Raw genomic sequence first — 529,647 nt, 5'->3', positions numbered from 1 at the left:
AGTCAGAAGCATGGTCAACCTATCAAAGGCTGTATCTCTAAATAAAACTGATTCTACCTGCCCTAGAAGCCACCAACTGTTAACAGAATAGTTCCTCAGCTAGTGATGCGAGATTCTGTGCCCCCCCCCCCCCGTATATATTCTTGACTGTTGACTGGATTGGTCTTGTGCAGGCAGCCGCTGCTGCCATGAGTACAGTGTCCCTGTCATGTCCAGAAGACACTGTTTTGCCCCAGTCTTTTATAACCTATGACTTACCATTTTTCTACCCCCTCTTCTGAGATGTTCTCCAAGACTTGTGAGATGTCCCATCTCTGCCTCAGCATTCCACTGACACTTCCTCTCTGTACTTTGGTTTTTTGTTTTATATCTATTTTCCATAATACCCTCACAAAGATGTTTCTCTGGTAAGGTCTGAGAGCTGTGCTATTCTGTTGGCATAGAAATACCTAAGACATCATCATACTATCTCAATTTAGGAGAATAATGGGTTCTTTTCCCACGCCTGTGAGCTCCACTGCTGTGGTTCTTGCCCAGATTTACCAGCATTGGTTCCCTTCTGTGGAGTGAGATGGCTATTCTTGGTTGTCAACATGGCTGTATCTGGAATTAACTAAAACTCTGGTCTGGATACACTGTGAGGGACTTTTTTTTCTTATTTAAGTATTTGAAATGGGAAAACCCATCTTTAATCTGAATCTTTTGAGGTGGGAAAATCTACCTTCTTGGTGGTTGTCTATATAAAGGCCATGGAATAAGAAAACTTTTGCTCTTTGGTGCTTGCCCCCACTCTCACATGCAAGTTAATTCCTTCATTTGCTTTAGATCCTACTTCTTTGGGTTCCAGTGTATACTGAAGACCATCTGATAGATCCAGCACTGAAGACTGAACAACTACTGGATTCTTGGACTTTTTATTGGTAGATAACCACTGTTGGACTAGATGGACCACACTCTATAAGACATTTTAATGAATCCCTTATATTGCTATATAGATATAGATATATAGATGTAGATTCCTCTAGAGAACTCTGACTAATACATGGAGTCATCCGAACCTGTAACATTCATGCCACTATTGCATCCATGGCCATTAGTTGCTAAGCTGGTCATTATTGTATCTAATAGTGGGTAAAACTTCTGGTTACTTTCTTACTACAGAAGCCTACATAGCACCTTCTGGTACTGTAAAGGAGCGGCGGGCTGCTTCCCGCAGTCCGGCTCCCAGCTGCCTGGCTAGCTAGCTTATGCCCTGAAATAACAACACACAAACTGTATTCATTTAAACACTGCCTGGCCCATTATATCTAGCCTCTTCTTGGCTAACTCTCATATCTTAATTAATCCATTTCTAATAATCTGTATATCACCATGTGACTGTGGCTTACCGGGATGAGTCTAACGTATGTCCGTCTCAGAGAGGAGAGCCATGGCATCTGCCTGACTCTGCTTCTTTCTCCCAGCATTCTGTTCGGTCTACTCCGCCTGTCTAAGCTACTGTCCTATCAAAAGGCCAAGGCAGTCTTTTTATTTGACCAATGAAAGCACATAGAAAGAAGACCCTCCTACATCACAGTACCCTGGAAGCTAGCCAGCACAGAATGTGCTTGCAGACTTTGATTAGTTGCATGAACATTGTTTTAGGAACAAAAAGGAATTGTGTCTGGATTTCTTTCTTTTTTAATTTTTTCTTTTAGAATCTGATCATGTCCGTACCAATCCTGACTTTTATACATGAGGCTGAAGTGCACATGAGTAAGAGCATATAGTTTTGGAACTTTTAAAAATCATTTATAGTTTTCATCTTTCCAGTTCAGAAAGGTTGTGTAATAATGAATTGAAGCTTATGCTAGTAGCAGTATGGATCCTGGACTAGCTCTGTAGAACACTGTAACCTTTTTAATTAATTTATGCATTTATTTAGAGGGAATGTCTTTCTTGTAGCCTCGGCTGGCGTTAAACTCATAGTCCTCTTGCCTCAGGCTCCTGGGTGCTGTGATTTCCAATCATATCACCAAACCTGGCTGATTTTAATTATTCTTAATTAAGACAAAAGTCAGTGGGTTTTCAACATCTACCTTTAACTTTTTTCTTTACTTTGCATACATGAGCATGTGAGTCAAAGTGCTGATGTGGATGTCAAGGACATGTTTATGCAGTATAGTTGTACATATCATACGTAAGTACAGTGTATAAAGTTCAGGATAATTAGCCTATTCATCACCTTCATCATGTCTTCATGTTGAAACATTCAAAAATCTCTCTATCAGCTACTTGGAAATGAAAAATTTTTCAACCTTATATTCTCTTTGGCCTGCAGAACATTAGAAGTTATTCTTCCTGTCCAGCTACATTTCTGTGTATATTATCCATTCCTGTATATATAGCCACAAAATACAAGTTAAACCTGGAAACAGGAACAAGTTTTACTCTGTGAGAATTATTAGATATTTAAAAGGTGTGTGATCTTTAATATGTACCATCACAAATTCAAATATTTAGATAATAGGTTTTGTACTGTATTAGACATACTGAGTAGAACTCTGAAAAATTAAGGAAGCTGGGAAGTTTCTCTGTTTTTCTAAAATCACATTACATTAGTAACTTTTCCTTTGTTGTGACAAGTAACCAGACGAAAGTAGCTTAATGAAAGGTTTATGTTGATTCAAAGGAGCATGGTGGAGAAGACATGGTGGTAGGAGCCTGTGGCATCTGGCCACATTATAACTGCTGTCACTAACGGTTCAGACTGTTCTCTCCCTTCTCCATCTAGGACCTGTGGCCTATAGATGCCACCCAGTCTGGTGTCCCTTGTCACTAACACCCAGTGGTATTATTTCCATAAAGGGTCTGTGTTTGTTTGTTTATTTATTTATTTTTGAGACAAGGTTTCTCTGTGCAGCTCTGGTTGTCCTGGAACTCACTGTGTAGACCAGGCTAGTCTGGAGCTCAGAGGGCCACAACACCAAGCTCCCACAGTGATTCTAAATTCCATCAAAATGACAAATAAGACTAAACATCACACAAACAACCCTAAAAACAGAAATCTTGGAAAGTTTTCCTCTCTTTTACCCTGATTTATTAAATTTCATACCACTTTATTTTCTTGAAGTTTTTCCTGATGAGATTCTGTTACATCTTCCATTTTAAGGAGATTTTTGTATGCCCCAGGCACCATGATCAAGGCAACTTATAAAAGAAAGCATTTGACCGGGGACTTGCTTACAATTTCAGAGGTTGACTATGGCAGCAGCAGGCATACAGGCATTGACTGGAGCAGTAGCTGGGAGATTACATCTCTCCCAGAGAGAGGGAGAAACTGAACCTGGAGTGAACGTTTGAGACCGTAACGCCTACACCTACAGATGTGTTCAACAAGGCCGTACCTCCCAATCCTTACAAAATAATTCCACCAACTTGGGACCAAGCATTCAAATATACGGTCCCCTGGGGTCCATTCTCATTCAAACTACCACATAGGTAAGTAAATACAGATTCAAAAGTGATGATTTGTTCACTTTTGATAAATGGGTAAGAATGGAGTCCCAGATAACTGCTAGTACCCCTAAATTTTGGTTTTGTTTCTTAATCCCCAAGCTATATTGCAACTGTATTTCCATCTACCACTCCTGTAATTGAAAAAGGATTTGTGTTTGAATCTTGTGAATAACCTTTACTTTTTTGAAAAATAAAGTTACTCTCTTCAAGAAAATGATCATTTTCTTTATGATTCATTGACTTTTTCTTCACATATCTTAGTATGCTGTGCCTTGTTCCTTTGAAACCAGGGATAATTGTGGCTTTCTCCCTTCAGAGTTCTATTAGACTGAGAGACAGTTACTGAAAGCTCATGTCCACAGTCCTGGGGTGGATGTTGAACAGTCAGCAAATATTGAGAACCTGTCTTGCATGACGCTGAATATACCCGGGTATTTGGTACATTTCATTCTCCAACATCATGTGGTGAAACACTTCTTTTTTCAGTCTTGTAAAAGTAGGAAATTTAAAAATATGTATTACCTTACTAGTCCAAAGAAAATCTTTAGTGTAAAGAATGTAACTAATTGCAATTCAATGAGTAAGGGAAATGAATGACATCGTTGTGTTGTGTCTGTAAATTAAGGAAACGGGGCGATCTGAGACTTTATTCTTCGTAGGTTCATATTTAAGAACTTTCTTATACAACCTAAGCAGCAGATCTCATGGGGCTGCATGAAAATCTGCAGGGTGTGAAGTTCACACTGTAGAAGACTGCCAACACCCCAGGAATCCTGAGCCCTGGCAGCAGAGCACACAAGGAGCGCAGTAACACTTATCTTTGCATCTCATTTGCTCCTTCTGCATTGAAATCTGTTTCAGAAAATAAAATCCTGTGTAATTTTTCACAGAATGGGCATATATAATAAATTTGTTTTTAATATTCCATAAATAGGTGTTCTATTAAAGACTTTTTTCAGTAGCATTCTTACCTGTTTTCTTTCTTCCAGTGGCTATGCCTTTGGTCTTTTAGTGTTTCGTGGATTGGTCTGGTCAATGATTTAAGCATCCTAGGGCAAACTTTGGCAGTTCCCTGTAAACTCTGAAAACATTGTTTCTCTCAGTTCTTTAAGTACAACAATCTTCCTTTGGCTTACCATGGAATAAATAGAAATTTATTGTTGTTTTCTAATCATCTTTATAAAGATTGTTGTAGAAGCCCATGTCTTTATCATCTCCCTAACAAATGCAGAATGCAAGTCATAAGTTACAACAGCTTGCTTAATTTCTCTTAGATCATTCATTCCTATAGGTATCCATCTACCTTCTTGGGATCCTTCTGGGCCTTTAGAATTTGATGCTTTGTCAGATTACAGGATAGGAAGCTAAAACCCTGGGAATCATCTCTGACAGCTACTAGCAATGTTGAATCCTGTCCTTGTACCTTCTTCCCCTGCTCATCAGCTCCAATAATTTTCTCAATCGTTTCCAATCTTTTTACTGCTGTCTTTTGTAAGGCCTAAATCTCTTGGCCTGTATATATTTCAAGTGACTTCATTGAGGCACCTAGCCTCTGATCCTTATTCTGCACATGTGATTCCAAAGTCTGAAGTTTTTCCTTTAAAGATAACACCTCATCCTTGGACATTATTTGGGTAGCATGCAGATTGCCATCCTGGAGATATATTCTATCATAACTTTTTAAACATTTTTTTGTCAAATTCAACAGTATGAATTCTTTCAGATAATTTCTCTGTATCCTTTGACATGGATTCAATTTTGTCTGTCAAATTAATGTTACCCTTTTCAATAGTATTAATTTTTTAGGTAACTTTTGATTATCTTTGGTATTAATCTTGTCAGCTAACTGTTCATTATTATTTTGTAAAGACTGTATCATTTTTAAAAGTGCCTCATTCTTGGCTCTGTTATCAAACCATTTTCTTAAGGATATAATGTGAAAAAAATGAGTCTCAATAGCTAATAAATGTGTGTATCACCATAACCATAAACCTTGCAGAATACAGTTCATAGTATTAGCAAAAAAGTTACTAAAAGTTTCAGTGGTAATATTTTCTGCCATTATATATCCTTCAAGTTTATTGATTTATTAATTACCTGTTATGAAGTCTGGTAAATTATTTTAGTTGTAATAATCTTTATTGTCCAGCAGGTGTCGTGGTTGGAGAGTCACAACTAGAGGCACAACCTGGTGCCTGGAACAGTCCTGAGCACTTTGGTTTCCCCGACTTGGTGCTGGTTAAATATTGAGAAATATGCTTTGCTTGACAAACTAGAAGCAATTAAATCAATTCCATACACGGAACAAGAAAGCCCAGAACTTAGGAGCTGGGAGTACAAACTGGAAGCTGTGCAAGTCGCCATGCAGCAGTAGGGGCAGGGGGCATGTGCATACTTGGGAAATTTCCAAATTATTGCAAATAGTTAGCTCCACTGTAATGGGGGCTTTACAAAACGACAACAGCAACAAACAACAACAACAACGACAAAAAAAAAACTGCTTAGTAGGTGAAAGCAAGTCAAGTGGGTAGGGGTGAGAGACTTTTGGACCAGACGGGCCTTTAAGCCTGTCCATGCAGTAGGTGTGGAGTCTGGATCCATGTGGGCGCTAGATGAAGAAAGATGCTAAAAAAGAAATCCCACGCTAACTCAGAGTTGAGTATAATAAAAGGTTATTTATTTAAGGGTAGACTCACAGATCACAGTCCTCTGCTGGAACAGGGAACAGCAACTGAATCCTGCAGCTGGAAAAGAGGTTGACCATGCTCTTTACATTCGCATATGTAGTATAAGAGGCCACGCCCAAGTGGGCGGGTAATTTAAAGGCTACTGGCGGTAGGAATTCCTACAGCAGAGCTGAAGAGATGGTTTGGTGGTTCAGAGCACTTGCAGCTCTTCCAGAGAATCCAAGTTCAGTACCCAACACTCAGCACTAGGCAGCTAACAACCCCTGTAACTCTATCTCCAGGTTATCTCTTTCTGACCTCTGTAGGCACCTTTACTCATATGTACAACACACATATTTAAAAATGGAATACATAATATAAGGTCTAGAATCTGTGGATATAATGCCTGTTTTAAGTCACTTTCAATATACCTGTTTGGAAAAATCAGGGTTTCATAGAGCTAAAAGTCCCGGACAACATGGCTTTAAAGTTTAGTGAGAGAAGAAGTTTTTACTTTCTACTCTTTCTTTCTTCCTTCTTCCCTCCCCACCTCCTTTCTTCACATACATTGCAAGGGGAGCATATCTCCCACTTCTTAGATCAGACTGGCGATGAGACCACATCCACTGCACTCATGCAATCAGGTGCCCATCTTCCTGCCTCCTCATTCATTCATGTTACCTTCACTAATTTGACTCATGAGCATCAAGAAAGATAAAGGCCTGAAAAGGGCATTTCCAGCTGCCTGTTACCTTTTCAGAGGAGCTTTCCTGAGTTCAACAACTTGCACATTTGTGTTCACTTCTTAAATTGAACACCACATGTAATCTCTCGCTTACAAGGGAGGCTAAGAAATGCTATCTTTCATCTTGACTCAGGGCCATATCTAGGAATATTGATCTATGTCTTTCCAAAAATGGACAGGCTGCTTAGGTGACCATCAGTCTCTTCTCCATATAGCAGTGCTTTAACATGATTTAACAGAAAAATGAGACATTATTATTGGTAGAAGTATTGTTCTCCCAAATAAGCATTAAGAAAGGTTAGCTACTTTACCAAATTATTTCATGTTCACTGGGACTTTGTGATTAATTCTAATTGCATTCACAGCTGAAGATATTAGTATGAAATCACAAAGCCAGATTTGAATTTCAGTGTGTGTTAAGAGTGGTTTTAACCCAGAACTTTATGACTCAAGATGAGCATGCTCAGAGGGGATCCTGTGTGCCAGATTTGTGACACAAACTAACATGTCCAGAGGCATTTGGTCAGCCATCTTCTTGTCACAACATAAGCAGCCCACAGCACACCTTTCTGTCTCTTTATGATGTAATCTAGACATGCCTAAAATTCTTCTTACCTTGAGTTAAGTAAGAATAACAAATATTTGTCAGCCACATTTCCTTTTGGAACTGTTTGTTAATATTGTTTGTAATTCTGTGAATTAGATCTTGAGCATATTGACAAGTCCTATATCACTGAACTGTATCCCCAGTGCTTAAATTATATTTTTAAACTAAATGTGCTCATTAATGTATTTCTTGATTGGGCATGCTCCTAAATGTGCCTCTTATTTGTGTCCTTTTCTTTATGGATAGATGCAGATTTCCAAGATAAAATTTCTACTTCTTGGTTCAAGGAGGGCATTTCTTTGGAAATAATTCCTGCACCTTCCTTGTCTGCTTCAGGTAATAAGTCTTATTCCACTGAATCATTTCTTCATTTTACTTGTTTTGGCTTTACACTTACCCAAAGAGGTGATGCATTGAATTTGATTGACTTTGAAAGGCAAAACTCAATAGTAGACGTGAGGATTATGTATATTTGCAAGACTGATAGCCTCCGCACTTTTCTGTGGATACCCAGGCCCGATCCAGGCACGCGCTTTCCCGAACCGAGTCCATGAGAATGGACGATTGTCCTAAGGGTTTAAACACATGACACAAGAGACCTGCTCATTCACCAAAGAGTAAATGGCCACTTTATTAAACTCAAGTCGGGTATTTATACCAGTGGGCAAGAGGGTTTAAAAGGGCACGGCCCCCTCCCATCAGGAGCAGTGGAATAGGATGACAGATGCCTGGCACCTCAGGCAGAATCAGTTGGGGGAGCCAGGCGAGGCAGGCGTATAGGGCCCCCGCAGCTGGAACCTTGTTTACAGGTAGAATTACCATAACAAAAGAGAGCCAAGTTCTTTCTAAACTATACCCTCAAGCCAGTGCTAGTGCAGAATCTCCAGGGAGCCAGAGGTCAAAGGGCCCTGCGAATCGCCAGGAAGAAAAGGGAAAAAGACCTGTGTACCTACACAAGACCTTACTTTTTTTTTTCTGCATCGAGAGAACCATATACTTTCTATCCTTTAAACTATGTGCTATATTACACTTAGTGATTTTGATATGTTGCACAAAACTTGCATCCCTGGCATGAAGCCCTACTTAGTTATGGCATATGATCTTCGTATGTTAAATTTGGGATGCAAGAGTTTGAGAATTTTTGTATATATACTCATTAAGTGAATTGGTCCTTGGGTTTTGCTGTATTTTTATATTGTTTTGGCATTAGATTAATGCTAGCTTTATATCCTGAGTTTTATAGTGTTTCTTTTCTAACTATTTTTGGAACAACATCTTTCTTTCCTTTTATCGTGTACTTTTCTAGTGTCATTTTACATTTACAGATTCTTTGGATTTCCATAGTGTATGTATGTGTGTGTGTGTGTTCATGAAAACTGAAAGGATTTTTGAGAATGCAAGAAGAGATCAAAGTGGAGAAAGAGGGTAATGGACTGGATGTAATATGAAAGTAGAAGTGGATACTGTGTGAAGGTGAGGTGTGAACAAGCCAGGGGAAGGAAGGAACAAAGGAGGCCAGTGGGGATGTTGATGAATTAGAGTCTGATGGTGAATATTATGTTTAAAGTTTTATGGTTATTGTGCTTAAGAGAACTATAAAATAAAAATGACTCTAACCTTTAAACTCTACTTGTTCAGGTACAGCTAACTTCCTGGAATGTCGCAGCTGTTCTTGTTATTGCCTGAACTTTTACAATTTTAACAAAACTGTTGTTCATGTAAGATAACAAACTGTGTGTTTTCACTTCTGTAAACAATCTTGCTTGCCCTTGACTCACACAGGTGAGATATGCACCTGATTACATGTAGGCAGAAAGTACACTAGGATGTGTGCTTTCCCTTGACTTACAAAGGCAGTAAGTATGCATAGCCTAGTGAGTTTTGCATTTATAAATCCCTAACTACTGTAATTTGGAGCTATATCTTTTTTTTAAGTAATTTTATTAAATTATAAAAGTTTCCATTTCCACCCCTCTTCCCAACACCCTCCCACTCCCCCCACTCCCTCTCCTCCTCCCTCTTCGTCCCTTAGGACAGTCAGGGTTTCCTGCCCTGTGGGAAGTTCAAGTTCCTCCCCCCTCCCTCCAGGTCCAGGAAGGTGAGTATCCAAACAGACTGGATCCCAAAAATCCAGTATATGCAGAGGAAACAAGTCCCAGTGTCATAGTCAATGGCTTTTCAGAAAGACTTCGGGCCAGCCACAGTCAGAGAATCCGGCCAAATTCCGAGAATCTGGTTAGATCACGTCCTCGTTCAGTCCCAGTCCAACTGGCTTTGGTAAACTCTCATTAGATTCGTCCCCTTGTATCAGTGGGTGATAGCATCCCTTGCGTCATCTGGGGTGCAGTTCTGATACCATGAGTATCCAGCACTGTCCTGCCTGGTAAGCTCAGTGGGTAGAGCATAAGAATCTTAATCTCAGGGTTGTGGGTTCAAACCCCACATTGGGTGCCATTTGTTGACAGAGGTTTTTCTGTCCCACCCGGTCCTGCAGTCGTTCCATCCTCAAGAAACACCCAGAGGTCTACATTAATCATAAACTTGTTTGTCTAGTAGCTAAGGCTTCTTATTAATTAATTCTTATGTCTTAAATTAGCCCATTATTCTTGTCTATGTTAGCCATGTGACTTGGTACCTTTATCAGTGAGGCATTCTCATTTTGCTTCCTCGGCATTTGGCTTCCTATGTCTTGAATGCAGACTGTGTCTTTCTTCTTCCCAGAATTCTCCTGTTCTTGTTGCCCTGCCTATACTTCCTGCCTGGTCACTCCACCTATACTTTCTGCCTGGGCACTGGCCAATCAGCATTTTATTAAAATAATGCAATATAAGTGACAGGGTACAAGACCATTTCACAGCACCTCTTTTTTGTTAAAACTAATTCATTGTTAGATCAATGAGTCTCTAAATGATCCCAGACCTATAACAAGAGCAAACTGTAACGATACATATATGAAAACTATCATAATGAAATCTGTTATTTCTGTGCTGACTTTTAAAATTAATTTTATAAAATAGAAGTTAAGTTAGTGCAATTGAGTAGTACACTGTCTCACAATAGAAGAAAAGGGCAATTTAATTTATTGATCACAGGACATAGAAAATTCAAGTTGGTAGTAACCAAGAATCTTCCTTCTTCCTTGATTTCACAGTATAGAAAGATGGTATTCAGGTTACAGGGTAAAAGCCATCAAGAGTCTTACCCAGCTGTAAACTTTGTGAAATATAATAATGACAAGTGTGGAAAGATATACCTATATGTGCAATAGTGGCATGAATATTATGAGAGTAATCAGTTGAGTTCTGGTTGAACTTAAGACCCCATCCACAGGAATCAACATACTTCTTTTATTATAAATCTGCTCAAGAACCCTGGTTGGGGAGATTATAGATCCTTAACTAACTGCTATTATCCTACTAAATAGTGAGTATATAACTACCCTCTGAATTTATATCTCTAACCCATAGATTAGTATAGCTATCAGATGTCATCAAAGTTTCTTTGTGTACTGGGTAGTAGTTAATACAGAAACTCAAAACTGGTCAAAAGTACAGAGAACAAGTATCAGGGTAGTTAGTGCTTAGCCTCACATGGAACATCTGTATCATAGCTTTTCCCCAGGGCTCAGTGACCATCAAACAAGCATGTGTAGAAAGAGTACAAGAGCCAAAGAAGACTGGTCTGAAAAAAATATCCAGAAGAACAGGATTAATAATATATCCATGAAACCATAGCAGCTATGTTTGCCTGTACAAGATCAAGTCAACATTCTAGTATGGAGGGGAAGAAATTCAGGAGTCCTCACCCCTAACTGAGAAGCTATTGTGATGTGGGATTCCCCTCTGTATGCAGTGAATATTATTGGTTAGTAAAGAAACTGCCTTGGCCTGATGATAGGGCAGAACAGAGGTAGGTGGGGAAAACTAAATTGAGTGCTAGGAGAAAGAAGAGCAGGATCAGAGAGAAGACATGGAGCCACTGCAGGATACAGATATGCTGCCATCTTGCTGGCAGGTCACAAACCTCATGATAAAATATAAAATAATAGAAATGGGTTAAATTAAGATGTACGAGTTAGTCAGAAATATGCTAGAGCTAATGGGCTAAGTGATGATTTAATTAAGACAGTTTCTGTGTGTATTTTAGGGCTAAGTAACCGGGAACCAACAAGCATCCTCCCCCCCAACAAACTATTGTCAGTTGATAGTTTTTAGGGATTGGAGTATTAGTTTTATTTCAGATTATGGCCTCTGGTAAGTTTACCATTATCCAGTCTATGACTCCATACACATTTGGGATTGGTGGTTTTTTAAAGGGGATTTTAATGAAGTGGTAGTCAAATAAATATAGGAGTTAGGCATTAGAGTAGCGATGAATATGATCAAAAATAATTGTTTGACATTCTAAAGTAATTAATAAAAAGTAGAGGAAGTCTGACGCAAGAAGTTTATACCAATTATTCTACTTTTAGAAGAATGAGAATTGCCATTATTGGTGTCTGGTGAGAGAGGTAACAATTATTGTAGACTATAAATGGTTTTTTACTGAAAAGGACACAAAATAAAATGGACTCTTTTACTTGATCTATTGTATATCTCAACACAGGTTATGGTAACAGATACATGCATAGATATTATTCATATTATTATATATGTATTATAGTTCAATAAGGCACTGAAAAAACTATAGATAATAGTGGCATAGTTGATACTAATGAGGAAAATAAAAAAGCTATGAGAAAATGTTACATTGTTTTTAAGGTTGTGAATGTAACTTTTGTTTTTAGAAAGAACAGGTACAAATTAACAATGAAAAATTAGTAAAACAATGATAGAAACAAATCACAACATATCATTAAAAGTAAATGGCCTAAACTAATAAACAGAAGTTCAAAGATTAAACTAAATTTATATAATTTGCATTGTCTGCAGGGTTGGAATAAAGGGATTAAAAAGTACCAGTGACAAGCATGGAAAACTTCCTTTGATGTTGTTGGCCAAGAGAATACATAAGAACACTCAGAACTGTATGGGCCGTTGTCATTACTCTCGGTGCCTTTCAGTAAACAAGGCAAGACTCTTTTGCTGGCCACACCACATACTTCAGACACAGGATTTAGAAGCATATATATGGCTATAACATGAAGACCTTTCTCATCAAGGGTTAGCCCTCATAGTTTTTGATAGAGACATGCAAGCTTTCATTAGAGAAAAACAGTCAAGAGCCCTATCCAGCTGTAATGCCAGCAAGCCACAACTGTGAAAAGTGTTACAAGATATTCTGATAAATGCAATAGTGGCACTTATCTTAGGGGAACCAACAGATGCTGAATTGGTCTTAAGGCCCTCTTAAGGGGGAGAATTCATGCCCATTGCTGTAAACAGAGCCAGCTACCTGTGGTGGGTGAGGCCATGGAAACTAGAGGAGAATCTGGTCCTACTGGTCTCCTAAGCCAGTATGACCTTCATTACTTTCTGAAACTCATCTTTATACTCGCAGACAAATGTAGCTCTTATCCCTCATCGAAGAAATGTCTTTTTGTGGTAAACAGAGAAATGATAATTAGAGAAAATCACAACGGATTCAGCTGCAGTGATGAAAGGATAGTTGAGAGTGGGTTTCTCCAGTTAATACATTTGCAACACAACTCCTGCACTAAGGCTCATAAATCAGAATGGAAGAAGTGACTGGAAGATCTTAAGGACAGAGGAGGAATACAACTACTGCAAGATCATAAAAGGACATGAAGTGGGAGAAAAAGATATAGATCTGGGAGGAGTAAACGGTGACCATTATCAAGATGCATTCACAAACTCCTTAAAATTGATAAAAAAATGTGCCAAATGAATAAAGAAATGAAAATAAAATATGTAATATAAACAATAATAAAAAAGGACTAAAACCAAAATAAAAATTGTTGTCATGTAGGAAAAATTGACTTTAGTATTAAAAATTACATAGAGATGAATGTCTACTGCAGTGATAAAAGATTTAATTTACCAAGAAGATGTGGTAATTTCAAAAATTTATGCAATTTTATAACTTTGAAGTAGATGAAGCTAAATTTGTTCTAGAGTTTCTACAATAAAGTGCTAAACCTGCTATCATTGTACTAGATTTATTTTTATGATCTATTTGTTTGTTTGTTTGTTTGTTATTCCCCTTTACCTAAAATAGATTCTTTTCTCATTCCGGTTATGGTTTTACCTCCTGCTACTCCTCTCAGTTTTTGAGGTAAGTTTCCCAGTGTAATCCAATATGGCCTTCAACTTGGGACACTCCTCTCTTTGACTCCCAGAGTTTGTTACTTATAGATCAAGGTGGAAAAGATGTAAAAAGAATGTGGAAAACATGAACATCACACTGATAACTTTGAACTACAAGATTTAGCAAAGATCTGCTACCAAAATTTGAGGAAAATAAGCTTTTCTGTGATCCATATCTACTTGATCCTGAACAAGTTTGGGCATTACAAGAATTCTTTCCATTTTGTAATTCAGTTAAAACTAATAAAAAAGATAAAGTAGTTAATATATTTCAAAACTCACAGATTTCTAAATAACCCCAAAGTTAAAGCAGAAACCACAATGGAAATTACTAAATGGTGAAACAGCGAACCCACAGTACCTGTGGGATGGAGCAGAGGTGAAAGTTCCCACATTTATCTTCCAGAAAATTTTTGTTTTTAAATCTGCATAATACAAAGGCCTACAAATTAGTGACTAAAATGTCTGTTATAAGAACTTTGAAAAATGTCTGGGTCTTGAATTCCAAACTGTACATATTCATAATACTTTTGTTCAAAAATTAGGTTGCTATAGAGGTATGGGTTTATTTCTGGGCATCTGTTGTATTCTAGTGTTCGATATATCTGGGGTTTGTTTGTGTTTTGTATGCCAAAATCATGCTGTTTTGTTACTTTAGCTTTGTAGAGTTTGAGATGTGGTATTACCATTTCTTCTCTACTTCGGATTGCCTTGATTATTCCTGGTCTTCCTACCTCCATTTGAATTTTAGAATTACTTAACTAATGTCATTAAACAAATCCTTGGAAATTTAATGGGGACTGTGTGATTCAGTAAACCACTTTGTTTTTTCTTTAATATTTTCATACAACACATTTTAATCATATTCTTTCCCTTAAATTTTCCAAGATACTTCTCCCCTTTCTACCCTCTAAACTTCATGTTCTTTCTCTCTTTCTCAAATAAAAAGTAAAAACAAAAATTATAAAAAGAAAACAAAAAGTCAAAACAAAACAAAAAAGCATGCAAAAGCATGGAATCTATTTTTGTTTTAGTCAACTATTCCTAGGTTTAGGACCTACCTGGAAATTTGGTTGGTATATTCAGTGACATTCTATTGGAGAATTCTGGTTTTCCCTTTCCCGGAAAGTATCAATTACAAATAACTTCTTGGGAAAGAGTATAACTTTGTGTCAAGTTCCACTTCTATGTGGTGGGATTTTATTTGGTTTAAGCTTGTATAGGTCCTTTGAATGCTTACTCAGTCTCTACTGGCTAATATAATCATCAGTCCTGTTGTATCTGGAAGACTCTGTTTCCCTGGAGTCATCTGCTACCTCTGGCTCTTGCAATCTTTCCTGTAGTCATATTTTATTTGTATTTTAGTAAATAAAGCTTGCCTGTAACACTCCTGCATTTCTGGTGGGAATGCAAGCTGGTACACACAATGGATGTCATTGTGGTGATTTCCCAGAAAATTAGGAAACAACCTTCCTCAAGACCCAGTTATACCACTTTTGGGTATATATCCAAAGGATGCTCAATCGTGCCAAATGATGTGTGCTCAACTATGTTCATAGCAGCATTGATTATCATAGTCAGAACCTGGAAACAACTTAAATGCCCCTCAACTGAAGAATGGATAAGGAAAATGTGGTATATTTACACAATGGAGTATTACACAACAGAAAAAAATGACATCTTGAATTTTGCAGGCTAATGGATGACGCTAGAAAACATCATTTTGAGTGAGGTAATACCAGACCCCAAAAGACAATTATCACATTACTCACTCATAAGTGGTTTTTAAACATAAATCAAAGAAAACCAGCCTACACAAAACAATCCCAGAGAACCTAGACAACAATGAGGACCCCAAGAAAGACATACATAGATCTAATCTACATGGGAAGTAGAGAAAGACAAGACCTTCTGAGTAAATTGGGAGCATAGGGACCTTGGGAGAGGGTTGGAGGTAGGGAGGGTAGGAAGGGGAGCAGAGAAAAATGTAGAGCTCAATAAAAATAATAAAAAAATCACCCCCCCCAAAATTAAACCTTGTCTGAAGATCAGAATGCAAAACAGTCACACTAATCAATCATACAGGCCAGGCAGTGATGGCACACACCTTTAATCCTAGTAGTCACAGTTAGCTTTAGAGGCTGGGTAGTGGTGGTGCATGCCTTTAATCACAGAACTGGAGAGGAATATAATAAGGTGGGATAAGACAGGAACTTGCTCTTTTTCTGTCTGAAGATTTCATAGATGTAAGAACTCTCTACTAGCTTGGCTGCTTTGTTTTTCTGATCATCAGGTTGAACCTCAATATCTGTTTTTGGATTTTTATTATTCGTCCCACATTTTCCACTTTCTCTTCTGCATAAAGAAAGAAACGTCATTTAGAGTTCAGTGTTCCAAAGTCTCTCATTTGCTGTAAAATGTCCAATTGTGGGTTTTGTATAATTACCATTTACTATGAGAATCTTCTTTAATGAGAACTGAACAATGCATTTAGGGTGTGAAATTGATATGGGCATAGCAAAGTATCATTTGGAATCATTCTATGCTGTTCTTTAGCAGAATAGTAGTAGTAGGTTTTCCTCTTGGGTCTACGATCTGTATAGTCACAGGTTCTTAAAAACTTTAGCAGTGTTAGGTATGGTTTCTGTCTCACTGAATGGACTTTAAATCCACTTTTTAAAGTAGTGATTGATTAATCCCATAACCTTTATGCCACTACTGTGCCATTATATCTTGTAGTCTCTATAGGTCATAGGATTTATAGCTGGGTCTATTTATGATTACTTCTCTCTTCTGGTGTATGCAAAGTACCTTCTAGCACCATGAGCTCTAGTAAGTATGGGTAAAGCGTCAACTTGGCACCAGTTCAACCCCTTTATGTTTGATCATACGAGTAAGTTAATGTCTTCAGCAATAAGGCCTTACTATCACATAAAGCAACTGATAGTCTTGGCAATATTATGTGAAATTTAGGAAAGTTTAGGAAAACCCCTTGGTCAATGACTAAATAAAATGTAACCTATTCCTGGTATTGTTGTGATTGCTTAGGACATTGTATTCCCTATTGTATGATGACTCCATTTAAATTCCTTTTATATATGTATATATTTTAGGAACTTCTACAGTAATAGGTTTCCATATGACTTTTCAAAAGGCCTTTAGTGTTAGTTGTCCCTGATCATATTCCCTCCTTTACCATGCCCTCACATCCTCCTTCACCATTTAATTCTTCTAAAAACGCTGTATTTTATTTTCTCTTCCAGTTATATAACCACAGAGGGACTGAGGTGCAGGACAAGAAAACAGTTTCCAAGGATGGAAAAATAGAATACTTTATTAATGAAATCATTTTCATAATATTGATTCTGTTAATCCATGAGAGACTGGTCCATTTTAGAGGTGGATGTAGAGACTAGGATTGTAATCACTAGTGTGCAATTCTAGCATGAATGAGGTATTTATATGAGACTATAAACCTGAGGGATGCTATATGCACCACAAAAACCATTAAGTTGAGAACATATTCCTATCTCGGTGAGTCTAAAAAATAGGTATCATAATCAAAGTTTTCCCTCAAGATCTAATATTGGGGTTTAGTTTTACTCTTGGAATAGTTAGAACACTTTATTTCCTTTTATCTCTTCCTTTTTGTAATGAGACTGTGCTATAACTGTCCAACCATTGTGTTTTAGAACATACAACTTGTTTGATTTCATAGCTTCATAACTTGGGACAAATATGTGTGGGAGTGGACCATCTCCTGAGTCTCACCCACATGTGATGAGACTGTTGACTCTAGTCTTTTAAGCTGGTGCTGTAACCAGAGTTCTGTAGCTATTGGAATGAAATGGATACATTTTATATTGTAAAATGGCATGAATTTGGGGAGATCTTCGGTGGAATATTTGTATGATTTTAAAATCTATATGTTGTAATCTAGTATCCAAAGACATACATAAAAATGATTAAGTCATAAGGGGAAAGACATGCATAAACACACTTGGTTTCCAGACGGCATGCTAAGGTCATAGCAATGTGAATAGTTCAATGCATAATATAACTATTTCTACTTCATTGGAATTTCAAGAGCTAAGAAGGTATCTTAAAAACAGTGCTGTCATCCTGGGCCATGCTAAAATTAGCTTGGTCCATGGTTGCAGTGGAGTTCCATCTGAAATTAGTAAAATAGAATAATTGAGTGTAGGAAGTTAAGATGCATGGCACAGGGTTAAAGGCCTGGAATCTCAGAGATCCTCAAATTTCAAAGAGGAGAAGAATAGACAAAAAAGAGGTCTTATATGAATGGATTTATTAGTTTCTGAGTTGTGTGCTCAGTGTTTCTTTATGTTAAGAGAAAGTGTTTCCTTCCTTTGCATAAAACATACACAGAAATACACATATGCACACCCCCATCACTGTGAAATACACATCACAGATATGTATATATCAGAGTTTATAGAAGCTATAAACTGACAGATATTAACCAAAGTGACACAAGCAACTTCAAATTAATTGTTTAACACCACATTCAACTTCCATCATTATTTGCACTCCAGCCCCTGGACCCTATACTCCTCTACAGGAGCCGTCCCTGCCGGCCTCACAGTAAGGCTTGTCTTAACTCAGGAGTCCTTTGTATAGCCTCATTCCCTGGCAAGAACCCTATATCATACAACCTTAGTGTGGATGTCCTATAAATTATGGTATTTCTGACTAAAATTCATCCTCAAACAGTCAGTACCAAACATTTAACCATCTGCCTCTTTGCTGAAAATTTAGTGGGTCATTGTTCTACAATGGTTGAAGATCTGTTTCCTTGTGCTCTGAGAGGATGGGAAAATAGAACAAGATAACTTCCACTTCATACTAGGGGAGCTATATTTTCAAGTGTGTTGGAACAGTCACCAATTTTCTTCCCTTAGCTTGCTTTATTGTACAAAGCATTTTATATACTTGAATTCAGTGTGTGTGTGTGTGTGTGTGTGTGTGTGTGTGGTGTGTGATTGAGAATCACTCATATTTAGCATTTTAAAATAATCAAACTTATTCACTCTGTAGATTGTTCTCCACGGAAAGGCAATATTAATACTACTTTTACTCATGGGATTTTTACTGGGACAAAGCCAACTGACAAAGCCGCCTAGTGTTTCACTTTTACTTCCAAGCTACTATGAGCTAATTCTCAATTCTGAGAACTTGATCTGACTTCTGAACCACCACAAAGGCTTTAGAATTCTGACTTAAGGTTTGATTCATGTTATTTTGGGTTTCTGCTGTCACTGATCTTCATCCCTTGTTCCTCTGTGGACTTTCCCCAGAGGTAACATCACCTGTTTTGACTTCACTCATTACCTCTGTGAGAAGGTCATGGGTCTGCTTGCAAACTGTTTCTAACCACTTCATCCTCCCCACGATCTATTCACCTCCGCCATGCTCAACTTCTCAGATCCCTTAGGTCTGAGCAGCTCCATCCCTGATTTCCTCCAGAAATCAGGAGGTAATCCAGATTTCCTCCGTGTTCTGGAAATCACCCTGAGAATAGCATTGGCACTAGAATTTTCTTCTTTCTCTGAAGCTGCTGTTTGATGCAGCTGACAAGCAGTAGTTCCCCAGCCTCAGATACGGGTGTCCAGCCACTCCACAATACATAGAGATCACAGAGTCTTAGAGAGCATACAGTCTTTCCATGAAGTTTGGAGAATGTTTTCAATTTACTTGCCCATGGGATTTTATAAGGAGGTATGGGAGCTAAGTAATAACAAAGAGACATGATTGGGTTGAAAATGAGATAAACTACCATAAGTTCATTTGTGTTTCCTCTCCTATTTGTTTCAGTGCTGGGGATAGAATTCAATGCCTTGTGCATTTTAGGCAAACACCCTACCACTGAGATGTACTCCCAACCCCAGTTCAAATCTTAATAGACTATAATCTTACCTTCGCATAGTCACTGATTTTGTGAAAATTGTAGCACAACTGAACACGTAACATTAAGATCCTGGACACTCTCAGTAATGGTTCCTCTCTTTCCACCCTCACTTCCTCTTCATAAGCATGAGATAATTAGGTCAACTTTGTCCTATATGTCACTAAAGTAAAAAGAGCCTCAATGCCTAATTACATAATGAGATTATGATGTTTACTATATAATTAGAACACTCCAAGGGGAAAAGTCAAAGGTGTTCATGTCACTGTATAGTATGTGATGAACTTTTTTCTTTCAAGAGAGAAGGATGATTGTGGAAGCCACTGCAGTTCAGAGTCCAGGATTTGCTCTTATATGATCTACCTAATGATGGCAATTGGGTAGAACAAACATGACATCTATACTAAGCCTGGTTGCCTTAGAGAACTTTGCAGAGATAACCATAACATCCTGAACAAATTTCAGGGAACTCCACAGTCATAGTTCCCAGCTGGAGTCAAACTCATTCAGAATATAGTATTCAACTAAAATATCTTAAAGGAGACTTAAGACCAGAGTGTTTTGTAGCAAAGAATTGGGTTTTCTGTCTTTATTTGGAGGTAGGTTGGCACATGGCTAATAATATAGTTCAAGAAAAAAATTGTCAGCATTTGTAGAGTCAAAATGATGTCAACTCTAATAATGTTTGTTTTGTTGTTTTACTGTGTTAACCGAGAACCCCAGGTGTTTCTATTTCATTCTCCAAATTACACTCCTATGCTATCATGCCTTGCTAGTGATAGAAAATCAATAGGTAGATCAAAGAACATCAGAATGAGGATATTTATTCAAGAATACGGAATAAGAAGAATGGTTAAGAGAATGATAGTTTCTGGGAAGGAGCAACACAGAGTTGGGAGCTGTGGAGTTTCTGATATAATAATCATGGGTTCCAAGAGGTCCTATCATGTGTTTAAACGACCTGTATATTATATGCTTTATTTCCAATTCAGGGAAGATACAGACATTGTTTCTCTGCCAACACTGCTGGCAGTTTTGATGACTGCTGTAGAAAGTAAGATCATGCACAAGGAATAGGGTGACACAGAGAGAGGTGTTTTCATAGCCTGATGGTGAGGATTTCATTGACTTAGGAAATGGCAGTGTGCAGGTCAAGGAGATGGGGTGTGCTATGAATTCAATGCAGAGTGAAAAGTCAGGAGGATGGGGAGAAACTAGAGGTCCATCAGGACCAGAACAGGTGTGACACAGAGGAGTTGAGAGAGTGGGTATTTGAGAGTTGTCTGTAGGGCTTCATCTCTGTTCCTGGCTTTGCTCTCTCCATGCAACACTGCAAGAAGCAATTTCTGCAAGGAGCCTTCGTTTAGAAGTGTATTCAGAAACAAGTTGAGGGTAGTTTGAAAAATGGGGGCTGAGCTGGCACAGCAGGTCCTTCTTTCCAGTGGTCAGAATTGAGAAACAGCTTTGAAATTTACAAATGTGCCAGTAATTTCTAGTTTTCATTCAGTAGCAGTTCTTCATCTCTGTTCCTCACTCCACGTTTGTATCTCTCTTCTCTATGATGAGATGTCTACTTCCCCAACACACTCAAGTAAGTACATCTCATTTCCTCTCCCTGACAACAAAATGATTTCTAAACCAAGACACGAGGGGTGCCAACAGCAAGCTAGGACTCTTTAGACTTAGTGAAACTCAGGGATTTTTTTTGTTTGTTTGTAATGATTTTGATCTATGACCCCAGAAATGAGAGTTTACAGACAAAGAACAGTGATCAATGGACCTTGAATTTTTTCCTGTATGGTTACATATTTGATGTATTCTTGGTTTATTATTTTTGTTTGTAGTCAATTTAGTTTGATTTTTTATCTTCACTTTTATTTTTTCCATATAAATATGTACATTTAGTGATACATTATTTCTATTTACATCACTTTCTTTCCAATGACCAGAAAACATTCTTGCTGTTGTTAGCTTATCCTTTTGTATTTTTCTTCTCCAAAATAAACAAATATGATATATATATATATATTTATATACATGTGTATATTTTTAATTATTTGAAAATTTACTCATTATTTTGTGTACATATATGCATGTACCACAGTACACCTATAGAGGTCAGAACACAACACGTGGAGTTGGTTTTCTCCTTCCACCCTGTAGGTACCAGGGGTTGAAATAAAGCTGATTACAAGTTGTTAGGAGTGATGGCATGCATCTTTTCCTGCTGATCCAACTCACAGGCCACATCTCCCTTTTCACAGAAAAGGAAACATGTTTTTAACATATCTTTGTACTGTTTTCTTTAAGTTCTGTGACTGTGTGGCAATGCATAACCTATTTTTAGTGCTCTCAGGAATGGATGGTCATTTATTCTCATGGATGGAAATTATTTCTTATATTTTGTTGTTATAAACAATGTCACAATTATGAACAAAGCATACCTATGTTGGTTTCTATTGGCTGTGACCTTTGTTTAGAGAGACTATTTCTAGAGGACTTGTTGGATCAGAAACCAAGACATATAGGTAAGCAGTTCTTTCCAGCTTGTTTTCATAAAGACCCACTGTGGACAAAAAGCAAACGATAGTGAATACCATACACAAGACACAAATGCAAAATACCGTGCTCAGTATCACATCACATCAAATCAATGTCTTTGAATTATATGCATTCTTTTTCTGAAGCTAACCCCAACAATGGCCTTCTCTTTCTAAAAATCAAGTCTCCATGTAACCTGTTGCACTTTCCTCCTGCACTTGGGCTCCTTCAATCAGTCATCAATTACTAAAGAGTTTACATTTTCATGGTGGGTGCTACATTGATAAATAATACAACTTTTGGCAGTATCACCTATTAAATATTATTCACTTTTCTCATTTAAAATCTCTTTTTCTGTCTACTTCCTACTTTCTCTTCTATCAGGTTCAGCCAACACATGGGCACAGAAGGCCACTTCCTACGTATAACCCCAGTAGCACAGGCAATAAGAGCAACAATGAATAAATGGCACCTCCTGAAACTGAGCAACTTCTGTAAAGCAAAGGACACTGTCATTAAGACAAAAATGCAACCTACTGAATGGGAGAAGATCTTCACCAACCCCTCATCAGACAAAGGTCTGATCTCCAAAATATATAAAGAACTCATGAAATTAGACATTAAAATTCTGAACTGAACAGAGAATTCTCAACAGAAGAACTTCGAATGGCCAAAAGATACTTAAGGTCATGTTCAACTTCCTTAGCAATCAGGGAAATGCAAATCAAAACAACTTTGAGATACCATCTTACACCTGTCAGAATGGCTAAAATCAAAAACACCAATGATAGCCTTTGCTGGAGAGGATGTGGAGTAACGGCAACACTCATCCATTGCTGGTGGGAATGCAAACTTGTGCAATCACTTTGGAAATCAGTGTGGCGGTTTCTCAGGAAATTCGAGATCAACCTACCCCAGGATCCATCAGTACCACTCTTGAGAATATACCCAAGAGATGCCCAATCATACTACAAAAGCATTTGTTCAGCTATGTTCACAGCAGCATTATTTGTAATAGCCAGAACCTGGAAACAACCTAGATGCCCCTCAATGGAAGAATAGATAAAGAAAGTGTGGAACATAAACACATAGAAATACTATCCCGAGTGTCCACGGGAATGTCCCCAGCTAGGTCCTTGGGCAGCAGAGGAGAGGGTGCCTGAACTGGCCTTGTCCCATAGTCACACTGATGAATATCTCGAATATCACCATAGAACCTTCATCCACAATGGATGGAGATAGAGACCCACATGGGAGCACTGGACTGAGCTCTCAAGGTCCAGTTGAAGAGCAGAAGGAGGGAGAAGATGAGCAAGGAAGGCAGGACCGTGAGGGGTGGGTTGGTCCACCCACTTTGACAGTGTGCCTGATCTAATGAGAACTCACCAAATCCAGCTGGACTGTGAGCATGTGATCAAACCAGACTCTCTGAATGAGGCTGACAATGGGGGCTGACTGAGAAGCCATTGATAATGGCACTGGGACTTGTTTCTACTGCATGTACTGGTTTTTTTGGGATCCTAGTGTGTTTGGATGTACACCCTCCTAGGCCTAGATGGAGGGGGGAGGGCCTTGGACTTCCCACAGGGCAGGGTACCCTGCCTTTTCTTAAGACTGGATGGGAAGGGAGGAGGATGAATAGAGGACAGGGAAGGGAATGGGAGGAAGGGAGGAAGTAGAAATTTTGAATGGACAAATAAAATTTAAAAAAAGAAAAAACAAAACAAAATATATTTTCTATTGTAAAAATTTTGTGTTTTTACATAACTTTCAAATAAGCAGAAGTGCATAAATAAAAGATTGACTTTAATGTACCAATCCAGATATGACTATCACCTATATCATAGTGTTATTTATTTTAACCTCTCAGTAGCCCTTGGAGCTAGTGTTGTGTTTCATGTAGTAAAGCCTTTGACTAGCATTTATGAGGTTCTGGATTGGATCACCAATGTTTCATGAACCTTGCATAACGATACACGACTGAAACCATATCAATCAGGTAGTAGGGTCAGGGGATTGGAGGTTTAAGGTCATCCTTGACTATATAGTGAGTTCGAGGCTAACCTAGGCTATTTCACATATCATTCTAGTAACAATACCTCTAGGACGAATGCCATATTCAAGTAAAAGGGGTTTATTATTTTTATTTGTATATGTGTGTCTCACTGTCTGTGCATGGCTATGTGTCTGTGAGTTCAGGTTCCTTTGGTGTTCAGAAGAGGATGTCAGAACCCCTGAATCTGGAGTATACAGAACATGGATATTGAGAACTGAACTTGCATTGTCTACAAGAGCAGCAAGTATTCTTAACCATTAAGCCATCTCTCCAGCCCCATATTCTTTAATAATACCTCTTTATCCAATAAGATATGCTCATTATAGATAAAAATATTTTATTTGCTGTCATATAATGATCTCATTCAATGGATGCTTTGTTCATCTTCTCACTTCATATATAAATTAATATTTTGTATTATGAAACCATAGTTTCATATTATCTTAGCAACTATTTTTTTTATCAAGCAAATGGAATAAAAAAATTTAAAGACTGCCTTGAAATGTAAAACTTTAAACTTAGGTAAAGTGTAGAAACAAATGCTAGAGTCCTTTTTTTATGTTTGGTTCTGCACAGCAGATTTTGTTATGAAGACATCTCTAACACTTGGAATAATATAACATTAAAAGATGAGCAGTTGAGAATAGGAAAGCCACATAAATGGATGCCAGTAAAGTAGGGCGAGGAATTAGTAAATAGAAATGGATCAGAAAGATAGCAAGGATATTATTTCTGGAACCCTTTGTGATGGAGTCAACAGTGATCGGAGTAATTTTACATTTGCTTTTTCTTTAAAATTATTTCACACACACACACACGCACACACACACGGGTCAGGGAGAGTATAAATGCCTTTAACTGTGTTCAGTGCTCGAAAGAGTAGAATATGGTCACATTATTAAGCTTTAGTCTTTCATTTAGATAGGAAAACAGTTATGTGTCACATAACGTGTACAACTTTGCCAACATATCATGTGTCTCTAGGATAAGACTGAACCAGGCCAAAGTTAAATAACAAGTCTGTGGTAAGAAGAGGTAAAAGTAAGCTTTTATGTGTTACAAGCTTGTATGGTGTTTTCTTTCTGTAGCCAAGTATTACCTAATCTGAAAGTAGTTTGAACAATTTTGCTTTCCTAAAAGTTGGGGTGGACACTGCGACGTTTAGTAATGCCCATGCAGTTTTATATAAATTTGCATCATAGTCAATTTTAGGCAAGAGAGCAAAAAGCAAAGTGATTGCAAGTCTCCTGAGCTCAAGTTAATGTCCTTCTGGTCTTGCTGAAAAGGTGACTGAATTTCCATTCCAGTTCTTGGCAGGAACCATCTGGCAGAGGCCCTGGGGCAGCACCAAAGGACCATTAAAGTCATTTTATCCCCTTCTTCTTTTGTAGTTGAAATACTTCTTATTCACTTGCACATGTGATAAATAAGCCAGTGACATTCCACAAGCCATTTACCCAGGTTCCCCTAGATGGTGACAGCTTACAAAACATAACAATGCCATGCTAGGACACTGACATTAATATAGTAGGTTTAACTTACTCAGAGTCCTCAACTTTTGCTTGTACTCATTTGTGTGTGTATTTGAAACAGGAGGACATCACAGAATGGATGTTACCATAGGAAATAATTTTTATTTTTCAATTTGCATTGCTGACCCGAGGAGAATTATAGAAGAAAGGAAACAAGTACTAAAATCACTTACCAGCAGTATGTAGAAGATTTTCTAACTGCTGTGATGCACATTTGTCTATTGAATGTATGTATGTGTATGTGTGTGTGGGGTCGTCTACGTTGGCATTGGTGTACAATTGATGTTAAGGTTAAAATTGTGGACTCACATCAGAGCACTGGACTGAACTCCCAAGGTCCAGTTGAAGAGTGGAAGGAGGGAGAGTATGAACAACGAAATCAACACCATGAGGGGTTCACCCACTGAGACAATGTGCCTGAGCTAATGGGAGCTCACCAACTCCAACTAGACTGGGAATGAACAAGCATAGGATCAAATTAGTCCCTCTGAATGTAGTTGGCAAGTTGGGGCAAACTGAAGGGCCAATGACAATGGCACTGGGATTTGTCTCTGCTGCATGTACTGGCTTTTTGGGATCCTATTCTCTTTGGATGTATACCTTGCTCAACCTGAATGTAGTGGGGAGGGCCTTGGACTTCCCAAAGGGCAGAGTGCCTTGTCTTCTCTTAAGATTGGAGGGGGTAGGGGACAGGTTGTGTGGGGGAGCAGGAAGGAAGTGAGAGGAGGGGAGGAAGTAGGAATTTGGATTGGCATTTTTTAAAGTAATAAAATAATAATGATGAAATAAAGTAAATTGTGGACTTTCTAGGCAAGTTTCTGGGTTCAAACCTTGGCTTGGCTAAGACCTCAGGAGGAAAACACTAGGTAAGTTACATGAAAATAGAATTAATTTCTTAGTAATATACTTCTAAGGTTTACAAAAGGATTAAATGGGTTTGCCTGGGGACCCCATTGAACCTTTTTGCAAAAGTAGTTTTGTTCTTCCTGTGGACTCTCAGACCTCCTTTATAGCCTGTTTCTAGTCTGTTATGTCAGCTGCTAATACAAGGACTAATTTACTATCTAGGACCTCAGTGGTGACACTGGGCTTGAACTTGGGTGATTCACACTATTCTTCCTGCTTTTCATGATAAACTGTCTATTTTCATTCTTAGCCCTGTTATAACCTGTTTTCAGTTATCTCTTCTCTCACCTCAACTCCACTGACTGGATTATCCAACTCCTGATATAAAATCAGGTCTCCCCCAACTCTTTGATCCCTGCCTCTCAAGACATATTCTTTGTCTTACTGAAATCTACTTGCAGAAAACCCATATCCCACCAACTTCCAAATCGTTGGGGACCTTGCCTCTTATTGTGGACAGGATTCCATTAGCTCTTTATCACAGCCCTTCTCACAGTTTTCTTAGTCCATCTCTATTTCTCTTTATCCCTACAAACGTATAGAAGTACTCTCTATCAGAGAGACACAGTTATCACCCTTTCTAAGATTCAGAGAAGAGACAAAACCAAGGAATGGAATATCCACCCCCCCCCAAAAAAAACAAGATAAGACATCAACATTTAGAATCACCTCAATCATCTTAACTCCAGGTGCATAGAAACCAGCACAAAAACACAAATATTAACAGTCAAGATAATAAAACCCCACCATAGCCCAGCTACCCTACTACATTAGGCCCCGGAAATGAGACTGAAGCATAAGACAAGGACTTAAAATAGCAATTTAGAATTATGATGGAATTTAGGTATTCATGGATCTTAGAGGGGTTATACATACATCTCTAATGAATTTGGTGAAAACACAGACAGTAGAATGAAATAATGAAACAGTTTAAGACACGGCATTAAAATAGAATAAGTAAAAAAAAGTTCAAATTGAAAGTCAGGTCAAAGGCACAAAAGATATTTTCAGCAAAATTATAGAAGAAAATTTTCCAAACCTAAAGAAGGAGGTTCCTCTCTAGGTACAAGAAGCATTCAGAATACCAAGTAGATAGGACCAAAATGTAATTCCCTACAAGATAATAATCAAAATACTAAACCTACAGAACAAAGAAAGAATATTAAATGTTGCAAGAGTAAAAAAAAAAACAAGTAAAATATAAAGGCAGTTACATTAAAATAACACGACTTCTCAATAGAGACTCTTAAAGCTAAAAGGGACCAGTCAGATGGTCTACAGTTTCCAAGAGACTACAGACCAGTACACCAAAAAAAAGCTAATAATCACAATAGACAGAGAAAGAAAAATATTCCACTATAAAACAAATTTAAGCAGTATCTACCAATCCAACTCTACACATGGCACTAGAAGAGAAAAATAAGTCTGAAAAGGTTAACCACAGCCATGAAGGCACAAGAAATGAATAACTCCAGACCATAAATCAAAAAAGGGGAAGAGAGTTCACACCATAAAAACCAAAATAGTAGAAATAATAAACACTTCTCAATTCTAACTCTTAATTTTAATGGCCTCAATTACCATTTAAAAAGATATAGACTAAGAGATAGGATTCATCTTTCCACTGCATCCAAGAAACACACCTTAATATTAAGAATAGACATCACACCAAGTAAAAGGTATATAGCCATTTTAATGTATGACAAAATTGACTTCAAACCAGACCTAATCGGAAGATATAATGAAGAACACTGAATACTCATCAAAGGAAAATCTGCTAAGAGAATATCGCAATCCTAAACTTTTTTGTGCCAAGTTCATAAAGGAAACACTGCTACAGCCAAAATCACATATCACATTGTGACAAGGGCTGTGGGTTGACTATGTTGACTCCATTTTGGTACCTAAGATAAACTTTTTCTTTCTGATTGCTAATAATGGGAAAGAAAAACTTAAGAAAAACAATTCTGGGAAGAAAAATTAACTCAATGATATAGGCCCAAGGATCTCCCTTGATCTTGGATTGGGAGAATCAACATAGTAAAAATGGCAATTCTACCAAAAGCAATTTATAGATTCAATACAATCTCCATCAAAATCCCATCAAAAATCTTCACAGATCTTGAGAGAACAATAATCAACTTTATGTGGAAAAACAAAAAACCCAGGATAGCCAAAACAATCTTATACAATAAAGGAACTTCTGGAGGCATTACCATCCCTGACTTCAAACTCTATTACAGAGCTACAGTATTGAAAACAGTTTGGGATTGGTATAAAAACAGAGAAGTCGACCTATGGAATTGAATAGAAGACCTGGATATCAACCCACAAACCTATGAACACCTGATTTTCGACAAGGGGGCTAAAAGTATACAATGGAAGAAAGAAACCATCTTCAACAAATGGTGTTGGCAGAACTGGATGTCAACCTGTAGAAGAATGAAAATAGATCCATATCTATCACCATGCACAAAACTCTAGTCCAAATGGATTAAAGACCTCAATATCAATCTAAACACACTGAACCTGATAGAAGAGAAAGTGGGAAGTACTCTACAACACATGGGCACAGGAGACCACTTGAACAATGGTCTGCTGATCATAGCAGCTGCTTTGAGAGCAAGGATGGTGTCAGTGGAATAGAATGGAAGAGGCTGATCTTAAGGTAGCAGAATCTCCCGTGCTCATTACTATAGTAAAAACGGCCATCCAATAAAAGCAAACTACAGATTCAACACCCCATCAATATTCTTACATAGTCATTCACAGAAATTGTAAAAACATTTTTCAGCTTCATCTAGAAATATATACATACACAAACATATGCAGACATACACACAGACACGTGCACACAGATATACACATGTTCATAAATACACAATGCATGCAAACATGCACACATATACATACACCCTCACTCACACATAAATATATAATAAAAATAGAAAAACAGAAAAAAAGAGAAATGTTGGACATATGACAATGATCCAGTGACCACCAGCTGGAGTGTCTACAGTTAGACAGATGGGAGAACTAACAAGGCTTCTTGTGACCCTGGGAAAGTAGAACCAAGGACCATGCCCAATGCTCTGCTGGTCAGAGCAGCTGCTTTGAGACTAAGAATGGTGTCAGTGGAATATAAAGGAAGAGGCTGATCTTAAAAATATTTTTATGGACATTCTTCAGTATCTGGTGACATAAAACAACATGCTAACAAGAACGTCTGAAAGACGGCACTGGGGTTGAGTCTTGGCACCAGAAAGGGGGGCTTGTAGCTGTCATGAATGTAGTGTGTCCTGGACAATAGTATATAATCCTGAGGAATTCAGTGCTCAAGGACGAAGGGAAAATCTTTCAATTTTGTCTTTATTGAGAGGAAAGAATGTGAAGTCTATTTATACAGAACTGATACTTGACCATTGTTGGTAATGGAACAGTCTGTGTACATGGTTGTACAACAAGGAGAATTATGCTTGTGATGAGACTTTGAACTTTGAGGACATCTCTGCTTTTTATTGAGGGCATTGAAGTGGTGGAATAGGTCCTTTGGGAAAGAATTAAAAGAGAAAGGCATTCTGGTGTTCATAATCAAGAAAAGAAACAAAACAAGTGGGAAGAATTGAGAAGGTCTCTAGTGAAATGAATATGCATAAATTAAAGCCAGAAAAGGAAATGGTGTTTGCAATAGCAGAGGTTTAAGTAAATAGGCAACTTGGTAAAATGAGTTGGTATGACAGATGTATAAAATTAAACACTCTCTACATCAAGATCAGTGGATTTTGCCTGTGTTGGAATTTAGCTGGATTTTGTTTTCATCTTATTTCTCACTTCCCTGCATTCTACTTTTGGATCCTAGCTGTTAGGAATGGTCAGAGAGATGCCATGGTTGCTGACCTGGAAGACTGAGAAAGAACTGAGGTCCAGGAAGCATCCGCATCTAGAACAGGCAAAGTTCAGAATACACACCCTTGCCTTTAGCCCAGCTCTGTGGGTACTTTGGTTCAGTTCAGACTCATGTTTTATTGTACACCACTAAACTTTCAGTAGTTTGTTACAGTAGCATGTAGGGAACAAATACCCAGGATGGGAGGACCTCAGTTATGTCCTGATGTGGAGAGATGATGACGATGGTGGTGGTGATGGTGGTGGTGGTGGTAAGAAAGGGGGAAGGGTGGGAGAGAGAGAGATTCCCTGAACAGTCAGTTAAAGTGAATAGAGATGACACAGCTGTGGCAGTAAAAACTCCAATATAGTTAATCCGCAGAATTGTGAAAACTTTTCCCAGAACACTAAGATTTGGGAGTAGTTTGTGATTTCACATTAGATAAGATGATAGATGAGCCCTGATTCTGGTCAGTATAGAAAGAGGCGTCTGCTGTACAATATTTCTTCTCTGAGGAGTGAGGAAATCAGATGCCGTGTTTCAAGGCTGTTTCCTCTAGACAATTGGCTAAGGGTATTGTGCCAGTAATATGGCCTCTGTTCCAGAGAATTATGAAGAAAAAAAATCTGAGGGTGAGGACCCTCCAGCATTATCCACAGTTAACCAGTTTTCCCTTTACCAGGCAGCTGACTTTTCCTCTGCTTGACATGGTGTCTACAAATGACTTACTACATCTAAATTATCAGTGAGTGGTCAATAAGGGAAAAAACAAAAAACGTGTTTGTTTAAGCAGAAAGAGATTGAAGATGGAGAATTAGAGAACTCTATAACTGTAGTCTTGAGGACACCAACTTGATGGCGTCATCTAAGTTCTGGTTGCAGTGAAGTGTTCAAGAATTAGAAGTTCTGGCTGTTCAAGAACACATTGGCCCATTATCACCGGTTGCCAGCAGCACAGGTGCAAGGAATTTCCAGGAAAGTTCCGGTAGGAAGCTACTTGAAGCCTTTTCTGTGCAGAACTCCCAGACCTGCCCATCAAAGCTAAGGATGACAGCAGTTCACATTTCCCATTTGAAACCGTGCAATATTTTGGACCTTCTTGTCACATGCGAATGCCACTTGCCTCAAGATAAGAGGACACACTCTCTCCAAGATTTCAACCTCTTAAATGCAAAGAAGAATTCAGAAGGAGAGAATTGAGTTGCTTGTCAGGGACTGGTACACTGGGGTACCACCCCCTTTGATCTTCTGAGATGGGGATTTCTGAAAGTCTCACAGCTCACATTTGTATTTAAAGCTCCCAGTAGGCATTCTGACTCAGTCCCTCCTTTGATAATTTTAAGAATAGACCTGCGAAGTAGGAATTAAGGTCATAGTTAGGAAACAATTGTTAACAAATACCTGCAAGATTCTGGAAGATGCTGCTGGCCTTGGGGTATAGACTTGGTGATCAACACCTAAATTTTCCTGAACTAAAACCCATATATTGTGATCCTATGTGATTCCAGGTAAACCTAGATAATGGACCATGTTTAATACAGTAGTAAAGAATGCAGACTTCACACACTTGAGATGTTCATCCTTATGTTGATGGCCCAAACACAGATACATCTCAACTGAGGGCTGGGTAGAGGACTGTAGCCTCCCATGTGATCCATCCCCAAGTCGTCTTGGTCACTGTTATTAGCCAGGGTGACCACCTGTCCTGGAATGTGCAAGATCGTGGGTTTCCTGCCACATGGGGCTTCAGTCTTAAAGTCTCCTAGGTAGCTTTTTTGGTGATTTTAAAGTTTATTATCCAAATCAGCACACTGAGAATGAAAGGCAAGACAGACAGGTAGATAAAATGAAAGAAAATGAAAAGAAGGTAGGAAAGAAAGGAATGTAAGGAAGAATATTATGTTAAGGACATTGATTTCTGCATTGTGGACAATAAAGATTTCTTCCAATACCCTAGGTACAGAGATATTGAAAGTATAAGAGGCAAAATAACTTTTGTGACATTTGGGGTGTTAAAAGGTCCTCACTGTACTCTGCCAAGAGTGGAAAATACCTGATCTATAGCATCAGAAATGGGGGTCTGTTTTTCTGGGAACTTCAATCTTCCTGGAAGAGAGGGCTGATATAGCTGGGCAAGGATATAGGACTCCTTAGTACTGGAAGTACCATGGCTAGTCACACAGGGATAAAAGTCTGAACCCAAGTCACTGTACAGCACATACCCTTGGTTCTCAGATGACAACAGACTTTTTATTTTAACCACAACGGAGAGCTTAGTGTTATCAAATGGTGGCAGCACAGAGCAATGTGGAATACAGAGGGTGACAGAGGAGTTTTATCAGGAGACTGGCACTGAGGGAAAGAAATACTGAGTATTGGAAAACCCCTGTCCATCAGTACAGCTGGGTTGGTGCTGCTTCCTGTTTCTCAGGAAACTATCCCAAAGAACCCAGCATTTGCCTATGTCTGTGCTTATGGTCTTCATTCCCTTTAATATACTTGCAGGAATATATTTCCTGGGAACCTTGAGGCCACCAAAAGAGCAAAGGTGAAAAACAGAAGAGGAAGGAAAAGCCAGCGGCACAGGTGACGTGGATGCAGAGACTCAGGTTCTTGGTGATGTGGAAGGCAGGTGAGGAGGAGGGCATGGGCTCTCAGCCGTGTTTTACGGTGCTCTGTTTCTTGTCTGTGGGACTATATGATCCGCACAAAGCTCCTCTCTCAGAACACTGCAGAAGTGCTATATGTCTAAATATAGATTTGTGTAATCATTGCAGATAAAACACTCTCATAAGTGCATTTATCACAATGCATGCAGCCTGTCTACTAGAGATGGGCACACAGTTATTTCTAATTCTTAATAACATATCATATTACAATAAATATTTACATGTTAGGCACATATCCTTGATAACTTTGCTAAGTTTACCAGTTTTCAGGATACACCTTTTGAAGTGGTTTTGGTCCTGAGGTCATCTGTTAAAATTTCTCATATAGACTGTTTAGCTCCATAAACACACAGAAAATTTAGGAAATCCATCCGTTGGCTTTTCTACCACAGAAATGTTTGTAGTCAGTCTTGTTAATAGAGGTCATCACCATCATTTCTGGTATCTCTTTGCACACCTAATAAAAAAGTTGGCTTATAATCACTTTAATTTTTGTTGTTTACAACTGGTGAGAGTAAGATCTTGTTTCACATTCTCATCTGTTTTTATTTAATTGGGGGTATTTGTGTAACTTGTATCCTATAATTAAAATATACTTCCTTCTTATAGATTTTATTTATTCTTCTCCAGATTCTCATGTGTTTTTGCTTTATTGTTGTATACCTGACATGCCAGAGTTCTGACTTATTAGTTAGGAAAAGGTGTTGTCATATTTCTTCTAACTTTGGAGGTTTGGTGGTGTAGGTTTAAAGTGGCTGAGAAAGGATGAAAGTTACAGTCTGGAGAGATGTTTCAGTGAATAAAGTACTCATAAGTGCATGGACACATACATGTATGTATGTAAGTATGTATACATTTATGAATGTATATATGTGGAGAAAAAGCGACAGACATAGAGGGATAGAAGGGGGGACGGAGAAAAAGAGAGAGGATCTGTCTCAAACCAAAGCCTATCTTCATATTTAGATTTTAAGCAGAACCTCCATTTTAAAGGTCATAATTCCTCACTCATAATTTTAAATGAATTTGAAATTTTGGTCAATTTATTGGTCAGAGTTCTTAGTTGCAATATTTAGAAGTAAGTCTGTCTAACCCAAAAATGAAACAATGTATTAAAATGATGTAGTATACCATCTGACTAAAGGATACTCATTATCATAGAAGCTAAATATGTTTTGGAGATCTGTGCAGTACAGTGCCCATAGTTACCAGTACTTTAACGTACTTTAATAGGTGGTAAAATTTCCTAAGAAAGTGTATATTTTTTATATTCACCACCAATATTTAAATGCATTTAATCATTTTTGAAGGTTGAGATGAGAAATCCTTGGAGGTACTAGGTGCATTTATGATCTTGACTGTGGTGGGACTTTGGCCAGAATACTATATTCTTGTTTCTAAACCTGTGAGATTATATACATTAAAGAATTACATTATTTGTATCTATTCATACTTCAAAAATGATGTTTTTAAAAGGAGGCATGCAACAATTTGGGAGGTGCCTCAGTGGATAAAATACTGGCATTTATGAGAGCTGTTCATATCCTGAGATCCCTTGTAAAAGTCAGGCAGGCACGACAGCCACTTATACCACTAGCACTTACACAATGACAGGGATCCCTGGGCAAGCTGGATAGTTAGATTAGTCAAGATTGGGTTCAGTGACGATTCTGTTCAATAAATAAGGTGGAGAATTGTCAATGAAGAATTCAACTCCAAGCCTCTATGGACAAGCACACACACACACACACACACACACACACACACACACACACACAATGGTAAGAAAGGTTATGGAACATGGGATATGTCCCAGAATAAATGGGTAATGGAGGCAGCAGAGGCTTACTCAATGCAACACATCATTTTTTTGCAGGTTACTGTGTTCTCCTCTGCCTGTGTTCTGTTTACCGTATTTGCTAGTTCATTGCACTCAGTGAACTCAGGCTAAGGCCAACTAGAACCATTAATTTCTAAATGGCACCATTTTCTTCCTCCTGTGCTGCAATAGTAAACCCCTAATATCTGCTTGAATCATTTTTATTTTTAAGGAAGTTGTCAGAGGGTGTAGGCACTGCCAAATCAGCAGTTCCTCTCATTGTAGAGGTTTCTATTCATCATTCGCTCAGTAGTTTTAGCTTTCTGTCAGTCTTAATAATTATCCTGGTTGATTGTTTTATCACGCACTATAAAATGGCAACATATATCTATGGTGGCAGTTTTTCTATATAGTAGTTGAATTTTTCTAGAAGGATCAATTTAGATTACTCTGTGATATAATTTGTATGTGAACAATGAGATAAAGACTCATTTCTTTCCTCTCTTATACTTTGTTAGAACAATGTATTGGTGCCCTGGAAACATAGGAAAATAAGAAAGAGGAGTTAATGTGATGTCTTTGTAATGAAGTGAGTCTTAATGTGTCTCCTAACTCTGTCAACAGATGGTAACACCAAAGAGCATTGATTAATTTTAAATGATAGAAATGCCCTTTTAAGGGTCTATAGAAATGCTGGAAGGAGGAATCTGTCTATCTCAATGAGTGGCAGCCAATCTTCATTCAGTTTGACTGATTTTTCTGTCTTGTCTTCATTTGTTCTTCTGGGGAGAACTTTGAGAGTGGAGCGGTTCCATTTGTGTTAGGATGCTTCTGCTGTTTGCTTCCTGGTTGATTACTGGTTATGTGACAGTCTTATATTTCTCCTATTTGCTGATTGAAAATATGTAGCATTATATTGGGGAGAATAAGTTCACATTTGTAGGACCCTCATTATGGGGTGCCTTGCATTCTTTTGTCAATTACATAAAGCTAATTGTTGAACTCTTTATATTACAATATTTTAAAATTCTTCTAGAATCAGCTGACAAAACTGCTATTGATAGTTATATCATTTATTGCTATGTTTTTATTGTTGTGAAAAAAACATCTTAATCAACAGCTATTTAAGAAGGATGGGGTTTATTTTAACTTTCAGTTCCAGAAGGACAGAATCAAACAACAGTATGGAAGGCAGTAGCTGGAATCTGGTTGATCACATCTCTATGTACAAGAAGCAGAGATAGGCAGAGGTGAGGGAGAGAGAGAGAGAGAGAGAGAGAGAGAGAGAGAGAGAGAGAGAGAGTGGGGCAAGGCTATACACTGTCAAAGCCCACCCCTAATGATATATTTCTTCCAGTAAGGTTCCACTATGTAATGGTTCCAGAATATCACCAAACAGTACTATCCATCAAAGACCAAGTATTTAAATACATAAACCTTTGTGGACAATTCTTATTTAAACTACTACATATCCATCAAGAAAAAAGTAGCTGTCTTGATTCTCTCTACAGTAATAATATCAATAACCTTGTTATAGGATATGATCATCATGAGGGTTGTAACTGGCTAGTTTTGTGTGTCAACTTGACATGAGCTAGAGTCATCAGAGAGGAAGGAATCTCAGCTGAGGAAATGCCTCAATAAGACCCAGCTATAAGGCATTTTATCAATTAGTGATCAATGGGGGAGATCCCAGACCATTGTGAGTCGTGCTATCCCTGGGCAGTTGGTACTGGATTCTATAAGAAAGCAGGCTGAACAAGTCAGGGAAAGAAAGAAGCAGCCCTCCACCATCATCAGCTTCTGTCTCTAGGATCTTGCCCTGTTTGAGTTCCTGCCCTAACTTCCTTCAGTGGTGAACAGCAATGTTGAAGTGTAAACTGAATAAACCCTTTCCTCCCCAACTTGCCTTATGGTCATGGTGTTTTGTTACAGCAATAGAAACCCCAATTAAGACAATTTAGTTCTGGGAGTGGGGTAATGATGTGGCAGACCTGACCATATTTTTGGGAAGATTGTGAAGGATTTTGTAACTTTGGGCTGGAAGAGCCATTGAGTGGTAAGAGCTCTGTGGGATACTCTATGGGAACGTGGAAGATAAGAAGGTTGAGAGCAGTGCAGAAAATGGAGTCTTGACTTGTGAAATTTCAGAAGAAATATTAAACGCTATACCAGGACTGTTTGTTATTTTGAATTAAAATTCTCTGGTTCTACTTAGCTGGGGTTGAAGGATCTGCTGTGATTAACAAGATATCAGAACAACTAACCTTTATGTTACTGGGATATTTGACACTGCTTAACTGGAGCTAATGAATTAGTGGTGTTTAAAAAGAGAACAGCATCATTGAGGTCAAATCTTCTGAGAAGTGTTTTCTGAGAGCACCGAGAAACTGTGTTCCAGAGGTAGTTATTGTTGTACCTCATGGTGGCAGCAGAACTTGGTAATGTGTACTTGTCATGCACGTGGTGCTGGTTTTGAAGAAGTACAGCTGAGGCTTGACACTGTGGGAGGCCAGAAAAGACCATTTGTGAAGGTGCAGTTTTAGTAGCAGTTGTAGGTTCATAATTGAAGGGGTCATGCAAAAAAGTTGAAGCTCGGCAAGATGAAGAGAGCCTATGAGAGGCTATGGGTGAAAGTACAGCCCAGTTGCAGCCGAAGATCCCAGCATTTTTGGAGCTGCTAGTGCCATGGGATGACCACCAAGGACAGCAACAGTAGTGGCGTGGAACCAGTCAGACCCTATAAGACAAGCTATGTGTGCTGCAGAGCTGGAGAGGTGACCTAAAGTCATTGGAGTCGTCCAAAAGATCATGAGTGAATCCCAGATAATTGAACATTGAGTTACTTATACGGTTAGAGTTTGATTTTGTTGGTTCAGATTGCGACAGTGCCCTGGTTGTATCCCCTTGAAGAGGGTATTTAGTTTTGATTTTTAAAGGATCCTACAGATGAAAGACTTGAACTTTTAAAAGAGATTGGCTATTTTAAAGAGACCAAAATTTTATTGTGTTGGAATTTATAAAGACTGTGAGAATTTGAAAATTATTTATTATTTTAAAGTGAGATCCTGGGGATGAATAAGAATGGAAGGGTTGTGGATTAATAGTGATGTATCTGTCTGTCAAGTTGACAAGAGGTCAGTTGTGCTGGCTGGATTTGTGTGTCAACTTGACACAAACTAGGATCATCAGAATGGCAGGAACCTCAGTTGAAGAAATGCCTCTATAAGATCCAACTGTAAATCATTTTCTCAATTAGTGATCAATGTGGGAGGTCCCAATCCATTGTGGGTGGTGACATCCCTGAGCTAGTGGTACTGGGTTCTATAGCAAAGCAGGCTGAGAAAGCCAATAAGCGACACCTCTCCATTTCATTTTCTGTGCATCAGTTCCTGACACTAGGATTCTGCCCTATTTTGAGTACCTGCCCACAACTTGCTTTATGGTCATGGTGTTTGGTTGCAGCATTAGAAACCTTAACTGAGACAAGAATGGTGGTGGTGGTGGTTAGTATGTGTTTGCATGTGAACACAGAGCTAGGAAATGAGTACAAATGATATAGTTATTTGTTAAAACTTACTTGTATAAATATGGTTTGATGAGATAGGGAGTAGAAAAAACAAACTTTCCATCCTTGATCCTATAGATAGTAAGTTATAATTTTTTTATTATAGTTGACTATGATTTTAAATACACGTTGACTCATGTGTAGACAATGACTGTTTCAGTCAATGTCTGGGATTTAATTCAGAGCCCATTGAATCATTTTGAGGATTATTTGGCCTAACACAAGAACATTTATAACATAAAATTAGTGTGTTTATGTTACAATTTTTAGTTGAGTTTCTTTTCTTACTCGCTGGGGAAACGGTGAGTTGTGGAAGAAAAAGATCTATGCTTTGGGAAGAAGATGGGATGCAAATTAGAAGTAGTTATGGAATATATTCTATAAAACCTGACAACTAGAAGTTATTACTCCATCCTCATTTAGCAAGCGTTGGTTACACCCTACCCATTTGCCAGGTGATAAAAAAAGAACAATGGATAAGACTTCACGTGCCTCATTCATTCATTCATTCATTTTGGTACTTTGTGACTGCTCTTGAGCTTATTATATGACTTTGAATTTCTGCTCCTCCCACTTACATTTCCCCAGTGCTGAGTTCATAGGCATGTACAATCAAACCCACTTTGAAAGCATTTATCAGGCTATAATAAGAAAAGCACTCAAGAAAAATATGATATGTGCTTTAGTAAATACATCCTGAGGTTGCTAGATCACAGGAGGGATACCTAAGTCTGACTTTGGAGACCCTCTCCAATCAAGACAGAATTTTATGAAAGATATCTGAGCTGAGACATGTTTGATGGAAGAGCAGTAAGAGAAATCTAGGAAAGGGACCTTTGTATGCATATACTGTACTCTACTTGACCCTAGTCTTCAAAATGTAAAACATTAGTTATGTCTGAATGGAAGCTTGAAGTTATCAGAATACTTGTGAGATACAAAGCTGGAAAAATGGCTCACTTGGGAAAAGTGGCTCACTTATAACAGGTCTTGACAGTAAAGCTTGTCTTTCCTAGGACACTGAGGCATTGCAAGAGATGATGGAAATAGGTAGGTGTTTTAGAAAACTACATTGGACCAGAGAAAGTACTCTGAACATTTGTGTAATTTCCTCTTACATGCTTTCAGACATAAAGATAGTCTAGTCTAACAGATAAAGGCTATCCTGTATCAAGATGCAAAAATAATGTACAAGGCCTTATAAGTTTGGCCTTATAACTATTTTTCATTTGCCAAATGCAGTCTTATTTTCCTAGCATTTCCATGCCTTCAAGTCCTCAGGCATCAGTCACATCCTTCAAGTTGACTTGACCAACAAGGAGACTTCATAATCTAGTAATCACAACAACAAATAAAATTGTTATCCTATGGTGTTCCTAAACCTGGAAGGAGCCATGTGATTTCTTTGGGGGAACAATATCTAAGAATAGCATGAATGGCTCTCCTTGTGACAAGACCCTGGAGACTCTGACCCACTTTGCAAAGACCTGTGGGCAGTTCACTGCATGATTCTTCTGCACATGACCCTAGGAGCATGTGCTAAGTGCTCTCTTTGCTTTCACTATACTAGCCATTGCTGGCCTGAATGAGTAGCAGTAGGTCATGAAGTTTAATATTGCATATTTGCATAATTATTTTGGAACGAATGAGTTTAGGTGCAAGAGTCTTTGAGAAATAGTATTAAATAGATGATATCAGGATTTAATGGAAACAGTCTAGGAACAAGAAATGAAGTAGAAATATAGAAACCCATAGTTTCCTCATTTTTAATAACTGTGCTAATACTTTAAGAAGTTGAGAGATAAACTGAAGGACAAAGGACAAACAATGTCAATTATTAACAGCAAATTTCCAAGCTATGTTGCCTATAGGACAAATGAAAAAGCCTCAGAAATCTTGAAAAGATAGATTTAACACAACTTCTTGTTGTTTGCTGGCAGTGTGCTGCAACTCCTTTAAGAGAGGTTTTCCTGATTCAGTGATAGCAGGAAAAAAAATTGCGCAACTTTGAAATGTCAGCTTTCTGGGCCATGCTGCCACCATGACCTCTGGTTCTTTCAGGAGGCTGAGCGTTTAAATGGGGTTTGTAAGCAGCCTGTTACAGATTGCTTAATGGCTTAAATAGATCAGCTGCATACTTGGAACTAGGGTGGTGTGTGCAACTCAGAGTCAGTGAACAGACCTCTTCAGCAGTGTTGGACTGGGAGGGGCAAGCAGGCTGTGCTATATATACCTTAGCAATGCTACAACTTAGACTCTTAACAAGTGCTTAGCATTTTAAGAAGTGATTCTGATCAGAAAATAGTTACAGATCTGTAATAAATCCAGATGGAAAAGACCTCTAAATGGGTCACAGTGTTGAATAAATTTTTGTAGCCTTGGGAGAGAAAAATAAAAAAGTATACACAGTTATAAAAGAAAGTAATTGGTTTATAAAAAATAAAACACAGTGTTTAAATAGACAGAGTATAGAAAATAATAGATTAAAGAAGTAAAGATAATAAATATTAAAAAGTAATAGAGTAAAAATAATAAGCCATGTAAATATGGAATATATACAGAGACTCTGGATTATGTATATTATTGTGTTTTCTTTGAATTTTTTGAGTATGAAGGAGCTAAGTACAGAGAGACATTTCATTGTATGGACTTCTAAGTTAAACTGACATAAAGATATTTTGATTCCAAAATTAGAGTCAAAGGATATGTTGCTTTGGAAAAGAGCTTTTTTTTCTTTTCCAGAGAGGGTGAAAACCTGTGGAATCATTCAAGGCTAACATGCTTTAAAGGATAAAGACCTCCTGAAAGGTTGTTGTGATACCCTTCAAAAAATTACTTTGCCCAACAAAAAGCAGGAAGCAGTTTGGAGAGAACTATGCCCATATTCCCAAATATTGTTTATAAATATTTCTTTACATTTAAAGGGAAAATACTATAGAGATTTTCATTGGTATGGATCTTGGTTTATTGATACAAATTTAAGATCAATATTGTTATATGTATATTTCTGCTCTTGATTAAGGTATTGTGTTTGTGCAGCCCATTTAATAGATTATAGATTGTTAATAGTTAATAGATAATAATCTATAGTAGTCAAGCTTGTAGTCATATTAGTTAGATTTTCTATATATGTAGAATATGTAATATGTAGTCATATTAGTTAGATGGTCAGAGATATATTTCAGATGGATAGGTATTCTTCAAATCTTTCAGAGACCTTCAGAATATGACACTTAAAATGTCTAAATTATTAACTCAAAACTTTTCATGAGACACCTCTGCTCCTGGCAGCATTAATTACTTCAAGAGGAAGACGGCATTGAAGAGGGTCTTTATGGTGTTGGTTAGCAATTTGGACAAGAAACTGCTCTTGCCTGAACTGCTTGATGAACTGGACATACAGGACCCACAGAGAAATGACTGCTGAACTTGCCTAAAGGTGAGGCCATTCTTCAGGGTTCTTGCTTCATAAACAAGTCTGCTAAACATTCTGCAGGACACAGAAAAATGTGACTGACACACTGCTAATATAGGCAGAAATGTCTTTGAAATTTCCTGCTGCATGGAAAAGTCTGCCAAATGCTATGGGCCTGTAGGCTGAAGATGGATGCCCCAATGGTACAGAAGAACTTTGGGTGACTCTTCAGGCAATGAGATGTCTCTTTCAATTCCAGAGTTTTGTAAGTTGCTTACATTGTAACTCCTGTTTACTTAGGGAGCATTGTATCCCTCTTGAGTCTTGAATGGAATTGAAGAATAAATAGTAATAATATAGGTTTCCTTAGTTATGATAAAAGATAAAATAGATATAAATATTTTAACTGTAATTCTTGCTTGATACCTGCTTTGTTATATGTGATTTTTTTATGTTAAAGTTAAAACCTTCCTCTTATATTTAAACAGAGAAGGGGAGGTGATGTGGGATTCCCCTCTATATGCTGTAAATACCATTGGTTAACAAAAAAACCTGCTTTGGCAGGATAGGGTAGATAGGTGAGGAAAACTAAACAATGCTGGGAGAAAGGAGTCAGAGACAGGAGAAGCCATGTAGTCCTGCAGGAGACAGATGCCAGAACTTTAGCTGGTACAAAGATTAATGGAGATGGGTTACATTAAGATATAAGTGTTAACGAATAAAAAGCTACAGCTAATGGGCCAAGCAGTGTTTTAAATAATATAGTTTCTATGTGATTATTTCTGGAGTCTGGACAGCCAGGAAATAAACAAGTAGCCTCATTACAACAGAATAGGACATTTGAGAAGGGATTGTAGGCAAGGAATGCCTAGAAATGATGTTTCCTCTGGGAATGGCAAAAACTAAAAGGTGTCAATCTTCTGGATTATGTAGAAGATGTGGCATAGGCTGACATTGGACCAATCAATGTAGGTCAACAAAAGATAAACAAGGCAACCTGATACCATTAGAAAACTCCTTGGGAAGCCTCTTGCAGGCCCCCAAGTTAAATGTGGTCCAGTCACTCCCAGTCACTGTGGAGAGCATGTCTCACCAGGAAAATTTAAAAATCTAGTACCTTCTGTAAAAAAACCATACTGTTCTAGATGATAGAATAAACATGGAGAATGAATCAAAAATTCCATTAGGAAATAGGACACGTATATTTTGGCAGACTTCTATAAATGATCAAAGCTAAATGTGTATATAAATGGCATTGTAATTGTGGGATTGATAGACATGGGTGCAGACATGCATATCTTGTCATCCAAATTGGTCTCTTCAAGAGGCAGATGTTGCATTCCTAGGAATTGGGTCCCTATCTCAAGTGAAACAAAGAATGAGATGCGTTGAATGTATAGGGCCAGAAGGACAAAGAGGAAAGCTGAGGCCATATATGGCTAATATCACAGTGAATTTATGGAGTCATGACCAGCTGTGGCAAAGGAATGCCCAGATTAACATTCCTGCAGTCCTAAGGATATTATAAGTACTATAAACAAAGGTTACCAGTCATTCAGGCTGTACAAGAACACAAAACAAATAGCAAACCTTCAGAGGTACCAACAGCCCTATCTTTAAAATGTTAGCAGAGAAACCAATATGGGTTAAACAATGACCTTCGACAGAAGAGAAACTGCAGGCTTCAGAATAGCTTGTGTAGGAGCAACTAGATGCTAATCATATTGAAGCATCAACCAGTTCTTGGAATTCTCCCATATTTGTTGTTAAAAACAAAGCTTGAAAATAGAGAATGGTGATAGATCTAAGAGCAGTGAACAAGGTAGTTCAACCTATCGGCCCTTTACATTCTGGAAGTTCTTTGCCTTCCTTATTACCTAAAGCATGACCTTTTGTAGTTATTGATTGAAAAGATTGTTTCTTTACTATACCTTTACAGGAAAAGCATAGAAAAAAAATTGCCTTCACAGTGCCTTACTTATAATAATTCCTAGCCTACTAGGAGATATGAATGGACCATTTGTCCTCTGACAATAGCCCAACTGTGTGACAATACTTTGTAAGTGAGCCATTGGAAATAATACGTAAACAGTTTCCTAAATCTATAATTTACCATTACATGATTGACATTTTGGTATCTGATTCAAATGTAGATACTTTTGAAGAAATATTTGAGGAAGTAAAGAAAATTTTGCCTGAATGGGGATTACAAATTGCTCTTGAAAAAAATACAAATAGAAGATTCTGTCAATTACCTAGGTTATAAAATAGGTTTACAGAAAGTTAAAACACAAAAGGAGTAAATTAGGAGAGAGCAATTGTAGATTCTCAATGACTTTCAAAGATTGTTAGGAGACATTTTCAGTCTATGATCAGCTGTTGGGATAATGTCTGATTGAATAATTCATTTAAACAAAACCTTAGATGGTGACAAAGACTTAAATAGTTTCAGGGAATTAACAACTGAAGCTGATAAAGAATTAACTGTGGATAAAGAGAAATTACAGGAGGTACACATTGATTGGGTGGATCCAAATCTTAATTGCATCCTTGTCATTTTGCCTTCTAAAATTTCCCCCAAAGGATTTTTAATGCAGAGGGAAGAGATTATCTTAGAATAAATCTTTTTTTTAACCACATAAACCAAATAAAAAATTAAAAACTTATATGGAAAGTCTCTGAATTAATTATAAAAGAAAGTTGAAACTTTGTCAACTAGCAGGAATAGACCAAACAGAGATTATAGTGCCTTTTACTACTCATATAATTAAAAAATTATGGGAATACAATGAACCCTGGCAAATATGTTGTACTAATTTTTTAGGAGAGATTAATAGCAATTAATCTCTAATGGTCCAGCATATGTCTCTAACCTTATAAAGAGAACTACTTGGATTCTTCCCTGCATTTTATGTGACACACCAATAACTGAAGCCTGTATATTTTATACTGGTGCAAATTAATAAAAAAATGCTGGTTATAAATCAGACGGTTTAGGTAAGGTGGAACAAAGACCTTATAATTCTTTCCAAAAGGCAGAATTATTTGCTATTCTCATGATACTAAGGAATTTTAAAGAATCTTTCAATATTATTACTGATTTGCAATATGCAGAAAGAGTAGTCATACATATTGAAAGCCACTTAATTTATACCAGATGATACAGAATTGACTTCATTATTCATACAGATTCAAGACATAAACAGAAATAGACTTTGTCCCATATCATAACATATATTTGATCCCATATGGGTCTGCCAGGTCCTCTAGCACAAGGTCTTGCTAAAATTGATTGATTATTGATTGGAAACATACTGAAGGCCTCAGAATTTCTGTAACATGATGGGGCTGGCTTGTTCGGATTTCTGTCCTGCCCTGTTCCCCCAGCCTGTTTAGCCCCAAAGAAAATAACACAGAGACTTCTTTAAGTTATAAAGCTGATTGGCCCATTAGGTCAGGCTACTTATTAGCTAATGCTCATGTCTTGATTAACCCATTTTTCTGATCTATGTTAGCCATGTGGCTCAGTACCTTTTTCAGTGGGGCAGCTCACATCCTGCGGCTTCGGTGATCTGGGCAGGAGTGGGAGGAATCAACTTCCTCCTTCCCAGAATTCTCTTGCTCTCCTTGCATCATTTCCACTTCCTGTCTGGTTTTCCCACCTACACCTCCTGCCTGGCCAATCAGTGTTTATTTAAAACATCATTGACAGAATACAGACAATTCTCCTGCACCAAATTTCATTTAAAAATCATCATGTCAGTAGCAGAGGTTTAAAGGAAGAGTTTTCTATTGCATGGTAACAAGCTAAGGAAATTATAAAGAGATGTTCTACTTGCTCTTTCTATAACCAAATACCACTACCTTCAGGGAATAACCCAAAGGATAATCAAAGGAATGAAATCTGGCAAAGGGATGTGTTCCACTTTACAGAATTTGGAAAATTAAAATATGTACACCACACCATTGACACTTACTCAGATTTTCAATGGGTACCTGCCTTGAGCTCAGAAAAGGCCGATTCAGTAACCATGCATTTATTAGAAGTTATAGCCATCATGGGTATACCTCACAAATGCAGAGAGGTAATGGTCCAGCATATGTCTCCAAGAAAATGGAACAGTTTTTTGTTTATTATAATGCAAAACATATTACAGATATACTAAACAATCCTACAGGTCAGGCACTTATAGAAAGATCAGACTGAAATATAAATGATATGTTAAACAAACAGAAATGCATGGAAAATACCCCCAGAAATAGATTGCATAATGCTTTATTAACCTTAAATTTTCTTAACGCTAATGAATAATGAATGATGGCCGCAGAGAGATATTGGATTATAGAAAAACTTCTGAATTAAATCAGCCAGTGTAAGTCAAGGATGGGATGACCTCAGAATGGAAACCAGAAGATGTGCTACTTTGGGGAAGGGGTTTTACACTTGTTTCCACAGGAGAAGAAAAGCTATGGATACCATCATACCCCAGCTGATATATCTACAGCACAACGTCTTCACATAAGACTTAGGGAACATAATGGGAGAGAGAGTGGAAAGGTTTTAAGAACCAGAAGATCAGGAAGTCTGCCCTGAGATTGTGTTTCCCTGACTTGATAGGGAAGTTATACCCATGATATCCCAACAACATGCTGTCTAAACAAGACCTGAATAATGATAATACCATTAGACTTGCTAACATGAAAGGGGGAAATCTCATGGGGTCCCACCTCTAACGAAAAACAGCAGGCCACTTACTAGTTTTTAGAGAGGGAAAATTATATTCTCCAGGGATTGATCTCCTCTAATTTATTATACAATACAAAGTTATCAACCATGAAGTTATATACCTACAAGTAACAACTGTAAATTGATTCATTTATATATTTATATGTAAAAATAATAAAAGAGGCCATCAATTTGAGAGGGAGTGAGGGTGCATGGGAGAGGTTGGAAGTAGGAAGACAGGGAAGGAAGGAATGATGTAATTATATTTTAATTAAGAAATTTAGCAATAACAAAAAGATGTTGCCAAATAAATAGGTGGCATTAATTTGCACTCCTTTATGTGTGTGTTCAGGCTAAAGATTGATATCAGATGTCTTCTTCTATCACTTTCCACTTTACTTTTTGACTGGCCAGAAAGGCCCAGAGAAATTCTTGTCTCTGCTTCCCTGGTACTACAATTACAGGTGTCTATTTTTTGCACCCTACTGTTCACTTTAGTGCAGGTCCTCATGCTTGTGGAGCAAGTCCTTTACCAATTGAGCCATCTCCACAGAACTCTGAGTTCATTGGGGTGTGTGTATATCACTGAATATATGGCAAAGAAGAGGTGTGTGTGTGTGTGTGTGTGTGTGTGTGTGTGTGACAGATAAGATCTGAGATAGCAAAGCTTCCTGAATCATAGATACTACTGAAGGTACAGTTCTCTGATTGGCAGGAAGAAATGGGGAAATGAAAAGAATGAAATGAGCTTCAAGTTTAAAAATTACATTTAGTTTCAGTTTGGGGTTAGAATGGAGTTTGGAAAGTGCATAGAGGCTCTGAAGTCTCTCTGAGTTTTTTTTATGAGTATGAAACAGTAAAGTTGCTGCTAGCTGCAGAAGATTTCTTGACTTCAATGAAACCTGTTCTATGGACTTGTGCTTTGTATCAGTGGCTACTTGGAGAGGCTGTGGTGGAAAGAAAAACCCAACAGCAGGGAAGAGCCCGCTTCCAGAAAGAAGCAAGTTCCCTGTGCTGGCCAGTGGCTAGGAAGCCCTAAACAATACCACATAGTAGTTGGAACAAGAGTTACAGCCAGAGAGCATTAATTTGCATCAAGGTGAGTAGCCTTCTTAGAAAGATTGAACTCAAGTTTTATGTAGTGCTATAAACTCATATCTGTGAGTGATGTAAAATTACAAGCAATACTGTCTATGGAGCTAAGGGGTTTACTGGAAAGGGGAGGGGAAAGAAAGGAGGCCTGGGAGGGAGGTGATGGAATGTGGTGAAAATGCAAAAACACACTTGTATGAAAAATGTTCTATGTAACCTAGTAATACGATTAATATATGCCAATAAAACACCGGGTGTGACTGAGCTGCTATTTAAAACAAAAGCTTGTGGTACAAGTAGATAATATAGGGCAGGAGTTCTACAGAAAACAGCTGTTGTTGCTTGAATGTCAGTGCTCTGTAAACCTGTGATTTCAGCGATGGGCATCGTTTTTCATGCTATGAAAAGGTTATCAAACTTTTCCTGTGGAAGACTGTAGTTCAAAGATAGCCAGACAACAACTAAACAGATGAGAAGGACTGTGATCCAGCTAACTTTTATAGAAACCAAGCAGTGGACTGGACTCTCCTCACGGGCCACAGTGTGTAACTCTGTCTCAGAAGATCACTGCTGAATGCAAACAAAGGTTTCTGACTTGAATGGGGTGGGGTGATAGTCACTTAGTGACAGTTTAATTATAGGAGCAGGATTACAGCTACTAAGATTTTAAGAGAGCCATGGTGCAGATGAGACTACAATGTCCAAATTGATGAAGACTCTCTAGAGGATGTTCACTGGGGCTTAATTAGAAATCAAGACCGTAGTGTTTCTTTGGAATCTGCCTGGAGATGTAAGGCCCGGAGCAGCTAGGCTATGGTATCCTAGCAAGTAGGCATCCTCTGCTTTTAAGAACAAGAACTGAAACAAGATTTCATACCTGTAATCTCTCCAATAGACGTCATGAGTTTTCGGAGTTGCATTACTCTCCTCGGCTTTCCCGTGATTTGAGTATGAGAGCTATCACAGGGGTGTTCCAGGGTGAGTTTGGGAGGGAAAGGTGCCATTGGTCATTGGAGAATCCTCCCAATCTTAAGAAGTAGTAGAGACACTTAAAATCACAATGTATCACAGATTTCAGATGCAATAAAGTCAAAGAAATGGAGAGGGGCTAGAAAGAACGCATCTGAAAATGCTCCCCAGAACCATACAAGAAAGCTCTGGGGACAGACCCCTGTTCATGTGCATTGCTGTGATGTTTTAAACAGTGGAAAAACCTAGGAATATGTTGATTAATGGCTTTATCCAGGACAAAGCTCCTTTGCACAGACAGCTCTATTAGAAAAAAACTTCTCAAGCCAAAACCTCTTCATAAATCATGCAAAAAAAAAAATGACTGCCAACCTCACATAAATAGCTCAGCTGCAATCTCTATTTGTCTTTAGTAAGATGTTGATAAATAGGGCTTGTCCTCAGCAAAGTGGTAACAGCCAAACTTTTATCTTCAACTGCAAGTCTACTGGTACCTTTGTAAATGAATCTGACCTCTAGGTGCTCAGATTTCTAAATGTGAGCGCATCTGAGCTCTCATGTCTGATGAGCTGAAATTAGATAACTTGGAAATGAACCACACATTGCTATCTATTAGTTGATATCAAGGCCGCTCCCATAAACCTAGTCTATTACTCCTAGAGAGGAGATTTCTTTCTGTTCTATTTGTGATTCACTGAACATGAAGTCAAATCACACCTAATTCCATTTAAATCTGTAGGAATACACTGTTACTCTGATTTGTTTTTCTACATCATACCACGTTACAAAATCCTGACCCCTTTCTTTTCCTGAACACACACACATGCACACATACACCACACTCATTTAGAAAAATTTATGTTTTAATCTCTCAAACTCTTATTTGAAAACCTGGATTATGATCTTTTAACAATTTATTTATTTTTATTTCATGTGCATTGGTGCTTTGCCTGCATGTATAGATGTATAAGGATGTCAGATAGCCTGGAACTGAAGCTACAGACGGTTTGAGCAACCATGTAGGTGTTGGGGCTTGAACTCAGGTCCTCTGGGAGGACTACTGGTGCTCTTAACTGCTGAACCATCTCTCCTGCCTCTGATCATTTTTTTTACTATATATTTATAACTGTTGCCACAAGTGTTGTGTTATAGCATGTCACTGTACTATGTTCTTACAATGTCCTAGCTTAATGTGGACCCAATTAGAATAGGGTAGGTAGTTGGGGGGTCAAGTAATAATATATGATGAACAGCAAACTGTACTGAGTTCTGCAATTGGGAGTACAGAGTATAGTGTCAATCTTGATTGTAGCAGTATTTGTTTTATGATAGTAAAATAAATAAAAAAGTAATTGTTATATGTGTCTGTTTAAGTTGTCTTTAGTAGATTTGTAGGGACCTTTGATAACCATTTCTCTTTTGGGTGATTTTATTTATTTGTTTGTCTGAGTATTTCCATCTATTTTTATGTACTACATGTGTCCAGTGCCTACAGAGGCCAGAAGATGATGTCAGATCCCCTGGAACTGGAGTTACAAATGGCTGTGGGTTTCCCTCTTGGTTCTGGGAATTAAAACTGGGTCCTCTGGAAGAGCAGCCATAGATCTTCATCTTGAGCCCTTTCTCCAGCCTCAGTAACCACCTATTATCCACGCTGAAACACTTTTTATCACCCCTTAAGAAAACTTTTTAAGTTAAGTAATCACTACCCTTCCTATTATTCTGTCAGCCTTTGCACCATCAGTCTGCTTTGTATGTCATACAGATTTATCCATTCTGGCAACCATTTGTGCCTGCACTGTTTTATTTATCTTCCATAACCATTCATATCAAGGCATGAATCAATGCTTATTTCTTATTGTGACAGAATAATAACCCCTTATATGGTTATATTGAATTTGTTTATTCCACACATAATTCAGTTTGTTTTCATCTTCTATTTCTTGTGAACTGTGCTGCTATGAACAGTGATGTGTGAATGAGTATTCAGCATTTGTTTTTAATACTATGGGGGTCCATTTCAAGGAATGAAAATGTTACGACCTGGAATCCTATGTGAGGAATAGAAAACTACTCTCTACAGAAGCTTCATATCCCTCTTAGTTATACACAAAAGTTTCAACTTAGTCACAGCATGATTGCATCTTTTCTTTTTTTTATGATGGTCTTTTAAATGACTATATAGTGATTTCTCTGTGTAGTTTTTATCTTATTTATCTCATAATTAATGATATTGAAAACCTTTTAATATGTTTCTTGGCCATCTTCTTTGAAGAAATGTCTCTTGAAGTACTTTGCCCACTTTTAAGCTGGGTTATATATTTGCATATACCAGTCAGATATTTAATTCACAAGTGTTTTCTTTCATTATCCTGGCTGGGTTTTCAACTTCTTGACATCTCTTTTGATATGTAACATTGTTAACATTTTAGTAAGTCTCCATTTACTTTTTCTTTTATTGTTCATACTTTTGGTGTCATAGATAATAATACATAGTAAATTCCAAGGCTATGTAACTCTTACATTTAAGTCAGTTCATTTGATATAGTTCTTGTGTACGGTGATAAGTACAAGTCTAGTTTCATGAGGCTATCAGTTATTCTAGCACCATTCTTTGAATACTGTCCTTTTCCCCATTGATTTGTCTTGATTCATTATTGAATATCAATCGACTATAGATGTATTGTTTGAGTTATTCTGAAGTTTTCAATGATTTTATATAAAAAATAAAATATAAGACAAAACAAAAAAAAAACAGTGCACAAAGTTGGACAATACAAGTCAGCAGAAGGAAAAGAGCCCCAAGAGAAGGCACAAAAATCAGAGACTCATTTGTTCATTCACTCAGGAGTCCCATAAAAATACCAGACTGAAAGCTCTAATAAAGATACAGAGGACCTGATACAGATCACAGGTCCTGTGCTTATTGCTTCAGTCTCTGTGAGTTTGTTAGAGCATTGCTCAGTTGATTTAGAGGGTCTTGTCCTCTAAAGACAAGATTGGTGTTCTCCATCTTCTCTGATTCTTACACTTTCTGCCTCCTCTTTTACAGGATTTCCTGGGCTCTGAGAGGAGGAATTTGATGGAAGCATCCCATTTCTCCCCTCTTACTCTCTATTTTTGCATAATGTCTGTCTGTGAGTCTCTGTATTTGTTCCCATCTGCTGCAGAAGGAAGCTTCTCTAATGATGGCTGAATAAGGCACTGAACTATGAGTATAGCATATCATTAGGAGTCATTTTTGTTATTAAAACACCCCAAATATAGATTTTTCTTCTATCCTAAGTCTCTGGACTATCTGGTCTCTGGTTCTTGATTATCCAAACAGGGCCAGGTATGGGTTCCTTTTCATGGAGTAGGCCTTAAGTTGAACCAGACACTAATTTTTACTCTCCTAAATCTTGTGCCATCAGTGCCCTCGTATGTTTTCCAGGCAGGAATAATTGTTGATCAAAGGTTTTGTGGTTGGATTGGTGTTGATGTTTCTCTTTTTCCAACTTGCAGAGTACTTCCCCAGTCCTGAGCCCTAGAAGTTGGGAGTAAAGGTTCTTTGTAGGCACCTCCTTGGCAATTCCATGTTCAAGGTGTTGTGTGGATGTTGTCTTTAGCAATGGGATTTTGCTATCTATTTTCTGAGAGCAGTCTATTATCGTGGCAATCTCCTGGATTGTTTGGGGATTTCCAGGAGACCCATTTGGTCAACAAAGAAATTGGATATAATTCAAATTCGTGCTACTAGAATTTTGGTTTGGTTACAAGCAATGTCCAGATGGGTCTGTCTTTCTATTTATTTCGAGACATCATTAGGATTGCCTTCATATATTTTAGAAAATGTTCACTGCACTAGGTTTTTATATCAACTTTCAAACGCCCAGCTTTTAATTCTCACTTTAATGCCATTTGTTGGTATGTCTGTCCTTATGCCAATATCAAGGTCTTGATAATTAGCTTTGTACTAAGTTTTAAAATGCAATGGAGGAATCACCCAACGTTTTCTTTTCAGGCAAATGCTGCTGTTCAGGAGCCCTCACAATGCTGCATGAATTTCAGGATGAGATTTTCCATGTTTAACAAAAGGCCACTTAAAATTTTATTAAGGACTGCATAAGCTGTGGATTTGATTGAGAAATATTGTCTTTGTAACACTGTTAAAATTCACATTTTGTGAGCATGGATATATTCTAGATGCGTTTCTTAAATATGCCTTTTCATTTTCAGACCTTCTTTTAAAAATAAAAAAAATTGTCATTTTCAATGTAAAGTATTGATTCACACACTTGGTTAAATCTATTCAGATGTGATGTACATTTTGGATTATAAATGGAATTGTTTTTTAAACTTTCTTTTTATATGGTTTATTGTTAGTAAATAACAGGCATAAAAATTTTTCATACACTCATTTTCTATCATGCAATTTTACTGTTATCTAAACAGAATTGGGTAGATGTTTTAGTTTAATATACAAAGTCACACAGTTACTGTGCATTGGACAGAATTACTTCTTCCTTGGCTGTGTAACTACCTTTTATTTCTTCTTGTTTATTTGCTCTGGGTAAAACCTGGAGAGTGATATCAATAGCAGGAGTGAAAGCAAGCATCTTTGTCTTGGTCTTACTCTCAGAGGGACTTCCCCCATTGAATGTGATGCTAGCTGTGGGTGTTTCCTAAGCATCTTTCACTAGTGACAGTTTAAATTTTCAGATTGTCAGTTTCCTTATTTGTTCTTCACCCCTTTTCTTCCCTGATAGATTCACGCCTTGATTTTTTCCAATGTCTAGATGAGCTTCAGCTCCTTCAGTGTTGCAGCTTTAGTCAACAATCTTCACAGTGCGCAACCTTCTTCCTGGATGCTTTAACGCTTATTGCAGAAACAGATATTTTTCAAAGCTTTTCTTTGAGTTACTTTCTCATCTCATATGTCTTATTATTATTTATTTTATCTATAAACTTCTCTAGTCATTAATTTTTGTGAAAGTACCTTCTACCGAATCTTGATATGTTTTCCTGACTGAATTCAGCCTTGATCACATGGAGTTAAGGATGCCTATTACTGTTATGTCTCTGAGATAACAAGTCATCCATTGGCAGCCAGCTAATTCATCTCACCTTCAGGGAAATCATCCAAGTACTGGTCACCATTTCATCTTTGTTTACATGTTGATAAAGGTGTTCTAAAAGTTGGATGTCTGAGTTTGCTCATTCTCAGTCTTCTCAACACAGACAGAAAAAAATTGTACTAGTTTCGATATATATGGACAGAAGTAACATGGACATCTTATTGTATTTGTCATAAATCTCACTGTAAACTCTGATGCCACAGTTGGTGCATTCATTGGTTCAATGATTCTAAATGCAAGTTTGTTTCATCCTCTGACATTTGCCTTCAAACTGGTTTTCTAGATAGCTACCTAGGGTAGTGTAGTGACCACACAACATTCTTTCTTGTTCACGTTCAGGGAGGGGAGGAAAGAGAAAACCTTTCTCTGGCACAGAATGTAAATAATCTCCTTCATTCTTATTTTGTCAGCTCAGGCTTTGACTCTGATCAACCAAGTAGAACATGTTAGATCCATCATCTTGTGGTATAGAGAAAGGAGTTGACAATCAAACAAAGTCAAATTTCCCAAGAACCATGAAAAGGAAAGTGGATTATTAAAAATTAATAATCCTTTTACTAATTCAGAGCAATCATCCAGAATCTTTAAGAGCAAACAAAACTTTACCCCATCTATCTATAAACTGTCACCTCCCGCCATTTCTTGTATCCATTTCCCCTCTACTATCCACAGCTACAACAATGTTGAAAATTCCAGCTCCTGCCTTGGTGCTCTTATAGCTGTATGAGTTGCTCATTCTTGCACCTGAACTCGGTGCTCACATGACCAGTGCTCCTACTTCTACAGGTTTCATTACACAGGTGAGCAGGTCTTTCCCAATCACCCTCCCTAAAGGAGGCTTCCTTCCCCTGGGCTGTGAGTTCAGCGGATACTCAGCCTTCTGAAAACCCCATGAGCTTTTTTCAGCATAACATGAAAGGCATTTTGCAAATAAGTATTTATTTTTATGTTTTTTCAATATCTTTCTACCCTAGGAATACCTTAGACCATTACATGCTTCTCTGTTATATTCTCTATTACAGGTATATATTACATATTCCTCTCAGGCATTTTATCACCCCATCCATGCTCTGTATTTGTGCCATTTCCTGAACGTAACCTATGTGACGTATCTGTAGACATATCTTTATTTCCTTAAATTTTATATGAAATATTTAAAAAATTTATTAAAATGAACCATTTCCTCTCTTGACTGTCAAAATACAAATAAAATTATATTTATTGTTAAAATATAAAGTGAAAGACAATTTTGACTTTGTACTTCAAATGTGATTCAATATAAATCATTATCAGTGAGTATCAACTACTCCACACGAGTATGTAGTGGGGGAATGTTTTCAGAAAACATGAGAATGAGAATGGACCTCATTTTTAATGTATGCAATACATCCTGGCCTTGCTATTGGGGCCAAGTGCATCACAATCATTTTTAATTAAAAATTTTTCATTTTACATACCAACTCCAGTTCCCCTTCCCTTCCTTTCTCTCACCCTCCATTTCCCTTCATCCCACCCCCCATCCACTTATGAGAAGGGGTGAGCTTGGGGAGTCAACAGAGTCTAGCATACCAAACTGAGGTAGGACAAGGGTCCTCCCTGCTGCATCAAGGCTGAGCAAGGTATTCTACCATAGGGAATGGGCTCCAAAAACCATTTATTCCATGCACCTGGAATAAATTCTGGTTCCACTGCCAGGAGCCCCACAAACAGATGAAGCCAAATAACTGTCACCCACATTCAGAGGGCCTAGTTTGGTTCTATGCAGGTTCTCAAGCAGTCAGTTCAGAGTCTGTTAGCTAGCAACAGAATGGGTCAGCTGTCAGTCCGGAGTCCATGGCTCTCATAGTGTATAACTTTATGGAGTCAGTTCTATCCTCCTACGTTTATGTGGATTCTGAGGACCTAATTCAAGTCCTCAGGCCTGTGTAGCAAGGCTCTAAACTGGCTAAATCATCTTGCCACAACCCTGAATGGTTTTTTTTAGAGAAGGAAGAGAGAAATGATGACTCTTAGAGATCAATTTCATATTGATGGTAGATCATAGTTACATAAGGTATAGCCTCCTAGGTGACTTGGTTGGAACATCTAATTTCTTAGCAGTACATAATCATTTTAAAATAAAAAAGTGAAAAAAAATCATCAGATACAAAGGCATATTTGTATGTCCTGGGCCACCATTCTTTTGTTGCTGGAAGTCCATTCTTTTGTTTGCATATGCTCAAGTCTAGCCGGGAGATACAGTCGAGGAAGGCAGCACCCGAGTGTCTGTCTGCTGTGCAGGATCTTCCCATCCACATCTAGGACTCACTGCCATTCACTTTCTCAGTGAGGAGTTCCTAGACCAGCCTACATCAAAAGAGCTCAGCTTTCTTGCTTTGCCTCCCTTTTCTTCAGGCACCACCTACAACTTACTCTATCTAGTGTGCCTTTCGTGTCGCGTCCGTCTCTTCCTAAGGAAGTAGCAATGGTTTTGTGTACTCTTGTCGCACAGAGCTGAGTCTGACATAGAGGACACACTCAGTAAACAGCTGTCAACTCAAAGAATCTTTCTTGAAAAATAATTCTTGAAAGTAAACTGATTATCTGCCAGAGAAGTTACTGCACCTTACCCATCTCCGTATGATAGCAAAGCTTCTTTTGAAGTTAAAACTTTTCCTGTGCTCAGACTTCAGAGAAAAAGGTGCAGTTGATAACATCTGAGAGGAAGGAAATGGCACTTTATGTTGAGTTGTGAATATAACATCATACGCTTTATTTATTTATTTATTTATTTTACACAGGCTAGACTTCTGAACTGTTTCCAGAGATGGCTTGCATAACTTTGCTTTTGGCTATTCTTCATGTGCACAAAGGTAAAGACAATCTTATGTCTTCATTGAAAATTTTTCTGTGCTTTTGGTGTTTGGGTGTGACATGTGCAGTTTCCCTTAGGTAATTTCTGATTTGTTCAGAAATACTAAAATTTACAAAAGCCAAATTTGTAGGTAAAATTGTCAGGCCTCACTATGAACTTATCAGACTATTTGTAAGTCTTATAAAATTTATCTGTTTGGTTTTGTCATTGTTGGATCTAACTCAGTTTTTGTGATGTATTATTTTAGCACTGTGTGAAGTGACCTTTTGGGACACAGCTGTTCAGCTCTCTGAGACCATGACTCTGGAATGTGTGTACCCATTGACGGACAACTTAACCCAGGTGGAATGGACCAAGATCAGTGGCTCAGAGACTGTGACCATAGCTGTTTACAACCCAAACCTTCATATGCATATAGATCACAACTACTTCCATAGAGTGCACTTTCTGAACACAACACTGGAGTTCCGCAATATGAGTCTGTCCTTTTACAATGCCTCTGAAGCAGATGTTGGCATCTACTCTTGCTTGTTTCATTCTTTCCCAGGTGGACCTTGGGAAAAGAAGATAAAGGTGGTCCAGTCAGGTAAGGAAAAACTTACTTTCCTTTTCTCTACTTAGAATGTTTAATTCTAAAAAATCCAACTAAAACCTTAAAACACTATTCTGTTCTTCCTGTTTCATTTCTGCGTTCTTCGATGATATTTTTCCTCAGAGAGTAATGTTGTAAACCAATCCCATTTTTCTCAATTGCTGTCATTTCCGAGTGAGGTGTCTCACTGGTTTCAGAGATGTAGGAAGGTGAGCAGATTTACATAGTTTTTATGATGACATAAGGTTAGATTCAAGTGATGGTGCCAACTTGTAGATTCACAGTCTATCCCTTCTTTCAAAATCTTGTCTCAGAAATGTGTGATTCCATTTCCTTTTTGCTGAGCATTTGGCACTATTCTGAGCCCCTGGATATCTAGAATCTTCCTTGCATGTCTCAATCTGAATTTATTAGCAAATTCTGAGCAAAGTTTAAGACAGAGTCCATCTTCAACCTATCTACTTTCTTTAGAAACTGATTGATGTTTATTATGATTTATATTAAGAAAATAATGATTTATATTAAGTATGCTGGTGACTATGCTTTGATTCTTCTCATATGTCCACAGGGACTAGGTATTATATATCAAAATCATCTGGGTTTTATAGCCACCATTTTCTGTAAAATCTTGTGTTAGTGATTCATTCTTGCTCAATTTGAAGTAACCAACTAACTTGTCAAGATAATAATAATTTCCTTGTTGAATGTTTGGGGATAATATATTTAAATAACTTGGTCCATGGTCATCGGAGAAAAGGGTATTGTTACTATCACTATTACTTATATTTTCTATTTATTTTTGTTGTTTTTTGAGACAGGGTTTCTCTGTAGTTTTGGGGCCTGTCCTGGAATTAGCTCATGGAGACCAGGTTGGCCTCAACCTCACAGAGATTTGCCTGCTTCTACCTCCTGAGAGTTGGGATTAAAGGTGTGCACTACAACTGTCTGGTGATATTTTCTATGTTTTGGCACAAAATTATTCACTGACTTTTCAGAGATCAGTAAAAAGGGAAAAGTTTGAAATCATAGTTTCTTGTACTTCAGGCCATGTCCCATGTACACAAAAAGGGAAATGTTTTGTGTCATCTGATGCTGAGCCTTTTTTTCTCCAGTAATGAATATTCTGAAAGAACAAGTCATGGTGCAAGAGGAATAACAAATGACCAGGAAGAAAGGACACTTGGGTATAGCTAATCTTGACTAATTTTGCTATGAAGTGTTAATTAACAAAATATCTTTGAACACTTATTTATTAAAAGATTTATTTTACCACTAAGGAACCTGTTTGCCACCACGCACAGACACCTGTTTAAATGCTTTCTGCTACTTTTAAGTATAAAATCTACTTTGACCCATATGTCCAAAAAAGGATAGAAGTGATGGGCCTTGAAAGAGGGTGGTATATTTCACATGTGGCTTCAGCTGTCAGGCTGGAAGGAAAGGAGTGCCCCTTCTTGGCTTGTGGTATCAGAGTTTGTAGTTTCTCTCACACATCAGATATTTTGATATGTGTCATAGGAGAGAAGATATACGCTGTATTTAGAGACGGCATCTCTGAATGTTTAGCACAGAGTATGGAGCTAAACTGTCAAGCCATTGTTGGTTTTTAGCTTCAGTTTTGGAAGAGTTTGGGGAGTTTTTCCCCATTGTATCACTCAAATTTGCTGTCTCCTTTACTTTTCTATGTCAGCAAAAGGAGAGCCTCGGGGGCATTTGAAAACAGAATGGTAAAAGATTCATTGGTTGTCAGAGTAAGAGCTGCTGTGTTCTTTATTTCCTTATGTGTCCCTCATGGTAGAATCCTGAAACATGTTTTGCTGTTTTAAAAAATAATGACATTTACTTTGAAAAACATACTGTAATGGGATAGGGCATATGGTCTACCTTATTTTGAGATTTGGAAGGGTAGACTTTTTAAAATCATAATGGCAAAATTAAACCTATTTGTTATATTTTAAAATTTGCCTTTAAAAATGTGCTTAAAAATCTTTTAAAGAGCCTCATTAGCACAGTAGGTAGTATGTCAGTCTCATAAAAAGTTCCTTTTATACTTTATTCACAATTTACCAAGATCTATCAGTACTGTATTTTATATAATATAAAAATAGATTTGATCTGTTTAATACTAAAAAAGAACAAACTTAAAAATGCAGAAATCCAAATGTGCACAATATCATCGGAATCCTAATATAAAGAAGGATTTGATCTATTTAACATTAAAGGAAAAACAGACTTAAAGATCAGAGATCCTAATGGGCACGACATTGCCAGAATTTCACGGGAAGCAGTGACACCACACGCTCATCATTAATACTGACTTCTATTCTTCACTAATAAATCTTTACGACTGAGGGATCTTCTTTCAGTGCCTTAGACAGATTTCCTAATTCTTCCCTATGGTACACGTGGACATAGACATTGCCTTCAGGATATCCCCATTTTAGGTTGCCATGCATTATAAAGTCCTCTGGCCTTTCCAAGACCTCCAATGTGTCTCGTGCTGCAGCTCCATAGTTGAATGTTAAGTAATATCTGGAGAGACATGAGCCTCTAGGCCTTACAAGGATGAGATGTGACCATTGTATATGTATCTAAGAAAGCTTCTTTGTGCTTTATCTCTTCTTTCTTTCCATAGTTTTTTTTAGTCTAGCATTGAACTAGTGAGAGGCCTTATTCTGGATAAGTGATGCTGTGGGAAAGGAATTTGAAAATGTTGGTTAGCTTTAAAATAGGCATTTCTTAATTACTGACAAAATTAAATAGATAAAATTGGCTGTGCTATTTTAACAATTCATGCTAAAATATATTGAGGTGACTTAGGTGGTGATGTTAGCACTCTTGGTAGCAGAGTCTATGGAGGAGTCTTGAGGATCAGATTGCTCACTTTGTTTCTCTGGCCTTAGTAATCACTGAAAAAAATATATTTTTATTTAAATATCCTCTGCCTGCTAGATGGTAACCCACTACAATATTCTGCCCAACTTTTACTAGATACCCACTTTGTATGAAGCAATAAAATGTCTCCTGTAATACATTTGAATACTTGACCACACAGAAAAATCACTTTCTGGTGCCCAACTAAAGGTGAGAAAGGAACCATAATACATGTTTTGGAACATAATACGTTAGCTAGTTAAAAAACCACATATCTTATGATATACTAATTCTGCCCTCTTTGATATTTTATTTATTGTGTACATGTGTCAGAAAACCCATACTTATAGCAACAATGATGATAGGAATGATATCTGGGAACCATCCAGAAGTTCAAAAATAGAATAGACAAATACACAGGGTTCATCCATGCAAGAGGAAATGGCATTCCTGAGAAGGGAGAAACCATCACAATGCTCACCAACAGATTGGATCTCACCAAGATCACAGTGAGGGGAGTAAGCAAACCATAGATGACTTTGGGTGTGGTTCCTGCTCTTGACATTGCATAGGCATGAAAAATAGATCAAAACATGGTTGACTGACATATAAACAAGAGCAAAGAAGTAAGCCACAATGAACAAGGAGTCTGAAAACATACAGAATACAGAATCAGCAGTGCCCACTAGAGTCTTTAATGTTCATTGTCATAGTGATGCTACATAGATTTTTTGTTTACTATTTCTCAAAACTGTACTATAAAATTTCTTTCAAACATGCTGAATTTCTAGGAAAATGGTGAAAAATGTTTCATTGCAATATTTGAGCAGTTCAAATATACCTACCTAAGGGAAGTATGAAAGTTCTACTCTTATTTGACCTGAAGGTTAGAGAGAAGGAAGCTTCAAGAATATACTGAGTTATCTTATGATCTAAGAACTAGAAAATAATGATTATAGTTAAAAAGACAGAATTAGGAGACCAGATTGGGTTTGTAAGAAAGAAAGAAGTTCTCGTGCCCTGACTTTTAACATAGTATCTCAACACCTACCTCTCAACATTATGGAACAGCAAAGCAGGAAGGCTTTTCTGAATTGAATATTCCAGCTTTGATATTATTTCATCGTCCAGCATATTTGAAAAAGACAGTTAACAGAGTATCAATTAGTAGAAGCAGAAGACTTAAGGACATAGCTTGGAGAAGAGTCAAACTGAAGAATATGACGATATGAATGTACACACATGGAAGTCATAGGGAAAGGAGGGCGAGAGACCGGTGTGGAGAGAAGGAAGAAGCACAAAAGATGTATCACTGGCATTGGAGCAGCAGGCAGTGGGTTACCTTTCTTGCTCCACCTGCCTAGACGCTTTGGTTGTTTGCATCACATGGCTGTGATGTTCATATTTCAGTGCATTTATCTCAGACTGAACAGTGAGTTGCTTCTCACTGTGTCCTTCTAAAGAGTTCCATTCATTTTAGGTGGGACAAGGATCAACATGTCTTCCTCACCCCCTTTCATAGTCTCTTACTCTGACTCCTTGCTTGTACTCTTTCCCAGAAGTCAGCAGCTAAATTGTTCACGTGTGTGTGTATTGATAGTTAACAGTGCCATAGAGTGTGGGGCCTCCAGAGTTGGTAAAATACCTTTTAAAGATAATGTTGACCTCTTTATCAAGTGGGGACAGCATGGGGATGTTTTCCCCTTAGTGTTGGTGTGATGTGAAGATTCAAAGGTGGAAAGGGGAGAATGTCCTAGATCTAGTTTCCATAAATAGGTTTGCTGATATGGGAAAGTGAACTTATCCATTAACTTATACTCCAAGTCTTTACTCAGAACCTAAAATATTCTAGGTAATGTTTAGTGATTTGGAAGGTAGAAAACCTTACCTCTGCATATAGTTTATCCTGGTGTGCAATTCAAAGTTTGTTTTATTTCATTAGGTGGATTTTCAGCTATCTTTTGCAATCCTTCTTAATACATTATCAAACTTTTATCCCAGCTTTTGTTTTGTTTATCCAGAATTAACAAAGAAGGAAAAAATCCCTAAAAATTACTCTCCCTTGTGTAGTACTAACAGGTACAAAGTGATGAAGTTGGAGACTTGGTCTGAAAGGCCAAGGGCATTCTGAATGCCAAAGGACATCCTAAAGTTGGTAAGAGGCCACTAAGAAAGGCTCCCCCATAGCCTCTTGCTACAAAGGTTACTGGAAATTGTTCAGATCTTTGTCTTTATTCTTTTAATTCTCAAAGGTTGAATAAATCTACAATTCTTCCACTAGTATTTACTTCTGCTACTCTTTACCCAGTCTGAAAGAAACTGAGAACCACAAAATCTGGAACACGTTTCCTCTGTAAAACAGGTATTGGAGTGTTGGGTTATGTGGGTGCTGGTATGAGGTAGGGACAAAGCCTCATGCGTGAGTAAGTGTTCGTACTCTTTAATCTTTGGTACCTATCAGCATCACCATGGAACATAGTCAGCTGCCAGGTCAGGGCTACCCAAGGCTGCCTAGATTTCATTGTATTTTTTTCTTCATCAAATGTCAGAAGCTACAGAGAGTAGGTCATTTTTCTCTGTAGAATTAGTGAACTCATAGATTACCATTACAGGAATTTACCCAAAGACTAGTTAGAATGCTAACTGGAAGCAAAATTATGGTTTGCATTTTATAAAAATAAAAACATTGAATTTTGAATGTACAAACAAGGAATCAAACAAACAAGAAAACATGTAATTGAAGAAAGTAGTGGAAATAAAACTTATTGTGAAAAAATTTCTCATTAGTGCAACTATTTAGCCAACTTACATCTTTAAAAGCATGGTCTTTTTCATAATTTGCCCAAAGAGAAATGCTCATGTTCCATAGGTTTTGGGCATAGGAAGATGTCTAGAGAAAGATCCATCAGCCATAGGATATATGTGTAGAAGAGATCATGTCGAAGGAAAGATCATGCCTTGTAGGATATAAGTATAGGAGGGTGTCAAGGGTATCCATGTTAAATAGGAGAGGTATATAGGAAGATGTCTAGGGAAAGGGTGATAACGTGATATTTTATATTTACTAAAACTTGAAATAGATATAGGTGACATGCTTGTGAATACAGTGGAGTGGAAGATGGTATTCAGTAAAGATAAAGTATGTTCCTGAGTTCTGTGTTTTAATGTTCAACTTAACTATTAGAACACTTATGAAGCTTCATGTTTTTATTCTAGCTGACTGGTTCCCAATACTAACTAGTGCCATTTACTAGGTGCAGAATGAAATTTATTCTGCTACCAAAATTGGCATTTCAGAATGTCTTAGTGAAGGTATGTGTCTCTGTGTATGTGTGTTCCATGAATATGGTATAATTTTATTTTTTAATTGAAGATAGGTTCTTCTCTCATGCAATATATCCTGACCACAGTTTCCCCTCCCTCCACTCCTCCTTCACCTCCCCTCTCCCTAAGATCCATTCCCTGACCTCAGTTTATCTTCAGAAAGATAGAAGACTCCAAGAGACAGCAACCAAACACAGTAAAACATGATACAATAAGAGAAGGCAAAAACCCTCCTATTAAGGCTGGACAGTAGAATAAAAAGAATCTCCAGAGCAGGCAAAGGGGTCAGATACACAGCCACTTCCACTGTTAGAAGTCACACAAAAACACCAAACTGACAACCATTACATATGTGCAGAGTACCTGGTAGAGACTCAGCCCATGTGAGTCCTACTTAGCTGATTCAATGGCTCATTTTCTCCTGGTGACCTCCATACCCTACAATCTTTCTTCCTCCTCTTCCACAGGATTCCCTGATCTCTAAGAGGAGGGACCCAATGGAGACCTCCAATTTAGACTCTCTGTGCATAATGTCTGGCTGTGGGTCTCTGTATCCACTCTCATCTGTGCTGGAGGAAGCCTCTCTGATGATGACAACTGGACAGACACCAGTCTATGAATACATGAGACTATCATTAGGAATCATTTACATTGATTTTTTTTATGAGGGAAGGAGGCAGTTGTGTTTGATTCTACCATATGTCTCTGGTCTATCCAGTCTCAGTTCCTGACTAACCAGGCAGTGTAGGGCTTGGGATCTCCTCCTGGTGTGGGCCTCAAGTTAAACAAGACATTGGCTGGCTACTCCACAAGTTCTTTACCACCATTACCCCATCACATCTCGCAGACAGGATGTTGAAAGTTTTGTGGCCAGGTTGGAGTCTGGGTTTCTTCTTTGGTAGACAGCCAAGCACATTCTCACACCAAAGAGACTAGAACATAGGGATGAACATTTCATACAGGTACCAGCTCAACCGTTCTATGTTCAGTGAGATATGTAGATGTTCTCTTCATCAATGGGGACCCCACTGTTAGATTTTTAGAGTGATTCTTTATTCTGGCATCAGTCTTGATTATTTGGAAATCTCCATGGGACCCTCTCAGCCTATAACTTGGCTGAATGCAACCCAGTCTCACCACTGAAAGGCTTGCCTGTTTACAAAAGATGACCAGTTCAGACTCCATATTCCCCATTACTAGGAGTCCTCAACAGAGTCATCTTCATAGATTTCAGGAAGGTTCCACTGCACTAGGTTCCATACTGCCTCAAAACCCTAGATTCCAGGAAATTTTTAATCATATTTTCAATTAATTCCATGAATGGATAGAGTAAATTTATTTTTCTTTACAAACTGCGTGCTATAATTGATAACATATCATTATCACATGAGAAAAGGCCAAGGATTTCCATTATTATTTTTGATACAGAACTTTGTCATGTTCGTGTATTTACCAAGAGACTGTTCATCAGCTTATGACGGTAGATTTCTCAGCGTATCCCTTCACTACCTATTTCTATGTGTGTGGGGCTAGAGATCAAACTTTGGACTTCACACATGCTAGGCAGGCACTCTGCCACTCTTCTATATACCCAGTTTCTTTGTATTATCTTTCAAAACACATAGTTATGGATAGTTAAATAAGTGATATTTTAAATAGAGCTTCTATTTCTTATATATATTGGAACTCTTTCGTAAAATAAGAATTTAATCAGATAGAAATATGTTCAACTACTAGGAATGCATTTTCTTGAACAAATTCAATATTTGAATTCTCATTTTTAAAAAATATATTTGCTTATTTGTTTATTTAACATTTTGGCTATACTTTCCCTTCTTTCCTCTCCTACCAGCCCCTCCAACCTCCTCTGTTACCACCCTCAACTCCACCCATTCTCCATTTCTGTTTAAGAAAGGACAGGTCTCCCATGAGTAGAAACAAAACATGACATGTCAAGTTGCAGTATATCTAAGAATATCCCCATGTATTAAGGCTGGGCAAGATAACCAGGTGTGAGGTGTAGGTTCCCAAAAGCCAGCAAAAGAGTTAGAGACAGTCCCTGCTATCACTGTTAGGAGTCCCACAAGAGGATCAAGCTACACAACTGTAACATACATGCAGAGGGCCTTGGTCGGACTCATGCAGGCTTCTTGGTTGTTGGTTCAGTCTCTCTGAGCCCCGATGAACACAGGTTAGTTGTCTACTGGAAAAGGGTGCATTTCAGGGTCAAGTAAAAACCTAGTGAAAGGGAATGTCCCAAATCCATGAAGAAGACTTTAGCTTAGAGTCCTAGCAGTAGCAAATATATAGCCTGAACTGGCCATCTCCTGTGACCAGACTGGTGCCTCACCAAGTTGTCATTAGAGAGGTGTCATCCCGTATCTGATGGATGCAGACCCACAGTCAAACATTAGGCAGAGTTAGGTGGCTACTGCAGAAGAGGAGAAGAAAGGATTGTAAAAGCCAGAGGGGTCAAGGGTACCACATGAATTCTTATCGCTAATGCAGCCCGACTTTTACAGAGTACAAATGACAGAATTTAAAAAATTAAACCAAAAGGAAAATTATAACCTTGTTTCCAAATTACATTATTGAATAGAATTACAATTTATTGAATAAATGATAAAATTCATTTATTACTTATGTACATACCTTCTAAATACCTTGAAAATTATGTGTGTGTTTGTGTATCTGTGAAGAAATGAGCAAGTGTCTTTATTGTAAGCTATAACCTCAAGAAAGACCTACATCTATACAACTCAAAATATTAACATCTAGGTAAACATTTCCCATGGGGGATTGTGTTAAGTAGCATTCAGCATGGCTTAGGGAAGTAAGAAGATGACTAAGATTATTTCTGGTTTGGTAGGAACTGTGGGCTGGGAATCTGGTATCTTTTGGATGAGTGAAGATAGGCACAATAGGAAAGAGAAGCTCTATATAGAAGACACATTTTATGAAACATCACTGATTAGGGAAATAGGCTTTGGATATAAAGGACACACTGTGTTAGAGACTGTGGGATAGATTGAGAAGCACAAATTTTAGCTATCGGATTTCACCTAGCAGCTAGAAAACTTTCATATATGGAAGTCACATGTTAGCCACAGTTTTCAGCAGTATGTAGAATGGTTGGGTTGAGAAAGCAAAAAGATGGGATAGGTAAAGTCTGTCAACTCAAACATGACAAGCATAGCCTGCAAGGCATATCCAGAGAGCAGTCTCTGCCATAGCTTACTCAATTTACTCCTGTTACCAACAAAGCAAACTTCTACATTCAATTCCACCTCGCTTTCTTCCCTGCTTCCTTTCCATAAATGTTTATCAAGTGATTTTAGCTGTGCTAGACAGCACACATGCAGTAGTAAAGGCATTTGGGTCTGTAATCTCAGCTCTGAATTACAGTCCAGTCGAATGCTTGCTTGACATGGGTGCCCTAAACAGATAGGAGATGCTATGAGCAGAGAGCTGGCACTGTACACGTGTGTTGATAGACTGGAGCAAGGGACAGGGAAAGGGGAGGCTTGGGGGGAGAGGCAGTGATGAACAGACAGCTGCATTGTCTCAAGAAGAAAGTTTAGAGCTTCTGGATTTGAAGAATAATCAAGCTATTACAAAATGTTTTCTTGCTAGATCAAAATCATGCATCAATGACAGAAAAGCAAAGCCACTCTATTTTGTTTAGAGATAACTGAATTCTTAATAGAGCCCTTGTAAAAGTTAGTTCAAGATGAACCAGAAGAGTAAAGAAATTGCATATTGTGTTATCAGTACTAGATTTAGATTATGACTAGAAGGGATTGTGGAAAATCACTAATGTGGGTTTAATCCATTGTAGTTGATCTCCTTGTAAATAGCCTACTGGAATGTAGAGAGGAAAGCCTTAAGAAGGCATGGGAATGGAGAAGGTGGAGCGGTGGGCCACTTCCCGCCGCCCGGCTAGCTTTACCCAAAATAATTACATGGAAACTGTATTCTTTTAAACACTGTCTCCAGCCCATTGTCTCCAGCTAACTCTCACATATTAATTAACCCATTTCTAATAATCTGTATATCACCACGAGGTCGTGGCTTACCAGGAAGATTCTAACCCATGTCCATCTCGGAAAGGAGAGCCATGGCGGCTGCCTGACTCTGCTTCTTTCTCCCAGCATTCTGTTCTGTCTACTCCATCTATCTAAATTCTGACCTGTCAAGCCAATGAAAGTAACACAGTAGACAGATGATCCTCCTACATCATGGGAAGAAGACATTTTATGAATTGCAAGTTAAAAGGAGGGGAATCAAAAGGAATCTACCTGGCTCACATTTTATATTTGGAGTTCCAGCTTTCAAAATTTTGAAAATGAAATATCTGCTGTTTAAAAGTTCTGTGGTACTTTGTTATGGCAGCTCCTCAGAAGTTTCCTTTGTCCATGGTGACTGATCTTCATTGTCATCTCTATTGTATTTGAAATCACCTAGGAAACACTTATGCATGTGTCTGTAAGAGCATCTCCTGAGAGGTTCAATGAAAGACTATCTAGAATGTGGCTAGCATCATCCCTAGCTGGGTGCTTGGATTAAATAAAACAGTACACCAAGTATTAGTCTCTCTTTTCATTCTACTTTGTAACTATGAATGCAATGTGAACAGCTACATCGCACACTTGACACTATACCTTCTTTGCCATGATGGACTTTATCTTAAATCATGAGCCAAAATAAGTCTTCTTTTGGTCATAGCAATAAGAACATAATACATTGCTCATGCTGTTTTCAAATGCTATCATTTTTCTTCTATTTTCTTTAGGTATGTCCTTGCTGGGAACATGTTATATACTTAGAAGACATGCTCAATAAGGCAACAAAATAATAGAAAGATAAGACACTTCCTTGGGATTCGGGTATTTCTAAGGGCTTCTGCAGAGTTACTCTCTCTTTATCCACTAAAAAAATTTACCATCTGTGTCACCATTTTACTCTCTCTCTCTCTCTCTCTCTCTCTCTCTCTCTCTCTCTCTCTCTCTCTCTCTGTTTGACGTTTTGAAATATTTTCTGCATTTACTTTAGAGTTTGGGGAAGATATTTTCAAACATTCTTTTGGCCATGTTACTATTTGTACCTTTGGGCGTTGTAACTCTTCCTAGTTGGATGGTCTTTTTGCTTTTCTTTAAGTTGTACCTTCATCTGACTACGACACTTTGGCTTCACATTTTAGCCATAAGGGGTTTTATTTTAAGCGTAGAACCTTTTAGAGCTATTCTTAGGGTTTCTTTTGGGATTTTTACCTTTTAAACTAGAACTTATGCATATATTTTAAAAACCAGAATATTTGCATTTTAGTAGAGTTTCCATTTATTAGTTATGCAAAATTTCCAGAGAACATTTTAACTTTGACTTTCTGTTCAGAATGGCTTTTAGTTATCTGAACAGGCAATTACTTCAAAGCATACAATTTATGTGTCTTTTCCATTCCCCAGCACAATGTAAAATTCAATACATTTTAAAATTTTTATTCTTATAGATTAAGTACCCATTTAGAAAAGCAATCTGAGTGTACTAAGATTTTTTTCAGAGAAGAGATTCAAGACAGAATGTGGATAATTTAACTACCTGCTGGTCTCTAAGTGTTTAATTCTTCTGCCTGACTGGTTTTGTGCAGTATTTCCCTTTCTTCTTTTGTTTGGGTCAGGTTATTGATAGAATCACATGGGGGATTGGTCTCTACCATATAAAATTTGACTTCTTGAGCAGCTGCTATTTAGAGCTGAGGTAAAATGTCAGAAGATTACAGAGTATCTACTTTTTAAAACGTTTTTATTTTAATAGATTATCCTTTTTCCCATTCTGAATCAGAGGTATCACTTCTGTTGGAATTGTCTCTTGCTTCTTGTTAGTCCTTTTAGTATTTTAAGACAGGCGTTAGTATTGAAAAGTTGTGATTTTCTATTAGCACTCAGATACAGAGAGGTGGTTGAGCCTTCATTAAGGAACAGTAAGCTTTTAAAACAATTCAGAATGTTTGGGGTTATGCGGAGAAAATGGAAATTTTTTTGGAAACAAAAGATTTGAAAAATCATATGTTAAGGAAGAGGACTGGGTTCTAGTTGGTCCAGATTTCATCTCTCTGTATCGAGTTCCCTCACACTCTATATTTCAGACTCTAGACATGTCTTTTCATTTATTATACTAGGTCTGTATTCAAATATAAAATAATATATTCCTTTATTTAGAGAAAATTACAAATCTTGCAGTACATTTGCAGTATCTCCAGTTCTAGTGTAGATACTTAATACACCATGTAGCAACTGCTGGCTGGTCATTCATCACGGGGAATTTCCTGTGTGCCAGTGAACTGGTAACGATGGATAAAAAATGATTAAGGATTCCTAGTGGTTCCTTAAGCATGGTTACCCAGAATTTTCCAGAAAAATAAAAACAAACCTGCAGATGGAGAACAAATCTCAAACTAAAACCAAAATACAGCAAAAATTAAGGAGGAAATACATATTTATGAAAATGGGAATAGGTAAAGATTATCATTGTGGTAACATATCAATTATCAAATGCATCTTGGATATCAAAATGATGTCATTTTATATATAGTTCCTCCTTTGGCTAATGAGAGGACAACTCATTTAAGCTTTATTTTCAGAGATAATAAAAATGACATAATCATGATAAATGAGGAGCTCCTTCAGTGTTTGCTCTAGGTACATGATGTCTGGCCCTATGTGTAGAACAATTCACTGCTGAAGTGTGGGTCTGTTGGCCTATTAGAGACACTACCAGGAAGAGTTGACACTTTAGTGCCCTTCTTTGAAAAGGAAGTGGCTACTTATCTGGAACACTGACCGTATTATGACTCAACAGGATATACTAACTTCTGACAGAAAAGCTGCAGTGGAAGAATGGGAAGGTAAAAGCCACAGCTTCAAGGCCAGAGCAGGGGCCTCAGAAGCTCACGTGTGATGTTCTCAGGAGGAGCATAGGATTGGAAGATTTCAGCAGACTGAACTGTCTGCACAAAGACATGATTGAGTAATGATTGTGAGCACATGATTGCTCTTAAAAACTTCATAATTGTAATTTCAAACTATGGACAGTGTGAAAAGAGATTGAGCAGAGATGTCTGGAGGCCAACTGTGCTTGTAGAATTCTGTGATGTGTGAGATACCAATATCTCACCATATTGCCAACAGAGATGACTGAGATCAAATTTATAGTTAGGAAGAAATTTCCTTTCATGGGAAAATTTGGTTATAAGTTTTCCACCTCAACACAAAACCTAGAGTAACTGTGTTCTAAAGTAGGAACAAGATGAATTGATTACTTTTACACTGCTACGTCCAAAATATCTGCTAGAACTCACTTAAGGGAGAAAGAGACTATTTTATTTATTATTTTAATTTGTGACTTAAAAAGCTTGGTCCACTGTGCCAATGCATTTGAGTGTACCTCCCACTTTCTCTTCTAAAGGTGCAGTGTGGCTGGCTTTATGTTGAGGTCTTTGATCCATTTGGACTTAAGTTTTGTGCATGGTAATAGATATGGGTCTATTTTCATTCTTCTACATGTCAATATCCAGTTATGCCAGCACCATCTGTTAAATATGCTTTTTTTCTATTTGATAGTTTTATGCTTATTTGTCAAAAATCAGGTGTTCAAAGGAGTGTGGATTAATATCTGGGTCTTCTATTAGGTTCCATAGGTCCTCCTGTCTGTTCTTATGCCAATACCAGGCTGTTTTCAGTGCTGTAGCTCTGTAGTAGACGGATTGTGACACCTCCAGATGTTCTTTTATTGTCCAGGATTGTTTTGGCTATCCTGGTTTTGTTTGTTTGTTTGTTTTTGTTTTTCCATATGAAGTTGAGTACTGTTCTTTCAAGGTCTGTGAAGAATTTTGCTGGGATTTTGGTAGAAATTGCATTGAATCTGTAGATTGGTTTTGGTAAGATTGCCATTTTCACTATGTTAATTCTGCCTACCCAAGAGCATGGGAAATCTTTCGACTTTCTGGTCTCTTCTTCAATTTCTTTCTTCAAAGACTTAAAGTTCTTGTCATACAAGTCTTCCACTTGCTTGGCTAGAGTTACTCTGAGATATTTTATGCTATTTGTGGCTATTATGAAGGGTGTTGTTTCTCTGATTTCTTTCCCAACTTTTTTATCATCTGTGTACATGAGGGCGACTGATTTTTTTGAGTTAATCTTGTATCTTGCTACATCACTGAAAGTGTTTATGAGTCGTAGAAGTTCCTTAGTAGATTTTTTGTGATCGCTTATGTAAACTATCATATCAGCAGCAAACAGAAGACCACTTCCTAAAAATAACCGCAGCAGCATAGACACTGAGAGAAACAATTAATAAATGGGACTGCCTGAAACTGAAAAGCTTCTGTAAAGCAAAGGACACAGTCAACAAGACAAAACCTACAGAATGGGAAAAGATCTTCACTAACCCACATCAGACAAAGTCTGATATCCAAAATATACAAAGAACCCAAGAAGTTTGTCATCAAAAGAACAAACAATCCAATAAAAAATGGAGTACAGACCTAAACAGAGAACTCTCAACAGAGAAATCTAAAATGACTGAAAGACACTTAAGGAAATGTTCAACATCCTTAGTCACCAGAGAAATGCAAATCAAAGCAACTCTGAGATTCCATCTTTCACCTGTAAGAATGGCCAAGATCAAAAACACTGATGACAACCTATACCGGAGAGGTTGTAGGGAAAAGGGAATACTTCTGCACTGCTGGTGAAAATGTAAGCTGGTACAACCCTTTGGATGTCAGTGTGGTGATTTCTCAGAAAATTAGGAAACAACCTTCCTCAAAACCCACTTTTGGATATATATCCAAAGGATACTCAATCGTGCCACAAGGACATGTGCTCAACTATGTTCATAGCATCATTGTTTGTCATAGCCAGAACCTGGAAACAACCTAAATGTCCCTCGAGTGAAGAATGGATAAGGAAAATGTGCTAAATTTCACAATGCAGTACTACACAGCAGAAAAAAATGACATCTTGAATTTTGCAGGCAAATGGATGGAGCTAGAAAACATTATTTTGAGTGAGGTAACCCAGACACAAAAAGACAATTATCACATTTACTCACTCACAGGTGGTTTTTAAATATAAAACAAAGAAAACCAGCCTACAAACCACAATCCCAGAGAACTTAGACAACAATGAGGACACTAAAAGAGACTTACATAGATATAATCTACATGGGAAGTCGAAAGTAGAAAAAGACAAGATCTCCTGAGTAAATTGGGAGCATGGGAACCTTGGAGAGGGCTGAAGAGGGGAGGGGAGAGGCAGAGAGGGGAGCAGAGAAAAATGTAGAGCTCAATAAAAATCAATAAAAAAGAGAAATTACTACATTTACAATTTTATTAATTGGGATAAAAAAAAAGCTTGGTCCATCGTAGTGAGGAGAGAATGGTGACTGCCATGTTATCATGATAGCAGAAGGAGCATGCCAGGGAGGCCACTAACATCACTGTAGATAAGGAAGCAGAAAACATGCTAAGACCAGGGGCTGGGCTCTAACCTGCAAAAGCCTAGCCTTAGTGCACTAATAATGGTGACACCAGCAGGGTACCAATCCCTTAAAACACAGCTCTGAGGGTGGTGTTTCTTTTTTTTTATAACTTAATACAGCCCACAAAGGTTTGTGGTCATCTCTCTTTTCTTAATATACATTTTAATAGTTTTTTTTTAAAGTAAATTTTATTAAATTATAAAAGTTTCCATTTCCGCCCCCCCTCCCAACAGCCTCCCACTCCCCCCACTCCCCCTCCTCCTCCCTCTACGTCCCCCAGGGCAGTCAGGGTTTCCTGCCCTGTGGGAAGTTCCAGTTCCTTCCCCCTCCCTCCAGGTCCAGGAAGGTGAGTGTCCAAACAGACTGGATCCCCAAAATCCAGTATATGTAGAGGAAACAGGTCCCAGTGTCATAGTCAATGGCTTTTCAGAAAGACTTCGGGCCAGCCACAGTCATAGAATCCGGCCAAATTCCGAGAATCTGGTTAGATCACGTCCTCGTTCAGTCCCAGTCCAACTGGCCTTGGTAAACTCTCATCAGATCTGTTCCCTTGTATCAGTGGGTGATAGCATCCCTCGCAGTACTGATTTCGTTTTTCATGCTCTTCCTCCTTCTGCTCCTCATTTGGACCTCGGGGGGCTCAGTCCCGTGCTCCAATGTGGGTCTCCGACTGTATCGCCGTCCTTCGCCAGATGAAGGATCTATGGTGATAAGCAAAATATACATCAGTATGGTCATGGGCCACAGCCGATTCAGGCACCCTCTCCTCTGTCCAGAGAGCAATCTGGGGGATCTCTCCTTGGACCTGGGAAACCATATATAATCAAGTCTCCTGTAAACCCTAAAATGGCTCCCTTAGTTGAAATATATTCTTCCCTGATCCCATATTCATCCTTCCTCCCCCCCCCCATCCCAGGCCACCAAGCTTTCCCCGTTCCTCCCCTACTCCCTTCTCTCTAACCCTCTCCCCTTCCATCGACCCTCCCACCCCCCCATGCACCCGAGGTTACCTGGGACTCTTGTCTATTTCCTACCTCCTGGTGGATAGCTAAATAATCTTCATCAGGTTCATCTTCTTATTTAGCTTCTCTAGGATCACGAATAATAGGCTCAAAGACCTTTAATTATGGTTAGAATCCACTTATGAGTGAATACATACCGTGCTCCTCTTTTTGGGTCTGGCTTACCTCACTCAGTAAAGCGTTTTCTATTTCCACCCATTTGCATGCAAAATTCAAGATGTCATTGTTTTTTACCGCTGAGTAAAACTCTAATGTGTATATGTTCCACACCTTTTTTAACCATTCTTCTATTGAGGGGCACCTAGGTTGTTTCCAGGTTTTGGCTATTACAAATAGTGCTGCTATGACCATATCTATCACCATGCACAAAAATCAAGTCCATATGGATTAAAGACATCAACATTAATCCGTCCACTTTGAACCTGATAGAAGAGAAAGTGGGAAGTAGTCTACAAGATTTAGGCACAGGAGGCCTCTTCCTAAGTAGGACCCCAGCAGCACAGACAATAAGAGAAACAATGAATAAATGGGATCTACTGAAACTGGGAAGCTTCTGTAAAGCAAAGGACACTGTCAGTAGGACAAAAAGGCTGCCTTCTGACTGGGAGAAGATCTTCACCAACCCCTCATCAGACAAAGGTCTGATCTCCAAAATATACAAAGAACTCAAGAAACTAGGCACTAAAACTCTAATTAACCCAATTAAAAAAATGGGGTACTGAACTTAACAGAGAATTCACAACAGATGAACTTCGAATGGCCAGAAGACACTTAAGGTCATGCTCAACCTCCTTAGCGATCAGGGAAATGAAAATCAAAACCACTTTGAGATACCATCTTACACCTGTCAGAATAGCTAAAGTCAAAAACACCAATGATAGCCTATGCTGGAGAGGATGTGGGGTGAGGGGAACACTCATCCATTGTTGGTGGGAATGCAAACTCGTGCAGCCACTGTGGAAATCAGTGTGGCGGTTTCTCAGGAAACTGGGAGTCAACCTCCCTCAGGACCCAGCAATTCCACTCTTGGGAATATACCCTAAAGATTCCCTAACATACTACAAAAGCACATTTTAATAGTTTTATTTAAAAGTAATTTAAAAGAAGTAACAGAGCACCCTTTCAACATGGCGGTATCAGTACGCGAGTGCTTGGGTTGCTGGACTCAAGACCTATTTCCATGTCAGCCTTTTCTAGCAGGGCACATTCAAGGCTCTTTCTTTACATGCACCACTACTTTCAAAGAAAAGATTTTCATATGAGTTTGTATTTTATTTCCCTGGAGTCTTCAGTGGGTAGGCACTCATCCTCAAAATGCCCCATTCACATATTCTAGTGCAAAGCTTGTGGGTCCTCTTTTGTAGTGTTAACATTTAGCAATAAAAACAGTTTCTTAAAATTTCTTTGCAAGAAACATTCTCCTTTTCTGGTAAAATAAGACATTTCCCACATCCCAGTGTTCTGCTTTTTGCTAATAGTTCTCATCATCCCGGCTAAAAGTAACTAACCATCGTTAACCATGCCCCAGCCTAAGAGGGCTGTCTTGAAATTTTCTCCACTGGAGTCTTCAATATATTACTCTTAAGTGCAGGGTCATTAAAAGTTTTAGGAGACAGACAAAATATAGACACATTCTTTGCCTGATTGTGAAATGAGTGACTTCCTGTCCAGTTCTCAGTAAAGTCTTTGTTCCCATCAAGAACCTGTGAACACTGGGTTTCTGTCTGTGTTTCTTATAGTATTCTGAGCTTCTGAACTTACACTAGAATTGCCCATTGAACTCTGCTCACAGCATTATTCAGAGTCTCTGGTTCCCATTGCAAACTTTTCCAAATTCCTCCTTGAAAATGGTGAGAACACCTTGATGAGTTAAGTAATTTTACTTTATAAACAAGACAAACAACACTTTTGGTGTCAAATCTGTAGAGGAAATTTTGTGGGAAGTAGAAGGTTACAAATGTGAAAAATAAACATACTACCAATACATCTTGTAGCAGAATGAATGGAAAAAATGTGATAGCTGTTATGAGGTATATAAAACGTAATCTTCAGGTTTTTTTGTTTTGGTTGTATTTTCTAGTCTCAGGTTTGGGTTTATGGAAAGCATGAGAAACAAAGTAGATGGAGGTTGGGAAATTCATGTGCCTCATAGTAAGTAATAGTCTCTATTTTGAAACGATTTCTTTTTAAAAATCTTCAGTCAACATTTGGAACTGTTCTATAAACTACTCATTACTATAAATAATATGAACAAGTTTTTTTGTTAGCCTAAATCCTCTGAATTCTGCAGCAAAGAACAATAAAAATGAAAATACACTTTGCTTGGTGTTATTTTTTTCACAGAGGTAATGCTCATTCTCTTGCAGCTTCTATTTATCCTTAAAACAGATAATCTTCTTGCTTTGAGCTCCTTCAGAAAGTACTTATCCATTCCTTTTTCTTTGATAGTAGCCATTGATAGTAGTCTTTGTCTACCTCTCCCACGATCCTTTAAGTATTGTGGTGCAAATGAAATACTTTGTCTTATGTAATAGTTCCCAGTTCAAGACATCTTTGAAATATTTTAATACACACTTTTCAGTAGTGTATCAGAATTTTTTGTCCTATATTTGTGCATAGACCTTAAATAGCTTTATGGAATGTCTGAATTGTCTGTGTTTCTTCAATATTCTTCCTCACCCTGAGCATTATTGGAAGAGGGAAACCGTAGTCAGATTTTGTTTATCCTAAAAAAATGAACCCACAACTCAACTGAGACAATGTTCAGCTGGTGAAAACACAGCTGTCCAAGTATTTTCTAGATAAAATTTTAAAATTTCCCTGTATTTGACATTTCTCTCAGTTTTTTCACCTTAGTTCTGTCTTCTAGAGCAATTATATTATTTTCAAGTCCTCCTTCACATTGCTGTTTGTTTGACCCAGGCAGGGGTTTGATTATCTCTAGTTCCTCTACTTGCTTCCTACATGGATCAGTATGCAGGAATATTGAAAAGAATCACCGTCCTGCCAATACATTGAGTGTGAGAAGTTCAAACTCTATCTTTTACTCCAGACTTTCCAGTCCACTGCCTGTTCATACTGGGAGATTCTAAAGTCCACATGCTGTATCTCTAGCTTTGCTCCAAGCCAACACTCATTCTTCTGCTTAGGGCAATTGTTCTTATATTGATTTCTTTATATACTCACAAAACACTTTGTGTTAATTCTCTGTTTAATTTCATAGTGATTTCAAAACACTGTGACAAGGGGACCACATCTGTTTTATTACCCAGTCCATCCTTTTATCTTCTTTAATCCCTATCATACATTACTCCCTTATTAAATAATTTATGTATTTATTTGCATTTGTTGCACAGGGATTAAACCATGGACCTCTTGAATGGAGGTAAGTGCTCTAATAAGCTGCAAATCTAACCCTATTTTTAAACACTGAATTAGTGATTTCATTCACCCTTTGTAGGCTCATTCATGGCAGGGATAGTTATTATTCATCTTTATAGCCCATAAATCTGCCTGACTCTGCCTCCTGAGTACTGGGATTAAAGGCATGTATCACCACTGCCTGGCTATATAATAGACTTTTAAAGGTCCCATTCCTTGAGATTAACTCATTGAAGTACTGAAAACTAAATGCTATGACATTTGTGAACCAGCCTTGGATAAGTAGTTATGCACTTTGGTACTTGGTTTGCCTCGAGACAGTGCAGATGCCTTCCAACATTGCCTTGGCCCAGCAGTCTTAGCACTTAACTGTTTCAAGGTTTGAATCAGCAAACCATTGATTCTCAATTCTTTCTTTCATTTCAAGACAGGGTTTATCTGTAGCTTTGGAGCTTGTCCTGGAACTAGCTCTTTGAGACCAGCCTGGCCGCAAACTCACAGAGATCTGCCTGCCTCTGCCTCCCGAGCGCTGGGATTAAAGGCGTGTGTCACCATCGACCAACAGGTTCTCATTTTTTTTTTAGCTCTAGCTTTTTATTGGCTAACTCTTACATCTTTTTTCTTTTTTATTATTATTAATTTATAAAAATTTCCACTTCCTGCCCTCCTCCCAATACCCTCCTACTCCCCCCACTCCCTCTCCTCCTCCAGTCCTAAGAGCAGTCAGGGTTTCCGCTGGACTGGGACTGAACGAGCATGTGATTAAACCAGATTCTCTGAATGTGGCTGACATGGGGGCTGTCTGAGAAGCCATTGATAATGGCACTGGGACTGCTTTTGTCTTCATGTACTGGCGTTTTGGGATCCTAGTCTGTTTGGATGCTCACCTTCCTAGACCTGGAGGGAGAGGGGAGGAACTTGAACTTCCCACAGGTTCTCAATTCTTATATTATTTGCTTTATCACTACTGTGACAAAAATTTGTGATAGTATCAACTTAAGGAAAGAAAGGTTAATTTGGACTCTTAGTTTTACATCATCATAATGGGAAAGTATGGCTGTCTGGTTCTACTCATAGAAATGGGAAATTGTGGTAGAGTTCTTAACACAGCTATATACTGGAAAGCAAAAGAGACAGGATTGGAATCACCCCCAGAACTCACCCCCATGGTTACCTACTCCTTCAGCCAGATTCTATCTTCCAAAGATTCCATAGTCTTCCTAGTTGTACCAGTCCCTGGGAACCAAACAATCTAATTATTAGTTTGTTGGGGTCATTTCCGATTTAAACCCTTTTCTGAGTGAATTGAAGTTGCTTATATCTTTCACTATTGTTTCCATGTTACTTAAAACAATTTAATGTTGTTCAATGACTTTGGTTTTCATAAAGTGGTATAAGGATAAAGTTATATTTATACTTATGTAATTTATAGTGATGAAAATAACATTCTGCCTTACCAAAAATACCAGCAACTATATGAGAGGAATATCTTAGTAACATCACCAGGAATTAAATAAATATATGTTAAACAATCTGGGAGTGGGGAGTTGTTTGTTGAACAATAGGGTTTGGAGAAGTTCAGTGGAAGAGACAGAACATGACTCCACAGACAGAAGAGGGAAGGCAGTGTTGTGTGGAGCAGAACCTGAGTACTCAGAGGTAAAACAAGTGTATGAGTGATTCTTTGGACAATTTGAGTTTGAGCCTGGGGTAGAGGTGGGCGACTCAGCAAATCCAGGCCTGAAAACTTGTGATTCTTTCTTTAGGACTGACGGTGGTGCTAAGTAGTTTGAATCTAATTCTAAACATTCTAGGACCACTTAGATTTTCAAACTGGGGTAGGAAACAAATGGATTTATTTTCCAAAATTGCTTTGGCTGTATTTCAGGGATTGATGGAAATGAGGCATGAGTAGAGAATGACATGGTAACTGAAGGATCATATAGCTGAGAATTGATAATTATACCAATTGTCTTAGTTAGGGTTTTTATTACTGTGAAGAGACACCATGATCACAGCAACTCTTATAAAGGAAAACATTTAAATGTGGTGACTTACAGTTCAGAGGTTCAGTCCATTATCATCAAGGTAGGGCATGACAGCATGCAGCCAGACATGGTGCTGGAGAGGTAGCTGAGAATTCTACATCTCGTGGGCAACAGGAAGTGAACTGAGACACTGGTTGTGACTCTAGCATATATGAGACCTCAAAGCCCACCTCCACAGTGACACATTTCATCCAACAAAGCCACCTGTACTCTAACAAAACTACACTTTCTAATAGTGAAACTCCCTGTGGGAGCCATTTTCTTTCAAACCATCACACCAATTGAATTTAGAAAGCAAAGCACTAGGTAGGTGGAAGGCTACTAGAAGCAAAGAAGGGTTGATGGAATTTGGGGACAAGTTAAATGAGAAATTGGACATGTAGGTGAAGGTTGACCTCTGATCAGGGCTGTTGACATGTGAGGATACCATTTAGCAAAATGGATGACATTAGAAGAATATTATGTTCCAAAGTACACAAGCTATAAGGTTCTATCAATATTCCTTAAAGCAAAATTGATGAGAGGGTAATGAATGCTCATTAGACAAGGTATTAAATATAAACAGCTCTTGCCTTCTGTTATATGTGGACTTTTGTTATATGTGGACTGTATCTGAGCATAGATTCCAGCTGATAGATCATGTTTTCACACTAAATGATGAAGTTAAAGTCTCTAGTTCAGTGACTCATCAGAAAGTATTGTTTTGTGGTTAATTCTTGTCTAAACATGAAGAGAACATTATTCCTACATTACTCTATAAATCAAATCCATCACTGATACTGGATGAGTTGATAAATGTTTTGAGTCACTTCTTCCTGGAAAACATTTATTTAATAAAGATTAGTCTGCAGCCGGCCTTATAGTCTTTCATCTGATCCTAAATTGATTTTGAAGACGTGTTTCATTTTTTGGGTTTGAATCATATTTCAAGAAAAAGAAACAGGGAGATGAGCAGATCATCAAAACCATATAAGTTATTTACCAGCACTGGAGAAGCCTTAAGTTTGATTAGCTGGCTTTTGCTATACTTTATCTTGTGTAATTTTAGCTACCTCGGCATCCAACTAATACTTTGCTATAATATTCAACATAGTTCTTCTTTCGTCTGTGATTTTTTTTACTAAGAATTCACCATATTGGTGGGTTGCTCTGTTTCCTGAAGCCGTTAGTGATTTATTTGTAAGCACCTTTCAGATGCCCAATTTAAGTCTGTGAATAAATTATTTTGGCCATTGCCTAGAATTGAAAAGATGCTTTGTTCTCCTATTACTCTACAGCAATATGCCTCTGAAATGAAGTAGCACACTGTGATAAACCTTACCTTGATCGAAGCACATTAGGGTAGATTTGTAATTGCTGCTACAGGCGGGGGCACATCCTGTGATTAGGCTCAGATACCCAAATTTTATGGCTTTTTGTTTTGTTTTGCTTTTAAAAGGCAAACCCATAAATGTGATAAATGTAATTCCAAGATAATGGAGTTAGGGAGCCATTACTGAAGGCAATTTTGGCTGAAAATGGAGAGTGTAAAAATGATGACTTTAAAATATTTAAAATTATGGAGGTGGAAATTCAATTGCAGACTTTGGAGGGAAGTGTGCAGAGTGCAGGGAAAAGGAAAGTCACCCCCAATTTAGTGATAGAGTTTACAGTGAGATAAAGAGTCAGAGAGAGTGAAAAATATTGATGCACCTTTTAACAAGGAGCTATTACAATTAGTTCCTATACTAAAAGCATGGCATTCAGCAACAGGACACGCGGATTCATAGGTGTCACATTCATCAGAGCTTTTTCGGACTGATCTAACAGTTCAGTTTGCTTTTCTAAAGTTCATTTTTTGCTTTCAGTGTTTATAACTTCAACATGGTTCCTAGGTGAATTCCAGCAAATGGTAAATCCATAAGACAATTAAGAAGAACATTCAGAATTCAGATTGCTTCAAAGTGTTGAATATAGGTACTTTGATAATTTACTAAAATGTCTACATATTTCTGTGTATTTCCCATTTGTGCTTTTATTAGATTAAATCAAGTGGTGGCAATTCCCAAATCTATCAAAAGTGATATTGTCTCTCATCTTGAACATTTATAAGTCATTTGAGCTGTTTTAAACTCATAGATAATGAAAAGTAGCTACAGACATCATTTCAAAATAATGCACAAATAATCGGGAAGGACATGAAGTAGTCAGTGTGTTTACCCTTATTTAGACATAAGGGCAATGTCATGCAAACGATCTCATACAACGGAGATCATTTTTGCATGACATTGCCATCAAATGCTATTTATGAAACGAATAATTGCTTGTAAAATTTTAAAATTAGTTTATATTTATTTCAAGTGCATTGATGTTTTGCCTGCATTTATGTCTATGTGAGGGTGTGGGATCACCTGGCACTGGAGTTACAGACAGTTGTAAGCTACCATGTGGGTGCTGGGAATTGAACTGGGATTCTCCGGAAGAACAGACAGTGCTACTAACCACGGAGTCATCTCTTGAACCCTGCTTGTAAATTTTTTATATTTCAAACTAAAATCTTCCCTTCATCTAAAATTGAATAGAATTTCTATTAAAGTAACAATATGCTAATGTAGTTTAAAAGTAATATTTGGACTTTTTCTCATACGATTTTTGTTTCAGATGAGGCAGTACCATTTGCATTATTAATTGTAATTCCATTAAGGGTTATTAGGTTTGGTCTAGAACTCAACACATACTAAAAATAATAGTTCCTTATCTGATAGTATGGTAATTACTTTAAAAATATAGACATTTTTGTTTTATTGTGAGCAACAGAGCCACAGCAAAGTGTGCCTGTAATGGTTTTAATTGTCATTTTCAACCAGACAAAGGACTAAAAGGCTGATCTATCATGACTTTTCTTGGTTTCTTTCAGAAGAAATACTTTTCTAAAAGAGCAATGCAATAGATTCAGTGCAAAGAACAAACTCTGGCACTTTACTGAGAAAATAGGAAACTAGCTAAACCACTGAAAGGAAATTACCAAACACAGGTTTAACTCCTAATTTGAAGATAAATGCTCCTTCTCTTGTCTATGAACACAATGGATTTATTGGCATAGGCTGTGAATTGCAAGTGTGTTTTCTGTTGGTGCTAATTGGTTTGAACTAAGTCTGTTTCCTCACATCCCCAAAGGTATTAATGCTTGTTGGGTGTCAGAAAATAAACTAAGAAGGTCTCATCAAGTTTATGGGATGCATTATGATCCTAGAACTGTTTTTATGTGTCAAATGGAATATTTTACACGGAGGTGGGATATGGAAGTAAGGGATTCTCTCTTACTGAAGTATTACATGCAAACAAATTTCTTGGAGAGACCTGAATCTCATTTTAGTTCATTATGTGAAAATAAAGATAATAAGATATGAACACAATGAATCACCCAGATTCTAGAAGGGTCTCTAACATGAATATTGAATCTCTCTCAACTCATGCTGTTTTCAGAAATCTTTTAAAGTACAGCAGAGGTGATAGAGAAAGCAGACATGTTCCTCAGCATTATGAATAATTTTCCTTTTCTCCTTTTTCTGTACTCTGAAGGTCTCTAACTTTTCCATTGTTGTAGATTGTAATGGCTCCTGTTTGTCTTGAACTGGTCCTTTGCATGATGTTATAAAAGCAGAGTATTTGACTACAATATCTGAGGCCTGCAATAATTTTTCTTTCTAAAGTAGCTGCCCTCTGTCCACACAGTATTACTTGCAGTGGAATCCCTATAAGCTGTTCTTCATTTGTTGTTGGTACTTACCATATGATCGAGCTTTGACAGATGACAAAGATTGCTACTTAAAAGGAATAATGTTTATGTACTGAATTAGCTCTTAAGTGATCTACTTTAATGGGTAAACATAGATTGAAGACTTTCAGAAATTGTTTTAATTGGTTTTCATAAAAACAAACCCCTGCATGCTGGTACTTACTCAGAACTTCTCCCCTGAGGGGTGGCTCTCATAGTATTGGAAGGTGCTGTACAAGCTGCCAAGGGAAAGAAATGCTCAGCAGTCCTACCCAGCCATGGAGCCTCTAAACCACAACAATGACTGGTCTTATAAGAAATCTAAATAGTGAAACAGTGACATTCACTTGGGTGTAGCCAACAGCTGTTTTATTGGACTTTAGACTGAACAGGAGAGACACGTAAACCTTTCTGGCACTGTAAACTTAGCAACCTATGCAGACCGAGGACGTAGTAGGCCCAAGAGGAGAACCTACTACTGTCAGGCTCCTAAAATGACATAATTTCTGTCTTCTCTATACTTATCCTTGTACCCACAAACAAGTATATCTCGGCCCTTATTAAAGAAGTTTGTTTTGGGGGGGGGTGATAGATAGAGACTATTGCAGAGATCGGTGACTGTCAAAACACAGAGAATAAGTTACTGTGGATGTCCAACTCCCATGGCTTCCTCTAAAGCTAAGGTTCAGGGAAAATCATGGAAAAGGGCTTGAAAAAAATGAGTCAAAGGTCTAGGATGCCTATTGATAGATCATGTTCCTTAGATATAACACACAGGAAAAACATACCCATGAACTTTCAACAATATACCTTCTTTGACAAGATGACCAAAATGTCAATGCCATTTAATATGTCAATTCAGACAGGAAATTTCATGTGTCCTCACTTCTAGCTGAAGAGTTACAGGGTGTCAGAGATTGCTGAGATGAGCATAATCAGCTGTGTTCCAGGATGAATACCCATACAGATGGTCCAATACGCAATGTTTAGTCCTGAATATAGGAATGTAAGAGCAAAGATACACATATGCATATGTGTGACATGACAATATCAACTAAAGAAGAAATCATGAATTTGGAATGAGGATGGAGGAGTTGGAAATAAGAGTGGTATAGATGTAATGCTCACACATGGAAATTCTCAAAATGATCCCCTCTTCTTTTTAAATACTACATGTTTAAAAAGCAAAACAATTTTAGAGAATCTCGACTCTGATCCACATATTAACTGCATTAATTTACACACTCACCTACACGGTTTATTCACAACCAGTAATTATAGAATCAGTCTAGGTGTCTATAAACTGGTGAATGGATAAAGAAAATTGATATCACACACACATACACAGACACATACCCGTATACACACATATGCACACACATATACACATACACGCAAACTCACACACAGAGTAGTTTTTTATCCAGTCATAGGGAAGAATTAAATTATGTTCTTTTCAGGAAAATGGATTGTACTGGGGATCATCATGCTAAGTGACTATGTCATGCTTTTCATCATAGGTGGAATTTAGAGAGGAAAAAGGAGGTTGAGAATAAAAGATTTTTCAGGACATGGAAAGGGATAATGGAAAGGAAGAACGAGAGAGAAAAGTGGATGGGTAAGATGAGCATAGTATATGTCTATGAAAGTGTTAAAATGATATCTGATATGTTCTACGATTAATTCCTGATAAAAATAGTAGCCTCCCTTTTTCTCGTGGTGATGAAGCCAGTGCTTTCATCATCACAAGAAATAAGGAACTTAAATTTCAAAATCTTCAGATCTTGTGATCTGTAACAATCAGTAACAAATCTTTTTAGGAAAAATGTTACTCTCCAATTATAGTCTCTAGCTTTGTTTTCAGATTCTGTCAATGCAATGGATTTCCTATAATGTTCTTGTGTTTCTTTCTCAGACATTATCAATATTCTCTATGGCTCTCTCTTTCATTTGCTTTCTTTTAAACCCTCAGGGATAGAGGGATAGCAACGATGCCACAAAAGATACAAGAACAATTTTGTTGCCAGTGTGGGGGGATGCTGCATTTCTTCTGGCACCCCAGGGATCCTCCCATCTGCTCAGCCCTTCTCAGTCCCAACTATAACTGACAGGTCCATATTTAGGCCCAGGATTGTCTTATTTTAATTACAAGGAAATAATGAATCAGAAATCCATCACCTACTGGTTCCTTGAGCCCTCTGAGACATCTGTACTTGAGAAGGGTCAGAACATGTTCTGTTGCATGTGATCAGTCTCTGACTCTGCTCTTACTCCCCTTGTCTGAGTTTTATAATCTATATATGATATCATTATATGTACCTCACTGGATTGCTGTAAGTGTTAAAATGAAACAAAATCTTTAAATCACTATATGGTAACATGCAGATAATAAATACTTAACAAAGCATGACCACAATTAGGTCAGACCCAGAGGTTAGATTATTATCACACTTAGTGAGAATCAGGTTCCTTATTCAAGTGTGAGAATTGAAACCCTTGGTAAAAGGGGTGAAATATTGTCACCTGCAGTGGGGAGAAATTTTATATACAAAAGCTTAAAAAGATTTGTAGTTTAGACATCTTGGTCGCGGAATTTAAAGGATTCTAGTTACCATTTCTTGAACTAAGGAAAAAAGACAGGCACATGGGTATAAACAAACAAGCATAAAGGACAGAATGGACACCATCTAAAAGTAACTAGCCACTTCACGCCTATTTTGCTGGTGCTGGTGCACCTCGTGGTTATAGGACAGACTTCCCATTTCATGTTGAATGGTGAAATGAGAACAATTTAAATAGACACAAGGAAGCAAAGTCTGTTGCGTTCAGTTGAACAGAAACTTAAGTTCATAGCTCAAATGTGATTAAGAGATATGCTTTGGCAGGAAAAGTTTCTTTGATAGCATTGTGTGTGTGTGTGTGTGCGTGCGTGTGTGTGCGTGCGTGTGTGTGTGTGCGTGCGTGTGTGTGTGTGCGTGTGTGCGTGTGTGTGTGCGTGTGTGTGCGTGTGTGCGTGTGTGTGTGTGTGTGTGTGCGCATTGGTGCACACATGAGTATATGTAAAAATACAGAGAAAATTTAAGATTCCTTCTAATCTATACTTCATTTCCTGTTTAAATCCCATCCACAGACACATGTGTACTTGGACTGTTAGTAAAGTGTAGATATCATGAAAATATTTCCTGTGTTTTATAGGATAAACATCCTTATCCTTTCATTACTTATTTGATCTCATTATAATACTGTACATTTAGATTTTTCCATTATTTCCTGTTTCAACTAATGATTGATAAAAATATTCACACATATTTTTGTGAAAATTGTATTTTCCTGGGGATTATGTGTAGGCAGTTCCTTTTGGATGGACAAAGAGTACAAATTGAATGCTTATTAAGATTTGTTTTTTTTTGTGTTCTATTACCATACCGGTTTTCCCATTACAAATATATTTTGGTAATTTGACAATTACATTTTGAAATTCCTTTTACAATAAATATGCAACATGGATATTGTTTGTTTCTTCCTAGTTCTGATTTTTTTTTTCCTGAACTGCTTGCCTTTATGGGCAGATCTGATGATTATAATTATCTTCCTTTAGTATTTTGTGCTCATTCTGATTTTTCAATATTATGATTTTTAACCACCACATTGATATAAGCTTCCTCCTGAGATTAAATAAGAACAATACATGATGCATTCACTTTGAAAATATTTGAAACACAGTAGAGAAATCACCAACAAATGCATATTTCAGAAATTATTTTCTGCCTTTATAGAGTCCAGCATAATTGAGAAAAGCAAGACACACACATGGAGGTGATATCAGTTTATCTTTTTCAAGAGCAGAAATTTATTTTATGCACTTATAAAAAATATGAAAATAAAATAAGGCGTCTCGGGCTCAGTGGCTGTGTGACTCCTGTTTGTGTAGGAGAAGGGTGGTTAGGCAGACTTTGGAGGCTGGCAGAGGTTGACTGAGTCAAAAAGGAAGTTTTTAATTGACTCTAGCTGTGCCACCATGAAGATTCTGGGAAGTCTTGTGTTGCATTCTGTAGACAGAATGGTGTAAGTCTAATGCTGAGTAAGTTTCATAAAGTGCCAGCACTGCATATACCTTTAGCTATATTCTCCAGAAGCAGTGCTAAAGAGGAGGACAAATGGACCAGACAGGTCGGAGTTTCCATGAAAATCCTCCAGGGAAGCCAGAACAGGGATGCAGAACAATGACCCACAAGCAAGGTCCAGGAAGGTGAACTTCAGCATTGTCTGAGGCAGAGTCCTGAGGATGTGCAAGGCAGGGGGAGTCTATCCCTTTTGTCATGGATGAACAGATAGGAATTTGGTTGTCAGTTACCCCACGGGTTCTTCCCTTGGATGAGAATGCTAAGAAGCTTGGTTGCCTGACAAAGGTGAAGGGACCCCATGGGGATGCCCATGGAACATTTTTAGGATATTCATAGTGTCCATTTCAAGCCCAGCATCTTTCTAGCATTAATGAGACTCCCTGTGATATGACACCCTGGCCCTAGCTAGACTTCTGGTCTTTCAGATATCATTGGCCATCATGCATGTGCATGGTTCAGTGTTGATTCACCATTGCAGTTCTATCTTCTGTAGAAAAGAATATATAAAGCACACTCCTATTCCAGAAATTCTGACTTTCTAGGTATGATCAGCTATGATTCAGAGAAGTGGACTCATTTTCAAGCATTCAGGGGAATGCTGAATGGGTCGTTCTGTAGCTGGATTTTCTTAATGTACTGTTGGTGTAACAGATGTGTAATACTGAGTGTGAGCAGAAAGACTCATCTTATTATCTTAGAGGAAATGACGTTTATTTCATTGAACAGGTTTTCTTTTTTTTCCTACAGAATTTCAGGCTGAAGTTTTAAGTAATTTTTTTTGGAGTAAAATTAATTAGAGGAATCACATTAATAAAAAAAAATGGTCACTTTTTAAAACTATTGTAGCCAGGTAGTGGTGACACCTAACCCAGCACTTGGGAGTCAGATGCAGATGAATCTCTGTGAGTCCAGTTTGGTCTATAGAGAGAGTTCTAGGACAGCTAGAGCTGAGAAAAACCTATCTAAAAAAAAATCAAAAACTAACCAACCAAATAAAAAAATACCACACACACAAAAACAAAACCTCCCAAAGCATAAAAAAACAAAGACCACTCCTCCAAAACAACAGGACAGAAAACTGTATGTAAATCTTGATTTTGTAATTGAACTTGATTTTCAAGTTTGATTAAATTATTTGTGTCCACAGAAAGTTGGAGTATGTAAATTCACATCTATGTAAATATGGGTTTATTAGATTTTGGGGATGGAGCGTGCCATTTCTTGTTTTCATATTTTTAATATATCAATTGCTTCTTGGTCATTACTAAAATGTCATGTGTCAGAAATGCCAATTAGCATTTCTGGAAAGCCCTTTGGGAATATAAAGAAGAAAATTATAGTTATATAGTTAGGAGATATGGGAAATAGTTATACAGTTAGAAGATATGGGAAAGTAAAGAAAACTGAACTTGGAAAAGAAAAATATATACTTGGTGTAAATGCAGTAAACATGGGCAAACTGAATATCTAGAGTTTGGGGCCTTGAGCAGAGTTTCCTCTGGCAAAAATGTCTATTAACCTTTGACAGATCTTAGTGAGTCCAGAGTCAGTGGGTAGACATGTAGCAGAACTCACAGGTCCATGTAGATATACAGGCCTCTATGGTGAATCTCTAAAGGGCAACTGATCCTGGTACTTCAATTTTTGCTTAATGAATGTTGGAGGGAACAGAGGGAGGAATGGGGGGGAGAAAGGAAGAAAGAAAAGAACAGAGTGAGGAAGGCTGGGAGGAAAAGTGGGGAAGAAAGAAGGAAAAAGCAACGGAAGAAACCAGGATCAAAGTCTCTTGCATCCTGCTTGTACTGCATGAGTCCTGCATGAGTCCCACAAGCCCACAATGTCCTTAACAGACACTCACTTCTCTGAACACACCCATGACATCATCAACAGGACAAGGCTGGCTTCTGGCCTTGCCGTTTTCCTTTGCTGCAGCAAGGCTGCTTTGGGCCCTTTGTCTGTGGGAACCCAATTTTTTTTACTTATGCTTGAAAAACAATCTAATGGGCAATTTCACACTGTGTTGGTGCCTGCCAGGAATCGAAACTGTTATATGCATTTTAATAAGGATAAAGGCAGAAGCTGATTTCTAATTATAGGATTTAAGGCATCAGAGAGTAAGGTATTTAGAATCTAAGGCTACCTTGGGCCCTGTTTGTCTCTGTGAAATTCAGTCTCCATGCAGGAAAAAAAAACTTCAGTTATCTCTGCCAATCTTCATTGTGATATAAGAATCGAGTGCTGATTCGGCAATTTGGTGTGGCTCCATACCCTCCCATTGGGGTGAAAAAAATTCTGGCATTTACTGGCCAGGCTGTTTCTCTGCATAAACTCAGGATGTTAGCATATGCTATGCATTTAATGCCAGCATCTAAGTAAGGAATTTTTCAAGGTTGTTTGCCTTACTTTAAAACACACTACCAATGGGAGATGGGCTTGCCAGTAAAGTATTTGTGTGGAACTCATGTCAAAAAGTCAGATGAGATGTGTCTGTAGTCCTAGCTATGGAGAGGTTGGACATGAGGTTCCCTTGTTGGCTGTCTAGTCTAGCTGAATCATCCAGCTCCAGGTTTAGGTAGAGAATGTTCTAAAGACATCTGATGTTGACCTCTGTTTCCTACACACACGAACAGATACATATGTGTACACCTGTACACACATGTGGATATGTTTGCACAACATACACACATGTTTTCCTTCTTTTAGTCACTATATTCTTTCTCGTACAATATAATTTGAAAACAATTTCTCTTTCCTCTACGTCTTCCACTTTCCCCACCTCCTTTCACATCTTGATCCACCCCCTTTTCTGTTTCTCCTCAGAGAAGAACAGGTATCGAGTAAATAACAGCAAAATATAGCAAAATAAGATATAAGGTAAAATGAAAACCATCACATTGAAGTTGGATACGCCGAGCTAACCAAAAGCAAGATGCACAAGAGAGGGCTCAAGAATCAGAGACCCAGTCGTTTACACATTCAGGAGTCCTATAAAAGTCCAAACTGAAAGCTAAGATACATGTGCAAAGGTCTCGGTGCTGAACCTGGAGACCCTGTGCTGGCTGCTTCAGCCTCTGTGAGTTCACATGAGCTTTGCTCAGCTGTTTTAGAGGACCTTGTTTTCTTCGAGTCTTCCATCCCCTCTGTCTCCTCTACTCCTTCTGCCTCCTCTTTCATGTGGTTCCCTGAGCTCTGCGGGGAGGGGTTGGATGGAGACATCTGGTTTAAAGCGGCACGTGCATGTTTTTAGTATATAACATAAAATGTACTGTATTTCATCTTCTGTTCTTTGCTGGGAGATATTAAAGAGAGGATTAATCTTCTCACATGTTTTTTTTCCTTTTCTTTTAAAAATTTTCTACACAGAAAGTCAACATTTATTCTTAAATGTGGGAGACCCTTGATAACATTTTAGAAGAAAAACTGAAAGTGCGTGGACTGTAATATTTTCCTGTTTTGAAAGATCTCAGAAATGTACTCCTTAAAATTCTTGTGTCCCCTTATTTGCTTTTCTATCTGGGATAAAATAATGTAGAATTGTCAAAAAGTTGTATTTTTTCATGGGTTTTTTTTTTTCAAACTTTACGTTACCGTCTTAAACAAATAGCATTACTTCCAGGCAGCATGGTGAGAGTGGCAATTAAAATATTCAGATCCTGGGTGTCCTCAGACAAAGCTCTCTAGGCTCAGGAGCTCTTGGAAGCTGCCTGGGGAGCATCTTGGGGATCTAAGGCTGGGGCTGCAGTCTGGGTCACTGCTTGCAATCCTGGATAGAGTGAATCAAATTTGCCAAGCCATGCGGCAAGGGTTTTCTGTCTGGGGTTTGGACAGGTGCAGCCAGTTCTGACCCTATTGTAAATTTTGCCTTTATTTGTGATTTCTGGACTGAGTCCCTGCTTCATCATCTAGGACTGATCTCTTTTGTTCCATTTAGACAAATGTCTCTGTCCTGTTTTTGGGATGGCTTTGTCTGGCTGTGTTTTATCTCCTGATGGTAGCTCTCATCCTTCTCTCTTTATCTTGCTTTTCATTCAAGAAATCTCTTAGCTCATTTTTATCTTGCTTTGTTCCTTTACCTTTTATCTGCACTTTAAATGAAGGATGTCAAACGGTATTTCATGGTGGGGCCTGTGGAAACTGTCACTTTTCTAAACAAGGCATCCTGGCTGCTTCAGAATGGGCTGATAAAGCTTCTGTTACCCAAATGTAGTCTGAGTTACTGATATAGCTACCGTAACAAGTGCTGCAGTCTGTATGGCTTGCCCCAAAGGAGAGTATCATGAGTGGATGAGGAGTTAGAAGTGTGTGGTACCAACATCAGTTCCTCTCATAGCTGTGTCAGGTCTCTTCTCAAGCCCCAGCTGTTCCTTGGCTTGTGGCACTCCACCAGTCTCTGCCTTCAATCTCCTGTGGCATTATCCCTCTTGTTCTGTGTCCAAATTTCCCCTCTTTGTAATGTAAAGATGCTGGTCATATTGGATAAGCATTGACCTACTACAGGATGACTTCATCTTTAATTGCATCCTCAGTGGACCTCATTCTAAACCGCTTTATTTGCTGATGAAGGCTGCCAATCTTGACTTGTAAATTTAGTGGAATGCATTCTTAACTTAGTCCTTGTGGAATATTGGAACATTTTAAAGAAAGGGTATCTAACCTATTTGTTACTTTCGGTGTTTGAAATGAACACGTTTGCGGTGATTTCACAGCAGTAAATGGGAGTTGGCCTGCTGCTGCTCTGTGAACGCTGACATGTTTTAGGTTACAGGTTCCTGTTCCTTTTCTGCTTGAAGCTGCTTGAAACTTCAGTTAGGGGTCTGCCACAACTGACGTTTTTTGGCTTTTGTCTGTCACAGGAAGAGCGAGGGAGGTGAAGCTACTTTGGGCAAACTTCGTCTTTGGGGTCTGGCCTCCTTCCTCTGCCCTCGCTACAGCGTCCTCCCACACTGCCTGTTCTGTGAATTTCAGAAACCTCTCTCTCTTTTTTTAAATTTTATTTTTTTAAAAAGAAAACAAGCTATCTTTTTTTCATTATACATATCAGTCCAAGTTCCCACTCCGTCCCCTCCTTCCATTCCCTCCACATCCCACTCCTCAGAGAACATAAGCACATTGCTTTGGGGAAGGTCCAAGGCCCTCCCTACTATACCTAGGCTGAGCAAGGTATCCATCCAAAGAGAATAGGTTCCCAAAAAGCCAATCCATGCAGTAGGGATAAATCCTGGTGCCACTGTCAGAGGCCCCTCAGTCTGCCCCGCCATGCAACTGTCAGACACATTCAGAGGGACTAGTTTGGTCCTATTCTTGTTCCTTCCCAGTCCAGCTGGTGTTGGTGAGCTCCCATTTGCTTAGGTAGACTGTTGCAGTAGGTGAATCCATCATGGTCTTGACCTCTTTGCTCATATTCTCATTCCTTCCATTCTCCAACTGGACTTGATAAGAGCAGGGAAAGAGGTATCTTGATTCATGGAACCATTATGGGGTTAGCAAGAAACTTGGCTCTAGAGAAATTCCCAGGAATCCACAAGGATGAACCCAACTAACACCCTAAGCAATAGAGGAGACGGGGTTGGATCTTGCCTTGCCCTGTAGTCAGACTGATGAATATCTTAAATATTACCATAGACCCTTCATCCAGCAACTGACGGAAACAGAGGCAGAGACCTGTATTGGAGCACTGAGCTGAGCTCCCAAAGTCCGGTTGAAAAGTGGGAGGAATGAGAAACCTCTCTTTTTTACTTCCTGGATCCTCATTTTTACTTCCTGGACTCTGTTTATAATTGGAAATTAGTGTGTTTATTTAATTATGTCTATTTATTTATTTTGTCTGCTTGTCTCCCAAAGTCCGGTTGAAAAGTGGGAGGAATGAGAAACCTCTCTTTTTTACTTCCTGGATCCTCATTTTTACTTCCTGGACTCTGTTTATAATTGGAAATTAGTGTGTTTATTTAATTTTGTCTATTTATTTATTTTGTCTGCTTGTCTGGAGAACTATCTTGGGTCACTGTAGAACACTATCTTTGTCATACTACAGTCAACGTGTGGGGTTTCGAAGAGTTCCATTGAGCATTTTCATGGACTAGGCAGGGATGGGAATACACCGAAGCCACTAGTGTTAACAATTCTAATTAACTGATGTAATAATAGCTACCACAGATGGCTAGGGGCAATTCTGCACTGTTTAACAGTTAGTCTATTTTAAACATCTTAAGAACAAGTTATTGTCTTGTACTTTGGAAACCCATGGAGACAACTAAGCAAGAAGGAGCTGTTGATTTCTACCTCACGCCCACAAGAAGTGGCGGAGAAGTGAGTGGTGGAGAACATAAACACCTGAGGGTGGTAACTGCAGAGCAACATTCAGGGAAGAACACTTGAGAAAGAGGAACAAATTTTGAAGCAGATGGAAGGCATGAGAAAGAGAGGAAAGGAAAGAGGAGATGCAAAAAACGCATAGATGCCAACAATGTAGAGTGAGGCTTTACAGAAGCCTGGACATCTAACATTTAGGGTCAAGGTCACAGGTGACATTTGGAGTATTTTGTGGAATATTAGAAATGGAGGCTAAGTGCATGAAATACTCATGGAAAATAAGAATTCAGGGGAAACCCACACCTTCCACAAATTTGAATGACTAGGGAAAAGTAAAGAATGATTGGACATTGGTAATATATCACAAGGTCTGAGGTGGCTCTCAGACGGGAGAAATTTTCACTCAGGGATGAGTGGAAGGAATCTGATTAGAAGCAGAAGTGAAAAAGAAGGAAACCTAGAAGTGGGAATATTCTTGTATGAAAAATGCAAGGGCTCAAGAATAAAATTAATTTTGTTAAATTTGCATTCTGTCACCTACAAGCATAGTGTTTTGGGAAGTTAAGATGCCTGTATTTGTGAAACAACCTGGCTATTTTATTACCCGATTAACAATTACAGCAAAAACAAGAGCCCAAGAGTGTGAAGGGTCTTTATAAACCAAATGCTTTCAGTTAGTTCAGTTGTCTGGCTTCCCAAACTTTATTCAACAAATAGTTTTAGTTCTTTAATTAAGAAAATTTCATTAGAAATTAAATGATCCATGTGAGATAGTTATTGACAACCACACTGATTATACCAAGTAGAAGTTTTAGTCTCTTTTATTAGTGGCCAGACCAAGAACAGGCTTGTGCCTCTGAAAAATCCTTTGGCATCCAAGTTCAGGGGTATAGAATTTTTAAGGACAAAAATTCAAAGATCATAAATACTTTATATCAAAGTTAGATGAGGGTCAGAGTAACCTTGGAATGTTCATTCCTGGAAGAGCATAGTAATTGTTTAGTAATTATTTTAGACACAACATGCCAATTATTTTTTTTTACTTATACTTTTTTAGTTATTTTAGTTTACTTTAATTATTTCGGTTAATATGTCTGGACCATGGTCAAGACCATGCAAATTTCAACTGTCTCCCAAGGTAGAAGCGACTGCTGAGGGAAACGGGGTAGAGGGCCGAGACCTTTCTAAGAAACACAAAATGTAATCAGAAGAGAATAATGTTACCTTAGTCATTTCAGCAATAGCTGTAAGATAAATTCCTATGTAAGGTTACAGCTTGCCCAACTATTAAACTTGGCCCTGATAATACTGTTCTATATTTCTTGTACTCCTTTTTTTTTCATCAGATTCTATCTATTTTATATTTCTCAAGTTGTATCATTATTCTGCTTTTCAACTTTATACATTATTTAGTCTTTTAGAACTTGTGAGTTTCTTTTTCCTTTTCTTTGTTATTTTTGCCACAAGTTTGAGTTTTGTGCAGTCCAATGTTCGGTCTTCTTAAGGTGTCATATAATACACTTCTCAACTCTTTAGCTTTGCAAATTGGTAGTAAATTTAAAAGCATGGTTAGAGTGGAGCTTGGTTATTTTGGCAAGACTACTATTTCTTTTAGAAAACATGAATATCTTTTCCTAAATTTTCAGTTTTTTCTTACCTTTATACAGAACTCCCAATTTATTTTGGCACTAAAATGTTATTTTAAATATATTTCTTAATATAAGGATTATTGCAGATGTCAGTGCCACTCAAGACAATCAAAAGGCATGCTGTATTGACTACAATGTGGAGTGCAAATTGACTTTTTATTTAAAAAATAATTTTGATTGCCCTCTTAATTTCTTGCAAGGGTGACTCTTGTGGCTCAAAATAGAGTGATGTAACTTGTTAGTTGGCTTGCACAAACGCTTGACTTGTGAAGTTGTTATAAAGAGACACAGGTCTCTGTGGTGTTCATGGGGTTATTTAATAGTCCTTTCCTGAGAGACATGATATATATACATATCTACTCACTCCAGATTAATCTCATGATGATGGGCCAAATTTGGTGAATCAATAGATTTTATTGAGGAAACTAACAGAATTATATACCCATAAGTGTTCATTTACAGGAACAAGTGATGTAGGAGAGTCTTCTATCTAACTGTTGTTTCATTGGTTAATTAATAAAGAAAACTGCTTGGCCTGATAGGTCAGAACATAGTAAGGCGAGGAAGACAGAACAGAATGCTGGGAAGAAGGGAAGTGAGTTAGATGCGATAGCTCTTCTCTCCAAGATGGACACAGGTTAAGATCCTTCCTGGTAAGCCACCATCTCGTGGTGCTACACAGATTATTAGAAATGGGTTAATTAAGATATGAGAGTTAGCCAATAAGAGGCTGAAACTAATGGGCCAAGCAATGTTTAAAATGAATACAGTTTCCGTGTAATTATTTCGGGTAAAGCTAGCCGGGCGGGCAATGGGAAGCGGCCCACCATTCCTTTTACAAACAAGGATGACTCAAAGGAAGCTACATCACCCCAAAGAACAACCCAGCACCCGCAAACCAGTGACAACTCATGGAAGCACTAACCCTGGAGTTTTCTACTGCTCCAGGTTGTTTGTTGCCTTGACAACCCCAGGCAGGCTTATCCAGAATTTTTCAAGTTTGAGCTTTCCCAGACATGCAACACTTGCTTTACCTCCTGTGCCTCCCCTTCCCTCCTGGAGGGAGTGTTACAATTCTGGAAAAAAACTGTTATACATCCCTGGATGATGCAAAAAGCTTCCCAAACTGCAGACTGGGTGATAGGCCTGTGGGATACTGATTATGACAGTCAGTAACCAGGGTTTTGAAAAGAGAAAGAAGTATAAGTAGACCCAGCAGTGATTGGTTCTACAGAGGTGGAACAATACTTCAAAAAGTAGATAAAGCATAGAAGTATTTTTTTTATTAATGATCTATAATCATGACAGAAAAGTCACTTGTAAAGTTGAATATACCAATAAAAATTAGACAACAGTATTTTATTTTCATTTTAGAAACTAGTACGTATCTGGGTTATAAGTATGGAATCAATGAGTTTCTATTTTATTTTTCATTTTGGGCATCAATTAAAATTTATTATGGGATTCAATTAAAATCAGACCTTTTCTCCCTATGGAAGTTTTGTCTCTGGTTTAAATGGATTCACCTTTAAATCTGCAGTCTATCAGGATGGTGTGCCTTCTTCTTTATGTCAGATCTTCTTGATTGTTATTTTTAGTCTCACGTTGGTAAGCTTTCCACTTGGATGAGCATAGAAGTCACAAGCAATCTTTGTATAGAACTTGATTTTTATTTCAGACCAAAATGTCAACTCTCTTGATATTTGACTGGGGTGGGGTGGGGGCTCAGGGGAAGGTCCTCGATGCTTCTACCCAGCTATCCTGATATTTTGCTGTTGTTTGAGTCTACAGGCAGTTGGGTCTGGGTCCTTATATGGAGCCTGAACTGGAATCTGTCTACCCCTAAAGCTCCCTCCGTCCCTTAGGTCTGGCTGTTTATGGGTAGAGATTTTCTCCAATGCTTCATGAATTTGTCCTTCATATAAATTCAGGTAATTTACCTAAGCAGCACCTAGCAATTTGTGCCTTAATTGACAAGTATATGGAGATGCTCCCGAGAACAGGGTAGGGTGGGAACAGCCTAAAGAAAGCTTCTGGGATGGGCGAAGGGAAGATTCCAGAAGGACTGAAGCAAAGGAGCTATGAATGTGATTTCTGAAGACAAGCACCGAAACCTGTAGCCAGGGATTTTACCTGCCTTCTCCTGAAGCTGAACTGCTTGCAGCTGTTTTATTAATCACTGCAGGTGCCTAAATTAGCATTTTCCTTCTGTTTCCCATCGTTATTCTAGAAACTTCCCCATCTTAATTTTAACTTTCCTCTTCTCTCCTCTAAGCTTTGATTTTATTATTACTTTCTTCTTACACTTTTTCTCTTTTTAATTTTGTCCCCTTCTTTTGTGTTGGATTATAGCTCAGAGATGAAACAATTTCTGTACACCTGTTATGTGGGCAAAGTGTTACTTCTGCTGAACATTTGCAAGGCCACACACTGAAGTACTAGACAATTGTGGCTTTTCTATATGCAAGGGTTTTCACACCAGGAGCCACTTGTTACAGCTAGTTTTTGGTGTCAGTAGACATAAGGTCCTAATCTAATATGAACAGCAAATCATACAGTACTTTAGACTTGTACTCTCTTTCAAATATACTATTTTCTTATTTTCCATTGCCTTCCCTCCCTCCCTTCCTTTTACTATGGATCGATTATCACTTTATAAGCCCAAATACTGTTCCTCGCCACTTCTGTGCATAGCTGACATAGATAAATAGATACTCTTTTATTTTTTCCATTCCACCCACCCATAAATTCTGTGACCCTATTGCTGTTTAGACTTCTTCTCTTCTTAGCTAACAAATAAGGGTTCTTGGTTTGTGGCAGTAAAGACTTTGGATTAATCGAGCTGGAGTTTCCTTCACTTTTTACAGCTCTAAGCTATTCTAATCTCAGAAATAAAAATTTTGAGTTTTAGTATCTGCATTAAGTTCAAAAACTTTCTGCTCTCAAAAATGATGGAGTACACCTGAAGAACATTTGTTCATGTGAGTTAATAACTGTAATGATCATGGTGCTAGGTCTTAACACTGAATACAATTTTAAACACAAGAATCTTTGGGCACTCACTGCACAAGATAGCAGAGTCTCTGACAGTATATGCTTTGCACTCATGAGAAAACAGGGGTGGGGAAGGTTAATTATATTTTTCTATTTCTCTGAAGAAAAATGGAACCTTATAGAACTCCAAAAGACATACAATTGTCCCCAGAAAATATTAAAGCAGACAATTATTGAAGTATTTGATGGTGCTTTTTTAATGCTGTAAACTCCAGAAATGATGAGGTGAAGGGTAGGAATTCGAGAGAGTATTTTTGACACCAGAAATTTATACTACTGTAAGTCTCCATACACGGACTAGATATTCCTGTATAACCAAATGTAGTTAATGAAAAATGATGTAGTATCTTTTCTTGGCCATTAAAACCTTAGTCTATTGTCTCATACTATAATCTGGAAATTGGTGTTACTGTTTTAGTTTTGTGAATTCAGACCCTGATATGATCACTGCTAAGAGAGTACCAAGGTTTTCAGTTATATTTCTCATTATCTGCTCAACCAAGTAACATTAGAAAGACATATATCAAGCACTGTATACCTTTTCTGTCTATAAAACCTTGTTGAAAAATCCATTCTCTTACAAAAAACGCAAAGCAAGGATACTTTTTAATCTTGAAGCAACTGCATTAGGTAGTTACAAATTTATTCAGCTCAGTGTGAGTTCCTGGGTAGCTCTCCCCTCTCTGTGTGAACATCTAACCACCTGCTTAAAGCTCTGCTTCTTTTTTCCAGATAGTTTTGAGATAACCGCACCCTCAAATGGCTACCTGTCTGCAGAACCTGGACAAAATGTCACACTCAGTTGCCAGCTTCCAAATAACTGGCCAATGCAACAAGTAATGTGGGAAAAAGTCCAGCCCCATCAGGTAGATGTGTTAGCTTCCTGTAACCTATCTCAAAGGACAAGTTACACATCAAAGTACCTAAGAAAAACATGGAGTAACTGCAGCCAGGGGAGCACGCAGAGTGTCCTCATCATCCCCAATGCCACGTCTGCTGACTCTGGACTTTACAGATGCCGTTCTGAGGCCAGCACGGGAGAACAGAAAACCTATGTCATAAGGCTGATCATAACTGATGGTGAGTGACAAGAGATGTTCCAAGTGTCAAAAGAAAAAAAAAACTGGCAACAAACAAAACAAAAAGCCCACTGTGAATTGGTCTTCTCTCCTTTTATTTGTAGTACACATGTTCCTTTAATGGGAGTCTGTTGTATGTCAACTTTTTAATGTTTAAATATGAAGCTTCTAGAGAAGTAGATTTCTATATGTCTCTTTGGAAAGAACTTCAATATGATTTATTTTTATTCATAGTTCAAAAATATTTTACCTAAGAGTCATATGCATATGTTTTTATAAATATTTTTATTGGTTTAATTAAGTATGTTGAACATTACTAAGTTGTAGGGTTTGGTATTTATCTGGTTAACTCTTCTATCATAGATTTACGAATGGAAATGTTTCAATTTACTTTGTTTTTACAGAATTTGTATGTGTGTGTATGTCTGTGTGTGTGTAACTGTGTATAAAAATACAAAGGTGAATAAGGGAAATCTGAAGAGTTCCTCTATGGCTTTCTACTATTTCCCTCCCTCCCTCCCTTCCTTCCTTCCTTCCTTCCTTCCTTCCTTCCTTCCTTCCTTCCTTCCTTCCTTCCTTCTTTCCTTCCTTCCTCCCTTCCCCCCTCACTTTTTTTGAGACAGGGTCTCTCATTCTCACTGAACCCAAAACTCAGTTTTGTCTAAACTGAGTGGCCTGCCCCAGAATACATGTCTCTATTTCAACTCATGCTGGGGTAACAGGCACACTCTATCATACCCAGTGCTTTTGTGGGTTCTGGGAATCTTCTTGCTTCTATGGCAGGCACTTTATTTGCTGAGTCATTTCCCAAACATTTCATTATTTTGTTTTTACACTTAATACATTTATGAACACATGTGTGTGCACACAAACACACACGCACACATACACATACACTCACAGGCACACATGCAGAAGATATCAGCCTGTATCTTCATTGTCTAACTCCTCACTGTGGATTTGAGGGAGATGCCTGAATATCACGATCCCTAGAAGTAAAGGAATGCTGCAGCAATGGTTTCTAAGTTTTGAGAGGACTGTGCTCTCAAAGGTCACAGACAACTGACCTTGAGGTTTACAAAACTGACCTTTAGACGCTGCGGACAGTTCTCTGAGGTTGCATTACTTCCTATTTCAGAATTTGTCTTCTCTGTCATAATGAAGTTTAAATTGTGTAAAATCAGGATAATCAAAAGTTGCATCTCGTGAGAGCAAGAAAAAAGTTTTCTCAGTCTATAGAAGTGAAAATGCATAGGCCAATGCTAAGGTGTCTGTAGAGGTCTGTACTACTGGAGTAGGGAGTCAGTCTTAGGCTTTTCTGTTTCTGCCTCTGGGCAACTCTCTCACTGCCCAAGAACAAAGTATTATTTTATCAGTAAAAAATTCATTGTCCTTCTCTTCTTTTTATCCTTCACTTCAACCTTCTTCTTTCTTTTCTTCCTCTCTGAACTTCTTTTTTTCTTCCCTCCTTTCTTCTCTCTCCTGCTTCCTTCTTTTTCTTCCTTCTGCCCCCTTTCCCTCCTCTCTCCATCCATCCTTTCCTTCTCCATTTCCTCCCCTCCCCTTCTGTTGTTTCCTTCCCTTCTCTCCTTTGTTCCTCCTTTTTCCTCCTCCTTTCTCCTATCAATCCCTCCCTCCCACCATCCCTCCTTCTTATTACCTTCTTTTTTAAATTTTTTAATTTTTTAAAATTTTTCCATTCAAAAATTTACACTTCCTCCCCTCCTCCCATTTCCCTCCCGCTTCTCCACTCACCCTCCTCCCTCCCCCTCCTTCTTTAAGAGAAGGCAAGGAGCCCTGCCCTGTGGGAAGTCCAAGGCCCTCCCACCTACATCCAGGCCTAGGAAGCTGTGCATCCAAATAGACTAGGGTCCCAAAAGGCCAGTACGTGCAGTAGAAACAAGTCCCAGTGCCTTTATCAAAGGCTTCTCAGTCAGTCCCCATTTTCAGCCTCATTCAGAGAGTCCGGTTTGATCACGTGCTCGTTCAGTCCAGGTCCAACTGGATTTGGTGAGCTCCCATTAGAACAGGCACTCTGCTGCAGCGGGTGGACCAACCCCTCGCGGTCCTGCCTTCCTTGCTCATCTTCTCCCTCTTTCTGCTCTTCAACTGGACCTTGGGAGCTCAGTCCGTTACTCTGATGAGGGTCTCTGTCTCTATTTCCATCTGTTGCCGTACGAAGGTTCTATGGTGATATTCGAGATAATCATCAATGTGATGGTGGGGCAAGGACAGTTCAGACACCCTCTCCTCTGCTGCCTAAGGACCTATCAGGGGACATCCACTGGACACCTGGGATCCTCTTTAGAGCCAAGCCTCTTGCCAACCCTAAAATGACTCCCTTAATGTAGATATCTTCTTTCCTGCTCCTCTATCTGCCCTTCATTCATCTCCACCCTCCCACTCCCCCAAGCTCTCCCCAGTCTTTTCCTTCTCCATTCTTTCTCCTTCTCTCCCCTTCTTCTAACTCCACTCTCACCCCTACCCCCACCCCCATGAACAAGATTACCTTCTTCTTTAGTTTCAGTGAGTTTGCTTGCCTTGGCAGTGCTTAAATATTTATAGGCAATTCTTCAAACCTGCGGCTGCCCTCACAGTTTCTACTCATATTGGAAACTGGTCTGTCTTTCTGCATTGGACTAAATTTGGGAAGATTCTGTGTAACAGCAGCCTCTGTGCCTGCTGACACTGCAGCTGTGTGTAGAGAGGGCGGCAGCTACGGAGTAGAGCAGATTTTCATGAGCTGAGGGACAGAGAAACATTGGACTGACAACAATATCAAAGAATGGCTGGTTGAAAAAATATTTGGTGTGTGGGGATGGGGCAGAAATATGAACAGAATACTTTGTCTTACCTGTTGAGTATTTCTGTAGGCACAGACAGAAAATGCTTCTTGCCTAAAAATCTCTTGCATCACGGAAGTTATTTTGGATTGGAACCAAAAAAAAAAAGTAAGAATGGATGTTAATATTTTGTTTAAAACAATGAAATGGGGCAAGTAAATGCAGAAATGTATTTACAGAAATTTCACAGAGCCACTTTCAAAAATGTATGAAATAAAGTCTTATGTAGTAAAAACCGAGAATATGCTTGTTCTTAGGTCATAGAACAAGCAAGGACAACAGGTTTTAGGAGATGTTTAACTTCTACAAATTAGTGAAAATATCTTTTTTTTATATGTCGAATATTTTTCAAAAAACTATTTCTCTGGAGATAAAGTATAAACAATGTAAACAATCTGCCCTCAGATGGAAGTGACAGAGTAAGAGCAGGTATTGTTAGTGTCCACAAGCCTTGAACAGATGCAAAATAGTTTTTGACATCTAATTGACAGAGTAAAAGAATAACAACTGGATTTTATATCCATTAGCAAAAATTATAATTGATGGAAGATGACAAGCATTGATTGTATGCTTTGATTTAATTCTTTTTTTCCAATTAAATAAAAAGATAAATCTAAAGCAGCTACCAGACAGCAAGCAAGGAGGATGATTTGTGTTTCCTATGGTGTGATTTTTATTATCTCAAGTCTTGAGGCTATTTGATCAAAAATCAACGTAGAGATTAAAGCAGAGAGACAGGTATGAGGTGTGGGGTGGATTTAAATCATCTCAACTGTCAGGGTAAAGGTGATTTTGACACATGTTTTATAAACTGCCACATATTCTTCTCTTAGCTTCTATCTATTTCTTTTACAGGACATGTTATTGCATAGTATCCAAATGAGTTTTTTAAGGGGTCTCAAGTTTACATGTATGTGTGTCTTGATTTATTATAAATAAAAAATGAAGGTGTAGAAACATGAATTATTTGCCATTGAATTTATTTACAAAATATTGAAGCTTTTTGTTATTCATGTATACTCTTCGCTTTGGAAGCAGTAAGAAACAGTTTTAAATTGAAATTACTGATTTTGAACCTTAACTACAGAGGCTGTAGTTAAGGACTACATTTCTTTTTATTCTTTAATATTCTTCTTATTTTATTTAGTAACAAGAAAATGTTTCAAGGGGGAAAATGTGAAATCCTTTTAATGTTAACCAAATGAGGCATAGACTATTATTATTTAAACTGATCTTGCTAACATATAAAGAATGAGAATAAAATAAATGACAATTTTCTGAGGTCACTCAGAAAATTCAGAAACAAGACTGGAAGGAACTGTTTGCTGCTGGTTGATGGGATTGCTGTAGTCCTTGTCCAGTTGTCTTTAATGGGGCCCCTTGATTAAGCCAAGTTCTATAGGAGGTAACGTTGATAATTAGAGCTAAGTAACGCGGACAAAATGGATTATGGGGGGCAAAGCAGACTTTATACCTGATAGTGGGAGAATATAATATATGTAGAATATTGTAATCAGATGGCTAAATTGGTCAAGTCTGAACCATGAGAAAGCCACAACTGACTTCCAAACAAGTTTGGTAGAATATTATTTCAGGAAAAGTAGGATGTTCATAATTTTCTGTGTTTAAGTCTTTCAATTCTGCTTACACTTATTCCTACCTTTATTTCTTCCTTTTCTCTTATGAATAAGATTATTTTCTTAATTTCTTTAGTTTCATGTTATGTAGAGAAATATGGCTGATCTTTTTCTATTTGATTTTATACCTTGCAACTTAAAAATACATTTATTAACTATAGAGGTGAGGTATATTTGTGTGTGTGGTTAAGCACAGTCCTTAGGGTTTTATATATGTGCAATGTCATATGCAAACAGTTGTTTTTTCTTTTACTGTCTGTATCTCTCACATCTATCGATCTGCTATGGTGAGGGACTCTATGATTATCTTGGTTGCAGTGGTGAAGAGTGGGCATATTTGTTTTATTCTCAATCTTAAAGGAAAAGATTTCAACTCTTCACTGTTGAGTCTGATGTTAGCCATGTCTTTTTATATATTGCCTTTATTATTGAGAGGTTCACATATGGCCTTTATTACTGAGAGGTGTGGTGATATTTTGTTTGTGCTTTAACAAATAAAGCTTGCCTGAAGATCAGAGTGTGGAACTAGCCATACTGGTTAACCATAGAAGTCAGACAGTGCTGGTACACACCTTTAATCCCAGCATTTGGGAGTCACATGCCTTTAATCCCAGCACTAGGAAGATGGAGACAGGAAGGGATATGACTAGGAAGAGAGAGAGATATAAGGCAGGAGGAGAAAGGAACTCAAGGCATTCAATCTGAGGATTCCTGGAGACAGAATCTTGTCTATTTTGTCCTGAGGATTAAGTAGAGGTCTCTCTGGTGGTTGGCTCCTTTACTTCTCAGATCTTTCAGCATTTATTCCAATATCTAACTCCTTGGTTTTATTATTAAGACCAATTAAAACTTGCACTACACAGTGGTTTTTGTAAAGTATGAGAAGATGCTAACTTACATCAAATGCCTCTTCTATTTCTATGGATATATTCATGTGGTTTTTTTTATATATTTTAAGATAATGTGGTATATTGACTGTTTTTCATGCATTGAAAAATTCTTGAATATCACTTTTATTAGATTATTTGTTCTTTTGATGACCAATTTCTTGAGTTCTTTGTATATTTTTGAGATCAGACCTCTGTCTGATATTGGGTTTGTGAAGATATTTTCCTATTCTATAGGCTGTCATTTTGTCTTGTTGACCATGTCCTTTGTTTTAGAGAAGCTTTTCAGTTTCAGGAGATCCCATTTATTAATTGTTTTTTTTCAATGTATGTGCTACTGGGGTTATATTTAGGAAGTGGTCTCCTGTGCTGATATATTCAAGTGTACTTCCCATTTTCTCTTCTATAAGATTCAGTGTGGCTGGCTTTATGTTGAGGTCTATGTTGAGTTTTGTGTATGGTGGTAGATACGGAACTGTTTTCATTCTTCTGCCATTTGATTGTGGTATACAATCCTTTTATGTTCTCTCTCTATATATATTACATAATTAAATTTGCTAGTATTTTATTGAAATTTTTCATCGTTATCCATCTTCAGAAAAGACACTGACCTATAGCTGTCTTTCTTTGTGGTTTGCTTGTTTGGTATCAGAGAAATGCTTTACTTATGAGTTTGGAAGTATTCCTTACATAGTGAGAGAGTTTAAGAAGGATTGGTGTTAATCCTACTTCGATTTTTTCATTTAATTTTTCCGTGAAATCACCCTCTGGAATTAGTGATGGGTCAGATGTTCCAAATGGACACAAATGTGGCCTACACAAGAGAGGGATGCAGTACAGAAAGAATATCAACTTCATCCTAGAACCCCTTTGACATAGACACCCTGATTCTGTTCTACTTGATTCTTTCCCTGGCCACCATCTTTGACCATATACCTCCATTCCCATAGAGTCTACTCAACTCTCCCTGCCTTTATGATCTCAGTCTACATTGGTCCAACATCCTTTCATGTCTTTGAACCTTGTACTGTCCCAAACTTTCATAACTTAAAACTACTACAATTAAGTGACGTAGTAACTGCATTTGTTTGTGTGGTCTAGATTCTTAAACACATAATCTTGTCATCTTTTGTTGGAGGAAGGGCTGCTTGTTGGTTCCTGGCTGCCTGGCTAGCTTAGACCTGAAATAATCACACAGAAACTGTATTAATTTAATCACTGCTTGACCTATTAGCTCTAGTTTTTTTATTGGCTAATTCTTACATCTTAATTTAACCCATTTCTATTAATCTGTTTATCGCCACGTGCTGTGGCTTACCAGGTAAAGTTCCGGCATCTATCTCTGGTAGGGCTATAGGGCTTCTCTCTGACTCTGCCCTTCTTTCTCCCAGCATTCAGTCCAGTGTTCCCTGCCTAGCTCTGCTCTGCCCTACCCTGCCCTACCCTGTTCTGCTATAGGCTCAAAGCAGTTCTTTATTCATTAATGATAATCACAGCAAACAGAGGGAAATCCCACATCAATCTTTGGCTGTAATTTTCAATAAAATGGAAAGAAATCAAACTCCATTGAAAGTTTGTGAGCATATTAAATATATATTTACTTATCTACTCCTTTCTTTCTAAAATAATGCTTGATGCAAATAAATTATATTTTTATTAATAATTATTGAATATTCATATTTACCAAAAAGAAAATTGAAAATATTTTAAATTAATTAACTTTATAAAATATGTATATAATAAACATATTTTGGGATACTAAAATATGAAAAATTATTTTTTGAATGATGGTGTACATATATCACATTTACAATAATTGCTTTATAGTTAAAACATTATTATGTTCATTTAGATATTATTACATCTATGTTGAAACTTAGCAAAGTGTCCTTTTAGGATATGCTCAGGAACATTTATTGAGCATGACATTTACTATATTAGTATTTCCTCTTAGAGGGGATAAAGTCCATCTAAGTTTTACTTTTCTTCATAGCTTATTTCAAGACTCTCTTCATATGCCATAGTCCACATCTGAGGTTTAGAAATTGTTAATCAAAGAAACGGACCTTTTGAAAACCAAGTGCAATGTTTACAGAAGAAATTTTCGTGAACTTTTGCTTTTGTGTACAACTGTCAGAAAGATTAACTTTTCCTTTTATAATTTCTATTACTTTGCCTTTTAAAACACAAATAGAGCCTAATGCCTTATCTGTAGGATTAGAGATGAAGGCTGTTAAGTTATATTACAGGAGTATTTACCAGGAAACCATAACACACAGTATCCACTCCCTCCACAGAAATGGTATTTGTGTGTTTCATCAGCAAGACTCAATGGTTGGTAGATAGCAAGAATAGAACACTAACAATCAAAAGATCTCTCATTCATGCCTGGCAAAGTTTCTTAACTTGATTCCCTGTGCTCTTGAAAGTATGGAAGGAGATTGTGTGTGTATGTATGTACTTGTGTTCATGTATGCACATACATGCGAATGTGTGCCTGTCTAATTCAGGTTCTCATACTTGCAAGACAAACACTTGGCCACACATTCCAGTTCCAAAGAAAGGTAAATTAATTTTACTTACTTATTTTCTTTTTAGTTTCTTGATTATCAACTTTTAGGAGTTGATTTGTGTTCTAAGGGCTCTAGGTCATTTTTATTCATGTAGATTTTTATTCTTTCTCACTCCCATAGGTTTGGACTAGGTGTTATAAGCTGGTCTGCATAGATCAGTCTGTTTCCATGACACACTTTGATGAGCTTCAGCAGTGGAATATTTGACATGCATGGAAAATAAAATGTTCGTGACATTTCTTTTAAATGCTAGAACCACTCCGCTAAAATTCCCGAGTGTTGCTGATTTTACTCATAAGTTAAAGTAGTTTCCCCTGAAACAGATCAGATATAATTTCCACCTCAATGTGATATCAATTTAAAGATTCTGGATAATAGCTGGTTACCCAGATGTAACACACAATTACCAACACCACAAGTGTATTGAGTACTCAGTCTCTGCCTACTGTGTCATGGTTTCTTCACCTTGTAGTTGCCCCTTCCCACATCAAAGACTTCTTTCCTTTTAGTGTGATAATGCATGTGAAAAGCACAAGTAGTCAGATGGTTTCTCTTGAAAGTACCATGTGGAGTGGTATACATTTTCCCCAAAGCAAAAAGTAATGGACCGTTTGCTTGAAGTCATTTTAAGATTTCCACGTCTTAAAATTAGATTGAATAATAATGTCATGTTAATACCACACATGAAAGAAATCTGGAAAGCAGAAAGAAAGCAGTTGAACTTAGGAATTGCTATTTGGTGAATCTTTGTTCCCAGAGTGAGTTTTGACTTTTTTTTTAATTAATTTATTTTTTTAATTTTATTATTTTTAATTAATTTTTTAAATTAATTTATTTATTTATTAAAAAATTCCACCTCTTCCCCGCCTCCCTTTTCCCTCCCCCTCCTCACCTCCTCCTCCCTACTTCCCCCTCCCTCTCTAGTCTTAAGAGCAGTCAGGGTACCCTGCCCTGTGGGAAGTCCAAGGTCCTCCCCCATCCATACAGGTCTATAAAAGTGAGCATCCAAACAAACCAGGCTCCCACAAAGTCAGTCCATGCAGTAGAATAAAAACCCAGTGCCATTGTCCTTGGTTTCTCAGTTAGCCTTCATTGCCAGCCACGAGTGTCCATTTTGATCACATGCTCCATCACTCCCAATCCAGCTGGCCTTGGTGAGCTCCCATTAGATCTGTCCCACCGTCTCAGTGGGTAGACGCACCCCTCGTGATCCTGACTTCCTTGCTCATGTTCTCCCTCCTTCTGCTCCTCATTTGGACCTTGGGAGCTAAGTCCAGTGCTCCAATGTGGGTCTCTGTCTCTATCTCCATCCATCGCTAGATGAAGGTTCTATGGTGATATGCAAAATATTCATTAGTATGGCTATGAGACAAGGCCAGTTCAGGCACCCTCTACTCTGCTGCCCAGGAAACAATCTGGGGACCTCTCCTTGGACCTGGGAACCCCTCTAGAATCAAGTCTCTTGCAAGCCTTAAAATGACTCCCTTAGTTGATATATTTACTTCCCTGCTCCCATATGCATCCTTCCTCCATCTCACCCCTCCCATTCCCCCAAGCCATCCCCAATCCTCCCCCTCTCCCCTCTCCCAGACCATCTTCCCTTACTTCCACCCCCCACCCCCCATCACCCGAGTTTGCCTGGCAATCTTGCCTAGTTCCACTATCCAGGAGGATAACTATATGATTTTCTTCAGGTTCACCTTCTTATTTAGCTTCTCTAGGATCACAAATTCTAGACTCAAAGACCCTTAACTATGGCTAGAATCCACTTATGAGTGAGTACATACCGTGTTCCTCTTTTTGGGTCTGGCTTACCTCACTCAGTAAAGCGTTTTCTATTTCCATCCATTTGCATGCAAAATTCAAGATGTCATTGTTTTTTACCGCTGAGTAAAACTCTAAGGTATATATGTTCCACACCTTCTTTAACAATTCTTCTATTGAGGAGCACCTAGGTTGTTTCCATGTTCTGGCTATTACAAATAGTGCTGCTATGAACATAGTTGAACAAATACTTTTGTAGTATGATAGGGCATCTCTTGGGTATATTCCCAAGAGTGGAATTGCTGGGTCCTGAGGGAGGTTGACTCCCAGTTTCCTGAGAAACCGCCACACTGATTTCCACAGTGGCTGCACAAGTTTGCATTCCCAACAATGGATGAGTGTTCCCCTCACTCCACATCCTCTCCCGCATAGGCTATCATTGGTGTTTTTGATTTTGGCTATTCTGACAGGTGTAAAATGGTATCTCAAAGTTGTTTTGATTTGCATTTCCCTGATCGCTAAGGATGTTGAGCATGACCTTAAGTGCCTTTTGGCCATTCGAAGTTCTTCTGTTGAGAGTTCTCTGTTCAGTTCAGTACCCAATTTTTTAACTGGGTTAATCAGAGTTTTAGTGTGTAGTTTCTTGAGTTCTTTGTATATTTTGGAGATCAAACCTTTGTCTGATGAGGGGTTGGTGAAAATCTTCTCCCAGTCGGAAGGTAGCCTTTTTGTCTTACTGACAGTGTCCTTTACTTTACAGAAGCTTCTCAGTTTCAGGAGGTCCCATTTTTTTCATTGCTGCTCTTATTGTCTGTGCTACTGGGGTTCTTCGTAGGAAGAGGTCTCCTGTGCCCATGTGTTGTAGACTACTTCCCACTTTCTCTTCTATCAGGTTCAATGTGGTCAGATTAATATTGAGGTCTTTAACCCTTTGGATTTGAGTTTTGTGCTTGGTGATAGATATGGATCTACTTTCATTCTTCTACAGGTTGACATCCAGTTATGCCAGCACCATTGTTAAAGATGCTTTTCTTCTTCCATTGTATACCTTTAGCTCCCTTGTTGAAAATCAGGTGTTCATAGGTTTGTGGGTTAATATCTGGGTCTTCTATTCGATTCCATAAGTCGACTTCTCTGTTCTTATGCCAATACCAAGCTGTTTTCAATACTGTAGCTCTGTAATAGAGTTTGAAGTCAGTGATGGTAATGTCTCCAGAAGTTCCTTTCTTGTATAAGATTGTTTTGGCTATCCTGGGTTCTTTTGTTTTTCCATATAAAGTTGATTATTGTTCTCTCAAGGTCTGTGAAGAATTTTGATGGGGATTGCATTGAATCTATAGATTGCTTTTGGTAGAATTGCCATTTTTACTATGTTGATCCTTCCAATCCAAGAGCAAGGAAGATCCTTCCATTTTCTGGTATCTTCTTCAATTTCTTTCTTCAAAGACTTAAAGTTCTTGTCAAATAGGTCTTTCACTTCCTTGGTTAGAGTTACCCCAAGATATTTTTATTATGTTTATCTATTTGAATACTCTCTCTGTGTGTATGTGTGAGTGTGTCTGTAAGTGTTGGTGTATGTGTGTAAATGTGTGAGTGAGTAGGTAAGTGTGTGTGTAGGTGTGAGTAAGTGTGTGTAGGTGTGAGTATGAAAGTGTGTGTGTAAGCATGAGTGTGTGTGTGTACATGTGTGTATATATGAGTGTTTTATGAAGGTCAGAGACCAACTGAATGAAAACAACCCTTTTTTCACCATGTAATTGGATTAAAACACAGGTCATCAAACTTGGTGACAAGCATCTTTGCTCATTGAACTATATTGTCACCTTCAGGTTTTATTAAAAAAATTTAAACCTTTCTGGTTCCTTAGAATTCAGACAGGAAAAATTCAAATTCAGATCTGTATACTTAGTTATCCCCCTTAAAATACATGCATGGGCTCATGGACTATAAATCAAACCCTCCTAATACCTTTGACTTCAGAGCAACCATTTTTACTGTTTTTGGTCCTACATTAAAATTTCATCCTAAAAGCCCTCAGGAATTATTAACAGCATGTGGTTATTCCTTAGAGCCAAGCTTGAAACTGTGTATAGATTAATAATTAATGTCTTTTCCAAACATATAAACATAATTGCGATTTTAAAAAATTAACTCTTTGTATAAGATTGGCAGTATTTGATTCCTAGTGGAAATTAGTTTTGAGTATTTCAATTTAATTATCTAAATGAATATTGTATGTGAATTTCAAGCATACTAATTTGATTCTTGACAAATATTCAATGGCAGTATAATGGCTTTTTGAAGGACTGTCTAAAAGATTAGGACATGAAGAGCAATAATGAATCTGTCATTTTCAGAGATCGATCCTCAAAGACCAGTTTGCACCTTAAAGTTATTATTTACAGTGAAGTGATTTAAAAAACCTTAAGAAGTATTGACCAAATTGAGAAATATATTTTTTTTTATTTTTCAACATCTGTAAAATGTAAAATAAATATTTAGCAGTATACCTTTGTAGTAGGAAGCTTCTTGTTCATTCCCAGCTGTCCAAATTCAAAATAACAACCTAAAAACTGTATTAATTAAATCACTGTTGGGCCTATTAGCTCTAGCTTCTTATTGGCTAGTTCTTACATCAATCTTAATTTAACCCATTTCTATTAATCTGTGTATCTCCACGTGACTGTGGCTTACCGTCAAGGTTCCCTTTGGCATCTGTCTCTGGCAGGGCTACATGGCTTCTCCTGACTCTACCTTCTTTCTCCCAGCATTCAGTTTAGTTCCCCTCGCCCATACCTAGCTCTGTTCTGGCCCAAAGCAGTTTCTTTATTAATCAGTGGTAATCACTGAATACAGAGGGGAATCCCATATCATACATTGACCTCACTATGATTTATTTTCAGAATGCATTTAGCACACTTCATTTTTGTTGGAACTCAAAGTAGTCATGGTTCTATAATGTTTCAAAATGGCACTGACATTTTGCTTTATTAACTCATAGGGACTAATTTTTTTCCATGAACAAGTATAAATGTGAAATATCGATGCTTCTAGTTGGGTTCATAGAGATTAAGAATGGTTTTAGTCATTGTGATAGTGAGAAAAATGATGGAAAAGCTAAATGATAACATTGTGCATGAATGCAAGAAAGAACAGATACTAAGAGAAAAAGACATTAGCAAAGGTATTAGCAAAGGAGTATTTCCAGTGGCTACACATTAGAGATGCTCAAAGGTCATGATATACAGAAGTTCCTCATTCTTAGATTGAATAAAAGACAGGTTTACAGATGCAGGAAAAATGCAGGCTCACAAAATATAATTGATTGATATTAATGTCTTCACTTTTCATGCTTTAATTTGAAAAATTAACACTTAAGTCTTCACGCTTATTTGTATGTGTGTTTAAGGATAAACATATGTTTGAACATTTGTGAAGGGAAGCAAAACAATTATTATTGATCTACTACATGCAAAACAGTTAATAAATATATCATTGTGTAGGTAGTTTTACATATGTACTTAACATTGGCATACATGCCAAATCTCAGCTAGTTTTTTTAAAAACAATTCATTTTGCTTTTATGTTGAGTAGTTTTCTCTTTCTGACTCCAAAAATGTGAGGCATAACTTTTGAAATATAATCATGCAACCAACAATCAGTGACTTTTTTAAAAGATTAAAAATTTGATGGGTAATTAAATTCTAACTGGCATGTCCAACTGTCATCTACAACCAGGATATCTATGAGTGCAGCCCAACACAAATCATAAACCACTTAAAACATTATAGGGTTTGTTTGCAATTTCCTTTGTAACTCAGCTGCATAATTCTTGAGTGTGAACTTTATAGATGATAACATCATGTCACATCAAGCTGTCATACCTGTGTCTAGAATATAAAACTACAGGGTTTGTACAATAATATTGCTTTTTATGTGTCTGTTCTACAGTTTAAAAGCATCAAGAAATGTTTATTCTTAGAGTTGATAGATAAAATTAGATAGAATTCATGTGCTAGACATTTAGCCCAGAATGTGTATGTCATGTTCTATCCCGACAGACAACTTACACATTGCATTTATATTTAGGTCTTATTTAATAGCATTGCTTTAATGTGGATCGTGAATGTCCAAAAGGTTTGTTCCCTTGATGGTGCTACTGTGAGGTGGTGGAATGTGTAAGAGATGGCACACAGTGAGAGAGAGGTCTTTTGGTTACAGAGGTGTACCCTTGAATTGGAGGATGAGAGTCTGGCTATCTTGTTCTATATAGGAGGTGGATTGTTTTCTTCTCCCATGAGCTGTTTTCCCATAGGACTCTTCCCTACAGACCTCAAAGTAATGAGACAACTTGATCATTGACTGGAAACTAAAATAAAACCTACTTTACTTTCTAAAATTTTTCTTCTTGGTATTTGTCACAGCAGTACAAAGCTGACTAAAACACCACATTGTTTGAATCTTGGGTACACATGGTTTGTGTGGATCTGTCTTCGGTGCAACCGGCCATACTTCTCTGTGCGCTGCTTGCTGGCCTAAGGATTTATGCAAATTTACTCCTTTGCTCCTCACAGCAGCTTTATTTTATCCACACTTTACAGATGAAAAAAGTGAAGCATGATGAGTTTAATCAATTTATTCAAAGCGTCTTAGCTAATAAATATATGTACTGGGCTGCAGAGGCCAGCACCCAGACTTCTGAAGTCCTGTTCTTAGCCTCAGCTCCTCATTCTGCCCAAAGTAAAAGAAAAAAGTTTTGTTGCTCACTCCAGAAGCAGGTGTCAGTAAAGTCATGGAGCTCTGATTTACTCCTTTTAGATATTTATTTACACTGGACTGATATGTGAAGCAAGTGAAGGTTCACAAATGGGACCTGATCTCTGACTGTTTCATTCCAGCACTGGGTGCTGCAAGCTCATCTGGTTACTACCTTCATGCTCAGGTCCTCTGTGGGTGAGTCCTTCTTCACCTACGATTGTCCCCATTTTTAAGGGGCTTTTTGCATTGGTTAGTGGAATCATTTGAGACTGCTTCCACACACACAGTCCTAGGGGAACTAGCACAGTCACAGCTGGTGTGAGAATCTAGAAGTGGGATGCTGGCCACTGATAACATCAAGTCTACACTAAAAAGAGATGAGCAGATTGTGTGGTTTAATTGTATGCAATTCCCAGTGAAGCGGTGTTAATGTTGGAGCTTTAATTGGGCTCTTCCATTATTAACAGATAAATGCCATTATCATGGTAGTGCTTTACTTGCTCTGCGAGCAGGTTCCTTATAGAGGGATGAGTATAGTTCCTTTACTTTTCTCTCATTCTCAGCTTCCCCTGTCTTTCCACTGTCCACCACTGGATGATATGAGAAGCTTTTCTGCTGCCTGTTGTTTTAGTGGTAGTGAGCAGACCTGTTCTTACTTTGTAATACAACTTTGTATGTAGTCCAAGCCGGTCTCAAATTTGTGCCAATCTTCTTGCCTTAACCATCTGAGTAAAAGCATTAAAGGTGTGAAAAACAACACTCAAATAAAGGTCTGATTATTGTCACCTACCCTCTGGTACTGTGCTATAGCCATTTGAAAGGGATCCAGACACCCAAAACTTTGGGAATAGGATCTGGGCTAAGGACAATCCCAGTTCACGACAGAGACACCTGGGGATAGCTGCATATGACATTGAGTCATTGCAAAACACCAGTGCACTAATTTTATAGTTGGGGGTCACTACAACGTGAGGAGCTGAATTAAAGGGTTACAGTGTTAGGAAGGTTGAGAACCACTGCACTAGATGCTTAGCACATGGTTCTCATGTAGCTAACCTACTCGACCAACTACTTAGGAATCTGGAGAAAATTCCTAAGCATATTGTTATTTTCCACTTAAAATTCCCTTTTATTTTCTTCTTCTTGTATTGAGCTGTCTTCTTTGTCTTGTACACCAGACCTCAAGGACCTAAGACAGTTGGATCAGAGCAGTAGTTAGCAATTAGAGCTCTTCTTCCCTCACTGTTGGTCAGTGAAGGCTTAACTTCCAAAATCCCCCAAGGAAGCAATAGTGTAGCATGAGCAATCAAATCCCAGAGAGAGATATCCAGTTTCAACCTGAAAACCAGAAAAGCAAAGCAGTTAAACCACTAGAGAAGTCTTACCTTTACCAAGGCTAGGCATCCTCAGACTAAGAAGACTAAGCAGCCTAAGCAGCCTGAGCAGACTAAATCTCTCTCACCTCCCTTTCTATAATCCCTCTAGTGTTTGGATTAAAGGTGCACGACTCCCTATTAAGGGATTAAAGGTGTGAGTCATCATTTCCTCGACTTGCTTTTCCATTGATCTTGTGGAGTTCAGGGTAGCCTTGAAGTCACAAAGATCCTTCTGCCTTTCTGGCAAATTCTGGGAAAAGGTGTATACTACCACTGCCTGCTCTCTAGTGGCTTATCTTTGCCCTTCTGATCTTCAGACAAGCTTTATTTACTAAAACATAAATAAAATATAACTATACAACAGAAGCATACTCTCTACACTAGCACGTGCTGGCTATTTACATTATCTCATGTTTCTGTGACCTTTTATACTACACTGAAAAACACACACATAGTATGGTAACCTGTTATGTGTCTTATTGAAACCAGAAGATAGAATATTGTTTATCTTCAATTAAGAAAGTGGGACATTGGGTATTACCTCTTGTGTCCTTGAGGATAATCACAGTAGGAACACCATTGTACAAAGTCACACCTGGTCAAACAGCAATAACAGAAGCAATGTTCTGGGGAAATGTAATTAGAAACAAAATGTCCCTGCCCAGAAACTTCTCCAAAGGTGAAAGAAAAACAAAACAGTTTTATTTATGAATGAACATGAATTTAGAGTGTGCTATGAAACTCAAGTGATCTACTAAAAACAAGGTAAGAAATACCATTTTAATGTAGACAAGTGGGATTCACTGCATAAATGTTTTAAAGATAAATTATAATGAGTCTTCAAGTAAACAGACTTGACAGAATCTTTCATGACATATATCATGCAGAACATGCCAGATTCACCTGGGACTTGGGGTGGTATCTATTTTTAGCTGATGGCCTTTATCAAAGGAAAAATAAGCTTCCCCAATCTTTAATCAGAAGGTTGTTGTCCCTTTGCAGGGAAAAATTTGGGTAATAGGACCTGCCCAAGGGATATTTTTCCTTAGTGATGACATTTCAAAACTCTTTGGTTCTTGAGAAGAGTACTTCTCCAACAGGAAGTATACTAGGAAGTTCATTTATCTTTAAACAGATTTCCATAGTGTCCTAGTCAAACAGACAGAGCTTATATTATCTGAAACTTGTATGGAATTCAGTCTTAGATTGTTTATTTAAAATTATTTTTTTAAATTTCCTTCATGCACACAGCATATATCAACATATTCACTTGTCTTCCCATCTTTCAACTCCTTATGGTTTCTCCTCCTACGTTTGACTCCCAACTTCAAGTTTTCTATATTTTTATATAACTCGCTGAGTACAATTAGGACATTTACGTATATCTGTGAAAGCCCACAAATGCCTAAATTTTGCTCCCAGATGTCTGGGTCAGAGTAGAATTAGCTAGATCAAATCATTGTTCTTAATTCTTAACGTTTACTACTGACCTGAGCATGAGACTAATAAATTCTACCCTCTGTTTACTTTTATTTATAGTGTTATGGTATTCATTATCAATAAATTTGATAAATTAAAGAATCTCATTAGACTTTAAAAAAAAACAGTAGGTTTAGCCTTTTAACAGTTCATTCAGGTCCGAATTCTTTAATCCCTTCACAAATTGATGAAATGGGTGCCCACATAATCCAATTTTACTAGTTACATTTTAAATGTATTTACTAATCTAAAAGCCTATTTGTTAAAACTTCAAATTCCTTATTGCCTAGATAAATATGCCCTGTTACAAACAGATAAGTTCTTTTACAAATAGCACATGCACACACACATGAATGTATGTGTTCTTAAAAATAATGTAGTACAAACATAGTTGCAAAATAAGCTATCAGCATCAATAAAAATATCCTCAAATTTCACTTGTATTCGGAGACTTCAGAACCCTCATTAGTGGGCCTAAACTTACAAGAATTAAAATTAATGGCCTATAGACATGTTCTTAGCTTTTGCTAAAAAGATTCAAAGCAAAGCTTGTGAAGGAAAATGTTTCCTAGCCAACATCAGAAGGGCTTACTGACATCACAGAAAAAGAAAATGTTCAGAAGTACCCACATTAACTTACATATCATTTAAACAAAATAAAGTGTTATAAAGTCCCCAAAGTCAAATTTTCCATTCTTGGGGGAAAAGATCTTGCAGTTTGAATATGAAGTATCAAACCAAAAGGCTCACATTGAATATTTAGCTAGCTACACTGCTGGTGGCACTATTGAGGGGGATGGGATTAAGTTGGCACCTATTTCATCAATGTAAGTTATAGCTGAATGAGCTATTAGGAAGTTAGCCCTAGTTATAAGATACATGTACTAGTATCATGAATTATTTTCTATAAGGTATGTCACTAAGAAGTGAGTGAGGCTCGTGCAGTTCTGGACATTCTGTCTTATAATACACTTAATGTTTATAAAATGTAAAGCAAATATATAAGAGTAAGACATGTTTGGAAGGAAGATACATTCAGACTTAAAATTTTTCTCAGTGACTAACAATCAAAAACATTTGCCATTTATTTTGCCTCAATTATCATCTTAGTTATTTTTCTATTGCCATGGCAAAATACCATGACCAAGGTAGCTTATAAAAGAAAGCATTTAATGTGGTGCTCCTGGTTCCAAAGGGTTATCAATAACCATCACTTTGGGGGCCAGGGCAGCAGGCAGACGGGCATAGCACTGGAGCAATAGCTGAGAGCTTATATGTGGATATTACAATCATCAGGCAGAAAGAGAAGGGGAGGGAGGGAAAGAGAGAGAAGGAAGAGGAGGAGGAAAAGGAGAGAGAGAGAGAGAGAGAGAGAGAGAGAGAGAGAGAGAGAAAGAGAGAGAGAGAACGAGCTAACTGACGTGGGATTTCCTTCTGTATGCTGTGAGTACCATTGGTGAATAAAGAAACTGTCTTGGCCTGATGATAGGGCAGAACTTAGGTAGGTGGGGAAAACTGAAAGGAATGCTGGGAAAAGGAAGGTGGAGTCAGAGAGGCACCATGGAGCCCCTTTGGAGACAGATGCCAGAACTTTAGCTGGTAGGCCACAGCCAAGTGGTGATATACAGATTACTAGAAATGGGTTAAATTCATATGTGAGAGTTAGCCAATAAGAAGCTAGAGCTAATGGGCCAAGCAGTAATTTAATTAATACAGTTTCTGTGTGATTATTTCGTGGCTGGGCAGCCGGGACTAACTAACAGCTCTCCCCGTCCAACAGCTAACTGGTAATGGCATAGGTTTTTGAAACCTCAAAGTCTACTCTTAGTGACATACCTTCTCCAACAAGTCCCACCTTTTAATCCTTCTCAAACTGTCCCACCAATCGGGTACCAAGTATTCAAACATATGATCCTATATAGGCTATTCTCATTTAAACCACAAAAGGTACTGATTTAAATACCCTTCCCACACACCAGTCACTATAGATTAGAGGTTGGAGTCATGGCTCCTTAATTCTCTGAAAGCTGGGATTTCCTTCATGTGAAACAGGAAACCATTTATGAAATAAAAATTATAAAGCTAATTTATGCTGACAATTGGTCTCTGGAAACCTGGAGTGATGTTAGAATACCAGCATCTACTTGATGTATATTTCATTTTCTAATTTTGGCTTACTGTGTTCTGGTGGTCTATAATTTTACACATATCGATTACTTTTAACCTTCCCTAGAAAGGTGACTAGTTACAGGAGCAAGCAGTATCTGTGATACAGAAGTACTTTAAGGTGACATTTCAACATGACTAGAAATGGCTTATTTAGTTAATCCTTATTTGGATTGTGTGTATAAAATCTAACTGTGAGTGCATAGTTTGTGCAGTTAACATTGTATAGTGTTGAAAATACTTAAAATTTCGCTATATGTTTTATTTAAACATTAAAGGCATGCTTGGCATTGATTCTATGATCATTTTGTTACTTAATAAAAGAGATTAAGTATCCTATACAAACTCTTCAAGTGAAAGAAAGCAGAAGACAGGTCTAGGCTCCACATTTATCTCCAGTGACTGTGCTTTTAGTTTGATCCTATTTAATTTAAGATTAGAGATATTTTTATGTCTAATGTTGAGTTGAAATGTGGAATGACTGGATATTGCAGATTCTGTGAGCTCATACATACCTGCTTCATGTAAACTAACTGCATTAGTTACATTTCATCTGCCCTAAGATTAAGGTCTAACATTTGTGCTTCTCTTTTTCATGACCAATAGAAAAATACATTTGCTCGATTCTGGATGTGTGTCCTTCCTCACGTGTTCTGGTCCAGTTAGTTAGATTCTTTGGTTGTTGGTTTCTTTTTTTTTTAAACTTTTTATTGATTCTATGTGGATTTCATATCATGCATCCTGATCCCATTCATCTTCCTGTCCTTTTCTTTCTGCCCTTTGCTCTTGCAAGCTGCCCCACAAGATAAAATTTAAAAGGAAAACTAAAAACAAACACAACCAAACAAAACGCCCACAATGGTCCGTATGCAGCTCAATCCGGCCTCAAGCTTGCTTTGTAGCCCAGGCTGCACTGAAACTTTTGATAATCCTGCTGTCAGCTCCAAAATACTAGGATCAAAGGATTGGCCCAATGCACTTGGCTTATTATTTAGTTCTACATTATTTGGTGCCTTCACCCCCAACCCACCTGAATCTCTAACGAAGACAAACAGTGGGCACTGTCAACAGCTCTGCTCATCTAGCCCTGCTGGACAGAACAAGTGACATTTCTATCATGAGTCTTCTCTAAAGGTTAATAACTCAGTCATAAATACTTGGTCTTGCAGAAACTTACCCTGGAAGGCCACAGGGCTAGAGAAAAGTATTCATTTATAAATTTTACTGACTTGCTTGAAATTGTTTTAACTGTATTTATCCTTTGTGGAAGGAGGAAAAATAATGGCTTCATCATTCAAGAGAGTTTTGTCCTCCTATGAATCAATACAGCATTGGAATACAGGAAAAAAAAGTTATTAGAAAGGGACCACTGGGAACAGATAATAATTCTTTCTTTAGGAGAAGGACTTGAGGGCTGACATTATTCAACCACAGATCTATTAGCAGAACTTAAGGGGGAAAAGTGAATGTTATGAAGTATTGATTAACTCCCCAAAGCATCCTGAATGCTTTCTGTTTTTTAATCCACACAGGTCTTATGGAGGTCCATCCCTGCTCTACTCTGGCCATTCCCATAGCAGGTACATAAAGAAGGCAGGGAAGGGAGGTAGGACAGCGATGGCTTCAGGCCATGCTGGTCCAAGTGTGGCTGAAGCTGTGCTTCTCTATACACTCATTTCTGGAGGGGAAATGCTTGTTTGGTGCCTGATTTTAAAACATGGAGAGAGTTTCAAAGTAATAAAATTCAACTAAATCAGGTATAAAGTATTTATCTGTCACCCTCTGTGGTGCCCATTACCCAACACATTGAGAGACTCTAAGCGTTTAGACACTGAACAGAAGGACCTGGCATTATGGTCAGATTTACTAATAGAGGCTGGTCATGGGAAACATGCTTCAAGCTGAAGTATTTGAAACTAGGATTTATGGTTGAGAACTCTGATGAAAATAGTCTAAAGTCATACAATTGAACACAGCAAAACCATGATCTTAACTCTTACTGATTCTGAATCTACTTTAAAAAGGAGTTCCTCAAATTTTATCCTTTAAAAGTAAAGACTAAAATTTAATGATCATTCTGTTTTAAGCATATAGACTGATACATGCTTTCATAGATTTTCTGATTCAAAAACAACATATTATTTAGAAAATTTGGAAAAAAACAACAAAAATCAAGAAGAAAATATACTCTAAATCTGTATGTGTGTATACTCATGTGTGTGCGTACATGTTTGTGTCTGTGCAAGTGTACCTGTGTACATGTGCATGTGAAGACCAGAGGGCAGCATTAAGTGCTGTCCCTCGGAAATTCTTCATCTTGCTTTTGGAAACTGGACCTCATACTGACCTGCCCACTCAGTCCCAGGATCTGTTTATTTCTCTACTGAATATAGAGTGTGACACCACCAGAGACTTTCTATGGGGTCAGTAGTCAAGTCTTTGTGATAGTAAGGCAAACTGAGTCATCTTCTAGCTATTTAAAATTTAAATATGTATTTCCAAAGCTTAAATATATTTAAGGTGTTCAGTATTTGAAATATAGAGCCTGGATTACCATCACCAAATTACTTAGCACACACCTAATTTACCTGTATTATAATCTATAGCCCTTAACCTTTTCTTCACATAACAAAATCTTGTACCCTTGAGTGTGATTCCATTTTCACTACTTCCTGCTCTGTGCCAGAAATCAAAGATTTCAGCATTTTTAGATTTCACACATGCTTGGACTCAAAGTATTTGTCTCTATGTGTCTGCCTTATTTCACAGCACTCAACATATAGAAACAACCAACACGTCTATGACTGGTAGAATTAATACAGAGCGATGTAGCTTTCAGCAGTACAGAGAAAAGATGATGTCATCTGTGACACTGAGAAGAACCTTCTGATAATCTGTTAAATGACATAAACCAGACTCAGAAGGAGAACCACTGTATAGTTGCTCTCACTTAGTCTTATAACACAGATTAAACAAATTGAAAAGTTGAAAACATCTATTATTTGTCTTAGTTTCTTTTGAATAAAGCTGGTCTAGACTTTAGGTTTCTATCATGAGAAAAGGATTCAGTGAAACTATGACTTAGGAAGTATGGGATGTTCTGAAGAAATATGAGGTAGAATGAGTTGAAGCGATATTCTTCTCAGGTTGGCATTGATTTCCATACGGCAGTGGCAAATGTGCTGTCTCTGTAGACAGCAATAAAGACAATAGGTAAACCTCATTTCAGGTTCACCGCTGCCAACAACTAACAGTGATGGGGCTCATCTCACAAGATACTCTGTGAGTGGAAATGGGTGAGGGTGGCCGTGAGCGGGAGGTCACAGAGAAAAGTGGAGTAGTCTCTCACCTCAATCTAGTACTTCCAGAGGTGGGATTTCTCAAGTAGTAACTCATCATTCTTTCAAATATTTATTTATCACCTCGTTTGAGAGATGCAAAGATTCTGAGCAGAGAAAGATGATGCTAGAGGCCAATCAGCTAAAACAGTGATCAGTCAAGGGGAAAATTTAGAGTTCCAGACAACACCAAGTCAGAGTAACATGTTTAACTTCAATATCACTTATAAAATTCATTCAAATGTAGTATAAAGTATATTCTTAAAATTCTGGTAAACATTTAAGTTATATTTGCCTACATAGAGTATACATCAACATAAGATGCAGTTCTGTTAATATATTACTCCAGCATTGCATTTTTTTTCCTCTGCAAGGACTTTTTTGCATATGATAATGAAAGAGCATATGTGTTCGATGGGTGCTATTACCACTACTGCTCTTTCTTAAGACCTATTTTTGTTACTTTATGTATATATGCATATCTGTGTAATGTATGTATTGTGAGCATAAGTGCTTTTGGAAGCCAAAAGTTTCAGATTCTCAGGTGCTGCAATTGTGAGCCCCTGTGCAGGCACTGGGGACCAAGCATAGGTCCTCTGCAAAAGAAATAACCAGTGAGCCATTTTTCAGCTCCATATTTTTCTTGTTGTTGTTGAACTCAACTTAGTCAAGAAAGTAATAAAAACCTGTGATAGTCATAAGAATTAAGGAGACTCTCAAGGAAAAATGCCTTTCTCCCCTTACCCCATCCTATTGTTATTAAATTCTTTGAGTTTGATTTTTATCCTGTCATGATTACTGGATCCTTTCTTCATTTCCCCTCTTTTCTTTGGTGGCTTTAACTAAATTACTAATTCATGCCTTATTTTTTTTCTAGGTGGAGCCAATAAACATTTTATACTTCCCATTGTTGGAGGATCAGTTTCACTGTTGCTTGTTATCCTAATTATAATCACAATTATTTTTTATAGCAGGTGAGTAAAACACATTAGCCTGAGTCCTATTTGTCTAGAATAATTCTGATACTTTTGATTCACTATGAATGATCCAACAACTTATCAAGATGATTCAGGATTTGTGTGTGTGTGTGTGTGTGTGTGTGTGTGTGTATTTCTGTTCTTAAAAATGTAATGAGATGTAGGGGCAGTAATATTATAGACAAAAATTGTAATCATTCATGTAATTATTAGTAGAGTTGGTAGTGTGCCCTCTTATTCTAGCAAAATCCTTTGTTCCACCATCTTCCCTTTCTCCTCCTCCACCGGAATAGCTGCCAGCTGAGAAGGTTTTGTGTGAGGGACTCAAAGGGGCAACAGAGAGAGAAGAAGAAATGGGGAGAAGAGCTGTAATGTTTTATTCATTCATCAACTTTTTTTTTTTACTGAAATGTGGTAAATAAGAGGTAAGGAAGCTTACATATTAGCAAGATAAAAAATGGTTTGGTGGTTTCTGAGACAAGCCGTGTAGGGGTGCTAAATGAAGCGACTTAGCTAGGAGCTGGAAGGCCTTAGAGAGATGTTTAGGTTCCAATGAAGCTTCTTACTTTTTACTGTATTTCAGCATATAGGAAAGTTCTAAAATTATCTTAGTTGGCCCTTCCTTTCCCTTCTAGTTCTCCCATGAGCACTACTGATCTTCCTTGTATTTCTCATACTTAACTGTCTTGGATAACCTATACTATGTTTTAGCTGGAGTGTTCTCTGCCAAAGGGAGAAGGGCCCCAAAGTGAACATTCATATTTTGCATGTCTGTAAAAGCACAGGCACTTAATATGGTTGTTTTGATAAATGAATAAATAAAATTTTGTTCTTTTCTTGCTGATAACGTTAAAGCACACACACACACACACACACACACACACACGCACACACACACACACACACACACACACACACACACTGATTTGGTTCTCCAGTAGGTTTATATGTCCTGTCTCCAAATATTATCTCTGACCTCTACCTCTTTCACTGTCACCTAATTTTAATAACTCTTTCACCCTCCCACTTTGCTCTCTGACAAACTTTCTCCTTCTAACCTATTGATTTGTGCCTATTCCTTTGGAAAATAGGATTGGTGATGTCATTCTCCTGATTGACACTTGTATTATCTTCTCCCAGACACCGAATAATCTTAGAACCCATCAACCAAGTCACTGAAGGTGCCTTGCTTCTTGACATCACCCTCTTTATTTATATTTTCCACATTACTACTCCTCCTAGTGTGCTGATTAATTTTGTTAAATTTGGAACAATTATATATATTTTTAACATGTTCAACTCATTGTTCAGAAGATAATTTTGTTACAAAAATACAGTTTCTCTATTTTGTCCTCAGTCTTGTGCTTCTTTCAGCATGCAAGACACTTGTTCTCTTTCCCCATGCCAGAGATCTGTCCTCTTTTGATGTTCCTTCAAATAGATACGATGTCACTATCTGGAATCATCTTGTCCTCCTTATCTGCTGTTCCTCGAATCTTACTTTGTATTTTAATTCTTCTTGTGATTGTCATTGTTTCCTCCACATCTATGTATGATAACCATAATTTGAGAATTTTGTGATTTTTCATTTCTAGCTTTCAAATGTGTTTAGCACTAATATGTCTAGGTACTACAAGTACTTTGAGACACATGAAAATTTTCCTTTACCCCCATCATGGGTGATCTTAAGTGTTTTATAACCAAGTTGAAGTAAAGACACCCCCCCCACAAGCATACTGCTCCACTTTAGTTTATACAAACTTGCAAAGGGCAGAGACCACAGGAGGAGTAAGTAGGGACATGCAGCACAGCTGAGACAATGAGTGGCAGAAGGGACCTCTGGAGGGTCACAGGTGTTGGACATGATAGGTTTTGCTTCTTGAAAATGCATTACTTTTACCGGAACAACTAAATTGAACGAAAGAATGTATAACCTTCCCTGGTTAAATGTTATAAAAAGATTAGTAGGCTTGACTGCATAACAGTAGGTGAAAAACAGAAAAGAAAGGACGCTGTTTGTCCTACCTCGGCACAAGTCTGTTTTGGTTCTTACTTCAAATGGAAATGCTTTAAAAACTGACCCAAGGGTTGTAGCAATGACCCAGAGTCCCACATCTTGCTGTTTAGAATAATACTGCAGCTTCAGATGTGCTGAGTTGGGCAGGAGCCAAAGCAAATCCTGACTTTACTCTTGACATTTAGTCACCTGTGATTTTGATGTCTTTGGAAGCAAGTCTTCTGCTTCACGATGACAATAGTAAATGAGCATGACAGGGGAAATACAGAGTGCCACTTAGAATGAAATGAACCAAAGTTTATTCTTGAGTTGGACATCTGTCTTTGTAAGGCAATATATAACATTTAGTGAGAATAATGTTGCTTATTTGTACATTTGATAAAAATGTACAGATTATGTAATGTGTTGCTATACTGGAAACTCCTTTTTTCAGCATTGAAAAAAATTCACATACTGGGAAGTACCTTACGATTAGACAAACCAGGGCAATTGTTCAACACAAAACAGTCTTGGTATATGTACTAACTATATTATGAGGTAAGAGGACTTATTATGAGAGATATTGATCTCATGTGTAGCAAACAGCACAACACAAGTTACATAAAGAAAATTATTTAAATATTGGTAAACATAACCACACAGACACATGCACTCAGAGATACACATGTGTGTATAGACACACACAAACACAGAGACACTCAGACAACACACACAATCATTTCTTATGAATGACAGTTTAAATGGTCAGAGGCACAGATCCATCCAATAACAGTCATAGGACATATTTTCTTAAAATATAAATAAGAGTTGACTTACATAAGCTTAAGAAAATGTTAATTATACTTCATACATTTATACATAGAAGGAGTAAATAAATTGAAGACTAATTTCTAAAATAACAAAAGCCAAATAAACACACATAAAGAAGTAAGATTGTGCTGAGGTTGTAGGGCTACTTCCAAGGAATTCCAAGTATCCACTGTAGGCAACCAATAGCTATTACTGAGAAGCTTTTAGAAAGAATATCTTGCTTTCAAATTTTCTACAGAGGAGTTGAAATTGTGTCTTTAAACAAAACACCGAGAAAAAGAAAAAACAAAAATTTTCGTTTCTTGTGTTGAATCTGTTTCTGCTTCAGTTCAGTTAGAATTTTATTTGGAGAGAGATGACAAAGAGAGAGCCATGGTACCCATCACAGCTCTTTCCATAGTCTTGGCTGTGGATATTTCTACACATTCATTTGACATACCTTTTTTTGTTTCTCTTATATTTATTATTTTGAAATTTTGCACAGATCTTTGGTTTTCCTAGGTGAGTGCATTGCACACCGTGTCTCTGGATGGTCTGCTTGTCCAGGTGACTCAGAATGGGGAGCCTTTGAGTCAGGTGGGAGGACTGTGGCTTTAACTTCAGCACCACAGCGAACCAACCATGAGAAGATAGGCAAGACGCTATTTCCCCTCTAAGCACTCCCCTATTCTATTAGAGCTTTGATAAACTCTAGATAAAATAATGCACCCGATCGTTTATAAGACCCATGAGATTTTAAGAAGCTTAAGTCAATGATTATTGTCATCCAATAATGATGGTGTTGGCATTTTAAAGAAGATTTAATTGTAGAAAACCTCTAAGTCCAAAAGCTGTACTGTTTAAGTGCTGTATAGTGTTTTGTAAAACCACTGTGGTCAGTTATTGTTTTTCCCATCTATGAGCACGTTGGAAAAGGTAAGTGTGTTACTCTTTTCATTGCTGTGACAAATGCCTGAAAAAGCAGCCCTAAGGAAGAATAAATTTATTTTGACTCACAGTTTCAAAATCATGGAAGGAAGAGTTTTTAGTCATCCAGTCATGTTGTATCCAGTCAGGAAGCAAAGGGAAGTGATTCTCGGTGTATTTTCTTCTTGTTATTGAGCCTTTGGCACTACCAAAGGATGGTGATACAACATGAGTCTTCATTTTTCAGATAAAAATATCTGGAAACCAAAATCACACCAAAAATATATTTCCATGATGACTTTTAATCTTGCCAAGCTGACACTCAAACCATCAGAGTAGAGAGCGTAGATATAAAGCAATTATTTATAGCCACAACTATGTTTTCATGAGGTACACAGTGGCTGGGGACAGAGGAAGGAACTGAGCGGTAGGGATGACTAGTGTACAGTACCTTAATATTCTTTGCTAAATTTGTATTCTAGAAGGAGAAGGAGACAGGTGAGAACACCACTTAAAGAGCCCAGTGATAAACAGAGTAAGGTAAGTTGATTGTCATTACTCCTATTTGTTGAAAGATCTCCCATAAGAGCTTTTTTTTTTTTCAAATTTTCACTTGTCAATCTTATTGCTTATTTCCCTTTCAATGATCTTGAAATGACATTGCTTGCAATTCAAGTATCAACTAGCTGAGGAAATAGTTATCCTCTTATTGTTAACAACTCTGAAGCCAGGATTTTAAAATTTTTTTAGTGTTAAAATTACTACACACCCATATTTTTAGCTCTTGGAAAGGTGAGGCAGGAGGATTGTGAGGAAAAGGATAGAAATTACACTGATATAATTAGACTACACATTACCAAGATCTGCATTACGTGTGTTTCCATAACACATTGAACAAAATTGGTAGTTTAAAACAATAGACATCTATTCTTTCATGATTTTGAGGATTGAAACAAACAAACAAACAAAAAACAAAAAGTACAAGAAAGATGGCTATTTCTGAGGTAAAATTGGTCTTTTCTTCCAGCTTCTGGTAGCTTCCTGCAATTCTCCACAGTCATTGACTTGCAGATACACCTTTAAATCTCTCCTTTTGCTCACATGATGTCTTATTTGTGTTTGTCTGGATGTCCTTGGCTCTAATAAAGGTTCTGGTCATATTGGACTAAAGGCTGATGTTCCTTACTTCAGTTTAACACATTAACCTTATCTGCATAAATTTTGAGTGCGTGCATGTGCATATGAAGGCAAGCTTTTTTGCCAATATGTGTGGGGTGGCAGGTGGTTTATGATATCTTATATTTTCCTTTATATATCTCCATATTATTTTTTGAGAGAGTGTCTCATTGACTGAGAGCTTGCTACTTTTGCTAGATTGGCTGGCCATTGACTGAGATCTTGTCTTAAACTCCTAGTACTTGAGTTACTGGGATCTGTACCCAGCTGGGTGCTGGAAATCTGAATTCATATGCTAATGTTCGCCCACTAAGCACATTAGCCTCTAAGTCATCCTCCCATCTTTTTAGTGTTAACTTATCTGCAAAGATCTTTCTTTTAAAACATGTTAAATAATGAAGCTTCTGAAATGACATTTTAGAGTATAAATTTATTTAGTTTACATCCTTACTGCAGTTAGTGTCCCCTTCTTCCTCTCTTCTCAGTCCTTTCCCCCAACCCCTCCCTCTGTTCCCAATCCTCAATCCACTCCTCCTCCTTTTTAGTTTAGTGAAGGGCAGGTCTTCCATGAACATCAACATCAAGTTACATTAAGATTAGACATCTCCATTCTATTGAGGTTGGGCAAGGTGATCCAGTATAGAATCAACTAACCTGGGCTTATAGGGGCTCATGGAGACTGAACTGACAATCAGAGAGTTGACCAAGGTATTCTCCATTTATGTTATATTTGTGTAGTTTGGTCCTCTTTTGGGACTCCTAACAATGGGAACAGGGGCTATCTTTTATAGAGACATTTTTAAAGATGCATCTATTCAACTCAATATGGAACATAACATTTTATGTCATAAGGTTATTACGTGGGCTAAATTAAATTAAACTACATAAATGACTCAGAAGCATAGCACACACACACACACACACACACACACACAGGTATAATGCATGACTTTCATTAATAATATTATCTTTGAATTAATTTTTAATTATAAATGCTCAAATAGGTTATAAAGTTACTGAATTGTCAAGTGTGTTGCAGGATTGTAGCAAATTATAATTTTTTTCTTTCTTACTTTATTATGCTTCTGCCCCCTACTGTTTAATTCAAAGGATGGAAATTTCCTTAAGTGCATGCAGTTAAGGAAAAGAGGGGCTTTGTTTCATGTTCATTGTCTTCAATTTTAATTCAAATATCTCTATTTTAGTAGCAAACTATTATATTTTTAACTTTAACTATAAAACATTACTGGGGATTGAATGCTCATATGACTACTAAATCCACATATTGAAATCATCAAACCTCCAGTATGTGATAGTATTTGGAGGTAGGGCCTTGCAGAGGTGATTGGGTTATAAGGGTGGAACCTTCGTTAATGGTGTTAGTGTTTCTATAAGAAGAAATGGAAAGAGTTTAAAAAGCCAGACACCTTGGTTTCTTGTTTTTATCCAAGAAAAGATTTTGCACAGGAAGAAGGATGAAGACGATCTGTAATTCAAGCATCAAACCCTCAGTTGATATTTGACATTGGATTTTAAACACTTTAAAATTGTGAGAAGTAAATGTTTGCTGTTTAATTAAGCCACTTAGTCTATGCTATTTTGTTATAGCTGCCTGAACTAAGACATTTTCTCAAGTGCTATCCAAAATGACATCAATTTTTCTTCACTTTAATTATTTGCAGTCAAATTCTACATGCCTAAAAGGATAAGTACTAAAAAGTCCCTGGCAATCTGATATGTGTGCTGCAGACTTCTTAAAAATCTATCAACTTAATTTTCCTGTGTTATGAAGCATTGGTCTTTAAAATTTTTTCCCTGATTTACTCATGGTTTACTTCTTGGAATCAAGTTCAAAACAAAGATGTATTGTCTTAGTTCATACGCTAGCACAGCACAAAAGATGATGCTCCAATTCCAATGCTTAGATTCAGAATCCCTTCTCTGTGCTGAGTTATTTGTCCCATTAAGCCAATCCAAATGCCAATGTGTTGCTATGAATTTTGAGGGTAGAAAGAAAAAGGCTATAAATTATTTCTACTAGATATCTAATTGTTCTAGACTTCTGTTGGTAAAGGATTTGTGGACAGTTTCAGTAATCTTAAACTATTGAAATCTTAAAACTGTGAAAAATAAAGGTGTTAGATATATTTGATTCTTTTGAGTGCTTTACACAGTCCATAGCAATATCAAAGCTCCTTTCTTTTCCTTTTTCTTTCTTCATACATATGACAAAATCATTTCATTTTGAATTAATCATCAAACTGTTTCTCTGTGTGCATGTGTATTTAGTTGTTTACTTTTTTAATGCTAGGAAACTGTGTACTTTAACGTTTTTGTTTATTAAAGGGAATAAAGCTAGGTATGGGCTTCTGCCTCTCAAGTTGTTTGTTAGGAGTGTCCTTGAGGAACTTCAAACAGTACAATCTAGTGCTACTCTTCCTGATTACCCACCAGAACTTAATGATAAGATCCTATTATGAAGACACCACACACTTTACCCATGCTATATGAGAAAAATCAAGTTGACATTGACAAGAAGCTGTCTCCTCTTTGGATAGCTTTCATAGATAACACCAAAGGGGGCTACTTAGGCTGCTAGAGGGAAAAGTCATCAAAAATCTTGCATAGCACTGTGCATTAGTGGTACAAATGTTATTGATTAATCAACTACTCTCTGGTTGGATTTAAGACCTGCTCCATGGGAGGAAATGTATGCCTGGTACTGTAAATGTAAGACCCATGGTGGAGAGCCTATAGGCCCCATTCATGAACCTGATACTATGCATTTTCTAAATGGATGTAGTATGAATCTGCCCTCTAAATTCATATTTAAGTATCTGTAAACTAATGTTGCTCTCAGATATTACCACAAAAGTTTCTTTGTACAGTAGATAGTGGTTAACATAGAAACACAGCTTAATTTAAAGAGAAGCGAAGAGAATAAGTATCAGTGGAGTGCTTAACTATTCATGGTACACACACACACACACACACACACACACGCACACACACACACACTGAAGCCTGTTCTTCCCAATGCTTAGAGATCATCAGATTATCTAGAAAAGGAGTTAGAAAAATTATAAGAGTCAGATCCTGGGAAGGGAAGGACTGAATTAAAACACTCTCATCTGGACATATAATTACTGACCACACTAATGAATCCTCAGCAGCTGTGATTGTCTACCCAATATCCATGCAAGACGAAAAGAGTCAGCATTCCAACCTGGAGGGAAGGTGAATTCATAAGACCCAACCCGTAGATGAGAAGCTATTCACAGATGATGACTTCTATAGGATGGAGAGTCAGTTTTCTTTAAAGATGTGTTCTTTGATGGGTCAACCATGTTCCAGTGGATGACTCCACACCTTCTTGTATATGGGCAGAACAAATTGGAGTCAGTGGGTTATTAAAAAAATGGACATGAAGTTGGCAGGAGTGTACTGATGAGTCTGGTAGAAGTTAGGGGAAGGAACAGTGATAAACAAGACCTAAATATTGTATATGTATATTTAAAATAATCAAAATGAATAAAAATTTTTATTTAAGGAAAATTTTATTTATTCAGGTATACTTTAATCAGATATTACTCTGTACACACTATGGGAAAGTATACTAGACCCTGCAAAGGTAGAGGACAGCTTATCTTTGAAGAACTAATGAGAATGATATTAAAACTGATAATATGCCTTAAACTTATCTAGCATTTATTCCAGTCTTGTAAATTGAGAATATAATTTTTAGTTAAGTTTTGTATAATATGGGGAAAATTTATCAAATTATTTGTAATGGAAATTTAGCTAAGTATATTTGGAGGGTCTTATAGAATGCTTTCATTGGATGCTGAAATTTAATGAACCACTCAATGTTTTGCTATTTATTTTTTAGGTAGCTACCAACTGCAGAAGTCCCACATCTCCCATCCACTCTGTAGATGATGAGAAAGAGGACATTTATGTTAACTATCCAACCTTCTCTCGAAGACCAAAACCAAGATTCTAAACTGTTCTTCTGACCTGAACACATTAATGATGATGTCTATGGCATAGGTTTTTGGTCATTCTTTTTTCACCACCAATATCTACTTTGATAAAAATTGATTGGATCTATGTCATTTACTAGAACGAAGCTTTATCACCTATGAATATTTTTGATAGAGATGCATTAGAAAGTCCAGATATAATTAGCTTATATGTACAATACATGTTGCATATGTCCCATATGCAACATAACAGTCTAGAGAAGATGAATGCTACAAGGTGTTCTTGTTGTGTTTGAAATTAACGATGAGCAGAAGCTTCTCTCTGAATCCTTCCCACAGTGTTAGTTTCATTTACGTCCTACTGGTCCAATTCTCATGTTGCTTCCCTTGGATGCTCCCATGATGGTTGTCAGTGACACTTGGCAGAAGCTTTTCAGGTCAAATATAAGAAACAAAGTTGATTATTCACTTATTAGTAAGAAGAAAGTGATATCATAAAGGATGAAATAACTTAAATCAGTTATGGGTTCTCTTAAAAAACAAGGGCAGTGCTAAATCCTCACTTGGAAATTCCAAGTATTGTTAAAAAGAAGGATGAAAGGGACCTAGAAGTCATTTCTAACAAATATTGACTACACAGATGTTGCTCGTTAACCAGCTAACAGGTGAATATACTGCAACATCAACATCATTCAAAGGAGTACACATAAAGATGGTCAGGAATGCAATGGGTGCAAAATATCTCCCTTCTCTTTCTAGTTTCAAATAAATTCATCTCAAATTCTATAGAGAATTCTTGCCCTCTGCCAGGGCTAGTCTTCCATAAAATGAGATGTTCTAATAAGAAACAATGCTTTTGATAATGGTTTTCTACTTTTGAGAATAATTATAATATGTAAATTTGTGAATCAAAAAGCTTTTAAAAAATGAACACATGAAAAGAGATTGGTGACTGTAAGCAGCAGAATTCAGAAATGTAGGAACCCGAGACCAGTGAATTTGGAGAATGTGAGGGAAGAGGAAAAGGTGTCACAGAATAGTAATATGTGAAAGAAGACTTGTGCTTCAGAGTTTGAACTAGTTCACCTCTACCAACATTGCTGTCTTTGAGAGAATGCGCCTGGTTTTGTTACATATTTATGAAGGTAAATAAAACTATAGTTATCTCCAAACTGTGGTGGTCATTACCAAATAAAATGGCGTTTAGTATTTGAAAGACCCATTTCTCATCTCTAAAGAAATTTAAAGGATCATTATCTTTAAATCTTCATTGTAGAAAGCTTCCTTTAAGTTTCTGGTTTATATATTTTGTTATAAACTTAGTGAAACAAATCTAGATGCTAATGCTGTTACAATGACTCTAAACTGTAATTCATAGTTTAAAGCTAATTAGTGGATATTTCATATTTTTATCCTTAAGTACTATACATGATTAATTGGCCAATTATTTTTCAAACTACAGAAATTCAGAGGGAAATAAAAGAAAATGACCATTTCTTATTTGTGCCTATGTATTTACTCAGGAATGGTTAGCTCAGATGCTAATTGTTCATTTGAAGATTTTCATGTCTCCTTTTGTGAACTGTTTCCATAAATATGTCAGTGTACCAAAGTTGGAAAACAATTAACAGAAAACAATCAGCATTTGAAACCACCAGAGGTTATATGGCTGTACAGATTAGATTGATGGTGAAACAACTTAGTACTGTTCATAAAATAACTAGTTATTTTCTGTAAATGTTATACACAATCAAAATACTGATTTCTAGACTATTTGGGAGCCCAGTTTTGCAATGTCTAAGTAAGGGAGAGGAAATGCTTTTATAATTGCACTATAGGGAGATATAAATAGGTACCTAGTGGTCAGTGATTTGTATGAAGAGTCACTTAAGTAGCAAGAGAGCCTCAAGAATGTTGGGCATTTTCTCTGTTGCTATGGGAATTCACATGCTTTTTTGAAAAAAATTACTCTCTCTCAAAATATATTTAATATGCCTAGCCTTCCTTTCTATATGTAGTTCCCTTGCAAAATTTTGTAGGCGGAACTTTCTGTCCTGCCCAGTCCCACAACTGTTTAGTCCCAAAGAAACACACAGAGGCTTATATTAATTATAAACTGTTTGACCTATTAGCTCACACCTTGATTAATTAACACTTACAACTTTAACAACTTAAATTAACACCCCCCTTTTTTGTTTTTCGAGACAGTATTTCTCTGCAGTTTTGGAGCAGAGAACCTGGAACTCTCTCTTGTAAACCAGGCTGGCCTCAAATTCACAGAGAACCAGCTACCTCTGCCTCCTGAGTAGTGGGATTAAAGGTGTGTGCCACCACTGCCTGGCTAACCCATATTCTTGTCTATGTTTAGTTACGTGGCTTTTCTCAGAGAGGCATTCTCATCTTACTTCTTCTGCATCTGGGTGGCAACTGTCTCTCTCTTTTCTTGTCCCAGAATTTTCCTAGTCTGGTTGCCCCACCTATACTTCCTGCCTGACTACTGGTCAACCAGCGTTTTAATAAACCAATGTGAGTGGCAAATCTTTACAGTGTATAAGAGCATTATCCTACAGCATAATTTAGTATTTATCAGGAATACTTTCTACCGCCTCCAAACTCCCCATAGCTCTGTTATGTTAAAGAGATGATGTTCATTGTCTCTCTGGACATTTTTTACCCAAGAGAGCACTTTAACTGTAATCTTTGTATCCTACACAATTCACCAGATTTCTAGAATGTGAGCCCTCCAATACTTTTTGTGCATATTGTTCTGACTGGTAGAAGGGTGATTAAAAAAAAGAAAGATAAAGGTCACCGATGAAATACAATTTTGTTTTTGTTTATTTTTTTTTAATTTGGTGCTACTTTGGAGGTCAGATGCTTTCTGGAGTTGTTTTATGTATATAATGTATACCAATATATAATACAACATCAAGTGAAATATACATGTTTATATTAAATGCTGTTATTCTAATATCTACATTAAAGTAAACAGTGAAAGGAACTTAGTTTTGATTAGGGATAGAACACTTCCTTAGGCACTTACAATAACTATGTATTCAATATGTTGATATTAGACTGATGTTGAACTTTATTTAAATGCCTTCATGTTAATGTTAAGAAAATAGAATATAAATCTCTTTCTTTCCTCTTTTATTCTTTTCCATTTTTCTATTATTGAGGACTGAACTTGGGGCTTTTAAATGTCAGAGAAGTGCTTTATCACTGAGCTATAACTCCAAAATATAAATTTAAAATTATTGTTAAGATATTATATATTAAATATCAATTTAAAAAAATAAAGCAAAAAGCTAGGAGGTTTATTTTTTATTTTAAACATGCAATTTTTATTAGTTTCCTTACAGAACTCTATTAAATAAAAATAATACCCTTATTACAATAATTTTATGAATTAGAAAAGTCCACATTATAGTTAGAGATCAATTTGCATAGTTTATATTTTCTATGTTTAAAGAACTAACAGTGTTGTATGGTGCTGTTAGAAAATAACTTATTTGGGGCTATTAATAACTGTCTGATCCTGATTTGTTGCTTATTGTCCTTGCTATAATTTTATGTTCTGTTACTATCCTATTTAGAACATTTTCAGTTTTACTTTCCATTATCTAAGACTATGAATTTTTAGCCATAAAACAATTCTTTCCCTTGATGAACTGTAATCAATTGTTCTGAATGAATAAAATGTAGTTCTCAATGATCACTAGTTTTCATTTGCTACCAATGAACTTGAAGAGCAATGAACTGAAAGAAATAAACATGTACAGAAAATGCAGAACAAATTTTAATCATGGAAACTTTGTAACTTTTATCTCAAAGCAATATTTTGTATATTTTACAAATATGTGTAATTCAAAGAGCTATGTAAGAATTTTCTTTCTTTTCTTTTCCTTTTTTTTTGTTTTCTCTTAAGGGGCCAGAAATGTATTTTATACCATGGTGGCACTTGTCCCAGCACTCAGGAGGCAGAGGCAGGTAGTTCTCTGTGAGTTCAAGACCAGCCTGGTCTACAGAAAGAATTCCAGGATAGCTAAGGCTACACTGAGAAACTCTATCTTGAAACACTAAAAATAACAAGAAATGCATTTTATTCACTTAATACCAATCATTTGATTTGAAAAAAGAAGTATTTGTGTGGGTACGGTCATCTTATAGGAATGGAAGGTATGGTTGTTAAAGGAATTTTACATCTGTTGACTACCATTCTAGGGCTGATTTCCAAAATATATACAGAACTCAAAACTCTAGAAATCAACAAACCAAATAGTCCAATTAAAAACGGGATACATATCTCAACAGAGAATTCTCAGCAGAAAATCTCAATTGGCTAAGAAAAACTTAAGGGTATGCATAATATCCTTAGTCATTGGGAAATGAAAATCTAAACAACTCTGAGATTCCATCTTACACTTGTCAGAATGATTAAGATCAAAAATAAGTATCAGTTCGTGCTGGAGAGGATGTGGAACAAGGGGAGCGCTCTTCCATGCTGATGAGAATGTAAACTTTTACAACCATTTTGGAAGTCAGTGTAGTGATTTCTGAGTAAACTGGGAATCAATCTACCACAAGACCAAGGTATATCACTCTTGGGCATATGTCCAAAGAATGCTCAATCATTTTTCAAGGACACTTGCTCATCTATTTTCATAACAGCTTTATTTGTAGTAGCTAGAACCTGGAAACAACCTAAATGTCCCTTAACTAAGAAATGGATAAGGAAAATGAGGTATACATTTATGCAATGGGGCATTGCTCAGCTGTGAAAAACAAGGACACCAAGAAATTTGAAGGAAAAAAGATGGAACTCGAATAAAATCATCCTAAGTGAGGTAACCCAGACCCAGAAAGACAAACATAGTATGTACTTATAAGTGGATACTAGCTGTAAAATAAAAGATACCTATGCAACAATTCACAGACCCAGAGAGACTAGGTAACAAGAAAGGTTCATGGATAAGATGCCCAGATCTCCTTGGGAAGGGAAAATAGAAGAGGTTTCACGAGCAGAAAGAGGTTGGGAAAAGATGGGAACATGATTGATCAGTTTGGGGGAGTGGAGAGAGACAGTACTGAAAGAGACTACTGGAAAGGGCAGGGCTTTTATTGGTTAGATTAAAAACCTGGCATAAGAGAATCTCCTAGAAATCTACAAGGATGTCCCCAGCTAAGACTTTTATCAATAGTAGATACACAGCCTGAACTGGCCATCTCCTGTGACCAGCTCAATTATCATCAGAGAGGCTCCATTTAGCAACTGATAGAAACAGGTACAGACCCACAGCCAAATATTAGACAGAGTTCACGTAATCCTGCAGAAGATGGGGAAAAAGGATTATAGGAACCAGAGGGTTCAAGGACATCGCAAGAAAACTCACAGAATCAACTAGCCTGAGCTGACAGTTCACACTTGCATGGTCTCTGCCTTCTACAGCACACACAGCTTGTCTTCTAAATTTGGGTAGGCTCCCCACTACCACTTCTGCTGTTCTTGGTGTTTGTCCCATGGAACTGTCATCTGCAAATCTCTGGAGTCTTCTGCAACTGGGTTGCACTTTCACCAATAGCCTCTCCTGTGCTATCTTTGTGGTGAAAGTTTCAACTTTTTACCTCGACCCCTGAAACCCTGGGGCTTCTACTGCTGCTCTGGGTGCAACTTTACCAATGACCCCTCACAGTTCAAAGCCTCATCTGATCTCCATGAACCCTTCATGTGTTCAAAACCAGTACTATCCGGATGACTCTTACACTACCAAGGTTGGCTGCCAGGAGGTCCAACAGTAGGAACCTCTGAAACACACCTTTGGTGTGCTAACTCCCAGGAAACAGGAAACACTTTCCAGAAGATTTCACCTCAGTGCTGCTGGTCTTAATCACTGCTAATTTTTTAGTTCCAGCTAATCAGCATCAAGTGTTCCAGTAACTCAAAGATTTCACTTAAAAAAATTTCAGTCTCTTCTTAATCATGGATGAGTCTTCAGCCCTAGTTGACCAAATATTACAGATTGTTCATACACATGACCCTGTAGAATGGTTGCTTCACTGTGAAACTTCTCAAGTAAGCTCTTCATCATTTGAACTCCTTTCCAAAATTCTTATCTTCCAGGATTATGCAAAACATCACATTGAGTTTTCAACACTCAATGGTTTTTCTACCCCAAAGTTCCAAAGTCCTTCCACAATCCTCCCAATAATACAGTCAGGTCTCTCACAGCAATATCCTACTTCTAGTATCAATTTCTGTCTTAGTTTGGGTTACTTTTGCTTTGATGAAACACCCTGACCAAAAGAAGTTGAGGAAGAAAGGGACTATGGACACATCCATAGTTCACCAGTAAAAGAACAGGCTAGGAACTCAAACAGGATAAGAACCCAAAGACAGAACCTGATGTAGAGGTTCTAAAGGAGTGATTGCTCACTCAGCTTCTGTATAGAACCCAGAACTACAATGGACTGGGCACTCCCATATCCATCACAAAATTAAGAAAATTCCCTTCAACAATAGCTATCAACCTGTGCATTGCAACCCCTTTGGTAAACCTTTCTCTCCAAAAATATTTACATTATGATTCACAACAGTAGCAAAATTACAGGTATAAAGTAGCAATGAAAATAATTTTATGATTGGGGCCATGATAACAACAGGAACTGTATTAAAGGGCTGAACCATTAATAAGTTTGAGAACCACTACTCTACAGATTGCCAACATCCCCATCTCATGGAGAAATTCTCTCAATTGAGGCTCTATGCTTTCAGATGACTCTAGTTCCTGTCACATTGATATAAAACCATCCAGTACAGTGCCTCTTTGTTTGTATGGTTCTTGAACAATATCTCCCATGCCTTACTTGTTTCAGAAGTTATGTCTCTTACAGGTATTTGTGGGAAGGAGATTAAATTAGGCATATCTTAATTCTCCCTAAATACAAAAGATGACATACCCTCTAAGGTTACAGAGGAATAGCTAAGCTGTCAAATATCTTTACTGATGTGGGATTTCCTTCTGTATATGTTGCTTTTATTGGTTGTATTTACAGATGAAAAGGACACAGAGGATCTGAATACTGTATATCTTGTTTTTTTAATTATTTGACTACTAAGGAAGGAGCAACAGCCGCTAAAAGACATTTGATTATAAATGCTGCTGGATTAATTCAACCTATGTATTTTGAAAATGCTTTGACTTCAAAATTTAAGTCAAAAGATATGTTACTTTGGAGAAGAGGTTTTGTTTTTGTTTCCACAGAAAGTAAGAGGCTGTAGATTTATTCTGGGTTAAGAAAAATAAGGTTTGATCAAGGAAAACCCTGTGAAAAATCTTTCATAGAAACCCATGGCCCAGATGATCCAATGTTTTAGAGCACCCCTATTAAAATTTTCTCTGAGTTCTACATCCAAAACAGCTTTATTCATCAACCAATAAAAGCAACACATATACAGAAGGACATCCGATATCACTTCATTTGATGAAGTTGCCTTGAATTGCCTTTTTTAAAGCTTTTACTTTATACATATTTGGGGATCTGGAATAATATCACTCTACCCAATGGTAGTTATTATGACTTTTAACAAACTGAGTGAATAAATGAATAACAAGTTCTTATACTATCTAGACAGATAGCTAATTTTTTCAAAGTGCTATTGATATTTTGCTTGGACATTAGATTTTATTGACATTCCATATAATAGATACATTAAAATTTCCCTAAACTTTATTCTAGCTTATAGATTTTGACTTTTAACTTTTATCTGAACTTGGATGCAATTTCATAGAAAATATCAATCTATGTTTTAAAAATTATGTGTATACATGTATGATGTGGAATTCCCCTCTATATGCTGTGAATACCATTGGTTAATAAAGAATCTGCTTTGAGCCTATTGCAGTGCAGAATAGGAAAAGGTGGGAATTCCAAACAGACAGAGGAGGAGAGAGTAGGCAGAGTCAAAGAGAGGTCATGTAGCTGCTGCAGGAGACATACACCTGGGAACTTTACCGGTAAACCACGAGCCTTGTGGTAAAATATAAAATATTGGAAATGGGTTAATTTAAGATATAAGAGATAGCTAGCAATACACTTAAGCCATTAGCTTAATCACTGTTTTAAATAACATAGTGTCTGTGTAATTATTTTGGGTCTGGGCTGTTGAGAATGAATGAACAACCTCTGCCAACACATGCATGCCTGTGTGTGGTTATGTGCATATGAATGCTGATACCTGTAGAGTCCAGAAGAGAACATCAGATGCACGAGAGTTGAATTTATAGGTGATTGTGCTGGGAACTGAACTCTGATCCTCTACAGGAGCAGTATGTGTTCTTCAATCATTGAACTATCTTTCCTGTTTTGAAATTACAAGTTTCTTTTAATGTGGTATCTACATATCTCCCAGTAAAAAGTTGAATTTTGAAGTAGAAAGCTAACAAACACCACAAATTACACTGAATATTATTTTATCAGAAGAAATTAATATTATAAGGAGGTACGATAAAGTTGATCAGGACTTCACAGCCATGAATTTAAAATATCAAACAAAATCCCTCATGTACTGTCAAGTCATGTTGTGAGACAAGAACCTTGAGAAGAAGCTGATGATCCTCTTTCTTTTCTTTTCAAAATCTACATGATCTCAATTGATTTTTTAGTTTACTCAGAATCCACTCTTAAGATGAGGTAATATTTGACTTACTGCAGTATTTATTCAAGATATCCCAAAGTTCCCATGGTAACAAGATCATGACTCTAATCATCTTTTTGAGCAAGTGTACCAATACACCCCCAGTGCTATCATGCTTTCTTATAAATGCTTTGAAAATGGCTTTAGATGAACTTATTTGTTCCACTTTTTGTTTTAGCATTAAAGAGTTATTAGAATCAAGTTTTAATCTTTTTTATCCTCCTTACATTAAAAATGTAATGTAAATTACAAAATGGTTAAGTAGCTTCTAGAAGCATGTGTTTATGTTTTAGGCTTTTTGAAAAGAATACATTGTTTTGTGTATGTAATTGTCAAATAGCAAAACTAATCAGTAAACGTAATTTTATTATGGCTAGTTCTTATAAAGTTGGGTAATTGACAGAATTATATATTTCTTTTATGTGGTGTAATTTTAAAGCTATTTTTAAAATTTTTTATTAATTTTACAGACCTTCAAGATGGTGCCAACAGAAATAGTATTATTATAATTGAGAATTTAGTTGACACAGATGAAGATAAATTGTGTTCCAGACTGTGTCAACAAGATTAAGATGAGAACATTGATTCCTACAGGAAACAGATTTTTAAAAGTTTTCTGTAAGAATAATGTGAAATGTTGAGCACTATTTTCTTTAGGTTCTTGAAGTCTTTGTGGTGATGGACTGATTTAAAAGCCCTAGAAAGTTTCTCCTTCTCTATTGTGTGCCCAGAGTCCCCTGGCTGACTACCCTGTCAGCCAATTTTAGCCTTACTTGCCAGTTCTTGTTGACTGCAAAACCACCATGCACATAGCTACCCATTTGGCAATGGCTTCATGGGGCTCTCTTCCAAGCTTCCCTCCACATGTCTAATAAGATACAAAACTAATACATTTACCAAAATGAAAAAAATCAGTTGATTTCCTATGAATTCCAGTAATAACTGGCTAGATTCTGAAATTTAAAAATCAATGCTATTTACCATTGCACTCAGACAAATTAAGAATTTACATCCAGCCAAATACATACAGAACCTATATGATTGCATTCTTTTATCTTGGTCTTATTTATGAGTAAAGATAATTTTTCATAAATTCTTTGACACTTTTCATATAGACAATCATGTCTCTGTGTGAATGTTTTAGTTTTTTCCCTTTTAAACCTTTATGTGTTTTGTTTTATTTTGTCTTAGTAAAGCAATTTTGAATTCTAGAAATTAAAAACTCTAAGATATTTCATTTCTGCCTTGTTCCTGACCTTAGAAAGTATGCAGTTACACCTCAAAGCAAATACTAATTGCATGGGTTTGCAGATACTCTTTATTAGCTTGAAGACACTTTCTATTCTCATTCAAATGCAATAATACATCTTTTACAATGAGTGAATGTTGGGTTTTGCCAAGTGTATTTCTGTTTCAAGTGGTTCAACCATTGTGACATTTTTATTTTGTTGGTGTGGATTATTATATTTCTGACTATTTTAAATGTTGAACCAGGTTACATACCTGTAATTAGTCACATTTGGGCCTGATCTAATTTCTATATATATATATATATATATATATATATATATTATTGTATTTAATTTGTAATATTTTTTCATGTGGTTTTTGTTTAAACCTACTAATCTCACTTAGTGTTACCTGAATGTTCATGGGTAGAGGACCACAAATGTTGCCAGCCTCTCAGTGCCTTCATCCCTGAGAAAACCGGATCCTTTATCATCTTCTATCAACTACTAGCAGCTCCTTAACTCAGGATGGGACTTCATAAGCCCATTTCCCACCCATGCTAGGATTTTGGTCAGTTTGATCCTATATAGGTCTTGCTCATATTATCACTGTTTCTATGAATTCATGTGTACGATGGTTCTGTCATGCCTGGAAAACATTTCCCTTGTAAATGTCTACTTATATTGGCTTTCACAATTGTTTCACCCCCTCTTCCTTCATGGTTCCTGAGTCTGGGGAGAAGAGGGTATTATATAAACATACCATTTAGAATTGAGCACGCCACAGTTTATTGTTCTCCAAAACTAACTAGCTGTGAGTCTCTGTATTAATGTCCATCTCCTGCAAAACGAAACTTCTTTGGTGAGAGTTGATAGATATATTACTTTATTGATAGAATGATAAAAAACTTTGTGTGCAGTTTATTATTATGTCCATGTAGCACAATAATAGTACAGTTTCCTTATGGGGCTTTTGACCAGTTGTGATTTTGTTTACTCAGTTCACCAATCAGAAATTTGTTGGTTACTACCATAACTTACATGTTATTATTGCCAGCAATGAACATATCTTACTGGGTGATTGTTGCTTGCAGGATTCATAGCTGGGTAATACTCTTGATTACTTTTCTCTGCCAGTTGCATGCATAGCATCTTCTATCACAAAGATAAACATCAGGGATGATGCTTCTGAGTTGGTATCAGTTTGGCTTCATCAAGTATAGTGTTTCAATTATGTGGTGTTTCAGCAAGTTCTGGGAAGTAACTAAGGGCAGGGACAAGAACCTATAATGTGTAGGTGAGGGGTTGTCTATAGAAACCCAGTTCTTAACATCTGGAAAAGAGGTAACACATACCTGGCATTGGGCTTCTTATTTGCTATCCTATGATGTCTGGGGAAGCATTGTTAGCCTCTAATAGGATAACCCCATTTAATTTTTTTATGTATATGTATATATCTTAAGAAGCTTCTGTAGTAGGTAGGTTTCCACATGGCATTTTCAAGGGACATTCGTGTTACTGGCTCCTCCCTATACTTTTTCCTCTAGGCTCTCTTCCTGTCACTCTCCTCATTTAACCCTTCCAGGTCCACTATTCCCTTTACCCTCTTCATTCTACCCAAGTCTATCATCCTTCTCTAGTGCTGGTGACACTTAATAGTTTCCTCTTTCTATAATTACTCCAATTTAAACATATATATCTAAAGATTCACAGTTACCATCCACATATAAGACAGAACATGCGAGGCTTGTCTTTCCGGTCTGAGTTTCTTAGTTCAGCATAATTATTTCCAGCTCTCTCTGTCTTTGAATTGCATAATTTAATTTTTCTTTGGAGTTGAATAGCATTTCATTGTATATATGTGAAATTTCATTGAGGCTGTTTCCATTTCCTGGCAGTTGTGAATTAAGCATATGCAACAAGGATGACTCAGAATCTCAGCAGAAAGAAATAGAGTCCTTAGGAATAAACCTTGGAGTGCTACAGATGAATCCTGTGGAAGATATATATTTAGAGTTTTGAGGAATACACATGATTTACACCATGGCTATACTAGTATATATGTCCACCAACAATGGATAAGTTTTCTCCTTTCAGCTCATTCACGGCAACATTTGCTACAAGTTATGCTATTTTTGTTTCTATATCTTAGCTATTCTAACTTGGGAAAGATTAAATCTCTACTTAGTTTTAATTTACATTTCCCTGAAGGCTAAGGATTTTGAGCACTTAAAAAACTATTTTTAACCTATTTGTATTTCTTCTTTTGCAAACTCTCATTTTAGTTTCATGCTTCAAGTTTTAGTTATGTTGATTATTTTTCTTTTTATTTTTTTTATTGCTTCTTTGTAGAATTCACATCAATTGTACTCATCCCCTTGCCCCTTTGTATGAGTCCTTTATCCTTGCAACCTCACACACCCCTGCAAAATAAAATATAATTTAAAAAATACAAAACAATGAATCAAAACAGCAGCGACAGCAGCAAAAATCTTGTCGAAACTGTAGTGTGTCACAATGAGTGACACAGGACACCCTTTAGTACATTTTTACTTGCAAATGCTCAGTTCAGTGAGTACATTGGTCCAGACAGAGGTCTCTAGCTTCTGTGGTACTATCAATACTAGATCCTTAGTGACATCCCTCTTTTATATCCTGTTGTTGCCCTGCGTTGTGGAGAAACTGAAGCTTTGGATCTGTTACTCCAGCCCCTTCATTTACCCCAACAGTTCATAGATGGGGTGGATGTTGTGGTGGGGCAGCTCATAGCTGTGGAACTGGAACTGGGTGGTAACTGAGTTGGTCAGTTTGCCAATTCTCCTGCTTCCTCACCACCAGGGTGATCTCTCCAGCACTGCCTAGCCTAGCTTACCCAAGGCTGCAGGCATCAAGGGGCAAGGCTATTTCTCCTGTTTTAAGCCCTCTGGTAGATTCATCCTGTACCCACACCACCAGGGCCATTCTACTGTGCTGCCCAGGCAAGGTGCAAGCTGGTGAGGGGCAGAACAAGCTCTCCAGCTCTTATTCCTCTCCTGCCAGCTTGACTGCCTGTCACAGGTGACAAGGGGTCAAAGTGTGGGAGTGCATCTCTCTCTCACCCACACCACTGCACCATAGATTAGGGGCAGGGCTAGCTCTCCTGCTCTCACACCTTCAGGACTAGCTCTCTTATACCCCTGCCACCAGGGACAGCCTGCTGTGGTGCATGGGCAAGGTTTTGCTTTCTCTACTGATGCAGTCAGTGAGGGGCAGGGCCACCTCTGTGCAGCCTTTGGATATCAATACACTCCTAGGCAGTAGCCTTACCACCACGTGGCCTTTGGTGGTAACATGGGCCATGGACATTGACACAGGCATGATCTGGGACTTCACCACGGCTTTGGGTGGCCTTGCAGGCTACTCATACCAGGCTGTTCCTCTCTACCCACATGTCTCCAGATCCACCTCTCTTCATAGAGCTCAAACTGTTCTGCTTCTCTTTCTTTCCCATCTCTCTACTCTATACTTGCACTTTGTAGTGACCCATGCTTCACATAGTCATATATTGGGTGGTGTCTCTGAGTGTCTTCCTGCCTACTCTTCCAGTGTCTTCAAGTATCTGTTCAACCGAAAATTTCCAAAGGAAATAAACCTCTGGCCAGAGTTGAATGCATCATGGTAAAATGTCATTCAACATAAAGCCATCCAGTCTCATGGTTGAATCACTACTACACCCAAGTAGGGAGATTAGCCGATAGATCAATGGCGAGAAGTAAACATACAGGACATGCCCAGTCAGTTGTATGTCTGCAGGTACAGCTCTTCTTCCTGGGCTAGGACACAGCTCTGGAAGTCCTAGAAATGCATAGAGTGGTTGGTTTTCTCAAAGGAAGAAGGCATAGATAAGACCACTAGTACTTGTATTTGTTGCTGGTTTTATTGAAAGGCAGTGTAATCCACTTTTTCCCAGGAAACAAGAGCAGCGACTGCCTTCATGTCTGCTGTCCAGTCTCACTTCATAGTTCACAAACCACTCATCCTCCTTTTCTCCACCACCTATTTGCTCATTTCTTTTTCTCCATCCCTCTAGCATCTACTTACTTCTCACTGTGCCCAGCTGGGTGTAGGGACACAGTGTTGTCTTTGAGATTTGCAGTGTGCATGCTGGGCCCAGTGAGAACTGAATTGGCCTTTGTGTTGTCTCTACACTTTCTGGCATTCCCAGATGCTTTGTGGACCCAGATCTGTCTGCTGTGTTGTCTAGGGGCTTCCTGGCAACCAGGGTCTGTTAATTGATGATCCCAGTCATGGTGATGGCTGGACTCAAGCACCGCTCTCTCGATGTTTTTCACAGTCTCCTCTCTTTGTAGCAGTGATGTGGGATTCTCCTCTGAATGCTATGAATATGTTTTATTATATTGGTTATTAGAGAAGATGCTTTACGTGGGGGCAGAATACAGCAAGGCAGAAAATCCAAGAAGAGGTCGAAGAGGAAAGAAGGTGTAGTCAGGAAGAGACCATGTCAGTGAGAAAGATGCCAGGACCTTCCTGATAAGCCACAGCCTCAAGGCAATGCAAAGATTAATAGAAATGGTTAATTTAAGATGCATGTGCTAGTTAAAAAATATGCCTGAGCCAGTGGCTAAACAGTGTTGTAACTAATATAGTTTCTTTGTGATTATTCGGGTCCAGGCAGCTGGGAAACCAAAGTGCATACTCTGTCTACACCAAAGTGCACAGCTCTGTCTAACAAGGCTGGAGAAGAGGTGCCAGAGTGGTCACTCAGGAGAAATCAGGTCCTTGGCTTAGGTGACAATCTTCCTAACCACCCAGAGACAGGAATATGATGCTCAGCCTCCAGGGCTGCCAGCACCATCTTGACTACTGGATCTACTCTTTTTCTTGGTGTTTGTTTTCTGAGCCCATCTGTTTCTATTAGACTTTTTGTGTTATTATAATATAAAGTTTAAAAGTATGTCCTTATAATTCTCTGAATTTTCTCAGTGCCTATTGTAGCATTTTCATTTTGTGCTTAATTTTATTAATTTGGCTCTGATTTCTCTTACCATTAATTTGATTCAAGCTTTATCAAATTTGTTAATCTTTTTGTCTTGTTTTATGATGTTGTTTGAGACCTTTTGTTTTGTTTTTAGTAGTTTTGAAATTTTTATTTATTATTTTTTTGTTTATGGGTGTTTTTCCTTCATGAATATCTGTGCATTGTGTGCCTGCTGTGCCCATGCAGGCCAGAAGAAGGTGTTAGATGACAGTGGACTGGAGTTCTCGACAGCTGAGAGCAGCCATATGTATCCTCTGGAAGCACAGCCATTGTACTCTTAACCACTCTCCAGTCTAAGCTTGTTCGTCTTTTCAAATCTCCAATTATTTGTTTTGACTGTTTGTATTGTTCTTTTTATTTTTATTTTATTGATTTCCTTCGTTATTTTAATTAGTTTTTCTTGCCTATAGTTTTGTGTTCTTTCTTCTTTTTTTTTTTTTCAGAGTCTTAAGGTGTGTCATTAACTTATTAATGTGAGATCTCTCTTAGAACTATCTTCATTCCGTCCCATAGATTTTGATATGCTGTATATTTGTTATCATTCAAATCTAGGATTTTTCAAATTTCCTTCTTAAATATTTCCTTTAGCCAATGGTCATTCAGTGGTGCTTTTTTTAGTCTTTATGAGTTTGTGTACTTTTTTAGTTTTTCTTACTTAATATATAGCTTTATTCTAGTGTAGCTTCGGAGAACGGAGGTGATTTTTTTCAAGTTTCCTATATTTATTGAGGTTTCCTTTCTGTCTAAACATGTGGCATGTTTTTGGAGTAAGCTCCATGCACAGAAAATAAATATGTGTACCCTTTAGTTTTTGGTAGGATGTAATCTAGAAGTCTATTAAATTCATCTGAGCCATTACTTCACTTAACTCCATTATTTCTTTGCTTAGTTTTGATGAAAATGCCTTGTCTATTGGCGGGACTGGGGTGTTCAAGTTTCCTAATAGCATTCTATTCAGGATAATCTTTTAGATTCAATGGAATTTATTTTATGAAATTGGGTGCCCCTGTGTTTGAAAAGTATTTATTTAGTATTATAATATGTTCTTAATATATTATTCTTTTGAAGACTATGAAGTATGTTTCTTTATCTCTTTTGCCTAGTTTTATGTATAATCCATTTCTTTAGATGCCAGAGCAGTTGTATCTGCTTGTTTCCTAGATATCCTTACTTGGAATATAGTTTGTATCTTTTAACATTAGCTGGTGCTTATCATTGATGACAATGTCTGTTTCTTGGGGGCAGAAAAGAAGATGGAATCCATTCCCCAATCCAGTGTGTTAGTCTGTGTCTTTTCACAGGATATTCTGTATTATGATTATAAATTCATTTAAACTTGCTTTTATCTTAGAAAGCTTATTTATTTTTTCTTGAAGTTTAATAGGTAAGGTACTGGCAGATTTTGTGTGTCAAATTGACATAAACTATAGTTATCAGAGAAGAAAGGAACTCAATTGAGAAAATGCCTCCATGAGATACAGCTGTAAGGCATCTTCTCAATTAGTGATCAGTAGGGGAGGCTCCAGCCCTCTGGTGGATGGTGCCATTTCTTGTCTGGCAGTCTTGCGTTCTACAAGAAAGCAGTCTGAGCAAACCAGGGGAAACAAGCCAATAAGTGGCTCCCCGCCATAGCCTGAGCATCAGCTTCTGCCTCCAGGTTCCAGTCCTGCTTGAGTTTCTGTTCTGACTTCCTCCAGTGATGAACTGTGATACGGACGTGTGAGTTGGACAAATCCTTTCCTCCCCAACACACTTTTTGGTCGTGGTGTTTTGTCACAGCAATAGAAACCCCAACTAAGATTGATAGTTTTGCTAGACTGAACAGGTTGTGTTGACCATTGTGGTCTTCCAGAACTTGTAACATCTTTTCCAATTATTCTGTCTTTAAAGTTTCTGATGAATAACCAGATGCTATTGCATGTGTAAGCTGAGCTTTCACTCTTGCTGCCATCTGCACTCCCGTGGTTTTTATTTTGTGTTTTTAAGTTTTAATGATAATGTATGGTGAGAATTTCTTCTTCTGCCTACATAGAATTCCGGGAATCTTTTGTCCATGGATCGGTGGTATCTCTTTCTTTAGGTTTGGGGATTTTAATTTTACAATTTAATTTAAAATATTACTTATGACTTTGATATATGATTTTCTCTTTTTTGTGACTGTAATGTGAATGTTGTGACTTTTCATGGTGTCTCAAAGCCTTCCCATGTTCTTTCTATTCATATAATTATTTTTAAATTTCTCATTGAGTTTTACCAAATGACCTAGGTCCTTTTTAAATTTCAGCTCAGACTTGTTGGAGGAGGCCACCGTCTTTTCATTTGACCCATTCCATTTCTGAGGTTTTCAAATGACGTTATTATTTGGCTAGTTGAGCTTTTCATTTCCTACTTACTTCAGTTTAGCTTTTCCTCAGCAATTCTATGGTTTTTGTTTTTTGAGTTGTGTTTTCATGTCTTAGATGGACTTCATTATTTAATTTAGCTGTTTGTTTTTGGTCTCTTAGAGTATGTAGACATCCCATTGAATAGTATGAACATAGCTATAATCACTCTTTTGAATTAGCCTGGAAGATTACCCATGCTCTTCTCACTAAGGTTCATTACTATGGGACTGGTAATTTTTGATGGGGAGGTTTGTTTTACTGCTATTTCTATTCTGGGATTTCTATTGTGCATCTATAGTTTGTTAATTTTGTTTTACTGTATACTCAAATCACCTTTCTTCAAGTGTAGGCATGAGTAATATTCAGGAGAAGATAAGGTGTAAGAAGGCTGAAACACATAAATGGCTTTTTTTGTGGGACTGATATCGAAGGTTGTAGGTTCTGGGCTTAGTCTTCTCTTGAGATTCCACCACGGTTAGCACAAACACCATCTGTGACACAACATGTTTCTTGCATATCCTCTGTTGCTTTCTGGTGAGGCTACCCAAGTCTGGTTGCTCCACATGAGTAAGTTATGGTCAACAGTCAGTTGGGCACAAGGGATTTTCGGAAGCTAAATGTGTAGTCAAGAGGCTAATGGAACATGGGTGGGAAAGGGAAGAAGCAAAAGTAAAATGATAAGTTAGCTACAGAAGAAGGCCCTAGAGGAATCAAAATGCCTATGTGTAGGGAGGAACAGAGCCTTCTTGGAAAAGCAGGGGAGTGAAGTTCTGAAGTGTTTTGAGTTGGCTTTGATATGAGAAGAAGAGGATCGAGCTAGTCATGCAGGAGTGGGAAGTACTGGAAAAATAATTAGTCCTGTGGAGTGCAAAATATAGGGTTCTTCACTGGCATAAGTAAGTATCTGGAAGAGCCAGGAGATTTTTGGGTGGGAAGGAGGACATCGATCTGGAGGACTGAGGAAGGAAGTCTCTCTAGGTGGGTTTACTGGATAGAAAGGAGCTTTTCTACTTAACAGTGTAGGCAGGGGAGTTCTAGAAGAGCCAGATGGGCTTATTTTGGAAATATTTTACCTAATTTTACTATTAGGACAGTGCTGACCTCATAGAATAAGAGCAGGTTCCTTTGACTTCTATTTTCTGGAAAGCATGAGAGTTGGTATTATTTCTTCTGTTACCATTATGGAATGGAAGCTTTCTGAATGTTATCAGTATAGATTTACATCTTTCATCAATATAGGCCTATTTAGTTTATCTTATATTTATTTGAATACACTTTGTATTGCTCAAATAATTCATCAACTTTTTCTAAGTTGTCACACATATTTATGTAAAGTTGTCCCTTCTCTGTTTTTCACATTTAATACACATTAAATCATTAACCATAGCCCTTCTTTCATTTATGATATTGTCCTATATACACACATATTCATACATGCATACATACATACACACATATCTATATGTGAAATTTTCCTAATTTTGTTATATCTCATAAATATTTTACTCCTTAAGGAAAGAGTTGGAATCACTTCTTTTTTTAATTATTATTTTTTTTTCATTTTCAGTTTCACTTTTTTGTGCTATTTTGTTTAGTTTCTTTAAGTTGATTAGATCTTACTCTTTTTTCTAGTTTTTTTCTGGTCATATGATTGGTGTTTTAATTTTCATTTTTCCAAATTGGCATCCAAATACTATAAATTACACTACATCTCATAAATTCTGGTTATTCTAATTTAACGAAAAATATTTTCAAGTTTCACTTTCAAACTCTTTGTGCTTTAAAAAATTTAATATTTAGTATGTATCTTTTGGAATTTTCCCTGCTGTGTTTCAGTACAGATTTCTAATTTAATTTTACTACATTGAAAATGATTACTCACATGATTTTATTCTTTTGAATGTGTTGTTTTATGGCTCAGATATGGCCTATGTTAAAGAATGTTTCAGTTTCTCTGTGAGGATTGTGTATTAAGCTGTTAGATGCATTGTTTTGTAAGTGTGCATATGATAGCATTGATGGACAGTGTTATAAAAGTAATCTTTTTATCTCCCATCTCCTTAGTGACAGAGATATTGAAGTCTTCAGCTGTCATAGTGAGTTTGTCCATTTTTCTTGTGATTTCATCAGTTTTTCCTGAAACATTCTGCTAGTCCTTTGTAAAGCACTATACTTTTAGGACTATTTTGTTTCTTGAAAAATAGAAGACTCTTCCACATTAAATATTTTTTTCATTTCTGATAATTCTCCAAGTTCAGATTGGTTGGTTTTGACTTATGTTGGCATTGCATGCCTTTCATTGGCCCTTGACACTGAAGTTGATGCATGTTTGTGTTTAGAGAATTTCTTAAAGCAATGTATAGTTGGACTTTTAAAAAACAGAGTAGCCATCTTGTTTTCTAATTGGTATTTTCAAATCACTCAAGAGAAAGTGCTTTATTTCCTTAATTTATATGTTTATAGTCATTTTCTATTACTATACTTGTCCTTTGATTCTTTTAAATCTTACCTTTTTTCTTCTGTTCTATGCTTTCAACTGGAAGCTATGTAATTCTATTTTCATTCTGAGTTTATCTTTCAGAGATGGTCAAGGTTCCTTTCCATCCTTACCTTTGCCTCTTTTATCTTTTTTCCCTCCTTATTTTCTTCCTTTGCTTTCTCCTCTCTCTAGTTCTGCTTTCTTTCTGTCTCTCCAAGTGCTTCTTTCTCTGTGTCCCTCTGCCATCTTCATTTCTCTGTGTTTATTGTATTCACATAAGACTTAGTGGTTCTCTGTTAAGGTCTTTTCATAAATTTGGCAGGTTCATAGATACTGCTATTTCAAATATTCTGTTACTACATTCTTCTCATATTTTTTAGAGCTGCAGATTATGTCTGTGTTACACCTGTTGAAATCATTCCACTGTTCTTAATATTTTTTCTTTTTTATTAATTTATAAAAGTTTCCACTTCCGCCCCTCCTCCCAATACCCTCCCATTCCCCCCACTCCCTCTCCTCCCCCCCTCCATTCCCTCTCCTCCTCCCTCTCCAGCCCTAAGAGCAGTCAGTGTTTCCTGCCTTGTGGAAAGTTCAAGTTCCTTCCCCCTCCCTCCAGGTCTAGGAAGGTGAGCATCCAAACTGACTAGGATCCCAAAAATCCAGAACATGCAGAGGAAACAAGTCCCAGTGCCATTATCAATGGTTTCTCAGACAGTCCCCGTGCCAGCCACATTCAGAGAATCTGGTTTGATCACGTGCTCGTTCAGTCCCAGTCCAGCTGGCCTTGTTGAACTCTCATTAGATCAGTCCCCTTGTATCAGTGGGTGAACGCACTCCTCACAGTCCTGCCTTTCTTGTTCATGTTCTTCCTCCTTCTGCTCCTCCTTTGGACCTTGGGGGCTCAGTCCAGTGCTCCAATGTGGGTCTCTGTCTCAATCTCCATTCATCATCGGGTGAAGGTTCCCTCTGATCCTGCCTTCCTTGCTCACGTTCTCCCTCCTTCTGCTTCTCATTTGGACCTAGGGAGTCAAGTCCAGTGTTCCAATGTGGGTCTCTGTCTCTATCTCCATCCATCGCCAGATGAAGGTTCCATGGTGATATGCAAAATATTCATCAGTATGGTTATGGGCCAAGGACATTTCAGGCACCCTCTCCTCTGCTGTCCAGGGAACAATCTGGGGATCTCTCCTTGGACCTGGGAACCCCTCTAGAATCAAGTCTCTTGTAAACCCTAAAATGGCTCCCTTAGTTGAGATATATACTTCCCTGCTCCCATATCCATCCTTCCTCCCTCCCCCCATCCCAATCCCCCAAGCTTTCCCCAATCCTCCCCTACTCTCTTCTCTCTAACCCTCTCACCTTCCATCCACTCCTGCCCCCATGCACCCAATGTTGCCTGGCACTCTTGTCTGCTTCCAATATCCAGGAGGAAAACTACATGATTTTCTTCAGGTTCACTTTCTTATTTGGTTTCGCTAGGATCACGAATAATAGGCGCTAATTATGGCTAGAATCCACTTATGAGTGAGTACATACCATATTCCTCTTTATGGGTCTGGGTTACCTCACTCAGTAAAGCGTTATCTATGTCCATCCATTTGCATGCAAAATTCAAGATATCAATTATACCAAAAGCAATCTATAGATTCAATTCAATCCCCATCAAAATTCTTCACAGACCTTGAGAGAACAATTTTTTGTTTGGAAAAAAAAATCCAGGATAGCCAAAACAATCTTATACAATAAGGAACTTCTGGAGGTATAACCATCCCTGACTTCAAACTCTATTACAGAGCTACAGTATTGAAAACAGCTTGGTATTGGCATAAGAACAGAGAAGTCGACCTATGGAATCGAATAGAAGACCCGGGTATTAACCCACAAACCTATGAACACCTAATTTTCGACAAGGGAGCAAAAGGTATACAATGGAAGAAGGAAAGCATCTTTAACAAATGGTGCTGGCATAACTGGATGTCAACCTGTAGAAGAATGAAAGTAGATCCATATCTTTCACCATGCACAAAAATCAAGTCCAAATGGATTAAAGACCTCAACATTAACCTGACCACTTTGAACCTGATAGAAGAGAAAGTGGGAAGTAGTCTACAAGACATAGGCACAGGAGACCTCTTCCTACGAAGAACCCCAGTAGCACAGACAATAAGAGCAGCAATGAATAAATGGGACCTCCTGAAACTGAGAAGCTTCTGTAAAGTAAAGGACACTGTCACTAAGACAAAAAGGCTACCTTCCGACTGGGAGAAGATCTTCACCAACCCCTCATCAGACAAAGGTCTGATCTCCAAAATATACAAAGAACTCAAGAAACTAGACACTAAAACTCTAATTAACCCAATTAACAAATGGGGGGTACTGATCTGAACAGAGAATTCACAACAGAAGAACTTCGAATGGCCAAAAGACACTTAAGGTCATGCTCAACATCCTTAACGATCAGGGAAATGCAAATCAAAACAACTATGAGATACTATTTTGCACCTGTCAGATTAGCTAAACTCAAAAACACCAATGATAGCCTATGCTGGAGAGGATGTGGAATGAGGGGAACACTCATCCATTGTTGGTGGGAATGCAAATTTGTGCAGCCACTTTGGAAATCAGTGTGGCGGTTTCTCAGGATACTGGGAGTCAACCTCCCTCAGGACCCAGCAATTCCACTCTTGGGAATATACCCAAGAGATGCCCTATCATACCAGAAAAGCATTTATTCAACTATGTTCATAGCTGCACTATTTGTAATAGCCAGAACCTGGAAACAACCTAAGTGCCCCTCAATAGAAGAATGGTTAAAGAAGGTGTGGAACATATATACTTTAGAGTTTTACTCAGCGGTAAAAAACAATGTTCTTAATATTTTTTTTTCTATTCTCCCTGCTTAAGTTTTACTTTAAGAACTTTATACACATGGTTAACATGTGTTCTAATTAACTCTTTTCATGTCAAGTTTCAAAAATCCCATAACATATAGTCTTCATATCTATGCATCTTATTTGTTAACAGGTTACTGGTTTGTAGATTAGGTCCAATCTAACTGGGGATCCGATGGTGTTTGAAGTCTGTTATAGCTGTAGGTGCTAAATTCCTTCAAATTCTTAGCTTTCCTTGGGATTTTATTATTACCGCTTGGTTTTATTATGTTTTTGTTTTGTTTTTGAGACATGATATCATGTATATCAGACAAGATTTGAATATGTAGACAATGATAACTCTGAAGTTCTGATTCTCCTGTCTCTACTTCCTTAGTGCTTGAATTTCAGGTAAACAACATGTATGACTATTTTGTGCAATGATGAGAATCAAACTCAAGGTTTTTTCCTCTCAATTAGCAAATACTGTATCAATTTATATAAATCCCTAGGACTGTTTCCTAACTTGCATGCTGTATTCACTTCATGCCTTGTCCTAACTTTCTTATGCTTCCACTAGAAAGACCTGATACTGGCTTTTGTCCTATCTGACTTTCTTTAATATGCTACACTTTAAATCATTTTAGTGACATAACTTTTGGAGTATATACAAACTGAGCATGCAGTTATTTTAAAGAATAACTATAAAATTAAATATGACAGAAAATCTAAAAGTTAATTTAAATCATACTTCTCAGATTTCCTGATTATGCTTAAGTCGCCTTTAAGATTCATAAAATTTTGTAAAGTCAAAAGTAGCAAAAGGTTACAAAGATATTTTGTGTGAAGGTTCAGAAACATCATATGTCAAGTCTACCCAATCAGCTAATACTGGAGCAGATAAACTATTAGTCATGATGATTCATCACGGAGGTCAGTCTGAGGCACCAAATTTTGAGAACTTTTCTTTTTAAATTGCCAAAATATGTAGGCATATCAAAGAGTTCCACAATAACTCAGAATGGAGTACAATAATGGTGTATTGATTTGGGGATCAGCTCTCTGTTGTGGTAGTAACTCCCAGTCGTCTGTGTGCATTGGCAACTGGGAACTGAATCCATCAGAAAAAGAAGAGACTGCACATGCTTTTTATCTGTACTTATAATACCTGAGATGACACACAAAATGGGTTGGTATCTAAGACTATTGGTGGAGAAGTTCCTACATGCCCCCCTGTATCCTGTGAATATATTTTATTACATTGGTTATTAAAAAAAGTGCTTTGTCTATGACAGGGAAGAATATCGAAAAGCATGAAATTCAAGCAGAGATAGAGGAGAAAAAAAGGAAGAGTCAGGAAGATATCTTGTAGCTGCCAAATGAGAAAGACATCAGAACCTTATTGGTAAACCATCAGCCTCATGGAAAAATATAAAATAATAAAAGTGGGTTAATTTAAGATGTAAGAGCTAGCTAGAAATATACCTGAGCCATCAACCAGTGTTCTAATTAATATAGTTTTTGTGTGATTGGCTAGAAAATGAAAGCACACTCTCTACTTACAATTGCTAGTAATCATCACACATCATCAGAGATACCAATATACTGAATGATCTTTAACTGACTATTCAATAGCAATGATCTGAAGTGTTTGAGAGTATGCAGTGTTCTGATGTACTAGAAATTATACTGTAAGTCTTACAATTCCTACTTCATGCACTATAAATACAGCAATAAGATGCCATTTCATTGGTATGGAATCTCTTAGCTACCTAGGCCTTTTAATATTTCCTCAGGAGAGTTAGGAAAGACAATGTTACATGAAGTGTGGAGTTATATTTTGTTCACAAATGAAGCAAACATTTTATATTGTATGCAATGCAATGATAATGTCACCTACATTTTTAAATACCTTCAAGCACTCTTTAATGTCAGAACATACCAAAAATAGCAATGGGCATTCTTTCACATTCAACATATTTTTATGCAGTTTATAAATTCTACACATATAAATATCCTACTACTATTAACATTTTCCAAATAAGTTCCTTAATGATCCATGAAATTTTGGATTTAGAATACAATTCCCTTCCACTATTGAGAAACTGGGTCAGATATGGGCTAGAAGGACCAAGGAAGAAAGCTTAGTAAAACATTAAAAATTCATCAATGTAACATTGTTCTTTCTGTTACAGCACTGAAAGTGAGATGATTTCTTTAGAATGAGTGAAATAGATTATTTCTAGGTAATGGTCTTAATGCAGTATACTTCACTCTCTGAAATGTAATTAGATTTGTTTTTTTAAAAAAGTTGCAAACCTTGTAGGTGGCAGTCTACCCAAAAACAACAGTACTCTATATATTGGAACAAAGAAGGAATGTGTAAAGCCAACAGTACTCCAGGGGCACTCAGTGAAGAAGACCAGCCTAAGCTACTTACCTCCTTACCTCTAGGTTATGTGCTCCAGAAAAGTGGCATCACACTGTGTTTTTGAACTTTAACTCAGAGAAGATTCGAGACTTGTGAGGTTGGAGTTTAAAACAACTATTTTTCCAATTGATTAACTTATAACTAGAGTTTACATGTATTCTGTGGAATTTTGATATATAGAGTAGGCCTCTGTAATTGACACATATCTAGAGACTGACGCATGATAGAAACTCTTCACGAGCACATTTGAGATTTTGTCAAAGGCAAAGTTGAAGATTTAAAAATATGTATCAATTATAGTTCCAATAGTGAGAGATGATTATGTGATATTATTTGCTGTTGATTTCTGACAATTGTCTGAGACTGAAAAAAGCAGTCAGCTCAGTGAAAGAGAAGAGGCAGAGGTAAAGAAAATGAAGAATGAAGAAAAAAGGAGTAGGAGGAAGAAGAAAGAGGAGAGTAAGGGGGAGAAAGAAGTAGGGGAGTGGGAGGAGGAGAAAGAAAGGATAGGAAGAAGGGGAAGAGTAGTGGGAGGAAAAGGAGGACAGGGAGGAATGGGGAGGAGGAATCTGATCAGGATGACCTCTTGCTTTTCCTTATTTTCTTATTTCTAGTCATTTTGTGATCTAAGTACCACTTTGCTGTCAGAACCAATCCCTAATATTGAAACATATCAAAAAGAATTGAAAGGAGGAAAGAACAAAAATCCGAAGATATTGCATGTCCTTTATTTGTATTTTGGAGGTAGCAAGAACTCAATAAGCATTTAGTGATTGGCTAGACTTGGAGATCATTCTCAGCATCAATGAACAACCAGATATTCTAATGCCTAAATAATAGGACAATTCACATTTTCATTGAATGTTAGATATTCTAGCCAGTTCTTGCTCAAACATTTATTTTAATAGGTCATCATATGGATACCAAAATTAGATCAATTTGTTTAACATATTTTTGAGTAACTTGGAAACAGACATAGCTAGTTTGTTTGTATGTTACAAAAATAGTAGAATAGTTGCTTTGGGGCTGTGCCCTGTGGCATGTATTCATTAAATATTGTCTTAGATGTCAGCTCTAAGCTTACATAAACCATTATACTCTTCATAAAGATACTTTTCCCAGCAAAAATAAATAGTCTCCATGATCTTAATTGTGACAAAGGGGTAAAAACCCCAGCAAATTTACATCATTAATTCCTTATGAAAACGGCACAAAAATTGGTTCAGAATCAATTGTGTTTTATTCGCTGTTTAGAAAAAAATGGGTGTTGTCATCATCACTCCACTCTTAAGCAGTTTTTTCAAACCGTGTAGCATCAAATGACCATAGACATTTTTTAAATTGTTTTTTCACAAGCTTGTGTAGCTATAGTTCCTCATAAAGGGAACTTTAGCACTAGTTGACTGTGTGATCAGGATATGCAATTCAGTTTGGTTTCTCCAGGACTGAAAATCTTTCTTTAGTGACATGCATTCTTTAGAAGGGGAAATAATCATTAAGAAACTAAGTATAAGGGCTCAGTTAATATTTAACCACCAAGTTTGAGAAACAGGCACAGTAAATGTGTATCTAGATAGTGCTACATTCAAATGACAAAGACTGTTGTATCATGAAGAGAAAATTACCAAATGAAATCATGGATCATCTCACCGCAGGACAGTTAGCATCATGTGAATTTTAATTTTGATGTCCAAACTTGTTGCCAAATATTCATTTTAATTAATTTTCATTACCCTCAATGAGTGAGCAGAAAGATAGAAGAAAACCCAAAATCTAATTACATCACATTGTTTAAGTCAATTATACTTTCTGGGTGTCTTTTCACTTGTAATCAGTGAATTACAATAAATACAATAAATATATTGATTGTATTGACATTGTTAATACTAATGTTCCATGATTTCTTCAACACAAATTCAACCCAATAGAATTCTAACTCTATTGTAATATAAGGTTAGGGAAATACTGGAAATAGATAATAAATCTCAGTAACCTTACAAATAATAAAGACGTCTCTTTAACTTTATTTTGAAAACCACAAGCTCATAAGCGATGAAAGAAGTTAACATTTTAAAGGTTAGCAAGATATGATTGTCAGAATTCTGGTTAATTACAAAGTTACATTCATCACATGACAAACATGAACGGAAATAACTATTATAGTGCCAAGAAAGTCAAATAAATTGTGGGTAAAGCCATTGAATTAGTTCAAAATTTCATTCATGCAGAGTTGTGGTGAAAAATAATGTATCAGATGTTTTACCCTTTTTAAAGTAATGAAGCAAAATTTAAAGTTGTGCAACTATGTTATCCTCTTTGTATCAATACCTCTTGTGAATTTCTTGGAATTATACAAACTCAATAACAGTAGACTAGGTATATCTCTTAATGACTGAAATATGTATAAAATAATAAATTAGGAAAAACAAATTCTCCAACTATGTACTTTTAGTGAAGGGCAAAACCCACACACACTAACTTAAAAACAACTGAAGTTCTTAATTTTATTATTGCCTTATTATAACATTTTTTATGCTTAAAAACTCATATATACTCTCCATGTACAGTGTTTTACTTTACATTTTATTCAACAATTGAGTTTCAACTAGCTTTTAAAGTCCAGATGTCCATAGACTATTTATTTGGAATAGATTATAACTAAGAATAAGACTTGGTAACTCATGTTTTCCAATTGAAGTAAATTTGTGGTGGGTGTTTTATTTCTTAATCATGGATTAATGTCCTGTTAATTAATTTTACCAAAATTTTCATAATCATTAAATTTGATCAACAACAAAAATGCTATCTCTTTATAACAACAAATCAACAGTAGAAGACTTTAGAAAGTATATACAAATTAGTTAAATAAAGATTTACAAGAAACAGAAATATAATGTACAATTTAGTATATTTTTGAGGTCCAAAGGGATAAGTATTTTATAACAAATGATTCTTTAAAATGGTAAGTGCCCACAGAGAACAGAGAGAGTGGGTCAAAATTCAAAAGTCAAGAGTGTATCTGCGAATTTGAGCATGTGCGTTGGTTGGGGTGCAGAGGAAGGAACAAGGAAGCCATGGTCTTTTGTCCCCTGCGTTGAAGACGACACTGACTGGCCTTCATGTTCAGAAACAGACAGGTTTGCTGGTGTGTGGTTCATGCTCTACCTCTTACAGCTAAAATAACAGTGTCTAAGAAATAGCAAAAATCAAACTACATCATATAGCTCATCTCTAATGTGGAGTTCCGTTTCTCCCATCTAGCCATTAATCCACTTCTCTCTATATATACTTTTTGTTCATATCAAGCATTGTTTATTGAGCTATGCAATAGATTTATGGATAGGGATTTGACTGGTTATCATTTTCATTTCTGATTTATGTTTAACATGAAAGTACTAATATCACTGTGTTGTTTACTTTGCCATCTTGTTAGTTTATCATATAGTCAGTGATCTTTAATAAGTATGAATTTCTCAACATGGTTCTTTTTTAGAGTGATTCTGCAGTAGCTTAAAATTAAATAATTTTTTTCTTTGAATTTGTGTTTATAAAATTCAAATACCTTATTCTTTTGAGATTATAGTTACCTTAAATGACTTCAGTGATAGAATTTCAACCACTGCACCACTGCTGACAGCTTGGTAGGTTACTCTAGTGATAATTATTCTGTCTATAGAGAGAGTTGATTTTATGTGCTCAGTCTAAAACCATCCGGAGAGAGACAGATATTTAAGTTATCTGTATTATCCACTAAAATTTGTTCAGAAAGCGATAACATTTTTTAAAATAAATTATTTTTTCTGATAATCAGCATGAACACTTCAGATTAGTGATGTTGGCCAAGAAAATAATTTAAAATTACAACTTATTATATATGTGAAATTGCTACAGGGGATATTTTTATTACAAGTGAATTTTTCCTTTACAAATATTTACAAGATCATACTACATTAAGCTTGGGGACAGTATCTGAAACTGTTTTTCCTTTCTCATCTAAATTTCAAATAATTTATATAATTGACTACTTAAGTTCATAAGGAAAAACTTGATGGATATTAAAAATTCTATTCTTTTAAATTTTTGAGAATTGAAATTGTGAGGTTTCCATGAAAGAAAGTAGCCCTAATGTCATCTCTATCTAACACAATTGTGACAAACTCATTGACAATGGAACCATAACGTCCTCTGGAGGGATAAAAAACCCCCAACTAGTAATCATGGTTACCATAGAGCTGTTAGTGGGGAGAAACAACATGACAAAAAGTAATCAAAAAGCAACAAAAAGTCTCCTTAATACTTTGCTTATTATTTGAGATAATAAAGTACTTGATGACAATCTATAAATGGAAAAGCTTATAGCAATCAATGCAGAAAATTGCACACTAAGAAGCTTTCTGCAAAAGGAAGAAAAACGTAAAAAAGAAAGGCAAGCATTTCAAGATACAAGGGCTTAAGTATTCTGAGGCCACATGCTATTCTCCAGTTTTCTCCACATTCTGCTGAGAGATGGGTGGAGCCAGGGAGCATTCATGGGGTCTGAAACAGGAGAAAAGCGTCCCCAGCTGTTTATTGCCTCTGAACAAATTACAACACCCACAGGTTTCAGTTTTCTTCCAGGGGAACATAAAGCGAATCCTTCACTCTGTATGACCTTTACATTGCTGCTACTGTTTCAGCCTATCAAAAAAAAAAAAGCCTGGTTTCTCAAGATTTTTGCACAAAACTTGTTCAACTATTTAAGCCTTTTTCTTTGAGAATGATTGTAGAAAAGTTTCAAGGTTCATATTGTTGAATAAGAAAATGTGGGCTTGTGGTAGATACACACTCATAAAGGATCTTTCTAATTCATTTACAGAGTATGCAGATATGGTGATATGTGTTTCTCATCACACACTGAGCAGCCAGCTATTCTCATTGATAACACAGCAATATGGTGAAATTCCAAAGAGATTACTTATAGAAAGCAATTCCTGCATTGCTAAAACCGTAGCTTACACAGCTTCTTTTGTGTTAAGTTTTTCACAAACTGAAAGCAGCAGTTGGTACTGTCAAGATGCTTATGTCAAGATATATGTGACTGTATATTTTTGACTTGCACATAATACTAGATGAATAGCAAGCAGTGTAGAAGGCAAAATCCTTCATCCACAAAGTATGAAGTCAGAATCTTGGAAAAGTACTGTTCAAGAGTTATGCAGGTTGTGACAGTGGATTCTTTATCATTTTGCTCAAATTATCCTATTGATTGATCATTTCCCTTTGACTTTATTTCTTCCATGGGGAATTTTAATAAATTTCACAGCCTATGAATACATTATAAATTTCATAGTCTTGACATTAATTTGTATAGTATATCACTTTAAAAAATATGAGTACATACTCAAATGACACTTTTCTGGGTCTGTTTTTGAGAAGATGATCATCCAAAGATTATATAACTAATAATTGTAAAAAAATAAGTTGTCACTGCACTATTTTGATAGACACGTTAATAGATTTGAAGCAGTCATTAACATTATATTTGTACTTTATAAGACATGAAAAATTAAAGGCCTAAACCTTAGAACCACTGAAAGAATATTGCCCATTTATAGTGGTGTGTTAGAATAGTCAAGACTGGACTACAATTTTTACAATAATGTAGTTTCCTTAGCTTGTTTTCACTGTAGCACTAATGGCTATTTTGTAAGTAGTTCCAGTAATCAAAGAAACAAATTACTCATGCTTTCTTCAAAGCAACATTTTGTGAGATCTTGGTCAGAGAATGAGGGTTAGACATCGATCTTCATGATGTATTTTTAATATCCACTACAAGGATACCACATGCAATAAATAGGATTGTAAAGTCTACAGCTAATAGTGTAAAAGTACTGATTACCCCACTGCTTCTATGTTAGATGAGAGATGAACGGCTGGTCATTTTATAAGGAGGATGAATGATTTTCAAACAAAATATCCCAGTGAAGTCAAAAGAACTACACACTGGAACTAGTAGTCTAGACACTAGAACAAAGAAAGGTTTTTTTCCTAATAAATATGCTTCTCTTCTTTTCACATGCTCTATCAAACAACATATTACCTAATATATGAAACAATGGTTTAATTCTGAACCAGCAAAAGATCACTCTAGATATCTATTTTATATTTTATTAATTTCAAATTATGGCAGTGGCCAGAAGCTATTGATTCAAAACTATTTCCAACTGGTCTAAGTATATTATCACTGATTGCCTATTTTTTCTTTAGTCACTTAGTGAAAAATGTGGTTTTGTACCAACCCCCATGCCACCAGAATTGTAAAATAGTGGACCAAGGTTGTTTACTCTGCATATTTAACACAATGGTAGGTATGTGTTACAGGTTGTATGCATATTATCAGAAGAAAAACACTAGGGTAGAAAAACCAACTCTCATAAAATATTTAAGTGAAACGTGTATACCTTCAGGTTTGGGTTGCCCCTAGAAGAGACTTTCTCATGCCTGTCAGCCTTCCTCATCACTGGTCTCTAACAACTTGGTATAGGTATAGTAACCTTCTTTTCGCTCTGTATAAATCTGAGTGGAAGTCCATCTGAGTCACACTCAAAAGTGGTCAAAAGATTTCTTTGGTGCATAGCAGTCTCTCCCTCACAATAAGAAAGTCACAAGTACATTTAGGTTATAATACAATTTCTGAAGGGAGAATAGTTTGCAAAGTATAGAGGCGTCTTCAATCAAGAACCTACAGGCTCTGGTGGGCTAACACATGCCCATAGCCATTCTAATAACTGTGGAGGAAGTGCTTTTATGAGGCTCCAGGAGACTGTCAAAAATATCTTTCCATCTTTGGTTTTTATAGGTTCATCTGTTTGTCTCTTTTATTGCAATGAGCACTGCTTCATGTTAAGAATATTAGGGTACTATAAATTCTCTTGCTGCTTTCTTAGCAGTTTTGACTTAGCTAAAAGTTTTAAATATACTCAGAGGATTATGCTAGAATAAAGCTCCTAAAAATGTATCATGAAATATTTTTACAGTATCGTTCTCAATATGGTGAGATTATGTTAAAGCCTAAGAAGGTACCTCTCTCACACACTTTTTTTTGTGACTTTATTTTCAGAAAAAAAATGATCTAAACTTATGCATGATTTTCAGTTCCTTCTCATTGATACTCATTGTTAGTAACCAAATGTTGAAGCTACTTTGTGCGGGTAATTGTCACCCACCACAGAAACACAAGAGCAGACTCATAATTAGCAGAATCCCACCGGACTTGCTATCTGTGCTTCTGGCACATTGCTAAAGCTGAGATGTGAATCAAGACCCCTTAGGGCCTTTCCCCATAAGTCCCTTGAAGAAACTTGTGGTCTCTAAGCAACAGCTCGACTCAGTGAGCCAGGGCAAGGCTTGCTCCGATGGCCACACCAGGAACTGTGCTCTAAGAATCTCAGCTCAGAGTTGCTCTGATATATTTACTAATGGCATGTCTATAGAAGATGCCGTGTGTTAAAGAAACTTAGAGGCATTAACCCTGAAAAGTTGGATTTCAGGGAAGGCTCCCTTCTCTCCCCTCAGAAGGACCCAGTCATTTGCTTTTCTGCTGTGTCAGCAATATTAACAGTGTAGTGTTTGGGTAATTTTCTTTTCATCCCTGAAGGCTTACGATAATAATTACTTTTCACGGCAACATTAACTCTTATGATTGGTATCTTTATGAGGTTTTCATACCTATCTGAGTGATTTGGGGAGTGTAGGTAGTTGCAGTAAGTGCACATTTATCAAGAAGGAATGCATAACCACCTTACTCAGTAGACTCAGTAGTAATTCACTGAAAGGAGTTGTCAATCTGCTTGCAAATTATGGATCGGGTTTTTTTTTTTTTTTTTTTTTGGTTTTTTGAGATAGGGTTTCTCTGTAGCCTTGGAGCTTGTCCTGGAATTAGCTCTTGTATTCTCCTGCCTTTGCCTCCCAAGTACAGGGATTAAAGGCATGAACCACTACTGCCTGACTCAGGATGAATGAAATCTTAACAAGGATCAGCAAAAAGGTACCCTTTCAGTAGACTAAGTTTGGTAGAACATTTTGCTATCAAAGAAAAAAACAGGTTTTCCTCTTGCTTGACCTTGACCTTGTGTTCAGGAATATGATCTGGATTCCTTAATTGATATCTGGTTTAGGCAAGTGACACCAGGTGAGTCTCACAGAGTAATTTATATTTTCACTCACTAAATTATGCTCAAAATATGTCTATGTTGACCTGAACAAGCCAAACTTTCTCTTTTAGAGAGGAATTTTCCATTTCCCTTTAAACTTGGACATTGTCAGGTGGTAGAACTGAAAAAAATTTGCAAGCCAAACATTTTCTCTTTTCATCCCAACCAATCAAGTTCAGGGCAAAAAAAATTCAAGTCATGTAAGTTCTGTTTCCATAGCAGATGCCAAGACCCCAACGACCCATGCAAAAATTCCTCTGTGAAACTTAAAACATCTACTTTCATGTATCATTTGTTCTTCTTTTAACTACAAACAGCTGAGTTCATTTTCAGTGTAGCTTTGTGTCTTTCTCAAACATTTTAGAGTTGGAGATTACACCAATTTCTCAAGTAGCTCAGATGGAAGAAACAGTCAACAACAAGGCAACATCAACCAGACAGACAGTGTAATGGACATGCAGGGCAGCTGGGATGGTAATCTTGTTTCCAAAGTGCTTCCTTCTTGTGTTTCTGATCATAATCCTCATAAGACCAGAGTGGGCTTCAGAGATACTGTTGTTAGTAGGGAACCTTTTTCATTTTCTAACAGGGGACCTTTTTCATATTCTAACAGCACTAATTTAAAAATAGTTATTCAACATAGTTTTAATTTTAATGTGACAAATTAGTTTTAAATAATTTAAGTGAGCATATCCTGTCACATTGAGCACATTTGATATACCCTAATCTGTAGATGGTTATAGTAATTTCCTACATACATAGAGACACAGACATACAACCCCCCACATCCACACACACTCGAGCTACAGGGTCCTTCTGAATAGAATATTCTAATTTAACACCCCCTTAATTGTCACTGGACTTCTTTACATGGAGAGTTATGATACCATGAGTAAAGATTACATGATTTGTTTCTGTCAAAATTGAAAAAGCCACAGAGCTTAGAGTGGGTCATTATTATGTTTAAAGACAGGCCCTGTGTCGAAACAGGAGCAAACAGTCTGAAAGACAAATTTTGGTGACCCCAACCAGGCACAAACTAGAGTGGGCAAATTTCCCAGTGCCAAGGCTTCTGCTACTGTCAGACACAAAGAATTTGTTGTATTGAAATGAGTGTTCATATTATTGGATTTTTTTGTAAAACATAGATTTCCCCCATAGAAATTCAATAAATAAAGGACTTAACCACTGAATCAAGGAAGCAGAACTTCAGTTTTTAACCTTTCAGTTGGGACTACGCCCTACCAATGTTAATTTGTACAGCAATTGATCTTCCAGGATACACAGGGCGAAATGACCCCATGGCAGGTCCAGGGCAGACTGTTTTGCTGGTCAGTGGTGGCCTCTGTATGTCACTGAATGAGGCTGGAGCTATAGCTGAATCCATAACTGCTGGACCGAGACAATGGTGGCTGAGCCTCTTCACTCTGTTCTGCAGCATAACTTGGAAATGTCTGTGCCCTGGACATCTTTGATGAGCCAAACCCATGACCTGGAGAATAGAAAAGAAAAGCTGTACTAAGAAACACATCAGAATAAGGAAACAGTATCTGAAGAAAACAGCACAAATAAGTCTATCCAAAGACTTCAGACCTTCTACATCAAGCTTTTAAGAAGGATGGCAAAAATCTAGGCTTTGGTATCCAGATTCTTTTTCTTTAGCCCAATACCGGAAATTAAATATAGGACTTCTCATAAGCTGATCAAAGTATTTAACCCAGCTCTCTTTTTATTCTTTATGGGACTGAGTCTTAGTAAGCTGCCAAGGCAGATTAGGAAGTTCTGATCCTCCTCCTTCAGTCTCCGAATTAGCTTTAATTACAGTCTGTGTCACCATGTCAGGCTTTATTTTCTTGATCTTTGATGAGTTAAGAACATATTCAGGATCAACATTTTTCCCAACTACATATTTTCTAGAATTATGGACATCCAGAGAGCTAGGCTAATATTTAGGACTCTAAACATTCCCTTTCTCAACCTTTGAAATAAGAGCAGAAATCCTTACCCTAGAAAGGTACTTCTGACAGAAAGCTTACCTTCCCTTATATCTTATATTCAATTTTTAAAAACAAAAAAGAAAGAAAGGAAGAAGAAAGAAAGAAAGAAAGCTAATGGAATGCTTTCTTTAAAGCATCTGGGAACAGACACTTGGGATTTTACCCTCATCAGTAATAACCAATTACCAAAAAGATTTTACAGTAATAGATCAGGGATATTAGTTTCTCCCAGGAACTTTGTGAGTCCCTGTAACTGATGAATATCTTGGTTTACCAAGGTAATCTGCTTCAATGCTAGCAAAAGTGATATAAGAGTTGACTCTTTCACAAAATATACCCCAAGAAAATTCTGCACATAAAATTGTCTGCTTAGCTGATACCTTATGATAAAAAAGTTTTTCAATGTCAACTGAAGCACAAGTGATTGCTTAAAATATGTCAGGATGTTCACAATGTTCAAAGAGAAATATGTATACATATATATGCTTTAGAAAGACTTTCTCCTATAGTTGTCTCACTCTTTCTATATCCAGTATTCTTTGTGCTTGAGGGTGGCTTGTACCTGATGATGGAAAAGAAGCATTGAGTGAGACAGAAGAAAAATAGATCCTGTATGTGCTGCCCTTTCAGAGTTTATACTGTACCCAAGAGATGAAATGCAGGTAATTTGACTTGTGCTTTAGCTGATCTCTTGGGAGAAGAATTCAGAGAACACTATCTATTAACATAGAAACATGGGGCATCCATTGTCATAGCCCCTTTGTGGCCCTGTCCTTTGCAATGTCATAGGCTCAAAGCCAGTTTCACTGCCACGTGCTTGATGACTCCCAAAATATCCTTGCAGTGTGGAAAGCTTGAGATCCAGGGAGAAAACCCATAGGAACTGGGTAATTAAAGGCTAATTAAAATCGGTAAAACAGTCTAAATCTTAAAAAAAAAAAAAGATGTGAGATAGAAATCTTGCTTTCTAGCAAGAAATTGTTCTAAATTTGCTGGTCTTATTCTCCTGCTGACCAGGGATTGGGAAGAACTAGAGACTAGTTGCTTGTATAGCTTGGAGGAGGAAGACTGGAACATCTTTCAGGTCCTTCTTGGGGTGTCTCTTATATCAGGTACACTCGAGCTTTTTGAACCTTTTGCTTCTACAGTTCTTCCTATATCTGAGTCTATGCTATGGTGTTATACACTAGGTTGAAATGTATCGATAGCTACTAAAATGGTCTGAAAGCTGAATGTTGGCACTTACAAAGTCCTGTGCTCCTATTTTCCTCCCTTAGTGTGTTCATGCTTTGGGAGAGGTAGTAGTACAGATTAATAGAAATGGGGTAAATTAAGATGTAAGAGCTAGTCAATAAGAAGCTTGAGCTAATAGGCCAAGCAGTGATTTAATTTAATTCAAAGAGTTTTTGTGTGGTTATTTTGAGTCTGGGCAGCCCGAAGCAAACAAGCGGCCTCCTACTACATCTGATAATATAAAAAAGGAATCATGAAAACGAAGCAGAGAAACAAGAAAAGCTGGGAGAAGTCTGAGACCGGTGGTTGATGAAGGCCATTCAGGAGATGTTAGTGAGTGGTTATGGAAAGGGAAAGAGAGAACTTAAAGGAGAGGATCAAAGTTAAGGGAGTGTCAAAGGATTGAGATAGCAGAAGAGGCAACACCACTCAACATGTTGCCTCAGCTTCTTTTTTGTCTGCTGTTAACTTTGAGAGATATAACTTAGCTCTGGATTTCTTGGTTTCTTGATCTGAAATCAGATGATGGTAACAAAGAGAGTTAACTTACATTGTGGCTTTAAACATTAAGTCAGTGAGCTAGCTTGTGCCAAATACAGCCATCCAATAAAAAACAAATGTGGTTCTGTGGTAGTCTTCATGAGTCTCACTGTCCCAGGGGGAAGAACACACTTTCTATTGATTGTATGAGCACTAAGTAAATCAATACATAAGAAGGCATCTGAGACAGTAGGTGTGTCCTAAAAGTTAGAACAGTTAGTGAAGGCCTGAAAGGAGGTGCTATTTCTTGCCAGGATATTGGTACTAAGCTGATGTAGTAAAGTGTACTATTTTTTTGTGATGTTTTTGCCTTTTTATCTTACCATTGACTAATGAGAATTCATAGTTCTTTTAACTAGGAACATTGTGTTTATCAGCATATAGCAGCTGGAAAGTCTTGTATATTAAGAATATGCTCTTGGGCCTAGAGAAATGTTCTGTGGTTAAGAGTATATACTGCTCTTGCATGGGACCCAAGTTCTGTTCCTAGAACTCATGCCAGGGAACTAAAAACTGCTGTGACTTCAGTTCCAGAGGACCTGATGACCTCTTCAGGTTTCCAACATGTCAATTGTACTGAAGGACACATACTGGCCCCCGTTCCCACATATGCATATAATTAAAAATAAATTAGATATTTTAAAAAGAATACACTCTTATATTTGGTTTAAATGCAACTTCTATTAAAATATAAAAAAAATCTGAAGAGAGTAGATGCATACCTTTAATTCATATCACTCTTGGGCTGAAAGTGAAGGCTTAAGTTGAAAATAAAGACTTTCCTATAAACAAAGTATTTTCCTTCTAATTGTATAATATTGACCATAAAAAGCAGATAAGACAATGGATATTTACCAAAGTGCAAGTTAAAAAGTCTACAGGAATCAACATGTCTGTAGAGGAGGGCCTGGATTTACAGAGTTGATCAACTGTCTTGAGAAAGATGGTTAGGCAAGAAGAGCATACTACCAGTACCAAGTACATGGTTTGCTTCACTAATGCTAGGCAGAACCAGAGGAGAGGTAGGTAGGAAAGCTACACATGTCAGACCAGCTCTCCAAACTGCTTCCCCTTCACAGTGTGAACAGTGCACTTCTCACCTCTACAAAGGACTTCAGAGACGAATTGAACTTTGCTGTACTTTTGGGACCTCATTGTCCCATATGGGGAGGGCATTCTCCATAGGTATTATGGAAATAAACAGATTGACACATGTGATTGGTGAAAGCCAGCAGAAACTGAAGGTATGTGCTCAATGCTAGTTTTCTTTCTTTTTTCTTCGCAGATGGGCTCACACTCTTGCCATTCTCTGCTCAGCATCTACATTCCCTCACCATCTTAAAGTGCTGCCTCTTACTATGATATGTTTTGAGTGTTATTCTCTTTCGAGGTCACCAGTGTGTTTTTTCCCCTACTCTGTGAATCATTTCTGGTTTAATTGGAAATTAGTTTATGACTTTCTTTTACTTCAAATTTTCTTTACTTCAGAGAGTTCCAAGATTATGCTAATCAACAAAATAACATACCTCAATCAGAACTGAATATATGAAGGCTGTTTGATAAAGACAATAAATATGAACAAAGAGAGAAATAAAATAATTAGGCCCTTTTTCAGCATTCGTTGGAATCATGCCCTTAGGCGGTGTTGATGAAAGCAAAAAAAAAAAAAAAAAAGAAAAAAAAAACCATAACTGTGAGGCTTAAATTAAAAGCTCAGTGGAAAAGACATGCTCATCCTAGTAACCAGGAGTCTAGTGAAGCACTTTGTCAGTTTTCCCCCAGCTGGTCACACACTAAGAACATCTGCACAGTGCTGCAAATTAAAAGCAACAGATCTGGTAACAATTATGTCTATTTTAAAAATCCTCTTGAATTTTTATTTTCATTCTAGCTTTAGTAGTCATGTCTGCTTTACTAGAAAATAATATTTTTGTTCAAATGTTCCATGTTTCTAAGGTGTTGATGACTATATTTACCCAGTGGGTTCAAATATCTTCTGACATGGTAATTGTATGTGCACCTACCAAACCTAATCTGCTTAGTTTCACTCTAGAAGGAAGATTATAAGTTTGGTATAGAGTCATTTAGTGCATTTGCTTTATTCTGACAACATTATTCCGGGAACTGAAGAACATCACATAACAATAAAGACACAATGAATGCACACTTTAAAAGGAAGCTTCCCTGCTGGATCCCCAAATGCCCAAGCTAGCAATGAAGTGGAAAGAGTGCAAATGCAGTAGAAAATGGCAGCCAAGCTGGAGTGCTGGAGCCAGGATTATTACGAAGAGAAGCTGAGGAGAGGAAAGGAAGAAGACAAACGTGATGCTCTCCTCTGCCAGTAACCAAAAGTGTGTTATCAGCAGTTTTTGCTGAACTCTCCCAACATGTTTGACATATGATTTTCTACTTTTATTAACCAACTCTAATTTCAACGTAGATTCCAAAGGAAATTGTTTTCACAAAAGTCAGAAGGATTCCCAAACATAAAGCTCTTGGACACTCATTGACAAAAGGAAGTGGCCTTGATACAGACATTTAAAAGTTTATGCTTAAAAGATTTGTTAGAATCTACAGGAGCTGAAGGGATGTTGTTACTTTAAGTAATAAAACAACATAAGATTTAATAGTATAATAAATGAGTTGGGGAAGTTTTCTGGTGAGAAAGAAAACATGGGGTAAAAGCATTTATAAAATTCTAGGCTGGATATTCAGGAGAGGTGGTGGTTATCAAATACCTTCTAGCCACTAGCAGCCAGAAGAGTGAGGAGGCTGCACCCATGCACCTGAACATGGTGAGGAGAGAAGACGATGGAAGGAAAAATGGTGGCTCAGAGCTAGGTTCTCTGAGTGGACTTACCTCAGTGTCTTGTGACCAAAGGAGGGTTTTATGTTATGTTTAATACTTGACTGTTAATCTTAAATCTAAGTGAAAGTTAAAACCACACTAGAGTTAGATACAACCAACAGTTCCAACATACTTTAATAATTAACCACCAGGGATTAATTATACATAGATATGCTGAAATTCATTGCCAACATTTCTTCTACAAACTGTATTTGACTTTTACTCAGTTTTTAGTAGTTGAAATTGAAACCAGTGTTAACTTGGGCTTGATCTTTGTGGTCTCTTAGAGTATTTCTGAAATTCCTATGGAGATTTGTGGGTGTAGTTTTATGATCTGGAATAAACTTTGGGGTGCATAAAGACTTAGCATATTAGGTGAAAATGATAATTGGTTTAATCTGTAAAAAGAATGGTTTAGAAGAAATTTACAAAAACTGCTGCCCATTGAGTACAAATTCCATGCTATGCTTAAAATCATCCTATTAAACAGGCAATGGTGGCACACATCATTGATCCCAGCATTTGAGAGGCAGAGGCAGGAAGATCTCTGTGAATTCAGGGTCAGTCTAATCTACAAAACTAGTTCCAGGACAGCTAGGGCTTTTCACACAGAGACAAAGAGACCTTGTCTTGAAAAACCAAAAAAAAGAAAAAAAGAAAAAAAAAAGAGAGAAGCCAAGCAAAAAAATCATTCTATCAACTTGAGGAGAGATTATATATCATTCATATTATTTGTCATCCTCACAGGATTGAGGAACACTCAGATCGGTGGTAAAATAACTGTTTTCCAATATAGTGTAGGTGTTCTATAAGGTACTCAGGTTATGTAAAGGAGATTCTCATCAATGTGGTTGGTCGGTTATCATCTAGTTCTTCTATATGAAGTTAAAGGGAGAATGAAGGTAAATTCTCTCTCTAGATGAAATGTCCATATTTCCTATATTTTGGACATGGAATTCTTGGTTCTCAGACTTTCAGATTTTCATTGAATTATGTTCCTGGTTTCCCTGAGTTTCCAGCTTGCAGATTCCATATTAAGGGACTACCTTCTTTAGAACCAAACAACTCCCAATTCTAACTAAATTGTTTCTATAAAATTCTTTTGGTACTCTTTTTCTGGCTAACTGTTTGATGAGAGAGATATCAGTTGTCTCTGAAAAATCTACTGTGCCAAATCCTGGGTCCCAAGCTGTTGGTGTTTTTGAGAAGTGGTTCAGTCACTGATGAAATCAGCATTCTAAAATTAAAGATGCTAACTTCATCAATGACTGAGCTTGTTGTTGATTTAATAATCTAATTGGCTCTTGGGAAGTGATCCTAAGAATGACTGCTCAGCCACATGGGAAGGGCTCAGGTCATGTTGGGCGCCAAAATGTAGGTGTATTAAAAAGGTCCACCATCGCCCAGAATGAAGTATAATAAAGGTTTATTTGTTTGAAGCTAAAACTCACAGTAAGGGTAGAGCTCCAAGGTTCTATGTAGGTGCTTGAATCTGGGAACCAAATTCAGCAAAAGAGGGGCCATGCATGTTTTTCACCCGCATTTATAGTACCTCCGACCATGCCCAAATGGACTGGTATCTAAAGGCTATTGGCTGAAGGAATTCCCACAACACCTAAGAAAAGGAAGTAGGTCACTGGACTATGGCTATGTCTTTGAAGAATATACCTTGTCCCTGGTCACTATTTTCTGCTTTATACTGTTGAAAATTGAGTCCCCTTCCTTCATTATGGTTTTTGCTATGATATTGCTGCCTTGAATTATGCCTAAAAACAATGAAGACAGTTGATTACATGCTGAAATCTTTTAAACCACACACAAATAATCCCTCCTTCTGTTAATTCCTTTGTCAGGTATTGCATTACAGCAATGAACAACTGACTTACACAATTATATATATGTGTGTGTGTGTGTGTGTGTATATATATATATATATATATATTCATTTTGCATGTAGATAAACTAAATAAGGCCTACAGATGTTTAACAATTCCTAAAATACTTGGTAGGGTAGGTATCATAACCCATTTTCCTAACAAACGAAATTGCCTCTAATATTTTGTTCCACTTCCTCACAGAGGCTCTTTATAAACATATCTCACTTTATTAAAAGACAACCAAATGTCAATTTTTACAATTCAGCTCCTAAATACTTTACCTAAGTGCCTGTAAAATAATGCAGTAACCGTGAATGAACAAAATCAATTCTAGTAATGAAGCTATGTCCTAGTTTACTAAGGTTGCGCTAAAAATATTTCAGCATGTGTGACAAGCCACAGTAGTTCATAGTCTCAGTTTTTGGTGCAACATGGTGAGGATTAGTGTCTTCTGAGGTCACTCTCCTCAAAAAGAGAGCTTCTTTCTTGGAACTACAGTTGGCCATATTTTTTCTTCTGTGTGTATATGCCATTAACCCCATCACTTTTTTTTGAGACTTCATTGTACTTCATGAATCCTACCCATATTACCTCATTTTATCTCAACTGGCTCTTTAAAGGTCCTCCCACCAATGACATTCTCATGGGGCATTTGGGATTTAACCTATGTATTTTCAAAAAACACAATTCAGCACACACACAAAAATCTATAAAGTAAAATGAACCAAGAGATAACAACATAAGAGCAAAAGTGTAATATCTTATTTTATGCAACTATACAAAATACCTGAGACAACAGAGATTTATCTCACTGATTCAGAGGCTGAAAGTACAGAAAGCATATCATTAGATCTGTTGAGGATATCCTTGGTTGTAATGTGTCAGGTGGTGTTCAGGATAGAACTGCATGCACAAGTAATCACATGGGAAGGGAAAAACACACTGGACCCTTACAAGAATCATGTTAATTTCTTCCAAGGGCATGTCCTCAATGATATAACAATTTCATATTAGGATCTGCCTGCTAAAGGTCCCATTGTTTCTTAGTGTCATCATATCTTGGACCAAACCTCCAACATTTAAACCTTAAGGGACACACTCAAACCATATCCAGTCCACAGAGCCAACAGATGACATTTTTGCTTTTCAGAGGAACTATCCTTGTTTCCTAGTTTAAGATATAATTGTTGGACATAATTGAGCATTTTCCTGTCCTTTCTCTTTGGGTTATTTGTACCTGTTTATGAGCTAATATAGTGCAGTTTAAGATTGCACACAATGTAGCTAGCTTTCTTGTACTTTCTTAGACCACCAGCCCACAAATAATGATATGGAGACTATTTTAAAAGCTTGGTCTTTAGCTTTGTCTTGTCCCAGACTAGCTCTTACAACTTAGGTAACCTGTATTTTTTAACCTACATTCTGCCACATAGCTCAGTTACCTCTCCTGTACCATATGTCTGACTTTGTCTCAGTCTCCTGACTCCCTTCTTCCCAGCATTATCTCTTTCCCTAAAAGTCCTATCATTTCTCTCCTCTTTATTAGATTAATCACAGTGGCATATCTTCACCTAGTGTAAACAAATATTCCACAAAAATACAATAATTAAGCACAACAGCAGATTTTCATCCTCCTAACACAAACAAACAATCAGCAAAAATCTCACCAGGAAGTGGTGGCTCATTTGCCTTTAATAAAAGAATTTGGGGAGCAGAGGTGGGCAAATCTCTGAGTTCAAGGTCAGCCTGGTCTACAGATTGAGTTCCAGCACAGTCAGGGACACACAGAGAAACCTTGTTTTGGAAAACCAAAAAACAAGCAAAACAAAACAACAACAAAAAAACCAAAACCAACAAGAAAACCCCTTAGGCCATGATCTTTCTGATCTAAAGCATCAAAATGCCCAGAGGGTAGATTGAATTTTTCTTTTTAAAAATATATTTAATAGGCTCAAAGACCTTTAATTATGGTTAGAATCCACTTATGAGTGAATACATACCGTGTTCCTCTTTTTGGGTCTGGCTTACCTCACTCAGTAAAGCATTTTCTATTTCCATCCATTTGCATGCAAAATTCAAGATGTCATTGTTTTTTACCGCTGAGTAAAACTCTAATGTGTATATGTTCCACACCTTTTTTAACCATTCTTCTATTGAGGGGCACCTAGGCTGTTTCCAGGTTCTGGCTATTACAAATAGTGCTGCTATGAACATAGTAGAACAAATGCTTTTGTAGTATGTTAGGGAATCTCTAGGGTATATACCCAAGAGTGGAATTGCTGGGTCCTGAGGGAGGTTGACTCCCAGTTTCCTGAGAAACCGCCACACTGATTTCCATAGTGGCTGCATGAGTTTGCATTCCCACCAACAATGGATGAGTGTTCCCCTCACCCCACATCCTCTCCAGCATAGGCTATTATTGGTGTTTTTGACTTTAGCTATTCTGACAGGTGTAAGATGGTATCTCAAAGTGGTTTTGATTTGCATTTCCCTGATCGCTAAGGAGGTTGAGCATGACCTTAAGTGCCTTTTGGCCATTCGGAGTTCATCTGTTGTGAATTCTCTGTTCAGTTCAGTACCCCCATTTTTTAATTGGGTTAGTTAGAGATCCTAGAGAAGCTAAATAAGAAGATAAACCTGATGAAGATTATTTAGCTACCCGCCAGGAGGTAGGAAATAGACAAGAGTCCCAGGTAACCTCGGGTGCATGGGGGTGGGGGGTGGGAGGGTTGTTGGAAGGGGAGAGGGTTAGAGAGAAGGGAGTAGGGGAGGAATGGGGAAAGCTCGGTGGCCTGGGAGGGGGAGTGTGAGGAAGGATGAATATGGGATCAGGGAAGATTATATTTCAAATAAGGGAGTCATATTAGGGTTTACAGGAGACTTGATTATATATGGGATCCCAGGTCCAAGGAGAGATCCCCAGATTGTTCTCTGGACAGAGGAGAGGGTGCCTGAACCAGCCGTGGCCCATAACCATACTGATGTATATTTTGCTTATCACCATAGATCCTTCATCTGGCGAAGGACGGCGATACAGACGGAGTCCCACATTGGAGCACCGGACTGAGCACCCCAAGGTCCAAATGAGGAGCAGAAGGAGGAAGAACATGAAAAAGAAAATCAGGACTGCGAGGGATGCTATCACCCACTGATACAAGGGAACGGATCTGTAAAGCAAAGGACACTGTCAGTAGGACAAAAAGGCTGCCTTCTGACTGGGAGAAGATCTTCACCAACCCCTCATCAGACAAAGGTCTGATCTCCAAAATATACAAAGAACTCAAGAAACTAGGCACTAAAACTCTAATTAACCCAATTAAAAAATGGGGTACTGAACTTAACAGAGAATTCACAACAGATGAACTTCGAATGGCCAGAAGACACTTAAGGTCATGCTCAACCTCCCTAGCGATCAGGGAAATGCAAATCAAAACCACTTTGAGATACCATCTTACACCTGTCAGAATAGCTAAAGTCAAAAACACCAACGATAGCCTATGCTGGAGAGGATGTGGGGTGAGGGGAACACTCATCCATTGTTGGTGGGAATGCAAACTCGTGCAGCCACTGTGGAAATCAGTGTGGCGGTTTCTCAGGAAACTGGGAGTCAACCTCCCTCAGGACCCAGCAATACCACTCTTGGGAATATACCCTAAAGATTCCCTAACATACTACAAAAGCATTTGTTCAACTATGTTCATAGCTGCACTATTTGTAATAGCCAGATCATGGAAACAACCTAGGTGCCCCTCAATAGAAGAATGGTTAAAAAAGGTGTGGAACATATATACATTAGAGTTTTACTCGGCGGTAAAAAACAATGACATCTTGAATTTTGCATGCAAATGGATGGAAATAGAAAACGCTTTACTGAGTGAGGTAAGCCAGACCCAAAAAGAGGAACACGGTATGTATTCACTCATAAGTGGATTCTAACCATAATTAAAGGTCTTTGAGCCTATTATTCGTGATCCTAGAGAAGCTAAATAAGAAGATGAACCTGATGAAGATTATTTAGCTATCCACCAGGAGGTAGGAAATATACATGAGTCCCAGGGAACGGATCTAATGAGAGTTTACCAAGGCTAGTTGGACTGGGACTGAACGAGGATGTGATCTAACCAGATTCTCGGAATTTGGCCGGATTCTCTGAATGTGGCTGGCCCGAAGTCTTTCTGAAAAGCCATTGACTATGATACTGGGACTTGTTTCCTCTCTATATACTGGATTTTGGGGATCCAGTCTGTTTGGATAGTCACCTGCCTGGACCTGGAGGGAGGGGGGAGGAGCTTGGACTTCCCACAGGGCAGGAAACCCTGACTGCCCTAAGGGACGAAGAGGGAGGAGGAGAGGGAGTGGGAGGGTGTTGGGAAGAGGGGCGGAAATGGAAACTTTTTAATTTAATAAAATTTACTCAAAAAAGAAAAAAAAATAAAAATATATTTAAGTGTGTGTGTGTGTGTGTGTGTGTGTGTGTGTGTGTCTGTGTCTGTGTCTGTGTCTGTGTGTATCTCTATGAGTACACCAAGTATGTGTGAGGCCAGAAGAGGGTGTTAGCTCCTTTGAGACTGGAGTTACAGGTCCTTGTGAACCATTCAATTTGAGTGTTAGGAACTGACTTCAAGGACCCAAGAAGAGCAACGAGTACTCTTAACTATGGAACCATTTCTCTAACTCCATGATTTAACTTTTGTTAATTTCCTTTTGTCACACAAAAGCACCTAAAACTACAATTTTAAAAATAGTCGTATCTGCTTGAGTTTTCTGGTTTTAGGGCTTAATAAAAATATTCTCCTCTTTACAAAAATATTAAATTCTTTCCTTTACATTTTCCCAATATTTGTATTAATTATTTTCTCCCTTTTGCTCTTTAACTGATAGCAAATTTACTTGGGTTCTCCATTAAGTGCATTTTATTGTGTAGTGGCTGGGTGCATGAGTTTGAAAGATTAACTGTGTTAAGATCCAGCTTCCACTAATTCTCTCAGTGTGCCTGATGTTCCCTAACTACTATGTCCCTCAAGTTTCTCAGTATTGTGATAGTGTTCGTAATAGTTCCTACTAATAGAATATGTACTGCGTTAACTCGCTGTGTCAGCTAATAGCTAATTACCATATGCTAATACACAAAAGCAGAGACAGTAAGTACACTGATTCTTCTTCTTTTTCCCTAACCCATTAAATATAGTCTTGCTGCATGGGTTTGACCGTATGATCTTTAATTGAAGATGATCAATCCACAAGGGTTTTGCTCTTCCTTCCTTCCTTCCTCCTTTCTTTCTCCCTTTCTTTCTTCCTTCCTTCCTTCCTTTCTTTCTTTCTTTCTTTCTTTCTTTCTTTCTTTCTTTCTTTCTTTTCTTTCATTCTTTCTTTTCTCTCTCTCTTTTTTTTGTTATTTGAGACAGGGTTTCTCTGTAGCATTTGGAGCCTGTCCTCGAACTTGTTCTGTAGACAAGGCTTGCCTCATACTCACAGAGATCTGTCTGTCTTTGCCTCCCAAGTGCTGGAATTAAAGATGTGTATCACTTCTGCTTAGCGGGGTCACACTCTTTAAAAAGAATGCTTCTCCCTCTCCCAATAACACCGCAGATTGAGGAGGGATTTTTGCTCATCTTCCATCTTTATGTTGAAATTTTGTCTGTCCCACTACTGAGCCAATGGGTGTGTTACCTGGTTGGTCACAGCCATGGCTTGCAGTGTTTTAAGTATTTCTGAATTACTCTCCTTTTTCCCTGGGCTCCCTGTTGCTTAACTGTTTGAGTACTGTATTTATAATGTTAGATTCTAGGTTCATTTTTTTTTTCTTGCCTGACTTTGATCTGGGTTTTTAATTTATTTAACCTTTACTTCCAAACTTAATAGAGTTACAGGAACATTAAACCATTATAACTTAAACTTGTAACATGTTTTTCATCTCCTTTATTTTCTACTGTTTCTTGTCTTTCAAGTGCAAACATACAGAAATATAATATGTATTACTGTTATTAATACTGCTGCTATCTTTGAAGTTATGGACTTGTTTCACAGGTGGATATCTAAATATTTTTTACTCATATCTTTAAAATTTTATAAAATATTCAAATGCATGGTGATGTGGAAGTCTCTCTGTGTGTTGCTTGTAGTGGTTAATGAAAAAAGAAACTGCATTGACCTGATAAGGGCAGAACTTAGGTAGGTGGTGAAGACAGAACTGAATTCTGGGAGGAAGAAAACAGAGTCAGGGAGAAGCTATGGATCCTCTGCCTGAGATGGACACTGGTTAGAATCTTTCCCAGTAGGCCACTGACAGGTGGCAATATACAGATTAATAGAAATGGATTAAATAAAGATGTAGGAGTTAGCCAATAAGAAGCTAGAGCTAATGGGCCAAGCAGTGTTTTAATTAATACAGTTTCTGTGTGGTTATTTTGGGGTTATGCTAGCTGGGCAGCCAGGACGAACAAGCAGCCTCCTTGCAATATGCATAGTGTTTAGTTTTATGTAACATTCAGTCATAAGTAGACTGGTGACTTAAAAATAACGAAATACTGACAAATATCTGCTATGATGTAACTTTAGTATGACTAAAATTTTTAATTTATTAAAATAGAATTACATTTTAATAGCCGTTTCATACATTTTTCATAATAAAAATAGTTTTATAAATTTTCTGGTTGCTGTAAGATCCATTTATTCCTGTTTCTTGCATTTAATTTGTCTTATACTCTATTTCTTATAATTACTTACTGGATATTAATTTTCTACAATTGTGATCTCTTTATGAAAGTTAGTTTAACTCTTTACTATTAGCAGATGGAGAATCCACTTGAATAATTATAGGCTTTACAAATAGTCTATGGCAGACAATAAAATGGCAAATATTCAAAAGAAATATTTTAAATTGAATGACATGAGTACAGAATGCATGAAATGAAAATCCATTAGTGTTGATGTACAAAATAAATGGCAAATAACCCACAGCGATAAATTCAAATGGTTCTAAAAGTATATTTTATCATCCTTTTAAAGAGTTATTTATAAATTTTGAGCAGAGAAAAAATAAAGTATATGCTATATATTGACTTTCATTTGTGAGCATGCTGACAGTTTTGGCAATTAAGGAACTATCTATGATTATCAATATATCCAGTTCAGATAGTGACCTGAAGGTTACACTCAGTTGTTTAATACATTTACTGAAACAACACATTAAGGTTATACAAATTAAGGACAAGAGAATTCATATCAACTAATGGTCCTTAAAATTACAATTAATAAGTAACAAGAAAATTCTGTTTGCTGCAAATAAACATCCTTTTTTGAGAATGAAACATCTCCTACAATAAGTGCTTGGATTTGACTTGTGATGATAATGTTACATGTAGAATTGTCAAATGTCAAGTAAATTTGTATGGAACAGTCTAAATGGAACATCAGGGTGCTATTTAAAACCACCTTCAGATTTTCACACAATGTAACACATTTTTATATGCCACAGATTGAAACCAAAGTTCACACTTAGCCTAAAAACTTAAACAATTTAAAGCTTCCACTTCAAAATTTACATAACATGATGAAATCTGGATTGTTCATCTCACTGGTTCTAAACGTTTGATCATATAATTATTAAAGTTAAACATTAGAGCAGGAGTTCAGGTAGGACGTACCTTTTAATAACTTATTATACTGATTTTTCTAAGATTCAGGAAACAGATTTGTGACAATCACAAACAAAATTCTCCCTAATTTTGCAAATATTCAACATACACACTTTAAATAATATAGTCTTTGTCAGCCTATATTTGTGTATGTACATGTGTCTCACAAAGTTTAATCACACAGATCAAGAACTAGGAAAAATAATATAATTTTGAAAATGATTCTTAGAGTTAGAGGTGCACAGTGGAGATGGTAACTACTTTTTGTGTATACACTATTCCATGAGCTAAAAAGTGTGTAGAATATTCTGAATTATTTTTATACTAACAAAATATAAATTTCCCCCCAAAACTCTGTCTCTTCCTTTGTTTTATTTCCCTTTCATAATTAATGGAGTGGGAGTCCTATCAATTAGTTTTTATCTTTTTAAAATTTCATAATACAGATAATGGAGGAGTAAGTGTGTTCCTGACCGCCACACAAATCCAGTAAGGGAACACACAATCTTCCCGCCATCAATATTTCCCTGGCTACTCCAAAGGGGCGGCTTCCTCCAGCTAAACCCTTTCTCCTCCTACCCCATTCCGGCTTTCTGCCTGGAACCCCTACCCTTCCTCTCTCCCTTTTTCAGGGCTTAAAATCCTTCAACTCAGCCTGTGTGGGCGCTGCCAGGACGGGGCGGTTAGTGCAAATGGAAGGGAGTTCCTTTGTTTTAATGGCCTGCCTGCAGCAAGGTAGGACAGCAGGCAAAGTGATTCCTGGATAGCAAGGGGCACTAATCCAGTAGCAGAAGACCCAGAGGAGGGAAGAGCCATTGGAGAGCATCTGAAGGAAGAGATGGGCAGGCGCCAAGGCAAGAATTCCTCCAACAATCTGAAAAACAACATGAAAACACCAGATCCCAGCAATTTTACGACAGAAGGACTTGAACACCCTATTCCGGAAGAAGTGGAAAATAGTGTCATTATGAAAGCAATAGAGTCTCTAAAACAGGTTATGAATAACTCACTTAAAGAAATAGAAGAGAAATATAACAAAAAGATGGAAGAAATGAGAAAAGAAATGGAAGAGAAATATAACAAAAAGTTTGACGAAATGAGTAAATTCGTAAATGAAATCCTGGGAAACCAAGAAAAAACAATCAAACAGGTAATGGAATCAGTTCAAGAACTGAAAACTGAAATGGAGGCAATGAAGAAAACACAAACCGAGGGCCAGCTGGATATGGAAAATATAGGTAAACAAACAGAGACTTCAGGAACAAGCATAACCAATAGAATACAAGAGATAGAAGAACAAATCTCAGATTATGAAGACACCATAGAGAAAATAAATGCTCTGACCAAAGAAAACAGCAAATCCAACAAATTCTCATCACAAAACATTCAGGAATTATGGGACATAATAAAAAAACCAAATCTAAGAATAATAGGAGTAGAAGAAGGAGAAGAATTGCAGATCAAAGGTCCAGAAAATATATTCAACAAAATTATAGAAGAAAACTTTCCCAACCTAAAGAACGATATTCCTATGAATGTTCAAGAAGCATACAGAACACCGAATGGACTGGATCAGAAAAAAACATCCCCTCGCCATAAAATAATCAAAACACAAAGCATTCAGATTAAAGAAAGGATATTAAGAGCTGCAAAGGAAAAAGGTCAAGTAACTTATAAAAGTAAACCTATCAGATTTACACCAGACATCTCTATGGAAACCATGAAAGCCAGAAGGTCCTGGATAGAGGTACTGCAGAAACTAAGAGACCATGGATGCAAGCCCAGACTACTATACCCAGCCAAGCTATTGTTCACTATCAACGGAGAAAACAAAATATTCCAGGATAAAAACAAATTTAAACAATACGTAGCTACTAATCCAGCCTTACAGAGAATATTAGAAGGAAAATCACAACCCAAGGAATCCAACATTCCCAACACTGCCTACAATAACTCAGACATCTAGTGACCCTTCACAAGCACAACTCAAAGAAGGAAAACACATACACTCTACTACCCAAAAAAATGACCGGAGTAAACAACCACTGGTCATTAATATCACTTAATATCAATGGACTCAATTCACTTATAAAGAGGCACAGACTTAGAGAATGGATACGAAAACAGGATCCAACATTCTGCAGTTTACAAGAAACACACCTCAACCACAAAGACAGACACCTACTCAGAGTAAAGGGTTGGGAAAAGGTTTTCCAAGCAAATGGACCTAAGAAACAAGTGGGTGTGGCCATTCTAATATTTAACAAAATCGACTTCAAACTAAAATCAATCAGAAGAGATGGAGATGGACATTTCATACTCATAACAGGAACAATTCATCAGGAAGAAGTCTCAATCCTGAATATCTATGCCCCTAATATAAAGGCACCCACATATGTAAAAGAAACTCTTCTAGAACTCAAGGCAGTCATCAAACCACACACACTAATAGTAGGAGACTTCAACACTCCTCTCTCACCAATGGACAGGTCAATCAGACAGAAACCTAAGAGAGAAATAATAGAAATATTGGAGGTATTGAATCAAATGGACTTAACAGACATTTATAGAACACTCCACCCAAATAGAAAAGAATATACCTTCTTCTCTGCAGCTCATGGAACCTTCTCGAAAATTGACCACATACTCAGTAACAAAGCAAATTTCCACAGATACAAAAAAATATTAGTAACCACCTGTGTCTTGTCAGATCACCATGGATTAAAATTAGAATTCAACAACAATGCTACCCCCAGGAAACCAACAAACTCATGGAAGTTGAACAGTCAACTACTAAATCATCCCTGGGTCAAGGAAGAAATAAAGAAAGAAATTAAAGTCTTCCTTGAATTAAATGAAAACAAAGACACAACATACTCAAACCTATGGGACACTTTGAAAGCAGTGCTTAGAGGAAAGTTCATAGCACTAAGTGCCCAATTAAAGAAAACGGAGAAAGCACACATTGGAGACTTAACAGCACACTTGAAAGCTCTAGAAAAAAAAAGAAGCTGATTCACCCAGGAGGAGTAGAAGAATGGAAATAATCAAACTGAGGGCTGAAATCAACAGAATAGAAACACAGAAAACATCCAAAGAATCAATGAAACAAAAATCTGGTTCTTGGAGAAAATCCACAAGATCGACAAACCCTTATCCAAACTAATCAAACGGCAGAGAGAGAACATACAAATTAATAGTATCAGAAATGAGAAGGGGGACATAACCACAGACACAGAGGAAATTCAGAGAATCATTAGATCTTACTACGAAAGTTTATATGCCACAAAGTTGGAAAATGTAAAAGAAATGGACATTTTTTTTAGATAAGTACCATATACCAAAGTTAAACCAAGACCAGGTGAACAATCTAAATAGACCTGTTAATCGTGAAGAATTAGAAGCTGTTATCAAAAATCTCCCTACCAAAAAAAGCCCAGGAACAGATAGTTTCAATGCAGAATTCTACCAGAACTTCCAGGGAGAGCTAATACCTATAATCCTTAATGTATTCCACAATATAGTGTGGTGATACACACCTTTAATCCCAATGCCTGGGATGCAGAGGCATATTGACCTCTGTGACTTCAAGGGACAGAGGTAGAGATTGACCTCTGTGACTTCAAGGTGTGGTAGCACACACCTTTAATCCCAATACCTGGGAGGCAGAGACAGACAGATCTTTGTGAGTTCAAGGTGTGGTAGCAAACACCTTTAATCCCAGCACTGGGGAGGCAGAGACAGGAGGATCTCTGTGAGTTCAAGGATAGCCTGGTCTACAGAGTTATTCCAGGACAAAGATATATACAGATAACATGTCTCAAAAAGCCAAAAGTTAAAAGTAAAAATAAAAGAAATAGAGGTTAAAATAAAGATGGAAAATACACAGAGAATCTTGATACTGTATGTTATTATGCTCTCTTTAAATTGTTTAAATGCTGAGGAAGGAACAACAGCTGCTAAAAGACTTTTGTTTATAAATGCCGCTGAACTAACCCAAGATAGGTATTTTGAAAATACCTTGGCTTCAAAATTGAAGTCAAAAGGTATGTTACTTTGAAAAAGAGATTCTGCTTTTGTTTCCACAAAAAACAAGAGACTCTGGATTTATTCAGAGTTAAGAAAAATCACCTTTGACCAAGGGAGGCCACCTGAAAAATCTCCAACAGGAACAGATGGCCTGGATGTCTGAATTCTACATCGAGAACATATTCAAGACTGCTGCCTGAGATGATCAAGACTCACAGGATACTCCAGTCAGGACTTGATTATAACTCTAAATTTTCTTTAGGTCCCCGTAAGATCATCAGCGCCCCCAACCAGCAGAAAGTAGCCTAAAATACTACGCCCACATTCCCAACAAATGAACTATGGGTATTTTTCTTTGTTTAAAAAAAAAGAGGAAAATGATGCTGGAGAATTGTCTGTATTCTATCAATCATATTTTAATAAAACGCTGATTGGCCAGGCAGGCAGTATAGGTGGGAAAACCAGACAGGAAGTAGAGGTGATGCAATGAGAACAGGAGAATTCTGGGAAGCAGAGAGGTTCCTCCGCCACTCCTGTGCAGACCACTGAGGCGGCAACATGTAAGCTGACAACTGAAAAAGGTACAAAGCCATGTGGCTAACATAGATAAGGATAATGGGGTAACATAAGTTATAAGAACTAATAAGTAGCCTGACCTAATGGGCCAATCAGTTTATAATCTTATGGAGTCCTGTGTGTGATTTTTCTTTGGGGTTTGCCGGTTGTGGGGTACCGGGCAGGACAGAAACCCCAACAAGCCGGCCCCTCATGTTACAATATAGAAACAGAAGATTCATTGCCAAACTCCTTTTATGAAGCTACAGTTACCCTAATACCAAAACCACACAAAGACACAACCAAGAAAGAGAATTACAGGCCAATCTCACTCATGAACATCAACGCGAAAATTCTCAATAAAATACTGGCAAATCGAATCCAAGAACACATTAGAAAAATTATCCATTATGATCAAGTAGGCTTCATCCCAGAGATGCAGAGCTGGTTCAACATACGCAAATCTATCAATGTAATCCATCATATAAATAAACTGAAAGAAAAAATCCATATGATCATTTCATTGGATGCTGAAAAAGCATTTGACAAAATTCAACACCCATTTATGATAAAGGTGTTGGAGAAACTGGGGATACAAGGATCATACCTAAATATATAAAAGCTGTCTACAGCAAGCCGACAGCTAACATCAAATTGAATGGAGAGAAACTCAAAGCCTTTCCACTAAAATCATCCAATCATTTTTATATCAAACTAACTATATAATTTACTGTATTTTTCGCCAATGCACTTACGGATGTCTGGTTACTACTACTGTGATACCACTTTAGGGAGAGTGGAAACTCCCTAACATAGTTCTGTTGGAAACATAAATTTGGGGGGTAGTTTTAGCCATAAATTCTACTTCTTCAGAAAAATATATGTTAAAAACTTGTATTTTATTTGGAAATATTAGACTGTGCAGTGATGACATTTAGAAGCATCTCCATTCACAGACGGAAGCAAACTACAGGATACGGTAATGGTGCTTGAGACACTTCAGCCATATTATGAGAATGAATAATGGCAGATACCTGAAGACAGCATTGCTTGGAGGAGTGCATGGGATAAGGCAAAGAGAGAGCACCCCCAAAATGCTGGAAAGACAGCATAAAGGAAGACTATAGAACTTTGGGTATGACAAAAACAAGCAACTAGAACTTCACAGGATAGGAACAAATGGAGAACCTCCATGAACGGCCTGCTCAAGCATACTTAAGCATTACCGTGGCATAAAGATGATGGAAATAGGGGTTTATGTTAAGAATGTCAGGATTCTCTCCTAAGCAAATTGCTACCTTCAACCAATTCTGCCATATATTTGTATGAACATCTATTTATTGCATGTGTGTATATGGTATGGTGTAGTGTGTGTGTGTGTGTGTGTGCGTGTGTGCGTATGTGTGCGTGTGTGCGTGTGTGTGTGTGTACCAACTGAGGGTTCTATATAAATTTAAATGTACTTACTCTTCTACCTTTGTCTTTTCCAGTTTCTGTCTTGTACTCATTTGAACTTTAGCCCTCACAAAGCTAAAATCTCCACTTTTCCTTAGGAATTCATTTAGAAGAGGTGGGAGGAGGCTGGGTATGGTTCAGAGAGATGCAATCACAAAAACAAAATAAAGGACTGTCACAATTGCCCATTGTGCAGTGGTGCTTACTGCCAAGACTGGTGGGCTGGCTAGTTTTATGTCAGCTTGATACAAACTAGAGCTGTCTAAGAGAGAGGGAGGGAACCTCATTTGAGAAAATGCCATATGAGGTCAGGCTGTATGGTAGTTTGTAAGGCATTTTCTTAGTGATTGATGTGAGAAGTGAGAGGGCCTAGCCCACTGTGGATGGGGCCAACCCTGTTGTTGTTCTTCCATTCTATAGGTAACCAGGTTGAGCAAGCCAGTAGGCAGCACCTCTCCATGGCTCCATCAGCTGGCTCCTGCCTCCAGGTTCCTGCCCTGTTTGAATTCCTTTCTTGAATTACTTTAATGATGAACAGTGATGTGTAAACTTCAGTCAAACAATCACTTTTTCTCTTCAAATTGCTTTTGGTTGTAGTGTTTCATCACAATAATAGAAAAATAACTAAGACAATCAATAACCTGAATTTCGGTCTTTGAACATAGATGATGCCTACTCCACAAAGTTTATCCTCTGACCTTCATATGAACATTCTGTTGTACACACACACACACACACACACACACACACACACACACACACACACACACAGACCCAAGCAAATATATAAAAATTGTTTTTCCAGGTTTTGGTTAAGATTGAGTGCTGAAACCAATCACCTTGGAAACCTGACTTTCTTGTTTGAGTGAAAAGCCACACCCTTCTGTGTTCTTTTAGCACCTGGTACAAAACTCATTTTATCTTTTATCTATTGTGTATCTTCTCCTTTAAACTTGAGAAGAGGAAGTTTATTTACCTCTCAAACTTAGAGGCAAAAACATGCAGATGCCACGGAGTAGTGCTACTCACTAGTTTCTCCATATGTCGTGTTTGGCTTGCATTCTTAAAGAACCCAGGAACACCAGCCTAGGTGTTGCAATGCTGACAGTGATCTTGGCCCTCCCATATTGATCATTAATCAAGAAAATGATTGATAAAATCATAGACTTGCCCACAGTCTAATCTTGTGGGGGCATTTTCTCAGTTGAGTTTCCTTTCCTCTACCCAATGACTCCAGATTGTTTCAAGTTGACACAAAACTAACCAGGAAACCTAAGAATTTCATTCTGGGACAAGGAAAATGCTAAAGCCTGGTGCCAGTGAAAGGAAGAACTAAACTTATTTGACCACTGTGCAGGGTCAGCCTGAATCTAGACAATGATTGATCAGTAATGGACAAGGTCACATCTTGACCAAGGTTTAGTTATGTACACCCCCTGCCCTCTATTTAAACCTAAACATAAGTTAAGACCCCAAACATGAACCAGAGAGGGTATCACTGGACTTCTTTACATATTTCTTTTCCTAATGTAGTCAAGTTGAATATATTACCTTCTTTGATTTTCATCATTACTTGTGTGGTGGTTGAAAGAAAATGGCCCCCAAAGAGAGGAGTACCATTAGGAGGCGCCACTTTGTTGGAGTAGGTATGTCACCGTGGAGGCAAATTTGAGGTTTCATATATGCTCAAGATACTGCCCAGTTTCTCTGTTTACTTCCTGTTGCTTTATATCAAGATGTAAGTGATGTGGGATTTCTCTCTGTATACTTGAATACCATTAATGAATAAAGAAACTGCTTTGGACCTATAGCAGGGCAGAACTTAGGTAGGTAGGGAAGACGGAACTGAATGCGGGGAGAAAGAAGGGTGGAGTCAGAAAGAAGCCATGTCGGCCACGCTGGAGCAGAATGGAACTTTACCCGGCAAGCCACTGCCATGTGGCAATACACAGATTTCTAGAAATGGGTTAAATTAAGATGTAAGAGTTAGCCAGTAAGAAGTTAGAGCTAATGGACCAAGCAATGTTTTAAATAATATAGTTTCTGTGTCGTTATTTTGGTTCTGGGCAGCAGGGACGAAGAAGTAGCCTCCTTCTGGATGTAGGAACTCTCAGCTCCAGCATCATGTCTGCCTACATGCTGCCTTGCTTCCTGCCATGACGAAGAACTGAACCTCTTCACTGTAAGTGAGCCATCCCAGTTAAATGTTTTTCTTTATAGCAGTTACCATGGTCATCGTGTCTCTGCACAGCAATAGAAACCCTAACTAGGACAACCTGTATCTCTCATTAGCCTGTTGAGGGTAGGTGGCTGAGCCTAGCCTACTAGCACTATCAGGGCACAGGTTTTGGCCCTAACAACTCTGGCAAGATTAAGAGAAAGGACAAGATTGTTTCCAGCTTCTCACAATGAATTCTTCAACAACACAAGCAATTTAAGGTATTTTAAAATTAAAATGGAAATGCATTTGGTGCTATTGAAACTCGCTGATAGATAGCTTTGTGGATTTTTGCATATCTGTGTGTTTTCTGAGAAAAGACACTGATTGACTTTTTTTTCTTTTCAAAGGTATTTATAAAATTCAAAGATTTAGATTTGGTTCTTATAGTACAAGAAATATAATGTCTATTCTGGGAAAAGGCATAAAGTTAGATATAAAATGAAGAGGTGTTCCAAACTTTGGGTTATTCACCTGAAGTTTATTTTACTTCTTGTACAGGACCACCTGGCTCCTCTTTATGTCACCCAGTGGCAATGGGGCTTTGAATGTCATCACAGATGCTGATGCAATGGTTAGTAATAATGCTGTGAGCTGTAAATGGTTGAGTGTCTCTGCCATACATGTCTCAGGGATTCTACTAGCAGTCGTGAAATGGTGGGACGTTAACATCCGATGTCACATATTGAATATAATCTCAGAGTTGTCATTGACAATGGTAATCATAATATTTGTGATTCTAATGTAAAGGAAGCACTTTAAAAATTTTGGAGAATTTTACATTTGCTTCTTTAGTCAGGCTGTATTAAATTGCATTGAAGTCCTTCCTAGATCTGAAAGAAACACCATAATTAGACAATTTACACAGTACTGATTTATTGGATGATTTCGTACAGAGGGCTGAATAACTAACTCTGTGGTACGAGGTACTATGCATGAATGTGGTCAATTTTTTTTTTGTCCCAGAGAATAAAAAATGAGGTAAGTGGCACTCTTATCACTTTAATCTACAGGATTGAAATGGCCTATTAATACCAAGTAATTTCCAGTACAGATAGTTCAGACACCTGAGAAGAGTTATTCAAATTATCTCTTTAAAGAAAATAGATTATGTTGTTGTTGCTAGTATTGTCTTGTTGGAGAGACTATCTGTTCTTTAGATGATGTTTTTAAAGAATAGCATGCTATCAGCGAAAAGAAGAAACAAGAAAAAAATCAGAGAGCTCATTTGATTTTTCACAGGAAAGAAAGAAACATTTATTTTAGTAGCAACACAAAGCAGAGAAAATGAATGATTCCTGTGGTTTTTAGAACCAAGCTTTTATCCTGTTAGAACCATTGTCAAAAAAAAGTGAAGCACGTTTTCATTCTGAATGTGATAAATTGTTCTCAGAGATTTGCTGCTCTACTCAATTGTTCTAAGATACTATTTCTCTTCAACAATAGGGCCTTTTGAAAGGTAGAAAATAAAGTAATTGAAGGGTAAATAGCTTACAAGCTGGGATGGTTAACATTCAGAGGATGACTCGCTGTTGAACAGATGTCCTATCAGAGAGTTTTTCTTGAGTTTCTTTCTGTGCCCTGTAACAGAAAGCTGAACTGAAAGCATGGCAGACACTAATAGTGTTTTAGGATGTGCCATGGGAAGCAGAGAAATATGGCTCAGCCGAGGAAGTGAGTGTGGAGGGCTGGAATGGAAAGTAGAGACTCACACCTGCATGACTCGTGATGTCAATCCCCGAGCTCACCTCCTAATGCTAGACCATTGTAAACCACTGAGTGTGGTTTCCACAGCATGACCAAACCATGGATTTACCCACACAAAAAGTGATAATGTGTTTAAGTGGCTTATGTTTCTGCCATTCTGATGTTTAGAAACTTTTGAACGATTTTACTATTTTATTTAATAATAATGGGCTTCAATAATGTTTACACTGAACCTTCATATTTAAATTTATTGTTTAAAATGACTTGTTATTTCTGAATGGAGAAATAAATATTGCAAAAGAAGTAAGCTTAATGCTAGATGCCTTTTCTACTCTGCAATTTTGTGTTGACCTTTGCACCCCATGATTCAATATTAAACACAGAAGTAACTTGACATTTTCTTGAAATGGACTGTAGTAGTGCATATTTTTAGAAAAAATTCATCAATGCCTTGCATTTTTTCATTGCATTTTGCCTCTTGCTCCCTGCCGACACTACTATTTAAACAAAATTCACATAGAATTTATATAAATATGTAAATCTATGTAGCAGAAATAAAATCTATATATTTACAAACCTGTATAACAAAAGCTTGAAAACATTGAGTTTTTCTCATTTGGGCTCCTTAGATTTAGGATTTTCATATGGATTTTAGTGTCGGAAACTAGTTGCTTCTTGTTATATGCTGAAGGTTATTCACAATAACTAAAACAAAGAATAAATACCTAAATATCAATTGACATATAAATGGAAAGAGAAAATAAAAGTGTGTGAGCCTGCACATGAAATAGAATTTATGTGGTAGAACACTATTCTACTTTATGCAAGAAGGAAGAGGCCATTTGCTAAAGAAGGGATGAACTTGCAGTATTTAATGATGCTAGAAGTTTCTCCTGTTCTGACTTTTCAGTCATGAGAAGGAAGTTCTAGAGCTATAGTGTAGAACTCTGTGCTTATGCTTTATAATACTCTCATGCATAAATGAAGACTTGGCAGAAGGATTGGTATTATATTAGTGTTGTTACTACAACAATTAAACACAGATAAGGGTTGGAAAATGGCTTCTTCAATAGAATCCTTCCTGTACAACCATGAGGACCCAATTTAAATTCCAAGAACCCAAATAAAAGCTAGGCAAAGTGGTAGGTATTTGTAATTTCAGTATTCATATGATCAGATAAAAGATAGATTTCAGTGCATCTTCAGAAGCTCCAAGTTTGGCCTAACATATGCTGTGGTATACAACAAAGAGATCTTGTCTCAAATATTGTAGAAAGAAAGGATCTAAGGTGGTCCTCTAACTTCCACACATACACAGTAGCATAAAAACACGCACACCGCGTGCCCCTGAGTCTGCACAACAGTAGCATACAAACACACACACCACATACCCCTAACTCTGCACAAGCACATACATGCCATCCCCTCCTGTACACATAGTAAACTAGTTTTTGAAATTCCACTATATCTCTGATATTGTACATGCTGAAGTGAAAAATGAATCTGGGAAATGATACTACTTAATACTCAAGCACATTTTGTTTTAAATAAGTGTATTTGCTCTAAATGGTAATACTACTGATAATTAATAGTAATAATAAAATAGTAAAATAGAAATTTACTTATATGCATATATAAGCCTGTCTCTCATTGTAGTTTTATATCTATCACTTGATTGAAAATTTTGCAAGAGCAAGCCAGATGACAATTATCACTCAGATTCTACTGGTGACTACTGACACCTATGTAATTAAGAGGGATCATGTTACACTCTTTTTGTTGATTCCCTAACTGGCAGCCAGTTATCCTTTAACATGCTGATTTCAAGATGGTTGCAGTTTTTCCCTTGTTGCCTGGTAGCCCTTGACCACATATTGGAATGTTACATGTAGAGATGGTTCATTGTTCCATGAACATGACAAATTATAGGCCTCAATGGTTAGTCAAACACCCCAACACGGGCATTACTCTGAAGATATTTCTATAGGTGGTGAAAGTTGTAACTAGGGAGATTGTGTGATATAATCTGAGTGCCTGTGATTTAATCAGATGAAATAACCCAAGAGCAGAATTGAAAATTCTTGGGAGGAAAGCATTCTGCCAATAGACAGTAGCTCAACTTTGTTGCAGTGTCTCATATGTCAATCTGACATATGGTAGACATATTGTAGACATATATAGACAGTTGTCTACATAGTACTCATGTATTAATTCACTGCAATAAGTCTCTTAACACATATCTTCTACTGGCCCATCATGTTCTAATTAATTAAAGAGCACACAATGTCCTAGAGATGTCCCAAGCTACAGCGGAACTGCATTCGAATTGGATATGCCAATTACAGAGTTTATGGCAATCACAGATGGAATACAGCCCTGCCCAAGGGCCAGTGACACTACTGTCTTTGTGAGCATCAGGAGTCAGTAAGTTTTAAGAAACTTGGAGTTACTGATCCTGAAGTGAAGAAAAGTCCTCAGTGGGCATTCACAGTGGCAGGCAGAATATGTATTTGTTTGTTTCTGGCTCCCCAAGACTATTTCTAATTTCACTGAAGTTTTATTCTTGCAAGCTTGAGAAGTTTGTGAGCTCTTCTGAGATGCTAATGTAGGTAGTAATAATGTAGGCCACAAGTTACTTATTTTGTATCTAATATGTGGAATCCTGGTATAAAGTCAACTGTTAGATGATGGCTCTATATTGAATTGTGACTCTCTCAATATTTGTGTTGAAGTTATAACCTCCAATATTATTATCTAGCAGTATCTTTGCCTTCTGTTTCCTTATGACCTGCTTGTCTCCTGTGCAAAGGTGAGGAAGAGTGCATTTCACAAAACACAAGTGGAGATCAGAACATAATTTGCCGTGATTGTGCCTATTCTATTACACAATGAGGGTTCCAGGGATTAGATTCTGGTCATCAGGCTTGGTGGCAAGTACTTTACCCACTGAAGCATTTTAACTTCCTAGAAATGCATTTTAAAGGAGAGGGCCATAAACTTGGAAGAGAGTAAAGAAGGGTACTAGGAGATTTTGGAAGGAGAAAGAGAAGGGAGAAATAAAAAATGTAATTGCATTATAATCTCAAAATAATTCAAATAAAAGTGATAATAGCAGAGATGATGGTCAAAGCTTAAAAAGGATGATGCTGTCCACACATTATTTAATCTTGTAAACGTCTTATGCATATCAGTTACTTACGTCCATACCACAGATAAAGATACATCCTTTTATTCACAAAACAGTGTTTCTCATTGCAAACATGTTTTAATACCTTGTAGTTAGTTCTTTGCTCATAGAAAGCATAGAGCTCTCATCATGTGCAGTTCCTGTTATTTGGAAGAGAAACAAACACACTTCTCAAAAAATATAAAAGAATAAATACTATTGAAATGAGGGAATGCAGGACCATCTGCCTTGCTTCCAGAGTTAAGCAGACCATGAGGTTTGGAAATGAGCCTGGTATAGCCTTGGGCCTTTCTTGTTTAGATTTTGACACCGTACAAATTGAGAACAATCAGATTGGGGAAGGCTTCCTAATTAATGAGCATGTTTTAATGTTTTAAAAGACAAGGTAGTATAGGGGTTGGATAAGTATGTCTGGTCAGTCTGTATCTGTGTACTTGGCTCCTCTCCTTTCTCTTAAGTGATACGAAAATATAATTATATCCATAGAAATTGGTATTTTCATAAATATTAGAGGATTTAAATATAGATAAAGCAATAGTTTTCTTCATCTAAGTCTACCAAGCATTGAGACAAAATGAGGTGAAACAAAATTTCAGTGAAATAGTGAAGGACTCAAATTATGATCTACTTTTCTATATCTATTATCTGTCACCTATCTAACACCTATCTATCATCTATTTATTATCTATTTATGTATTTATCGTCTATCCTTTCTATCAGTATATTACCTATCATATTTCATCATCTATTATCTATCAACTTTCTATAGTCTATTTATCCTTCTATACCCCTGTGAAATTCCAATTTTAGAGACAACTGAAAAATATTAAAAATTTCATTTAGTGTTTAACCTAATATTTATAAAGAACATGTTTACTATTAAGCTTCCTGTCACCTGTCATTTTGCTTCTTTTTACTTAAATTATTTATTCCTTTAGACATGTTCTTTTGTTAAAGCATGACTTTTGCGTAAGAATGATTGTGTAGTACTAAGTATATGAACAAACCTGTCATTCCTTATTTGAAGCTCTATTTAATTGCTTTGCTATGGTCTGTAGTGGGTTTTCTGACAAATGTCATTAATTTTGTCTTTTCTGGAGTTTCAAACCATACAAGGGATACAAGTCTGTTGAAGCAAGTACTATGATATAGCATAAATATGAGTGATATGAAGTTCTCCTTGTCCATTCTCTTCCAGGTTCACTGTGGCATCTTCCTGTGTATTTTTCACTTGTGACACCATACCTCTTAGACTTGGTCTACCAACTTGCTTCCCTCCTCTCCTCGTTGAGAGTTACAGACATATGTATCACACCTTCTGTAGTATGTTCCACTTGTGACTTACTGCATTTGCATCCTTGTTCTGGTAACATGAAATGGAGTAGGACAGAGCAGCACACTTCCCCTTTCATCCTCATGGATGTTGGATTTGACGAAGTTTACTTCATAAAATATATTTGGAAATATGAATCACCTCCATTTGTTTCTTCTTCTTCTTCTTCTTCTTCTTCTTCTTCTTCTTCTTCTTCTTCTTCTTCTTCTTCCTCTTCCTCTTCCTCTTCCTCTTCCTCTTCCTCTTCCTCTTCTTCTTCTTCTTCTTCTTCCTCTTCTTCTCCTTCTTCTCCTTCTCCTCCTCCTCCTCCTCCTCCTCCTTCCCCTCCTCCTCCTTCATATTTTTCTCCTCTCCTCTCTGTGTGGAAGGAGGCTTTATTGGTCACAAACATTACCGTTACACATACTCCTCAGAGAGATTTTTTCTCAGTTCACAGCACCATTCTACCTACTTTACCCAGTTGGAGCCAAAAGATCCTTACAAGCACACATTTCCTGTTGCACTGCAGATTATTACCACAGATATTTGGTATAGCCTTGCTCTTTAATTTCTCTTTTCAGTAAGCTCTTATTTTTGACTGCCACTGTGGAGTTTTCCATGCTTTTATGTACTTGGTTTTCTCAAGGTTAGATGATATCTTAATTCTATCATGGGCATCTCTCTTTCTTCTAGCTTCCAGGGCCATCTTCAGCACCATTCCAGTTGGCTTCTCTCTTGTGAAGAGACTGATGACTTTTATTTTCTTTATATACCTTCTTGGCTATATTCCATATGTTTGATCAAAGTAGTCATAAGTATAATGCTTTTTGGAGAGGCACATTTGTATTTAATTTTTTTCAAAACAGCACCAAGAAGTAGGTGGAACACAAAGAAATCTATGTCATCCTAACATAGATATGTTCTCATCCATGATTATTGAAGAATTTTTCACAATAGGTAAGATGAAATCATTAGATGCCCATCACAGATGAATGCATAAATAAACTGTGGTATACATAAATAATGTAGTTGTATTGAGCCATAAAGAATAAAATTATGTCACTTTCAGGGAAACATATGAAATGAGATCATCATGCTAAGAAAAATAAATCAAATTCAGTGTACATAGAGTTTTTCACACATATATGGAAGCTAGATTGAGGTCACACATACACAGTATAAAAATGAGGAGGACTATGTGGAGAGAAGAAGGAGATTAAAGGGAGAGTGAGGAGAACAAGATGGAAAAATCTCGATAATATGAAAAACCAGAAGGGGGCTGTTGAAGGGGGCTGTCTGAGTAGGGACAAGAAAGGAGACTGGAGGGGTAAATATGAGCATAGTACAATGATACACACATATGAAAACATCAAAATGAAAACTATTTTGTGTGCTAAGTGAAAATAATGATTAATATGAAAAGAAGCCAAGGGAAAAAGAGATGATTGCTGTTCCTGTTTTTTACCTTGAAGAACTGAACAAGGTAGAGTAAGCCCGACTCTGCTGTAATTGCTACCAGTGGCTGAGCTCCTGGGTGAAATCTGTGCTCATACTCCTGTTCCACACACCAGCTGTCCTCTGTGAACCCACTTAAGTCATGCATAATAAATAACTAAAAATAAAACTCTGTAGGTCTACCTTTCCTTTCCTGAACCCAGAGGGAAGCCGGATTTGGACACTGAAAGAGCTACAATGTCTTATAGAAACCCTCTAAATTCTTCCTAAAGAAAATACCCATACAAGTTTGCAGCGTGGTTTTATTTTCTCTATAGCTTAGTTTTTGATACAAGTTTTAGTTCTATTTGGACTTCCCCCAAGCATATTATGCTGGGTTTGTAAGTATGGAAAGATAAGGTGTAGGCCCTTGACTATCCCAGAGTTCTGCAGGGTGATGATACAGCCTTCAAGGGTCTTTTCTTTTACCCCCACTCTAAGTATTCCCACCAAGACTTCAGTGAAACAGATAAGCCCTCCACCAACAACTCTGAATTCAATACATTTAGATTTTTCCACACTGGACTTTGGACATCCCAGGACATAATGTCTCTCAGGCCTCATCTGTAAAATAAAACAGGACCTTTGGCACGGGTTCAGGTTGTGAAGTTCGTGTAGATCTGAAGTAGGATCCTGGTTTCGGTATTATGTACCTTTTAAGACAATATTATCTTAACTTGTCAATCAAGTGAAAAGTACTTCCTCAATTCTACTTTGGCATTTTGCAGTTTATTCACCAATATGTCACTGCATGACCAAGAGTGTAGACTGCCTAGTGAGTGGGCAATTATTTATTCTAAAAATTCAAACTGGGCAGTGTTGGCCTTTCCCATCAGTTCTGTGATATTTAGATGATGGTAAGGAACTGTCCATGGAAAAGCATCTGGATTTCACCCCTGAGCTTAGGGAGCTAATAAGGCAGTGCTCTGACTCTTTCAATATTTGCCGGACACAACTATCCCATTTGCGAAGTCTGAAAATTCTTAAATTTTCATGGTATTGTGTTCTTAAAAATTCTTTTACAGATGCTATGTTTTGATCATCACCATGAAAGGGGACTCTGATGGCGAGAAGAGTGGTACAATGTCATCACTGTATTCTGTATAAGTTGGGGGACATAATTTCAGGTGAATATATGCTTTATAGTTGAATTAAGTTATCCAAGAAACAGATTACAAAGAAAAGTGTGTATAGTTTAGAACAATATTATAGAGCTAACTAACCAACTTTGTAGATGGTCTGTCTGACAATTCTCTTTAATCTTGTATTCTCTGTAACTCAGTTTAACTTTTTCATAACATTATAAACCATGGGCATTCTTTTAAGTATATGCTAACACACACATGCATGCATGTGCGCACACACAGACACATACACACATACATTCTCAGTCATTTGTTGCCTGTTTCCTCTTTGTGAAAGTGTGGTCCATAAAACCTTAAACCGGATAATGCATAGGAGTTCAACAGATGCTTATTTTATCTTGATGCGTGACGTAGTCAACAGCATTTTCTTGGAGAATTTTTTTGGAGAAACTGGAGACTCCTTTTGACTTTGATGTCTCATAATTGTATTAATGTCACTCACAGAACTAGAAAAAAATAAGACTGAGTTGTCTAAAATTTAAGCACACAGAAGAATCATTGAGAGTTTAAAATATGGGCTTCTGGTAAGGGGAAATGATTGAGTGGGTATGGCATATGTCACAAAGATGTGAAGATCTGTTTTGTTTGAATCTCAAGACCCCATGTAAAAGCCAGATGCCGTCTTATTTATCTGTCTGTAATCTCTGTGTTACTATGGCAATGATGGAGGTATAGAGAGGAGAATCTCTGGAAACTTGACGCCAGCTAGACTAATAAGGAGTGCTATTGCAAACAATAACAATTAAATTACTCAATCAAGGTAAAAGGCAAAAGCCAACACCAAGGTCATCCTCTAATCTCCACATGGGCACCATGACATGTTTACCCTAGCACACACATACATAGTGTGTACATACATTCACACACTCACAGACAAATAAAAATAAATGTAGGCTTCCCAGTTCCCCTTCTAGAATTTCTGATATAGTAGGTTAGTGTGTTTTCAGGTCAAGGATATACAGACATTTCTCACAAGTTGTAAGTGGTATGCTGATGAGATTAATTTAAGAACTGTATTTTAAGAGTAACTGCTATAGATAATATCTGAGTTTCTATAAATTATAATAGTTTGTGACCAAGAGTAAGAGAATGATCCATATCAATGTACTGTCAACAAACCATGTAGCTTGGAACTCCTCATAATTAGCAACAAGATGGAGTATGCTTTTATAATTCCCCTGGCAACTTCTGAGCAGGTTTGCATAAAACATTATAGGAATTACAGTCATTTATTATAGGAATTCAAAATTGAATTCATAATGGGCTTGATAAGCTAGTGTTTACATTTTTGAAATTTATAAGGATGTAACAGCAATCCAGTTTCTGAATATGCTTCTCCCTTGACATAAAGATTTTATACAATAATCATCTCAGCAGTGTCTGTCTCTGATTGCCTAGTGTGCTTTGCAAAATACTGATCCATAAGGGTGATGATCTTAGGACTATCATGACTGGTAAGTGAGATTTACACCATAGTTCTGGTTGTTATAAAAATAAATCAAAATGTGTATATTGCTTGTTTGTAGCCAGCAAAGTTGTTGCAAAATTTGTTTAACTGTTAATGTGCTGGGTTCATATTTTCCTGCATAATAAATATGAGATAATTTCATTAATTACACTGGGATTAATGTGTCATTTTGTATAGATGCTCCAAAGATAATTTTCATTGAATATTTGATTTTTTATGTTATTATATGTTGTAACAGGCCAACATTTAACATATATCATAAATCCAAAAATAGAAGCAGTATGCTCCTGAAAATATTTTTATTTTATTCAGTTGCCCTCCAGTAAGAATTTCTATGTACCATAACCATCTAAGGAAGTACGATAAGGTAATTTCTAAACTATAGGGATTCCATTAATGACAGATTTGTCCTATTAACTGTAAACAGAGTAAATAATTTTCTTTAGCTGAGACTATACTGAACTTGATGATAAAAAGATTTCAGATAGGAGAGACATTTAAATGCGCAGAATAAAAATTTCAGTTTACAACTTTATAATGGGCAAAAATAGTTCTTGAATAAAAAGAGACTCTCAACTATTGCCTTGAGAGCATAAGGAGGCATAGGATGGATTCAAGAGAAGGTAGCTCTGAGGGGCTGGAGGGCGAAAGCCAAAAGGGAAGGTGAAATAATACTATTTCAATCAAGACTTTAAAAAAGTAAGCAGTAAAACTTATAAGACATTATCTCCTTTTATTATTAGATTAAATATTTTAAAAAATAAATTTCAATAAACTTACTTTCAAAGGTCAAATAATGAGAAGTTAATGTAAGTTGTCAAATTCTTTTTCCTTAATAATAAAGAAAACTTGTTTGAAAGGTCAGATGATTATAATTGCTTTTCTTATGGCTTACTTTGTAAAAATTTCAGTTAATCCTTCCAATATATATGATGATATTCTGGAAACTATGTGTGGCTTATTAGCCTCCAATTACTAAGCCTTGTATATTTGCATATTTCTGCATATTGTGATGGCTTATTTTAATGTCAACTTGTCACAAATGACACTGAAAAGGGACTCTCACCTGTAGAATTGTCCTTACTGTCTTAATTGATGTGAGAAGAGCAAACTCCTGGGTGTAGTGTGTGTGTGGCACCTCCTGGTTGCAGCCCAGAAAGGGGGGTGGCAACAGAGCTGCCATTCAGTTTGTGCTGACTTGATCTTCCCTCTTACTTAAGGGCCTTCTTTCTTCCCACAGAGATGATTCAACCTGTTGCTAAGGCTGCTTCCACTGATGATATTAACAGCAATGCTTCCAGGCTTCCATCACTAAGGACCAGTGGCTCTCCTTGTGAACTATGCAAATACTTATCCAGTGTGAGACAACCACTGTGGGACTGTTCCAGCTGATGAGGGCTTAGTCTCAAGGATGGAAAAACATTAAGGCTCTCAGCCTCGCAGACAAGATACAACTTGTTAATATTTTAATGTTGGGCTAATTAATAAACTCTATCTGTTTCTGTCTCTCTTTCTCTTCACATGAATACACACATATACACCACAACCATCATCACCGCCACCACCATCATTCTATTGGCTCTGTTTCCCTAGAGAACCCTGACTAATCAATACATGTATATATTGTACATACATATACAACTGATTTTACATTACTTTAGGATTTATGTGGGATAAAATTGTTGAGAAACAATGTTATCTGTTGTGTATTTTCTTCACTATCATGGTTTCATGGTATATTAAAAAGACCACACAATTATAGAAACAGGTTTAATTACAATTATGGCACCACCAATTTTGCATGTGGCTATGTCATTTTAAAAATAACTATATCTGTTTCACCTTTTTCATCAGCATTTTGTTTCTTGAATCGTTGCTGCTCATTCCTCACTTTTTGTTACATGTCTCAATGACTATCTAGAGCACTTTCAAACCTTGTGCTCCCATTCCAACCACTATTCACCAACAGGAAAATAGAGTCACAATACAAGAACTCATGAACTGTAATTCCCTGAGATGAAAATGCTTCTACAGAACTATTTTAGGATCTCAGCAGTATGTCCTCCTTTGAACTACAATGTATTTAGAACAGGAGCTGTATTCCTTTATGTCCTGTGCAGCTTCTGATTTACTGATGGTCCTTAATCACAATAGTCATTAGTGAGCGTCTTCCTAACCTCTCATTCATGTGACTCCATTTTGGTAGTGAAATTTTATTAATCACAGTTTGCTCACTTGTGCTCCCCTTAGCTTTCATAGTATAACGATTCATCTTACTTACATAGTAGAAGTTTATTTTAACCTATTGTTTCCACTCTTTTATATCCAATCCCGTGGATATCCCTTTGGTAGATAACTCATCAAAATCCAAGTCAGAGAGAATTTGACTCATTCACAACACCTGAATTTGTTAGCAGTCTAGGTCTGACAATCAAGCATTTAAGTTAAAAAGAAAGCTTTTATCAGAGGCTATGGCTGAAATATAAGGTGCCATGTGTGCTAGGCAAATGCTTTAGTACAAAACTCTGTTTGCAGATTCCTTAGGGTTCTCTGAGGATGGGTAAAAAAGCAGTTTAGTTAGAGGCTAAAGCAGTTATGTCCTGATTCATATACTCCGTGCTGTAATTGTGGTCATAGGTTACAGATAGAAATAGCAACCACAACAGAAATTCTTCTTCTAAAGGATTTGTGTGAGAGATGCATAGACATGAGAAAAGTAACAATTATATGCATTCAGGTCATCAAATTTCCAGTGCATAGACAGAAAACAAGAATTCAATGAGTAAGGAATTTCTGGGTATCTCTTTTAAGTCTCTTTATTTTTAATTAAAAGAAGGACTCAAAGGAATACATGAGAATCCATAACTGCTATAGAATATGAAAGCTCTGCATCCAGATAGATAGTTTTTATAATTTAACTGCTAATAAAAGGACATTTTCTAAACTCCTCAAGCATAGACTTGACTTCAGTAATCTTATCAGTTGGCTTGCTTTGAAACTCTAAGCTGCTTTGGGGATCTGGCATTAGGAAACTCTAAGTCTGATCCCTCATTGTCTCTATGAAAGCATTTTAGACCCTCAAAACCTTAGACCGTCATTCACAAACTGAAGCAACAGATGAACTTGAAAACTCTGATTTGGTTGTTTGGTTTGTTCTCTTTGAACAATCCATCATTAGAAAAACAACCTCTGAGGTTTTGTGGAGAGAAGAACAACCCTTTCTCTGAATTCTCTTCATGGAGTTGCTGTTGTTTTTATTTGACTGGATTGTTTTTGAATGATAATTTACTTACAGCAGACTTTTGGATAACGTATTCTCCAATACCTTCCTGTCTATCCCTTCAGGCTTTTCTACACCCGCCTTCCAAAGTGGGAGTTGGAGCCATTTCCCTGAGAGTTCTTGGCTACTTATTAGATCATTCTGGAATTTCTTTCATCAGATTATAAAGGTTGGACAGGTTTTGCAAGGACATAAATCATCTTACTTTCCCCCAGCACATTTTAAATCCATTTTATCACATTTAATGTGTTTACCTCTCACTGCAGGTTGTTTGAATTTTATTCAGAGGGAATTTTTCCAATGCTCTCTAAAATACACTTTTCCTTTATTTACTAGTAATTTTAGGAAAATCATTATCAAATATGTGTTTTATTACTAGCAATCATGCTACCAACAAGGACGCATTTGAAAAGCACATTATTATAGCCAGCAACATTACATGGAACACTGTAGAAATTTTAATTTGTCAATGTACTCCTTTGAGAGGGTCCACAGAGGTGAGCCTGTTCCACCTTGACTGGGTGTTAGAGTTTGAGCTTATTTTTGCTCTTTCAAAGTTATTGACAGCAGATGTGGCTATAAATGAGAGATTCTGACTTAGGATGTGGTTAATTTTGGGTATAGAGGTGAATCTGTTCCACCTGGACCAAAGTTCAGAGAATTCAACTCTATTCCTTATATCATGTTAATGAGGTCTGTTGAATCCTCCTCCCCTTGTGGAGTAAAGTATATAAGCATGTGGGAAAATAAATGAGGGCAGATTCAGAGTTCATTCAGTATTCACTGAAAGTTCCTCCAGATGTTTTTATGTGTTTCTGTCTCTTATTTCTCTCATATTTCTATTCCTTTGCTTAATAATTCTAACCCTCATGCTCCTACTCTGGAATGTATGAATTTCAAGACTGTCTTCAACACTCCTTTAATATTCAAAGGTTATTTTTAAAAATATTTTTAAATGTTTATTTATTTTTATATGTATGGATGCTTTGACTGCCTGAACGACTATGCACCATGTATATGCAGTGCCTACGGAGGAGAGAGGAGGGTGTCGGATCCTCTAGGATTAAAGTTTAAAATGGTTGTGAGCCACCATATGGATGCTGGGAATGGGACCCAGGTTCTTTGGATGAGCAATCAGAGCACTTAACTTTTGAGCCACCTTTCCAGCCCCAAAGGTTATTTAATTACACAGTCAATAATTCCAGGAGTTGAGGAGGTAGGAAGTCTGCATAATTAGGTAAATCATCACAAAATATCACAGTCAATGTAAAAATGAGACTACTTTTACTAATGGACATATATTTTCTATTTTAACTGATAGACTTTTAATCTAATCTCTCTTCCATGCATTTTAATAGAAACTAATTCTCACATGTTCTTTAATTTTTTTTCTTAATAAGAACAAAGAAGTTGTTGTTTCTGCTTCCATTGGTTTAAGTTTTTATAGGGAGAATTCATTTTTATCTCATTTTAATAGATAATTTTCCATAGAAATTTGGGACTAGCTACATTCATAATATGTATATGTTAGAGGTCAGCTTTACAAAAGCAAAAAAGACACAGTTTCTGCACTTTGTGAGCTTTCAGTGAACTGTAGGAGTTGTCAGGGAACAGTAAGACGTATGACCATATCAAGCACAGTGTGGCTGTAAAAGGGTGTGAGGAAATATACCTTGGTATGCTCCAACCATGGTGGGAGTACACAGTGAGTGTGTGTTGTACGGATAATAAAAATCCAGAGGCAGATATTGGGATTCAAGCTGAAGATCAGGAAAGCAAAGCAGCTAGCCACTAGAGAGATCTTTTACCTCTACCAAATGTTCAGACTGAATGGGCAAGATTCTGTCTCCATGAGTTCTCAAACTCCACACTCCACTGAGTTCCTGTCTCTTCCTCTTTATATTCCTCTCTCTGCGTAGCCATATCATTCCTGTCTCCTAGTGCAGGGTAAAGGTGTGTAATCCCAAGTGCTGGGATTAAAGGGGTGAGCCACCACCACCTGGATCTCTTTCTGGATCAATCTTATGTAGCCCAGAGTAGCCTTGAACTCACAGAGATCCATCTGCCTCTGTCTCTCAATTCTGGAATTAAAGGTGTCTGTAACCACTCCCTGGCCTGTATGGCTGACTAGTGTGGCTGCTTTCGCTCTCTGGTCCTCAGGAAAGCTTTATTTATTAAAATACAAATAATATACCACTATAAGTGAGGGACAATAATACCTTGCAAGAAGTGTGTTAATGAAGTTGGTCTAGAGAGGGTATGGTTTTAAAGAAGGGGTCTAGAAAATACATTCTTCTCTTTCCATCTTTGTAGTACACAGTGACATTGGCCAATGGGAAGCATTTCTTCTATAAGCCCTGCCATCTTTAATTTAAATTTTATTTTAAAATGGTAATCATTTTTATCTGGGAAGAAGATCTCATGTGAAGCTACACAGTTTTGTTTGTGTGTAGGAGTGTTTTGTGTGTGTGGTGTTTATGCAGGCTCACAGTTGTATGATATTTGTTTGTACTTGTGGAAGCCATAGAATAAACACCTCAGGTTGTTTCTCAAGTGCTGTCACCTTTAATTTTTTTCCCATTTGTTTATTTATTTTTGCTTGAATGTGATTGTGTATATGTGTCTTGTCAGAGGACAGTTTATGGGAATCAGTTCTCTCCTTTCAATGCGAGGGTTTCAGGGATTTCCAAGTCATCAGCTTTGACAGCAAGTGTTTTTACCTGATTCATCTTGACAGGCCCTTTTCCAATTTCCTTCCTTCCTTCCTTCCTTCCTTCCTTCCTTCCTTCCTTCCTTCCTTCCTTCCTTCCTCTCTCTCTCTCTCTCTCTCTCTCTCTCTCTCTCTCTCTCTCTCCTCTTGCTATTTGACTAAGCCAAGGTGAAGAACCATGTGTATTTTCTATAGATGTTAGATGAAAGGGCAAGAAAAGATATGAAACCGAATCCACGTCTTTTATAAAAAATTGTAAAAATTTTACAAAACTTAATTTTTATTTAAGGAAAAAGCAAACAAATATTCTGCTGATGTAATCTATTTTAATCAGTTGTTCTTTGTGTTTACTTGACTTGGAGAAAAGGAAGGAAGAGGAAAGGAGGGAAGGGGGAAGGAGAGGTGGGAGGAAAGAAGGAAGGAAAAATTTTGAAAGAAATCATTATTATGAGGGCCACTAACAAAATAGGCTGCTGGAATCCTAGCAACAGTTTCTTCAGTTCAGTTTAAATATGTTGCTTCTAAATCCTTTGTGCAAATATGCTTGGGAGGTGAGACTAGCTTCCCACAACTTGCCTGCCAGAATGTAGACAGGCATAGGATATATTTCCTTATATGCTTTCTTAAGTGATGTTTCCCCTGAGATAAAGAAACTTCAGAGTTAACTTCATTTTGCTAGTTTATAAGTGGTAGGAAGTGGCTTCTACATCTTCTGTAGGAGTAATATAGTCACCATAGACATAGCCCAGTGGGCTGTGGTACCTTCAGAGGGTGGGGCTCTCCTATGTTGTCTGCCTTCATCTCAGGGTAGTATGTTGCCCACCACTACAATACAGTTGAATACCACTTGTTATTCCATATAGGGTTTCATCTGGATAGTTCAGGAAGAGACTCATTGTCTCAGTGCCCTAGAAAGACACTGCTGCACATTGCCACATATACTAACACACAAGCTGGAGAATAAGATTTGTATTCTTTGGTATTTTGTTCAGCCAAACATGTAACTTTAAGAATTAGAAGGACACGATGTTATAATTATAAACTGTAATCTGTGTACTCTTAAGGTCTTTAAAATGGGAGAAAGCCTATAATAAATACAAAGTCATTTGTTAGGGTTCAAACATTAATATGTCCCCAGAAGAATTGTTAAAGGCTTGCCTGCAGCCTGGTGGGTTTTTGAGAAGTCATTGGATTTTGGGGTCTCTGATTTAATCGTTGGAATATGTATTGATGGATTTATAATTTATTGATAATACTGTGAAGAGTTGAAAGCTAGGAACTAGCTATGTCTAGTTGAGAAATCAGATACTTGGGGATATGCCACAGAGTGATATATCTCCTTCCAGCCTCCTCTTTCTTGCTGGCTCTTTCCCTCTACCATGTTCCTTTGCTATGAAGTCCTGCCTTGCTGCAGGCTCAGAAACATGGAGTCACATGAGCATCAGCTGAAATCTCTTCTATAGCTTTCCCTTATTCTCAAATGTTAGAACTTTAGATACTTAAGTCTTCAGACTTGGCTCAGAGACTTCAGGCCTCTTGAATGGACAGCCTCTAACAACTACACCGTTATACTGTGGGTTAATCCTTCTGAATACTGTGCATGTATTTTGTTCTCATTGGTTATTAAAAAAGCTGCTGTGACCTATAGCAAGGCAGAAAAAAGCCAGTTGGGAAAGCCAAATGAAGAGACAGGGGGAAAAGAAGGGTGGGATGAGAGAGAGATGCGAGCCAGCCGCTCAAGAAGTAAGACGCCAGCAGTCAGGTAAAACCATGGCCACATGGAAATATATAAATTAACAGAAATGGGTAGAAATGGGTTAATTTAAATGTAAGGGCTAGTTAGTAATAAGCCTGAGTTATAGATCAAATATTTTATAATTAATATTAAGCTTCTGAGAGATGTTTTAAAAGTGGATGCAGGGCTGGAAGGACAGAGAAACCTCCATTTACACCATTAGTTTCCTTGGTATGGGGAACTATCATTGAGCAATATTGATAGATTGCTTCAAGATTCAGCTTTGAGTGGGTACATTGTAATTTTCCACTTTTACCATTGAGGAACCAGTTCTGTTAATTGTCCCCCATATAATGTTTACTATTATGGATATATATATATACATATATATGTATATATATATATATATATATATATATATATATATGAAAAAACTCTATTATTTCTCACTCTACCAGAACCTTAGATAAAAAGAAGAAAGAATCTAGGAAAACTTTTACTTTTCTCCATACCATTTTTTGTCTCTATTATACAATTGAATATGAGTCTATATAAATAATGTTTAAGTTTTCAACAATGAACAATGAATTTTCCTGCAGTAATCTTTGAAGATTCCAGGAAAAAGATGGGACCCCACAACAACAACTCCACCTGGTTGATATGACATCATATTGTTGATAGAATTATTTAAGATCAGTTTTGAGTACCAGCTGCTCAAGATGATTTCAACATGGTTAGCTGAAATGGTACACCTTTTTACAACAGTCTGACCAGAACATCAAATAAGAACTCCAGCAAAACCATACCGAGTAGTCAGAGACTATTTGAAATTATACTAGACAGTAATCTTGAAACTTAACTATCATTTTATTTCTATAGGATTCCATAGAAAGAACATTGCCCCCATGACAGCTGGAAGTAATTCTAGAAACCAATATCCTCTCTCCCAAAAAGTTTGTCCTCAGGGATAGGAACGACAATTAGTGGTTAATTATAACTGGTAAAAGTTGGCAGTTGGGGTGGAAATTCTGTAGGCTCAGGGATCTCTCTGAAAAAAAGGGAAATTAGATGGAATAATAGGTAGATTCGTGTGAACTTACTAATACTACTAATAATAATGAGTAATAGAGTGAATACTTGTGAGCTATAGGCAGTTTACATTGGTATAGATTCTTGTATATTGATACAAATTCAAATTATATCAAATATGCTCCTATTTCTGTTTACAATATTTGTACACCAAGTCAAAGTTATTTTGTCATAATGTATGCTTGCATACATCTACCTCTGCTTAAGACATTTTGTATATTGATACAATTTTTGGATATATTTTTCATATTGCACTATACATACTTCTGATCAAAATACTTATGTATTGTTTACATTTGAGGTCATTGTCCTCATTGGCTGCACAGTTGTTTAAAGATTGTTTGATGTTCTAATATGAAATTTTAGTCTTTACATTATAGATGTATTAAGTATCATAGATTTATAATCATCCATGTTTGTCATACTTACAGTTAGACTAATCAGGTTCTTTAGAAACATAGAGATTATATTCCACATAGATAGGTAATCTTCAACCACTTTAAAGAACTATAGAATATGGCATTTCAATAACTTAGAGTTCTGTTGACATAAGACACAATTTTTCCTGGCAGCACTGATAAATTCCTAAGAGAATGTTGGGTACTGAAAACACTCCACTTGGAGCTTGTTTTCTTCTTGGTAAAACTGGTTTTTGCACAATAAACTGCTCATGCCTTGACCACTGACAAAATGCTCAGTATCCAGTCAGAACAAATAGGATACAAGAAAAAAGTCCGCCAAACCTTGTGAAAACCGGGTGAAACGGTTCTGAAAATGTTCCTCACTCTAAAAATGGTCTGTCTGTTACTCTAGGCCTTTGCCAAAGTTGGTTGCTCCAATGTTGCTAATGAGAATTTGGATAATTTTCCAGGCAGCCAGTTGTCTCTGTCATTTATTGCACATTTTGGAAGTTGTGCTTTCTGTTTACTCAAGTCATATTATTTCCCTTCTCATGTCTTCAGTGGGGTTGAAGACTTTATAGTCATAGTGACTGACTTGGCCAAGTTATTTCCAATACAAGGCTTAGATTACTTAGGATAGAAAAATTATTGAAATATTTATCACGCTTCTTGCTTGATATTATTATGCTGGTTGTAATTCTAATTTTATACTTGATATTTGTTCTTATCATATATAGTGTTGTATTAGGCTTAGAACTATTTATTTAAACAAAAGGGGGAGGTGCTGTGGGAACTCCTTCAGCCAGTAGCCTTTAAGATACCAGCCCACTTGGGTATGGCCTCTTATAATAAAATGCTGACATAAAGTTTGTGCTCTCTCTCTCCCAGCTTTTGAAGTCAGTTCCTGTTTCCCATTCATGCAAAGGACTGTGATTTGTGAGTCTACCCCAAAATAAATAACCCCTTATTATACTCAGTTCTGAGCTAGTGTAGGATTATTTTATACCCCCATCTTCAATTTATAAACATTTTTAAAGGTGATAAATTATCAAAGGGCTCAGAGGTTGGTTAAGAACCTTAAGGTGATCAGGAAAATGAATAGATGACATAAATCATTATAGCAGTCTTTTAGAGGTCTCTTTTAAAAATATGAAATGAATGGGATACTTGAACTCTTATGGAAACAAAGTAGAATAAGTGTGTAGCTTTATCATAGACTCTTCTTTCCCAAATTATCAGATTTGACAAAACAGAGTAAGAGCTTTTTGTGTGATGGCAAGCCACTTAGACATGTATGCAGATAAATGACATGGGATGAATAGTGTTTAATAATAGTTCTTAATATCCTTCCCTAGAACATAATAGGTAATTTCTGAAACAAGAGTGATTTGTGAAAAGATGCACTAACTAGAGGCAAAATAAAGGCAGGGTGATTTAGCTTCTTTGAATGAACAATTTGAAAATATGATCAGAAAAAGCAGAAATAATTGTAATATAGAAAAAAATTAAAGCCTCATTTAATGAAAAACAGTTTAGTTAGTTGAGTATATAAATGAAAATGTTAAAATACTTTGGAATTGAGGAAATCCATATATTAGTGCCATTTTAGTATTTCAGTGCAGTAGAAAAAAGGAAGGCAAATTGAATGGTCCTGATTGGGTGTCTTTCCAGAACATACTGAAAATTCAAGAACTAAAAATAGTAAAAAAAAAACCCTCAAAAAATAGTTTTGTACAGATAAGTTAAACTACAAATTTATTCTCTCCTACTGATTGTAACCCATTGCCTTAAATTTTATATGCTGGAAGATGAATATGGTACTTATTTTTAAATTATTTTAAAGCCAGTAGTTTAGGGAATAAAGCTGTGTATTTGGGTTAGGAGGGTTTTTTTAGCTGGGGTTGGGTTTTAAGCACTCTTTGGAGATGATGAGTAGAGCCATACTTTAAGTATATTAGTCTGCATCTTCTTCAAATGAGTGATGCAGCCTAGATATCCCAGACATGGTTGGTTTTGATGTCTTTAAACAGTAAATTTATACCATAAAAGTTGGTAAAACCATTTCATTTAAGAGGTTAGTGACTTGGTAGAAACATTTTTGTGATTTTAGATGCCTGTCAGAACAGTGATGGCTATTCAGGCAGAGGTAAACAACACATATCTTTTTTATGTGGAAGTTCATGAAGAAGTACTTCATTATATTTCCTGGTTATGGACAGTCTTGGTGATTCGGAAATAATGATTGCATAAGTCAGCTGTTGTAGTTTGTGTCATAGTCAAGTGGAATTCATTATTTCATTTGTTTACAAATTGAGGTTAGTTTTTCAGATTTAAGACTTTTAATATCCTCATATAACTGTCAGGATACTACCATTGACAAAAACTTTGTTAAAGAAAGTTTTAATTAGCTACAATAGAATATAGAAAACAATCTAAAAGTATTTGCTATATCAGGAAATGGTTTCATTTGGCTCACAATTTCAGTGTCTTGTTCTCAGGTTCTGTACATAAGCAAATACTTTACAGTGGATATAAGTTTACTGTGAGCAAAGTTCTTTTGATGGTTACATTAAATTCTGCTTCTAAGCAAGTGACTTACTCACAAACAGTTCTGATTTTTATATTAACAGACAACATCATCACAATCATTAAGATTCCAGCTCACCTTTACACAGCCAGCATTGTTCAGAGGATTTCAACAAAGTCTGCATGGCCAAAAATGTACCCTCCGTGGTGACAGTATGATTGAGTTAAACAAAATGGCATATCATTAAAATATGTCCTTTTCACCTAAAAACTTATGGACAACTAAGTTTCCTTAGTCATAATAAAATATAAAACAGATATGAATTTTGTAACTGTAATTCTTGCTTTATACCTGTTTTGTAATATGTAAGTTTACTATTTAAAGTTAAAACCTTCCTTTTTATTTAAACATAAAAAGGGAGGTGATGTGGGATTCTCCTCTGTATGCTGTGAATCCCATGGTTAATGAATAAAGATGCTTTGGCCTATAGCAGAGCAGAATTGAGTAAGGTGTGAATGCCAAGCAGATAGAGGAGGAAAGAAGGTGAAGTCTGGGAGATGCCATGTAGCCTCTGGAGGAGAAAGACACCTGTGCATGAGTACCAGTAAACCATGAACCTCGTGGTAAAAATATAAAATAATAGAAATGGTTTAATTTAAGATGTAAGAGCTTGCCAGAAATACTCTTAAGCTATTGGTGAAACACTATTGCTGTTAATATGGATTCTGTGTGATTATTTTGGGTCTGAGCAGCAGAAAACGAACAAATAGCCTCTGTCAACAAGTAAGTAAGTAAATAACCAAGATAGCCAAACCAATTCTGACAACTCTGATTAAAAAAGTAATTTATGGGGGAATCACAACTCAAGTTATAGTAATAGTAATGATAACAAAAACAAGGCAATATGGTATTGGCATAAAAGCAGACACACAGATCATTAGGATCAAACTGAAGATCCAGACATAATCCCATACATGTATGGTGACCTAATTTTTGACATAGAAGCCAAAATACAAAATAAAGGTAAGTTAGTGTCTTCACCAAATAGCACTGTTCTAATTGAATAGATGCACGTGGAAGAATGAAAATAGACCTGTGTCTATCACCCTTTACAAAACTCATCTCCAAATGGATCAAGAACTTCAACATAAGAACATATACCCTGAAACTGATCACAGAGAAAGTGGGGGATAAATTTTGAACTCTTTGGCACAGGAAAGGAATTTATGAATAGGACACCAGAAAATAGGCCCCATTAAGCTAAAAAGCTTTACACAGCAAAGGCCACCACTATTCACGCAAAGCAACAGCAAACATAATGGGGAGAATCCTTACCAATTATGCATCTGGTAGCAGGTTATTATATAGAATAAATAAAGAACTTAAAAAAACACACAAAACAAATAACTCAAATGAAAAAAATGAAGTATTCGACAAAATAAAGAATTATCAAAAGAGGAAAAATAAATGGCTGAGAAATACATAAAAAATGTTCAACATCTTTAAACATCAGGGAAATGCAACAATACTACTTCGATATTTTATCTTATCCCCATCAGAATAGCTAAGATCAGTAAAACAAATAACAGCAGAGAAAGGGGAACATATTCTGGTGGGATAACAAACTGACAGAGTCACTATGGAAATCTTGTGGAGATTCCTTAAAAAAACTGAAAATCTGTCTACCACATAATCTATCTCTACCACACTTGGGCATATATTCAAGAAGCCTTAACATATTCTTACCTATGTTTTGATTTAAAAAAAGGAATAAAAAAGTGAATATGTAATACAATGATGGGTATAATGAGAAAATAAAAATATACCAACCTATTGCAATAAGTGACCATGTGATGTTATTTGTAAAACCATCTGGTAAGAGTCATATGGGAAAAGAAGAAGGAAATAACATATTTGGACAATGCAAAACCCAATTGAGGGAACCAGAGAAAGACTCAGAAGAAATTATACACAACCTGTGAAGACACTTGCCATAATAGTTTCTTCTGGTACTTACCCTTCATATTCTTTAAATTTTGTATGATAAGAATAGGCTATTTTCCCGATCACTAACAAAGGAACACCAATTGTTTTGTTTATGTTCAGTCTAAATATAAAAAAGTTATTTAAAATCTTGAGACAACTTACTAATAACTTGTTTATTTACTAAATTAAAAAATACTTTTAAGATACAGCCCAGTGAGACATAGCTCTTGTATAGTGATGGCAATTTCAGTTATGTAAAATAAGAATGCAGATTAGTTGCAAGAGACTCATACCTATAATACCAGCACCCAAGAAACTGAGGGAGGAGGAGTGTTCCAAATTTGAGGCACTGCTAGGTTACAGTGGGAGACCTTATCTCAAAAGAATGCAAATTTTAAAAAGGAAGTCAAAATAACCAATGTATGAGATTTGTAACTTGTTTGTGTCATGTCTTTCATGCTCAATCTGCATTTTATTTGGGTAAAGTTATTTGACTTCAATTCTGCTAATGATTTTACTTCCACATAAAGATGATTTTACGCCCACATAAACATGGCTTCATGATACCAAGTGATAGTTTTTTTTTCAAAGTTTATTAAATTATAATATTTTCCATTTCCGCCCCTCCTCCCAACACCCTCCCACTCCCCCCACTCCCTCTCCTCCTCCCTCTCCTCCTCCCTCTCCATCCCTAAGAGCAGTCAGGGTTTCCTGCCCTGTGGGAAGTTCAAATTCCTCCCCCTTCCCTCCAGGTCCAGGAAGGTGAGTATCCAAACAGACTGGATCCCCAAAATCCAGTATATGCAGAGGAAACAAGTCCCAGTTTCTCCCTATACTTCACACTTCATGAACAGGGCTACAGGATTGTGCACTTTGTACAGATCAAAGTTACAATTTCATAACCCTTTCAAGATATACACAGAATTTTGTTTGCAAGGATCTGTGAATCCAAAACAGTAAATTAATTTCTATGAAACTTGTCTATCAACAGCTTCAGTTTCCATATAAAGAAGCTACCATAGCTGGTGCCTCAGGACATCAGAAGAATCTTCCCAAAAACATAATTATAAAACTAAACATTCAGTTGGGCTGATGGTATTTTTATCTCCAAATTGTATTCTGTTGTAAGACATCCTTCTAGGAGGTAGGTACACAGCATCAAACAGCTTTAGTAATACAGTAACTACAACACATGAAAGACATGACACACACACACACACACACAGAGAGAGAGAGAGAGAGAGAGAGAGAGAGAGAGAGAGAGGGAGGGAGGGAGGGAGGGAGGGAGGGAGGGAGGGAGGGAGGGAGGGAGGGAGAGAGAGAGGAACATCATCACCCACACCTTCATCTAGATGTACAGTGTAAGCTTCTGACTGAAACTTCCTTTACTAGACATGTACCTTAAGTCCAACACATGGACATCCTGGTAAATGGGACATGAGAGAGAGAGAGAGAGAGAGAGAGAGAGAGAGAGAGAGAGAGAGAGAGAGAGAGAGAACCAGTGGTTCTAATAATTCTGTAAGTTTTACTTTAGGAGCAAGATTAGTTCTTTAAAATCAAGTTGTGTATGCATTGTGTATGAAATATAACACATACACACATATGAATGGGTGTGTTCAAATATTTATTTTTGTGGGGGGGCACATGCCTGTATACACGTGAGAAAGGCAAAAGAAAAAGATAACGTTGGTTTTTATTCCTCACTTTCTGTCCACCTTGGTTTTCAAAACAGTTTTCCCCTGGCCTTCATCTCTCCAACAGGGGTAGGCTTTCTAATCAGCAAGCTCCAGATTTAGCCTGTCTTTATGTCCCCAGTTCTAGGATCATAAACATTTGTCACCAAACTCAGCTTTCTCTTTCTTTTGTGTTCCAGAGACTAAACTCAGATATCCTGCTTGTGAGGATATCCATTTTTGCTAATGGATATCACTGCCTAGGCCTTTGAATATTCTACTCTTAAAATTAAATGTGTATCTACCTAGTGTTTCTTACCCCATCATTTCCAGGGTGGTGATCTTACATCCTTAGAAGCCTGATATGCAAGTGAAAGCCAAAGCAGATCATTACCATTTTTGCTAGACTCAAGTCATAGACCTTTATATATTAAGAAATTAGCCAGAATAATATAAGTGCTCCACTTACATTATTACAGACAAATTTTTAGCCGCACTTTTTCATTATGTGGAATTACAGACCTGATGATTAGAGACAACGCTTGGGAATGTGAACCCTCAAGCTTTCCCACAAAGTGTGCCAGGCTCATTTGTATGCATCTAGGAACCTTCTGAGGAATTCTCAGGGTCCTCTCACTAAACTCACCTTGAAATGACAGGAGTTGCTTGGATCTATCTCTGCCTAATCCAGTAATTAGGACTCTGACCACAACCGACTTTTCCCGCACTGTCCACTGCCCAGATAATTGCTGTGACATTTCATTTCTCTCTTCTGAAAGGAACACTCAGGCAGAAAGCTCATTCTTCTAGAAAGAGCTCCAGACCCTCAGTTACTGTGTGATTGCAGTTCACAGTTCAATGCCTTGCTCTTTAGTTCACGGTCAAGGGCTGCTTTCCAGTTTGATTACTTTGAGGTAAAAGAAGTCTAGGCAGATACAGCACTTTTTCTTATTTTCCACTTGTTAGGAGGTAGTTAAATGCAGATAAAGCTGCTCATTAAAGGTCTTTTCCTTCGAGTGTGGGAAAACACTTTGCCTGAAAATGGATAAGATTCCCACATGGGCCACCATTAAATAAACCCATCTGAATAATGAAGGAACTCTGTTACAAGAGAACTTGGTGTTTTGTATAGTGCATAATCATTGTCATTTGAATTTGTAGATGAAAAATCACAATGGTAGAAAGCCATTCTGGATGGTTCAGAATACATATTTTTCAATATAAATTCTTTCTTCTTGGAGTAACAATAATAAGATAGACTCAGTCTTAAACTGGAACACAGGAAAACATGGGTACTATCAGAGATACATAGCTAAAACATATGAGACATATGAGGATACTTGATAGAATTACTTTCTAAAATTAATTTTTTCACTGCTCTCTCTCTCTCTCTCTCACTGTGTGTGTGTGTGTGTGTGTTTGAGAAAGAGAGAGAGACACAGAGAGAGACAGAGACAGAGAGACAGAGAGACAGACATTCACACTATATACATGTAGAAGTCAACGTCTGGGTGCCAGTTCTACTGTGGGCTTTGCAAATCTAACTCAGGTCTTTAAACTTGTATAGCCTGCCTTTTACTCACTGGGTTTTCTCCCTGACCCTTGGTAGAACTCTTTACAATTAAATAATGCTGAACACACGATAGATGCTAAGAACGAAAGTGGCGCCTGAAGGACATGAGTAGGCAGGATCCTGGAACAATGAAGGAGACACACATAATAGACCATCCGTTTGCTGAGCAAAATCTAAACACCTTAGCAGAATGAGAAGCAGTCTGGGTTTATCATTGTTTTTATCTAAGGCTTCAACTACCATCTGTAATGAGGTATCTAAGAAGAATAAATAGACTTTAATTTGTTTAAAGTCCACAATACCACAGTTTCTCAGCAGAAACAGAAAACAACTACTTAACTGCAGTCAATGCAGCTTTTACTTTCCATTCACAAGGCTCCTTAATCCTATAATTCTCAGCATAGGTATAATTTTTTTCTTGGGATGTTGCAAATGTCATTTCTTACTGAATTCATTGTTTTCTCCTTTAACATAAGGAAGAAATGACAGAAGAGTGGTGCTGGATAAAAAATTTTGAATTAAGAACTCAAACTTTGAACTTTAAATTTCTTCTGACCAGTTGCATAATTTATTTTAGTCTTTTTTTATTGTGAGGGAAGAGTTTGATTCTGAGTTTTGGCTTTATATCTCTAGTAGTCATAAATGTTCACCTGAATGAAAGACTATGTCTTAAAGCAAAAATGATCTTTTGTCTTTGGGTGCCAATGTGACTATAATCACAAGTTTCAAATGGACACTGGAGCTATATGCAATGAGAGCAATGTTGCTTCATTTTTTTTGTTTTAGCCACTTGTTTCATTACTGTGACCAAACACCTGATGAAAATCCAAGTTAAAAGAGGATTTATCTGGGCTCATAGTTCAACGGGATTAAGTCAAATATTTGTTGCTGTGATTCTTTGTCTCCTCAGACCTTAACTGAATTTAACTGAAAAGCTGAGCCAGGCTGTGAACCTCAAGAGTGATTACCAGGGACTCATTTTCTCTACCAAGACCCTACTCTACAGTTTTCATATTTTCCCCAAAACAGAACCTGCAGCTGGAGACCAAATGCTCAAACTGGACAGTACCTACAGGGTGATTCACTTCCAAATTATAAATCTTTAGAACTCTTGAGCAGTAAGGATCCTTCTTACTTTTCTTTCCTATCACTATGCACAATAAATACACGTTAATACGAATTTTGTGTATAAAAAGAGGGTAAAGCAATTTTCACCTTAAACAAAACCTGACTGTTACTCTTGTATTAGAAGGAATGCTAATAAGAAATGGCAGCTTTCCTAAGATGCTGAAGTGCTGTAATGTACCTATTCTGGTGTATTTATATTTTTTATGCATGAGTAAACAATACTGCTCTTCTATAACATTCTATAACATTCTATAACAGACTATAACTGACATTCTATAACATTCTATAACTGACATTCTATAACAGAATGGTCATTCTGTTGAAAGTGTAGGTCAGCTGAAGCATTTTTTTACAGTATTAATTTATAGATTGCGGCATATTAAAGAAGTAAATGAGACAGGCATTTCTCATCAAGTTGTCTAGCTTCATTACCTGATGATTCTGCTACAGACTGGGGTGTGTTTAAGAGGCATTATGATGATAATTTACACATTCTGAGTACACTAATGCATAGTGTCTTGTGCCAAACTCTTTTGCCAGTGTTCCAAATGATCACTCAGGCCCCATGGACAGCTTTACTCACTGTTGGTTAAATGCCAAATTTAAATGGATCATTTACTAAACATCACCCTGGTACTGGTATTTCTCTCTACTCCTTAATTTTTATTTGTTGCATATCATGAGTAATTTCCATTATACCTCTCTAATACTCTACACAGTGAAACTGAAACTGAACCTCTAATTGCTCATAATACAATGGTTTCATGTATTGTTTTGGGTGGTGACCACATTCCCTCGAAATTCAATCACTTGAGTGATGGAAAGGAAGCTATAGGAATCTGGATTTCTGATGATAGTCTTACATATAGTAGGTAATGTGTCAGTTCTAGTGAGATGCTGAGTCTTCACCTTGCTTCATGAAGAAAGTGTCAGTGCACCTGATTTAATATAGAGGAGAGTCAGGTTATAAACCAGTAAATCTTTAGATGTAGAGAAGATAAAAGTGCTGACAAAGTGTAGATGTTTTAGCAAAGAGAATTTCAGTCAATATACTCTCTCATCTGAAACGTCCATCCCTTTTAGGGCCGCAGCAGTCTGTGGCACTGGAGAACTTGAAAATATTCCAGAGATGCTGGGTGACTCAGTAGCTTCCGAGAAATAGTCTGATGGTGGCAAAGAGCTGTTAAGTTAGTAAATAAACTAGATCAAGTGTGTGAATAGATGTGAGCCAGCACCAGACTGAATTAGCATAAGGTGTTTGTGGGTACAGCTTGGGGAAAATTTAGAGAATTTAGATTACTTATTATTTATTGCAATTTAAGGTATGTTTTAAAAGTTATCTGTTCTTTGGGAGTTTCTTCTAAGGGGGTATCTAAACTTATTCAATTAAATTACTTTTCCTATCTTTCATTGTTCTATTGCTTACAAAAACAAATATTTATTAGCTGACACTCACTAAGTTTTTGAATATTTTTGAAACTGTAAAATTGCATCTCAAGATCATCAAATTGAGACTTTCCCTTACTAGAGAGTTATATGTCACTAGACCATATTCTACTGTACTCAAGGTATGAAAGAATAAACTGACAGCAGCACTCAAGTCCCCATCACAATATGTGAACAATGTGTTACTTTTAATCCTTATAATTCCATGCTTTAAAAACCGACTTCCTAGCCAGGTCTTGGTTGTGCATGCCTTTAATCCCAGCACTCGGGAGGTAGAGGCAGGCAGATCTCTGTGTGTTTGAGGCCAGGTTTGTCTACAAGAGTTACTGCCAGGACAGTTTCCAAAGCTACAATGAAACCCTGTCTTGAAAAAAAAAACCCTGACTTTTTTTTAAAATACACATTGAAAAATAGACAGCATCTTCAAAAAATGGTCCTGGTTAAAATGGATAACTGTATATAGAAGAATTAAATAGACTCTTATTTATCATCCTGAACAAATATCAACTCTAAATGGATCAAAGACCTCAATATAAGGCCAGCTACCCTGAATCTGATAGAAGAGAAAGTTGACAATTAGTTCATTGATTTTAGCTCATTGGTCCAGGAAAATAGTTTATGAACAGGACACCAAAATCACAGGCACTTACAATTAATAAATGAGACATCATTAAACTGAAAAGTGATATGGCAAAGGACAGCATTATTCTGAAAAAGCTGCAGACTAGAGAATGGAAAAAGATCCTTACCAATTCAATATCTGATAGAGGGCTCATATCAAAAATACATAAAGAACTTTAAAAACTAGACATCAAGAAAACAAATAACTCAATTAAAACAGGGGTACAGATCTAAAGAGAGTTCTCAAAATCTAAAATATAAGTGGCCAAGAAACACTTAAATGTTCAACATCTTTGGCCATCAAGGACTTGTAAATCAAAACTACTTTGAGATTCATCTTACACCACTAAGAGTGACTAAAATCAATAAAACAAATGACAGTTAATGTGGACAAAGATATTCAATAAGGGAACACTCATTTATTACTGGTGGGAGCACAAATTTATACAGCCACTATGGAAATCAGTGTCACAGTTCCTAAGGAGCCAGGGAATAAATCAAAATCCAGCTCTTCCATACTTGAACAAATACTCAAAGAACTCTACATTCTGCTGTAGGGACACTGGCTCAACACTTGTTCATTGTTGTTGCATTCATAATAGAAATTGTAAACTGTCCACCAAAAGATTAATGGATAATGAAAAATGTGGTACATTTACACAGTGGAATATTATTCAGTAGTTAAAAAATAATCGTAACCAGATGATACTAAACACAAATCATCCTGAGTGTATTAACACAGGGTTTCACTGTATAGCCTAGACAGGAATGTAACTATCCATCTTCTTTCTTCAGCCTCCTCAGTGCTGGGGCTAGAGGCACATTCTGCCATGCTAAGGTTTTTGATTTATTTTTGAGTGGTTTATAGACTATAAAAATAACTTTGTAAAACCCAACTCTTTATATTCTAAAATTAAATCTCCTTTTATCTTTTCCACATCATGGAATTATTTTAGCTTGTTAGAAATAAAATTGAGGATAATAGAAGGTTTTCTTTATTATTGATTAGAAATAGGAATAGCTTATGTGTTGAAGACTTTGATATTTTAAGTTTCTGATGTGATTCTGGTTTTAATAGGAGGAGAAAGGGAGAAACCTACAAACAGCAACATGAATTATATTCTAATCCCCTTTTATTTTTCTCCTGGACCTGATTTTAGAAAAGCCCAAGTTTGGAGACACCCATTTTCATTCTGACCATTCTATTCTTATTATAATTACAAATCATACCAACCACACTCTTCAAAATAGCTGTCATAAAAATATAAAAACAACTATTGGCAAAGATATGGAACCACTAAATTCCCATGCTCTTCTTAATGGAACAAAAGCTGATATGAACATTAGGAGAAAGCTAACCATACTATTTAAGGTTGAGGATATAAATAATTGATAATCGATATGTACAAGTCTTAAGATATACAAAGAACATTTACAAAACAACTATTTATAATAAACAATAATTCTATATAACTCAAATTCCAATTGGCAGTATGTGATAGATAATTAATCTGGCACATTCATAAGTACACTACAATATTATGTAAGAGTTAGAACTGACCAATGGCTGCCATATGAAAACATATGCATGTCTTTATTGATCAATGATATCAAGTAATAAAAATCTATATTTGCATATAGTCATTTATACACAGTTAACAATCAAAAAAAAGCTAAATTAAAGTCAGGTTCAAAGAAAGTTACTGTCAAAGAGAGGAATGGACGTTAGAAGAGGACCAGAGACTTTTGGCTTCATGCAGGTTTTCAATTTGGGTGCTGTTAATGAAAATTCATAGAGCTACCTGCAGGTTTCTTTATTCTATCTTTATGGTTTATGGTTTTCTTTTATACATTGTATTTAAAACAGCTTAAATTACTATAAAGCATTAGATTTCTGATTCAATTGGTTGATAAATATGTCCAAATTTGGAGGTTTATATTTTGTTTTTTTGAGACTAGACCAAGAAACAGTATTATAAATTCAGAGATGCCTTTTATTTACTTCTTGCAATGTAGTTTTTTTTTTTGAAAAGAAATGCCCACTTTGGTTCATGTAATTGAACACTTGATCTCCAATTGGTGATGGTGTTTTGGGGAGCTCATAGAAACTTTAGGAGTTTAACTTTAGTAAGGTTTAGCTTTGCTGGAGGAAGTACATAGTTAGGAATGGTCTTTGACAGTTCATAGCCTAGCCCCACCCCTGCTTGCTATATCTTATTCATGCTTGTGTATAAAAATATGATCTCTTAGATTCCTCCCTGCCATCTGCCACCATTTCTTGCCAGCTGTTATGGAACCATAAGCCAAAACAAACTCTTCTGCAAGTGTTTTCTGGTCATGTTTTTTTTTTAATTACAACAACAAAATTAGCAAATACATCATCTAAAAATAACCTTAGAACAGTTGTTGCTAGTTACTCTTCTATATCTCAAAAATATGTGAGGAAAACATTTATCATTGGAAAAGTTGAAAAATTATTGCATCTGGGAACTGTACTACTGTTCTCAATGGTTGGATCCTTTCACTTCCTTTACTTAGGAGTTTACCTTTGGTTATTTATCAAAATATCAGTGTATGTGCCCTACATACCAATGTGTAGCTATTGTCACCTGCATGACATTTGGTACAACTTTGGGCATTAGTTCAGACATATGGCCACTGAATCTTTAGTTAATCCAAGTAGTAAAACCTTACCACTGCCACCAATAATGAAACTCCACTTAGAGGAAGTTTGAACTATCCTAATATTCATTATCCTTATACATCTTTTAAAACTTTATTGTTTTCATATGGAAAGTGGTCTATTCTCTATGTTTACATTATCTCCAATCTGTACTATTCTTTTGCTTTGCCCAAAATAGAAAGCATTATTTCCTTTTTATTTTATGATTATACTTGTCCCCACCCATGATGATTGTCTAAAATTCCACTACAAACATATTTGACTTGACTTGCTGTGATCAATATATGAACTTTTGGTAGAAAATCAAAGCAGATGAATACAGTATATAAGTTTTTAGGTCTTTCCTTTTAAAAGTCTTGTTATGGATTCAAGAGCTGTAGATCTGTCTTTGTACTAGCTACAATAATTGTTACTTCCTTGGATACTTGAATAGATACCATTGCCAAAGTTGTCTTCTCTCATAGTGGCTCATAACCAATTTAATAATGTTCCCAGTATTTATGTAAGCATTCTGGTTTCTGTAGTTCATAAAGTATTCCAGTTTTATCTAAATTTTCTGTTCTCTTAGAAAAAAATGGTTCCTTTTGTGGGGTAATAGTTCAAAACAAATAAACAAAAGCAAGTGGCCCATACATGCACTAGATGGTTTCAATTGACCTCATAATGATTGTTTAATGTACCTACCAAGACACTGAATTGATAAACTAGAAAGCTTTTATCACTTTGTCTTCTCTTCCTATACTATAACAAAACACATGATTGATTGTCTTCATTTTCTTGTATAACTTGTTCTTTTTATTACTAATTTTAACATACCAAAGGACATATAATGAAGTGCAAAATTATTTTCTCAATGCTGCACTTACCAGAACTACATAAAAACAGTCAATTTTCTGGGGAAAATACATATATGTTTTATATATAATTCGTATATAAAATATGTAAAAATGAGAGAGTATAGAAAGAACTACAATTTGAAGTCTTTTCTTATTAAGCATAGAATACAGAGTGGATTGTTTTAAATACTATATAATAAGCAACTCAGGAGAAGCGCAATTAAATTATCACACACACCAACTATTCTTGTGTGTTACTATTCCTGTGTGTTAACATATGCCAAACATGCATGGAGTTTTGGTTCATTTACAGAATATTTAATTTTTCATATTTAAAAAACTTCATAGAATTGAAACAATAACTTTTTTGTATAAATACTTAAATTTTGAATTGTTCTCCTTGAACTAAAATTATGCATTCTTGAGTAATTTTATAACCATGGTACACAGAAGACCATTAAAAACCTTAAAGGAGACAGATATAATTCAGCTTGCTATCTTCTACTCTAATTTGTAAGGCTGAACTCTGAGGAGTTAAGAGATTCTAGTTTTACATTATATTTTACTGTAGATATTTTAAAGTGTGTTTAGACTGAGTATGTACAATTTTGAGGGCTTCACTCAGGAACTATACCTCTATAAAACTGATACCAAACATTTTAATGATATGTTATTTATCATCATCTTTAACAATTGTGTACTAACTCTTTTCTCTAAGATATTACATGACAACACAAGTAACAAGAAACAAACCAATTGAGGACTGAAGGAATTGTTCAGTTGGATAAATGTTTGACCCACAGGCATGCGAATCTGAGTTCAGGTTCCCAGAAAACACCTGATAAGTATGGCTCATTTGACTTAACTCTACTGCTTTCTTAGAGAACACAAGAAAATCACTGTGACTTGCTGGCCATCCATTCCAGCTCAATTATTCAGCTCTAGGTTCATTAAGAGACCTTGTATCAAACATTAAGGTGGAGGTCTACAGGGGAGGAGACCTGATGGCATCTTTAGATACAAGGATGGATGAACACATACACACACACGCACACACACACACACACACACACACACACACACACGTGCATGTATGTATGAGCATGAAGTGAACTAAATGAAAACTATTGTAATGAAGTAATGAATAAAGTATTGTCTGAAAAGAATGAAACATAATATATGGCAACAATAAGTACTATGCTTAAAACACTGTGATGGAATTCTGAATTAGGCAATTGAACAGAAACAAATTCTGTAATGTATGTAAGTTATTATATACATTGATGGTAAATCTATTTAAAGAAGAATCCAGTGATGGGTACAATTTAGGGAGCTTATCTGTCCATCTTTGATTAAAGGTATTGAGTCATTTATTTTTTACTTTAGTATTCCTTTTTTTTCGCTAAACTACAATGAGAACCATTGAAGTGTTGAAGTGAACAGAGACCACCATAGTCAAGAAGTCTGGGAAAATAATTAGAGATGTTCTGGAAGACAGAATCAATTGAATTTCAATGCACAGTATACACAAATGTGTTTATTTTAATAAAATGCGTAATTATATATCTACATTTTAGAAGTAAATTGCAGGTTTGATGAATGAAATGTGTGATAGGGCTTCGCTCAAATGATCTTTTCGTTTTATAGCCCCATACAGGTAATCTTCTCTCCCTTAATATTTCAACAGAGTTTTGCTGATGTTGGACTGTCATTATCCATAAAAGTTCTGGGAAATGAAAGTGCTTGGTGAATTATATACATCATATGGTATTGATAATGGAAGGCAATCTACCAAGCCTGTTATTTTCCATTCTTTCAAAAAGACACTGAATGTACTTTAATTATAGTGAGTAGGATGAAAATTACACTTTTCAGTTTAAAGATTTGCCTTTGTGTTTATAGTGTCAGTTTTGAATTATATTTTCAGTGTCAGCACGGTTGATAAACAGTCTGACTTTGGGTTTTGTGATTATACAAAAGAAATAATAAAGTAACTTTTACCTACATTACTTTAAGGTCAAAAGTCTATGACCACAAAAATGGAAAATCTAATGACTCTTCCCTTAACATTCCTAAGACATTATGTAAAAACTTTCTAAGAAAACAAAAATCTCCTATTTAGTAAAAATCTTTCTATCCCTATGGAATAATGGTTGTCATATTTGATGCTTACAGGAAAATGTTATGAATTCAGCTAAATGCACCAATAAAAATTTTCACTGGAATAAAGTCAATCATTTACAGCATGATGATTGATAGCCATTGTCATTCAATCATACCTTAGACATGAAACGCAAGTTTGTATGCATATAAGTGTAGAATAACACTTGATAATAAGCTAAAAGAGAATGCTTTTGATAGTGAAATGTCATGAAAGTATGTTCTGAATACTTAAAAAGACTCCAAAATATATGATACTTTATCTAAGAAGAAGCTTCTAGTTCTGTGCTAGAGGCATCTGTAGTTCATGTCTAAGGATAACGAAATTTTCAGGATTTTTAGTCTCATAAATTTTAAGTCTAAGTATATTTTGTCATTTTATATGAAAATTACCATGTGATGTTCTGTAATATTAATGTCATGTTAAGAATAGTAACGGAATGATGGAAACAGATTAAGAAACTTTTTGTACATATATATGTGTATATATGAGTATGTGTATGTGTGCACGAATATGTGTGTGCATGTGTGTGTGTATTTTTTAGATGGGTGTTATATAACTCAGGTAATTTTGAGCCAACTATATAGCCAAGATCATTCTTGATCCTTTGCCTCTAATTCTGAATGGCCACTACTGCATCACCCTGTTTGGTTTGAATCATCATTTTAAATAAAAATATAAAATAAAAATATTTATGTTTATTTAAAAAATTATAAAAATCATGTTTATTTTGCATTATTATATTTAAATTGAATGCTTTCTGGAACAATGAATAATATTAACTGAAAATTATGTTGTTTTAAAAAGTTAGTGTAAGGCATCATATTTTTCAAGTACAATTTAAATAAGTCAGGTATAGAAACACCAACTCATATAGTACTAGTTTGATTTTTTTTGTAAATAAGTAAATACTAAGAGTAATTAAAAAGACTTGAAAAATTATCTGAAAGATACAAAGTTTAGTCAGACTCAGAATTCATTGTCCTGGCCCCCTGAAAACATAATCAGCATTTGGTTTGCAAAGACAAGACTTTGGTCAAAATAAGCATGTGGTGGTGTATGCCTGTAATCCAAGCACTGGGGAGAAAGAGGCAGGTGGGACGGTGGACTTGCTGACTAGTTAGTCTAGCTCAATTTCAAAGCTCAAGATTCACTGAGAGACCCTGTCTCTAAAACTAAGGTGGAAAATCAAGGAAGATGATTGTCATCAATCTCTATGTATGTGCGTTGTATACACATACATACGCACAGTCACATACATGTAGATGCGCATTCACACACTCACACACATGTGGCAAGTAACACCAAACATTACAGATTTTCCTAAGGGTAACATGAAGTTAGCATTTCTATTCCAAGTATTAACTTAGTTTTATAATTTTCCAGTATCAAGCATAAAATACATTGTTTTCAAAAGGGGAAGTAAAAGAAAGGATGTGGAGATGAATATTCTTTTCACCTTCTTCCAGGGTCTGATGGCCATTGCCTGGTTGCCCGCCTTAACACATTTGGCATCTCAACTATTTCTCCAGGATCAGAGCTTAAAACCAGGTTTCTTTTGTCTGGAAAGATTTTATAGAGATATTACTTATTCTCTATTTTAGGAGCACCTAAATGCTCAACTTTTGTCAAACACACTCAGTCACACTTTTTTCTCTCATTTGGAATTAATTTCGTAGTTATTTTATCAACTGCTATTATTTCCAGAAATCTCTTCAGGTTATTTTCACCTTCAATTCCAAGAGCTATCAAGTGCTAATAAAACACTTTTATGTGTAGGATTCATTGTTATTTTCAACTGTGATGGATACTTAAGTACACTTTATGTCCTTTCCACTGTCCACATATTTGTGGATGTCTTAAGTTCTTTGATTTATTCATCATGAAGTGTAGTTTTTTCAAGATTTTCTAGATGTATGGAGACATAATATTCTTTTCTTTATATTTTCTTTGTTACTTTTTTCTCTGTCTTCAAGCAGGAATCATGTTAAATACCAATTGAAAATATTCATTTGTTGGAGTTCTAGTCAACTTTTGTTATAGCTAATACTTTTGAAGGGTGAATAAGAAGGAGACATAAAGATATTTGAATTGGACATATGACCAATCTCCTCAAATTGGTTGGTCCTTATAGTAGCCGTTTTTGACACGAGGAGCAAACCTAGATCGTGGGTCATTCATACAGCCTCAAAGACTGAGCTGAGGCTTTGGTTAGTTCTGTTATTCATCTACCTTCAGTCAATTGTTGCAAAGCAAACTGAGTTTTTGTTTTTTTTTATTTTTTCAAACTTATCTTTGAAGATGATTCTAGCTAGGAACACAAGGTTCCAAGAAATAATAGGTCACTGTGTGCTACAGCATAGGTCTTAATTACTCCAAAGTCTCAAGTGTCAAGGTTGAGGAGGTGGTAGAAATTTTAGAGTTGGGACATAGAACAAGATTTTAGCTCACTGGGTTTATTCTCTAGAGTGTCACAGTTGGACTTTGTACTCTATATATGTTTCTCTGTTTTTTATTGTGGTTACAAGGTGAATAATTTCTCTGTCATATGTTCGGGTCATGCTATGCTACTAAGTCATATGCCCAGAACAATGGGTCACCTAAAAAATTCTGAGTCAAAATGAACCATTTATCTTAATCATGTTAAATATTGACTGCATATATTTATTAGGCAGTCTATATGGTTGTGAATAACTGATTGAGTTTGTATATCAGTCATGACAGGAACATTTTCTGTAGTGCTAATAGATAGTTCTACCACACTGTGACAAACACTTTTCTTTCTACCAGGAGTTCAGCAATTTCTTGGCCCATTTCTTTCTTCTCCCATGTGACTTACTAAAATTCTTTGGATGATAGTCTTAAAATAGATGTAAAGAAACTGTACTCAATGATTAAGATAGAGATGTTTGTTTCTGGCTTTAGTTTTCATAGCTACAACTCAGCACAAACCTTAATAGCTAAACTTCCTTGTATTTGTGGTACTGGGAATTAAACCTAGGGCCTCACATTAGGTGGACAAAAGTTCTTCTATTGACTTGTATTCCTATATTCATTTTGTTACTTTTTGTATTGAAATAAGATCTTAAAAAGTTGCTCAGGCTAACCTTGAACTTACTATGTAACCCATACTAATCATGAATTCATTGTGTAACAAAGGGTACCCTTGAACTTATGATTCTCCTACCCAAATCCACCTGCCTCAGCTTCACAAGTAATTGGAATTATGGGCCTCTATGACTAGGTATTACTTAACAATCTCAATAATCTGATTTTTATAAGAAAGTTGATTCTTGCAGAGTTTGAACTTCATTGCTCAATTTTGGCTGAACCTTCATTGTTTCAGGTTAGGAAAAGGGTATTGAAGGCTGCTGCTTGTTATAATTTTCAAAGATTCTGTGACTAGAGTTTCTTACCTGAGGAATGATGGGACCATAATCAGTCCTTAGACTTCAAACCAAGAGAAGTGGATGAGTTGTAATCTGCCTCTGACAGTATGGATTATAGTAGTCAAGAGACAAGACAGCTGGCGTTGGGATACACTATAAAAGTAGAGCTTCAGATGAGAGCTATTAGTTGTCAAAAGAGGAGGAAGTAGGTGGACACAGCTATGAGTAATACAAGGGCATAGGATGCATCCTACTCATCTTTATGCCTCAGAGCCTAGTCTAGACCTTGTATTCAGCTGTCATTTAATGCTTACTAAACAGACTGAGTCAATTGCTGGGTTGAAAGGATTGGCAGTTTGAATCTGGATGCACAAGATTTTGGTGTTGTCAATAATATTACTAAGTAATTAATACAAATGAAAAGTGCTCCTGTGCTAAGTACTTTATGGATAATTTAACTATAAGTAAAACAATGAAAGAATAAAATAGAATAATGGAATTTAGTGAGAACATCATATCTCAAGTTCATATAACGCCCTAAAAACTATCCTTCTGCAAATATGAAATTTTAAGAAGAGATAATTACTAAAAGAAAATATGTTAATTAACTTTCCCTCTGTGATTTATTAGTGAAAATAAAAGTTAATGCAGACAGAGAGTGCTCATTCATTTTCTGGTGTCCAGACACAAATAATAGCACAGAAACTATAACAGTTGCAAAACTGTTTGGCTAATAGCATAGACATATTTCTAGCTAATTCTTACATCTTAAATTAATCTGTGTATTGGCACCATGCTGTGGCTTACTGGTAAGTGTCTGACAGGTGTCTTTCTCTTTCTGTGGCTACATAGCATCCCTCTAACTCTGCCTAATTTCTCTTTATATCTCTATTTGGATTTCCTTCCTGGATTTACTCTACTAAGCCATTTTCCAAAACAGCTTCTTTAACAACCAATGGTAATAAAACATATTCATAACATATAGAGGGAAATTCCACATCATCTCCCATTTTCTGTCTAAATAAAAAGAAAGGTTTTAACTTTAACATAGTAAAATTACATCTAACAAAACAGGTATCAAGCAAGAATTACAGTTACAATAGTTCTTTATGAGTCTAAAGTTTCATATCTAAAAATCTAATATGATTAAAGTTATTTTAATCATAACTACAGAAAATTATAACTACCAATTCTTCAACTCCATCAAATATTCCAGAAGAATATAATATTACCTAAGTAAACAATAAGTTCATTTTAAGCAACTTCCAAAACTCTATAATTGACAGAGACATTTCACTGCCTGGACAGTCATCCAAAATTCTTCTGTGCAGTTGGGACATCCATCTTCAGCCTACAGGCCCATAGTATCCAGCAGACTTTTCGATGAAGCATGAAATTTCAAAGACAGTTCCACCTATATTGGCAGTTTTCAATCACTTTCTTTGTCCTGCAGAATGTCTGGAAGACTCTTTCATGAAGCAGGAACTCTGAAGGACTGTCTCACTTTTTGGAAAATTCAGCAGTCATTTTTCTGTGGGTTTTGCATGTCCAGATTATATAGCACACCATTAAGCAGTTCAGTCAAGAGCAATCACTTGCCCAAATGGCTAACTAACTCTGAACCTATATACTCTTTTTTTTTCTACTGTCCTCATTTAAATGGAGTTGAATGCTCAGATAATTTCTTAATTAGTTTTCCATATTGATTATTTGGTATTTGTCAGATTTTTCATGATCACTCACTAGAATAACAATTTTTTAGCAGAAGATACAAAAAATATTTACTTAAGGGCAGTAAACCCTTAGGGCATTTGCAGCTTTCCTAGGGAAGTCACTTGAAGAGACAACAGTAAACACGATGGGGAAACCCTGTTTTTCAGTCTCAATTCTTAAATCATAGCAGAAAACATGCACCAGGATAAAAAGTATAGAACAAAAAGGAGCAGTGACTTGGGGAGAGATTTTGAAATTTCTAAAATAAGACACGAAAGAAGTTGGAGAGAGGAAGGAACAGAGTTGAACTTGCTGTAAACATAGTTAAAAGCTGAAAAGGTAATAATGAAAAGTAATGGTAACCCTCAAGGGTCAAACCACTACTTTACATACACAATGTGCTTTAAACTGCTTTGACAAAAGGAGCGATGATCAACCACACTGAATTTATCTTTAGACACTAAGAATTTTCCACAAATTGCTTAGATGGCTTCCATCTGGGTCATCTCATTTAAAACCCATTTGAGAATAGCTGTTGCCTGCCCCTCAGAGAAATAATTCTTGTAAACCTTGATTATGGTTCAGGGAGAATGTACCCACACAGAAGAATGGAGACTATAAATGTTTTATTCTGTCCTGTCTTTAATTCTGTCAACCCAGAAGCTAGTCATAGAACCATAAACAAGCTAGAAAACCAAGAGAGCTTGATTGACAACCCTAATATTTGTCTTCAAGGAATTCTTTTTCATTTTTGTCCTTCAGTTTATTTGCTATGAAGTAAGAGATAATAATTGTACCAGTGTCAGAGAATTTGTTGGAAAGTGATCAATAAATGTGAACAAAGTTGACAACACCTTTCTCCATACTTGAAACCTGCAATCATAATTAACTTCTTAGGAATTAGGTATTTTATGCAGGATTATATGCACAATATTATCTAGTACAATCTCTTGTTCACAGTAGAGCACTACAGAGCAAATACACACTTCCTTTCTCTAAAGCATTTTCAACTATCTTCAACTTCTTCACTTCCCATATAGACTGTGCATATTCATGGTAGAAGTCAGTCCATTGCCTGTCCATATCCATCACTTACTGAGCGTGAAAGTTAAATTATGGAAAGAGACTGCGAGTTTCTTGACTTAACAGTATCACATAGTCTTCAGAAGGGGGGTAGTGGGTTGACTTTCAGTAGTCAGCGAAGGTGTGAGTAATATACTGTGATTTTTATTTTTACAAGATTAAGTTTATTTTATATAGCCTTAGAGTAAATATATCATTAAAACAGAAACATAGTCAAGTAATAAAATTATATTATATTATAATTTTTGGCATCTTCTTATTTATTCATTATTTATCTTAACTTTTATAACATATATATTATTTATTATATTATAAATATATAATATTATGTATATAATATTTTCATAACACCTTATTTATTAACAGTTTTTAAAATAGCAAGGTCCTCTAAATCTGAACAAAGCTCTTATGAACGCAAAGTGATTGAAGCAGGAAGCATAGGGCTTACAAGATTCTTTACCAGGTCCTCTGCACATATTAGAGCTTTCAGTTTAGTATTTTTATGGCCTTCTGAGATATGGTGAGATAGCAGTGCAAATGTCTCTGTGTGAATATGCACACGAGCATGTTTCTGCATGTCCACTAGTGGGAAGAAGTCTACAACACATGGGCACAGGAGACCACTTTCTATGTAGAACCCTGTAGCACTGACAAGAAGAGCAACAATGAATAAATGGGACCTACTGAAACTGAGAAATTCTGTAAAGCAAAGCACACTGTTATTAAGACAAAAAGGCAACCTACTGATTGGGAGATCTTCACCAACCCCACAACAGACAAAGGTCTGATCTCCAAAATATATAAAGAACTCAAGAAACTAGACTTTAAAATGCTAATTAACTCAATTAAAAAATGGGGCACTGAAATGAACAGAGAATTCTCAACAGAAGAAATTCAAATGGCCAAAAGACACTTAAGATCATGCTCAACCTCCTTAGCGATCAGGGAAATGCAAATCAAAACAACTTTGAGATACCATCTTACATCTGTTAGAATGGCTAAAATCAAAAACACCAATGATAGACTTTGCTGGAGAGATGGTGGGAATGCAAACTTGTGCAATCAATTTGGAAATCAGTGTGGGGTTTCTCAGGAAATTCGGGATCAACCTACCCCAGGATCCAGCAATACCACTCTTGGGAATATACTCAAGAGATGTCCTATCATACTACAAAAGCATTTGTTCAACTATTTTCATAGCAGCTTTATTTTTAATAGCCAGAACCTGGAAACAACCTAGATGCCCCTCAATGGAAGAATGGATAAAGAAGGTGTGGAACATATACACATTAGAGTACTACTCAGCGGTAAAAAAAAAAAAAAAAAAAAAAAAAAAAAAAAAAAAAAAAAAAAAAAAAAAAAAAAAAACAATGACATCTAGAATTTTGCAGGCAAATTGATGGAAATAGAAAACACTATCCTGAGTGAGGTAACCCAGACCCAGAAAGATGAATATGGTATGTACTCACTCATAAGTGGATTTTAGCCATAATTAAAGGACATTGAGCCTGTAATTCGTGATCCTAGAGAAGCTAAATAAGAAGGTGAACCCAAAGAAAAACATAGTTATCCTCCTGGATATTGGAAATAGACAAGATTGCCAGGCAAAAATTGGGAGATTGGGGTGGGGGTAGGGTGGAGATAAGGGGAGAGGGGGAGAGAAGTGAGAAGGGGAGGATGGAAAGAACTTGGGGGAATAGGACAGTTGGGATGGAGGAAGGGTGGTTATGGGAGCAGGGAAGTATATATCTTGAGTGTGTAAATGCATATACACATGGCAAAAGCTGACGTCTTATCCACATTAACTAACCTAGTCATGTTAGTCTTTCTCTGAATTAACATTATATCCTATGTGTATATGTAATAAAGAAAAATGCAATATATATACTCTTTACAAAACTTGATTGGCATTGAACTACACATGTTACCTATATTTGTTGTAGTTAAAGAATTTAGTGGGGAAGTTTGCTGAGAAAGAAATCAAATTTAGAACATATTTCAAAACATTTCCATTTGAATTAAAATCATAAAACAATTTATTACAATTGTTGCTAGATTATATTAATTAAACAGAACACCTGGAAACATTTGATCTTTTAATTTTTTTCTGAACGTAATTTTTTTTTATTTTTATTTTTATTATTCAAAAATTTCCGCCTCCTCCCTACCTCCCATTTCCTTCCCCCTCCCCCACTCCCTTCCCCCTCCCTCTCCAGTCCAAAGAGCAGTCAGGGTTCCCTGCCCTGTGAGAAGTCCAAGGTCCTCCGCCCTCCATCCAGGTCCAGGAAGGTGAGCATCCAAACAGACTAGGCTCCCACAGTCAGTCCATGCAGTAGGATCAAAACCCAGTGCAATGATCTTTTAAGTTTTAGTAATTACTGTGTCACATCTGCTAAAAAGTGATTCAGTGTCTGACTTGTTTTATGTTGTGTGTTCAGCATCTGTCTTTTGTCACTGAGGCAGACATCTCAGTCTTAAGGCTCATATCTGGTCTGGTCAATAATGTAATGCCATTGAGAATATGGTCAGTAGTAGCAGATCCAGCCAAGAGGAAAAGGGTTCTTCAAAATTCCCTCAGCATCTAGAATAGGTGGTCAGCAACACTCAAAGACTCGGGGCTGGAGACCGATGCAGTGAGGTTGGCAGTAGGCATAGTGACTCTATTCAGCGCCTAGGTTCTGGAACCTTGACTTCAAGAACAGAGCTTCTGGATTCTTTGGGCAACTTGGACTGAGTAGTATAAGACTTGGGAAGAGTAAATTCTCTGTTGAGGATGCTATGTCTTACACTTGAAGGTGAGAAAAAAAGTATTATTTCACGAAGGTTCAAGATTGAATCTTATTTTTTTTTTCTCCTGTTAAATCTTTGGGTAGGAAAAGCTTAGAATCAGTGTTTGTGAAATTCTAAAAGCTAGAAACTTTGTCATAATGTGAGATTTTTATGAAGTCTTTAGAAAGAAGTAAAATTCGTTATGCATAATGGAAACTAATTCTATTTGGAAGTGAATTCTAGAATATATTAGTAGCAGGCTGCAATCATATTACTGTCTGAGAGAAAGAGAGAAACTTCTTGCCGTGAATTTAACTTACTTAAATACACCAACATTTACTGATAGTTATTTAATTTCTTGCATTAACTAACCTTATTTATTCAATGTGGTAAGTTTTATTATGCTTATGTTAGAGAGAAGTAAAATGAAGCTTAAAAATTTAAGTGCAATACCCAAAGTCACACAACTTAACAATGGTACAGTTTACATTCAAATCAGGATTATTTGACTCCAAAATTCAGGAGTGGATGAAGCCCTTTGACAAAACTGAGCTGCCACAGTTTGTCTGAGTCAGTAGTATAAAAAAGAAACCTATCCACAATGTCACTAGATGACAGCCCAAGGGAAGAAGCAGGATTTAGGAAAATACACTGATATAAAGTTATGCATTAGTGCCTCAGAGGGAAGGGAAGAGAGTCTGATTAATTATGACTACAGGAGAAGAGAAATATTTCACAGTGGGAATATTTTGTACATTTTTATGATGACAACATTGGGGTGAAACTTATTAATTTATCTCAAAAAAGTAATATCCAGAGAGGCACTCTTTGTCTTGACTAAATTCTCTTAAGGTAAGGATATGCAGTAAACTTCCATAAGTGTGGTTTAATAGGCAGAAAATGTTGCTTCTGGGAGAGGAGTCATACTTGTAAAAGCTGTTACTGAATTGCCAAGAGCATGTGCTGCCAGTGGGGAATGCTGATGTATTTAACACTTGTGACTGTCCTGCCTACTTAGTCCAAAAACATACAATCTGAATATAGAAATGAAAAATGTAAACTAGTCTTGACTTTTGCTGCAAATTTCTCTATTAGTTTTTAAGTTTAAGAAGGCTTTTACTCTGTAATCTAGTAAACATGTCATGGTGAATTTCTAAACAAACAAATGTCAATGGGAAAACTATACAGAATTCAAATTTAAAACTGAATGGGATGTAAAGAAGGACAGAGGGTCATAGCTAATGGAAGAGTTAATAAAGTCTTTGATTTACCTCACTAGTCTATGTTGGAATTTTCTTTACCATTTTCTGAAGGTTATCTCTAATTCTAATTGTCTGTTCCTGTCCTGTCCTTCTGAGAAATTGGAGCCACAGTTGCCCTTTCCGTGAGCATCAAATGCCTTTGGTGTAATTAGGTAAGCTTTGGTGCTGACACTGGTGGTCTGCAGCTTAATTACAGACACACAGAGGGCAGAAGAGGGCATGCAATTCAGAGCTGGCATTTGGATATTCATCAGTGTTAATGAAAGCAGAGCTTCTAAAGCTCCCACCTTTACAGCAATAGGTCCTCAATTGTTTTTGTTCAAACTCTTCAGAAACAATGGAGAGTATATCTAACCCACTTAATTTTAAATGAAAATAAGAGATTATATATATGTTAAAAAATTATGAATAGCTTGCCCCCATAAGCACATTCTCTGAGACCACTTCAACTCCCCTTTCAGTACAGTTTATTGACGAAAAGTTAACCCCAGCGGGAGAGCAGCAGACGGAGAGCAAAGAAATTGAGCTGGCAGGTTAAAGGGGGAGATTTGCTGCATTTCAGAACAGTTTGTGTTCTTGCTAAGTTAATGACTAGCAATAGGAAATGTCTATACTTAGTTCCAATGTCCCCTCTCAATCTTCCTCTGTCAACTCCTCTTTCTCCTTCTATATTTTAGTAGAGAGAAGCTATTGCTTCTAGAAGAGGCTCATCTTTCTACAAGCTGTTACTGAGACACCAAAAATAGGCTGATGCATTCCCTCCAAACTCCCCCAATTTTCTTTTCTCTCTCCCTTCTTCCTTCTTAAAGATAAACATAAAATTTATAAGGATAGTAATTTTTTCTTTGTTTTGTTTTTAGAGACAGTTTTATTTTCTTTCTTTCTTTGATTTTTTTGAGACAGGGTTTCTCTGTGTAGCTTTGGAGACTGCCCTGGCACCAGCTCTTGTAGACCAGGTTGGCCTCAAACTCAGAGAGATCTGCCTGCCTCTGCCTCCCGAGTGCTGGGATTAAAGGCATGCGCCACCACTGCCCAAAGGATAGTATTTTTTAAACATAATTTCAGAGTCAAAAGTTCAAAAATCATGTTTTTTTTTCCTTCAGCAGAATAGACTTCCTTCACTTTAGAGAAAACATTAATGTATATGTATGATGAACATTTGTATATACAAAGAGGAAGTTGAACAAATATAGGTAATGCATCACCTGATAATATAAATTAAGAATTCCTATCTCCTAAAATAAAGAGAAGTCCACTGTTGCAAGGAAAAGTGGGCAAAGTTGACCTATCACAAGCTATCTGGCAATTATTCAGGACAATGGGAGACTTGTTAGTAGGTAATGATTTCTCTTCTCATTTATTTGATCTTGGATCCACAATTTCTCATTCTGTCAGAGCACCCTCGGGGAGTATCAAGGAAAGACCAACTTATTCTATGTCACTTATTCTCCAATCACAAAGCCAAGTGCTACATCTCACTATTGGCATATTTGTCTTTAAAGGGGTGTCTAGCAACATACAAAGAAATGAATGGAGTAAAACTTAGCTAAGTGTAAAATGTAGAGGCTGACAGGCAATCGAAGTTCTATGTAAGTTTAATATAGATTAGTTTGTTTTCAGGCCATGATTTTTTCCAACTCTAGTACATGCGCTGCTTATTAACGAAGCCAAACTATTAAACTTGGAGCAATAAAACTTTTCTCCTTTACCTTCTGAATGAAAGCTCACTGAATTTAATTCACATTCATCTGCAGCTTAGAGCTTGAATGTAAAAATATTAAGAGAAAGTTCTGAAACAAATTTCATCCTGAATCTTACCTGTGGTTTACTTGATATAATAGCTAATCTTCATTCGAGCTTTGCCGGTTTTAGAATTTCCATAGAAACAGTCACTGATTGTACCCATGACAGTGTTTCTAGAAAGGGGTAATTTAAGAGAGAAGACCTGTCTTGGATATGAAAAGAATGATCTGATGTGCTTGGGTCCTGGGCTGAATAAAAATGAGAAAGCCAGTGGAGAGGAGACTTTTTGCTCTGCATTCCGTGTAAAATCCCACTGTGACCAGCTGCCTTGTGCTTCAGCTGTCACAAGGGGAATGCTTTTCCCTGAACTGTAAATCAGAAGAACCTCTCCTCTCCTTGGCTTCTTTATTGTTTACAGTCAATAAGATGCAATTTACATTGAATAGATTCTAAAATTTGATGTATAGTAATTACCTTAGTATAGTTTTGTTTTACCAAAACAGTAACAAACCAGCTAACCAGAGAATACCATGGTATGGAGACTGCATGCAAGAAAACTGACTGAGACACTTGGCAAATAGCATTCATATTACTAGACTCTGCAAACTACACAATGACAGTCAACTGTGAAAAAGAAGCAATGCTGAGTCAGGATCATAACTACGGATGCAAGGTAACCAGACTTGTACATGCATTACAGATTCACAAAAGGGTACTGAAATTCATTGCTTCTATTTTTATTTCTCCCTTGTTTCAGTAATTTTATTCAATGCTGATTTCACCAGAATTTAGTTCCAGTGAGGAAAGTTTTTGAGGATTCATATCTCTTGCCTATGTGGACTGCTACCACAGAATAACGCATTTCTGTCAAGTGTCCCTAACAAGATCATATCTGTAACTGTTACCTATCATCTGTTTGTTGTCTTCTCATCTTTGTACCTGTCTACTTATTTTATCTCTTCCTGAGTATCTAGATAATTATTACCACCCTTGTGTATGCTATAATGATAAAATAAGGCTACACCAAATGGTAAGGTGTATTAGTCTAAGAAAAATGCAGTACAATGGTCAACACATAGTTAACGAAATAGAATTTAAATTGAAAATATATCCATATATTTGTATGTATATAGTACAAAGTAATAACCAACCAAATAAGCAGGGAATAGCATGATATTGAAGCCATATACATAGACTAATTTGTATTATAGGTATAAAGCATGGAAAATTTTAAACACTTAATATCTTGATTTTAGAATGCAAAATTAACATTGTTCTTCAATGAATGTCTGGCAGTATTTAAAGAGATACTTCAATCTACCCTGGTTATATTTATTGATGTGAAATAATTTCACATCAAAAGCAAACTGGAGCTATTTTTCAGTCTAAATAGTAACTCCTTCATTGAAGAAAAGCTTCAGTTATACGGTCATGAAAACAACTGTGTGTTATTCTGGAATTTATAATCAAATAAATAAACAAAGCAGAGCATTTATAAACTGCCTTCCAATGCTTTCTATTAATATGTCACATTATTTTACTTAAATATTTAATGTCAATTATTTGATTCAAATATTCCAATTTCTGCTTGAGAATAGTCCTATCTGTATACACATATTTATAACCTTAAAACCATGATTTCTGGCCTTAGCATCAAAGCCAGTATCAATAAAGCCAGGCCATGAACTATTTTAATGGGTAGTGGAGTACAGACACAAGAGAAGCTCATTCACTCATTTTACCTTTCTGGACATTTGTTTAAATACCACATTCTTATAATGTAGCCCCAGCTTTTCTGGAACTCACTCTGAAGAACAAGCTAGCCTCAAACTTGCAAAAGTCCTTTTTTCTCTACTGCCTGAGTTCTGGGATTGAAGTCATGCACCACCACCACCACCACCCAACAGCAGTTGCCTTCTATAAATGACTAAAATCCTTCCAACTTCTTTTCTTGAAGAACACATATTTAATCATTTCTTCGCGATTAAATTTCATTTGTCGTTCTGAAACCCTGGCAAGAAAATAATGCTATTTATATTCTTCCATTCATATTATTTCTCTTTGCTTGTAATATAATTTTTGTGTTGAAGAAAAATTAACAATGTTAATAAGTACAAAAGCTAAAGAAAATAAGAACATAATACAAAATACCAAATTATGGCTTTAATAGTTATGTATTCACTAGGTATTTTATTGGGAGCCTACCTCTTTCAAACCTAATGTGTGTTTTTAGTTGTGCATTTTAGTTTTATCCTTATGTTTCTTCCTCTAGAGAGAACATTCTATATAAAGAATAATGGTAATCATTTAAAACGAAAGAGAAACAATAGAAAGGGTAATAGCAGGGTATCTGTGGCTGTCCATTAGTTGATTGATACATTTCTAGTCTCCTCAGCCAACAAACCATTCCCATGTTGATTAACTGGTCACTGAAAAAAAATCACAGAGACATCCTGTTTACACTCCACCTCTTTTATGTTGCCCCTCCCCAATGGGTTTCTCTGGTAAGACACTGGCAGATCTGAAAACTTCTGTAAGTTTGTGAAGCATTTTAGTACCAAGTCTGAAAACAACTTCTGATTAGACGCTTAATCGTAGGAAGAATAAATGATGTTGAAAAAGAAGTTCTTTGCAAAACAGCACAACACAGACCTCAGCACTCAACTTTCAGCTTTTCACAGTGTGCTTTGTACACTATTTTAGTCAACATCTACTGTCAAATTTGGTCCTTATCCATCACAATAATTTTAGGAATCATTTTATAGCGTGCATGTATAAAATGATAGCTTTAAAAAGTAATGGTGAATCTCAGAGTTCCAATTCTGACCCGAGACAGTTGCTGAGTGGAAACAAAATTAAAAAAAAACAAAAACAAAAAAACAATCAGTGCAAACACACAGCAATTTGTATGACTCCTCCACCGAAGGATGTGGATAGCAGTCAGTGTGGTTTTGTCACTGTAAAACTACTTGCCTTGCAAGCTGTAGATTTCTCCAACGCTGTTCTGACGCGTAATGTGATGCCAGTATGCACTACGAGGAAGAGAGATGGATTTCGATAATGTCATTGGTTCAGTCAAGCTTGTCTGAAGCTAAAAGAAAAAGAAAATGTATTTTAGGCCTTCTTGGAGATATCAAGCTAAAATCAACCCTTTAAAATGCCAAGGATTGAATGTGAGTGACAGAAAGAAGAATATGGGAAAGATATCCATAAAAATTTTCCATTCAATGATAACTGTGTCAAAAGTGAAATTGCCACAGAAAGATTTCCAGTGTTCCAGTGGGTGGCCCAAAGATATATTATATATATATAATATATATATATATTATATATATATATCTTACTAACTAGACTTAGTGGGAGGGAGGGAAAGAGAATGGTGGAAAGGCGGTGGGGGGAAACAGAGACAGAGAGATAGACAGGCAGAGATAGAGATGGAGAGAGAGGGAGAGAGAGAGAGAAAGAGAGAGAGAGAAAAAGAGAGAGAGAGAGAGAGAGAGAGAGAGAGAGAGAGAGAGAGAGAGAGAGAGAGAATATTGGAAAAGGCATGTTGGGTGAATATGGGGAGATTTACAGGAGTAAAATGAGGTCGATATGGTCATATTTCTTTTACAATGTATGAAATCGTTAAAAATAAGGAAACATCTAGAAAAGTATGTGGAACAAAATGGGGAAGAAGGGAAATAGCTCAATGGGAAAAAGAGATTGCTGCACAAGAATGAAGCCTAGCACCTGCATAAATAGCTGGGTGGCTAGGTACATTCCAGTAACCCCGGTGTTGCAGGGTGTGGCCTGTCTATTCACAGGAGAGTGTGCTCCAATTTCAGTAAGAGGCTGTCTCAAGGAGATAGTTTGGAGTGTGATAAAGCAGGATATCTGTGATAAAGAAGGATATCCCTTCTCTTCCATACACAGGTGCTCAGCCCATCATACATGTGCATTACCACACACATGCCACATACTGCTATAAATATTAAAACATATCAAAAAAGAAAAAAATAAATATTCTTAACTTGTTAAGAATGGAATCTGACTCATTAAGAGGGGCACTAAGAATCTCAATGGCCTTTTGTCAATGAAGAAAGAACAATGAAAAATACTCAGGGAGAATCAGACATAGGTCATGTTGCGAACTGGTTTGCATTTTAGTGGTTAAGAAATATTTATACAGTCCACAGTGTTTTCCAATGTATAGAATGGTGAAATAACCCAAGAAATGAAGTAGCAGACTACCAGAGGAACATGTCCTAGAAAAGGTGCCAAACAGAAGAGAGCCATTTTCAGACATTTCTTAACACCTCCTCCCACCTTTTGCAGGGCTGCTTTTCTTTAATGTATCATTTTCTTGCACATATTGAATGAATGCTCTCACTGAGAATCTCCGTAATAAGAGAGCTAAATGTGTTTGTATTTTTGAATACACTGTTTTGAGGTTAGCTGATTACATCATTCCCTGGGGCGTAAGATCAACACACACACACACACACACACACACACACACACACACACACACACACACACACACACAGAGGAATAGATTAACAGCTTTAAGAAAGAAACTTATGTTTATTTATTTATTCCTATTGTTTTAAAAATACAGAAATGGTTTTATTTGGTCTTTGTTACTTTAACACAAGCCGAGCAATACACAAACAGACCCCTTAGCTACTGTCATCCAAAAGCTAAGAAGGCCATCAAATAATTTATGAGGCCTATAACAGAGATGTCTCTGCTTCCTTGTAACCTTTCCACCTGGCATTGCAACTACTGTATTTGGAAAGTGCCTCAATTTATGCCGTTCTGTTGCTATAAAATCTTCATGAAATGTTTTCATATTGGAACATGGAATTTGGAGTAATCTGAATTTGCTATCTTGTACAAGATCAACATACTCAGTTTATTTGAAAGCCTATCTGCAGAGTAACTTTGCAGCTGGTTCTTATGTATCCACAATGATATAATTCACATTCTCTTCTCTATTTACACATTATGTATGCTCCCCACACCCATATTCCATATACTTTGGTATGTGTAGGAATGTGAAGGAAAATAGATTTTGTTTTCTGTGCTGAGATTAAGTAGAGCTTTCTGTACCTACAGCATCCTTGTTATTAGTGTCCCATCCCAGACAGCTGGAAACAACCGTGTTTAGGGATACCCATGTTAAGACACCATCAAATATGCCCACATGGATAAACTTAGTCTCCCTCTACTTTAGAGAAGTAGAGGTAGGTTTCATTTTATGATGGTGTTATTGATAGAGGAAGTCAACTTCTCCTATGAAGCATGGAGTTGATTAAACACATAAATCTTTATTTAATTCATGTCAGCAATGTACATTAAAAACATCAACTAAACTGAATTAATGCTAATCATAGTTATGTTTATTATATAGCCTATTATTTTCTTAATCTAATCTAATGTACTATTTTTTATAAAATAGATATTTCTAAAATTTAATGAAAGTCATTTTCCTTCTGTAGTTAAATTTAATTGTGGTAAACATTGTTTTACACCAAATAATCAGTCTTGGGCATCATAGAAGCACAATAAGCATATATATGGTAACTACTGAAAATAGATGTTAGGAAACCAGCAGAAAATTCCTCCCTTAACATCTGAGGCTTCAGACCTCTTGTAGGATAATTTTCCCTTTCCATGCTGACAATGCCTTTAGCTATATTCAATTTCATCATCCCTTTGCCTTAACTTTAGTTACTTTCTATTTACTTGTAGAAAGAGACACAGCTGTACCTAAAACTTGGTTATGGCTTTTTCTCTACCTGTTTACCTATGTTTCCTCCACACTTGAATTGTTTTCCTGGCCATCAGAGTGTAACTCCCCATTCATACCTGTATAAAGTACTGTTAGGGAGTGAACTGTGTCCTCACCAAATACAGTGAAGAATAAAATCCCATGTGAACGTATTTAGAGGTGGGCTTTATAAGAGGCTAATTAAGGTTAAAAGAAGACCATGTGATACAATCCTGGTCCAAGAGAATAGTGACCTTATAAAAAGGGGAAGAGACTTCAGGGGATAATAGCCATAGAAAAAAATGCCATGGATTGACACAAACGGAAAGTGGACATTTACAAGGCAAGAATTGAGACATCAGAAAAAAACCCTAAACCTGTTCAGTGGTGACTTTGAACTTCTAGATTACAGAATTGTGAAAATGTAAATTTATGCTGGCTAAGCCACCTACTCTACAGTCTTTCTTACAGCCATACCAGACTAATATAGGAGATGTATACTCTCAGATATGATCTGTGCAGTAATTTTTAATTGTCTTACTTCCTATAAACAATGTATTGAAAATTAGATAGTCCCAGACAGAAAATTATATTTATAATAGAAAGATAGAAAGAAATATATACATCTGTGTATATGTGTAAAGGAAAAATTATGAGACCATTTGTAGAAACCCACAGCTGGAGTTTCTACTTCTCTAATAATACACTGGGATCAAAAGCAACTTGAGGATGAAAAGGTTTATTTCATTTTAACTCTTTTCATCTCTGAGGTAAGTTGGGGTAGGAACTCAAGGCAGGAACCAGAAGGCAGAAACTGAAGCAGAAGCATTGGAGCAACACTGCCTACTGAACTGAGGTCTATGGCTTTCTCAGACTGCTTTTGTATACACCTTAGGACCACCTGCCTAGGGGTATAGTCACCCTCAGTGGCTTAGACTCTCTCAGATCCATCATTTATCAAGAAAATGTCATACAAACTTCCTGTGGACAATCTAATGAAGACATTTCTCAATTGAGGTGGGGTTTTTGTTGGTTGGATAATGCTAGCTTGTGTCAAGTTGGAAATAAAACAAAGCAAGACATAACTCCATATCTGTCTTATTTATTGTGTGTTAATAAGTGAAAAAGGATTAATTCATGTATTTTATAACACAATTTCTGTCTAATTTATTGTGTTATAATACATTTATTGGAACAGGATTTTCTAGTTTCTCCTTTTAGAGAATCTTCTATATTGCTTTTTTGTGTGTGTTTTATCTAGTGAGAAATTGCTTAAGAAACCACAACAAATCCTGGGCCTTTGTGCCAGAACTACCTGAGTACTTAACTACTAACTCCCTGGCAGGCAACATTCACCTGATTCTCATTTTGCATAGGTGGGGTTAGGACTCAGAAAAGGTGCTATAGCACAAATGCAAAATCAATTCGTCAGGGGAGCAGTTAGCTCAACCCTTGAAACATTTGCCAGGGCTTTTGGTCACCTCCTTTTTCTGAACATTTACTTCATTGGGAGGCTGAGCAATGAACCAGAGAATGCTTATTTGGTGTCTGAGAAGAGTGCAGGTCACAGCTCAACCAAGTGTGAAGAGTAGTTGAGATGTTTGTGTTCTACCTGAGAGCACAGACCACAAAGTCAAAGTCAGAGAGCATGACAGAGTCTCAAAGTGCTCCATATACAATGAAGTTGATACCTATATGAGCAAACTGCCTTAGATCTTATTCAGACAAGTAATTAACAAGGTGTTTATTTGTATATATTGGAGATCTATATATAGGTGATAGAAAAATAGATCCTAATACTATTTACAAAAAATAGAGCAAGCAAAAAAATGATATTGGAGGTAAAGATGCATATCTGGTCTAAGTCAAGGTGATCTAGAGAAGTACAAAACCTAAAAAAATAAGTAGAAGGAATATTTGATCCATGTGAGCAGGCAGGGACAGGTAGGACAAGCAACAGAGCTAAGCAGACAGTATATTCATAGGTGTGCCTGCATGTATGTGTATCTGTGTATTCACATGAATGAGTCAAACTAGAAAAGGAGAGTTAGTATCTCACTTTTTGTCTGTTGATATGATGAAATAATCTGACGAAAGCAACCTAGGGGAGAAAAGGTTGGCTTACAATTCACAAAAGTGAGAAAGTCAAGACAGTCTGAGCTCAGCTCCCACATCACAATCATAATCAGGAGACAAGGGCGGTGAATGCTCCTGCTCTTAGCCTGCTTTCTTTATTTATACAGTCCACGATCCCAGGCAGAGAAAGGTGCCACCAAGAGTAGGTGGGGCTTCTACTTTGAATAGTAAATCAAGAAATTATTCTATAGACTTATCTCTCAGGTTATTTTATATCTGTCTAGTTAACAATTAACACTAACCATCACACCTATTGTATGAGTTAAATGCTTCATGGTACATAAATCAACATGTCAGTTGATATGTCTGAGACTAGAGAGGATAGATAAGAGCATATGCTATATAAAAATAAAAAACCTATTGCAAAGATTGCAATAACCAAAAAGCACACTACTATAACATATGAAAGGCATGTTTGTTATTTAAAAAAAGTTGTTCTTTGTAATAAAGAAGTATATACAGGGCCCTCCAACTTGAGAATACTGCATTTTATTTGTTCTTAGAAACAAGTTTATGAAACATTAAAATTGTATGTGAATAGAGACCCCAGGGACAGTAAGCCAACCATACTTGGCACTGTTTGTAGTCATTAAAACAATCCTCTGAAGTTTGATGGTTTATGGGCAATTGATTTCTCACAGATTTGGCTTAATTTTCAGTAGGGGACACCTCGCACTTAATCTTCCATTTTATTCAAGATAAATGGGAAGGAATTAGTAGACATTTTGCTGAGCTTGTTCCAAGGTAAAAAATAAAATGTGATTTACACAGTCATTTAATGGAAGTTGTTCCAATGTCATTCATTTGATCTTCATAGAAAATTATTTTAATTTAGGTTGAAACAGTGATTGTTACTACTGTATGCTTTAATTATGTACTAACAAATTACATTTAGGTAATTTGAAAAAAACATAAGACAAGCCCTAGCATTAGACTAACGGTATCAAAACAAGTAGTTTTAACAATGTTAATTTGTATTTATAATCAACGAAACTTTTAAGAGTATATGTACATTCAAGCCAGACTTGGCGCTGCATTCATATACTCCTAGATACTCAAGAGGCTGAGGAGGGAGGGTTCTGAGACCAAGGCCAGCCCAGGAAAATCAGTGAGACCCTGTCTCAAAATGAAAAGAAGGGAAAGAAGCCTTGAGATAAAGGTTGGTAGTGGAGGCCTTATGTCTGTCTCCAACAGCGCAGAGATGAAAAATATCTGTGTATCTTTAGAGTATTTCGCATCTGTAAATTAGATGGTATATGTCTTTACAGAGCTATTCTTTTAACACAAGGATGATCATGAACACTTGCTAAATACTAAAGCTCATGAGTTTTTTACTTTACAATTTTGTTTCTTTAAAGCTTTAAGTAGATAATGCTTTATGTAAGTAATTTTCAGTATCAATACATTTTCCAGAAAGCCCTGCTTGTATACTAACTTTCAAAAGTAGATGTTATGGCCAGGTTCCACATAGCCTTCTATAGGAAGTGATAGATAAAGAACCTGCTTCACATCACGTAGCTCCATTAGTCTTGCAGTGATTACCACTTCCACACACCTTGTGTACTTTCACCTACCACCACAGGGTGTGAGAGCAGTGATTACCGTCATCAAAAGCAGCACGATTGTCCTGTCACAGTTTTTTACTTTGTCAGACAGGAACTTGCTACGAAGCCCTTGAATCTGTGGTCTTCCTGTTTCAGCCTCCCAAGTGCCAGGATTACAGATGTACACCAATACATCCATCCTCACTTCTCAAATTGTTATCTTGACTTTTACAGTTTATTTGGCTTTGATTATTTGTTTTAAAATAAGGTAGCTTTGAACTTGCAATGTTATATTTGTAGGCTAAGTTAGTTTAATCTTTGAAATCTTTTGTTTCATTTAAGAAAATTAGCTGGTCGGGCGGTGGTGGCACATGCCTTTAATCCCAGCACTCAGGAGGCGGAGGCAGGCAGATCTCTGTGAGTTCGAGGCTAACCTGGTCTACAAGAGTTAGTTCCAGGACAGGCACCAAAGCTACAGAAAAACCCTGTCTCAAAGAAAAAAAAAGAAAGAAGGAAAGAAAGAAAGAAAGAAAATTAGCTGATAAAGGTTTATGCATATGATCCCTAGAGTTTGCTAAGCTTCTGGGACTATACTCAGACAAGTATGTTAAAGATGTTCTGTGTTCCACCACAGAAAGATGCTTCCAAGTTTTTCATATTTTTGCTGTAGAAAACCTTATCTTTCTCATGCTGATAGAACTCCCTGAGAATGTACCTAAGAAGAATGTTTCAAAGGAATCCTTCAGGGAAGCTAAACTGCTAAGAATATATCCCATCTGGGAGGCCGTTTAGTTCCCCCAAAAGTTATAAATGACTACATGCTCGCCACTTACAAAAACTATCACTATATTTTATATGCTCTAAAATTTCATCCATTTTAAGACAAACCAAACCATCATTATACCAAGCACTGCAATTGATTGGTTCTGTCAGTTAAGCTGTGGCCTACATTTGAGTGAGAGCTGCAAAAATGAAGAAGGAAAAAACAAAACCAAGTCTGTCATCTTGGAATTGATGCAATATGGTAGTGTTTTCCAGATCATTCAACTGCCTATGAGAACAACATGCTATCTACTTATTGATAGAGCACTTCATGGAGCACCATTTTGTAGAGGGGTCATGAGGAATGATTAGTAAAGTTTAACTGGAGAAGGGTGAATTCATTTAGTTTCTATCATTATTTAAATTATTTACTGCAGAGCCTCTCTTTCTATCCTGTCTTCCCTGTGACAATAAAAATAAGAATTTCAGAAAAAAATCATTTTAAATATTGATTTTTTTCTAGACAGGCTTTCTCTGTGTAACATTCTGGGTAACCTGGAACTCTCTTTGTAGACCAGGCTGGCCTTGAACTCACAGAGTTCTAGCTACCTCTGCCTCCTAAGTATTGCGATTAAAGGCATGATCACCACTGCCCAGCTAAATATTGATTTTTTTTTACAAAAGGATAAAGTATAAATTTCTATGTGAGGAGCTATCAAATAGGTGTTTGAGTTGCTTTTGGTATCACAAGTTTAGAAATTACTTCTCAAAATGTCTTTCTTTTATTTACTTATATTTGAAAATATGTCAGGAAAAGTTTTTTTTTCATTCATGTTTTCCCCAGTTATTGTATAAGCAATACACATTTTACCATGCCTATAACCCCAGTTATTTTTAAACTGTAGGCATTTTACCATGTCTATAAAAAAAGAATTTAAAAAGGTAGTTTCCTGCACCCTTCTTCCTCTCACTCCCTCCAAGATCTCCCTTCCAAAATCAATGTCTGTGTTGTAGTGACATTTGTGACTTTCCTGTCTATCCAGGGTTGATCTGTATTTAATTCAGCATGCTGGGTCATGGGATAATTATGGCTGAGCCTGTGATGTGTGGTTTCTATTACAAGGAAGGTCAACATTCTTCTAGGCAATGTGGTGCCTTGATAGTAGACCATCTTTTAGTAGTGGAAATTAATGAATTTCCATTGTTCTTGACATATTTCTATATATAAAAGAGAAATTGATTTTAGACATGCCATTCAATTTAAATAACTAAATTAAATAATTTTATCAATGAAATTAATAATAGTAATGCACCAGAAATAGCTTCAGTTTAAAAGGTAGTATGCTGGCTTAATTTTTCAATGTATCCAAAATGAAACCTCTTTTCTTTTTGTGTTTAAATATTTTTATTAATTTTTTGAAGAGTTCATTCAATGTATCTTGACCATATTCACATTCAAACTCTTACAAGATTTATCTTTGCATTCCTATGCATCCAACACTGTTTTCCTTTTAAAAATGCAATCTACCATATAAAAACACTAAAAAAAAACCAAAACAAACTACATGATCATCTCAGATGCTGAAAAGGCCTTGACTAAATCTAATACACTTTCATAACAGTTTTTAAAACACACTAGGTTCAATTTTTGTTTGAACACACTCAGTCTAAAGCTTTGGGGAGTGGGATCTGTCCTAGAGCAAGACAGACCTCCCAGGGCCATATCTTAACATAAACTGACTTTGTTCTCTCCTAGAAGGTATCCAATCCCAATACCTCATCAGCTAAGTGCATCAGTTTGAGCCCTTATTCCCACCTCCATTCTGGCCTCAGATTTTGTGCATTCTGTAAAAGTTACTGTGTGTTCATCTGTACAACTAACCAGCTGTGTCTAGAAAATACTGTTTTCTTGTAGTCATTTCAGCAACCACTTTTGATTGGACTCCAGTTTCCATTTTTGAGGTGGAACTCATGAAAAACCCATTATTTTTTCTGCATAAGACATATTTATGTTTAATAACTAAAAATATGCTGAAACTTCCTTAGATCCAGCTTTACAAAGAGTTTTTTCTACTCTTTACAGTAGAGTAGAACTGAGGAGCTGTGGGAAGGCATCAGAAAGCCTCTCATTCTATGTAGGGCATTGTCTCTGAAGGAACCACAGGTGAACTTCTCAGGAGTCAATGACCCAGACACTCACTTTGACTCCACTTTGACAATATTACTACCATTTATTAAAAATTTCAGGATCTTGAAGTCAGGGATGGTAGGGAAAGCTTGGTGGCCTGGGATGGGGGGGGAGGGAGGAAGGATGAACAAGGGATCAGGGAAGATTATATTTCAACTAAGGGACCCATTTTAGGGTTTACAGGAGACTTGAGTATATATGGGATCCCAGGTCCAAGGAGAGATCCCCCAGATTGCTCTCTGGACAGAGGAGTGGGTGCCTGAATCGGCCGTGGCCCATGTCCATACTGATGTATATTTTGCTTATCACCATAGATCCTGCATCTGACGAAGGATGGCGATACAGTCGGAAACCCACATTGCAGCACGGGACTGAGCCCCCCGAGGTCCAAATGAGGAGCAGAAGGAGGAAGAACATGAAAAACGAAGTCAGTACTGCGAGGGATGCCATCACCCACTGATACAAGGGAACGGATCTGATGAGAGTTTACCAAGGCCAGTTGGACTGGGACTGAAAGAGGACGTGATCTAACCAGACTCTCCGAATTTGGCCGGATTCTCTGACTGTGGCTGACCCGAAGTCTTTCTGAAAAGCCATTGACTATGACACTGGGACCTGTTTCCTCTACATATAATGGATTTTGGGGATCCAGTCTGTTTGGACACTCACCTTCCTGGACCTGGAGGGAGGGGGAAGGAACTGGAACTTCCCACAGGGCAGGAAACCCTGACTGCCCTGGGGGACGAAGAGGGAGGAGGAGGGGGAGTAGGGGGAGTGGGAGGGTGTTGGGAGGGGGGGTGGAAATGGAAACTTTTATAATTTAATAAAATTTACTCTAAAAAAAAAAAAATTTCAGGATCATTATGTCTTACACATAGTTTTAAGGCTGTGAACACTGATGTTTCAAGAAGTCAAGGAATTTGGCCCACTAGATAATACCAACTATTCGATCTCACCAAACTGTAGGCAGTCTTAAAGAGGACACTTTTCTCTTGCATTCATCTGTACAGTTAATTGAGCACCAATTGAGTGCATAATGATCTTCTGCCAGTTAATAAGTAGCTAACCTGTATGCAAAAACACTGTAACTGAGCTAGTCATTATTAATTATTTCTTTCTCGGTGAAGGAAAACAAAATATACATCTTTAATTGTCTTAGCAATTTAATGGGTATTTTTTCTGATGATATTCAATACTGCTTATGAGAAAATGTATTGTTCTATTCACTATAGCTGAAATTATACTAGATATCAGATTGTTTTATTAAATCATTAAAAATTACATTTATTTATTTATGTGTGTGCTAAGTGTGCAGATGTGTGCACCTGTCATGATGTGTGTGGATGTCGGAGAACAAATTTTAGAATTCTTTCTTTTCACTATGTGGGTTCCAAAGATTGAACTCAGGTTGTCAGACTTCACCAGAAATACCCTTATTGGCTGAACTATCTTCTCAGTCCTTTAAAGTGACAATAGAAATATAGCATGACTTAGATGATGGAATAATATCAAAATCCATCAGCTGATGTGGCTATAGTGAAGAGATGATAATAATGGCAAAACCCAGTTTAACAACCAGGTAATATTATAAGATCTTGTTGAACTGCTTCTTTTCAGGAAGAAATGGCAGTTAAGACATTATTTCTATTGTGTTTGTGCAAGTTTATAAATTTAAAAATCATGTATTATTAAAAAGGTAAAAGTAAATGTTTTTTTAATGGTTGTAAACTTATGTTTAGGGCATCCATTGCTTAATGAGATTTTTGGTTGCTTAATCTTTTAGAAGTCTTTTAAAGCGTATGATAATACATAAGAATTTAAGTATTAATATCACATGGCCTGGTTTGAAAACAAAGCAAACAAATAAAAATCACTGTCATCATTCTATTTTGTAATAAATTAATACTTAATACAATGCCAAATTTTTGCATTTTAGAGGGTTTTAGATATTTTTGTACTTTTGCTTAGTTTTCACACAGAACTTTATCTTATTTTTAGACTGAAAACAGGAATTAGATAGAGAATACTGAAATGATCTTTCATGCTTGTTGGAAAGTCTTGTGTTTTAGAGGAAGTGTATTAAAGTGAAAAATATTGTCTGGGAGACTAGGAAGCCCCGATAATGATTCTAGAACTTGGTGTTCTTGAGATGTTACCAGGTCACGGTATACTGCTCTCAGAGAAGTGTTAGATTAGCTTATTCTGAAGAATGGACTAGACAGGAAATAATTTAATTTTACTAGCATTAAGCTTCATAGAGAAGCATACCTGCAAAATTGACATGTAATTTCATCCAAATGCTCTGTTTACATATGATTTGGTGGATTCCAATGTCGAGTCTCTCTGAGCCCAGTGAGCATCTGTGCCTCATAGAGAGGAATCACATCCCAACTTCAGAAAGTATAAGATACTTATACAGGTATCCATCATCTCAAAACTTCAGTGATAACTGTCTGCCTTTCCCCAAGTTTGGCAGACTTTGATAAGCATATAGCAGCCCAGCTGATGCTATTACATTTTATTTAAAAGAAAATTGTCTCAGGATTGTTAGACATTCTTGAAAGAACGTGAATGATAAGTTGTCACCACATGTGGATTAAATAACTTGCTTTCTTCACAGATACTGTAAGGTTTGTAAGTATTCAGAATCTCGCTGTATGCTCTTTCACCATCATAAGACAAAGGGTTTCATGAGCATGTGTATGTGTATGGCAACTAAGTAGATAGAACTGTGAAAGTTCTGCTACATAGTAGATAGGGACCTTTAGAGACTGAACACCCTCCGCAGCAGTACAGTCTGCAAGCAGTGATGTTGGACAGTGAGTTTGGAACCCAAACAGGATCCTGTGTTTCATAACTAATAATTGTCATCTACTGAAACAATTCTTGATGTTTTCTTCATGAAAATATAATTAAAATTCTTCTATGATAATTTGCACACTTAAAACAAGTATAAGTAACAAATTTCAACTCTTGCCTCATTTTCTAAGCAATCCGCAACAGGTCGCACACAGATCTATGAGAGCACGGTTTCTAAGTCCTGGACAAAAATAACTTCTGTGCTACACTGAGTAAGCTATTGCAGACCTTAGAGGTTGACTTTTATCGGTTTGATAACAAGCTAGAGCATGGGTGGACACCATGCACTATGCAAATAGACACATATAAATATAATATATATCAGCCCAGGGATGGACATTCATTCACAAGCATTAGGTTACATAGGATGGAGCCTTACCCGGGCCTTCTGCTCCATTTCTAGCATTAATCTTTCATGTTGCTCAGCTATGGCCAGTGTTGCAGAGTGGACCTTCTGATAGATCATTTCTCCTTCCCTTGTTTGAAAAGTGAATAGTCCTTCTCCCGTGTCACACATTCTGTAAAGAAAGAGAGAAAGAGATGGATCTTTGTGTATTCAAGTGTTGCCAACAATTTCCATGTCAAAGATGCCCTTAACTGTCAGGTTTTCTCCTCCACGCTAGTTCATTCTTGGAAAAACCATCCAGTATATGCATCTCTAAATGTACATTGTGGGGAACTAAAGGTGAAAATTCATGTGTACTCGGGTTTTTAAATGCTTTCCAAACTGTAAAGGAACAAACAAAAATGATTTAGATATGCTCAGTGTGGGAGTCTGATTGCTGACATTGGAGTTTCCCTACTCTCAGAAATAGTTACCATATACTCTATCTTTTTTGTGCAAAGAACAGGAGTTTTAAAGTCTATCAAACATAGCCTATTTGAATTTAAAAATATTTGGCTTTAAGATAGATTCTGCCAAAAAAAAAAACCAGGGGTGTAAATTTAATCAAGATGCTTAACCTGCCAATTTCTGCTATGTTTACAAAATACAAATAATGGAGCCAATTCATACAATCTTAAAGGTTAAAGAGTTGGTAAATAGTTTACAGTGTTGTTTAGCATACTCAGAGTGTTAAAAATTGTTAGCTACTTTCACCATAAAGTTTAGAATGAATATTAATGAAAGTTTAGAGGTCATTGAATAAATATCTCCTCTAGAGAAAAGCTGGGTTGATTTATTTTTGCTCAATAAAAACAGTTATGTTTTTGTTATAAGTTAGGAAGAAGTATAATACAGTTGGCACTATGGGTGACAACATATTATAATATTGAAATCCTTACCGGATATTCTAGCAGAAATATCAAAAGCTAAGTTTATTTTCACTTATTTAATGATAATCACATAATAAGACAGTCTTAATTGAAAATTATTAAAAATATATTTACCGATCAGTTTGAAAGGCTAACTGTGGTATAAAATCTTTTTTATAATTATTGTTTTAGCCCTGTTTTAAAACTATAATTGAAAATTATCTATATCCATGTGATATTAATTACTCTAATATGAAGAATTAGCTGAATTTCTATGCTTCTGGTTTTAAGTTAATATCATTGAAAGAGTTACAGGTTACAATGTCAGAATATTCATGTGACAAAAACTATTGGAGAATTTGGATTTTCCCCGATGACTCTCCAAGAGGACTTTAGTGGCAAAGAAATGTCTCAAGAGACTTTCGACATTGTCAGAGCTGTGACTGCCATCCATCTGGGCCCATCCAACCAGCACTTAGATTCTCTGAAAGCAATCTTAATAAAATTCACACAGCATGAAATGGAAAGTCTTGGGAAAAAAAATCAAGAGTTTTCAAAAAGTGAAACAAATGAGCTATCTTTGTTGATGCAGGGGTGTTTGGAAATGCAAAAGCCACAGAAAATCCATTGATAAGTCCTGAACACATCTTATTTGAGGTGGAGAATTTGTTCACTGTCAAGTACAGAATGCTGCTTATTAGCCTCGGGAAATGAGATAATGAAGGCACAAATTGTTATTTCATACCCAGTCATTCAAATGGGAAGTCCTGATACTTGTCCACTTCCTGAGACTTAATTTTTCCCAGTGGGGGACTTGAGTGCTTACAGGAGGGTTTCCCTAATTTTGGAAATAACTACCAAACTACCATTAATTTCCTTTGAGAAACGAACAAGCATTTGAATGCATTATAGAAAGAGAAGAAACATCAAGTGCAAGGAGCTTCTTCTTCACTGTGATTCTATAAACCAAGGGGAAGGTTCAGATTCTTCACTTGTGATTGAGAATTAAAAGGAGAGAAAACAATTACTTCTGAGATTTTCCAAGTAACAGAGAGAAGAAAACCATTGGTTAAGAAGCTCTGTAAGCTAGCAGACAGCCATCGGAGGGGTGAGTTTGCTTCTGGCCCGCGGCAGGAGCCCAGTGAGGAAGAGTTCAGGCTTTCCCCAATCCCCTAGACTCTCAGGGCAACCTGCAGTGGTGGCTCCACCATGCTAAGCTCTCCTGCCTGCCATCCCAGCTTCCATCTAGGAACACCTTCCTATATTTCTCCCTTCCCCCTGGGGCCATAAAATTTCCCTAGCTCAGCTGCCTTGCGCGCTGGGCCTGGGCTGTAGGTGCAACCTGGAAGGAGGGAGTGCCTGTGTTTCAATAGCCTGCCTGAGGAAAGGTAGGCCTCTGTCAGTGAAGTCCTTGCCCAACAAGGGAACCTGACCTGGTACCAGAAGATCCAATAGAGAGCATTTGAAGGAAGAGATGGGCAGACACCAAGGCAAGACCTCATCCAACAATCTGAAAAACAACACGAAAACACCAGATCCCAACGATCCTACAATAGAAGAACTTGAACACCTTAATCCAGAAGAAGTGGAAAAAAGTGTCATTATGAAAGCATTAGAGTCCCTTAAACAGGATATGAATAACTCCCTTAAAGAATTGGGTGAGAAGTATAACAAAAAGTTTGAAGAAATGAGTAAATCCGTGAATGATACCCTGGGAAACCAAGAAAAGACAATCAAACAGGTAAAGGAAACAGTTCAAGAATTGAAAACTGAAATGGAGGCAATGAAGAAAACACAAACTGAGAACTGGCTGGATATGAAAAACCTAGGTAAACGAACGGAGACTACAGAATCAAGCATAACCAATAGAATACAAGAGATAGAAGAACGAATCTCAGATTCTGAAGATATCATAGAGAAAATAAACGCTCTGATCAAAGAAAATGGCAAATCCAACAAATTCTCTTCACAAAACATTCAAGAAATCTGGGACACAATAAAAAAACCAAATCTAAGAATAATAGGAATTGAAGGAGAAGAATTGCAGATCAAAGGCCCAGAAAATATATTCAACAAAATTATAGAAGAAAACTTTCCCAACCTAAAGAATGATATTCCTATGAAGGTTCAAGAAGCATACAAAACACCAAATAGACTGGATCAAAAAAAAAAAAAACATCCCCTCGCCATATAATAATCAAAACACAAAACATACAGATTAAAGAAAGAATATTAAGAGCTGCAAAGCAAAAAGGTCAAGTAACTTATAAAGGTAAACCTATCAGGCTTACACCGGACTTCTCTATGGAAATCATGAAAGCCAGAAGGTCCTGGATAGAGGTACTGCAGAAACTAAGAGACCATGGATGCAAACCCAGACTACTATACCCAGCCAAGCTATTGTTCATGATCAACGGAGAAAACCAAATATTCCAGGATAAAAATAAATTTAAACAATTTGTAGCCACAAATCCAGCCTTACAGAAAGTAACAGAAGGAAAATCGCAACCCAAGGAATCCAACACTGCCAACACTGCCTACAATAACCCAGACATCTAGTGACCCTTCACAACCACAACTCAAAGAAGAGAAACACACAAACTCTACTACTACTACACACACACACACACACACAAAAATAATCGGAATCAACAACCACTGGTCATTAATATCACTTAATATGAATGGACTCAACTCACCTATAAAAAGGCACAGACTAAGAGATTGGATACGAAAACAGGATCCAACATTCTGCTGTTTACAAGAAACACACCTCAACCATAAAGATAGACATCTAATCAGAGTAAAGGGTTGGGAAAAGGTTTTCCAAGCAAACGGACCTAAGAAACAAGCTGGTGTGGCCATTCTAATATCTAACAAAATTGACTTCAAACTAAAATCAATCAGAAGAGATGGAGATGGATATTTCATACTCATAACAGGAACAATTAATCAGGAGGAAGTCTCAATCCTGAATATCTATGCCCCTAATATAAAAGCACCCACTTATTTAAAAGAAAAACTCTTAGAACTCAAGGCAGTCATCAAACCACACACACTAATAGTAGGAGACTTCAACACACCTCTCTCACCAATGGACAGGTCAATCAGACAGAAACTCAACAGAGAAATAAGAGAATTACTAGAGGTAATTAATCAAATGGACTTAACAGATATCTGTGGAACATTCCACCCAAAAGGAAAGAATATACCTTCTTCTCTGCAGCTCATGGAACCTTCTCGAAAATTGACCACATACTCGGTAACAAAACAAACTTCCACAGATACAAAAAAATATTAGTAACCACCTGTGTCTTGTCGGATCACCATGGAATAAAGTTAGAATTCAATAACAATTCGAACAGCCTACAAACGCATGGAAGTTGAACAGTCAGCTACTGAATCATCCCTGGGTCAAGGAAGAAATAAAGAAAGAAATTAAAGTCTTCCTTGAATTTAATGAAAATAAAGACACAACATACTCAAACCTATGGGACACAATTAAAGCAATGCTAAGAGGAAAGTTCATAGCACTAAGTGCCCAATTAAAGAAAACAGAGAAAGCACACATTGGAGACTTAACAGCACACCTGAAAGCTCTGGAAAAAAAGAAGCAGACTCACCCAGGAGGAGTAGAAGACTGGAAATAATCAAACTGAGGGCTGAAATCAACAAAATAGAAACACAGAAAACAATCCAAAGAATCAACGAAACAAAAAGTTGGTTCTTGGAGAAAATCAACAAGATTGAGAAACCCCTAGCCAAACTAATCAAATGGCAGAGAGAGAACACTCAAATTAATAAGATCAGAAATGAAAAGGGGGACATAACAACAGACACAGAGGAAATTCAGAGAATCATTAGGTCTTACTATAAAATTTATATGCCACAAAGTTGGAAAATGTACAAGAAATGGATTGGTTTTTAGATAAATACCATTTACCAAAGTTAAATCAAGACCAGGTGAACAATCTAAATAGACCTGTTAGTCACAAAGAATTAGAAGCTGTTATCAAAAATCTCCCTACCAAAAACAGCCCAGAGCCAGATGGTTTCAATGCAGAATTCTACCAGAACTTCCAAGAAGAGCTGATACCTATACTCCTTAAGGTATTTCACAATATAGAAACAGAAGAGTCATTGCCAAACTCTTTTTATGAAGCTACAGTTACCCTGATACCAAAACCACATAAAGACACAACCAAGAAAGAGAATTACAGGCCAATCTCACTCATGAACATTGATGCAAAATTCTCAACAAAATTCTGGCAAACTGAATCCAAGAACACATTTGAAAAATTATCCATTATGATCAAGTAGGCTTCATCCCAGAGATACAGGGATGGTTCAACATATGCAAATCTATCAATGTAATCCCTCATATAAATAAACAGAAAGAAAAAAACCATATGATCATTTCAATTGATGCTGAAAAAGCATTTGACAAAATTCAGCATCCCTTTATGATAAAGGTGTTGAAGAGACTGGGGATACAAGAATCAAACCTAAATATAATAAAAGCTATCTACAGCAAGCCGACAGCTAACATCAAATTGAATGGAGAGAAACTCAAAGCCATCCCATTGAAATCAGGAACACGACAAGGCTGTCCACTCTCCCCATACCTCTTCAATATAGTGCCTGAAGTTCTAGCAATAGCAATAAGACAACCAAAGGGGATCAAGGGGAATCAAATTGGAAAGGAAGAGGTTAAACTCTCGTTATTTGCAGACAATATGATAGTATACATGAGCAACCCCAAAAACTCTACCAAAGAACTCCTACAGCTGATAAATACCTTTAGTAATGTGACAGGATAGGAGATTAACTCCAAAAGATCAGTTGCCCTCCTATACACAAAGTATAAAGAAGCAACGAGGGAAATCAGAGAAACATCACCTTTTACGATAGCCACAAATAGCATAAAATATCTTGGGATAACTCTGACCAAGGAAGTGAAAGACCTATTTGACAAGAACTTTAAGTCTTTGAAGAAAGAAATTGAGGAGGATACCAGAAAATGGAAAGATCTCCCCTGCTCTTGGATTGGGAGGATCAACATAGTAAAAATGGCAATTCTACCAAAAGCAATCTATAGATTCAATGCAATCCCCATCAAAATCCCATTAAACTTCTTCACAGACCTTGAGAGAATAATAATCAACTTTATATGGAAAAACAAAAAATCCAGGATAGCCAAAGCAATCTTATATAATAAAGGAACTTCTGGAGGTATAACCATCCCTGACTTCAAACTCTATTACACAGCTACACTACTGAAAACAGCTTGGTACTGGCATAAGAACAGAGAAGTCGACCTATGGAATCGAATAGAAGACCCAGATATTAACCCCCACAAACCTATGAACACTTGATTTTCGACAAAGGAGCTAAAGGTGTGCAATGGAAGAAGGAAAGCATCTTTAACAAATGGTGCTGGCATAACTGTATGTCAACCTGTAGAAGAATGAAAGTAGATCCATATCTATCACCATGCACAAAAATCAAGTCCAAACGGATTAAAGACCTCAACATTAATCTGACCACTTTGAACCAGATAGAAGAGAAAGTGGGAAGTAGTCTACAAGACATAGGCACAGGAAACCACTTCCTAGGTAGTACCCCAGTAGCACAGACAATAAGAGAATCAGTGAATAAATGGGACCTCCTGAAACTGAAAAGCAAAGGACACCGTCAGTAAGACAAAAGAGCTACCTTCGGACTGGGAGAAGATCTTCACCAACCCCTCATCAGACAAAGGCCTGATCTCCAAAATATACAAAGAACTCATGAAACTTGACACTAAAACTCTAATTAACCCAATTAAAAAATGGGGTGCTGATCTGAACAGAGAATTCGCAACAGAACTTCAAATGGCCAAAAGACACTTAAGGTCATGCTCAACATCCTTCGCGATCAGAGAAATGCAAATCAAAACAACTATGAGATATCATTTTACACCGGTCAGATTAGCTAAAGTCAAAAACACCAATGATAGCCTATGCTGGAGAGGATGTGGAGAGAAGGGAACTCTCATCCATTGTTGGTGGGAATGCAAACTTGTGCAGCCACTGTGGAAATCAGTGTGGCGGTTTCTCAGGAAACTGGGAGTCAACCTCCCTCAAGACCCAGCAATTCCACTCTTGGGAATATACCCAAGAGATGCCCTATCAAATCACAAAAGCATTTGTTCAACTATGTTCATAGCAGCACTATTTGTAATAGTCAGAGCCTGGAAACAACCTAGGTGCCCCTCAATAGAAGAATGGTTAAAAAAGGTGTGGAACATATATACATTAGAGTTTTACTCAGCGGTAAAAAACAATGACATCTTGAATTTTGCATGCAAATGGATGGACATAGAAAACCCTTTACTGAGTGAGGTAAGCCAGTCCCAAAAAGAGGAATATGGTATGTATTCACTCATAAGTGGATTCTAGCCATAATTAAAGGTCTTTGAGCCTATTATTCATGATCCTAGAGAAGCTAAATAAGAAAGTGAACCTGAAGATAATCCTGTAGTTATCCTCCTGGAGATTGGAAGTAGACAAGAGTGCCAGGCAACCTCGGGTGCATGGGGGTTTAGGGGATTGTTGGAAGTGGAGAGGGTTAGAGAGAAGGCAGTAGGGGAGGAATGGGGAAATCTTGGGGGATTGGGGTGGGGGGAGGAAGGAAGGATGGATATGGGATCAGGGAAGAATATATTTCAACTAAGGGAGTCATCTTAGGGTTTGCAGGAGACTTGATTATAAATGGGATCCCAGGTCCAAGGAGAGCTCCCCAGATTGTTCTCTGGACAGAGGAGAGGGTGCCTGAACCGGCCTTGGCCCATAACCATACTGACGAATATTTTGCTTATCACCATAGAACCTTCATCTGACGATGGATGGAGATAGAGACAGAGACCCACATTGGAACACTAGACTTAACTCCCTAGGTCCAAACGAGAAGCAGAAGGAAAGAGAGCATGAGCAAAGAAGGCAAGACCAGAGGGAACCTTCACCCGTTGATGGATGGAGATTGAGACAGAGAACCACATTGGAGCACTGGACTGAGCCCCCAAGGTCTAAATGAGGAGCAGAAGGAGGGAGAATGTGAACAAGAAAGGCAGGACCATGAGGAGTGCGTTCACCCACTGATACAAGGAGACCGATCTAATGAGAGTTCACCAAGGCCAATTGGACTGGGACTGAAAGAGCAAGTGATCCAATCAGATTCTCTGAATGTGGTCGGATTTTCTGAGTGTGGCTGTCTCGGGGTCTTTCTGAAAAGCCATTGACAATGACACTGGGACTTGTTTCCTCTGCATATACTGGATTTTTGGGATCCAGTCTGTTTGGATGCTCACCTTCCTGGACCTGGAGGGAGGGGGGAGGAACTTGAACTTCCCACAGGGCAGGAAACCCTGACTGCTCTTAGCGATGGAGAGGGAGGAGGAGTGGGAGTGGGGGGAGTGGGAGGGTGTTGGGAGGAGGGGCAGAAATGGAAACTTTTATAAATTAATAAACTTTTATTAAAAAAAGAAGCCCTGTAATGTAGTTAAGTAACACAATGCAGAAGTAAGAAGATGTGAACAACAGAGGTATGACCTGAGAATTCTTTTAAACTGTCAATTTTTCTTCTATCAAATGGGGAGAACAGAATTTGTCCACAAGTTTTAAAGCTCAAATTAAATTGGCTTATTAAATAATCTAGCAAAGATGTTAATAATCAGGGAAAGGCTCACTTAGCAAGTCTAGTTTTACCAGACCTTCTTCATTCATTACATAGTAAAGACTGTCTTTGATATTTTTCTTGGGATATTACTTCTGTTTCTATAAGATGCCTTTGGTCCTGCTGGATTATGAGGATTATGATATGACTTGGGTGGTAGGTGATTTTGATGCTAAAGGGGTTAAAATCTCAGTAACTGTCATTATGGGGACCTTTAGGGAAGACTATATTTTAAGGCTCAATTTGGGAGTCTTTTTTTTCTTTTTTACAGCACTTCACAGGTGCTCCTGTCTCTGAAGAAAGAATTGTGTCCTATTCGAGAAGTCTGTGCCTCGTCCCCTCATCTCTTCATTCACTGGCTTCAATGTGTGTTGGATGGTAGTCAACCACACTGAGAAGAACAACTTTGCCTTGAGTCTCATAGAAAATTATGATGCTGACGGTTATCTAGGTAGACTACCATTTAATACAAATAGTTCATGCTAGGTTGTCAAGAGTGTTGCAACATGATTGGAATCTGAAAGTTTCAGACTTTTCCCGGAGTGGATATGTTTTAGAATCTATTTCTTGAGGAAATCTCTGAGAAATTCTTCTCTATCTTTACTCCACCTCAGTCTCTACTTCTATGATTCAAAATTACAACCTTTGCTCTCATTTCTGTTTTCCTAATGAATATGGAATATCTAGAGTGTGTACCAGTGTGTTTGTTTATAGGAACTTACATTTCAAATGATACACTTCTATTCTTGGTTTCTGTAGTTGGCCTCTAGGATACAAACAGTCCTAACATAGAACACTAGAGAGAGATTTCCTCCAACACCAAATTGTAGTCATTGTCATACCTTCCTTATCTCTAAGTCAAAAATAACCTCTTTATGAAGTGAAGATTTAGAAATATCAACCTTTCTCTAAGTGGCAAGCAAAAGAGGAAGGGACTGATGAGTGCAGTAGGAGTTTGCCTATGAATAAGATATGATGATATGTGCATTTGAAACTGTCATAATTATATTCATTATTTTGTAAACTTTAAAATTAATAAAAAAGACAATTATAGACAAACTTTTAGGTTTTTTGAGAGGAAAAAAGGAAACACATGTAGTTGAATGGATAAGGAGAGATGGAAGGTGTGGGAAGAACTGAGGATTAAGAAAGAATATGATAAAATATATTGAATGAAAAAATAATAAAAATAAAAATTGATGAAGTCCTGGGTTCAATCCCCACCACCACATTAATCACTGTGGTAACCTAAGTCTGCAATCTTAGCGTTTTGCGGGGAAGAAACTTGAAGATCAGAGGAAAATTCATGGTCATTCCTAGCAACAGAGAGTTCAAGGCTAGCCTGGGATATGTGAGACTGTCTTAATCTCACACTCCAGAACATAATTTAAAATTGTTATCTGTAAATTTCTGGGTAAAATAATTTTGATTTATCTTTCACAAAGTTGTCAGCGGTGGAGTAGAACCAAAGCAGATTCCACAACACTCTTATATTTTTCTTTAGGATTTAAAATTTGACATTCAAGTATAGATGGTAATGAAACTCTCAATACCACAGTAATCAGGGCAATTTAATCCAATTAACACTTTTATTCTGCTCATGATTTAATCTCAATTATTACCTAATAAGGTTGGTGTTTTCCTTCTTTACTTTCAAAAGATTCTTTCTGAGAATTCTGAAGAGTCAAACTTAGAAATGGTAGAAAGTCTAGAAACAGACCGAATACCTTTGCGTTAAGTAACTGACCAAATCGAATCCCAGGTAGTGAAGGGAACTGGAATTTTCCACGAATTGAGCTAGATATAGGTCATTAAAAAAAAAAACCATGTGAATCTGTGTCTCCAAGCACAATCATTTAAATTTCTATTTTTAAATAAAATGCTGATAATAGTACAACACAAAAATGTGAAAAAATAATAAATAAACTAAAGAATTTCAGGTAAAATATGATAGACTGATGAATGCATGTGTGAAAATACTTGCTGTGTGTATTATGTATGTGTCATGTATGTGCATATGCCTGTGCAGGTATGCAGGCCTGTGTATGTGTGAGGAGGCCATAGACTGATACTGGGTGTCCTGTTCTTTTACTAGATACTCTGTTTCTTTAGTCATGATCTGTTACTGAGCCTGGAACTATGGCAGTGGCCAGTGAGCCCCTGCAGGTCTCTCTTGTGGGCCCATGTGTGGTCACACTTGGCTTTTTATGTGGGTACCGAGATTCTAATTCTGGTCCTATTGACTGCACAGCAAGCAGTACTACCCATAGATCCATCTCTCTGGACTTGCAAAAATTAATTTTAAAAAGAAATAAACCATAAGATATAAGGGAACTAACAACACTAATAGTTTCTCACCTGTAAATCAGAAAGATGCACAGTATTTTACTGTTTTTATTATGTGTTTTGAACACTGAGGTAACACACACATTCAACTCTTAGGAGTACCTGTAATTAAGTGTCTATAATTATTACTACTACTAAGGATAGATTTCTAAAATAAATGTCTAAATGAGAACAAAGATGAAAATATTATACACAGTGTGCTAATGTTTCTGTAAAAATATGTGAGACAAAATCTCAGTAGCTAGAAAGAATTAGGGAGATTTATTGTACAAAATTGTGTTTGTGGCAATTTATCATTTTTTACTGTTATTGAGCTATATATTTTTCTCTGCTTCACTCCCTTCCTCCCCACTCCTTCTCTGCCCTCTCCTATGATTCCCATACTCCCAAGTTACTCAGGTAATTTTGTCTTTTTCTACTTCCCATGTAGACTAGATGCCTATACCAATCTTGGCCCATGCTAAGAGCTGTTTTTGGGAGTAGCTCAGTGGCAGAGCACTGTCTAAAATCCACACAGTCCTAGGTATAAACCTCTACATGTCAAAAAGCAAAATCAGAATGGTTGGTAAATGATTTACCACAAAAATAAGTATGTGAGATGATACATACTCATTAGCTAGCTTTCATCATTCCATTGCACACATACAGTGGTACATTATTCTCATACTTATAAATACTTAATATGTTACTGTTTGATTTCTTGAAAATGTGAATGGGAAGAATTTATGACATTTTTTGCTTGTACAAGCATCAAGTTATCGAAGAATATAAAAAACCATAATGGTGATTTGGGGTGTGAAATATTAACATGGTACACAGTGTGTAAAAGACACTTTCACAGATAATCCTGTATGCCAGTGGTCAAATGTTTCTAAAGGTTGCAACTGAATTTAATTAATGAAAGTGAACATTTTAAGGCAAGTTTTTGCAAAGCTACCTCAGGATTGTTGTGTAGTTGTTGGGATTATACTACTTGGTTCAGTCCTGATTCTTGCAAAAAACTTTCACTGTCAAATTTGTAAATGACTGGACTGTCCACCAATGAGGGGTTGCTCATCATTTTTAATCCCTCTCCCTGACTCCCCGAATTCATATGTCTGAAACTGGCCTTACTAAGTTTCAATTTCTTCAACCTGATTCAGCTGTAAAACATACACGTGAACTCACGGAAGCTGTGATTGTCTCTACAAGATCGATCAGTCAACACTCTAGCATGGATAGGAGTCACCTGAGGACCTACTCCAGTTGAGGAACTCTTGGCTGTTGATGGCCACTATTGGAGGGAAAGTCAGTTCTCTCTAGTGGTGTGAACCATGGTAGATTGCATTTTCTCCAGTAGAAGTACCAGCTCTACATTCATGTGCATTTGAGTAGCACTAATAATCCTCAGAGGGTTATACAAAATCAAAGATGTAAGGGTGTTGAATTTCATAGGAGCATGAGTTAATGGGGGATGTCTGGGGGGAGCTAAGTAAAAGGAGTGGGTAGAAATGATTTAAATATACTGTATTCATCTTTGAAATTGTCACAGACTATATGGTTAAAAAAATAAAGAACTTAATAAAGAGAACAGGAGAAAATGCTCAGCATTTAATTTAGTACAAGCTCTATCGGACCCCTGGAGTCTAGATACTAGCACTTATATAATTGCAAAGGCTTGTAATCCAGCTTCAATGAATCCAGTGTCCCTCTCTGGCCTGCTACCCACAGATATGTGTACAACCACACACTCGCACGTGCACATGTGTGCGCACACACACACAAACACACACACTAAATAAATAAATCTAAAAAATAAAGAACCCCCAAACCATATGCAATTTTAAACAGTAACATGTCTACTTCCTTTTTTAAGAAAATTAATTTGTAAAGGCTTCACTGTTGTAATCCTGTTTTCATACATTCTTACAAGTACTTAGGTAAGATAATTCCTTCTCAGAATTTGGCCAGAAAATCCTTTAATTGGTGTTTATAATTCTACTTCCTCCACCATGTTGTTCTTGTTCTCCACATCGACTTAAGTATCTGGAAAAACTGAGTATATTTTACTCTAATGAAATAGTCACTACAGAGACTCTTGGTGCCACTAGAAAGTCATAGGAAGAAGCAAACTAAAATGATACTATGAGATGCTAAACTTTTCATCTAGCAACTCATGGAAACAGAGGCATAGACCTGCATCAGACTACTGGACTGAGCTCCCAAAGTTCAGTTGAAAAGCAAAGAGGTCAAGACCATGATAGGTACATGATGCAGGAGAATTGTCTGTATTCTGTCAATCATATTTTAATAAAACGCTGATTGGCCAGGCAGGCAGTATAGGCAGGAAAACCAGACAGGAAGTAGAGGTGATGCAATGAGAACAGGAGAATTCTGGGAAGCAGGGAGGTTCCTTTGCCACTCCTGTGCAGACCACCGAAGAGGCAGCATGAAACTTGCCCAGCTGAGAAAGGTACGGAGCCATGTGGCTAATGTAGATAAGGATAATGGGGTAACATAAGTTATAAGAGTTAACAAGAAGCCTGACCTTATGGGCCAATCAGCTTTATAACTTATAGAGATCTCTGTGTGATTGATTTTCTCTTTGGGATTTGCCGGTTGTGGGGTACTGGGCGGGACATAAACCCCAACAAGCCGGCGCTTGTGTTACAGGTACACCCACTGAAATATTACCTGAGTTAATTGGAGCTCACCAGCTCCCTGACAGGGAAGGAAACAGCATGGGTCCAAATTAGTCGCTCTGAATGTGAGTGACAGTTGTATGGCTGGGGCATACTGCTGGGCCACCTGCATTGGCACCAGGATTTATCCTTACTGCGTGTACTGGCTTTTTTGGAACCTATTCTCTTTATATGGACACCTTGCTCAGTCTAGATATAGTAGAGAGGCCCTTAGACCTTCCCCAAAGCACTGTGCCTTAACCTCTCTGAGGAGTGGATGGAGGTATATGGGGCATAGGTGGAGGAAATGGGAGGAGGGGAGGAACTGGGAACTGGGATTAGTATGTAAAATGAAAAAAGGTAGTTTTTTCTTTAAAAAAAGAAAAATAATAATTTCATAAAACATTTCTTCGTCATAGTCCTGAAGAATGTGCTTAGTCTTATTGTGTCTTGTTATGCTATGTTCATTTGATAACCCTGGGAGGGACTGAGAGGAGTGGAGGAACAGAAGGCTGTAATCAGGATATATTGTATTGGAGAAGAACAAATAAAATTATATATTATAAAGGTAAATATGAATTGGCTAGACAAACTGAGAAAACACTTGTATATTGTCAGTGACAATAAAGTTTTTTAAGTGAGTAAATGTCAGCTGTGAAGTCCTGATGAAAGAATAAAAAATCTTTTAGCTGGCAAGAAAATGGGAGAAAAGCGGGGAAGAAAGATGCTAGCTCTCTGAGTAATGTTTCAGACTTGGGACCTGTTTGGAGGATAAAGGGTTGACTAGAAAAGGTTCTAGTGAGGTAGAGACAAGTTCAGATTTGTGGTTTGTAAAGTTTTCCTTGCCTAAAGATTTGGTAGTGAAGTTGTGGAGAATGGGATGTAGGCAAGGGACATCAGAAAAGCATAGTGAATGATTTCATTCATCACAGGGAATAACATGGATATACCCCCAAATAAATATTTTAAAGGCTTATGGTGTTTAAAGTATTTTCTTGTAGCTCAAAGATAGAGTCCGACAATAAATAAGAGACATTTGCACCAAACGTATTTGTGTGCTAGAATTCTTTCTGCTCTGGTCATCTGCATTTAAGATCAGGGAGTTTGAGTTAGCGGACTGAAATCAATTGTGTGATATTCATACTTGACAAGAAAGCAGAGGAACAGTGTGGGGTGAGAGACAGGGAGAAACAACTAAAAAAGAGGCTAAGGAACAGAAAGACAAACGAGAAAGGCCACTGCGTCAAATGGTATTTAAAAAAAATCAATGAGAAGTAGGAGAAAGTGATTATTCAAAAATGAGGACCTTAACTATGTCCTTAGTACCAGAAAGGTTGTGGGAGCAAGAGCAAAGAGAATAAAGGTCAAACACAGCAGAAAAAGATAAAATCAAATTTAAAGCTGTGATTTATTCTTAAAATCCTATCCTTTCAGAATATTATATGTTTCTCTCTCATTGTGCATCCTGTCCACACTCCTGGCTGAGTGTACTGACTGCATTCTCATGAAAACCTAGGCTGGGCTACTGAGACAATTTCTCTGTTGGATTCAGAATACAACGCCATAAAGGGAGAATGTAAGTGCAGTCTAATTGGAACCTTTCCTGTTGTTTTTAACCCTGTGCCGACTGTTGTAAAGAGAATAAAAATGATAAAGGAATTTTTTTTTGAGATTTACTCTTTTACCCTTGAGACTTAATGAGAATTCAGTAAGTAAAGAACATAGATGTCCAACATTACTCAGTTGGGAAGATAAACATCACAAGGGGAAGACTTTGAGGGTCCACAGCCTTTTCTCAAACTGGTGCCCTTTATTCCACTTCATCTGGATGTCATAATTTGTCTCACGTCTTTGTAGTTTATAAGATACTCTTCTACTGACTAACCACATTTCTGTGACTGGACTAACATGTATTTCTATAATATTTCCAGAAATATTTTGAGTATAAATTACTTTTGGATAACTTAATACTGCTAATATGAATGAGTGAATCAAGCTGGGCAGTGGTTGCACACGCCTTTAATCCCAGCACTGGAGAGGCAGAGGCAGGCAGACCTCTGTGAGCTAGAGGTCAATCTGGTCTACAAGAGCTAGTTCCAGGACAGCTCTAAAGTTACAGAGAAACCCTGTCTCAAAAACAAAACAAACAAACAAACAAAAAACCCCAAAACAAAAAAAATGAGTGAATCACTTTTCTAGCTCAGAAATATAACTTTATATATTTGTGAGTGAGCAATTTAAGACTTTAGAAAGGGAAGGGGGGAATGACAACTTAGATTTCACTAATAAACAGAGTCTCATGAAAATGTTGATGTTGTGGTTGGTAATGAAGAGGAAAGAATACACAAAATTCCTAAGGGGAGATGATACCAGGTTAATATTCTTTAGTATTGTGGCAAGAAATATGTGAGGTATCTCAATCAGCTGGATAACACCCTGATCTCTTGCAAACCTCCTTTTGAAGTGGAAAAGTAAGAGTGGGGAGGACATAAAATTGTGGGTGCCTGCTTTCCTGTTTGGCTGCATTCCTGGTCCAGTATACAACCCTGTGAAGGAAGATTGTAAGTGGAGTCTAACTGAAACCTTTTCTGCTATTTTCAGCTCTGTGCCAACTGTTGTAAAGATGAGAATAAAAATGATAAAAGAAAATTGTTTTGAGATTTACTCTTTTACCCTTGAGACGTAATGGGAATTCAGGTGGTATACATTTTTATCTTATTTTTCTTAATGGTCAATGCCCTTGGCTGTTTATTGTAAATACCTATCAGGGATAAAAACCATCTTGGTGAAAGATATTCCTTCAGCATTGCTGACTGTTAAAGCTCCATGAAATGTTCTTTTAAATCTTCTCTATGAACAAAAGAGTCAACTGCTAAGTAATATCTACTGGACTTCATTTTTCTTATGGACTATAAAGATGCATTATAGAATCATAATTATGCATAGTCTTACATCTCTTTGCTGTCTAGAATTCTAAATGCTAGAGGTATATAGATATAGATATATAGATATATATCTCAGAACTATATTTTTCCAAATCAGAATTGATTCAACAATTCAATTCAATTTCCAGTTATTATTTATGTCACTCTTTTTTAAATCAGCTTTCCAATAAAGGAAAAGAAATTAATTATGTAAAAAGAGAAATTTATCAAGTCTTTTGTGTTTCTTTTTCATTGAAGTATGATAAAGGGATAGGAGCGGTTTTGCAAGGAGGATTAACTTTTTTGCTATAGAAGATTACACAAAGGAGTAGTAAAACTAATTCCAGGGTTAAAATGATGCCATTGGAAGGTTTGTAGCATCCCAAGGATGATGAGAAGCTTAAAGATTAGGCTGAGCATTTCACGCCCTGGGAAAGTCATCAGCACTCCAATTCTGAACTGTAGCAGGAGTGGTCGATCTATGCCTTACATACTTCACAGAGTTGCCTTGAGGCTCAAAAGTAAATACACATTGAACACTGACTGTCAAGAACTTCTCTAAGAGGGATAACAGCATGCTTATGGGACATGGCTTCAAAATATCTTTGGCCCATGTGGAAAGAGAAATTTTTCTCCACTGTAAGGGTTTTATCTTATTTCCTTTTTGAAAAATTGTGTGTGTGTGTGTGTGTGTGTGTGTGTGTTCATGTAGGTATATGGCAATGTATTTGTGTGGAAGCATAATTGTATACCGTGTATATGAATGTGGATGTCAGAAGCCAACCTTGGGCATCATTCATTAGGTACTTTCAACGTTTTGTTTATGACAAGGTATCTCAATGACCTGGAACTGTGCCAAGTAAGCTAGGCTAGATGGTCAACAGCTTCCAAGGATGCACCTGTCTCGGCCTTCCAACTCTCTACTACTGGGCTTATAAATTTGGACCACCCATTGCATATTCACATATGGGTGCCAGCAATCACTTTGTATGATAAAACTTTTCCTGGAGAGATGCAGCAAACACACACCTATGCATCCAAGTATCCGACCACAGACCAAAGTACAAATATCACCAAAGTCAAACTTTGTGGAGCAATGAATGGGGGGCATTATTTATGGGAATATGGGTTAGCAGTTACTTTCAGGAACAGAGCTGAATAACTAAAGCCTGCCCCAGCATAGGTGGAAGTTCATAAAAGTTGGAAACCTGGAACATATTTCACAGGCTACAGGCATCTCAATAGGTTCGAGAGTGTCCTTTCAGGTGCCTCAGTAGGTCTAAGCCCTGATATCTGTTTCTTCCAGGCACCTGGTCTAATCAAGGGTCTTATTTGCAACTTAACTCCTCTGTGAACACAGTTCTATCTGGCCCCCTGAACTGGTGTTCAAGCACAGCTTTTCTTGTTCCTATTTCTCTCAATAGTGTCTACTCCTCTACGGTCCTTCAGCCCCTGCTATTTGTGGGGACTCTAGACGGAGATAACCAAGTCTCCTAATGGTTTTGATAAGTCATCCAGTCATGGACTAACTACCTTAATACTATCTCACATTATGTAACCTTTGATGTAAGTAGAGAAGCATTATTATTCTTCAACTTTCCTGTCACCACAGCTGTTGGGCTGATCACATCCACTCCCATGTTCCACAGTCTCACAAAACAGGTTGGAACAGGCTCTTTCATTGCTTTTTGAAAGGTCTCCTATGATTCCAGCAATTTAAGAACCAAGCGCTTCCTGATAATGCAGTTTATTGCATTGGGCCATGATTAACAGTCCATCTGTATATGGGATCACAGATTTCCCCTTTTCTATTAAAGTACCCAGAGAGTAGCTTCTGTTGCTTTTTACCATGTTCTCCTCCTCACTCTCTAACTCTTTTCATGTGTTCCAAGTTCTTGAATCCCAGGAAGTGTTTCTGGGCATAGATCTAGCATGTACACTCTTTAAATTCCAGACCCTAAGCCTTAAGAAGCAGCAAGCGAACACCTCCCTCTTATCTTCTTGTTTATCTAATTTATTTGCCAGATCAGTCACCAACATAGAGGATGTTAGCTGCATCTTCCTTTCTTGCTGCAATTCCTCCTTTCCCCAAACAAATTCCTGCTTGACCACTGTTTTGGGCCCAGACTCATTTCTATACACAACAGATGTCAGGCATGCTCTCTTGCTTCTTTCTGACAATCTTAACCCTTGTTCACTAATCTCAAAGACTGTGTTTTCTCTAGACCTTTCCCTGTTTTAGGGCATCTTCACATTCATGTGGTGGACTTCATTCATCAAATAGTTATGTCTCTCCATATCACATAGATAAAGACTATAATCCTGGGATTCCTTCCACAGATACTCCTGATCCCAATGGCTCAGCCTTAGTTGCACATTTCACTGTCCATAGTGAAATACATAGCCATTCATGGTCTGTCATAGCATAATAGCACATTAACATACTCAAGGGGCTCTGGATGGCCTGAACATGGCAAACATGGCTCTTGCAGGCCTTACCTTTCTCCCCCTTTTCTTTTGCCTTGTTAAAAACCATTGGATTACATTTCTAAAGCTTGGCCTCAAGATCTATTCCCTTATTTGGTCTCTTACTCCTCCTGAGGTTACTACCACGGTCCAGCTATCCAAATATTGAAGTCCAACAATCAAAAGCACCTTTGGCTCACTTTATTAACAGGCCCAATTAAAATTAAACACCTCACCATATCATTGAGTTCCCCCTTTTACCTTTATAAACCACCATTTACTTACAGCCCATAACTGTCACCTTTGTTTCAGGAAGCAATCCTTTGTCCCCTTCCAGGACAAATACCTCCTTCCCTCACTCCTTTTCTTTTGTTCCCCTCTCCTGTCTTCTCTTCCTAGTCTCTCTCTTCATCTATAGCCTATTTTTGTCCCTTATCCCTGTCCTCTTTCCCTCTGGGCAAATAAATATTCTTTTGCTTAGAACTTGATCCTGGGGTGTTCTGAGAAGATACCAATACTTCTATACTTCATACAGGAAATCGGAATTCCTTCCATGGATACTCTTCCTCAGCCTTCTAAGCATCACTTACTTGCTTTGCTACCTATAGCCACGACCATGCACTCACTCCTCCCTAACTCGTCTTTGGTGCTGTTGTGTCCTTGTTCAGGTGTCAATTATGTTGTATGACAAATCTTTTCCTGAGGAGGTACAGCACACATGGCAGACTATAAAGGTCAGACATCACCAAAGTACAAATGACAATCCAAAAAGTTTTAAGTTTACCTACAGGAAGACGAATGAGGGGTTACTTACAAGAGCAGAAATGACTCATAGAGATACATCATCAAAACCCACCGTAGCATAGGTGGCAACTCACAAAAGGGGGGAACCTTGAACATACTGCACAGCTGGACTATTACTCAACGGATTGGAGAGTGTCCTTTCCAGCTGCCCAGGTCTAAACTTCTTTCAGGCACCTCAGCCGACTTCTGTTTCTTCCAGGCACCTGGTCTAGTTTCAGTCTTCTTTGCAACTTTTGTTCTTTTGAGAATCTTTGCAGCTTTACCCTTTGAGAAGAACTCTCAGCTTTTATTACTTTCTCTGTCTGGGAGGGACCTAGTAAATCTGGTCAGTTTTAGGGACTTCCTAAAGCTATTTTGAGATGTTTGTAGCTTCTCTGCAAGATGGGACGTTTAAATTTGTGAGGAAACTGTTACACAATAAAACAAATTCAGGTTTTAAAGGCAATTGCCTGTTTGACTGAGCCACATCCAACCCCACTCTCTTTCTCAGTCCATAGCAAGACATAAATTTTGAGGCCTTGACTATATCAATATTGTTAGATTTTCTATGTTTGGAAACAGCTTCTGTTCTGAGACTGATTCACAGTGCCTCTGATAGGCCTAGTCATAGTGTATGTAAATTAGCCCTTTTGCCTTTCTCAGAATTTGTGAAAAACTGCTTCCGTGGTAGAGAGAGAGGCAGCTTTCCAAAGAGGAAGTCTCTCTAGGATTCTAAGAACACAGACAACATCTGAGAAGATAGAAGAAAACACTGGTATTTTATCAGCTCATGCAAAGGTCATTTTCAGCTTATTTCTCCTGCTCATGATTGTGTAGCTTTGGTAATGTTTCTTTTTTCTGAATTCATTTTTGTTCTGGGGCTGTGCTTTCTCTCCCTGCAGCAAGTTTCATTATATTTAGAGCAGCAGAGCGTAAAGAAGACGTAGTTAGAATTTCAGGCAAAATAGCCCACCCCTATTCCTATTGTCAGCTCTCTACATGTTTAATAGAAGTACAGTATGAAAAAATATTTATAGCTGATCAGGATTGGAGGAAACAGAAAGGCTTAGGTTCTGCCTTTAGATTTATGTAGCTTTATGTATTTTCCCTCTGGGGGTACTATTTTAAACACATCAATTTTCTTTGGTACATAAGTAAGACAGCAATTTCTTTTAGTGAATGTGTTTTCTTTGGTATTGCAGAGCTTAATTTGAACCAGTTCACTTGTGAATAAAGTAATGATCTGTATCTTCTCAAGATCCAATGTTATTTGTGTTTTGGGTATTTAATGTTTGTTAGCAAAGTTGATGTGGGATTCTCCTCTGTATGCTCTGAAAACCATTGATTAATAAAGGAACTGGCTTGGCCTATAGCAAGGTAGAACTTAGGCAGGGAAAGCTAGCTGCATGCTGGGAGAAGAAAGGTGGAGTTAAGGAGAAGCCATGGAGTCACATGCCAAAACTTTGCAGTTATGTCATGATCTCGTAGTGATGCACAGATTGATGGAATGGGTTAAATTAATATGTAAGAGTTAGCCAATAAGAAGCCAGAGCTAATGGGCCAAGCAGTGTTTTAAATAATATAGTTTCTGTGTGATTATTTCGGTTCTGGGCGACTGGGACAAACAAGCAGTCTTCCCCCAACACAAAGTCTTAAATGAACACACGTGACAGTGAATTTAACTTTATGGGCATGAAATATTTTTCTATTATGCAAATATTAGCTAAAGGAAATAATGCAATAGTTCTTTTTAAATCTTGTAGTTTTGCTTCTTTGTCTTTTCATAATTGTGGATTCTGTTTTCATAGTCAAATGCTTTTTTGTTCTTGGTTCTGTTGATAATGGTTATGTGACCCTGAATGTTTAGTTTTCTCCCTATCTGTGCCTTGCCTGTTCTTATTGTCTTGTATCCTGTAATCAGGGAAGCAGACTTCTATGGGTATAAATGCTCTATCTTCTTATTTGACCAAAGGTAGACTTGTGTGTTTATAGGGAGTGAAAACTGAAGTGTTTTCTGACATCTTTGTACTTCCTATCTTAATACTGTGTTAGGACAGTGTGGCACCATCTAAAGATCCAGGTCACTTATGCATTTTGTTTTCTGTACACCTTTCAACCTTATGTTTGGAGAAGAGGCATATAAATGTTCCTCTGCTTCCATTAAGTGGTGCTCATCTATTTAAGATTATTCTTAATTATGCTCAAACCTCTTGAAATGGCACCTACATTGGTTTCTTCTTAGCTAATCTCTCCAAATAAAACATTTCTATCGTCATGAACCTGAACACAGTGTGTAACAACTGGCTTACGTGCTCTAAGTCTTAGTTTGCTTCTCTATAAAGCAATAAGGCAGTAGGTATGCAAAGTCTGCACTGAAGGACTATACTAATGATGGTAGTAATAATCCAATAGTAGCTCACATATGCACAAACCTGCTTTGGTGCTCACATTTAAAAACAATATTGCACTAAGAAACACAAAAACAGTCACAAACTACTTTTCATGTTCTTGCATGGTGTCTTGTTAGAAACTTTAATTTTTTTTCAGATAATAATATAATTACATCAGTTCCTCTATTCCCTTTCCTCTTTTCAGTCCCTACCTATATTATTTCTTTCTCAAATTCATGGCTTATTTTTCTTTAATTACTGTTAAAAACACGTGTTTGTTTCTATATACACTTCCTCACTCTCCATAATGTTAATTGTATGCTTTTAGGGATGACCATTAAGTATTTGATAACCAATTGGTGTGCTCTTTCCTGGAGACTATTCCCCCCCCCCCCGGCACATGCTCTCAGGTTCCTTTCAGTGCTGTAGTTGTTTTTCTAGGGTTGAGGTCTTGAGAACATCCTCCCTTCTTTCAACATTATTGTGCTTATTAGTGTCACTCTTGTTTAGGTATGCCATGTTTAGATAATCATGTATGATATTTTGCAATATTTTCAGCCCCTCTTCTGCAGTGATCACTAAGTCTTTGGTGTAGGTGTTGTGTTGTAGATGTATCAGTTTGGACAAAATACATTACTCTGTATTTTGATTGGTTATAGTTTTCTGTCTCCAACTATTTCAAAGAAAAGTTTCCTTGATGAGTGGTAAGAACTATACTTATTTGTAAATATAAGAGCAAATATTTAGAACACCTTTAAGGAATATTCTGGTTAAGTAAAGCAGCAGTTGTAGGTTTTCTTCCAGGATTTGTGTCTTTACTAGTCCTAGTACTGGAACCTTAGAAGTGTTTCTTTAAAGCACCTCTTCTCAAAGGTGGCATTTCTCCTTAACTTTTGACAATGTGTCAGTCTGTGCCTTGTTTTGTCATATAGGAACACAAGGAATAAGACAGGACCATCAAGCTGTTTTTCATTTAGGCATGCTTGCTGCTTTGGAATCCCCCAGCAGTTAATAAAAGTACCATGTACTCTTTTTCTATTTTACAGAGAAGCAAACTGAGACTTAGAGCATGTAAGCCAGTTGTTATACACTGTGTGTAAAGTCTAGGCGGTTTCCTCCTCTACCAGACCCCCCAGTCACAGCTGTGTGCCACCAACCATTAGAAAAGCAGAGAGTATCTCATTCATTCCCCAATCCCTACCCAAGCTGCTAACTGACTGGAGAATGATGTATGAAAACTGCTCCCGCTCTTCTCTACTGTTGATAACCTAGTATTCAAGCCATTACATTTTAGGACAAATTGTTGCCCAGCTACAGGTAACTTTTGGAGTCATTGTTTATAAATAATAAAAAGCTAAATATTTTAAGTATATCGTAGAGATGAAAAGTTACCCATTGTTACATTATTTCCAGTGTCGTTATGATAGGGAGATATTGTTCCCCTATCATAGTAGCAGCTTCTGAAGCTACTGCTGCAGCTGAGGAAATTGGACTGAGCTTCTTTGGAAGATGATCAAGAAAACAATTTCTAACGTTATTTTCCAAAAGCCTTCTGGCCATGCATATTAAGAAATGATTCTTGAGTGTTGCATAAAAGAATTTGAAGGTAAAAGTATATAAAATAACAACAAAACAAGAAATAGCAGAAACAGATAAATTTCATTCATTATGGTATTTTAACAACAAAGAATTATTTTTTAATTGACAGTGATAATTCTAAATACTTATTGGATGCTATGCTACTTTTCAGTACTAAATTATACTCTTGAGAATGAGACAACCCACTTGGGATGGAGCAATAGCTCAATCAGTAAAGTGTTAGCTGTGTAAGTGTAAAGACATGATTCTGTTCTGGGGTACCAATACAAAATGTTGGGTGTGATAATTCTACTTGTAATTACAGAACTGGGAAGATCAAGACAGACTTATCTTTGGGGCTTATAGGAGAACCACACTACCCTAATCAGTGTTTCAGGTCCCAGTGCAAGAATCTGGCTCAGAAAGCAAGGTGGATGTAGCCTGAGAAAAACAATAACAATACATGATGTTTTCTTTTGTCTTCCAGAAGCATGAACATATGCATGAGCCCATACAAGAATTTACACATTTACACATGTGTGTGCGTGTGTGCGTGCGCAAACACACAAAGATTGAGAGAAAGAGAGAGAGAGAGAGAGAGAGAGAGAGAGAGAGAGAGAGAGAGAGAGAAGGGGAAGATCATTTCAACATATTGGGGTTGTTCAAGCTTACTTAGAATGTATCCAGATCAAGGGTTAGGTCATAGTACATTGTATATTGATAGGAGGGTTAATGTTTAGAAGATTCAATCATTAGAATCATAACTGTTATTCAAATGTTTTTCTTTCCTAATCCATGACTACCTAAGAAGAATGAACTCATTGATTTTCCTTAATGAGTCTTCAGAGAATTATGACAATTAGGCTGAGGAATTCACAGCCTGCATAGCTTTAGATGGGTGTTTAGTAAATTAGAAATGTAATGCTGGCTTACACAGGGAAAATCTAGGTCACTGTTAACTCGGAGAGGTTTCAAAGGGAGAAGCCTTTGGAGGAAAGGGCATTGTAAAAGTCTCTAGAATTTGTTCATTAATGTACCTCTAGTTTTAGATCAAAGGGAAAAAAGTGAGTCAATAGGTTTATGTTCAATGCTGACATCATTCTAATTAGGACCTATTTTGGGTATTTGAACACACTTATTTGAAGAAAAAAAAAAGAGAATATTTTGTTGCCGTAATTCCCGTGTGTGTGTGTGTGTGTGTGTGTGTGTGTGTGTGTGTGTGTGTGTGTGTGTGTTTAATTTGGGAACCAAAAGTTTGTAGGTGTAAATGTGGAGAGGTGATATTATTTTCTTGCATAAAGAATGTCTTGAGAATACCAAAGCTAACCAAACAAAAACAAAAGAAGCCGGGTGGTGGCAGCACATGCCTTTAATCCCAACACTCAGGAGGCAAAGGCAAGTGGATATCTGTGAGTTTGAGGCCAGCCTGGTCTACAAGAGTTAGTTTCCAGGATAAGCTTCAAAGCTACAGAGAAACCCTGCTGTGAAAAACAAAAACAAAAACAAAAAAGAGTATCAAAGATTCTTCAACTGTGATGAAAAATCTCATGTAGTCTTAAGCATTTGACTTCATTTTATAAAATGGAAATAATGTTATAGCTCCATTTGAAATAACATCATATCATTTTTAAGGAAGGTTTCTGTTTCTTCTAAGTTACTATAAAATTCTATGTGCATGTCCTTGATGGACTCTTAGTGTTCAAACATTACACCAATTAACTGTCTTTGGCTACCTAAATATTTGACTAAATATCCAGAATATGCATATTTCACACTGGCCCAAACATACTTTCTATGACCTTTTAGCTTGACTCCATTTATACATCACTTATTTATGTAATTTTTATATTGTCGTTTGCAACTGAAGGAAAAATAAGTCTGTGTTATTTGTTTTCTCTATTTCCTGTTCTCATCAATAAATGTATGAAATACATACGTTAAGTAAATTCCTAATAGTGCTGCTACTGCCTTTTAAAAATTCTTTCCAAGAGAGATGGCTTAGGCAGGAACTAACATAATTAGCATTTTTTGATGGATGACTAGTGTCAGTATACAGAGATGAAACTGCTTATTACAGTTAAAGAATTCACCTGGAGGTGTAATGAATGCATAGAACAGCAAAATGCTTCAGAAGACCAAAAATCTTACGTTTTACTTTAGAACAAACACATGATGCTTTCTACTTTTATTCAATATATTTTATGAGCATATTTCATTGGCAACATTATGAGTATACTTTAAAATTCTAATCAGATCTATACTTGTGACCTTAATACTTCTGCTGAGTTCATCATTAATCTTCCATTGAAAGAGGAAGTATGTCAAAATAAGAAAACTTCATCAATTAAATATTTGATTGGGGTATGATCTTCAAGTAATCAAGCAAATATTTATTGAGACCCTGATATATACTAGTAATATAAATTCTTGCTCAAGCAATTCTCAGTATTGATTCTGTAACACTTGTTGATCTCTTTTTGAAGAGTATGAGGAGGCAGAAAAGCCAGGAAACAAGGAGGACGCTAAGAGAGACATACACGGATACCTCTGGGAAGGGGAATTAAACAAGATCCCCTGAGTAAATTGAAAGTATGGGAGAAGTGGGGAAGGTGGAAGGGGAATGGAGTGGAGAGAAAGGGAGTGGGGAAGGGAACATGAGGGACTGGGATGGTCAAGTTGGGGGAAGGACAGAGAGGGAGAGCAAACAAAGAGATATCTCAATAGAGTGATCCATTTTGGGGTTAGTGAGGAACCTGGCATTATGGAAATACTCAGGAAATCACAAGGATGACCCCAGCTAAGAATCTAATATTGAAGAGGGTGCTTTCAACTACTCTTTCCCATAAAAAAGATTGATTACTATCTTAATTGTTATCATAGAACCTTCATCCAGTAACTGACGGAAGCAGATGCAGATATCCACAGCCAAGCACTGGGCCAAGTTCCTGGAGTTCAGTCATAGAAAAAGAGGTGTAGTAACATGAAGAAAGAGGTCAAGACCATGATGGGGATACCCACAGAAACAGTTGACTTGAGCTATTCGGAATTCACTGACTCTGGACTAGCACCTGGGAACCTGCATAGAACTGAACTAGGCCCTCTGAACGTGGGGACAATTGTGTGGCTTGGGCAGTTTGTGGGGCCACTGACTGTGAAACCAGTATTTGTCCCTAGTGCATGAATTGGTTCTTTGGAGCCCATTACCTATGGAGGGATACCTTGCTCAGCCTAGATAAAGAAAGAAGGGCCTTAGTTCTGCCTCAAGTGATGTGACAGACTTTGTTGACTTCCCATGGGAGGCCACACCCTCTCTGAAGATTGGATGGGGAATGGGTGTGGGGTAGGTGAGGAGAGCAAGAGGACTGGAGGGAGAGAGAACTGGGATTGGGCTGTAAAATAAAAAAGCTTGTTAAAAAATAAAATATAAATATAAAAAAGAAAAAAAACATTAAAAATGAGCATGGGAGAACTGTCTGATGCAGAGATTTGTATACCACATGGGATTTAGGTCATGCCTGATTTTAAAGTGTATATGCTACCATGCTACTAGTAAATATAATGAACATTAAGAATAAGCCTCAAAATATACTTTGAATCAGTCTGTATACAGGACAATATTCCTTAATTCATCCATCTATTCATTCATTTATTCATATTCATTCATATGAGATTGATTGACCTTCAATAAACTATGCAGCTGAGGCTGGTCTTGAACTCCTGATCTTCCTGCCACAACTTCATGATTGCTAAGGTTACAGGCATGCATCATTACACAAGGCTAAAGGGATTTTTTTCTAAGTATAAACAAAATATATCCTACTTTCTGGTTATATTTAGTCCTTTTAATAGTGCCTTGTGCACTGTACCTCCTTCTTGTGATAGAATTCACACCTAATTAAACTTGCTATTGATAAACTACTTCATAGGAATTTTTAAAAGATATTTTTGTATTTATTTTTTAAAAGATCATGATCGTACAATCAGCATGCAAATTGTACTAAAACAACAATGACAACAACAAAAATTCCCCAAACATAGAAATCAATCAGCTTTTTGTCCTAGATCAAACACCAGAATTTAGAGACTATTTGAATGGACTTTTCAATAATTATGTCCATATATATAATAACAATTGTTGATGCACTGAGCTTTTTACTGAACCTCTGTCACAATTTCTGTCAGTGTTGAGATTCTGCTTCATCAGTAACTGGAATGTAAAAGATCTGTATCTTGGATTAGAATTTTCTGTCTGTCAACCAGCTCATCTGATGGTATCTTCCGTGTCTGGGCAATCAGATATTTAATTAGCATAAAGAGTAAGAAGGGATCTGACAATGCCATGGCCACCATTCATCTCCTGGATAATGACTGTTGGCTGTGATCATTGCTCAGCTGATTTGCATTTTCTTCAGTCTAGAATTTGAGAGGTAAAGTGGTGATTTTCAAAATGTTCCAACATTATAATAACAAATATCATCATCGATGTTCACTACATATTTATTATCTTTCTCATTATGTTCTATTTTAAATATTTTTTAGTTCTTAAAAATATTATTTTATAAATTTACACACACACACACACACACACACACACACACACACACAGTTGTTTGCTCAAGTTCTTCCCCATTATCATCTCTTACCTCCCACCAAGTTCTTTCTTCTTTTGCACTTTTTTTAGGCCCACTGTATGTAAATAGAATTGTCTACAAGAGTTGAAGGGACTATTTGATTATTTGCCGCCACCTGCAACCCTTAGTGGTCTATAGCTCCTCTCCGAGGGGTGAGGCCTTATGAGCCCCTTTCCTCTGGTTGGCATCCAGAATATTTAACAGAAGGAACACTTCTGAATTTCTGGTTTTTTGTAAGATTAAAAGAAATAAGAAAAATATGAACTTATTGTTTAATATTATAACAGAAGCCAATTTCATTGCTGGTAGTATCATTACCATTATAGTGTTTTCACTAGGTATTTATATAATAACCGTGTAGTTAAAAATAGAGTGTGGTTAGCGTTCTCTCGCCACCCAAATTTCTCCCACTTTACTCTGATTGGGTAGTTTTTTCTTTAAGGAGGTCAGTTCCTTTACTATCTTAAGTCTTGCCTCTATATGTGAATTTATAAATATTATAGCTTTGTTTCCTGACTTTATAGTTTCCTTTCCTACCATTGATTTCTATTGTTTATTCAAAAAGATTCTTCTTCAAATATGTGAATGTTTCCATGATTTCATGTTCTCAATGCTTACTATTGTCATTCTATATCATTTTCGCCATTATTGTGTGTGGGTAGTCTTACTGAAATTCTATTATAATTTCCTGAGTGATTAAATAATTGAGTTTACTGTTTATATTGGCTATTTAGCCACACACTTGGAAATTTACAGTGTAAGGCAAGTTCAGATTGTCTTCCTTCCTTCAGAGTCCACATTTCAGATTTCCCCACATCTCATAGCTTATGGCTCCTTCATACCGAATTAAGTCCCAGTGTCTGGAAAGATACCAGTTTGTCCCTTTATCTGCTGATAAACGTATTGGCAAATTCCAAGTTTTGAATTATAAATAAAGCTGCTGAAACACCCATGTGTAGTTGTATATAGATGATGATGTAGTACATGTGTTACGTGGTAAGAGTGTGTTTGTTTTGGATGACACTCTGTCATCTGTAAAGTAATTATACCACTTTGCGTCTCTACTGTCACAAGGCGAGAGTTCACCAGCATCTGGTGTTCTCAGTATTCTGGATTTTTGGCAGTCTAATATGTGCATGGTAGCATCTCATTGATTTAATCTGTGTCTCTCTGATCACATATGACACTGGACAGAATTTTGTTTAAGAATCTGTTCAGGTCCTCGACCCATATACTATTTGGATTATATTTTGGTGCTGAGTCTTAAGAGTTCTTCAAATTTTTTAGACAATATTTCATTATCAGATAGTGTTTGCAGATTTTCTTCTGACTATCTTTGTATTGTCTTTCATAGAACAGAAGTTTTTAGCTTAAATGAAGTTTAATACGTTAGTTTTTCATGGGTGGTGTTTTTGTCTTATGTGTGTCGAAAAATCACCACCATGCCTGAAATGCCTGAAGTAATCAAGATTTGGTCCTGTTTTTATCTATTTCAAGACTTATACCTTTGAAGTTTATATTTAAGTTTATAGCCTATTTGGAATTGTATATTAAAACCCCATGTCTAGATTTAATTTTATTTTCATGTGGATATTCAGAAATTCTAATAACATTTGTTGAAAATGATACATTTGTTATGTTATATTACTTTGTAAAAGAGGAGTTGAGTTTATTAGCTTTGGTGTATCTCTCTGCTATTAATCCATTTATCTGTTCTTTTGCCAAGCCTACATTGTCTGGACTGCTTTCCTTCATGCGAAGTCTTGAAGCTTTGTAGTGCTGGCCTAATAACATTTATTTTTGCTTCTATGTTGCATTAATTTATTCTAGTATTTTGCCTTTCCATGTAAATTTTGCAATTAACCTATCAATATTAATGTAATAAATTATAAGAATATTGCCTTATAGAATATGAAAAACTTTTAACAAAAATTAATAACTTGCTTGGATTTTGATTGATGTTGCACTAAATCTGCAGATTAAGTAGAGAAAAAATATTTTGGGGTGTTGATAGTCCCATCATCAATAGAGACAACTCCCTATTTATTTATTTATTTTTACCTTTATCAAATTTTTATAGTTTTCCTCATGCAGAGTATTTTTATCTTGTCCTGTGTGTCAGTTTTAGTGTCCTGATATAAACAAACCTTAGCCTGTTGCTCTTCAAGACTGGACTGGCAAATTAACATGAGTTTTTTGTATTTTCACTTTTGAATAAACTTAGGCTGAGTCCTTTCACTCTCACATCTTTTCATGTATCCTTTCATTGTTCTGTGCTGCCTTTAGCCTCTTTCTAGAAATGGTTTTCTTTTTCTGAAGTTTGCTTCAGTATGTTTAAACTTTGATGTAGGTTTTCTGGGGAAAAATTTTTTCAGGTTTTGCTTCCTTGAGATAATTTATTTTGTTTTAAGGAGATGGTCATTTTGAGATAATTTATTTCGTTTTAATGAGATGGTCATTTTACCCTGGAACAGTACAAGTACCATTCCTTCATCTCCTAGCTTCTATAACTCCTACAGAGATAGCAGACATAAATTACATCACAATTCCTGAAAGCACATTGTTTCGAAAAATGAGATTTTCTATCAAATTTTCACAGTTATTTTTAGTAGAAATTCTTGACTCTATGTTCTGGTGTCTTTTGTTCTTGCTGAAATCTTTCCACAATTCTATCACAAAATTTGTATCTCTCTAATTTTCTCCATCCTCTTTTCAATACTTCAGTGCTACATGAGAAACGTCTCTGTTTCTCATGCTTACTTACATTCCTTTTTTTCACTGTGATTTTTTTAAGTGTTTGATTTTTTATCTTTCTTTTATTGATGGATTATTGTTTCAGGTATAACAATTCTACAGTTGCGCAGGTTTTCTGTTGTTTGTTTTAATTTTTGTTGTCTATGCCTTTTAGTGGTAGGTTCCTATCTTGTAGTTCAGAATTCCCTGGACCTCTCTGTGTAGACCAGGCTGGCCTAGACTCCAGTGGTCATCCTCACTCCCATGCACTAGATTTATAGGTCATCAGCCACCATGATTCATCGTTATGTATACTTTATTAGCTCATACTGTGTATGTGTATTAAATAGACCTGACACATTTTTGTTACTACTAATATCAAGATGATATCACCCAAATGATACACTTCCTATAAAATTGAGCATGCGTAACTTCTGATTCAAGGTTATATAAAATGGTTTCTACCTCACAGGTTGTTTGCTTTTGCAATTCAATTTCTGGGTCACATTGAAGATGTTGTGAGTAACTGGGGTTAACAACTTGATTTGTCCTACTTGAAATCTCCATGAGAGATAAGATCCTGCTCCTTATATATGAGTACGGAAAGCTTTGTGATGATGCCTTCCCAAGTCACCATTTGATTGCAATTGTTTGTGAGAATTACTCAGTTCAACTGGTTAACTCTGATGACTGTGAGAAATGGTGAGGGTGATGATGGCAATGATGCTAGGTATCACTACTTAAAGTAATAACTGTGGTGGTTCAATACTATTAAGGTCTGGGTAATAGTAAACCTTAGAACATTACATTTGTTTGTTTAAGAATTCTCATTTGCTCATTGTTTAGAAGTTTCTTTTTCATCAATGAAATTCTCCTTCAGCAAATCTCACCAGCAAGTGCCATCACAGCCAATGTCATTGATGAAATTCTCAGTCATCATGTATTGCAAGCATATTTATCTTGATGTCTACAGATAATAAATTCAATATCTGGTAATTTAAAGGTTGATTTCTATTCTCTATCCTTTTTTATTTTTGCTTTAATTTTTTCATAAAGCTTTGCTTTTTTAAAAAATATGCCAGTGGTAGAAATTTTATATTTAAAAGGATAATTGTGTTTTAAGACACATGTTTTCTTCATTCTAAGATAATTCATGCACATCATCATTAAGGTAGTGCCTCTGTAAGTGTTGCATGTTGGATCAGAACTTCAGACAGAATGATCAAATGGATGAAGAAAATTTCATCAAAAAGTATCAAAAATGTTGACTATAACAATATTTTGAGAAATAAAGGGATATGAATTAGGACTAAATGCTTTACAATTAAAAACCAATGCAATTTTAGTGTCTAGTTTCTTGAGTTCTTTGTATATTTTGGAGATCAAACCTTTGTCTGATGAGAGGTTTGTGAAGATCTTCTCCCAGTCGGAAGGTAGCCTTTTTGTCTTACTGACAGTGTCCTTTGCTTTACAGAAGCTTCTCAGTTTCAGTAGGTCCCATTTATTCATTGTTTCTCTTATTGTCTGCGCTCCTGGGGTTCTGCTTAGGAAGTGGTCTCCTGTGCCTATATCTTGTAGACTACTTCCCAATTTCTCTTCTATCAGGTTCACAGTGGTCGGATTAATGTTGATGTCTTTAATCCATTTGGACCTGAGTTTTGTGCATGGTGATAGATATGGATCTATTTTCATTCTTCTACAGATTGACATCCAGTTATGCCAGCACCATTTGTTAAAGATGTTATCCTTCTTCCATTGTATACCTTTAGCTCCCTTGTCAAAAATCAGGTGTTCATAAGTTTGTGGGTTAATACCCGGGTCTTCTATTCGATTCCATAGGTCGACTTCTCTGTTCTTATGCCAATACCAAGCTGTTTTCAATACTGTAGCTCTGTAATAGAGTTTGAAGTCAGGGATGGTAATGCCTCCAGAAGTTCCTTTATTGTATAAGATTGTTTTGGCTGTCCTGGGTTTTTTGTTTTTCCATATAAACTTGATTATTGTTCTCTCAAGGTCTGTGAAGAAGTTTGATGGGATTTTGATGGGAACTCCATTGAATCTATAGATTGCTTTTGGTAGAATTGCCATTTTTACTATGTTGATTCTCCCAATCCAAGAGCAGGGGAGGTCTTTCCATTTTCTGGTATCCTCCTCAATTTCTGTCTTCAAGGACTTAAAGTTCTTGTCAAATAGGTCTTTCACTTCCTTGGTTAGAGTTACCCCAAGATATTTTATGCTATTTGTGGCTATCATGAAAGGTGATGTTTCTTTGACTTCCCTCTCTGCTTCTTTATCCTTTGTGTATAGGAGGGCAACCGATTTTTTGGAGTTGATCTTGTATCCTGCCACATTACTAAAGGTGTTTATCGACTGTAGGAGTTCTTTGGTATTGTTGGTGGGAATGCAAACATGTGCAGCCACTGCGGAAATCAGTGTGGCGGTTTCTCAGGAAACTGGGAGTCAACCTCCCTCAGGACCCAGCAATTCCACTCTTGGGAACATATCCAAGAGATGCCCTAACATACTACAAAAGCATTTGTTCAACTATGTTCATAGCAGCACTATCTGTAATAGCCAGAACCTGGAAACAACCTAGGTGCCCCTCAATAGAAGAATGGTTAAAAAAGGTGTGGAACATATACACATTAGAGTTTTACTCAGCGGTAAAAAACAATGACATCCTGAATTTTGCATGCAAATGGATGGAAATAGAAAACGCTTTACTGAGTGAGGTAAGCCAGACCCAAAAAATGGTATGTATTCACTCATAAGTGGATTCTAACCATAATTAAAGGTCTTTGAGCCTATTATTCGTGATCCTAGAGAAGCTAAATAAGAAGGTGAACCTAATGAAAATTATTTAGCTATCCTCTTGGAGATAGGAAATAGACAAGAGTCCCAGGTAACCTCGGGTGCATGGGGGGGTGTGTGAGGGTTGTTGGAAGGGAAGAGGGTTAGAGAGAAGGTAGTAGGGGAGGAATGGGGACTACTCGGGGGACTGGGATGCGGGGAGGGAGGAAAGATGGATATGGGATCAGGGAAGAATATATTTCAACTAAGGGAGTCATTTTAGGGTTTACAAGAGACTTGATTATATTTGGGATCCCAGGTCCAAGGAGAGATCCCCAGATTGTTCTCTGGACAGAGGAGAGGGTGCCTGAACCGGCCTGGGCCCATAACCATACTGACGAATATTTTGCTTATCACCATAGAACCTTCATCTGGTGATGGATGGAGATAGAGACAGAGACCCACATTGGAACACTGGACTTAACTCCCTAGGCCCAAACGAGAAGCAGAAGGAAAGAGAATGTGAGCAAAGAAGGCAAGACCAGAGGGAACTTTCATCCGACGATGGATGGCGATACAGATGGAGACCCACATTGGAGCACAGGACTGAGCCCCCCAAGGTCCAAATGAGGAGCAGAAGGAGGAAGAAAATGAAAAAGGAAATAAGGACTGCGAGGGATGTGATCACCCACTGATTCAAGGGGACTGATCTAATGAGAGTTCACCAAGGCCAGTTGGACTGGGACTGAACGAGGAAGCGATCCAACCAGATTCTCTGAATGTGGCCAGATTCTCTGAATATGGCTGGCCCGGAGTCTTTCTGAAAAGCCATTGACAATGACACTGGGACTTGTTTCCTCTGCATATACTGGATTTTTGGGATCCAGTCTGTTTGGATACTCACCTTTCTGAACCTGGAGGGAGGGCGGAGGAACTTGAACTTACCACAGGGCAAGGAACCCTGACTGCTCTTAGGGATGGAGAGAGAGGAGGAGAGGGAGTGGGGGGAGTGGGAGGGTCTTGGGAGGAGGGGCGGAAATGGAAACTTTTATAATTTAATAAACTTTGAAAAAAAAAACCAATGCATTTTGAAAGCACAAAATTAATTTGTGTATATATACACTGAAGTAACAGAGACTTATGAGTTTAGTAAAAGCATTCTTATGCTTCCTTAGTAGGAAAAGGGCCAATTACTAACTTGTAAAACTAACTAGATGCTGGGACATAAATAAATTTCCTGCATTAGGCAATTTCAGAAGGATTTGTTAATGTGCTAGCAACAGCTTGAGATCTGAGGTTGGCTTGATTATTGTAGATTTCTGCACATATGAATAAGAGTATATAAATAAAGATTATAGATAAAAGCAATAACTTTGACAGTAATACACTTAATAATATTATTGCCAACTGTATGTAATGTCAATATAGATAATAATAGTAAATACAGTGATTAATAATTGATATGTGTTGAAATTATAGTAATAGTGTATAGATGTATTTTAAAAAATATAATCATAACTGTAACATTTGGGGAAATGAAGTTATTACTTGACTTAATAAAGTATATCAATTTATAAGGCATATATTTGAACTTCATCAATGCAAGTTGAATTTGCTAAGTTGTATTTCAACTAATATTTAAAACTGTTTTGTAGTTGTAAAATAATGTTAATGCATAACAATGTGCAAACATGAAGAGCCTTTATATATAAACAACTGCATTTTCTTTTTAAAATTTTACTATATTATCTTTTCTTTTAAAACAACAGGTTTAAGATTTTAATATATAAGTAAATATAAAGCCATTGTTCACAATCTTAATAGTTTAGATTGTATTATGATTAGGAATATACATTCCAGCCTTCTTAACTGATGTTTAATTTTTTTCTAGGATTTAATACTGTCTTTGGAGCCTTCAAATAATCAGGGGCAAAGAGAGGGCTAGTAGATCAGAGATGACCTGTTATTCACAATGGCTCTTATTGGGCTCATTGGAGTAGTAGAATTCATGACTACTATAAAAATACCAGGCAAATTCTATCTTTATGAGCTACTGATACAATAGAAACTGATTGTTCACTCTTCATAGACATGGCAGAAAATGTTCTTCCCTCTTAAAGATAAATGGGATCTTCATCATAACTACAGAGAAATAATTTCTCTAACAATTTTATTGCCTTTTTATTTTCCCTCCCTGAATCATAATGCAGCTTTTGATGAAGCATGCCCTTTTATTGTTTCCAACTCATATGGATTTGCTGCTTGCTGAAGAAAGGATCAACAATTTAGTGTATTGCCATGTTTAATTGGAATTGATTTGCTTCAGTGTTTAGTCAGCTTTTGTGGGTTGTATCCCATCTTCTCTCCTTAATTTTTCCAAATCACTTTAACATTCAGTAAATTTCAAATTTCAGGAGCAAATTTTATTCCTGTCTTTAGCACTTAGTGTGAACAGTAGTACAGATTCTTTACTATGTTTTTCCTTTGTCAATGTTGACATAGAATTGAGCAGCATAGGCTAAACAAAAGCATCCTTCTATCATTTTTTAAAGATAAGTCAAAGAGCTGAAGAGATAGATAGCACAGACGTTAAGAGTGTTCACTGCTCTTCCAAAGGACCAACCATGTTCAGTTTCATCACCTGCATCATGGCTCACAACCATATGTAACACCAGTACAATGGGATCCAGTGCTCTCTTTTGGCCTCTTTGAGCATGGCACACACATGGTGCACAGATTAAACATGCAAACTAAATAGCCGAACGCACAAAATAAATTATTTTTTTTAAAAGATAAAAATATAGTCAGAAAAATGTTTAAATAATTTCTAAACCAAACAATTTCAAAGGATTTCTTAAAGAAATATACTGAGAAAATATGTTTTAATTATATATTTTAATTCTTTGGAAGTTGGACCCTAAAGTCTGGAAGACCTGCCCCTCAGCCAACTCTCAAATACTAAACAGCTTACCTCAAAGTATTCTTTACAAATGCAAACACATGTATCCAAAGTCCACGCCCTCTCTGCCTTTATTTAATGTTCCCACCTTTCTAAGCCACTGTTCTTCTACCCTAATTATCTTAAAGACGGGTACCAGACAAGAACAATAGCCTTGATGTGCAAAGCCAGCGGACAGCACGGAAATAAACTAATCCTAAACCCTTTACCTGGGCTTTGTCAGTCCCATAATAAAAGTCATTGCCTCCAGTTTTCCACTTCTGTTCACAGCTGAGATAGGTTGCTTGCTCCATCACTATTAACCTTGCCTTGTTTGTACATCTTGAGACCCTTTCTTTAAAAGCTATGTATTCAATTGCCATCATCTCCTTATCTCCTATTATAAATAATAATAAAATCAACCAAAGCCACTGTCTGTACATTCAAAGGTAATTTTGTTTTATTATACTTACTAAAGCAACATGAACTTTTTATTTAAATTACTTATTAAGAAAAACAGAAATATCCTACTTTTATTTTTTCATATATTGTATTTCTCAAAATTCTGGTTTTATGTCTTAAGAAGAGAAATTATAAATGATGTTTGAGAACACTTTTATCTGCTTATCTTTGTATTTTATAAGCTTCATGATATGAAGTTTTATATGATGTATGGATTAAAACCCAGAAATAAACCTATATTGGTTGTTAAAAAAATTATAGAATAAGTAAGTTAGTCTCCCACTTTGTTACATAATTGGTAAGAGAATTATTAGAGTAGAAAGAAAAAAACACCTTTTGGTCAAGAGAATAAAATTTCTGGCTTGGGTGGAGAACCAACATTCCATCTGGACTGTTATAGTAACCCAGCCAAAAGACCTGTTAGGAAGGTTGGCTTGCCTTAGGCCATGCTAAGGGGGCATGTAGAATAATTAGGATTTTAAATAACTACTGTATTCCTCCTTTCCAAAACCCCCTTCTCTAGAACAGAAGCTTATGGATCCCCAGACACATAACCTCATATGTCTTCCTGCCTTCCTGAAATAAAAGGTTAAACCTCCCATCTTTTTTCTCTCTCTTTTCTAAGCTAGTTTTCCTTAACACTTTAAGTTTTCCCAACATTTGGACTTCATTATTCTTTCACTAAAGCTTTCTTTCTTACCATATGGCTGCTTGTCAGCTGTGTGTCTGACCTCTATGCCACCTTAAAGGCATTACTCCCCACCCCTTCTATCTGCACACTTTTAGGCAGCTGTTGAGATTTACAACAGCTTTGAAATGCTAATAAAAATTTCCCTGAGTTTACCTTTCAGCCTATTCTTAGATTCTTTATTCATGAGACCGTGAGCCTCACGATTAACCCTTGATTCTTTTGTATGATGTAACAACCATAAAAAGACACTGAAACTCCAGTATTAGAATTATATCTTTAAACAGAACAAATGGGTGTATATGAAGCAAGTCCCCAAAACATGTGTGTTGGCAAGATGACTCAGCAGTTAAGACCTTTGTAATACTCTTTTAGGGGATTGCAGTTTAGTTAGAAGCACAAAAGTGGGTCAGCTCAGTCATCTGTAGTTGCAGTTTCAGGGTGTCTGATGCCCTCTTCTGGCCTCTGTAGGTACCTGCACTCACATGTGAACATGCCCACAGACAGTTGCATATGCACACACATAATCCCAGTATCTTTTCCTTTTTTTAATGAAAAAAAAAGGCCGAAATGCTTTATTCTTGACTGATGACAGATTAAACTGCTGTACTACATCCAGCTACACAGAAGAGAGTAAACTCAACATGAAACAATGAATGGCTCTCAAAATATTGTGCTGAGTGCGAGTCGTCAGATGCACAACCATTTGAAATTCTAGGAAAATGGAAAACTGCCATGGGACAATGCTTTTGTACACTATAAAGATTCACACTTGTGTTGGTTTAATAAAATGCTGATTGGCCAGGAGACAGGCAGGAAGTATAGGTGGGACAATCAGACTAGGAGGATTCTGGGAAGAGGAATGGTTCAGTCTGTAGTTGCCACCCAGAGGCAGAGGAAGCAAAATGAAAATGTTGCACTAAGAAAAGTTACCAAATTGCATGGCTATAGATAGATAAAAATTATGGGTTAAGTTGTAAAGGCTAGTAAATAATAAGTCTGAGCTAATAGGTCAAACAGTTTGTAATTAATATAAGCCTCTGTGTGTTTCTTCAGAACTGAATGACTGCAGGACGAGGCAGGACAGAAACCTTGAGCTATAGAGAACTGTGGGGATGGAAATTAGATCCGTTTTCCCCAGGCACCAGGATAGGTTGACTAGCTTGTTTCGTGTGTGCCTATTTCAAAATTGGCACTAATTCAGAAATTCTTCTTAACAAGGGGAGTGAAATTTCAGACACCCTTCTGTAGTAGGAATGCAATTAAAGAAAAAAGTTAATTTTCAGGTATAGATAACCAGATGAAAGCAGTTTTTCCCTTTCTACAGAGCTGTCATTCAAGGAAACTCTAGACAAGTGGAGACAGTCTGATAAGTTTCTTAAAATGACAGTTAGGATTCTCAAATAGAGAGGGTTTTTTTTTGATGTATGATGGTTTTTATTTACAACTTTATTGGCAAAAGGGGAAAACTTTAAACAGCTTTAGTTCAGGGACTGTGGCTGACCCTGTCAGGCTGGACAAGTCCCATCTCTGTCCATCTACCTGTCCAGATGTGCAACATTGACCTGCACATGCAGTTTTCTTTAAGTACAGCACTCACCTTTCAGGCAGTCTTTAAAACATATAAATACAAAGGAAAGGAAACCACTCATTAAAAACTACATCAAATGGAAAGTATTTTAAGTATGACTTTGTTGTTCCTGGAAATAACACATGCCCAGTGAAACCAAAAGCTGGAGAAGAGTTACACTTCCTACGGGGTGGACGGTGACAACAACCATTTTCTGTAACGGCCATTTTCAATTATCATCAACTACTCTGAACTTACTAGGAGATGTAGTCAAAGTCACAAGAGAAGAGGGGTGTTTTAAGGCAGATCATGGTAAAGAAACATGGTAGCTATGATGCTGAACAAGCAGAACTTATATGCATACAGTAAGATCCAGTACTTGTAGTAAAAGCCCTCACCAATCCCACAACAACAAAAAAGCACAAACACTTATCATAGAATGCCATTGCAACATATTTAGTTTGTCATTTCTAATTTACTATATTAGCAGAATTTTAAATTATCTCATAGTTCTCATTTTATATTGTTCTTCTCAAGAAAAATGTTGCAGTTAACTTCTCTATATCCAGCTGTACAGAATATTGTCGGCTAAGTGGTATTCTACAATATGGCAAGTAGAAAAGAATGTTCCCTTAATGAGGTGCAAAGGTTACATGTCAGAATTTACCATTTTGGCTTGCTTGCCTCACTAGGGTAAACTACAAATGCATCCACTTGAATATATGTGGTACTCAGTCCCTGAGATGGTGTTGCTAAGGCATTTGTTTTTCTTTTGATTAAACTTTCTTTTTTATAAATAACTTAATTCCAGAGGGATTACTGGTGGGTGGTTCTCTAGCTCTGTTTTGAATAAACCAATTTCTGTTTCTTAATGGTAATATAACAAGTGAAATTAGAGTAGCCTTCAATACCACCAAGTGGGTTCAGAGTGGTAATAGGAAGGCAAATAGAAGGTCAATGGGGATTTTCCATACCAACAAGATCAGTTCAGAACTTGATTTGACTTACTATTTGCATTACTATTGGAGAGCAATGGAGCATGTGTTACCTAAATGCTATTTTAGAGAGTCCTGATTTTAAAGGCCATAAGGTTGAGGGAGCTCAGCTATCCAAAGAAGCCCAATGTTAATTGCATGTTTCTCTTTTCTCATTGGGACTGTCGTAGACAATGCCTCCAATGAACAATTATGTAAAGTGGAGCATGGTACGTGAGGAATTAGCTCTTACAGTTTGAAAAATGACCAAGTCATATGCTCTTTAGTTTTACATGCCGGGGCACTGCACAAGAACATGACGTTACATTTTCTTCTAAGATAGAAAGACTTAGTCTTTTAAAAATTCATTTTCTACTGTAAAATAATACAAGAACCATGACAAGGTTTTACTGATACCCGTGGTTCCCCATGCTGTCCTTTGTCTACACTGTGGTAAAGTCTTTCGGTATGTATAATCTCATCTCATTTTAAAAACAATTGCACAGTCTATGAAAAACTCTCACTTAAGATGGAGAAACTAAGCCACAAGGGGGTACAGAACATTCAGTATAGGTTTGTATCCTGTCGATTTTATACCCTGAATCCAGTATTGGCTACTGCATACTATGACAAAATGTGATAAGTATATGATGTAAAACTACCAGATTTGATTTTAAAATGGTTTGCATTCTAGTGACTTCTAGTTAATAATAGCAATAAAAGGAACATGTCAGATAAGTTATGTGGTACAATTCAAACAGACACACTTTGTATTGTCTTCATAAATGTTTTTAGATAAATTCTGTGCATCAGTGAAGACGTAGCTCAGTTGTCTAAATTTATATATGGATAAATAGATTCATTGCATTTTATGAGTCATTGTGTAAATAAAACATGTATTTGCAAAACATTTATATACAAATATAAAAATATTTAACAGTGAGATGACTTAACTTACAAAATCACATTCTCATCTTTTTATTACACAGCTGGGATACATTGCTATATTTCAACATGGTTGCAAAATGACTTTATTTACTATTTTGACATTTGACGTAGCTCAGTTGTCTAAATTTATATATGGATAAATAGATTCATTGCATTTTACGAGTCATTGTGTAAATAAAACATGTATTTGCAAAACATTTATATACAAATATAAAAATATTTAACAGTGAGATGACTTAACTTACAAAATCACATTCTCATCTTTTTATTACACAGATGGGATACATTGCTATATTTCAACAGGTTGCAAAATGACTTTATTTACTATTTTGACATTTTCTTCCTATAAACATATTTACTTCTAAGAATTACTTATTGGAAAGGACATATAAGAGGCATAATTTCTGTTCTAAATTTATTTTGTCAATTTTCTAGCAAACATAATTGAGAATATTGGTGTTTAAGGCAAAAGTGGTCACATTATTAAGAAATATTACTAAATATTAACTTAGCCACTAATACTAATTATTAAGGGGATATAGGTAAGGCAATTAGAGGTCTAGGGAATCTGGAACATCCCCACAGGGCCTTGCTTTAAGTTTTTAATATGACTAACCCAGATACTTGAGGAATTTAAGAGAGAGGCTATGGCACATATAAGGGAATGCAGAATTAGGGGCAAGTCCTTTAAAGCCCAAATGTTCAATGTAAGTGACATTCCAAAGACTTCTGGGATGTATTGTAGGTTTTCTTGCCAGACAATCCAAAACGAGGAACCCCCTATTAAAAGCATTTCACAGAGAAGAAATCTCTTATCTCACCAAGGTGTCTAAAGAGGACTGTCTTTTCTTCCCCTCACCCTACTTTACTCTAATGGCTACTATCTCAAAAATTTTTACTCTGGTTTTAACTATAAGGTTAAAATGAGACTTCCTATTTTTTTCTGAATTGTAGCTTGCATCCTTCAAGATGAACATGGCAATATTTATTGGGTTTTCAATTTGTTCCTACTTTAAATGGATTTCTTTTGTTTTTATACAAATAAGGCTCAAGAAATAGGTTAATTTACAGAACCCACCAATGACACAATGTTAGATTTTGACAAGACTATGCCTATTTAAATAAAACTAATGTTAGCACTTCATTCTTCAGTTCTCATTAGTCAAGGCTTTTGTATATGGGCTATCACCATTCTGAACTAAATTACACAGATGTGATAATCTTGAAGGATATATTAACTTAGAAATAAAATAATAATAAATATTATTATAATAACTATTAAATAACTTACAAAAGTTCTTTTTTTTTACAAGGGTTTTATAAAATGGTTTAAACAATAGAGGAAATAGAAAGGAATGCATTGCCTCTATAAGGCGACCACTTTCCTAGAAAGAGCCCCTCTGTGTAATTATGTTCAAGTCATGTGTCTGTTTTGGGAAGTTTACAGCTGGCACTGTAAAACCATATTCTATTAACCTTTCACATGGAAGAATGTGTCTTTCAAAGAAATCCTTCTTGATCCCTCAGATATGCCTGTACCGTGGTGTGCATGTGCATCTAATGGGTTTAATTAGCTCTTCCTTTTGTGCTATTCATAAGAACTTTTAAAAATTTGTTTCAAAACCCATTATTGGGTTTGCACCTCATATTAGCACAGAAGGTGAACAAGCAAATATATTTCTTTTAAGTTCTTATGAATGAGGAACTCAAGTCCCAGGAAGTTTAATGGAGCAAATTGAGCTCACATGGAGCATAAATGGCTGACAGAGGCACAAGTCTCATGAGTTGTCTGTTTTCCTTTTAAAAAAAAATCTTATGATTACTGTGATCTGGGCATGCCATTTATTTGAAATTATTAACCTAATTGAATTATTTATTATTAAGATGGCCCCCCACAAGTTCCCAGATAAATATATCTGAAATTTAAGTCTGTGTTTACTTGCTTTCCTTAAGAAAAAAAATATTCTGATGGTTATAAAATGAAGTCCAAGTTCTTTTGCCATGACTTTACACCACTTGGTTCTGAGTTTAATCTCCCTTCTTATGCTTTCTCTTCTTACTTTTTGCTCTTTACTCTAAATCACAGTAGCAGTAACAACAAAACATATTCAGTAAACAAGGAATCAAAACAAAACACCCAGCAAAGTAGAACACCTATGCATTGGTCAAGTTCTTCATTCTAAGTGAATGCTCAGGCATCCTGTCTCCAAGCCATTCTCTCTTTAAATTAAAAAATTCCAGCTCATTTTAAGTCACTATTTTGGGGTATTATAATATAATTACATAATTTCTTGTTTTTCTTTTTTCCCTTGAAGCCATTCATTCCATATAACCCTCCTTGTTGTCTTTCAATTTCATGGTCTCATTTTGTTCTTGTTAATTTTGTTCCATACATATATTTTTTGTGTATAGCATTCATACACATATAAAAGTATATATACATATTTCTAAATGCATAAATCAATCTATTCTGTGTTTATAATATTACTTTAATGAATATATTTAATGAATATATCTAATACCATTTGGTATTAGATAAGCAGTTGGTGTGCTCTTTCCTGAAGAAGAATATTTCTTCTGCTCAGTTCTCTCACTGAAGTTAAGAATTACTGAGCAAGAGAAATATCATGCTAGAACTGAAAACCCACTAAACACCCAGGTGAATGATGAAGAATCCACAATCACAACTTTACTATACCAGAACATTCTCTAACTACATTCTGAATATTTGTCCTTATACCCACAGAGATGTATAGTTCTCATTACTTTATCAAGGAAATTTCTCTTTGCAACAGATGGAGACCATTATAGAAATCTATACACAAATCAATCAGTACATAGAATTGTGAGTTCAAGTCACAACTCATACAGAGCTCATCTATAAAACCTCCTGTATTTAAGAGAATTTAAAAATATTGTTAGTGTCAAAGGATGAGTGAGTTTAATGTTTGATTGTGTCTCCTAGGAATGTTGGAAGCTATATCTACTAAGTACCACCACCATGACTGCCTAAACTTAAGTTGAACATAAATAATATTAGTAGACAAGCTTATGTAGAAAGGGGAAACCTCAGGAGTCCCCAATCGTACAAAAAGCATCAGGCAACAAAACAATGATGTGAACAGAAGAAATATTCTTCCCCAGGAAGAACATAACTGATTAGCTAATACCAAATGATCAACCCTGAGAACATATACGGAAGTAACATTATTCAGACAGAGCAGGGTGTCTCTTTGTATTTGGAAATATATGTGTATAAATAATGTACAAATATTATATATGTATGTAACAAAACTTAATGAATGCAAGAAGCCATAAATTTGAGAGAAAATAGGGGCATATGTAGGAGTGAAGGCAGGAAAAGGAAGGGGAAATGATGTAATTATGATGTCAAAAAGCAAAAGAGACAATTTTTTAAAACCACAAAGAGACGAAGTACACTATTTGTAACAATGCTAAGACTATTGGTTGCTAAAGGATCACGATCACTACTAAATGTGGATACTGTGTCTACCATCATCCCTTAATTAGACGGGACAATGAATAGGTCAAAGTGAAACCTTGCTATGAAAATCTGATAAAGATAGGTAACTAACTTTCAGACCAGAAGATCATTGTGATATTGGAGAATAAACAATCATAGCATATATGAGAACTACTTGTAAAAAAAATACCTTTCCTTAAGTTTTGGCACATATGACCAGATGAATTAAGTATATAAGCCATTGGATGTTATTCTATCAAAGTTTTATTGAAAAAAATAAACCAAAATGTTTATGACCCTTGTTAATTTTTAATTTATAATAGACTAACCACTCATTCACATAATTTATTTAGAAATGTTTATATTGCTAGATCATGGTGAAGACTCAGATATACTACTATTAGTTCTATACAAAAGAGAGAAATGAAAATCATTTATATGATATTTGCTTTTAGATCATGTGGATAGCGTTGCGTGAGTCCACTTCAGTAGTGGTTCATTTCTGTCAGCATAATTTCCCAAAGTGTCACCATGCTTACATAAGAATAACCCCAGTCTGGAATGCCTTAGAGCATCCATGCCGAGGATGAACTTTATTTCCAGCTTATACATTAAGTGGTTGACTCTCTTTACACTGTCTTTTATACTTGATCCAACAACTATTGCTACTGACAATTGTTTTGCCTGAGAATTTTCTGGACAACAAATGCTGCCTTAGGTTACAGTTTTGGTTGCACTCTTCAGCTGAAGAAAGGAAGCCTGTAGCTCTACAGCTTAAAGCCTGTAGGAAGTTTCAGTCTTTCTTGCCATTCTCCTACTTACTTAGGGCTCATTATCTGATATGCCTCAGACCTCTAGCATCACTCCTAAGTTGTACAAGTGGCTCAGAACTTGCAATACCTAATAAGAACCTTTTCCTATGTCCATGTTAGACATAGTCAAGGGGATTGATGAAGATAAATCCTCCCAGCTGGGACAAGGCAGAGAGGAGGTGATGGGAGGATGAGCAAATTCCTGCTGAAAGAGAAGAGAGAGGTTAAGGATCTTTATTAGAGCTCAAAGTCAGACTCTCAAGATTTCCACTAACCATCTTTTCTGAGTAGACTGCCCGATGGCTTCCAATCTTCTCTTTATTTAGATAGTATTTACTGAGTATCTCATAAGATAGATGGAGGCAGAGAAATGATCCTTTTAGATCATTCCTCTGGAATCATTCTTCTGATATCTTGAGCCAATGTTGCCCACATTACAAATTTCCTACAGACTGAACGTTGACCTACAATCTGAAAGTGTGATACTTTTGGGAGGTTCTCTCTCTTATGGAGAGATTGATATGAAGGTAACATGGAAAAATAATTTTTCAAAAAAATATCAGAGAAATGATTGTAGCAGAAGCATTGACACCTACCAAATATTCCACACAATGGCCTATGTTTTGTCACTCCCTTAGATGGAACTATCTCAGGCTTCTTAAAATAAATACCTAGGATTATGGGTCCTAGATGATGGAAATTTGTTTCTCACAGTTATATAGTAGTCTGAGATCAGTGCCCAGCATAGGTGGTTCTGATTCAGGCCTTTTCTTTGCTGGTAGATTGGTACTTTCTTTGTCTTCACCTGGATTTTCTTCTGTATGCTGCATGGAAGTAGAAGAGGAGAGAGATCTCTTTTTCCTTCTTTGTACATGGACAGTCATGAGTCCTACTGGATCATGACCTTATGTAACTTAATTAACTTTGTAAAGACTTCATCCCCCTGTGATAATACTGAGGACAATGTTTTTACACATTAATTTTAGAGACACATAGTTCAGCCTACAACACCTACTAGAGATTTCTTCTGTCTTATTACCCTGCATTGTCAGCTGAGGTAGTTTGGTTCATTTCAGCTTCACAGCAGCAACAGCCTCAGCTTTTTAATCTATCTTCCCTGGCAATTTGTTCAGGCAAGTATCATATTAGTATGATTGAGAGACATATTTTACTGTGTTTAGCCATGAATAATATGTTGGAGCAATCACCACTAACTGATTCAAACTAATTTAACTTATTTTTCTGGTTTATAGACCTCATGGAATTTCTCTTATTGCAGTCTGTACATTTTAGGGTAGCCATTCATAGACCCATCTATGTTGCTCCTTGAACAGCTTCAGGCCAGACTCTGTGCTTCTCATCTTTACATCTCTAGTTCTTAACATGGCATCGGCTGAATGAATAACACCAGTCCAGAAAATAAGTCAGGTTTTTGACTTCATAAAAATAATTCAATCATGGTTTCTAATTAAGCTAATTACATAGTGTAGGAGGCAGGAATGGGGAGGGTTGTGATGTGAAAAAAAATCATAGCAAAAGAAGTATGTTAGACAAAACCTTTTAGAAACAGTGATTTTTTTGGAGTATCTAATTTGGTAAATCTCTTGCTATGATAATAGAACCAATTTTTCCCATAGGACAAAGCATTAATTAAATGCCTTAGGAAACAATTCTTATCATGAAATGGAGGCTCTGATCTTAGTTTTTGGTCCATTAACTCTGAAGTTCAATACATTTTTATTGAACCCACACACGCTTTAGTGTGAATAGCTTTTCACTAATTGGTCTATTGGGATCACAGTGACAGTTTTGTTCTTCCTTTTAGACTTTTTAATTTTCCTTCAGAAAGTTACTAAACTTTGCAAATAGTCACTAAATCAAAGAAGAATTTCTAGACTCACGTGGGTAAAAATCAATAGGGAGACACTTAAAATTCTGATTTGATCCTCCCATCTAGTATATGGTCACTACTCATGTCTACAGGAAAATAAAGGAACACATTGGGTAATTCTTCTACTAGATAGGTGCACATAGCTTTATATGTTGTTATTTATGGAGCTGGGGTTGCACTCTTTTATACTATTAGTGGTATCTTAGCTGAAGTGTATATTTTTTTGCTTTCTTCCAGGGATAATGGTCACATAACTGGTGTCACTTCTGTACACAAAGCCAGTGTTCTCAGATTGATTGAATCATATGCCCACTCTTCTTATTTTCTCAAATATCTATCATGAACATCCTGTGGTGGATATAAAATGCATAAAAGAGTACAGAGTTTACAGAATGATTATCAACAATTCAAAAAAAACTCTTTTATGAAGACAGAAATCCTATTAATACTCTTGAGGGGAAACTTTTATTTTGAGAGAAAGAATAAGCAGGGATGGGGATGATTCTGGGCTTGTGTAGAAGTACCAATCTAGATATATTTAGGCAATTTAAAGATTATACATGTTGAACATTCCCAATACACAAGCACCCAAATCTGAAATGTTAAAAAAATCTTGAAATTTTGGTGCATTATGTATGGGCTCAAAAAGTTTCATATGTTGGACCACGTGGAATCTGGTTTTGAGGGTCACTTCACTGGAAAATTCTATAAAAATATTTCAAAATGTACACATCCCCAAAATTTCAAACACTGTCATATCGAGAATTTCAGATGGGGGATCTTCAATCTGTCCAATGCACTATACACAATAAAACCCATATTATATATTCATATATTACATATCTTCCATGATCTCACAACATGTTAAAATGATCTCTGTTTTGCCTTTTCTTTTTAATTGTTGCACTTGGAAGTTGATTAGAGAAGACAAGTTTTTTTTTGTCTTAATACTAATAAAACGTTTAGGGATAAGTAAATTCTGTCTATGAAATAGCAGACTCCTTAATTATATACATGCAGTGTTTGTTTTCATTAACAACCTCTTCATAGGAACTACACTGCAGTATTTCTTCCTGTTTCTTATTATCTAATTGTTAAAAATTAGGTAGCAGGTTTTCTCAAGTCTTTCAAACACAGGTCATATTATCAAAGTTAGTGAGACTTTTTATATTTTGGAAATGCCAACTTCGTTGTATTAAGCATTGTTCTTAGTATGGGAGAACATATTTTGAGCAGTGATTTTATTAAAAAATGGTTGAGTTTGCTTGAAGTTTGCTGTGCAGGAATTGCCACTCATTTGGATGTTTGCTTCCAATATTTATGCAGTTATGTGAAGTGAAATCGCTGCATTAGCAGTTTGAAAAGTAGTGTTCTTTCACAGAAAAAAAAATGAGCATAATCAGGTGACATGTGACTTATTCGGCAGGTCTGGTAAATTTGTGATAATTTTGGAAACCAAACTTCCATGGAAAATTGGTTGATTCTTTTGCTCTTAAAATGCAAATTTACAATCATGGTGAAAGAGCAATTCCTCCAAACTGTTGTGAGAATACAAATGAAAGCAACTCTCAGTTCCTCACAAGGAAGCAGAGTTTTATACCTTTGCTCCCTTTCATCAGCCTTCACCAGAGTATGTGCTCCCCGACGCTCAGGAGTTGTGATTATAATCATGAGGACAAGTGAGCTAAGCTATCCCACTAGGGTCAGTGAACAGATACCATGCCTATCATTAATTTTCATAACATAGTGGCACTATACTATTGATTAGTATGTTTGAAAAAGACTACCAATAAGAAGAATACTTTGACTTATCATTTTTATTAGTTTCCAGTAGTTAGTAACACACACGCACACACACACACACACTAGATATATAAGCAATGAACTAATAAATAATCTTACTTAATATAAGACTAGAAAATATAGATTTCAGTATTTGACTGGTTGGATCCCATCCTCTGATCAGCTCTCTAAACAATCTCCAGCCCCATCTCCCAGGGATAAATAGAGATCCTATCTCTATTTTTGTTGGTTAAACATGGCTTAAGCCTTTCAGTTTTGGTTCTCTTTAAACATAAAGACAGAAAAAGCTATGATCAACATTTCAGTCTTTTAAGGGAAAAGGGAAAATAGATGTTCACTCTGTACTAAAAGACAAACTTCCAATGTCAAAGACAAGTATAAGAAAAGAAAAAAACGTGAATGAAATGCCAAGTGGTTCTAGCTATTGAATATCCATGTCAATACGTGTATTCATGAGGGCAAGAATTTGTACTGTTAGCAAGTGTATGATTAGATATTACTTTCTTTGTAAACAGTTTGTTATATTGTAAAGAATCTTTAAAAATGTCACATGCTTTGATACTGTAATTCTATTAAAAGCTTTTGTTAAAAACTTAATCATAATTTGAAATTCATTCCATAAATGGATTTGTGACATTATTTATTAAAGTTCATTTTTTTAAATGTATTCTGTGAAATTAATAGGGGCATAACATTTTGTTCAGATATTATACTGCCATTATAATCTTGATTGTACAGCATTTTCAATACAATAAAAAGCAAAACATGACTGATAAGATCTTTAAGATAGTTTTAAAATATGTTAGACAGAAGTGTATCAAAACATTGAAGTTTTATCTCAAGAGGGAGATATTATGAGTGATCTTTATGCATTTTCTTTTTATTTCTACCTGAAAAACTTATATTAACTTTTGAGATTAGACAATATAAAGGAAATAAAATAAATCTCAAAGAAAAAAGGAAAAAGTGGTGATTTATCTCAAAAGTTCTTACAGTTCAAAACTTACTCATGCTGTGAAAACACATTTGTGATCACAATTGGCTGGCATAAAAATGACGATCTGGCAAGTACTATCTCTTTGAGATATGTGCTTTGTAGAATAACTAAGGTTTCACTCTCTTCTTTAGCCCCATTTTTCAAATAAGGTGTTTTTTTAAATAAAAGATAATTGACAAATATTCAAGTAGTACAAGAGAAAAAATGGAAAGAATGAATCTTATCCTACTTTTTTCCTAATAGTTTCTCATATGCGGATCTTTATGATGTAGTTTGCATATAATAATATGCAATATTTCGAATGACTGGAGGGACAAGAGCTCTGTGCTCCGTTTCCCCAAATAAGCCTTTGCAAAGCCCCGGTTTCCTTTTTTTTCTTTTCTTTTTTTAAAATTTTTTATTTTTTATTAAAAATTTCCACCTCCTCCCATTTTCCTCCCCCTCCCCCCCTCCCACTCCGTTTCCAGTCCAATGAGCAGTCAGGGATCTCTGCCCTGTGGGAAGTTCAAGGTCCTCCCCACTCCATCCAGGTCCAGGAAGGTGAGCTTCCAAGCAGACCAGGCTCCTGCAAAGCCAGTACATGCAGTAGAATCAAAACCCAATGCCACTGTCCTTGGCTTCTCAGTCAGCTCCTCCATCTATTTGCCCTCAGAAAATTAAGGGTAGAGATAAAGTGTTCAAGATGCTTTGGAAATGGGAGCCTGTAAGCATGCAGCATGATCGAGGGTGGGCATGGCGGGGGGGGGGGGGGGTAGCAGCCTATCTCTTTAAAAGTACCATTAATATGCATCTCCTTAGGATTGCTCAAAGAACAAAAAATTAATACAATGTAACATGGAAATAACCAGTAAATTTAATGATAAGATCCAAAAAATTGATATGCAATATTTAGTGAACCATTCCTTAATTTTCAACAAATGTCAAACTGGACAGCAACATTGGTAATGTGTAAGAAACTCCCATATGGTACTGGCTTTGAAAGAATCATGCAGAGCCCCTGAGGATTTTCATGGAGAGGACACTGCTGAAAGAGCAGTTTCAGCAACAGAGGGGACACTGGATATTGAAAATATCAGGAATGTGGACTGTCAACAGTGACAAGTGTGAAGTGTAGCTGGCCTGAGCCTATCAGACAAGGAGCGTGTTGTCGATGGCATAGTTTGAGATGTGAAGCTGCCTGAGGTCTTTGGTACCCAGAAAATCATGAGTGAGTTCCAGATATTAGACATTAAATAATATTGCTAGATTTTTGTTTTGCTTAATTGTTATTGTTTTATGACCTTGTCCCTTCCTCTTAAAATAAGAAAGCATGTAGCTTTTTTTTCTTATAGTAGCCCACAGTATAAAGTTGTAAAGAGATCTTGGAACTTTTAAGTATTGAAAGTTTTAAAAACTGTGACTTTTAGAAACTGAACTGTTCTCAATTACAGTATTAACATGGGATCTTGGGGATAAGAAATGAGAAGGGTACAGCTTATGGTGATATGTTTGTATTATAAGGTTGATAAAGGGTGTCAGTTGAGGTTTTCTGGAAAAAGGGAATCTCAATAGAGGAATTGCCTTCATCAGATTGGCTTGTGGTCATTTCTGTTGCACATTTTCTTGATTGCTGGTTGATTTTGGAGATACCACCACCTCTGCAGGCCAAGCTGGGCAGGCAGACCTGGGCTGTGTAAGAAAGGTACCCAAGAAAGTCTTTAAGCTGAATTCCTCTTGTGTCTTTATTTCAGTTCCCAACTCTAGGTTCCTCCTTTAATTCCTGCCTTGACGTACATCAATGGTAGACCATGGCATGGCATCCTAAGTTGAAGTAAACCCTTTTCTCTCCTCAGCTGTTTTGGTTAGTGTTTTATCAGAGTAATAGAAAGCAAATTAGAACACCCTTAAATTTTTTAAAAGTAAGCAAATAAATTGAAACAATAATTCTCAAAAGAATTCTAAATGTAAAAAATAAATAAAAAGCATAAAAGAGCTTTCAACAGTTTTAGTATCAGGGAAATAGAAAACAAGACTACATTGAGATTCTACTTAATCTATTTTTCCGGAATACTATAGTCAAGGAAATAAACAAAAGTATTGAGATTGTGGGTAAAATGATCCCACTGTGTAAATTGAAATGCAACTGGAGCAAATCCTATGGAAATCAGTGTAAACTGTGTTCTCTAGAAGACTAAAGTTAGAACTTCTAGAGGATTCAGGTATAGCACTCCAGGGACTGTGTCTAAAGGAATATAAGTCAGCATACTATACACATAAAACCCATATGTGTTGATGCATTAGTTATTGACAAGTTATACAATCAGTGTAGATGCCAATCAACAGATAAATGGGAAAATGAATTGCAGTATACACACACACAATTGAGTTATAGTTAACCATAAAGAAAAATAAATAACTAAATTTTTTCCATTTGTAGGAAAATGTATGGAAATGGAAATCATGTGTTAAGTGAAATAAACTGGACATAGAAATACAAATATCACATTTTCATTTGTGCATAGAAAATATATTTTTGGAATTATTCAACTATAAGGTAAGCCATGTGGGACTAGTGAGAGACAGAGAAGGGTAAGACAAGTCAGAATAATGGGGAAGTGATATGCATGTTTGAAATAGCTTAGTTAATCCTATAGTTTTATATAATGGATATTAGTAATATAGAAATAAATTATATACAGTGTGATGCTTTGAGAAACACATATGCCAAGAACTGGTGAAATGGAGCCAATTAACAAATTTATCACTCAAATAATCATTTTTAATAGTGAAAACTTTGGAGTTTCAGGATATAGAATATTCTCCTCACCTGAAGTTTCTTGGTGTATATGAGCAGTGCATTATTTGTATACCTCAAATTTTCTGTCTGTATAAATCAGTTTGACTAATATAATTTTGTACAAATGTATTATTATATATTTCTTAGAAAAATGTTTCTCGGTTTAGGTTTAATGGAGTGCTATGAGAAAGAAGTATTATATTAAATAACAATATTATGAATTCTGTTTCCAGTCTCATTTGCTATAAATTGCATATTTCTATTCTCACTTTTATACAGGAAGACACTGAACATTCAGATATGAGTATTATTTTGAAAATAAACTTGTATAAGTAAAATTTTTCTGTCATATGGTACACCCAAAACTATCAAAGTATTTCTAAAAATGCTAGTTTTTATTCATATTACCAAGAGACTCAGAACTGTTCTGCTTCTAATTGATGCACTTGGTGTTTTGTTTTTCTTTTGACAAAGGAGATGCAGTGGAGCCTTGTTTTAGTTTATCATTCCTGATAACCAATTTTCTGAGCGTATTTTCTTTGTGTGTTTTCCAGAGTGTCAGTAGAGATTCTCTGATAAACTGACAACACTTTGGTCCTTTTATGAATGGGCTATTTACCGTCTTTTTGGGGCTGTAAAAATTGTAGTTGTGAATACATGTGATTTTTACCAATAATATCATTAATTTTTCCTCTGGCCCTGGCTTGAATTTTTATTTTGTCTAGGATGTCTTCAGAAACAGTAGCATTAGCTTTGATGACACAAAATCCATCAGTATATGGCTCATTTATTGTATCTATTTAGATTTAAAAACCCTTTACCTTCATTTTACTACTAAATGAGAATTTTCTTTTTGTTACTTCTTTGAGTTCATAATTTTAAATTGCATTTATGACAAAGCCTATTGTCCTAGCTTAATTTCTGTTGCTGTGCTAAAATACCCTGACAAAGAGCATCTTAGGGAATAAAATGTTTATTTTAGCTCAAAATGCCAGGTTTCACACACTCACAGGACAAAAGTTAAGGCAGCAGGAACTTAAAATAACTTGTCAAACCACACCTACAATATGAGGAGAGAGAAACGAATGCTCATCTCCACACTCATCCAGTCTAGAGTTGTCCACCTCTAGCCTGGGAGCAGATTAAGCTAAAGAAAATTATGATCTCACAGTTCTGAAGACTGGATAACTCAAAACCAATACATTAGTAGGATGTGTTCTCAGGAATGGATTTCTTCTGGTTGTGTTTTTAGAGCATCAGTTCTCAAATTTCATAATGCTGAGACCCTTTGATGTAGTTCCTCATGTGTGGTAACCCCCATCATAAAACTATTGTCATTGGTACTTCTTAATGCTAACTTTGCTACTGTTTTGGTAGTGATATGATATGATAGTGATAATGTAATAAATTTGGAGATAGAGGTTTGTTAAATGGGCTGTAACCCACAGGTTGAGAACCACTGTTTTAGATGCTAGGAGAGATGAAGAGTAAGCAAGGTCCCTGGAGTCTAATCTTTTTTTTTATTTTGTTTGTTTGTTTGTTTTGTTTTTTAATTTATTTAAGACTCATTTTTAGTTATGTGACTCTGTGTGGTCATGTGACATAGTAGAGGCCAGAGGTGTCAGATCACCCTGGAGCATTAGACACTGGCAATTCTGAGTCACCTGGCATAGATCAAAGAAATTGAATCCTCTGGAAAATCAGCAAGTGCTCTTAACTGCTGAGCCATCTCTTCAGCACCTCTACCTATACTATAGAACATGCTATAATGAGGGTCCTATGTTCATGATATTACCTTAACCTAAGTATCTTCAAAGGGCTCTGTCTACATATAGTTACCTTGGGGGGTGAGGGCTTCAACATAATTTTGGGAGGACAAAGTGCCATCAGTAACTGCAAGAACAAGTTGAAGTTCAGATTTCTGACTTGAGGATATGTAGTTAGATTAGCCTTATATTATATAATAAGGTATGAAGGCTCTATGATAACATTTAAGATAGTCATCAATCTAACTACAGGGCAACACCAGTTCAGTCACTCTCTTCACATTTGCTTAGACTCTTAATTGGGGTCATCCTGCGGGTTCCTGGGATTTTCTATAGTGCCACATTTCTTGCTAAGGACCCATAGCTCCTTCAATCAATATACCTGTTTCCTTGAGCTCCCTCCCTGTCCTTCCCCCATCTCGACCATCCAATTCCCTCAAGTTCTTCTATCCCTATCCCTTTCTTCTCTCCTCCCCTTCTCACTTCACCACTTCCCCCATGCTCCCAAATTTCTCAGGAGCTCTTTTCTATTTCCCCTTTCCAGGAATGTATTTCTTTTAGGGTTCTCCTTGTTACCGAGCTTCTCTGGGGTCATGGGCTAAAGGCTTGTTATCCTTTACATCTAATATCTACTTATGAGTGAATACTTATCATGCTCATCTTTCTGGCTCTGGTTACCACACTCAGGATGGATTTTTCTAGTCCATCCAAACTGATGAAAGCAGATACAGAGGTCCAAAGCGGAACACTGGGGTGAGCTCCCAAAGTCCAGTCAAAGAGAGGGAGCAGTGATATTAGCAAAGGGGTCAAGACCATGATGGGGATATTTACTAAAACAGCTGACCTGAGCTAGTGAGAGCTCATTTACTCCAGCCAGACAATGAGGAGACCAGCATAGGACCAAACTAGGGCATCTGAATGTGCCTGAAAGTTATATGGTGTTGCAGACTGTGGTGCCACTGGCAGTGAGAGCAGAATTTATTCCTACTGGTTGTATTAACCTTTTGGATCCTATTCTTTTTAGAGGGATACCTTTTTCAGCCTAGATATAATGGAGAGGACCTTGGTCTTGCCTCAAAGCAATGTGTTAGACTTTGTTGACTTTCCATGGAGAAACTTACCCTCTCTGATGAGTGGGGGGTGGGGAAAAGTGGAGGAAACAGGAGGAGGAGAGGGAGTGGGAACTGGGATTGGAATGTAAAATGAGAAAATATAGATTTAAAAAATGTAAATAAATAAAAAAATTTAAAAATAAGGTAAGAAATTGCCTCAAGTAGTGGCTCTGCTTCCTGTCTGGACTGTACACTATTGATACCTTGTTGCTGGGCATGCAGGCGAGCCAGCCCTGAGGGCATGAGAAGAAGACAGGATGCTGACCCTGCCATCCCTTTTCTGCCAAGTGGTAGCATGGTGAGGAAAAGATGCCCTCCCCTTCCATCCCTTCCTATCTGTGGCAGGTGAGAGAGCTGGTCGCAGGGCCAGAGTGAGAGAACTAGCCTTGCCCTACACCAGCTACAGCATACAGAAGAATGGGCCCTGTATCCACTCCTTGCTGTGTCTTACATTGGGTGAGATAGCCAAGGCAGTGCTGGAGAGCTTGACCAGGTCGTGAGGATGAGGCAAAGCTACCACCCAGCATCCACCTCATCTATGAATTGTTTGAGCAGGTGAAGTGGCTGGATCTCTATGACACAGAAAACCAGCATATTCAAGAGTAACCCCAGTGACAGACCATTATTGGTGGTATCGCAGGAAACCAGAGGCCTCCAGCGAGACCAATGACTCATGGCAGTGAACACTTGCAATAAAGACGAATGGACTAAATGGCGAACTGTATGATTTACCATAGTACACTACAGCTTTCACAGTAACATTCTTCTTCTTTTCTTTTAAGTTTTGTTTAGATTTGTTACATCTGCCCTCTGCCCTTGCAACCTCCCTAGCAAATCAAAACCCAAATTAAAAAAAAAATATATAAAGGAGAGGTATGCACCACCCTGCCCAACAACAGTAGTTCTGTTGTGTGCTCTCTCTCTTTCTCACTGTGTGATTTGTGTGTGTGTGTGTGTGTGTGTGTGTGTGTGTGTGTGTGTGTGCGCGCGCGCGCACAGATGCTAAGGGACAACTTTGGGTTTCATCCTCAAATCATTGATCTCCTTTGAGACGTGTTAGCATTATGCTGTCCTGACTCTATGGGTCCTAACAGAATACATCATCAACCACACCTACTCCTTATGTTCATGTGCTTGCTAGCATTTCAGGCATCAAACTAGCCTGCCCTCAGGGTCTTCAGCTGTCGTCGCTAAAAGCATCCCCTGTGTATATGCATTGTCAGCATTCAGGCAGATGCCTGGACAGCCCAAGATCCTACGACCGACACCTAGTCAGTGTGTGTGTGCTTCATCGCTGGGCAGTCTCTGTGCACATGCACTAAACCTCCTTTAAAATCAAATTCTGCTCATTCCCCTCCCAACCCTTCCCTTTTGCTAATAAACCTCAAACTTGAGAGTTTATTGTATGGTGTGATTTGTCCTCATGACAGCACCACTGAACAACCCAGGGTCTTTCACTGGCCCAGCCCACAACGTAGGTGGTGACCACAGATGCCCAGGTTTCCTCCTGTCTCTGCTTCATTAATACTGGATTACAAGGACAGACTATGATGCCCAAGGTTCTTTGTTTGTGTGTTTTGTTTTCATCATGTTTGTTTGGGAATGAAAATTAGGTCTTCATGCTTATAGATAAGCACTTTATTAACTTATTTATCTACCTATTTATTCCCGTATAATACTAATCTTTAGTTTAGTAAACAAATATTTTAGATGAGTGAATAGTTAAAAAATTACCACCCCTTTTATACAATGTGATAATTTTTAAAGCAGTGTACATGCCTAAAAATATCCTTTGTATTAAAAATTTTATTTTCAATTGTTATACAGAATACGATCCTTATTGTACCCTGAGTTTCTAGGCAGAAAGGAATAGGTAGTTGGATGAGCTCTGAGTTACTAAGTAAACACAAGATTCAAGGTTCTTCAGAGAAATTAGCATGATAATGTAATATTTTCTTGATGTAAAAGCACTTCATTCTATGAAAATTACTGCAGCTGAAGGATTTTTGTTCTTAAAATTCAAGAGACATGTGACCTAAGACAAACATTATTAGAACCCAACTATATATGAATATTTAAACATTTATATGAAGAAAGTTATGGATTAAAGTTGATATGTCGCATACATTGGAACCTCAGTCATAATTTTTGTTTAAGACTATGAATTCACGGACAATGAGGGCTGACTGAGAAGCCAAGGACAATGGCACTGGTTTTGATCCTACTGCATGTACTGGCTTTGTGGGAGCCTAGTCTGTTTGGTTGAGCACCTTCCTGGACCTGGATGGAGTGGGGAGTACCTTGGACTTCCCACAGGGCAGGGAACCCTGACTGCTCTTTGGATTGGAGAGGGTGGGGGAGGGGAGTGGGGAAGAGGGGGAGGGAAATGGGAGTTAGGGAGGAGGCAGAAATTTTTTAGTAATAAAAAAAACATGAAAAAAAAAAGACCATGAATTCATTTGAACAGTGTGTTAAATAAGTTCCCACCTGGGAAGACTGATGCTTTCATTGTCACTTTGTCACATAGAAATTTTAAATCTAGGCTTAAGATGTAGCTCACTGGCTAGAGAACTCACATAAGTAGGAGGCTTTGATTTCAATTCTGATGTGGATAAAACAATGCCCCAACTTAAGTCTCATGTTAGGTGCATATTCTCCCAAAGGGGTCTGAAGATTAAAAATGTTAATTTCATTGTCCAAAGCTCATGTATAATCATGTCTATGCATAATAATTGTGAACAATCCATTCACTTCAAGCAGGTATGGTTATCAACCATATTCTGTGAGGCAAAAGTCAGCCTATTTGTTTTATGACAATTGTGGCTATGACATAATTTCTTCAATCATTTTGAATATTAAATTACTCAATAATGTTACCAGTACAAAATGTGGTGAAGAAGTTGTGTAACTTAATCTGAAACCTAAAATGTAATATATAATTTTTAAAAACAGCATTTAATATCATTTTCTTTTAATAAACTCACAAAAACAATATAGCCAAGGACATATTTAATTGCATAGGAATATTACTGCATGAAAATGTGTCAGAATTATTATTATAACATTTTAATACCTTACATTATTATAATAGCTTGATATTCATGTTTGAGACTGCAATGAGTTTGACTGGGGTAATTATCCTGTTATAATGTTATAATTAATAATATTTTTCAAATCATTAATCAGAAGCAGTAGGTATGTGTATTTTGGTAGCTTTGACCTTTTATAAAGGTAATGCTTATATCTAGCAATGGTGGCCAGAAATTTTCTCAAAGGACTCTGTTAGACACATAGCTGCATTTCTGTCATGAAACTGGAACTTACCTTCCTGACTCAAAGGTGAACCACGTTGAATCCCGACCATATCTTCTTAGTGAGCTAAGAGGCCACATCACCAGCTTGACCTTGGCATTGTGGATATCCCAGAGATAGATATTCTCATGAGTGATCTGCATTGTGCATTCACCATAAATATCCAGGTTGGGTGTAGGCATAAGATAAACATTGAATCGTTCTACAAAGAAACAAAAAGCATGGAGAAAATCAAGGAAGTGTCCTCATAGTCACACTGGAAAACATTACTTCTCTTTATTTTTTAAAGAGAGAAGTTCACTAAGCTATCATCGCTCATTCATTCACTCTCATTGCACACTATTGTAGATAGAAGTTTGTCCCACCTGGACCCACAGATGTTCAGTTCCAAACAAACACACAGAGGCTTATATAAATTATAAACTGTTTGGCCTATTAGTTCAGGCTTATTATTAACTAGCTTTTACAATTTAAATTAACCCATAATTCTTATCTATGTTAGCCACGTGACTTGGCACCTTTTCTTAGTGGAGCATTTTCTCTTTCTTCCTTGTCTGGTCAGCACGCCTATACTTTCCTACTAGTCTCTTGGCCAATCAGCACTTTATTAAACCAATATGAGTGACAAATCTTTACAAGTTAAAAGAGCATTATCCCACAGCATTGCATACATGCTTTGTAGTGAAGATTGCACAATAGTTAAACAGTACCATTGAAACGTTAGAGTAATAGCTAAGCAGAATCTCTTCCACATGATGCTTATTCAGCTTCTTAACATAGTCATCTGGTTGTCATAAACACAACCTTTGCAAGAAACCATACCTTATCTATCATCTATGTATCTATGTATCTATGTATCTATCTATCTATCCATCTATCATCTATCTGTTTTTCTATATTTCTATCTATCTATGGATAAATACTACTGAATCAGTCTCACCTTTGTGACCTGAAGTATTTAATGTACAATCTGAGTAACTCCCTAACTACAGAGACACTGCAAAATAATCCCATGTACACGTAAAAACAATGTAGTCAGGGTCAGAGTTGGCATACAGTAATTGCATATATTCATTACTGCCTTCTACAAAACTTGAGACATGTCCTTGGTAAGCAATCTAAAGATATTTACTTTCTTTCACTCTAGTATATTTTATAGTTGAAAATCCTATTATTAGGCAGTAACTCTAAACCTTGCTTTGCAATTTTCTGTGCATCTCCAAGGATATTGCAAAGTTCTGCAGGCTTTGATTCCCATTTAAATGCATTGAATGCACTTTCAGAAACAATGGTTTGTAAGTTCCAGGAAGTAAAGAACGTATAAAGTGCTGTATAAGATAAGTGTGCTTCCTAGCATCATTCCTTGGTTTATAGTAAGTGATTAATATCTATTTGTGAAGACATGTGAATAAAATCTAATACATAATGAATAGAGGATGTGAAAACTGAGGCATTCTGAACAATATCAACATGATAAATTCAAGAATTACTGGAAGAGAGCTCTCTGTACATTATACTGCAATTCTGAAGCATGCTGAAGAGGCAGTGTGGTTGAATTAATTATTTTGAAAAGTACACTGAGGCAGTTGTAGTTAGAATATATATTTTGGAATGTGGTGCTATCCGTCATAACACCACATTCTTAAATACCGAATGCTTACTGGTGCTCAGTGAAAATTATCTGGCTAATTAAGAATTTTTCTGGCAAGTATTTTACCAAGTAAGGATTCTTTGAGTCAAAGAATAATATTCAAATTTGAAGTGGGTTACGTTAACTTAAACATGAAGGCTTGAACAATGATAGTCTTATGACTGACATTTATACTCAGTTTTAGTTATGTTTTAGAAACAAAATATAACATGTTTTAATTTTCTTACCGTATTTGAATATTGCAGTGACCTGTAGAAATATTATTTTTATGCTACATATATTTTAAATCCATTATCTGCTAGTGACTGGAATTTCAGGAATTTCAAATTCAACTAAAATGGTGCTAATTACTAACATTTGTGAAGGGTTTTGTTGGAGGAGTAGAGGCAACTGATCTCTGTTTTTTGTACCAATAAAGACAATGAATCATCTGCCACACCAATAAAGACATCGTCTGTCCAAACAAGTTTTAGTTATCAACAGTCTCTCAGGGAGGTGGAATAAGTACATGAGGTGAGTAATTTAAAATATTGTCAAAGAATGTTACTTTTAAAATTAAAGAGCAAATATTTCATTTTCTTGAAACAAGTACCAGTTTTTAGCCCTTGATATTCCTCAAAATTATTGTAAGGTGGGTTTAAAAAGAGCATCAAGGTTTCATCCACCATCTCTAATAGGCAAATCTGAGTTATCCAGGAGATTACAAAACTTTCGCGTTGAGTTCAACATTGTTACATGGTTGTTTGTTAAATTAATTATAAAACTGATAAATTAAAACATTATATTTTAAATGTAAAATTAATGTTAAATTTGGCCAAGGTTAAAATAATGATAGAGCAAACAAAGCTTTGTAAAACATGACATGTTCTAGTAGGATAAACTAGCAGACTTCCCCACGAAATTACACTCTAATATTTTCTCATTAACACTATCTCAAATAACTTGTGATGGTCTTGAAAAGAATAATTTCACATGCCAACTGGAATAAAAGAAAAGATACCAAAAGATATTTTTTATGAAAGTTTATCATTTGTCAAGGTAGGAATTTTTATTTAATGTGATCACAATAATAAAAATACTATTAAAGAATACTTAAAAATCCATTTCCAAGTAGCAAAAGAGCTAAAAAGAAAACCAATTATCATTTTCAGTGATAATTAACTGATAAACAAATAAAATTTTGTACGTATTTTCAATGCTGTTGAATGTAGAAAAAATTGTTATGTAAATGATTTTCAGATTAAATATACTTCCATTTCCAAACTATAGTGTTTAAGAAAATCCCCAAAATATCATCCATAAATTTACAATTTTATGAAACTTATGGTTATATATTTGCTGGTATATAAGACCACATAATTTTATTTGAAATGTCCAAATAAGAAGCAAAACTGAATGTTTATTAAACTAGCTTATCTAACAAAGATGTGTAATGGTGCAGGAAGTATTATAAAATGGACCAGGATCTATCACTGGTGTGCACCTGGCATTTAGAAGCCCATTCCATAGGGTAGGATGTCTGTTCAGCCTCCATGCAGTAGGGAGGGGCTTGGTCCTGCCTCAACTGAATTTGCCAGGCTTTGTTGACTCCCCATGGGAGGCCTTCCCTTTTCTGAGGAGTGGATAGGGGGTGGGTTGGGGGGGAAGTGGTGGTGGGAGCAGTAGAAAGGGAGGGAAGAGGGTGGTTGGTGGGTAAAATAAAAAAAAAAATTGAAAAGAGAGAGAGTGAAAAATAAAACGGATTTGACCTAATGGTTTTGGCCCAATAATGGTAGTTCTGGCTAAATGTGATCCGGTCAGATTATGCAACAGACCATGCCATGGTTCACAGAAGGGACGAAGTCTTCCTTCCTCAGCTGGTGGGTTTTTAAACAGGTCTATCTAGAGCTGAGATTAACCCATGTACAGTTATTTGTTTAAGTGTGGGGGATGGAAAATAAGCGGAGTTTGCAGTTGCAGAAGCAATAATCAGAGACTCATATAGCAAGTATAAATAAGCAGAATGCAGGAAAATTAGTTTAGTCAACTTTAATAATACTGTTTTATTATTGTGGTTCACTCTAGTAGAAAATACATACCAAGGCAAATAGTAAATTTCCATGAACCTCCCTTCTTTTTTAAAATTAATATTTTATTAATTCTTTTGAGAATTACATACAAATTGTTTTCATGACATTCTTTCCACCTTCTCCCCTTAGGTCCTTCCAGATCTCTATAAACCCTATTTTTTATTTATTTTTGTAGATTTAATAACTCATTAATTCCAGTTTGTGCTGATTTTATACTCTGGGTGTGGGGCCATCCATTGGAGTGTTGTTGACTACCAGGAGTCACACATTCTTTTCCCAGAAACTCTTCTGTTAGGAGGATCATGAAGCCCTTCTTCCTCATGCTAAAATGTGACTTGGTCTGATCTTGTGCTATTCTTGTAAGGACAATGACAGCTGATATGAGTTTACAAGTGTAGTAGTTCTCTTTTGTCTAACAGATGCTGTTTTGTAACAGTCCTTCTGAACAGTTAAGTGTTAATCTCTTGGAGAGGGATGTAACACAAATGCTTCATTGTGGCTATGTACTGCACAGTCACTTCTTCACTGTTCTTTAGCTGTTGTGAGTTTCTGTATTAACCACCATCTACTGCACAAAGAAGTTTCTTTGATGAGATCTGAGAGCTGGACTAGATATAGGTAGAGAGATGTAAATTTGGAAGGCAGTTTTATACCATGTCCAAAGATATCACTGTTCTTCCTTCTACCTCTTCCCCTTCATATGGTACCAAGATAATTGCAATTTTTATAAGAGATACAAAACACAGATAGAAAATGTTAACAGACCAGAAAATAGACACATCTGATTGGTCAAATTTATTGTTATAAATTGTATTTTCAAAAAGATGCTTTCAAAATTTTCAGGTACACAGCATGTTACAAAATTTAGTACATTTGTCATGGCATGGTGACTCCATTATTTGCCATTGCTGAAATAAATTTGAAAATGTTCATTGGGTGTCAATACATTCTCTTTTTTCAAAGAACGCTGCTTTTATTAGCTGATTGCTGGTAACTTTTATCCACTCTATCCCATTTCCCCCTTTTGTTCAGAAGTGGTGGACTTGGATATTATGAAATGTAGCACTAAGTATCCTACCTATCTAGAAGCCAGGAGATACACTAATATTAAAACTTATCACATTTCTACAGAAATTGGTTAAATCTAACAATAATTTACACCCATGAAACTTCTTATATTGGCATTATATTTCCCACTTACAATTTAAATGGTTCTCAGAAATATAAGTTCTATAAAATAAAGCACAACTTAGATCTTATCTTTTGACTATTCTTTGCATTAAGTTTCCTCTGTAGTTCCTACTCTGCCTAACAATCTGAATTTCAGTTCCATGGTTTCCCCCAGTCAAAAGCTGAACACTCATTTATTTTTAAGAACTCTATGTTTTATTAATAAACATAGCTAAGAAATATGTACATTTATATAAATAAACTAGTTATGAAATGACTAATTATGACTATGTAACCTGAAAAGTTGATGTTTTTTATTTTTATGGATTTTTTCTATTAACTTGTGATTATATGAGGTGAAACTCACTGTTTGTACATCTCTCTTATTAAAGTACCTCTAAAGAATTAACAAAGATTATTTATAAAAGAGAACATCTAAGTTAAATTTATTCCTTTAATTAGTTCAAAAACAGATGCAGATTGAGCATGATGTACTTTTAAAAAATAGTTTATTTTCCCCTGCCACTGCTCCTCTTCCTATTCCTGATGTTCCCTGCAGCACGTGTTGATTTCTTAGTTCACTGTTTGTTGGTCTTGAGGATAGATTCATCTTCATGCCACTAATGACTTAGTCACTGTGATCTGGTTGTAACATATTATCCTCCTGTCTCTTAGGGGAAGTCAGTGGCTTGGAACTCAACAGATAGCCATTATCATTTACTTCAACATCTTAATTTTTCTATAACTTCCTTAGGTGGGGATGTCTGTCTTGGGAAAGGAAACAGACAAAAGGAGAATCCGTGCTAACTTCTTACTACTATTGAAGGTTTACTTCTGTGTTGCTGTATTCCTAATGATGAGCAGTTCAGGAATTGACTGTCTTTTGGAGGGTATGTAGAACATTTCAGAGAATCATCATCATATCCAGACCCTTGCCGTATAGTTCACCCTAATGAGGGGTTCTCATTTGCACACAGGTTCTGCTGTTCAGACTTGTTCTTTGTCTCTATTCCTCCATTCCCTTTTCTCAAAAGATACTTTGCAAGGCTAGGTAAGTGTTCTGTTGTGGATCATATCAAGATGAGTCAAGGGGAGGCTAACCGTAAGTATCGCTTGTTTTCCAAGAAAATGCATGCTTGATGGATGCAATCAGTGTAGAAATGTGGTTCATTGGATGATTAGCATCCATGTATTTGAATATCATGAAGAGCTGAATCTCCTTTTTATCCCCGGACCTTAAATCCATCATGGGGAAAACAGAAGTCACTTCAGTTCCAAATACAGGTGCTTTGGGACTTAGTCTGGCATTCTGCTTTGTAGGACCTCTGCCTTTCCAGCAGTATCTACCATTGCCACCAACATCCCCAAACTCTACAAATATCTTCTGCCAGTGTGGGGAATGAAGTGCACACACTTTCTTATAAAAGCTCTTCATAGAATTGTGTTCAATAATCCCTCAGCCTGTTCCAAATAATTACTTAGTATTTTTTATTATTAGACACAGCTCTGTGTCTGCCAGAAATTTATGAATCCAGAATTGCCATTCTGGAGTTGTTATTTTAGAATTGTGAGGTACCACTTGCAAACATACTTTTGTAATAATACAAAACCAATAAATAATTTAGTCAGTACTTTCTAAGCAAAGCTTCAGATACTGGTGTAGTATAAACCACTGAGGAAAATGTCAACATGGATCTATAGGAAAAACTGAGCAAAAGTTTAAGATTTATTACAAATATTCAAGGATGTGGGTCCACTCCATTGTGTAATACAAACTGCTTTATTTAAGTTACACCAAGTAATAAAGATTTAAATGTAACCTCGTCTTACACAGATGAAATGAAAACCCTGTTAGCTTCTTTTATTTTAAAATTTCTACTGTACAGTGATATTGAAATGGACAACACTTAATTCAGGACCAAAAGGAACTGATAAGCAATGAGGAATTTTATCATTGTCTATCTAGATATATCCTTAAATAATTAGCAGTGAAACAAAATATAACTCCTGCTTGTTAAAATTTATAGAACTCTTTAGAAAAATGTTATTCTGTCCCTACTTAAACTAGAAGTTTATCAAAATGTATTTGATTGTAATGTGGCTAGAAATTGTACATCCTGTTGCAATCTGCTCAATGCACAGACTTCTGTAAATGGGAATATTGGAATACCTGCATTTTAAAAGTTAATCACTAGCATTTAAAATTCTTACCGAATTTACAATGCCAAATCTTCCAAAGAATGACTACTGATATAATTATCCAAGTAAATCAAGTTTATTTAGTAACTATGGAAAATATTTTAAATATAAAAATAAGTTATTGTTATTCATTGTAGAAGTAATTTAAGTAATCAGAGTGCACATAAATATGTGAACATAGTCATAAAATTGTTATTATTTTGAATATAAAATATTTAGCATTTTTGTTATAGTTGTTATAGTATATGCTCTTTCACATGTTATTATTCTCTGAGAATAAAATTCTTAATAAGTGTAATATTCCACTCTATGAATATGCTTTAACTTATGTAGTGATTATTCATTTGAAAAATCCTGGAGGTAAAACATCTTTTTCTAATATAATTAATCTGAGAAAACGACTTCTGTCTCAGTTCGATAAATAACTCTCTCATAAGTGGATTCCAGCCATAAATAAAGGTCTTTGAGCCTTTAGTTCGTGGTCCTAGAGAAGCTAAATAAGAAGGTGAACCCAAAGAAAAACATCCAGTTATCCTCGTGGATATTGGAAATAGACTAGATTGCCAGACAAAAATTGGGACCTTGGGGGTTGGGGTGGGGTGGGGGTAAGGGGACATGGAGAGAGAAAAGTGAGGAGGGGAAGATGGAGAGACCCTGAGGGAATGGGATGGTTGGGATGGAGGAAGGGTGGATATGGGAACAGGGAAGAAGATATCTTAATTAAGGGAACCATTTTAGGGTTTTCAAGAGACTTGACTCTAGAGGGGTTCCCAGGTGTCCATGGAATGTCCCCAGCTAGTTCCTTGGGCAGCTGAGGAGAGGGAGCCTGAACTGGTCCTATCCTATAGCCACACTGATGAATATCTTGCATATCACCATAGAAGATTCATCTGGCGATGGATGGAGATAGAGACAGAGACCCACATTGGAGCGCTGGACTGAAATCCCAAGGCCCAAATGAAGAGCAGAAGGAGGGAGAACATGAGCAAGGAAGTCAGGACCGCGAGGGGTGCGTTCACCCACTGAGACAGTGGGGCTGATCTAATGGGAGCTCACCAATCCCAGCTGGACTGGGACTGAAAAAGCATGGGATCAAAACGGACTCTCTGAGCATGGTAGACAATGGGGGCTGACGGAGAAGCCAAGAACAATGGCACTGGGTTTTGATCCTGCTGCATGTACTGGCTTTGTGGGAGCCTAGTCTATTTGGTTCTGCACCTTCCTAGACCTGGATGGAGGTGGGAGGACCTTAGACTTCCCACAGGGCATGGAACCCTGACTGCTCTTTGGACTGAAGAGGGAGGGGGAGGGGGAGGGGAGTGGGGGAAGGGGGGAGGGGAGTGGGGGAAGGGGGAGGGGAGTGGGGGAAGGGGGAGGGGAGTGGGGGAAGGGGGAGGGGAGTGAGGGGAGGGGGAGGGGAGTGAGGGGAGGGGGAGGAAAATGGGAGGTAAGGAGGAGGCGGAAATTTTTTTAATAATAAAAAATAAATAAAATTACTTGATCAGGTTAATTAAAAGAAAGATGCATTGTTTCTTTTCTTGATTTGTAATTCTGTATATGAAGTCTTTTCATTACCATGTTTATAGTAAATATTTTAGCTCATATTTTTATTAACTTTCTCATGTTTTTTAATTAAGGGATATAGGAATTAATTTTAATGTCATTGCTTATTATATTTTTTTTTGATTTTTAGAGAATTGTTCCATTTGTGACATATGACTGGAATGTTTATACCTTTTGCTTCTGACAAAGATACACTGGACATAGAATATTGCTGTCACCTCAGGACATTTTTCTCTTCTACCATGTTCTAGCTATTCATCACTCACAAGTAAGCAGAGCTCTGATTTCTAGCACTTGGGATATTTTTGCCTATAATAGTAGGTTCTTGTGAATTGGCAGAAGCCAGCTTTAGCAGAGTGCTAATTTCCTCCATCTGTGAATTTCTTTTTTTATTTACTTCACCTAAAAATATTATGGTGATTTTGGCATTCATAAATTTGATTTTTTTGATGAATTATGGCTGATTTCTTTTTATAGTCATACTTTAGTGTTATATGTAAGGAAGAGTTGTCTTTAATTGCACCCATATTAAATTAATTCTTGAGTGTGTTATGAACCAAAGTATGGATAGCATCAAGTTCCAACATCAATGAGTTTTATTGTGGTTACTTACAAAAAATATGGTGAAGGGTTGCTTACAGGGGCAGAAATAACTGAAAGTCAGCTGCATCACCAATGCATGCCCTAGAAGGGGTAACAACTCACAAAACCTGGGCATCTGCTTCACACTGCACAGGTTGCAGATATCTCAACAGTTCGGAGAGTGTCTTTCCAACTGATTCAGTTGATCTAAACATCTTCCAGGCAGTTGGTCTGGTCTCGGAGTTTACTTTGCAGGTTGACTTGTCTGAGAGTCTTCTTTGCAGGTTGGTTACACTGAGGGGCACTCCCAGATTGCTTACTCTGGCATAGAGGAGCCTAGTGAATTTTATCATTTTGAAGGACTTCCTGAAACTATTTTGAGTTGTTTACCTTCCTGCTTAACCCTGCAGGATGGATTGTTTCAATCTTAGAGGAAACTACTGTACAACAGAGTCATATGATGTTGTACAGTAGTTTCTAGAATGATGGCATGTACATGCATGCCATCATTCTAGAACAATTTATTTTTTTTTTAATGCCTTACTTTTCTCTAGGTATCTGAAGAAATGCTTGTGATCTGGAGACTACTACACCACTCACCTATGTTCTGACCTATCAGGCCAAGCAGTTTCTTTATTAATTAGACAATGAAAGCAACACATAGAAAGAAGACCTACCTACATCAAAGTACACCATTAAACCTGAAGGAGAGGATTCATGCTGGCTGGAAACATACCTGATTCTTGAACATAAACTTTTGAAGTCTTCTGATATTTATTTCAGGGAAGCTCTCAAGTCAAGTTACTATTTGTAAAGAAGAATCTTACTGAATAGGAGTGAGAAAACTGGGGAAGACATGCAAAAATTGCATGTTTAACAGAGTTATTAATAATTATCTAGCCATAGTAGAGTCTAAAATATTATTTTGTTGAGTTGTATTTTTTGATTATCCATATGTAGTATAAATAACAAATTTCAAATATTTTTGATGCTCTTAATCTCTAAGAAGAATGAAAGACAAAAGGAGGCATGCACACTCTAGCACCTTGAACAATGGCTGTCTTGGATGTCTTAGTAATCAAGGAAAATTTGATTCACAGGAAAAAAAAATCTCTCTACCCAAGAATTTTCTTTTTATTACTAGACACGAAAATGTCTTCAGTTATTTTGAAAGAAAGACTATAAATTTAAGAATTAGCTAGGTGATACTGACCTATTGCTACATCTATGGAGTGTTTTTAATTTTAATGTAATTACATAATTTTACCTTTCCTACTTCAGACTGTTTCATATACCCTTCCTTGTTCTCTATCAAATTACTGACCTTTTATCATTAATTGTTGTTATATGAATATATATTTTAAATTATTATAATATATGCATATGATTATTATAAAATGATTAATGCATTGATACCTTAATCAGATTTTTAAAATAAAAATGTTTTAAAATATTATTTTATTTTTAAAATAAAACAGAGTCTGTGGAATAGATGTTTCCTTCCAAAACACCACCAGAGGGTCCATGCTGGCTGGAAACACACCTTAGTCTTCACCATAAAGTTTCATTACCTCCTGTTATTTATCTTAGGGAAACTCTCAAATCACACACCACACACATACACAAACACACACACCACACAAACACACACACAACACACACACTCACATTCACATACACTTATATACACCTACAATTAACCACATCATATTTACTCTGCATAACATTGTATGCTTGTTTCAGAGCTGACCTCTTGATTCAGAGTGACAAATTGGTGTACCGTTCCATGAGGAAAGACTGTATCTCTTACTCTCGGCATTTCTTAGCTAATTGTAGAACTTCGTGTTGGGTTGAGGCAATGTGGTCTTTCCTCCTTGCATGTCATTACATCCGTTGTTGTTTTTCTTTAGTTCATGGTTATCCAGGATTTTTGGACAGTGTTTTATCTATCAGGTATATTTTGCTACTTAAATGAACTAAGAATCACCTTTTGAAGTTCAACAACTATGTACAGTTTGTGAAATACATAATCAAAATCACATCTATCTATTCTTTGATTAAGCTTATCAGAAATTCTTCTAAAGCAGGCATTTTCAGCTTTGGTGAAATTATAATTTCAAGTGTGTTGTAAAGTTTATACAGGAATTAATTTTGCTTTATTTTTCACTTATGCTTCCTTAAAAGAAGAAAACTTGTAATTTTTAAATAAAGGTCTTGCACATAATTTAAAGTTTGCATATCTTGGAGTACATATTGAAATTTTCTTTCAGATTCCAGACAAATCCAAAATATCATCAAATTTGGAACAGAAGTGCCCTGAAGTATTGCATTATCCATTTGGATGGAAACCAAAAGGAAGTGTAGTTATTTGAAGTGAATGAAAATAGTTTATACTAGATACTCATGGTTTTTCTACCCACAAGCTTAATTTAATCATCTCCCCTCTTTCCTTATGCTCTTAAAAAGTCTTTATCAGCCACATTTTTAACATCTCAAACTTCGACTGGGGAGTGTATGTTACACCGCACAGTTAAGGAGGTTTTGTTTGTACCACAGCAACTAGAAAACAATTGAGAAATGGAAATCTGAGTGAGTGTGGGAGAGGATGAGAATATTTTTAAAAAATTACAAAAGAGTTGCAGAAATTTTTTGATGACTCTGTAAAATCTATCCATAAGAGGCAGCATCTGACATATAAATATAAAGGTATATGTGTATACATTTTTGACTAGTCAGCAAGAAGTTTCTCATTTTAGTTACAAAAAACACAGTCTTTTAATAGACTATGAGATAATAATGCTTGTTAATAACATGCAACAACATTCTAATTACCAAGGGCTCTCATGACATGTTTTAACCAGGGCTATTAATTTATATGCTACAAATTCTTTTAAAAAGCCGGACCTAGCTTCATCTATGATACTAATTGAACATCATAGAAAATCTTCTACTTTTGTGATTCTAGATTTATTATTAACACAAGCAACTAATCTAGAAATGAAAAAAGTTGTCGTTTAGCCAAATGATTCATATTTTAGTGTCCAATGTATGTAATAATCTTAATCAAGGATGTTTAAAACTATCTATACCTTATACACAATAATAAAATAAATCCTAACATTGAAATAAAGTGAAATGAGTCATTATTGCAGGTTGATTATATTAGAAAAAGCAGTTTTAACTTCAGGATTTTTCAAATGAATAATCACCACATAGGTTATAATACTTGTGTTAATAACTTTTCAGTTAGATAAAACGTACTGGTGATGAATTAAAAGTCATTGCAAATATAACCTAAAATATTCCATTGACAGTATCTTAGTAGATGAAGCTGGTTTCATTACTAATTCAGTACTAATTAAGACTATGAAACTTGAATTATCATGAAATTGCAGATACCCCTGTGAGATGAAACAGTATTGTCTTAGGTACACATAAACTTCCTTCCCACCAATAATATTACTAGCCAAATACTCTAAAAGATTTAATAGACAGACAAGCCAAATTTGTTAATGTAATAATTTAATCTAAATTTGTTAATGTAACAATTTAATCTATATTGGACATCAAAGAAGGGGATAAAATATTATTCATTCAAATGCCATATGTACACATCATAACACCTACCTAAGGTTTTAGGCTTGTGGCTTTGTCACTAACAAGAAACCAGGAACTTGGATTGAACATTAGAACTTTCTCTAGTTGCTACATCACTAAAAATTTCTTAACAACCTGTTGATAACTTTGTTTTATTTTTTCAATATTGTTAGTAATTCTTTGAGAATCCCACATATTGCATTTTGATTATATTCATTCCCCTCCCCCATCTCTTCCCAGATTCTATAACCACCAAACTGTGTGTTTTCGTTTATTTTTATAACCCACCCACCATTGTTCTGCTCATTCTTTTGGATGTGTGACTTTCACAGGAATTTGTTTAGGATCAGCAGTCATATCATTCAACAAACTCTTCAAAGCATGAATGTTCTCAGATATCTCTAAACTCCACTCCAGTGTAAGTCCACCTGACACAATAGAATAGTAGGTAGTCACTCACCATTCTGTTCCCGCTGCACCCCAGCTGCCAGTAGGTCAGGCTCCCCAAGGCTGATGTCATTCAGCCTTGTCCCCAGGCATTCCATGCAAAGGTGTTTGCACCACTCCTCAGCCTCCAGCTCTGAAAATGAGCACACATGTCAGGGCAGGGGAAGGCAGTGTGAAAATGCTTTCTGCACATCCCCCAAGATGATGGTAGGACTTGAACAAAGAAAGATATGTTGAAGAATCAGGGAAATAATTTTCCACAATTTTTTCTCATTTATTATTATTGTGTGTGTGTGTGTGTGTGTGTGTGTGTGTGTTTGTGTGTATGTGTGTGTGTGTGCATGCTCGTGTGTCCAAAAGCCAGAAGAGGGCATCAGATCCTCTGATGCTAGAGTTATAACAATTGTAAACTGTCTAATGTGGGTGATAAGAACTGAACTTAGATCTTCTGAAGAAGCAGCATGTGTTCTTAACCTGAGTCATTTCTCTAGCATCTAGTTCCCATTTTTGATAATACATTTCAACATGCTTTTATGTATTAACCATAATACTACTCATTTTAGAATATTTTAGAATGAGTAAGTTTTTGACAGAAATTTATTAAAAAAGTAACAAATATAAAATAAAAAATAAACAAGTGAACAATTGAAAGAAAAACTATATTAAGCATGTGAATTTTTTCCTCATTCTGCTTCAGAAGTACGTACCCTGGAGGTCAGATCCCTAACTCATTGAGAATTGCAATGAATTGTGAATTTGTCCTAGAATGGGATTAATGTATGTATTAGGATTCCTTTACTATAAAGAGGAGGGAGGTGCCATGATTGTGCCTTGATTTCTATGTAATGTGAGTCCTACAGGTTTCTATGTCTGAATATTTAGTCCCTTGGTGGTGACATGTTTGGGGAGGTTGTACAATAGTTAAAACAATAATCCTCAGTCTGTGGGTCACAACCCTTTCGGAGGTCCTATGACCTTTCACATCTAAGACCATTTGCATAACAGATATTTAAATTATGATTTATAGCAGTTACTATAGATAAGCAATGACAATGAAAATAATTTTATAGTTGGAGGTTATCACAAGATAAAGAACTCCTTTAAGTGGTCATAGCATTAGGGAATTTGAGAACCATTGCTTTAGAATGTGATTCTGCTAATGGAGGTAGATTGCCTCGAGGTAGGGCTTGTGACTTTTAGGTGGTCTTGCTTCCAGCGTGTCAGAGACATCTAATACTTGACATCTTATAACACCTACCAAGGAGCAAGATCAGTCTTGTAACCTCACAGTTGGATGGATTTACTAATACTGATTTCTTCTGAACCATAAGCCAAGATAAATCAGTCTTCCATTTCAGTAAGGCTTGCTATCACAGTAATGACAAAAGTGGCCAATACACATCTACAGAGTAACTTTCCAATTAATTAATCACTCATTATTCTTGTAGAAAATTACTTAAAGGTGTGTTGCTTTTTTATGCTGCATTTGTTTAACTCTGTGAAGCTATGATTCATTGCCAATCTAAAACACCTGATGGTCTAATACAGAGATGAACAGCCAATAGTGAAGTAGCAGAAAGGATACATGGGGCTGGAAGTATAGAGTATAAATAGGAGGAAAACTCTGGGAAAAGAAAAAGGAGCAAGATGAACAAGGAAAGGAGAATGGCAGTGACCAGCCACCCAACCAGCCAGCCAGTCATGGAGTAAGAGTGAAAGCAAGAAAACAGAAATAGAGAAAGGTAAAAGCAGAGGCAAAAGATAGAAAATTTTAAGAAAAACTGGCTAGAAACAAGCCTAACTCAGGACGGACATTTATAAGAAAGTGTAAGTCTCTCTCTGTGTAATTTATTTGGGAGCTGGGTCCCAGGTCTCCCAAAAAGCCAAAGAGTAAAACAAACAAACAAATATAAGTCAAAGAGTACACACACACACACACACACACACACACAAGCAAACAGCAACATTTTGTCATTCCGTAACAGAAAATTCAACAACACATTCTTGTTCGGATTATGTCTCCATTTCATTGTATTCAAAACATACTCCTTTTCTTTGCTAGAAATACCAGAGTTTCTCCCATATAACTAAAATCCCACAATATGAAAGCTCTAGGGTTTTGTTTACATGCGTTACCAAGGTTCTAATATGATGTCACTGTGGATGATGGGTCAATGACAGAATAGGAACCAAGTAGCCAAGCTACTTTGCAGATTTTTTAAAATAAATATAAAGTTTAATATTCAGGGGGCAATCACCAATATCACAACAGGAAATTGGATCCAAACTTTTGCCTTGGCACCTGCCCAGAGAAGTTTCTGACTTTTCCATGCTGCATAAATCTGTACTGAAACTATGTAATATAGATTTCCATCAAACCTCTTGTTCTTCGTGGATGACACTACAACCTTTGCTTTGACATTTTAAACTCCCCATAAAAAGTTGTCTGTGACAGGTTTTCTTGACTTCAGGGATTTTAATACCAAGTTCTTTTCTACCATTAGGCCAATTCTAGTAAGGTCAAATCATGCTTCCCTTTGGAGTTTGGTCACACTGCCTTAACATCAAATAGGCTTGATTAACATGTTGTCAAGAGAGATTTGTTGCTTCTTTTTAGTTTTATGTAGATCACAACATTCACTGAAACATAAAACAGAAAGATCCTGTATTTTATCACATAATCAAAACAGTGTCCCTGATATTATAATTAGGGGAAGCATTATAACTACCTCTGGTGCTGTTGAGATATTTTAGCATTTATAAAATTATTTTGTATTTGTCTTATTATAATCAGATTTCTGCATGTGGGTATGTTAGTCATTTAAGGAATATTTATTAGAAACTGATAATGTCCTTCCTTCAAGGCTGAAGATACCATGTAGTAACTAAAGTTTCAAAAATTCTAGACGTATTTACAGCATTTTTTCCCTGAACTCTGGAATACACTGAAAATCCTCAAGTCATTACATGAAACCTGCAGTCACTTTGGATTCTAGGAACAAGAAAGTTTGTAAGCAGGAAACTTCTTTATGAAATTGCTCTTTCTAATTAGGGAAACTTTCCATAAATGGGAACAACTTCCCAGTCATGAGAACAGCTGCCCCATAACGGGAACCAATGCCACATCACAAGAATACAGCAGTACTCTGAAGAGCAACCATTTCAGGATGGAACAAGCAAATAATGGTTCTCAGAGTCCCCTCATAATAAGAAAGTCTCCTCAACTAGACCAAAGTCTGAACAAACTAGTTCTTACGCATACTTCTGTTTCAGTCCTTCCCCTGTTTAATCCAATATTTACACCAGTTGCCCCCAAATGGAGATAAAGATTATTGTACTGTTGTCTCATATGATTCTGTTGAGTATTAAATTTTTTCCACCTTCAACATTGTTGTTTTCCTTTGCTTTCTGGGAGTGAGATGCTGGATATGATTTATTGGTATTTCCCTCTCTCCAGAATTGAGCTTCTGGCCTGGGACTGTGGAAACCCACCATCACTATGAGGCTAAATCCTCTTCTTCCCAGCAAGTGCCCGTCTACTTTTTAATCTTTTGAACATGTATGACTCACTGAGTTTAAAAGGTATTTCTGCATAAGCCTGAATGGGAGGTTATTTCTCAGAACTTGGATAAATTGTACATGGTTACTTTAGAGACATAAGTAGTGCCCCATCCCCTAGCCAGTACTAACTCTCCTTTTTCAAATAATGCAGCTATGCTTTTTTTACTTGTTCTTTCTTATGTAAGCTCTGCATGTTTAAATATCTTGTATATTAGTTTAATGCAATAAAATACTGAATTAGTATTTTTCTGTAAACTCTTTCATAAGAACCTATGACCTCTTGCAAACTAGAAAAGTACTTTACGACTGGACTATACTCTGTGCTACTGTGTGTGTGTGTGTGTGTGTGTGTGTGTGTGTGTGTGTGGTCATTGTTTTTCTTTCTTAATAAGCTGAGACTTACTACAGATAAAAGTTTTATAGACCTATTGCCTTTTGTCACTTGTTTTACACATTAGACTTCTTAGTCTACACCAAATGTGCAAATAGTTAAATTCCTTTGTGGGTGAAGAGACAATAAATGTTCTGTAAAGTTTTCCATGCCTTTCACGTCATGAAAGGGATGTTTTTTCATTAAGCACCTTTAACCCATTAGCTTGTGGCTGGGCTTCAACTCTGAACTCTGTCGTAGAAACTCAAATATTTCATTGGGTCTAAGATTAAATTAAGAAAGTTGGAGATTTTAAAACCTGGTTATAGTGAAAAAAATGGACAAAGGCGAAATATGTGAGTAACGGGTTTGTTTGTGGAGAGAAGAGGTGGGCAAACAAAAATTGTAGGCCAATATGAAGTTTGTAAATGTGTCTTCCATTTCACTTGAAGAGCCCAAGGCAGTGAGAGTGTTTCCCTTTTAATACGGAAAATGGCCTCTACATAGAATATCCTAAGAAAGACCTTCTGAGTAAAATATTACATTCAAGCTTTATTGCGTTCATTAAATCTGGGCTGAAGACAATGACATTAAAGTTAAATGATCCAAAGTGAGATATACTTGAAAAAGAAAAGAATTTTTATCAAATGTATAGAAATATCTCCACTAGATTAAACTCCCATTACAGAATTAAAATGTATGACATTGGTCATATGCTCCTTTCTCATATGACTCAGGCAAGACCAGTTTTGTGGCAATCCTAAATCACTGTATCTTTCCCTCACTGTTTATCTTGTAGTAAAAGTTTCAGGAAACTACAGGTAGAATACCTCTCTTATCTCCTCCATATTCCACAATTTTTATTGCATCTTCTTTCCAGAGTTTTCTATGATTGAGTGATCAATGTTATCTTCATATTTATTGAAGTATTAAATAGCTGGTTTGCTATAAACTGAAGCAAAATATTTCTCCAAAAACTATTTCTATGAGAATATAGAACTTTTCCTCATTTTCAAGTGATATATACATACATAAATATATCAACATACATTTGTTAAGGCTTCCATTCTTGCAAAAACAGTTTTTACTAAACTGGCCTCATTTATAGTTCATGAACTTCTGCTTTTCCCTCACACTTAAAACCTTGGCATTACTCCAGCAGACATGAAATGACTGCATCTCTGTTTAGCATAGACAAAATAACACTTCACTTCAGTGTCAGATTTGAAGAACTGAGCTGCTTAGAGATGGGGAAATAAATAGCTTTGTTTCTGAAGAGGAGGTATCTTTATTTTCTCCCTATAGAATGCCTCCCTATTTTTTTCTATAAATTTGATTCACACTTTATTGTCCTTTAAAATTTGTCTCAAATACAGCCTTCATTCATCTTCCCTGACCAATTTGGATGTGGCATTGTCACTCTGCATTTCTCACTGAGTTTTATTGAAGCCCAAATGCCATTGACATATTTTTTGCCTTTGTCAACCACGATAGTTTAAGGTATAGGCTTTTAGGAAAATCAGTTGTTTTAGTACCTTGAAAGCACAGTGCAGCACACAAGCATGAAAAATGATCAGTAAATGCTGAACATATAAGTAGAAGTGACTATCGGTTATTTCTTGTATATTTAAAACAATTTGTAGGAGTACATGAAAATAAAATGGGTAGAGTCTTTTGTTGAATGCTTTCAGGTCCAATGTTGAGTTCAATGTGGGCCCTGTAAACTTGGCTATCTAGATAAGAAGGATATTGGAATAGAAAAGAAAAAAAATCAACTGTCTTTCTTTGCCTCTAGGGTGCTAACCTTCACCCACTCAAAATTATTTTTCTTAATTTCATTATTTATATTCTTTCTTTAACTTTATTAGGGATATTTATTTCATAAGGAAAATATTACATAAATTGTATTTGATTTTGAATGTGATAAACTACTGGTCATTTTTTATAATCTATATAGATATGACAGTGAAATCTCTAAGAAAGGTCAACAATGGAAAGCCAACACAATGAGTTACTACTTAAGTGTATCTAGTTGTTTATTGAGATAAACCAAATTATTTTTGGTTTAAAGAAACTTGAATAGCATTTGTTTTTTTTAAATTGGAAACTTCAGTCTGTTATTTTTCTGATTTTCTGAATTGTGAAAGGTAAGTTTGACTTCCAGACAGCTAACTAAAATGTACCTACTTGTTTTCCACAGTAACAAATGACAAATATCAGCAACTGACAGAATAATCAAATATGACATTCCTCTGCCTGGCATGAATACATTGCATAGTGCTTTGATAAGGAGGTTAGCAAATGACAAAAAAGCTCATAACTATTCAAAGAACACAAAAGGAAGAGAAATGAACACCTTTAAGTAGTGTGAAATCATATTGCATGCACCTAAGTGTGTATGTACATGAGTGTGTGTGCCTCTTTGTGTGCATGCCTGCATATGAAAATGCACAAATGTGTGTTTGTATGTGTGTGTGTGTGTGTGTGTGTGTGTGTGTAACTGAATGTAATTTTTAGGGTGGGAGTATGATGTTATGATGTTAAAACATTACAGGAAAGAATTATCAAATAGGAAGTTGGGACCACGTCATCAAGTGACTTATTTTTTTCTGATTCACAGCCCACTATCTTTGGAACATGTTCAATGATATCTTAAAATGGTACATAGTAGTCAGAAGTATTTCTATAGAAATACAAAAAGTATATCTTTAAAACATTATATTGAATCATTTTATAATTCCCTGATTATTGTGAAACATTATGAAATAAGATTTCTGATTGTCCTAGTAAAATTGAATATCTATCATTTACCAAATGCATTGACAACAGTGTCCTCACAAATAACCACAGGAAAACTGAGGTGAAAGTCATTTTATATATTTTCTGATATTCCTGAATGTATTTTGTCTCTAAGACAATGGTATGTTTACATTCTTAGTATCCTGGAGCTCTATTCTTGTCACTGCACTTAAAGACCAGTTTGTGTCTGTCGTGTTCTTGACTTTATTTATGGCTGCTTAATCAAATATACAGTTGGTCACTGTGAGCAATGTTTCATCCTCCCACAGTGATTAACGCCTAAATTAAAATATAAAGTATCTATTATGAGCCAGGTGATGGTGGCACACACCTTTAATCCCAGTATTTGGGAGGCAGAGGCAGGTGGATCTTTGTGAGTTTGAGGCCAGCCTGGTCTACAAGAGCTAGTTCCAGGACAACCAGGTCTGTTACATAGAGAAACTCTGTCTTTAAAAACAAAACAAATGAAAACAAACAAACAAATCTATTATGCTAAAACCCATAGACTAATACCATGTGTTCCTATTTTTCTGGAATAAAATCACATGAGTGCTAGTTTTCATGTTGCTCTTGTCCCTTTCTTTCAGGCACACTGTTCTTCATACGCTTGGACAGCAAGTCGTTTGGAAGGTAGCTAGTGAATGTGGGTAGTTATGAATTTAAAAATAATCTCCCATAATAATAAATTTCTGATGCAGCTTGTTACTTTTGAAAAGGTCAGGGAGAAATAATACATCCACCCATCAAAGATATTAAAAAGGGAAGTGTCAAAGGGCACATGAAACTCAAATCTGGGTATTCATTGATGGCTACAGTTTCCATATGGATTCATATATGCACACATGGTTCAGTTTTTTGATTATAGGGATAAAGAAAGTGTTCAAACTGTTGTCAATTTGATTTTAACATATTTTCAAATATTTGTGATGGAGAAAATACCATCCTTAGGAAACCTAGACAAAAATGATGTTGCTCTAGGGACAGTTTTCTCCACCATTGCTTTTAATGGGATATTGGTAATTATCACTTTTTCAGCAGCCTCGTTTTTATAACCTACTTTAGTTTCAGTCAGAGAGACACTGGAAGGGATGAACTATTACCAAAAAGCAATGGACAATTAACATTTTCTTATTGGAAAGCAAGTTTATTTATACAATAACAAAGCATACTGAGTCTTATATTACATCGTTATTATATTGTGCTTTATTCTGAGATATTGGAAGGAGATGATTGAAAATATTTTTCTGCTTATGAAAGAAATGGAGAAATATGAAAAATGTCATGAGAAGACTCAAGTAACATTGCCATGAAATCAGAGGGGCCCCTTGCTTCCAGTAAGGGTAATTAGCAAAAAAAATGTCCTTGGCTACAGGGTCTTTTCCATGTTGATCTGGATTAAAGAGAGCTTTTAGGGTTCCATCAGCCATTATTCTAAATATTAAAACAATATTATTTTCATAATTTCAACCATCTTTCTAAAACTGGTATCCCAATGTTTTAATCCATGGAGACATCCAGATATTCTGATGAAATAAGCACTCTTTGGTTTGTGACTTTAAATTTGATCCAATGGAGACTCAGGAATTTCCATTAAGTATAAAAACATAGATGTAACATCTGAGGATTCTAAATATCACACCTAGCAATCCTGCCTCACCTTATGCAATTAATATTTTATTAAGACTCCTCACTACTTTATATTTTAGGCAGAGTAGAATTCTGAAACTAGTCCATAATTATAAGAAAGTTAGGTCAAAATCTCTCATTATGCTGATAGATTTACCATTTCTTTCATGAACTTGATCAATTTTTCCTACATTAAATGCTCAACATAGGGATTTGTCTTGATATTATTTTTTTATATGAGTATGATAGTGAAAAATGGTTGAACGAGCATTTGATCAAACCAGATTCTCTGAATGTATCTGACATGGGGGCTGACTGAGCCCCCGAGGTCCAAATGAAGACTGAGAAGCCATTGACAATGGCACTGGGTCTTGTTTCGTCTGCATGGACTGGTTTTTTGGGATCCTGGCCTGTTTGGATGCTCACCTTCCTGGACCTGGAGGGAGGGGGAAGGAACTTGGATTTCCCACAGGACAGGAAATCCTGACTGCTCTTGGGAATGGTGAGGGAGGAGGAGAGGGAGTGGAGGGAGCGGGAGGGTATTGGGAGGAGGGGAGTAAGTGGAAAGAGTGTTTTCAGATACTTGAATAAGCAAAACAAAAACAAAAAAACAAAAAACAAACAAACAAAAAATGGTTGTCACCTGGACATGGTCTAGAATCACTTAGGAGACAATATCTGGGGATGTCTGTTGACAAACATTCTAGACTGAGTTAATTAAGCTTGGGAGACCTACCCTAAAACTGAATGACTTAGGAACAGGACCTAAAATAAGAGTGTTTATCACTAATATATGGGCAGAGGATTTTAGAATGAATAAAAAGGAGAAAACATTTTATGTGAGACTCAACATTGATCTTTCTCCACTGAAAAAATGTGAATGCAATGTGACTTGGTTTGTCATGTTCTTGCTGTCATGTCTTCCCCTTTCCCGGCTGTGATGAACTGTGAATATTCTTAAATTATAGCTGAAATAAATTCTTCCTTTCCTAAACTGTTTGCAGTAGTCATAGCAACAGTGTCACTAAATAAGTGACTAAAATTTTTGTTGTGTTGTTTTTTCTTGACTTTGTTTTTTTACTTTACTTCTAATAATTCAAAAAACCTCAAATTATGTCATTTTTATTTGCATAGGTTTTCCTTATATTTTTCATTTTACTTAGATTGTGCTGTGGTAAGAACAGATGGCAGAATATAAGGATTTCTTCAGTGTTTAAAATATTCTTATTAATTTTTTGAGAATTACATACAAGTCTAGACCATAGTTTACATCTGTTCCCCTGGCTCTTCAAGAGACGTTGCAACATTCCTTACCTATATAACTTTCCAATCTTCTTTTGTTTGTTGTTTTGTTTTCTTTTATTTTTTTCAACAAGACCAATTTATGTTGCCAGAATATTCTTGAATGTGTGACCTCCCTTGGGAACATGGGGGCTACAGAGTAGGTGAATCTCTTTCTCCCAGAAGCTATCATTTGCCAATAGTTTCTTGGCTGGAAGTGGGACTCTGTGCTCAGCCTTTTCCATGCTAGGATTTGGTCTCACTTTTGTGTACTCTGTCAAAACCAATGTTAGTCAGTACATTTCATTGTCCTGGCATGTCTGTAAGACACAGCTTTATTGTGTATGTCTTTCATATTCTTTCAGCCTTCCATAGTATCTCTAAAAATGGAAGGAGGGATAAGGCAAATATATGCTCCATTTAGAGATGAGATCTCTTCAGTCTCTTTTATGACCAGTTCTGGGTCTCTGCATTAATCTTCATCTACCAAGAACTGAAGAGTCTCTGATGACGGTTTAGAGATTCATTAATCTATGACTATAGTGATAAGTCCAAAAGGACTTGGTTTAATATGGTCTACAGACATGACCAGGTGTTACCATTGTTCTTGGTTACTTTCCAGGATGATATTATGACCCTATTTCTGAAACCACTACACACTTGAATCATAGAACAAGGACAAATCAAGCTGGTACTAACCTGGAACCTTCACCTCTATTGACTACTTTCATATCCATGGAAAGTGTCATGAATGCTACCAGAAGAGAATTTTAGTCATCAGTCTTACTGAGGTATTAACCCTGTGAACTAAAATAATGACTACTCCGGCAATGACATGTTCACTGGCACAATAATGCCATGAACATCATAGAAGTAATAAACCACTTTCTGACTGGATTTATGTTCTGCTCGGTAAGAGGAAACTCATTCCTGGAACCCTTATGAGTCATGAACTCATAGGTAATTTTAGGATTTCTATTTAAAAAAAAAAAAGGTGCTTACTCCTTTCTCCTCACCTAGCTAGTTGTGGGCCAGCTTCAGTTCTCTTCCAGGGTTTCTCATCTGGGTCCAATTTCAAGGGTGCAGTCTTTGTCTCAATATCATGGCCAAGACAAAAATAAAAAGAAATGAAACCTTGGTATGGTGTTCGGGTGCTGTGTTCAACTTTCCATTTTGTATTTTTCCCACTTTCTGTTTACTCTACAATTATAGTTAATATATTTTGGTTTATAGTAAAATCATGTGAGCACTGGTTACAGTGGATTTTGAATTTCTAATTTGGAAGTATTATATTGATCTTGGGAATTTGCACTGTTAACTTCCCAAGTATGATGCTGCTAGAGCAAAGACAACTCTCATTCCTCATTTTCTTTATATTCCATCTCCCACATAAAGAATAAACACAATGTATATACTTAAAATTTCTTCTCATGTTCATATTGTGTTTTAACTATCAATTTAATATTTACACATATACTAAATCTGCTTTATATTTAATTAACTAATTTGGGTAGAAATACTGATGCTAGCACAAGGCTTCATATAGGCTAAGGAAACACTATAGCTCTATGGTCACATTCCCTACTCTGAAAACCTAGTTGAAAGACTTAAATATTGGTCTTAGCAGTTTATATTGATGTTACTTAAAATTTAACAGCGTGTTTACTTATTCTGAGACAATATTTAACTAATGTTATACCGATGATTTGTAAATATTAAGTTGCTTATTCCTCCACATAAAATTAAGGGTTTTATATTTTTATTCAAAAGATTCAAAAGAAACTGAGACACAGAGGGGTTGTTTCAAGCCACACCTGTGTCATTAGCTGTACTCAATCACTTTGCTCTTTTGCCTCATCTTTGTAGCATACACCACCTGCTTTCTGTTCTCAGTTTTTTATTCCTAAAGAACAGATTTGGTTCTTCTTTCTATTATCCTGATGAGGTAACCCAGCCCATAAAGATAGATAATAAATGATCTCTCTTTTTTGTGTATGATATCTCCAAAATTCTATTTTTAACTATATAATCTGTAGTATACAGAAAACAGGAAAGTTAAAGGGGACTATGGGGTAGGAGAACTTCTAGAAAGGAATATAATAGAACAAAGATGACATGAAGAAAAAAATGTGGATAATATGGGTACTTTATCCAGAGAGGTAGAGGGAGGGTAAATACAAAAGAAATTTAAGAAATAGGGAAATATTTTATGTTTAATTAAAATACACATTATTATATTAGTATGCATATTAAATGGTATTTACTATATATGTATATATTAAAAGGCTTAGTGACTTGAGATAACATAGATCCCCCTGTCAAGAACCATAAACTATCTAGAAAAATCCCAGTGCCAGGTATGGAAAACTTCTACTAGAATTGTTGGTCAGGGGCACCCAAGAGATCTCCCAAATAATATAGGCTATTGTCTTTGGTCTTGGTTTCCTCCCAGGATGTGAAGGTTGTATTGTATTGGTGAAGATACCACATTCAGACCTTTGACTTGGAGGAAATGAGCAAGAATTGTTTTACATTGAAGAGTGGGAGGAGTGAGAATATGAGCAAAGAGGTCAAGATTATGACGGGTCCACCCACTGAAACAGCTTACCTGAGCTAATGGGAGCTCACCAACTCCAGGTGGATTGGAAAGGAACAAGCATAGGACCAAACTAGTCCCTCTGAATGTGGTTGGCAGTTGCATTGCTCTCATCTGCCTCTGCCTCCCGAGTGTTAAGATTAAAGATATGAGTCACCACCGCCCAGCTAAGTAGACTCTTTTTACATTATTATTTACTACTTATTATAGAAAGTTTCATGAATCTAAGAAGGAATTCAGTAAACATGAAAAAGTTGGTGGAGAAAGAGAAGAGTGGAAATGATGGTAATGTAGTTTGCATGTAGCATGTAGGAAATTCTCAAGAAAATAAAATAGATAACTTATATGTGTTTACATTCCTGAAAATGCCTTTATTGCTATAATCACTCTCAAATACTCAAATATTAATTTATCTTGGTTGTTGTTTTGTAAGATTTATTAAAGTAACTTTCTAGGACATCTTTTCACCATTATTCCTAAGACTATACTGATACTTTCTCTGGTATTGTTTTCAAGTTTTCTTGTGTTATATTTAATAAGTCGTTTGCCATAGTATGTTTCCATGGTGGTAGATGTCTGCTTGTTGGACCCATGCAACTCTGGAAAGCTTCAGTTCTTCTTCGCTATTTGTAAAATAGTTTTTATTATCGTAGTAAATTACTTTGTCTGTGCCCTACTTACTGTTATTCCTTACAAGACAAATTCAGTATCGTATATCTAATCTATGATGTATGTGGGACAATAACATTCTTTTGTATCTTGATATTAACGATATTTTTTAATTTTTTGAAGAAGGTCTGTATATTTTATGCTGTTTTATGATGGTTTGTTCAGATTAACCTTCGAACTGTTAATTGTCCAGCTTGTTTTTAATTCTATTTTAATGTTTTTTAAAGATATGTTAAAGTTATCCTGGTTTATTTGCTTGTATCATTGTTTTTTTTGTTATACTTTGTTATTCTAACATGATGCTTATAACTTCTTATATTTATTTTAAACATAGCTATTTTATATTCTTTGCAAACTTCTGTTACTCTGTACTCCAATGTTAATCTTTCCTCTTTCAGTACCAGAAATGTTTCCCTCACTGTGTGTTATCTATGCGAGGAGAATTCCGACTGCTTGTGAGAAAATTCCAAGAAAACAACACAATAGTCTCGTGACCTCCAATTTTTCTTCCAAAAAAAAAAGGAGGAATGGTTCTTGGAATACCTTTTCATGCCTTCCAAGGTGTAGTGGATAGGAGTGAGCGTCATTAAGATTATCTGTTACAGCTGGCTATTGTTATCTGTTTATATGCCTGTACGGAAAAAAACATGTTTTTGTCATGTGAAGCTTATTTACCATGTGCAAGGACTTTTCCATCCTGTGTACCTTGTCTGCCATGTGCAAGGGGTTTGTCTGCCATGTACATGGCTTGTTCTGTTCTGTGATTGTATATTCTAATCATACGACTCTTCGTAACCCACAGGGTATAAATTGATGCTCTTAATAAAGTTGGCTACCACATAATCTATTCTACTTCATTTATCTGCTCTATTATCCCAGTGAAAATACATTAACATTTATTTCATTAAAAATACCAATATTTCAAATGTATAATAATGCTTGCTTAGGTTTTTTAAATCAAGAATTTTTGAAAGTATGAAAAATGTCTGAAAACTGTTCTGGTTTTCATCAAATAAGTTCTTTTATAGATCTAGGTTTGTTTTAGGCAAACAACAACTTTCTTTTTTAATGAATTGGCTTAAAAGCAGGATTACTCAAAAGACAATCCCCCATACTAAGAGAAAAGCACTTTATTTTGCTCAATATGTGTAAGACAAGTCTAGAGGATTGGTGCTTGTGAAAGTCATTATAGTCCTAAGAGTTAACAAGCAAGGTCATAGCTAAACGATTCACAAGGGCACTGTCTTAGACCAAAGGCCAGTGTCCCTTTGTGCTTCTTGCTAACAAATCAATTTCCTTTTCAAGATTTCTTTTTAATTTTCTCTTAAATGCTGACTGAATAATAAAACAACTTAAAGTATTAGTATAGTAGTCATAAAGATAGCTTGCTGGTCTGTTCTGTGAGAAGAGGTTTAGCAAACAGAACGTGAGTGACTGATGACTCATGGTGAGTGGTTGCAAGGATGGGAAAGTTTTGATTGTCTTTGGAAGAGCCAAGAATTTGACTGTAAGGGTGAGGAGAATGAAAATATAAATCCTTAGGGAAAAATGTGGACAAGTTTGAGAAAGAAGTACAGAAAAATTGGAGATATAGTAGATATAGCTCAGGGATAGAGTGCTTACCTATCATATTTGAATCTCTGCATTTATTATCTATCATCAAGTGTTGGTGAAGAAAAGAAAAAACATGTAAAACCTGAATATTTTCATAATCTTAAGTAGATAGATCCAATTTTGAAAAAAAAATATTGAACGTGGGAATTATCGGGAATTTATTATAGGGAATAAAGATTCCCTATAATGCAGGAAGATACTAAGTTTAAAACAGTAGATTAGCCAGAACAAAAGCCTCAGATAATAGGATTCAAGAACCCAAGAAAATGCCAGATGAGCAAGATGGCCAACCTGTAATTGTAGACTTGGAAGGTAGACACAGGGGATTCCTGGAGGAGACTACCCTTATCTGAGATTCCTGGGTTTGAACAATGGGAGATTTCATGCAGCAACCTCAGACTATTACCTACATGGACACATATGTGCCCAAACACGTATGAACATGAGTATATATGCAAATATACAATGCGGAGAGACATATGAAAGGAATAGTTTTTAAAAAGAAAGCAGATGAGATCGGGCATGTTCAGTTGAATTTTGCATGCAAATGGATGGAAGTAGAAAACACTTTACTGAGTGAGGTAGCCCAGAACCAAAAAAAGGAATATGATATGTACTCACTCTTAAGTGAATTCTAGCCATAAACAAAGGACATTGAGCTTATAGTTCGTGATCCTAGAGAAGCTAAATAAGAAGGTGAACCCAAAGAAATACATATAGTTATCCTCCTGGATATTGGAAGTAGACAAGATCGCCAGGCAAAAGTTGGGAGCAGGGAGGTTGGGTTGGGTTGGGGGGAAAGGGAGATAGGGAGAGAGATGGGAGAAGGGGGATTGCGGAGAGCATGGGGGAATGGAATAATTGAGATGGAGGAAGGGTGGATATGGGAGCAGGGAAGAAGATATCTAAGGGAGCCATTTTAGGGTTGGCTAGAGTCTTGGCTCTAGAGGGGTTTCCAAGTGTCCAAGGGGATTTCTCCAACTAGGTCCTTGGGCAGCATAGGAGAGGGTGCCTGAACTGGCCTTCTTCCATAGACACACTGATGAATATCTTGCATATCACCATAGAACCTTCATCCGGCAATGGATGGAGATAGAGACAGAGACCCACATTGGAGCACTGGACTGAGCTCCCAAAGCCCAGATGTGTTTTGCATAGGAATAGCTATAGATTGTAAAAAGTTTATAACATTAAACATACAGACACATATGCATATATACATACATTTAGAGACATACAGAATGAAAGGAAAACACAAATCTTTCATTTTTTTATTGAGCTATATATTTTCTCTGTTCCCCTCCCCTTCTACTCTCTCCTATTGTCTCCATGCTCCTGATTTACTCAGGAGATCTTGTCTTTTTCTTCTTCCCATATAGACTGGATCCATGTATGTCTCTCTTAGGGACTTCTTCGTTGTATAGATTCTCGAGGATTGTGAATTGTATACTGATTTTTCTTTGCTTTATGTCTAAAAGCCACTTATGAGTGAGCACATATAATATTTTTCTTTCTGGGTCTGTGTTACCTCACTCAATATGATTTTTTCTAGATTCATCCATTTGCCCACAAATTTCAAAATGTCATTTTTTCTACAGTGTAGTACTCCTTGCATAAATGTCCCACATTTTCCATATCTATTTGCCAGTCGAGGGGCATTTAGGTTGTTTCCAGGTTCTGGATATGACAAATAATGCTGATATGAACATGGTTGAGCACTTATCCTTTGGTACAATTGAGCATCCTTTGGGTTTATACCCAAAAGTGGTGTTGCTGGGTCTTGAGAAAGTTGTTTTCTTTTTCTGAGAAATTGTTAAACTGACATCCAAAAAGGCTGTCCCAGCTTGCACTCCCACCATTAATGGAGCAGTGTTCCCTTTACCCCACATCCTCTCCAGCATAAGCTGTCATCAGCGTTTTTGATCTTCACCATTCTTACAGGTGTAAGATGGAATCTCAGCGTTGGAAAACACAAAACTTGAATGCAATTTTAGTAAACTAGATCAATGCCAATCTCCTATTGGCAATGATATTATACTATGATCTTCTAAAATGTCTTCTGTGGAGTTTATTTTATTTATAACTGTATATGAAATAGGATTATTTCAAAAGAATCATTAAAAGAATAACATTAATATTGCGTTTTTACACATTGTATAAAGTATATGTGTTATAACATGCACACAAAGATATGTGTATATTTTAGGTTAGGTTTGATAGGAAGAAATATTCCATGTCCTGTATCATTAGTATTAAACATTTTTAATATTATGATAGTATTACAGTACTTAAACTCTTTAAAAGAGAAGACTAAAGTACCCACGATAAGTACCATGATGCTTGGAACTCACTTTCAAAAGTTTGGTAACCTCCTGTTCAGCTGACATTTGGGTGTTCATGTTGGTAAGACTTTATGATGTAGCTTCTGATGCTATTATGAGACAGAGTCTCACAGCAAACAGCTAAGGACACCAGCAAACATGACAAATTAGATGTGGGGAGCCCACTAGGTTACTGTCGTACACAAAGAACTACAGGCAACTGAGTAAAGCAGGGACCAGGAGAGATACCTCTCCTAGGAAAGAACACATCAATTACTTGTCTAATGCCCAATGATCAGTCCTGAAAACATATATACAAGTAACATTGCATGGAGTAAGCAGTTCATACTTGGGACTATATATGTATATACAATTACATATGTACATGCAATAACAAAGAATAAAGAGGTCATAAATTTGAAGATGAGAGGTATGTTTGAGGATTTGAAGGGAGGAAAGGAAAAGTAGAAATGTAGTTAAAATACATTCTTAAAGCTAAACTAGAAAGGGGTTGGTAAAGGTGTAGAGTAAGTCGAAAGAGACAGAAAGCGGGAAGGGAAGAGAAAATAACGTCAATATTGTAAAATGAAACTGCTGAGTTCAGGTATCAATGGTCTTTATATCTATAGTCCTTCCAATTTTTAATTTTATACTATTTCAAAACACATAAATCAATAGTTCTCAACCTTTGTGTTGTGATCCCTTTGGGAGTTGAATGACCCTTTCACAGGGGTCGCATATCAGATATCCTGCATATGAGAATTTACATTAAAACTTATGACAGCAAAATTGCAGCTGCAAAGTAACAATAAAATAATTTTATGATTGGGGTCACCACAGCATGAGGAACTGTATTAAAGGTCACAGCATTGAGAAGGTTGAGAACCACTGAAAACAATAAACAAAATTCCTATAGTTAATAACTGCCCTTAAAGAAGCAAAACATACCAAATTTATTTGCAATAGTTTAAATTCTGACAATTGGAGAGAAGCAAGGTCATAATTTCATAACTCAGGAAGTATTTGGTAGCATATTTTAATGTTTTTCTTTGCTGTAGCTTGTGTACAGCAATGTAGCTGCTGTGCAAAATGAGTGGAATTGATAATATAATGCAGAATAATATTAGACGTTATTATCTTCAGGAAGATAGTTGACAACTAATACTTACTTTGGGGCCTCTATGCACTGTAGACTTTCTCAATTAGTTTCATGATGTGGAAACTTAAATCTAACCCACCAGTACAATAATTGTATCTGGGAAATAAATTATTATAAAAGCAATTAAGAATTATTATCATGATTTAATCATTTACTTCTTTAAAGACAGAGCTCTGAGTTCTGCTCCAGCCTTAAAGAATTAAAAAGCATAGGATTGCTTCATAATCTTTTTATAGAATCATCCCAATACCACTAATTATCTAATGTATGTGAGCAAGTGAAATAAACTGTTACTCAAATATAAAAAGAGATGTAATCAAATTTTCCCAATATACATCTTGCAATCAGTTTAGTTAATCATTAGGTAAGATTTGTGTATGTGGCTATGTATCTATGTGTGCATTTTTATGTCTCTCTCTCTTTCTCTGTCCTTATCTCCCATTTCCCACCACATGTGTCTGTGTTTGTAATAGCATGATTGATGCTTCCTATTTAATTATTGAGTCTGAGTTAGGTTTTTTATGAAAAAAAGAAAAAAAACATTTTTATATCAAACAACTGTTCTGGTATATTATTGGAGGAGGTTGGCATTGTTTAAAATAAGAAGCCGCTGATAAGAGAGCACTTATAATATTTAGTGAAAATCACAAACAAAAGATATGGTTACTAATAGTTTTGTTTATTTGTACAACCCTAGAATAATGAAAATTTCTTTTAATGTATGATTTTTGGAACAAATAAAAATAGTCTGTCACTTCCTTAATTTTAAGAATTGTGATTCTCCATAAAAGAAAGACCATCTGAGAACAAAGTATCTCATCTCCTCACACCGTCTCTCTTGACCCTACAGTTTGCCTCAATCACTTCTATCAACATCACTGACCTCAAGGAAACAGGTACATATACTTCTGCTGCCAGCAGAAACATTTTGCTTGCTGCCAGTCATGTGATTATGACCTAAGATTCTGTTCCTTAAGATCATATTGTAGATTTGGACAGAGATTCCAATTAGCCATGAAACCAGTATAAAGACTAAGGGCTCTGGGTAGCAGTCTGCATCTGTCTTTCAATAAATGTTCATCTTACAAAATTTTATCTTTTATAGAGTAAGAATTAGATAAAGGCCACTTAATGCAAAAGCAGGAACACCTACAAAAGCTTATTGAGACTATTCTATAAGGTAACATTTGTAGAATACAATTTAAAAGACATAAAGGAAACTAACAAGAAAATATGTAAGGATACCAGATTGAGGTAATATTTTGCCATATTTGCAAACTATAATTTTTTCTGTCCATTGGTGGTAGGAATAAAAAGATGAGGTGAAACAGTCAGACATTGCCTGACATGCCTGGCAAGCAACAGCGCAAAGGCCAGCCAAAGCTGTTAGGCTCTATTGGGTAGGATACAGACACCATAAGCTCTTATTTGTTTATTGGAGCCATGCTGTAGGTTAATCTGACATTTGCTCAGGCCGTGAGTAGGCAGAGAGGATCGAGACATGGAAATAAGCAAAAATTGTGCCTAAAATTAAAGGTCTATGGGAAAAGAGACAATTGACTTGCACCATCAATTAATGAGGTCACATTGCAGCTGTAGCTGAAGATAACTTGAGACTTAGGAAGTATGGTTCTATTGTTGTTGGTTAGGGACATGAAAGGAATAGATACTTAATGGATAAAGCAGTAAATTAGATTTTTCTCTACCAATTAAAAGAAATGCTACCATTTGTGTCTTTCTTCTCTCTCTACTCTCGCTTGCTCTCCTTTCTCTGCCTTTCTTTCCTCTTTCTTGTATTGACTAAATCACATGTACATATCAAATTCTGTCTTTGGAGAGGCCTTTTACTGGTAGGAAACAAGTGACAGAAGCAGGCATTTTATTAGAATCCTACAGCCTCCTAATGAGAGGCATCATATAGATACTGTATTTCAGTAAGCATGGGAAGGAGACCAAAGCCAAGATAACAGGGATTTCAGGTTACATTGCAGGATAACTGGGGAGACTTCACACTTGTCAAAGGCAAACCAGATCTGGATTTCCTAGGGCAATCTTTCTTTGTGTTGGCCTCATCCTGCCCTCCAAAGGTTCTCTGTATCCTCCTCAAGTGTAAACCCTTTATCTATGATAAAGCAAAGAAGATCTTTCATTGGTGGAAAGAGGGTTCTCTAGGAGCCAGAGGATCAGCAGGTACTTAAAAGATACTTATTGTAAGGTTTGTTTCAGAATGATGGAGAAGTGTTCATTGATTCCAAGTTTTCCAAGGTGGAGTAGCTAACACTTGAAATCCTGGCACTCAGGAAGTTGAGACAGTAGAATTGATGCAAATTTCAGGTCAGTTGGTGTTACATGCTGAGTACCATGACAGCTTTTGTTAAATTTAAAAAATGACCTTGTCAACAGACAAAACAAAACAATAACCAAGATTTTAAGATCCCGTTTTATCAGGGAACTCTCCAGATATAAACTTCCCTGGAAAACTTGTGGCCATTGTTGTTTTTTTTTTATGTTAAGTGTGTGTGTGTGGGGGGGTGCTGTTTTTTGTTTCTTTTCGTTACTTAAGCTATTACATTGTTTCTTTTTCATAAATTATGGGAAAAAGCAAAAATTAGGAAATTTAGTCTTGTATGGTCTAAACTATCAGCCATGTGATTTGGTCTTTATTTTTTTCTACCAAAAAAAAAAAAAAAAGTCTGATTCCTAGAATTTTAAATATTTCCTTGGCAACACTCTCAAGTAGTCTTCTGCTGTGTGTGTGAGTTTATGTGTGTTCCCATGTATGAAGTCGCATTTACATTTTTATATTCAAGCATGTGGAGACCAGAGTTCAATATTTGGTGTCTTCATCAGCTGATCTCTATATTATTGTTTGAGACAGGGTCTCCCGCTGAACTTGGATCTCAATGATTTACCTAGACTGGCTAATCAGCAAGCCTCAGGGACCCTGTTGTTTGATCTTACCAAGAATACAGATTACATGGGTGTATCACCACACCAAGTGTTTCAAACTGGAGCTAGAGGTTAAATCCACACACTAGTTTGGCAAGGATTTGATTGACTGAAATATTGTTCAGCCTCTTTTTAAATCCTCTAATATGTAACTGTTCCTGATAAATTTTCAAGATAGAAGGTATTTACATTGTATTCCCCAAATTCTGCTGACCATGAAAGATCATTGTATTGAGTATTTGTTTTCACCTCATAAATAACAATAACTGGTAGATTTTCATTGAGTAGGTTCAGAACAATTGCTCCAAAGGATAACTTGATTAAAGTATGATTCAGGATTGTTGGGAAGGCCCAAAGAGGCAAGCTCGGAGAATATTCTCTTCTGAGGTCTCTGTAATAATTCAACAGGCCAGAAGTAAGGATAAGAGATCTACCTTTATGTTAATAAGTTTTTTAAAGACTATACTTATATCTAATCATCCTATAAGCATAGCATCAAAATGCAATATCTACTCATCCAGCATTAATTCACTTCACCTACAATGTGGCTTTCTCTCTCTCTCTCTCTCTCTCTCTCTCTCTCTCTCTCTCTCTCTCGTCTTTATTCCAAATTTGAGCTTCACTGACCTAGGTTTCATTCATGTAAATTTATGTGTTCTGCAGTCTGAGATACAGAACAAGATGTATAATTGTAGCCTCTGATCAGAAATTTAGCTCAATACTGATAGTTGAAAGAAGCAAGAGAGACCTTGAAGAAAGACCTTACAGAACAGGTAATGTGCAGTACTGTCATGCCCTTTTCACTTAATATTTGTCATGATTAATAATTTCCAGCTCACCAAAATAGGCTCCTGTTACATGGACCAAAATTATCTTTGGTTGAGTGGTGTGTGAATTTAATGTAGTAAAATTAACTTTAAAAATTTAGAAATGTTTTCTTCCAAGTCTATTTAAAGCTACAGAGTCAGTGACCTCTGCCAGAGCAGGCCTGAGACAGCAACTTCTGCAGGATCAGACCCAAACCAGGGACATCTGTGAGAATAGGCCTGAGCTATTGACCTACCCTGTATCAGACCCAAGGCAGTGACCTCTGCCAGAGCAGATACAAGGCAGCAACCTCCACAAGAGCAGGTACAAGGGAGCAACCACTGAGGGAGCAGGCCCAAGCCAGGAACCTCTGAGGAACGGGGTGGGATTCAGGGACCTCCAAGCAAGCAGGTCTGAGCCAGAGACCTCTGTGGGACCAGGCCCAAGACAAGGACCTCATGGGAGAAGACTCAAGCCAGAGACATCTGTGGAAACAGGCCTGAGCTATTGACCTCTGCTAGATCAGGCACAAGCCAGCAATTTTTACAAAAGCAGGCCCAACTAGCAACCTCAGTGGGAGAAATCCCAAGCAAGCAACCTCCATGGGAGCAGGCCTGAATGACCTCTGGATTTGCAGAGCAACACCTGGGAGTGTTTGATGACATTCAGGAGCAGTTAGTAATCACGTGGTGGCTGGAACAGTGGCCCTGACTGCATCATGAGGAGTAACCATCTAAACCTTGGATCCATTGGCACCTAGAAGATTGATCACCAGAGACACAGCTACAACTACACCAATCAGAGTAAAAGATGGGTAGGCAAGGTAAGAACACAACACTACAAAGGGTCACATAATACCAACAAAAACTAGTGGTTCTCAAGAGCAAGACTTGAACACCCAAAAATAAATGAACCAGAAGAAAATGACCTAAAAAATAACTTTAGGAGAACACTAGAGGCCCTTAATGAGAAATGAAAAAAATTACTTCAAAGAAATGGAGGAAAAGACAAACCAAAAATGGAAGAAATCAACAAACCCCTTAAAGAAAACAAACAAACAAAAAAACAATCAAACAGATGAAAGAAACAATTCGAGACTTTCAAACTGAAATAGAGACAATAAATAAGACACAAACTGAGGGAATTCTGGGCATGGAAAATATGACAAAGTGATCAGGAACCACAAATGCAGGCATAAACAGCAGAATACAAGAGATGGAAGAGAGAATCTCTAGCACTGAAAGTATAATAGAGGAAATAAACTCATTGGTCAAAGAAAACTTTAAACCTAACAAAAGCTTAACACAAAATATCCACACCATTAAAAGAATAAACTTGAGAATAATAGGGATAGAAGAAAGAGAAGTGCAATGCAAAAGCACAGAAAATATACTCAACAAAATCATAGAGGAAAACTTTCTGAACCTAAAGATTATTTTTATGAAGGTAAAAGAAGCTTACAGAACACCAAATAGATTGTATTAAAAAAGTCCTCTTGCCACATAATAATCAAAACACTAACCATACAGAATAAAAAGAATATTAAAAGCTGCAAAGGAAAAAGGCCAAGTAACATATAAAAGCAAACCTATCTGAATTACACCTGACTTCTCAATGGAAACAATGAAAGCCAGAAGGTTCTGTTCAAGTGTTATGCTGACATTAAGAGACCACGGATGCCAGCCCAGAATACTATATTCAGCAAGCTGTCAATAACCATAGATGGATAAAACAAGATATTCCATGACAGAACCAGATTTAACCAATACCAGCTGCAACCAAGCCTTTCACAAAGAACTAGGAGGAAAACTCCAACCCAAGGAAGTTAGCAACATCTACAAAAACACAGACAATAGGTGATCTCACCACAGCAAATCCTAAAGAAGAGAAAAAACACACACACAATAACATCACCAACAATGAAAATTAAAAGAACAGAAACTAGCAATCACTGGTCATAAATATAATTAATATAAATGGACACAACTCACCTATAAAAAGACACAGGCTAATAAATTGGATACAAAAACAGAATCCATCCTTCTGCTGCATACAGGAAGCACACTTCAATCTCAAAGACAGATTTGCCTCAGGGTAAAGGGTTGGGAAAAAAATGGATCTAGTGTACATGGGAAATAGAAAAAGAGAAGATCTACTGAGTAAATCAGGAGCATGGGGACCATGGTCTATGTAATCATAGTCTATGTGATACTGAACTTTTCAAAGCACACATTCTGCCATGTATCAGTGAAACCTATCAGTATTATAAAGAATAAATAAAGTACTTTATAAGGAACAAAGAGAATACCAGGTTTTATAATAAATTACTTGGCTACTAAAAGAATAAAAATACTTTTCACTGAGTAACAAAATTGTGGTAAACCTCTTTAACTTAAAAGAATTAATGTTTAATTATGTAAGCAACATAAAGATTTCACAGCAAATGATTGTGATGGTGATAAAAAAAATGTTTGGAGGTGAAGGGAAGGGAGCTTGAACAAATGAATGTAAACATTCAGTGAATCTTCAAGGTAGTACTTTGATTTGGAGAAATATTTTTGGAATGATGTTGATTGTTTGTTGTCATTTTAAGTGCTTTGACTGTAAAGGTGAATATTCATTCAGATATCAAACATCTGACACTGGGGGAAAGTTTGATAAGTTCTCTCTGATAGCTTCTAGTTACACTGCTCACACTGATTCAGTGAGACCCCTGGAAGTTGGAAGAGAGTTACATATGGTATTGCTTTTTCTGCGTGTATGGAGGAAATGATCAATAATACACACTAATGCAGAATAGAGTTAGGTGAAGAAAGATGGTAAGATGTGGTTGATTTCTGTGTTACTTGCCCAAAGTCTTCCGGGCAAGGTCAAGACACAAATATTCTTTCAATACCTCAGATTCTGATTTCAAGCTGTTTGGATTTATTTGGCTGGAAATTACCTAGAGGACACAACACCACCAAAAGACACTGTATTTGTTCATCAATACAAATTTTGAAGAACTTTCTCATACAAAAGGCAATTCAGAAGGAGTCTTTATCATATTGTCTGTGTATGTACATATTTTTGAATGTAGCATTTGATCTCAGGGAGATAGTCAAGTATGCTTAATATAAATATTGTATATTAATATATTTAAATAATAAAAAGAATAATTGCCCGGGATTACTCACTAGAATAGGAATAATTTTCTGTTCCTGGAAATTAATTAGTATCTTAATGATACAAAGATTGTAACATCTTCAACATATTGTTTAATAACTTGAGTTAACTCTTTAAATTGTAGCGTTTTAGTTCCTCATATTTCTAAGCACTCAAAACACTCTTTCATCTACTTTTTATAATATCATAACAAAAGGCCAAAAATTTGCACTTTTCCTGAATAACAAAAATGTTCAGCAGTTTTAGCAGTACCAAATGACTTTTACGGAAGCATTTCATGGAAACTCAGCAAAGATTTGCAGTATCCAATGTTATATATTCAGTCAGAATACAATTTGACCATTAAACAGAGAACAAAGAAATCCAAAAGTAATGCCTGGGGCTTTGGCTACAGAAATGAATATAATGATTAATGCTTTGTGCAACTTGGGGCACATTTTCCTCAAGGAGAATTACAGTGCAGCTTTATTATTATAATTTCATTTTTTACTGTACTTTACATTACAATAGCAACCTTTTTACACTAAACGCAGCCCTTTGGCTGTATTCTGACAGTCTATTTGTGTTTTTATTTGATGAATAAAAAATAACTGAAGTAACAAAGATATAGCTTTCATTATTCATGCAAAAAGTTTAAAATAAAGTAGATCTGAACATAAATACTACTCATGGTGCTAGGGAGGTGCTCATGAGGTCCCCCTCTCCTGAGGGATTATTAGTCTTTAACTGTTAGGGACAGAGGGCTCAATTTTCTTTAGTAAGGAGTGGAGCTCCTAATTGGTTGCTCTTGCTCCAGTAAATTACATCCCACTAATGTTCAGTCAAGAAACTCTAACTTAACTAAGCGAGCCACACATAGAAGATATAGGCATGTATACTGGCTAGTTTTTATACCAGCTTAACTCAGACTAATGGTGATATGGGAAGAGTGAAGCTCAGTGAAAAAGTTCCCCCAGCACACTGGCCTGTAGGCAAGTCTGTGAACATTGTGGTTAGTGATGTGGTAGAATCCAGCCAACTGTAGGCTCTGTCATTCCCTGGGCAGATAGTCCTCTATGTTTTAAGAACGTGGTCTGATCTAGTCATGAGGAAATATCCAGAAAGTAATGTTCCTTCATGGCTTCCTAATCAGTTTCTGCCACAATGTTCTTTCCTTGTATACTCAGTGATGGTGTGTAACTTGAGTGTTGTAAGAAGAAATGAATGGTTTTCCTCCCAAGCTGCTTATGTTTAAGATGTTTTATCACAGCAGAAGAACCCCTAATCAAGACACTAAGATGGGTTTCAGGAGAATAAGGAGAGGAATGGGATGACAATGAGGAACACGTGTGAAATTGACTAAATTTTTATCATATAAGCATATGAAACTCTCAAACAAAACACTGAAAACTATTTTGTATTACCTAATAAGCTGTCATTAGGGATTAACAAGGTGCTTTGACACTTTTATTAAATGTTATTGCATTTTTATTGAACATGTGTTGATATGTTCAATGGCACATAGAAGACAGCAGTGCTGAAGACGATTCTTATTTGGAATGCAGAGATCTATGACATTTTCACCTCCGCAGGGGCCAGTTTTCAAAATAAAATTATTAGGTTTCAAAAATGAAAACTATCCTTTAAGTTGTAGCTGGAGAAATAAAGTTGTTTATATCATATTAACTTAATTTTTTCAATGCCTAGTGTTCTTGATACTTTCGTTCTGATTCTAAATAAATTAACATTAAAGTTCAATTTTTGCAAATTATACTCTTTAAAAAGTGACAGATGTGAGAAGAGAGAGAACGATGTGGGAGAAAAGAACTTGTCAGACTGTTGCTTTTTAATTAGATACAATACGTGGGATGTGAGACATGTCACTAGCAAGTTTAATATATGGCTATTTAATATGATCAAAAGAAAAAAACAACCATTATATTGATGTCTCATTCTAGACTTTATCAAATCTGAACTCCTGAACATGCAACAAGCCACAGAGGCATTGCTTTTTTGCTCTGTGCTCTAAAGACCACATGGTCTCCTGGAGTGCTCCAAGCGTGCCAGGCTACAGACCCCATACAGAGGAACTGTGGGATAGATTACATCTAGTCTGGAAGGTCTTGCAACAGCAGCCAGGGTAGACTGGCAGGGTCCAGGCTCTTCAAACTAGCAGATTCCTGACATTCACTCCAATTAGCTAGGAAATCATCAATACTCATTTTCCAGCTATATAACACCTCTCCTGCCAGGAGCTTGATGTTCTCTGAATCTTCGCTATGATCTTTCTGTAAATACTTATCCTAGGTGGATCAGACTTGAATATTGTTCCATTGTCCAGCTTACCTGGGTCTTAAGTTTACTTTTGTTCATGTGAGTTCTACTCCAATTTACCTAAGAAACTTTTTTTTTTACAGGAAAAATTAGTCTTTGACTAGTTCAGCTTAATACTCAGGCATACTCAAAATAATAAATGTAACAATTGTTTCTGTATACCTCTATTTCAGAAAGCTCTATTTCAGAGATGTGATCAGAGTATTAAATAAGGTTTCTTAAAGTTTCTTTAGGATAAGCTTTCTCATATAAACTTTTTTTGAATAAGCATAGTTTGCCCTAACATATTGAATACTTTGAAGAGTATATAAACTTTCTCTGATTAGTATAGGATTTCCCAAACATTTAACCACACAATACTTCTCTTTAAATGTTAGCTATTTACATTATAAAACATAAATGGTCAATAGACTATAATATGGAGAAATATTAATCAAAATATTAGTTATAAAGAAAGAAAAATTGAAATCAATTTTATAGAAATATTTTAGGCCACTATATTTTGGTACTTTATATAAAAGTTAATTTAGAGCCTCTTTTTTTCTATTTTACGCATTTGTGTAATTTTATAGGTTCATATATATGCCTTATATACAAATATACTATGCTTTATGCCATAAACGCCTATTTGAAAATCTACAGTTTTTTTTATTGTCTCCACCCCTCCTTTGGACTGCCATTAACACCTCTGTGTACTGGCAATGTCTTTCTTTGACTGCCAGCAGAGTAACTGTTCTTTTCCAGTTTGACCTCAGTTTCTCCAACCCAGGGTTCCTCTTTGTTCCTATGCTCTGATTTTCTAACTGCCAAACTGTGCTTAGGTCAAGACACCTCATCCTTTTCAATGCTTATTTATTCTAGCTAGTCCACATTTAAAACCCAAGTTCATATTTTAATCAAGAATCTCAATTGTCCCTCTTCTTTAACAATATTTTAGTTAAGTTTCTCCCTGACTCTAAACCTTGGCATCCCTATCGATCCCCAGGCCCTTGAGGAAGACAGACAGCACAAGCTCTGAGTCTTCTGTAGCCTGTTCCATGTAGATTTTGCTTTAGAAACTTGATGACTATAACTACATCACTGAGATGTAAATCTATTTAAAAGTTCCTTGACAAGTTTGATCATCCAAGGATGTCTTTATCTAGCATTTTAAACCATCCTTTGAGTAATCAATGAACAGAATGTTGCCATCTCCTAGTCTTTGTGAGTTGAAACCTAATGTTAATGGCATGTAGTTCCAACATGTAAAACTACCTTATTATGAATTGTTTCTTTGTGTAAGACTGCTATATACTGTGTTTGAACTTTTCTTTAGGAAACAGTTATTGAGAAATTATTAATTGTTTTTCATATTCTTTGTTTCACTTTTTCTACCCCTTTCCCAATGGGTTTTAAGTTTTTTGCTTACAGCCTTTTTCCAGCATGGAATTTTCTCTATATGCTACATATCCCTAACAACTTGAAGCAACTTGAATAACATCTAATAAGTATTTTGTTAGCTGTTAAATAAAGGAAAATGGGAAGAAGATGAAACACCCTTTTCTCTGGTAACCATCCATGAAAACAAAGACTGATGGATTGAGCAAAGTTTTGAAAGAGATACAGGGATAAAAGTAGAGACATTGATATATGCTGGTGCCCAGATGACCTACTTGAGAATTTGTGTATTAATAATATCATGGATATTAATATTAACAGAGATGGTGTTTACGTGGTATTGGTCAGTCTTCCCTGACTCATACTTCAGAAAATGTTGGGTTCACCAATGAACACATTGATGTATCTGTTGTCCTTTTACTAGCTTTATTGTCCTAGAGATAACAGTGACAATCTAAAAGTTTAGAAAATCTAATAGGCTTCAGGACAACGAAGCTTAAGTATATGATATTTTTGGAGGTCTGATTTATGTTCTCATAAAACATATGAGTCAAAGAAAACATAGTAAGTGCTAAAAAGTGTTCTAATGGTGGATCTCAGAAATAACCAGCAATTTGTGTACTTTTAAAGGAATTGAGATATGCACTTGAAAAAGTCAAAAGACTTGAACAATTTATTTTTATGAATACAAACTTACATTGTAAATATGTGCATTAGGTCTTATAATTTCAGAACATGATAAATTTTATTATCAGTAACAGACCTAAGGATGCTCACTGCAGTGGTGGGTGGGTAAGGATTCTCCTCTAGTTTTGACACTCTAAATTTATCTTTAAGAATGAGAGTCTCAGAAAGTCAGTGCAAGGTGAGTCATCCTCTTGTAATGCACTACCTGAGTATTTGATCAAGTCACAGACTTTATATCCATGACAAATTGCAGACAAACTTAGTCTCTGGCCTTAAAATATACTCTTCTCAGAAATTTAAGTCATGTGTGTGTAATAAAATAATTCTAACTTGTGACCTTAAATGAGTTCTCATTTGGGCTTGACACTCATAAAGATTGTACTGCATTCACAGATCCTCTACTGCATGACTTTATAGCTTTTTAAATGACAATGGACATTTACTTATATTACAAGGTCATGGAAGATGATAGAATAAATGAAGAAAACTACATTTCATATCTTCCCTTCACATTGTGTGCTCAAATTGTTCAAGAATCTACTTCAACCTTCAAAGTATTTTAAAACAATTAAAGTACCTACCAACTTAAGAAACAAACAAAATATAAACATGTTTCCCACTTTTGTTACATTTCTCTGTCTTTAAAGTTGTACTATATTGGTTTACATGTTTTATTTAAGAGATGTTAGTGATTTATCTTGTCATTATGTATTTGTCCCATAATTATAGGTTATGTCTTTTGATATTTGTATAAATATAAAATATACATCTCACTAGTAAGATGCTATTTTTCTTCAAGGTCACATTTGCAAATTTATGCCTCTATGATAAATATGAGTCTAGTCCATGATTTACCTCATATTGTCTATATGTTGTGTATTTTTCTTAATTGTTACTTGATCCAAGACTCATATGAATGTCCTTAAATATAAAGTACAAGAAGATAGATATGCCTTATAAGAACAGGAATATTTTCAAAGTTCTCATAAATATATGTACCCTAAAACTTTAAAACACAAACACTTATAGATAATGCTGAGACTACAGCATGGAACAGAGATTTAAAACAGTCTGGACTTGCAAAAATATTTGTCAGCCATGCAAAAAATAGACAATGCTTAATAGGATAGGTTAAACACACATCATTAAGTAAAAGAATGTAAAAAATATTTTATAGATGCAAGCTGATAAAGAATTAGGTTGTATTCATGACAAAACAGTTCAAAGAAGGATTAATTATAAATCAAATAGCTAATAAGAATTTTATCAATAAAGAAGCATGTTGTAATACTATTTTTAAAATTGATCCCAGATATAAACCCAAAAAAAGTATTTTCAAGAAATATTTACTAGATTAAATGTTAATTTGGTAATTAAATGATATTTAAACATGTAATGTCATGGAAAATGGGGGTTAGGGCTATATTTTTATACATAAGCAACACAAAACACATTTCAGCAAAAGGTTTATTTTTACATTTGCCTTTTCAAAAACCAAAGACAGAAGTTAAAGGATTACTCACTGGTTATAGATACCAATGATTAAGACTTGAATTATAAACCTATTTCTATCAGGCTTTATAAAAATGGGTATGTTTAAACATAATGATATGCTTGCTGATTTCAGCAGCTAGGAAGCATAAGTAAGTATTACATGGATATGCTCAATCTTCTTGGCACCAATGGCAAGGTAGTGAGTGTGGTGATTATGACAAAGACAAAATGTCCTTAATTGTTTCAGTGCTTTTGTAGAAAGTAGACAATGTTTGGCACTAATTGACACGACAAGTTTGTTTCTGAACTGTTTTCAGATTTATTAACCACTATGATTCCTAAATGATTGAAAAATCTTTATTCTTTATATAAAGAATTGATAAAAGTTAGCTATCTCAGCTATTGTAGTGGTAGCTAGAAGTCGCAGTATTGACTGAATAACAGCTGCCTATTCTTCTGAAGGTCCTGATTTCAATTTCCAGCAGCCACATACATGGTGGCTCACAACCATCTCTAATGAGATCTGTTGCCCCATTGAGGAAGAGGCCTGGTCAGTTATCCTCATCAACTTAGGAAACGAAACCCAATATGGACAAGTTCAACAGGACCGCCATATACAGGCTGCCCATGCACGCTTCAGCATTGCCAGGGCATAAATTTCATTTTTCATCTAATTATTAACAGAGCTATTGAAGAGGAAAACAAGAGAGCCAAACTCTATGCACTATAGCAACAATGAGTACAGGCTTTTAGTAACAATCCCTGGATAGATACATTCCAGTGCTTAGAGGGATCATACCAATTACCTATATTTCAATGACTCCATCATTAACATATACAGGAGAAGGGTACCAAATGATGCTGCAATTGATATGATTAAAATTTCATATGCAGAACATGGTTCCAGGCACACAACAGCATTCAATATATACAATGCTATACCAAAACCTAGAGTCTTAGTGGTTTGACTAGCAACATAGGCTTATTACTTTTCTGAACTGGATTCCTAATTTATCAATGTTCAACACAATGTTATTTCTTTAACGGACTTTTAAAAATATATTATTTTATTTCAGTATTATTTAGATAGGACAGGTGTTCAAATATTTAAATTAAAACTGAATTGCACATTTCTAGATTTATTTTAGGTAGGTTTTCTTATCTTTCTCCTCTATATACTGAAAATTTTCCATGATTTTTGTTTTTAATTTTTTAACATTTATTTTTAATATGTGTATGGGTGTTTCCTTGCATGTATATTTGTCAGAAGGGTTTTGGTTCCCTGGGACTGGAGTTTACAGATGGTTGTGAACTGTTATGTGAGTATTAGCCATCAAATCTAGGTCCTTTGGAAATTCAGCCAATACAGTTAATAACTAAGCTACCTCTGTAGTCCCAGTTGTTATAAATTCAATACAAGGATGGGAAAATAATGAAATTGTAATTCTAATGTAGATTTTTTTTGTCAGATCCAAGAATGGAAGTAGCAGACCCAAGCCACTGATGATTTTCCCTTCCAATCAGACATTCCTATAAACAATAATCTTCCTATAATTCTCAAGCAAAATCTGATCTAAATATCAGTTCCATTTATTTCTGTTTTATTATTTATTTCACTTTTTTGAGAGAGGGAGAGAGAGATAGAGATGAGAGAGAGAGAGAGAGAGAGAGAGAGAGAGAGAGAGAGAGAGAGAGAGAGAAGAGAGATAAGCTCTTGGAGGACAGTGGTTTTAAATCACCTGGGGCTGGGATTGCACATAATTGTGAATATTCTAACATTAGTGCCACAAACCAAAGCCAGGTGCTCTGCAAAGGAGGTATGTACTCAGTCACTGAACAGCATCTCCAGCCCAATTGTCAGTCAATATTTTTTAAAAGGTATTTGTATATGATAGATGATGATAATTGCTACTCCGACTCATTGGTAAGAACTCTAAATCTCATTTTTCCATGTGGCATTTTGGCAATTCCCATTCAATGACTATGCTTTAGCTACAGAGGACACAACAGCTTGTATTAAATCTAACTTTATGTGGAAAACTGCCCACACTATTTATAAATAAATTCAGTCAGAATAACTTACTAAGCCACTGCTGTGTTCTTAGGAATATGTTTAAGAACAAGAAAATAACACCAATACTTAATTCATAACATTTCTATTGTACACCAAAGAAAAATTCTTTTGGATGCAGGAGCTTCTCATATATTCATTTCAAGAAATAATAATTAACAAAACCAAGGAATCCTTTAGATGTAAGTGTGATTTGATTCTGTAACAGAGCATGAAATCATGACAGGCATAGATTTCTGAATGGTGAATTATTCCATCATTCCCTGAATCTTTCTTTAGGATACTGGACAAAGTCATGAATATAAGATATTAGCTTATTAACTTTGAAGAAATCTGGTGATTCCTGAACATATTGCACACTTTGGTCATAGAACTTAGAGAATTAAAGCTAAAACTGTGCTGAAAGTGGAAGCTCCCTCCATAGGGCAAGCTTTCATGGTGCTGGAAGTGTCTTTGCAAGCTGACAGGAACAAGTCATCAGCAGTCTTACCTATATGTGAATCCTGTTAGCTATAATAATAACTAACATCTGGTCAGGATTGCAATCTACTGCAATAGTGCCGTGGCTCTTAAGGGAGTGGCCAACAGATTTTTGGTTGGACTTGAATTTCATGCCTGATTTTCTAAAATTGTTCAAGAGTCAGAGTCTAGACTGGTTATAGGCCCTAACAGGGAGCCTACTACTAACAGTCATGTTGTTAAACTACCTTCTAAATACTCATGTTTATACCCATAGATTAGTGTTGCTCCCAGCCTTCATTGGAGATGCTTTCTACAACAGAGAAAAGTGGCTAATGCAAAACCTCACAACTAATTAACGTGCTGAGAATAAGTCATGGTGAAGTGCTTAGCCATAAATGGGACAGCTAGATTACCTATCATGCACTTTGAGATTTAGGAAGCATCACAGACAAAGGGACACGCATGATGTAAGAACCTAGAGTGGGGTGCTATACAGCAAAGAGAAGTCTTCTAGATGGGGCATAATCATTGCACTCAAAATCTCATTGATGGGATAGTTATCTGCCCAAAACTTGTACAACCTTGGCCCTGCCAACATTTCACTATGGAAGGAGGCAGGGATCTGTAAGACCTCTCTCTTCCTGAGTAACTATTGGCAGATAACAGTCACTGGAGAAAGTAGTGCCATTGTTTTCAGTGATGTAGCAACTGATAAATTGCGCTCCCACCAGTACATAAAAATCTTACCTATGGTCAGGCAAAATATTCTGATTAAACACAGTGAGTCATATATAAGGAAATGACAAAGAATGAATGGAACTTGTTTAAAAGAGGTTTCCCCACTAGGGGAAGAGATGATGGGAAACCAGGAAAAAGGGTGTAAGCATCTAAAATTCAGGATATAAATGTATGAAACTCCAAAAAATTGAAAAATGTTTTAAAAGTCAAATGAACTTTCAATTATATAATTTTAATACACTGTCAGATCATTCTCTCTCTTTTAAAACACACTACAGTTATCAGCAATTGATTCTTACATGTCTATTATGTATAATACCTTATCTTCTATCAAAATAGACTATTATGTTTGTCACTGCTTTCAGGGTAATCTTTGTGTGCCATGGTGGAAATGTATACTTCTATAGCTATTATGGGAAATAGTATTATTTTTAAATTAAAAATTAGAATTACTGTATGATTAATAAATTCCAACCTTGCATATTTATCCAAAAGGAAGTAGAGTCATCATATTTAAAAGCTATTCTCATATTCACAGTAGTACAACTCACAATAAACATGGAAGGAAACAACAACAGTATGCTGTATAACACAATCATTAACCAGTGATAGAAAGAAGAAAAACTCTGTTATGCACACTCATATGACCAGAGTTAAATTGCTGCAAGTGGAAACTACCAGGATCTAAAAGAACTGTACGGTTTGGTAAATAAATAGAATTGTTAAATGTGGATCTCAGGAGCTGAGAGTTGAACGCTGGATTCTCAAATGTTAGGGGCAGTAGTGGGAAGGAAGGAGTTCATAAAGTGTGACCAAGGGGTTCTAAGCTACAGTGTGATTGGAGTGAGAAGTTCTGGTGTGCTACTGCAAAGTGAGGTAAAGATAGATAACTGTAATACGGTATATATTTAAAAGTCTACTAGAGGAAAATGTGCTTGAAGATACAGATATGTTTGACATGAATTACACGTTATTACAATGTGTCGATGTATCAAAACATTATACTACCTCAATATAATAAATTGAACTTGTGTTGATAACATTTAAGTTAATTTTTGAACAAATTTCAGAGGAATGTCTGCTATCTTTCCAGTTTCTCCATTGAGTGTATCACATTCAGCACTATGTTGATCCATTAAGACTTTGAACCCAATATACTGACTTCCCATTTCAAGTTCAAGCATTCCTCTATGTCTTCTACCCTTTCTTTATTCAGTCTTGGGTGAATTCTTAGAGTTTCCTCCATAATAGAAGAAAAACTTCAGATTCTCATTACACCCCAGTTCCTCATATTTTCATGAGAAAATAAGACAGAAAATTTATTCCTTTTACACAAGACTGTGCCATGTAAAAACAGAAAAGAATAAAAACATACAATATTAATAATGAAAAGAAAGTGGATATAGATAAGCAACTTAAAATACTAAGACATACAGTAAAGGCTGTTACCACTCAGAAAAAAGTTTACACATAGTAATTGTGACAAGTTATTATATTCTGAAATCATCCATAAAATATATCAAAAGCAAACATTATGAAATACACCCAAACATGTTACTGATAGTGGGGGACCTGAATCTGAACTTACACTGCTGATGCCAGAGGCGATTATCTTGACCTCTTCATTCAACAAGGATACCAAAGGACAGGTGAAATGGATAATGTTCCAGAAACATCTATTATTAGAATATATTCAAAACAGATATAGAAAACTAGAGTTGCTATGACATTGGTAAACAAGGAAAATTTTACAAAATTCTCACACTTAGATGGATTAAAAAATAATATGCAAGTTATAAAGCATTTATTATTTAAATTGTTCTAGAATTTAGAAACTGGAGCACATTTTAATCTTGTTGTTTAATCATAATATTAAGATTCTGAACCCTCAGTAAAAAAGTACAACAAATTCACAGACATACTAAAACTAAGACAGGATTGGGAAAATCCAATGTGTTGTTAAAAAATATAAAGAACTGTGTTTCAAAACACACATCTGCTGCATTCCTGCTTGATAAAGATGATAGTATTAGCATTTATTAGGTAATTAGCTTACCAAGTATTTTATACAAATATTCATCAAAAGCCACAGAGGAAGGTATTTTTCCCCCATTTGTGTAGTACTGGTCAGAGCCCCTGAAAAATTTAAACTTACACTCTGGCTTGAGTGAATCTACAACATAACCTTGTGTTTAATAGTTCAAAAGTAGAAAGTATATTGGAATAAATTAGCCTAATGATTATTGAAAAGGAACAACATGCAGCTATACTCATAAATACAAACACTGAATGTATGTTAAGATTATATTCCACTCTAAAAAACTCAAAGCACTATAAGATAAAACAAAAGCAATGAACATTGAACGCTTGGGAATACAAAATTTTAATGAGAACATCACTGATGACTCCACACAAAGTTCAACTTAATTTTTTTGAACACCATGTTGCATAAACTAAATATATTATATAAACATATACATATGTACATAAATGTGTTATGCATGTGTGTTTACACACATAACATATATATATATGTGCATGTATTATGTTATGCAAGTGTGTTTACACATAAGCTCAAATATATGATATTATTATGGTATACACAAAAAACTGAATTTTCTTCTTTATGTATGGCAAATACTAAATATCTGGATCACCAGTTTTAATTGTTGAACTATTTTTATGACAATAACAAACTGATAAAATATTGGTTCATTTTTTTGTGGTGCCTACAAACAGAACTGCAATGATTATTTTTTCTCCAGTACAAGTTTTATCTATTTTTCAATAGAATCCTGGATACTTTTTTATTATTTACTTTTTTGCTTGTGGTTTTGGTTATTTTTGCTGGTAAATCCACATTTCACAAGTTACACATGTGTCACTGAAGGTGAATCGTAAGTCTTGGTTCATTTCAGATAAATTCCTTGCGTTGGAATCATGGGAACTGCACAAGGAAACAGAAAGTCAGTGATGGCCAGTAGACAGATGTTTCCATGGAAACCTAGCAAGGAAAAGGACACCTAGTATTGGCTTGTATTGGATTTCTCATTATTCAGTTGTCCATGAAAGTGTACAAGGCCCTTTCCTCAGTGTATTGGACCTCAATACACTCTGCCAATCTGCTACCATGGCTGTTGAAATGCAATGATGCCCCATGATTGTTGCAGAGGTGAGCAATTACACCCTGATTCAGGTTATTCACTTTGGAAATATTCTTAACATCTCATCTTCTTGTAACACCTCTGTTTATTACTATATGCTGAACTTTAATTTTCCCCACCAAACTGTATATTTCACCTCTTTCTCCAGGGTCTAATTTAGTAAGTCTCTTGCCCCATCCACACCTTCTTCAAAACCTGCCAGATCTATCAACTGAGAATTGTTTTTTACTTTCTTATGACTTACTTAAGACATTGTAATTTTCATTTTGTAATTTTCCACTGCAAAAATATTGATGTCATTTTATAAATGGCCTATAACTTTTGATAATCAGGAATATCTTTGCTAATATCTATGAAAAGAATACAAACATGGGGCTGTGCATATGTGTCTCAGTAGTAAAACGTTTGCTTAGCTTACCCAAGGCTCCGAGTTGAGAAAGATGTGGAAAATTATGCTCAAAAAGTTAAAAATAATCTAGACTATTCTTAACTATTTCCATTCACTTCCCATTTCCAAAATGGCTTATTTAAAGGACAAAGGAATTTTATAATTTTTTTACCATAATACACAGGATACTTTTCATCTCTGCTGAAATTCGCTCAAAAGCACTGGATATGAGTTTTAAACAATATACATGTTTATTGTACGTATATTTAATACACACACATCATATATATCTATATACACATATGAGAGAGACAGACAGACAGACACACACACATAGAGAAAGAGACAGAGAGAGAGATATTTCTTGTATTAATTAATACTGTCAAATATTTTCTAGAAATTTGAAATGACTGTTTACATATCCTTGTGAATTTTCCAGGTACGTTGTTACTATAAAAAGCAAATTCCAGACCACATCAACACTTCAACTGAAAAAGTTTTTTTTCTTCTTAAAAATATTCAAACCATTTTTTCTGCTTCAAAGATTTCAGCAAAACTGACTCTCAATTATAGATGGCTTGATTCCTTAGAAAAGTACAGATCTATAAAACTTAGTAGCGTATGTTAAAACTTCAAAGTTAAGCTCAAAGGTAATATTTGTTATATAAACTCTGAAAAATAGAGTGAAAATACATTTTCTTAATGTCTCAAAGTTATGAATGCACATGGAAATTCTCATCTGCTCTCTCAATCAGAGCCATCCATATATTTGTTATTTATGAAATATAAAACATACCTTTCAAATTCTTATGCATTATAATTACTTTGTATAGCTCTGCTGCCTTTGGGGAGATTTACCTGCCTGTCTTAGAGATGGGTAATGAAGGTAACCTGTATGAATTATGGAATAACGGTCATGTAGCTGGAAAGGTAGCATGTGAGCTGGCATGGGTTACTAGTATGGATGACATCCATCATTGACTTAGCAGATGTCCACAAAATAGCACCAGGTTAAAACTGAAAATTAAAAAATAAAACAATCCTGCTTGAGTTGGGAGAAGAAGGAAAAATTTTAATGGTGTATACTAGGTTTTACCCTAAAGCTGTCATAAGTTTCTAGAATATTCTAATATGCTGTCTAGTGAGATATTCCAGCAGCATGCATTGAGATTTTCTATAGTATGCTTAATAGACTACTTTCTCCTTCTAAAGCTCCACTCTGAAAAACTATATTAGCTGCGCTGGTTCCAGATAGAACTTGTCCGTCCCTATTCTGACTGTAGTTGTTCTTCTGAGATTATTTCTGAATGAGTCTCCCCCTCATGGATGTTATGTATTCACCAGAGCCCAGAATATACAAACTACAAAGAATAATGCACTTACTTTTTCATATCAGTTTTCTCTCCAATTTGATTATCCTGTCAACCTGGCCAAACCATGCCCAGAATTTGTCCAAAGAATTTAGATTTGTATAAGAAGGTAATATTAAATAATATAAATATAAAATATGATTTAAATAAAAGTATGAGATAATAATTTAAGTTTGCATAAATTGTCATATGGTTTAATATTTTTCCTCAGTGTGAGTCTTTGAAGAACATTAAAAATTCCAAGTTTTATTACATTGTCATGACTGTACACATGATACTTTCACTGTAGAATTTAACTCCCTCAATTCCCACACAACGCAGATCACATCAGGCCACTCTGTTATTTTAATAATTTCTTGGAAAGCTCTTAGTGGATTGGCTAAGAAGCTGATGGTTTTAAACTAGCTATAGTAGTCTGAAACAATGGAGTTGGCTAGCAATAGAGGTTGTTCCTACTTGGTCTAAGCTCTCCTTTGAAGAATCAGTAAACAGAAACATCTCTTGCGATCCCGGAAGCAATGAATAGCTCATGAAATTGCAGGACTCAAATCACCGGAGTCAGAAGAATCCTGCTGCCACACCCAGTCATTAAGAGCAGATTTTCCCACTAGTATTACCTAAACAGTGCATTAGAATAGCTGCTTTCATGACATTTTCATGGTATTAGATTGCACAAGTAATCTAGAAATATTTTAACTTTAAAGGAGAATTATATGTAGGTTGTTTGCAATTATTATGTTATTTTTATAATGATCTTGACATACTGAGGATTTGATGTCTGTGGGGTTCAGTAATCAGTAGACCATAGATACTTCATGACTTGTATGTTAAAATAGTGAACATGTGAAAACAATAAGGAAAGTGACGGCTTATTCTGTCCATGATGTGGAGCAAAAGTAACACTTCTCTATTGATAGAGTGCAAACTTTTACATCCACTAGGGATATCAATATGGCATTTCCTTCAGAAAATTTGGAATCAGTCTACCTCAAGACCGAGCTATATCATTCTTGGGCATATACCCAAAAGACGCCCCATCTTACTACAAGAACACTTGCTCAGCTATGTTCATAGTAGCATTATTCACAATAGCCAGTAACTAGAAACAACCAATTGTTCTTCAATCAAAGAATAGATAAAGAAAATGTGATATATGTAAAGATGGAGTATTACTCAGGAATTAGAAAAAGTATGTAATTTGCAGGCAAATGGAACAAGAAAAAAATCATCCTGAGTGAGGTAATTCAGACCCAGGAAGACAAAAATGGCATGCACTTACTTATAAGTGGATATCAGCTGTTCAGTAAAGGATAATCACACTGTACCCCACAGACCCAGAGAGGCTAAATTGCAAGAAGAGCTCTGAGGCAGCTCTGAATATATATATATATATATATATATATATATATATATATATATATATATATATATATATATATATTCACTTGTATGTCTTGTTAGGAGAAATTCCTCATGACCATATTATAATCCATTGTCCGTCTGCCATTGAGTTTTCATAGTTACTTCAGAATTCTAAACCTAGCTTCTGGTTAGTTGCATATATATATATATATACATATATATATATGTATATATATATATTATATAGGTAGTCTTACACTCTGCTGTGCTTTTCTGAGTTTCTGAGTTGTACAGAGGCTTTTGCTTTCATGCGATCTATTTTGCCTTTCTTATTCTCATGCTCTAATGCAATCTCTTATATTTTTCCTTTCAAGTCATAGTCCATGTATCTCACTAAAGCCTTAATTATTATCATTAAATATTTTTAGATACTTTTTGTAACTTATTAAAGATGGAGGTTGTGATGGGTGATTGTGATTTTTATAATCACTACAGAAATATATCCTATAGAGTAAGAGAGTCTAAGCTGAAGATGCTGATTCAGAGATTTATTTGTTGTTTCACAAAAGCAGCAACCTAGCAAAATATTTCCTCTGAGTCAGTATCAGAAACTGATGTACTGGGCCATGCTCAACCCTCAATTGTCATTAAACCTAATACAGACTGAGAAGCACTATAGTTCCAGAGAGTCACTGAGGCAAGCAGAGTGCGGCAGTATGGAATCTTTGCCTGTAAGTCTAGACAAGCATCTGTGTGAACCCCTGAGAGTTAATCCTAGGTCACAATTGAGGCTGAGATGTTAGAAACAAGAGACATCTACCAGTAAAAGCTCACGGAATGGAGGGGAGATGGTCCAAGAGAGAAGCTGTATGCATCATAGCAGCATAGGAAGCATAACTAGACAGCTCCAGCCTCCCAAGTTCTTTAGAACCCAGGTGATTTCAAGTGAATGCCAAATGCTGGACATGGAGTCACATGATTTAGTGTTTCTCTTCCTAGGTTTTGATCTTTTTTATCAAAAGTTATTTCTGAATTTATTAAAATGATCCTAGGATTCTTCTTTATTCTACTATTCTTCCAGTTTGGAGTAAGAATTTTCATATTGTGTTGTTGTGTATTGTAATATGTTACTTGTTTCTAATTTTATAGGTTATCATAGTTTAGAGATTGATTGAGTCTCTAATGAGATATAGACTGGACTTGTAAATAGTGTGAAAACAGTTGAAGACTGAAAGCACTATTGATGTCAAGTGAATGATTCTGCATTACTATATAGCCATAAACCTATGCTGACCAGGGGTGGGATATTATGAGGTTAATATAAATGTGTTTGGATATCAAGTTTCCAAGTGGTGGAGTGGTAATGTTTAATATTGACTGTAAGATTGTTGGGAAATAACAGAGAATACCCCTCATACTGGTGAGGAATAACATGCTTTAAATTTAACCTTAGAGAAAAGTTTTTTTAACCTAGTAATTCTTTCATATGTTTAATAATCTTCCAAAATCAGACAGAATTAGGTGCATTCAAGATGGTACTTAGGGTGTTTAATAATTTATACAAGTTCTAATTGTCACAGTAATTTCAAAGAAAATAAAACAACCTTTTCAATATATTTGGTATACTATATCTTAATTCCATATAAAATAGTTAAGAACTTAATATCCTAAGTTGTATTTTAAATACAAATTATATATAATAAAATATGATAATGGTAATTTTTCAATAAATTAATCAGACTTCTTTTTGTGAGTTTCTAGTCCCTTGTTTTGTATAATCAAAATTCTTCAAGTCAACAATTAAAACATCACACCATTCTTTCCCACACCCCTTAACTTCTAGTTTCTAGCAGGCTTCTATATTCTTACATAAAAAGTGATTTTAAGAAACAAATAATACTTTAAAATGAATCATAATTTACATTAGTTGAAAATTGTTTACTATAAATTTAAATAATTGGTGTCTGACTTTAGATGCATTTCCAGAAAATAATTCTCTTAAAACTTAGACCACACTGTTTTACAGAAGAACCCTTCATTTCTCAACAATCATTACCATTATAATATTCAAATTTTAGGCTAATTGTTACTGATCCTGTAAAATATAGAATGATAAGCATCAGTCTTTGTTGGAAGGAATTGTGTTTAAAACAACTGAATAGAGTTTTGAATTGTGCTTATAGAAGAAATTATAACACCACTTCAAATAAACCATTTTTTCCTTATAATTAATAATGGTAATACCCAAAGTAAAAACTGTGAGGATTCTTAGATTATCTTAAAGTGATTAAAATAACACACATGAAGGACGCACTGTGATTTAATGCGTCCATCACATGGCAGTTCTGACTTAGGGTGGTAGTGCTGTGAATATGATCCCTAGATTTTGAAGCTGTCTGAACTAAAATATTTAAGCAGTGTCAGGTATGGGTTCCATTTCATGGAGCAAGTCTTAAATGTTGGAAAAGATCTAATGCAATATATTGTAGTATTTGAATTTGTCCTATCTTTCCCCTTATTATTGCATTTGGCACACACTTTGTTAGGACAAAGATTGTGAGATATGGTTGGGGGTTTCCAAAATCCTTACCAGATAACTCTGTTAAGATAGAATGTTGCTCCCCTTCATTGTAAAGTTATTCTTTCTCTCACACTTCTCTTTGGAATAAAATCACAGTGAATATCTCATAATTAAAAAGTGAGGAACTACATATCACTTTCTAACTAAAGATTCTTCTGCTTGGTGAATTTGTCTATCTCTGATCAGCAATTTATTTAAACATTTATTTACATCAACAAACCCTCATAATATTTATAAGGAGTAATAATCTCATTCTCTTTCTCTTTGTTGTTCACGTGATGTGGATTTTCCAAACTTGTGTTTCTTTAAGAGTTTGTTTGGATTTATTTATTGACTGATTGATTTAATTAACCAATTCTGTTCTGTATTTTTCAGCTCTGAAAGATGCTCTGAGTTCATTTTGACTGGTTCCTGCCTTTAGTCCTAGAATCAACCAGTCTTCCATAAACTCAGTTAGCTATTTTAGAAACCAAGCTTTAGATTCTGAGTATAGTTGGCCATTTCATATTAAATATTAATTTTATGGCCTTCCTAGAAATTGTTAAATGCACTTGTGAATTAATTCAGATAACTGTGCATGGTGCTGAGCCTTATGCACTGATGTGATGCTCACAGTTCTTCCCTGGACACCTTGCTACCCTGATTCCTAGAGTTAAATTGTAATCCTCTCTTCCAGGTCAAGACTCCAAAAAGTGCAAATGCATACATGGGGCTGAGCATGAATTTTTCTGAGTCAATGTACCAGTATTGAGACGTGAAGTAGTTGGATTTTTTTCACTCTAGGCAGGAGGATGATGCACACACAGAACACATGTGCAGTATCTGTTTAATACAAACTCATTAAAATGTCTTTTAATATAAGAGTGCAAAGAAATATCTACTTTTCCTCTGTCCCTGTGGCATTTAGCCTTTATCAGACAAGGGAGGTGACCATGGTGTTGGAAAAGAATGACATGGAGCAGTAAGGATCCCGGGATGTAATTTATTCCTGTGCACATATGTGTGAACTGTATGACAGATTTTTTTTTTCCTGAGGAGTTGAGACATACATATGTTAACTTATCCCAAAAAAGAGAGCCCCTGAAGACCAAAGTAATGATACTAACAATGCCAAATTTGGTGGACCAATTAATTTTTCTATTAATCTTACTAACAAGGGTTTGGGTGAGTAGTTACAAGAAATGACAATTACACAAAAAGCAACTGTAACACCAGAGAGCTCACCCTCAAATGGGTGAATTCTTCTGAAACTGCAACTCTGAAGCTTTCTATTCTATAAGCTGCTCCACAGTGAGAATGTCTTTTCTCTGTTTTACTGATGTGAGTCTACATTCCCAAAAACTGTTTACTCCCATTTACATTATTGGATAAAGTCCTCAATAATCTTTCAAGTTTTTATGTTTTTCTTTTTCACTTGTGACTTTTGGTGACTTTTAGTTTATTTACTGATGTTCATTAGCCTCCCTTTTTCTCCTGGAGCAAATATTGCCATTCCAGAGAATGTTGCAATCTAAAGGAACATGCCATACAATTCTATATACATACATGTATTCACATTTATACACTAAGGAATATGTACCCTCACAATGTTTTAGAATATTAAAATTTAAAAAGGAAAAAATATTGTATAACTTTTCAAAATTTGTAAACTACTTTAAAATACGGCTAATAGGAAACTAGAAAGTGGAATAAAGCTATTTAAATCATAAAATTCATTTAACTATATCAAATATTTTTACTGTAGCACTGATAATATCAGAGTAAAAAAGATATTATATTGAGTTCATTAATTAATTAAATAGCAAAATTGTGTACTAACCTTTCTCCAAAATTTCCAAATAAAAATTTTACCTAAATAAATTAAGCTAAAAATCATTCCTTCTGAAATCTGATTTCTTTATACATCTCAATACTGCATATTGCAATATAGAAGATACTAAACAATAAGGAAAATAAAATTAGGAAAGTTATACTTATGTTTTTGTAAAAAACAATTTTTGGTAATTAGTTTTAATATATGATGTAAATATTATATATTTAGGAACTCAGGGAAAATTAGGAACTTAGAGAGTTTTGAGGAATTGACCAAGAAGGCAGAAAGATGAAAGATTTTGGACAATAGCATATTTCAGCAATGAGATTGAAACAGGACCAATAGCATATAAATTCTCATTTTACCAATTCTCAGGCATTTTTGCAACTTAAAAAGTCTATTTTAAATGAGATGAGGCCAGATGGCAACCGAAAAGAAATATACCAGAAGGGTTGATGGGTAAAAATGTCAAAGGAATGAACTATTTGATAAAATACAATTCAGCCCAGCAAAGCTCATATAAAATTAGATAAATTGTAAGCAATTCCTGTTAGGTAAAGTGACATTATTAGTTTTTATACTATAAGCTTATATTAATTAAAATATTTTTAGCTATAGCTCCTCTTAATAATAATATCAAAGCTTCCTAAAACTTCACTACTATTTTTAAATTTACATTTTTCAAAGCTCTTGGACATTTTTTCCTGCATCCTTTCTGCAAACATTCATCATAGAGCAAATGCAGCATTTCACTGAACTGAATCTTTAAAAGGCAATAAGCCAAGTAATATGTCACTTTGCACAGGAATTGCTCCTTGAAAAAAATACTGCAGTTTCAAACGACAAACTGCTTGAGTCTCCATAATGTCAGAGTATTTTATGAACTAGCATGCTAAAATTCAATCTAAAATATATTGACTTATAGTACTGAGACTCCATGAAATCAACACATTGCTCGAAGTTCTGTCTTCTGTCTGGCAGCTGCTCTTGGGTGAGCTTTCCCATGGCAGTGTTGCTATGACACTAGGAAATGCTTCACGGCTACGCATTGACAAACCCAGAATACAAGTCACATGCTGATTCTGAACATCTCCCAGGTTTGTTTACTAAATTCTCAGAGTTTGAACAAAACCCTAAGAGACCTCAGACCACCTGGGAACAAGCTCCAAAGATAAGAAAACTAAAATCCAAAACATCTGTTTCTACAGCATACCAGTATGCTTAACTTCTTACAAAGCGTTCCCAGCACATTCTCATTACAATATGCCAACCTATTCAGACTTCCGTGTGGATTCATCTGTCTGAGTCATTGTCTCTGAAGCAACTCAATTTCCTCAAACTGTAGATGGGCCTGAAATTGCTTACCTGACTCACAAGCAAATGTCTTTGACGTTTCGTCATGAAAGATAATGGCCACGGCATGCTTCTTGGTCTCTCGAGGCAGTCTGGTAATATTTTTGATGTTGTGCAGTTCAGTTACCTTGAAAGAGAAGAATATTTTTTCTTTTTACTTTTGAAATTCGGGGGATAGGCCCCCAGAGCCTTGTATGTGCTAAGCAAACATTCTATCACTGAAAAGAAATTTATTTTAATATATGGTATATGTGCTACATTACAATGTTTTAAACAAAATGGTCAATTATCACTACCTTATGCACTGTTCAATAGGTCATTGTACTAAGTTTGAATTGACTCTATCCACCACCAGTAAAGGACGAAACATGTCTTATATGAGGCCTTCAGTTTTAGTCATTATTCATATTGGTTGCTGTATTGGAAATAGTCTAGTGATCATGCAGAATAGCTTCATGGAGGCTGTGCTGTTATTAAACTTGTATCTGCAGAAAGCAATAACAATTTGGTACAAAGAGAGTTCTCATTAAATATGTTTTGAATATTGATGAGATTTAGCAAGAAGTCTCTTCTCTAACACCTTCCAATATACAAGTTCCAGATAAGGCTCGATTACACAGCATCTGACACCTGCCAATGAAATAAATCCAATTAACATTTCAAGCTTCCAGAGAAAGAATATTTGTTTTTAGAATTTGTGTACCAATCATTTTCACAAGCATGATTCCAGAAGACATAGAGCTAATTATTGTTTGCTTTCCAGTACCAGCAGCAGTGAAGGACTTGAGAATGAAATTTCAGCTCAAAGTGGGGTATTGATGCATGCTGAACTTTTTTTCATGATGCTTTTGTTGTTTATATATTAATAAATTTTGTTATTTGACAGTTTTCACACATACATAGTGTATTCTGATTACTCTTCCACCTCTGTTGTATTTTAATAACTACATTACTAATGTGGAAATGGGTCTTTCCCTCTTTAGGATTGTTAGCACGTGTAGGATCTTGAACTTGATTGTAAAACACTGATGACATGCTAATGAGCTGATACTACCTTCATCACTGTATAAAAGGAAAGAAACTTGATGATCAGAGGATATAGCAGTTCAGTACTATATAGCCTGATAAGCAGGCAAACCCGGTCTGATTCTAATGCTCAGATTCCTGACTTCTCTAGCGATTGGTCTCTAGCGTTGGATCAATATAAGGAGTATCTTCTTTGATAAAGACCTCTCTTTTGACTTAGTTGTGTAAAAAACAAAGTTTTCACTTTATTATACATGTTTCAACTGTTTTGAAGAAAATTAAAACAAGGAAAAAACTCAATTCCATTGATAACTTAGAATACATTAAGCTCAATAGATTTTTTTTTAGAACTGCTAAACTTAGAGCTATTGATATCAGTTGTGTAGTGCTTTAGGTATAATGCATATACATATTTTATATATTTCAAGATTTTTCTGTCATATTTGAAGGTAGCCATAGTAATATTGATTAAAATTCCACAGTATAGCTGAAGTTAAAGTGATCAATACCTGACCAAAATCTGCAATTATATCATATAAAAATGACATGTACAAAATAAAAGTATGTAGTTACTATTTTAAAAGAGTTGTTCTCTACTTTTCATGGATTTTTTGAAGATTTTCAAGGGCAGCGAATTGCAATACCACATGCAACTCATGACCTGTCACACCCTATAGAATTCTCATAAATCATTATTCATATTTTTTTCTCTCTACTTGCAGTCATCTTAAGATTAATATGCATCATATAACTGATGCAAATAGTTATTTCAGGTATGATAAAGTTGTCTTTATGTAAAAGCATGCATTTCTATGTATACATACACAATACATCATCTACTTATAAATCTTCTACCTATCTCACATCTATCTGAAAGTTTTTTTCTTTTCCATGTGAGAAGAACTGTATACAAATATGTTATAATCTGAGGAATGACAGTTTTTGGAGAGAAACGAAAATTCTATTTATGAAACAGTGACAAACATATTATATTTTAATCACACACCAAAGTGTATTATCAAATACAATATAACTCTTGAATTTTAAAAGATGTTTAAACCCAATTTTATTTTAAGGCAATAGATTAAAGTTACTTTTGAAAAAAGATATTATTTCTAAATATTACTAGCTTTGTCTAAATAATATTATCAAAACTGAGTCTAAAAGTAATGATGAATTTGTGTTGCTTAAGAATTAGTATAAAATGTGAATATAAAGGCTATAATCTGCTAGAGTGTTGTGTAAAATGTCTTACACATACTAAACAAATAATATAAAAAAACTCTTGTTAGGAGACATTCACAGATACTTTTAATTACAAATGTAGAGTAATACTGGAAATGATACTATGGACTTTATATTTTTTGTTGTCATAACTAAAATCAACAAATTAAAGTCTTGGACAGATTTGAATAACTGTCCTGGGTACCAAGGAATGATTATCATCAGTTCCTCAGGCAATCTGACAGCTGATGCAGCTCAAACAAAGGGCTTGCTCTCCTTCAAAATTTACATTTAGAAATGCAGAGATCCTTTGCAAGCAGACCCCAGTCCTAAGACTTTGGAATAAATCAGGGCTTTGGTTGTTGATAACAGTGTGATGGCTTCACCTCTTTTGCTTAAGAATTTAAAGAGATGATAAGAAAGCACTGATATGGAATATAAAATTCTGCTTTCTAAAGGGTTCTTAATCCCAACTATTTAGGTTTGAAACACCTGCATTCAGTTTTCACTATCAATATTATCTGGATTTACCATATTGTGTTCAACTGTATTGACATAAAGGAGGACAACTTTTACATGAATTTGTATTGTATTAAAGGAAAATGTTTCTAAAACATGTCAATGCAACATAAAAATAATTATAAACAGTCTGTAAATTTCTGAAGTCTTGGATTTTCCAATACTAAAATCAGTATTTTTTCATTATTTAAAATTTTGTATGTATTTCTGTAAGTTGATTTTGTTTTTAAATTTCTAGAAAGGGCATAATATATTTATCACATTTCAATCAAAGAATTAAAGTAAATTTCTTTAAATAAACTAAGTTAACTTGTAACTGAAAATCATTCAGGTTTCTTGGGTATCAAAGGATGTAATGGTCAGCAGTTTAATATATTTAGGTTTGACAAGTACCAAAGCCAACACTTAAATATGAACATATGAAAGTGCAGGGGTTTTTTTTGTTGTTTGTTTTTGTTTTTGTTTTTTGCTAGCTGGTGCTATACTATTTTTATTTGGTAGTTATACCTTAAGTAATTCATAGGGTTATATATGCATATGTCAAAAATAAAAATAACCCTTTTCTCTAGGAATATACTCCTCTTACAGAAGACACAATATTGACTACCTGAACCCATATTAGATGGGTCATAACCTCTGATAATTCCAGCTTCTGGGTACCTCACTCATGTGCAAACACACACACACACACACACACATATACACAAAAAATAAAATCTATTTAAATTTAATTTAATTTAATTTAAAAAGAAAACAAACTATTTTTTTCATTATACAAACCAATCCAAGTTCCTACTCCCTCCACTCCTTCCATTCCCTCCATTTACTCCCTCACCCCCTATCCACTCCTCAGAGAAGGCAAGGCACATTGATTAGGGGAAGGTCCAAGCCCTCCCTAGTATATCTAGGCTGAGCAAGGTATCCATCTAAAGAGAATTGGTTCCCAAAAAGCCAGTCCATGCAGTAGGGATAAATCCTGGTGCCAAAGCCAATGGCCCCTCTGTCTGCCCCAGCCATGCAACTGTCAACCACATTCAGAGGGACTAGTTTGGTCCTATCTTGTTTCTTCCCAGCTGGAGTTGGTGAGCTCCCATTAGCTCAGGTAGACTGTTTCAGTGGGTGAACCTATCATGGTCTTGATCTCTTTGCTCATATTCTCATTATTCCCAATCTTCAACTGGACATTGGGAGGTCAGTTCAGTGCTCCTAGGCGGGTCTCTGCCTCTGTTTTCATCATCGTTTTGGGTCTGGGTTACCACACTCTGGATGTTTTCTAGTTCCATCGGTTTGCATGCAAAATTTAAGACGTCATTGTCTTTTATCACTGAGTAGTACTCTAATGTGTAAATGTGCCACATTTTCTTTATCCATTCTTCGGTTTGAGGGGCATCTAAGTTGTTTCCAGGTTCTGACTATTACAAATAATGCTGCTATGTATATAGTTGAATATATGTTTTTGTAATGTAACCCCAGTAGCACAGACACTGAGAGCAACAATAAATAAATGGGACCTCCTGAAACTGAGAAGTTTCTGTAACGCAAAGGACATAATCAAAAAAAAAAAAAAGCAGCCTACTGAAAGGAAAAAGATCTTCACCAATCCCAGATCAGACAAAGGACTTATCTCCAAAATATATAAAGAACTCAAGAAATTAGACATCAAAATTCCAAATAATCTAATTAAAAATGGGGGTACAGAACTAAACAGAGAATTCTCAGTAGAAGAATCTCAAATAGTAGAACAACAATTAAGGGAATGTTTAACATCTTTAGCCATCAGGGAAATGCAAATCTAAACAACTCTGAGAAACCACCTTACACCTGTCAGAATGGCTAAATTCAAAAACACCATGATAGCTTATGTTGGAGAGGATGTGAAGTAAGGGGAACTCTCATCCATTGCTGGATGGAGTGCAGACTTGTAAAACCACTATGGAAATCAGTATGGTAGTTTCTCAGAAAATTGGGAATCAACCTACCTCAGGATCCAGCAATACCACTCTTGGGCACATATCAAAAGATAAAAAATAAAATCTTAAGCAATGACAGAATTTAAAAAGGTAGGATAAAGGATCTGGTGAAGATTTCTGTTAATTTTTTCATTGTGCTAAAATTTCATACGTGAATACAATTTTTTTTGAGCAAATCTAACCTTCTTACTGCTATTCTCTCTTGTCCAAAACACCCCTCCCCATTCAATGTATGATTTCTTGGGTGGCACTTCACAGGTATGAAACTTGTAGTTTAAACAATAAGTGAGGTGAAAGAGAAAAACACCTTTAAATTATACCCTTTATCCAAATTAGTTTATATATATATATATATATGTGTGTGTGTGTGTGTGTGTGTGTGTGTGTGTGTGTATTATTACAGACAAATATGGTATCATAGTATATATTAGATATTAAACTTTGCCATTTATTTTTATGTTTAAAAGTAGTAGCAACCTCATTTCATGGTGAAGAAGAGGCACTTTAAAAATAGAATGTTACTGCTGGGCAGTGGTGGTACATGTCATTAATCCCAGCATTTGAGAGGCAGAGACAGGTGGATCTCTGTGAGTTCGCAGACAGCATGGGTTACAAGAGCTACTTCCAGGACAAGCTCCAAAACTACAGAGAAACCCTGTCTTGAAACCCACCCTTGAAATAGAATGTTTCCCCAATAATGTGAATGTTCTGTTTTTTCAAAACTCTTCAAATATCTGTTTTGTGCCACAACAACTTGATACTCTTTTCTGCTTCTGGATCCAGGCAGTTACAATATGCTATTTAGATTCAGTATATGTAAGGTCTCACACAATTAAAAGAATTATATAACTGAAAGTTGAATGAAGAACATTTGGAGTCAACTATGGCTATTACTATTTTGCCTATAATTTTTTTTGCCTATAAATTGGTTCAATGCTTTTCTAAGGAGTCTGAATCATGTTAAATATTTTCTTATTCATCGAGACCATACTTGGTAGATCAATTTTCAATTTTTATAGGTGTTTTACTCATTATGGTTTTATATTAACTTGACCTAGTCATTAAAAGATACAAATTTAACAACTTGAAAATATTGACATTTTGTTTTGTAATATAAATATTAGTTACTCTCACTTTATATTATCATAAAATTATGTAAATTTTGAGTTGTCAAATTATAAGATACTGGGCAATAAGTTTCTAATATTTTAATTATCTTTCTAAAACTCCTATTTTAACATTTTTTCAATACAGTCATTTGTTTTCAATATAGTCATTTGTTTCCATGGAATATGAACTTAAAGGGTTCATTTTGAGATAAATTAAGACAAATGCCACAGTAAGGATGGCTACAGTTTGTCACTCATCCCTTCATTAAGATGGATGTTCTTGTTTATTTTAATGAAGCAATTATTCTGTTGTAAATTCAGCAACTATACTAGTGTTCCTATGTACCCCAACATCAGCATTTAGTGCTGGTGCACAGGGGCTTCCTATCTTCTTAAAGATATTCCAAGATCTTCACTGTGAAGTCTCTAAGGGATGAAAAGGGGTGGGGTAGGGAGAAAGTGGGAGGATGGGAGGGAGAGAGAACTCAGTTTGGTATGTAAAATAAGATTTTTAAAAGGTAAATAAAGAAAAATGAAAGACCCTTCTACACCAAAGTAAACAAGATAAAACTCCATAGGTGTGCTCAACATCCCATCTCCCACATGATTCTAGATTCTGTCAAATTGACAGTTAATGTTAACCATTATATTTTCTGAGATTCATACAAAAGAATTGTTCCTAATGGGACCGTCTCTTTTGGCATTTGGTCTCAACTTAAGATATGCATTATTGACTATTTATGAATTCTGTTAATTTTGTACACTTGACTCTAGTTAAGGATAACGATTTGTTTGATTCATACCATCCAGTGTTAATTCTTTACATAAACGTCAACACTGAATTTATTTATTTGGTGCTTTCGATCACTTTCACCTCAGAGAGAAGGCCACCAGACATTTTTTTTTAATTTATGATTCACTTAAAATAATGTTGAAGCAAAAACCATTAAGACTTGCTTTCTCGGAATGCAGGTATAGATATTTTAACAGTTATAAATAAATAGAAGACCAGATATCGGAAAATCCTATTTGTAGAGTTCACATTAACTAATTAGATTTTAATTATTTAAATCTAAATTATCATGGTGACTGTCAGTGAACAAAAGGGATGTGTTATGTGCTGGATACAAGTAGATATTTTCTCTAACTAACCCTTGGAGTTGTAGAATGAATTTATTTCCGTCAATAGCAACATTTTTAAAAATAAATTAGTACCAATTATAATTTAAAGTTCAGCATACTATTTACATTATGTCTCTTTGACTAATGACAAATTAACCTAAAAATCAGAATGTAATGTCAGTCTTGCTATTAAAAATTGCATGTACATTATTTAAACACGATTAAGTGACAAGGATAATCATTGAAATTATTTTAAAAAATATTTCTACAGTTTGCTTCATAACAAAAGAAGGTATCTACCTAGCTGTTTAAAACTTCTCATGATAAACCTAATTGTCTCCTGAAAAGTCAAAGGAAATTAAGTTTCAGATTTAAAAAAAAATCTACTCAAGCAGGATGAGAATGCTTTACTGATAAAGGGTACCAAGCCACATGGCTAAACATAAAGAATTATGTGTTAATTTAAGTTATAAGAGCTAATTATTAATTAGTCTGAGCTAATAGGTCAAACAGCTAATAATTAATATAAGCCTCTGTATGTTTCTTTGGGACAGAATGACTTTGGGACCAGGCAGTGAAGAAACTTCTGTCTACACAAAAGGAGTTCAAAGACAGACTGAAGAGAGGTAGCTTTGTGAAGACAAAGAAAGACACCTTGTTTTCTGATTCTGCCTTCTAAATAATTAGACTAAACTTTCATGGCCTTAAGCCAAGAAGAATATGAAAATTTGTTAGACTAGATGTTGGAAAATAATATAGTTGTACATAGTTATTTTATGATAACTTTTAACTTTTTAATTCCAAAGGTATAGTCTTAAGTAAAAACAAAATGAAAGAATGTCATAAAATTTTATGTATGCCATATATCCTTACAAGGGATATGTCCTTCTTTGCCTTCTGTCTTTATAAAGCATTACACTTATTTTTCCTTTGATTTTCATGTAATTTCCCTGGAGCCTAGCCCAGTGACTGATTACAGTCATGGGAAAGGTGGAGATCCACTCAGGCGAGACCTTCCTGTCAATAAGCTTTGTCAGCATCGCAGTCCTGGGGATATGACAATGAAAAGGTGACAAACTATAAAGCTTCTTTTGGAAAATGAACCTGCTGATATTTGATGGGGTCAACAGCAAGTCTGACCTGCTACTGAGCTGGGGTACTGCTCTTAATTAGGGAGTTGGTCACTGGGAGTGGAGGACATGTTCCTGCAGGAGGGGTCATTCAAAGGTCAGGATGAGAAGAACTGAATGATGCTCCAAAGGAGATGACACTACTTTGCTCTTGTCCTGTTCACAGATAATAATTGCTTTTACTTGTACTTTGAATGTTTTACTATGAAGCAAAAGAGAAATGCTATGTGGGAACTGACATCAGCCTGAAAAGCTAAGTCCAAGAATCCTGGAAAGACTATCTCGAGCAGCACACTCTTCTTTAACAGAGTTATCACATTCTGCCGTACCCTTCAAAGAGATCAAATATCTGTTGGGAAAATATTTTTCTTTCTTTCCATGATCTCTGACCTTCAGCTACAAGGTTTTCATGGATACCTCATAAAACGCTTGGCTTATATTTGAACATATTATGCAGATTATATTTTTGTAGAATCTGGTTCTTACTGACGTTTCTTGACTCAACACACAGGAATACTCATTAAATAGCCAAGTTCAATGTTTAAAGCATGTTTCTGGCATTGAGCAAAAACTACCATGATGTGACCAGTATTGCTGCCACTTGATATATTAAAGGAATAAGGATAAGAGTATGCCATGTGAAAAAAAAATGATATCTTTAGAGAATTTCCTGTAAAATGTTCTTGTATTTGACAGACACACACTGGGACTGGAAAGATGACTCAGCATACTCTCTGTTCCTCCAGAGGACCCAAGTTTTATGCCCCACACCTATATCAGGTGATTCACAGCCATTTGTAACACCAGCTCCAGGAAGGAATGTCTTCTCTGGCTTTTGTGGGCACCTGTATTTATATGAACATTCACATAATGAACAGTATTAACAATAAATTTCAAAAATACATAAGAATATAATTGTGTACTAGTCTGAACTATTCAAATTAGAACTGAAAATGCAGAAAAAATAAATTGAAACACAGAAGATTTCTTTTAGAAGTACTAAGTGAGAGTTCCTTCACCACTCAACTTCAGCCTTGTAAAACACAGAGATATACTGGGATATACCTCAACCTACATAGTGTGTTCACAAATGAGTGTTCTACCTGCATCCATGATAATTGATTATTCAGCAGAAGAAAATTAATACCATACCTACAATCTTGTCAGTGATTGAACTCCACAATAAACTCAGTTTTGCCATAGGTATGATATTAGTCAGATAAATTCATGTGTAGAATCCAGGTGAAGTAAACTGCTGGCTCACCTCAGACTAGGCAAGCCTAGCTCCAAGATGGCAAATACAAAGTTGGAGGCTAACACTTACAAAACTTTCTGACAGCGTAGAAAGAACTATAAGGAACTAGAAGACTCCTGGAAACCAAGTTACATTTCACATTATACATGATATCTATATTGTCTGCATTCAAAGAGATAGAAAAATGAAACTTGGAAAATTGTCTTGTAATGGCAGATATTTCTAATATCTACAAGATATGTTTTTGTGTGCTTGTAGGCCTGGTTAAAACACACTAATCTCAAATATTTTCTTCAAATTAATGAAATAAAATACACTAATAAAAACTTAGCTTTCCTCAATGTTATGAAACATAAAGTATGCCATCACTTAAAATTTTATGTGACAATAATTTTAGGTTAAGAATAAAAACATTTGCTAGTCATCCAACATAGCATTTCACTGAGTCTCAAAGCCTACAGTACTCTAGAAATTGAAATTGTCAAGTCAATAAAATGTCTTTTGTAGCTGCTTCTGAATAAAAGACAAAAATTGTTCAAAGAAAGAAAAAATTTTTAATGTTGTTATTATGGAGTTATTAATTTTAACAAGTTTTCAAATGGTAAACCTATAAAAATAAATACAAGTAATTATTATTTGATGAATTAAATATGCTAAATATGCATTTACAATGAGGTGGAAAGCACTATTTCAGATTATATTCTCATTGTTGGATTTTCCAGTTGTATACTCTGGATAGATATGCATTCATTTTATAAAAGCAAAAGAATCATTTGTTCTCTGTAACACAGTCTTTATTCTTCTGTCTGGGCCTGAATTGCACAATAAGGTCACATGACTGATGGATATAATAAAGGGATAATTTTAAGACCCAAAACCACTAAGAATATTCTCAAATGGCATTTAAAAACATTGTTTCTTAATCCATGGAATGTAAAACAATACTTCAGAAATGATGAAAATAATGTTTAAACAGAATTGTAGTCCTGAATATTCTTTTTTGTTTGTTTGTTTGTTGGGTTTTTTTTGGTAAATCTGATTTACCAAACAAAATGACTCTTTTGAAATTGCAAGCTACCTTTGATATCTAAATGGTGTCAAAATTCTTGTTAGATGACACATATTGTTGCCCTGATTTCTAACTTACATGTTCTGAAGTAGAATTGAGTCGAACAACATGTACCTGTTACTTTTCATTTCCTATAGATACTGTCTTCTAACTTTTATGCTGGATATTATTTACATTTACAGATACGGATATTTAAATTAGGCTACTTATTTTTCTTCTACAGAGGCCATTATAATAAGTTAATTTGGATGGGAAAAAAAGAAGACAACTTTTTAAAAAATGAAGTAGAGCTGAGAATGTAGCTAAATTATAGAATATTTGAACATGTGAAAGTCCCTTGATTCGAACTTCTTCATCAAAATTAAAAACTAAAACACTCCTAGTATTTTTTCTAATCTAAATCACAGTGACGTATTCTCTAGGTCAAGCTCAGATTAATTGTACAATGAATTTGGTTCACATTTGCTTTAATATGATAGGTTAAGTTAACTACCCCACTTAAGAAGTAGTTTGTTGTTCAGGAATGATTGAGCCACATAGAATAATTGTTATTGGAGCTGCCTAAGATTTGATGAAATTTTAATTTGCATCAAATCAAATGCTATAAGGATCAAACTGAGCTCTGAAAACTTCCTAACATCTTTAGGTTATGACAAGACAGATCTGTTCTGCTCTCCTCAAAAAGCTCAATTCCTGGACTCTTCTGTTTAACATTTCTTTAGAATTATTTAGTTGTACATTTTAAAGAAAGGGCCCCATCATACATTGGTAATTCCCTCCTTTTCTTGTTCTACATGAAAGTAATTTTCCTATTTACTTTCTTTGAGTGTTCCCTAAGAGGCTAGCATGTGGGAAAAAAATGAAGACAGTCAATAATAGAGTAAATAAAACAGTCCAGGATGATACGTGGTGTCTGACTCAGAATTGGGTTGTTAATAGCTGCTCTTGTTCAAGAAACGAAACTGCTTGCAGATGGAGCTATGTTTATTATGTAAAAGATAAAAGTATACAGGATTTTACTCATATAAATAATGTTCACTATAGAATTTCTTTTAGGAACCAAGGCACAACAATCCTTTGAACACAGTCTAAATTATTATCAAGAATGTGATCACACAAATATTAAATCCTGTCTTCATGACATCAAAATGAGAAAGTTAACATGACTGTATACACGTAGTATGTCTAGAAAAAACATAAGTTTGATTTTAAGGGCAAGCTTTAAAGGCAACTGCATTTTACAAGGCAACCTTTACCTTTTCCTGGGTTCTCTCAGATGTTTGTTTTAAATGAAATTTAAATCATGCATGAAAGGTAGAGGGAGTAAGAGAAACAATGATTTCAATATCAGGTGATGGGGATTTAGAAAAGAGATTAAACCTAGGATGTGATTCAGTGGTATGAACACTTGGATACCATTCACAAGCTTGATCACTACCTATTTAAACATTATTTTTCTAACATTTTAGTTTTCTTCTCTGAAATTACATGACAACCCTCTTCATTCATCTTTCAATGGAGTTTTATTGATGTTTTCTCCCTAAGGATAGCACTCATGTATCTTTCATTAAAATTTCTTTAAACGGTTTCTTTGTCATCTATTCAGAAAATTAAGGAAAATTTATTAGCTGGTCTTATGTAAATTGCTCTTGTTCAGTTTTCATCCAGGATAAATTTGTTTTGAATATCTATTATGACAATTATATACAGCCACATTCTCAACCCTAATGCATTTTTAATAACTTCCTTCAGTAGCTAGTGATTTGAAATTCAAATTTCTTTCTAAGTTTAAAAAGTATATACCATTTTAAAATTGCTTTATATACAATTGATTTATGCAGCAAGATTTCTTTTATAGTAAACATATCAAATGTCCAAATGAGACCATTAATTCTTGTAAGCATATTTCAGAAAGAACATAGCACACAGTTAAAAGTTGATAAAGAAATAGTTGTACTCTTGGTTTATTTTTAGTGGCCCTTCACTTAGGTTAGAAACATTTTGCTCATTTGATTTATGATTTTAATTTATGGCTATTAAACATGATTGTGACTTTTAGAGAAAGTCAAAATAACTGTTTTCTAGATTAAAGAACATACCTGATCAAAGCACAAGTCCTTTAACCTCTCGGTGGCTTAGAGGACAAAGCTTCATCTTTTATGCAGTCTTCCTGATCCCTCTTTACAGCCATCTTTCCATGTGCTAGCTCTTTGTTAAAGGTTTACCAGCGCTAAACTAAGCAAACTCTTTGTCAGTTTACTCACATTCCTCCATATAATGCATTTTCTCAATCACTTTGTTTCTTGAAAGCAGTAATATTTAAGGAAGTCCCCACATATCCACTTCTTCCTTATTAACTCCTAATTAGCAGAGATGGAATTAACTTTTTTCTCTTTCCATCATCACTTATTACAGTTAGCTTTACAAATTTTTTCCACCCTAGAATGCAAAATGTTAAAATAATTATTAGTTATGATGCCTTACCATTTGAGGTCTACTTCAACACGTGTGCGCGCGTGTGTGTGTATGTTGTGTGTGCATGTGTGAGCAGTTGTCATGTTAGTGCAACACTTTCATGTAGTTCACAAGTATGTAGTGACCAGAAGGAAACTTTCTTCAGTACTGTTCTTCAATAATCCTCCCATCATTTTTTGAGACACTCTCACTCTGAGATCTGAAGCTAGGTAATTAGAATAGGCAGGATAGCAAGTGAGATCCTAATTTTCTCTCTCCATCTCTGCAGCACTGGAATTACAAGGTAGTAAAACAACACCCAGCTTTTTACCTGGTCTCTGGGCAAAATAAGTCTTTAATTTAATTATACTTCCCTTCCAAATATTCCCAGAACCTTTTTGTGCAGTATATTATATCATTTATACGTCACAGTAGGCCTGGAGGTTGACAACTGTTTTCCTTGATCCATGGACGAGAATATCTTCTGTCTATATCATCTTAAGAAACATTGCTTATTTCACACTAGACACGGTGGTATCCTAGGAATATAAATTGCATTAAGAATATGCATTAGCTTCTAGAGCATTCATTATGCCCATTACATAGAAAATGGGATTAATCCTGGTTTTATGATCATCAGATGGGTCCCAGATAGTTTCTTTGTCACAAGTAGCAATTACTCTGATACAAATATGTACTGCAGTTTATTCATGTTACCCCATGAAAGCACAAAGCACACAACAGTTACTAGTAAAATATGCATGATTCAGTTACTTAAAGGGTAATATGATTTGGAGGCTTGGATAACTTATTATATTGAGTGATAAAAATGTCAGTGTAGAATAATAAAGGGATAATAAAGGAGTGAAAGGTAAATGGTTATCTGAAAGGGAAAAAGAAAGCAGCTATTACTGTCATTGAGTTGGTTAATACTATAGCAAGAAGAAAAGAATGAACGTATGTAAGAGGGCAGCTATGAGAGAATCAGGTTGCTAAGCAGTAGCATGAAACTTTGCAGCTCAAATAAAATTAAACTGAGCAATTAGACTGGAGGCATAGCCTCATGAAAATGAATCTTAATATAGCATCAAAGAGCCATGCTATAATTATTCTTCTGATTGGCACTAGCCAACACTTCCCATTTCAGTTTCCAGTCAATCAAAAGAAAAGTGAGATAAAATTTGTGATTAGTGTCTTAAATTATTGAGATTGTGGGATTGCACTGCCCATACTATAAAGAAAATGTTATAGTAACAAAGCATACACTTAGCATTGTCATGAGAAAGTCAAACTTAGAACATGAGGGAATTGAATGATCTGGGTGGGGGGGAAGAGGGATGGAGTGAGAGAGTAATACAATTATTTCTATTTGTGTGTTTCTTATGTTGGAAACTGTATGTTTATAAGTTCGCATCTTGAGTTCATTTTTAAATGCTGGTTGCTTGTTTTCTTGAGTTATGATATTTATGTAGCCTTGATTATATTTTGTAGTGTATATGCTTTGTGGAACTTTTTTATATTTAGTAACCTGTCTTCTAAATTAAAAAATGGGGTGATTTGAAGGGAAAGTTATTTTAAATTTTGATACGGTTTAAATTGAATTTTAAAGAATTCTTTCTCCTCCTAAAATATATCACTTGTAACATTTTTTGCTTATAAAATAAGATTCTTTTATACTTAATTCTGTAACTCTAGCATGTTTACTGTTTATGTAAGAACAGTGATCAGCTTTGAATTTTTACTTCTCCAGTGTGAGGTAGCGTTGATGTCACTTAACGTTCAGTTTGTCGAAGAACAAACATTTTTCTGTTGCCTTGTGTTTATTGACTATATGAATTGATCACCTAGGCTTCTATTTGCTACTGATCTTTTCCATTAACTTCTATTGATCTGTGCTTACAGTTCCTCGTTTATAATGCAAGACCATGGTTTCTGTCATTTTAGAATGTCTTAGCAACTTTAATAACTTTAACTTTGCTCTTCTTCATTAAGCTTGCTTTGATTAATCTATGTTATGTACATTTCCTTATGAAGTTATCCTGTAAGTATCTACAAAAATAACATAAAAAATTATTAGAATTTGTTGCACTATGTGTCAGTTTTGAGACCATGACAACCTAGTAACACGGTGGAATCTTAGACACAAACTTCAGCATTTTGTCATATATATATACCTTCTTTCCATAATTCTAAATTGCCTTCCATAGTTTTTAGCATGGAGGATTTTATATGTGGTCTTATAAGTTCCCTTATTATTTGTTGGCCCTAATATTAGTTGAGTGATTTTTAACAATGCTATTTGCCAAGTGCCATCTGCCACTATGTGAAAAAATGCATTGAGTTTTATACACTAAAATTTCCATGCCTATTGCTCACTAAAATTTATTGGTTTTGCATTTATAGTTTGGCAAACATTTACAACAAATAATTATGCCATCTAAGAATAGAAAACTTTTTTCCTTTTCTATGGGAAGTTTGTGTTAGTTCTTTCCAAATTTTTGAAGCTTGCTCTCGTCTTGGTTTATTGAGATCTGTGCGTGATCAAAGCAGGTTGAATTCTGACAGAAGCTTTTTCTCTGTATTGCTTTAAATGGTCCTGTAATCATTTTGTATCTTCTATTGCTAATTAGTTCACTAAATTTCAAACAAAGCAACCTGCTCTTTATGGTGACTTCTTGTTATTATATATTTCAAATTAGATGTGTTAATAGCTTGCTAAAAATTTGGGGTTTACAGAAAATGTTAGTAGTTTTCTGTCAAAGTATTTGTCTTTTTTGACATTGGGATACTACTGACAAAGGTTATTAGAAATAAAAGGGGTTATCAGCTTAAAGAGGGGCATGGAAGAGATTTGAGAGAAGGTAGTTGGTGGGAGCTGGAGGATAGAAAGGGAGATGTTGATGGGTGAAAGGGCTATAATTCTATCTAAGTTAAAACACTCAAACAAAGAAATGTAAGGACCAATTATTGTTAAAGAAAATAGATAAATAAAATATAAAATTTAAGATTCCTGTTGAACAATTCAGAAAATGTGTCATTTCGGGTTTACCATTTGCTGATTTTTCCCCCCTCTTACTACATGGTGTGTCCTTTCCATGGCTTATCCCTACAGCATTTATAATTTTATCATGAGCATAGTGAATGTCATGAGTAAACTCTATATTATGTTTGTTACTTTGAAAAATGTTTTGCTGAGATTTACTTCCTTAGACTGTATTGTTAAAAGCTATATCTGTGGTGATCGGTGGCTCATGCTTTAGGCAGGATACTCAAGCCTCAGCTACGAGGTGATGCTAACTTGCCAGACACTGTGGCTCTCACCCAGAGTCCTGTACTGAGCGTGTGTATATCATTAACGATATCTTCTGACTTTCTCTTTTTAATGTGTCTTTCTTACTCTCTGATAGCCCACCATGATCAGTGCCAACTACTTTCCCTAGGCTTTCCAGTGTTCCTGTGAGAGAGAGCCCACCAGTGCCAGGACCATTACTACTGCCCCTATGACTGCAGCTCACCCTGGTAAAAAGGAATGCATTTTGTTTTGGCAAATCATTTGACTCTCTATTACAAAGTGTTTTGTTAAGAGACCAATGTCATACCTATGTAATTTTGTATTTTGATGTTTGTGGGAGAGATATAAAGTTATAGATTACTGTTGTATATAAAGTTAGGGATCACTGTTGTATATAGAGAAAATGGAAGGAAAAATAGACATTTGACCATAGCAGTTATGATACATTTCCTGTTTATATCCCTATTATACATTCTCATCAGTTACAGTATATTTGCCAGTTGTTTGTTGATTTATTTTTAATTTCTTCTTCCATACTTTGGCTCAAACACTCTTTTTGCTCTTTAGGCATAACAAGGATTTCTACCTCAATTTCTTGTGCCAGGTGTTTTTGTCTTCAATTGTGGAATGATCTTCTGCTTCACCTTTGAAATTCTTAGACGCTGCTCCTTAGAATACTTAATCTTTGTCTCACCAAGCTGTAGCAGCTCATTTTTTATTCTTATTTTCTTTTACAATAAAATACTAGATTTCATAGAAGTTTCCTAGTCATTTAAGCTGAAGACCAATGGTGAACAGATGTAGCATTTAATAATTTTCTCCACCACTGAATCCCCAGTGAAGAAAAAAATAGTACATATTTAACAAGGTCTACAAAATCATACAAATAATGAGTCTGAATTCTAGATCAGGCTGACAGGTAGGATATCTCAAAAGACTGAAATTTTCTTGCAAACTAACCATTTACAGTGGAAATGAAGAGATCTTAAATAAGCAGTATCCAAGACAAATCACAGCGAGCATGCACTTTATCCCTGAACACTCCTATAGAGAGCACATGATTGCTACTCTAGTATAAGAAGAGATTAAAGTTGGAAATTCATATCATAGGAAATGCGAAGTGTCAGGTTGATGATTCATGACTATAATTTCTACACTCAAGTAGCTGAATTGAGAGAATCCAAGTTAACAGCCAGCTTGGGCTACATAATAAACTATGATTTCAAAAATAAAAAGAAGCTGTACCCCCAGATGGAGAATGATGAGCAATTAATGACTGCTAAGAGAGAGAGACTTAGTTTGTTTCAGGAACAAGTCTCTGATAGCTTATCCAACCCTCCAAAGGTCAACCCCAATCACAGATACATATAAACAACACTAAATTAAGGAACAAGAGACCTCAAGCATAATAAACAAGTAAAACAAAACAACAGCAAGATAAGCAAGGAGGAGAACTGATTTAGATGTCTTTTAGAGATGACCACTCATCAGTAAACGATAGACACTCTTTCTCGAATCATTCAAGTGTTATCTTTGTTATAAAATCTACTTGAATTTCAAATTATAGGAAATACATTGTTCTGTAACTCTCCTTGCTATGTTATGTGTGTATGCATTTTGTCTGCAGTAAGATTCAAGCTTATGGGACAATGTTTTAGTCTTATGCAACCTTATATCCCGAGTCATGAATAGAGGACATGGCATAGAGCAGACATTCAATATGTATTTGTCACCAAAATACCAGTCTACATAAGCAGTTGGAATCCTGAGAAGATGCATTGTTTTCATATAAAAATGGTAAGTTAAACCATAAAATAATGTCTTGCTAAGCATTTTGCTTGTTTTATTTGGGAGAAAAAACAGTGTTGTATCGACTGGAGAGTGTTGACTAGTGTGTGGCATTGCTGAGCAGGAAAGTTGCACTAGTTACTCTTCTATTGGTTTGATAAAGCTCAAGGACTCTTACAGAAGAAATACTTTATTTGGGCTTACGCATCCAGAGGCATTAGAATTTAAGATGATGGAACAGAGACACAATGGACAAACATGGAAGTTAACAACTTACATCTTGAACTCCAAGCAAAGGGCAAAAAGAATGAACTGGAAATGATGTCTTTAAACTCTCAAAGTTGAACACCAATGACATGAATCTCCCAATAAGACCACATCCCCTGAAGTTAGTTCTGTATAAGTCAGGGATTCTATTGCTGTGAAGAGGCACTAAGACTACCACAATTCCTATAAAAGAAAACATTTAAATGAAGATGTCTTGCAGTTTAGAGGTTTAGTCCATTGTCAGAGTGGGAAGTATGGTGGCAAGCAGGCAGACATGATGCTGGAGAGTTCTATATCTGGATTGGCAGGCAGTCACTGGTCCTGACTTGAGTTTTTTAAACCTCAAAGTCCATGTCTAATTACACACTTCCTCTTACAAAGTCACATCTACTCCAACAAAACCACATATCTTAAAACTTCCAAACAATGTCACTCCTTATGAATCTATTGGGACCATTTTCATTCAAACCACCACAGACTCTGCAAACAGTCTCAGGCCCAGTACTTAAAAAACTAAAGAATATGGGTGATATGTTATTCAAATCACCATGAAAAGTTCTAGCCAAAATTTCATGGAACATATAAAATGTTCAGCCCTCCACAATTTTTCTTGTAAGGATAATATGGATCCCTGATATTATGACCTAAGATAGGAAGATTACCAATCATTTGAAACTATTCTGGGCTAAATAGTAAGGCTCTTTCTAAAAGCATAAAAATGAATGTTATGGCTTTATATTTAATTCACTGCTTACAACTTATTCTTAAGTCTGCCTTAAGAGTTTTAAAAATATAACTGATCTTAATGATACACAATATCAGTGAAATTTTAGTACGCAAATCCTTTCTTATATGATCAAAATAGGAAGAATTATGTTGGCCATTTTATGAAATACCAACTCAAATTGTCATTAGAGACATGCAATGTAACTGTTAAAATCTATTCACTAATGAGAAAACCAAATTATTGAACAGAAAACCAAACTTGTTTTTTTTCTGGTGATAGATCAATAACAACACGAAAAATATCTTACAAAGATTACAACAACTTCAGTTTTGGGCTATCTGATCATATTTAGATGTAAATAAATGGTAGGTAGTCTTTTCATAGTTGGATTATATAGCTTATTAATCAAGTAACATATAGTTAACAAAATGGGATAAAATAAAACTGTATACCATGTAAAATAAAATACTACAAATTCATTATATCATCTGAAGGAACTTATTCTCTATGAGTCACTGTGCATGTTGCTAATGAGGAATTAGAATTTGTATCGAACTTATTCAACCAGTGGAATGCAGGCTATACAATTCCACACTTCTAGGTACAGTGGTTTGAAATTATCACCAAAGATAAATTCAGTCCACACATTTATGGCTATTTGAAGGTCATATTGTATATTCTTTCAGTTACTATGGAGCTGATAGTTCACTCCTGGAATTTATGCAGCATCTACATACCAGCATATTTAATGATCATTTCTTGTTAATGTGCTGAGTAAACAGCTAATGCTATCTATATTAACACTACTAAAGCTTGTCCGATATACGTCATTTCTTAAATACTGCTATCATTTAAATCAGAGCAGCAAATGCACAATTAACCTGAACAGAAGAAAAGCACCCACTCAGCATCTTAGAATGGATCGAATTGAGTTATGACTCATCTAATGTTGCAAAGTCGCCATAAAAATGAGCTTTCCAGTTTGCAGAAGTATAACTGGGATTTACAGCAGATGATTAAGATAAAGAAGAAAAATAACTTTTGCATTTTATCAGAACAGGAGCGTTTTATCCTGGCTATGAATTTTTCCCTCTGTAGATTTCATCTATCAAAGAAATGTCTCCACAAGTTGTCAAGAGCCCAGCTGTTCCCCAAGGACCTCTACACGTGTGACTTACCTTGTGAAAGTTTCTGAAATAAGCTGCCTTTTCATCTGGAAATTTTTCTAGCCTTCTGGGTCCCTTGCTAGAAGCCTTCTTAAAAACCAACCAACATCGTCTGAAAATCTGAAACAAATAAAGGCATCTGATTATCCACCCTTTCCTATAAACTTACTGGCCTTTGAGTTTTTTCTATTCAACCAATCCATAAGGAACGAGTTTGTAAAAGCCCATTTACTTCATAGGATAGCTTCATTAAAGAAGTGTGTGACTCATAGAAACTACAGCACATCTTAAAGACAAAATGTCTCACGTAAAATTCAATGTGTTAATCAGTTTGTTTTAATCATTTTTAAGGAATAACTTAGTTGTCAGTACTGCATGCCTAATGGCAAATTTTTATTTCATATCCCACTGCACTGTGAATTTACTCAGGTTAAACGAAACAGATACATACTGCTTATTTTCTAACTTTGAATAAAAAATAATATTTGTAATTGTCTTACAGAGCTTCAAGATTATCAACAAATTGTCATGACATAATTTAGAAAACAGTAAGAAATACAGTTTTATATTGGGCACATATAACTCCCTTGCTTTACAGTTTTATATTTAATAGAATATGCTAAATATTTATTATATAAAATGATATCTTTCAAATTCTATGTGTACATCTAATCCTGATTACTACTTTTAAACAGACACTGTTATGTTCATTTTACGATGAAACTAAGAGGCAGGTCTAGGCTTGAATACATGTCTTTCTGAACCTGTAGTTTTAGCTTTTAAAATACTGTTAATTATATGAGCTCACTTTATTATTTTTGGACCATGTTCTTATATTATAAAAATAATCAACACTAAGCTTTTAAATTGCTCTCTAATTTTTACTGTATAATATTACATGATCTGCTTTGGTATATTGAAAATAAAAGAGGTAAATCGTATTTTTTTTCTTTTTAGCAATTGAACTTTCTTGGTAATTTGAAATGAACACAACTTTTTAATGTCTAAATTTAGCATATTTTATTTCCTGAATAAAAGTTCTTCAGTAGCATGAGGAGAGATTTCATCAAAGGTAATTTTACAAATCTTAGTCACTGTGTTTTTATTCTGTGTCTTTATTTAAAGTGCACATTTGCTACAATCCCTTTTCTGCTAGTAGAAGACATGAGTGTAATTCTTTTGAATTATTCCCATGAACATTTTTTCATACTCATTGAAAGAGTTAAATGTTAAAAGGCATTCTCAGAACAATCACAAATTAATTTTCCCACTAATAGCAAACTAAGTAGAATAACAATCTGAATATTCACTCCCTTGGTGTCTGCTGTCTTTCTTAGATCTTTTACTATCATTTTGGAAAAATACATCAAGAATGGTGTTGAGCTCCAAGCATACAATAACATGTCTGCCCATCTCTGGAATTAGATATATCTTCCTTATGAAAGGACTAACAGCTGTGTACTTGTAAATGAGGAACTGATCAATTTCTTTACAATGATTGGTTTGCTTTGATACATGGCGTTTAGCACGTGACACTGTATTTCTTTGTAGTTCTTTGTTGAACCTTTACCGATTCCCACTTCCAAAATGAAATTATGTTAATGATTAAAATATGGAATCAGCATATGATTTGTGTAGCTCCAATTAATGAATTTCAGTCATTTTTATCCCATCCATTTCTCTTTCTCATATTTCTCATTTTTCTGCTGAAATCTTTCTTCCCAGCAAACCTCTTTCTATTTGCATGTCTTGTATTGCATGTGGACTCATTAAGCTTAATTAGTTTCTTTCCACAGCATGGGTGGGAAATTATTTACTAGAGGAAGGACAAATTACCAATGGCTATAGCAATGAAAAAATAACTCCCTTTCCCTCAGAACCACACACTGCTAGTAGTCCTTCAGGGAGGGGTAGAACATCTTGAGGTCCTCCCCTAACCATGACAAAATGTATGAAAAATGTTAATATGTAATAAAAGATGGAAAGATTGTAAAAAATTGGTAAAACTTTTATATTTTTATCACAGCTCTTTTATTTATTCATCACACACCTTCAGCATTACTTAGTGTTCAGCTAATGAAGAAAAGTTATGCATAGAATTGAGGGGTAATTTAACAAGATGGGCCAAAGTTTTAGTATACAGAAAATTCTCCACAAGGTGCTGCCCTTCTTTCAGATTACTTTATTTTACTGATAGGTGCTATTTGCTATACATAGCAAAGCTGTACATAATAACATTTCCTTTTATTATAGGAGTTCTGGTTCCAACATATTGCTGTGGGAAATCTTTCAGTATATGGGCTGCTTTTATTGGTTAATGAATAAAGCTGTTTCAGCCAGCAGCTTAGCAGAATAGAGCAAGGCAGGAATTCCAAGCAGAAAGAGGAGTAGAGAGTAGGCAGAGTCAAGCAGAATCCATGGAGCCACCACAGGAGACAGACACAGATGCTGGACAGATTCTTACCAGTAGGTAGGCCAAAACCATGTTTAAAATTAACCACACTATTATATTATAATATTATTCTATTAACCACAGATTAACAGAAATGGGATAATTTAAGATATAAAGGCTAACTAGCAATACACTTAAGCTTGGTCAAACAGTATTGCAAATAATATAGTTTTGTGTGATTACTTCGGGTCTGGGAAGCCTAGAGTGAACAACTAGCCTCCATCTACCGATTGGTGCCAATGTGCAGCCAAATCCACATAAATGCCGAAAGAGCTATAAAATGAATTCCAGAGAAAAAAGAACAGACTTTAGTGCAGTTTCTTGGAAGTCACATTTTTTTTTCAGATGGGCTTTCTTTGCTTAGAAGTGAGCAGGGGTGCCATGGCTCCTTTAAGAGAGATCTTCCTTATTCAGCATTAGCAGCACAAAATTGCATTGACATGCTTCCTGGTTTGCCATCACAAACAGCTCTGTCTCATTTGGGAGGTCTGGCTATGGAGCACTTGAATGGGGTTTGTGGCCCCGGATGATTGTATGCCCACTCAGGTTTAGAAGGAAAGCTGAAACCATGCTCACCCCACCACTGACTGGCAGGGAATGGAATCTGGTCTGCTAGGAGTGACTTGGCAGGAGAGCATGGCAAATTCTGGCTGCCATATACAGATATATTTCCAGGCCACACTTTGTTTGCTCAGATAAAAATGGTTTGTATGATTGATGCAGGAGAATTGTCAGTATTCTGTCAATCATATTTTAATAAAACGCTGATTGGCCAGGCAGGCAGTATAGGCAGGAAAGCCAGACAGGAAGAGGTGATGCAATGAGAACAGGAGAATTCTGGGAAGCAGAGAAGTTCCTCTGCCACTCCTGTGCAGACCACTGAAGAGGCAACATGTAAGCTGACAGCTGAAAAAGGTACTGAGCCCGTGTGGCTAACATAGATCAGAATAATGGGTTAAGATAAGTCATAAGAACTAATAAGTAGCCTGACCAAATGGGCCAATCAGTTTATAACCTTATGGAGTCCTGTGTGTGATTTTCTTTGTTGCTTGCCGGCTGTTGGGGTACCAGGAGGGACAGAAACCCCAACAAGCCGGCCCTCATGTTACATATGATGCACAGTATTTCCCAGCGTTGAGGTGTTGAGGACGGCTTCCACCCAGCTGTCCCAGAGCCAGTGGTGAACTACCTCTGCCATATTGAAAGCCAGAGAGAGGCTGGGCCAGCATCTAGGACTGCTGCAGCCACACTGCTTACCATTATAGAAGCACTACTGGTCAGAAAATTATTACAGATGTTCAATACAGACAGATTCAGATAAAAAAAAGATCTCTAAATGGGTCACAGTGTCAAATAAATGTACGTTGGCTTGGGAGAAAGAAGAGATAGTTATAAAAAGAAAGAAACAATTATAAAAAAAAGTAAAGTCTTTAAAGAGACAGAATTATAAACAGTCATAGATTAAAGAAGTAAAATAAAATAAGCCATGTAAAGATGGAAAATACACAGAGAGTCTGGATTTTACATATTAATTTATTTTTCTTAAAATTTTTTGGCTGTGAATAAGCTAAGTACAGAGAGACATTTCATTGTACAGGCTGCTAAGCTAAACCAAAATATATATTTTAAAGGTATCTTGACTTTAAAATTTGGATCTAAAGATATGTTGCTTTGAAAAGAGTTTCTGCTTTTGTTTCCACAGAGGATGAGAATCTGTAGATTCCTTCCAGACTAATGTGGCTTGGTGCACCAAGACCCCCTCAAAGGTTGCTGTTAAACCCCCAAAAGAAAATACTTTTCCCAACAAAACAGGAGAAAGCAGTTTGGAGAGAAGTATGCCAAAATTCCCTAAATAATTGTTTATAAATGTTTGTTTACATTTAAAAGAGGATATGATATAGATTGAATAATTTGCATTGGTATGGATCTTGGTCTATTTATACAAATTTAAGATCAATTTTGTCATATGTATATTTCTGTTTTTGATTAAGATATTGTGTTTGTGCAGCTCATTTAAAATGTAATGTAATGTATAATTTAAAAAAATACAGGTTAATAGATAGTCATCTATAAGAGTCAAACTTGTAGTCATGTTAAATAGGTTTTCTAGATATATAAAGATATATTTCAGTTTGATAGATAATCTTCAAACATTCCAAAGACCTATGGAATATGGCCTTTAAAATGTTTTAAGAACTTAGGACTTTTCATGACAATGAGACACATCTGCTCCTGGTAGCACCAATCTACTTCAAGAGAATGATGGGCAATGAAGAGGCTCCTTATGGAGTTTGATAGCTATTTAGGCAAGAAAATGTTCCTGTCTGGACTACCTAATGTTAGGCTGTATGAACTGGAAATTCAGTAGCCACAGAAAAATGACTGCTGAATTTGCCTAATAGTGAGATGGTTCTTTGGGCTTCCTGCTTCATGAAGGAGTCTGCCAGATATTCTGCATGACACAAAATAAAGGGACTGACAAACTGCCAATACAGGCAAACCTATCATTGAAATTTTCTGCTTCATGGAAAAGTCTGTTGGATACTATGAGCCTGTAAACTGAAGATGAGTGTCTCAATGTTACAGAAGAACTTTTGGTGACTTTCCAGGTAGTGAGATGTCTCTGTCAATTCTAGAGTTCTGGAAGTTGCTTCCAATGCACTTCCTGTTTACTTAGATAATATTATACCCTTTTGGAGTCTTTGATGGAGTTGAAGAATAGATAGTTATAGTTTTTATTAGTTATGGTAAAAGATAAAGTAGATATAAATATTGTAACTGTAATTCTTGCTTGATACCTGTTTTGTTATATTTATTTTTTACCATATTAAAGTTTAAACCTTTCTCTTTATTTGAACAGAAAAGGGGAAATGGTGTGGAAAGTCCTCTTATGTATGTGTTACTTTTATTAGTTAATGAATAAAGCTGTTTTGGCCAGTGGCTTAGCAGAATAGGTTAAGGCAGAAATCCCAAGCAGATAGAGGAGGAGAGAGTAGGCAGAATCAAGGTGAAGCCATGGAGCCACTGCAGAAACAGACACAGAGGGCAGACGATGGACAGAACATTACCAATTGGCAACAGCAATGTGGTGATACACAGATTAATAGAAATGGGTTAATATAAGATGTAAGAGTTAGCAAGCAATACACTTAAGCTATTGGGCATACATTTTGTAGATAATATAGTTTCTGTGTGATTATTTCAGGTCTGGACAGCTGTGAATGAATGAGCAGCCTCTGTCTACAACACATATTCAAACAAAATAGTCAGATACAAACGTTCTGCATTAGTGTACCATTTAAACACTTTAAACAACGCATAGGAAATAGTACTAATGATCTCCCAAGCATGGGCTTTAGATTTAACAAAATGTGCTTGAAATTTCAATTTCCCTCTTGTTAGGCACACAAATTAGACAGTACTCTAAATCCTCTAGGCATGTGTTCTTAAGTTATTCAGGGAAAATAATGATTTGTATGTAGGATTAATGTTAAAGTAAAACTAAGCATGTTAATAGCATTCCACAGTGCAAACAGAGGAATTATTGACTAACATAGGGCAGCCACATGGCATGCCTCCTCTCTTTTTGCTTATTCAAAACGCAGAGAGCACATAAGCACATAATGAGAAACCATAGTCTACCAGCCAGGAAGAAATGCACTCCAGAACACAACTACATGGGCACCCTAGTCTCAAATATACATTCTGCACAACAGAGAAAAAATGGATTTTATATCATTCAAGCCATGTATTGCCTGATATTTTATTAAGGTTGTTTAGACTCATTATTACAGATGCCATAGATAGATTGGATAGATAGATAGATAGATAGATAGATAGATAGATAGATAGATAGACTAATAGATATAGAGATAGATAATATTTTATTTGCAGCAATGATAGGGTAGTTCTTATGATAGTAGTTGAAATGACAATATTGTGTAAGTAAAAATCATTCCCATGAATCTGAGCAGAAATTCAATTCATAATGAACAACACATTCTAATATTATGTGCAAGGTGGTGTGTATATAGATTATAAATACTTCTCCTGGTTTTCATGAATGCATTGAAGATCTTTTCTTGAAGAAATTTGAGATGCAAATCTTCAATAAAACTATTTTAATTCTTTTCTACTGTGAAATGGTTTTTTTTATAGTGTTGGTCATTTTATTGCCCACAGCTTGACAAACATCATGATAGCAAACGAATCCTTAAAATATTCATAGAAATTTATATATATGTAGGCATTTCAATGTTCATTTTATATTGCTATTGTTAGTATAATTTAAGAATTGAGCTAAATATGAGCCAGAAAGTCTAAGTGTTATTGTTTAAGCATACATTGTTATTGCAGAACAAGTGATAACAAATAAGATGATAGGTTTGCCTATTTAAATAGTATCCTATCCTTCAGCTGTTATAACATTAACAGAGCAAATGACCACATACAAATGAGTCCAATTTTTAAAGATTTCATGAAATAAACTCTTTGCAAACTTTAAAGACCAGCCACCTATTTTTGGAATAGCCTTGGATTTTAAACAAGTGCCAAAATTGGTACAAAAGTTTACATATATTTAACCCAGTCTTTAATATTAAAAGGCTAATGAAACCTTGTATGGTTTTCAAAATGAGGACAAGATACCAAAAAAATTTTAAAAAGGTTAAGAAAAATTAATTTTATTCATAATTTAGCTTTATTTTTTATCCTGTTCTATATCAGTGACAAAAACCACATTCTAAACATGCAATCTGTAATAACTTCTTAGACATTCTGAATTTTTGCTGTTTGCTGATTTGTTTTGCTTTCAAAAATATTGACAGTTTTGAAGTACACTAGTCAATTATTTTTTACAAAATTCATTAATTTCTGTTTGTCTTGTTATTTTTGATAACTAAAATTCTAATGAAAATCTGACAGCAATGTCATTAAAATATAATTTATTTGGAAAACATTATGAATGAATCATGACCGTGGACTAGTTATTTTTTAATAAAATTTCTAATTGAAAATTTAAAGGTGAAAAGAGATCACTTAAAAAATGTTGATTTCTTAATTTCTGAATGTTTTAAATTTAAATAAAAGAGAATAGTAACTAAGACCATGGTATGGAGACATTTCATGTGTCACCTGTTTTATTAATGGAAGCAAAATTAAGTATGAGTCATGAACTAAATGCCTCCTCCACTGTAAGAGTAGGAAGTGAATGGGGAGATCTCTCCTCTTTGACTTCTTCACCAAGCCAGCTTTTATTAGTGTAGCTCAACCTGCTTGAGGTCCTGGAACTGGAACTTTAAATTAGTATGTTGGAGAATTCACATAGATGAGCAAGGAAGATGACTGCTGGGAGCTACAAGAAAATATATATGTAAAGAAAAAGGTTTATCTTAATGAAAAGTCAAAATCTTTTGAGGAAACGAAATAAAACCCCTTGATTGAACTATTACCTTTCTTTTTTTGCATCCCATGAGGATAAGCAGTTGATGTGAAGGTTCTTCTGTCTTTGTGTTGCTTTTATTGGTTCATGAATAAAGAAACTGCCTTGGCCTGGTAGGGTAGAACTTAAGTAGGTGGGAAACACTGGACTGAATGCTTGGAGAAAGAAAGCAGGGAAAGACGCCATGGATCCTCCATCTGAGACAGACGCTGGTTAGAATCTTGGCTACTAAGCCACTGCCACGTAGTGATATACAAATTAATAGAAATGGGTTAATTAGTATGAGAGTTATCCAATAAGAAGCAAAAGATAATAGGTCAAGCAGTTTTTTAATTAATACAATTTCTGTGTGATTATTTTGGTTTTGGGTGGCCAGGATGAAGGAGTGACCCTCTGCAACAAGCAGTAATGAATGATCTAAGAGCCATTTTATTTATTCATTTATTTATTTATTTAAAATTGGGGGCAGGTGTTCTATTCTCATTTGATACTTCTTGCATCTCAAGAGCATGAATAATTGCAACTATTTTGGTTTGGGCTGCTTAAGGAAAAAAAAATATTTCTTGAAGAAAGTCTCCATGACAAGTATCTGTCTGTTAGCAGGTGACATTTTTTCAGGTTACAACTTTGTTTAGGGAATTATGCACCCTCTATCTTGGAATATGAACTGAGAATTTCACCTCTTTCAGACACTCATTCTAAATAAGCAGGTTGCCTTAGCAGCCTGGCTATAAGGTGACCTCAGAGCCCTGTTGCTGCCAGAATTCTAGAAGTCCCACGGATATCAGCTGGCCCATTCTATGATTTCCAATGTGTTAGTCGGATGGGAAGCTTGCCATAATTATATACCCATTCCATCTGATGAAAAATTTTTGCCACATGGCATTTTTTCCTTTTAAATTTTCTCCATTTCAAGGTGATTTTTATACAAAGCTATCCTTCCAGTTAAGACTTACCAGGAAGTCAATAGCAGATTTCTTCGCCTCAGATCATAGCTGTAATTATGATATTTAGCAAGTACTCATTCACAAATTTAATATATTCAATGTCAGATTTAATAGATCTATTCCATCACAAGCATTGACCTAATGAACCTTGCACATCAAAATAGGATATCAGTACTTGGGAGAATTTTTGATTATAGTAATTGTCAAAGTTGATGGTTGTTGTAATATTTCATTTGTATTTTAATAAATAAAGCTTGTCTGTAGATCAGAAAGTGAAACAGTCCCACTGGTCAGCCTTACAGAACAAGCAGTGGTGACATACACCTTTAATCCCAGTTGAAATCCTAGTTTGCTTTAGAATCAGGTGGTAGTGGTGCACGCCTTTAATCCCAGAGAAGGCATATGAAATAACTGAATATTTTTACCTCAGGAATGAATGTTCTAAGAAATTAACATGAAGTCATTGAATAGGTCTTTGACATATGCCTGACTGCAACTTGAACATTTCTAGAAGTAAAGAGCTTCAACAGTTTCAAAAGACTATCCAATTCAAGGAAAAGCAGGATACTTGAACTGCCACTTATAAAAAGGAACTTAACATGTGTCTAGGAGATTTAAGATTTTACTAAATTCTTAAAACTTGAGGAAATATGAAGTAGAAGGGAAAGAAGACAGCTCATCCCTTACAAAAGAAAACTAAAGGAGACTAGGCTATGGCAGGGACAGTGAGCTTCTCTTTCTACTGGAGAAAGTTTATATTAATGAGTCTGGAAGATGCACAGTTATGGAAAATCTTGTAATGTCTCTAGAAAAACCACATAGACATTAGCAATACTACTGTTTTTTGTACATAAGAGAAAAAAATATAATTATCTTTTACAACATTTGTGATAGCATTACTCATAAAGGTCTCAAGTGTGGGCATTATCATTTATGTACACAACTGAGCAATTGATACCTTTACAAGTATATGAACTATTGCTACACAGACAAATTTCAAAATCACCACTTTAATGAAATCCCAGTAAAAGATGATGTTTGAAGCTCCATATATTCACATAATCCTCCTGGTTGCCTAAGCCAAGCTGTGTAAGCTATATTTAGAAGTAGAGAGTACCAAGAACAGGAAAGTAATTTCCATCATAATAACTACAGTGACTGATTCATTGCGAGGTGCAGGTGTGAGAGGAAGGTCCATGCTGGAGTTCCTTCTTCATCACTAAAAACATATCTGAAGGCACATACGTCAACATTTTCATTTAGATGTCTTTATTTAGTTTATGTCATTTTATTAGATTGTTTTAATTTTATTAGAGTCTATGTATGTTCTCTCTCTCTCTCTCTCTCTCTCTCTCTCTCTCTCTCTCTCTCTCTCCTCTCTCTCTCGTGTGCGTGTTTGTATAGTAGGTTTATTCACACAACAAAGCCAGGACAGGACCCTGGGTTTTTTCTATCACTCTCTACTTATTACTTGAGACATGTGTTACACTGAACTGAAGCCCTATCATTTCCCCATGTTAACTAGGTAGCAAGCACTTGGGATTCACCTGTTTCTGCCTCCAATCCTCAGGTTACATGCCTGACTTTTTTGTGAGTCCTGTGTATTCAAACTCAGGTCCTCATCCTTGCTAAACAAGTATTCTTACCCACTGAGCTACCCCCGAGGCCTTATGATTATTTTTAAAAGTTATAAAATGCCATGTGTTCAAGTTTACAAAAATGTCAGGGGACTCATTTTACTTTTTTTCCTTTTGTGGTCCCTATTTCTAAGTAGAAAATAAGAAGAAATAACAGATAGAGACAGAGGAACTAATCCTTCTAGTATTTTCAGGGACAGATGGCAGCAATTGATAAGTGTGCTAAAAAGGTGTTAGGATCAACCATTAATTAGGCTGAACACAGCAAGGAAACAGACAGACACCACACAGCTTCTGGCTAAGACTCAGGCATCCCAGAAGTACTTATGTCTAATGCTATCAAGTTTCTAAAAAAGTCTTGGCAGCTTTATCTATTAAATATCAGTTAACAAAGACTGGCTTTGCACTTGTGCCTCTGAATGGGGACAAAGCAGGACTCTAAGGAGAACTTTAAAAAAAAACACCTGCTCACCAGTGGCTGAAACTCCGTTGAAGGCTTCACATAGGACCAAATAGTCTATGTACTTGTCAGCATAAAAGAAGTAGAACTTACCTATTTAATTCCAACAGTTTGTCGAAGAACGTCAACCCCAGTGGTGTTACCCAAGCTCTATTGCTCCACTGTGTCTCTCTGCCTTCAAAGTCTGTGTTTTGGGCCCATCTCTCTAGTGGGACATGTTTGCATCTGTATTGTCTTTAAATGAGAGATACCTGATACATCATGACCTTTAGAAGTGAATGATGAACATACAGAAATGAAAACATAATTTGCATTTCACTATTCCTGTGTAATATAGCAGCCATTTTAAGTAGCACTTGTCTCTGGAAATGGACACCAGATGTTACCTCAGGCCTTCCTCTACAGTCCTCCATCTTTGATTGGAGAGAGGATCTCTCCTTGAACCTGAAGCTAAGCTGGATAGCCAGTGACTACTCAGAATGGGGCTTCAGCACTGAAGTAGTTTTCAGATATACTGTTTCACCAGCTTTTACATGAGTGCTGAGGATCTGAACTCAGGTCTTCACACTTGCACAGCAAGCATTGTCTTAGTGAGCCACCTTCCCAGCTCTAACCACAGCCATTCTTATGGGTGTACTGTGATGAAACACACATTTGACTTTGTTTTTCCAATAATGTTTCATTACTTTCCTACTGAGTTTGAGAGCATAAAAAGTCCCCCCCCTTTAAAATACTTATTTATTTATTATGTATACAATATTCTGTCTGTGTGTATTCTGAAGGCCAGAAGAGGGCACCAGACCACATTACAGATGGTTCTGAGTCACCATGTGGCTGCCGGGAATTGAACTCAGGACCTTTGGAAGAGCAGGCAATGCTCTTAACCACTGAGCCACAAGATTGCCAGGCAAAAGTTGGGAGCACGGGATGAGGGTGGGTCGGGGAGGGAAGATGGTCCATATATATACAGGTATAATATACCTCTCATGGCAAAACATAATTTTTGTATCAAATATTTGCACAAGGTATCTATGAGCTATAGTTTTTGAGTATGAATTGCTATCATCTCTATAAAAGAAAAAGCAAGTACAGGTAATATTTAATATATAGCATTCACTTACTATATTAATATCCTTAATATATTCTATTAAAAATTTGAGATATATATTTACATAGTTCATATTTATATTTTCCAGAATCTAAAACCCTTTTTAGACTATGATAATAAATTTTCATAATGTTTTAAGCTACTACAAATATCTAAAAATCCCTAAGTAGTTTTCTGTTTAATATAGTTATGAGACAATGACATTCTCATATGCAGAAAATATTTCCCTTTAATCCTGTGTGTCAGTTTCTCATTGCCTTCAAGGAAAATGATTTCTTTTAAATAATTTAATTTTTGAGAGATAAGAGCCAGAGGATTAGAAGAATTTTATAATATTCTCCTGATATATTTAACAATCATTAAAACTTTTAGAAAACCAATAAATTTAATAAAATTCTACTTTTCTTTCATGAAAATGGACGTGAACAAATAGTCTAGTACTTGAAGAAGAGTAATTTTGTATCTTTTTTGTTCCATGAAGATTTCAGTATATTTTAGAAATTATTGTCAAAATGAAGAAGAAACATTCTTAATAAATTTAGTAAAAAACTATAAATATACCTTTGTCTGTAAAGAATTTAATCTTCATTTCATAGCCTCATGGGTTTCCTCAGAAGAAAAATTTTGACATTTTTCTCTTGTATATATTTACTCTCTTCCTAAGCATGAATTTTATTTCTCACATCTAACTGAGATAAGTATTTTCTCTTCTGTTTATAAGGCAGTAAATCATGTATGGATACTGATCAAATTATTTAATGATTAAAAGGCATCTATTGAAAATGGAATTTTTATAACTTATTTATTGCAAAAATTTATGTTTGAGACATTGAAATTAGTGTTATTTGAATCTTAAAGCACCCTTCTAACTTGTGTATCAAAGGCTTTGCACTGAATGCATCAGGGTGGAGAGGTAGGAAGTCATTATACCATTAAGCAAGGCACTGGAGGATATTTATCACCAGGATGCATTTGGTTCTCTTATTTTTCTGGACTTTCTGTATTTCCACGTTGTGATGAGATGAACATGCTTGCTCCATCATAGTTCACCTCAGAAGTTCTGCCTTACCCAGTCACAGACTTTGTAAAGAAACCTCTAAGTGTATGATCCAAAATGAGTATTTCTTGCTTCTTGTCAGAAAAAAAAATTAAGTAATATACGTAATCATTTTTTTCAAAGTTTGTAGCTCTTGTAAAATTTTCCCCCTTGGGCTTCCACAGTAGAGCCTATTTCTGAGTGCCATGATAAAACAAAACCAAAAACTAACTGAATTTTATGCAGTATTTTTGTAGTTTTATAAGTACTTAATTTTCTCAAGAAGATTCATAATTTAATCTCCTTAGAGGAAGCTTTTGTAGTTCAGTCACTAATGTATACATACCTTTATTGGAGAATTTTGATATCATAGGAAATATAGCTTCATCAATTCACCAATACATACTATTTAATGATTTGATTACACTACAAAAGTTATATAAAATAAATGTTTTTGTATGTGACTAAGTTCAACAAAACTGCTGAAAAATACTGTCACAAAACGGCACCAAGTAAAACATAATGTTTGCCATTTGTAAGTATTTGAAGTTATTTATCCTAACTATATCAACATTGTGTAATGTCTTCAGATATTTTTTAAAGAAACACTTTCACATTGTTCTATGCAGTAGACTAATACATTACAACCTGTACTACTGTGTATTGAATAAGAAAGCAAAGATTCCTGTGTATGAGTGGAATATTGAGTTCACCTAAGTAAATCCTTACTTGATTCACTTAAGGAATCTTAAAGTACTTAAAAACATGCATTGAGGAAAATAAGGCTTACATCATTTCTTAAATTTTTGACCAAAGTCTGTCTTTTTAGTTTTTATCATGATTTATTTATCCCAATAGTACTATTATAAAATAAAAAAATAAGATAACCAGGCTTTTTTGGCTTTAGGAAAGAAGTAGCTATTACTACCAGTACTGACTCTAAGAAAATATTGGAAAATTTTGTTATCCCATAATAAAAATAATGTTCCTTGAGAACAAAATTTCAGAAAGGTAAGTGAGATAGAAATTGAAAAATTAGTATGTCATTAAGGCAATAAATTATAATCTTTAATTATTTCTTGTCTAAACATTTATAAAATTTTAAAGTAATTGTTTGCCAATATACTCAAAACACATAGTGACATCATGCAATGACCATAACAAAATCAATATTTACTGCATATTAATAATACATAGAAAAACTGGATCTAATTCTTGTGATTGCTGTGTTCTGAACTATTCCTGGTTATAAACAATGGCATTTATTTCTTAGATTCAAAAGCTAAAATGAAAGTATAAGAAATTTATTCAAGTAAAAACATACTTTCATTAATAGTCTGCACAAACTATAAATGACCTAAGATGTAATCCATGGACAATAAGGAGCAACACTTGTCTATTGGAGGTATCAGTTTCTCTGAAATAGCCTCAGATAAAAATATTGAGCAAATCCCACTCATTTAAAAAAACTGCAGGATAAATTAGAATATTAACTATCCCTCAGACAATTAGCATCCAAAAATACAGATACAAGGTCTATTTGTACCTTAAGCCACTTTTGTTTTCTAAATGTAATAAACAAGGAAGTAATACTGGATCAATACCTAGGAAAACAGTGTATGAAATTGGAGAATTTTTGACTACACAACTCAGTATTTTGATCTGTTATGGTTTTCTATAATGGACTCCATCTGTTGCAAAAAGAAGTTTCTTTGATGAGAAGTTAAAACTACACTTATTTTCAATATAAGGACAAATATTTAGAAATGTACTTAGGCAAAAAACTGGTTTACTAAAGTGATGGTTGTGGATTCTCCTAGTAATGTCAGAAGATACACCTATTGCGTATCAACAATGTGGATGCCCTAATTTGTCCTGAACAAAGGCAACAATAGACAATATGCTAAAGAGGGCATGGGTGGAATGGGGTGGAGCTGGGAGCCCCTGAGGCCTGAACCCTACACAAAGGGTGCACCAATGTTACTCATTACCAAATTGTGTGTGTGTGTGTGTGTGTGTGTGTGTGTGTGTGTGTGTGTAGCATTATACAGACCTAGTAGGTTGTACTTAGGACTATGTGTACATACGTATGCATGGAACAATAATTTGTTTAAAAAACCAGTAATGAATTTAAAAGAGAGTCAGGAAGTTTCTGTGAGAAGATACAGAGAAAAGAAAAAGAAGGAAGAAAATATGCAATTTTATGATAATTTGAAAAAAGAAACTAAAAAAAAAAATCCAAGAATTTACAGAGGAAATCACAGTCTGTAATTTCCTAACACGCATTTCTGCACCATGTAGTAGTAAGAGTGTTTTATTCTGTAAATACAAGATTAATAAATAGTGTTTATCTAATTTGCAAGGACTTCTTAATTAAAAACCGCCTTTAAACATGACTATTTCCACAAGAAGCATTGTTACTAGAAATTTCTGATTACAGGGTGTTTTTCCTCTGATAAGTTTCATGTATTTTTGTAAATATAAAATGTTTCTAAGAAAGAAATCTCCTATTAAAGTTTAGGTTAGTTTTAGAATTTTAAAAGAGATTAACTCTTTCTTATGATAAATTTTAAAATAAGCCTGGTGGTAGTGGCACACACCTTTAATCCCAGCACTTGAAGGCAGACAAGTGACTCTCTTTGAATTCAAAGTCAGCCTGGTCTACAAGAGCTAGTTCCAGGGTAGGCTTCAAAGCTACAGAGAAACGCTGTCTAGAAAAAAAAAAAAAAGAAAAAGAAAAAGAAAAAGAAAAGAAAACGAAAAAAATTAAATAAACTAAACTTCTTATATGAAATGTAGTAGTTAATATTACACATAAAGTGAAATTTTAAATGTAACTCTAGTGAGTTATTGCTTACTGAATACCTCAGTTTGACTTCTAACATTCATTCACAGTTCTGCGATTTATCTGCTTGGGTTCAGCTAACCTGAGAGTGTGTGCAGAAAAAACACACACAGGTCTCTGATGGGTCATTGTGCCGACTTACAAGTAGGGCATGGCTCACAGCCTGCTGGCTCAATGAAAAAAAATGCAGTGGCTTTTTTATAAAATGCAAACCACAAATGGGAATTTCTAGAAACACTAAGGAAGGAATGGACAACTGAAAAATCTAGGTCAAAGGTAACTATAAAGAGGGGATGGTTCCAACAAAATACACACTACAGTTTTAATGAACTGTGGCTACAAAGTAATGATCAGTGCTTCAGGATATAGAAATCCAATTGCATTGGTGTGATTATTACACATTTTGTAATTACCATGTTAAACTCATAAATTGCTATAATTACTATATTAAAACTACATTGATGTTCTTTTTTTTAAAAAAAATATTGATGCTTAAAAGCAAGGTAAGAAGTCCACCTGGATAAGTCACCTATAATTCCAGAATGTTGAGAGAAGAGGATTCCAATAAGTTCAACGGCAGCCTGTGCTACATACTGAGTTCCATTCCAGCCTGGGATACAGAGTTAAGAGTCTACCTAAAGAAAAATACATAATTAAATAAATAACTAAATAAATAAAGATGAAAACTGCCATTTCCTTGAGTTGTGAAATATTAAAAACTGCTTTTAAAATATTTACACATGTAAATGCATCTTTACCCAGTTTCTTAATATTCTGACATTAGCGATTATCTTACAAGTATAAACATTTACACCACAGATTAAAGAGTTATTTTCCTCTAAAAGTTTAAGAATATTTTTAGGACCATTGTGCTTTTCGTTCATCTGAGAATGAACACAATAGGATTAGGATGAGAGGAGTCCCACTGTCATTTTCTGTGTTTGTCTATTTCCACACCTGTTTAGCGTATGTACATGCATCAACTTTGCTTTATAAATTCAATATGTATATTAATATAAATAATATTCACATATGTATATCCACACATAATTTTTCTTAATTACATAGTTAGAAATATCAAAATAAACATATTACTCTTTTACTCTCTCTGGTTCAACTAGGCTCCTGTTTCTTTATATTAATGATGAAACCAAAGATGATCCCAAGGATCTATCTATTGGTAATTTTTTCTGTATCTAAAGATTAAAAATATATAAATTTCACTGAATAAATCGAGGTCTTCTGCATTTTTAAAGTCAGGTCGTTAATGAAATGCTGTAAGAGATTATTCACATGGTGTAGAGTCACAGCCAGAAATGAATTGTCTCCATCTAGGACCAAGTTTTGGGTCATAACTCAAAACTGTCATATTCATCATCCTGGGCATGTAGCGCTCCTGCTGGGCAGTTCCTCAAATGGGATCAAATTTTAAAAACAATCACAGTACTGTGGGCACACTTCAAATCATACTTTTCAACACCTGCTTTGAAATAGTTCAGATTGATGTGATGAAGGGAAAAGCCCTCTGACTTCAGCCCCTGCCTTCCATTATCCTGCTCTAGGTGTCAGTTTTGTAAAAATCAGATGATGATGACATCATGTGAACTTACACTTTTTGAAACTCAGCTGTAGGAACACCAAGAACTTGGAACTCCCACCAATGAGCCAGCTGGTTTTTATTTTGTGGACACTAATAGAGGCCATGCTCCTATCAAGACACAAGTCTTGAAGATTCAAATCCTAGGTCAGATTTAGTCCAAGAAAGACTTTTTTCCCGATATCTATGGTATGCAAAACTTCTGAAATTCTTAGCCAACCCTTTTCATTCACCTTTGTGAACATTCTTTTTCTTGTGGCTCTCCTTTCTTAACTTTTTAATGTTTAAATAGTTTCTATACTTTTTTTTTTCTGGCATCTTCTCAGGTTTGGTCCTCCTCATTGCCTCTTATATCCTGCTTGTGATTTCGCCCATGGAACATTTATTAAGGAATCACATGTTTGTGAATAATAAAACATCACTTCATGAAGCAGTGGAAGCTTCTGCTGTTAATATTAATCAAATTCTGACTTGGTGATTGTGAAATAAAAATACAAAGCATTTCAAAGTCTACTGCTTTCCCTCATTGCTTTAATAACAGCATTTTTTTTGTTTGTAGTTCCGTATCCAGTAATAAGGTCATGGATTTATGGATAAGTAGCAATGTTCAAGACGGTCACTTAGGGTTTTGTCAGATCACAGTTTCTCAATTAAATGTCTATCATGGACTTTATAGGGTATACTGAGTTATTGTGAGATATATTGCTCTCTTTAATAATCAGAAAACATGTGAGCATGTGTGTGCGTGTGAGAGAGAGAGATGTGTGTGTGTGTGAGCATGTGTGTGTGTGTGTGTGCATGTGTGTGTACTACATAAATTGGATATACAAGAAATAGTATATGTAAGTATAAAATGCATAACCTGCTTGGTTATTAGAGTCAAAGGGATTAATTTAGATGAGGAGGTTAATTGTATCTTGGCAAACTTTTATGGTGTTTATGATAGAATGTTCTGTATGAATCTAGATTTCCAACAAGTAACATTTTAATTTACCTCATAACTCTAATCTTATGTAACTTTTCAGAGAGTATGAACCTTTACTATTAACACCCAGGAGAGGTCTCAGAACCTACTGTCAGGTTTAACAACTGAAGTTCAGTCTTTGCTAGGGGAGAATTGATTTTAGCAGTTTTCCTCTGATGTCCCCAAGAAAACCACAGCATTTGCATTCACACACATAAGCATCCACAAATACACATATACAAATGAAAATAAATTAAAATGCAATAGAAATATAAAATATAATACTATAAAATTAATAACTGGCTTGGCCATAATCAAGAATAACATGAATTAGCATATGAAATGTTTCACATACGAATTTTTTATGACTAATATTTTTGAGTGTGTGAATGGTCTCATTTCAGGTTTCTGAGATTTTTCCAAGTAAATATAAAATAAGAATGAGCTCCCAGTGGTGCTGATAGTCTAAAATATTGCTTCACAAAGGAATATGGCATTTAAACATAAGATAAAGTATCAAGTTAAAACCACATATTGGGTAGAATGCCCAATTCAGGATAAGGTCAGATTTCCTGTGGTTGGAGACAGCAGGATCCAGAAGGTAGGTTGTCAAAGGTTAGCCAGAAGAATAATTAAATAAAAGCTTAGGGACAGGTTTAGAGGCATCCTGAATTTTACCTGTCCAACCCTTGCCCTGCACTCTGACTACCTGGCAGGAACTAAACCATTCTGTAATTAAAATATAGAGGACTCAATGGAAAATCAAAGCTCAGAAAAAGAAAGAAAAATGAATAAAGGTAAGAAAGAGAATTGTGCTCTGCTACTGCTAGATCACAGGAGTAGAAGCCACATTTTTTTCTTTGATATATATATGTATATATATATATATATATATATATATATATATATATATAAGCTCATGTACCTTAAAGAAAGCCTGATGCCAGGCCTACAGATACAGCAGGAGTCTCAGAGTAGAAAAAGGATAAAAGATAATTGTTTTACTCAGCAGAGTTTTGACATCAATATTTATACCACTTATAAGTAATTTTTTAATTTATACTACTTATAAGTAAATTAAAATTTATATATAATTGCTCCTTATATTGTTCATTTATTTATTATATTTAAAGAAGTTCTATTTATATTTCAAATATATTTGTATGCTGAAGAAAGAAAAATGGAAGTGGCTTCAGAAAATTTTATTTTATATTTATTTTCTTTTATCAAAAATAGATTCTTTTCTCATGTAATATATCTCATTATGGTTTCATCTTCCTCTACTTCTCCTAGCTCCTCCCTCTGGATCCACTCCCTTTCTGACTCTCATTAGGAAAAAAAAAGGCTTCCAAGAATCAACAGAAAAACATAACAAAATATAATATAAGATAAAACAAAAACCATCACATTGAAATTGGACGAGGAAAACTAACAGTAAGAAAGAGCCTAAAGAGAAGGCAAAGGAATCAGAGTCACTAGTTTACACGTGGGAGTACCATAAAAGTCACAGGACTGAGTAACAATTCAATTGAGTTGTTGGCTAAGGGGGTCCCAAGGAAATCCCCAAACAACCCAGGTTATTTCCAGGACAATGGTTTCTCTCCACAAATTGACAACTCAATCGCATTGCCAAGGACAACACCCACACAACTCATCGAACATGAAGAACTCAGCTGGTGCCTACACAGAACCATCACCCTTATGTTCCAATGTCTTTGATGTGGGAAGGCACTGTGCAGAATGCCAAAAGAGAAATGTAAACATCACCCAGCAATAAAACCTTTGATCTACAATCTGTCCTTCCTGCAAGACAGACTAGTACAATTGCGGCACAAAACTTTGAATTGACTTAATGCCCCTTCCATGAGATGGAACCCACATACGATACTGTTGTGTGACCAAGAACCAGAGATTAGATAGCACAGAGACCTAGGGTAAAACCAAACAAATACTATTAGTCTAAAGAAAGGTGATGTTGTGGAATATTATCTTAAGACATTGACATTTTTTAATATTGCATTTGTTTAACTCTGTGAAAGTGTGATTTTTTTTATTTATTTAATTTTGCCTGTCTAAAACACTTGGTGGTCTAATAAAGAGCTGAATGCCCAATAGTGGGGCAGTAGAAAGGACAGGCAGGGCTGGCAGATAGAAAACATAAATAGAAGAAACAAGGAAGAAAATAAAGGAGAAAAATAACAAGGAGAAGACACAAGGGGCCAGTCACCCAGCCTCCCAGCCAGCCATGGAGAAGAGTGAAAGTAAGATTACAAAAGTAAAAAAAGGAAAAGGTTCAAAGTAAAAAAGTAGTTGGGATAATTGAAGTTAAGAAAAGCTGACAAAAAACAGGTCAAGCTAATGCTGTGCATTCCTAAGAGTAAGACTCCATGTATGATTGATTTAGGACCTGGTTGAGAGGCCCTCCAAAATGTCAAAAGAGTATAACATCACACAACAAAGTAACAATAAAATTACTCCTAATGATATTCTAACATATTCATAGGTTCCTTCTTCGTTCTTTATCTGAGAAGCTTCTTACTGTAGCAGATGGGAACAGCCAGACATCATGCAGAGAAAGAGTCCTTGGAACACACATCTTTAAATGGGATATTTCCATTAAATTCTTTCCCCCAGAGCTGAGGGAAACCCACAGAAGAGGAAGCTAAATGATTGTAAGAGGAGTTAGAGGGGATGGAGGACACCAAGAGAGCCGGCCCTCTGAATCAACAGAGCAAAACTCATATGAACTCACAGAGTCTGAAGCAGCAAGTGCAGGACTGACATGGTCTGCATAAAGTCCTCTGCATATTTATTACAGCGTTATGATTATTATTTTTATGAGAAATTCTTTAAAAATATTTAATTTGATTTTAAATAGTAATATACAGAGAGTGGCAGCTAAAATCAATACCATTTGAGGAAGCATATAGAAACCTACTAAACAGAAGCTTCTTCGTTTTTGTTTTGTTTTGTTGTTTTCAACAGAGGATTTTGTCTAACAGCCCTGGCTGTACTAGAACTAAGGTTAGTAGACCAGGCTGGCCTCAAACTCGCAGAGATCCGCCTGTTTCTGCCTAGCAGTACTGGGATTAAGGAACGTGCCACTACTGCCAGGCTCAGAAGCTTTTTAAAATATGTAAATATATGAAAAAAATCTAAATAAAATTGTCAAATAAGGGAGACAAAGTGCTAACTGGGCATCTCTCATAACCAAATGTACTGAAGATGAATTTCATTTGAGTGGTTAGGACCAGAATTGAAACACCCAAACAATGCGGATCATTATTGCAGAAAATAAACAAGCAAACAAACAAAAAACCTATACAATTTATTGAACTTAGCTCTATGACTACCTACAGAGCCTTCACTCAAGACTAGTATCATGGTATCATGGTACTGAACGATCCATTGCATACTGCCAATGGAGAAAAGAAAATACTAACCCAGCTGTAAACTCTTCAATTCACAAAGATTGCCTGTTTGAAAGATAAATTACTGCAGTAGTAGCACAAAGCTTGTTGGAGTGACCAACCAATATCTGATTGGATTTAAGGCCTACTCTATGAAATGGGACACTTGCCTGAACTGCTCAGGTGGCTGAGAACCTGAGACCAGACAGACCAGGGACCTAGGGGATAATCAAATACTACTGTTCTGCAAAGGAGGGTAGTTGTAAAATGAATCCTAATGAAATTCTGTTATATTCATAGATTAGCGATCTGATTAACCCTCATTAGAGAAGCTTCCTCCTGCATCTGATGGGAACAAATACAAAGACCCACAGCCAGAAAATGTGCAGAGAGTAAGAGGCTTTTGAATAACCAGCCCTAAATTGGATGTCTCCACCAAATCCCTCCCATAAGGAACCCTGAATAAAGTGCAGAAAAGCTTAAGAGCCAGAGGGTGTGAATAAGGACTTCTTACAGCAAAAAGGGATGGAGGACACCAAGGAAACAATTTTTTCTTAACACAGTAGGACCAAGTCATGTATAAACTCGCAGAGATTAAGAATGAATATACAGGGCCTGCATGGGGCACCAAAAGGGGAACCAGCACTGGAAGAAGTAGACATAAACCCCATCTATAACCCAGAAACTATATAGAATCAATAATCATTCACAAATGAAACAATAGTTTTCTTCAACTGCATTTCACTGGGGATACAAACTACTCTTAAGGGCAGGTCCCATTCCAAGGTGTAGATGGCCAACACTAACTCAAAGGTGTCTTTGGAGTTTCTCTGTCTCATAATATTTGTCAGGGAATCTTTTTTGCTTTCCTTTTGTTTTATTCTTTCCTTTATTTCCTTCTCTTTTTTCCTTCCTTTCTCCTTCTTTCCTTCCTTCCTTCCTTCCTTCCTTCCTTTTTTATTCTTTACCTTACAGACCTTTTGTGCATATATTACAGCTATTGGTTTGTGTTTTTATGGGATTTCTGTGTGTGTGGCATTGTGTTATTTGTGTCAATATATGTTTCTTATGCATTAGCTCTTTTCTTCTGTTTGTTTCACTCATCCTATTCTTGTTTGTCTTTATTTTATTTTAATATTATTCTTTGTCTTTATTTTACTTTATTAATATTCTTCAGATCTCTCTTTTCTAAGGAGAGATAGAAACAGTGTGGATTTAGATGGGAGGGAAAGTGAAGAGGACATCAGAGGACATTGAAATGGAAAAGATAAGAATATATTGTATAAAATATAATCTATTTACAGTAAAAGAAAACTAGAAAAATTACAATAATTGTATGTTCTTTTATAAAATGTACATAGCTGTTCAACACCAAATAAATACAATTTAAAAATGCCTATTTATTTGCTCAAATGATTATTCATTTATTTTGTTGTTGTTGCAGTTTTTGTTTGTTTTTGTTTTGAGATAAGGTCTTTATAATCCCAGGGTGGTCCCAAACTTGTCCTGTATCCGTGAAGTCCTGAACTTCCATCTGCCTAGTTCTGGGATTTAATGCGTGTAACTTTCCTATCACTCTCAAGTAAAAGACATATTTTAGAAAAACAAAATAAAAATACACTGGAAAAATATACTCACAAAACAAATTTTTATACCAATGATGTTTCTCTATTAAATTGACATGTTTAACAGATTTAGCACATAAATAAGTCTTACACAAAAATGAAAAGCTACGGAAACATTGCTATAATAAGAAAAACTAACTATATCAGTCATTTTCTGTTTTTTTTCATTTAGTTATTTTTGTGCATGGCATATGGAGTGCACATGCATTGTGTGCATGTGAATGCATATATGCGCATGTGTGCAACTGGGCTGTGCAGAGGTCTATGTTCCTTGTATTATTCAGGTACTCTCTCTCTCTGATATTTTTATTAACAGAGCTTTTTGTTACAAAAGTCACTTTGTTATTAGAAAGGCATTTAAGGTGTAGCAGTAAAATACATGAATTTTTTTAAACAAAAGAACTTCATTGGTAATGATCACACCATAGACTCCTAGGCTAAAATCATACACTAAGAAAGTAGTATAGTTAAAGGAACTCCAATAGCCAAGTTTGTAAAGAAAAGAAAAAGGAAAAAGGAAAAAAGGTCTTGGAGTCTAGCTTTGGGATTATCTAATGATACAAAATCATTTTTACTTTTAAGAATAAGATCTTCAGTTATTAGATCCTTGACTCTTCCCTAAACAGCTCATTAATTTGTCTAGATTTGAAGGACAGCAAACCTCAGGGACCCTACTCTCTTTTTCTCCAGCCACAAGCTATGTGGTTGGGAAAGCATGCCACCATCCTGGCATTCACTTGAGTATTGGTGGTTCCAGCTCAAGTTCTAAAATTCATGCTGCATGAACTTTACTGATTTAAAACATTTCCCCAACTTCCACTGACACTGTCCACTGCAGTGAATGTCCACTAAAAAAATATGCAAGAAGGGATGGAGAGGTTCAGAGATTAGGAGTGCTTGCATCTCTTATAGAGGACCAGAATTCGATTTTCAGATCCATGTTGTATGGCTCACAAACATGTAAAACACATGTCGTCTTTTACGGTGCAAATTCAAAACCCAATGCAATTCAGTGAAAATCTGATGATCTATCAAAACTTGAAAATAAAAAATAAAAGCAAACAAGTAAATAAAAATTTGAAAAATATCAGGGAAATTTTTTTCTTAAAGCCCAGAAAGTATTTCTAGCAAATGCAATCTTGAATCTTATGACTTTCTGGCCTCTCTAACTCTTGCTTATTATTGGGACTAATTATTACATTTGTGAGGTTATAGATGAAGTTTAATTCTTTACTAGTTCACTTTCTTTCTCTAAAATAGTATGTTTATTTTATTTTAATATTATTATACTTTCTCATAAGATAATATAATTTCTTAAATTTCTTACTGGCTTCTGAAAGTTGTCGATCCTCTCCATAAGGATGGCTGTTTTAGTAACAGACATCATCAGTGCCCACATTAAAAAATTCTTCTACTTCCTTCCATTTTTCCCCATTAAATATAATGAAACTGATATTAAGGAATATTGTTCTGGTAACTTCTAGGAGATTGATTGCTTTCAGGATTCTTTTATGCTAATGTAATTTATTTTACTGCGGAAGAAAATATTCTATAGCATAAAGGTAGTCATGTATTACACATGATTAAAAATGACAAAAATGAACAAACAAACTACAAACTTTTTAATGACTCATCATTGTCCAGGGAACAGAAAAGGAAGGTATATTTCTGTATCTTGGTATTCAAAGCAGTTCAGGATCTAATGCTAAATAACATGGGACATTAAACTCTCTACTAAAGTTGCACTGGCTTTGACTCAAGGAACTTTTTTGCATATTCCTGTTTCAGCTTCTGTGTATTATTTCCTATAATCTTAATCTCCCTTATTTTCCTACAAAGATATAAATACTTTTGATTTTTATTTACTACATGTCAAAAATTATCTTCCTTCTGAGAAGGAAATCAGGGAAACAGCACTCTTCACAATAGTTACAAATAATATAAAATATCTTGGGGTAACTGTAAGAAAGCAAGTGAAAGACCTGTATGATAATAATTGAAATTCTTTGAAGAAGCTATTATAAAATGGAAAAATCTCCCATGCTTATGGATCGATGGGATTAACAAGTAAAAATGGCCATCCCACCACAAGCAATATACAGATTCGTTGCAACTCCCATCAAAATTCCAACAAAGTTTTTTTATTTAATTTATTTGAATTTAATTTTTGTTTTCATTTTGCATACCAACCCAAGTCCTCTTCCCAGCCCTTCTCCCACCCCCAACTGTTCCCATCCCACCTTTATCTACTCCTCAGAGGGAGTAAGGCCTCCCTTGGACAGTCAACAAAGTCTGGCATATTAAATTGAGGCAGGACCAAGTCCCTTCCTCTGTATCAAGGCTGAACAAGGCATTCCACCCACCACAGGGAATAACAAAAAACCAATCCTGTACTTTAAAGAACTTCTGGAAGTATCACCATCTCTGATTTCAAGCTAAACTACAGAGTTGTAGTAAGAAAAACTGCATGGTATTGGCATAAAACAGACACCATTTTGATCCATGGAATTGGATCAAAGACACAGATATAAATCCACAGGTCTATGAATACCTTGTTTATGATAAAGAAGTCAAAAATATACAAAGGAAAAATAAAGTGTCCTCACCAAAAAACAAAGATTTTACCAACTGCACATCAGGCAGATGGCTAGTCCAATATTTGTAAAGAAATTAGACATCAAAACTCAATAATTTGATAAAAAAATGAAGTACAGATCTAAACAGAGAATTCTGAACAGAGGAAACTCAAATGGCCAAGAAACACTTAAAGAAATATTCAACATTCTTATCCATCTAGGAAATGCAAATCAAAACTACTTTGAGAGTCCATCTTACAGCTGTAAGAATGATAAAGATCAAAAACACAAGTAACATCTCATGTTGGTTAGGATGTGGAGCAAGGGGAACACTATTCCCTTGCTGGTGGGAGTTCAAACTTATACAGAAGCATAGCAGTTTTATTCATAATGCCAAAAACTAGAAGCAACTTAGATGACCCTCAAATGAAAAATTGATAGAAAAAAATATGGTACATTTACACAATTGAGTATTACTCAACTGTTAAAAACAATAACATCTTGAAATTTGCAGGCAACTGCATGGAACTAGAAAAAAAATCATCCTGAGTAAGTGAGGTAAACGAGGCCAGAAAGACAAACATGATTTGTAATTACTGTACAAGATAATCATGCTACAGTATGCAGACTCAGAGAAGCAAGTAACAAGGATGCCTTAAGAGATAGAGGCACAAGGACCTCACTGGGAAGTGGAAATAGAATGGATTTTGTGGGTGGACTGGAGGATGACGAACTTGGAAACAGTAGGAATCGGATGGGGAGGAATACTGGGAGAAATGACTGAGATTGGGGGATATTTCAGGGACAATGTGGACACAGTGCAATGGAATTTACAACAGTAACCCTAGCAAAGATTCCTAGGAATTGGGGACGCGCAGCCTGAACCGGCCACCTCTGTAACCAAGCAAGGTGGTCTCAAGTAGAGGGATTGTGCAGTAGGAGGCCACTTGTTCATCCCGGCCACCCAGAACCAAAATAACAACACAGAAACTGTATTAATAAAATCATTGCTTGACCCATTAGCTCTAGCTTCTTATTGACTGACTCTTACATATTAAATCAACCCATTTCTATTTATGTGTGTATCACCATGTGATTATGGCTTACCGGCTAAAGTTCTGTCAGGCTCCGGCGGGGCTACAGGGCTTCTCTCTGACTCCACTGTTCTCTCTCTCAGCATTCAGTATAGTTTTCCCTGACTACCTCTATTCCCTGTGCAAGCCCAAGAAGTTCCTTTACTTATCAATAGTAATCACAGAATACAGAGGGAAATCTCACATCATAATTGGAACACCAACCCAGGTACAAAAGCTTTGACCTACAGTTTTTCCTGCCTGTAGAGTGTTCTGCGACCTGAACCTAGGGGAATTGTCATCAAAGGGACCAGAGAGGCTTCATTCAGCAAATGAGAGGAGCAGATGCAGAGTTCTGTAGTCGAAGATTAGGCAGAGCTCAGGGAGTCCTGTGGAGGAGCTGAAGGAAGGACCAGAAGAACCAGAGGATTCAGGGACATTATGAGAACACAGCCCACAGAATCAACTGACTGGGACTCTTGGGGTTTCACAGAAATCAGGGAGCCTGTAGGAGTCTGATCTAGGTCCTCTTAATATATGCTATGGCTGAATAGCTTGATTTTCTTATGTGATTCCTAACAGTGGGAACAGGATATCTCTGACTTTCTTGCCTACTTATGTACCCTTATTCCACTGGGCTGCCTTGTCCAGTCTTGATGTGACAGTGTCTTCCTGGTCTAATTGTAGTTTTTATGGTGTGTATGGTGGATATCTGTGCGAGACCTGTTGTTTACTGATGGGAGGTAGAGGGAGTAGATTTGCTGAAATTGGGATGTGCCTGGGGAGGGTGATGTGGGGGGTGTAGGGGAGGGGAGGCAAGGGAAACCAGTTTGAATTTAATATATGAGAGAAGAATAAAAAATACTGAGAAGGAGGGGACACTGTGTTTGGGGTGTAAAATAAATAATTCCTTCATAATTCTGGAAAATTTTCTCTTCCTTAACCTGATCACAATTACTCTCTGAGAGACAACACAACTTTGCTTTCCAGTCATTGCAAAAATTGATCTGTACCTTATAGGCACTCTTTTATAAACTTCCAAAATACACGTTCATTAAGGGCGATACACTAAGCACTTAAAATATACCAAGTCAGTAGTCTTCCGTATCTTACTATGCTTTCTTATTATTATCATTGCTTTTAACATGAAGCAAGCACAGCACAGTTATTAAATGACAAATAGGACATTTCAATCTGTCTGAGGCAACACAGCTCTAGAGTTTGTGTCTACAATTATATCATGAAAGCTAGTGAATTATGCCGTTTCTTCATCAATCAAAATATGCAGTTAGTAAAACTTACCAGAATATGTGGAAACAATTAGTGCCCCTAATATAAAGCCTCCTACTTATGTAAAAGAAACACTTCTAGAACTCAAGGCAGTCATCAAACCACACACACTAATAGTAGGAGACTTCAACACTCCTCTCTCACCAATGGACAGGTCAATCAGACAGAAATCTAACAGAGAAATAAGAGAATTATTGGAGGTATTGAATCAAATGGACTTAACAGACATCTATAGAACATTCCACCCAAATAGGAAAGAATATACCTTCTTCTCTGCAGCTCATGGAACCTTCTCGAAAATTGACCACATACTGGGTAACAAAGCAAACTTCCACAGATACAAAAAAAATATTAGTAACCACCTGTGTCTTGTCAGACCACCATGGATTAAAGTTAGAATTCAAGAACAGTGCTACCCCCAGGAAGCCAACAAATTCATGGAAGTTGAACAGTCAACTACTGAATCACCCCTGGGTCAAGGAAGAAATAAAGAGAGAAATTAAAGTCTTCCTTGAATTTAATGAAAATAAAGATACAACATACTCAAACCTATGGGACACTATGAAAACAGTGCTAAGAGGAAAGTTCATAGTACTAAGTGCCCAATTAAAGAAAACAGAGAAAGCACACATTGGAGACTTAACAGCACACTTGAAAGCTATAGAAAAAAAAGAAGCTGATTCACCCAGGAGGAGTAGAAGACTGGAAATAATCAAACTGAGGGCTGAAATCAACAAAATAGAAACACAGAAAACAATCCAAGGAATCAATGAATCAAAAAGCTGGTTCTTGGAGAAAATCAACAAGATCGACAAGCCCCTATCCAAATTAATCAAATGGCAGAGAGAGAACATGCAAATTAATAAGATCAGAAATGAAAAGGGGGACATAACAACAGACACAGAGGATATTCAGAGAATCATTAGATCTTACTACGAAAATTTATATGCCACAAAGTTGGAAAATGTAAAAGAAATGGACATTTTTTTAGATAAGTACCATATACCAAAGTTGAACCAAGACCAGGTGAACAATCTAAATATACCTGTCAGTCGTGAAGAATTAGAAGCTGTTATTAAAAATCTCCCTACCAAAAAAGCCCAGGACCAGATGGTTTCAATGCAGAATTCTACCGGAACTTCCAGGAAGAGCTAATACCTATACTCCTTAATGTATTTCACAATATAGAAACAGAAGAATCATTGCCAAACTCTTTTTTATGAAGCTACAGTTACCCTGATACCAAAACCACACAAAGACACAACCAGGAAAGAGAATTATAGACCAATATCACTCATGAACATTGACGCAAAAATACTCAATAAAATACTGGCAAACCGAATCCAAGAATACATTAGAAAAATTATCCATTATGATCAAGTGGGCTTCATCCCAGAGATGCAGGGTTGGTTCAACATATGCAAATCTATCAATGTAAGCCATCATATAAATAAGCTGAAAGATAAAAACCATATGATCATTTCATTGGATGCTGAGAAAGCATTTGACAAAATTCAACACCCATTTATGATAAAGGTGTTGGAGAGACTGGGGATACAGGGATCATACCTAAATATAATAAAAGCAATATACAGCAAGCCGTCAGCTAACATCAAATTGAATGGAGAGAAACTCAAAGCCTTTCCACTAAAATCAGGAACATGACAAGGCTGTCCACTCTCACCATTCCTCTTCAATATAGTGCTTGAAGTTCTAGCAATAGCAGTAAGACAACATAAGGGGATCAAGGGGATTCGAATTGGAAAAGATGAAGTTAAACTTTCATTATTTGCAGACGATATGATTGTATACATAAGCGACCCCAAAAACTCTACCAAAGAACTCCTATAGTTGATAAACACATTTAGTAATATGGCAGGATACAAGATCAACTCCAAAAAATCGGTTGCCCTCCTATACACAAAGGATAAAGAAGCAGAGAGGGAAATCAGAGAAACATCACCTTTCATGATAGCCACAAATAGCATAAAATATCTTGGGGTAACTCTAACCAAGGAAGTGAAAGGCCTATTTGACAAGAACTTTAAGTCTTTGAAGAAAGAAATTGAGGAGGATACCAGAAAATGGAAAGACCTTCCCTGCTCTTGGATTGGGAGAATCAACATAGTAAAAATGGCAATTCTACCAAAAGCAATCTATAGATTCAATGCAATTCCCATCAAAATCCCATCAAACTTCTTCACAGACCTTGAGAGAACAATAATCAAGTTTATATGGCAAAACAAAAAACCCAGGATAGCCAAAACAATCTTATACAATAAAGGAACTTCTGGAGGCATTACCATCCCTGACTTCAAACTCTATTACAGAGCAACAGTATTGAAAACAGCTTGGTATTGGCATAACAATAGAGAAGTCGACCTATGGAATCGAATAGAAGACCCGGGTATTAACCCACAAACTTATGAACACCTGATTTTTGACAAGGGAGCTAAAGGTATACAATGGAAGAAGGAAAGCATCTTTCACAAATGGTGCTGGCATAACTGGATGTCAACCTGTAGAAGAATGAAAATAGATCCATATCTATCACCATGCACAAAATTCAGGTCCAAATGGATTAAAGACATCAACATTAATCCGACCACTTTGAACCTGTTAGAAGTGAAATTGGGAAGTAGTCTACAAGATATAGGCACAGGAGACCAGTTCCTAAGCAGAACCCCAGGAGCGCAGACAATAAGAGAGACAATAAATAAATGGGACCTCCTGAAACTGAGAAGCTTCTGTAAAGCAAAGGACACTGTCAGTAAGACAAAAAGGCTACCTTCTGACTGGGAAAAGATCTTCACAAACCCTTCAACAGACAAAGGTCTGATCTCCAAAATATACAAAAAACTCAAGAAACTAGACACTAAAACTCTAATTAACCCAATTAAAAAATGGGGTACTGAACTGAACAGAGAATTCACAACAGATGAACTTCGAATGGCTAAAAAGCACTTAAGATCATGCTCAACCTCCTTAGCGATCAGGGAAATGCAAATCAAAACAACTTTGAGATATCAATTTACACCTGTCAGAATAGCCAAACTCAAAAACACCAATGATTGCCTATGCTGGAGAGGATGTGGAATGAGGGGAACACTCATCCATTGTTGGTGGGAATGCAAACTTGTGCAGCCACTGTGGAAATCAGTGTGGCAGTTTCTCAGGAAACTGGGAGTCAACCTCCCTCAGGACCCAGCAATTCCACTCTTGGGAATATACCCTAGAGATTCCCTAACATACTACAAAAGCATTTGTTCTACTATGTTCATAGCAGCACTATTTGTAATAGCCAGAACCTGGAAACAGCCTAGGTGCCCCTCAATAGAAGAATGGTTAAAAAAGGTGTGGAACATATACACATTAGAGTTTTACTCAGCGGTAAAAAACAATGACATCTTGAATTTTGCATGCAAATGGATGGAAATAGAAAACACTTTACTGAGTGAGGTAAGCCAGACCCAAAAAGAGGAACACGGTATGTATTCACTCATAAGTGGATTCTAACCATAATTAAAGGTCTTTGAGCCTGTTATTCGTGATCCTAGAGAAGCTAAATAAGATGAACCTGATGAAGATTATTTAGCTATCCGCCAGGAGGTAGGAAATAGACAAGAGTCCCAGGTAACCTCGGGTGCATGGGGGGGGGGGTGGGAGGGTTGTTGGAAGGGGAGAGGGTTAGAGAGAGGGGAGTAGGAGAGGAATGGGGAATGCTCAGGGGACTGGGAGGGGGGGAAGGAGGAAGGATAGATATGGGATCAGGCAAGTATATACCTCAACTAAGGAAATCATTTTAGGGTTTACAAGAGACTTGATTATATATGGATTCCCAGGTCCAAGGAGAGATCCCCAGATGGTTCTCTGGACAGAGGAGAGGGTGCCTGAACCAGCTTTGACCCACAACCATACTGATGAATATTTTGCATGTCACCATAGAACCCTCACCTGGTGATGGATGGAGATGGAGGCGGAGACCCAGGTTGGAACACTGGACCTAGCTCCCTAGGTCCAAATGAGAGGCAGAAGGAAAGAGAATGTGAGCAAAGATGGCAAGGGCAGAGGAAACCTTCATCCGACGTTGGATGGCGATACAGACGGAGACCCATATTGGAACACTGAACTGAGCACTCCACGGTCCAAATGAGGAGCAGAAGGATGAAGAAAATAAAAAAGTAATCAGGACTGCGAGGGATGCGAGCACCCACTGATACAAGGGGACTGATATAATGAGAGTTCACCAAGGCCTGTTGGACTGGGACTGAACGAGGACGTGATCCAACCAGATTCTCTGAATGTGGCTGGCCCGGAGCCTTTCTGAAAAGCCATTGACAATGACACTTGGACTTGCTTCCTCTGCATATACTGGATTTTGGCGATCCAGTCTGTTTGGACTCTCACCTTCCCTGGACCTGGAGGGAGGGGGGAGGAACTTGAATTTCCACAGGGCAGGAAACCCTGACTGCTCTAGGGGATGGAGAGGGAGGAGGAGAGGGAGTGGGAGGAGTGGGAGGGTGTTGGGAGGAGGGGCTGAAATGGAAACTTTTATAATTTAATTAAAAAAAGAAAAAGAAAAAAAAAGAAAAACCAAAAAAAAAATAAAAAAAAATAAAAGTATAAATGTGCCCCCTGCTAGCACGGCCCACTGGCATATTATTTTTGTATTAAAACTTAGGAATTATATTTTTACCAATGTGAGCTAAAATTTAGCACAGAACTTAGAACAAGCAATAACATACCCAAATCACTGCTCAATCACTCTATGGAACATTATTCACATTGAAATTATTGTTAGCAGACTACTTATGGCTAGTAAAATGTGCCTACACTGTGATCCAGAAAACATTCCTGTGCTCTGAGGAGATGTTTAAGATCAGTTTGAAAGAAGGGATAAGGTGGGTACCCAATGAGCTCCAAGATGTCTTTGCGAAACAAGCAAGGACTCTGAAGAGTCTTGTAGTATTATATGCAAAACCACTCTTTTTCTTGTCTACCTGGTTTCTTGAGGAGAAAAACAAAACAGTGAAACACTAGCATTTTAAAGTGCAGCTCGTGAGTCTGATCATTTTAGTGGACTCAAACTTCTGAGTGGTAAATTCTAGTCTGGCAATTTATATGAAGAATAAAACTGACAATGATCATACAGCAAGAACAGTTAAAGAGACTCATTGAGTACATTTACAGAATAAAGAAAGTGAGGCATAAGAAATTAAACAATCTAGGAAGAGAAAAAATAATCAGTATCTATAATCTTACAAGGAAGAGTTGAATTTTTTTCCCCAGAGATAATCCATGTCTGGACCATTTTATACTAAATTTCTCCTGACATGGTCTTTGTATGTGACTCCCTATGGAGCAGAGCACAACCTACAATGTATAAAGAGTCTAATCTGAGTGTGAATCTACACAAGCTGTAGACTTTCAGGCAGTGAGAGGGCATCTCACAACACGGTGCCCCAAATTAAAGCTGCTACTATAACTAACCAGGAGATTTTTTCACCTACTTTGATTGTTTGTCTCATAGATAACATTTGCAGGTTCAGGGTCCTGCATTCTTCATTAGTCATTCCTTTTCTAGATTTTAATTTGTCTATAGATTTTCTTCAACATTATCCTCTCTTAAAAGGAAATTGTAAATTTGTGAAAAGATAAACAAGACTTGGTAATTTTATGTGCTTAAAAAAATTTGTTTTACTAAACAAGTGGTAGAATTGATTGCTATTTCTCCCCGAATGTTACAAAAACAATGAATCTTAACATCAATATAATGGTAAGCCACATGCTTTCTATCTGTATCTTATTGTTGCTGTGAGAAAGACAATTTAACAATATTTGCAACATTGAGCATTCAACTTTATAAGTTACACCTGAATTTTATCTTAGTAATATATATTATATTCAAAATATTATCATAATCACAAAATTTCATGTTGCATTGAAAAAACATTAGTATTTTCTAATGTATAGATTATGAAACTGAGGACCAAATATTTTTATAATTATAGTAATACTCTTTCTAAGTATAAAGAGGCTGTTTGTTTGTTTAGTTGGCTTTTGTTATGAGTTAATCTCCTGCATAAGACATGTGTTTTTAGCACCTGATATAAAAAGTACTGAGATATCTACGAAATGTGTGAAGGAGAACAGAAAAAAAAAGAATAACCTGAGAACAAAGAATTGCTTGTTGGTTCCTAGCCACCCATCCCCAAAATCATAACACAGAAACTGTATTAATTAATTCACCGCTTGGCCAATTACGTAAGTGTGTTACTAGCTAACTCTTACATCTAGAATTAACCCATCTCCATTACTTTATATTTTACCACAAAGGTCATGGCCTACAGGCAAGGTTCCAACATCTGTCTCTGGCAGGGCTACATGGCTTCTCTCTGACTCTACCTCTTTTCTCCCAGCATTCAGTTTAATTTTCTCCACCTATCTAAGTCCTGCCCTATACACAGGCCAAGGCAGTTTCTTTAATCACCAATGGCATTCACAGCATACAGTGGGAAATCTCACATGAAGCCTGCTCAGACGTGAATAATCACACAGAAACTATATTAATTACAGCACTGTTTGGTCAATGACTTAGGTGTATACCTAGCTAGCTCTTACATCTTAAGTTAATCCATTTTTATTATTTTATATTTTACCATGAGGCTCGTGGCTTGTTACCTCTTGCTTGTTGGGTAGCTACAAGATATATGCCTCCCTCAGCAGCTACAGAAGGTCTGATTCTGCCTTTTTCCTCTCTTTATCTTGTTCGGATTTCCCGTCTGACTATATTCTGCCCTACCATATGCCAAAGCTTCTTCTTTATTAACAAATGGTAAAAAAAAATACAACCATATCTATAGCATAGAGAGGGAAGTTCCACATCAGATAGTTGTGTATTTGAATCTTATCTGTTTTCTACTCTTATTGGTGGAAGACACTCCTCTGTCTTATTCCACCTCTGTTCTTTGCTTTGTTGTATATTCACTCCTCTTACACAGAAAGTCACTAATAATTCTTACAAAAACCTAGTCTCAAGAACTGGAGACTTGTTATGAAGGAAATCCACTGCTGTACTCTGACACATTCACCTTACCTTCAGGCAGCCCTTCTAGAATTGTGAGAGACTGAAACAAAAAGGGAAGCATTGATAGCTTACTATCATTTTAGACTTTTTTTTATTACTGTGATTGTGATTAAATCAGTGTAGAATTCTCTTAATATTTCTGCACCCACCACCAGACCTTAGTGAAATACTCATCTGGTCTTGCTTTCTATGCACTCATTTTAATGACATACATTTTGTAAAGTATATTTTACCTTTGGCCATAAGCTTTTCAAAATCAATAGCTGCTAAGAATGGGAAAATAAGTATTCTTCAATAAAGCAACACTGAGTCTATTATTCATGCTCCAAGTGGGCACCATGCTTAGGAGTAACCTGCAAGCACAAGTTAGACTTCATGTTTCTTTGTTTTTGTTTTACTATTTTTTAAGAGAAAAAACATGAATAAGAGTGGATAGGAAAGTGAGAGAAAATATGAGAAGAGTAGGCAGAGGGAAATGAATATGCTCAAAATAATCAATATGTATGGTATGACATTTTCAAAGAATAAATAAAACCATTTGAAAAAAGTCATGAGTAAAAGAGAATGCCAAGATATATACTAAGTGGGATTTGAGGATGTTGGCACCTTTGTAGCCTAACAAGTTAAGCCAGTTACCAACACCTGATGTTTCTCACACTTAAAACATGAAGATTTGGGGAGCTGAGGAGATGACTCAGAGGTTAAGAGCACTGACTACATTTCCAGAGGAGCCAGGTTCAATTTCCAGCAACCACATGGTGGCTCACAAACAAATAATGGGACCTGATCCCCTCTTCTCTCCGATGCCCTCTTCTGTCAAGCAGGCACATATTAGATTACATAAAAATACGTGAATAAATAAATCTTTAAAAAAACATGAAGATTTGAAAGCTCATGAACTGACATCTTAATGCATGTCTGACTTCAAATGCATAAAACTTTGAAGTAAAACATCTTACCTTAGCTTTTTCACACAAAAGTAAATCAACTTACAGAAAGTGCTCAGTGTTTCCTTGTTTCTTTACAGTTCATTTCAAATATTTTCACAAATCGTATTTTGGTTGCTGTTTTAAAACAGCATCAGTTTGTTTGAAACTCTACAATTAGATGAAAGGGCCCTGTGTTTGTGTTCATATTATTTTAATGGCATGATTTAAACTGACTTTTTCTGAGTCAGCATTCTGGGCAACCCTGCATGTGTAGCAGCAGTGACCTCAAAATTTCAGTATCAATAACAGTCACTTTAAGTCCTTTATTCATCTTTTTTTCTAATAGATTTACAAATATTAACATAGTTAAATAGCATCCTGTACAATAAGTAAGACAATATCCCTATTTGGTGTATATGATACACACTTGCATAAAAATGTCTAATAGCCATATTTGGCAGGATATTTATAAATATTGTCTGAAAAGTGACTTTCTTATTCAGATTTATCTCCCATTCTAAATTATTCTTCATTACACACCTAAAATAATCTTTTCAGATTTCCTGGGCATACAGGAAGGTTTCAGATTATTAAAGTTGTGTAATTATAACATGTATGATATCCCACTTATTGAGATTTTCCCTTGTGGAAATGCCTCTCCTGTTTAGTCACAAAAAATTTCTTATGACTCAAATCATTCTACTTATGCTTTATCTGTGTCCTCATAGTTTGCCAAACATATTACCTTTTTAATATTGCTCATCGCAATGCAATAATTTCAGGAATGAACTCATTCTGTTGATCATGGTTTGCTGTGCATTTCAGTATCTCTACAGCCCATACTTCATGGTCTTATAGTTAACATGACAGGTACTATGCCCATATTATTTTTATAAATCAGTACATTGTAAATTTATTTCTCTCATTTTAGTCATTGACCATTGAAGACAGTTTTATATGTCAGTTTGTCTCACAATATAATCCCAAAGTGATTCAATATATATATGTAGAAAGCCTGAATTCATGCCTTATATTCATTTAAAATATATAACCATTGTCCTATCCCCACTGCAAAAAGCCAGCTATAGTTTATGAAAAGTTTAAATAAGATTTTAATAAAAATATATTTCACTAGTAGCTGGAAATGATTGAAACTGTTGACTACAGTGATGTATTCAAAATATGTGGATAATGTTTGTCTTTAATATCTATATGTCACCCATTACTAAATTCTATTTCACATTCTTATGTAGTTAGCCATTGTGAAGGCCATTGATTCTTCTATGACAAACAAGGAGACATTTCTGTTTGGAAATTATGTCAGACCATTAGATCGAGTTACAGCAGGTTGCAATTTCAGAGGCTTAATGGAATTGCAGAGTAAATACATGTTGACAACATATAAAGCATCACAATAGTGGAGAATGAAGCTTAGAATTGCATTCAAGGAGAATGCAGTGGGGGAACTACTGTGCTTAATAATGGAATAAGATTTTGATTATATATAAATATAATGGAGAGGGGTCAAAAAGGATACTGAAGAAAATGAAGAAGTATTTCTGGAAATTAGGGACTGAAATGTACTTAGGATTAAAAATATTACTATGTAGAGGTGGCTCTAGAAAATACCAGAAAAAGGTGACAAATATTTGAAAAATCCTGTTGGAGACCACAAAAAGCAATGGATACCCAGCTCAAGAATAAATGGCACCATTAGACCATTAGAGACCTCTGCTGTAGTCTAACTATAATACATGAAGATTCTCATATATCAAAGTAACATCTATTCTCAAAATTTAGTTATTCAAACAAGAGAATAGTTGGGATACAGGCCTATCTACAGTAGATTTCAATAAAATGATGATAGGCTTGTAACTTAACATGTCATAATCATAAAATATCAATTGAACAGAACAGTTTTATTTGAAATCTCTGCTTAGATTCAAATGCTTTTGAAAAATCTTTTAATCATTTTTTTAGAAAAAAGTAGACATAAGAAAGACTTCTAAGGAACTTACTTTTACTGGAAGTCATATCTTTGATCCATCGTGGACTTGTTGGGCAATACTTTCAGTACACCTTTAAGACACAGTGTCATAAAAATTGTTCAAGTGGAGAGAATGCTCTCTCTAAAAGTTATTTTAAAAGGATCTTGGTCAAGTAATTACTGAAAAGAACTTTGAAGTATATTTACTAGATGGAATTTGTCTATTAAAAATGGATTATGAATATGATCAAATAGTTCTCAAAATAAGAAAAATAGATAGGAAATATCTCAAAAAAATGTTCATTATACTTAGCAATTAGAGAAATACAAATGAAAACAACTTTGATATTTAATCTTATCTCCTTTGAGTTGTTTGTCAGAGGAGTCCAGGAAACTCTTCAAACAACACAATCTATTTCTGCTACCCTAAGTTGTCATTCGTGCATTCTATGGTGGCCACTCCTACGTTCTTGGCTGTCACCCTGAATTCTGGCTTCCTTAGAATAGGAAAGTATTCTGAACCTTACCAAAAGAGACATAAACACAAAACCAGCCACAAACTCTTTTATCTATAATGCTGTTTTGCCTGTAAAATATGCTAGGACAATGGTGGCACAAGGCCTGTGTCAGTAACCAACCAAGAACTGATTTGACGTTAGGCTTATACCAGGAGATGGATCCCATACTCAACACTGTTTATTGACCAAGAACCAGGGACTAGACAACCCAGGAACATAGGAGAAAACCAAATACTACTGTTCTAAATACATAACTCCTAATGACATTATTCCATACCCATAAGTCAATGCCTGGTTCAGCCTTCAATAGAAAATATTCCTCCTGCAGCAAATGAGAAAAAATGCAGAAACCCACAGTCAGACATTATGCATAGTGAAAGATCTTGGAAAATCCAGCCTAAAATGGGATGTCTCCATTAAATGACTCTCCTCAGAGCTCCGGAAGCCCTGCAGATGAGGAGGCATGAAGACTGTAAAAGACAGAGAGGACTCTTTTCCTTCTGTTTGCCTTGTCCAACCCCAGTGTGATAATTTTTGTTTTATCTTATTTTTGTTTGTTATTTTATTATTCTATAGAAGCTTTTTTTTATGAGAGACAGAAAGTGAATGGACCTGGATGACAGGGTAAGTAGGGAAACACTGGGAGGAGTACAGATAGGAGAAAACCATAATTGGAATATATTAAGTGAAAAAAATCTATTTTCAACAAGAGAAAAAATAAAAAGAAACAAATGAGTATAAATCTAGGTAATGATATATAAAGGAAAACAATTCATGGTGGATTATAATCTGATATAGTCACTCTGGAAATCAGTGTAGGGAAATCTCGAAAATTTTAACTTAAATGTATCATATGATTCAAACATTCCATTCTTTTACATATGCTCAAATGCCATGACATTCTACTCCACAGAAATCTGCTCGGCCATCTATGGTCATTGCTACTGTATTCACAATATCTAGGAAATAGACACCATCTAAAATTTCCCTGCCTAAAGGATAATTAACAAGGCACAAATACACAATACAATATCATTCATTTGAAAAGAAAAATGAAATTTTCAGGTAAACGGACAGGCTTAGAAAATATTATGCTGAGTGAGGTAACCCAGACACAAGAAGACAAACACCACAAGGTATCTTTTATTTGTGGTTCCTATTTCCCTGTCTTCAGATCTAAGTATATAACTTGGAGTAACCACAGAAGACATAGAAGAAATAGGAGACTATATGGAAAAGGAAGTAGCTCTCCGAGGGTAATAGCACAACACTTTTGCTATTATTGACAGAATGGAAAAAAGGGGAGGAGGTAGTTGTGCAAAGAGGAGAGAGGGCATTGCAGAAGAAGAGAAGGAAATAAATAACATTAAAAATGTTTGATAAAACATTAAGAATTATTAAGAATACATATATTTGTAAACTTATTCCAGAATGGCACTTGGAGGAGACAAGATGAATCTGGCCCAGAGACCTCCACCCTGTTAACCCTAAGAAAAATTAACGTGTAATGAACAGCAACAAAGAAGGTCTCTCTCTCTCTCTCTCTCTCTCTCTCTCTCTCTCTCTCTCTCTATCTATCTCTCTTTCTCACACACACACACAAACACACACACACACACACACACACACACATACACTATTCTGAGTCCTGACATAGCTGAAAGAGAAGCCTAACAGGGAAAAGAAAGCTAATTCTTTTGGGTCTTTTAAAAATATCAAATTACTTTAATTCAAAAGCAATAATGAAGGAAACAATTTTCCACAGACAATTTCCTAATTTTTCATAAATAAATATTGCCATAAAGTTTATCTAAATTGTTTATGATCTCTGAAACCAAAATATCATTTCTTCATTCCACTCTTACCACTGAGAAATTTGCATGTCTAATATATAAAATCATGTTTATTATAAATCAGTAGATTGGTGTTCTATAAGTAAATGAACCAAACAGCCTCAGAATTGATGTGACACTCATTATACTCTGCAGAGCATATCTGGGGAGTAAACTTGTTACAAATATGTAACTAGCTGATGTCTCCTTGTTCTCAATTCTAATCCTTGGCTTGACATCAAATAAATTCAACATAATCAGTAATTTTCTTCACTTAGACATGAAAATATTGGCTCACTATTCATCCATTCTCATCTATAATTGCTACTGTAATAAAATTTTAATCTCTGAGTAGTGTTATACATGTTTCACATGTGTCTTTTTTATAAATGTGTTATGCATATATATATTTTTGCATATACATATCTATTAGACATACATTGGTCAGTCTAAAACTTCTTCCCTAAACTCATCATACTAAATAACTACATTAAATTTGCTTCCAATATGTTTTTAAAAATGTGTGATGGTTTGAATAAAAGTAGTCCACACATGCTCATGTGTTGAAAGACTTGATCCCTGGTTTGTGGAACTGTTGTTGGAGGAGCTGTGTAATTGGAAATAAGCTGAGAGGTTTCAAAACCCTAGACCATTTCCACCAATGATCTTTCTGTGTTCTACTTGCAGAAAATGACTTGAACTCTCAACTGTTGTAGCAACATCAAGCCTGCCTTCTTGCTGCCTTGGTCCCCACCGTGATGGTCTTGTACTCTGGCTCGAGCCCTAATGCCATAAGTTAAGTGTTTTGTTTTATAGGTTGCCTTGGTGATGCGGGAGAATTGTCTGTATTCTGTCAATCATATTTTAATAAAACGCTGATTGGCCAGGCAGGCAGTATAGGCGGGAAAGCCAGACAGGAAGTAGAGGTGATACAATGAGAACAGGAGAATTCTGGGAAGCAGGGAAGTTCCTCAGCCATTCCTGCGCAGACCACCGAAGAGGCAGCATGTAACTTGCCCAACTGAGAAAGGTACTGAGCCCATGTGGCTAACATAGATAAGAATAATGGGTTAAGATAAGTCATAAGAACTAATAAGTAGCCTGAACTAATGGGCCAATCAGCTTTATAACTTATAGAGTTCTCTGTGTGATTGATTTTCTCTGGGACTTGCCAGCTGTGGGGTACCGGACGGGAAGAGATACCCCAACAAGCTGGCCCCTCATATTACACCTTGGCCATGATGTCTTGTCATGGTGTTACAAAAGTAGTGGAGACATAATGTTTATGAAATTTATGTAACAAAATAGGCTTTGAATATAGTGAAAATTTGAATTGATATGTTCCATATTTCAATTTGCTCTTTTATTTATCCTGCATAATTATTAAACCATAATTATCAGTCCTTATACCAGAAAGTAGGAACCTAGATTTCTCTCTTCTTTAGCATCAGCCATGACTTTATATTTAAAGTATCCAATGGTCTTATTTTAAAGTGTAATGGTCTTGATGTTGTAGTCACTAATGAGTGATAATACCATTAAGATGTCCTGGAGACATCAATCAATTTACCCTTTCTGTGGGTACTCTGCAAAAATAGTGGCTTAGGTTGTTCAGTAGACTTATCATAAAAGATATTAGAAGGCTAGGGAACTAGATGAGGTATATTAAGAGTTCAATAATACATAACATTCAAAGATGAGTGGATCTTCAATTGAAATGGAAAATGATGTAGGTTACAAAGGATGCACCCTTGTTTACAGATTGCATAGTGGGTTATGTTATTAGATTCTATCACCTACTATCAGGATATTGTTTAAGATACAGTAATGAGTTGGTGTGGGCCAAAAGCCTTGCTAAAAAAGTCTTTCAAATTATATGTGTTACACAATATGTAACAACTTTCACATAGTATGGTAAGAGGGGAGTTGAAGGAGCACAGCTGGGTAACGATGATCTTTGATGACTCCTGGTAAAGTGTGTGCAACTGTTCACTCCACCATTTCTTTATATCTTGTGTGAGTTTTAAAACTGTCATAATATTATTTTTGAAGGAAATTAAACTTCAAATAGTGAGGTGGTTTTCTCACCTCAGTTAGTGGTACCATTCTCTTGACTAGTGTGCTAGACTACATAAGAAGCAGAGAGTGAGCTAAGCACAAGCATTCATCAAACTCTGCTTTTTGCATGTGGTTATGATGGGAATAGATAAGTTAATCTTCTTCTACTATGAGTATTCTACCACGTTCAACAGTAATTACAAACTTTGAGCACAAATAAATCTTTCTTCCTGAAGTTGAATTTGTCAGGCATTTTGTCACAGCAATAGGAAGGGTAGATAAGATGGTGGAGATCGTCTGAAAAAGGAAGGGGACCAATAGACAGGTAAAAAGGAGATAAACATGGGTATTAGCAGATGCATATTATCAAAGTACTTTAGATAAGTGTAAAGGTATGAAGAAATATATCATTTTAGACATGCTATATGTACTAAAAAAGCACTCCTTTTCACCTCTGAAAGTATTATGCAACCTATGTACACAGGTATATTAAGCAAGCACATAAAACAAATATAAGCCTTAATAAATCAAATAAACTTATTTTAGAGTAATTCTTTTGAATACATGCAGTTTCAACACTTATTTTTAGAAGAAATAAGCATTATCCTTAACTGAATGTACTGAATATGTGACAATTCTCAGCCAAATGTGTGATACTTCAGGCTGTAGAACATCTTCAACAGTTTTCGAAGTTGATTGATATTATGATTTTATAATCAGTGCTGAAAATATCACTCATATAAATAGGGACATTTCAGAAATTGTTAGACATCCTAAATTAGTTATATGCAAAACTTCAAGAGTGTTTTTACTTTATGACACTCAAGGCAGCAACTCAAACAGGATCTTTAAAATCTAACATTCTAACATAATGCACTCAAAATGTACTGCTTGTATGGTTATATCTTGAGGAACGATGATAGGAAAATATTGTCTTTTCTGAAGTCAAGCCATTATATTTCTATAAAAGCTGAATGCTTTGTATATAAAGTAAAACCACTCTAATTCTAATATTAAATAGTCTGCAGTATGAGCAAGGTGTTTCAGGTATTGTTTGCTGACATTGTATGTCATTAAGACATATGCACTACATTTAACATGTGTTCAGAAGCAAATATACAGTTAAGTCCTGTGATGCAGGTGAGTTCTGAACAAAAGATCTCAAACTTGTGTTTATGGTACTGGATTAATTTTTAATAGTTCCACATTTTAACACATTTATTGTTACTAAATTTTTCAAAATCATCACATTCAGTTATGATTCCCTACGGGGTCTCCATCCACAATTTAAAAAGCTAGAACTTAGACAAAATATTTTCATTCTAACTTTCTCTTCTGGAAGACTAGGAAGTACAAGAAAACAGTGCTAAAATTCTAATCTTAGTGAGAACTTTTTATGCCTGCAGATAAATGTTTCCTCACTGAGTCCTGCCATGGAGGACAAGAGAGACTCCAAGTAAGGACACTGATCCCTTTATAGAGGCCCACATTCAGGATTTCATATAGACCAACCACCTACCAAAGCTACACATTTCTGTGTGTTGAACTGGATTTGAAATGCGCATGTAGGCTCATGTATTTAAATTCTGGGTCTCCAGTTTGTGGCATTGTTTTGTGAGATAATGGATTCTTTATAAGATTCAGTCTTGGTAGAATAGAAGTATAGCACTGGAAACTGGCTTTGGGTGTATTGCTTCACCTCTCCTCTCTTTGTTTCCTATTTGTGGATGAAAATCTCATGAGTAGCTTCCTGTTCCTTCAGGCATGTCATGCATTCTCTGCAGTTATGTAAATTTTCAAATTGTTTTCAGAAAACCATTGGAAAATTAGAAAATATTTTACTTCATATTTGATAAATAAGTACAAGAAAATAGCAAAACTGATTTTCTGTAGCTTAATTGGCAGTATATGTCAGTAATCATAGCCTTGTGGGAAGTGGGAATTGGGATATAGAGAGAAGGGCTACCTTTCACTACTGAACGAATTTAAGGCCAATCTGAGATACATGAAACTGTCCCTAGAAAACAACAGCAAAAACAGCAATAACAAATGAAGCTCTACTTTGGAAATTATTGGCACGTGCTTTATTAAAAGTAATTAGAAATGGCATTAATATGAAAAATAATAGCTCATATTTACACAGGCAAAACTAATGATGTAAGCAATGGTTGGTAAGGTATCCTGCTACGTGGTTAAAGATATTTACTGTATTTAATGACTTATAGTAGCTAAAAAGCAATACGATGCAACCCCAGTAACATGAAAAAATTTATACAGAGTAATGAAGACTTAGACACGCAGTGGCTAGTAGCTCCAATTCAGTGTAATACAGTTTATTGCCTTTTTCACTTAAGAAAAATGCTGGAACTCATTTGTTTTGAATAATTTTCACATTTTAGTCAAGATGACTCTAAAGTAATAAAAAGTTTCTAAAGCACACATTGCAGTATTACTCTCCTAGGACAGTGATCACAGGGTAAAAATTGGACTAATCACCATTTTCCATTAGATGTGTGTGCTTCAAGAGTGATTTAATAACAGGAAGTTAGATCCAGTTGATTATCAATAGTAAGATTCTGTCCTTGGTATTGCTACAGTCGTGTCTGTGCTAAGAAAAAAAAATAAATTCATCTCATCTCTACTTGCTCTAGCATAAATGTGTTAACTCCTCCGGACTCTCAACAATAACAGAACAACAATTCGGTTGTATTCACCAAGAATAAAATTACATGGGCATACTTCTCATTTCCATATTAACATCCAATCCACAAAGGAAATACTAATTGAACAATATATTTTACACAGTGTTACTAAGATGAAGTAGAAAGAAAAGTCTCACTGGTTATTAAACTTGATTTCTTGGTTATTTCCATAAATTTTGCCACGACTTTAGCAAAGATGGTTGGATTCCATATATGAGGGAAGAAATTTTTAAAGAATAAAAGAAAAGTAGCAAGCACAGATTGTTTTTAGAAGCATGACTCATGCAGTTTGGAAGAACAGAGATAAGGATAGGTCCTGGTAAACAGAATTAAAAAGACCTGTATCTATGACCAGGAGGACAAGTTTCAATTACCGTGGGCAAAGCCTAACCTTGGCTAATGCTAGAAATATGGTGAGACTCTTAAAGTGTGTATTATCAGCTATCCAAACATTGGATCTATGTCACTGCTTAATTTAATAATATAAAGCTAGAGAACAACAACATCTGTGCCGTATGAAGTACCAACAGACTGCTAGCTAGTTTACTAACTGCAGTAAGTGTTCACTAGTAGCTTTCTACCGAAGTGGCTACTTCATTCTCTTTTCTGTTCCTCACTGTATGGATCTTTCGAAATGCAGTCAGAAAAGCCCTGGGACAGTTTGCACAGAAGTCATGACAGAGCCTGATGAAGGAGCAAATATCCAGCCACCTTATTCAGTGATGCTGAAGATGTATTAATACTTTTAGTATGTTATCAAATGATGTGATTTCCTGTTTGTCTCAAAATTTACTAATTATTCCCTTTTTAGTGATTTATTATTTGATCTACTGCCTAAAGTAACACCAATTTCTATATTCACAATACTAGAAGCCTAGTTTCAGAATAGGAGTTTCAAATAGCCACTAAAATACTCAATATTTTCTTATGCTTTGTTTTTTGTATTTGTTTTGAATAAAAGGTTTCTCTATATAGCCCTGACTGTCCTGGAACTCTCAGTGTAGACCAGGATAACCTCAAACTCACAGAGATTCAACTGCCTCCATGTTCCAAGTTCTGTGATGAAAAAGAGTACAGCACCACCACCTGAATAAACATGCAACTTTTAAGCAGTAAATTTAAATAAAAATATTTCCAAGAAAGAAAACTGAAGGCACTCATGATTGCACTGGTAAAATTTAACAAACAGAAAAACACTTTTACTCATAATCTCACAAAATAAAAAATAAGGATCATTTCCCTACCATACATCCAGGTTTGCCATTGACTGAACCACAAGAAAACAGTTTTAGAGAAAAATTACAGCTAATGACACATATGCATACAGATGCATAAACCTTGACCAAATAACATCAGAAACTGAAAATAGGTAAAAATGTAATATGTAAGAAAAGAGTGGATTGTATTCTAGGAATGTAATCCTGGTTCAACATTGAAAAGTTAATAAATATTGTACTATATCAATAACCATAGGGTGAAAAAGCACATATAATAAGCTAAATGAGGTCTAGAAAACACTGATATTATTCATTAAAACAAAAGGCACAGAAAGGTATGACTACAAGGCAACTCTCTCAACCTGATTGACACTTTGTGAGAAAAAATAAACTGTATTTAGCATCAGATATAAATTCAAGAGAAGAAATAGTATGTCCTAGAGTTGTAAACAGGCCAAGAATATGTTGTCGTGAAACTCTTCTCTAGTATTATACTGAATATTGTATGTGTGCAAGTATGTGTGTGTTTGTGTGTGTATCTGTAATGTGAGATATCTTTGGTTTTGGGCCAATAGCAGAGCTATAGGAGAACAGAGCTAGGCAGGGAAAACTAAACTGAATGTTGGGAGAAAGGAGGCAGAGTCAGAGAGAAGCCATGTAGTTCCATTGGAGACAGACACCAGAAACATTATCAGGTAAGCCACAGCTATGTGGCAATACACAGATTAATAGAAATGGGTTAAATTAAGATGTAAGAGTTAACCAATAAGTTAGAGCTAATAGGCCAAGCAGTGTTTTAAATGATATAGTTTCTGTGTGATTATTTCAGGTATTCATAGCTGGGAACCAACTAATGGCCTCCCTCCAACACACACACACACACACACACACACACACTTATATGTGTATGTGTATATAAAACCTGATTATAGAAATTGTTTTACAAAACAGTATAGATTTAACTTGGGCTTAAAGAAGAAGCATTGACCTGAAAACTATGCAAGAAAACCAATAATACAAAATCTGTCTAATTCCCAAAGACAAAAACATCTCATTAGTCTTCTTTTGGCTTCAGCCATTTTCTGTGGAACTCTGGCTGGGAGACAGCATGAATTATCTATTTCAGGTAAAATGATAGGTATCAGTAGCAATCCTACCTGAATGTGTGATTAGGAAGAATCATATATACACAAAATGTTAACTATGAGGGGTTAATTAACTTGATTACAGTAATCACTTTATAGTGTATATGCCTATCAAATCATCTTTTTTGTATGCTTTAAGTATGCGCAATTTTAATTTCTCAATTATGCCTTAAAGCAGAAATAACATGACATAAAAATATCCCAAATAACAGCCACAAACCATTATTTCTGTTATGTTTGTAATATTTTATTTTCTTTCCTTTGGGAGTATATCTCCCTGTTTAGGATATGTGAAAATAGTTTTCTGATTTAAAAAGATGCATGTAAGAATTTCATGTGCATTCTCCTACCACTATACTAATATTTAGCTTTATTACCTCATTATTCTTTGTATCACAATAGTGATGGATTGTCTCATGTGGTTTATTGGCTCTAAAATTTTAGCGTGCATGGTAATCACCTACAGTGCTTTCTCAAAAACAGACACTGACATTCCAATCCTAATGTAGGGGGTATAGCAGATAATGGGGTAATTGTTGCTGGTCTCTCAACAAATTTTAAGAATGATTTCTGGAGTGTAATATTGTGTCTTGGCCACTAGAAGATCTATGTGCAAAGGGAGAGCAAGCTTGGCATCTTCTTACCTGAGCTTTAATATACTATCAAAAAATAATAACCAAGAGCAAAAAAAAATCAAGAATGCTAAGAATGATTAGATAATGTGATCTCTTTTAAAACATATTGCAGTCAATGAGTATATTACTAAAAGATGACATATTAAAATAGTTTCTTCTTCTAGACTAGATCTACTTTTATTTGTGTGTATCTTGTGTACACATGTAGAAAAGGGTATCCCTAGAGCTGGAGTTAAAGAGAGTTATGAACTAGCCATTGTGAATGCTAAGAACTGAACTTTGGTCCTCTGCAAGATCACCGAGGAAATTTAACTGCTTAACTCATTTCCCAATTCCCCTTCTGCATTATCAGAGGATCATAGAGTCCACTTTTGCAAATATTGTGGTATAGACATGGTACTTTGAGAGCAAGTCTAGCTGATTTATTTCGCTCACTGAGATGTTTCTGTTCTCATTTAGGACTCTTATTTCTCCCATGAGAGAAGTACTTACTTCCATCTGATTAATAAAGGTGAAAATGATATAGGTAGAGAATGATATAGTTTGATTCAAATCTAGAGTGTCTTTAAAAGGAAAACACAAATCCTTTCAGTACTTTTGATATGTCCCTAAATATTCAAAACTGAAGCGTAAATTAACAAAATCTGTTTCTGTTGAAGTGGGAATTACAGTTACACTGTGTAAGGACAGTAAAGTTCTTCAGCTGTGAAGCAGTTAGCATGGCCAACACAATTTTCTGTTTTGTATAATATTCACAAATTTAAAAGCAACAGTTATGGTATACTCAGCTCTTACCTAAGCTGAGTTGTGATTTATATAGTTCCTATCATGTGTTTTCAGCTCAGTAGATATTAAATTTTTCCATTTATTTTAACTCCAATTAGAAATTAAGTAGAATTATTCACGTAATTCAAGCAATCAGTTTTCTATATGTTATTGATATCTTTCCAGCTCGTCAAGAAGACTGAATTAGGAATTAGTATTTGCTAAAATATATGACCATAACCATGTAGCCTTATCTTGGCCCACAACTCCAGCAGAAGCCTTCTGCTTAGTCAGGTGCCACCCTGACCACCAGAAGCATAGCCTCCAAGTCAGGTGTAGAACTTCTACTCAACCACAGACCACTTTAGCCAGAATATCATAGAGAAAATAGAAGCTAAGGAGCAAAACACATATCCAACGAAGATAAACTCAGAAGTTGGCAGTTAGACCTATAATTACCCCAAATCCAGATGCCTAGATTCCAATGTAAGAACACAATCAAGGCAATATGTTACCACCAGATCCCAGCTATCCTGCTACAGCAAATGTTGAATACTCCAGCACAGCTGAAGCACAAGTAAAGGCAATATCATGTAAAGCCTCTTTTTCCTAGTTGCTTAGGCTAGCAGAGCAATATGTCATTTTTAAACTGTTCTATATAATAGAAATTTTTTCTAATAAAAGAGGAGTTGGGATGTCCAATGATATATGTGACAACAAGGCCTATTTTATCTGCAATCTCCTCTATTAGCTTGTAGGCAGCAGCCATTTTGATGTCCCAACTCTGATGACCTCAGCTAGCCCCTGTTGCATTCCAAAGGTCCTGTTTCATAACACCATTGCACTGGGGATACAGTTTAAATATATAATTTGTGTGGAAAACAGATATTCAATATATACCATGTTTCCTTCAAATGGGACTACTACCCATATTCTCAACCCCCACTAATGCACACAAACCCTTTATGTTTCAGAACTGCATACTCAGTAGTTCTTGTGATTTAATGACACTGTTCTCCTCCCACGACTTCTCTTGACATGGGTGTTACAATACCTCAATTATGAAAGTTGACACTGATGCTTACTGAACCACAGCAAAGTTAATAGAGAAGTAAGCTTGGGAATCTGCTCTGATTTGGTTGACACTAGTGATGGATGCTGAGGTTTGGATAGGATATATTCTTCTTAAAGGTTGGGTACCAAAAAAATTGGTCTGTAGAGAAAGATAAGACTCATTGATCTTCTCCCAGACCTATGATCTACTGTTGATAAACCCAATCTTCTACACATTTACTATGTTTAGCTAGAATCATTGAAAAGCTATGATTGGATTGGTTGAGCATGGTGAAATGACATTTTACAATATTTCTTATTATCTTCGACATAATATATTTTTATGCCTACACTTCTGTAATTATCCATGATACTTATCAAAAAAGTTTAAATGTCTTTTGGGGGCCGAAATTCAATCATCATGTATTCGTCAGTTGTATATGCTTTGAGGAGACCAAGTTCAAATGGGTAAACCCAAACCAATGGTCACAGAGAAGATACTGTTTTAGTTCAATTTGTTTGAAAGAATGTTTGAGGGAATTGTAGAAAGGAGTGGGGTCAGCAACATTAAGAGAGAGACTAGAGTGGATAAGAGAGTACAAAAATCAGAATGTACTTTCTACATGTGTGAAATTATCAAGAACAAAATCAATAAACATTAAAATATAAATATATAAAAATTTAAAGAAAATTTTTTTAAAAAAAAATCTGTTACTCAGGTCAGTATATTTAGATTCAAAGCTTTTAAGAAGTGAGGGATCTAATCTGATAAATGGATAAAATCATTACTTTGTTGATAATTTGATGCCATTATGGAGAGTTGGTCTCTAGTTGGAGGAAGCAAATGTAGTCACTGAGGGCCTTTCATCGGGGCTCTATCTTGGTCTCTGTGTTTTCTTTCAGTATCTCTGCTTCCTGAACACCTTGTGGTGAGCTTCCTTTTTCAAACACATTTACAAGTCCATAGCATCTTTTTTTATCTTAGGAACAAAACAACACGACATGCCAGCCTTCATCCAAAACCTCTAAAATCGGGTAAAACGATCAATTTTTCCTTCTTTTAAATTGTTTCTCTCAGGTATTGTCACATGAACAAAAATGGAGCCAGAAATTTTGGACTCTACTCCCTATACTGGGTTGCCTGGACCAGTATAATATAGGGGAAGGTGGTTAGTCTTACTGCTACTTTTATATGCCATGTTTCGTTGGTACTCAGGGAAGACCTGACCTTTCCTAAACAGAAACAAAAGAGAAGTAGGGGTGAGGGGATGAACAGGGAAGAGAGGAGGGAGGGCAAACTGTGACCAGGATGTAAAATAAATAAACAAATATAAATAAAAACATAAATAAATTTATATTAAGAAAAGAAAATAATTATTAATATAATTGAAAGAGTTTACAATAAAGTGAATTCCACATATTTGTATTTAGACATTATTAAAATCATAACTCTATCCTAAAAAATCCAATAAAGTTTGCATGTGAATTTTAAACACAGATGAGATTTCCACTAACTACAAAGCAGACTATTCATGTAAGAACATTGGAAGAAATTCAACAAAAAACTACCACTGAACCCAGGTGCAAGTCCATTCAGTCAAACTTATTTTTTACTAATCAGTTTCTTTTGTGGTCTAGCAACTTAAACATTAACATAGTCATGGGTGTCAATTTTTCAACCTATATTCCAAGATATACCAGACTCTTAACAAAAGAAATGAGAATAAAATAGCCAATACAAACGCAGAGGGTCCATTAGCTCCATATACAGTTTACCAACATAAGGGACGTGCTTTACTTCCAAACAATAAACTTTGGCAGAGTAGCTGAAAGAAAGTCAGTCCTATCTTTGTTTATTTCATGATTTCGCATTAACAACCTTAAATACACCATGCCAGTAGAAACATTTACACAATGGAATTTGAGAAATGACATTGTTGGAGTGAAAAGGCAGAAGCCAGAATTCCAGGCTTCTCTCCATGACTGATGAGAAGACACCAGTTGATTACAGTGGGTACCATGGCCGGTGAGGGATGCCGAGAGGGAAACGGAATATGCCATGCAGGGAGAACTTGGTTTTGGAGAGTTTATTTAGGAAGAAGGTATTATGAGAGTGTGGAAGCAAAGAGAGAAAGAGAGGGAGACAGAAAGAGAGAGAGAAAAAGAGAGGGAAGAGGGGAGGAGAGAAGAAAAGGAAAAAAGAGAGACAGAGTGCTGCATCTTCACAAGACAGAGCGGAGAGAGGGCACACAAGAACTTGGCTCAGCTGTCTGAGTTAGGCTGGGGTTCGGCGGAACTTGTCTCTAAAAGGGACTGTGTACTTCTGGGTTTGTCCTGCCAAGTAACAGGGAAGGCCAGTATAATTCTAACATTCTCTTCTTTCTTTTATGATAGAAAGATGGAAAATTAAAGGAGACAGCAGGGACTATGGGTTCTCAAGACTGCTTCCTCCTGATTCCTGGGCATCGAAATCTCGGGAGACGGGAGTAAGCTGAGTTGCTGACCACGAACCGGGTATCTGGTTGCTTCACTGCTGTGCAGGCTCTGTGGACCTGTCTGGTGTCTCTTGGTCTTGCTGAGGTGTTGGCAGAGCAAAGAAGAAGGTTAAGTTATTTATATTGCTTGTGGGTTTGGGGAATACAAAATATACTCAGAACAGAGGGCTATTTGGTGAGCACTGTTGAGGAATAACCTAAAGGAATGGAAAAATGTAGTCAAAAAGCTGTTCTAAACCAGAGTGATTAGAGCAGACACAAAGCAATACCCAGGTAATGACTGTGATTCTGACATTTTTTAAAAAAAATTAAAAATTATATTTCATTTATTTTTATTGATCTATTTATTTTACATACCAGCCACAGCCTCTGCCCCATCCTCCCTGCTCCCAATCCCCAATCCATTCCTTTTCCATCTCCATCTAGAAAAGGATATCAATAAAATCATCTAGAAAAATCATCAATAAAACATGACTTATCAAGTTACAGAAAGACTAAGAACCTCCACATGTATCAAGACTGAGGAAGATATAAGGAATAGAGTCCCCAAAGATAGTAAAAGAGATGGAGACAGTTCCTGTTCTCACTGTTAAGAATCCCACAAGAACACCAAGCTAGAAAACTGTAACATAAATGCACAAGGCCTAGGTCTTACATTTTTTAAGAAAACACTGTGTATATAGTTTGAAGAAGCTTGGTTGACTTTTCAATATAATGCAATGAGATATTCCATGGGACTACGATTCCAGGAAGGTCAGTGGTCTTTCAGTGTACAGGGACTGAGATCTCACACCTTAGAACTGATGAAAAGTCAGGGTCCCAACACCCCAGTTTATGAAACATCCTTCACTATCTCTTTCCTACTACTTTATCTCTTTTCGCTGAAAGCTTGAGTTTTCTTTTATAAGCTCTATAACGATATATGAAAAATTCTTTAGCAGAAGGGGTAAATATCTAACACAGCCACAAAGTTTAAGAAAACAAAATTTTATTGTTTCATTTAATATAGAATTAATATTATTTTTGATGAAGAATTAAAGAATATTTTACCCATATAAATTACTGTGCAGGAAAAAGCAAACCAGCTGGTTTCTTACAGCTTCATTAGAGAGTCAGTGAAAATCTTGTACCAATTGCCCTCAATGCAGACTTCCCCAATTTTCGTAATATGGAGACATGATGTATATTTTGAAAGATGCTAATAAGACATGGAAATAATAATAAGTTATCGTTCATCCAGACATACACATGCTGTGCATGCCATGGTTTTCAATGGTCACAAAACCATTAACAGAATGGGACACCAATCTTCTGAGACAAAGAGAGCAGCTTAGAGTCTTCCTCCTTCCTCTTCTATTTACACAATTTTTTTTCTGTTTTTTTTGTTTGTTTGTTTTGTTTTGTTTTGTTTTGTTTTTGTCTCAAGAAGCCTGGGCAGGAAAGATGTGAATGGGAAAGTAATGACCCTACATAACACAAATACTATCAATAACACAAGACAGAACTGTGCTGGCTAGTTTTTAATGAGAAATGAATACAAGTTAGAGTCATTTTGAAAGAAGAAAAAAGAAGAAAATGCAATTGAGAAAATATATCCACCAGATAAGCCTGTGAGCAGCTAAGGGACAATTTCCTTATAAACAGTTGCTGTGGATGGACCCATTCCACATACTGTCATAATAAGTGGGTAATCCCGGGAGCTACAAAAAAGCAGGCTGAGAAAGTCATGAGGAGCAAGTCAGTGAGTAGCGTTCCTTCATGGGCTCTGTATTAATTCCTGCCTTCAAGTTTATGACCCCGACTTACTCAATGATGGACTGCAAAATGAAATAAACCCTTCCTTTTCAAGTTTCTCTTGGTAATAATGTTTTAGTACAGAAAAAGGAACCATAACTAAGATAAGAATCAAGAAATAAATAAAGATAAAAATAAAGAAAAGAGGCAAAAGGCAGCAAGTGAAAGAGCAAAATAAAATCATGTATAAACTATAGATGTTATTTTAATTTGAAACTTTTCTACATGTGGTAGGGTTAATAATTCCTAACAAGATTTCCATGGTGACTTTAAAAATTAGTACTGAGAGACACAAACAGCTGATAAATAAAATTTGATGTCTAGAGTTTATAGTATTTTTCACTTGACAACTATGACAAAGACAATTCTAGATTGTAAATGGCAGGCCCAGGAGACAAAATGGTTTTCTGTGAATGACACTACACCAAAGTGATGCATAAAATAAACATAAATTAATAAATAAATAAGCGAATAAGCAAGCACACAGGACAGCGACTGTGCTCTCAGTTTAGTATCCTTCTAAAACAGACTTTATATATTTTAAAATGTTTTCTTCAGATAACATTGAAAATAGTTTCAGATTGAAGAATTTTTTATAATGAAGCAGGAATTTCTATATAGATGACCTATTTATTCTGTTGGTTGTCTCCTTCATTGACATGTAGGAAGAAGTTGTCACGAGGACTCCGAGTTGCCAAAAAGGTTGTTTTATTAACTTTAAGAAATTATCTTATATGAGAAATGGAATGTCAATTTATTAATTAGACAACATAATGAGGTATAAAGTCACAAAAAGTTAAATGATCTGAATCTTCTCTGTCAGTTAATTCACTGCTTTTCATACAACAACTTTAATAAAATTTGAGTTTACTTATGAATATTTTGTGCTTGAATATATTGAATTCTTACTTAGAAAAATAAAAGACTTCTAATAGATAACAGAGTATAAATCTACTATCTTCAAATGGAAGAGATACTGTAATCAATTTGTCAGGTTACTTTCCTTATATTTATAATTTTATTTCAGAGTATCTAAAATAATAAATAACAGAAACGAATATTTTTTTCAAAGGGGAAATAAATGTCAAAGATATAGAAACCTCTATGGTAATTTTCATTAATGATTTGAACTTCAAATATTTAAAGCATAGTTTAAATGAAAGTAAACAAACATGCATTTAGCATGATTTAAGTGGCATTTTTCCAATGGATAATTTTCTTTAAAAGCTTGCTAAAATATATTTTAAAAGCTTTAGTAAGCCTCTATTATTGCAATGCTTTTCAACCATGTTTCTAAAAGGCACTTCCACTTCTTGACATTTTTCTAAGGATTTTAGATTTTTAAGATAGTGTATTTAGGTCCCTTTGTTCCAAAAGCCGGCCTGCAGCAAGCCAAGACTGCAGGCAGGGGCACCTCTGACCAGCGAGGGGCTCCGATCCTGTGGAGGGGTAAGTGTATTGTTCCTGACCACCACACAAGGCCGGTAAGGGAACACACAATACTCCCGCCACCCTTATCTCCCTGACTACTCCAAAGGGGCAGCTTTCCCAGCTAATCCCTCTCTCCTGCAACGCCATCCCAGCTTTCTGCCTGGAACCCATACCCTCCCCTCTCCTTTTTTCGGGGCTTAAATTCCTCCATCTCAGCCTGGGTGGGCACCGCGGGCCAGGTTAGGCGGTGAGTGCAAAGGGACTGGAGTCCCTTTGTTCCAAAGCCGGCCTGCAGCAAGCCAAGACTGCAGGCAGGGGCACCTCTGACCAGCGAGGGGCTCCGATCCTGTGGAGGGGTAAGTGTATTGTTCCTGACCGCCACACAAGGCCAGTAAGGGAACACACAATATTCCTGCCACCCTTATCTCCCTGACTACTCCAAAGGGGCAGCTTCCCCAGCAAATCCCTCTCTCCTGCAACGCCATCCCAGCTTTCTGCCTGGAACCCATACCCTCCCCTCTCCTTTTTTCGGGGCTTAAATTCCTCCATCTCAGCCGGGGTGGGCACCGCGGGACTTACAGGCGGTGAGTGCAAAGGGACGGAAATCCCTTTGTTCTAATAGTCTGCCTGCAGCAACCTAAGGCTGCAGGCAAAGTGATTCCTGGATAGCAAGGGGCATTAATCCAGTAGCAAAAGACCCAGCGGAGGGAAGAGCCATTGGAGAGCATCTGAAGGAAGAGATGGGCAGGCGCCAAGGCAAGAATTCCTCCAACAATCTGAAAAACAACACGAAAACACCAGATCCCAGCGATCTTATGACAGAAGGACTTGAACACCCTATACCGGAAGAAGTGGAAAACAGTGTCATTATAAAAGCAATAGAGTCTCTTAAACAGAGTATGAATAACTCACTTAAAGAAATAGAAGAAAAATATAACAAAAAGATGGAAGAAATGAGTAAAGAAATAGAAGACAAATATAACAAAAAGTTTGAAGAAATAAGTAAATTCGTAAATGATACCCTGGGAAACCAAGAAAAAACAATCAAACAGGTAATGGAATCAGTTCAAGAATTGAAAACTGAAATGGAGGCAGTGAAGAAAACACAAACCGAGGACCGGCTGGATATGGAAAATCTAGGTAAACAAACAGAGACTTCAGGAACAAGCATAACCAATAGAATACAAGAGATAGAAGAACGAATCTCAGATTATGAAGACACCATAGAGAAAATAAATGCCCTGACCAAAGAAAACAGCAAATCCAACAAATTCTCATCACAAAACATTCAGGAAATATGGGACATAATAAAAAAACCAAATCTAAGAATAATAGGAGTAGAAGAAGGAGAAGAATTGCAGACCAAAGGTCCAGAAATTATATTCAACAAAATTATAGAAGAAAACTTTCCCATCCTAAAGAGTGATATTCCTATGAAGGTGCAAGAAGCATACAGAACACCGAATAGACTGGATCAGAAAAAAACATCCCCTCGCCATATAATAATCAAAACACAAAGCATTCAGATTAAAGAAAGGATATTAAGAGCTGCAAAGGAAAAAGGTCAAGTAACCTATAAAGGTAAACCTATCAGACTTACACCAGACTTCTCTATAGAAACCATGAAAGCCAGAAGGTCCTGGATAGAGGTACTGCAGAAACTAAGGGACCATGGATGCAAGCCCAGATTAATATACCCAGCCAAGCTTTCATTCACTATCAACGGAGAAAACAAAATATTCCAGGATAAAAACAAATTTAAACAATACGTAACTACTAATCCAGCCTTACAGAGAATATTAGAAGGAAAATTACATCCCAAGGAATCCAACATTGCCAACACTGACTACAATAACTCAGACATCTAGCGACCCTTCACTAGCACAACTCAAAGAAGGAAAACACATACACTCTACTACCCCCCCAAAAAAAAATGACTCGAGTCAACAACCACTGGTCATTAATATCTCTTAATATCAATGGACTCAATTCACCTATAAAGAGGCACAGACTTAGAGATTGGATACGAAAACAGGATCCAACATTCTGCTGTTTACAAGAAACACACCTCAACCACAAAGACAGACACCTACTCAGAGTAAAGGGTTGGGAAAAGGTTTTCCAAGCAAATGGACCTAAGAAACAAGCGGGTGTGGCCATTCTAATATCTAACAAAATCGACTTCAAACTAAAATCAATCAGAAGAGATGGAGATGGACATTTCATACTCATAACAGGAACAACTCATCAGGAAGAAGTCTCAATCCTGAATATCTATGCCCCTAATATAAAGGCACCCACTTATGTAAAAGAAACTCTTCTAGAACTCAAGGCAGTCATCAAACCACACACGCTAATAGTAGGAGACTTCAACACTCCTCTCTCACCAATGGACAGGTCAATCAGACAGAAACCAAACAGAGAATTAAGAGATTTATTGGAGGTATTGAATCAAATGGACTTAACAGACATCTATAGAACACTCCACCCAAATAGGAAAGAATATACCTTCTTCTCTGCAGTTCATGGAACCTTCTCGAAGATTGACCACATACTCGGTAACAAAGCAAACTTCCACAGATACAAAAAAATATTAGTAACCACCTGTGTCTTGTCAGATCACCATGGATTAAAATTAGAATTCAACAACAATGCTAACCCCAGGAAGTCAACAAACTCATGGAAGTTGAACAGTCAACTACTAAATCACCCCTGGGTCAAGGACGAAATTAAGAAAGAAATTAAAGACTTCCTTGAATTTAATGAAAACAAAGACACAACATACTCAAACCTATGGGACACTATGAAAGCAGTGCTAAGAGGAAAGTTCATAGCAATAGGTGCCCAAATAAAGAAAACGGAGAAAGCACACATTGGAGACCTAACAGCACACTTGAAAGCTCTAGAAAAAAAAGAAGCTGATTCACCCAGGAGGAGTAGAAGACTGGAAATAATCAAACTGAGGGCTGAAATCAACAAAATAGAAACAGAGAAAACAATCCAAAGAATCAATGAATCAAAAAGCTGGTTCTTGGAGAAAATCAACAAGATTGACAAACCCCTATCCAAACTAATCAAACGGCAGAGAGAGAACGTGCAAATTAATAGGATCAGAAATGAAAAGGGGGACATAACCACAGACACAGAGGAAATTCAGAGAATCATTAGATCTTACTACGAAAGTTTATATGCCACAAAGTTGGAAAATGTAAAAGAAATGGACATTTTTTTAGATAAGTACCATATACCAAAGTTGAACCAAGAACAGGTGAACAATCTAAATAGACCTGTTAGTCGCGAAGAATTAGAAGCAGTTATCAAAAATCTCCCTACCAAAAAAAGCCCAGGACCAGATGGTTTCAATGCAGAATTCTACCAGAACTTCCAGGAAGAGCTAATACCTATACTCCTTAACGTATTCCATAATATAGAAACAGAAGAGTCATTGCCTAACTCCTTTTATGAAGCTACAGTTACCCTAATACCAAAACCACACAAAGACACAACCAAGAAAGAGAATTACAGGCCAATCTCACTCATGAACATTGACGCGAAAATTCTCAATAAAATACTGGCAAACCGTATCCAAGAGAACATTAGAAAAATTATCCATTATGATCAAGTCGACTTCATTCCAGAGATGCAGGGCTGGTTCAACATTCGCAAATCTATCAATGTAATCCATCATATAAATAAACTGAAAGAAAAAAACCATATGATCATCTCACTAGATGCTGAAAAAGCATTTGACAAAATTCAACACCCATTTATGATAAAGGTGTTGGAGAGACTGGGGATACAAGGATCATACCTAAATATAATAAAAGCAATATACAGCAAGCCGACAGCTAACATCAAACTGAATGGAGAGAAACTCAAAGCCTTTCCACTAAAATCAGGAACGCGACAAGGCTGCCCACTCTCTCCATACCTCTTCAATATAGTGCTTGAAGTTCTAGCAATAGCAATAAGACAACATAAGGAGATCAAGGGGATTCGTATTGGAAAGAATGAAGTCAAACTTTCGTTATTTGCTGACGATATGATAGTTTACATAAGTGACCCCAAAAACTCTACCAAAGAACTCCTACAGCTGATAAACACCTTTAGTAACGTGGCAGGATACAAGATCAACTCCAAAAAATCAGTGGCCTTCCTATACACAAAGGATAAAGAAGCAGAGAGGGAAATCAGAGAAACATCACCTTTCATGATAGCCACAAATAGCATAAAATATCTTGGGGTTACTCTAACCAAGGAAGTGAAAGACCTATTTGACAAAAACTTTAAGTCCTTGAAGAAAGAAATTGAGGAGGATACCAGAAAATGGAAAGACCTTCCCTGCTCTTGGATTGGGAGAATCAACATAGTAAAAATGGCAATTCTACCAAAAGCAATCTATAGATTCAATGCAATCCCAATCAAAATCCCATCAAACTTCTTCACAGACCTTGAGAGAACAATAATCAAGTTTATATGGCAAAACAAAAAACCCAGGATAGCCAAAACAATCTTATACAATAAAGGAACTTCAGGAGGCATTACCATCCCTGACTTCAAACTCTATTATAGAGCTACAGTATTGAAAACAGCTTGGTATTGGCATAAGAACAGAGAAATCGACCTTTGGAATCGAATAGAAGACCCGGATATTAACCCACAAACCTATGAGCACCTAATTTTTGACAAGGGAGCTAAAGGTATACAATGGAAGAAGGAAAGCATCTTTAACAAATGGTGCTGGCATAACTGGATGTCAACCTGTAAAAAAATGAAAGTAGATCCATATCTATCACCATGCACAAAAATCAAGTCCAAATGGATTAAAGACATCAACATTAATCCGTCCACTTTGAACCTGATAGAAGAGAAAGTGGGAAGTAGTCTACAAGATATAGGCACAGGAGCCCTCTTCCTAAGTAGGACCCCAGCAGCACAGACAATAAGAGAAACAATGAATAAATGGGATCTACTGAAACTGAGAAGCTTCTGTAAAGCAAAGGACACTGTCAGTAGGACAAAAAGGCTGCCTTCTGACTGGGAGAAGATCTTCACCAACCCCTCATCAGACAAAGGACTGATCTCCAAAATATACAAAGAACTCAAGAAACTAGGCACTAAATCTCTAATTAACCCAATTAAAAAATGGGGTACTGAACTTAACAGAGAATTCACAACAGATGAACTTCGAATGGCCAGAAGACACTTAAGATCATGCTCAACCTCCTTAGCGATCAGGGAAATGCAAATCAAAACCACTTTGAGATACCATCTTACACCTGTCAGAATAGCTAAAGTCAAAAACACCGATAGCCTATGCTGGAGAGGATGTGGGGTGAGGGGAACACTCATCCATTGTTGGTGGGAATGCAAACTCGTGCAGCCACTGTGGAAATCAGTGTGGCGGTTTCTCAGGAAACTGGGAGTCAACCTCCCTCAGGACCCAGCAATTCCACTCTTGGGAATATACCCTAAAGATTCCCTAACATACTACAAAAGCATTTGTTCTACTATGTTCATAGCAGCACTATTTGTAATAGCCAGAACCTGGAAACAGCCTAGGTGCCCCTCAATAGAAGAATGGTTAAAAAAGGTGTGGAACATATACACATTAGAGTTTTACTCAGCGGTAAAAAACAATGACATCTTGAATTTTGCATGCAAATGGATGGAAATAGAAAACGCTTTACTGAGTGAGGTGAGCCAGACCCAAAAAGAGGAACACGGTATGTATTCACTCATTAGTGGATTCTAACCATAATTAAAGGTCTTTGAGCCTATTATTCGTGATCCTAGAGAAGCTAAATAAGAAGATGAACCTGATGAAGATTATTTACCTATCCACCAGGAGGTAGGAAATAGACAAGAGTCCCAGGTAACCTCGGGTGCATGGGGGGGTGGGAGGGTTGATGGAAGGGGAGAGGGTTAGAGAGAAGGGAGTAGGGGAGGAATGGGGAAAGCTCGTTGGCCTGGGATGGGGGGGAGGGAGGGAGGATGAATATGGGATCAGGGAAGAATATTTTTCAACTAAGGGAGTCATTTTAGGGTTTACAGGAGACTTGATTATATATGGGATCCCAGGTCCAAGGAGAGATCCCCCAGATTGTTCTCTGGACAGAGGAGAGGGTGCCTGAATCTGCCGTGGCCCATAACCATACTGATGTATATTTTGCTTGTCACCATAGATCCTTCATCTGGCGAAGGACGGCGATAAAGTCGGAAACCCACATTGGAGCACTGGACTGAGCCCCCCGAGGTCCAAATGAGGAACAGAAGGAGGAAGAACATGAAAAACGAAATCAGTACTGCGAGGGATGCTATCACCCACTGATACAATGGAACGGATCTAATGAGAGTTTACCAAGGCCAGTTGGACTGGGACTGAACGAGGAAGTGATATAACCAGATTCTCGGAATTTGACCGGATTCTCTGAATGTGGCTGGCCCGGAGTCTTTCTGAAAAGCCATTGACTATGACACTGGGACCTGTTTCCTCTACATATTCTGGATTTTGGGGATCAAGTCAGTTTGGACACTCACCTCCTGGACCTGGAGGGGGGGGGGGAGGAACTTGAACTTCCCACAGGGCAGGAAACCCTGACTGCCCTAAGGGATGAAGAGGGAGGAGGAGAGGGAGTGGGGGGAGTGGGAGGGTGTTGGGAAGAGGGGCGGAAATGGAAACTTTTATAATTTAATAAAACTTACTTAAAAAAAAAAGATAGTGTATTTACTACATTTTAGATGTGAATATTTATATTATCTGTACTGATAATAGTAACATGGGCAACTTTTAAATTTTTAAGATATAAATGTGTTTTTAATATTTGAAATTTTTATTATTGATTTTGTCATAAAATCAAATTAACAAAAGCATAAAAATATAAAATTAAAGATGAGCAAAATTATTTTGATTATCATTGAGTGGTAGCATATTATAACATCAAATTGATAAGAATCTTTTTATTATTGTGAAGTAACTACATGTTAAATTATTTTTATATTCTTGTTGGATATTTTAAAATATAATATAATTTAATATGCATTAACAATGCAAAATAATTACCACAGTCTGGTTTATTATTCTATATTTATCCCTTGTAGTAAGAGTACTTAAAGCATCCATTTAGATGTGTAAGTTTCTGACCACACAATGCCTAATTCACTGTTCCACTATAACTAGGATCACTGTCATGAGTGAATACATTTTACACTGTAACTAAAAAGTTCAAACAAAATGACACCTTCCAAATTTTTCATTCCTGCCCCCACTTGAAATCAGGTCACAGGGCATACACAAAGATTAGTTCTCCAAATGACTTTGAGGTTGTTGACAAACTCAATACCAGCACCCTTCATTTGTCTGGCAGAGAAGTTTGCAAGACTTCTACCTGTTCTCTGCATCGCCTAGTTCCTTGCATTCAGGCAGGACCATCTCATGAGTAGTTAATCATAAACATGATATGTCACCTTCAGCACTTGATGTGTATTCTTCTCTGTGTACTATGAATATGTTTTATTACCATTGGTTGGTTATTAAAGAAGCTGTTTCATCCAATGGCTTAGCAGAGTAAAGTCAGATGGGAAATCTGAACAGAGACATAAAGAGATATAGATATGGAGAGAAAGTAGGTGGAGTCAGAAAGATGCCATGTAGCTGCTGAAGGAGACAAACGCTGGATTTTTACCAGTAAGTCACAGCATTGTACTGATACATAGATTACTAGAAATGTGCTAGTTCAAGATATAAAAGCTAGCTAGGAATATGCTAAAGTCATTGGCCAAATAGACTTGTAATTAATATAGTTTCTGTGTGATTATTCGTGTCTCAGTGGCCAGGAGATAAATAAGCAGTCTCTGCCTACAAGCACCTTAGGTAGAAATGCGCATGTGATGGGGTAGGCCATATATTTCTAATGGAATGCTCGCTATCCCACAGGTCTTTGATTAGATTGGCTCTAAGCAGCCTTACAGAGCAGAGATTCTCACCAAGCTGAGATATTTATTATATTATATTATATTATATATAAATATTATTTTATTTATATATTCAAAGTCTTCTAATAGAGATAAAATTCTTCTTTCATATCATTTGACCCTTCAGACATATTTTGACAATGCAAGAAGTGGACTGATAATCAGATACCTATATGGAAGATATTTTCAAGTATTTCACTGAACTGTTTACATAAGCCAGTAATGTCCTTTTGAACTGATTTAAAAACTTTGTCTTTCAGACAAAAAGAAGTGTGATAGATCAACAGTGGGTAATAGATGCTGGATATATGATAGGTTGATGTTAGACAAATAAATATAGTCATTCACTTTAATGAAAGATCTTGACAAAGCCAATGTTGAAACTTAATTGACAAACACTTTGATTCACTCATTGTAAATTTATACATACAATATTCATAGCTATTGAACAGTTTTTCAAACATGGAAGATGATAATAAAACATTTGATATAAATTAATGAGTAATATTGTTCGTGTGAAAATCTTGAGCTTTTTCTGATCATTTATCTGTGCAGGTAAGGAAAAGTGTATTTGAGTCTATTTACTAAAGTAATTTGAAATATATGAATATAATTGTTTTTCTTTCATTGTTGAGAGGAAGGTGAGGGGTAGGTAATATAATGAATCATGTCCTAAATCTAGGGTACTGTCTTTGATTTAAATTTTCTGTGGGATCTGGAAAAGGTTATTTAGTCTCTTAAACTCAATCATAAAGATGTTTCTACTCATAGAGGATCACCAAGTCTCTCTACCTGAGAAAAGTAGACGATGAACCAGTAGTCAGTCATGCAGGCCTGGCTTTATTCTTCTAAAGGGCCCTAGTAATGAAAGTCAAACCAAATGGATAAGTCTGTCACACAGATTTTTGAAAGGATGTCTTGGGTGCTAGTAATAAATAAAGATATTAGATGAGAGGTGGTCTGCTGCCCTTTGTACTCTAAGTTAAACATCACTTAAAGCAATGTCTCTTCCCACCCCCTTTTTTTCTCATCTCCTACTTTATAAAAAGAAGCTTTATAAAGTACATTAAATGAACTGGTCACGATATTTTATATAGGAAGCTCCTTTAAAACAAAATCAGATTTAACTATCTGAAAAGAGTTTGTTCAGTTGCTACATAGGCTCTGGATATACCTTCTCACTATCTGCCTGAGGTCATCATTGATTAGGATCTGATGAATGTCATTGTGAAAATATGGGTTGAATGAAGTATTGCTTTCAGGACTGCAAACTACAACCTCTGAAGACCAGAAAATGGTATGATATAAGAAGTAATTGATACTCTTTTTTTCTAATTGTATATTTGATTATTTATTTACTGACTAAATTTTACTGTCTTTCCCTTATCTGAAGCAAAACTGCAAGGAGCAGGGCGAATGTGTAATTGTAAAAATAATTCCTAAGATGAAGATAGAGATGGAGACCCACACTGGAGCACTGGACTGAGCCGCCAAGGTCCAAATGAGGAGAAGAAGGAGGGAGAACAAGAAAGAGGAAGTCAGGACCGCGAGGGGTGCGTTCACCCACTGATACAAGGGCACTGGTCTGGTGGGAGCTCACCAGGGCCAGCTGGTCTGGGACTCAAGGAGTGTGTGATGGCCGAATTCTCTGAATGTGGCTGACATGGGGGCTGACTGAGAAGCCATTGTCAATGGCACTGGGTCTTGTTTCATCTGCATGTACTGGCTTTTTGGGATCCTAGTCTGTTTGGATGCTCACCTTCCTGGACCTGGAGGGAGGAGGTAGGAACTTGGACTTCCTGAGGGGCAGGAAGCCCTGACTGCTCATGGGACTGGAGAGGGAGTAGGGGAGGAAGTGGGGGGAGTGGGAGGGTATTGGGAGGAGGGGAGGAAGTGGAATTTTATATATATATATATATATATATATATATATATATATATATATATATATATAAATGAAAAAAATTAAAAAAAATATTTCCTAAGGTCCCTAAGCATGAGAAGACTATGAAGCCGACACATAGCTTATAATCATTTTTTGGGGGCTATAATTACAGTGCTGAGGGCTGTGAGTTCAAAGCAAATGAATAAATATAATTTTATTAAATGTCTTTCAACAGAAGCAATTCAAAAATAGTGCACGTATTGATGTGTTGATGAGACAATAACTTCTGGCTTGGGGGACCTGTCTGTTTCTCCCTGAGTAATGGTTCAATAGCAGTGAATGGCAAGGAAAGGCCTTGCTATACTTTAAAAATATTAGTTCTTTAGCTCATTGAACAAACATAAAAAAACACAGAAAATGAAAATGTCTGAAAGTATTTTGGACTATATTATAAAAGAAAAATGGCTTCTAAATTTAGGTTTTCCGCCTATCACCAAAAATAAACCATCTAGGCTTCTCGGTGCATACTTACAAAGCTGAGATATTTATTTTAGATTTCTTCTATGAAAGAAAATTTTAGTTACCTAAAGCTAGAAAGGTTTAGAAATGTTAAAAGCATAAAATGATACATCAAGCATTGATCAATGTATTAAAAATTATCAGTTTCAGCTATAGTAAGATTTTACAAATGTAGTGAAAGTTTATTTTAGTGTTTGAGGTAATTGCTTTTGAAATTGTGAAAATAACAATTTACTTTGCATTAGAACAGCACAGACAACAGCTACGTGCAGGATCTCTTAACCTATTGGCTTCTGATAAAGCAAGGAAAACATAGACTTATTAAAGGGTGATCATGCTTGTTAATTTGAAAACTAAAAGTTTGAATTTGAAATGAATTTAGGATACAGTTAATAAAAATAAACATGATTCATTAAAAGAAAACAGCTAATTTAAATAAAGTTCATTCTACAAATACAAAAGAAGCCTGAAGATTGGAGCCGTTTTAAGACCTTCCTATCTAATTTCTAACAGCACAAGCACCAGTGAAGCCTCCAGTTTAATGAAAGTATTTTTTTTTTTTTACTAAAAGAATGTGTCCCTTCCAAGCTTACTACTGCTATCTAGAGGAAAGAACTTCTTGATTTTTGTATGGCAACTGTAATCTCTAGGTGAAAGGATTATATTTCTGCAAGGGATCAGAAGAAAATTGACAAGAAGGGACTTGATCAGAAGAAATCTTCAAGAAGGTGTCTATGTTGTCCAAACACCAGGGAAAGAGGTATATGATGATCAGTCCTCCTAGATAGCTTCATACAGTTTATGAGAAGAAAGACTTAGAAGATTCTGGGTTTTTTTATAAGAATGAAGTGTCCTAACATGTCATTAAAGAAAAGCAATCAGTGAGAAGACATTCAGATTAAGCATGTTTCTAAGGATATGCTTTGGTTTCAATGATTAAAGTTCATCTTCTAGAATAATATTTTTTCTGAAATATACATGCACAAAACAACCTAAAATTCCTGAAACATGTTCTTTTTGTGTTATTGTATTTTAACATTAACATAGCATAGTAAAATTACATAAAACAGTTATAAAGCAAGAATTACAGTTATATCTATTTTATCTGTTATCATTACTAAGGAAAACTATATTATTACTATCTATTCTTCAACTCCATCAAAGACTCCAGAAGGATATGCTATTGCCTAAGTAAACAGGAAGTACATTGTAAGCAACTTCCAAAACTCTAGAATTGACAGAGACATTTCACTGCCTAGACAGTCATCCAAAGTTCTTCAGTACCATCTTCAGCCCACAGGCCCATAGTATCCGGCAGACATTTCCATGAAACAGGAATTTCAAAGACAGTTCCACCTATATTGGCAGTTTGCCATTTTCTTCTGTATCCTGCAGAATGCCTGGCAGACTCTTTCAGAGAGCAGGATCTCCAAAAGATTGTATCATCTTTAGACAAATTCAGCAGTCATTACTCTGTAGTCCTTCAAGTTCATAAAACAGTTTAGGCAAGAGCAGTTTCTTGCCCAAATGGCTAGTAAACTTCACCAGCAGTCTCTTTGATGCCCATCTTCCTCTTAAATAATTGGTCCTGCCAGGAGCAGATGTGTCTCATTGTCATGAAAAGTCCTAAATTCTTAAAACATTTTAAATACCATATTCTGAAGCTATCTAAAAGATTTTAAGAATACCTATCTAACTGAAATATATCTCTATATATCTAGAAAACCTAGTTAAATGATTTTAAGCTTGACTATTGTAGATGATTATCTATTAACCTAATTTCTTAATTATACATTACATTTTTAAATGAACTACACAATCGCAATACCTTAATCAAGAACAGAAACACAGACACACACACACACACACACATATATAAATAATGACAAAATTGACTTAAATTTTGTATCAATAAATAATGATCTATACCATGTAAATCTCTAGACATATCCCCCTTTAAATGTAAACAAACATTTATAAACAATATTTGGGAATTTGGGTGTAGTTCTCTAGACTACTTCCTGCTGATTGGGGGTGCTGTTAATCAGGTCTTTTATGCTATATCCTGTGTTTTGGATTTATCTAGTCAGCGGTTGAGCGAAGGCAACCCTCCTTTAACAATTATAAATCATTAACTTTTTCCCTTTCAATTTTCCTCATATTTTCCCATGTTAGCCAACAATGGGCAGGGTCCATTTCTTCATTATATATGACATTGTTTTAAGGCTATGGTACATAATTATAAATGAATATAATTTGGATTCAGTTATCTCATATAAAATGTTATGCTAAAATAATGATGTTCTATTCTGTTTATAGCAAATGGACACATCCCTATCTCTCTGATGATTTCTGTGAAGACATGACAAATGTCAGGTGTGCAGGAGCACATCTGCAAAATGCTAGAACTAAGGAGGTGGGAGCAGAAGGAACAGACATCTTGACTGCAGAGCCAAGTTGGAGGCTAGTCTTGGGGACAAAAGATCTTGTCACATAAAACTAAACAAAAATAAAAACAAAAGGAAGGAAGGAAGGAAGGAAGGAAGGAAGGATAGGAAATGTTGGTCTAGTATATGTTAATACCTTCATTTACTGTTTGATTAACATCTCACTTCCTCTCCCTTTTTAAACATGAATCACCAGGAATGTGAATGGGAAGGGACTTGGCATTTTCCTTCTTCTCTTTGGTATAGCTGGTGAGTAAAGACACTTGAATATTTAGACGGAGTGCTTAAAGATTCTATCCACACCTCACTTGTTTGCTGCTGAATTTCAGAAGTTGCAAGGTAAGAGGCTGAATGGATCTTCTTTCTCACTTTGAAAATTTAAAAGTAGAGGAATTGATGAGGGATACGATTTTGTACACTCAACTATCAGAGGACAGTGTTTGAGATTTTCACAACTTCAGTGGTTCTTAACTTTCTGCAGCTTTTTAATACAGCTCCTCACATTGTGGTGAACTGCAACCATAAAATTACTTCGTTGATACTTCATAACTGTAATTCTGCCTCTGTTATGAATAGTATTGTAAATATCTGGTATGAAAGATATCTGATATGCTACCCAAAGGTGTCCTGACTCACTGGGCAAGAACCCCTTACAGCTTTAGAGCCTTTGATATGTAAAGGACCTCCTCCCCAACCATCCCTGATAGTAAACACAGTTTAAAAAAGCTCTGTTTGTTTGAAATGTCAGTCCATGTTCCTGAGATTCTTTTTTTTCCAGTATAATCAATTTTATTTCTGTTAATGTAAGAGCATTTTCTCATAAAGATATACTACTAAAATTATAAATTTTCCAATCACCAACCTTATATATGCAAAAACAAGACCAAGAGGCATACAAAATGTATACGTACAAATACCCTGTGATTCTTTTAAGATCCGTTGTATATTTAAGATGGTTTCCAGGACCAATGCTGCATCAAAGTCATGGCTTCTTCCTAATACATTTCCTATTGCAATAATTTCCAGCAGTGCTACATGAGGAAATATCAAATGCCAGCATATCAACTGATAAACAATTCACAATTTCAATGAGTCAAATAATACTAGCTTTACATAGTTTGATGTAAGTTTACAACATTATGTTATTAAAGAGATTATATATGCTTGAATGATTTTTGAAAATTTTAAAAATATGTAAGATATTGCCAAGACCACATTCTTACACAGTAATTTAAGCAAGAATCTGCAACAAATGACAGATATGTAAGTTCTTGACATTATTAAAGTCTGTTAATAGCCAGTGCAGTTCTTTTGCATTTTCAAAGCTAAGAAGGACTTTAAAGAGAGATTAGTAGGGACAAGTGATTGCTGATCTTCCAGAGAGCCTAGCTTTAGTTCAGTGGAAATCTCGAGACCATACTTACTCACTTGTTCATATCCCTCCTCCTTTGGAGCACCTGGCAGCCCTTGATCATAGAGTTTACACTGTCTGTTGGTGAAGTCACCAGTTCCTAAGAATATGAACCAAGCATTCATTTTTTAGTTACAAATTTCCTTGCCTTCTAATGTAAACATCACTCAACATGGTAATCTATTAGTCAGTAGTTCAGCAAAAATTTAAATTATCTCATCAGGTGAATCACGTGTAATTTCAGCTCCAGTAGATCTGACAATGAACATATGAATGCACACATGCACACACAGAGTCACATGCATGTTCTTAATCATAAATAAATAATAAATCCCTAAAGGAATAAGTTTTTGAAAACTTTTGGAAATAAAAATAGACAATTGTCCATATGCTATATTTATTACCTTAGTCTTATAAATTATATATGAATAATACTTTAAGACACAAAATTTATAAGCTATTACACAAAAACTGGGTTATCATATATTTTAAAATTAAATTACTTTAAGGTATATCATTACAATAATTAATCTATATTTAGTTTATCATTTTTATTTGACAAATTGGAAGGTATTCCTCATTAATAATGTCAGTAAATGTAATGATGCACACCGTTAGTCTCTGAAGAGCTAAAAGGGTTTTGAATGTGCTAATTTGTTAATAACTTTTGAAATTGATTTACTCCCTCTTGATTTGTGTCTAAATTTATTAGTGGTTCTGATAATTAAATTAAAATTAGGTCATTACTACATACTCACAAGAGATGAAACAGATGCAAAATAAAATTTTAATTACATTAGTCTCATCCTTCATTCAACATGCTGTATGAAATCTTAAGCATTTCGTTAAATTATTTTATATCTGTATAGGACAATTTTAAATAACCTTTTCTCCTCATGAGAAAAGTTGTAATTTAATTTGAGACCACAAATGTCCAAGGTTTATCCATTTATTGTGAAGATGTGCTAAAGTTAATGAATACATTACACTACCCAGAGACAAATGTTTTGAATTACATAATATTAATGTATGTTAGTAGTTCATTTTTTCTCCAAAGAATTCCCAATCACATCTTTAAAAATGTCTTATGATGACCAGTTCCAGAACTTTTAAAATAGATCTTGGTGTTTGTCACCTCTCAAACAGTCCACTGTCTCTTAAGTATTGAAGGCAAGACATGGAAATATCATGATAGCTTATTTCACCACATCATGATAAATATACTACATTTGCTATATTTTATGTGAACTTATGTCATTTCATTTTCTCTGTGTCTATGAAGAATATATATTGATTGTTGTTCTTCTATGCATACTTCAATGGAGATCTTTGGGACCATGCTTACTTCTTAATAACCCTCCTCCTTTGGAGCACCTGGCAGCCCCTGTCAGAGTTTACACTGTGTGACGATAGAGTCAACAGTTCCTAAGAATAGGTATCAAGCATTCATTTTTTTAGTTACAAATATTCTTGCTTTCTAATATAAACATCATTTGACATGGTAGTCCACTTAATACAACTGTCTTGTTTTAATTTTTTCACAGGGCAGCAAAAAGACATCAGTGAATAAATAGCTCGTGACATGAAAACAAGCCTACAGTTCAGTTACTCGTGACACACTGATACCAGTCTTGGCTTTGCTAGATTATGTAAATTCTTAGCCCTAGGTTCTAATTTTGGTGAATGGAATCCTAACTATACAATCTTAACACCAATTGTGTAATGATATTATTGTACTTACAGAATTTTGTAGTTACAGAATTATAATTCCGATATCATTTATAATGATATTTATAACAAATATGACTTCATCATTATCATTTAAAATAGCAATACTCTGTCCCCAAACAGACAAATAAATTATATATTAGAAATAAAGTGATGGTAGCAGTATTTATATGAATATATAGGAATAAAGTCAGAAGTAATAAACCTAAATTGTATAATAGTACACAATAAATCTACTGCTCAAAATGATAAAAAATGAGGAAATTACAATTACAGAATGAGAATATTTTTATTTTCTTAACTTTTTAACTAAAGAAGTAAAAGAGATATTTCAAAGTGATTGTTTTCCAAAAATGTTCTAAGAAAAAGAAGAATCAATAAGTGAAGGAAGAGATGGAAGTAGACAAGAAAAGTTCAAGAGGGAAACATGTTAACAGAGATCAGATTAGAAATGGAAGCCTCTGAGTAAGCATACAAGAAAAATTCATGACTAATACAATATGCCAACCAAATGTTCTGCACTAAATGAGACTGTAAGTCTGACTTTTAAATTATACAAGAAATATAGCTAATTATAGTGTCTCCAAATCATAAAGACACTGAAAGACGTTTCGTTTCTTCCAGTGAGCTCATGGAGATTTACACACAAGTGTACACGCACACAGATACACACACACAGACACACACACACATACACACACACCTGTGCTTTAGAAATTATTGATTACTTTATACATGTGATTAGAATTTGAGGTAATCTCCTATGCTCTTAAATAAACAGATAGTTTCATGTCTATTTGTTAATATAAGTGATTCATTTTGTTACTTGCCTTCAATATTAACAAGTCTATTTCCAGACTTGGCATAAATGAAATGAAGTCTAAATTCAAGCCTGATACCTCCTACTGAAAGTCCTCAGGAAGCTCCAGCAGGACTGCTGAGAGCCTGAGGCCTGCCTGACATACATAATGAGTTTAAGGCCTATCAGAACTACATGTGAGATTATTTTGAAAAGAAAAATATTAAGGCTGAAGTTGTACCTTTTTTCATGGATCTTTAAAGGCTCAAGCAGCGAAATCTTAGGAAGAATGAGAAAATGGTTTAAGGTTAAATTCATACTAAAGTTAGTGTTATCATCTTGTCTGTTGAGATGATAAATGGACATTGGTCTTTAAAAGTTTTCAGTTTTTTAATGTTTTCATTGAAATTGCTATACTGTCATAGTACCTCTAATATAAACCAGATATTGGGTCAATTTCTAAACCTGCATGGATTAGCTTCTTTCAAATTTATTTGATCCTATGTTTTAAAATGCAGCAAGGGGCTGGAGAAATGGCACCTTCATTAAGAGCCCTTTATAATGATAAGGGGCTGAGATTAGCTCCCAACCCCCACATGCAGCCACTAACAACTGCCTAACTCTAACCCCAGTAGACCTAACAATGTCTTCTGGCTTTCATAGGTACTCATACACACATTGTAGAAACAAAGACATACATGCAGACATACGAACCGACTCACACATGCAAAAAATAAACCTTTAAAAATAATCTTCAATATAAAACAAATAACAATGTTTAGGAGAACTGAGATATACATCCTTAGTAATTAATCTTTTAGAACAATCAGATCTCAATATTGTTGAATATGAAGGACACAGATAAACAAATTCATGCTTCAAGGTTTCCACAGTTAGGCAATGACACAGAGAACGGCATATGCAAAATAATTTCACCTCATTCTCATACAGGTGAAACATCATAACCACCGAAACCACAACATTTTAGAAACATTAGCTTGTGTGTTTCTGTTCCCTTCCACCATAGTCTCTAGGGGAAATGATATCTCAATAATTCCCAAACCTGTGCTTCAGATAGTAATGAATCTCTGAAGATTCCTTCCATGCATGAAAATTTACAGACTTTCACTACATAGGAATGTTGTTCTGAACTTTATTTGATCTTCAAAGATACATTTCCAACAGTTGTCATCACCATACTTCCTTTATGTACCTGAGAATAAGAGATAACCCTCATGATATCAAATCACCATAAAAAATGTTATTTGTATGCTGCAAGTAATTTATTTATGAGAGGGATGTTAATGGAATTTACATATTAGGACTTCATTTTAAGTGCATATGAACCAAATTGTGCCATGACATTTTCTTCATTTGTAAACATAGTGATTGGGCTCCTTTTTTCCCCAATCCTGGGATCCTCTTGCTGATCTTTAGCCTAATTTTTCCTGGATGCCACTCTCTTAAGGGACTTCACAAAATTTCTGGCATTTGTCTTTCTCTTCCTGAGTACTTTGGGTATAGATATTCATCACCATGTCTATCTTTAATAATGTGTACTCAAATTCAGATCCCTATGTTTGTACAGCAAGAATGTCAAACAATGAACTGCTCACATACACAGCCAACTTTTTCTAATCCCAGAGAAAATTGATGAAATCCTTCTGAGAATATCACAGAAAAATATGAAGAAGAATGTTGAGTAGGATAGTTTACTCACTCCTCTCAAAAGAGAAGACTATCTCTCTTTCTGTGATATAATTCCTTTTTTCCTCTCTTTGTTTTTGATTTCTAACGTTAAAAGAATTATTTCTTGTTATCTCATTATGGAAAAATTACAAAATTCTAAGCAGGAATTCATAAACAGGGTAAGAGTGTTTTCATGGGGTCCAGTCACAATGCTGATTATTCTGTGTCCTTGAAGCTACTTTTATTCTTGGTAAGATCAATATTTTTATTTTCCAACTTTTACTGGAAAAGTAAGTCCAATATTATCTTTCATTAAACACAATTTTATTATCTTCTGAGGAGACTCAATAGGTCATATATTATTTTACTTTGTACCAAAGAATATGAAAGTAGTGAAGGGTACAATTACTGTTACTTCTTAACCACATTATCCCATCAGGAATCAGCTCCTGAGCCATTTTCTTCATGTGCAAAAAAAAAAAAAACCTTGAAATTGTAGCAACCAGAGCTTAAATAGGATATGTATTTGGTTGAAGCTTTATCAGGGGACAGCTGTGAAGTATTTCAAATATTAAGAGATATATTTAATAAATTGAGACACCCTACACATTTAGTTCAAACTTTTGTTTATAGACTTACTGTCATAGTCCATTGTATATACAGTGGTATTTTTCTTAGAAAAATGATGTCCCTATTCATTTTTCACTATTTATTTTATCTTTGGGTACTCTAGAAAGTGTTACCTTGTGAAACTCTTAAAAGTTTTTAACTATGTATGGCCAAATATTTTCTTCCCAAAGAAATTATAAGTAGTTCTCCAGGCAATTGATCCTAATTTTATTAAAAAATGAAACATGACATTTTGACATATTTTCCAATGAATAAATCTTTGTAATATATTAAACCATCTAGACTTCTCATCAAAAAGTACATGCAAATTTCCAGCAAACACACACACACACACACACACACACACATATATATATATTGCATTTAAGAATCTTCACATGTATGTTATTACTGAATCTAGAACAAATATATTTTATTAAAAACAAATAAATCCAGCACAGAATGTGTCTGTAACTCAAAATTCAGCATCAAAGTTGTATTTCAAAAAGTTTTATTTGCCTCCAGTTTTAAGTAGCAATGAAACTATTATGTTAAAGGCTAAGAGGGAACATAGACATAGTAGTAAAGCCAAGTGTGAAGCCAAATGCAGACTCGAGTAGATGCCAGGATCTATGGTCTGTGAGAAATAAGGTGACTGACTCATCAGGGACCATCAGGCCTGCAACACAGCAGGAGGCCTAGTTTCTGGAGTGTAGCAGGAGATATTTCATTATTGTAATTATGGAAAACAATTTAAGGAATTTAATACTTTTGGCTTAGTCATTTCACTAAAATATTTTATCATTAGGATTGCCAGATTGAGTGGTTAATAGTGTCTCTTGGCATGGTTTAGTAGATAATCTAGAGTTTTAGTAGAGACTTTCTAGACTGGCTTCAAAGAAGGAAGGCACAGTCAAGTGTATGAATCATCCTGTGATGGGATATGGTCCTGGACTGAATAAAAAGATGAGCTGAACACCAGCACCCATCTATCTATTTCTTGGCTATGGACACAGTGTGACTAGCCATGTCCTTACTCTTACCACGAAGCTGTCCTTGCCATCATGGACTGTAGCCTAACACCGTGAGCCAAAGCAAATCTTCTTTTAAATAATTTTAAGTATTTTTCACAACAATGAAAGAGGTAATACACAACATTTAGTAGACTTAGAATTATTTCATTGGACACATTTTTAATTTTTTAAAAAAATTATTTACAGTTTCCTTGAAATTAAATTTAACCATGTAATTAATAATTTATGTGGAAGTCCCAATTTATAATTGCAGTAGCGGCATTTCACTTGTATTTTAATAAATAAAGCTTGCCTGAAGATCAGAGAGTTCAACAGCCCCACTGGTCAGCCTTGCAGACCAAGCAGTGGTAACACACACCTTTACTCCCAGTAGCCACACCAGTTGCCACAGAAACTGGGCAATGCATGCTTTTAATCCCACTGGTGCACGTCTTTAATCCAAGCCAAAGAGAGGACTATAAGACAGGAGGAGACAACTCACAGTCACAGTCTCTGAGGTTTCTGGAGGCAGGATTGCCATTTTAGACTGAGGTCGAGGTAAGAGTCAGTGGCTGACTGTTTTCCTTTTCTGGTTTTTAGGTTGAATTCCAATGTCTGTCTCTGAGTTTTTATTAATTGTGCTACAATTTGCTTAGCAAATATGATTTCTTCACTTAAGGAAATATGGTTGTGTAAATATATATATACATACATACATATGTATGTATGTATGTATATATATATATGAAATTCCATTTTTACCAATCAAATTTGTACTTCTTAAGATTTATTGTATAAGAAAAAACAAACACAAAATATGCTTTTTCTGCCATATTAAACCACTATGAAAAATATAAGAAAATATCAGCAGTTGTCTTTGACAATATAAGAAAAGGCATGAGATTCTTCAGCATGGATAATAACAGAGCATTAAAAAATTAAGTGAATAAATTATATTTTAAATTTGTTGGTTTTTATATAGTGCTCTTGATTTGATCATTTGCCTGCCTTTAGGCCAGACTATCTGAGTGAAGTGAAATGAAAAAAAGAAATGTTTCTTTGAAGAAATAGTCTGATTGCATGTGTAGGTACACGTGTGAATGTGTGTGTTCTTGAGTTTGCATATATGTTGTATGTGTTTTAATGTGTGTATACATGTTTGTATATGTTATTTTTGTGAGACGGTTTCCAATATATTTAATGAAATATTATGAAAGAAGAAGAAGAAAATATATACTAAAAACAGTTGAAGAATTTTCTTCCTTGTGGTACTAAGAAAATGTTAGTGGTGATCAATCTCAGGCACTTGGGAATGTGGGGGAAGGATCCCACTTGTATTAATGTTTGACTCAAAACACAAGTGCAAATCCAACTTTAGTAGTTTTAGTAGTTTTTCAACACTGACTTCTGACTTTTCCTAATTAAGATGAGGAATGATCTCTTAGGCTACATTTTTATTAGATGTTAAAAAGCGATAAAACAAGGGCATCTTTCAATTGGTCTTTTGCTTGAATGTTTTGATTTCTCCGTGTGTGTGTGTGTGTGTGTGTGTGTGTGTCAGGGAGGACACATTTATTACTTAACTAAATAGGGTTTGCTACAGAAAATGCAGGCAAAATATGTGATCAAAATCTCTGGTGAATAGTAAATAAAAGGTAGCATAATATTAGTGATATTAATATTTTTTCCAACAACCAATACCAAATAGTAAATTTCAGTTGAGAAATTGTGTCAACCAGGCCATTAGAAACCAGATTGGTTGAAAGTTACAATGGGATATACAGTAACATAATTATTTCCTTAAAGCACAGGAACGTTTCATCAGAGGCCTTGAAAGCTTCTGCATAGTTCCCACTCATCCAGGAACTAGTATGCATTTGAACCAACGACAGTTTTTAAGTTAAAGGTGTATCATGTATCCATCCCAACAGTATGCAGTGACAGAAGTTCTCTCTAAGATATAATATTGCAAAATCTGCAATTGTCTCCAAGAATCCTTTTTCCAGTATTTCTAAAATACCATGCCATGAAGGCAGAATGAATTCTAAAATATAAATGACATAAAAAATAATTTGCTTCTAAATCCTGATCAGTATCTTCTCAGAAACCTTGAGATAAACTCTGAGTATCAAGTCCAAGCCTTGTAAAGTCATACTCATTACATATTTCTTACTGTCCTCTTTTGCATGCTAGCATACTATACTCCCTTCCTGTCATACTGACTTAATATTTATTCCTCAAACACACTGAATCTGTTCCCTAGGCCCATATGTCCTCCCTCTTCCGTGTTTTGTCTGCTATCTTTAAGCCTGCGGATGTGCGCACACCCCAAGTGAACTACTGCATTCCCCACTCGATTACTAGATTACAGATTACTTGAAAGTTTCAATGAATGATTTCCAAAGCAAACAAGATCCCACCCCTAATGTCATTGCATCATGTCTTAAGTCTTTATATAGGATTTATCTCTACCTACTTCTTTCTTATTTTCCTGGGCATTTAATTTACGCCCTGTTCCACTCTCACCACTAAGTCAAAGTTAATAATCATTAAATAAATGGACAAAATGCTTTTATGCTTTGATTTCTAGTTGTTGATGGTGTTATTTCTAATTAATATTATGTAATAGATCATAGGTTACATGTCTATTCAAATAAAGACAAAAGAAAAATTCCCTCCCTTACAAATCTTCTAATCATCTTTTCCTATCTTGCAAAAGAAACACATAAAATAAAAAAATTATATTCATAGTAGAGTTGTTTATAACTAAAATTAAGGATATAAGAGATTATTTGAAGTTATTTAAATTTTACTATCAATTAATTATATTAATAAATCAAATAAATTTGCTTTAAGAAATTACTAGAACTAAAATGATACTAGATATTAATAAATCTTTACTTATACTTTAGTTCAATCTTACTCCTTAATACTCTCACTCTCTGTACCAAATTTCTTTCCTTTCTGTTATTTTCACCAATATAAACAACATCAAGCACATTAGATTGCTACATCAACCTGTGGTGGATTTCAATAATATCATTTGTCTCTGATTTATCAAATACAAAAGACACCATCTGTTAATGGACTGCTTCAAGGCTGATCTTGTCCCAAATGTCGAAGTAACTGCCAATCCAAATCACCTTCCTCCAGAGTGTCTCGAGAACCTCTATTGATATTAATTATTAATATCTGAAGTCCCAATTTTCATCCAGTGATTTATTTTTTCTAAAAATCTCCAATCTGTTTTCTGTACAATCCATATTTTCTCTGCACTGGTGCATCTTATATTATCTCAATTAAAGCTTTGGGACCTACAACTGCTAACACAATGTACTTTACTTAAATTTAAAACCTAAGCTGGTGCTAGATATTACTTTATATCACACTGAATATAAAGCTTTATGAACTCTCAGTTTTTGTTCTTGCTTCCTGCAACATCTCAGCTTCTCAGATTTTTAATATCTGATACTGGTAGAATATCTAACACTGGTAAAAGCAGAAGGGAACCCATGATATTGATTTCAAGTAATCACTCCTCAGGAGAATGGATGCTGCCAAATGATTTATACAGGCCAGGGCCTGGCTAGCAATTGGACTTATTGTTTGTGTTATTAATTCCTGCACATTAATGTACTTTTAAATTCCAAATTATTTGAATCCTTATTAGACAAATATTTAGTGGTAAATCTCCTCTATTCCATCCTTCATTCAAAAATACAGAACTATTTACAATATACAAGTAGGTAATTCTACTGAAGTGAGAAATAGCAAGCTGACAATAGAATACAATACCAATTGTGGATACACTGAAGGACATGAAATGACACAAGAATACTGATACTCATCTGTGGAGGATAAATAATGAATTAATAATTAGTAATCAATCAAAAATCAAAGGGAATTTTCTTTGTGTGTGAAAATGTAATACCTTTAAAGTTGTCCCATGGTATAATGTTTTTGAGAGATGAAGGATATGTGTCTATGTCACCCTTATCAGTACAAAGCAGCAAAGTCTCCCATCAGACTCTCTTTATATTCCTTTGACAAAGATGTACACACCACCTCTAACACTGATGCCAAGGGCCAATATCAACAGTAACTTTTAAGGTGCTTTAGAAGAATAGTCAACAAAGTTGATATAGGAAACTATAGATTTTTTTTCAAATTTTTGAATAACTATTTGTGTTTTACAGTCTTGTAACACATATTTTTTCCCTTTTTATTAGAAAATATGAATTTATTTGGTATTATCTAGATGAACTTAAATAAGCATGTTAAAAATTATTTTTGTAACATTATGAGTGAAATATAAATTAGTCTAATATGGGCTTCAAACATGAAGCTTTAGTCTCTGAGTAATTTAGAAGTGGTGCTTAAATGTGCTCTTCTTCTAAGATATCCTTCATTTCCTAGAAGTTGCAATACCTCATTGTCCTATTCAAAACCACATCTTGTTTCGCGTTTATCAACATTTTATTTACATTAAATCTTCATTTCAAACAACCCAGGCTATTGCCAAAGCTGTTGTTTGCTCATCACAAGCTGATGGTAAAACCCTTTTGCTGAAGACAACACTTACATAACTCATTGAATATGGAGAAATCAAACTGGATCTAACTAAATCCTTCACCCCTAGTAACTAGTTTTCATGGCACTGGAATATATTCTGCACACTATTAAAGAAGAAAGGTAACATTAATCCAGCTACAAACATTTCAATCCACAGTGTTGACCCAGCTGCAAGATATGCTTATGAATAATGGTACAAAATAGTGGAAATAAACAACCAGTATCAGATTTGATTTAAGATCCACTCTTTGAGATGGGAACTGATGCCCAACACTTCTTGGACTGCTGAGAACATGAGACTGGATAGATCATGAACCTAGTGGAAAGTCAGATAAAATACTGCTGTATACTAAAGGAATGCAGCAACAAATGATGTCTTTTGACAGTCGGCTTAGGCAATGTCTTATTCAGTCATCCAAGAGAGCTTTCCTCCTACAATACATGGTACAAAACAAAGACCCACAGCAAGACAATGCAGAGAGTGAGACCCTGGAATACCCAGTTCTAAATGAGATATCTTCATCAAATCCCTCCATCAAATCCCTCCCCTTGGGTCTCTGGGGATCCTGCAGAAGAGGAGGCAGAAGATAAGGATATAAGAGATAGAGGGAATGAAGGACACCAAGGACACAAAACTTCTAGACAAATCAAGACTGACACATGAGTTACAGAGACTGTGGCAGCATGCACAGGGCATGTGCAGATCTAAGTCAGGTGGGACACAGTACTGAAAGAGAAAGTGGATATACATTCCCATCCCTAACTCAGAAGCCACCTCCAATTCATAAGCACTAGTAAAGGAAAAACATGAGTTTTCTTCAGTTGAGTGTTACTGGGCAAACAAACTACACTTAAGAGCAGGCCCCACGCACAGCTGTAGATGGCCAATGTGAAATAAGCTCAATAGAATTTTATTGAGGTAATTTTGTTTATTTATTTGTTTATTTGCTTGTTTTGTATCCTAGAGTTTTGTCCAGGAATTTATTTTCTATCCATACAGGTCCTTTACCTACATTACTATGGTTTCTAATATGAAGTCTTTATGGAATTTCTATGTATGCAAATATATGTGCCTCCCTCTAGGTTTATTGGGGTTTTTTTGAGTCTTTCTTTCTGTTTATTTTTTCTGATGCAAGTTTGCTTGTTTTTACCTTATCTTCTTTCTTTTTTTCCTTTTTTTGTTTTTAAGTGTTTTTTAATTGATTTTTATTGAGCTCTACATTCTTCTCTGCTCCCCTTCCTGGCTCTCCCTCCCTTTTACCCACCCCCCTAAGATTCCTATGCTCCCCATTAATTCAGGAGATCTTTACTTTTTCTACTTCCCATGTAAATGTTTTCTAATGAAAGAGAGCGAGAAAAGGTGTCAATTTGGGTGCCTGTGTAAATGGGAAAGATTTGGGAGAGGCTGAAATAAGGAAACCATAATTAGAGTATACTTTATAAAAAATGTGTTTTCAAGTTAAAACAACTAAGTTAAAAAACTTTGTAGTCTAATTATTTCCATCCAATTTATTTTATAAAAGTATACTCGAATTGTCAAAATTATAATAACTGTTATAATTTACTTATTATAATTCCATCATAAAACATGAAATAGTAAATCCAATTTCTCTGATGGGAAAGAAGCTACAATATTATCAATTTCCAGTGTTCATTGTTTTATATTTCAATAAAATGAAAGTGTCAATTTTCCAGCATAGAAATCAATAACACCACACCAACACCAAAATTGTGATTTAGGGATTCTGTGTATATATTAGACTGTCTTTCCCCCATAATTGGATTTAAGAAATCTTAGCTTTCAAAGAGCAGGAATCTGAATTAAATAAACTGAAGTATAGCTTGTAATACTAATAAAAGCGCCTAATGGACAATTAAGTTGGAGGAACATGCTATAAAGAAAAAACAAATCATTCAAATCATTGTTAACTAGAAGTAGTCCATCTGCCAATATTTTTCTAACCTAATAAGTCCTCTGTTTAATTGCATGTAATAACGTTGTAAGTGTTTTCTACTCTGTAGTTTTCTTTATTCCAGAATTCAAACAGAGTTTATAATTGGCTCCAATTAGAAAGATTTTTTGATAAACTTAAGACATCTATCCAAGGAATTGTACCAACAGAATTATGTAGATCACCTTCTATCAGTGACTGGGTATGCAAAACCCACAATTAAATATCACTCATCTAGGAAACAAAGGGTGAAAGATAACATTGCTACTTATGTAATCTCTTTTTCCCATTATCTAATACAAAGTCTCAGCTAAATAATCACTCTGCTGTCACCAGACTGTCAACACATCTGAAGATGAAGATGTTGGCAGTGTTGGCAATAGGTCCTTTCTCAACCAACAGAAAAGTGGGTCATGAAAATTGAGACAGAAATTATAACAGACACCTCCATTGACATGCATGTCTTGTTTTCAGGATTTTAAGAAAAGCTTTTAACTCAAATGTCTTTGAGAAAAACATCAATCCCACATCAGGATATGTGACAAATTATAGGAATTTCTATTTATTAGATGATTTCTTTCAGAAGTGAATATGTTATTAGGAAAACATATTTATAAAAACAACATGCCTGATCTTGGGTTATTCTCATTAAGTGTGTTACAATTTGCAATTATGCTGGAAGCCCAGGAAATTCTGTGCATTTTAAAATTGACACCTCTACAGGTGTCCCACATTTTTATTCTTTTAGGTTATAGATTATACATGATAGAAACACAGAAAAAGCAGTTTAAGTAATGAAATATTGATAAGGTATGAAGTAAATACATACAAGCAGAAGTAGCAGAAAATCTAATGATTGATGTATAAATGTTATTTCCATTGGTTAGGTAAAGAAGGTGATGCCACAATTGAGGATTTATGTGCTGTGGAACAATCTTTGTATACTGCAAATATGTATTACTCTTATTGGTTAATAAAAGGATGACTGACTTATAGCTGGGGAGGAAGAGATTGGGTAGGAAAATCAGACTAGGAGGACACTGGACAGAAGATGGGCATAGTCTCAGGAGTTGCCAGGCAGACGCAGAGGAAGCCGGATATGAAGGAAATGAGGTAGCAAGCTGAGTCATTTGGCAAAACGTAGATTAATTATAAAATTTATATTTTCAATATAAACCATTTAATATATGAAAAAGTTGTAAGTTAGTTTAAGTTGTAACAGTTAGCCATCAACAAGCTTGAGTTATTGGCTGTACATTTATAATTAATATTGAGTCTCCAGGTCAGTTATTTGGGAGGCTAAGACTCCTGGCCTCATGTGAGTATACAACTAGAAAGACAATCAGTGAATCAGGAAGAAAGCCTTCACCAGAGCAGGATCTACCAGTACCGTGAATTTAACTCTCAGTCTCTAGAATTCTGACAAGTAAATTTGTGCTGTTTGTAAGCCTTAAGACTAATTATAGAAGTCCAATTGAACTAAGACATTGGTTAAATGTAGCCCACAATTCTTGGCCATATTTCACATTTCAAGCAAAGTTTTAGAGAGTCACTGGTGAAGGTAATGAACAGAAGGCACAGCAGCTTTAACAGGCTGTTCTCTCCTGCATCAAAAAATTTAAAAAGCAGGATGATCCTTAATGGCTGTGGTTACTTGGGGGATAGAATTAATATAATTGCTCAAATTTCCAACAGAAAGCACCTTTGTAATTCTTAAGCTCTGTTAATCTGGATTTGCTGAATCCTGCAAAGATTTGAGTTTTTTAATATTCTGGCAGAAGGATTAATGAATTCATACCTTATACAAATGTTTTACAGAAATATTTTAAGGTCAGAATTATTTACAGAAGTTTTTTAATACAAATGAAGACAAAAATAGTGCAAACAGAACTATTTTATTATTTTAAAGAACATACTCAAAATATGACTTCAAATGCTCATGACATTAGAATTTTTAAATTTTAAAATTGAAAGAAGCAATAACATAATGAAAATATCCATATAAAACTGATGTCTGAGGATATATTTTCTAAACACTAATTACTTTCTCATCCCAAATGGAAGTTTAAGAATACACACACACACGCACGCGCGCGCACACAGACACACACACACACACACACACACACACACCATATATCTGTGCAGGAAGCCAAATAGCTCATCATTTAGTCAGTTACTAGAGAATGACTTCTATTTAATAGAATTTATTATAGATTTAGAGCACACATATTTAAGAAAATACAGAGTGCTTGTTTTTCAGCATTATAGTAGTAGGAATAAAGAGTAATAAATTGTAATTGGACTGTAATTATAGTGAATACTTACAATCAGAAGTAAAGGAGCTTGTATGGGGAACTGCAAGTCAGGTAAGAATGTCAAGATAGATCCACTAGAAAAAGTTATTCTGTATCTACATGAAAAACCTTATTAACAGTCAATAAAATTAATAGGAGATGGAGAGAAAGCAGAAATGATTATGTTAGATAGAAAGAAGAATCTAGGCTAAGGCTCAAATATGAGGAAAATCCAGAAAAAAAAACATAATCTCAGGATACATTCACCCACTGTTGTTAGAATAGTGATTTGAAGTAAACCAGAGAAAAATATGGGGTACCAGAGAGAGTATAGTTTGTGAGTGACACTGAGCATATAAAGAAGACAGGTCAGGGATCCACAGAACCATATAGGTCAGCTATATGCAAAACAGATAGAGCAGAGGATAAGAGATCATAAACTGTATGGTCATTTCTAGCCCAGAATCTTTTATCTCATTACCCCTTTATTAAATATAAATTATTTCTTATAAATATATCCTGATTATAATTTCCCCATCTCTATTCTTCCAAGTTCCTCCCCCTCTCTCCTCTTCCCAAAACTCACTCTCTGTCTCACTTTAGGAAAGAATAGACTTCTATTATTATTATTATTATTATTATTATTATTATTATTATTATTATTAAAAAATTTCTGCCTCTTTCCTACCTCCCATTTCCTTCCTCCTCTCCTCACTCCCCTTCCCCTCCTTCTCCAGTCCAAAGAGCAGTCAGTGTTCCCTGCCCTGTGGGAAGTCCAAGGTCCTCCCCCCTCCTTCCAGGTCCAGGAAGGTGCACAACCAAACAGACTAGGCTCCCACAAAGCCAGTACATGCAGTAGGATCAAAACCCAGTGCCATTGTCTTTGGCTTCTCAGTCAGCCCTCACTGTCTGCCATGCTCAGAGAGTCCAGTTTGATCCCATGATTTTTCGAAAGAATAGAATTCTAAGTGAAAACAACAACTATTACAAAATAAAATATCACACAATGAAACAAAACCATCATATTAAAATTAAACATGGCAACCAACAGGAAGAAAAGAGTCCTAAGAGAAGACTCATTCTCCTTGTCAAGAATTCCATTAAAATACTAAGCTAAAAGCTATACTATATATTTAGGGAACCTTGTACAGTCCTATGTAGGCCCAGTCCTCTCATAAATGTTATACAATTTGCAAATGAGACTGCACTTTCTTTTTCTGCTCCCTCAGGCCCAAATAATCCCACAAAACTATATTAAATACAATACTGATTTGCCAACAGCTCAAGCATATTCCTCACTAGCTCTTATATCTTCAATTAACCCATTTCTCTTATTTTATGTTTTACCATGAAGCTCGTGAGTTGTTATCTCACATTTAGCTTCTTGGGTGGCTACATGGCATCTGACAGAACCCACCGCCTTTCCCCTGTATTCAGTTTAGTTTTTCCTCTAGCTATATTCTTCTCTATCAAAGAACAAATAAGATTCTTTATTAACCAGTGGTATAATAAAGCATATTCTTAGCATACAAAGGGTAATCAAACATCAACTGTTTTCCTTTTCTAGGGAGATTAATACATCCTTCTCTAGATCCCTCCTATTTATCTAACATCTCTGGGTCCATGGATAATAGCTTGTTTATCCTTTACTAAATAGTTTATGTCCACTTAGTATACATACTGTATTCACACTAAAATAAATACCTTTAAAATTATGTTTATCTTTTGTGGAAAACATAGGTCTAAAACTGGAGGCCAATATGTGATTAAAATGTTTGTAATTACATTTTAGACAGTCTTGACTATGTATTTACATTAGTGAAAGTGAAAAGAAGTGAAGGAAATAATTTAAGAATGAAATTAAATAAAATTAACAGATTATACAAAATATGTTCTAGTTTGAATTTCTATTTCTGTGTTAAACATTATGACCAAAAGATACTTGAGACAGAATAGACTTTCAAGTCATAATCCATCACTGTTCATCATTAGAGAAACTATACTAGTTATTTATCTATTGCTGTGATAGAACACTATGATCAAAAATATAAAAGGAAATACTAATTTGGGCTTATAGTTCCACAGAGATAAGGGTGCATCACCATCACAATGGGGAAGCATAGCAACCAACAGGAATGGCCATTGGAGTTTCAAACTGAGAACTCACATCATAAACTACAAATGGGAAGCAGTTAGATAACTCAAAAATGGCACTAGTCTTTGAACTGGAAAAGTCTGCCCCAGTGACATGCTTCCATGAACAAGGTCATACAAGCCTGTCCAAACAGTACAACTAACTGTGGAACAAATATTCAAATGTTATGGAAGACATCTCTACCACCACAGAAGACAAGGCAGGAAGTCAAGCAGGAAACAGGAACAGATACTAAAACAGAGACCGTGGAGGAGAAACACTGCTTAACTGGTTTGCTTCTCAGGTTTAATCACTGATCATTTGTATTTATCCCAGTTGTATGTGCTCAGAGATGGCATTACCCACAGTGGGCTAGGCCTGAACATCAATGAACAATTAAGAAAATTCCTCAAAGACTTGGGAATATAATGGGGGCAATTCTTCATTTGAGAGTCTCTCTTTCTGGTCACTCTGGTACCTGTCAAGCTGATAAAATAGCTTGGTATCCCTCCTAAGGATGGAGATAAGACTAAAAACACCTGAAAGATTTAGACCAAATAGGCTGTGCACTTTTGCATTTAGATGGATTGTGTAAAGGCATACTTAGGAAGCAGTACGAATGTAAAATATTTATTGGCAAGCTAAAAAAAATCCTTTTTAGATAGCCTCAAAGTAAAGTAAGAGTTGAGAGTATTACTTTGAGTCATGAGAAAAATGGTAGGTCAAAATCTAAAAGAAAGTGAAGAAGGTTGAAAGCAATATAAGATAGTTCTTGTGGACTTCAGATGAAATTCAAAGTACTTCAGAAAAGTATTCACATATGTGTGTGAGAGAGGACATCCAGCCTGAACCACATGCATGTGAATACACGGACAGACAGAGAGCTAGAGAGAAAAACTATGTGTATGTGAAATATATTAATCATAAATGAAACTGAAATCTTCTGCATTATAATAACAGTATTAATAATACCAGGATTCTATGAATATTCAGCACCTCCTATGAGCAAGGGTGTTTTTAAGACATTGAGAAATCTTTCTCAGTTTAATACTTTGCTGTGCTTTACTTATACAGAACAGTATTATATTTTGCACATGTTTTGGACATGTACATTTGTACACATGGAAAAGCTCTAAAACATAAGATAAAATCCACAAAAAAATTCACAAATGTCAAGAAGAAAGAGTCAGTACTCTGGAAATTTACCAGTGAACCTTGTTTAATTGGCAATAAGAGAGTTCAGGACAGGTTAAAGTAGACTTTTAAAACAGAAGCCACAAGTGACTGAGGATAAACATGTTAAGTACAACACAAGCATCAGAACCTCAGTCCCAGTTCTAACTTCAGCACCCAAGGAAAATACTGGGTACACAGTGTAACAACTGTACTGGGAGACAGCAGCAAAAGGATCGCTGGAGCATTCTTGTCAGCCAGACTGGTCAAATTCATGAACTTCATTTTCAAGGAGAGACCCTGCCTCAAAAGATATGAAGGAGGAAAATAAAGGAAGATACCTGTCATCGATCCTCCTCCCCTCACATAGATACACACACACACACAGAGAGAGAGAGAGAGAGAGAGAGAGAGATACTCACACTTGAGACGTGAAGAGACAGCCATATATTTTGAAGACAAAACCACTATTTCGTGATCTATTATATTAAAATATAAGAGCTTAGTCACCCTTGTAGACTCAGTTGCTAGCAAGGTTGTGGCAGGAATACTGACTCGACAAACTATCTAAGACAATCTGGGCAATTTGAGATAATGTATATAGAGATAATGTATATCAAAAGATAATTAACTATGTAGATTCATTGCAAAATATTGCATAAAATATCTTTTCATAAAATATTTTTTCATGACAATGAGTCCATGTGGCCAGGAAACAAGCAATCGACCTCTTACAACAAATACCATTAGCTTTTGTCAGCAAGATCCCTGGCTAACAAGGGGCCCTGATCCTGTAGCAGCAGATCCATCAGAAGGGTGAGTGTGCTCCTGAACTGCAACAGAAGCCCAGCAATGGAGCACAGACATTCCCCAACCCCCTTAACTCCCTGGTCATTCTGCAGGGGCTGCTTCACCCTGCTATGTCCTCTCTCCTCCTATCCCTTCAACCAGGAACCCCTTCCTTTCTTCCTCCCTTCCTCGGGACCATAAAATCCCCTAGCTCAGCCTGTTGGGCACTGAGACAGGGTGGTGAGTACAAAATAGGTTCAAGACTGCTGCCTGAGATGATTGAGACTCACAGGATACTCAACCAGGACTTGATTATAACTCTAAATTTTCTTTAGTTCCCCATAAGATTATCTGCGCCCCCAACCAGCAGGAAGTAGCCTGAAATATTTCGCCCACATTCCCAACAAATGGACTATAAGTATTTTCCTTTGTTTAAAAAAAAAAAAAAGAGGGACATGGTACGGGAGAATTGTCTGTATTCTGTCAATCATGTATTTTAAGAAAACGCTGATTGGCCAGGCAGGAAGAATAGGTGGGTCAACAAGACAGGAAATAGAGGCAGGGCGATGAGAACAGGAATATTCTGTGAAGCAGGAAGCTCCCTCCCTCCGCCATTCCTGCCCAGATCACCGAAGACGCAACATGTGAGCTGACAGCTGAAAAAGGTACCAAGCCATATGGCTAGCATAGACCAGAATAATGGGTTAATATAAGCTATAAGACTTAACAAGAAGCCTGAGCTAATGGGCCAATCAGTTTATAATCTTATGGAGTCTTGTGAGTGATTTTCTTTGGGACTTACCGGCTGTGGTGTACCAGGTGGGACAGAAACCCAAACAAGCCAGCCCTCATGTTACAGACTTGAACACCCTAAACCAGAAGAAGTGAGAAAAAAAGTGACATTATGAAAGCGATAGAGTCCCTTAAACAGGATACTAATAACTGCCTTAAAGAAATGGATGAGAAGTATAACAAAAAGTTCAAAAAAATGAGAAAATCTGTAAATGATACCCTGGGAAACCAAGAAAAAAACAATCAAGCAGGTAATGGAAACAGTTCAATTGAAAACTGAAATGGAGGCAATGAAGAAAACACAAACCAAGGGCTGACTGGATATGCAAAATCTAGGTAAACAAACAGAGACTACATAAACAAGCATAACCAATAGAATACAAGAGATGGAAGAACGAATCTCAGATTCTGAAGACACCAAAGAGAAAATAAATGCTCTGATCAAAGAAAACAGCAAATCCAACAAATTTTCATCACAAAATATTCAGGAAATCTGGGACACAATAAAAAGAGCAAACCTAAGAATAATAGGGGTAGAAAAAGGGGAAGAATTGCAGATCAAAGGCCCAGAAAATATATTCAACAAAAAAATATAGAAGAAAACTTCCCCAACCTAAAGGAGGATATTCCTATGAAGGTTCAAGAAGCATACAGAACACCGAATAGACTGAATCAAAAAAAAAAATCCCCTTGCCATATAAAAATCAAAACACAAAACATATAGATTAAAGAAAGAATATTAAGAGCTGCAAAGGAGAAAGGTCAAGTAACTTATAAAGGTAAACCTATTAGACTTACACCAGACTTCTCTATGGAAACCATGAAAGCCAGAAGGTCTGGGATAGAGGGTACTGCAGAAACTAAGAGACCATGAATGCAAGCCCAGACTACTATATCCAGCCAAGCTATCGTTCACTATCAATGGAGAAAACAAAATATTCCAGGATAAAAACAAATTTAAACAATTCGTAGCCACAAATCCCGCCTTACAGAAAGGAATAGAAGGATAATCACAACCCAAGGAATCCAACATTGCCAACACTGTCTACAATAACTCAGACATCTAGCGACCCTTCACAACCACAACTCAAAGAAGGGAAACACACAAATTCTACTAATGCCCCCAAAAAATAAAAAATAAAACAAATAACTGAAGTCAACAACCACTTGTCATTAATATCAATGGACTCACCTATAATAAGGCACAGACTAAGAGATTGGATTTGAAAACAGGATCCAACATTCTGCTGTTAACAGGAAACAAACCTCAACCACAAAGACAGACATCTACTCAGAGTAAAGGGTTGAGAAAAGGTTTTTCAAGCAAACAGAACTAAGAAACAAGCAGGTGTGGTCATTCTAATTTCTAACAAAATTGACTTCTCACTAAAATCAATCAGAAGAGATGAAGATGGACATTTTATACTCATAACAGGAACAATTCATCAGGAGGAAGTCTCAATCCTGAATATCTATGCCCTAATACAAAAGCTCCCACTTATGTAAAAGAAACACTGCTAGAACTCAAGGCAGTCATCAAACCACACACACTAATAGTAGGAGACTTCAACACTCCTCTCTCACCAAAGGACAGGTCAATTAGACAGAAACCTAACAGAGAAATAAGAGAATTAATGGAGGTAATGAATCAAATGGACTTAACAGACATCTATAGAACATTCCACCCAAATAGGAAAGAATATACCTTCGTCTCTGCAGCTCATGGAACCTTCTCGAAAATTGTTCACATACTCGGTAACAAAACAAACTTCCACAGATACAAAAAAATATTAGTAACCACCTGTGTCTTGTCGGATCACCATGGATTAAAGTTAGAATTCAACAACAATGCTACTCCCAGATGCCTACAAACTCATGGAAGCTGAACAATTAACTACTGAATCACTCCTGGGTCAAAGAAGAAGTAAAGAAAGAAATTAAAGTCTTCCCTTAATTTAATGAAAATAAAGACACAACATGCTCAAACCTATGGGACACTATGAAAGCAGTGCTGAGGAAAGTTCATAGCACAAAGTGTCCAATTAAAGAAAACGGAGAAAGCACACATTGGAGACTTAACAGCACACCTGAAAGCTATAGAAAAAAAAAAGAAGTAGACTCACCCAGGAGGAGTAGAAGACTGGAAATAATCAAACTGAGGGCTGAAATCAACAAAATAGAAGCATAGAAAACAATCCAAAGAATCAACGAAACAAAAAGCTGGTTCTTGAAGAAAATCAACAAGATTGATAAACTCCTATCCAAACTAATCAAACGGCAGAGAGAGAAGAGAGAGAACACATAAATTAATAAGAACAATTAGAATAATAAATTCTAATGAATTAATTCATTCAGAAATGAAAAGGAGGACATAACCACAGACACAGAGGAAATTCAGAGAATCATTAGTTCTTACTACAAAATTGGAAAATGTAAAAGAAATGGACGTTTTTCTGATAAGTACCATATACCAAAGTTGAACCAAGACCAGGTGAACAATTAAATAGACCTGTTAGTCGCGAAGAATTAGAAGTTGTTATCAGAAATCTCCCTGCCAATAAAAGCCCAGGACCAGATGGTTTCAATGCAGAATTCTACCAGAACTTCCAAGAAGAGCTAATACCTATACTCCTTAATGTATTTCACAATATAGAAACAGAAGAGTCATTGCCAAATTCTTTTTATGAAGCTACAGTTACCCTGATACCAAAACCACACAAAGACTCAACCAAGAAAGAGAATTACAGGCCAATCTCACTCATGAACATAGACACAAAAATTCTCAATAAAATACTGGCAAACTGAATCCAAGAATACATTAGAAAAATTATCCATTATGATCAAGTAGGCTTCATCCCAGAGATGAAGGGCTGGTTCAACATATGCAAATCTATCAATGTAATCCATCATATAAATAAGCTGAAAGAAAAAAAAACCATATAATCATTTCATTAGATGCTGAAAAACCATTTGACAAAATCCAACACCCCTTTATGATAAAGGTTTTGTGAGATTAGGGATACAAGGTTCATACCTAAATATAATAAAAGCTATTTACAGCAAGCCAACAGCTAACATCAAATTGAATGGAGAGAAACTCAAAGCCATTCCACTAAAATCAGGAACACGACAAGGCTGTCCACTCTCTCCATACCTCTTCAATATAGTGCTTGAAGTTCTAGCAATAACAATAAGATAACATAAGGGGATCAAGGGGATTCGAATTGGAAAGGAAGAAATTAAACTTTCGTTATTTGCAGATGATATGATAGTGTACATAAACGACCCCAAAAACTCTACCAAAGAACTCCTACAGCTGATAAACACTTTTAGTAATGTAGCAGGATACAAGATCAACTCCAAAAAATCAGTTGCCCTCCTATACACAAAGGATAAAGAAGCAGGGAGGGAAATCAGAGAAACATCACCTTTCACAATAGCCACAAATAGCATAAAATATCTTGGGGTAACTCTAACCAAGGAAGTGAAAGACCTATTTGACAAGAACTTTAAGTCTTTGAAGAAAGAAATTGAGGAAGATTCCAGAAAATGGAAAGATCTCCCTTGCTCTTAGATTGAGAGGATCAACTGAGTAAAAATGACAACTCTGCCAAAGCAATCTATAGATTCAATGCAATTCCCATCAAAATTCCATTAAAATTCTTCACAGACCTTGAGAGAGCAATAATCAACTTTATATGGAAAAACAAAAAACCCAGGATAGCCAAAACAATTCTTATACAATAAAGGAACTTCTGGAGGCATTACCATCCCTGACTTCAAACTCTATTACAGAGCTACAGTATTGAAAACAGCTTGGTATTGGCATAAAAACAGACAAGTCGACCTATGAAATTGAATAGAAGACTCAGATATTAACCCACAAACCTATGAACACCTGATTTTTGACAAGGGAGCTAAAAGTATACAATGGAAGAAAGAAACCATCTTCAACAAATGGTGTTGGCACAACTGGATGTCAACCTGCAGAAGAATCAAAATAGATCCATATCTATCACCATGCACAAAACTCAAGTCCAAATGGATTAAAGACCTCAATATCAATCTGAACACACTGAACCTGATAGAAGAGAAAGTGGGAAGTACTCTACAACACATGGGCACAGGAGACCACTTCCTATGTATAACCCCAGCGGCACAGACATTAAGGGCAACATTGAATAAATGGGACCTCCTGAAACTGAGAAGCTTCTGTAAAGCAAAGGACACTTTCAGTAAGACAAAAAGGCTACATACAAACTGGGAGGAGATCTTCACCAACCCCACAACAGACAAAGGTTTGATATCCAAAATATATAAAGAACTCAAGAAACTAGACTTTAAAATGCTAATTATCCCGATTAAATAATGGGGCACTGAACTGAACAGAAAATTCTCAACAGAAGTTCAAATGGCCAAAAGACACTATGGCCATGCTCAACCTCCTTAATGATCAGGGAAATGCAAATCAAAACAACTCTGAGATATCATTTTACACCTGTCAGAATGGCTAAAATCAAAAACACTAATGATAGCCTTTGCTGGAGAGGATGTGGAGTAAAGGGTACACTCATTCATTGCTGGTGGGAATGCAAACTTGTGCAACCACTTTGGAAATCAGTGTGGCGGTTTCTCAGGAAATTAGGGATCAACCTACCCCAGGATTCATCAATACCACTCTTGGAAATATACCCAAGAGATGCCCAATTATACTACAAAAGCATTGGTTCAACTATGGTCATAACTGCATTATTTGTAATAGCCAGAACCTGGAAACAACCTAGATGCCCTTCAATGGAAGAATGGATAAAGAAAGTGTGGAATATATTCACATTAGAGTACTACTCAGCGGTAAAAAACAATGACATCTTGAATTTTGCATGCAAATGGATAGAAGTAGAAAACGCTTTACTGAGTGAGGTAACCCAGACACAAAAAGAGGAATATGGTATGTACTCATTCATAAGTGGATTCTAGCCATAAATAAAGGTCAGTGAGCCTATAATTCGTGATCCTAGAGAAGCTAAATAAGAAGGTGAACCCAAAGAAAAACATATATTTATCCTTGTGGATATTGGAAGTAGACTAGATTGCCAAACAAAATTTGGGATCTTGGGGGTGGGGTTGGGGTGGGGGTAAGGGGACAGGGACATGGGGAGAGAAAAGTGAGGAGGGGACGATAGGGAGACCCTGGGAGAATGGGATGGTTGGGATGGAGGAAGGGTGAATATGGGAGCAGGGAAGAAGATATCTTAATTAAGGAAGCCATTTTAGGGTTGGCAAGAGACTTGACTCTAGAGGGGTTCCCAGGTGTCCATGGAGATGTCCCCAGCTAGTTCCTTGGGCAGCTGAGGAGAGGGAGCCTGAAGTGGCCCTACCCTATAGCCACACTGATGAATATCTTGCATATCACCATAGATGCTTCATCTGGCGGTGGATGAAGATAGAGACAGAGACCCACATTGGAGCACTGGACTGAACTCCCAAGGCCCAAATGAGGAGCTGAAGGAGGGAGAACATGAACAAGGAAGTCAGGATCAGAGGGAACCTTCATCCGACGATGGATGGAGATAGAGACAGAGACCCACATTGGAGCACACACACACACACACACACACACACACACACACACACACACACACACACACCATACATATACAGTCATGAACACAGAGACAGGGAAACACAAACAGCACATATATAGACAAAGAGACACAGACAAACACATACACACAATACAATGAAATAATTTAAACATTTTTAAAGTTTTAAAACATAAAGACTTTTACTTAGTAATACTGAAGTATTGTAGTTATTATCTTTCACTCAGACAACACAGCATCAGCCTTTAGACAAATGGTGTTTTCATGTTTTCTAGATGGTTTTTATTTCTTCTTTCTAATCATTTATCATATATACATTAGTATTTACTCACTGTGACCCAGAGAGTAAATTTAGTTTAGCAGTAACACTAATTTTGTTTACTAATTTTTGAACTTATATATGGGCTCCTTAACTTTTTAATTATTCATTCAAAACATCACTTTTTGGTTTATTATGACACTGTTTATTCTCTTGTTTTTTCGAGACAAGGGTTTCTGGTTGTCCTGGAACTAACTCTGTCCTAGAACCAGGCTGGCCTAGAATTCATAAAGATCAGTCTGCTTGTGCCCCCCAGCCCTGGGATTAAACACATCTGGTACCACACCCGGCACTGTTTACTATCTTAAGAGAAATAGCCAGGTGGTGGTGGCGCAGGCCTTTGTTCCCAGAACTTGCGAGGCAGAGGCAGGTGGATCTCTTTAAGTTTAAGGTGAGTCTAGTCAAAAAGAGCTGGTTTCAGGACAGGCAAAAAAGCTATTCAGTGAAACTGTTTAAAAAATATACATACATACATACATACATGCATACACACATATGTATATATGTGCATATATGTACACATATGTATATATGTACATACATATGTGTGTGTATGCATGTATGTATGTACGTAAAATCCCTGAGTTTTGCATATGCCAAAAGCTTTTATTTAGAGTTCCTGTTATTAGTTCCTTGTATGATTAATATCCAGGTTATCATCTAATTGAAATTCAACAGGAAATTTGTTCCTATTTGTGATTGCTACCAAATACTACTGCTACTACTAACGTATATTTTAAAATATTAACTCTCTTAAGAATTTGATGATAATCACTTAGCAGTTTATTTGTGAATTATACAGGTGATCATGTTTATTGACAATGAATGAGTTGTCACATGTTTAGTAATCCTGCATCATTTCTCTAGTGAAATATCTTGAATTTTGCATGCAAATGGATGGAAATTGAAAACACTATCCTGAGTGAGGTAACCCAGACCCAAAAAGATGAGTATGAACCTTCATCCGGCAATGAATGGAGATAGAGGCAGAGACCCACACTGGAGCACTGGACTGAGCTCCCAAGGTCCAAATGAGGAGCAGAAGGAGGGAGAACATGAACAAGGAAGTCAGGACCGCGAGGGGTGTGTCCACCCACTGAGACGGTGGAACTGATCTAGTCGGAGCTCACCAAGGACAGCTGGAGTGGGACTGATGGAGCATGTGATCAAACCGGACTCTCTGAATGTGGCAGACAATGAGGGCTGACTGAGAAGCCAAGGACAATGGCACTGGGTTTTGATTCTACTGCATGGACTGGTTTTGTGGGAGCCTGGTTTGTTTAGATGCACACCTTCCTAGACCTGGATGGAGGGGGAAAGACTTTGGACTTCCTACAGTGCAGGGAACCCTGACAGCTCTTAGGACTGGAGAGGGAGGGGTAGGGAAATGGGAGGAGGGGAGGAAGTGGAAATTTTTAATAAGAAAAAGCTCAAAAAATAAAATAAAATAAAAACAAAAAAACAAATACCGTTAGAGAAGAGAGCTATTAATATCACATAATATATGCATAATGAAAACATTACATAGGATTGCGTAGTTACTTAATGGTTTTTAATTCTTTCTGATTTAAATTTTAGTATCTTAATGAGTGCTTTGCCTTAAGGTATGCATGTGCATACATATACCTTTCTGATTGTCATGAGCTGCCATCTGGGGACTAGGACGTGAACCCAACTATTTCGCAAGAGCAACAAGCACCCTTAACTGAAATCCATCTCTCTAGACGCAATAGATATGTAAAGTCTGCATGCTTTTGCATAGAACTTAAAAATAAATAAGATAAATATAATGAAAAATTAGAAAAAGTAGTTGAATTTAAATTCTCTAAAGGAGTTCATAAATGAGAGTAAAGAACAAGAAATTTATTTTTAAAGAGAAATGATTATTTTTCTTTAATTATTTTTTTAATAATTATTTTTTTATATTTTCTTTTATTTTATTTTAATTATATATTTAATATATATTTTATTATATTTTTTTATATTTTCTTTAATTATTTTTTAATTATCTTTAATTATTTTTAAAGAGAAAGGAAGTTATAATTTTAGTAACCTTTACCCATGTACCAGTATTAATTTGAAATATATATAATATATATATTATGTTAGCTGTCTATATTCTCAAGCTCAGTGCCAGGTATATTCATTAAATTGCTTTCACATTTCTTTTGGAGGATATTTAAGGTGAATAATTCAACATTGTTCTTAGTAAACTTCTAATTAGAGTGATGAAATATTATTCATGGAGAATATCAGTGTGGAAACAGTAGAGTGCTTCGCATGGTTCCCATCAAGCAGCTTATTTGCTTCCTAATCCGGAACGTCCACTCCTCAGATGTAAGAAGTGAACTATTGAAAAGCAAAATTCTGAGAATGTGAACATATCTTAAATATTCAATAAATATTATGATGTTTATCACTAGGATTGTCAGATAACATGAAGATCAGTGGGATGATCAAGAGGAAGTACAGATCACATATGTAAGACCAGAAAAAGTGTATAACATTCAAATTACAGAATTTTTGAGCCACAAGACACATTAAGCATTAACTTTCAGTGATAATGAAGCTGAATATATTGAGTTTGGAATATGATAAACTATGTGATAACTAAACAAAATAATTATATTTTGAAAAGCACCCAGAGAATTAAAAGAGCATTTTAATACCAAGACTAAATATAAAACATGGTTTCTCGCGGTGGTTCTTTGTGATAATAGATCAATAAAGAGTGCTTATCCTTATATGGTGGAAACAAATTGAACTCATGTATTTTGAACAAATTTAAAGTCTTCAATGTCTCCTTTAAATTCTAGTTTTTAATTTAGATAGGCTGAAGCCAAGAGAAGTCTCTTGAAAGAATTGACATTTCAAGCTAGTTCATTTTTTGGGGGGAAATTAATTTTGTCAGTATTTGCATGGATATAAAAAAGATAAATGAGTTCAAATTGCCTATAACTTAGCTTTTGGAATTTAAATGACAAGACATTTGCCAATACAGTTTCAGGTAGTTTTACCAAAAGAGAGTATTGCCAATATTTTACATTTTATATTGTGGCATTTACGCCCAAAATGTTCTATGCTGTTCATCTGCTGTCAAATAAAACACCGAGTTCTAATGGAATCTTCCTCACATCAGTATGTGAAAACAAACTTTCACATTGATCATACACTTCACATCATAGAAAAAGGGTTCCATGTGTAATATCGTAATAACTATGACACATGCAGTATCAAGAAGGGAGAGTGAGAAAGACAGGATACATACTAATAAAATAAGAATATCAAGCATAAAATTTTAAAAATTCACATGAACCGTGTTTAATTAGTGATATAAAGAAGTACCATTCAGTACAAAGACTTCACTCAGTTTTTCATTTCAACAAACTTGCAGAAACCCAAAACATTTGCATAAATATTCACAGTAGCTCTATTCTTTTTATGTCTTTAGATTTCCATGCATTCATAATGTACATGTATCATTTCCATCCTTCTTGTATGCCTTCACTCCTCTCAATCTCAGACCTTTAATTCTTTTTTGTTTTGTTTTGTTTTGTTGTTTGTTTGTTCTTTGAGACAGGGCTACTTTGTAGCTCTGGAGCCTGCTTTGGTTAACTTTGAGCTGTGGGAATATTTGATCAATGAACAAAGTGGTTAGAGTCTTGAGCAACTTAAAACACAAATGTAAAGGTATTGACAAGGTAAAGTATTCACTGAGGTACATAGTTAAATTATGAATATGTGTTGTGAGGTGGAAACCACAAACATTTTAAGAAGAAATAAGTATCCTGTCAAAGGTAGCATTACTTTCCTATACTGAAAAAATAATAAAAAATATTATTGATAATCCTTAAAATCTTTAAAACTGAATAGATGCAAATTAATTCTGAATTATATTACTAAATTTCTTTTTTTGAGGAGCCAGGTATGAAAATTGATTTTTTTTTAGAAAACTTCTGACATTCAATTGAGACCATAAGTTGCTTTACATAGTTTTGGTTAGTTTTTCAGGTAAGCATAAAAAGCAATAGGTTTCATCATGGCATGATCATATATGTACACATGTAAGCATGCACATATGTACACATATAAACATGTAAGTGTATATACGTGTATACAGATATGTATATTAACATATATGTTAGTCACTGTTATACTTCTTATCACATGAGTGACATTTATCCTAATTTGGAGAGAAAGAACAAACCAAAAAAGATTCATACTAATGCTGAATTTTTAAAAATTGATTAAACAGGAGAGAAAAAAAGCATAATTATGTATTATTTATTTACTATCTATGATTATCCACTCCCTCTGACTCCTCTTGACTCCATTTCAGCATATTCCATGGAACCTATATAAAAATCTATAGCTTAAATAGTATTTCCTTTCAGAAATAATTTTTTGAAATTCTGCTCTCCTGGCAGCCAAAAGAAGTTGCTCTTTGGTGTAAGTATACAATATGCTTCTTGTGTCTTCCTTGAGGCACTCATTAGATAAGATTATGCATAGCATGTGTCGATGCTTTTCCTGCTCCACAGTGCCGTGTCTTTATAGTATGGGATGCCTGTGGTGTTTTTCACAAGGCAACAGCTGTTGTATGAACAATTCTCCTGTGCATCCTTGGCTGCTATTATGGAAAAGAAGAATATATTTTTATCTAAATTTATTACCATTGTGTCTAAGTATGTTGTGGTGATCCAAGGATTATAATTATCCCATTCAGAAATATCTTGGGCATTCAAGTTATCTATGCACCTGTGTTTGAATGTATCACTGAACTTAAATAACAGTACGGATCTAAAAATCTCTCTTAATGAAAACATATAGTTTTAAATAGGTCATTCAAATATTGGAGTTTAATGTGAGATGTATTTGAACATAGTCTTCAGCTGGTATCTTTTTAGAGAATGTTGTATTAATTTTAACAGAATCATTGCTGGAGGATAGGAGTACTAGCTTTGTTGATGCTCATATCTAGATTATTTACTTTTGGGTCTCTACTTCTAGTTGTGAGAGACTGAATAGTCCCAACCACACGCTCCTGATACAATGAGCTACCTGTTTCAATGACTTCCATATCATGGTGGAAAAATCTCCTGAAATTGAGTGAGATGTGTTTTCTGATTATTCTATCACATTTATGAGAGAGTACCTAATATATCTCACTCAGCTGAGGAACTATAGATATATGTAGAGGAATGTCTTGGTGAAGGAAAATTTTTCTCGATTTCTAATACCTTCAAACATTCAAAAATGTGAAAGAATTGATACCTCCAAGGTAAGATGCATATGAAGGGAAGATATATATGAAAATCTATGTTTGTAAAAAGGTGGATGGGACAAAGACTATTTATCAAATTTGAATGACTAAATTTATAGCAGTTTTATAATCTTTATACCTTGATAGTACAATTTTGAAAATGACAATATGTTAATAATAACTCTAGTGGAATGTTATCTTAGTCTATTTTGATATTGATGGAGAGGTATGTTTTTTTCCAGCTGAAACTTCTGAAATAATATGAATTCAAGCACACATGCAAGCATACACACATGCATATTTTATGAGGAACACAATGCAGATAATTTTTCAAGTTTAAATTCCTATCTTCTATAAGATTTAAGAAATTTCAAGTATTAACTAATTTCTAATTAGCCTTCTGAGAACCAAGGAATGGGATCTGAAAGGTTCCAGAGACTGCTGCAGCTTTCTTCTCACTCGCTCAGTTCTTGTGTTAACCTCAATACAGACAATATAAGGTTGTTTTCCTGTTCAAATATCGAAATAACTCATAAAGACTATTATTTTTCCTGTTCAACATTTCTCATAGATACAGAAAACAGTGTACCTTTAAAAAAAAACCAGAAATCCCAGAAAAATTATTTTTAGAAAAAATATGAGCTGATAAAAAGAACAAGAATGTTCTTCAGTCACTGCTAAACGGCAGTGAAGAGTATCTGTGGACAACCCCCCCTTAGGAGAACACTTCTGACTGAGTTGTTCTATAAGAGCAGAAACATTTAGCCCAAAGAGAACATATTCATAACTTCTTTTACTATATTCATGGAGTTATCTATTCCTAAAGGTTAGAATTCACGTAATATGAACATTTACCAAAATAAAGGTAGCATCATGGAGACACTGTGGTTGTGAATGGCCTCAATTTAAATTGTGTTCTATAAGTCTATACAAATGCTATGCATGAAATAAAAGTAAACATATGAATGCAAATTCACAAAGTAATGTTTAAAATTCATGAGAACTCTAATTATAATTCAAAATAAGGTTACTCTAAAAAATGAGAAGAGACAAGTAAAAATGCATGCTAACTGTCTCAACAGGAGATAACAGGACATTGTCCTAAACATTTCACCCATAGTCTATAAATATTGCACTTTTATCAAGAGAAGGAAAAGATGCACTTCATGGGAATGGAAATAAAAATGAGAGGGGAAACAAGAAAGAAAAAGTGTATGGCTTTCTTTTAATGCAAATATTTGCAGTATTTAAAATAATAAATTGCAAATATTTCAGATAAAAGAATTAGAAAATTAAAAGATTTTAAGATATTCACTAACACAGGTATATAATACTTAATTTTATTCTAAAATTTTGTGCTATTTCATGTGTTTAGAATATTAAAATAGTCATTTATCATGTAAGGATATTCAGACCAGGACAGATTATGGATATAATGGAGGTCTTATATAATTAGGTCATTTAGCGATGAGGTGGTTGCCTAATTTGTAATGCACATGCTTTAAATGCATGCACAATAAAAATGACTCATTTTCCTAGGTGGGAAGCACAGGACTACAAAATGCAGATTCAAGATCAATACCTTTAAGGAATGTTGCAGCAATCCTTTCCCAATAACTTAGTAAGAATTGTTGTGGAATATTATTTTGAGATGTGTTATGTTTGATTATGCTGTAGAATATTTATTTTAATGATGCAAAGATGTGTTGCATTCTTCTGTGTTACACTTGTTTAACTCTGTTAAGCTGTGTTACTTTGTCTTAAACATCTGATTGAGCTAATGAAGAGATGAGTATCCAATAGCAAGACAGGAGAAAGGATAGGTGGGGCTAGTAGTCAGAGAGAATAAATAGGAGGAGAAATCTAGGGGAAAAATGATCAAGGAGTAAGAAAAGAAAGGACCAGTCACCAAGCCACGGAGAAAGAAGTAAAGAAAGGTATACAGAAATAGAGAAAGGTAAAAAACCCAGAGGTAGAAGATAGATGAAATAACTTAAGAAAAGTTTGCTAGAAATAAGCCAAGCTAAGGCTGGGTGTTCATAGAAAAAAAAATAAGCCTCTGTGTGCTTATTTGGGAAAAAAAAAGCAACAACAATTACAGAAAATTATCTTTTTCTGTACCTCAGAAAACTCAGACCATCCAGCCCTTCAAGAACTCACAGACATTTTAGTTTACCAGACCATCTACTGAATTCAACACATTTTAAGTGGAAAGACGGATCCATATCTCACCTGTCTTTACGTCTCCAACAGAGTGTTGGAGTTAATTGTATGATAGACCTCAAAAGAAAGAACATTGAAGCATGCAAGCCACCTAAGGCTATGGACTGGTAAATGTCTATAAAGACTAGCTTCTAGGACTGAGTGTGCCACAAATTTTAAGGACATGCCAGCTCTAAAGCTTCAAGGAGCTGCAGACTCACAGAACCAATGTGGGTCAACTTCTCTTACAACGATATCACTTTCTTCATTCCCTTAAACATGTAACTACCAAGACTAGTTACAGTAGTCCTCTCACATGCAGAGCTTCCGCTACATTCTACAAGGGGCAAAGAAAGTCCCTTGCATTTTACTCGAACATTAATGCATTCTCTAGGGAAAGCTTTGCTTTCCTTTATTCTCCAATGAGTTGTTTACAGTGTAGTTTTTAAATAGCTTATCCAAGAACATACACAGAGCACATGGGCAAAAGAATTAACCAGGGAAAGAGCAAAAGGGGCTAAAAATTTAAGATACCTTAAAAACAGATGTTAGAGACATGTTTCAAACACTACTCTGCTGTGCTATGATCCTAGACCACATCCAACTGAATATTAGCTCATGAAATTGTGCTGAATTAATAATTTTATAATTCAATAAAGTATGTTTAAAAATCACAATGAAAGATGGGCCTGATGATATCAACTGGAAATATTAGTTTGGAAATAGAGAAAATTGGTGTAGTTGGGTTATAAACTCCACATTGTGCTGGCTAGTTTTAAGTAAGTTTAACACAAGCTGGAGTCATTGGAGAGGAGAAAGCCTCAATTGAGAAAATGCTTCCATAAACTTAGGCTACAGGCAATCCAATAGAACTTTTCTTAATTGGTGACTGTAGATGTGAACACCCTTATTAGGCAAGTGGTCTGGGTTCTATAAGAAAACAAGCCCAAGCCATGCAGAGCTTGCAGCACGCACCCTGGACTCTGACTCTGCTGCTACCTCTAGGTTCCTGCCCTGTTTTAGTTCCTAATGAAAGAAACAATGAACAGTGATGTGAAAGAGTAAATAAACCATGTAAACCTTTTCCTCCCCGAATTACTTTAGTCATAGTTTTTTATCACAGCAATAGGAAAGTGTAACTAAGACACTCATGTAGTATTAACATGGTCATGCTTTGGCTGAACTTTATTTGGAATGCAAGAACTATGAAGCAGAAAAATACATAGGAAAAAGTCCCAAATGTGAGTTCACAATGCCTCTTCTACATTCATGTTCTCTGGTGATTTTTATGTTAGAAAAAGGCTGAGTTCTGATAATCCAGTCAAAGAGAGGGAGGAGGGAATATAAGAGCAAGGGAGATCATGATGATGATGTAGAATTATACAGAGACAGCTGAACCAACCTCATGGAAACTCATGAACTCTAGACTGTCAACTGTGGAATCAATGGGACCAAACTAGGCTCCCCATACAGTGGTGAAGCTTGGACTATCTGAGTTATCTGAGGGTCTTCTGGCAGTAGAACCAGGATCTATCCCTGACTCATGAGCTAGCTTGCTGAACCCATTCCCTATGGTGGGATACCATGCTCAGGCTTAATGTAGTGGGGAGGGATTTGGATCTGCCCCAACTTAACGTACCAGAATTTGCTGACTCCCCATGGAAGCCCTTGCCTGTAGAGAAGAGTGGGTGGGAGTAGGTAGGCTGGAGAGGAGGAGAGGAGGGCAGGAAGAGGTGTTGGAAGGAGAACTGCAGGTGGAATGTAAAATAAAGAAAAAGAAAGAGGAAAAGAGAAAAGAAAAATAAAAAGTACTATAACTTCAACTGGCTTCCAAGAATAAACACTCCATACATCCTCTCTCTCTCTCACACACACACAAATCTACTTATAGGCAGGAAGTAGAGAAAAGTACCCACGGGTTTTTGGCAAGTGTACCGGTATCAAAAACTAGCAAAGCCTCTATTTTTTTTTTATTTTTCTTTTGTATCTTACTCAATCCTACTCAGAGCAAGGAACCAGAGTGGGAGTACTTCCCAGCAATGAGTTCTCTGCATTGTTCTCAAGACAGCATGAAAATTGGATTACAGCCTTTAACTTTATTTGGGATAATTTTTGGCTGCTATTTTGCTTAAAATATATTTTTGCATTATTATTAACTTTCACAATTTTGTATAATAAAATAATGATTGCATAAAAGTTATTTCTAATGTTCTGTCTATTTCCACTGCCATGTGCCAAAAGTTGCCACAGAATGTCAGAAAGAAAGCTCTTTGTTTGCTGAATCTATTAGATTTTTGCCATGCTATTAGACAGTTGTTAAAATATTTCATGAAATATCAGAAAAAAGAGAGCTTACAATTTGAACATCAATTTTGAAGACTAGCTTACGCATTCTTCCTCAAGCAGAAGTCCTCATAAATTCTACCTCATATGTAATACTAAAGGATCTAGAAAACTCATATAAAATATATTATAATTTCAAGACAAATTCAAATGATGTTGGAATGCAGACATAAACTATGTTCAAACCCAGAAAAGCACACAGTGTCAAGCTCTTTAAATTAGACTAAAATAGACACTGGAAACTTCTGTTTAAATAATACTATAAGTATTACAACTGCTACTCCCATGACAGGAACAATCAATTCCATAAAATTGAGAAAACCACTATGCTATGGATTCAAGAATACATATCTAGAACCTTAAAATCTTGATTTGCTAACACTGAGTTTACTGGAAATATAATATACATTTATTTTATTTTTAATTGTGAAATCCTAGGGAAGAGTACTTTAGCTCAATTACATCATTTACATATTTCAAGCCCAAGAAAATTTATTTCTTTTTTCAATTTCATTTTTTATTAACTTAATTAATTTACTTTTTCTCTCCTGATCACACTTTCCCTTCCCTCCCTGTTCTCTCTCAGTTGCTCTCTCCAGCCTCCCCTCCCCATCCACTTTCTCCTCCTTTCTTTCAGAAAAGGGCAGGCCTTCCATGTATATCAGCCAGTCATGGTATATCAAGATGTAGTAAGACATGGCACTTTCTCTCCTAGAACAGCTGGGCTAGGCAACTCAGTAGGAGGAAAGGATACCAAAAGTAGATAATAGAGTCAGAGAAAGAACCTGCTCCCACTGTTAGGAGTTCCACTAGAAGACTTTGAGCATTAATTTCTAGCCATTAACATAACAGATACCTTATTAATCTGGTAGATATTACACAATTAAACTGTGAATGAGATTGACCTGGCATATTATAACCTTGCTGAAACACAGAAATATATTGGTTTCTTCTCTTTTCTCAAAAATATTTATGCTAGCAACCAACCACATCATATAACCATTATGTCATCAGTTTATTGATAGTTATAGAATTTTTTACCCATATCAGAAGAATTAGAAATGATACGTTTTTTTGGTTTAGTAATTTACAAAGGGAATATCTATCTAATGTGAACTATGTTATAGAATATTCTTGAGTTTAATTGTAACTAAATGTTCATTTTTCTTTGCTGTCATTGAACATAAATCTCATAGTTTAATAGATACTAAACTATTAGTTATTTAAATAAATATATGTATTTAATTAAATACATGTATCTAAATAGATACATGTCTAAATCTGAGATATTGTCATTTATTACATGAAAAATAATGTTTTAAAAATAAGATCAACAAGACAAAACGACAGCCTACAGAATGAGAATCAGCCGCACATCAGACAGAAGATTGATCTTCAAATATACAAAAGAACAAATAATCCAATAAAAATTGAGGTGCAGACCTAAATAGAGAACTCTCAGCAGAGGAATCTAAAATGGTTGTAAGACACATAAGGAAATGCTCAACATTTAGCCATCAGAGAAATGCAAATCAAAACAACTCTGAGATTCCATCTTACACATGTAATAATGATCAAGATCAAAACATTGATACCAACTTATGCTGGAGAGGATGTGAGGTAAAGGGAACACTTCTGCATTGCTGGTGGGAGTGAAAACTGGTACAGCTCCTTTGGATATCAGTTGACAATTTCTCAGAAAATTAAGAAACAACCTTCCTCAAGTCCCAGCAATACCACTTTTGGGTATATACCCAAAGGATTCTCAATCATATCACAAGGACATGTGCTCAACTATGTTTAAAGCAGCATTTTTTGGTCATAGCCAGAATCTGGAAACAACCTAAATTCCCCTCGACAAAAGAATGAATAAGGAAAATGTGGTACATTTACACAATGGAGTACTACACAGAAGAAAAAAATAATGACATCTTGAAATTTGCAGTCAAATGGATGGAACTAGAAAACATCATATTGAGTGAGGTAACTCAGACCTAGAAAGACAAATATCATATGTATTTACTCATAAGTGGCTTTTAGACTTAAAGCAAATAAAACCAGCCTATAGTTCACAATCCCAGAGAACATAGACAACAATGAGGACTCTAAGAAATACATATATGGATCTAATCTACATGGGAAATAGTAAAACACAAGATCACCTGAGCAAATTGGGAGCATGGGGACCATAGGAGAGAATAGAAGAGGATAGGGGAAGAAGGGAGGGGAGTAGAGAAAATGTTTAGCTCAATAAATTCAATTAAAAAATAAGATAGATGTTTTTATTCTTATACATGTTCTGACAGAATACTAAATGAAAAATATGAAAAACTTTACACAAACTTTATAGTTTTGTACTAAGACTAAATTTATCAGAAATTAAAGTTTAGCAAATATAGAACCTTTAATATTTAATTTTATTTATAAGACAGTATCCATGGGTAAAAGGAGTTCAACAAGAATGTGTACTTACACAAACTATATAATATCTACAAATCATACCTATTAAAAATGTTTAACTCTATATTTATTGTGAGGCATAACATTAGATTAAATGTTAGAATATTCCATTTAAGAATAAATTAAAGCTAGGTGTAAAGTTAATATAAATGATTTTCTGAATGATACTACCAACACATAAGGATGTCCTCTCATCAGTACTATTTATATTTTCATTTGAACCCTGTTAGATACTTTGATGTGTGAAATTATGTACATAAGAACAAAACAGATGCCTAGAGTTGCTGTCCCTTCAACTTGGAGAAGAAGCTTCTATTGGTACCAAGATACAGAGATTCAGTTAAGAGGTTGCTAGACACCCTATCTCACAGGCAGCACAAATTTCCACTTTTCATGGGAAAATGATTGATTTTCTATCAAGCCTCAAAGCTGATACTTACCCCTTTTAGTTGTTCTTTTTTGCACCTATAACAATTGCTACTTTATTTACATTTTACCTGAGTTCCAGCATTTCCTAAAGCAATGTCATAAGCCTAGATTCCCCCTCCTAAGTATTCCCCATTGCAATGAGGCTTAAAACCTGATATCTGTGTAGAAAAATTCCTCTTAATGTATTCCCAGGAAATCACAAGGATGACCCTAGACAATACTCCTAGTAATAGTGGAGAGGGTGCCTAAACTAGCCTTCCACTGCAATTAGATTGGTCAATGTCATTAGGGTGTTAAGAAAAGTTACACAAGAAAGCAACCACTGTGGTGCTGTGGTTTTATGTACAGAAAAATCTATTAAACAATGCATACTTAGCTATGTTTTTACAAAATACAAAAGCATTCATGTATTACACATGGCGAAAATACAAAACGGAAGTGCAAACTTATACGGCCACTTTGGAAATCAGTATGGCAGTTTATCAGGAGATTGTGAATCAGTCTACCTCAAGACCCAGCATTGCCACTCTAAGAATGTTCGATCATGCTACAAGGACTCTTGCTCAACTATGTTCACAGCAGCATTATCCATAATAGCCAGAACCTGTAAACAACCTAGATGCCCCAAACCATAAGAATGGATAAAGAAAATTGTGGAACATTGACATGGTGGAGTACTGATCTGAAAAAAAAAAAAGCAATGACATCATGAAATTTGCAAAGAACTGCAAAAACCACCTGTAATCCTAGCCGTCATGATCAGCCATAGAGTATTTCCAACGACATGACTAATGAGATTAGCCAGAACTGGTAATCTCCAAGGTCTGGAGAGCCTCAATCAATAAAGTGAAGAATCACCAAGAAAGACACAGATTGTCAACAACATATGCCTCACACAAATGTGAATACTTTATACACATGCGAATGCACAATGAGAGAGAAGGGGGGAGAGGCTTAAGATCCTAAGGAAAGAAAACTGCAAAAACATAGATTTTTAAAAGTACTTCTTTGATCCATTTGTTTACCAAGAATTTGCAAGATTGTCATGCTTTTATTTTATTATTCTATTGTTTTCTTTTTTTTAATGTATGTTTTGCCTGTACATATGTTTGCGCACCATTTGCATGTCTGGTGCCTGTGAAGGCCAGAAGGAAGTGACAGACCCTGTGGGACTGGAGTTGAAGACTGTTGTGTACTGCTGTGTGGGTGCTGGAAATCAAATTCAAGTTCTCTAGTAAAACAGCAAGTGCTCTTAACTGCTAAGCCATCTCTACCGCCATCATATTTTCTCTGTGTGGGCACAGAATATGGAGATCTGAGGAAATCATGAGACTGTTTCCTCTTCCATCCCCTTCCATCCCTTCCATCCCCTTCCATCCAGGGATTGAACTCAGGTCTTCAGCAAACGGACTGTCAATCTGAATGAGGTCAGGAGTGACACAATGCAATAAGTGATAAACAAAGATAAGAAAGTCTCAAGTAAAAAAAATGAAAATTATCCCAGATTCACATAAAGAAGGTAGTATTTCTAATCAAGTGCCATTTATTACTTATTCTCTTATTTTTATTCACTGATTTGTCTTAGTTCATGGCATACAATAGTTGCTCAGTAAGTGTGTTGACTGTAAAAAAGAAAGAAAGAAATCAAAAGTTGCCTTGTAAAATTTACGTAATGACAACAATAATAATGAGGAGGGGATGTCGGTAAGGGAGTCTAGCCTCTTTACAGTTTTGTATGTTACATGAATTTTACTTTAAGAACTGTGCTCATTTTTATAACGATAGAAAAAAATTAAAATATTTTTAAAATAGACGAGTTCACCAACACCTAATACAAAACAAAAGTAGATAGAAATATTCTGAAGTTAAACTATGAATCATCCAAAGATAATAAGGACTCCAACATGAATTATGTGGAAGTTTTGTTTCATTGTTTTTTCTTTGAATGCCTAGACTGAAGTTACTAGATGAAATAATTTCTTGTTTGACTAATACCAAAAGAATTGACACAGATAATACAAGATGTTTCAACCATGATGCCTCTTTTTTGTACTTTCCTATCACCAAATCAACTCTATTCTCTGAAATGCAAAGTAAAACTAATTGTTAGAACTTTGTTCTCCTTACTAAGAGATTCATGATAACTCAAAGATGTTTAGGTTTATAATGGAAAATGGCACTGCATCATGCTATGTTTATTTTGGAAGGAAAGACTTCACCTTAAATGCTCTACAGTGGTTTTAAGTTGTTTGCTTTCAAAAGAAAAATCCTTTATACAGAGTGGCTAAAATGTCAATATTTCAAATTAGTAATAACTAATGTTTTATAAAATGACAAATAATCTTAATTAGTTTCTTGATAGGCAGATTCAAACATAGAGAAATTATAAGTGTGTGTATGTACACATTTCTAGCTATAATGCACTAACGTTAAAATTATCTTAAAGATGTCCTTGTATCACTCATTAGCATATCAATCAAATAGTAAAGTTAAAAGGGAAAAGAACTCAGAAATCAGAAAAAATACACTTTAAACTTTCATAGGAATTCTCTATTTTTTTTTCAGAATTTTTATCACAATCACTTTGACTCAAAATTGTAAATGTCTGGACAAAGTTTGTTCAAAGAACATCTTTTTGCTTAAAATTGGTGTTCTTTAAAAAAATTAAAAATAGTGGTGTGCAAGGAATCTAATAAAACACTAATTAAATCAAAATTCTAATTTACATGTAAGTGATACTTCACAAAATAAATTATTGGTTGTAGAATAATTAAGAATAAATTAATGTATTGATGAATAAATATAATCAAAATCAGGGAAAGGATACATGTAAAGCATTATACATAACACAAGGAGTCAGGGAAGACAAAGCATTGTTTAATAAATGTAAATAAATTATATTAATAAAGAGCCTTTTTAATGAGCCATCATAATGTAAATAGAAGAAATTATATGAATAAAGGCATATATATTTAAAAGATCAGAAGGGGTAGTTACCAATCTGAAAATGTTCATAAGCAGTATATGAAGGTACTTTACTCACTGAATGTGACAGCATGGCTCTTCTCTGTTTGCTGCCCAGTTTCCTTCATGCATTATTTTTGCTACTATTCTACGTTGTATTTTTGTCTCTAATTCTGCTCCTGATAATCTAGACAATACCTCTACAAAAGTGACTAATTTGAACTAATGACATACTTAAAGACTTTTGGCCATGAGGAACTTTGCACTTCATACTAGTAAATGCCATGTGGACACTAAGATTTTGTATATTGCCTGTAGAATCCTTCCCACATACTCACCTTGGGAGCCTCCTCCATGAACAGTCACCCAACAATTTCCAACCCTTGGGAACTCCTTGTTTCTCAATAGCAGAGACTTTCATAATTCCCCTGCCATCTTTCCTCATCCTGGTCTCATGTGTGTCTCCACTCATACCAACTGTGTATTTTTATGGTTAACTCCTTAGAAGACTTACTCTTGGAAGGTGAGGTACATGCTGCTACATTGATGTTTCTGGGCACCTGAACAAAGCAATGCCTTAGCACAATCACTATACAATTTCTGACTAAATATAACATTGTTGCCAACCACTGCATCTGAATAGAAAATGTCGTTGGAAAATTTTCATTTACAAAAGCAAACACTGTAAGTCAAGTAACAGTAAATATTTAACATGTACAGAAGGAACATTAGAAGTTAGATTTATCTAACAAATTTATGTATGGGAATATTTAATGTGGGTGAAAACTGCCTACGTCAATAGGAATAAACAGATTACAAATTCTCACATCTAAAAAAAACAGATTAAGTGATGAAAGACATGTAAAAAAGTTGAAAGTACTTATTCTACAATTAGAATTGAAAATAGTAAATTATTTTTCCACAGGCAATAACTTCATAAATAAGACATAAAAATGCAAATCCAAAAGAAAGTGCATAAATGTGCTCTTTCCAATACCCAAAAAATTAGTAAAAAATACCATAAGAAAATTTAAAGGAAAACCATAACTTAAGATCAGATTAGTATTAAAATATAGATGAATTTCCTCTGAGTAGAGACATTGTTCAATTTATAAAGTATAAGCATAAAGACCTGAATTTGGACCTTCAGAACCTAAAAGGTACATGAGGCAGAGACCCTCTGTCATCCCACCTTTAAGGAGGTACACAATATGATCTTTATATTTGCTGCTCAGCTAGTTTTAGTACATGGGTGAGTTCCATGTTCACTGAGAGATCTAGTTCCAAATACCAGGTGATGAGAAATAGAGGATGAAACTCAGACCGGGCCTTGAATGTGCAAGCATGTTTGCAAACATAAGTGCATGAACCCCCTACACACACACACACACATACACACACACACACACACACACACACACACACACAAATAGTGGTTTAGTAGTAAAACTTGCCTGAAGATCAGAGGACAGATACTAGTCAGCCATACAGACTAGGGAGTGGAGGTAGACACCTTTAATCCTAGGACTTTGGAGACAGATGCAAATGGATCTCTATGAGTTTAAGGCCACCCTGTGTTGTGGGACAATGGTCTTGTATGCTATAAAGAGTTGTCACTTGTATTGGTTTAATAAAATGCTGATTGGCCAGTAGCCAGGCCGGAAGTACAGGCAGGGAGACAAGAATAAGAAAGTTCTGGGAATAGGAAAGGCTCAGTCTGCAATCATCAACCAGACACAGAGGAAGCAAGATGAGAATGCCTTCACTAATAAAAGGTACTAAGCCATGTGGCTAACACAGACAAGAATTATGGGTTAATGTAGGATGTAAGAATTAATAAGAAACCTGAGTTAATAGGCCAACCAGTTTATAATTAATGTTGGGCTCTGTGTGTTTCTTTGGGACTGAATGGTGTGGGACCAGGCAGGACAGAAACTTCTGCCAACAACCCTGGAATACACAAGATTGAATTTGTCTAAAATAGAAACAGAGCTCACACAATGGTGATCCCAGCACTTGGGATCACACACCTTTAATCCCAGAACTATAGAAGTGGAGACAGGAGAAATATGTCTAGGTGGAGAGAGGAATATAAAGGGTAAGAGACAGGAACTCAGCGGAGTGTAAAGTCTGAGGTTGGTGGATAGTATGCCAGATCTTCCCTTTGTCTGAGCCTTGGCAGTGGTAAGATCTCTATAGTGGCTTGGTTGCTTTGCATTTCTGTTCTTCAACTTGAACACTAATAGCTGTCTCTGGGTTTTTATCATTCATGCTACACACATGAATATGAATGCCTTTATAAGGCGTACATGAATGTACACATGCGTGCACACACACACACCTGAGTAATGAATTCTTGACCTCACAAGGCCAGGCCAGTACTCTTTAACTGAGTTACAATCACAGTTCAGTGAGTGTGTTTTTGCAAGCTGAAATCTTAAAATGCCTATTAATGAAGAGTGGCTTATTCATAGAACACCAGCTAACATGATTTTTGAAATAAAATACCTAGACATGTATCTTCATATTACAATTTATATCAGTGAATTCTCCCTAAAACTTCGTGCATGTTTTTATCAAGAGGATTAAATGAGTTTTAAACTTTTTCTTGCTTCAAAAAAATGGAGCAGAAAAACAGTCCTGAGCAATGTTTGTAAATGTAGATAGCTTATAAACAGAGGTTTATGATTCCCTGTAATTTCTTGTATATTTAAAACATTACAATAAAAAGCTAAGTGTAATAATGGTGGGCATTGTGGACAGCTTTGCATTGCCACTTTAATTTTAATTACTACTTTAGGTAATGAGAAACTGTGGGAAATGTTAAAAGGGGAGGGAGAATTACAGGTTTTTAACTGAAATTTAGAAAATCAACCATGCCAGAGATATAAGGGTTATCCTAGAGACAGTTAAATAGAAAAAGAATCATTAAAGTCATGGCAACTCCTGAACTTTAAATTAGAGATGGAGAATGTTTCTCTGTGAAAGAACTGAGGATTTTAGACTCAATGTTCAGTTCCTAGGAGACATAGTGATGACTGAATGCTGTGAGATAAGGAAAGCCCAGCTCTCCCTCGCAGGCCTAGCACTGAGGAGTTTTAGAAGGAGAGGTGGGACTGGACTAGCCATGCTGGGTAATGCACCATATTTAGATGCCTGATATAAGCAGTGCTGGACAGGAAATTCTTCACAGAAATTGGGACAAGCAAAACTGAAGATTGAAAGTATGGACAAATTTTCACTCAGTAGAGTGTTTTTCAGTTTCCATAAATTTGTAAGCCTTCTATTCTTTCTGTCCTTGTTGATAATCAGTTTTAATTTGTGGTGGTCTGATAGGATGTGGGTAGTTGTTCAATTTTCATGCATCTGCTGAGACTTGCTTTGTGGTTGAGTATGTGGTCAATTTTGGAGAAAGTTGCATGAGGTGCAGAGAAGATACATTTTTTTGTGTGTTTGGGGTTAATGTTCTGTAAAAAACTGGTGGGTTCATTTGAAGGACACCAGAAGACAGATCTCTTAATCAATTGAGAAAAAAATCATTTGAAATCATTTGAGAATGAAACAGCAAGCATAGGTGGACATTGGTCTGCACTACGTCCTCTGTGCATAAATTATAATAATCAGTATACTGTTTTTATGGGACTCCTGAAAGTGTGACTGAGTGGGTCTGTGATTCTTGTGTCTTCTCTTAGGTCTTATTTCCTTTTGTTGATGGGCTTCATCAAACTTTGATGTGACAGTGTTTGTTTTAACTTAGTACATTTTATTATGTCATGTTTTGTTGACATGTCTTAGAAGCCTCTTCTCTTCTAATGAGAGACAGAAAGAGAGTGAAACCTCTTAGATAGGAGGGGAGGTGGAGAGGAACTGCGTGGTATAGAGAGAGGGTAAATTATAATCAGGATATATTATATGAGAAAATTTTAATAAAAGGGAGAAAAGAAAAACAATAAAAACAGAAAATAAAAAATAGAAGAAAAAAAGACATGAACAAAACTTAAAGTGCCTAATTGATGGAGATAGTGTTCAGGGTTGAGAATAAAAATATGGGGATTGAAATTAAAGGGTCCTATGGAAAATAGAAAACAGTTTTCAAAAGCAGACCAATGAGGAAATTTTTGTAGCAGTTTGGGAGGAGGGCACCTGCCCACTTGGTGCTATTTGATCATTAATTACCAATAGCAGAGGAAGAGCCCTTAGAGGGTTAGTGGACTATGATCTAAAAGGAGAAGGATTCCTAGGTGATACTGGACTTCTGGGAAGGGTGTGCCACCAAGGGAGGTGACACTAAAAAATCCTGTGAAGAACTGAACCCTAGTCCTACCATTACAGTTAATGGTGCCTGGAACTCTCAAGTCATGGTGCAACCAATTTATTACTCTGGCACCCTCCACACAGGTTCCCATTTTTGCAGGTACCAATTCACGTGAATAACATTGTCACAGTAGTATATAAGCAACAGTTAGTCACGTAATTATAACCTACCTGCCTGTGTTGTGCTAAACATGCATCAAAAATTGTTTACTCAAGGCAAAGAGAATTAATGCCCTGAAGAGGTACAATTCAATACAAAACATTCTGAATCAGTGATACTGCTTAATTGTGGAAAGTCAAATCAGTAGTTGTTATTTTGAAACTGAAATAGCAACAGGTTAAAGGAAACGAGTGTTCCAGGTCTATGGGATGCTGCCATTTGGAATTTGACAATTATTTACAAACGGGATGCAGACATAATATGTCAATACACTCAACAAAATGTTTCTCTTTCCCAAGCTTTTCCTCTGATCTCTGAAGAGATTCAAATGCTTGAGTTGAAACTCACATCATTTCAACAATCTAAAGGGTTTTTAAGAAGCAAAAATATGTGGAAAGTTCCTTTAGAGACAAATTACTATAGTCATCAATATAAGAGGGAGACTGAAAAAAATCATGTTAATTACAAAAATCACATGCTCAGAAAATCCTCATTAGTGATAAGGAAGAACACCTATTTTTAGAATTATCCTTTTTTTAGGGAACTACTTTATTACAGCATTTTAATGGATCAAAAATAAAACCAATAGAAATATTTTTTAACCTGGACTACATTTAGCAATGTAAACACCATCAATTTACCATTAAAGCTGGGGAATCAAAGAGAGAACATTGATAGTGATAGATTTCTAGGGACTCGCTTGTGATGTTATCTTTCACATTAGGAATTGAGGCACCTGGCTTTATGTGTTAGAATACATAAAGTACACCACAGGGAAGCCAATGCTATAGCAATTATAAAGTATTCTGACAAAGCCAGATTGTAGTCTAAGGTGGCATTCTCAGAGCTATTTGATACCTTTTGGTCATCAGAGTCGACTGTATCACTATGCAATGTGATATGGTGCAATAGTCACCATAGAGATTCTGATAAGAATTCAGTGTAGAAGACTGAGGTTTCTGAGTCAGTGTGTGTTCTTACTTGTCTGAGATTCACTGTCTTTCTACCATAATATTAAAATGTTAAGTAACCTGTCCATGCAGCAGCATTGATATGGTGGTGGTAGGGTAGCATGTAAGACCATATGCTAAACTGTAAAGTAAAGAGAACGTCAAATCAATGCCATAAATCTTAAAGATAGTTCAACTTTAAAAATTTATTTTTAAATTGTTTTATATGTATGCATGCGGGCTTCTCTGAGTTGATGTGCATCGTATATGTGCACCTGCTTGTAGAGGCTGGAAGAGGACGTATGGAACCGGAGTTACAAGCAATGAATATCAGGTACTGGGAACTAAACAGAGTCTTTTGTAAGGGAAGAAAGTAAGCATTCTTAAGCACTAAGCCATCTCTCTAGCTTAAAATATCTTAATTTGCATACTATTTGATATTTTATAGCAAACTTGAAAGTAAATAATTATATAGAACAATCAAAAGAGCAGCTGAAGCAAAGATAGTTCAATATAAGGCAAACATCTAAAGCTAATGTCCCAGAGATTAATAGAGTTTTAAATTTAGGTAGGTTATTCTATAAAAATCTGTTCCCTCTGTTCTTTCCTTATGAAAGGTCAATAAACATATCTATCTGCTTGTCTTGTATTTGTTCTTAATAAAGCTAATTTTAGTGCTTTCACAGAAATTTTGAAAATGGATATTATTAAAATTGTAAAATGTATTTTATAAAAAATTAAGCATTAGCTAGCTCCTTTTAGCTAGGGCATGGCATTTTCTAGCCAACTGCTCTCTATAGCACACTACGTTCTCTGAGACTTCACTGAAAATAACTATCATAATTCACTGACTTTATATAAATTTGATATATATATGTATATATATATCTTATATAAATTATCAGGTATTAAGTAAAAGATCATTTTTGTTAGACATAAATTGAAGCAAAATATTCCCCCAAATACATAAGAAACACCAAACATATCTACATACAATAAAAAATAAGGGCAATCGTCTAAAGTATTTGTAGTCATATAAATGCAATCGATATACACTTGTTTATATTTCTACTATTCCAGTAATCTGACTGAAATCAGATTTATATAATATTTTAGAAATCTGGAATAATTAATGAGACCAAAGGAAAATATAGCGGAGTATGATCCAAGGGGAATTTAAGAAAGACTGAAATTATGTGGACAAGGCCAAGTTCACATTCACATCATAGTTTCTCTAGTTGTAGCTATTTGTACATTCACTGAGCACAGAACTCACTATCTGTGTTACCCTCTGGATCCAAATACATATTCCATGAAGCAGAAAGAAAGGAAAGATATTGTGTTAGATGAGACAATCTGATGACTTTATATTTGATTAATTTGTTTAACAAATGAAATGTTAAAACTTTTTTACTACCCTTCTTAAGTGGTTATAGATTGAAATCATATGTTTATCTCAGACTACATTTTTTGAAAACTTAAGATAGAAGATAGAGCCCTCAATAACTAAGAAAGAAACATGTTAATGTTTATGACCAATTCTGTTATATGACAAGGTGTTCTGGTTTGCTTTCTACTTCTGTGATAAACAAATACCATAACCCAAAGCAACATGGGGACCAGAAGGTTCATTTGCCTTACAATTTAGAGACCATCATTAAATTAAATCAACAGAAGAGCCTGGAGGCAGGAACCAAGGCAGAGGTCACGGAAGTACACTGCTGACTAGATTTCTTCCTTGCTTTGCTTGGATATCTTTATAGAGCCCAGACCCACAAGTTTAAGAACGGTACTTCCCACAGTAGATTGGGCCCTCCTACACTAATTGATAATCAAAAATAACTCATAGACATCTCCATAGGTGATTCCATTGATTTCTGGTCATTTACAGGCATGTGCTTGCACACAAACCACACACACACACACACACACACACACACACACACACACATCCAAATACATAAGCAACTCAAATAACAACAGAAAGAAAACAAAGATCCCAGATAAAAATAGACAAGTATATGAGGAAATTCTCATAATGGTTAACAATCAGCGACATGTAAATGAAAACACCAATGACGCATCTATTAGGAAGGTTAACATCAAAAGACAGATGATTAAAAGGGTGGTGAAGCTACAGATAAAAAGCAATCCTAGTACATTATTGAGGGCAAAGAAAATAAGGATACTGTGACAAAACAATATTTTGAATCTAATATTGATGTCAGAACTCCTTCACACATGGCTCTTTCTACAGCATATACATCCAAAGGAGAGGACATCACATATCAAAGAGGCATCTGCACTTCGGTGTTTTTCGCAGCATCAATCACAATATTGATTATGTATTAATCTCACTGTCAGTTAATATATAAATGTCAGTTAAATGGATAAATACATATGTTAATGAAAGCATAACAGTACTATTTAGTCTTTTAAAAGAAGTAAATGAGAAACAACATAGAGAAAAATGGAGGACTGATTATGTGAAAATAAACCAGGAACAGACAAACAAATGCAGCCTAGTCTCCTTTATAGGTAGTATCTTAAAAAAAGTCTATTCAAAATTCACAAATAGGAAAATAGTGGTTTCCAGAGTTTTAACAGTAAAGAGAGTAAAAGTCACTTGTCAAAAATTCACTTCTATGTTACACATAAACTGGACAGACTAATGCACAACACTTTGAATCTATGTGATACATTGGGCTGTCTGCTTAAAAATTCCTCAAGAAGAAGTTATTCAATGTTTTCTACACACTGAAATATGGGGTGATACGTGAGGTGATAGCTGTGGTAATTAGCTTGATGGTGGTAATCATTTCACATTGTATACATGTATCAAAACATCACCTTATTTAGCTTGAATACACACAATTACTGTTAATTATAACTCAAACTAAGAGGTTTTTAAAAAGAAAACTCAGAATTGTTTTCCAGAGGGTTGTCTTAACCATTTCAAATTCCCACTAGCAGTGTCTGTGGGGCCCAGTATTTTTTTTCAAAGTTTATTAAATTATGAAAGTTTCCATTTCCGCCCCTCCTCCCAACACCCTCCCACTCCCGCCCTCCCCCTCCTCCTCCCTCTCCATCCCTAAGAGCAGTCAGGGCTTCCAGCCCTGTGGGAAGTTCAAGTTCCTACCCCCTCCCTCCAGGTCCAGGAAGGTGAGTATCCAAACAGACTGGATCCCAAAAATCCAGTATATGCAGAGCCCAGTATTTTTGCATTTTTGGTGGTGTTCAATGACATCATTGTTTTATTATTGTCACTTTGCCAACTATTATGTAGTCAGATATTACTATAGGAAATTCAGCTTCCTAATGGTTAATGATGGTGAACCTCAAACATCTGTTCATCAATTTGTATAAATGCCTATTTATTTTTGTCTTTAGAAATTTCATTCATTGTTTTCCACTTTCACATAAGTACTGTTTTACATTGTTTCCCTACTCTTCCCTTCAGCTTTTCCTGTGATTACCTGTTCCATCTCAAAATCATGGCATGTTTCTATTTAACTATTATTCTTACATATATAAATGTATGAATGAATAAATATACAAATACAAACAGCTAAGTTCATTTAACATTACTTATATGTATGCATATGTTTTTAGGATTGGTCACTTAGTATTTGATAATCAGTTAGGGGACTTATCCCTGGAGAAGACTGATTCTCCCTCTTTCTGTAGTCATTAATTTCCTGTAGCTCTTTATCTAAAAGTAGGAGTCTTGTGAGATTTCTACATCCACACCAGGCATGTCAACTGGTGTTGTCATTGTACAGTTAGTATTTTTAATTTCATGGGTGCAGTAGGAAATCCTGGTACTCTGAAATTTATACTCTTTGTAGCCATTCTTACCAGGTATTCCCTGAGCTTTAGGCATAGTGGTTGTGGTGAAAATGTATCAATTGGATTGGTACATCCCAAGGTCAGTTGTTCTCTGCATTTTGACCAGTGTAGTTTTCTGTAATATTTTCCATATTCTATAAAACAAACCTCTTTGATGAGGGGTGGGACCTACAGTTTTCTGTGGGTGTAAAAATACAGTTTGTATTGGCTTGGGGAAATAGCAGCAGTAGACTCTCCTCTAGGTTGTGTGATCTTACCAGTCATAGGGAGTGTATGACCTTACCAGCCATAGGTAGTGGGTCCAGTTAACAGAACCAGGCATGAAATTCCTCCTTATGAGCAGGCCTTAAGGCTAATTTGATTACATTTCTATAGAGTTTGAAAGATTTTTTTGGAGATAGACAGTTCTTTGTCAAAGGCAGGGTGTTTGTAAGTATTTCTTCCTACCATATCATCCTCTACATTATCATAATAGAATTTTTCAAAGTAGAAAAATTTAGTTTTGGTGGAATTTATCAAATTTTCCTTTGATGGATCTTGTTTTTGGCATAAATATAAGATCATTTTATTTGGTCATACTTTTTAAATATTTTTCCATGATTTTATGAAGTGTTTTACAATTTGAAATTTTACACGTAAATCTGTGGTCTGAGTTTCAAAGTGTGAAGCTGATGTTGATCCTCACACAGTTTGTTTATTACAGTGGCAGCATCTATTGGACAGATGTCTTTTCTCTATCATTGAATTGTCCTGAACCTTTGTCTGAAATATGTTATGAGTTTGGGTGATAATTTCTCCTCTTCTGAAGTTCTGGAAACTCAACCTTGGGCTTCACACACTTTCTTTAATATTATCATACAAATGGTTGATTATACCAAAGCTTCTGTGTATCTCCTTGAGTGAACAAGACTTTAGTACTGATATTCTTAGATTTTAATACAAACAAGTAATGAGTACAAGCATAAATGATTTCTAATGTTCATATCTTTCTAGGAAAAGTACTTAATGTTCATGGCTCAAGAAACTATTCTAAGATATTACTCCTAAAATTTAAGAGTTTTTTTAAATAATACCATCTAGTCATTTTTATACATTTGTTACAAGCAACAAAATGTGCCACTTTAAACAGAAAGGAATTTCTCATTTTTTGCATTATTTTTAATTAGGAAGGCTGGAGAACAAAGATTAAGAATAAGCAAATGCAGATGATTACAGTAGCCTTTAACTAGTTTGATGATGTTATTGTCTCTTGACAATAGGGTTTCTCTATAGCTTTGAAGCCTGTCCTGGAACTCACTTTTTAGACCAGGATGGTCTCGAACTCACAGAGATCTGCCTGTCTCTTCCCCCCAGTGCTGGAATTAAAGGTGTGCACCATCACCGTGACCTTTCTTAACCCTCAGAGTATACATTGTCTGATGCACTGAATAAAGTTGACTACTGCATGAGACATTAGTCAACATCATTCTTAGGTCCTGGTCTCCTATGCTTATGCTGTCAATTAGAGTGGCAATAGATTTAGTCTTTTTCTGAGCTCCAACTTGTTCTTATGAGTTACATGTATTTCATTTTGCACACAAATTTAGTGGTTCATAGTTACAGTAAATGTTATGAGCAGGCAGTAGAAAAATTTTGCTTAGAGCATATACCTATCTGGTCAATATAGAAGTATTCTGAAGTGTGAGAGAGTCCATAAAACATTCAGAAAATGACAGATAATACTAAAGCATTAGTACTAGGTCCTTAAAGCACTCAGGAAAATGTGTTTCTATTTACTGGTAACATTACCAAAAACAATCTACAGATTCAATGCAATGCCTATCAAAATCCCAGCAAATGTCTTCACAGACCTAGAAAAAAACAACACTGAACTTCATATGGAAAAACAAAAAACATAGAATAGACAAAATAATCCTGAACAATAAAGGAACTTCTGGAGGCATCACAACCCCTGATTTTAAACTCCACTAAATAAAATTGTCTTTTATTTAATAACCTTAAACAAAAGATTATACACATAAACAAATGTTAGGTGTGTTAGTTTTCTACTGCTATGATAAAATACCATGACTAATACAACTTATCAAATAAAGCATTTAATTGGATTTCTTGTTTCAGCGTAAGAGTTGAAAAGTGATCATAGCAGCAGGTGGTCAGAGCAGTACCTGAGAACCCATATCTCACAAGCATAGGGCAGAAAGAGAACACTGAAAATGAAGAGAGGCTTTTGAAGTCTCAAAGCCACCATTACCCACTTCCTGTGACATACATCCTCTGACAAAGTCACATCGCCTAATCCTTCCCAAGAATTTCAACCAACTGAGACCTGTTATTCAAACATTTAAAATAGGGTGATATTCTTTTACAAATCACTACATTCTAATCCATGACCACTATAGGCTGTGGACATATCTAAATGCAAAATGCATTTATCCCTACTTTAATATCTCCATAACCTTTCATAACTCAACACTGCTATAAAGTTTAAAGTTCAAAGTCTCTCTGATACTCAAGACAATATCTTAATTGCAATTCCTTGTAAAATTAGAAATCAAATTGCACATTTCCAACATTCAATGACATAGAATGTATATTATCATCTCAAATGGGAGGAATGGAGGAATACTAAGAATGTAATTGACCAAAACCAGGTCAAAATCCAGCAGGAAAAACTTCAAGTCTGTTATCTCCATCTTTGACATCAAATGACTTGGCTGGCTCCAGTACTTCAATTTCACTACCTGCAACATAAATATCTTTCTTTGACTTGTTTCGTTCTCCACATACAGTACTTTTTGGTAAATATCCCATACCTCCTGGGCATTAATGCAGGCACTAATTTACTACATGTTGTGTGAGAGCAACAGCTCTTCTTAACTGTTGAGGAAGATTCCACAACCCTTTTGCTAACACATCTATCATAAGTCTAAAGCCAGAACCCCGTGGATGACACTTCATACTTGAAAATCAGCTTCAGGTGAACTCTGCCAGTTTTGATCCACGTTTGTAACCACTCTCATTGTTGCCTTTTCAGAGCATTCAGTTCCTCCGGCCTTTTCTTTTTACAAGTTAGATACTTACCTGGGTGGGGTGACACCCAGAAAGAACCTTTGCTTTTATTATATTTCTGATCAGGTTACTCTTCAATCTTCTTTTCTCTTTCAGAACAAGCCTTGTCTCCAACATTAAATGTCCTGATTTTTTTCTTTTCAAACTTTATATTTTGTGTTTCTTTGTGCCCTAGTTGCTCATTTGCATTGTAGACCAGCATAAGAGTGATGACTAACAACCACACAACAGAGCCAATATAGACTGCTCTACTAAAGAAATCAGTTACTTTTCAAATTAGCCTCAGGCAAATTCTTATGACAGGGGCATAAAACAGTCACATTATTTTTCCCAAAATCAACACATGAACAATCTATAGCCCTGTGACCAATATGCTTCACTTATGAAACTTCTTGAAAAAGCTCCTGCTATGATGGTCTATTAAGCTCCACATACAGTGTTTAACTACTTTCCTACTCTAAAGTTCCAAAGTCTTCACATTTCTCTACAAACAGCATGGTTCATATCTTCAAAGCAAGAACCCACTTCCTGGTATTAACTTCTGTATTGGTTACTTTTCTATTGCTGTAATAAGCCACCATTATTAAGGCAATTTATAAAACAAAATGCTTAATTTTGCTTATATTTTTCAAGTGTTAGAACTCATGATGATGGAGTGAAGGCATGGGGCCAGGCAGTATGAGCTGATGCTGAAATCTCACATCTCATATGTAGGAGGCAGAGAGAGCACATTGGGAATGTTGTGAGGTTTCAGAAGTCTCAAAACCTTCTTCAGAGATACACCTCCTCTAACAAATTTATACCTCCTAATCCTTCCCAAACTTTCATCAACTGGGGATCAAGCATGCAAACATATGAGCCAATAGAGACCATTTTCATTCAAACTACCACATAAGGTAAAAAGTACATTTTAAATGTTTTAAAACTCTACTTAAACACTTAAAAGTATATTTTAAATGTTTTAAACTCCACTTAAACACTAGCAGCTGATATGGGGTCCTGCATGACTCACAAGAAAGAATAAATTAGTCAAATGTGAAGCCACAATCAATGCACATGGATGCATGCTGAGTGGTCTAAGTGAATTCTCTAGAAAGATTGTTAATGTGGTATAAGGTCTTTCTCTAAATTTCTCTTTCATTGCAATCTAAATAAATTTAAGTGATCAAAGTGACACTGTTAACTTTACACCAGTTGAGCAATGAAGAAAAGAATATTTGCTTTTGGAGCCATGGAGATGGCTCGGTTGGTAGAGTGCTAGCTGTACAGGATGAGAACCTGAACACTGATGCTCAAAAACCTGAACAGCCTGAGCAGTGGCGGTGCTGCGCATCTGCAACTTCATAGCTGGGGTGTAGCAGACAGGCTGATACTTGGTTCACATTAACAAGCCACTGCAATGACAAGATGGTGGTCCAGGGAGAAAGCCTGCCACAAGTGCAACACACACATGAATACGTAACCTTAAGAAAAAAATGTATTTATCTATGAGAGTGCATATGAATGTGTTGCTTTTGACATTTGCAGCAAGATGGTAACTATCATATAGTAGATGCAACGCTGAACTTGAAGTTAAAACCATACTTTCAATGCAGCAAATCCACAAACTCAGCATGAACTTCTATAACTCTTGTTGACATATTTTGTTCCTTTTAGATTTTAGTACATAAGTGATGTACTAAATATTGTTTAGTACTGTCAAAAATACTGTTGGAAGAACTGCATAAGATATGTGAGAACTTTTTATAATCTGAAAAGTGTAGTATACACGAAAAGAGTATGACTGAGTTCTATTTTATTATATTTCAGATTAACATGAACTTTGATGTATTAGTTGTTTCAGTAATTGTATTAGTATGTTTTTAAGACAGTATTTTATAATAGATCAATAAAATAGAATACAAAATATCTTGCATATGCTCAAAAATTACAGTCACTGTTAATAAGTCCAAATATCATAAAAAACAATTCAATATGCATCTTCTATTTAAAACAAAACACCATCTATCATTCAATTTGATGGACAGAAACAATATTCTTATAAAAATTGTGATACAATGTAAAAACAATGACTAAGAGTAACAAAATAAAGTTAACAGGGGTTTATGTGTAAAGTTAATTAAAATGTCAGGACAGTGGTGGCACATGTCTTTAATCCCAGCACTTGGAAGCAGAGGTAGGGGGATCTCTGTGAGTTCAAGGCTAGCCTGATCTACAAAGAGTTCCAGAACAGTCAGAGCTCTTACACAGAGAAACCCAGTCTTTAAAAATCCAAAACCAAAGAATTAAAAAACCAAAAACAAACAAAAAAAAGAAAAACTAGAAATGTCCTCAGCCTAGGATTTGTGGTCCTTGGACAAAGTTTTGAGAGTCCAAAGGAACAAAAGAAAAAAGAAAAGTGAGACAAAATTCATTAATCTGAGGCTACATGAATTATATTTTATACTCCCTCCTAACAAGCTAATCTTACTTGATTGAGATTGATTTATGATAGAAGCTACTTTTCTTTTTAAGCTAAAATTCCATAACATTTGATGTCTATGTATCATCTGAAAATTAAAAGGGAAAGGTAATTTTTGTATTTTTTATGTTGCTGCTACCTTATCTTCTGGCTTCTATGATGTGGTTGGTGTAAAATAGTGCAGAGGTTTGACTACTTCCTAATTCTACACAGATATTTATTACCTCAAGCCTTATTCTGGTCTAACAAAAATATCAGTTAGTAACAAACTACTTCATTAGTGGCATTAGACAAATCCTTTATATACTACATATTCTCCAATTTATCAGTCATAGTTGTATGTTTCTGAAAACAAGAAAACTGAGAATGTATATGTTATAAAGACAGTTGACCAGAATATCATGAAATTATTAATTTTATCATTTTAGGGATTTCATTGAGTATTAAGAGCAGTGATTCTCCACCTTCCTAATGTTGTGACCATTTAATACAGTTTATCATGTTGTGGTGACCTCAATGTAAAATTATTTTGTTGTTACTTAATAACAAGAAATTTGACATGTTTATGAATCGTAATGTAAATGTCTGTGTTTTCCAATGGTCTTAAGCAACTCCTGTAAAAAGGTCATTCAGCTTTGAAAGGGGTCACAACACACAGGTGAAAATCACCAATTTAGGGTAATTGATATCAAAGGAAAGAAGTAGTATTTTCAATTTCACCACACCATCTATAATGTGCAAATTTACTAGGGCATAAATATAGCTGTGAATTCTCATATACTCCGTCCTGAATTCCAGTCTTCCATTAATTCTGTATGCTTGATCACTTCATATAAAAATTAATTCAACCACATATCTAGGTTTAGTTTTTCTAGCTATGTGGGGAAAGTGCATGGTTCACTTCCACATTTTTAAAATTAAAAGATCATAGGGTATGGTCATACGTACATTTAAGATTAAAAGCCTAAAATTAAATAAATTTTGTTAATGTAGATACAGTTTTCTAAGCTTACATCTTATATAATAATATACAGAACAAATAATGTATAGGAATTAGAATATACATATGACTTTTCTCTATTTTGAAATTTACAAATTGTTATCTGCAGACATATTTACAAAAACAGAAATAACTGACAAAGTATATATGCTATTATATATTATATAACATGTAATGTTATATGATATGTGTGTATAAAGATGAACCTAGAACAAACATTATAAATTACTGGAAATTTTGATTTATTCTCAATTCATATTCAATGAGAAAGAATTAGTTATACATAAACATGAATATCAAGGATCCTTGATATTGAACAATGTTCTATGTTTAAGACACTTAATAGTATGAATACACATTTAAGTATTAGAGTACAACTACCATATCTTAATTACACTGAATATTTATATCAATAATGATGATCTTGGATGTTCATTTTAAGTTTCTGATGGTCAAGATCATTATTTTGATCATTTAAGACTGTGTCTTTAATTTATCTACTCCGTCTAATTCCTAGCACATTGCTAAAGTATGTTATAAAGAATAGAACGTCACTTTAAGAAGGTGTTTTAGTGATCCAAAAGAGAGATTTACTAAATATTACTTCCTCTAATGAACAAAACTCTGATTCACACGCTCTGCTGCTTGTTTTGATGATTGTTTTCTATAGAAGGGCTAGACTTCACCGCTTGCCTTTCATAAACAACTACACTCTTCCATTTCTTATCAGACAAAAACTTTATAATAGAGAGAGCCTCATGTTTGAAGAATGGGAAGTAAGAGTCATTAGGTCAGGAATATATATGTCTCGAGGTTTTAATTGAGAAGAGAGGGATGGTAGGAGATAGATTAATTCAATTAGTCATAAAAAGTAGACTGAAACATGAAACTACTGTGTCTACAATCAGTTTCATAAATCAGCATGCATCTAAGATCTTAAGTATGTTTTTCCATATTTTGTCTTCTCCAACAACCAAATTTGGAAATCAAATGTGATTGGCCCAATATGTTGAGAAGTACAAAAAGAGTTCATGAGTAGTGATGACTTAATACAATATAACTTTGTAATATACACAGAATCACACAAACCATTATATGCCATCTGATGAAGTACATGGACTCCATGTTTGTTTGTTTATTGTGCACAGTTATACACACACACACCAAAATACTTCAAGACACTCTTTTGGCATATTCATATACCAATGTGAATCATTTACTAGGCTTTGAATAATGCATTGAAATCCAATTCTAAATAAAACACTTTATTTCTGTTGTGTGTGTGCTTGAGAATAGTTATTCCTATGAATATGTTTAATATTTCTTATGAAATGCTTGGTACATAAAGCGTTTCATATTTGAAACATGCACACACACATAATGGAATATATTGGTAGGATATTTCCAAGTTTAACATGAAAATTCATTTATGTTTTATATATAATTTTTAAATTTTATTTTATTTTGTGTATAAGGGTGTTTGGGCTGCATATATGTGTACCACTTGTAGGCCTGTGCCTGTGGAGAGGAAAAGAGGATATTGTGACCCTTAGTTCTTAAGTTACAGACTATTGTGAACCTCCCTGTGAATGCTGGGAATTGAACATGGGGTCTTTGGAAGAGCAGTTAAATAGGAGCACTCTCTTCTATTCTCATTCATACATTATTTACACATGCTTGCAAGCAGCACACACGTTTATAGTGCCTTTTTAAAATAAGGAACACTAATCACATGAGGTAATATGGAAGTTTTCACTTGTAGTTATGACCTTGGCACTCAGAAAGTTTTGTATTTTGGATAATTTCTGTTTCATGATCATTTATAATTAGGGATCCTCTGTGTGAATGAAATTATCTGAAAAGAATAATGTGATGCCTGAGTCTTGATTTAATCAAAGAAGTGTTCTAAACTTTGTTTAGCCATATTAGTGACAAACGATATTTTTCCATATTTCAATATTTATTTTGATAGATGAGTCAGTAAGCAGGAGATCCAATCACTAATGATTTGAGCGACTTATTTCTTAGTTTAGTCCCAATCAAGAAGAAATTGGATATTTTGTAATATGTGCATTGATTGCTTGAATTTAATCTGTCAGAGTTCAGAAGAAAATGGATAATCAAGGCTTAGAGATAAAACTCATTAGCATGTTTTTTATTTTTATTATTATTTTTTAGTATTCTTTTCTTAACAAACACAGGTACTACAGTAGCTTGTGAATTATGACAGTAATTTTTCAAACAGAAAAGTATGCAGAGGAATGGAAATATCTAAAGATATTCAAAGGTTCTCAAAGATAACACGGACACACGCACAAGTTTGTAAAAGCAGTGAAACTTTTGCACAGTATTTAAATAAGTTACTATAACATTTATGGTACACTTTCAAAAATTCACATGTATAAATTTTACCTATAAAATTCAGTGTTTTAATAAAGATTTTAAAAGACATAGTGAATATTGAAGAAATGATTTTATTTCTCAAACTAGTATTTATATGTTGGGAATGTAATTAATTTGTTAAAATTTCTGCCTGACCTATACCAAACCCTGAATCCTGAGCATTGCAAAAGAGAATGTGCTTGTAATAATAGCATTTTGGAGATGGAGGCCAAAGAATCAGAAATTCAAGGGTAATACTCAGTTATAATGCTAGTTTGAGGCCTATATAAGATACACATCACCTTCACAAAACAAAAATGATAACAGTAATATAATTTTCCTAAATGGAAGAAATGATTATTGATGAAGCAAGACACACCTCAAAACTGACTAAATTTTTCTTTATAAATGATTGCACAAATGAGCAGACTGTCAATCAAAGAACATTGTGAAAGCCATCTAACCATTACAACCTGAAACCAATATACCCAGAGACCAAGAAATGTTTTACTTTTTCACCTCTAAATGATGCTATGTATTCATTTATAAAGAATAAGGGATGCAATAGAACATTTTATCAAATATTTCCTTATGTCACAGATATGCATTGTGCAACTGGCCTCCTGCACTGGCCACTTTTCAACAAAATTCTGTAAATTTGATTTCTGAAAGTATAAGCTCTTTTCATAATAAAACAAATATCAGCACAAATACAAAAATGTTGGTTATAAACCATGCAAGAAGTTTCATATGTCCACAAAATTTCAAGTGGTTTGTTTGAAAGAGTGTATAGTTTGGAGTCCATAAATTAGAAACATATATCATCATAGTGGTAATAAATATTAATACCTATCCAATTCCTACTTCTATGATTTGGGGCTTGATGATACAATTAAATTCCGAAGTGCACACATTGTTATCTTTAATTAAGCTTTTACTCTCTCATGGAACCTACTTATAAACAGAACAAACTATAGAGCTTTGCCATTTCAACTTTTTTAAATGTAACAATATTCTGAAAACAAATATATATTATAAAGTTTCTTTAATAAATTATGCTTTCCAAAATGGAAATTTATTTAAAAAATAAAAGGTTCAAACATGAGATGTTAAAGTTCCATTCCTCACACAGAAAAGAAGTGGAAGATAAAAATAGTTTATATACAGACACACTATTAATGTTTTCAAAGAGGCCTGTCCTTTAAAAATACTTATGTTTAAATTAATAGTGAGTTTAGCAAAACATTCTTTGCTCTAAATATGAATGAGCACACATGGTTAGGTGAAAATTGTGTTTTAGAGTGACATGTTCTTAATGTCTAGCTATCCTGGGGGCAGTTGGTGGATGTTCCCTGAGCTTTCTCATATAATTCGGCTGCATATTGAAGTTTTACAGTATGTAATCCTGGATAGCTTAATGGGGGAAGGGAGAGGATCCTCTAGTTTTCATCCCATATTCTTTGACTGAGTGTAGAAACATTTCACTGAGATGAGGAAGGGGGCTTAATTCTTCCATTAGTTCATACATTTGGTAGTCTCCGACAAAACTAGAATTCAGCAGTACTGAAGGGATAGATAGGGAACAAGCACCGTGTCAGAGCAAAGGGAGTCAAAGTTCAAGTAAAGAGGACTCCCACCTAGCAGGAATCCTGCCTAGCCTTTTTTGACTGGCAGTTGCCAGGTCACAGATAGGATCTTGGTGAAGGGCCGCTGTCTTTTTGGATAACTGCAGGTTTTTACCAGGTCAGTCATATCTCTGAGAAATATAAATAAGGCATGATCTTCTACCCAAGAAAAGCCCTTGAAACCTTGCCCCTCCCTCTTTTATGCAGGTGGGGCACTGGGCTGAGGGATGGGAGTGGGGAATATAAAGCTTGCTGTCCTAGCTAGCTATGCATTTCTTGCTATTTAGGCTTCCTGGACTTGGTAATCTGCTTAAGTTTGAGAAGGGATTTCTGTGTCCTTTTGTCTGGTCTGCCTTCGGTGAGAATACCAGCAGAGGAAGCTTAAGAGGCAGTTTGCTGCCTCCATCCCTTGCCTCCAGCTAAGGGTCCATAAACCACTTCTGAGTGAGGGATGATCTATCTTCTTTTCCTGACTAAGTTATTCTTTTCTGCAACTACCCAAAGGCACACTACTTCTATTTCTCAATTTACAATGTTCCCCCTTCTATGCATAAATATGATTCCCTCCTTCATTCATTTCTTTTCTCCAGGTTGGAATATTCACCAATCCATTGGAGTAATCCGGGAACTTTCCACCTCCAAGCCAGGATTCTACAAAGGACAGGAACTCATGAACTCAGAAAAGCAGAGACAGCCTAGATGGGTGAAACCCCACTCTTTTGTATACTGAGTTGAATTTTCCTTTCATCTTGTGGCCAGGTGAACCTGGGCGGCCACACAACTGTGTCTTGGAGTTGGAGATGTCCACTGCAAGTTAGTCTGCCTCCATTCATAGCCATCAGGTCTGAACAGTTCCTCTCCAGGTGCACGCCCATCTTTCAATCCATATTGATTGAAAGTCTTTCAGGACAGTCAGTACATATCTTTAAAATATCTATGGAATCACCAAAGAAGTTCTGTCTTTCCTCTTATTCCCTGCTCGGGTCTACACTGTTTGTCCCCCAAGTCAGACCAAACACCTCTCAAAAAGAAAGTAAGATTCCATAAACTTTGCCTCCACAGACTTTCCTGCAGCGGTGCACCAAGGCTCACTTGCCTATACGCAGGCAAAAATACATAAGACCAGGAAAACAGCGGATGAGGTAGTCAGCCAGTGGGCAACTATTAAGGGCACGTTAAAGTCGTTGCTGTAGCCAAAAAGGAATGCGCTGCGCTTAAGAGGCATCAAAAGAGGATTTTGAAATGTGCTTAGGGAAAAAAGACCATGAAATGATGAATATAAACACACAGACAGAAAGATACCTTTTACACCTGCTGTTAGCACACAGCAGTTCTCCCAGGAGGCGCACACTTTTGAGAGAAATCACTGTGGGTTGCACCGAATGTAATAAATATCCACAGATCATATATCTTTGGAACTGACAATCACTGCGTTCTATTGGACTTCTCCCTATGGTCACCATGAGCCCAACGCACTTAAGAATGGGGACTCTAGGCAGCCCAGAGCCCTCACCTTGGTGTGTAGAGTCCCCAAGACAGGTGCCAAGCGCTCCTCGGGTCAAGCAACAAGCGGACTGACTGGGGAAGGCCGACTGCCCTGCTACCCGCGCGGGTCATCTCTCCCCGCCCCCATCCCCAGCTGCCGCCTGGCCACTGGAGCGGAGGAGAAGGAGAAAGCCGAGTTAGACACTCACCCCTAGCTTCCTGCTGCGGATTTTCACGTAGCCCTGCTTGACTATGTCGTTAAAGTTGGAGGCCATGGCCAGCGCGGTCGGGCTCCTCTGCTAGGTGATCCGCTTCTTGGAGTCGTCAACCGCTGTCCACCGCCCGGTCCACGCAGGTCTCGCATCCAGCCGGCCGTCGCCGGCAGTCGCGCCACCGCCAGTTCTTCCCCAGGCTCCTGCCGGCGCGGACGCTGAGTCGATAGCAGGGCCGCCAAGCACCCGGACCAGGGAACCGGGCCCGAATCTGCTCAGCAGCACCAGCACCTTGAGAGCGGTCTTCACCTTCGCCCCCGACCACGAGGGGAGCACCGCGGCTAGCGCCGCCCCCAGCTGTGCCCCCCTCCGCGCCGCCGCCACCGGCAGCACCCACGGGCTGGCGCCTCACTCGGCAGCGCACAGCTGGCCGGAGCGCACCGTCGCGGCTCCCCGGCGCGGAGGAGGGGGAGGGACGGCGGGGCGGGCCGTTGCGCCCGCTAGGCTCCCTCCCCCTTGCCCGCCGGGTGGCAGGGCTGGAGGATGCTGGCAAGATGCACTCCATCACTCACTTCTCCGGCAGGGAGCTCCGCCTGCCACCCGCGCCTAGGGTACCGCTCCCACCAGGGTCCTGTGCTGGCACCACTCGCCCAGGCGTGGATTCCTAAGAACAAGGATCCTCATTCCACCGCTGCTATCTCGTCACTCAAAACTGGGCAGTGGGGACAGAGCAGTGGGGGACTTCACAGGTTCGCGGAAGGCAAAGGAGAGAGAAACAATTGTTTATTTTAGAGATGGTGTCTATAATACATTTTTAGTTCTAGGTACACGTGGCCTTTCCAGATCTTTACCCTGTTGGGAAGTGTAAATCGAAGCCAAGCCCTTCCTGGTGCACACACAAAGAGACCAACCCTGCGCATGTGTCTAATCCTCAGGCTGCTGAAGTCAGAAGGAATCCGGGAGGCAGCAGGTCGCAGATGTCCTCCGCAGAAAAGGCAATGATGCCTGGTTTGACAATGCGTTTTAGTTAACTAAAGCTCAAGGAGCTACTGGCATTTCATCTATTCAGGAAATAAAAGGCAGAACGGTTATCCTTTGAAGCGCTGAATTGTTCAACTTGTAAAAATCAAAGGAATAAACTTTTTCCTCTTAGTCTAGGAAGACATACTAAAATTTATGTTTTTTTCTCTAATTTAAAGATAAACAATTTTAGAGTTACATTCTTTTAGGTGATTCGAGGGAAAGGAATATTGAATACTGGCTGGCAGAAATTTATGGATTTTTACCTATAGTCAAGAATATTTACAGCTTAAGTAGCTAAGGAGGTTGATAGTTAAGAAAAAAATGTGCAAAGATCAAATACATTGGTGTTTCCTCAATTGTGAGGAATTTATATAGAATGGATCATCAAAAGACCATGTTTAATTCTGCTTTATTTCACAAGTATCTTTTCTAGGTTTTCATTTAAATTGTCTTTTCAGTATTTGGATCATAATTACTTATGGAAGACACAAACTAAATCTGAGAGGAGGAAGATCATGAAACCTCGACAACAAGGTTACTTGCCCTTCATCCGTCTAATGGGCAGTTCTAAGAGGGCACAGGGGAGATACTGGTTCCATCCTGACCAAGAGGCCCCATTTAAATCTAGTACAGCACAAAGGGCATCCTAACATGCCTCAAGAGTACACATTCCTTATACTTCATTTATTTGGTGACTCTCCTCTCTCTAGTCTTCTTTTGCCCGTTTCATTATGCAAGAAAATACAAAATACCAGGGTAAATGTGTTAACTAGAAAGGCAAATTCCAATCGATTGTTACTATGAAAGGAGATCAATTTCTGATCTTTCCAGAAAATTCACATACCTGCTTTCACTAACCTCCATGGTTAGCTCCTTTAAAAAGTGGGTAACTTATGGAAACTCATTTTTGCTAATTTTATATATTTCATTTCACTTTCAAAGATGATGCAAAGAATGCTTCACACATTTCTAAATGCATTTTTCCCACATGATCCTCCTTGCAAAAAGAATTGTCAAGTGAAACATTTTCCCCTTTAAATAGGCAGAACATTGATGCTCAGAGGTGTTTTACTAAAGCAGGGGATATGGAATGGCAGCCATGCGATGATGCTAGTTGTTAAACACTGTATCCAATCACTTCACATGGGGAAAAGAATGCAGTACTCAGCTTTCTTCTCCTTCTTCTCTTTCTTCTTCTTCTTCTTCTTCTTCTCTTCTTCTTCTTCGTCTTTTCTTCTTCTTCTTCTTCTTCTTCTTCTTCTTCTTCTTCTTCTTCTTCTTCTTTTTCTTCTTCTTCTTCTTCTGCTTCTTCTTCCTCCTCCTCCTCCTTATCTTCCTCCTCCTCCTCCTTCTCCTCCTACTTCTCCTCTTTCTCCTCCTCTGCCTGTTTTTTTTTGTTTGTTTGTTTTGTTTTTGCCTGATTTAGGACTCCAGGCCACATTCCCAATGAGACTTCCTGCCTCTGGAAACAACCTCACAGATATGCTTCAAGTGTATCTTATAGGTAATTATGATCTATTCAATTTAATGGTGAAAATTAGCCATCAAGATCTGTTTTCACAGAAGTTCAAGACTTTCTCTTAACAACCATCTTAGGGCTTGATAATAGAGGTTTGGGCAAGCAATTACAACTTGAAAGGATTATTGACTCATATCATATCATCTCCTGAAGCAATGTGTTTCTTAAAGCACTGATAATAAAGTGAGAAGATATGTTTAGTTTTATTTATTTATTTATTTATTTATTTATTTATTTATTTATTTATTTATTGGGGGAGGGTTGCCTGCATGCCACATTTGAGTTTGTGAAGATCAGAAGACAACTTGTGCTCATTTTTTTTTGTTGTTCTTCTTTGATCTAAATTGTAGAGATGGAATCAGGTCATGAGTTTTGGTGACAAATGCCTTTATCCACTGAGGCATTTGTTGGCCCTGGCAATAAGTTTAAATGATAGTAATATCCTCTTGTACTAATGTGTAGGTGTTTGCAATAAAGTAGTCCTACACTAGCTCAGAATTAAGTATAATAAAGGGTTCTATATTTTGGGGTAGACTCACAGATCCACAGTTCTCTGCATCGTAAGGAGCAGGAATCGAATCTAGCAGCCAAGAGAGAGTATGTGTACATGTCTACCTGTGTTTTCATAGTACCCAAGGCCACGTTCAAAGTGGTCCAGCATCTCAAAGCCCGTTGGCTGAAGGAGTTCCCCCAGTAATAATGTTTTATTTAAAATCTATGAATGTGGTCCTTCTTCTATTTTAATATTGGTTCTTTATTTTCTACTTGAAAGTAGATGGTTATTTATATTTTTTTTCAGTTCTTGATATTTGTGATTTTACTCTTATAGTGCCACTTAATCTTTTCACTTAAGTTGATACTTTATGTAGCTCCGAATATGACAGAGAAATTAGGTTACATCCTGTTTTTTTTTTTTTTTGGTGTTGTTGTTGTTGATGTTGCAAGAGTAATTGATGAGAAATGTTGTGCACTTTTCCAACTGAATCATAATTAATGGAACAAAAGGTCTAGCTGTAGAATAAATCAGAAGGCAAAAATGTCAACCTGATCATAGTTTATAAAGTATAAATTAAATAAACTAAAATTTTAAACATAAAACTAAACAATTGCAAGTTAACTTCCCATCTAATGATGATGACTTTTCAAAGGCATCATTTCATTAAGCTCCAAAATTCTGACTAGTTGGTTGTTTTTATTTCTTGAATGTATATGTTTTTATTTGTTTGCTGAAAATAAGACAATCAAGCAAAAGCACACTTTCTTGCAAATTAGAGGACTGTGGAGTTTTGACTTTATTATTTCAGAAACAACAAATGAGTTCTAACAAGTTCCCAGTGATTCCCTGCTCTCTTTCGAATATCTGTATATTTGGTGCATTTCCAACTTCAATCATTGTCTTCTTTAGGATCTGAACTATAAAGGGGTTCTTCAAGTAACAGTCTTCAAATTTAAAAGATAGGTACTGAA

At 36.1% G+C, this 529,647-nt stretch overlaps 2 protein-coding genes and 1 long non-coding RNA gene across 10 annotated transcripts; 2 read left to right on the top strand and 1 right to left on the bottom strand.

Moving 5' to 3' along the window:
• Positions 1–33,035: 33,035 nt before the first annotated feature.
• Cd226 (CD226 molecule) lies at positions 33,036–136,010 on the top strand. Of its 7 annotated transcripts, XM_048419445.3 has the most exons (10): positions 33,037–33,261; positions 41,977–42,124; positions 47,758–47,925; positions 56,785–56,856; positions 57,106–57,444; positions 99,262–99,609; positions 120,624–120,671; positions 123,307–123,403; positions 127,622–127,679; positions 132,205–136,010. In XM_048419445.3, exons 4-10 carry the CDS (start codon positions 56,811–56,813, stop codon positions 132,316–132,318), a joined length of 1,050 nt encoding a protein of 349 aa, XP_048275402.3. In that variant the 5' UTR covers positions 33,037–33,261; positions 41,977–42,124; positions 47,758–47,925; positions 56,785–56,810; the 3' UTR covers positions 132,319–136,010. The 7 variants fall into 7 exon arrangements, with proteins under 7 accessions (XP_048275403.3, XP_048275402.3, XP_048275405.3 ...); XM_048419448.3 differs by lacking the exon at positions 41,977–42,124; XM_087895886.1 differs by lacking the exons at positions 33,037–33,261; positions 41,977–42,124 and adding an exon at positions 42,208–42,365.
• A 22,120-nt stretch (positions 136,011–158,130) lies between these two features.
• On the bottom strand, positions 158,131–525,986 carry Dok6 (docking protein 6). 2 transcript variants are annotated; one of them, XM_048419471.3, is made up of 8 exons: positions 525,636–525,982; positions 392,670–392,777; positions 372,552–372,666; positions 326,463–326,582; positions 313,184–313,373; positions 253,750–253,888; positions 241,100–241,217; positions 158,131–167,108 (listed from the first exon to the last, which is right to left on the bottom strand). In XM_048419471.3, the coding sequence occupies exons 1-8, from the start codon at positions 525,699–525,701 to the stop codon at positions 166,969–166,971; spliced, it is 996 nt and encodes a 331-aa protein (XP_048275428.1). In that variant the 5' UTR covers positions 525,702–525,982; the 3' UTR covers positions 158,131–166,968. The 2 variants fall into 2 exon arrangements, with proteins under 2 accessions (XP_048275428.1, XP_085532460.1); XM_085676334.2 differs by lacking the exon at positions 326,463–326,582 and having other exon boundaries at positions 525,636–525,986.
• LOC146891853 (uncharacterized) lies at positions 235,045–264,138 on the top strand. Its single transcript, XR_014996871.2, has 3 exons — positions 235,045–235,147; positions 238,630–238,799; positions 262,609–264,138. It is a non-coding gene; the product is annotated as an uncharacterized LOC146891853 (long non-coding RNA).
• Positions 525,987–529,647: the final 3,661 nt, after the last annotated feature.

The sequence above is a fragment of the Myodes glareolus genome, chromosome 13, assembly GCF_982192425.1.
Source record: "Myodes glareolus chromosome 13, mMyoGla1.1, whole genome shotgun sequence".
In the NCBI taxonomy this organism is placed as follows: Eukaryota; Metazoa; Chordata; class Mammalia; order Rodentia; family Cricetidae; genus Myodes; species Myodes glareolus.
The sequence above is the reverse complement of the archived record's forward strand: the minus strand, read 5'-3'. Positions and strand labels throughout refer to the sequence as shown.

Coding starts and splice junctions, on each gene's coding strand:
- Cd226 (XM_048419446.3), top strand. CDS start 56,811: ATGGCTTGCATAACTTTGCTTTTGGCTATTCTTCATGTGCACAAAG. Junction 120,672..123,306: donor TCTGGCCATTCCCATAGCAG/GTACATAAAGAA, acceptor TTTTTTTTCTAG/GTGGAGCCAATAAACATTTT. Junction 123,404..127,621: donor ACAATTATTTTTTATAGCAG/GTGAGTAAAACA, acceptor TTTGTATTCTAG/AAGGAGAAGGAGACAGGTGA.
- Dok6 (XM_048419471.3), bottom strand. CDS start 525,701: ATGGCCTCCAACTTTAACGACATAGTCAAGCAGGGCTACGTGAAAATC. Junction 392,778..525,635: donor TCCGCAGCAGGAAGCTAGGG/GTGAGTGTCTAA, acceptor TATTTGTTTCAG/ATTTTCAGACGATGTTGGTT. Junction 241,218..253,749: donor AAATGGAGCAGAAGGCCCGG/GTAAGGCTCCAT, acceptor TTTTTCTTTTAG/CTTCAGACAAGCTTGACTGA.